The sequence below is a fragment of the Homo sapiens genome, chromosome 7 (genome assembly GCF_000001405.40).
Source record: "Homo sapiens chromosome 7, GRCh38.p14 Primary Assembly".
Classification (NCBI taxonomy): Eukaryota; Metazoa; Chordata; class Mammalia; order Primates; family Hominidae; genus Homo; species Homo sapiens.
The window spans coordinates 108,147,447-108,724,162 of record NC_000007.14 but is presented as its reverse complement, the minus strand read 5'-3'; the positions used below and the strand labels follow the sequence as shown (position 1 = coordinate 108,724,162).

The following is a 576,716-nucleotide window of genomic DNA, read 5'->3' as shown; positions in this document are numbered from 1 at the left end:
AGGGGCAATGGCTCAGCACAATCCAGCACCACTCCTGGAAAACATATTCCAGGTATACGCCATAATTTCTGTCAAACTAGGAAGGGAATGTACTTGGGGACATTCTTATTTCATATTCAGGTTCAGATCACAAAGGCTGACATGTTTATACAACACTTCCCCCAAAGAATCAGTCGTGCCTAAACAAAAATATTGTTTATGGTAGTCAAATGATTTACTCACTCACCACCTCCTTTCCACATCGGAGACCTAAGAAAAATTTTTATTTTTCTTATAATTCGAATAGAAAAGCACATTCTTATTCAGTAGCCAAAACACTGGTCTTCCTCGGGTCTCGAGAGCCATCATTAAAACTGACACTAATTGGCGTTATTGCTGACAGCACAGAGTGACAGGGTAGGCTCTGCAGATGGAGCACCATTCATTCCCGGTTGTACATGTAGCTCACTCATGGATGGGAAGATTCAGGGAACCCTACAGCTGAGCCTGCCCTTGTCATTCATGCTCTGTCAAGACAAAGGATGACAGGATTTTTGATCCAGCACTTCCTCCAAACACTATTTACTGTCTTTGCCTCTGTGCACTTTGCTTCCCTTCCCAAGCTGAACTGAAGGGTTGGAATTCAAAGGCACTGAAAGCTTGGCTCTAATCAGTGATCCATGCATGGCAGGTGCTGAGAGGCCCACGGCTGCACTCACAGCTGTAGTTGGGCTTTATGATAGCAGCTGAAGACTGTGATGCTAATGAGCTCCATATAACGGAATGCATCTTCCAGCCCAAAGAATGACCACACAACTGAGTGATAGGAATCTTCTTGGGCTGTATTGTTGCTCATTTGTAGTGTACACAGCAAACTCATCCCATTGCTGATTCTGTTTTATTTACACCCTTCTTATCTGCTTCTTAAATAAAACTCAGCTTCTTTCCACTGTAGTTCTCATATTCCATACTTTTTTGACTGTGTTTGAATTGTAATATTGTATCAGAAAATTTACATGATAAATCCAAAAGAACACAGACTCTTTGCCTGGGCTTTTCTTGCACCTACTCACAAGAAGAGTAGAATTTGTTCTTGTTAGGGCATGATCTTAAGACAATTTATCTATAGATATACTTTTTAAATAAAACAAATATAGAAAAAAATAGCTTTGAAAAACCTTTTATGTAGATAATGAAGATTTGTGAAATAAGGAGAATAATTTCAAAATCAAGTACTGAGCAGTCACTAAAAAATAGATATGCATGGAAATCCCTAATAAATGCATAAATATAGTACCTCGAAGGTATAATGCACTTGAATGTACTTGGGTTTCTTTTGTCTTATCTGTCATTTACCTGTACTGAGCTCATAGAATAGCAAAGATTTCATGAGTCATTTCAGAAGTCCTTCTAGTCATCCCACTGCCTTCATATATAATATGGCAGGTGAGGGGAACAGGGAAATCTCAGTAGAAACCCAGTGTTTACCACATGTTTCTAGTCTACTATACATAGCTAATCACATGTGGAAGAGTATTTTACCTTCTGATAATTTCCAGGCTTAGGATCATGCTAAATCCAGAGAAGAAGGGATAGTCATATTGAATATGTGTTTCTTGAGCTCACCCACTTAAAGTCAATGAATGAAGGAGAAGTCAGACCAACATATAAATTCGCCACCCAAATAAAATAAAGTAACTAGAATGGTTAGGAATGCTTTCAGCCAAACTCATAATTAAAAGACACAATGGAACTTTACATCAAAAACAAATATTCATATTAAAAAACAGACTGTTGCTGAGAGAAATGTATCTGACACTCTACATGCAACTGTAGAGTGCAAGTAATTTTTCAAACATGGTTATCAGCAGAGCTAAAGTAGACATTCTGGATTACTCAGTAATAGATGAAAGTTAACATTCCAACACCCAAAACAAAGTCAGCCATCATTTTATCAAACGTTTAGGCAAAAATGAGGAAGAAAAGACATAGGAAGTGAGATGTTAAGTACATTTTTGTAACTTGGCATCCCACATAGCATCTTCCACATTATTTCATTGATTCTTGTTGATTAGTAATAAAGACCTTAGAAAGGCATAAAAAGCTCTATCAAGCAATCTAAAATGATTTACCTCAAGGCAAGGAAAATGGTTAATTCTAAGGTTGAGATTAAATCCTAGAGATCAAAATTCAACTTCTCATTTTTCTTATTGAAAAATTTAGGTCTTGAGTGGCAAAGGACCTTCTCCAAGGTCATTCAGTTACTTAGCTTGCCAGAAATGTACAGTTTCTTCAGAGATTCAAGGTTTCTTTTGCTCTTGCTGTATACCAGGACTCAGCAAGGTACTGCAAATACCAAGGTGGTATTCTTGCCTTCATGAGGAGTATAATCTCTGTGGAAGACATTGAAAATAGCTACAGCAATGGATAGTTACAGAGAGTGGACTTCAGTACAGATCCCAAAGAGAGCACATGCCATGACAGCAGTGACACAGACAGAGGACATCCAGCTGGTGGGGGACAGAATTGGTTAGGAAGGAGAGGACTTCAAGGGAGCAAGGAGAAGGAACAGCTGAGACAAACTACCCAATCTCAAAACCAGCCTCAAATGAAGCACAAATTGAGATGTATCCTATTGAAATCATTACTTTATTGGTGACATGAATATTTATTGAGTGATTTCTCTGGGCCAACACCCTGCAGGTACTAGGGATTAGCAGTAAATAACTAAACACAGCCTCTCTCCTAAGTGTTTCAGAGCAACAGGGAAAGCTAATCTGAAACAAATAGAAAAGCAATTGGATTGCAATTGACTCTAGTGTTCCCTGAGAAACCGATGAATTCTACAGAATGGCTATAAAATCTGTCTCTACTCATCTTCTTCTATGCATCATCCCCTAATGGCAAGAACCTCTGACAGTTTTACAGACTTTTGTTGCAAGTTTCCTGACAACATCACCTTTGAGGAAAGGGGACTAACTGAGCCACTATTTATAGGAATCCATGGATGAGATCTGGGATCACGAACAAAGTCTTTGTGTATAGATATGACCAACCAGGCTGGTCACTGCTTATACCCAGGCAATCAGTGAGTGCAATTCCAGGATTGGTGGCTCAACTCTCTACTTCTCAGTCAGGGAAGTTCAGAATAATATTGTCTTCAAGATCTCCAAAGGAGAGCTCTCTAGAAAATCACCTGTAGAGTGGAATTCTTGCTGGATACAAGCCATAAGTCATCATTGAATGCATGTGGCGAAGGCTACCAAGTTGACTGGCATCTACAAAACCCTTTCTGATTGGGCCCTAGTGTTTGAGGGGTAGGATCTAAGAATCATCTCTGATGACTATGTCTTTAATAAATGCAGACATCCAGAAAGTGAAGGTGAATATCAAGAATGTGTTTCAATATTGCAACATGTGGCCTCTGGCATTTTCAGTGCTCAAAGTCAATCTGTGAATGTTAAGCTCTTAATAACCCATAAATTTTGTCTAGAAAGAGCCCTAAAGACCTTTGGGAAATTCATAAAGGATTTAAAGCTAAAATCCATGCCCAAGTGCAACTCCAATAGCCAAAATCTCTGATGTTCTGCTCTCATTCTTACCCTCCCAGCATTTCAGAGACAGATGTCTGGGCAGGGCAGCCTCTGATTAAGAAATTCCTAATGAGTGGTAAAAAATAAAGTAATATAATACATTAAAACCAGAGGGCCCTATACAGAAGAGGTGGTGTGCCTTAAAAACAAAACTAGGGATGGCTTTGGAAAACTTGTAGCCGGGATAACAGGTTCATTCAGAGCAAAGTTCAACAAAGGAGGACAAAGCAGGCAGAGTCTAGAAAATCCCCATCTTCCTAGCATGCCTGAGTCAAGTAAGGAGAGAAATGTGCTATTGCTATTAGGATTCTTGGCTTTACCATACCTGTGGCCAGGAGGGGATGTGACAGGAGGAGTGGTGAGTTGTCAAAAGACAAGCTCATTAAGTTTTATCCGACCTAGAGGTCAATTTTAATGGAAACTCATACCCCCGGGTCTCAGATGGGAAGTTGTCTGTGGTTTTGAGCACTTTTTGATTTGAATATAAAAGAAGACTAAGAGAAGAGACAAGACTGTATGGAAAAATAAAAGAATTCTATATTAATTTAGACCAGACTTTTCTTTCCCTGAATGTAGAAATAAGTTGCCAGGAACCCTGTCAAAATAAAAGTGGAATAAGAATTATGATAAGAAAAGTATAGTGAGCTCTGCAAATATATCACAGGGTGGCCTTCCAAGACATAAAGTCATCCCTGAAGAGATAAAATTTAAACTAGGTCCTAAAGATGAGGAGGAATTAGTCTTTTGAAGAGAGAGTGCAAAGTGGTAATATCCCAGGCAGAGGAAACACCATGTGGAAAGGCCCTGAGATAAGATAAAACAGAGTACATTCAAGGCATGAAAAAGTTCAGTGTGATAAACATGAGAGACTGAAAAGAGATGAGGTCAACTATCTGGACAGGGTGCAGGTGGCAGACCTTCCATGCCAAATTAAAAGATCCTGACTTTATCTCAAGGCAAAGAGAACCAACAAAAGCATTTTAAGTATAAAATTTAAATTATGACATTTTATAATGTAGCCCTAACTAAAGAATGGAGAGTGAATTTAGGAGGAACATGATTGGAACCAGAAAGGTGAGTCAGTGCTACTGCAGAACTCCAGAGGAGAGAAGATGACCAGGATGAGAGAAGTGGCAGTGGGGCTCTGAAGAAAGGGATAACTCATGTATTTAACTACATACTTGACATCTCCTGCTTGAATAGGTCAATCTTGGTGTCTTCTGACACAAAGCATATCCAAAACCCTAATAATGAGCATCAGTCTTCCCAAGTTCCATGAAAAGCATAATCATCCTCCTAGATGTGGAAGTCAGAAACCTTAGAGACAGAAGATTCTTCCCTTTTCTTTATTTTGGGCGCCATACCTTTCCCCCTCTGATCTGTTCACAAACCCCATTAATTCTACTTCCAAAACTGATTTTCCATTATCTTGGTTCAAATTGGAAACAGAGTCAGAGAGATTTGCATGCAAGAGGTTTACTGGGGGTGTACTCAGGAGAATATATGTAAGGGAATAGGAAAGCAGGATGACAGCGGGAGCAGCTGAACTGCAACGCAGTGGCGACACAGGCCTCAACTGATTCCACAGGAAGCTATGGAGCTAGGAAGGTCTTTCAGGGTTGTCCTAAATTAAGGCAAGGGCCTTTGTACTTCCTTCTCATTGAGCAGTTAATGGGGGTGGCCAACCCAGAGGCATGATGGATGAGGCACTTCCCTTAGGAAAGGACAAGTCTTGGAGGTGGACTAAGCTCTGGGTTGTTGGCAGCCTACTCTCCCCAGAGCTGAGGGAATGAGTGTCTCAGTCCTGAGGGGAATCTGGGTGGGACAGCACAGCTTCCACCACATCAAAATCTATCTGCCTCCTTCTTTACTGCTACCTACATTATTCAAGTCATTATTATCTCTCACCTTCAAAATGTATGATAGCCTCTGAACTGGTTTTCTCTGCCTCCACTAATGATGCCCTAAAGCCATTTACTACCAAACAACCAGAACTATCTTTTTGAAATGTGAGACTAATCATGTCACTTTCCAACATTCAATGACCTCACTGCAATGAAAATGAAATCCAAACTCCTAATCCTGCCTGTGTCTACTACTTACTGATGTGCTTTAAAGCCAACTTCTCTCTTAACAGGCAATTCCATTAGCTTTGAGTTACCTGTATCAGCAAACACATTGATTCCACTTGCTTTCTTAAGCTACACCTTGACCAACTCTTGAAACCCTTCAACCTCAACTACATGACAAATTATGCCTGATCTTGGGAAAAAAGGAGAATTAGACAAAATTATAGAATTTAAAAGAAGAATATGAAGTTGGATATGGGAAGGGACATAAAAGGGGGAGAAGAGCAATCTAAGAGGAAAATAAATCCTTGCCCCATGAAGAGCAAGAGATGAAGATTCAATTCTGTTTTGAGGGTACAGACCCCAGGGGAAGCAGCCAATGAATTCACTAATGTTATCTTTGACCATCCACAGATGCTGATTTGCAAGCATATGTTGTAAGAGTAGCATAAAAATATTGCCATTCTGCAGTACTGGAATTCCAGCAATCCCTCATGCTTCATGTTTTCATTGGTTCCAAATGCATACATTTAATTTCATATCACAAGACTATAACAGACTGTTTACACAAAAGACATCTGTGTTTATGTCAACTTGCAACTAACCTTGTTTGCTTTAAGTGTGATATTATGGATAATCCTAAGCAGTGGTAAAACTACATTCACAAATACATGACTTTTATTATTAAATTGTTGGCTGTGGATTTGCCTTTCTTTTTTTTTTACACTTTCATATTTTATTAGAAACTAAGAAATCAAAAATCCTATACAATGATCTGTAGTTATAAGAAAACAATAAAAAAATATACTACCCAAATGATATATAATATAAAAATGTACTTCCGAATTGGTATAGAAATTCCATCTAGTTCAGAATAATATCAATATGGATACTTCCTTTTATATTAAATTCACAAAATCTAGCAGTTTCTATGGTATTTTACATTTTCTTAGATTGTTTTAAAATTTCTTCATTCTTTCTTTGGTTTTGGATAAACTAATAGGCATTTTAATTAATGTAATTAAATTAGTGTAAAATTCACTAATCTGAATTTAAAAATCTATCTCAGAAGTAGTTCAATTTATCTTTTTTATCTTTTTATTATACTTTAAGTTTTAGGGTACATGTGCACAACATGCAGGTTAATTACATATGTATACATGTGCCATGTTGGTGTGCTGCACCCATTAACTCGTCATTTAGCACTAGGTATATCTCCTAATGCTATCCCTCCCCCCTCCCCCCACCCCACAACAGGCCCAGGTGTGTGATGTTCCCCTTCCTGTGTCTATGTGTTCTCATTGTTCAATTCCCACCTATGAGTGAGAATATGCGGTGTTTGGTTTTTTGTCCTTGCAAGAGTTTGCTGAGAATGATGGTTTCCAGCTTCATCCAAGTCCCTACAAAGGACATGAACTCATCATTTTTTATGGATTTGCCTTTCTTAAGTAAATATTCTAGAAGTTATCTGTGATTCACTTGTGGTTACAATGATGCTCTCATGACCCAGTGATTTCCTGTCTAAGATAACTGAAATACTATTGGTGGCTTTTTTGACATTACCCCCACAAGATGACTTAAACCATTCTTTAGAAAAATTTTAAAACTCTTTCAGATAACTGGGAGAATTTCAGGGTACAGTATAACATCTGAGAATGATAGATTGTGCAGTTATTGTTCATTTAGTGGCCTAAATTTATTGTCAGCTCTTCTCCTCTCTGCTTTATCGCTGGGAAACTGGACCAACTGGTTCACATCATCTGAGTTCCTCTGCAGCCTGGCTTAAGTAGGACTTGGCTAATGCGCATCATCAGAAGGAAGCCAGAGCTGGGGAAAAGAAGGAGATCGGCATATTTCTTCTCCTTGCACTCTATGCTTTGGACTACCTTTCTGCCAAGTTATATTCCTCCAGGACTACAACTAATATTAAGCTAACTCCTTCTCCAAAGCGCCAATTCTCACCAGGCTTAAATAATGCTATTTTCCCTTCAACCCTAGGGGCTGTAACGGCTTCCCTTGCTGCTAGTTTCTGGATGCCTCCACATCCCTTGTTGGTTTCCTTAATATTAATCCTCTCTGGGGGGTTCTTCAACTAAATGATTCACTTTTTTCCCCTGGAACCTGCCTGACACATACATATGGAAGCTGATTATTTATGTGAAGGTGACTCAAATGTTCAACCTTGAAGCTGCAAAGGTACATACATAACCGTAATTAGCTGAATCTTTATTAGAAACACCAACTGAAAATAGCTTTAAGTTTACTTGGGAGATATTGCCTGTGCTTTTCATCATAAGAAGTACCAGCAGTAGGTCTATGAAGACTCGTTCAGGTGAGGAAGAAAAATACGAGAGAAATAAATTCAGATGTGAAAGTATCACCTCTCTCCTTAATCTGGGACTTACGAAGTCATTGCAGTTCACATCTCAGAAACACCAGCCAAATAGCAGTAGTATTAATTATATATAAAACACGATGTTATCAGAAAACACCAGAACCCTGTCTGAAAAATTGCTACATTCCTGCAAATCCCTGACAGCTCAATTCAATGCTAAGGTGTTTTCAACCAAAACAATGGCTTAATCACTCCATTACAAGCAATATTGCTATATTAGCTGATAAGGCTTATGGCGTACTATCCTTTATCCCTGGCAGCAGCATATAGGTCAACCTATGAAAGGGTGACTCTCAAGAATGTATATCATAAATCCGTGCTTAGAGAAATGTCCAGCTTCAGCACTTCCTGCATTTCTCAGTGACTGCACTCACTTGAAGATTGGGAGACACAACATTGATATTTTACGTATCATTTAGGGGCACTTATAAGCCAGCACTGCCACCACTGTGTCATCTTCTAGAATGCACAACTTATGGAATTGCCTATATCTGAAACACTTTTTTTTTAGAATGCCAAGAAATGACCATGTTAAAGACATCTAAGCCTTACTCATGCAGGCTACTTGTATTTTATATGCATTTCTTTCACATTTCATCACCTAAAAATTGTATGACTTAGTTGTCATTCCCTATCTGGTTATTATTTGTTTGTTTACTTGTTTGTTTGTTGGAATTATGGAAACTAAGGCTCAGAATAGTTAACAGCTTGCCCTAGGTCAAACACAGCCTAAAGCAAAGCCTGGGTAAAGAAAGATCTTCAGACTCAAAGCCCAGTGCTCTTTCCCTTCCACCACAGCCATTTGTGTTTGCTCAGACTGTGTTTATTCAAAAGCACATGATCTCTTATAACAGAAAAATAAATCCTTCTTTAATTATACTTCAAAACATGTCCCTTATGAGATTTCTCACTTTCTCCATTCCTATTACCCTATTCCCCATTACCATCCTCTCTCTCCTGGACTCCTCCAATAGCCCCTTAATTCATCTCCCTGCTTCCACCCTCACCTACCCTTACTCCCATGGCCCAGAAGCCACACAGCAACAAGATATTATTTTAAACTTAGATTGTGTCACTACCCTAACTTGAAAGCCCAGTGTTTTCCCATTGCAGTAAGATCCAGACTCCTTGCCTGGCGTACACTCCCCTCTGTGATCTGGCTCCTGCCTGCTGCTCTGAACTCCTCTCCAGTCACCACTATTTGCCAGGCTTCAGCCACTTTGGTCTACTTTCCAGCCTGGGAGTAAGCCAACCACATTCACACCACAGGGTCCTTGCCCTTATTGCTGCTGAGGTCCAGAATGCCTATTCCCTGGGCCTCATCATGACTTGCTCTTGCTCACCATTTAGATCTCAAGTCCAAAGTCACATCACCTCTTCCCTAATCACTTTATCTAAAGAAGTTTCGTGCTCTATCCCCAGGTACTCTATCCCATTACCTGGCTTTATTTTCTTTCAATACACATTACTCTTGAAGATCCTACTCCTACATACTTTTGTTTATTTTTTGAGGTAGACTGAGTGATATTCAGCAAAGAATCAGTCTTTCCCACAGCACTCCCAATGGGAAGTGTGTACTTCCCCAGTCCCTTGAGACTTGGCCATGTGACTTGCTTTGGCCAGCAAAATATGGTTGGAAGTGACAATGAACCTCAATGGGCATGGTAAGTCTCACCAGCTCTCTTGTGCTCCTGAAATCCTTCCCCCACAATGAGAAGAGTTTGTCTGAGGTAACCACTGCCCCTTCAACAGAGCTGCTGGAATCGCAAGCACATGGCACAGGTCAGAGCCCACCCAAAGCATCAAATAGATTAACCCCAGCTGATCCCAGAACTGCATGCAGGAAATCAATCTTGTTCCTTTAAGCCACTGAGAATTTGCTGTTCTTTGTTGCCATAGCAAAAGCACAGATCATTTATCCATCTAAGGATCATTTACTGATTTGTTTATTGGGTAAATGTCTATCTCCCTCACTGGAACTTACGCTGCATGAGGGGCAGAGACATTGTCACATTTATAGCACTCGAAATGACATTTGGTATATAGTTGGAACTCAATGATCACTTGTTAAAACTTATTGGCGTGTCTGATGCAATCTAAAACTATAGAAAATTTAAAATTCATTAGACAATATGAGACTTTAAGATGTAATATTTAAATGTTAAAATAGGGGACAATTTCCTAAATTTTTATCTTCATTGATAGAAACTGGGGTTGTTATATTGTCTAAAGTAAGACCCATTGAAAATTAAAACAATTAAAATGTAAATATATGAAGTGGCAACAAAACATGCTTGAATTATTTTTCCAAAAATAAACGAGTCGCTATGTGCTAAGAGTGTTTCTCGGTCAAACACTCAAGTGTATTTACAGTCTAGTAAATACACTCTATAGTGTATTTACTATACACTAACAGTGTATAGCACTACTATAGTCTAGCCCTCGACCTTTCTTCCACCCAGACCCTCCTCATCTGGTACCCACTTCTTCCACCCACACCCTCGCTCATCCTCTCCTTTCCTGCCTCTGTATTCTGGCTCTCACTCCTCTTTTATCCAGAACACCCTTGCCCAACATCTCCACATTTTGAAGTTACAGCTATTCTTCAGATGCTACACTGCTACCCTTCTGTAAAGTATTTTCAGCCTTTGCCATATAGAACTAATCTTCTCCTTGGAACTTAGGGAGGCTATTTGTACCTCCTATGTAACATTTATCACATCCTGCTTTCTGGGTGGAATGAGAGCTTCTAATAAGCTATGTGAGGACAGGAATCATGTCTTATTCATTGTACACTGCCCTGAAAATACTATATTTTTAACAAATATTTGTCACTTTGAAAGAGGTACTAAAGTTTTCAAACATCCGTTACCACCATAGTATGCATTAAGGCTGGAGAAAAGGTAATAACCCACATTACTAACCAAGTTTTCTCATAGTATGAGATTGTTGTGAAGGTAGAAAGGGAGGTCAAAATGCAAACCAGCTTCTTGTAAGTTCAACTATGCATAAAGAGCTGAGATTTTGCCCTTATGCCTGACCTCCACAGATAAGAATCACCCTACTTGATTTTGAAATGATTTGTACATCTTTCACTTTGCCGGTAAATAATATTTATAAAGTTTATTGCTTCTTTTACAAATAGATCAACTTGAACAGTTAGACATTCAAGCAAGGCTGATTTGTGGGAAAGGGAATTGGCATGCGCATTATTTGATGATTAGAAAAATATCAAGATGCACTACCCACTAAACGCAATGCATCATTCAAGCTTCATTCCTTTAGCGTAATAAGTATCCTCTTATAAAATTTAGATACTCTTGAGACCGTTAACAGATTAAGTTAAATAACAGTATTCATATACTAATTAAATTAATGTAATGAGATTTCTTTCCTCTTTTTTTTTTTTTTTTTTTTTTTTTTTTGAGACGGAGTCTCGCTCTGTCGCCCAGGTCGGACTGCGGACTGCAGTGGCGCAATCTCGGCTCACTGCAAGCTCCGCTTCCCGGGTTCACGCCATTCTCCTGCCTCAGCCTCCCGAGTAGCTGGGGCTACAGGCGCCCGCCACCGCGCCCGGCTAATTTTTTGTATTTTTAGTAGAGACGGGGTTTCACCTTGTTAGCCAGGATGGTCTCGATCTCCTGACCTCATGATCCACCCGCCTCGGCCTCCCAAAGTGCTGGGATTACAGGCGTGAGCCACCGCGCCCGGCCTCTTTCCTCTTGATAGTCAGTAATAAACGGTGGCCCTGTAAGAAGGGTGGACTGAAAGTCAGAGTATAGAGAGGAAACCTTGTAACAAGTGAAATTGCCGGGGAGCACAGAGTGCTCGGAGCCTCAGCGGACCCTAACAGCAGCTGTAGAGTATTAGGAATCTGAGTGGTAGGGGGAAGAGAAAAAAAAAAGCCAGAGATGAAAGGCGAACAAAAGAGAAGATACACTGGGTGCTAATGGAATTTCTAAAACTTTATCTAAGAGTGCCCTAGAACAATGCTGCATGTAAGCTGAGTTTACATGATACCAAGCAAGTCCTATGAGTTCATTTAATTATGTTAAAAGTAGCGGGGGCAGGGAATCAACACTATTTTCTGTTTTAACTGTCATATTCCCTGTATAGATTCACATTAAGAAACTTCCCCCAAAATAACCCACAGATTGTGTTTACATGATGACAAAAACATATACATTAAATATATATTAAAAGGCCTCCAGAACAAATGTCTAAATGACCAGTTGAATCTAAAACCAACATTAGAATGAACATTTGGCATCACTCAAGAAGACATTTAGATAAACTTCTTTCCTCACCATTTCAATTCAAACATTTGAAGCCCTGATATGCTCCAGAAATTGGATTAGAAACAAAAATAAATAAGATGTATTTGCTGTCTTCAAAGAGCTAGCAGTCTACTAAGAGAGAAACATAGAGGGAGATGCTCCAGAAAACAGGAAATGATTGGCTGGGCAGGACAATGCACATGCAGCTGGGCTCATGCAGAGCCAGCAGCTGAGTGTGCTGTTTGGGGAACCACAGTTTGGTTCCGCCTAAACTGTGAAGTGGCAAGATTGGGCTTGGCACACATGTGGGTGACAGAACTCAGACAGCATTCCCTGGTATGCTGAGCAACTTAGAGGAGCTCTTTTCTAAGGAATGAAAATCTACAAAGAGTTTTATGCAAGGGAGTGAAACAGTAAATTTGTGGTAACATGCTTTGTGGATTAACATGGACATACTGGGGCACTGAAGTCTATCACAAGGTTATAGCAATAAAGTGAGATACAATGGGGGCACTGAAGTCTATCACAAGGCTATAGCAATAAAGTGAGATACAATGGGGGCATGAACTAGGGCAGGGATAAGAAGGGCCAAAAAGGATGGCAAAATGCTAATAATGTTCTGGCTCTTGGAAAAGTTCTAGGTTTACTTGTGTTCACTATATCATTATAACAAGCACACATAAATAACATATATACTTTTTCTGTATTAACTAATTTAAAGGACAATTAAGCAGAGAAGAAAAAGGTGTTGCAGATTACAGGATATTTGTGTGTTGAAAATTGATCATATGTGAGTTAGAAAGTAGAATAATCCAGAATGAAGATTGTTCCATAGTTATGCATGTCACGTGCTGAACAAGGATCAGCAGAGGAGGGGAAGTGAGGACTAAAATTCAACCTTAGCTTTGCTTATCAGGTAGGATCTGTATGACCAAAAGGTCAACTCTTTCTAACTTCCACAAAAGCACTACAAGGGCAAGCAGCAGCCCTGTCCAGGAAAACTCCCAGTTTTCTATCTTGAGCAAGTGAATGAATGGTGATGTCATTAACAGTGACTGGATACTGGGACAAAAGAATGTTCTTGGGTAGCAGTGGTGGAAAGGAAGAAGAGTGGAATATTAATTTAAGATCATGTAGGACATCCATGTGAAGATGTTCAACAGGAATGTGTACCTATGATTCTCAAGGTTAGAGGGAAAATCAAGGCTGAATACAGAGATCAATGGCAGATATAGGAAATTAAAGCATAAAAGTTATGGAAAGTGATAAGTATAAAACTGAGCTCACTTAATCTAGCAAAGATGAACCCGAGAAAATGATTTTTGGGCCTATTGCTCTGACCCAAGATTTACATTCCCTAATACTTCATTTCAATGACATCTTATTGCACTTACAATTTTCTTGAAAACTTAAACCTCTTTTTCTACAGAAAACCCATTTCATCCCCTAAAGTACCAGCAGGCCCATTTCTTATCAACATTAAGGCTTTTAACTATGTCCTTATCTCTTCTTGAGAAACAACTGATTGCCTGTCATTGGCTTATACTTTTCAAGATGGATTCTGTAAAAGGTATTTTATCTTACACATTGCCTTAGTCGACCAAGGATGTATTGCCTCTTGTTTCAAGATACATTTAATTCAAAACAGAAATTTAAGTCTCTGTCTTTAGCACTTTGTCCTTTTGCCCCCATGGAAAATGAAATTTTTATATAATATTTTTGGTGACATTCTTGCCATTCAAATGGCCCAAACATTTTTTAAAGCAACATTGCACTATAACAGCTTATTAAGGGAAGGGAATGATATCTGAAATGGATTTCTGAAGAAATCTGAAGTGCTTCCACTCAATCACAAAGATCTTAATGGGTGGGTTCTTAGCCAAAAAAACTAGGTTATCTGATTAACAAAGGTTTAACTATTATTAGTTACACTTTCCTGTGAAGAGAGAATGAGGCCATACTTTGTGTTAAGCCCCTACCTTTCACCATATACAACAATAAACTCAAGATGAATTAAAGACTTAAATGTAAGACCTCAAAATATAAAAATCCTAGATGAAAACCTAGGAAACACCATTCCGGACACTGGCATTGAGAAGTAATTTATGACTAATCTCTCAAAAGCAATTGCAACAAAAACAAAAATTGACAAGTGGGACCTAATAAACTAAAGAGCTTTTGCACAGAAAAATAAACTATCAACAGAGTAAACAGACAATCTACAGAATGGGAGAAAATATTTACAAACTATGCATCCAACAAAGGTCTAATATTCAGAATTCCTAAGGAACTTAAATAATTCAACAAACAAAAAACAAATAACCTCATCAAAAAGTGGGCAAAAAACATGAACAGACTCTTCTCAAAAGAAGACATACAAGCAGCCAACTAACATATGAAAAAAATGCTCCACATAGCTAATCATCAGAGAAGTGCAAATCAAAACCACAAAGAGATACTACTTCATACTAGTCAGAATGGCTATTCTTAAAAAGTCAAAACAACAAATGCTGGTGAGGCTGCAGAGAAAAGGGAAAAGGTTATACACTGTTGGTGAGAATGTAAATTATTCAGCCACTGTGAAAACCAGTTTAGAGATTTCTCAAAGAACTTAAAACAGAAATACCATTTGACCTAGCAATTCCATTACTGGATCTATATCTGAAAGAAAACAGTGTTCTACCAAAGACAGATGCACTCACATATTTATTGCAGCGCTATTCACACTAGCAAAGACACAAAATCAACCTAGGTGCATGTCAGTGGTGGATTGGATGAAGAAAATGTTGTACATATAAACTATGGAATACTATGCAGCCATAAAAATGAACGAAATCATATTTTTGCACCAACATGGATGCATCTGGGGGCCATTATCCTAAGAGAATTAATGCAAGAACAGAAAACCACATGTTCTCACTTATAAGTGAGAACTAACTATTGAGTACTCTTGGACATAAAGATGGTAACAACAGAAACTGGGGACTCCTGGGCGGGGAGGGAGAGGGGGGGAAATTGGTTGAAAAACTAACTATTGGGTACTGTGCTTAGTACGTGAGTGATGGGATCATTTGTGCCCCAAACCTCAGCATCAAGCAATATACCCAGGTAACAAACCTGCATATGTACCCCCCGAATCTAAAATAAACATTGAAAAAAAGGGACTTAGGAATTCAAAGAAGAATGCCACATAAAGACAGATATCACATGTTCTCACTCATGTGCAGGAGCTAAAAAAGTGAGTCTCATGAAGATAGAAAGTAGAGTTCTCAGTACCAGAATCCAGAGGTTGGGATCATGGGAATGAAGTGGTTGGGGGAATAATATAAATGTATTTAAACTCTACACATAGCAAATTATGTATGTATATTTTTACCTCAAAAAATTTTTAAAATAAAAGGTTGTTTGGGTAACACATTATCCCTACCCTTTAGAAACTTAATCTAGCAGATTATCAAGAGTAAAATACCCCAGATCATCAACTGACAACTTCCCCAGTTCTAATTATATGAGAAAATATGAAGATCATAATTAAAATTTTATTTTAATTTTACTATTATAAAATATGTTACTTCATAATCCAATTCATTCCCTTTCTTCTATTGTACTCTCTCTTAAGTTTTTAATTTTAAAATTCCAAAATAAAACAGGCTTATCTGACTTATTATTTATGATAATCTAATACACTTATCACTATTCAAGGTAAATGTTATACGAAAGGAAATAAATTATGTATCCAGGAAGGCTGCAGTTCATAATTCCTTGCCTCTTTAATGTCAGTGCATTCTGGACAGGTTTTCAGGGTCAAACTAGCAGTTAATGTAGATTATGTAGATTCAGCCCTGACCATCATTTAATGACCCAGAAACTCCTGAGTTTCCAAGTCTGAATTACAAATCAATTTGGTATCACAATTATTTTTATTTTACTCACCTGATTATACCCTGAAAAGTAAAAGAAAAAGTCCAAGACAGCGTATCATGTCATTTATTCTGCTTGGAACTAACAGAACATGTACCTTGTCTACTCAGCCAACAAATAATTGAGCACATATATTGTTCCAGGCACTGCATTAGTTAGGAATGGTATCTACATTGGTAAGTAATACAATCTCTTACTTCTTAGAAACATATTTTTCCATGTCATAGTATATTTGTGCCACATTTCTTTTATATATATATAGAGAGAGAGAGAGCAGAGGGCAGTGAGAGAGAGAGGGTCTCACTATGCTGCCCAGGCTGGTCTTGAACTCCTGGCCTCAAGCAACTCTCCCACCTCAGCCTCCCAAAGTGCTGGGATTACAGGCATGTGCCATCACACCCAGCCTTATCACATTTCTTTATGAGTCTGTGAACTCCCAAAAACACACTAGTTGAGAAACTCTTAAAATGATGTCTAAGGGGGGAAAAAGAAACTCTAGAAGTCAGAGCTATTTCTCAGGATGTAAATTATCCTAAGTGAAGTTCCTTTAAATGAAGTCACATCACATGACATAACATAAACACCCGAAGAAGATTACACAGAAGAACCCTATCTATAGTTCAATTCAAAATGATCTTATTATATATTTTGATAGTTATCACGATATGGTTCAAGAACTAGAGAATTCACAATCAATTTGTGTGACAAATACAAAAGTGACAAGCATTAGGAAGTTGAGCAGTATTAAAGGGGTAGAGCATCTTCCCAACAAAAAACGCAACATATTTTAGATGTTTCTTTCTATTCCTATTCCCTACACCACTCTTGCCATTCCCTTTATATATAGGAAGATAATAATTCATCACAGGTTTTCTTCTCCCTTCTCAAACCGTGTCTAGGTGTACCATTGCCCTTAGATTTTCAACAACTCCCACAGAGATCCTCTACAAATTGTTCTGGATCTCAAAAGAGCTTCCAAATACGTGACTTGTTTCTGTTTTTTCTGGGAAATGGGGGTATTCTCAAATTATTTCATCAGATTCTAGTTTTCTAGTCCTGAGAAGACATTACCCTTAATTCCTCGAACTGTTTTCCTTCTCCTCCTACACACATACACACACACACACACACACACACACACACACACACACTTGCATTTATTTGTCTTCTCTTCCTCTACGTAGTAGTCAAAAGAATCTGAATTAAAGATACAACATAGATTGCCAAAATAAGATAAACCAAGGACAAAAACAGACTCTACAGACACTTAGTTGGATAAAACATCTGAAACAGGCTTATAGTCAGTAGCAGTCTCAAGTAGGTCTTGTCCTATTCATAACGGATTGGTCCATTCATTAAATCAACCTATAAGCTGGCTTCTTTTTGGCAACCATCATCTACAAGGAGTCAGACTTTAAAAGGTCATTTTTTTTTCTTGCATCTTATATTTGGCACACACTGGCTGGAACAAAGCATTAAACCACATTTAGTCACTCTTTCGTACAGACCATGGAAAGAAAGCAAATGCTACTCTAGCATATTACATAAACAAAAGGTTAATATGAAGACAAAGGTTTTTTTGAGTCGACTTTCGTTTTACAAAAAGAGAAATAAACAATGCCATTATTGTGTTTTAGGACCTAAGTTGTTGGTGTGACCCAAAATTCCATAGTAATTCATGGCCTAGTAAAAAAAAAAAAAATACGTACACACAAACACACACACACACACACAGAGAGAGAGAGAGAGAGAGAGGCATGTATATACATATATATACATATATATGAATATATATATTTCTAGCAGTACTAGAGATGGATATTCTCTTTTAGTCTTTTCCTTCCTATATTACTTTTTTTAACTTTCATTTTATGTTCATTTGCAGGTTATATAGGTAAACTCATGTCACAGGGGTAGTTGTATAGATTATTTCATCACTGTACTAAGCCTAGTACCCAATAGTTTTTTTTTGTTTGTTTATTTGTTTGTTTGTTTTTTCTGATCCTCTCCCTCCTCTCATCTTCTACCTTCAGGTGCCTTCTACCTTCAGGTAAGTGCCAGTGTCTGATGTTCCCTTCTGTATGTCCATGTGTTCTCATTATTTAGCTCCCACTTAGTAGTGAGAACATGTGGTTTTTGGTTTTCTGTTCCTGAGTTAGTTTGCTAAGGATAATGGTCTCCAGCTCCCTTTATATTCCTGAAAAGAATATAAATGTTCTTTTCTCCCTTTATATTCCTGAAAAGAACATGATCTCATTCATTTTTACGGCTGCATAGTATTCAGTGGTGTATATGCACCACATTTTCTTTATCCAGTCTATCATTGATGGACATTTACGTTGATTCCATGTCTCTGCTACTGTGAATAGTGCTGCAATTAACATATGCATGCATGTGTCTTTATGATAGAACAATTTATATTTGTTTAGGTATATTCCCTGTAATGGGATTGCTGGATCAAATGGTAGTTCTTTTTTATCTCTTTGAGGAATCACCAACCTGCTTCCAGAATGGTTGAACTAATTTACACTCCCACTAACAGTGCATAGGTGTTCCCTTTTCTCCACAACTTCACCAGCATCTGTTATTTTCTTACTTTTTAATAGTAGCCATCCTGACTGGTGTGAGACAGTAGCTCATTGTGGTTTCAATTTGCATTTCTCTAATGATTAGTGCTATTGAGCTCTTTTTCATATGCTTGTTGGCCACATGTATGTCTTCTTTTGAGAAGTGTCGGTTCATGTCCTTTGCCCACTTTTTAAGGAGGTCTTTTGTTTTTCTTGTAAATTTGTTTAAGTTCCTTATAGATGCTGGATTTTAGGCCTTTGTGAGAGACGTAGCTTGCAAACATTTTCTCCCATTCTGTAGGTTATCTGTTCACTCTGGTAATAGTTTATTTTGCTTTGCAGAAGCTCTTTATAGATCCCATTGGTCAATTTTTGCTTTTGTTGCAAATGCTTTTGGCATTTTTGTCGTGAAATCTTTGCCCCTTCCTACATCCAGAATGGTATTGCCTAGGTTGTCTTCCAGGGTTTTTTTAGTTTGGGGTTTTACATTGAAGTCTTTAATGCACCTTGAGTTTATTTTTGTATGTGATGTAACAAAGGGGTCCAGTTTCAATCTTCTGCATACGACTAGTCAATTATCCCAGCACCATTTATTGAATAGGGAGTCCTTTCCCCATTGCTTGTTTGTATCAGCTTTGTCAAAGATCAAGTGGTTGCAGGTGTGCAGCTTTATTTCTGATCTCTCTATCCTGTTCCATTGGTCTATGTGTCTGTTCTTGTAACAGTACAATACTGTTTTGGTCACTGTAACCCTGTAGTATAGTTTGAAGATGGGTATGTGACACCTCCAGCTTTGTTCTTTTTGCTTAGGATTGCCTTGGCTATTTGGGCTCTTTTTTGGTTCCATGAGATTTTTTAAATACTTTTTTCTAGTTCTGTGAATAATGTCATTGGTAGTTAGATAGGAATAAGATTGAATCTGTAATTGCTTTGAGCAGGTTGGCCATTTTAATGATATCGATTCTTCCTGTCCATCTGTATGGGATATTTTTCCATTTGTTTGTGTCATCTCTGATTTCTTTGAGCAATGTTTTGTAATTCTCACTGGAGAGATCTTTCACCTCCCTGGTTATCTGTATTCCTAAGTATTTCATTCTTTCTGTGGCAATTGTGAATGGGATTGCATTCCTGATTTGGCTCTTGGCTTCGGCAGTTGTATAGAAATGCTAGTGATTGTTGTATACTGATTTTGTATCCTGAAACTCTGCTGAAGTTTTTTATCAGCTTAAGGAGCTTTTGGGCAGAGACTATGGAGTTATCTATATATAGAATCATGTCATCTGCAAACAGGGATAGTTTGACTTCCTCTCTTCCTATTTGGATGTTCTTTATTTCTTTCTCTTGCCTAGTTGCTCTGGCCAGGACTTCCAATACTACATTGAATAGGAATGGTGAGAGAGGGCATCCTTGTCTTATGCTGATTTTCAAGGGGAATGCTTCCAGCTTTTGCCCATTCAGTATGATGTTGCCCATCGGTCTGTCATACATGGCTCTTATTATCTTGAGGTATATTCCTTCAATACCTAGTTTATTGTATTCTCTCTTTTTAAATAATATATCCATGCCCCATTCCCATAGAGTGTACTGTCACATCCCAAACTGACACCTTGGCCAAAGCTAACTAGAAGAAAATTTTCTAGCTGAACCAATTATATTGTCTCACACTGATTGTATTAGAGTTCACTGAGAGAACTCGATCACTAAGTATTTGGGCTTTGAGGTAATTTAAAGGGAACTAGAATGGTCATTATTCACCTTATGCAAAATGACAAGAAAGTCAGTTAACAGAAAAAGTAAAAGAATGAAGCAAATGCAAGAGAATTGCAGAGATGGGGACTTTGAGGACAGGAGAGGCAGAGAGAGTGACTGCCTTGAATTTGGATGATTTTTTTACAACTGATGGCAATGCCTCCTGTGGTTAAACTGCACCTCCTGCCTTTGGATTCTATAACCCAAATCTTCTTTTTGGCTCAGTATATTTTTAATAGGCTTTATTTGTTATAGTCAAGTCATCTTTGATCAAGACATTGATTTCTTTTAAGTACAGAGGTAAAAACAAGGTGCCAGGCATTGTCAGAAAGCCTGACTCTCATCTTGTCTTAAAATTAGTATCTACTGAGCATATGTCATTGTTCAAAACAACCGTGTGATCCTGGGAAAGTCATGTTAACTCTGAGTCTGTTTTCTTACCTTTGAAATAAAAGTGGAAGGATTTCTGTACTTGACAGTATGGCAGATTAGATACCCTGAACAATCCTTTGAATAAGATGTCAGGTAAAATTTTTTAAAGTATTTTTTAAATGAATCACTGAGCTAACACAAAAGCAATGAAGACATCAAGCTTCAAAAGTAAAGTAACCTGGAAAGTCTAGGAGATAAAAGAGTGCCAAGGCTGACTTTTGACCTGAAGACGATTACTAAAGTTGGAAGGCCTTGAGCTTCCACTCTGACACCTGCTCAGAAGGTAGGGAATGTGACATAAATCCCAGGCCTCCTCAAGGATGTGTAATCTAAGTGATTCCTGCTACACCCACGATGAGGTGTGGGTGAGACATAGGTTCCATTGCACAGAATGGAACAGAAAAGAAACTCACCTATTTCATCTATATTCCCTTGAAGAGGAAAAAATTTATATTTACTCTGGTAATTTAGAGCCATAAGCCATTCTTACAGCATGTTTGCAACCTGAAGCCATACTATTTGTGTGATTTGAAGAAGAAAAAAAAAAAAAAACCTTAAGAGGAAATTTTAATTTATGGTGGTTCCAGATTGGTAGCAGCCTCAGAGAACTGGCAGAGTAAATGCAAATCTTACTTTGAGGTGTATTGATCATCAACTAATTAAACAAAGAATAATTCAGAAAGTAAATTTAATGCAGTACTATTTTCTGAATACAAAACTGAACCATGTCACCCCATTGCTTAAAATATTTCATGGCCTTTCAAAAGTTGAGCTCAATTCAACTTCTTCCCAATAACACAATTTTCTACTTATGATGCACTTTATCTCCCAAATCTATATATCTGAGTTGTTTGGGAGTTTTGAAACACACACAGGAGTGGAAGGAATTTCTCCAACAGAGCACCCCAATTATCTGCTGAAATGAAAGCTATGAGTACTACTTGACTGTTTAGAGATCTTTATACCACTGGGAAAATAGGCAAAAGGAGGTGTTACAGTGTTGACCACTATGTTGAAGGAGCTGCCGCCATTATATAGGATCAGGGAGAATGGCTGGAATTCAGGTAATTCCCTGGACTCCTTCTTTTACAACTATGCTTAAAACATATGGTTAAAAACAAACATGTAGTAAAAACTAAAGAAGGACCAGTAGGGTTTCAGATATTTAAAGAATGAATATTTGGAGCGTATCACTGGGCAAACAACCCCTACCAAGGGCAAAGGGAACTGGAAAAGGTAATGCAGAAGAAATCATAAATGCGAGAGATGAAACTCTAACCCTGTTCATATTCCCTTCATTGCTGAGTCATTTTTCTTTTAGTAATTTCCTTTCTCTTTCACATTGCCCTCCACCAATATTGAAAATGGCGTTTAGTGATGGTTATTAACCTTGCCATTTAGCCCATAATGTGAGTATTATGAGGAAAAAATTGATCTCAACGAAACCACACAAGGAATGAACATTGCCCAGATATCCCCATACTTGGTGCAAGATGCAGGAACCCATCACAATTTCAGTCTATTTCCATTTGGGAAAGGGGTGAGTATAGTTTAGGTTGGTTGTAGATAACGTAAGAGGTAGAAATATTTGTGAAACTCCATATCAGGGTTTCTCAACCTTTTATTGTTACCTTCCCCAGAAAGAAAAATCCAATTCAATTCAAATCTCCCTAATGAAGATTTTTGTCATGTAGAGTTAAACTTTGGAGGACCACAGACCTTTGAAATACTGTATTTGTTTCCTATTCCTGCTAGAACAAATTACCACAGTCTAGCATCTTAAGGCATAATTTTTTTCTCTTATAATTCTGGAGGTCAGAAGCCCAAAATCAGGCTGACTGGGCTAAAACCAAAGTGTTAACAGATCTCTTCAATACATTCCATTTTTGTTTGAGTTAGCCAGTGCTTTCTTTTGCGTATATCCAAATAACTCTAACTCATTCAGAATAAGATAATTTCGTATACTAATCTAATATTTTTGGGGTCCAGGATTTCAAGAAAAAAACGAATCATCACAAAAGTCATTTCACTTACACTTTGAGTCAAAAGAAAGGAAAGAAGTTAAGCAATTAACAATTAAATAACTAGAGTAGCACTAGCCAACAGAATTATCTGTAATGATGTCAATGTCCTCTATTTCTGCTGCCCAGTACAGCAGCTACTAGCCTCATGAAGTGAGTGAGCACTAAGGAACTAAATATATAATTTTATTTAATTTGTATATATCTTAATTTAAATGGTCACATGTACCATACTGGACAGAGACAAATTCAAATGCTTATATTTTTGCAATTAAGGATAGTCTTACATATGAAAGAGCACCTTAAATAAATGATTAGATCTTTAAACATGAACATGAACATTAATTACTCTAATTTTTTTTTGAGACAACATCTCACACTTACTTATTACCAAGGAGGGAGTGCAGTGGTGCATTCATAATCACAATTCACTGCAGCCTCATTCACTGCAGCCTCAATCTCTTGGGCTCAAGTGATCCTCGTGCCTCAGCCTCCCAAGTAGCTAGGACTACAGGTGTGCATGACTGCACCTAGCTAATTTTTTTTTTTTAACTCTTTGTGGAGATGGGGGTGTTATTATGTTGCCCAGCTGGTCTCAAACTCCTGGCCTCAGGTGATCCTCCCACCACAATCACCCAAAACTCTGGGATTATAGGCATGAGCCACTGTGCCTGGCCTACTTTAATTTTTACAAATACTCTTTGTATTAGTCTGTTCTTGCATTGCTATGAAGAAACACCTCAGACTGGGTAATTTATAAAGAAAAGAGGTTCAACTGCCTTACAGTTCCACAGACTATACAAGCATGGCTCCAGCATCTGCTTCTGGTGAGGCCTCAGGCAGCTTCCAATCACGGCAAAATGTCAAAAGAGAGAAGGCAATGTCAGGTAGCAAGAGAGGGAGTAAGAGAGAGAGAGAAGGGGAGGTCCCAGACTTTTAAACAACCAGATCTCCTGTAAACTAACTGAGTGAGAATTCACTATCACTAAGGAGACAGTGCTAAACCATTCATGAGGGATCCACCCCTATGATCCAACCACCTCCCCCCAGGCCCCATCACAATGGAAATCACATTTCAACATGAGATTTGGAGGAAACAAACATCCAAACCAAATCACTCTTAAATTTTATAACAGAGATCCATGATCAGTAGGCTGGATATTTTGTTGCCCATCTAGATCAAGACTGTCTTCACTACTCAAGGCCCCTTAGGCTGACATGTATAGATTAAGAAAATGGACTCCCTTGACCTCTAGCTTCTATTTTGGGGTTGGTTTCTGCGAGTTTCCTGCAGAAAGATGGAAGAGAGTAATGAAGTTGGATTATTTATCTCCAAGGCCACTGTGGGCTACCAATTTCCCTCAACCACAGGCCACAGTTCCTTTCCCACAGCCCTCTCCAAATGCCCTTTCTGTTTCATGCTTCTGGTAACTACTCCTCCATTTTTGCCTCTTTGAGCCTACAGCTCATGATGGTGCCCCACTATTACTAATTCCCAGGTCCTTACTGTGCTATGGCTTTGCTGGTATGACTCCACGTACCCTGTCCTTATTTACTACCCTGTGTATTTATTACTCAGTTTGAGTATCCCATCTGTTTCACCCCGACTGAAAAAAAACAGTCAACATTTCCTTTTACTAACGATTGAGAATTAGGCTTAAGACCAGAAGCTAACAAATTAATAGATTTTACCATAGAGCTAAAAGAGGACCCTAATCAAATATTTTACTGATGATTGCTATAGATATTCATCATTATACACACACACACACACACACACACACACACACATATACACAGACAGAGTTAGGAATAAAATTTAACTAAAAAAGGGAAGTAACAGTGTTTCTAGTATTCAAAGTAGATAGCAAGGTTCTTCTACAAAAGTGTTTACAAATGTTTTGACATGAATACTAGATTGCACTTCGGTCAGACTCCTGGGAAGTTGGGGTTTTCAAATGCACTTGAAAAACAAGATAAAATATCATTGGATTCCCATTCATTCAGTCTAGTTGGGTCACTATTAATCAAAAAAAGAAAGTGGAAATAGAATTTAGTGTTGTCAACCACACACAGTTGGAAACAAAATATGGAAAAACTTATTTTCTTTCCAAGATGAGGGTATGCTATATCCCAAAGAAACTTTAGAGCTCACCTAATCCAAGATGTTCCAGATTGTGCTGTGAGTGGTCCTGGGGTCTCTACAATGATTCTACAGAGGATTCATTAGTCTGATAGGAGTCAGCCCTTCACCCACCACTCTTATTTCAAGAGAAGCAATTCTGATGCTAATCCCCAAATGTTTAATTTGAATAAATAAGTCATTGTTAGATAAAAACAAAAGAAAAATATAAAAGCCATTTCTGATTCAAAGCCATTTATTTACTTCCCATTAACTAATGGAGTTCTATCTAAGTAAGAAATTTCCTGACTATCAAATACTTTGCTCCTCAACTTAGGTCCTACAGTACCTTCCGATTGTTCTTACTGTCATATTACAGTCATTCTAATAAAACATCAATGATTTCCTTTTACACACACACGCATGCACAGACACATTATATATATTAAACATATATGTTAAGATCTAGATAATGTGTATTACATATATGCTTATGTATTTATAAAATTTTTAAGGATCTTTATTAGGGTGTATGGTCCAAAGTTTAGTTGCTGGCTAGAGTGGTTAAAGTAACACTAGCTTCTGTAACAAATAAACCCAAAATGTATTTTGCCTCAAACTCAATGGGATTTTATTTCTCACTGGGAAGGTGATCAGCTCAGTAGAGCTGTCCTCCTTACAGTCATTCAAAGACCTAAAGTGACAGAGGGGTTGCCACCTTCAATATGTAGGGACCAAGGCCATGATGGTCATTACCCTCCCAGCCAGCCCTAATGGGAAATTAACTTGGAAGACCACATCTAGAAGATTTTTCAAGGCCAGGAAAATGTGACATATATCACTTCTACTCACATTCCGTGAGCTAAAACTCAGTTACCTAGCTACCAAACTGCAACTGAGAATGGGAAGAAAGTCTAGATGTGTGCTCATGTAGGAAAGGACAGGGATTTGGGGACTATCTAGCAGCTCTGTCACAATGGCATTGAACCTTTCTTTCTTTTGATTCCCAAAACACATACCTAGGACACAGGAAGAAAGAGTCATCCCCATTTTCTAAATGGGAATGCTAAAAGCACAATGTGCTGACAGGAGAGACCTCTCCCCTCTCTTAGGCCTAAGTCTTATATTAAGTGTTCCAAACTATCCTGATTATGCTAGGGAGAGGAGTCTGTAGAAATAAGACCTAGCTCCACCACTGGCTCAGAGAACAACACTGGCTTCATTCGTTGCTTTATTTCCCAGCACACCATCTATGAAATTCACCGCCGTCTACAGGAGACATTTATCCTATTGACTTATGTCAGAAAACTATACACTTACTGCTTATTTCTCAAGTAGTGGTCTGTGGCTAAACCCTCTACCATAGTTATCAAAATGTACAGTGGTTATTTAAGATAACATCAGCTGCTCGTGAGAAATCCTGAAATCTCAGTGGCTTACCATATAATAAATGTACCTCTCATGCATATAAAGAAAAATGAGTGTTCCTGATCTGCTGCCAGTTCTCCTCTGAGCATTAATTCAAGATCCAGCCTCCATTCAATTTACTGTTTTTCTGTTTTCAATGTGTGGTTTCCAAGGTTACCCCGGGGATGTTCATCCAGACAGCCAGTGAGAAAAAGAGAGGATGGAGAAGGTGTGTCTCATTCTTGACCCTCTCTTCCTGCAAGTGACACATAAATAACCACTGCTCACATTTTACTGACAAAGCTATTAGCATAGCCACGCCTAAACGTAAGGGAGGCTGGGAAAATAGTTATTTCCCAGCAAGAGTTCTATGCTATAATAAGAAAGGCATAAGTTTTTGATGAAGAGCTAGCTCTCTGTGTTACAACTCACTAGGAGCCAGTAGGAAGAATCCCTTTACTTGGCTAGTTGTTATCAGTGCCACAAACAGTTCTATTTGCATAAATAATCACTTACAGAGGGTTTTCTTTAGCCTAGTGTGGCCAAGCTTTCAACGTTAAGAGAACACTTTGAAATGTAAGGAAATTTTTATGAATAGGTACGCACTGCATTCTTAAAGGATCCATAGCTTCCACATAAGATTTTCAGAGAGCTTTAAGACCCACCAAACATTTTCTTAAAAAATCATCGCCATAGTAGGGTTTTTTTGGTTTGTTTTTTGTTTGTTTGTTTGTTTGTTTTGAGACACAGTCTCGCTGTCGCCAGGCTGGAGTGCAGTGGCACGATCTTGGCTGACTACAACCTCCTCTGCCTCCCAGGTTCAAGCAGTTCTCCTGCCTCAGCCTCCTGAGTAGCTGGGACTACAAGCGCCCGCCACCACGTCAGGCTAAGGTTAATTTTTTTGTTGCTTTTTTTTGTTTTTTTGTATTTTTAGTAGAGACGGGGTTTCACCATGTTAGCCAGGATGGTCTCGATCTCCTGACCTCGTGATCCACCCACCTCGGCCTCCCAAAGTGCTGGGATTACAGGCGTGAGCCACCAGGCCCAGCAGTAGGGTACTTTTTTTAGGTAGCTCTGCCCTTCTAGGCACCATTCCCTAACCCAGTGGTTCCCATCATCAGACCCGCTGAAGATCACTTTGAATGCACAGATTTCAAGACACTAACCAGTCCTATTTATTAACAATTAAGTTGGGCAGAGGGAAAGACATTAGGCATCATGGAAATACATATTTTTTTTACAACTCTTCAAGGAGTCATTGTCCTTACTCCTTGGGCTAATCTAAACAGATGCATCGTTTATTGCAGAGAGGTGAGGATGCTCACTCCTCACTAATGCCAGTGATTAGCTGCCCCCACTCAGAGCACATCTGTGTTCCCTACAGTCTATTCAACGTTCCCAGATTGTTTCTAACATAAACAACTTTCAGTACATTTGTCAGACCCACTTTCCATTTCATACATCCCTTAATTGTGCCTTTTTAATTATAATGACTGACATTTATTAACTATCTCTCCTGTGCCCCAGCACATGGAGAAAAGCATCAAGCTTTTCACTCTATGTTTTATTTAAAATTCACAGCAACCCATTTACAGGGGTTTGTAGACATGTATAACTTATGCAACATCACAGGGCTAAGGGCCTAAACCTAGATTCAAACCTCACTGCCTGATTCCAATCCATTTGTCTTATTCAAAAACCTACTTTTTTTTAAGAGACAGGGTCTTGCTTTGTTGCCCAGGCTGGTCTCTAACTCCTGAGCTAAAGTAATCCTCTTGCTTTGGCCTTCCAAAGTTCTAGGATTACAGGCATGAGCCATCACATCTTGCCCTCAAGAACCTACTTTTAATCTCTCCTCTTCTTTAGAAAATTGCAGGAATTTTTCATGGTCTTATTATTTGCTTCTCTTACCCTCAGTAGATTTTGCTTTCTCTCTCTGCTACTACTTTAGGTTCTTACCTTTCCTAGTTTAAAATTTTAATTCTGAGTAGTCTATGTGTAAAACAGAGAACCTGTATAAGTTTCTTAGTGGTAACAATGCATGTATAATTGTTCAATTTTTCAAGTCGGAAGCACCAAATGAAGTCGATGTGAAACATTCTGGGTCTTCCCAGAATGCCAGGTAGAGCTACAAAGTCCTTTTTCCTGCTTTAACAGAACGAGGAAAATGTTGGCTGCTCTAAGTCCACAGATATCCTTAGAGCTTTGATCACAACATGCATAGCTGACTGAGGCTGTTAATGACAAACACTTCAAAAAATAATTAACTGTTATATCTGACTTCATGTCTCAAGGAATTCAAGATGTGATATCAAGAACTTGTGTTGAAACTCTAAATTATTTTGCAGCAGATGGCACATGGTTACATTTCCTTAATTCATTCTGTATAAATGCCCCACACTGGGAAGGGGCAGAGCAAGATGGCAGAATAGAAAGTGCCATGGATCTTCCCCTTCACAAGAACACCAAGTTAACAACAATCTACACAAGAAAACACCTTCATAAAAAACAAAAATCAGGTGAGCACTCATAGTACCTGGTTTAACTTCATATCACTGAAAGAGCCACTGAACTGAAAAGATAGGCAAAACAGTCCTGAATCTCCAATGCCACCCCCATCCCACATTGGCTGCATGGTGCTAACAGCAGCTCCAGTGCTGGGGGAGGGAGAAGACTGCAATTGTTAGGCTTTGAACTCAGTGCTGTCTTGTTAGAGCAGAAAGGAAAACCAGTCCAAACTCAGCTGATGCCTACCCACGAGGGAGCATTTAAACCAACCCCAGCCAGAGGAGAATCGTTGGTCCCAGTGGTCCAAACTTGAGTGCCTGCAAACCTCGCCACCAAGGGCTACAACATTCTGTGTCTCCAAGTAAACTTGAAAGACAGTCTGGACCATAAGGACTGAAACTCAGGTGAGTCCTAGTGCTGAACTAGGCCCAAGACAGTAGACTTGGGGGGTGTGACATGAGACATACTGAGACACCAGCTGAAGCAGCCAAGGGAGTGCTGGCATCACCTTCCCCTAACCCCAGGTGGCACAGCTTGCAGCTCCAAAAGAGACACCTTCCTTCCTCTTGAGGCAAGGATAGGGAAGAGTGGGGAGTACTTTGTCTTACATCTAGGATACCACCAGCTCAGCCATAGCAGGATAGGGCACCAGTCAGAGCCACAAGACTCCCATTCAAGGCTCTAGTTCCCAGATTACATTTCTAGACATGCCCTGAGCCAGAAGGGAACCTACTGCCTTGAAGGAAAGGACCCAGTTCTGGCAGCATTTATTACCTGCTAACTGAAGAGCCCTTGGGCCTTGAACAACTAGCAGTGATACCCAGGTACTACATCAAGAGCCTTGGGAGAGCCTCTGAGACTTGCAGGCTTCAGGTAAGACTCAACACATTACCAGCTGTGGTGACTGTGGGGCAAAACTTCTTCCACTTGAGAAAATTAGAGGGAAAAGTAAAGGAGACTTTGTCTTGCACAGCCACAGGTAGATAGAGCACCAAGTGAGCTTTTGAGGGCACTGATTCCAGGACTTGATTTGTGGATGGCATTTCTGGACCTCCCCTGGCCACAAGGGAGCCCACTTCCCTGAAGGGTAAGTCCCAGGACAGGCAGCATTCAAAAGCTGACTTAAGAGACCCTAGGCCTTAAGGGAACATCAGCAGTAGTCTGGCAATACTCCGCATGGCCTGGGATGGCAGTGACTACAGGATGAGGCTCCTATGCCTTTGGAAAGGGGAGAGAAGAATGGAAAGGACTGAATCATGTGGTTGGAGTTTCAGCTAAGCTGCAATACAAGAGAGCACCAGATAGACTTCTAAGGTTTTTGACGCTAGTACCTGAATTCCAGACAGCACTTCTGGACCCACCCAGGGCCCCATCATCCATTCCCTGAAGGGAAGGATGCAGGCCTAAATGGCCTTGCAACCTGCATATTGTAGAGCCCTGGGGCCTTGAGTGAACATAAGTGGTCAACAGGGAGTAGTTCCAGCCAGCCTTGGGTGAGACCCAGCGCCATGCTGGCTTCAGGTCTAATGCAGTACATCACAGTGGTGGTGGCAACAGGTCACACATGTCACTCCAGCTGCAGCTTTAGGTAGCTCAGAATAGAGAGAAAGATACTCTGTATGTTTTGGAGAAAGCAAGGGAAGAGAACAAGAGTTTCTGGCTGGTAACCCAGAGAATTCTCCCAAATCTTGTCCAAGACCATCAAAGTGGTATACCTCTAAGAGCCTGCAAGAACCACAGCATTCCTGGGCTTGGGGTGCCCCTAAAGCAGATATAGTTGAGATCACAACACTCAAAGTCCTTTCAAATATCTGGAAAGCCTTCCCAAGAAGAATGGCCACAAATAAGCCCAGACAGTACAGACTATATAATAAATACCTAACACTTCAATGCCCAGATGCTGAAGAATATCTATTAGCACCAACACCATGCAGGAAACCATGACCTCACCAAATGAACTAAATGAGGCACCAGGGACCAATCCTGGAGAAACAGAAATATGTGACCTTTTAGACAGAGAATTCAAAATAAATGTGTTGAGGAAACTCAAAGAAATTCAGGGGATAACACGAAGAAGGAAAACAGAATTCTGTCAGATAAATTTAACAAAGAGATTGAAGTAATTAAAAAGAATCAAACAAATTCTAGAGCTGATAAATGCAATTGGTATACTGAAGAATGCTTCAGGGTCCTTTAATAGCAGAATGTATCAAGCAGAAGAAAGAATTGTTGAGGTTGAAGATACCTTTTTAAAAAATACACAGAGGAGACAAAAGAAAAGAGAATAAAAAACAAGGAAGCAGACCTACAGGATCTAGATAATAGCCCAAAAGGGCAAATCTAAGAGTTATTGACCTTTAAGAGGACGTAGAGAAAGAGATGGGGGTAGAAAGTTTATTCAAAGGGATAATAATAGAGAACTTCTCAAGCCTAGAGAAAGATATCAATATTCAAGTACAAGAAGGTTATAGAACACCAAGGAGATTCAACCCAAAGAAGAATACCTCAAGGCATTTAATAATCAAACTCCCAAAGATCAAGGAGAAAGAGAGGATCTTAAAAGCAGCAAGAAAAAAGAAACTGCCTACAATGGAGCTCCAATACATCTGGCAGCAAACTTTTCAGTGGAAACCTTACAGGCCAGGAGAGAATGGCATGACATTTTTAAAGAGCTGAAGGAAAAAACTTTTACCCTAAAATAGTATAACTGGTAAAAAAAAAAAAAAAAAAAAAATCCTTCAAACATGAAAGAGAAATAAAGACTCCCAGACAAAGAAAAGCTGAGGGATTTCATCAATACCACACCTGTCCTACAATAAATGCTAAGGGGAGTACTTCAATCAGAAAGAAAAGTACATTAGTAACCGTAAATATTTACCTGGAGGTACAAAACTCACTGATAATAGTACACAGAATATTATAACAATGTAACTGTGGTATGTTAACTACTCTTAAGTGGAAAGACTAAATGATGAACCAATCAAAAGTAATAACTACAATAGCATTTCAAGACACAATACAATAAGATATAAATAGAAACAACAAAAGTTGAAAAGCAGGGGGACAAAATTAAGACAGAGTTTTTATTAGTTTTCCTTTTGCTTGTTTATACACAGAGTGTTAAGTTGTTATCAGGTTAAAATAATGGGTTATAAGCTAGTATTTGCAAGCCTCATGGTAACCTCAGACCAAAAACTCTACAATGGGTAAACAAAAAAATGAAAAGCAAGAAACTAAATCATATCACCAGAGGAAACTGCCCTTAATAGAAGACAGAAAGGAAAGAAGACCATAAGACAACCAGAAAACAAACAAAACAAAGTGACAGGAGTAAGGACTCACTTATCAACAATAACATTGAATATAAATGGACTAAACTTTCCAATAAAAAGACACAGAATGGCTAAATGCATGAAAAAAGACCCACTGATCTGTTGCCTACAAGAAACACACTTCACCTATAAGGACATATATAGCATAAAAATAAAGGGATGTAAAAAAATATTCCATGCCATTGGAAACAAAAAAAGAGCAGGAGTCACTATACTTACATCAGACAAAATAGATTTCAAAAAGAAAACTATAAGAAGAGACAAAGAAGGTCACTATATAATGATAAAGGGGTCAATTCAGCAAGAGGATGTAACAATTTTAAAAATATAGTCACCTAACACTGGAGCACCCAGATATATACAACAAGTATTATTAGAGATAAAGAGAAAGGCAGGCTGAAATACAATAATAACTGGAGACTTCAGCACCCCACTTCAGCAATGGACAGATCTCCAGACAGAAAATAAACAAAGAAACATCAGACTTAATCTGCACTATAGACAAAATGGATCTAATAGGTATTTACAGAACATTTTACCTAAGACCTGCAGAATACACATTATTTTCCTCAGCACATGGATTATTCTCAAGTATAGACCATATGTTAAGCCACAAAACAAGACTTAAAATATTTGAAAAAATTGAAGTAATATCAATGACCAAAATGACCACAATAAAATAAAACTAGAAATAAGTAACCAGAGGAATTTTGGAAACTGTATAAATACATGGAAATTAAACAATATGTTCCTGAATGACCACTGGGTCAATGAAGAAATTAAGAAGGGAACTGAAAATTTTTTTAAACAAATGATAATGGAAACACAATATACCAAAACCTATGAGATACAACAAAAGCAGTACTCAGAAGGAAGTTTATAGCTATAAATGCCTACATCAGAAAAGAGGAAAAACTTCAAATAAACAATCTAATGATGCATCTTAAAGAACTAGGAAAACAAGAGCAAACCAAACCCAAAATTAGTAGAAGAAATAATAATCATAGCAGAAATGAAATTGAAGTAAAAAAAAATACAAAAGATCAATGAACCAAATGATTGACTTTTTGAAAAGTTAGAAAAAATTGACAAACCTTTAGCCAGACTAAGAAAAAAATGAGGGAAGATCCAAATAAATAAAATCAGAGATGAAAATGAGATGTTACAACTAATACTGCAGAAATTCAGAAGATTATTAATGGCTACTATGAGCAACTATGTGCCAATAAATTGCAAAATCTAGAGGAAATGTACAAATTCCTAGTTACATACAACCTACCAAGATTGAAGAAATCCAAAACCTGAACAGTCCAACAAAAAATAACCAGATTAAAGCCATAATAAAAAATCTTCCAGTAAAGAAAACCCGGGACCTGATGGCTTCACTGCAGAATTCGACCACACATTTAAAGAACTAATACTAATTCTACTCAAACTACTCCAAAAAAAAAGAAGAGGAGGGAAGACTCCCAAACTAATTCTATGAGACCAATATTACCCTGATATCAAAACCAAAGACATATCAAAAAAAAAAACTACAGGCCAATAACTCTGATGAATATTGATGCAAAAATCCTCAACAAAATACTAGCAAACCAAATTCAACAATACATTAGAAAAATCATTCATCATGACCAAGTGGGATTTATTCCTGGGATGCAAGGATAGTTCACCATATGCAAATCAATCATTGTGATGCATCATATCAACAGAATGAAGGACAAAAACCATATGATCATTTCAATTGATGTTGAAAAATAATTTGATAAAATTAAACATCCCTTCATGATTTAAAAAAACCCTTAAAAAGCTGGAGATGGCAGAAACATACCTCCATATAATAAAAGCCATATATGACAGACCCACAGCTAGTATCATACTGATGGGGAAAAACTGATAAGTCTTTCCTATAAGATCTGAAAGAGGACAAGGATGCCCATTGTCACTACCGTTATTCAACATAGTACTGGAAGTTATAGCCAGAGTTGTTAAAATGTCCATACTACCAAAAAATCCACAGATTCAGTGCAATGCCTCTCAAAATACTGATGATGTTTTTCACAGAAATTAAAAAAAAATCTAAAATTTATATGGAACCACAAAAGACCCAGAATAGCCAAAGTTATTCTAAGCAAAAAGAACAAAACTGAAAGAATCACACTATCTAACTTCGAATTATACTACAGTGCTATAATAACAAAAACAGCATGGTACTGGCATAAAAACAGACACATAGACCAATAGAACAGAATACAGAACCCAGAAACATGTCCACACATCTACAGTGAACTCGTTTTTTACAAAGATGCCAAGAACAAACACTGGGAAAAAACAGTTTCTTCAATAAATGGTGCTGGGAAAACTGGAAATCCATATGCAGAAGAATGAAACTAGACTGCTATCTCTCACCATATACAAAAATCAAATCGAAATGGATTAAAGACTTAAATTTAAGACCTAAAACTATGAAACTACTACAAGAAAACATTGAGGAAAATCTCCAGGACATAGGCCTGGGCAAAATTTCTTGAGCAATACCCCACAAGCACAGGCAACCAAAGCAGAAATGGACAAATGGGATCACATTAAGTTAAAAAGCTTTTGCACAGCAAAGGATACAATCAAAAAAGTGAGGAGAGAATGCACAGAATACTTGCAAAATGAAAAATTAGAAAATATTTGTGAACTATCCACCTGACAAGGGATTATTAATCAGAATATGTAAGGAATTCAAACAACTCTATAGGAAAAAATCAATCCAATCAAAAGATGGGCAAATGATTTGAATAGACATTTCTCAAAAGAAGACATAGAAATGGCAAACAGGCATATGAAAAGGTGCCAAACATCATTGATCATCAGAGACAGGCAAATCAAAACTACAATGAGATATCATCTCACCCCAGTTAAAATGGCTTATATCCAAAAGACAGGCAGTAACAAATGCTGGTGATGATGTGGAGAAAAGGGAACACTTCTACATTGTTGGTGTGAATGTAAATTAGTACAACCACTATGGAGAACAGTCTGGAGGTTCCTCAAAAATCTAAAAATTGAGCTACCATATCATCCAACAATGCCACTGCTGGGTATACACCCAAAAGAAATCAGTATATTGAAGTGATATCTGCCCTCTTATATTTGTTGCAGCACTGTTTACAATAGCTAAGATTTAGAAACAACCTAAGTGTCCACCAGCAGATAAATGGATGATGAAAATGTGGTACATATACACAATGGAGTACTATTCAGCCATAAAAAAGAATAAGATCCAATCATTTGCAACAGCATGGATGGACTGGAGATCATTACGTTAAGTGAAATAAGCCAGGCACAGAAAGACAAACATCACATCTTCTCACTTATTTGAAGGATCTAAAAATCAAAACAATTGAACTTAACGGACATAAAGAGTAGAAAGATGGTTATCAGAGGCTGGGAAGAGTAGTAGAGGGCTGGGGAGCAGGTGGGGTTGGTTAATGAGTATAAAAAATAGAAAGAATGAATAAGATCTAGTATTTAATAGCACAACAGGATGAATATAGTCAATACTAACTGTACATTTTAAAATAGCTTAAAGAGTATAATTCAATTATTGGTAACTCAAAGTATAAATGCTTGAAGGGATGAATCCCTATTCTCCATGATGTGCTTATTTCACATTACATGCCAGTATCAAAACATCTCACATACACAAATATGTAACATTGTGTACCTAAAAGAATTAAAAATTTTTTAAGTAAAATTAAAATGTTCCATGTTATGTCTTTCTGAGTCCCCATCTCTGATTTCTGGCCCTGCTGACCTGGTATGACTAAGCTCCATTAGCATCTGAAAGGCAAGTCTAGAATCACCAGTACCATAAGGAAGTAGTTACAACTGTTGAAATGGCACAAAGCTCCTAATCATAAAAATTTACTTTAATTTTCCCATTGAGTAAGCCACTTCCATCACTTGATTGGCATTAGAAGATATGAGTGGTGTTGGTTAATTTTTTTTTCTAACTATTATTTTTCATGGGAGTAAGTAGGAAAGGAAAGGAAAGGAAAGGAGAATAAAACATACATCAGTCAATGACACTATGTTTTGCACGTCATTAATAGATCAAAATGGTTAAAAGGTTAAAAATAGTTTATAATGAATTTTTCAAGGATTTTAGTTGTTTCTGCTATTTCTAAACACCATAATAGCCAAGAAAAAGAAAAGGAATATATCGCCTATATATTATATCACCTGTAATAAGAGATCAGAGACAGAAAGACTTGAGTACATATGTCAATGGTTTAATACATTAATTTAAAAATTAATTAAACATTATACCTTACATACATAGATACTTCATAGTTACTTCTGGCAGCCAGCACAGTTTAACTGTAATAGGCCAGCAGCTACCTATCAATGTGGAATCTTCCTCCACATCATCTTTCCCTTGGCTTTGTTTATACCATAACTTTTAATCCTTTGGTCTTCTTGTACCCTCCAGTCTTTTACCCTGAGCTATTAAATATACTTAAATTTCTTCTATCCTGAAAGAATATCCCTTTCATTGGCCCAGGCCCTATCTTTAACTCTGTGCTTAACTTCCTTCTTTGTTCAGCTGCTTTGGAAGAATATTCTACTCTAGTTAATTCTACATCCTCACTTCCCATTTTCCACTCTCCACCAACCATGAAAAGCTGGTTTTCACCTCCCACCTACCCACCACACACTTGCTTCAACTCTAAAAATTGCTCTGCAAATGGCACCACCTATCTTCATATGTCAAATCTGCTCATTGTCTGTTCTTACAGTGTTGGTCCCCTCTGTTCTACTTGGGAATGCTAGAGGCTCACTTCTTTCTAAAATTGTATATCATTGGTTTCCATGGGATTATTCTCTCCTGGGTTTACCTCTACTCTGACTGTTCTACTGCTATCTCTACTGCATGACTATTTTTGCTTCTCCTCCGCCTGTCTCTTGAATGCTGGTGTTCTACAGGGTTTTATTTTCTCCTCACTTTTTCTGCACATTGCTCTTCTCTGTATGTATTTTTCTCAGGTTATATCATTTGAGCTAATGATTTGAACTCTCACCTATGTGCTAATGGCAAACAAAGCAAGTTCCACAGCCCTGCCCTCTGCCCTGACCTTCAGATGCAATTAACCAAATGTCTTCTAGATATATTCACCTGAATATCTAGTTATCTCTGTTTAATACAAGCAAACCTGAATATAACATCTTCTCCTCCTAAGACAATAGAAGCTCTCCAGATTCATTCCTCCTTGGTTCCCAGTAATACTTGTGGTAACAATGTCTTTGGGGATAATATCTGAGCCAGACTACCAAGGAGTCATCTTTTATCCACAGCCCTTGCTGTGTGGATGGTAGGCCACTGGTTCTCTCTGCCCCACAGTTGGTTGGAGCAGGAGACAGAAAGATGCAGGCATTTGTGGTGCAGCTGAGTCTCAGGAATGGTTCAACACAAGAGGAAAGATGCATGAGCTCCTGATACTAAGATTCAAGGGTGGCCTTGAATCCAGAACCACCACACCTGTGAAACCCAGACCTCTTTTGACTCCTAATCTTAGAAGAGAGTTATCTTATGGTCCACACAATTGAGAAGGGTCTGTTTCTTGCAACAAAAATAATCTTGACTAATAATATAATTTTAAAAACACTTGTATCTTTAAATCAAAGGACCTCAACACCTAAACAGGATAACAGTGCAATTTCTATTAGTATACAATGTCTCTCCCGCCTACAGGCCCCCATTGCTATAAAAACCCCCAAATTGACTCTAATTATCTATTTTACCTAGCTAAGTAAAATCTTAGGCAACACACTATCTCTATTCCAATTCCCTTCTCATTCAGCAGCTCAGAATCTAAAATGTCGAATATAAATTATTAAAGAATGCATTTAAAAGTCATTTCTGTAGGTTTCCAGAATTTCTGAGGCTGCACTTTTGCTAGCTGTTTTAATAATCCTTCTTTAACTCCCATTTGTTAAATTAATCAACAAAAGTGCTGTTGCATGAGGTATACAAATGGGAAAGAACAAAATGTTCCTCAAGGTGCCCTCTCTTGGAATGAGCCAAAGAAGTGACTCCTAAGTCGAGCTGATTTTAAGAAAAGGTACGCTCTGAGTTCTAGCATGAAATGACAGATTCCATCATAAAAGGAATCCAGATGTTCTAGGTACTGCCTGACATCTAATGATAATATTCATAATTGTTAAGTTTAAAAGCGTTTCACATGTAATTACTTCTTTCAGGAGTAACATGGAGTCCTTTCTGAGATAAGCCTCGGCTTAGCTACTTTTTAGTGAGTCAGAAGCATTACAAAATATCTAAAGGTGAAAGGGATTTGTCACAGTAACATGTAATAATTGAAAGTTTTTAACTCTTGCATTCTGAAAGGATGTTTTCCTTAAAAACACGCTCTGATATTATTTTACAGCAACTAAGTAGCTCACAGTAGACATTTGAAATAGAGGCAGTACCAGCTCCCCTGACAAAATTTTAGAAGGAATAAATATAATCTTCCAGTCCAACTAATTTTCAGAAGTCTTAACTGATTTTTTTTTTTTTTTTTTTGAGATGGAGTCTCTCGCTTTGTTGCCAGGCTGGAGTGCAGTGGGAGGATCTTAGCTAACTGCAAGCTCCACCTCCTGGGTTCAAGCGATTCTCCTGCCTCAGCCTCCCAAGTAGCTGGGACTACAGGTGCCCACCATGCCCAGCGAATTTTGTGTATTTTTAGTAGAGACGGGATTTTACCATGTTGGCCAGGATGGTCTCGATCTCCTGACCTTGTGATTCAACTGCCTCGGCCCCCAAAAGCGCTGGGGTTACAGGCATGAGCCATTGTGCCCAGCCTTAACTCATTATTTTATTAGGGCTTCCATCCCAGAAAAGTGATAAATATATCCAGCCTCTATAATGCAAACTATAAATAGTTAATCCTGTAGTTTTCCAAACAACTATGACTCACCATGAATCATGGTGAAGGAGGGGGAAATAAAGGAAAAGAAAGGGGGAAAGAAAACACTATGTTGAGCTGTATTTTCTCATTCAACACCTTGGTTATTCATTAGGCTTTTTTAATATCTCTGCAGTCATATCCCTAAAAGCTTAATTCTGTATGCAGAGCAAAAATTAAAAGTGAGAAACGATTCAACAAAGGTTTGTTAAACTTTTTCTCTTACACCAGGAATCCTATGGTCCAAGTCATCATTTGAATTCATTTAAGCTCAGCTGAAATTCTGCAGACAATTATTTTCACTAAAAGGCTACAGTCTCATTTTGTCCACTTATGAACTCAGAGTGTCATAATCTTGGCTTTCAATTTTGGGATATAAGAACTTACTATCATATAGTAAAATCACCAGCCTAGCTAACCTAGGATATCACTCTAGCAATTAAAAGATACACATTGGCCAGGCACAATGGCTGACACCTATAATCCCAGCACTTTGGGAGGTGGAGGCGGGCAGAACATCTGAGGTCAGGAGTTCGAGACTAGCCCAGCCAACACGGTGAAACCCTGTCTCTACTAAAAATACAAAAATTAGTCATGCGTGGTGGCACACACCTGTAGTCCCAGCTGCTCCAGAGGCTGAGGCAGGAGAATCGCTTGAACCTGGGAGGCAGAGGTTGCACTGAGCCGAGATCGCGCCACTGCACTCCAGCCTGGGTGACAAAAGCGAAACTCTGTCTCAAAAATAATAAAAAATAAAAGATACACATTGATGATACACATTAATAAATTTTAATAAAAGCATAAGCCTCTGATCATCCTGAGTGAAAAAATAAATTCATGAAAAATGGCTACCAATAACATGAGTTAATTAAATCAACTTTCTCTCTACTATTTAATATGCTGCTTTGGAATTTCAGCAAATTCAAATTATGTATATATTTATGCACACACACACACATACTCATGAACATACACACACATAGGTCCACATTCTCCAATACACCTTCTACCAAAAATAACAGATTAGGATTACCAAATCGTAAACAATATGGATTATATCCTACCAATGTTGAAATATGTTTAAGCAATCTAGGAGAAGAATGGCTCCTTACAAGTATGGTAAACTGGTAAACTACTATTTATCTAAAATATTTATGTATATCAGAGGTAATTTAATAAATTATATTTAAAAACTCATTGACAAAATACCCCCATAAGCACATGGAGTATACTTTCAATTTAGAAAGACAGAAAATACAAAGACGTGAAAATAGATTGAATGCAAAAGGAATTTGGCAAAGAGACAATTCAGGTGAGCTGGATAAATTAACAGAGAATTTTTAAAGCAGTGATTCTCAATCTTGGCTACACATCAGAATTACCTTGGGTTCTATTTATTTAGGTTCTGATTTATTTGGTCTTAGTTGTGGGCTTGGCATTGGAACTATCTTAACTCCCCAGATAATTGTAATATGCAGCCAAAGTTGAGAACCACTGCTCTAACTGATACAAGCTGTGAAACTGTCTCTCAGACAGGACTGGAATGAGTAGAAGAAAGTGCATCAAGAAAAGAGAATGGGTAATGTAAAATCAGGCACCGTCATTCAAAGGAGGGATGAGCTGAGAAGGAAATACTGTTGGCAAAAGCTCAAGCCACCCTGTATCTCAACCAGAGCATTCTATAATGGCATTTACTTAGTGAGGGCCCAACAGCTCAGAGCACAGACTTCAGTATACACATTGAGAATATCAATTAACAGATGATCAGCCTCTCAGAAATTTTCTCAATAATTGGACTCACAAAGTATTAAGGTATGAGTCAGAATGCCAAAGCATGCCTTTGTAATAACTGACCTAACAGTCCAGTGGATTGTATGTCATATTGACACTGGGGCAAAGCTATATGGGAAGCCAAATTATAATCAGAAGGTAGTGTAAAGAATCAGAACAAGGGCAACTAATTGTATGGTTTCAGTACCTAATACAGCAAGTATGGAGAGCAGGAGGCTTCCACCTCCACTACATACACATTCCTGATTCATGGACCAGATACTCAAGCAATTTCAGAGCAATTTTTCTCTAAGATGGTGCCCTTACTCCTCGTTTGTCTCTGCTTTCATGCTACTGCCTGCTTCCATTGGTATCTCCTTCCTTTACCAATGTTAATGCCATAGATTATATTACAATTAAGCTTGATTTATTCTTCCAGATTTGGACCTGGAAATATAATATCTCTAATCATTATATTTTGATTTTATTTTTCTAAGTCTCAGATATCTGAAGAAAACTTAGATTCTGAGTTTTTGCTACCTCTAAGAGAGGATTGGGAATGAGAAGGCAGAGAATTGAAGCCGAGGGGACATATTCAGCAGTAATGAGAAGTCAGTTTGTACAGATCTGGTAAGGACAATAAACATGATGTACTGTGCACAGGTTGAGTATCCTTTATCCAAAATGCTTGGGGCCAGAAATCTTTTGGACTTTGGATTTCTTTATTATATTTACTGCTTGAGCAGTCCAAATCTGAAAATCTACAGTTCAAAATGCTCCAATGACCATTTCCTTTGAGTGTCATGTCAGCACTCAGAAAGGTTGGATTTTGGAGCATTTTGAATTTTGAATTTTCAGATTGGAGATATTCAACCTGTATTCATTTGTTTATACCTTCTTCTTTCTCTATCAAAATTTTGAGCATAAAACAATCATTATCAATTATTATTTGGACATTTGAATGTTATGTGTGAATATATATATACAAGTATTACACATACACACATATATATATTATTTAACTCAACAAGAGCTTATTTATTTGCCTTTGCTTCCTCTTAGAAAGTCAGTTGGATAGTGAGTAGGGCTCCCTTCTTTCCTTCTTCCAACTATTATTTGTAAAGGAATTCTTCTCACTGTAGTGCTATCCCAACACTCCAGATCAGATTGGCTTCGGAATCACAGTTATTTATGCTATTTCATGATTAATCTCTTTTTCATTTCAAAAAAAAAAGTTACTGTTAAAAGATGAAGTCAATACTTTGATTTTGAAAAATTCAAATAAGAAAAAAATATCATAACTTACCTAGATAGCATCTATGAGTATTGCTTCTGAAATATAAAAAGGATGGAAATATAATTTCTAATCACTGAAATTTAAAAGTAAATTAGTTATTTTAGCTCATCTACTGGGTGGAATTGAAGCCTTGGTTCATTTTTTTTAAGTGAAAACAGAGATTTAGACATCATATACACTTAATGTTGTATTAGAATTAACTTGTAGGTGACACTTGACTTTTTGTCATTTTATATTCAAGCATAGTTACAACTCACAGCATCTCTGGAAGTTTAGCATGTAACACAATTTGGCTCTGTGTCTCTATCCAAATCTTATCTCGAATAGTAATCCCCACATGTCAAGGGAGGAACCTGGTGGGAGGTAATTGTATCGTGAAGGTGGTTTCTCCCATGCTATTCTCGTGATAGTGCGTGAGTTCTCACAAGATCTGACTGTTTGTGTGTGGTGCAGTTCCTCTCTCTCTCATTCTCACTCTCCTGCCTCCATGTAAGACATGCCTTGCTTACTCTTCACCTTCCACCATGATTGTAAGTTTCCTGAAACTACCCCAGCCATGTGGAACTGTGAGTCAATTAAACTTCTTTTCATTATAAATTATCCAGTCTCAAGCAGTTCTTTATAGTGGTATGAAAATGAACTAATACAGCAGGATTCATCCAAACCTCAACTAAGAAATGTATTCAGAGGAGCTACACTCATAAGTTCATACTCTAGGTTCCAACTTCTATCCTTAGCCTACTGCCTAGGTTAAAATCGTGCTGAGAGACTGAGTTTACCTTCAGATCATTCTGACTATTCAACTCTCTGGTTGGATGCTCTTTTCCGCTATTAACTCTGATGCCCACTCAAGAGTTACCACTGACCTTGATCACTTTGGTTTGCATTTCTTCCATTGAGGACCTCACTTTAACAGGCACAATTAGTACTCATACCCAAGAAGTTCTGCTTGTTCTCTTCCCTACTCCAATACTTGGCATCTACCAAACACATCATAAACTAATGGCAACACCCCTTCAATCTTTTCTCTACTTGATCCTCAAACCAAAGATATGTAATCTTAAACTTGATCTCCTTATTTCCAATTTCCAACACCCGTTAATCCTATCTCCTCAGTATACATGAATCGAATGTGCTTAATGTCCTAGGTTGATTCCAAGGAAGAAACCAACATCCATTTCTCCTCTACACTTGTAAATATAAGAAATATTGATGGTTTCAGAAAGTTTTCAAATGTATTCAACATTTTTTACAGAAATCAGTTGTGCAGGGTATGATTAGATATATTTATTAAAACATATTTTTGAGCTATCGCTTCAAGGAAAATAGATATTTCAATTTTCATCAAATATTTAAGTAATTCAGGAGGCTTAAGTGAATACATTCTACATTCTAAAAATAATCTTTCTTTTCAGTGGACATTTTCAAATCCTGTAAGAATTTTCATCTGAATTAATACAAATCTCTATTAGATCATTAACAGTAATTAAGGAAATTCTATTTTAGTCTTTTTTCTGAGTGTTTTTTTTTTTTGCTTTCTTTTTTATAACTAATATTATTCTGATATAGTCATGCTGGAGAATTTCAACCAAAGAATTCATAGTCAGAAAAACAAAGTCATAAAATACGAGAGAGAGAGATAGAGATAAACAGAGAGAGAGAGGTTAAAATGAAGTACACGCATGTTTCTAAGACCAGAACAGCACGGTAAATTCACACTTCTTAGTTAACTTCTTTCACACCCCAAATTGTCTATAGACCTTCCCAACATGTCAAGAACAAAAAAGAATCACTTTTTTGCATCTTTCCATTTCTGCAAAACTCTAGGGTAACAGGTCTTGTTCATACTTTTACAGACACATCATTTTTTAGCTCCCTTCTTGCTGAGAAAATTGGTGAAGTTAAAAACCTGCTGGGATTCTGATTTGAAGTAAGAGGTACCACCATAATTCAGAAAGTAAGACTTAATTTGTAAAGCTTCAACCACATTTGCAAGAAATCACTTCTTCTGTCCATTTCTCCATCTGTAAAACAAGGATAATAGCACCTACCATGGTTATTGTGAGGCACAAATGAAAAGCCTGGTGCAGAGAAGGCAGCTTTTGGAGTTGTTACTTCTGGGTGATGCTTTTAGATGTGAAACTGAGGGAAACTTTTGACTCTAGTGCTGCCTTGAGCAAACAATCACTTTGCCAAGTAATGAATTCAACCAGAATTTATACTCCCTATATATGGCAGAGTTGAGAAAAGCTCACAAATACTCTAATGCTTTAGGAGAGGTGGTGGCTTTTTGCATATATTTTCTTTTCTTTATGGTACAATGTATGTGGCAATCTTATTCTTCAAGTTAAATATTATTTTGAATCATTAATAATATCTATTATGTATTGTTTCATAAAATAATGAGCTCTAGTGTATATGTTAGAGTTCAGCAAGCTCAGATGTGTGTGTACAGACTTTCTGAAGGCAATTTTCTCTGTATATCATCTCAACAATTACATTCTGTATATGACAGGCACAGATATCCTCTCAGAAACAAGCAGTGTTTGGTGTAAAAGATTAAACATGTCTGAAAATGTGTCCAAGGCTCACTCTTGAAAATCTGATTACAAAACAGTACATTTCTTCATTGTTCTAAGGACAAATAAATGGGAGGATACTTTAGAGAAAACATGTAATCCCACTTCTGAACATATATCAAAGACAATGAAATTGTATCCCAAAGAGATATCTGCACTCCCATGTTCTTTGCAGCATTATTTACAATAGCCAAATATGAAAATAACCGAAGAGCCTGAAAACTGATGAATGAACAAAGAAATTATGGTGTGTGTATACATAATTACATACATAATGTACAGATGTATACACACACAGCATAATTTATTTGCTGATTGATTCGTGTGTGTGTGTGTGTGTGTGTGTGTGTGTGTGTGTGATGTAGAAGGAACATGAAAAACCTGGCTGAGGCAGGTCCCAAACCTCATGCTTTGACAAGCTTTTGGCATTACAATTCTTTAAACCAACCTAGCTCAACCACATTAAATACCTGCTGTGCTTCCATAATAAATGGCCTCAAAAATCCATATTTCAACTCTAAAATTCACCCATACTATTCTCACTGGGCTACCCTATATCATTGATCTCTTCAACACAGCTTCCCACCAGCCACAGTTTTAAGTCCCAATTTTACTCCATGCTTCAGCTACGCTTTCCTGACAAATAAAATTGATTGATAGCTTGTTTTGATCTGCAATCTTATCTTTTTGATACCAACACTTTCCTAAAGCCAGTCACCATTTAGAGGAACCCAGACTAGGGAAAGGAAGTCCCCAGGCTGGAATCTTACCCCAGGATCCTGAAGGAACAATTGTCCTACTGCAGATCCTGAAGGAGCAACTGGCCAGACCCACTCCTCACCAGGAGCTCCCCCGCAAGAAGTCTGATGGAACGTTCCTCAGAAGAGGAAACAGAAATCATGGAGTGGATCATCTGAGCAGTAGAAAGTGCTCAGCAGTGCTTTTGGAAGTGGGAGTTATCCCTGGACGTTGAACTATCTGTTCAGTTGTCGCACAAATATTTATTGAGTCTTTTGTGTGCTAGGCACTGTTCTATACACTAAGGATAAAGGAGTGACCAAATCAGAGAATGTTTCTTTTCTCCTGGAGCTAGTATACTACTTGGGGGAGGCAGACACCAAACAAACAAAAAAAAGTACTGCATACATAAATGCATAACTAAAACCATGAGAGTGCAAAGTAAACCACCAGGGGAGTGAAGGCACCTCATTGTATTGGACAGTCAGGAAAGGCCTCTGGTGATATAACATCTGGGCTTAATCTAAATGTGATGAAAAAGATAGTAATCAACAAAGTGAAGAGACAACTCACAGAATGGGAGAAAATATTTGTAAACTACTCATCTGACAAAGGATTAATAACCAGAATATATATAAAGGTCCAACAATTCTATAGAAAAAAATGAATAATCAAATTTAGAAATGGACAAAAGATATAAATAGATATTTCTCAAAAGAAGACATACAAATGGCAGACAGGCATATGAAAAGGTACACAACATCACTGATCAGAGACATACAAATCAAAACTACAATGAGATATCATCTCACCCCAGTTAAAATGGCTTATATCCAAAAGACAGGCAATAACAAATGCTGGCAAGGATGTGGAGAAAAGAGAATCCTTGTACACTGTGATGGAAATATAAACTAGTATAACCACTATGGAGAACAGTTTGGAAGTTCCTCAAAAAACTAAAAATTGAGATACTATATAATCTAGCAATTCCACTGCTGGGTATATACTCAAAAGAAAGGAAATCAGTATATTGAAGAGATATCTGTATTCCCATGTTTGTTGCAGCACTGTTCACAACAGCCAAGATTTGGAAGCAGCCTAAGTGTTCAACAACAGATGAATGGATAAAGAAAATATGGTACATATACTCAATGATGGATAAAGAAAATGTGGTACATATACTCAATGGAGTACTACTCAGCCATAGAAAAGAATGAGATCCTGTCATTTGCAACCACATGGATAGACTGGAGGTCATTGTGTTAAGCGAAATAAAACAGGCACAGAAAGAAACATCACGTGTTCCCACTTGTGGGATCTAAAAATCTAAACAACTGAACTCATGGAAAGAGAGTAGAAGGATGGTTGCCAGAGGTTAGGAAGGGTGGAGTGGGGAGGGGGGATTGTTAATGGATGCAAAAGAATAAAAAGGATGAATAACATATAGTATTTGATAGCAAAACCAGGGTGATTATAGTCAATAATAATTTAATTGTACATTTTTAAATAACAAAAAGAGTATAATTGGATGGTTTGTAACACAAAGAATAAATGCTTAAGGAGATGGTTACCCAATTTTCCATGATGTGATTATTGCACATTACAAGCCTATATCAAAACATCTCATGTAGCCCATAAATATATATATTTATATATATTATATTATCTATATAGCAGTTTATTAAGTATTAACTTACATGATCACAAGGTCCCACAATAGGCTGTCTGCAAGCTTGAGGAGTAAGGAGAGCCAGTCCGAGTCTCAAAACTGAAGAACTTGGAGTCCGATGTTTGAGGGCAGGTAGCATCCAGCATGGGAGAAAGATGCAGGCGGACAGGTTAGGCCCGTCTCTCCTTTTTCACGTTTTTCTGCCTCCTTTATATTCGCTGGAAGCTGATTAGATTGTGCCCACCAGATTAAGGGTGGATCTGCCTTTTTCAACCCACTGACTCAAATGTTAATCTCTTTTGGCAACACCCACACAGATACACCCAAGACCAATAGTTTGTATCCCTCAATCCAAGCAAGTTGACACTCAGTATTAACCATCACAAGTCCACCCCTTGTCAACTTGAACCCATACACACCTCCTGAGATAATACATAATCTTTAAATAAAGACAGTAATGAGGTCATAATTATGCCAAACATAATACAACTATCCTTTGTACAACCGGAAACACACCAATCCCCAACCCAAATACTATTACATAAAATTAACAATACTTAAATGCTGATATGAAGTCAATAAATCTTATGCCATATGATAAAGGAAAAGGAGATAAAATGAAGATATTTTCTTAGTACAGGTGTATACATGCACAAACATGTTTTTAACAAAAGAAGGAAGAAATACTCATGACAGAGTCCTCATTTCTGCAGCTGGTCACATGGTTATAGTTAGTATTGATGACTACCTTCTTCTACTACCTATTCTGTATTCCCTTTGCCTTCAGCAAGCACCTCAGCAGTCATGGCTTTTTTTCTGACAGAGTGACCAAAACCTTCATTCCTGAAGGGTCTGGGTCATTTGTAGTCCTGCCTGGATTGGCTGTTGTAGTTTCCCATTGATCTTAATCACGGGGCATGGTAATACTAAGAGACGCCCTAATGGATCTCCTGAATTCCATGTGTACTCTTCCTTACCTCCATGTGGAGTGATAGACTGATTTCATCTTGATAGTCTGGGTCAATCACCCCAGCCAACACTGTAACTCCCTTCTTAGCCTGTTGACTTAAAGGTAGGAGGAGGTCAAAGTATCCAGGTGGCAATCTTAACTTTCAGTTTAATGGAATCATTGTTGTGTCTCCTGGTGGCAGTGTTCCTCCATCTGGAACTAAGACCTCTAGGCCAGCAGAACATGATGTCGTGAGAACAGGAAGCACAAATTTTGCTAGTGGATCACTAGGGGTGATGGTGAGTGGTACTATTTCCACTTCCACCCCTTGATTCCTGGACCCAGGAATCCTGCCTATAGGAGAAACAATACCATATATTGGATGCTGATTCAGAGCACATATGGCCTTCTGGAGAACTTTGCCCCAGCCCTGCAAAGTATTGTCACCTAGTTGGCATTGTAATTGCGACTTCAAAAGGCCATTCTGCTGTTCTATCAGTGCAGCTGCTTCAGGATGATAGGGGAACACGGTAAGACCAGCAAATTCCATGAGCATGAGCCCACTGCTCTACTTCTTTAGCCATGAAGTGAGTGCCTTGGTCAAATGCAATGCTGTGTGGAATATCATGATGGCGGATAAGGCATTCTGTGAGTCCACGGATGGTAGTCTTGGCAGAAGCATTGCATGCAGGATAGGAAAACCCATATCCAGTGCAAGTGCTCTGTTACAGTGAGGACAAACCTCTGCCCTTTCCATGATGGAAAAGGTCCAATATAATCAACCTGCCACCAGGTAGCTGGCTGATCACCCCAAGGAATGGTGCCATATTAAGGGCTCAGTGTTGGTCTCTGCTGCTGGCAAATTGGGCACTTAGCAGTGGCCATAGCCAGGTCAGCCTTGGTGAGTGGATGTCCATGTTGCTGAGCCCATGCATAACCTCCATCCCTGCCTGCCACCATGGCCATGGCCATTTTGTTCATGGGTCCATTGGGCAATGACAGGGATGGCTGGGGAAAGAGGCTGAGGAGTGTCCACAGAATGGGTCATCCTATCCACTTGATTATTAAACTCGTCTTCCACTGAGGTCACCCACTGGTGAGCACTCACATGGGTTACAAATATCTTCACAGTTTTTGACCACTCAGAGAGGTCCATCCATATACTTCTTCCCAAAATTTCTTTGTCACCAATTTTCCAACCATGCTTCTTCCAAGTCCCTGACCATCCAGCCAAAACATTGGCTACAGCCCATGAATCAGTATATAATTGCATATCTGGCCATTTCTGCTTCCATGCAAAGTATACAACCAGGCAAACTGCTCGAAGTTCTGCCTGCTGGGAAGATTTCCCTTCACTGCTGTCCTTCAGGGATGTCCTAGAAAGGGGCTATAGTGCTGCAGCTGTCCACTTTCGAGTGGTGCCTGCACATCGTGCAGAACCATATGTGAACCAGACCCCAGTCTTCTCTTCCTCTGTCAGCTGATTATAGGGAACTCCCCCATGAGACCATCAATGCAGGCTGGGGAACAGAAGGCAGGGTGGCAGGAGTGGAGACCATGGGCATTTGAGCCACTTCCTCATGTAACTTACTTATGCCTTCAGGACCTGCTCGAGCCTGATCACATGTATACCACTTCCATTTGATGATGAAATGCTGCTGTGCATGATCCACTTTATGCTAGATGGGTCAGAAAGCACCCAGTTCATGATAGGCAGTTCAGGTCACATGGTGACTTGATGACCCATAGTCAAATGTTCGGTTTCCACCAAAGCCCAGTAACAGGCCAAGATCTGTCTCTCAAAAGGAGAGTAGTTTTCTGCAGAAGATGGCAGGACCTTGCTTTAAAATACAAGGGGCCTCCACTGTGATTCACCTATGGGGGCCTGCCAAAGACTCCAAACAACATCCTGTCTGCCACTGACACCTCAAGCACCACTGGATCTGCTGAGTCACACAGCCCAAGTGGCAGAGCAGCTTGCACAGCAGCCTGGACCTGTTGCAGAGCCTTCTCCTTTTCTAAACTGCGTTCAAAACAGGCAGTCTTTTGGGTCACTCGATAAATGGGCTGGAGTAACACACCCAAATGAGGAATGTGTTGCCTCCAAAATCCAAATATGCCCACTAGGCACTGTGCCTCTTTCTTGCTTGTAGGAGGGGCCTAATGCAGCAATTTATCCTTTACCTTAGAAGGAATATCTCAACAGGCCCCACATCACTGGACCCCTAGAAATTTTACTGAGGTAGAAGATCCCTGAATTTTAGTCAGATTTGTTTCCCATCCTCTGGCACACAAATGTCTCACCAATAACTCCAGTGTGTTTGCTACTGCTTGCACACTGGATCCAATTAGCATAACATCATCAGTGTAACGGACCAGTTTGATATTTGGTGGAAGCAAAATGCAATGAAGTTCTCTCCAAATAAGATTATGACACAAAGCCAGAGAGTTGAAATACCCCTGAGGTAGGACAGTAAAGGTATATTGCTGGCTTTGCCAGTTGAAGTCAAATTGCTTCTGGTGGGTCTTATGGACAGGAAGGGAGAAAAAGGCATTTGCCAAGTCAATAGCTATGTACCAGGTACCAGTGTCAATTTGCTCAAGCAATGAAACCACATCTGGTACAGCAGCTGCGTTTGGAGTCACCACTTGGTTAAGCTTACAATAAGATGCTGTCATTCTTCAAGATCCATCCATTTTCTGCACAGGCCAAATGGGAGATTTGAAAGGGGATGTGGTGGGAATCACCACCCCTGCATCTTTCAAGTCCTTGATGGTGGCACTAATCTCTGCAATTCCTCCAGGGGTGCGATATTGTTTTTGATTTACTATTTTCCAGGCAGAGGTAACCCTAATGGCTTCTATTTGGCCTTTCCCACCATACTAGCCCTCACCCTACCAGTCAGGGAGCCAATATGGGGGTTCTGTCAGCTTCTAAGTATGTCTATGCCTATTACGCATTCTGGTATCGGGAAATGACCACAGGATGAGTCCAGGGACCCACTGGACCCACTATAAGTCGGATCTGAGCTAAAATTCCATTAATTACTTGACCTCCATAAGCCTCTACTTTAACTGGAGGACCACAATGACTTTTTGGGTCCCCTGGAATCAATGTCATCTGAGAGCCAGTGTCCAGTAGCCCCCAGAATGTCTGATCATTTCCCTTTCCCCAGTGCACACTTACTCTGGTAAAAGGCCAGAGGTCTCCTTGGGGAAGGATGGAAGAAAGATTCACTGCATAAATTGTGGGTAATGTAATGGGGTCCTTCTTCAATGGGACTCAGCTGCCCCTTCATTCAAGGGGGTCTGGGTCTGTAAACTGGCTCAAGTCTGGAAATTGATTAAGGGGCCATAATTCTCTGTTGTTGTTTTTTTGTTTTTTTTGTTTTTTTTTTTTTTGAGATGGAATTTCACTCTTTTTTTTTTTTTTTTTTTTTTTTTTAATTGATCATTCTTGGGTGTTTCTCACAGAGGGGGATTTGGCAGGGTCATAGGACAATAGTGGAGGGAAGGTCAGCAGATAAACAAGTGAACAAAGGTCTCTGGTTTTCCTAGGCAGAGGACCCTGCGGCCTTCCGCAGCGTTTGTGTCCCTGGGTACTTGAGATTAGGGAGTGGTGATGACTCTTAATGAGCATGCTGCCTTCAAGCATCTGTTTAACAAAGCACATCTTGCACCGCCCTTAATCCATTTAACTCTGAGTGGACACAGCACATGTTTCAGAGAGCACAGGGTTGGGGGCAAGGTCACAGATCAACAGGATCCCAAGGCAGAAGAATTTTTCTTAGTACAGAACAAAATGAAAAGTCTCCCATGTCTACTTCTTTCTACACAGACACGGCAACCATCCGATTTCTCAATCTTTTCCCCACCTTTCCCCCCTTTCTATTCCACAAAGCCGCCATTGTCATCGTGGCCCGTTCTCAATGAGCTGTTGGGCACACCTCCCAGCTGGGGTGGTGGCCGGGCAGAGGGGCTCCTCACTTCCCAGTAGGGGCGGCCAGGCAGAGGCGCCCCTCACCTCCCGGATGGGGCGGCTGGCCGGGCGGGGGGCTGACCCCCCCACCTCCCTCCCGGACGGGGCGGCTGGCCAGGCAGAGGGGCTCCTCACTTCCCAGTAGGGGCGGCCGGGCAGAGGCGCCCCTGGAATTTCACTCTTATTGCCCAAGTTGGAGTGCAATGGTGCAATCTCAGCTCACTGCAACCTCCGCCTCCCTGGTTCAAGCGATTCTCCTGCCTCAGTGTCCAGAGTAGCTGGGATTACAGGCACCCACGACCACACCAGGCTAATTTTTTGTATATGTTAGTAGAGACAGGGTTTCACCATGTTGGCCAGGCGGATCTCAAACTCTTGACCTCAGGTGATCCACCTGTCTCAGCCTCCCAAAGTGCTGGGATTACAAGCATTAGCCACCATGCCCAGCAATTCTGTTTTTATCATTCAAATTAGTCTCTTGTCCATTTGACCTAGGGGTTTTCTATTTGTATAATTAAGTAGGATTGCGGTAGGTTTTCTGTCAATATCACTTCTAGGAACACTGCAATTAATTAGCCAATGCCAGGGCTCTGTATACACAAGTCAGACTATTCTGATTGCAGCTTTGCTTCTGCTGTCCATTATGGTTGCTATGTCCACCTTGCCTTTGATGGTTGAGTGCTGCCACTTGGCCCCTGCCACCTTGGGATCTAATTAGTCCCATCGTATTTAAATTTTGTAGTTGAGTGACTGCAGTTCCCACTGTTAGATCTGACATATACAGAGAAGAGCAATTACAAGGCTCTTCAAAGATGCAGGTGTTGCCTTTACAAATTTATTTCATAAGGCATTGGTCAATGGTATATCTTCTGGACCTTCCCAGCTGGGATGTGTAGTTTTAAAGTGACTAATCCACTCCACCATCCTAACCTCTCTAAGCCTTTGGATCCATTCCTCTACATTAAACTAAGGGAGGTCAGGCATTTCCAGCTCACTCACAGTGGGGCACCTTTTAATCCATATTTCAGCTAACCAAGCAAATAAAGTATTAGAACCTTTTTTAACTCCCTGAGCTACAACATTAAAAGCAGAGTCCCTACTCAGTGGGCCCAAATCAATAAATTCAGCCTGATCCAATTCTATGTCCCTTCCACCATTATTCCCATACCTTAATATCCATTCCCATGCCTGTTCTCCAGATCGGTGTTTATATAAATTAGAGAACTCAAAAAGTTCTTTTCGAGTGTAGTGCACCTCCTCATGGGTCACACTCTCAAGCTCACCTCCAGGGACCCACCAGTGCTTTAGTTATAGGTCTAAAAGCAAACAGGGGTATTGGGGGTGGCTCCTGAGGAGAATCAACATTATTTTGCCTGGAAACTGCCTCAGGGGAGACCATTACTGTTGCCTCAGGCAGTGCAGGGTTTATCTCCTCAGACAAAGGTGGAAAGGCTGATGACAGCATGAGTTGGGGAGGCGATGTTGCCACTACTGGGGGTGGGGAAGCTGCTCCTTCTGGCAAAAAAGGTTCATCAGATCTTACAAGCTCAGTGTCCCCAGCTTCATCAGGGTCCTCCCACATGTCCTTATTCCAAGTTTCAGGGTCTCATTCTTTTCCAATCAAAGCCCTCACTTTAACAATAGACACCTGGCAAGGCTGGGCATGCATCTTTCCTTGCAGGTCAGCCATTCCCATGATAAGAGCTTGTGTCTGTTTTTCCTCAATTTCAGCTGTTTCTCTACAGGAGATAAGACTCTCACTCAGGGCAATCTTAGCAGATTTGAGACTCAGTATCTGCTTCTGAAGCCTGGAGATAGAATCCCTGAATTCATCATTTTCTGTCATCACTTTATCCACTGAACTTAGGAGAAACCAACCAGCTTCATTATGTTCCTTGGTTCTCCACATATGGTCAAAGGTATTATGTATAGAGTCACTAAACTCCTTGCCTATCATGAGTGGTGAATCAGGAGTATCAAATGCATTTATTTTGCCTAACTCTCTAAACAGTTCATGCCAAGAACTATCAGTGTTCTCCATACTATTAGAAGTAGAGTCCTTAGCAATTTTGGGTTGAATCATATTAAGTAGACAACTCCAGAAGCCCCAAAACAAACAAAAAAAACTCCACCCTTAATATTCTGTCTCTCTAGAACCACTCCTGGTACTAAAATCTGTATTAGTCAGGGTTCTCTTAGAGGGACAGAGAATTTATTAACTTATATTATCACAAGGTCCCACAACAGGCTGTCTACAAGCTGAGGCACAAGGAGAGCCACTCTGAGTGCCAAAACTGAAGAACTTGGAGTCCGATGTTTGAAGGCAGGAAGCATCCAGCATGGGAGAAGGATGTAGGCTGGAAGGCTAGGCCTGTCTCTCCTTTTTCACAATTTTCTGCCTCCTTTTAATTCACTGGAAGCTGATGAGATTGTACCCACCAGATCAAGGGTGGATCTGCCTTCCCCAGCCCACTGACTCAAATGTTAATCTCTTTTGGTAACACCCAAACAGACACACCCAGGATTAATACTTTGTATCCTTCAATCCAATCAAGTTAACCCTCAGTATTAACCATCACAGTATCCACAAAAAAATTTTTTTATTTTTTTAAAAAGATAGTCATGGGGGGAATATAGGATAAAAGGATTCTAGGCAAAGGAGATGGCAAAGGATATATAGAGTCTGCTGAGTATATTAATTTGACTAGGTTAACAAACAGAAAGACATTCAGTGTGGCTGGAGCACAGCAAAGGAAATTAGTGGATAATGACAGAAACATTAGTGGGGCTAGGATATATAGGACTTTGTAAAAGCATGATAAAGTGTTTGGATTTTGTGCTAAGAGCTAAGAGAAGCAATTAGAGGGTTTTACGTAGGATAACGCATGATTTGACTTATATTTTAAGACCTCTCTGGCTTCAAAATGTAGCATCCATTACAGGGGTTGAAAAGTGGAAGCAGGAACAGCATAAGAAGACTTGTCCAGAAAAGAGAGAATGGTGGCTTGAGTTAGGGTTTGTAGGCAATAGCAAAGAATACAAGTCAAAAGAATCAGAGTGCATACATTTTTAATGGAGCACGAGACTAACTGATGCACTGAATGCAAGTTGCAGAATGAAGTGTGAGGAGAAGTAGGGAAGGAACTGCAACCCCATGTCAAGGAGGAATGTAAAAATGTCCCTCCAGCTTCAGGGGGGTGAAAGAGGCAGAGGGGAAAACTGCAGCCAGATGACCATTTTGAAAAGGTGTCTGAGTTTCCCCAGATCAAGCAGCCCCTCAAAGCTTTGCATTTCAGCTCAGTAACTTGGGCTGCAGAAAAGGTCCCCTGCCCCCACATTTTGCTCTAAAAGGCTTACCCCGTACAACACTAGCAACATTTCAGCTCACACTACCCTGAAATGAAAGGTATTGCTAGGTCTGGCACATATAGCCCCATCTTTAGGATTCAAACCAAGTCTATTTGGTTTGACAGGGGAGATGGTAAGGACGGATGACAATGATGGCTAGCCACAGAGGAGAGGAGTTTTGTGACAATGAAAGTGATTCTGGCTCAGAACACATAGGTGTTCATTGAAACACCTGCAGCACTAATGTCATCCGCCATGATGTGATAGAAAGGAGAAAGAAGAAGAAAAGAGAGCAGAGAGAAGAAGAGGAGAGGGAAGAAGTGGAGAAAGAGAAGACCTACCAGCACTACTATCACAACAAGTTTTGTATGGCTACCATTTATAGTGCATACTCAGCAAGGCATTTTTAGATGTTGAGAAGTGTTATGATGAGTTAGGCACTGTGTTAGGTGCTTTATATTGTCTTTAATTCACACAGCAATCCTAAAAGTTAGATGTTGTTTTCTTACTTACACAGGTGAGGAAACTGAGGATCAAAGAGTGCAAAGGATTTGCTCATGGACACAGAGCCACCAGCAAAGCCAAGATTCAAACCAAGGCTATTTAACTCCAAGGCCTACAGATGCTGTGGGCAGAGAGTGGAGGAACCTGGGAGATAACATCTGACAATGAAATCTGCCTGGCCTGGCTTGCCGAGCAGCAGTGGACACAGTCAAGAGCCATAGCATGAACAACAGGGACAGCATCTGAGACTCTTCCCAGGAGGGACACAACATACAGACCATGGGAGATGCAACATTTGACTGATAGGTAGAGATTATGAAGATATTCTTTGATGTTGCTGCTTTTATTGTAACCCTGATGCCTGTCCCCTTGGGTTAGAAATACTGCTACAAAACTGCATAATTCTGCAGCTAAATAAGTGCAGTGTAACTTCCCACCCTGCTCCCAAGTTGCTGCAGCTAGAAAGAAGAAAAGGCTTATCTCTGTGTGCACAATTAAATCTCTACAGAGAGCCGTGTTAGTCCTACTCAAAGACATCCACATTCCCCTCATTTTATGAAAGAATTATGAAAGTGTTCCTTGCTGAGTTGAGTTACGTCCTGAAATCTTTGAAGAAAACTTAAGTCTCTCTGGACTTGCATAACTCTCTTGAAGTCTGTAAAACCAGAAGGAAAGATAAGGTTTCATAAGCTCCAATTCTTTTCTTTTCAAATATCCACAACTTTATGCACATAAGAGCAAAAGTAGCTCTCATTATTACTTGCTTACAATGCAAACATTGATAATGTTTCAAAATGGGTTTTTCACAGAAGGAAGATATTTTCATACTTTCAAAATTTCACATTTTCCTATTTAAAAAGTTGTTCTTAATGAAAAATATGTTCTCTGGCTTCTCTTTTCACCAAACTCAACAAGCTACCAGTTTTTCATCTCTAATAATTCTTCCCACCATTAGTCACCCCAAAAGGAATGAGACAAGAGACACTAGGCTTACTATACACCAAAATCAACTCAAAAATTGATTTAACTTTTATATTTGTGACAATGAAAGTGATTCAGGCTCAGAACACAGAGGTGTTCATTGAAACATATGCAGCACTGATGTTATCTGCCATGAGGTGATAGAAGGGAAAAGGAAGAAGAAAGTAGAGAAGAGAGAAGAAGAAGAGAGGGAAGAAGGGAAGAAAAAGAAGACTCACGAAATGTAGAAGACCTCAACGTAAAAGAAAAACTATATGTTTTTTAGAAGAAAACTGTCACGACCTTAGGTTCATGAGAAACAAAAAGTTCTTAGAAAACAGCAACAAAATCATGATCTACAAAAGAGAAAATTTATAAACTGGACTTAATAAAAATTAAAGTATTTTGCATCAAAATACTTAAATAAGAAAATGAAAAGCCAAAACAAAGACTAGAAAATATTTGCAAATTATACATACAGTAAAGGATTTGTACCTAGTATATAAAACAACTCAATATAAAAATACAACCCAAAATTAAAATGAGCAGATTTGAATATATATTTTACAAATGAGATATATGAATGAAAAGTTGCTCAATATCATTAGTCGTTAGAGAAGTCATCATTAAAACCACAATGAGATGCCACTGTTGATCCACTAGAATGGCTATAATCAAAAAGACTGACAACACTAAGTGTTGGTGGGGATGTGGAGAAATGAAACCTTCATATACTGCTAATGGGAATGTTAAATGAAACAGCTATTTGGGAAAACAGTGTGGCAGTTTCTTTAAAAAGGGAAATGTAATTCATTAATTTCACTTCTAGAAATTTATCCAAGAGAAATAAAAACATATGCCTCTGTAAAGGCATGTATACAAATATTTATACCTGCATTATTCATAATAACCAATAAGTAGAAACAATTCAAATTTTCAACAACTTCTGAATGGATAAACAAAATGTGGAATTATTCATATAATCAAATACTATTCATCAATAAAAAGGAACTGATTGGTGCTAAAACATTGATGAATCTCAAAACCATCATGCTCAAAACCATGAATCAGATTTGAAAAACTACAGATTGTATGGTTCCACTTATATAAAATGTATTGAAATGGTGAATATATAGAAACAGAAAGCAGATTAGTGGTTGCCTGGGGCTGAGGGTGGGGATGAGGATTATCAGCAAGTGAGGATGAAAGAACTTTTGGAGATTGCTCTAAAATTGATGGGATTTGCTCTAAAAGTGAATACCGTGATGGTTGCATTGCTCTTTAAATTTACTAAAAAATATGAAATTATATACCTATAAAGAAAGAATTGTATGCTATACGATTATACCTCAAAAAAAGCTGTTCAAAAAAACTTTATAAAGAACGAGGCATTAGGTCCCTAAGGGCCAACAAGATGTATCTATGGTTTTAAAAACAGAATGATTTGCTTCCCTGATAAAAGATACTTTAAGACATCTATCAGATTGGCCAAAAGCTTACAGCCAGACAATACCATATGGTGGTGGGCATATTAGTCAGGATTTGTTATGTTATACTGCATAATGTCCCCTGGATCTCAGCGGTTTGAAACAACGGTCAGCAAAGTTTTTCATCAAAGGGCTAAATAGTAGGTATTTTCAACTTTATAGGCTACATGGTTTCTGTCTCAACTACTCAATTCTGCCTAAATGATATATAAACAAACAGGTAATGGACCAGATTTGGCCAGTAGGCTATAGTTTGCCAACCCCTGACATAAAACCTCAATAATTTATTTATAGCTCATGCCTAATATTTATTGCAAGTCAACTGGAGACTTTACTCCATCTCATCCTCACTGAGACCCCATTTGATGAAGTCATCGTATGGATCGTTAAAGTTCACTGAGGCAGAGGCAAAGAAGGAATGTGGTAAATTCCTCCCTGCCTCTGAAGGCTGTGCTCATATTTCATTGCCCAAAACAAATCAAATGGCTACGCCTAACTTCAAGGGGATTGGAAGAGTATAATTCTACCATGTGCTTAGAAGGCAGAGCGCTAGAAGTAGTAGCAAAATTAAACATACCGTACGAACCAAAATTTCTATTCTTAGATGGGTGCCCTAGAGTAGCTCCCACATAAGTGCACTAAAAAAGTGCATACAAGGATGTTCACTGCAGTGTAGTTTATAATATCAGAAAAAACTGAATACAACTTCAATGTCTATCAATAGTAAAAGATAAATTATGGCATTTTTTACTAAATGGTATCATGCATGGCAGTCCAAATGAATAATGTACAGATCAATAAAAATAAATTACTATATAAGTATAGATATATCTATAGAAACTAATGTTGAGTTTAAAAAAAGGAAATCTGCAAAAGAATACATACACAATGATTTTATATATGTAAGTTGTTAAAAACACATTTTTTATGGAGACATAATATAAAGAAACGGGCATACATTAACTTTAAAACAATGCTCATCCTTGAGGAGACTGAAGGATTGAGGAAACTTCTAATGTATTTTGCAACGTTTAAGATAAAATATCTGAAGAAGTTATGGCAAAATGTTAATGTGCACTAAATCTGGATGGTGGATAATGTGGGTATCTTTTCTCTTTCTCCTGTTCTTAGTTGTATGCTTGAAATATTTTTAAATTAAAAAGAAAAATAATTACTGCAGCTAGAGTATGATTTTCAGCAGAGTGAAGTGACATTAAATGACACTAATGACCAGGCTGAGCTGAGAGCAAGACAATGAGTTGCCCTTACAAGCGTCCAGCTATCAAAAATGAGCCAAGAAAGAGAATGACCTACTATCACTAACTGAGCAGTCTCAAAGCAAAACTGTCAAGACTCATCTCTCTGATCTAGGGAAAGTTAATAGTGAATAAAATCTTCAAAAAATAAAGTCTATCTTTTCATGCCCTTTAATAATACATTGTGGTCTTTGAAGAGACAATTGTTAGGACTTTCATGATATAAAGATTGCTGTGTCTTCTATATTGTAAAAGTGTTCTCATATAGCAGAAACAAAATGGAAGAAGAGAGAGTGGGGGAAAAAGAATGGAAAGAATTGGAGAGAGAGAATGAGAGAAATTTTGAATGAAGCGAAGGACGGAGGGCCCATACTCAATTCTGGGAACTGAGCTCCCGTCCTTGCTGTTACTAAATCTGTCTTGAGCAAGTAACTCCAGTTCTGTGAGTCTCAATTTCCTCTTCCCTAATAGGAGGACAATGGCCTCCATTGAAGCTCAACATTCTATGAACCTTGAAATATCCACTGTGGGTCATGTTTGGAGAAGAGGTATTATCCTGGAACTAAAACCCTCAGCATCTGTCTGATCCAGTGAACAACACAGAAGAATAAAAAGTCGGGGTGACAATTCAGCATGAAGGTCAAAGCCACATATCATTCCTCAGGGCAGTCAGTTGTGCTAATGACAACTGGGAGACTGCTGGGCTTCCTGTTCCACTGATAACAAGCAGGATTCCATCCCATCAGGGTGGCCCAACAGAGAGGTGTGAGAAGAATCAAAGATCTATGCCTACTTCCATCTTTTCAGGATTCCAGAACAACATAAAGAAACCCAAGAGACCCTGGTATATTGAAACCTTTCATTTTCTCCTAAATTTACTGTAAAAAGATAAAAATTATAGGATATGGGACAAAGCCTCACCAGAGTGGTTTCTAGAACACCAACTATGTGCCAAACACTGCACTAACAAAAAAAAAAAAAAAGAGCCACATCTGTTCTTTTCCCATTACCCGTTCCTCCCCATCACCATCCCTGTGGCACCTCAGCCCCTTTCTGCAGAAGGCATAATGACTCCTAGGATTTCTCTCCAGCCTAAGCCCTTTGCCTTTTAAGTGGGATTAGGCCACGTGAAGTCATTTCCCTATGACTATCCATAAGAATTCATCCATAATTTAAAGCAGTGAAGGCAGCATACAGGACCTGTGAACTAGTGAGGCTCCCTTGGGAAGCAGAATGTCACTGGATTAAAACAAATTTTCTTCAGAATTACAGACAGACATTCTCAGAGGAAAGTTTTCCAAACAATCTGACTATCTCTACTTTACATTTGGTATGATGTCATCACAAACCAGGATATTTCCATTAAAGTGTCAACACTCAGATTTATACAACAGACATAAAAATAAAAGCTAAACACTGAGGCAAAGAACGTTAATGGAAGTTATGTATATGCATTAAGGAGAAAATGCACCTCTGAGTGTTGTTTACGTAAAAGGCTATTTGTAAGTTTGATCTTGCATTTCCTCTGACATTATTTGAAAGTGTCTATTTTACTGATGTGCTAGAAACATTTCTTACATTTTAATTATGTTGTGAAACATGCTGATTCCAATCAACACATTGAGGACTGTTTTAAAGTCTATGAGCAAGAAAGAACCGCCATTCATAAAGAGTCCAGGCCTTTATTCATACAGATATGAATATACATTTAGTACCCACTATGTGCTAGTGTCTGTATTAGACACAGCAATTTAGATACTACTCTCTCTCTCTCTGCTGCATGAACAATAGGTTTCCCCTTTGTGCTCCCAAGTTTGCATCAGGACAATAGTTTTTGTGCAGCAGAGAGAATCAATAGGTGGCACAGTGAGGCAAGTAGGGTCCACGTCATCAAACCCCACATAACCTTAAAAGCTATAAAAAATATGGAATATTTTTAATCTGAGGAATTATGGAATCAGATTTGCATTTGTAAAAAAAAAAAAAATCATTCTGGCCAAAGTAAAAAGAACAAGGTACAATCAGGGGCAAGGAGATTGGTTCGGGGCCTCCATGGTAATTAAGGGCTTGCATGTGGAAGAAGTTTTAATATGTACATTAATACGATTTGATAACTAAATGAATTGGAGGTGAAGGATTGAAGGCAAGGATAGCTCACTATTTCCTGGCTTTGGCTTCTAGACAAGAAATGGTACCATTGGCTGAAAGAAGGAATAGGAAAAAAAAAAAAAAAAAGCAGGTTTGCAAGGAGAAGGTGAGAGATGACGAGTTCAATTTTGAACATATTAAGTCTGAGGTACATTGGAGCAGTCCAGGTGGCTATGTCTAGAAAGCCCCAGGAAAGGTACCTAAGGCTCAGAGAAGATGTTCAGGGGACAGTGGAGACTTTGGATGCAAATGAATTACTGCAAAGAAAGTCTATGGTGGAAGAGGTTAATAACAACAATAATGATGCTAATAGCCAAGTTTGAAAGAGTATTTCCCATGTGTCAGACTCTATTCTAAGCCCTTTACATATATTAACTCTTCTTTTCCTCATAGAAATCCAATGAGGGTGGCCTTTATCACTCTTCCCATTTTGCAGATCATGAAACTAAGGCACAGAGAATTTAAGCAACTGACCCAAGGTCACACAGTAGCTAGTCAGTACTGGAGCTGAGATTGTAAACCAGACAAAATGTCTCCAGTCCATGCTTTTAATCTCTATACAATACATCCTTCCTAAGACAGCAGGGCCACAGAGGTGACCCTGGACAGCAATGACATGGGAGGAAGAAAGGATTGCTTGAAGAACTTGAGAATGCGAAGCTAAAAAGGGTAATGAGAAAACTAAGGAAAGAAATAGCTTTACGAATTAGGGAGGAGTCAGGAATGCCAAAGATTGAAAATATCATTGGCTGATACCATTTGTTAACACACAGGAGGAGAAAAGAAAGTGTTCTGAAAAGAAACTAAATAAAATTTACAAGTGATCCAGTAACAATGTTGCAAAAATTTTCATGGAATGATAAAGGGTTTCTGTCCCCATTGACCACATAAACATGAGGAGGTCAGGCAATTAATATGGATCTCAAGGTACAAATAGACACTATTTAGAATCAAGCTTCCCTCTGTTCCTCTTGTATACAGTTACCTGCAGTTCCACCTTGTCTTTTGGTAGGTAAAGGCTCCTGAAAAACCAAAATGATGTATTCTGCTGCCACATCTTGCCCAAAGGAGGCAATGAAACTAGTGAGGCCACTTCCCAGCAAGGACTATAAACTCAATTTGGGCAGCACTAACTCTCTACTGCCACTGCCAAGAAAATGAAAAGGGGAGATACAGCAAAGGTAGCTTTGTAACCCATCCTTGAAAGAACCATAATCAGATCAAAACCAAACAAACAAAAATCCTTTAAGCTTTTAGATAGGCTCATTGAGGCTGTCGATGCATCCTAAACCTTGACATGTCATGCATATTCCAGCAGTCTGCAAATAAGTGAGCATCTCTAAATCTAATCTCCCATCCCAAAAGAAAATTGTAAAGCCTATCCTTTCCTCATTTTCAACTGGAGAAATACACTCAAATATTCTGCTCTGAAAAATTAGGAATTGAGATCTCATTAGCTCCCTTCTCTGCTTCAATGGCAATATATCCCCCTCTTGTGGATTTTTAGGATATTTCCACCCGAGAGCCCTTTCCAATTTATACCCCCACCCCCGCTTAATCGTTAGGTTGCATTTCATAACTGTAAGCATTAATAAAAGATAGGTTACTCCACCATAACCTTCTACTAACTGAAGTACTAGAGTACATACCCTGGCAATTCACCTACATTCTTCTGGGAATGAAATCACCGTTAACAAACTGTGACCATGCATCAAATATTTATTGGGCTATTATGAAGAGCATGGACACAGAGCACTTGAAAAGGCAGAGCTGGTTTCTACAAAAATTTACAACCTAAAAGAGACCAAATAAGCTGCTGAAAACTGTGAATCAGTTGTTCTGGTGGGAAAGTTGGACTTAGATGAGGACAGCTGCACAGGTGGACTTCCCCACCTGTGACAAATAGTGCCAAACACCTGGATTCTAGAAGACCATTGAAGTGGGTAAAGTATGCTGCTGTCCTGTGACTAGGAAAGTAACATTTTTTCCTCTATGCACCAAAATTCAATATAGGAATTAAATTTCATGAGTGTTTGTAGAGATAACACCATCAGACAGAAACACTACTGACTCCTTGTACTTCAACCTTAAAATGTGGCAATGTGTAGGCCTACCTTTCCCTCGTTTCAGAAAAGAAGGTGTCATTCCTTCCCAAGATTGACACATTTACTTTCTCGAGTTCATTCTCCTCTTTTGGATCCTTTCCCTCCACCTCTGATATTGCTCAGCTCTCTTTTATCCCATACTCTGATAATTTGAATCATGAGAGGTGAATGAACCTAATTTATTTCAAATAAAGCTATGACATAATTTACTGCCTAAGAGAACCTACTTCAGAAATGAAATGACACAAAGCAACTTATACTTATTCAAACACATCCCTTGTCGTTTTATTCTCTGTCTAGTGGTCATTTGTCTCCACTTGATGTTTAGAACAAATAAAAATCTGATGTGGTCTCTCTCAGGAAAGGCAAAGGAACAAATGAATGAGGTATTCACAACCTCTATCTCAAGACTCCAAAATAGAGGATACTGTTGATGAACTAAAACGTATTTCATTTTTAAATATAGAACAGTGGTGCTTCTCAACCTATCACGATCTAATTATTCAAGAATTCTATCCTAGAGGAACACAAGTGCCAGGGAGCTACATGGTTTATTATCTTTCCACACATTCACTTCTCTAGAATGTGGGATTCCCAAAGGGATAGATACTATTTCCTGACAGCCCCTAAGCATAAAATTATTATAGAGGGTAAAAGAAATTTTGCTATGGAGATTCAGAGCTGATTAATGTAAGCCATGCCCGTCAGTCACTCTCTGGAAGCCAATTAAGCAAAGTACTCAGATGTAACACTTTAACACCATAAATTAAAGTGGGAAAAAAGTTTAAATTCTATCATAAAATTAACCATTGTAAGTGAAGTAGCTTTGAAAATGTACCTTATAAAAATAAAGTACATTAATGCCTCAATTGCTATGCAAATAAAGGAAAATTTTATTATGAATCAGCCAAAATGACCTCATCAATCTTTTCTAGCCTTCCATTTGGGGAAAAGAGGATCTTTGCACCAAGAGGTATGCGAAATTAATCTTCTTCAAGGGTATGATTCTGTAGAATCTTGTGAAAAACTTCACATAGAGTCCCTTAAAAGTAAGAATGGACAACTCACCGGATGACATCTTCCTCCTCTGCTAATTCATGAAATTGACCCATGGCTGCATCATGGTCAGAGCAGAAGGAAAAGGGTAGATGGCCTGATTTCTTCCTCTCACATTAAATAGTTTGGGCACTTTTTTAATCCTCTATTAAATTTATTTGAGGTAAGAGACAGTGCCTCCCTCCACACCTCCACACAATAAAGAAATTGATTGATAATTAGATAAGATAAAGTACTCCTGTAACTCTAGGTCTTATATACATGCTATCAATACATGATTTTTGTTTGTTTTTTGCTTTTAACTTAATTGTCAAACAATTGGCTACTGAACCGTGGCTTTTATGACATAATCAGGAAAAAGTCATTATGATTAGGGAAGAATAGCACTGTGTTCTGAACCTGAAGTACCCAGAAACAAAGAACCCTGATTAATTGCTTATGCCAGGTGACTCTAACATTACATATTACCTCAAACACTCACACCACGGCGTCCTAATTCCGTGCCCTGGGTTCTTCAAGCATCAGCTAATACCACTCTTCTGCCTTTTCCACACTATCCTTGACAAGACGAGGAAGGTTTCCAAACTACATATGCTACAGATAAAACCCCACTTTTCTTGTTCACTACACCAACTCTCACTACCTTTGTATCTACTATAAAATTTGAACAGACTTATCTCTTAATTCCTGACTTATTGATCACCTCAAGAAGCTCAGCTTCTCACTCTCCTCACTTCCTCTCCCACCCCTTATGCCTTCATCCTCTTATTAGATAGCTGCCTACTTTCCCATTTATGAACTCATCGCCCACGCATCCCAACACCTGAAACAATTTCAATGTGCTCTATGAAATCCATACTCGATCATCAGCAAGATGCCCTGTATCTTTAATGTCCTCAACTTGACCTGAATCTCCTGACAAGATACAGTTTCCATTTATCTCATCAGACCGTCAACCCACTGCCCTCCCTTGTTGTAATTATCTACACACCTGGGTCCTTTCCCTCACTCCCTGAAGAACTGAGTTCCTTATTCACTGCATTTCCAGCACTCTACTTACCATCATTTTTGGTGACTTAAATATCCGGCTGGATGATCCTTTCAATACACCTGAACTTATCTCCTCTAATGTTCTTGTCTTCCACCTAACCTAGCCACCTACAACAGCGATTCCTCTATAGGCTCCATATCAAGCATTCCACTCTCCCACTGAGAGGTGACAGCGTGCTGGCAGTCCTCACAGCCCTTGCTCGCTCTCGGCGCCTCCTCTGCCTGGGCTCCCACTTTGACGGCACTTGAGGAGCCCTTCAGCCCGCCGCTGCACTGTGGGAGCCCCTTCCTGAGCTGGCCAAGGTCGGAGCCGGCTCCCTCAGCTTGGGAGGAGGTGTGGAGGGAGAGGTGCAGGCGGGAACCGGGCTGCGCGTGGTGCTTGCGGGCCAGCGCGAGTTCCGGGTGGGCGTGGGCTCGGCGGACCCCGCACTCGGAGCGGCCGGCGGGCCCCCACCAGCCCCGGGCAATGAGGGGCTTAGCACCTGGGCCAGCAGCTGCTGTGCTTAATTTCTCGCCGGGCCTTAGCTGCCTTCCCGCGGGGCAGGGCTCGGGACCTGCAGCCCGCCAAGCCTGATCCTCCCCCACTCCGTGGGCTCCTGTGCCGCCTGAGCCTCCCCGACGAGCTCCGCCCCCTGCTCCATGGTGCCCAGTCCCATTGACCACCCAAGGGCTGAGGATTGCAGGCACACGGCACGGGACTGGCGCAGGACTGGCAGGCAGCTCCACCTGCAGCCCCAGTGCAGCATCCACTGGGTGAAGCCAGCTGGGCTCCTGAGTCTGGTGGGGACGTGGAGAACCTTTATGTCTAGCTAAGGGATTGTAATTACACCAATTGGCACTCTGTATCTAGCTCAAGGTTTGTAAACTCACCAATCAGCACCCTGTGTCTAGCTCAGGGTTTGTGAATGCACCAATCAACACTCTGTATCTAGCTACTCTGGTAGGGCCTTGGAGAACCTTTATGTCTAGCTCAGGGATTGTAAATACACCAATCGGCACTCTGTATCTAGCTCAAGGTTTGTAAACACACCAATCAGCACCCCGTGTCTAGCTCAGGGTTTGTGAATGCACCAATTGACACTCTGTATCTAGCTACTCTGGTGGGGACCTGGAGAATCTTTGTGTCTAGCTCAGGGATTGTAAACGCACCAATCAGCACCCTGTCAAAACAGACCACTAGGCTCTACCAATCAGCAGGATGTGGATGGGGCCAGATAAAAGAATAAAAGCAGGGTGCCCGAGCCAGCAGTGGCAACCGGCTGGGGTCCCCTTCCACGCTGTGGAAGCTTTGTTCTTTCACTCTTTGCAATAAATCTTGCTACTGCTCACTCTTTGGGTCCACACTGCCTTTATGAGCTGTAACACTCACCACGAAGGTCTGCAGCTTCATTCCTGAAGCCAGCAAGACCTCGAGCCCATCGGGAGGAACGAACAACTCCAGACGAGCTGCCTTAAGAGCTGTAGCACTCACTGCGAAGGTCTGCAGCTTCACTCCTGAGCCAGCAAGACCACGAACCCACCAGAAGGAAGAAACTCCGAACACATCCGAACATCAGAAGGAACAAACTCCGGACACGCCACCTTTAAGAACCGTAACACTCACCGCGAGGGTCCGCGGCTTTATTCTTGAAGTCAGTGAGACCAAGAACCCACCAATTCTGGACACACCACCACCACCTCTTGTCCTTCCAGCACTTTCCCTCTACTATCCCAAGCCCAACTAGGACCTATCAGTTTTTCCCACATCCTATTTATGTATTTACTTCCATTTTTACCTATTTTTAAATCCATAGCCCATTTTCTCTCTTTTGCATAAAACCTCAATTCTCTTATCCTCTTACTTTGTGTTTCTAACTTGGCAAAACTATAATCATGGTTAAATCCAACTGCCCACGAGTTCTGTCCTAGCACCCATGAAGCTGAAGGTAGCTAGTAGATAGAGAAAAAGAGTTTTGCTGTATGTTTAAATCATAATAACTAATCTCAAAGAGACTTTTAGTGCTGCCCAGAGAATTAACTGTATTTCTCTACTTATTCTCTTCCTCCTAGAAAATTCTTTTGTATCTCTTCTTCCACCTCAAAATTCCATCACCTCATCTTCACTCTCAGTTAATTACTTTCCTTCCTACATCTCTTAGAAAAAAGTAGTTCTAGAAACTAGTGCCACCACCTCTATCTACCCAGCTGCAAGTATTGCACCTTCCTCTCTGTTACTTCAGGTGATTTTTCCATGGCTTCATCCAGACCCAACTCCTCTATTTGAGCACTGGATCCCATAATCTCTCATCAAATAAATTACATTGCTCCAAAAATTATCCTCTTACTCTTTCCTAATTTTAAAAAAATCTCTACTAAATCATTCTGTTAAGCACACAATCATCAATTCACCAAAACTGTTGTCAAGGTCACCTCCAGGTTGCTAAATTAGGTCACAGTTTTTCACCTACATGACAAAGCTGCAATATTTGACTTAGCTGATCACACCCTCCTCCTCGAAAGACTTTTTTCACTTGTTTTCCAGGACCTCACATTCTTCTAGTTTTTCTCCTATCCATGGGCCACTCTTCAGGTTTTTGGGGAAGTGTTTTGTTTTGTTTTGTTTTTTGCGAACCCCTCCTCCCCTTTATGACAACTTCACAGTGGAGAGTCCCAGGGCTCATTCTTGGGATCTCCTCTATCTTCACTCATTTCCTTGGTGATCTGTCAATCTACAAGCTGACAACTCCCAGATTTATATTTTTAGCATTGACTTCTCCCATAAACTCCAGTCTCAAATATCTAAGAGCATTCATCATGTTTCTGTTTTAATAACATTGTAACAAACGACTCACAAGTTCAGTGGCTTCTGATTTTAAAAAATACTTAATTTTTGCTCATTTATCTGCAGGTTTGCCCAGGCCTTTCTACCTCAGGTTACAGGTTTAGTTCAGGTCTGCTTCACCTCTCTCTCATTCTGGTTCCAATTGCTCTTCAAGGGCATGCTTTTCTCATGGCAGAAAGTAAAATCTTCAAAGGGGCTGCCACATTTTTGCCATAGTATCTATGCCTCAGCTAAGTGTGCACACTATCACTTCCATTCACATTTAATGGGCCAAAGCAAGTAATGTGGCCAAGCCCAGAACCAATGAGACAGAGAAACATACTGCACCCAGTGGAAGCCATGACAAGGATGAGGACGGGGAAAGAAAGAGCTGTGAACAAATATTATAGTCTACAACACCAGCTCCCTATTCAATGTCTTCACTTAGATGGTCAATGAAAATCTCAAAACATCATGAGCAAAACTGATTTTAGCCCCAAACCTGCTTATCCTGCAATCTTCCTCATATCTGCAATGGGCAGCTCCATCATTCCAGCTGTTCCAAAAGCCTTGAAGTCATCATTGACTTTCTTTCTGTCATGCACCCATACAATCCTATTGGCTCTGCCTTCAAAATAAATCTAGAATCTAGCCCCTTTTTATCACCTCTGTTATTACCACCGTGATTCAAGTCATCAACATTTCTTGTCAAGAGTATAATCACAGTCTCCTAACCAACCTCCATGTTTACACCCTCAACCCCCTATGGTCTATTCTCTATGACAACTAGAATAATCCTTTAAAAGTTAGATTGGAGCATGTCTCTCCTTTGCTCAGTCTACCACTGATTCTCTTCACCACTCTGACCTCATCTCCTACTATTCTTCCCCTCATTCTATTCCCACCACACTTGTCTACTGCTAATCCTTGAACACAATAGGTAGGTACATTTTTTCCTAGTGCCTTTGCATCTGCTTTTATCTCTGCCTAGAATATCCTTCCTCAGATATCTATATGGCTCTCTCCTTTGCCTCTTTTGGGACATTTATTCAAATGTCGCCCTCTCAGTGAAGCCTCTCTGAACACCCTAATTGCATAGCGCAAGGATAGGTGCTACGATGAAGTAAGCAAAGTAAGCATGAACTAAGTGGGAACCCTAAAGGGCACCCAGTCTTGACTATGAGTCAATATATTAAGTCCCTGTTTAATAGGGAGGTGCCAATGAAGAGCAGTGGATCATTTTGCCATGTGTAACTCTGAAATTCATTACCAAGAGATACGTGGTTGCTCTCCTGATTCTGGAGGAGGGGTGTACTCTGACCCGTTGATGTTGAACTAAGCCATGCGATTTTCTTTGGCCAGTGGGTTGTGTAAGGGGACATTATGCAAGCAGAGGCTTTATATGTGCTGCAGTGGTTTGGCTTAAACACTTGTGCTTACATCATCTTCCTTGAAAAGAGCATACCTGGGATTGGCCCTGGTCCCTGAATGAGAATCATGTAGATCAAAGCTGAACCAACCCACAGACAGCACCCAAGCCCAGGCAAGCCCAACAGAGTCCAGCAAGTAAGATCTAACCTCCAACCCCGTTAGAAAAAAATGCTTACTGCTGAAAGCCACTAGACTTTGAGGGTGTTTGCTATGCAGCATTATCGCAGCAAAATCCTAAAAGTATTTTTAGATATAGCATCAATAACATCTAGAAAGATTTCTGCAACCATTTCTCCATTAATTTTTTTTTTACCATATCCCATAAAAGGCTTTCATCCTTTCTCTATTACCCAACTACCACCCTCACTCTTCCTTCTTCAGTGATAATTTCTTGAAGCAATAGTCTATACACATTCGTCTCCTCTTCCTCATTTATTCACCCACTTTAACCCCTCCAACATGTTTGAGGCAAGAGAATAGAGTCTGGAGTCAGAGAACCTAAGGCCGATTCATGCTGACTTCCTAGAACTAAATCAAAAGGAAAGCCCCAACTTTCCGCATCCAAGTAACGAAAGTACCAAAAGTAGGAGAGTTGACTCCCTTGACAACTGCACCCGCGCCCGCGCCCCCATTTTCTGCCTGGCAGATGAAAAATTGAAAGTACCTCTGATTCTGATGGGTCCCCTCCCACAACCAATCAGACTGCACGTGGGCCACTATTTCATTTACATAGGGTGTACGCCAAGTAACCAATGGGAAACCTCTAGAGGATATTTAAACCCCAGACAACTCTGTAACCAGGCTCTTGAACCCCTTGCTCAGGCCAACTCCCTCACTATGGAGCATACTTTTGTTTTCAATAAATCTGTGCTTTTGTTGCTTCATTCTTTCCTTGCTTTGTTTGTGCATTTTGTTCAATTCTTTGTTCAAGATGCCAAGAACCTAGACAACCTCCAGCAGTAACATGTTTACACCTTGAGACAGAGCTATTTTTTCAGATGTCACTTGTTTCTGTACCAAAGGGTAAACATGGATGGATAAGACACAAAGCAGGGCCAGTAGCAGTCATGACAACTGAGTCCATCAACAGTGACAAGAGGTGGTTGTGTCAGGGTGGAAAGCATAATGCAAGCTGAGAAGCACTTCTGCTCGGTATATTCAGGTTTGTTTCCTACCCTTCCCTTGCAATTTTATATTAAAATAATTCATTTTATAAATGAGAAACTAATCCGTTTTCTAAACTAGTTTGGTAATGTTATGTATTGTCACTGAACATCTCTGGAGCCTGGTATTTTCATTTATCAATTTATAAAGTTACTACTTTTCAAGCAGAAACGCCCAAGAAATTTTCAAAATTCACATAACCGAAGACTGCGTACTCCTCCATCTAATTCTGGGCAGGGCAAGGTTTAGCAGTCTAAAAATGCTCAGCAATTAATTGCTTATCTTTTCAAGCCCCCTTGAACATCTCCTGACATACATGCACACTGGCCATTCAGGACCACTGAGCTAGATGTTGCCTTGAATACTTGGTAGGTGTCTTTATTGCCTATAGAATATGGTCTGAATTCACTAAATGAAAAAATGTTGTGTATTTCTAAAGCAAATTATGTCATCTAATGAATCTAATCTTTTTTATTTTATAATCTCCATCAAAGCACTAGGTGTTGACAAATACCTTCCCAAGCCTCCAAAATACCAAATATGCAAGGCCTCTCATACCAAGCCAGCAACTTTGCAGTAACATATAATAATGTCTTCATATAACCCATAGCATAGAGGCTAAGAAAAAAACTTGAAAACTAGTATGATTAGGATTTACATATGTTAGATATAAATTTTTTCCACCACATAAACATTTGAAAGAATTTCAATAATTGGATGTTTTTCTTCTCTTCATTATATCCTTATTCTGAAAAAAAAAAGGTCAGATACTTTTAATTTGAGGTTTTAGGACACAAATGCATTTCCCTTTTCTATACTAACCTTCAGTCATTTCAATATGAATTCACAGACATACACATGCACCCAACTTCTAAATGTCTAAATGTACAAACAGACATCAAGCAGTTTCCAAGGGAACATTGCTTCAAGGCAATGATCCTATTAAAAAGACCCTTTTGAGAACAAATATCCATTCCCTTCACTATCATTCAGAAGCATTAAATTAGAGCCACTCCTCTTGAAATGAAAAAAACAATCCCATAGTTAACGATCACAGGGTAGCAGAGAATTTTCCTCTTAAAAGCATAATTATTCTACAGGGTGGCATTACTGGTATGGACCATTAGCTCTGACAGTGAAAAGCTTCCAATTCCTCTACAATTGAAAAGTTGCTTGAGATGACAAGAGATCTACAAATCATGATTATCTTAAAATCAGAGAATTAGGCCATGTAGTTGAAAGGGCCCTCCAGAGAACTGACGTTCAAGTCCTCTGGCTTAGGCAGGGAAAACAGCCAGAAACCAGACTTGTTGAGTAGACTTTAAGGGGTGCTGCTTGCCTAGTGTTAGCCATTGGAGCATGAGAATGCCCTTAAAAATAGTTGTTTTTAGTATTTTTCTCATTATACAACAATAAAATTTAGAAAACACAGAAAAGCACACAGAAAAATTAAAATCAACCACACCCCTATCACCGAGAGAGCCACTGTTAACATTTTAGGGCATAGTTCTAAACTTATTCTGTGATTTTATATTTACTTTTTAGAGACCCAAGCAAGGTCATAGCCTATGTACTATTTCATAAGGTACTTTTTTCAAAGAACACTTTATTGTAAACATCTTCTCTACATTACCACATATTCCAGTAAAGATTTTTAATGACTGCAGGGAATTCCAGATTACCATACTGAAATTTATTTAACATATACTTATTTGGGACACTTAGATAGTTTCTGATTTTTTACTCTTAGAGCTAATAGGGTGCTAGAGATCCTCATACATAAATCTTTATGCACATCTGTGATAATTTCTACAGGACACATTCCTAGAAGAATTGCTGAGTCATAGAACACCAGTATGTTATGAGTGTTTATACAGTTTGCCAAAGCATTGCACAGAAAATTCATAACAATTGAACGTCTGCCATCAGTGTATGAGAATGGACAACAGAAATGGTGCTGTAATTGCCTGACAAGGTCCACCTGGGACAGTTATATCTGTACATAGCAATGACTAAGAGGGATTCTGCCACCTCCTCAAGGGCCAAAAATTAATTCACTGAGAAATATTAGATGTGCACTAAAAAACAAGAAGTAGGGTTTACTAATAATGTTAATTTGTATATACTTCTAAGCATCTGTGAATATTCCACAGTGAGATTCTGGCAGCAAGTTCCAGTTTCTCCTCAAGAATGGGAATACCGAGAGAGAGTTAAAGGAGGGGTCTCTCTTGGATTTCGTCAGGATACTTCCACCTGGCTTAACAGAGCCTCCTGTTAGGGCTCAGCCTCACTCTTTGCTTATACATCTCTGATGGTATAAAAGGACTCTTAATACAAATAGCTGATTATCAGAGAACATAAATTCAATCAGCTGCAAAGACCAGAAAGCTATATAAAGATATAAACCTTCACAGTTTCAAGGCATTAGGGAGTTAGTGGAGCCTATAACAAACTGAAGGATAACTGTCTTGCCTAAAGTACTTCACATTCATTTTTTAAAACCATCCTGGCAGTCAAGCAAAACACATTGCAGGGCAAACGTCACTCATGGACCTCCAGATTGCAACCGTGGTTTGTTTGTTTGTATTACTCCTTGTAGATTATTCTGTCTCTGATTAATGATTGTTCAAATATGTTTTGGGCAACAAACATTCATTGAAGGATGTCTATGGATGTTTGCTCCAACGTGCTCCTTAAAAAGAAGTATGCAGACCAAATCTGTGACACTTATTTTCTAAAACGGAAATGGAGATTTCTTCCTAATGTGCACATCCTTCCTGTGTTGTCTGTGTTCTGCCTTGCTGTAGCAACTGGGGCTCTGAATACCCTTGCAAATGAAAAATCATTATAAGGTTTTTTTTTTTTTAGTAATAATAATATTAGTTAGTATTTATTAAGTACTTACTGAAGGCAGGTCAACTGGCTTCACCTAAGCTGAAAAGGCCTTTCCTCATTACCCATCTACCCCTAGCAGCTCTGGAGATGTTTCTTTTAACCATTGTTACCCACAAAAATATAGGGCCTATCCTTATCGTAAGAATGAAGTAACTCAACTCTAAGAGATGAAGTGAATCACCCAAAGTTAAATGATGCTCTTTACCTTGGGATACTGCCGCACACTCCTGTCACTAATTATAGAGTTTCAATTGTTACACGTCTATACACAGATACAAGAGAGTGTCCTTAGTCCCGAGGTCTCCTAAAATGAGTAAGAGCATAGGCAAGGAAGGAAAGGTGGCATAGGAAAGGAAATGTAACTAGAAGCCCTTGTAAAGTTTGATTTTGAGTCGGCGAGGCTAAAGTCCCAGGAGAGTAGAATGCTATTTAAGCCTAATGTTTTAGGAGTGGTAAATTTATTGAACTCACAGGCTGAAACAATCTCAAGAGGGTTGTTTATTCAGAGGAGGCATATTAATCCATTAAGCTAACGCTTTTACATAAACGTCCAGGCTTATTGCATTAGCTTCGGTGACCCAAGTGATTTGACCTATTTAAATAAAATAACCTTTGGTGTGAGCAATATTTTTTTGTTAAAAAAAAAAAAGCATCAAATTCCATCGTGTGTGTGTGTGTGTGTGTGTGTGTGTGTGTGTGTGTGTGTTCCATCTGTTAAGTTAAATTTCTAGACTGGGCTTTTAGATTACTCTGAAAATCACAAACTCTTCCATACTTTGAAACATGCATCAGACCTAAAAAAGAAATTGCAACCAAAGGCCTGTACTCACCTAGATAAAATGAAAGTTTTATGAATGTGTTTAAAGGGAAAATGCTGCATAAAGGGAAAAATACATTGTGACAGCTTGGGGCTCCAATATAATAATGAAATGAAATTATATCTTAATTATAATTAGAAAGGTTTGGCAAGTTCTGAAATGTGAGTAAACCATTTATGCTTTCAACAAAGTTTGCATCTTAAATGTGTTTAAATATAATTTTCACTAAATCTTAATAAATCATTTATGGCAGATGTTAAGTGTATCAATATAACAGGATCATGCAAAGAAGTTAGAAAATTCCGTCCTACTAATAGCATAAGGCAAAACAAATGTGCATGATTAACAGTGACAGTTTGAGAGAATAGCTTTAAGCAATTTAAAGACCCAGCAACCAAAAGGATCAAAAGAAACAAGTTACTTTCATTGGATGAATAGAAGTAACTTTAAAATTGAGATTGTTATAAGATACCACTTAAAATGAGCTACAGGAAAGAAATGAAAGAGGACGTATTTTACTCTCAAAAAGCCTATTCTGTCAAGGTTGTTGGAGAACCAATTATTCTTAGGAGTTCGTCAAATAAACGCCTCACAGCCTATCTCAAGCTAAAAAATTACATACAAGCATTTAGCATGTATTAGTTTGACCCTGTGAGCTGACCTCATTCATGAGATTTCAACAGAGTTGTTGAAAAATACTTCAACATACTAGCACACCTTAATTGAACATGGCACATATTATAGCAAAGGGTATAATGTGGGAAATTGCACAAAACGAGAGTGAAAAAAGAAATTAATTTAATGCTGTTCTAGATCCCTGTGCCATTCTAGAATTTAACGAAGAACACAAACCATATAACCACTAAATTCTGGTTGCATCGATCCAAATCTCCTCCAAGTCACCCAACCCAACCACCCACTTGTCTTGTTTTAAATATTTATGAACACAGCTTTTATCTGTAATAACTATCAATCGCTAATTGTTATATTAATAATAGAAAATTAAAATTCAACACTGAAACAGATGGTCTCCCTTCTACTCCACTTCAGTCTTTTTATCTTATTAAAAAAAACCCTAAAAGCCAAAAACTGCTAATCAGTTAGATGAGTTTTATAATGTATCTGTTATTACTCAAGATAGGGTGTCAGTGAAAGCTTTTCTTACTGAAAGGCAATTATTTTGATCTGGAAAAAGTTCACAGCATGTTTGATAATCAATGTTCACCTAAACATAAATATTTTCTCTTTTTTTTTCCATTTAGCATTGACTCTTGTACCCTCCAATCTCTTACTCTTCAGTGTTTTATTAATTGTTAATCTGGTGAATATTTATCTGATACTCAGTGAAAATGGAGATGGTACATTCACATAAATTTGGAAAAGCATCTCTTTAGTGTGGCTTGTTTGGGATTTATATCTATGTGACCTTCTGTCTCCATTCAGTAACCCCTTTCTGGCTTACCATGCCTCCCTCACAAAATAGACCTATGACCCTATTTGGGGCTCCAGATACTTTCTTAATTAAGTCATCCTCATCCACACATTATAAGCTGCATGACTGAATACCAATAAAAGCCCTTCCAACCCTAAAGTGTTATATATTACGTTTTAAAATTATAACAAAGATATAAACACAAGTTTGATTTTCTTTTCCTTTTTTTCTTTTTTTTGAGACAGAGTCTCGCTCTGTCACCCAGGCTGGAGTGCAATGGAGTGATCTCGGCTCACTGCAACCTCTGCCTCCTGGGTTCAAGTGATTCTTCTGCTTCAGCCTCCTGAGTAGCTGGGGTTACAGAAGCCCGCCACCACGCCTGGCTAACTTTTGTATTTTTACAGTAGAGACGGGGTTTCACCATGTTGACCACACTGGTCTCGAACTCCTGACCTCAGGTGAGCTGCCTGCCTCAGCCTCCCAAAGTGCTGGGTTTACAGGCATCAGCCACCACACCCAGCCACAAGTTTGGTTTTTCAAGGCCTACTTTATGCATTTTACAGCACCACTCTGTTTCAATATTAAATTCATATTCTGTGTACATAAAAAAATTGAATTCTTATTATTTTCATCCAAAAGCTAATCAAAACTAAGTTCTTATAAAATAACTGGCTGTAAAGCCCTTCTGACTCAACAGGTAAATTATAAATATTTTAGTTATATTATATTAAGGTAAATAACAGTAATGTCAATTACTGTTGCTTAAATGCTTAAAATGCATTTATTCTGGATATTTTCTGTAACTACAAACATTAAGAAGTATTTTAATAAGATAAATGTTATTTATATGAACAATATTTTTGCTTCCTTTCATTAACCAATTGCATTTTTGCATGAAAACATTAAAATTAGGATAGCCAGCTTACCTAAAACATTGTTTATTTATTAATAGACTAAGCTATCAGGCAGGAAATAATGCTTTCCTGCTTTTTCAAATTCTAAACCATTTTTCAACTGAAAATAATTTAACAAATTAAAAATATTCTTTCTAAACCATTCTGTTACTAAAAACTTAATTGTCTCTACAGCACTCCTATGATACCTTTCTAGGGAAAGTCTGCAAATGAGACAAAAGATTTATATATTGAGTTTTGCCTCTAAGAACCATGGTTGGCCTTGGCTCTGGTTCTACAGAACCTCAGTCCTGACACTCAGGAAACTGAGCCCCTTCGGACAAGTTTAGCCTGTCCCCATGTGCTGGGAACAAACCCCCCAAAATATGGCCATGAACTGGCCCCAAAACTGGCCATAAACAAAATCTCTGCAGCACTGTGACATGTTCATGATGGCCATAACACCCACGCTGGAAGGTTGTGGGTTTACCAGAATGAGGGCAAGGAACACCTGGCCAGCCCAGGGCGAAAAACTGCTTAAAGGCATTCTTAAGCCACAAACAATAGCATGAGAGATCTGTGCCTTAAGGACATGCTCCTGCTGCAGTTAACAAGCCCAACCTATTCCTTTAATTCATTTCCCATAAGGGATACTTTTAGTTAATTTAAGATCTATAGAAACAATGCTAATGACTGGCTTGCTGTTAATAAATACGTGGGTAAATCTCTGTTTGGGACTCTCAGCTCTGAAGGCTGTGAGACCCCTGATTTCCCACTTCACACCTCTATATTTCTGTGTGTGTGTCTTTAATTCCTTTAGCGCCACTGGGTTAGGGTCTCCCCAACCGAGCTGGTCTCGGCACCCATGCTTTGGGCCAGCTGTGCCTATAGTGAAGGTGAATTTTAAAGCACCAGACAGGTATCAAATCAGCATTACTTGTAGTTTCACTCTGAACAGATGCCCTGATTCTAGTAGAATTCTTGATATCTTTTTCCATGGTAGTTTATGGCAACAAGGACAAAGGGAGATTCTCAATAATAGTTAGAGTAGGGCAAAAGAAATCAAAGCCATAGAGGCAGTGCTGAGAATAATGTGGGAAGGTTAAAGAGAGGCTGTGGCTATGATGATAAATCATAAATCATAAATCAAAGCGTAAGGGATAAGACTGAGACCGAATATGGTGCCTCAGATGGGCAAAGGTAAAACCATGGTTTTAAGGATGAAAATCATGACCAGTATAAGGGTGTGCTCTGTGATAGAAGTTGTGTGACATGGCAGAGGGCTCCATGGCTCAAAGGACAACATAAGACTGAACATAGGCATAGGTTCTATTCTGTAGGTGAGAGGAATCTATTTAAAATTATGAACAGGAACATGACATGACCTGATACGCATTTTAGAAATCTCACTCCAGTGTCAGTGTGATAGATTAGAAAAGAATAAGGTGGAAGGTAGCAAGAACATGAAGAAACAAGAAATGACAAAGGTGTAAATTAGGGCACTGGAACTGGGGTATGTTTGAAAGATATTGAAGAAAAACAATTGATAGAAATTGATAAGCAGTTGGCAGCTGGATCTGGGTAAGGGCAAATTGTGGTATTTTGGGATCATTCCCAGGTCTGGCCTGGCAAATGTGTGGATGGTAGTTCTATGAAGTCATTTTCAAAGACTCCTTTAAGCCAGCTAAAAGTATCCAGACCAAATCAAAGAGAGAGCATTCCTTCAGCTACTCTGGATTGGTATCCCACCCTTGAGGAGTATCTAGAACTTGCTGCCAACATCTCACTGCGTGGGGTATTCACAGATGCTTAGAAGTATTTAAAAATAGACATCATTAGTAAACCTTATTTAGTTTTTACTTTTTAGTGTAAATCTAATATTTCTTAATTTCTGGCCTTTGAAGAAGTGACAAAATCCTTCCTGTTATTGCTATGTCCACGTATAACTGTCTTGGGTGGACCTTGCCAGATGATTACAGTGTGATTTTCGGTGTTCATTCTCATACACTGATGGTGGACTTTCAGTTGCTATTACTTTTCTGTGCAATGCTTTGAAAAAAGTGTCCCAAAAGTCTTAACATACTTATATTCTATGACTCAGAAATTCTTTTAAGAATTTGTCCTGTGGAAAGTATCAGAGATGTTCATGAAGATTGATGTAAGGGGATGTCTAGTACACTATTAGTCATAAGAGTAAAAAATCTAAAGGGTAACCAATAATTGGTCAGCAAGCAACTGGAAATAAGCTGACCCCTTAGTAGTCCAGTTTTCTCCAGTTGAATGGGTATACTTAATCTGCAGATCCCACTTTTTCTTTATCTCTTCCATCCTCCCCCAACCCAGATCTTAATCTTATTGTCGTGCTGCTTCATGCGTATTTCATGTTTGGTTCAGTTCTGCCCTTTCCAAGACTATTCATTCTGCACTCTAAATGTTACCTGCCCTTTCTTCATCGAGTCTTCACAACTCTGTTCTTCTCTAGATAATAGACTATTAATCTGAAACTTAAGTGCATATAACAATACAGGGAAGGCCAAACCCATTGTATGTTCTCAACTCTTCTCCACAATGAGATGTTTATTTTAGCACTAATCTTCTGAACCCATGCCCTGCATTTCTTGGGTTCACAGAGGATGGGAATTCCAAACAAAGCAGAAAACAGGAATGCTGTGCCAGTGAGTCAGACAAACACTCTAGAAAATGAAGTTTCCTAGCATTTTGCTTCTGTTTGGGCATTTATTCCTATCTACGACTGGGTTCATCCTGGCCTCTGATATATTTGAGGGATGCTTATGTACTGCTTTTCTGGAAAGTTAAACTAAATCAATGTTTCCAAGACATATTTCACTTGAAAAGAGTTACCATTATTCTTGAAGTAGATGGAAATCATTGTAAAATGATGTTTATTGAATGTATTCACACAGTTAATATTTCTTCCGCAGTTAATGACTAACAACAATACCAAGAACTGAAAACACTGACAAGAATTTACCTTTAGATAGTTAATAAACTGTAAAAGGGATGTATAAAACCTTCTAAAACTGCACGAAGTCCCCCAGGGGAGCCACAGCACATTTACAAAGGTGCCACAGGATGTTTAGTTTTCAGGAGAAACACAGTGACATCTCTAGGACACCGCGCAAACTACTAGCTCCAAGATCGTTCAGTGTCAGCATTAGATGGATTTACAGTCCTTATGATGACATCATATCATTCTAAAACATTTTCAACAGTGATAAAAATTACCAAATGAAAATCAATGTGGAACAAGAAATGAGAGCAATAATGTTCATCTGTTTCCAAGGTTTGAGAACTTCCGCAGTGACCAATAGATGTATACATACTTTTGGTAAATAGTTGCAGTTATTTCAGAATGACACGTGAGTTTTCTCTGCCTTTATATAAATTATTTTTCAAAATAGCATTCATGTATTAGGATATAAATAGTTATTAAGTTGTTTGAGCCTAACTACTTAATAAACAGATCCATTGGGCATTTCTTTTGCCTAGAGACTCTGTAAAAAAATTACTAGACACCAAAGGTACTGAGGCTAGAGAAAGTTCAAGAACCTCTGCCTAAATGCTATGAAATGAAATATAATCTATACATTGTTATTATATATTGGCCCTTTTGCAAAATTCAAATGAAAAACTTTCTATAAAGATTTATGACCAAGCGCAGTGACTCACGCCTATAATCCCAGCACTTTGTGAGGCCGAGGTGGGTGGATCATGAGGTCAAGAGATCGAGACAATCCTGGCCAACATGGTGAAACCCCGTCTCTACTAAAAATACAAAAATTAGCTGGGCATGCAGGCACACCCCTGTAGTCCTAGCTACTTGGGAGGCTGAGGCAGGAGAATGGCGTGAACCTAGGAGGCGGAGCTTGGAGTGAGCGGAGATCGCGCCACTGCACTCCAGCCTGGGCGATAGAGTGAGACTCCGTCTCAAAAAAAAAAAAAAAAAATTATTTGGGTATTACAAGAAGTATTTAACCTCCAAATATAAAGAAATTCTTGGTTTTTAATCTTTATGGAACTAAATATTGGCAACCATAGTGTAGGATTTTATAAAGGTAAACACTAAGTCTTTAGTTTCAGAAGGATTAATTTTTTCTACTATCTTTGATTTCATGTTTCTGTAATTTAAGGCAGTACAAACTTTTAGGCAAAGTGCCCAGTAATTAGTTGCCAAAGGATTTATTTGTATGGAAATCTCTCTTTAGCTCTTTTCACTGACGCACAAAAGTAGTAAGGAAACTTTAACCTCCCTGATATTGGAAGAAACACCTGAGGCAGTGCCAATCAAGTCAAATTCTTTTACAAAATTGCAGGTGCATATTTTGTTTTTAATATTCAAACCAACACTGGTTATTCAAATCAGCTTACTTTATGTAAATTAGTCCCTTCAAAAAGCCTCCTTAATGCAGGCAGTTATTAAATGAAATGGGATTTACCTTAGCTAATGTCTGCACAAAGAGGGAAAAATGTACTGGAGAAATCCTTTCATAGCTTGGAAGTACTGGGCTCACGCTTGTTTACTTACAACCCCTCCTCTGGCAAGAACAAGAAACAGAGTGTAATTACTTTCTTGACTGTCATTTTTACAGTTTCAATTTGACCCTGCATTTAAGGAGAAGAGGAGAGGCATACAAACACAGAGCCCTTTTTTCTCTACCAGTCTGGCTTAATGATTAGGAAAAAGAGACATCAATTTTGCCATTAATTTCCAAAGGGACATATTTAAGGAAGCCTGTACCATTGTGCTTGGAAAATGCAGTAAACTGCTTTCCAAATGTCCTGTCTTATTGCTCAAAATCAAAATCATTTTTCTTAAAAAATAGACTTCCATTTAGAAGGAAATAGGATGTATTTAAAAAAAGAAGAAAGAGGAAGCAGGGAAGGAAGGAAGGAGAGGGGAAAGGAGGGGAGAGAAGGGAAGGGAAAGAGGAAGGAAGGAAGAGGGGGAGGGAGGGAGGGAGGAAGAAAGAAAGAGAGAGAGAGAAAGAGAGAAAGAAAGAAAAAGAAAAAGAAAGAAAGGAAGGAGGAAGAAAGAAAGAAAGAAAGAAGGAAAGAAAGAAAGAAAGAAAGAAAGAAAGAAAGAAAGAAAGAAAGAAAAAAGAGGGAGGGAGGGACAGAGGGAGGAAGGAAGGAAGGAAGGAAGGAAGGAAAAAGAGAGAAAGAAAGGAAGAAGAAAGAAGGGAAAGGAAGAAAGGAATGAAGGAGAGAGAGAGAAAGAAAGAAAGAGAGAAAGAAAGAAAGAAAAAAGAAAGAGAGAGAGGGAGGGAAGGAGGGAGGGAGAAAGGAAGGAATGAAGGAAGGAAGGAAGGAAGGAAAGAAAAAAGAAAAGAAAAGAGACTTCCAGCAGGATGGATGTTTTTTGTTGCATTAAACAGCTATGTACAAAAAAATATATAAGACATCTGAATATTTATAATCTTGAGACATGAATCAAGCATGAGTTTTAAAGTATCAAACTGAAATTTAACTAGGAGATGAAGGTGAGTTTTAAGGTCTCTCTTTTTTTTTAATTTTACAATTGCTATTTATCATTATTAAAGAATAGCTTGAGAGAAACCCACTAAAGTTTGGAGCCAAATCCACAGTCATTGGTTACATTGTTTTGTCTTAGTTTCATTCTTTTGTAACTAAAGGAATGTTGATTGTAAATTAACATCATAAATTGTTTTGTTTTAGTTATATTCTTTTGTTCAGACATTGCATTTATTAATGTAATACTGATAAGCCAAAACCTTGTCACTTAGAAATCTGGGAAAATTTCTTCTCATGGTGTCTTTTTGAAGGTAGCAGCTCACGTTCCATACTCAATGGAAAGTGACACTTAATTTGGCAGATCCTGGTTTTAGGAACCCAAGAGAATAAAACTGTCCTGGTAACATAGGTATACAATGGAAGTTGAGCCAGGGTGAAATTCACTTTGCCAAAGTGTCATAAACAACCTAAGCTGGGGACAGGGGTGGGGTTGGTACAAGAGGGATTTTGAGGGAAACCATGGAATTTATGTCTTTATAATTAGCTGTATTTATATAAGACTTCCATTTTGTCAAGGGATTTTTTTGTATTTCATATATTTGACACCTTCATTTCGGATCCTAAATAATCAGTGTAGAATAAGCTCCAAAGACTGAGAGTCACTCCCAAAAGTTGGAAACAAAATCAGAAAAGTCATCCTCTAAAACTGAAGTTAATTAACATACGATGTGATTAGCCTTCTCCAAAAGTGACTCACAACAGGCACTTTGAAGTGAGTAGTGCAGGAGACTGGTGTGTCTCTAACTCTCTTCAGGGGACTAAGTCACTATAACCTTAGCTTTGACTTTGAATAACCTGGAAGACCACATTTTACTCATAAATGCTAACAAAATGACCTGGCAATCTGTATGAAGTTTAGAAAACAGTGTTGAAAAATAACCGTTTGTTAGAGTTTACCCAGAGACCTGGAATCTAGATAATAAAAGTCACTAGAGATACATACTCCCCGGTAAAGCAGGCATAATTCTTTAATTTCTGCCATAACTCAAAAGAAATATCCATCAAGCCTACTCAGTTTATTTTACCATGATTTCATATATTCATGTTTGCCTCACAATTTCTTGGTTAGCAACCTGGATTCCAGGAAAGCTTGGTAATGGGAAGGGCTACATGAGATAAGGTTTTCTAGTGACAAGAAAAGAAAATTCCCACTGAATATTAATGTTGGCACTTGTTTATACATCAGTCCATGTGCCTTGTTAGCCTGAAGTCAATCCCCAGAAGCCATCATTCCTAAGGGAACTGATAGCAATAAGTGTCTTGAAACTGGATTCTGAACCTACAGAGATTTCATCAGTCTGCAAAAGAACTCTGCCTGAGCAAATGTGTGAAATGGTAAAAAGTAACACACAGGATCACCATGATGCCTTTTTGCAAACCCCTGGAATGTACAGCACCGAGAATGACCCCTAATGTAAACTAGGAACCCTGGATGATAATGATGTGTCAATGTAGGTTCACCGGTTTTAACCAATGTACCACTGCGGTGGGGGACGCTGACAGTCAGAGAGCTGTGCATGTTGGGGTGTATGGCAGCTCTTTGTACAGTACTTTTCATTCAATTATGCAGTGAACCTAAAACTCTTCTAGAAATATGAAATCAATTTTCTATAGAGGTTCAGCACCACTTTATTAATGAATTTCAGCCACCTCAGAAAGACCAACCTAGAGGGTAGCTGGGCTGAGCACTGATGAAGAGACATCTCTGGTCTGCAAGTTTGTAATAGAGTTTGACTCCATTTTTGATGTTTGACTGTTGACAGCTTTCAAGTACCATCACTTCTTCTCCCACTGCCCCATGTGGGCAAGCTGATAGGAAAGCCCAAATGTTCCCTCCTTTGACACCATGGCAACTTGGAGTTCAAAGCACACACTTTGGCATGAAAGACAACCTAGTGAAAATCTTGACGTGCTCCTCCTTGGGCGACATCAGGTAGTTCATTTATCCTCTCTGAACCTCAGCTTCTTTATCTGTAAAATGGAGATAATAAATATGTACCTTCAGTGCTGTGAGAGTTAAATGAAACAACATATAGAAAGCATATGGCAAGGTGCCTGACACATAGACTTAATACAGTAATTGCCATACTCTGCCCAAAGTGAATCCTGTGATGTTGGACCTGATTTAGATGCTATTCTTCATGCCAAAAAGAATATATCTTCTCTGACTCCTCAGAGAGTCTAAGGTACACAGAAATAAGAGCAAGAGATGGCAGACTACAAGACCAGTTCCTTGGATTTTAAAAAGGCATTCCCAAGTAATAAGTTGTTAGGGTCAAAAATTTTGTAAAACATGTTGGCTGTATCAAGTTTTCTTATTAATACAATTGATATAAATTTCATTAATTTGAATCTAAACATCAATCATTGTGTAGACCAAAAGACCATGAATTTTCTGCAATTAATAATAAATGTCATAAGAAAGTGATTATTGCAGCAAATACCAAATGAGGACACAAAACAACAATGGAACACAAAAAAGAGGGTCAGGCAGAATTTGGATAAGGAAAGGAAAACTTGACAGAGATAACACTTATAACCAAATCTAGCTAAGTTGTTTGTTAATTCATTAATGCATAACAATGGAAATTAATATCAGCTTACATCAAGCCATTATACTAAACAGCACAATGAAATTAAATGTTATATTAACTGTAGGATGTCATTGAGGACGTCAATCACTACATCAAAAATGGTCCTATTGTCGCAGAATCAGAAATAGTTGTACTTTTCCTAAACAGTCTGTTTGTGGGTGCCTTAAGGGCCCTGTGAATATAATGGTTGTGTTTTCTTCTTCATGATGGCTGCTAGAGAAAACTTGTTGTCTACCTCTTGCAAGGATCTATGATATCATAATTAGCATCTGTATATTCTGGAATTCCTCTACTTCTATTATACATATTCCCTTTGTCCAAATTCCCCAATTATTTTTAATTTATTCCAACATGATGTAATGTATGTATTTTTGCAAACCATCTTTTAATAATAATATGAGGTAAAAACAAATTTTTGAATGTCATAAGCAAGAAATTCTCAGGATGCGATACAAAAAATGAAATAGATGCTATGTGGATGGCTAGGTCTTGTTAACATAGCTTTCAGATTTGTAAGCGTTTGTTTTTGTTTTTTTTTTCTTTCTGTTGCTGGTCTTGTGTCTCATCTCACCTATACCACAATTCAGGGCACATAGCACAGTATTACATGGTATGGCTCTTGTATTTGTTAAGGAAAAGAGAAAGCAGGAGAAGCAAGAAGGAAAGGAAAGTCCTGGGTCCCACCGTTTCTGCCCTTACATCAGAAGGATGCATACTTAGGCCATGGCCCTGCTGGGCCCACAGCTGGGATTTGCATTCCCATGGGCCTTGCAACATGTTATTCTGTCTTCTTTATTGAGCCAACTGAGAAAATAGCCTTGTCACTGGGAAGTACACAGGCGGCTTGCCCCAGGTACTCTGTTTTGGGGAGCCAGCCCTTACAGTGTTTGTCTGGAAACACCAACTGCCCAGCTTCTGGAGACTTTGGAGCACATGAGATGTTGCCATCCACCTGCTGGAGAGAAGTACCTGGTCCCATGGAAAGTTATGTTTGGTACAGCCTCACTCCCACCCCACACTGGGAAAAGGGTTCTTCCAGGACGTGGCTGGTTTGTTTTCCAGGCCATCCTGAATGAGAAACCAACCCTGACAGCACCTTGAAGGGCCACTTGCAGCCACTTCTGCTTGTTGACCCCGTCATCTGTGGGTAAATGTTTAACCACAGGTCTCCAGTGGAGAGAACAGGAAAGCTCAGGTTTGTAGTGTTTGCCAGTTTCCATCCTGTTTCAAGCTACTAAGGTAACATCACTGCACACCCATTTGGAAGGAGCTATGCAGCCTCCCACCATTAGGTTTATTCCCTTTGGGCAGACATAGCAAATGTAAACAACTCCAAGATTACTAATAATCATGAAATGGAGTGCAGTAATTAGAAAATGATATGTTCTGAGTAATAACCTGTGTTTTAAATTTAATTTTTTAATTGTAAGTTTATATCATTTAGCTTTTAATAATAGTTGTGCTTAATATTAGGCTCATAAAATTCATAAAAATGTAACAATTGGCTCTCACAAGCCAGTGCAAACTGATTCCAACAGAACACATTTTGGTTTGCTGTTGTTTAAGCTTTGTTGAGATGCAATTGATATACAAAAATTGCACATATTTATTGTATACAATTTAATTAGTTTGGACATACACATATACCTGTGATGTCATCACACAATCAAGGTACTAAACATATATGTCACCTCCAAAATGATATTGTGTTCTTTTGTGTGCAGGTGTGTGTGTGTGTGTGTGTGTGTGTGTTGGTAAAATTTAACATAAGATCCATTGTCTTAGCATATTTTGAAGTGCACAATATTGTTCATTGTAGGTATCATGTTGTACAGCAGATCTCTACAACTTAATCATCCTGTATAACTGAAATTCACCACACCTTGTTTCATAAAGCTTCCCTAAAAGTTCATGGATCGCTTGGTGCCTCTTGGCAATTTTTTAAATCTTTTTTTTTTTTTTATTTCTTACAAGGATTCAGGACAGAAGGAAGACATCAATACCAGATTGCAAGGAATGGCATGCATTACCTTTATTGTTGATGACATTTAACACAGAAAACCTGGGAGAGTTCCACAAATTTTCATGCAAAGCAACTGAAATATAAATATAAGATGATCTTATGTCACTATTTTCTGAAAAGCCTGGAAAGAAACAGCTACGGAAGTTGAAGAAAAATGACAATCATATTTTTTATTCCCTAAAATACAGATTTAAATATGTGTTAATTACTTCTGCAGTTAATAATAAGAACGATTATTTCTGGACCTCGTAGTCTAGCAAGAAGTCTTCACTAATTCACAATAAGAAGTCATCAAATGAGTGCTTTTGTTGAAGCGAGCAACTAATATTTTAATAGTATTTTGTAGCCTACATATACTCTCCTATTTACCCTTCCCTAAAAACCTGAGAAGGTGGTCTTATTTTCATCTGCATTGTGTCCATTAAGAAATAGAGGCATCTGGGCAGGGCACGGTGGCTTACGCCTGTAATCCCAGCACTTTGGGAGACTGAGGAGGGTGGATCACGAGGTCAAGAGATCGAGACCATCCTGGCCAAGTGGTGAAACCCCATCTCTACTAAAAATACAAAAACTAGCCAGGTGTGGTAGCATGCACCCGTAGTCCCAGTAACTTGGGAGGCTGAGGCAGGAGAATCGCTTGAACCCAGGAGGTGGAGGTTGCAGTGAGCCAAGATTGTGCCACTGCACTCCAGCCTGGCAACAGAATAAGACTTGGTCTCAAAAAAAAAGAAATAGAGGCATCTTCAGTGATTTGCCCAAGACCACACAATACAGTAAGTAGAAAAGATAAATCTCTTCTCCTTCCTGTCTTTCTTCTTTCCTTTGTTCCTTTACAAAGATTTAGGGGGTAGTGTATTAGTCTGTTAGTGCTGCCATAACAAAATACCACGGACTGGGTGGCTTAAACAACAGAAATTTATTTTCTCACAGTTGTGAAGGCTAGGAGAAGTCCAAGATCAAGATGCTTTGGGGTTGGTTTCTGTTGAGGCTTCTCTTCCTGGCTTATAGACACTGCCTTATTGCTGTATCCTCACATGGTCATTCTTTTGTGCATGTGTGGATAGAGAGAGAGAGAGAGAGAGAGAGGGAGATCTGATCTCTCTTCTGCTTCTTAAAAGGGCACTACTCCTATCAGATTAGGGCCCCACACTTCTGACCTCACTTAACCTTAGTTAACTCCTTAAAGGCCCTATCTCCAAATAAGATCACATTGGAGGTTAGGGCTTCAACACATGAATTTTATGAGGACACAATTCAGTCTGTAATATGTAGCTATTACATGGCAGACACTAAACTAGAGCTGGAAATGCAGTGAAAAACAAGAAAGACCTAGTCCCCGATTTCATGGCATTTGCAATGCAGAACAGACACTGAATGCATCCACATTTTCTCACACACAGCATTATCTATAGAAGACACAATGTTCACCCCAGTCTTCTTCATACTATGATTTTTCCCAAAAAAATTCTTTTTGTATACCTATAAAGGATAAACTTCAGACCACCTTTTGTCTCATTCATCTGTCTTTAAATTTGTGGAGGCTGACTTAATACAATTTGCTTGGAAATCTAAGGAAAGAGGAAGAGGAAGTGGGGTCCTCCCTGAAGACAGAAGCAGCATTAGGCCAAGACTTGTCAACAGGAATGCTGTGTTGCCATCATGAAAGACGAGGAATGTTTTTGTGAATTCTGTGCAGGCAGGTGCTTTGCCTCCTTATCCTACCTAGACCAGTGAAGAGCAGAAGAGCTTCTCTTTTCATGAGTCCCAAAATTCAACAGGTACTATATCTAAGAAGTCTCTGCTGTTAAGCTGAAGCAAATTCACAAGTGATTCAGAAGTTTTTTTTAAAGAACAAGAAGAACTGGACTCAACAGCATCACAGCCCTTTAAGTCCATGATTCTGCATCATCTTCCTGCAGTGCAAATGGTAGTTTTAAAAAAAAAATGGAAGAAAAGAAAAAACATTATAAGACCTTCGTTTAATGATATGCAAATGAAACAGCTACTAGGTCACCAAGCACCATGGATTCTAATTCTGCAGTGTTTTCTGAATCCAGTCTCTGCTTCCCAGCTGGTGAAAGTTTATATTGAATCAGATACAATATTGGCTGTGAGCCAAACAAATCTGGCTTCAGCTTCTGTCTCTAGTCTCATGGTTACTAGTTCTGTGAGCTTGAGCAAAACACCTAGTCTCAAGGAGCCTTGGTTTCCTCACCTTAAAAATTATAATAAAAATAATAGTGCCATGCTAGGCTCTCTCAAGGAAGAGACGCACATTTCTAGCTGTCTCAGGATATTATCAAGATATTACATATGATAGAAAAATGTTCTGCACAGCAAAGGAAACAACAGTGTGCAGAGACAACCTATGGATTGAAGAAAAATATTTGCAAGCCATACATTTGATAAGGGGTTAATATCCAAAATATATAAGGGGCCCAATGAACTCAATAGGATAAAAACAAACCAAAAAAACCCAATTGAAAAATGGGCAAAGGACTGAAATAGACTTTCTCAAAGGAAGACATAGAAATGGCCAACAGACATATGAAAAAAATGTTCAACATTGCCAATCAATAGGGAAATGCAAATTAAAACTACAATGAGATATGTCTCACACCTGTCAGAATGACTATTACCAAAAAGACAAAAGATAACAAGCGTTGGCAAGGATATAAAGAAAAGCGAACCCTTGTACACTGTTAGTGGGAATGTAAATTCGTCCAGTCATTACGGAAAACAGTATGCAGGTTTCTCAAAAAACCAAAAATAAAATCACCATATGAGCCAGTAATGCCACTTCTGGATATTTAACCAAAAGATTTGAAAGTAGTTTGTCGAAGTGATGTTTGCACTCCCATGTTCATTGCAGCAGTACTCACAATAACCAAATTATGGAATCAACCTAGATGACCATCAATGAATGGGTGAATGAATAAAGAAAATGTGGTATACTTACACAATAGAATAATATATTTGGCCTTAAAAAAGAAAGAAATTCTGTCATTTCCAACAAAATAGATGGAATTGGAGAGCATTGTGCTAAATGAAATAAGCCAAGCACAGAAAGACAAACACCTCATATTCTCATTTATATGTGGAATAAAAACAATCTAACTCATAGAAACAGAGAGGAGAATGGTGGTTAGAGCGGCAAGGCTGTGGGAGGAATGGGGACATGATGGTCAAAGGGTACAAAATCTCAGATGGGAGGAATATGATTTATTTTAGTTCTATCGCACAGTGTGGTGAATGTAATTATTAATAGACTGTTGTGCATTTCAAGATTGCTAAGAGAGATTTCTAAACTTCTCATCACAAAAACTGTTAAGTATTTGCGGTGATGGATATGTTAACTAGCTTGATTTAATTATTGTACATATTGTACTAAAAAATTATAATATCACTCGGACCCCATACATTTAACAATTATAAATTTACAATTTTAAAAATATAAATAAACAGGAAGAAAAGAAAACAGTCACCACCCAGATGACCAGGATGTCATAGGTCATGATTCAAAACAGGGCAGGTGTGGCTCTGATGACCCTGCAGGACAAAAACTCCTCCATTTAAAGATGAGAGTTTGTTACTCCCTACACTAGCAGCTCTGCCTAAATGGTGACAGTCCCTTTCTCTCTCTCTGCTTTTCTTATACCTGCTCCCTTCTATTCCATGCCAACTAACTTCCCTCTACTCTTAATGTTATGACTCCTGCTAACTTCCTTCTCCTATTGCCTTCCTTCTATTGTCTTTTCTATATGTATTTTTCTTCTGCTTCCACTACCCACTGCACCCTTTTTGTGGGTTTCCTTTTTCAGCTGTCTGAAAGACAGGGTCAGATCTCATTACTACTCCAAATACAATTCTGTCTTTGGGACAGAGCTTGGTGCTCTCTCTTGCAGACACTGGCCAGCCTATGGATGGCTGCCTTGGAGACTGATGATGCTCATCCTCGATACACTCAAGTGTGGCTAAAGTACTGAGGCCACACAGGACAAAGCATGGTTATATATGCACAGAGAACTTAATAAAAGAGAGCTGGTAACAGGCAGGTGCTCTGGGGTTTATCAGAAAGGACTAGTGTAGCTGAACACTAGCTTACATGACATGCCCAGTACAAGTGTTTGTGAGAATAGGATAAGACTTACAGCAGCTTCTCTAGTGTCTGGCCTATAACAGATGCTCAGTAAATCTTAGCCCCTCTCTTTTGATCACCATTGCCACTATGCCAGTACAGGCCTAAGTCTTCTCTTAAAACTGCAATAGGTTCCCATAAGTCTCCTTGCCTCCGCGGTCTTCTCAAATTCATCTCCCACAGCTCTACCATAGTTATCTGTAGAACCCAGGTAGAATTATTCATTTGTTTAATATATTTAATATAAATCGCATCCTTGCTATGTGCTAGACACTGTCTTATATAATAGAAATAAAGAAATTTACAAGGTATGTATTCTATCCTCAAGAGGCTCAAAGAACAGTAAAGAAAACCAATCATCATAAATACATACTATAAAAGGTTCATTAGAGAAAAAAAAGGAACAAATACTTCCCTGGTTAGAAAATGAAGACGTTTCTAAAGAGAAGGTAGAAAGTGAGTCTGGAGGAATACAGCAGCTCAGAAAATGCTCAAGGAGAAGTTCATTTCACAAAGATGACCAGATCATGAAGAATTTCAACTCCCATGCAAAGAATCCAAGTATTCTGAGACAAAGTGGAAAACTAATTTTAAGGGATATTAATGATGGTAAATGTAAAAAAAAAAAAAAGAAAAAAAATTATTTCATAATCCATTTGTCCAGGAAATGCTGGGTTAAATGAAGAAAACAATGGTAACAGGTTTCCTTACTATAGGATTTCTTAAAGCTTTTAATAGGCAAATGCATATTGTGAATCTCCAAGAATCTGATGAAGGAGAATTTGATATAGGACATTTTCCAAACCTATATGACCTGGAACTTCTTTTTTTTTCTCATGGGACACCAGGCAGGACATGCTATGACATTCCAGGGTATATTAAGTTGTTGTCTAAGAGGAGTCATTGAGGAGTTTCAGCAGAAGAGTGAGGTGAAAAAAAATCCACTTGTGGACCTCAATATCCTGTAGAATGAAGTGCAAACTCTTTGTCCTGACTCCCAGCTTGGCCTCATCCTGCCTTTTCATCCCCTGCTCCTGGCTTCTTCCCTCCATGGTTTTAAACCCCAGAAAAACTGGACATTTTGGTTTTGCATATGTGTATTCCCCTGCTTCTGAGCTCTTGCACAATCTCCTTTTGAAATTCTACTTGCCTTTCAGGCTGCATCTCAAAGACATCTCTATCTTCAATAGAGTTTTCCATGAGTCCCAACACAATGTCAATAGTAACTTTTCTGCACACTCTGTTGCTTATATTCATAGTTAGCCCTATTTCATTCCATTTTGTCTAATAGATGGCAGCGTTCATGTGTAATGGGGGGAAGTTGCAGGTGGAAATGCTGGTCACTACTTGCCAGAACCTCCATGTGCCAATTCTAATTTTTTCCTTCTATGTTCCTACTTCCTCTTTGTATTTTGAGACAAACCCTCCTCCCACCTATCCCCACTACACAAACATACCACACACGGCAGAGGCTTCCAAAATTTCTCTCACTTCACACAAATCTGCAGAAGAAATTCAGCATCTTTATTTTGTCTGTAAGCAATCTAATCTTTCTCATTAGCACCCACCTACTGAGTGGTGATAAAAACTGAGTTCATTTCTCTCTTGTAAAGTAATCTATTTCTCTCTAGAGAGCTCAGTCTTTTTTGGTTAGATGTTCTCTGTCTTTTCTTCCCCACAGGGACATCTGGGTATATGAAGCATGTTTTCTGTATCCTCCTGACAGTAGGGAGTAGAGGGCTGGGATTAACATTTTCCATCCTTATGCTTCTCTCTGGACAGGCCATCATGGAAGTGCCACTGAGCCTGTTTCTGGTCATTGGACTGGCAACTGCTGTTAAACTTGGCAGCTGGTAGGATTCATGGCCTGTCCTTTTCCAGTTTCATTAAGACCCTGCGGTCTGATTTAAGCCTATCTTATGTCTCACTGAGGCAGTTGGTCTTGGCTGAGGGGGATTATCCTGCCACTCTCAGCTACAGGGCCATCCTACTCTGCCACAGCAGCCCTCTCCATGCCAGAATCCCAGCTCATTTTCTCTTTCCCTTTCCCCTCCAAGGCCTGCAAGAAAATCTGGGACTCTGTCCAAGTGGGACTGGAATGAAAGACCGCCTGGGAGAGCTAAAGCCAGTGTATAAGGCACAAGACAGTTAGTTGCTCAATATAAATTTGAATGGAGGGCTCCAAGAGGAAAAAATAATTTTTATAAATTTTAATTTTATCAGTGCCTATGATGGCTTGTTTTCAAGAAGCTATGATATAAATGATCATGTTTCTTATAACCATTTTAACACATTAAAAAAATTGATTTCTTCCTTCTTTTAGCTTGTTATCATCATCCAAGAACATCATTTCAGCAGAAGGAAATCCTCTACCCTCACATACTTTAAATTCTAAGAAAAATAACCATAGTATAAAATGAAACAAGCAAAAGCATCATTTTAGTAGGAGCAAGGACCCTATTCTAGATATTTTAAATTTTAAGAAAAATAATCTTAATACAAGATATACAATGGAGAATAAGCAAACAAGAATTCCTGAACAAAATATTACCTTTTTTTTTTTTTTTTGGAGACAGAGTCTTGCTCTGTCACTCAGGCTCACGTGGAGTGGCATGATCTTGTCTCACTGCAACCTCTGCCTCACGGGTTCAAGTGATTCTCCTGCCTCAGCCTCCCGAGTAGCTGGGATTACAGGCACCCACCACCATGCCCAGCTAATTTTTGTATTTTTAGTAGAGACGGGGTTTCGCCATGTTGGCCAGGCTGTTCTTGAACTCCTGACCTCCAGTGTACCTCCCACCTTGGCCTCCCAAAGTGCTAGGATTACAAGTACGAGCCACTGTGCCTGGCCAAAATGTTACCTTTAAATTGGAAAACAAACTGAGGACCTCACAGACAAATCAGTGGGCGGGCTGAGAGACAGAAAGTCTAAAAGTGAGATGATGGAAGAAAGAGCATGAGAGAGGTGGACTTTGGAATTTGTGAAATGAATAATCAGAACATTTCTCTCATTAATTATGCTCCATAAAGGTAACAGTACAATATTATTCAGGTGAAAATAGTATCTCTAAGGATGACTATCTGTAATAAATGGATTCCAAATTAATAGAATCTTTTAAATAGTTTTCTAAAACATAGGTTCAGAATAAAAATAGTTGAAGAATAAAGAACGCTGAACCCTGATTAATAGGTTGATTGCATCTGTTCTTATTCTTCTGTATTAGTTCACTGGTCAGAGACTGGCTTACAGCTTCCTGTTAATTGTGACATTAGCAAAATGCCACACTTGCTATTTAAGGAGAGAGAGAAATCCAGACAGCTTTTAGCATATGAGTAATCGGCCATTTAGTGGGCAGTACTAAAGGTTGGATGCGAGGAGGGATGAATTAGGTATCCTTTTAGTAGTGGGTCAAAGGAAAGTAGAAGCTTTAGATATCATTTTCCTTCCTGGGAATATTCTGGAAGTTTTGATTTTAAAAAAAGGTACTTTATATCAAATACAGAGTCATGAGTTCACTGGTTTATTTCTTTTTATTTCTCTTTCTAAGTAAAGCCTTCCTGGAAGATTGCTGCAGCATGTAAGTGTGAAGCCAAGCATTGAATACTCCATCACACCAAATATCATCTCTTTTCCTCTGGAAGGTGTTGAAAGGTTCATTTAATCCAATGACTCAATTGGAACCTTTTACAATGCATTTTATATGACACACGATTTATCTAGGTTTTAAAAATGCATTGGAAGAATACCTTTGTACATTTCAATGATCCTGAGAGAGAGCCTTGGTTACTTTAGATTATATGGATATTGTGCTATGACCTGCCTGCTTAACTGTAAACTTTTATCTCCAATTAACTTCTGCCTATGATCTATTTAAACCCTCAGAGAAGCGGGGAGAGGTAGAGAGTCAGACTGAAGCAAAGGGTGAAACTGCCTTTGGGAAACTGTGACTGAGACAGTGAAAAAGACCTAACTTAACCAACTCCATCTTGCTTCCAACCTCCAAGCCATCCTTATTCGTTCCTGGATGTAGGCTGAACTAACTTTGGGAGAAACTTAGTTTATAATTTATAGTCTAAACAAAGACAGTAACAGCCCTTTCCCAAAGCAGTCATCCTTCTTGCCTGGGAACTAGACTGCCTTTGTAGGACTAACATTAGCCACAAGATTAGAAATTATGGTTTAGGAGTCATGCAGCTAGAGGCTACAAGATTCTGACCCTCCCTAAACTGCTACCAAGATCAGCGCTTGAGATATTTTGCAGACCCTGCACTGATAGATCAGCTGGCACCACCCAGATCAACAAACTGTCTCATTTGATCCTGTGGCCCCAACCCACGAACTGACTCAGCACAAGAAGACAGCTTTGACTACCTATGATTTCATCCCTGACCAATCATCACGCCTGGCTCACTGGCTTCTCCTCACCCACCAAGTTATCCTTAAAAACTCTGCCCCCTGAATGCTCAGGGAGACTGATTTGAGTAATAATAAAACAGAACTAGGGTCTCCCACACAGCCGGCTCTGCATGAGTTACTCTTTCTCTATTGCAATTCCCCTGTCTTGATGAATCAGCTCTGTCTAGGCAGTTGCCAAGGTGAACCCCTTGGGTGGTTATAAATTTGGGGGCTCATCCTGGATTGCCCTTGTGGCTACCCATTCATAGTTCAGTGGCCCCCCCAATCCAGCGATGGATCCAGAAGCCAGCCCAAATGGCTGCCTAATTATCTTGGACTGGGGGCTGACTCTGGTACTCTCTCTACTGGTGGGGTGCTGCCGACCCAATGTGCATAGATTTAATTGCAATGGAGAAATAGTCCTGGGGAGATGTCCCTTAACTGCAGCCCTATCACAGAGTATCTGTCTGTAGCCCCATGGTAGGGTGTAGGGTGTCTGTCTGTAGCCCCATCGTAGGATGTCTGAACTGGTGCGTATCCTAGGCGCTGCCAATGCTTCCTTCCTTCTCCCGACTGGTTTTGTACCCTGTGGTGGGGTATCTGCAGCCCCATTGTGGGGTGTCTGTAGCTCCACCATGGGATATCTGTGTCTGTAGCCTCATTGCAGGGTGTTTGTTCAGTTCCTGGGAGGTCTCGGTTGGCTCTTTCAAACCAGGAAGAGTCCTGGTTTGGTAGACTTCTCCTCAATCAGGAAGATTTTGAGGAGGTTTCTCAGAAGAATAGGCAGATTGTTTCGAAGGGATACTCTTGGAGTTCTTGGTTAGGGATCTAATTTGGAGGGCCTTCTGTCCAACTTGTCTTTGTGTGTGTTTGTATATATGGAAGGGATCTCAGAGGGGCTGCTGATGGAAGTCCAGCAGGCCTAACTCAGAGAACCCTCCTTATTTGTCTGCTCACATTCAATGAGCCATAAAGAAGGCTAAACAGGCCTGTCTCTCAGGGTGACTATCTGCTCTTCCCCTTGCCCAGAAACCCCATTGTGAATTACCGTTCGGAGGTTGCCTGTCCCCACCTGGAGTGGATCAAAGACAACAGGGACCAACGGGAAAAAGTTTGAACTTTGCTAGGCTGATATTGGGTGCTAAACAAGTGACTAATGTTTGTTTTGTTATGTGTATTTTGCTGGTTGGAAAATGTTAATTTGATTCCCCATGCAGCCCATTGGGCAGCATCTTGCAAATTAAGAATCTTGTCTACGTTTCCATAAAATAGTAAAGGGTGATTTTCTCTTGTAAAGTGGATTGAACCCCACAGCTATAGCACAAGCGAGCAGGGACATCAGAAGCCACTCCGTTCTTCTGGAAGCTGCAGAGAAAGGGAATCCAGAAACCTGGCATGCTAGCAGAAAGGGTAAGAAATTCTTACCAGCCAAGTTTCTGTTCTCTCTCTCTTTCTCCTTCTCTTTCTCTGTCTGGGTAAAACAGTAAATAAACTATTGGTCTCCTCTGCAAGAGTTTGATGAATAGAAAAAAGGATTTGTGAGACTAGTCTTAGGCTGCAGCAAATCTGGTGTACTTTGTGCTAAGAATTTGTCTTTCTGTGTTCTGTAATGGAGAAAGGGGTATCACAGGCTAGAACATGGGTTTAGACCCCTATAAGCCTGCTTTTCAAGCCAGCTTGGCAGGCTGGTCATTTACAAACTTTGCTACAGATCCCTGAAACCAATACTGTACGAAATGCCTCTGTCTTGTTTTGTGTCCTTAAGAGCTTAACCTTGTGACCATGTGGGGATACTTTCTTTTGGTTTCCACCATCCAGAGGACAGGAATTTGGGGGTTCATGTCATAGTTAGTCCTAAAAATTTTTCTTGAGCAGTTAAAAGCCTTGCAAGCTTGAAATTGGCTTCTCTAGGCTCCTTCTGGGAAAAGTAATGGAAAACTGCTCAATGCTATATAGCTCAGTAGCTAAGGCTTTATCTTTTGACAGTGGTGGCTTAGGTTCAATTGTTGGCTTCTGGATTGACTCCTTTCTGGTTTGTTATTTGTGTAACTTGGCCATTTATTGAGTTTTTTCCCCCCATAGTTAGCTTCTGATTTCCTCTCTTGAATTTTCCTTTCTCTGAACTACCTTGTGGAGATTCTAAATCTTGTAAAAAAAGAAACTGCTTACCATGTCTTTGAAGCACGTGAGAGGTTACCTTTAGCAAAGTTCAGAAACTAGAAATATTGGCCGCTTGGCATGGCTAAAGTCTGGTAACAAGAGATCTGAAAGGATTTCTTTTTTAAAGAGCACTATCGTTAAAAGTCGGTTTAATTAAAAGTGGATAAACGAGCTATAGGTATACTTAAAAAGCCTTTATGTTTTTCTCTTCTTGGAACTTGTTTTTCTGGAAAAAGGTTTTTTTCTTCTTAGTCGGCTGAATTATTTTTCTCCTTTTTTTTTTTTTTTTTTTTTTTGTCTTGCCACTCTTAATGCACATGAGAGGCCCTAAGATAATTTCTGGTATCCAGGGACTCATTGGGAAAAACAGAGGAAGTGCCAAAAACCCCGTTTTGGGGAAAAAAACCCTCTGTTTTCCTGATGAAATCCCAGGAATTAAAAGCAGATAGATCCCTCTCAAAATCAAAGGCCCTGCTCTGTTTTGCATTGTGTTATCTGATGGTTTTGAGTTTTGAGGGTATCAGAAATTACTTTGCATTATGAGAGAGCTTTGGTGTGTAATAACTAGGTAGGAAATATACTTTAAGGGATGGCTAATAGTTATTATGGAGAGGCACTTGATTCTTTGCACACTTGGATCAGAAAAGCACGCTCTTGGCCACCTGGAAGGAAACATTCCCACCTGCCCAGGGAGATGAGACTCCCATGAGAGATGGGCTGATTACAAAATGGGCTGATTGGCTTTGAGCTGCCTTGCAATGAAACACAGGGTAGAAGCTCTGCACTGTCCTCTCCCACAGTATTTCCCTCTTTTGGGGAGCCAGGATCCAGTATAAAATGACACCCTTAATTTTGGGGATCTGTCTTTGCCTTCAACTGCTTATTTGCTGCTTATTTGACCCTCGAAATGCATGCTTTCCTGGCCCCTTTCCCCCAAGGGCTCCACCCTGAAGCCAGTAATCCAATTAAAAAACTGGCAAATGAAAAATTTTACAAGTGCTGAATCTTCTGTCTGTCCGTGTATTTATATGTGTTGTATGTTTATATATAATAGCTCCGATTAATGGGCTTAGAAAAATAAGCGAGATCAAAGGACAAGGAGGCCAATAAAAGCTGCAAAAAGGAGGAGGATCTTGCCTTTATTCAGCCTCCACTGCACCTGGGTGGGCATGAGCTGGCAGGTTGAACTGATAATAGAAACATGCCAGGTTAGCAAAGCAACACAGAGAAAAGCCTGGCCAGTGCTCCCCAGACTCAACAAACACTGGCTCCATGTGGCCACCGGGATTCAGGATCAGAAGATCCAAACCACAGAGGGGCATTCATTTGCACAAATGAGGACAGAGACAGAAATAAAATCCTAGAGTCAGACAAGGGTATGCACATCAGTTGGAGGAAGGCAGTATCAAAAAGGCAATGAACAGTTGATCCCATAGGAAGAGAGTCAAGGTCAGCAACAAGCGAAGCCAAAGAAACGGTAGCAGACAAGATGTCACCTCCAAAAATGAGCTGTGTCCACAGTGCTTGTAGATCAGGCGCACCCTTTTACCAAAGTGAAGAACTTCCCTTAGTATGCCCACAAGGACGTGATTCCTTCTACCACATCTTATTAATGATGTGGACATTTGAAACATTAAATTCCACAACGATTTAATTGGCACCTGCAGCCCTGAATTACCCTTCTGGAAAGATCATGTCAGTCCCCACTGAATGCTTGTTCTGAATTGCCAAATAGCACTTAGAACTGTGGGACAATGGTCTGCTGCCCTCCACTAAGTCATGTCATGCTTTATTCTTCATGTTGCCCCATGGTCCGCTGCATCCTGACCTCCTGTTTACAATAGACATAAAGAAGATATCCAGCAATTTCAGGTCATAGTTCCTCACCAAAGAGTTAATGATCTGGTTGAGGCTGAAACCTCTACTGTACATTAGAAATACCTGGGGACCTCCTGCAAAACAGCATGTAGGATATAGCCTGGATATGGGTAAATTTTATAAACTCCCCAGAAGAGTCTAATAACCATCCAGGGTTGTAAATGACTGTCCAAATGAAGGCATTACACATAAGCAGCAAACAAATGCAAGGCCACAGACAGCACAAGCACAGTGCACCACAGATCAACGTCAATGCCGTCGCAAGTCAACCATGATAAAGCATGCACAGTCATTTTGTTCTTTGTTTAATAAAATGGCAAACCTGAAAAGCCAAAAATAAACTTAAGTTTACAGTCAATTGGAAAGTAACTGGGTTAAGTCAGTTGGCTTCAGCCTGACTACAGTCCTCCATGAACGGCATTGCTCAGGGACCGTCAGTCAATTCCTTGGCATAGAGGCTAGCTTATGCTGTGGTAACAAACAAACCCAAAATTCCTCAGCAGCTTAAAGCAACAAGTTACTTCTCACTAATGCCTCACATCTGTTACAGTTCAACTGAGGGCTTTGCTTCTTCATCCTTAGTTTAGGACCCATTTCCCAGGAATGTCCCAGATAACAGAGCAGCCATTATCTGGGACATTCCTGGGAAAGAGAGCATGATGTGCCACATGAACATTTTTAAAGATTCTGCTGAGATGTATCACACCTCATTTCTCCTATTTCATTAACCAAAGGAAGTCAGGTGGTCACACCTAACATGAATCCTACTATGTACCAAAACAAAAAGCCGGAAAGGCTTGGTGAACAGAAAAACTGACTACTTAATGCACTAGATAGGTATGGACAAAGCAAAGCAACATAGACAAACCCATCTCTATTGTGTAATTTTTGTATTTCCTAATGATAGCTAAAATGTATATGGACTGCAATAAGGACAGACAAGTACTATTTAAGATTCATAACAACTCTACAGTAGATACCCTTAACATGACCACTTTACAAATGAGTAAACTAAGACTAAAAAGAAGTGAAATAATTTTTCCAAGCTCACAGAGCTCGGAGCAAGCTGTTGAGTTGGGGTTGAGTAGCTCTAGAGCTAGCCTACTGGTAGAGCAGTCCAGTTTGCTCAAGACTAAGAGGTTTCCTGAGGGATTTTCAATGCGAAATCCAAGACCATCCTGAGCATTACAGGTATTAATCACATTACCGTCTTATTGATCAGGTTTATAGTCAATGACAGTGCTTACTGTTTTCCACATCGGAGAAGAGCTCTGAAATCTGCTAATCCCTATGCATAATAACAACACAGCATAATTCATGCCCTCCAGAAAAATCGTTCCAAGTCTCATGTTTTTATTTTGATTTGTGTTTGTTTCTTGGGTTGTTGTAGTGGTGATGATAGTATTAACATATCAGCATCCTATCATGAATATGCCTAAGAATCTCCCACCAAGATATCCTCAGTGTTATGTGTTCATTTAACCCAGGCTTCCAGGGACCACATAGACATTCAGACCAACATTACCGTGGCCTTGGGGATTATCACAATGTGACTGATTCTATCCTAAATATCCCCATTCTGTCCTCTGCTTCCCTGGAAGTTCCAAGTGGCTCACATCCTTCCTTAACAATCATTTCCATTTTTAAACAGCCACTGTCATAGTTGTCAATTCTCCTACAGCTGCCAGAATTGAAGCCTAATGACATAATTCTGTTTATTGACCAGTCCCTACATAACAAGCCACAGGCTGCTGCCGTTACACATTGTTTCATGTCATCCCTGACCAATCAGGTTGGGTTATTAACCTCTGACATACCCAAATAGTTCACTCTACTTTCTGACAAGAGCTTCTCTTCCTTCCCAGATCTAGTGATTGCCTGTTTTCTTGCCTGTATATCTCATGTATGCAGCATGAGAGTAAGACTATGTTTTAAGCCATCATTCTATTCCCAACAATCTCTTTTTCTCCCTTTAGTACAAAGCAGGACACTCTTAGGGGCAGCCCTTCAAGAGGCAGTATTCTAAGAAGCACCCTAACACTGAACCAAACTACCTGACTTCAAATCCTGACTCTGTTACCTACTAGCTATGGAAGCCTGGACAAGTTTCCTCACCTCTTTAAGCAAGCATTTCCTCTTCTGCAAAATAGACGTAATAATAGTACCTACCTCATAGGGTTGTTGTGAAGATTAAATGTGTTACCAAATATAAAGCTTTAAAACATAACCTGGCATCGAACACCAATGTTCTGGTTTGCCTGGGACTTAGGGGCTTCAAGGATGCAGGACTTTCAGTGCTGAAACTAGAAAAGTCACACGCAAAGCAGGTAACTCCACCTGGCACATAGTAAGCAATGTTTCTATGTAAGCTTCTGTTGAAGATGTGGTTGGTGATATACGGAAAGATGGTACCCTCTTTTGAACCGTAACTAGATTATTACATACCTCCAATTTCTGTTTTTTTTCCGAATTATGTCATCTGAGCAAGCAGCAGGCATACATACCTCCTAAACTAAGCACCCAGCTTATGGGCTCCTAAACTAGGCACCCAGCTCATGGGCTCTTTTGTCTTCAAACGTATCATCCTAAGCAGAAGCCCAATCATCTCTGGTCCATCTCTCCCAAGGTTTTTACATTAGAATCACAGGCTCACTTCTCATTCATTTATTTACTCCTAAGGTCTGCTTAGGAGAAGAAGAAATGGGGCTTTCTTCTTATTGGCTCATTTGTTTGATCTTGTTTAATGAGGCAAATTTTTATAACACTAGGATGTGAAACATTATTACTGTCAACAGTGCCCAATATTATTTGGCTTTCCTATCACAGTGATTGCTGTGCATAAACAAATGACATTTGTTCGCCTATCCTCAGCTCTCACAACTACATAATCACTAACAGAATGTGAAATATATCTCTGATGCACTGGCCCAAACTTACATAGGTATGTACATGGTCAACATAATTAAAAACTATTGTAAATTTTCACAAGCACAACAGGACTTGTAATTCCAGAATGATGTTGTCACCTTGAATGGAGATGACAGCTGTAGAAGAAAAAATTGAAATTTAGTCCCAGATAACTCCCAGGTCTACATTAGTTTAAAGAGGTCTTAAATTACTTAAACATTTTAAGTCTGTTTCCTCATCTGAATAACATGAATAATACCTGCTTTATAGGACTTTGTGAAGATGAAATGAAACTAATGCATATCAGTCACCCAGCTTACTCCTTCCCAATTTTAAATCTAAGTTATCCTGGGGTAGGAGAAGAGGCACATAGCCAATCCAGAGAGGGTGATGTTGCACAAAATATTTGGACTTGCTTGCACCATATCCTGTAAGTTTCTAAACACAAAAATTCACTCCAAGTGAAGCTTGGTGAATAAAGTGCCCCAGCAAGGCAACACCATCTGTAACAAAAATGTAATTCTAAAGTGATAAGGAGACGCAGATGAAAAACTAACTCTGAGGCAATTCCAAATGAGGAGTTTCAAAAACATTTTGAGAAATGGTAGAGTATTTCAAATTAGTTCATAGCTTCTCAAGGTGACTCCTTGAAATAGCAACCCTGACCTGAATGGTTGCATCTATGTTTATTTTTTTAATCACATTTATTTTCATTTCTCTTATATAATTAAAATTAATCCTGATTTCAAACATCAATTTAGATATTCTAATCACTGTTTATGCTTGAAAGCACCCTGATATGTCATAAACCAAAGTTGAAAATTTTTTCTTGTTGTGCAAACTTTAGGGTTGGTGTAAGAAGGAATAAAGTTGTGTGTGTTACACATATGGTACTCCTGCAGATGGCCACGTGGAGGGCAGATTTCCATAGCCAGAATGCAGAATAGATTGTGTTTCCCATCCTAACATTTACAATAAAACACCCACATAAGTTGGTTTAAAATATTTTGGTTTCAGCATGATTAAATAATATGTTTGCAATTAATATCTATTCACTTTGCTGTGAACTCTTGGCCCCAGTGTGCATTACCAGAAACAGTAAGACACGCTCCCCAGTTCTCTGATTTCTCAAAGCAAGAGGTTTTTCTACTAGTACTGACTGCCGTAACTGTCTCAAAGAAAAAAAATATGTCCCTGGCCACAAAGTTAAATTATAGGAGAATTTTTTTTAAGTTAGGTTTGCTGATTTAAAAGGCCCTTGGTGAGCTTTCAGACCTCAATTAAGGCTGTGATTTGAGAAAAAGAAAATGAATTTTCCAAGCAATTAGGTGGTAATAGATCTAACGGCTTTGTGGGGAAAGAAATGGGTATATTTAACTTTGACAAGTAGCTGCCATGCATGTGTTATATAACCTCTTTTGATAAGTTTTTTTGCTCCATAGACCAAATACCTTTTTTAATTATCTGAAAACGTCTTTCACAGGGAATTATAAAGAGTAACAACCACAAAGCAGACAGGCATCCTGCCCTACTGAGTCAATAGCATTCACTTTTCTAAAAACATCTCATGTTAATTTCATAATACTCATTTTAAAAGGTCTAAAAATATGTGCTTACTGATAAACCATATGGTCTCAGAAGGATATTTCACAAGAAAATGTGTCAGCTTTCATAAGCTTCCACAGGGGACCCTTTTCCTTTTGTAAGAAAAAAAACTGACATTGAAAACACAGTGGAATTTGAACATGAAAAGACTTTTTAGCAGCGTGAGAAGGTAATAGAACCCAACAAAATCAGTATATTCCATATTAAAGTAAGGCCCTGTCTTCAGCTCATTTGTGGGACAAAAGAACATACCATTGGTTACAGTGATGTAGCACAGGTATTCAAAATAAATGGAGGTGTAGATGCTTCACTGATTTGTTATTAAAGGATAGGCTAAGACTGATTCATCTCTAAAAACAGAGCTGCTTTTCTATGGCTAATTCCATAGGTAAAAAACCCTTTAAAGCTTTTTTGTTCATAGTGTGCTATTTCCTTGATTATTTAACTCTACTTTTTTCTTTGCCAATTCTTCAGAAAACCAAAATGTGTTCTACAAGATCTTACAAGGGAGGAAATTCTCCACCCAGCTCCTGTGTATGAGCAGGAAATAAATTCTCTGAGTTTTTGTTGCTTTCCTCTTTCAGGCCCCAGAAGGCTAACCTCTAACCTACAGGACAACAAAAATCCTTGGCTTTTGGGTGACAGTAAATATTTCAAGCTAACGACTGAATGAGAGTTCCCTAAAAGACGGCATACACAATTAAAACAAGTCACGGTCACCCTAAAACATGACTGGAAACAAAAGAACTTGAATATCCACATTGCTGGCATTAGAATCATTGTCCATGGCATGAATTCTGCAGGCATACCTTCAATTAATCAATGAGTGATGAATAGAGTAGTAGTAGCCAAGCGAGTCCCACCAATGATGAATATGGATTTCTAAAGCCAAATCATTCAGGAGGTGATCTATAGTGTTTATTCAGATGACAAAACCAACAGGTCAGTTCCACTGGTAACCTGATCTCTTACCTGGTAAGATCTGAAGGGTGTTTGCTATTGTCTGAGATTGAAGAGCAATGATACTGAAGCAGCTCTCCTAACCCCCGGGAACCTTCTGCTTCCAGGGGTGGAACTGAGGGAGAGAAGCAGAGGGTACACTCAGATTGAAGAAAGCTAGGACAGGACATTGTGCCACAGAATTAAGCAGAAGACAGCAACACCAGCTCACACAGCCACAGTAACGTAAGGTTGAGCTAAAAGCAAAAACACCCTAAAAAATAATAATAATAATAATAACAACTGGCATGTAATAAGCATGAACATTTATCAGAAATTGTGCTTATCTCAGTGAATATTGACAAGAACCTTCTGAGATGGGTTCTATCCCTCCTTTAGGGAGAAGGAAACTGAGACTCAGAGAGCAAGCAATAGAACAGGAATTAAACCCAGGCAACCTGACTTCAGAGTCCATGCTTTTGCCAGAAACTCTAGAAAGCACCAACTAGAAGTGAGGAAATAGCCAAAATGAGAATGAAACTGAAATGAATCAGGGAAGCAGTGAGGGAGGTACAAATGGAGTCAGATGGGCAAACATTCAAGGGGCAGAGCCCAAAGCCAGGATGAGCAGGTGGCTGTGTGATGCGACTTTTAGAGCCTGTGCTCGGCCTCATCCAGAACCTATGATCTGTTTATCTTTAAGCATTTACAGTTATAAGCTACCATCAGACAGGTACAACTAGACATAGCCATCTTAGTAAGTATAGATAATTCAAATGCAAATTCTGCAAGTCAAATAAAATTCTTTCATTTCTCCTCACTTTTTTTTTATCTTTTTCTCTCCACGCTTTTAGAAAAAAAATTATTTTGTAATCTATTTGAAAATCTCACCTGAAAAGAGCGTATCATGTATTTTATTTGAGGAGCTCAAAACATTTCATGAACACTCTCCCCACAGCCATTATAAAATTAAATAAGTAATAGTGCTTATTATTCAGTGCCTCGAAGCTATGGTTTAAGTACTAGAAAAGAATGCAGTGTCTTTCCATGGCCCTGTGGGTATTCCGCACTTTCACCTAAGGTAGAGAGAAGACTATGATGATTTAGAAATTGGAATTTCTCTGATTGTTTTATAGAAATTACACATACTTAGGAATGAGGGAATCAGTGGCAGAGCCTATGGGGCATACCAGATTGTTACGCCTGAGTTGATTTGTAAAATAATTAGAACATGTATCATATAAAGTCTTTCACTCGCTATGCCTTGCTGGTAAACAACCAGCTTTAATCTTCAGTATCTTTAAATGGTTGCCATTATATTATAATGTCCTCAGTGGATCCATGCATTTCTGCTTACACTTCTTTTATTTCTAGAAGTGTGGTTTATAAAGAAATATATCTGACCAGTAAAACCCATGATATGGAAATGATTGTCTTTATTAAATATATCTATAGCACTTCATGTTTACAAAAGTTTTTGTTTTTGTGGATGCTAGTTGAATTTGTCAATGGATCTGTTTAGGTGAGCATGGCTATTTTCATCTTACCCCTGAAAGATAAACGAGATCACATTGCTACAATTCACCCACTAAACTGATGACCAAAACAGTTAGAAGTTATATGGGGCCACCCAGAACAGTGTTGGCCCATTTTTTTTTTTTTTTATAGAGAACAATTTTGTATTCTTATTTCTTTTTTTTTTTATTTTATTTTTTTTATTATACTTTAAGTTTTAGGGTACATGTGCACATTGTGCAGGTTAGTTACATATGTATACATGTGCCATGCTGGTGCGCTGCACCCACTAACTCGTCATCTAGCATTAGGTATATCTCCCAATGCTATCCCTCCCCACTCCCCCCACCCTACCACAGTCCCCAGAGTGTGATATTCCCCTTCCTGTGTCCATGTGATCTCATTGTTCAGTTCCCACCTATGAGTGAGAATATGTGGTGTTTGGTTTTTTGTTCTTGCGATAGTTTACTGAGAATGATGATTTCCAATTTCATCCATGTCCCTGCAAAGGACATGAACTCATCATTCTTTATGGCTGCATAGTATTCCATGGTGTATATGTGCCACATTTTCTTAATCCAGTCTATCTTTGTTGGACATTTGGGTTGGTTCCAAGTCTTTGCTATTGTGAATAATGCCACAATAAACATACGTGTGCATGTGTCATTATAGCAGCATGATTTATAGTCATTTGGGTATATACCCAGTAATGGGATGGCTGGGTCAAATGGTATTTCTAGTTCTAGATCCCTGAGGAATCGCCACACTGACTTCCACAATGGTTGAACTAGTTTACAGTCCCACCAACAGTGTAAAAGTGTTCCTATTTCTCCACATCCTCTCCAGCACCTGTTGTTTCCTGACTTTTTAATGATTGCCATTCTAACTGGTGTGAGATGGTATCTCATTGTGGTTCTGATTTGCATTTCTCTGATGGCCAGTGATGATGAGCATTTTTTCATGTGTTTTTTGGCTGAATAAATGTCTTCTTTTGAGAAGTGTCTGTTCATGTCCTTCGCCCACTTTTTGATGGGGTTGTTTGTTTTTTTCTTGTAAATTTGTTTGAGTTCATTGTAGATTCTGGATATTAGCCCTTTGTCAGATGAGTAGGTTGCGAAAATTTTCTCCCATTTTGTAGGTTGCCTTCCCTATTTAATAAATGGTGCTGGGAAAACTGGCTAGCCATATGTAGAAAGCTGAAACTGGATCCCTTCCTTACACCTTATACAAAAATCAGTTCAAGATGGATTAAAGACTTAAACGTTAGACCTAAAACCATAAAAACCCTAGAAGAAAACCTAGGCATTACCATTCAGGACATAGGCATGTGCAAGGACTTCATGTCTAAAACACCAAAAGCAATGGCAACCAAAGCCAAAATTGACAAATGGGATCTAATTAAACTAAAGAGCTTCCACACAGCAAAAGAAACTACCATCAGAGTGAACAGGCAACCATTTTTTTTTTCATTGAGGCAAAAGGTAGAGGAATTTGGACAGTGAACCAATTTCCATTTAACTAATGATTATACATATATAGTGTGATGGTTAATTTTGTGTCAACTTGACTGGGATGTGGAGTGCCCAGGTATTAGGTCAAGCATAATTCTGGGTGTGTCTGTAAGGGTGTTTTTGGATGAGATTAACATATGAATGCACAGACTGCGGAAAGCAGATTGCCTTCCCTAATGCATGTGGCCCTCATCCAATGAGTTGAAGGCCTGAATAGAACAAAAAGGCTGATTCTTTTTAAGAGGGCACTCCTTCTGCCTGATACTTGAGCTGAGACATCGGTCTTTTCCTGCCTTTAGACGCAAACTGAAACATCAGTTCTTCTTGGATCTTGAATTTGGCATCTTTTGGACTGAAACTTGCACTATCATCTCTCCTGGTTCTCAGGGTTTTGGACTTGGACTGGAACAATACCATCAGCTCTCCTTGGTCTCCAGCTAGCTGACTGCAGATCCTAGGGACTTCTCAGCCTCCGTGATTGTGTGAGCCAATTCCTTCTCATAAATCTCTCTCTCTCTTTCTGTCCCTCTCTCTCTCTCCCTCCCTGTCTCTCTGTCTCTGTCCCTGCACTGCCACCACCACCACACACACACACACACACACACACACCCTATTGATTCTATTTCTCTAGAGAACCCTGACTTATACATATAAATTGAATTATTCAGGCCAAATCCTTCCCTAATCCTAACCCTTATTTTACATCAGCACTAGTATTTCTGGCAAAAATTACTCACTAAAATAGCATGTATACTGAAAGATTAATTAGTCTTCAGTGATTAAGAACTGATCACCCCTGTGCTGGAGACTGCTAGCTCCGTGGAAGAGTAAGGACAAACAGGAACAAAAGGCCCAGGCCCACCTCAAGTGACAGTGCACTTAGAAAGAGACAACATGTACCTATAAAATATCCTGAGAAACCAATGTAACCAAAATGTACGACAACATTCAGCTCAAATTCTAATAAATAAATCCAATTGCAGCGCTATGAAGAAAACAGTTTCTGAGCCACAATCAACAGCCATTCAGTTTCAAATAATATTTAGCCAAGCCAAACTCCAGTATAACAAACAAATAAGGAGCATTCTTTGGACTTTGCTGTGATAGTAGTTGATTGCATAAGCTGGGTGAATACATTGTAAAACAGTGGCTCTCAAAGTGTGTTTCTAGACCAGCAACATTAGCATCGCCTGGGAGCTTGTTAGAAGTACGTATCACAGGCCCTCTCCAGACCTGCAAAATCAGAAACTCTTGGGGTGGGGCCAACATTTTGTGTTTTTACAACTTCTCCATAGGATTCTGCTACACATTACAGAGGCACTGGCTTCAGGTGGAATGAGATCATGAATGTTTTCCTGAAAGAAAAGAATCTTGAGTTAGAGTTGAAATAGAAGACTGGCCTGATTTTCTCTCTTGATAAAAGGCTCTATAAACAAGACCAGAAAGACAGATTAAATATTTACCTTTTCATGTAAGTTTAGACTCTGTCCAAATTGTTAACCACATGCAACTATTTTGCCCAACCTATTTTCTACTGATCTTCAAGCCTCAAAAATATACGTTCCCCAGCCAGACAGCCAGACAGCCAACCATCTTGAGAAAATTCATAATCACTACCAAAACACTTGAGACTTCACATATTACGACTCAAGATGAAATGTGTAGTATTTCCCTTCACTGGCAATTGTTGTTTCTTTTCTTTGTCCATTTTGTAAACCCTGTATTTAGTTTGAAGGTGAAATTTGTAGAAAATTTACAAACTCTAAAGAGGCTAAAATTAATGTGAACATGAGGACACAAAGATTACTAATTTTTAGTAGACTTTTTAAAATTCTTTTTTCTTATTTCTTGCTAGAGTATGGTTTTTCTTAACACAAATAAATATATGACACCTTTTCATGAGGGCCATTTCAAAACACTTTTAGTGTTCTACTCCCACCTTGTGGAGAAAATTAGAATTTCACTCTTTCTGAACTCTAAAGGCTGACAACGAACAGCAAAGGCTTTAATATCCAGTGTGAAGTTTAAATAAAGATTGACAGATTCCACCGATTATTTCATTGATTTTTCTATATCATCCAAATTCAGATATTTTTGAAATATCTGATGGTTCGTAGAGTTTGTTCTCTTTCATTCAGGTGTTGTATAGTACTATCTAGAGGCAGACAAAAACAACCTGTGGAAGTGGCCTGCACATTTTTCTCCAACATTCGATTGTTTACTTTTTTAGGGTGCCTGAAAACAGAAATTAAGTACATAAAGATAATGCAATTATTACTGTTAAATATAGAGTCGCTAATGACTACACAGAAGGATTTGTAGTGGGTTTTTCACCATTCATTTTCTACATACTGTGCTAGTTCACAGAATAAATACCACTATTTTTAAAAAGCCCAGTTTAATCAAAATTTCATTATAAATCTAAAACTTACAGCCCTAGAATTGACTTATCACTGGTGCCAGATTAAGTGTCACCACAGCAATAAATTTTAGTCAGTCATCAGAATGTACTTCGAGTTGAATTGCTAGGGCTATGAATGTAATGTTGCTATGATTTGAATGCATCCCCAAAGTTCATGTGTTGGAAATGTAATCTCCAGTGCAACCACGTTTAGAGGTGAGGCCTTTAAGAGGTGATTAGGTCCTGATGACTCTGCCCTCATGAGTGGACTAATGTCATTATGGCAGGAGTGGGTTTGTTAAACAGTAAGTTTGCCCTACTTTTGCTCTTTCTCACGCTCTCTTGCCCTTCTGCCTTCCACTGTGGGATGACACAAAACAAAGGCACTTGCCAGATGTGAGCCCCTTGACCTTGGACTTCCAAGCCTCTAGAACGGTAAAAACTAAATCTCTATTCTCAAGTATTCTGCTATAGCAGCACAAAACAGACTAAGACAAGTGTCAAGGTCATAAACTTAAAAATATAAAACCCTCCAATGGAAAAAAGTAGGAGAGATGATAATTTCAACAGCTAATTTGGTATTCATCATATGGCAAGCTTCCACTCCCATGTCCTAGGTAGGGTCCATGTGATAATCTCAGGAACATGGATGATTTATAGGAGTCCAGTGATGCCACACCAGGTAGGGGTCTGAATGAGAAATGGGTCTACCTCAATCCAGGCAGAAAATGGAAAAACAACAATGGACTTAAATTTCAAGGAATTCTAGTTTCCTCTATCTTTGAGGTTATTAGGCAATGACATTTATTAAGTCTTTGCTATATTCAGGATGCCAAGCTAATGAGCTACTGAGAAACCATCTTGTCCTCCAAGGCTGAGCTCAAATGCCAGTGTGTCTCTAAAGCCAGACAGAATTAATTTTTTCTACTCTCAATGATACAATGGCATTTTACTTCTACAACTAGGAATGGACTTCACATTATTTTGTAACTGTCGTGTGCCCATAATTTCCATCTTCTCCACTAGGTTCTGTGTTCTTTCAAGACAGGAACCACATCTTAATGATTTAGAATCTCCAACATCCAGCACAGCATCTGGCACATAGAAGATGCTCAGAGAATGTTTGCTAAATGCATTGAATGAATCAGGCTGAATGGTGTGATACAAAGGCATTGAAAGCATAATCATTGCCTTCAGTTAGTTTACTAAACGCTCCTGAGTCAATTTCTGTCGCTTCTTCTTATACCCTAGTGTATATTGGTTTAGCTTTTTGTAGAATTGTAAAAAGCTCAAGAACATGGAAGACATCCTCTGGGTTTAAATGGATCTAAGAGAGGGTTTAAATGCTCTGTTGGCTAAATGCCCTCTGAATCAACTTTTCTATGGCTCCTTCCACAAGCTCCTGCCTGAAGGCACAGAACTTGTTATGCAGCTTGGCCACTTTTCGTGCTTCACATTATTTTCCTCTCTCCACAGTAGCTTGGAAATGCCCCACGGTAAGGTAAATAAGGTAGTACATGGGCGGAATTAGGAAGTGGTCAAGATCCTGTGTTTTGTAAGGATATGAAGTCCCCTGTTATCCAATAATATTTTCCCCCACAATTATGGTAACTAAAAATCCCACCAGAAGGATTAATTTCGTTGTTTTATAAATCATCCTAACCCCTCTCAAAGGAAATTTCTCTTTGAAGGGGCAGCCCATGCAGTTCCTAACACCTTGATATATGTTTATGAGACTACTTCCCATCCACTCTAACAAGAACTGAGAGAGAAAGCACAAGGATTCTGGGCACTTAATAAGGGAAGCTATGCGATGTGGGATGAGAATGAACAGAAATGCTCTGACAGTGAGGCAAGGAAGCCCTGCCAGCCTAAAGCCCTGCACTCCTGGGGATGCTCAGAGACCCATCCAGGTGGCCTTCCTGTACATTCTGCACTTTCTCCTGTGTACCCACAGTTTCTCACTGCTATGCCCACCCCCCTTCAGAGCAGATTCAGAGTTAATTTGAGAAAAGACATTCTTCATACTATATAAACCCTCAGAATCTTCTTTCCCTCTCAAGTAGCGTGTGATAGCCTACATGGTGTGGGCATGTTCTGGTTAAACCAAAATGGCCTGAGCTTAGCCTCCATGCAAAAGTGGCCATTTCCACCAAGAAGGACCAGAAGCCCTTATCATCTAGCCTTGAAGAAGAGTAGCCTCATTGTCCCACGAGAGACAGCCAGCCGAGAGCACACAGACCCAGGGCAGGATGAAGGGGGGGGACTCCCACAGTCATGCTTCCTCCAAAACTCGTGCAGCAGGCATCCAGCAGCTTCCAAAGGATCCTGGAAGGATACTATACCTTGCAAATTAGCTGATGGTAATTCTGTACTTTAAATTCGCTTTGAGCAGAGCATAAATAAAGGCTAACCACTCTCTGTGATAAATGGCATGAATCCTAAAGCAACAGGTAGACATCCTCTTTCAGATAGGGGGTGCCAAAAACAGCCTATGAGGGCCAGGCACAGTGGCTCATGCCTGTAATCACAGCACTTTGAAAGGCTGAATAGGGAGGATTTCTTGAGGCCAAGAGTTTGAGACCAGCCTGGGCAAAATAGCAAGGCCCCCGTCTCTACAAAAAATAAAAAAGTAGCCAGGCAGGGCGACATGCCTGTAATCCCAGCTACTCAGGGACTGAGGTGGTGGGATTGCTTGAGCCTAGGAATTTGAGGCTGCATTGAGTGTGACTGTGCCACTGTACTCCGGCCTGGGTGACAGAGTGAGACCCTTTCTCTAAAAGGAAACAAATTTAATTGAATTTAAAACATCCTAAGACACACTGGAGAGGAGCCACCCTCATCAGATCACCAAATCAGAAACAAGGAGTTAAAATACAGTGGACATTTCTTGCTGTTATTATTGTCATTGTTATCGTTACTGTTTGGCCAACCAAGAATGCTTCCTTCTTCCTAGTGTTATATCAAGTCCTTTTTGGGAGAATTACTTCTCCACCTCTCCATGCAGCCTTAGTCAAACTGTACCTTACCCTAACCAGAGATTTGGCACCAAGTCATGGAATGAAATTCTCTCTCCCTGGACTTTGAACATAGAGAGAAGTGATACAAGGATAGTTTTTTAAAAATTAAGTTTAGGGCACCTTCATTGCAGGAGCAGAGCCTATAAAAGATGGTCAGATAATCTCCACTGCCTAGAGATCTGCCGAACTATTCTGGTTTCTGTTATTGTTCTGTGATAGCATGGAAGCCAACATATTTCTAAGCTTATACATTCTATGGTGAATACCTCCAATAAATTTTCTTTTTGCTAGCATTAACAAGAATTAGCTTAGGCTACCTATAACTAAAGAATCCTGGTTAATATACTTTATAGCCTTTAGAGATTATGGCGGATCAACAGATGATATATAGTTAGATAGATAGATAGACACACATACAAACGCATGCATACACATACATATATATGATTAAATAATAAGTCTAGACATTACTATATTTGAATACTTATACCAGCTATCTTAGCTGGTTAATTGAAGATGCCCATGGTAGGCAAAACCAGGTAAGCCAGACACAATTCTTAGCACAAGTTATTTCTGTCTGGATATGCCATGTGCTACATTTTAATTTTATCAGCTTACTTCCAGCCTCTCATTGTGAATGATCCCTTAGTGAGCCAGGAGAAGTAAAGCAAAGATAAAATGTTGAACACAACTCTCTTGACCTCATCACATGGGCCTATTGAACTGAGAATTCTATTCCAATCTCTTGAAAGGGAGAAAGAGGTTAAACTTTAGATGAAGGAAAGGAATCAATAGACACCAAAACTTTAGTCCATCTCATCTCCAACTCTCCCACTCCCAAAGAAGGTAATTCTTGTGGTTGAGATGTTCCACCCTCAAGGTACATGTGGCTGGCAGCAGGTTCACATTAAAGGGATTTTTTTTGGACTGTCCCTGGGCTGAGTCACCACTAAGGCTCCCATGCAAGAGTTGAAGAGGCCAGTCAGCTTCTCCGAATGGCAGAAACAGCAGTGCCAGGTTAAGACTCAAGCTCAGTTTTCTGGTCCATCTTCTTCAAATTACCTTCTGCACCCAAAAAAGCAGAGTTCATTTTTATTGGCTTATTTAACCATAAGCTTCACTCAAAAAAATTGGAGTTTAATAATTATGAGGTTAATACTTCATTTTGCTTAAGAGAATGAAGTTTATTAATCAATAAAAACATTTTTTTAGCCACACTTTGCTGGCTTGCACATTTTGATACCTTTTTTTTAATCACTGCATTTGCAGTTTAAAACAGGCTAACACTTACTCCTTTTTCATATCTACAAATGAGATCAACACAAACATGGTTTGCTCCAATGAAGATTTAAGGCACCTCTAAAAACATCCAAACAATAGAACAAGGTAAATGTATTTGTTTGCTAGGGCTACCTGTTAGTCTGCTAGGGCCAACACAAAATACCACAGTCTAGGTGGATTAAATAACAGAAATTTATCTTCACACAGTTCTGGAGGCTGAAAGTCCAAGGTCAAAGTGCCATTGGGACTGTTTTCTAGTGAGGACTCTCTTCCTAGCTTGTAGACGGCTGCCTTCCTACTGTGTCCTCACTTGGCTTCTTCTCTACATGGAAAGAGGGAGCTCTCTTGGTGTTTCTTCCTTTTCTTATTATGTCACCAGTCCTATCAGATTAGGGACCCACCTGTCTTAATTACCTCCCTAAAGTCCCTATCCCCAAATACAGTCTACACTGGAGGTTAGGGTTTCAATATATGAATTTTGGGGGAACATAATTTAGTCCATAACAGACTGCCATAATAACATACCATAGACTGAGAGGCTCAAACAAGACAAATTTATTTTCTCACAATTTCAGAGGCTGTAAGTCCAAGACAAAGGTGCCTTTGGGGTTGATTTCCAGTGAGGCCTCTCTTTCTGCCTTATAGATGGCTGCCTTCTCCCTGTGTCCTCACATGGTCTTTTTTCTGTGTATCTGTTTCCTAATCTCTCCTTATAAGACACCACCAGTCATATTGGATTAGAGCCTGCCCTAATGACCTCACTTTAACTTCACTACCTCTTTAAAGATCCTATGTCCAAATACAGTCACATTCTGAAATACCAGGGGTTATGACTTTGACATATGAATCTTAAAGGGATACAATTCAGCATACACCAGTAAAACGGTAAGTCAAGAAATTGGGCAAATGGACTGGGGGCGGTGGCTCACGTCTATAATCCCAACACCTGGGGAGGCCGAGGGAGGCAGATCACCTGAGATCAGGAGTTCAAGACTAGCCTGGCCAACATGGTGAAACCCCGTCTATGCTAAAAATACAAAAATTAGCCGGGCATGGTAGCAGGTGCGTGTAATCCCAGCTACCCAGGAGGCTGAGGCAGGAGAATCACTGGAACCTGGGAGGCAGAAGCTGCAGTGAGCCAAGATCACGCCAATGCACTCCAACCTGGTTGACAGAGTAAGGCTCCATCTCAAAAAAAAAGAAAAGAAAAGAAAGAAACTGGGCAAATGGTAAGGATAGGAGAGATGTTAAGACAATAAAGGGTGATGATATATTTACTAGGACTGGGTCACAACTCTGGCTCAGAGGCTCATAGCTGCCAATGCACAGAGGGAAATTTGATCAGTCACAAGACTCACCCTACGTTGAGTTTGGATTTAAACAATGGTCTTCCAGAGGCAGTATGCTTTTGTTGTCTAAAAAAAGTAGTAACTCTACTTCTAAGAGACTTTGGCCAGAGAGGAAAAAAGAAGAGCACAATGGCAGCCCAGTGAGAAATGTATTCTGATGTAATCATAATCTTATGTATTCCTTAAAAGCACAGTAATTGGGGCAACCATCTATGCCTCAAGATTCTGGGGAGACAAATAGTGTCCCCAAAGAAATGAATGTTTTGTAAGTAACATGTAGCATAGTTATATATGTTTACACGGAGAATTTTCCAAAATTATCCACTGTGGTCACTTTAAACACTCTCCTAAAATTAACTGCAGTTCTAATTTCTCAATCAAATCACAAAAGTCATAAGGAATTCTTAGGTCTATATAGGCTCCTCATAGTCTTCAGCATGTCTGTGTCTCTCCACGACCACTCCAGCTCAATGCGCCAAAGATGATGCATGTCCAGGTGCTGGAGCACAAAATATAACATAAGACCCCATGTCCCCATGTCCTGCAGGCCACACAGATTACCTTTAAGGGGGAACTGGATATTTGGAAGCGAGTAGACAGGAAGATATAGTCCCAGATAAATGGTAGAGGCTGGGGATATCTCATTGGCCCTTCTAGTCTCATTCACAGATCAAGTCTATCCTCCAAACTAAAGGGAATTATCTAGTTAGATTTTTTCTGCCACAGACAGAGAGTCTAGTGTAGTGCTAAAGGTGCATGAGCTCTGGAGATCCTCTGCCTGGGTTTGAATCCCTGAATCACCATTTATTCAATGTGTGACCTTGGGAAGGTCGTTAAGCTCTCTGTAACTTGGATTCTTCATCTGCTGAAAGTGGGGGGACAATTGCACCTATTGAGGGGGCCTGTTCTGAGGATTTATTTACTTAAATATGTAAAGTGTTCACAAAAGTGCCCAGCACATAGTAAACGTGATTGTTATTAAATAGTTCTTTACAATCTGAAAATTACACTTTAGGATAAACAAGTTTCTATAAAATCATTTGACTAGAAATGATAGTTGGAGTTAGAACAGTTTCAGCTACATTTTGCATATTCACAAACCTCAAAATGCATTGTATATTGTGGGCATGGTTCATTTATTCAGATATGTAACGAGGATCTCATTGCATTTGTAAAGAGACATGAAATCCTTTATCAAGGTTTCATAATGAGACACCTCTGCGTTTAAAACCACAGAAGGGACTTCTCACCTTTCTGAGCTGTTGTAATCCCTTGCAACTCAAATTTTTTCTGTCTGCTTTTACTCCAGGTCCAGGCTTGACACATGTTTTTCTCCATCTGAGTATCTTTATTTAAGATTACTTTCCCCAGATGTGTTTGTGTTCCCTTTTCTCAGCTGAATATGGTTAATCTTTTTTTTTTTTTTCTCAAATATCTGAGCTCCATTAAGCCTTTGTAAACTATCTTGGTCTGTGGTGTCGTCATCACCATCCTTCGGAGCTATACGGTAAGCCCTGCTGACACATCTTCTCCTGCCAAATCATTCAAGATCATTTCAATATTTACTCCCAAGGCTTTTCTGAGTCCTTTTCTTGCATCCCATATGTGTTTCACTAGAAAATGTCACTGGCCGACTGGTTCTATTCTTTTTTTCATTCTCGTTCATTCTCTCACTTATTCTGCCCCTTTTCTTGGTTCCTTTAAGAATTAAGAGAAACTTTGTTACTGAGAGTCCCCAGCTAAACTGGGGTTCCAGCACAAGGGCAGCTAGCAATCCTGCCCTAATGGGAAATGTAGGGAAGCTCTATGTGGATGTTTGCAGTGGGCCTTTCAGGGGATGCTTCTTTTACTTGGCTGATGGCCTAGTGCCTAGTAGTCTGATCAGTGACCAAAAGTGGGTAGAGAGATGGTCCCTCACATGGGAAACTTGTTTAAGCCAGCAGATGCCCTATGGCTTTTGTCTGACCTGCATCCAGCTTATACCTGCCCAACCATTGCCCTGGCACTGGGAGCCCAACCTTGAGCTCTCCCTGGCTTCCTGGAAGAAACCCAGCCTGGGGCAGCCCCTGGTTCTTCAGATGGAAGGTGCAAATCCAACATACCACCACCATAGGAAACAAGTTCCAAGATTTTTATTTACAGAGACTGAGTAGGGAGGGCACAATGAGTCAAGAACAGTCTTCATCCCTGGGTCACATCAGGCAAGAACAAAGAGTCAGGCAGAGAGAGACAGAGAGGGCAGCCAGCAGTATATATATACGAATAGGGTATGGGGCACTTTCAGTTCACAGGCAAATGCCTGACTGGTTCATTTAAAGGAACCAATGAGAAAGCAGGGAGCCCTGGTATGCAGAAGAGATGCCTCTAGGTTCTTATCTCTGGCCACGTCTGGGCCCATTTGGGTGTGGTGTAGAACCAGAAACTGTGTCAAGGGTGATCGAGCTCCGCTTCTGGTATAACAAACTTAAATTTGTATTCAAAATGGATGCCAAGACAACATAAAATTATAAGAATTCACTGCAATTACCCAAATCGGCTCTGTTCTTCCAAGATGGCTTTTCTCTTAGTGTACTCAGTATAAATGCATAATTACTATAGAACATATTCAAATGGAATAATTTGTTTTTTAAATTACAGCCATAGGCTCATCTGGTTTTGCATTCTTTCTCTTTTCCTTACTATCTAAGGTAATCAGATTTACTCTGCCGCGTATATTGACTCCCTGTTGTTCTTGTGAGATGTGTGACATCTGTTATTTTACGGTACTTAACTCATGTGCACTGACAGCCAGATACCTACTGGAAATAACAATTAAAGGCATAAATAACACACATCTGCATGTGTTCTGGCACTCGCCCACATATTAACACTGCTTACCACCTTACAGATTTACTTCTCTTCGGCAGCGTGATAAGCATTTGGTTTTAAAGAGTTTAGCTTTCCTTTCTGTGGAGATTTTGGCATATATTTTATATAATTGTCTATTTTTGTGAGTTGGGCATGTGTGGTTGTGTGTATACCCATGCGAGCGTGCACTTCAATAACTGAACATTCAGGAAAGGGATGCTATTCTCTTATTGCAGCACCTGCCTGCCTACCTGAATAGTTTTTACAACATCAAGCATGACTCATTGGTAATCCCTGCTGATATAAAATTCATAGGCCCGTGTGCTTCCTTCTGAAGGCAGCAATTTGCATTTCTGAAGAGCTTTGAAAGAATAAGAGAAAGTTATTAACTGTTATTATTTGCTGACCACCCACAGCACTCACAGTGGGGTACGACAGACAAGAAGGGGGAAGGTCAGCTCTTTAATATGTACGTGTAACTAGCTCAGAGTCGCTGGAAGCATCTTGGTGGCACTTTAATTAGCAGCTTCCAGGGTCAGAGGACTCTAGAAAGCTTCGCAACAACTACTCTGAGCCCATGGAAACTGTCACTTCACAGAATCGTGAGACATGAGGGCTGGCAGAGAACAGCTGTGAATCCCTCTGCTTCTCTGTGAAACAGGATGGTTAGCTCTACCTCACCCCTACTTTGTAGAGCTTGGGAATGGGACTCTCCATGAATACTGTTGGCATCTGCTGGGCATCACACATAAGTATTAAATGCTTATTTCCAGCCAGGTACAGTGGCTCACACCTGTAATCCCAGCACTTTGGGATGCCAAGGCGGGTGAATCATCTGAGGTCAGGAGTTCGAGACCAGCCTGGCCAGCATGGTGAAACTCCATCTCTACTGAAAATACAAAAATTAGCCAGTCATAGCGGTGCATGCCCGCAGTCCCAGCTACTTGGGAGGCTAAGGCAGGAAAATCGCTTGAATCTGGGAGGTAGAGGTTGCAGTGAGCTGAGATCACACCACTGCACTCCAGCCTGAGCAACAGAGCGAGACTCTGCCTAAAAAAAGAAAAAAAAATGCTTATTTCCTCTCAAGAAAATAGAAGTGAGGGAGGAAAGGATGAACTCACTGATTGAAGAGATGGTGCTGCAGTGGATGGCATTATAATGGCAGGGAGAGAATGGAGCCGGAACAGAAGCCTGAGCAAGAAGCTCCTGTGGTAGTGAAGTCAGACTGGAATCGAAAGCCAGCACTTGATAGAACTAGGAAGAGAACAAAAAGATGTTTTTCCTTTGTTTTGTTTTGTTTTGTTATTTTAAAAAAGCATAGCTTCTAACATGTATTTAGAACATCCTAATTTTTTTTCTAAAAACCTTTCAAATATTTCTAAATGGCAAAGCACGAGGTCACAGAGTTTTCTGTTGATTTTTTGGAGGATAATAGATGAAGGAGCAGGTTGAAACAGTTTATAAAAAACTACTCTTTCCAAACAATACCCAAGATTCTAGCATTAGAGATAAGAGTAAAACCTTCCATTCTAAGATACATCACAACATGATCATGTTAAAACAAAAAATCTAGGCCAGCCATGGTGGTTCACACCCCAGCACTGTGGGAAGCTGTGATGGAAGGATTACTGAGTGCACAAGTTGGAGACCGGCCTGGGCAACATCGTAAGACCTCGTCTCTACAAAAAGTAAACAAAATTAACCTGGGCATAGTGGGGTGCACCTGTACTCAGGAGGCTGAAGTGGGAAAACCATTTGTGCCCTAGAAGTCAAAGCTGCAGTGAGCTGAGATCCCACCAGTGCACTCCAGCTGTGTGACACAGTGAAACCCTGTCTAAATAAATAAATAAATAAACATCTAGATATCTACGTGTCCAATGACAGGGAAATGTTTAGTGATATCTAGATGATGGAATTATTAGACAACCATAGAATTATGCTTTCAAGTCATTTTAATGAACTAGGGAAATGCTTACTATATAATGTTAAGTAAAAGAATCATGATAGAAAACTGTACCTGCAGTTTGATTTTATTTATAAGATATCTACGCACATACACTCATACTGGAAGGAAACACATCAAATTGTCAGTAACATATCTCCCAATGGGGAAGTTATGGATGATTTTAATTTTCTTCTTAAAGAAAAATTATTTTTCTAATCTTTCCATGATGAATGCATTGTACTATGAAAATCAGAAAATACAAAAAAATTTTAAATTCCGGGCCAGGCACTGTGGCTCACGCCTGTAATCCCAACACTTTGGGAGGCCAAGTCAGGCAGATCACTGGAGGTCAGGAGTTTGAGATCAGCCTGGCCAACATGGTGAAACGCTGTCTGTACTAAAACTACAAAAATTAGCTGGGTGTGGTTATTGTGCCTGTAATCCCAGCTACTCGGGAGGCTGAGGCAGGGGAATCACCTAAACCCAGGAGGTGGAGGTTGCAGTGAACCGAGTTTGTGCCACTGCACTCCAGCCTGGGCAACCGAGTAAGACGCCATCTCAAAAAAAAAAAAAAAAATTAAATGCCTGGCCAACTGTGAAGAGATGATTCAACCCATCAGCAGAACAAACATTCACTTGGATGATAGAAATTTGAAATTTTATAAAAGTCCATCTTACCCAAAAATCACTTCCACCAGTATCCTGCAGGTACCCAAAATTCCCAGAATTAGAGATTTACCCCACAACAGATTTTGAGCAGACCGTATATATTGTATAATCCCATTTTTGTTGTTTTTTAAAGGAGTATATATTTTCATGTCTGTTTATTATTTATTCATCTTACTATACATATGTTTGAAACTGACCCAAATCAATTTGTGCACAATCCTCAGATTGTTCTTGATAGACAGCTGTTGCTTCTAACAATTAGAAGTGGGGAATAGTTATGATATCTTCTCCTACAGCTCCTCACGAGGCAGTGCAATGAAAGCAGGTCTCAGATGGACTTTTGCTGAGGGAACAAAAATTTTATTAGCAGGCAGGCACAAACATAGTCACCATCTCCCCTTGTAAGACCAAGTGCCAGTTCTCTGTTCCTTTAGACACTCCAACTGACCTTGTATTAAAGGTTTATCAGAGGCAGATGTGACAATAGTCTACCTACAGTACTCAGTAAACCTAGTTGGAAGTAAATGATAAAATTCTCCCTTTTAAATGCACAGAGGACAGAATGGACTCTTAGACCTAACATGCCATGCAAAGTGTATAGAATTGGACTTAACTAGACTCTTGTTCCCTATTCACCAAGGACAGGAGTACCTATATAATATTTCTAGCCAATTCACACATCTTAATCTCTAGTAATTTTACTAAGGAAAAAATATCTCTAATATCCATTATACTAAATAAATTTTAAAAATAACTGGAAAGCTTGCAGTGTGTTCTAGGTTCTTCTAGAGTGTGGCCTTCTAATTAGTTTTTTATTGGTAACTAATCATCTCTGGAGTATTTGCCTTGACTAGGGCATGTCAAAGGTTAACTAATCAGCCCTAAGGTATTGATTAAAGCTGAAATACAGATACTTAAGTATTTTAGAATAAATTATAGACCATATAATGATATGCATTTTTCAAAGTCTGAGAGAATAACTAGCTAATTATTATTAGTGATTATCTCTGAAAGAATGGGATTAAGAAGACAGAACATTTTTCTTGGCACTCTTTGGTGTTATTTGAAGAAAAAAAGCAAATATTACCTTTGTGATATAAACATACTAATAAAAGTTGTTAAAGGCTAAGATCAATAATAAATGGAGATTTATTTGTTTGAATTAAAGGTTTACCTCTGCCCACCTTCAGAAGTACACAGCAGTGTTCCAGGTGTGTTGAAAAAGCACAGGATGAATAAGGCATGTCTTTCTACAACGTGAATTTTGCTAGAAATTTTAGAAGGGTGAGGCCAAGTAATTTAAAGGGTAGGCAATTTAAAACAGATTTTAAGAACTTTCCCTCAAGACTTCCTTCTCCCAAGGCTTCTTTCCCCCAGACTTACTCTCTTACCTCCTGATATGGCTGTGTCAGATGTTGGCTGTGTCCCCACCCAAAATCTCATCTTGAATTATAATACCCATAATCCTCACATGTCAAGGACAGGACCAGGTGGAGGTAATTGGATCATGGCGGCAGTTTCCCCTTTGCTGTTCTTGTGATATTAAGTGAGTCTCACGAGACCTGATGGTTTTATAAGCTTCTGGCATTTCCCCTGCTTGCACCCATTCTCTCTCCTGCCACCCTGTGAAGAGGTGCCTTCCGCCGTTATTGTAAGTTTCCTAAGACCTCCCAAGCCATGCAGAACTGTGAGTCAATTAAATCTCTTTTCTTTATAAATCACCCAGTCTCGGGTATTTCTTTATAAGCAGCATGAGAACTGACTAATACACCTTCCATCCTACCTCTCTGAGCCCCGTTAGAGATACTCATTCACTTTTTTCTATCATTAGAGGATTGCAGTGGGAATGTTTGAAGAACAATGCTCGATTTTATTATTTTCTATTAATACTTGTGAATTAGCAGACTCTCAGAAATCATTATCAATCATTTACCTACAAAGGCCAGAGAATAACTGAAAAAGATGAGTAACTGGTGGCAGTTGGTGGTTGGGGGAGTTGAGAAGGAAATGCATGAAGGAGAGGAAGAATGAATAGCCTGAAATTCAGGTAAACTGAGGAGGGGTACCCTGAACCCTGGGAACAGCCAAGCCATTAGCCCTCTGGGGACTGGAGCTCTGAAAAGGTGCGTGGAAGGAATGAAGCAGAGAAGGAGGAAGTGGAGCCAAGAGGTCAGGGAGCATTAACACCAATTAATTTTCCTTCCCAATCTTATCCCTTCCCAGCAAAAATATAGACATATGTTTAGCGGCAGTTGGGGCCATGTCAGTTATAAGATTTGCTGCCAATGATACACATCTGTCAGCTTATTTGCATCAAGCAAAAGAGCTGAAGCTACAATTTGTGTTTATGATAAATGAAGATTTGGAAGACATTTGCTTTCCCCCGTCTTTTGCTTACTTAAGCATCATGCAGATACAAAAGACACTGCCAGAATTTGCTTAGACAACACTGAACATGGGGGTAGGAGTGAGAAGGAAGGGAGAAAATCACTATGAAATATTGCCACTTTCACTGCAATTCTGGACCCATCATTTTAAATTGTGAAATGCCTGCTGCTGAATGCGAGAAGCAGGAGCCTTTCCTGATTTGAAGGCATTGGCAGGAGGCTTCATTTGTCAGGGAAGGAAAAATGCATAATTCAAAGCGAAAGTCACCTGGCCCCGATAACCTGAAACAAATGAAGCAAAACTTCATTCTTTGGTTCAACGCCAAGGAACCAATCCTGTACCTGCAGATAGGGCAAGTTTTTCCCCCATTTCTTACTCCCTGTTAGGTGCTCTAAGCACCTAATGAAGGAAGAGGGATGAGAGTTGACACCAGAACATCATCAGCATAACTGCTTTTGTGTATTTGACTCCAGTGGTCTTAGGGTTTCCATCTGTTTCACTCATTCTTGCCCTCTCTCCCTCTTCCTCTGCACACAGGCAGATTTAATTCTGTGTCCCTGTGTCTGAATGATTATAAGCCACTCCAGAATGTTTGCTTCCTTCTCTGATATTCTTCTCTTTCCCCTGCCTTTTCTTTGCTTCATCACAATTTCTGTCCCAACACCCCGCACCCCCTGCCGCCACAAATCCAAAGTTTAATTCAGGTAGCGAGCACATGACAATGAGTTACCATTCATCCATCCCCCATCTTTTTTACAAATATTTATTTACAGCCTCTTATGGATGAGATGCTTGAGAAGGGAGAAAAAGCACTCCCTGCCCCCACCCCTACTTTTGCAATCTATATTCCTAAGAGATTCTGAAAACTCTGCCCCTAAAGTGACTATAAGCTGTTCACAGTTGTTATCTGTATAGATTTATAAAGAGAGGGTATTACATAAAAATTACAAATCTATTCTTACAATGCTCAGTGATCCCTGGCTGAATGCGACTCTCCTTCTTCAGCAGCTAAGTAAAATGAGCCAGCCGAGCAAACAGAATCTGGTGCCCATGGCAACATGCATTACTGCTTTGAACTTGTCAATCTGTCACTAGGAAATCACATTAATGGGATGTTTTTCTCTACAAATAGCTTTTGTTTTCACATTTTAATTACAGGGCTAGATTTTTCTTGATTTCTAAATTCTTCAAAGACCTATGCAAAAAGGAAAATAAAAAGTAAAGTTGTATCAAAAAATGTCCTTGAAATTCCAAGCAGCCTTTTAGTTGGGAGAAGAAGGGGTAAAAGGGAGAGACCATGTATATTTGTCCCCATACTTCCTGCGACATGACCAAAAAGCCAAAGGCTTAAGCAGGTACTTTACCATTTTGCTTCTTTTGGATAGTTTCCTCATCTGAACAACAACAACAAAAAAAGACATCTTCCCCACAAGAGTGTTATGAGGTTTAATTAAGGATAACTGCTAAGGATTATCAATTAATATTGCTAGTTAGTGCTGGCTAGGGGAGCCTCCCTTTCCCCTTAGGCCCTGAGCTACTTTATTCAGTCATTATAGGCCAGAAAAATGTTCATTTTTTACATGTTTAATTGCTTAAGGGTAGTCCATGGTTGTAGAAGTTTATGAACACATTTTCTGAACAAATTAGTAAGTTCATTAAAAGAGCTAAATTAGAATTAATTTCCACTACTGAGAAAGCTGGGGAAACAGGAGGTGGCAACTATGTACTGCTGTGTTTTCCAAGGGAAACTCCAAGGAAGAAAGAGTTGGACAAGATAGAAAGAAACTATGAACATTTCTTTTAAGTTGCAAATCTTAGTACTCTTCCTTCTGACTTCAAAACTAGCTATACGTTAAAAATGCGGGGAGGAACCATTCTGATTAAAAAAAAGACAGTTGGTAAACTGAGTTGTGAAAGTCTATCTCTGTAATTCTTTCTAAATCTTATCATTCTGATTTCTGAAAAGTGTGGAAAGAATAAATCTATGCAAAATGTTTTAAATTCACTCCCAGGCCCTGGATTTACTCACTTTGCCCACCAGCAGGTGTTTGAGATATAGATATACAAAGAACTGTACATGTGTGTACAGCTGAATGAGTGCAGTTTGATGAGTTCGGACATCTGCACTCACCCATGATACCAGGACTGCAGTAAAGGTAGTAGACAGACCCAGTACCTCCCGGAGATTTTCCTTAGGACATTGTTGCCAGAGTAAATCAGACCAGCCTCAGCTACTTCCTAACAGTCAATGCCTCCTGAATAGTGCCTCCCAGTAGAACAAAACATCTACAGGGTTCAGAATTCATCGTTAGACGAACTGGACCCATGGGTCCAGTTTGGTCATGTCGTGGGAAATATGGGGACAAACATACATGGTCTCTCCTTTCTACCCCACCTCTCCCAACTAACAGGCTGCTTGGAATTTCAAGGACATCTTTTGAAACAACATTACTTTTCATTTTCCTTTTTGCCCAGGTCTTCGAATAATTTAGAAATCAAGAAAAATCTAGCCCTGTAATTAAAATGTGAAAACAAAAGCTATTTGTAGCAGAAAAACATCCCATTAATGTGATTTCCTTATGACAGATTGACAAGTTCAAAGGGCGCAAGCAGAGGGCAGCCATTCCTGCTCCCCTCAGTGACTCGCGCTGGCTCTCACAGCTTGCTCTTCTGTGTCCTTGAAGGAAACCCTAAGCAGGTCCTGTATATTTTCAGGTCAGTCTCAGGTAATTTAAAGCCCTCTGAGCATTTTAGGCAATAAAATATCTGACCAAATTTACTACTAACACTTTAGTCTTTTATCCAGTTTTACTCTCTTCTTCCTTCCTCAGGCCAAAAATCCTGCAGTGGAGAAGTGCAGAACATCCCACTTCTTTCTCATCCTTGCTATACTTAGTATGACACTCTGGGACCTCTGGATGGAGCCACAGTGAGAGAAGAAGGAGGAGCGAGAAGGTCCCAAAAGGTTTTACACCTGGGTACAGTTGTAATCTTGCTTTGGGGCCCACTGGGCTGAGAAAATGGCCCAAGAGAACTCTTGTGTAGGACTTCAGTAGTATCTTTAGAGACCACTCCCCATGACTCAAAGGATCTCTTCTCTGTAGTTCCTTTGATGCTGGGGGACTCCTCCAGCAGGTGCTGTTGGACTTCCTGCTCAGCCCCCTAGTTCCCAGTATTCTCCTCTTATGTTGGGGTCACTTTGACCTGGAAAGCATTCCTCTAGGATGAAGACCCTCTCAAGGCAACCCAGTCCAGTTGCCTTCCACAGTATCCATACCTAGCCAAATACTGATTCACCCCTGCTCCCCAAACCCTGGAAGAAGAGGCCATCCCCAGCACAGTCCTGTCTCCTTCCCCGAAGTTCTGGGGCAGCTCTAGCCATACCCTCTCCCATGAGATCTTTCAACAGCGGTCAGATTTCAGTTTTCCTGAAGTGCATGTTGGGTAGGGACAACAGAGCCAGGTTAAGTGTCTACAAAGTCATCCTCACTCTGCATCTTCCTTGCTTCTCTTCTGTAGACCTGAGGTGGGCATTGGAACAATGGCGGCAGAACCAGAGGTCACATGTCTTTGCATGTCTGGTCCATTGCTTTAGACTGCGAGACTACTTGACATCGCCGTATTGCTCCCAGCCTGTGGCCTCGGCCTTCCTCTGACACAACAAGAAGTGTTGCATTTAGTATCCTGTTACAAGAAGTTGTTTTTGCTTGTTTGGGGCTTTTGATAATAAGATGTCCAATGATGCAGAAATATAATAAATAATATACATGTATATGATGGGGGTTGTGGCAAAGAGAGACTTCTGAAGTGTCCTGAAGGATGTGAACAAATTTGCACAAGTAGTTCAGAGGCCTTCTAAGAAAGAAAGGATCAAGGCCGGGCGCAGTGGCTCACGCCTGTAATCCCAGCACTTTGGGAGGCCGAGGCGGGTGGATCGCAAGGTCAGGAGATCAAGACCGGCCTGGCCAACATGGTGAAACCCCGTCTCTACTAAAAAATACAAAAATTAGCCGGGCGTGGTGGTGGGCGCCTGTAGTCCCAGCTACTCGTGAGGCTGAGGCAGGAGAATCGCTTGAACCCAGGAGGCGGAGGTTGCAGTGAGCTGAGATCATGCCACTGCACTCCAGCCTGGGTGACAGAGTGAGACTCAAAAAAAAAAAAAAAAAGAAAGAAAGAAAGGATCAAAACTCCAATACTTTATATCAAGATTCACCACTGAAATCTGTGAACTGCATTGGTACCGACCAAACTTAAGGGGCAAAGAAGGCCGAAAGGCCCCTTGATTTAAAAACAAAAAAAGAGAAAGAAAGAGAAAAAGAGAAAGAGAGAAAGAAAGAAAGAAAGAGAAAGAGAGAGAGAGGCAGAGAGGGAGGGAGGAAGGAAGGAAGGAAGGGAGGGAGGGAGGGAGGGAGGGAGGGAAAGAGAAAGAAAGAAAAGAAAGAAGAAAGACAAAAGAAAAGAGAAAGAAAGAGAGAGAGAAAGAAAAGAAAAAGAAAAAGAAAATAACCAAGAGAAAGGAAAAGAGCCTGTGAGCTAAGCCCAGCATCAAGTCAGGCAGTCAGTGAGGGTACTGATGTTAGGTCTTATCTGAAGATGACTCCAGCATTTCTAGGGGCAGAGTTCCAAAGATCCTTGTCCTTGGAGAATTTGAAAACTCACAGTTTTATTTTCCTCGTATCGATAAGCCTCAATGTGAAATGGAGTATTTGATTTACTGAAACATGATTGTTTAATAGCTCACACAATTCAGCCCTTAGATGAGAAAGTATATGTTAATATCCATGATTTCCAATAAATATAGCCATTAGATTCAGGACAACCTGGGACAACTGAAAGCCATAATCCGTAATCTAGGAATTGACATTAGAGGAGAAGAACTTTCCAGGTAATGCCAGTCATTAAACCTGATGAAGTAGCAGAAGATACTGACCTCCTAATATATATGCTATGAAAAGTGACACAAGGCCGGGCACAGTGACTCATGCCTGTAATCCCAGCACTTTGGGAGGCTGAGGCAGGCAGATCACCTGAGGTCAGGAGTTCAAGACCAGCCTGGCCAACACGGTGAAACCCCGTCTCTATAAAAATACAAAAAAAAAAAAAAAAAGCTGGGCATGGTGATGTGTGCCTGTAATCCCAGCTACTCAGGAGGCTGAAGCAGGAGAATCTCTTGAACCCGGGAGGCGAAGGATGCAGTGAGCCAAGATTACATCATTGCACTCCAGCCTGGGCAAGAGAATGAGACTCAGTCTCAAAAAAAAAGAAAGAAAGAGAGAGAGAAAGGAAGGAAGGAAGGAAGGAGAGAAAGAAAGAAAGAAGGGAAAGAAAGAAAAGGAAAGAAAGAAAGAAAGAAGGGAAAGAAAGAAAAGGAAAGAAAGAAAGAAAGAAAGAAAGAAAGAAAGAAAGAAAGAAAGAAAGAAAGAAAGAAAGAGAGAAAGAAAGAAAAATAAAAGTGACACAATAAAGATGCCATCATTGGTTGCTTCCATCCTACCTCCTGCCAAGAAGATTGACAATTCACCTGCTGTTCTGGGGATTTGGCTCCCTGCTGATCTCTTTCTTTCCCATAAGTGCTGTGAAGATGCTGGCTAGAACTAGCAGTATTCTGAGTAGCATTTTTAATGGGAACATTTGATCTTGCAGAAGAATGTTTGTTCTAAATTAGGACATCCGTAGACACCACAGACATGTAAGGAAGAGTTTTGCATCCAAAGTAGTAGAAATATCATTAATGGGATTTTGACAGGGTGAGGATTTTCAATGGCCAGAAGTCACTGTTAAAGAATCAGGGAAGTCCTACAACAAATAGGCCTTTTTAATAATGTCTGTCCCCACATACTCTGAATTTATTGGGCCACAATATTGAAATATTGTGGAAATGTTCACAAGCATGCCAATTTAGAAGACATGCTTAGCATATTACCTTTCCAGAATAGCTAACTGCCACCTGGCTGAAAAATGGATCATAACCTCTGCTCCACAGAATTGTGAGAATGAGATGGCTGATGTGAAAATGCTTGGCACTGTACCTAATACATAAAAGCTGCCCAATGAGTACAGTATTTGATGAACCCAAATAGGAATCCAAATCTATACGAGGAAACAGGACACTGAAAAGGTATATTTCAAAATATACCAGGTGCACCCAAGGAAGACAGGTCCCAGGCAACCAGGCACAACCGTACACCCAAAAGCAAGGCAGAGGAAACCAGTGAGGAAAATAAAAGGAAAATCTCAGCCTTTCCACAGTGGAACTTAGGTTGGCACTCATTCTACCCTCTGGTCCCTCCTTCTGATTTAATCCTCTCTTTTATGGCCCACTCCAAAGGGCAAAAGCATGCATGAGGCACAGATAATAGCTAACAATAGAAAGACAGCAACAGAACATCGAAGGAAAAGAAAAAATCTGTAGATCATTTTAAACCACACTGCAGCATCCAGGCTGTACACAGCTTTACAGCAAAGCACGGCCCCCATCTAGTGGGGAACCAGAGGTGTCTAACATTGGTATTTGCAAATGTGAAACCCTCCTCCACCCTCCATATTAAATTTGGCAGCTGTTCCAAAGCTATACACCAATTAAATCATGCTTGACAATCATATTTGTTTCTGGCTACTTAATTCATTCGTTTAGTCCAGTAATAGATATTAACAACATTATATTCCCTACAGCAATGCAAACAATTACAGACATTTGTAATGTTCCAGCTTCTGCTGTGTCACAAATGCTAATACATCAGTGAAATTAAATGAAAAAAACCCTGTCCCTCAGGCAGTAACTCAAATACAATAAGGATGATTTTATCCTCTTTCCTAGTAATAGTGAAAAAAATAAAGAAGCTGACAATTTTGAAAAAAAGTTTTCACCCTTGGGCAACATATTTTTTAATCCAGCTGATTAAAACAAATGCTGCATCTTAAACTGCAATTAGGACAATATATACCAAGTGATTTTTATAAGACATAATAGCACTAAGACTGCAAAGTTACTCTTTACATGGTAGTTTATTATAGAAAATACTTCAAGATAAGTGAAAAACAGCAACCGACCACCCAGTCGCAGTCAACAAATAAAATTAAGTATCTGAGACTTTAGTCTACAGTTTCCCATCACTACTCAAAGTAAATGGAAAAATAAAAGAGACTTTGGCAAATATGTGACTGCATACCACCAATACAAGAGCTTTCTAGCCAATTAGCAGTATGCTTCTTTCTGAAATGAAATTGAATGTAATGTTTCTGCATTTTTATTATGCAGCAGCAACTATATAAACTGTTACAAATCAACTTCTAATTAAAAGCTTTAGGCCGTCAATAACAAAATGATAATCATTTTTAATAATGTGGTGCTTATAATTCAGTGGAAAAGTAGTAGGAAGAAAGTAAAGTCAGAGAGCGTAATAAAAAGAAAGCTTTAAACAAACTGCAACAACAGAGTTTAGAGAGTAAGAAGTTTGGATATAGCCATAATAGAGAATAAATTCATAATCTTTTATGATGTTCTGTGCCTTTAAGATAGCAAGACAACAGAACGTCCTCAGAAATGAGAATGGAAAGAGGGATGAGGAGACTTTGAGCCTAAAGACATTAATGCAAGTAGGAGGGGTGGTCAATAATAGGAGAAGAGACAAGTTTTGTAGTTAATTGAGTTCTGCTCACAGTGGAAGCAAGTTGAAAAAGAGATCACCAAAGTTTAGTGACAATTAACACAGATGAAGTAGTGTTATTGCTGCTGAGAATAACATCAAATGGGAGAAGTGCATAAACTTCAAGTAGCAGAAATTCTCCAGAAAAAAAAGACAGACACAGTTGTAAAGACATGATATTCAGGCTAGAAGTGGTTGCTCACATCTGTAATTCCAGCAATTTGGGAGGCCAAGATGGATGGATCACTTGAGGCCAGGAGTTTGAGACCAGCCTGGCCAACATGGCAAAACCCTGTCTCTACTAAAAATACAAAAATTAGCTAGGCATGGTGGTACACGCCTGTAATCCCCGCGACTCAGGAGGCTGAGGCATGAGAATCGCTTGAACCAGGGAGGCAGAGGTTGCAGTGAGCCGAGATCACACCACCGCACTCCAGCCTGGGCAACAGCGTGAGATCCCGTCTCAAAAGAAAAAAAAGAGACATGATATTGGTAATTGGTTCAAAAAGTGACTTCAAGAGAGTATAAGTGAATAAGATTCAAAATTGATGATACATAATCGATAAGGCATATTATTGGGTATAAATTTGTCCCATGACATTCTGGTCCAAGAACTTAACTTTCCAAATCAACTTAAATCTGGTTTGGATCTCCCACCTACCTGCTGATGGGATGGTCAATATCATCATTATGGATGCACCTGCCATCCCTCTGAGAAATCTACAAGAATCCTGGGACTAACACAATAATAGCAAAATTGGGCAGGCCTGGCCCTTAGTCCACATCTGTCATCATTGTTACTGATCCTCTTGCTGTTGCCCGCATTGCCATCAAGCACAGAACTTCCATCCATAGGACACTTTATGAGTTTCCTATTGCAGCTGTAACAATGTGCCACATACTTAGTGGACAAAAACAACACAGATTTATTACATTAGAGTTCCAAAGGTCAGAAGTCCACAGTGGGCCTCACTGGTCTAAAGTCAAGGTGTCAGGAAGGCCCATTTTCCTTTCTAGAGACCATGGGAGAGAATTCATTTTCTTACCTTTTCCAGCTTCGTGAAGCTGGCTGCATTCCCCAGTTAGTGGCCCCTTCCTCCATCTTCAAAGCCAGCAAGGGCAGCTCCAGTCTTTCTCAGGATGATGCCATCTCCCAGAGATTCTAATTCTTCCGTCTCCCTCCTTCCCATTTAAAAACCCTTGTGATTACACTGGGTCCACATGGATAATCCAGAATAATCTCCTTATTTTGAAGCCATCTGATTAACAAACTTAATTCCATCTGCCACCTTAATTCCCCCTTGCCAGGTAACCCAACATATTCGCAGGTTCTAGGAATTAGGACATGGACATCTTTGGGGGATGATGATTTGTCTGCTACAAGCTCTATGATAGAAACCTCACATGGCAATCCTCTTCTAGTGCTTTCCAATCTCTTTTTTTACATCAGGGAATACAGTAAAAATGAAAAAAAAATTTACAGCACACTGAGGCAACTGGATAACCCTGTTAGGCCATGGCACAATATTTTGGGAGCCCTATACCCTACACTGACCACAGGATTGGTCACAGGCATTACTACTGCTCTTAAGGCTGAGGCACTTAAGGAACAAATCACAGGCATGCATGTGCCATTTCTGTGGAATCCTCCAGGGCAGCTGAGTGGGAGGATAGCCCTGCCATTCATTAATCAGACACCCTGCGTTCTTCCAACCTCAGGGGTTTTTTCTCTCCTCCTGGGCAGCAGTTTCTATCTTGTGATCTAAACATTAGCTTCCCTTGTGCTTCTATCTTTCTCCTTCCTTCTCTGGGGGAACTCAGTGTAACTCCTTGTTGCCCTTGACACTTGATAAAATGTCCATGTGAGTGGCAAGTGCTAGAATTCAATTCAAATTGGCTTAAGTGAAAAGGAGACTTTTTTGTCTCATATAACTGAAGTGTTCAAGGAAAGATGGTTTCAGGCACAGCTGGACCTAGGGCTAAATGGCTCTGAAATCCTCTATGAAGCTCTTTTCAGGTCCCATAAAGTAGCCATTGGTGATATCAGGTTCACATCAGTCTTTTCTGTTAGCAGTCCCAGCTGAAACATACTTTATAGATTGTCAAACATGAATTCATAGAGATTTCTTTTGACCTCCTATATGACCAATTTGAAAATATTCTAGAAGTGGAGGAAAAGACAGAATTGTTTTGTTTGTAACTAACAAATAGGGGAAATTTTCAGTATACCATTTATTATGGCTTGAAAATGAAATTTCAATTGCATGTCACTGTGCCAATACAAGCAGCTCAGAGGAATTGAGACAGGGAGGAGTTGCTCTTTTAAAGGTCCTCAGCTGGGCATGATGGCTCATGCCTGTAATCCCAGCACTCTGGGAGGTGGAGATGCAAGGGTTACTTGAGGCCAGGAATTCAAGACCAGCCTGGGCAACATAGTGAGACTCTGTCTCTACAAAAAAAAAAAAAAAAAGAACATAAAAATTAAAAAATTAGCCAAGTGTGGTGGCATATGCCTTGCAGTCCAGGCTGAGGCTGGAGGATGGCTTGAACCCAGGAGTTCAAGATTGCAGTGAGCTATGATCGTGATCATGCCACTGCCTGGCTGACCCTGTCTCTTAAAAAAAAAAAAAAGATAAATAAAAGTCCTTAAAAAATAAACTCACACAGAAGATGTCTACATAAAAAGAGTTCACACTTGATTTTAACTTTCTAACAAGGTAAAAGTCTTCTTTCTTTTAAGTTCCCCTCTGATCTCATAACTGAGGGGATGTGACCTAGTTTTCTAAGTATCTCAAGATCCACCAGTATTGATATATAAACTGATTTTGTTTCCTTCCAATAATAATTCCTTATAAGATAGTATCTCTGACAGTTTGGACAATGGCATTTGAACAGAAAATTATTTTCTCACACTAAAATATCTGGAAGAAAAATAATGATAGAAAAGTTATAGAAAAAGAGATGTTATCATTTGGGATTAAAAAAACATATTGTGAGGTGGGCACGGTGGCTCACGCCTGTAATCCCAGCACTTTGGGAGGCCAAGGCGGGTGGATCACCTGAGGCCAGGAGTTCGAGACCAGCCTGGCCAACATGGTGAAACCCTGTCTCTACTAAAAACACAAAAATTACCCAGGTGTGGTGGTGCACACCTGTAATCCCAGCTACTCAGGAGGCTGAGGCGGGAGAATCACTTGAACCCAGGAGGTGGAGGTTGCAGTGAGCCAAGATCACATCATTGCATTCCAGCCTGGGCTATAGTGCGAGACTCCATCTCAAAAAAAAAAAAAAAAAAAAATTTAAAAAAAAATTTAAAAAAAATTTGTGGATGACTAAACCTGTATCCCAATATCTTTATTAACAGATATCATTTATTTGGTATAAGGAAGATGTCCCAATGCAGATGAGTCTAGTTTATCATATAAGTAAAGGATTTTGTAACTTTTCAGAAAATCAAATTATGAGATATACACATATGACGTCGAATTTACTTATTCACTAAATAGTTATGGAAAATTTACCCTATACCAGTCACAGATATAGGCACTTGAGACACAGCAGTGGAAGATCCCTACCTCCAAGTAGCTTATATTCTATCAGGAGGAAACAGATAATAACATAATAAGTAATGAAATAAGGTGATAAGTGCTGTGTGAAAATAAAAACAGAGTAAGATAAAGGGATGGAGAGTGTGAGGGAGGAGGGACACAGTGTGGTATTAAATAGGGTGGCCAGAAAGGCCCCATTGAAGAGGTGACAGGTGAGCCAAGACTGGAAGAAGCTGAAGGGATTGGCTGTATAATCAAGAATGCTCCAAACAGAGGAACCAGCTAGTGCAAAGGCCCTAAAGAGAAAGCAAGCCTGGCGTGTTCCTGGAAGAGTGAGGATTCCTGTCTGGCTAGTACAGAATGAAGAAGGGTGTGATGGTTAATATTGAGTGTCAACTTGACTGGATTAAAGGATGCAAAGTATTGTTCCTGGATGTTCTGTGAGGGTGTTGCCAAAGGAGATTAACATTTGAGTCAGTGGACTGGGAGAGGCAGACCCATCCTCAATCTGGGTGGGCACCATCTAATCAGCTGCCAGTGCAGCTAGAATAAAGCAGGCAGGAGAAGACAGAAGAGTAGACTTGCTGAGTCTTCTGGCCTTCATCTTTCTCCTGTGCTGGATGCTTCCTGCCCTGGAACATAAGACTCCAAGTTCTTGAGCTTTAAGAGTCTTGGACTTATACCAGTGGTTTGCCAGGGGTTCTCGAGCCTTTGGCCACAGATTGATCCACCACTGGCTTCCTTGCTCCTCACCTTGCAGACAGACTATCATGGGACTTCACCTTGTGATCATGTGAGTCAATTCTCCTTAATAATCCCCTTATTTATAATATATACCCTATTAGTTCTGTTGCTCTAGAGAACCCTGGCTAATACAAAGGGGAAAAGCAGTCAAAGATAAAATCAGTGAGGTAAAGGGAAGGTAAGCTGATTGTGTAGGACTTCATAGACTATTGTAAATGATTTAGCTCTTACTGGGAATGGGGAGGGAGTAAATGGAAGGCTTTAGGCAGAAAGATAACAAGTTCTTATGTACCTTTAAAAAGAATAACTCTCATTGTTGGCTTGATAACAGACTAATAAGGGGTAGAGAATGAAAACTTTCTTTTACCTAATAATCCCTATGAAAGATGATGCTGGTACTAACATTGGAGTTGAAAGGAAGCTGTCAGATACTGAAAATACATTGAAGGCAAAGCCAGTGGGATTGCCTATGGAGTGTGAGTGCTAAGAGCATGAAAGAAATCAAGAATCACTCTGGGGTTTTAACCTAAACAACTGGAAGGATGGCTTTACAATCAGCTGAGCTGGAGCAGGTCAGAGTTGGAATATCCACAATACCACATTAGACATGTTAAGTGGACAGTTGGATATATGAATCTGCAGTTTTTAATATATGAATCTTGGCTAGAGATAAAAATTTGGAAGTGGCAGGCATGTTGATGGTTAAAACTATGGGATGAAAGAGTTCACCAAAGGAACGAGTATAACCAGGAGTAGAAGAGAATGGAAGTGATGAAAGGAGAAGAGGAAGGAAAGGAAAGGAAAGGAAAGGAAAGGGAATGGGGACGGGGAAGGGGAAGAGACTCAAAAAGGAGAAGAGGGAAAAGGAGGAGATAAGAAAGAACTGGAGGGGAGAGAGGACAGAAAGAATCAGAACTGAGAAGATGCAAAGGAGAGGAAGAGGAATCAACAAAAGACACCGAGAAAAAGCAACCAATGGAGGAAAGAAAAACCCAGAGATCAGTGTTCTGGGACATAAGTAAAGAAAGACTATCAAGGAGGAAAGTGTTGAAGTGTATGTAAGATTAAGTCAGAGAAATGACAGATTTATTCGTTATCTGACATTGCTTTCACAATGTGCAGCTCATTGATAACCCTGACAAGGGAAGTTTTGGTGGCATGGTGGGATTGAAAACTCTTAGGAAAAGTTTTGCTACAAAAGAGAGCAAAGAAATGAGACCACAATTGGTTGAATAAGTGGGGTCCAAAGAAAAATTTGTTGACAGAAATAGCAACAGGTTTGTTTGCTGGGGAATTATTGAATGGAAAGAAAAAAAAAGTAACATAGGAGAAGAAGGGAGACGGGAGAGGGAAATAATCTCTGGAGCAGTGCCCTTGAAAGCCCTGAGTGATGTGATCCAGTGTACAGTGGAGGGGACAGCTGTAAGTGGGATTATTAATAGTTTGTTACTGATAGTGGGACTTACAGAAAGGCAGAGAAAGTGAAGCCACTGCTATGGAAGGATGATGGGGAAACTTGGGGAATTCTTTTTAGATTACTTCAATTTCTTCATGAAGAAAGAAGAGCACCAGCTATGAATGAGTGGGCGCAATTATCTTTGCCCTTTTTTCCCATCTAGGTGAAGTTTCTAACTTCCCCAGTACTAGCCTTTTATATTCATAATTTTATATCATTTTCCAGGTGGCAGGCAAACACAGAAGTTAATAAGCACTCCAGGAATAAGAAAAGAAGGACTTTTATGCTCATGCTCACTAAGATGGATGCATATTGTGTCTCTTAAATCACAAGTATTCTGTCTTTAGGACCAATATCTAACTTTAATCTGGAGTTTCCTAGTGTTCGTAACAAACAAAAGCAAGGTAATACTATACACACATACTTTGCACTTTAAGGTCATGATTTTCTCATCAAATCACTCTTTTAGTAAATTTGCTTTAGTGCCCGTAGTAGCTCCATGAGAAACATTCATCCTAACACTTGTTCATGGCAAGCTTTTAAAGTAAAGTTTTTAGGGGTTTGCCCTTACCCTTACTACAAAAGTTAGTTCTTTAATTAGGTTTTTAAAGGTATGTCTAGTCTAGAGTTTCCGAAGAGCATTACACAGAATTATTCTTTTACCTAATTGGTCCAGAGAGATGCTCCTTTAAAAAAGGTTTCTTGAATATATATATATACATATATATATACACACATATATATACATATATATATACATATATACATATATACACACATATATATACATATATACACATATATACATATATACACATATATATACATATACACATATATACATATATATACACACATATATACATACATATGTATATATATGTATATATATATATTTAGAAATGCCTCATACTATATCTGCTTCAGGACATCCAAAGAAAATTAGTATATTAACCACTCTGAGAAATCTTCATGTAATAAGGAAATTTTTGAAACTGGGAGTTTCCCATACTTCACTATAAAATTCCTATTTTCATTTAACATAAATAGAGCACACTTTGGAAAAATGCTGGTTTACAGCTATTCTTATGCAAAAATACAAAATATAGAATTTATCTATAATAAAGTTATTAGAAATATTTAATTTTGATAGTACTATTCCATCATTTAAGGAAATGAATTTGAAATATATTTTACTCTAGCATGTTCTATTGCCCTTACCTATTCTATTCTTGTATAGAAAACACATACATTCCATTGGTGTAGGCCTATTTACTTTCACACAATTAGTATGATGTGTATATTGAGTGTTGCAAAATTGGAGATCATCTGTCTCCTGAAAAATTTTCTGTGACCTACAAAGTACGTCTCTGAGGTAGATACTGCTAACATGTACCATTTTCCAACTCTACTCTACCTCCCAGTCACATAGAAGATTATACTTCCAGATCCCTTCTCTTAGATGGCATCATAAGACCATACCTGGCCAGTGGGGTGAAGTATATGTGTCACTTCCGGGCCAAAGCATTTGACAATGGGAGACTCTTATTTCTTTCTCTGATAGCCAAAAAAGCCTTGCATTAAGCTGGTAGAGCCACAATTTATGAGTCAGCACTGATGTCTCATCAGGTGGGAGACAGCTGCCATGGAAAGAAACCTGGACCCACAGCAGATTTTGTATGAATGAGAAAAAAAAATGTTTATAGTGCTAAGTCACTAAGATTTTGGGGTGGTTATCACAACATCAATTAACTGATGCTGACTAATAGACTCTTTTACCTACACAGAGAAGGGAACAGAGATGAATGGATCATAACCCTCCCTGAGAAGCAAAGAAAAATGTTGTTCTCCATATCTCATGTCCCAGATTTACATGGGCCTATATTACTGATCTATGTGTCAGAGAATAAGAACCAGTATTACCTAAAAGATAAAAATCAATAGAAGAACCAAATGATATTCATTAACAAACACCATTCCTTCCATTTCTAATTATGAAATATGTAATTTAAGACCTATCCTAGAATAACCATTTAGAAAATGCTAAGGTAAAATTTACTTAAAACAAGAAAATATTGTAATACTTTTAAATTATTACCTACATATTAATACACTTAGTTGTAACTAAAAGTAAATTGTGAAATGTCAGTGGAGAATTGTAATGACTTTTCCCTAATATATGGAATGAATCATGTAATGTTTCTTCAGGTAATTATTATATGAAATTATATTTAAATAATATGAAATTAATCCTAAAGTTGAATAGTTGAAAGTGTCTGCAATACTGATTGAAACTGCAGATTTAGTGAGTGATAATTGCATAATGTGTCACAACTCAAAAAGACTCGACCAGAGGCATCCTTGGGACCTCAACAGCATCAGTTGTTTGGGAGAGAGTGAAAACAAGGAGTTTCCAGGGCCAAGGCTAAGGGAAATAATCCAGGTGTAGATTTGACTCCCTAAAGGCCAGTAGTTTCAAATTCAAAGCTAGTATTCAAATTGATGAGGGAAATTTAGGTGACCATGGCAGGATGAGGCAGAGTGGAGAAAGGTGGGCAGCAAAAGATTTGATTGAGTAAAGGAGCCATGATCACAACCAATTCCAGGAAAAAAAAAAAAAAAAAATAGTATTGACCTTGATTAAAGACACTCGGATCTCTAATGTAATGAACACCATTTATCAATGCCTACATAAAGTAATCTTTACCCAAAGATAAAGATAATTTTATTTACAAACCACCCAAAGACATCTTTATACATAGATGTTGAATTGGTAGCTATGCTCACTTACTACCTGAGTGAAGAGTAGACTATTAAGGCATACAATTGCAATTCAATTTTATACTTCAAAAAAATCATAAATTATTACATCATGAAACTTTGGAATCTGTCCCAAATAGTTGGAACCAAAAATGTCATCTACCAAGGCCAAGATTCCACAGTACTTAAGGTGAGGTTTGTTTCTAACTGAAAAAAAAAAACCCAGCCATCATTCATGGGTACAAAAAGAGCCCAATCCTTTTTAAAAACATCTAAATAATCTAATAGTGAAGAAGAAATCATAAAGAAAATAAAGATTTAAAAACCACTGAGGTCTGTTTTTAAGTTTTAATATTCAACTGGTTGTAGGATACACATCCTTCTCTCATTCCCCTATAATATAATGTCTTTTTTTCTTGGTATCCACCTGCTACCATTTGAATGTGTCTCCCAAAGTTCGTATGTTGGAAACTTAATCCCCAATGTTACAATGTTGAGAGGTGTGACCTTTAAGAGGTGACTAGGTCATGAGAGGTCTGTCCTCATGAATGAATTAATGCCATTATCATGGGAGTAGTTCCCTCACAAAAAGCTGAGTTCTCTCTCTCTCTCTCTCTTTCTCCCATATGATACCTTCTGCCATGTTATGACACTGCAAGAAAGCCCTCACCAGATGCCAGCACCTTGATCTTGGACTTCCCAGCATCAGGGCTGTGAGAGACAAATTTATCTTTATTATAGGCTACCCAGTCTGTGATATGCTGTTGTAGTAGCACTAAACAGACTAAAACACCACGCTTTTCCATGTAATGATGAGTTTCAGGGGAGACTAGACCAGACCACCATTCTGGGTCTTAACTGTTGACCTACATCAATTGTGGTCATCATATTCCCCTTACTAGTGATTAGTTTGGGCATGGACTTGTAGCAACAGGTAGCATTTCTGGCCAATAAAGATGGGAGGGAAAGTGTTGTGAGGACATTCTAGAAAAGGTTTCATTTCTCATAACAACCATTTTATTACCAGCCTGAGGATGCGACCAACACACAGAGAGGTCAGAGCCAACACAGCTACTAAGAAGCAAAACCAGATTCCTGGAATACCATTCCTGGAGCTGCCTGACCTCTGTACCTCTTGTTAGAGAAGAAAGTAAGTCTTTTATTGCTCAGCTTATTTTATGTATTAAATTTAGTTTAGGGTTTTCTGTTACCTGCTGCTGCAGGCATCCTCACTGATACACCAGGGTTTGTGGTTGTTGTTTTCCTTAAAAATACACTAATGTGGGAATCAGGCATTCACAAACAAAAATTCAAACATTACAAATTGAAGTAAAATGCAAAGTAAATCTTCCCGACTCCCAGTCACATTCCTTAAAAGCTATCATGTTACCTGTGTCTGTTGTCAGATCTTCCGATTGTCATTAAAATTTAAAATAATGTGCTTAAATCACCAGTCTTTGATTTATAACTTTAGACAGAGTCAATTGATTACCTACTATGAAAGATAATAGAATTAATACACTAATCTTTTCTTACACTTCACCTTCCATTTTCCTTTCTCCTTCCATTTCCTGATATGTTAGGTGCATTTCACATGATTATCCTATAAATATAATTAAATCCTCCCTTCTTTGTTTACACACTGATTGGAAAACATTTATAATATAATAATGCAAACAACTTCATTGTAAATTGAGCAACTAGATCCATGAAACAAAATATTTCTTGTTTCCCAAAAGAAACTTCCAAGTGTCAAATTCTAATATATACTTTCAATTTCCTTCTAGTTTTATTTTCTCCTGAGGGTGTATAACTCAGCTGCCATCATCTCTTGTCCTCAATATTGTTCCTTTTTTTGTACATTGCCATGTAGAATAAAAGCCAGTTTTTTTTCATAAAGGGTATGTGGGTGGTAATCTTTCAGTTCTTACATTTTCAAAATGCATTCATTTGGTCTCATCCTCTATTAATAATGTGTCCATTTAGGCCTCAGTTCAAAAGCACTTTCCCCTCAGATCTTTGAAGACACTGCTCCATCATTTCAGCACCTGATATTATTTTTCATAAATATGTTAAACTAATTATTACTGCTTAGTAAGGAAACTTCTTTTGACCCCACTACCCCACCAAATACTGCTCATTTCTTTGCAACTCTTCCCAACAAAACTCTATACGTTGCTTTTCTAGATTTGTTGTTTTTCATTTCTTTTCCTTTTTTAATGATTTATTTTTTGGTGAATCCTTTGGGTTCTCCCACAACATGAGACCATTTTGTAGGCACTTACTGGAAACTTTATTATAAAAGTGTACATGGAGTACAAGATGAGTAATTTTTCATTTATGCATATATGCAAAGTAAAAAAATTTGTTGATTCCAGCAAGACTCTGTAATTAACTATTCATTTATATTAGTATTTTAATCTGTTTCTGTTCATCACATTATTTTGCACAACCAAAGGATATTTCACCAAAATATGTATAGAGGTAGAGTAAAAGTGTTACGGGATCCTTGGGGTGTCATTTTGCCAGCTGGAAACCTCTGTGGCCGGCAGCCCCTTCTGCCTGAGTATTGCTCACACCCACTGGGGTCATTCTGCCCACTTGGCCATGGAGACAGTGCTCGGCTTGTGCTACTGGCCCAGATCCCAAATGAGCCAAGGGCAAGCCAGGTGCAGCATGGTGAGGGGTGTGTGAGCGAGCAAGCATAGGGTCCAGCCACTGCACACAGCCAGGCATGCCAGCTGCTGTGGTGGGGTGGACAGCTCCGGGTGCCGGCACAGGTGCCAGCTCTGTGCAAGGCTACAGCTGGACCAGATGTACCACACACAGCTTCTGCTGCAGGCACTCACGTCTGGACAAGGGGAACACAGTGGCACCCAGAAGCTTGGAGACACCAGGAACTATAGAGCCCCAAAGAGGGTGTCACAGCCCTGGCTTAGGGAGCCCCTAGGTCTGGGCTCCCCAAAGGGTACAGCTCTTCTCTCTTCATCTCCCACAACATGGCAAATGGGGGGCTGTGTGTTTCGGCCCTGTTTGTGTTATGGCTCTTTCAGTCCCGCCATTTGGTGGATCTGGAGTTCTTGTCCCATGTCCAGGAAGAATGAGGTATGCAGACAACTGGAGGGTGACCAAGGCAGAGAGGACCTTCATTGAGCAACAGAACAGCTCTCAGGGAACCCAAAGTGGGTAGCTCCTTTCCACAGGCAGGTAGTCCCTACAAGTTAAGGAGACCCAAAGTAGGTAGCTCCTTCCTGCAAGTGGTAGTCCCCACATCTGTGTAAGTCTGGCTGAATCTGGGATTTTTGTGGGCTCAAAAGGGAGGAAGCGTGTGCTGCTTAGTCCATGGTTAGCCATGGAGGGGGTCTGGAAAAAGCACCATAAGTTCTCACTTCAGGAGGCAGACTACACCTGGAACTGGCAGTCCAGCCCCCAGGCTTCACACTGTTCCTGGCTTGAAGGAGAGGTTTCACTGGAGACTGGCCCCTTCCTGCCAGGAACCTGTCTGCCTCTTGCCATCATCAACATGCTGGCCACAGCACCATGGCTGTCCATGCTGAGGAGCACCTGCAGGCCCATGCTGAGCCACCTTCAGCCCCACCTCAGCCTCCCTCCCATGCTTATTGGCACCCAAAGTCCAGTGAGGACTGAGGCAGCAGGAAGCTGGTGTGTCAGTGCCACCCCAAGCACATGCACACCTGGCCAAGTTGCAACAGCACGTGGGCTGGGCCTCAACTTTGGTCCAAAATTGGAGCAGGCACTGGGAGCAGGGAGTCCACGGAATGGGAGCAAGCACTTCCAAGCCTGCAGAGGGAGGGGTCTTCCCAGGCACCCTAAGAGCACAGGGTGGCTGCAGGTGTGCCTGGGAGCAGAGGGCTCCCACCTGTTCCCGGCTCCTGCAGTCTCCATGGAGCGCACAGCCCGGCTTCGCCTCCTCCACTGCAACTGGCGTTCCTTCAGCAGCTGTTCCAGATGGGCCACTGCCACCACCAAAAGGATTAGACTGTCTTGGTTTGTTTTGTGTAGCTATAAAGACATACTTGCGGCTGGGTAATTTCTAAAGAAAAGAGGTTTATTTGGCTTACACTTCTGAGGCTGTGCATCATGGCTCCAGCATCTGCTTCTGGTGAGGGCCTCAGACTGCTTCCACTCATGGCAGAAGGCAAAGGGGAACCAGCGTATACAGAGATCACATGACGAGAGAGGAACCAAGGGAGAGAAACAGGGGAGGTGTCAGGCTCTTTTTAACAACTATCTCTTGTGGGAACTAATAAAGAACTCACTCCTGAGAAAGGGCATTAAACTATTTGTGAGGGATCTACCCCTATGACCCTAACATTTCTCATTAGGCCCCACTTCCAACACTGGGGATCAAATTTCAGCATGAGGTTTAGAGTGGACAAACATCCAAACCCTAGTAGACTATAAGATGATTTCCCATTTATCTTAATAGTCACAGTTTGATTTTTCTGTCTGCAAATACTGTCTTATTGTAAAACTATAACAACAAAAATTATTAGCTTTTATTTTCTTGGGAGAATAATAAAGGAGTTTTCATTTACATAATAGTCCTCTTATAATTTGCTTGATGATGGCTATTGTAGGTATAAAATACTCCTGAGGAAACAATATTATTCAAGTAGCTACAACAGTGATCAAAAGAAGAAAAGCTTGTTGATGAAATGTAGGCTAAAGCCCATCATAATGGGCTCTGATAGGATAATCTTTTTCAATCATAGTAAATTCAAATACTTTTTTTTTAATAATGCAACACAAGTACCAACATAATATATGCTATCATCCTTGCTTTGGTATGTGTTCATGCACATGTTCCAAAGGTTTATTATATGATTTTTTTTCACTTTTATTTAGGCCAGTATTTACCAAACTTTTACTGTGGCACACTTGGATATGGTTAAGGGTACTTAGTAAAAATGTTTCCATGGTCCAATAAATTGGGCAAACAATATTTGGTATCGCTACCAAAGATTCACAACATAGATTAGTATGTTGAGAATTCTGAGCAGCTCACTGTCTCAGTCTGTTCAGACTTGCATAACAAGATGCCATAGACTGCGTGGCTTATAAAAAACAGAACTTTATTTCTCACAGTTCTAGGGGCTAAGAAGTCTAAGATGAAGGCACTAGCAGATTGACTGTCTGGTGACAGCCCTCTTCCTCATAGATCTTCTCTAACCTCACATGTAGAAAAAAATGAGTGATCTCCCTTGGGCCCTTTTTACAAGGGCACTAATCCCATTCATGAGAATTCTGCCTCCTGACCTAATTACCCAAAGGCCCTATCTACTAATACTATAGGAATATGGGGAGGACATAACCATTCAAACCCTAGCACTCACCTAAAAAGAAACATATTTAGCAAGGTTTGAATCCCAACCCAGATTTCACAAATCTATTTAAACATGATTTTTTTTTTCATAGCATACTTCTTACTCCTGCAGAACATCATTCTGAAGAATAAGCTATTGCTACATGGATTGAATCATAGCTGATACTCTACTAAAAAGTCCACGATAAAAATTATGTCCACAAATGTTTTGTCAAATGATTTAAGAGCACTTAATCTTGCTGCCATTCTGTTTTAAACCTGCTTCAATCAGGCTCACCCCTAAAACTTGATAGAAATTGGCATCCAGGTCATTTTTGATATCAGTATTGCTAAAAACAACAATGGTTAGTTCTCAATCATCGTCTTACTGGATTTAGTGGCAGTATTTTACAAAGTTGATCACTTTCTACTTCTTTCTTTTCTTTTTTTTTTTCTTGAGATAGAGTCTCACTTTGTCATCCAGGCTGGAGTGCAGTGGCATGATCTCAACTCATCGCAACCTCCACCTCCTGGATTCAGGTGATTCTCCTGCCTCAGCCTCTCAAGTAGCTGGGATTACAGGCACCTGCCACCACACCTGGCTAATTTTTGTATTTTTAGTAGAGGCAGGGTTTCATCATGTTGGCCAAGCTGGTCTCGAACTCCTGACCTCAAGCAATCCACCTGCCTCGGCCTCCCAAAGTCCTAGGTTTACAGGCGTGAGTCACCATGCCCAGCCGCTTTCTACTTCTTGATATATTTATTTCACTTCCTTCCAAGACACAAAACTCATTACTCACTGGCTGCTGCTTATCAGATGCCTGTGTAGGCTCCTCATCTTCTTTTTGCATTTTTAGAGTACCAGGGGACTCAGTTATTCAATTGCTCTTTATGTCTCTACACATTCCCTCAGTAATTTCATCTACTCTCAAAGTTTTAAGTATCACATGTTTTGACAATCCCAAAATGCATATTTCCAGCTTCACTCTCTCTCCCAAACTTCAGACATATCTCCACCCATTTACTCATCATCTCAAATTTGATATATCTCAGCTGAACTTCTGATTTTTCCTCCTAAATTTCTTTCTGCAGCCTCTCCCATCTTAAAGGCAACTCTGTATTTCCAGTTACTCAGAACATGAAGCTTAGAATCATAGTTTTCTCCTCTGTCTTTCACACCTACATCTAATCCATAAGCAAATCCTGGTAGCTGTACTTGCAGAATACATCTGGAATCCAACCACTTCCTACCACTTCCACTGCTGCCACCCTCGTGCGATGCACAAGCTGCAACAATTTCTCATCCTAGAATACTGAAATAGCCTCCAAACTCTCTCCTTGTTCCACCATTGCCCCTCTGTCTATTCTGAACAAAGCACGTGGAGTGACCCTTTTAAAATGATTTAAAGATCAAGTCATTTATCTGCTCCAAGCTCAGCCACCATATCACATTCCAAAATCAAATCCTTTACAAAGGTTGGCAAGGCCCTAGGTGATCTGTAGGGCTGCTTTCAACCCCTCTTATCTATGAATTCATCTCCTTCTACTCTGGTTTGCTCACTGGCCTCCAGTTATGCGCACTTCTTTGCCATTCCTACAACTTCCCACATATGCTTCCACCTTCAGTACAAACAATTCCCTTCAAGCATCTGCTCAAATTTACCTTCTCAATGAGGCCAACACTGACAATCCTGTCAAAAATTGCAACACATCCTCAACCTGCCTGCCCTCACAATTCTCCTCTCCTGTGCTACATTTTTTTTCCATACTTTATCAGTTTATAATTTATTCATATGGTTATTGCTTGTCTTTTTCCATAAGAATGTAATCACCCCCACCATCCTGCTCACCAGTTACGGTGTATCATAATGAGTAACAGTAAAAAGAACTGCACAATAAATTTAGGTAGCTCCACATTAGGGCAACCTCTGGAGAGAAGTTTGCGAGGGAGTTGAGTAACAAAGTTGAGATATGAGGAAGAATATGAATTTCAAAGGAAAAAGTAGGCCTGCATGGTAGGAAACACATGTACCACACATCTGTTACCTCCCATTGACTTTGGTTGTTAGATGTAAATGTAAACCAAATGTAAGTTCACATTACTTCATCTGTTCTGACACCATCATTAAAGAAATCCTGAAGTAAGCAGGTTAAGACAAGAACTGTCCTTATCTGTTGATGCAATATTCTATTAAAAAAATCTGATACTAGAATCTTAAATTCAATCTCTGAATTACATTGTCAGGGCTAATCATTGGGGCTTCTTTTCCTAGCTATCAGTTTTCCTTAAATGTCTGACATTCTTTGGACATCAGTATGTGTTTATGAAGGATTAGATCAAATTGCACAGATAGCTGAGAAAAGCAGTTTCTTCAGCAGTTATGTGTCTGCATTAGACCTCCTTTTTGAATAGAAGCGATGGTTCTCAGTAAATTGTCAGGCAGTGGCCAATCATAGCTCACTGCAGCCTTCAACTCCTCCCACCTCAGCTTCCAGAGTATCTGGGATTATGGGTGCATGTCATCACACCCGGCTAAATTGTCAGGGTTTTTTAACCAGCAGGTACCCACAGGTGAGTATGTGGTCTGCATGCAGAGAAATTGTTTCCCACCAAGCCAACATAAGGAGGCTTTACTCTGGGAGTGCTGCCATTTCTCACCAGCACCCCCTTGACCTTCAAGTGAAAATTCACTTCACCTTTACTCTGCCTTCACCTCACACCCTAATACCCTCAATGGGTAAGTCTTCCCCCAAATAACCCCATTCTTTCAAGACTTGTTTAGTCCCTTGCCTGAGGAAAAAGTTACTTTTGTTAACAACTGTTTACCTGGAGGGAGTAGCTAAGAGCAGAGCTTTCCAATGCAGTTCTTCAATAAATTAATATGAATGAATTCTGCACCCTCACCCAAATCCAATCCTTAAAGCTTCTCCAGGACATCCTGATTGTGGTTTTTCTGATTTATCTCCCAAGCCACACTCTTCTGCTTTATATATTACTGGAATGTCTCAAAACTTGATTTTTTTTAAAATAGGCTACAGATAATCCTCAGCCCAAAATTCAAGGTATAGCTAATTTTATTATTATCAAACAAAACTAGTAGATATAACTTCCAGGAAATAAGTTACATAAATATAACAGAATAAATTCATTTTCTTAAGTTTCAAATTAAAGATGATTAAGAAATACAGCTTTATGTAAAGTTTCTGCTTTTTCTCAACCACGCCTAAAGAGGAAAGAACTGGCAGCAGGAACACTTGCTCCTAGGAAACAAATACAACAAAATTATAATTAAAAAGATCTTCAAGCTATCAAAATTTGTGAGAGAAGGATGGTAAGAATGCAGTAGAAATTACCAAATGACAAACAAAATCCTATCAGTTTTCAGGTTGGTCAAAAGTAACTTCATGAATATAGCCTGTGATCAGCATATGTCCCATAGCTTATATGCCCTCTATACCTCCAGAGTTGCATAATAAACTTTTAACAATAAAACAACAACGAATATCAGGTTGTAAATATTTATATTTCTCTCACATACAATGTTGTATGAGACACTTGTTTTAATATGTATCCATAGGATTAATACTCATATGGAGTATAATGTGGAAAAGTGCAGAACTAAAGAAATAAGTCTATCCGAAAACAAAAGCACACATTTCTCAGGATTTAAAAATATTGCACATAGTAAGGTTGCACAGAAATTACTGGCTGGTTTTACAAACAGAATGAGGTATCAGTCAATCTCTAGATAAAGATGAGAGAGAGGATAAACTACACACACACAAACACATAAATCCATACTAAGACCTAAGAGTGCCAACAACTAAGAAAGAAATATGAAAAAGCTATGTAAGTAGCTATGATTTCAACACTACAAAATCATTTTTAGGCTGGAACCAAACACATAACAATCTCTTGGCAATATTTCGTTAAGTTTTCAACTTTTTTCCAGCCTAAATGACTATGGGCAATAAAACCATTTCCTTTACCCCAGTTCTACTGTAGAAAGGCACAGCGCTGTGGTAAATATCAAACCATTCCTTTCTCAACCTTTCAGTAGCAATTAACCAAGATACTGTTCTCCTTTACTGAATGACTCAATTATACAGTTTCATGTACACTCTGCAACGCAAGTCACAGATGTCATAGAACATGCAACTTTGAATTAGTAAAGGTTTCACTGCAAAAATCATTAGGTTCACACAATTTAAATCTACAATTAACTTTTAAAGTTTAATCAGGTAAACTCAATATTTTCTTGGTAATAATACTGGTGATATTAGTGAGCCCAAGGGCAGGTAGAGAAAAAGCACTAGGCAAAATTACGTGTTTTTTAAAGAAACTTTCCTAATCAGGGAAATAATTAGCATTTTGTCTACTCGTTGAATGTTGAATTTGTCAAAAAAAAAAAACCCTTAAATATATTTAATAGCTATATCAAATTGTTTAAAGTGAAATCATGCACTTGTCAAAATAGTTCACAGAAAATTGTTTAGCATCAAAGATAATGAGGAAGAGTCAACCAGTTGGATTTAGTGAGAATAGAATAAGAACTACTGTCCTGAACAGTCAGTGTATGTAGTAACCATATTTCCTCTTCGTTGAGTGACAGTCCTGCAGTGCTTGCTAGATCCATGAAATCTATTTTCAGTCTGTACTGTATGCTGATTGGTAGAGTCAAAACCACTAAAAGAAAACATTTTCTCCATATCTTCAAACATGTCATCAAATAATCCACCTCCAAAAGAAAATTCTTGGAAATGATGCCTTTGTCTACTGGAACCACCATCCTGGCGTGTCTGGAAATGATTTTCAAAACGCTTCTTGGATCCAGTGTTTTGGTTTTGACCAAAAAAGCCAAAGTCTTTAAATAAGTCATCAAAATTGAAGTTAAATGACTGCTCAAAAGAACTTCCACTACCTCTTTGTCCTTTACCACTAGTAAAAGCACTGTGTCCAAGTGTATCATACTCTTTTCGTCTATTAGCATCTGAGAGTGTTTCATATGCTGAAAGTGACAAAAATATTTTTAGTAACTGAAGGTAAAATATTCAAAATTACATATATTCAAATCTCTTCAAGCAAGTGAACTGAATACTATTATTTTAGGGAAGAATTTCGCATCAGAAATAAAAGCAAAACACTACAAATATAAGCATCAAGTTAATCAAAATTATAAAATAAAGCAGAAACTGTCTTATTAACTGCTGAGTTATCAGCAGTTGGCACAATGCCATCTGCAATACTCAATAAAGTTATTAAATGTTACCATTACTACAAATAAACATGTGGGCAACAATCAGAGTTCTTTAATCTTCATATTATTCGTGTGAAATCATTAATTGTATTAAAAAATTAAACCATCAACTATAACCAATTAATAGGAATTAAGATTTTGCACCTCCTTACTAAAGTAAACTGTTTAATTCTAACTCCCTACTCAGTTACCTCCATCCAACAATAATTACTGAATGCTCAGCAGGTGCAATTTGTTTTAGAGCTAGTCTGAAGTCAAAATTTGTTCCAATTTTTTCTTTGAAGACAAATATGGCTTTGAAAAGCAGATCAAGTGAATAAAGCACTTTAGAGTCTAGTTTAATTTTTAAGTCTTTAATGTTTAAAATGTAAAATATTCTGTTTCATAAGTTAGTTGATAAGAATTTTGGGTACCTAAAATTCTTTTTTGTCATAGAAGCAACAGTGATCTTATAAATAATATAGAATAGATTTTCAATATTTTTAGATACGTATACCAATAAAATTATCTATTATTCTTTCATATATTTATTCAGGAATCAAAGCATCTGTGATAAGAAAATAATCTCAGAGAATCACCCAATATTTATACATAAATCCCACTCCACCTCCCATCTCCACAAAACCTTCAAATACAAACACTTCTTAGCTATCATTCTCCTTACTAGTTAATACCCATGACACTTCAGAGATTGTCATTTATTTACCTTCTGCAATCTCTCTGAATTTTGCTTCAGCATCCGGGCTCTTATTTTTGTCAGGGTGGTACTTCATGGCCAACTTGTGAAAGGCCTTCTTGATTTGGCGCTCTGATGCCGATTTTGGCACACCTAAGATATCATAGTAGCTTTTTGAGGCCAGAATTAATTCTGTTATCATTAAAATGCAGATTGCAAAGATGAAAATTGACTGGGGAGTAGCCATTTCTAATATCCTAAAACAGAAAAGAAAAAAAAATGTTATGGATGGAGCTAATCTTAAAACGTTTTTCTTTTAAAAGAAATCCAACACAAGGTAAACCTAATGCAGTATCAAAATAGTAAGCATACAGTATCTATTACCTGTCCACATGTAATTTCACTTTTAGTTTTATAACTCTCAAACTGGCTTAACCTTATTGAGAACAAAAATAATTCTTGGCTTTGTCTGTCTACTAATACTCTGGCCATACACAGAGGAGATAGAAAATTATCAATAACTGACTTTTAACCAGTTTATATTGAAGATTCATCATATGCAAGCATTGTAAGAAAAAAAAAGAAAACCAAATAATATAAGATCCCAACTTTCCTTTCAAGACTTCATATCCTGAAAGTAATAATGTATTTAACTTCACAGAAAAAAAAAACATTAAAAAAAAAAGGTGGCGCACCAAGGTAAATAGCCCAGTATATCTAAATTAGTATTATTAATCTCGCTCCAAAAATTCAGCTTTCATTTCAGCAGGTGAGCCAAGGACTGCAAATAGAGAATCTTAATATCACAATACTAATACTGACAATACAATAGAATGTTGTCTTTTTCCCAAATGTAAGATCCCAAATGTTTAACCAGGAAGCATGGCTAAATATTGTTTAAAACTCATGATGAACAGAATTTAAGATTTCTGCTAAAGCTGCCAGAAAAATGAACTTTGATAGTTTGTACTGTGGTTAAGGCAGATTCTTACTTTCACAAACTCAGTAGTTAAAATATTTCTTTTACCTTTAAACCATTAAAGAAATGTTAACTTAGAATTCTTGACAATATGTATTCAATGACTTGAGATTCAAAACGAAGGGATGGATCCTGTTTTTTGAATACGGGACCACCAGAGTCCTTAGTAACCTATAATGCCATAATAAGGCTGACGAAAAACACTACGGTTTGTGGAAATTGCCTGGCTTCCTCTCCAGCGGCCTTTCCTGAGAGTAATTAGCAGGCAGGTAGATTACTTATTTCCAGAGAGTTACTCGTAGTCACGGGTACCAAGAATCAAGAACCACTTCTCGGTTTAAGGAACACAACAGTGTGTCCCATGGACGCTGCGTCAACTGCAGGTTGCTCCCTAGTCAAAGGGCGGATCTAAAACTGACAGGGAGGCGCCTCACTGGTTCAGCAGACGTTATTCCACGGTCTCAAGGTGGACATCTAATGATTTTTTTTTAGCAGACTAGTTTTGTATTGTACAGACTTCTCATCCCCAAGACGGCCCCGCCAGCCAGCAGCCCGTGCCTTATTCCCCAGCCTCGGTGGGCGGCTGGGCTAGACCCTCCAACCTTCACCTAAAGGCGACTGGCACTTTCCCTGCCCGCCCAGGCCCCGCCGCAGAAGCTGCCCGAGACCCGGGCTCTAATCCGGCGCCCGTGAAAGCCGGCGCCACAACCCAAAACACGATTCTGTGATGCGGCTGTCTCCGTTCTTCCATTCTCTCGGCCAAAAACATGCAGCCCATTGTCCCTGCGGCGACCGTGGCGGACACCGAGGCCAAGTCAGCTCACAAAGACAGGCCTGGGCTACGGGGACCCTCCGAACTCCCCTCCCCACGACCCCGGCCTCGTCCCTCACCTGCACCCTCCGACTACTGCTGCTCCTCCACAGAGCTGAGGCGCTGGCGACCCTGACGATCGGCTCGGGTCGGCAGCTTGGGCCCGGCCCCTCACCGCGGCCTCCCGGAGCTGGCACGCACCCTAATCTCGGTCGTACACCGACCTAGCGCTCCTCCTTCCCCGCCGGCGCCCAGTCCCCTCTCAGCCAGCTCCTCACAGGCAGGAGGTAGCCGCTGGCGCCACCACCTCAGAAGACCTACACGAAACGCTTCCCCATTGGCTTCTGCCTCCCCACGTGATCCCGGCGCCCTACGCGCACGTGGAAAACTGTTGTTGCTGCTAGGGCTGTGCGCCACTTCCGGCTTCAACCCCCGAAAAGGCGGTGCTTAAACCGGAGGAGGCGGAAGTGAGTCGACAGACGAGGCGGCTTTCCCGGCAGAATGCTAGCGCAGGCGCAGGGGCTCGAGAGGCCTGGACCTGTGGCGCATCCTCAGTGAGGAGGGCCGCCCTGCATCCGTCGCCGGCCCCGGTCTCCAGGGGCCTCACCCGAGTCATGCCCCGCTATTGCGCAGCGATTTGTTGTAAGAACCGCCGGGGACGAAACAATAAAGACCGGAAGCTGAGTTTTTATCCGTAAGTTGTTTCTGGAGCAGAAGCGTCAGCCTCGCCGTGAGGCCTTGGACCTGTGGCCTTTGGGCTTGGGTGTCTCCTGTCCGCTCTGCCAGTGAGTCCTCAGCTCTCCGTACGTGGCCCGTCGCCCGCGGCAAGACGGAGGGAAGGCGCTAGTTCAGTTTAGCTAGCAATGCCCTTCTTGCGCGAGGACTGCTGGCTGGTGGCGAGGCCCAGGAGCCTGTTTGGGTGTTAACAGTTAAAACAGTAAAGTTTGCGCGGGCTTCTGTGGTTTTCAGTCTTTTCCCCACTTCACGTGATCTCATTTCATTGAACAACATTAACCACCATTTAAGATACGTGAAACCTGCGAAGTGGAAAGGTGCACGCAAAGTTAATTTACACCCCCCGCGAGGTAGGTCGCATAGGTATAATTTCATCCCACTTTTCTCCTGAGGAAACTGAGGCCCGGAATGATTAGGTAACCGACCTTGAAAGTTTAGTGTCAGAGCCAGAATTATAAACTAGTCTTCTGCTTAGGGCTGTAGATACTCTGCGGAGAACAAGGTTTTATTCTGTTACTCTGAATTACTAGAGCCACGATATATTTCCATCAAACTACTGAAGCACTGATTTTTATTCAGAAGTACAGACAAGCAGTGTCGTATAATAATTAGGGGTCCAGGCTTCAATGCTAGATCCTGGTTCCACTATTCTGTAGCTTAATGACCTCTTGGAAAGTATTTAAGCTTTGGTGTCTCACATATCTCATCTGTAACATGGAGATGTTAATAGTACTCACATGATTAATAACACATGAAAAGCAACATATTTAAAATACTGCATTTCCATTTTTTCTTGTATTTAAAAACAATTCATTTAGATCTAACCTGGTTCAGATTTTCAGCAGTTGTTTTGTGCTCATTTTACTTTAGACCTGAAGGACTTATTCATTAATGATTCGGCTGCTTTCCAGTATTTTAATTAATGGAAAAAAAATTGATAACCCCACCAGGCGCGGTGGCTCACGCCTGTAATCCCAGCACTTTGGGAGGCTGAGGCGGGCAGATCACCTGAGGTCGGCAGTCTGAGACCAGCCTGACCAACATGGAGAAACCCCGTCTGTACTAAAAATACAAAATTAGCTGCGCGTGGCGGCGCATGCCTGTGATCTCAGCTGCTCGGGAGGCTGAGGCAGGTGAATCGCTTGAACCTGGGAGGTGGAGGTTGAGGTGAGCCGAGATCACACCATTGCACCACAGCCTGAGCAACAAGAGCGAAACTCCGTCTCAAAAGAAAAAAAAACTGATAACCCCAAGTAATTCACAATCCATGGCAATATTTCCAGGATTGTCTCCCTTGAAGCCCAGCCTCAAGATGCAAAGAGATGTTTGGGGGAGGAAAACAATCTAATCCACTTTCAGTTTATAGGGAAATACTACTGTACTAATGGCTCTATCTCTGAGAATGTTTGTAGCAAAAGATCATGTTGAACTTGATTTAACCCCGTATTTCCCAGATTTATTTGGCCTTTGATATTGGAGATGGGGTATAACCCCACACTGAAATTTTTAACTAAACTTTGTGGACCTTACAGTAACTTTTTAGGAAGGAAAAAATAATGCAAGTGAATTGTAAAGATTTTTTTCACTGAAAATGTGAATTTAGTAAAAGTTGTATTATTTCTAGGGTTTTTAAAAAATTTTCTTGTGTAATCCACAAAATAAAAATTGAATTAGTTTTATTCTCCAGTAGCGTCAAACTTGAATTGAATTTGCTCATGTTAACACTACAGCAAACTGTAGTTTAAATGTATATGAATTTGGGAATTCAGTTAATATAGTGTCCAGTTTGTACTGTGATTATCTTATGCCTTTTGGGGAATTACATAAGACAATGAAACAAAATTATCAAATGAATTGAACCAATATAAAGACATAATTTATTCAGGAAACATGATCAAGATTTCTTAGAGATTTACCTATTGAAGCAATACAATCCAGTAAACAATAAGGATATTCACAAAGTTTTTTTTAATGAGTTGATAACTTAGCATATAGGTACAATGGAAATAATTTGCAAACAGCATCCATATACATGAATTTACAGTAAAAAGCATTATTGTAAAAGGCCTATTCTCATTTCAGTTGTAACAAAAGAAATGAATTTACCAATGGCCAGAAGAAGTCAGGTCCTCTAAAAGAAAATTTGTCTGCCTTTAAAATTCCTTTTCTGGTTATGCTTGTCATACTTACAACCTAATATTTGTAAAGTTAAAATATTTTTAAAACATGATTAATATTGCTTCTGTGGTTGGAATTTCCAAAGGTAGTTTATCTGATTTTTTTCCGTATGAGGATATCAGGATTAAAAGTTATATCTTACAGAGTACCCAGACTTTCCATGGCATCTTAAAAAGTTACCAGAATTTAGGGGGAAAAAATGATGCTACTACAAAACATAAGCTAAATGATTGGGATTGCGGGAAGGGAGTGTATAACAGCTACATTTTATATGAGAAACCTTATATTGTTACTATTTTTAAAAACAGGAAATTATGTGGTGTCTTGGACTCTGTTCTTGGAAAAGTACCAAATGGAATATAAACCATTTTCAAATATTGTTTTGTATACCTTGACCCAAACCTTTTTAGATTGATAGGAAAAATTTTCTATCAAATTCTGCCATACACTGTAATGTTAGCACCAACTTTAAATCCAGGTTATTGTCAGGTACAGGAACAAAATGTATACAGCGCTGTCTTGCCATTTGTATTTGATTTGTTTCATATAAAATATCTGAGACTGTCCCTTTTAACATGTTCCATTCTTTTCTTCTATCAGTTTCTCCTTCAGAACTTGAAATTTGGAGTTCCCAGTTCATTGGTTATAGAAGTGTAGTACTATTAGACTAGATTACTTATAGATAGAATTAAAGATGATGCTAGTAAAGAGAATATTTTCAGTACTTTTTCAGCTAAATCATTTGTTTGAAATAACATCTTATTTTTTAAATATTAAATAAGATTGTAAAGCTTAATACTGCCTTGAATTATAGACAACAAGCCATTTGACATGTGGTGGTATTATGAAATACATTTGAATAGGAATTTATAATTTATACAAACCTTTTTTCTAGTTCTAGGCAAACTGTACAGCAATATAAAAATGGAACATAATCCATAGAAAATACAAATAGATTTTGTCCTTTATAGGAACACATATATTTTACTTGAAGGGACTCTGAATTATGTTCAGCTCTTATCAGATAAGAGCCTTGGCTACATGTCTTACATCTTAGGCCTCTTACTGCAGAGATGATAATGGTACTAGTTGTCATGAAGATGCTCTTATTTGGTAGGGATGGTTGCCTTCCTCTTGTAGTACTTACTTGATGCATAGGTTACCCAGATATATAGGGTGGGAATTTGGCAAAATTGTAAAAATATAGCAAAGTTTTTCCTTTTTTCTTCTTTTTTTTTTAAATTCCAGATTTCCTCTACATGACAAAGAAAGACTGGAAAAGTGGTTAAAGAATATGAAGCGAGATTCATGGGTTCCCAGTAAATACCAGTTTCTATGTAGTGACCATTTTACTCCTGACTCTCTTGACATCAGATGGGGTATTCGATATTTAAAACAAACTGCAGTTCCAACAATATTTTCTTTGCCTGAAGACAATCAGGTATTGCAGTATGGGAGAGGGGTAATGCTGAGCAGAGTGGCAGATTTCAGGGTGGCAGGTGATCAGGTGGGAGAGTAAGAGGGAACTATAACTTGGGTAAACAGATACTTGGAAAAAAGGGAGCACTAATTTGTGCTTTTACTAAAAGTGATAATTAAAAAAAATTAAACTCATGAAGCACAGCTTAAGAGAAGCAAGAGATATACATTATTAAGTTATTAACACAAGTTCATGAGTTTTATTTTTTATACTTTTTTTGTTTGAGACAAGGTCTCATTCTGTCACCCTGGCTAGAGTGCAGTGGTGCGATCTCAGCTCACTGCAACCTCTGCCTCCTGGGTTCAAGCCATTCTCTTGCCTCAGCCTCCTGAGTAGCTGGGATTACAGGCGCCTGCCACCACGCCCGGCTAATTTTTGTATTTTTAGTAGGGATGGGGGTTTCACCATGTTAGCCAGGCTGGTCTTGAACTCCTGACCTCAGTTGATCTGCCTGCCTTGGCCTCCCAATATACTAGTCTTTTGAATGATCTGAAATGTTTCTGCCGTATATTGAATGGGATTAATGCTTTTTAGAAAATACTTTAAGGTATATATACTCTGAGCTTTTTTTTAACTAAATAAATTTGCTTGGCCAGTGTACTACTCAATATTATAATTAAATAGCACTAGCATAATAAGCCAATAAAAGTCATCTTTTTCAGAACATGAAAATATTATTTTCTAGGGAAAAGACCCTTCTAAAAAAAAATCCCAGAAGAAAAACTTGGAAGATGAGAAAGAAGTATGCCCAAAAGCCAAGTCAGAAGAATCATTTGTATTAAATGAGACAAAGAAAAATATAGTTAACACAGATGTGCCCCATCAACATCCAGAATTACTTCATTCATCTTCCTTGGTAAAGCCACCAGCTCCCAAAACAGGAAGTATACAAAATAACATGTTAACTCTTAATCTAGTTAAACAACATACTGGGAAACCAGAATCTACCTTGGAAACATCAGTTAACCAAGATACAGGTAGAGGTGGTTTTCACACATGTTTTGAGAATCTAAATTCTACAACTATTACTTTGACAACTTCAAATTCAGAAAGTATTCATCAATCTTTGGAAACTCAAGAAGTTCTTGAAGTAACTACCAGTCATCTTGCTAATCCAAACTTTACAAGTAATTCCATGGAAATAAAGTCAGCACAGGAAAATCCATTCTTATTCAGCACAATTAATCAAACAGTTGAAGAATTAAACACAAATAAAGAATCTGTTATTGCCATTTTTGTACCTGCTGAAAATTCTAAACCCTCAGTTAATTCTTTTATATCTGCACAAAAAGAAACCACGGAAATGGAAGACACAGACATTGAAGACTCCTTGTATAAGGATGTAGACTATGGGACAGAAGTTTTACAAATCGAACATTCTTACTGCAGACAAGATATAAATAAGGAACATCTTTGGCAGAAAGTCTCTAAGCTACATTCAAAGATAACTCTTCTAGAGTTAAAAGAGCAACAAACTCTAGGTAGATTGAAGTCTTTGGAAGCTCTTATAAGGCAGCTAAAGCAGGAAAACTGGCTATCTGAAGAAAACGTCAAGATTATAGAAAACCATTTTACAACATATGAAGTCACTATGATATAGAATAACTAGGTTTTAAAACTATGGCTGTTAAATAAGCTTTTTCCAGCCAAACCAAACTACATGTAAAGTGAACTGTTTCCTGTATAAAGTTCTCATCTTAATGAACCTATGAGAGTGTTGTAAAGTTATGAACTGTATCCTATTCTTGTAATACTTATTTAAGAAAAACCAGAGAGTTGGGCTGGAGAGAAAAGCAGTTTTATTACTTGATAATTTTCCAAATTAAAATTTAGCACATAGAAGGATTCAGTTATAACATGAGAAAACAAAGAAGTGTTCAAAGAGCACAGACTAGAAGTCAGGTTCAGGAATCAGTCCTGGTTCTACCACTGGCATATGACTTGGGCAAGTTACTTATGATTGTGCCTCAGTCCCTAATTTGTAAAATAAGCACTTACTGGATTTGTAATTGGTTATTTATAGTCCCTTCCCTTTTTATTAAGATAATTCTATTAGAACACATTTTCTGTAAGATAATATATACGTAATACTAGAAGTTGGCTAGAATTTGATGATATTAACCATGTATTATTTTCAGTATTTATTGAATTCTGTGGTCTTTGACCTTTTGGCTATAGTTACATATTACAGTTATATTATCTGTAATAGAAAGGAAGATAAACTTTTTTTTTTTTTTTTTTTTTTTTTTTTTTGAGATGGAGTCTCACTCTGTAACCCAGGCTGGAGTGCAGTGGCCTGATCTTGGCTCACTGCAGCCTCTGCCTCCCGGGTTCAAGTGATTCTTCTGCCTCAGCTTCCCGAGTAGCTGGGATTATAGGCACACACCACCACATCCAGCTTATTTTTGTATTTTTAGTAGAAACGGGGTTTCACCATGTTGGCCGGGCTGGCCTCGAACTCCTGACCCCAGGTGATCCACCTACCTTGGCCTCCCAAAGTGCTGGGATTACAGGCGTGAGCCACCGCGCCTGGCCAAGATAGAACTTTTATAATTTTATTCCAGTTGAACTAAACTAAGGAACCACCCATTAGCCCAGTTCTTAGGAGAGGTACTTCAAACTTGAAAGAATATGTATTTCGGTAACTTATATGTGGCTAACCATCAAATACATAGTCATCTAAGCTAAACTTTCTGTATTTATACAGTTAAACTTATAAACCAAAAATTTTAATGAGGTTAATTTTAAATATATTTTAGAAATTACAGTTTGTATCTGTTTCTTAGTAGGTGTGGCCTTTAAAATATGTGCTTATTCATTGTTAAATTCCAGAATAATAGAGTAATACTTAATACTGTACATTCCCACTTACGTATATTTTATTAAAATTTATAAGCAAGAAATTATACATAAGTGGTCATGATCTTAGGGAGACAAAGAATTTCTCTTAGAAAAGAGAAGTAATGGTAATGTAAATAAAAATACTGTTTATATTCACATGATTTTAAGAAAACTGTAAAAGCAAAGATTTTGTAGTAATGACACAAATGTAACAAATAGATGTTTTCTTAAAATTGGCAGTCAGTATAATTATGTTTCTGCCTATGATGTTGAGGAAGTTGTATCAGTCTGATTCTTAGTTTTTTCATCTGTTAAGTAGAACGTACTATTACTTACCTTAAAGAGTGGCTTTGAGAATTTTGTAAGGAACAAACATGTTTTTGGTTCTGGAATATAGGAGGTGCTCAATAAAAGTTGACTCTGACTGGCAAATAATATTGTTTTGTAAATGCATGATGATTATTTTTGGCCATATTTGACTTAGTTTCATTAGGCTAATATTAATTGGTACTATATGAAAGTGAGTCAACTAATTATAAAAGATTAGAAATGTCTTAGGTGACGATGGGGGAAAAACTTAAAATTTTTGCATAAATTATGGGGAGATGATAGAGTTATTACAGTGTTATTAAGTATTCCTATGTTGCATTTTGCAAATACTTAATTTAATACAGATGAAAATAATCTTGAGTCACAATAAAGTAATGATATGTTAAGTTTCAACAGTGTACATTGTAGTAATTTTCTGAAAGTTACAGGTTCCTCAGAAAAAATTTAAACTAGCTTTATTTCTTTAATAAATTATAAGTAAAAGTTGACTATCTGAAAATCCAAAATGCTCCAAAATCTGAAACTTTTTGAGCACAAACATGACACGCAAAGGAAATGCTCACTAGGGCATTTCAGTCTTCAGATTTTTGAATTGGGGATGCTCAGCTGTTAAGTGTACTGCAGATATTTCAAAATCTGAAAAACAGTACCCTTTCTGTATTCACGTCCATCCTTACTCTGACTTTCTGGACCATAATAATCATTCTCCGGTAAAACTTTGAACAACATTGCTCTGTTGCCTATTGTTCTCACTTGCCTAAATTACATTCCTGGTTGAATTCAAATATCTCTTTGCCTTTTCTCTTCCTACATCAGAAGAGCCGGTAGAATAGAAAAAAATCACGATTGGACAGACTTGATTATAAATTCATGACCACAAATCAGATGAGCCCAGCAGTGTTACTGTATTTTTCTAGTAAGTTCATAACCCCACACTCAAATTCTGTCTCTCACTCCTCCCTTCCTTTCCTGCCTCTCCTTCCCGCTTGCCCAAGATGAGGATCTCATCACATGCTTCATTTAGAAAATCAAAACAATCATTAGCTCATCCTGCCAGTTGCAGTGGCTCATGCCTGTTACCCCAGCACTTTGGGAGGACCAGGTAGACAGATTGCTTGAACTTTGGAGTTAAAGACTAGCCTAGCCAACATGGTGAAACCCTGTCTCTAGAAAAAAAAAAAAAAAAAAATCAGCCAGGCATGGTGGTGCGTGCCTGTATTCCCAGCTACTCAGGAGTCTGAGGTGGGAGGATTGCTTGAGCTCAGGAGGTAGAGCCTACAATGGGCTGAGATCGTGCCACTGCATTCCAGCCTGGGCATCAAAGTGAGACCGTGTCTTTAAAAAAAAAAAATGGTATGTTGTTTCCAAATTTAGAATGTGTTTCATTCTCATCACTACCATGGCACATGCCTAAGGTTTCAGTCAGTGACCAAAGCAACATTTTAATGCAAGAGAGGATTTGAGTTAGGGTTCTTTTGGTTGCAAGGAACAGAAACTCAATCCAGCTCAAGAAAGGAAACAGGGAAGAACAGAACTGAAAGGCTCAAACCAGGGTCTCGGGAATCCAAACACAGAAGTTGCGGTACAGGCAGGCACAGTGGCTCACACCTGTAATCTCAACGCTCTGGGGGCCCAAAGCAGGAGGATCACCTGAGGCCAAGAGTTTGAGACCAGCCTGGGCAACATAGATCCCATCTCTACAAAAAATTTAAAAATTAGCTCGGCATGGTAGTCGGTGCTTTTAGTCCTAGCTACTCAGGAGGCTGAAGTGGGAGGATCTCTTGAGCCTAGGTCAAGGCTGCAGTGAGCCATGACTGCGCCACTGCACGCCAGCCTGGGCAACAGAGTGAGACCCTGTCACAAAAGAAAAAAAGTTGCAGTACAGTTGTGCCCCATAGTAATTGGTTCTGGAAGACATCTGGAAAAGAGGCTCCCTCATGTCAACTGCCTCCTGAATGGCATCTGTTTCAAACTCTCTCTCCCAGCCAAACCTTATATCTCAGTTTACAAATAGGCCCCTAAGTTTCTCTACATTATGAATCTTCAGCTTCCTCTGTTAATTAGCTCAGTCATTCGGTTTTTAAATTCCAGATTTCCAAAAGAGGGATCCAACTGGACCTTGCATATATTTTTAAGCCAGTGGGTCTGTAGTAAACCTGTGAGTTGGCATCCTTTGGGTCCTGTCTTATAGGCTGCAGTTGCATCCAGTGAATATGATGGGGAAGGGTCACATGGTATAGAACAGACTCATCTACCTCAGTAAAGCCTTGAAAAGGAGCAGTTTCCCTTTGAAAAAGAGGCTGTGGGTGAGCAAGCAGGTAACTGCTTTAGTTCTGTGCTGCTGTAAAATATGAACTATATGAGAATGACATCATTTGTACATCATTCTCTCCTTTGCAAACAAGGTCCTTCATGCCTTGCCTTGAGCTTGTAACTAAAGAAGTGGCCTACTAAGCCATCAGAGAAAGTAAGAACCAGGCAGTACTGTACAAGACAACATGTAATCTTATAAGAGAGTAGGTTTAAAGCTAATATGAACTAATAAATAGTTTTAACATAATAAATTTAGAGCTATTCACATCCCCAAACAATTCTGAAATAACCTGAAGATATTAAGATCAAACTATAAATATTTAAAGTTTTAATAAAAGAAGCTCTAAAATAGTGATATGGTTTGGCTTTGTGTCCCCACCTAAATTTCATCTCAAATTGTAATCCCCAGGTGTTGAGGGAGGGACCTGGTGGGAGCTGATTGGATCATGGGGGCAGTTTTCCCCATGCTGTTCTCATGATCATGAGTTCTCATGAGATCTGATGATTTTTATAAGGGGCTCTTCCACCTACTCTCGCTCACTCTCTCTCTCTCCTGCCACCATGTAAAATGTGCCAGCTTCCCCTTATGCTATGATTGTAAGTTTCCTGAGGCCTCCCTAGCCATGCAGAACTGTGAGCCAATTATACCTCTTTTCCTTTATAAATTACTCAGTCTCAGGTATTTGTTTATAGCAGTGTAAGAATGAACTAATACAAATAGTAATCTCACTTCATTCACAATCTCTTTTGTAGAAAACTTAAGGAGAAGGAACAATACATCATTAATCTGTTAGCACATCAGTTGTTTGGTTCCAAGGTTCAGGTTCTTAATGGTATTTGTGGCATGTATACGAATAGTATGCAATGTCTAATTAAATTCAGTGACCCTTTGTTCTCCTGCATCACTAGTGAATGTATTCACTTATTTCCTCTCTCCATAGAGACTACACCTTCGTCTAATAAGAGAAAACACTCTCGTATTTTCATGCTAGAAAGAAGTCATTTTCTAAAGCAAACATTCCTATTCAGACTTTCATTCTGTCTTTGACTCCGTCTAGCTCCCATACCCTATGTCAAGGGCCTCCAGGCTGCCCTGCATCCCAGAGCTTTTGGCTGTGATATTGACTCAATCTCATGTATCTATGCAGTAACTTTTACCAAAGTGTTAGCTTTTCCATCCATGACTGTATTTATCTGTGTTTTGTTCCCCCTTTAAGCATTGTGATACAGCACTGTACTTTTGTCAGCATTACATACATTTCAGAAGGGCTTGATAGCATACATTCAGGTAATAGAAACATGATGAATATTTCACTATAGCAAATGGAACTGACAGATCTTAAATGTATTTTAAATGTTCTTATAGATGTCTTTTAAACTATATTTTAACATAAGCAAGCAAAATATGTTGAGTGAATTGTTAACATGTTATTCCCTTTACTTTTTAATAACATGTTATATCTAAGAGGATAAAAATATCAAAACTACTTTGTATTTCATGATAACCACACAGATATGCTATATCAATGAACACACATTTAGATATTTCTGTATATTTGAAATAGATATTACAATAATATTTAAAAGAAAATAAAAGATTAAAAAATTAGAGGTCAGGCACGGTGGCTCAAGCCTGTTATTCCAACACTTTGGGAGGCCGAGGCTGGCGGATCACGAGATCAGGAGTTCAAGACCAGCCTGACCAACACGGTGAAACCTCATCTCTACTAAAAATACAAATATTAGCCAGGTGTGGTGGCGCGTGCCTGTAATCCTAGATACTCAGGAGGCTGAGGCAGCAGAATTGCTTGAACCCAGGAGGCGGAGGTTGCACTGAGCCGAGATTGCGCCACTGCACTCCAGCCTGGGTGACAGAGCAAGACTCTGTCTAAATATATATATATATATATATATATATATATATACATACACACACACATATACATATATACACATAAAACTATCTACAAGTGGCCCTTAAAAGGGCAGGAAAGTTTTATTGATTAATAAAGTGGATTTTTCAAGATTTGCTAGGTTGAAAATGACATGGGTTTTGCCCTTAAAAGAACTTAAATATGATTCTCATTTTAGGCATTTGATGTGATTTGACTCTGACTCCACCCAAATCTCATGCCAAATTGTAATCCCCATGTGTTGGAGGAAGGGGGGTCTAGTGGGACATGATTGGATCATGGGGGAAATTTCCCCTTTCTATTCTCGTGGTAGTGAATGAGTTTCCACGAGATGTGGTTGTTTACAAATGTGTAGCACTTGCTGCTTCACTTACTCCCACTCCACCAAGTGAAGAAGGTGCTTGCTTCCTTTTTGCCTTTCCACCATTATTGTAAGTTTCCTGAGGCCTTCCCAACTATGCTTCCTGTACAGCCCATGGAACTGTGAGACAATTAAACCTCTTTTCTTCAGAAATTAACCAGTCTTAGGTAGTTATTTATAGCAGTGTGAGAACAGACTAATACAGAAAATTGGTACCAGGAGTGGGATACTGCTATCAAGATATGTGAAAATGTAGAAGCAGTTTTGGAACCGGGTAAGGAGCAAAGGTTGGAACAATTTGGAGGGCTCAGATGAAGATAGGAAAATGAGGGAAAGTTTAGAACTTCCTAGAGACTTGTTGAATGGTTGTGATCAAAATGCTGATAGTGATATGGACAGTGAAGTCCAGGCTGAGGAGGTCTCAGATGGAGATGGGGAATTTATTGGGAACTGGAATAAAGGTCACTCTTGCTATGCTTTAGCAAAGAGACTGGTGGCATTGTGCCCCTGCTCTAGGGATCTGTCGACCTTTGAAGTCAAGAGAGATGGGTTAGTGTATCTGGCAGAAGAAATTTCTAAGTAGCAAAGCATTCAAAATGTGACCTGGCTGCTTCTAACAGCATATACTTATATGCATGAACAAAGAGATTACCTGAAACTAGAACTTACATTTAAAGGGAAGCAGATAAACCTTGGGAAAATTTGCAGCCTGGACATGCGGTAGAAAAGAAAAACCCATTTTCTGGGGAGGAATAAAAGGCTGCAGAAATCTGCATACGTGAAGAAGAACCAAATGCTAATAGCCAAGACAATGGGGAAAAGGCTTCCAGGGCATTTCAGACACCTTTGTGGCAGCCCCTCCCATCACAGGCCTGGAGGCCCAGGACAGAAAAATGGTTTCATGGGACAGGCCCACAGCCCTGGGACATGGCACCCTGCATCCTAGCTGCTCCAGCTCCAGCTGTGGCTAAAAGGGGCCAAAGCACAGCTCAGGCTATTGCTTCAGAGGGTGCAAGCCCCAAACCTTGGCAGCTTCCATGTGGTGTTGGGACTGTGGGTGTGCAGAAGGCAAGAGTTGAGGTTTGGAAGCCTCCACCTAGATTTCAGAGTATGTATGGAAATGCCTGGATGTCCAGGCAGAAGTCTGCTGCAGGGGCAGAGCCCTCATGGAGAACCTCTACTAAGGCAGCACACAGTGAAAATGTGGAGTTGGAGCCCCCACACAGAGTCCCTACTGGGACACTGCCTAGTGGAGCTGTGGGAAGAGGGCCACTGTCCTCTAGACCCCAGAATGGTAGATACACTGACAGCTTCCCCCATGCACCTGGAAAAGCTCCAAGCACTCAACTCCAGCCCATGAAAGCAGCTGTGGGTGCTTTACCCTGTAGAGTCACAGGGGAAGAGCTGCCCGAGGCCTTGGGAGCCCACCCCTTGCATCAGCATGCCTTGGATATGAGACATGGAGTCAAAAGAGATTGTTTCAGAGCTTTGACATTTAATGACTGCCCTGCTTGGTTTTGGACTTGCATGGAGCTTGTAGCCCTTTTGTTTGGGCCAGTTTATCCCTTTTGGAATGGGAGCATTTACCCAATGCCTGTACCCCCACTGTAGCTTGGAAATAAATGACTTGTTTTTGATTCATTTTTACAGACTCATAGGCAGAAGGTTCTTGACTTATCTCAGATGAGACTTTGAACTTGGACTTTTGAGTTAATGCTGGAATGAGTTACGACTTAGGGGAACTGTTGGGAAGGCATGATTGTGTCTTGAAATGTGAGAAGACCATGAGATTTGGGAGGGGCAAGGGGCAGAATGATATGGTTTGGCTCTTTGTCCCCACCCAAGTCTAATCTCAAATTGTAATCCCCATGTGTGAGAGGAGGGGCCTGGTGGGAGGTGATTGAATCATGGGGTGGACTTTCCTCTTGCTGTTCTCATGATAGTGAATGAGTTTTCACGAGATCTGGTTGTTTAAAGTGTGTAGCACTTCCTCCTTTCTCTCCTGCCCTGCCATCTGAAGAAGGTGCTTGGGCCAAGCACAGTGGCCCATGCCTGTAATCCCAGCACTTTGGGAGGCTGAGGCAGGTGCATTACCTGAGGTCAGGAGTTCGAGACCAGCCTGGCCAACATGGTGAAACCCCATCTCTACAAAAAGTACAAAAATTAGCCAGGCATGGTGGTGCTCGCCTGTAATCCCAACTACTCAGGAGCCTGAGGCAGAAGAATTGCTTGAACCTGGGAGGTGGAGGTTGCAGTGAGCCAAGGTCATGCCACTGCACTCCAGCATGGGTGACAGAGTGAGATTCTGTCTCAAAAAAAAAAAAAAAAAAGAAAAAGGTGCTTGCTTCCCCTTCACCTTTCCACCATCATTGTAGGCTTCCTGAGGCCTCCTCAACCATGCTTCCTATACAGACTGTGGAACTGTGAGTCAATTAAACTTCTTTTATTCAGAAATTACCCAGTCTCAGGTAGTTCTTTATAACAGCATGAACACAGACTAATACAACATTAAAGTTTATGCTGTCTTTTTCCTTTGAAAGAAGGTGTTAAAAATCTGTTGTTTGGGGCCGGGCACAATGGCTCACGCCTGCAATCCCAGCACTTTGGGAGGCTGAGGTGGGTGCATCGCTTGAGGTCAGGAGTTTGAAACCAGCCTGGCCAACACAGTGAAACCCCTCCTCTACTAAAAATACAAAAAAAATTAACTGGGCATGGTGGCGGGCACCTGTAAGCCCAGCTACTTGGGAGGCTGAGGCAGGAGGATTGCTTTAACCCAGGAGGCAGAGGTTTCAGTGAGCCAAGATTGCACCATTGCACTCCCCCAGGGCAACAAAAGCAAAACTCTGTCTCAAAAAAAAAAAAAATGTTGTTTGTAAGTAATCAATGGGTTTGACCATTTTTAATGGTCACTAATTAGCATATTGGCTCTCTAACCTAGGTAGGTATATTTTAACAGTGCAAAAGCCAGTATTATATATAACAACAATCAAATAGGCTCTATAATGAAAATTTTTAAGTGATTAATGACTATCTGTGGATTAGAGGTGTAAATAAGGCCTGGAAAATTTATGGCTAAACTAAACACAAAATGGATTTTGATCATGTTTGAAATCTGGAATATTCAGTACAATTTATTGTTTTTAAAATCTCTCTATTTCTCTTTGTTTTGATAGATACAGCTAAAACGTAAAAGGAAGGTGTTGAGAAGGGGGACATACACCAGAAACAGACTACAGTAGTGAAGAATAAGGAAGTTAGGTATGAAAATAAAGAGGAAAAGATGATTTCTCTGAGTCACAAATGAAAAAGTGACAGTACACTTCAGAGAAATAGACTAGATGGATGGATGGATGATGCAGGTAAATGAGGCTACTTGAAGATCTATATATAATATAGCACTGAAATTGCTTACCATAGTCATTTCTTTCCTCTCTGGATACTAGTAATGTAAAAAACTTAACATATTAAAGTGTTATTAATTTCCATGATATTTTTGACAGTATTTTTAATCTAATTTCTCTAGCTAGAGGTTGACCTGGAATTGCCTAAAATGAGTCTGCACTAAGTTTAAACTCTCTAATCTGTCAGTTACGTCAGGGCTTCCACCCTTTATCTTGGTGTCTCCTATCTTACCCACATCACTCTCAATGCAGCTCATCTTGAAAAATCTACTCTAATCAATGAAGACTTTCTATCCTTTTTGCATGCATTACTTCCCAATATTTTATTAAGAGAAAAGCATATAAAGATCACTGTAAATACACATCACATGTTGTTTTCATCCAATTTATGCTGCTGTAACAAAATACCTGAGACTGGGTAATTTATAAAGAATAGAAAGTTTTTTGTTTTTTGTTTTTTGTTTTCACAGTTCTAGAGGCTAGAAAGTCCAAGATGAAGGCACTGGCATCTGATAGGACTTTCTTGCTGCCTCATTCTATGGCAGAATGGCAAAGAGAGGGAAAGTTAGGGGGCCAAACTCACCCTTTTATAATGAATCTACTCTTGAAATAACATCACTAATCCATTCATTCTGCCCTTATTGGGGATTGTTTCCAATACATGCTCTTTGAAGGACACATTCAAAATATAGTATATGTCATGGTTGAAAAGTCTGCAAATTCTAAGTCTCTTTGCCATCAATCACATGAGTATTTCTATTTCATGGTCACTCAGTGGCAACCAGAGAAAGGGCAGTTAGAGGTTGATGGACAACAGGAATTCTGCAGGGCTAGGAAGAGTATGGAGCTGCCATTGGGAAATATGCCCTCTTGTTTTTAGGGCAGAAGCTTCTGGCAATCCTCAGCAAGGTTCTCTGCCACTACTACGAGCAGGAGCTTACCTCTGTCAAATTACCCTATGTCTGAGAGCAGCACCCCTGGATTTTATTCTTGACTGAGTTTTCAGGAACTGGGACCTATGTTTTTGGTATGGGCAAAAGGAAACTGAAGTTCTTACAATTCAGTCACAATTCAATCACAGGAAACAAAGGTTCAAAATTTCAAATCCATGGAAGGAGAAGTGGAGTTCCAAAGAGTAAGTACAAATAAAGGTTCCTGGACAGAATTAGGCAAAATATAGTTGGGAGCACTAGAAGTGCAATTACGGTTATGCTGGTTTATGGAGGGCCTTCAGCTAAGTTAAGAACTAGAGACAGAGCTGTAGGACAGAGTTAGTAAGAGCAGCATCAGCCAGGTACACTGGCTCAGTGCCTGTAATGCCAGCACTTTGGGAGGCCAAGGCAAGAGGATCACTTGAGGCCAGGAGTTTGAGACCAGCCTGGGCAACATAGCGAGACCCTGTCTATTAAAAAAAAAAAATTTAAGAGAGCAGCATCGAGGGCCTCAACTGAAGACATTGTAATTTAGTAGACCTAGGAAAAAATGTTGCTGCATTTTACTAAGTGTCAGGTAATACTATTGTGTGTGATTCTTGGACCACATTTTAAGAAACAGAGCCTTAGAAAATTAGTGGCTCCATTCCTGATGGGAATGCCTCTTCATTTATTTCTACTAGTTCTATTTTTTATGCCACTGCTAGTTTTTCATTCTTCACCAACTCTTCTGAAATACAGAAATCTATGTACAAGCTAGAATATAATAAAGTACTATTTTATGTATGAAGAGTTTATGTAATTTGCCATTTGAGATAGCAAATGCAACAAATATATTTAGCTCTTCTCCCACCTCATATCCTACTATAACAACGGTAAAGAGATTTTTTTTTTTCCCCTGAGACAGAGTCTCGCTCTCTCACCCAGGCTGGAGTGCAATAGCGTGACCTCGGCTCACTGCAACCTCTGCCTCCCGGGTTCAAGCAATTCTCCTGCCTCAGCCTCCCGAGTAGCTGGGATTACAGGTGTGCATCACAACACCTGGCTAATTTTTGTATTTTTAGTAGAGACAGCGTTTCACCATGTTGGCCAGGCTGGTCTCGAACTCCTGACCTCAGGTGATCCATGCCCCTTGGTCTCCCAAAGTGTTGGGATTACAGGCGTGAGCCACCATGCCCAGCCTAAGAGATACTTTTAAAAGGTAAAACCCACGAGGGCAAAGTGAAAGAGGAAGCAAACACAACAACATTTTGGAAGCTGGAAAGTAGATGTATGAGTAGTAGCTGTCTTTGTGGTCCAGAGATTCCTGTCAACATGAAGGAAAGCCAACAAGTAAACCCAGTTATTATTACAGAACCCAAAAGCCTTAGTAATTGAAATCAACAGATACCTCTGGAATTGGGGAGTGTGGGGTGCTTAAGGCATGTAAAAAAAAAGAGGATTGGTTAAAGTTTATTAAGAAGCGGTAGTCACCCTACACAGTTTGGTAGCTGTTTCGCTCCTTACCTGGCAAAAGATTGGAAGTTTATTCTCTAAAGAGGTTAAAACAGAGGGTCTCTAGCTGGGCAGGGGCATTATACTGAAAACAGAGGTTAAGTGAAAGTGTATATACTGAATGGTGAGCTCCAACCCCCACCCCACCTAGCCTCTATCACATACTCAGTTTCAGTTCCCAGATCTCTAGCAACCAAGTGTATACCCTCCAGGCATAAGACTGAAGGTGTATTCTCTGGAGAATTTGACAAGCCCCAAGAAAAAAGAACAAAAATATTTAACATCGGGTAGGGGACTCCAACTGGGTCCAGCTAAGCCACTCTGCAACAGTGATTCTCAACACTCACTGTGCATTAAAATCACGTGGGAAGTTTTAGAAACTTTTCCTGGCCTGGGCTCCACTCTCAGAGAATCTCATTCAATTGGTCTGGTTTAAAGCCTGAGCATCTATATTTTTTAATGTTTTCCAGGTGATTCTAATGAACAGCAAAAGTTGAGAATCATTGCTGTACAGTGAAACTCAGGGCAAGACTCATCCATAGGTACAGAGTTTTTCACCAGCTTTTAAATGTTCTGTCCACTGATAGTCAACAGACAATTGAGAAGAGCAGTTAATAATAAAGATGTGGACGTCTTAGTCTATTTTCTACTGCTATAACAGAATGCCTGACGCTGGGTAATTTACAAAGAAAAACATTTCTCTGAAGGCTGAAAAGTCCAAAATTAAGGCGCCAGCATTTGATGAGGGCCTTCTTGCCACATCCTTATATGGAAGAAGAGTGAGAGAGGATGAACATTGTGTCCTCATATGGCAGAAGAGTGAAAGAGAGGGAACACATTCTTGCAAGCCCCTTATATAGTGACATTCATTCATTCATGATGGCAGAGCTCTCATGACCTAAGCACCTTCCAAAAAGCCCCACCTCCCAACACTGTTGCACTGGGCATGAAGTTTCCAACACATGCATTTTGGGAGACACATTCAGACCATAGCATGGCCCAAATAAATAAGTAAAAAACAGCAACTTAGCGAAAACAGATTATGTAGTCATAAGAAAACATAGGGGAAAGAACCCAACTATAGTTCATGTTCTTTCTGAGCAAAGGCTATATTGCATTTCTGAAAACAAAAACATGATACCTTTTAGAAAAGGAATATTATAAAAACGTAAAGAGCTCTAGTAATTTAAAATGTTATAAATGAAAAGTTAATAGGAGAGTTAGAAGATTAAAGTTGAAGGAATCTCCCAAAAAGTAGAACAAAAAAAGCCAAAAGATAGAAAGGAAGAGACCCAAATAAGAATTGTGTCCCCTGAAAATTCATGTGTTGAAGCCGTAAAGCCCAGTACCTCAGGACGTGACTGTATTTGGAGACAGGGCCTTTAAAGAGATTAGGTTAAAATGAGGCCATTAGGGTGAGCCTTATTGCTATCCAACTTAGGTCCTTATTAGAAGAGAAAATTCGGACATACAAAGAGACATGAGGGATGCAAGGGCATCCTAGAAAGACCATGTGAGGACACAGAAGAAAGTAGCCATCTGTAATACAGGGAGAGAGACCTTAGGAGAAACCAAACTTACTGATACCTTGATCTCAGAACTGTGAAAATAAATTTCTGTTGTTTAAGCCACACAGGCTGTCCTATTTTGTTACATTAGTCCTAGAAATCCAATAGATCCAGGAGACTCAATATCCACATAATGGGCATTTTAGAGAATTGTAATAGAAAAAAAAATGGAGCAAAGAAAATAGTAACAGAAATAATGCAAGTAACTTTTCTGGACCTGAACATGTATTTCCAGATGGAATGACCCATTATGTCCTGAGAACAATGGGCAAAAACAGGTACTTACCAAGGCACATTATTTTTTAAAGTCAGAGCTATAAATATAAACAGAAGATTTTACAGACCTTCAGCAAGAAGAAAAAAAGACACAAAGGGTCAAGAATAGAGTAGCTCCAAACTTCTTAGCTACACTGGAAGCAAAAAGTAAAAAGAAAGATTAATAATCTGAAAATTCTGAAGGAAAAACATAGAATTGATTCTGTATATCCAAGGTCTCAAAAAATTGCCTCCTCTGGACCCTTTCTAAGGAAGCTGTTGGAAAATGTATTCTAGGGAAATAAGGCCATAAAAGAAAATAAAAAAACTGTTTATCTTCTGGAATGATTGCCTAGATGATAGTTTATTATTCAATTGATCTAGAGATGAAAATAGGAAAAAAGGAAATTCAAATCAAGAAAGAAGCAAAAGGAATTCCAAGCTGGTGGTGAAGGAAGGGCCCCAATACAACGTTACTAGAGAGCCACCAGTCCAAATGACAACAATAGGTCTGGAGGCTCAGAAACATCGAGTTCTTCAAATGAAACATAAAGTTCTTCAAAGATGGAAATCATTAGATTAACTAATGTGTTGAATATCTGGAGAGGAAACTCACTCATCTGGGGTAGAATTTAGGGTTAAATTAATGATAAAGCACAGAGAAAACTATGCAAAGAATCCAGACTAATATTGACATGAAATGTGCATGGAAGATCAAACTGTCATTTCTTCATACATAACTGCATTTACATGGTCAAAATAATGTAAATACAATATAACCACTTACACAATGTATATTGGGAAGATAGAAGGTAACATAGAAGGGTGTGTGTGTATGCTCATGTTTGTGGTTGGGTCAGAAGCAAGGGGTAGAATGACAAGGTAATTAAACAGAGCAAATCCTCATCTACCATAGTGGAGTGTCAAAAAGACAGTGCCTAAATCCAAAACTTTAAAAATATAGGTCAGATGCAGTGGCTCACGCCTGTAATCCCAGCACTTTGGGAGGCCGAGGCGGGCGGATCATGAGGTCAAGAGATCGAGACCATACTGGCCAATACGGTGAAACCCCGTCTCTACTAAAAATACAAAAATTAGCTGGGCGTGGTGGTGTGCACCTGTAGTCCCAGCTACTCAGGAGGCTGAGGCAGGAAAATCACTTGAACCCGGGAGGTGGAAGTTGTAGTGAGCTGAGATCCTGTCACGGCACTCCAGCCTGGTGACAAAGCGAGACTCAAAAAAAAAAAAAGTACTTGTGTGTGTGTGTGTGTGTGTGTGTGTGTGTGTGTGTGTATTAAGCATGTTATTTTGAGAAATATAGGTAAATACACAAAGAATCTGCAATATGATTAGAAGCGGTTGACTCTGGAGAGCAGAAAATGAACTAGGACTGCAGGCTTTTGTTTTGTTTTGTTTGCAATAAGGCTTGTAGAACACTGGGTTTTTAAGAATATGTGTAAGAGCTATGGGCTCACTCCTATTCATCCTTCAGGACTGATATGGTTTGGCTGTGTCCCCACCCAAATCTCATCTTAAATTGTAGCTCCCATAATTCCCATGTGTCCTGGGTGGGACCAGTGGGAGGTAATTGAATCATGGGGGAGGTCTTTTCTGCGCTGTTCTCATGATAGTGAATAAGTCTCATGAGATCTGATGGCTTTATAAAGGGGAGTTCCCCTACACAAGCTCTCTTGCCTGCTGCCTTGTAAGACATGACTTTGCTCCTCATTTGCCTTCAGTCATGATTGTGAGGCCTCCCCAGCCATGTGGAACTGTGAGTCAATTAAACCTCTTTCCTTTATAAATTAGCCAGTCTTGGATTATGTCTGTACTAGCAGCATGAGAACAGACTAATACAAGGGCTGACCTATTCGTTATTTTATCTAGAAAGCCTTCATTTGCCCTTCCAGATAACCTTCATATTTAGTCTGTTAGCTCCTTTTACTTAATCCTATTATCATTTCTATCATCCAGTGTCATTATTGCTTCTTTACTTGTTTTTTTATCCCCAAAGTATAAGCTTTTTATGAGCTTTTTAGCTTCATTGTCTAGCACAATTCCTAGTACAAAGTCAGAGCTCCATAAATATTTTTCAGGTGAACAATAGCACCTACTAAGCCATATTTCAAGAGCTGTTTTGCTGGGTCTAATTCTGGCTCCACATTGAGACAGTCAGCATATAAATTAACCAATTTGCAGCTCCATGAGTATATTATTGTCCCATTATTCAGGCAGGTCCTGTTAAATTATTAACTTGAATTGTAGTGTAAATAATGCTACTTTAAATCTCTCCTGGCATGTTATAACCAGTACCTAGAAAAGGTGCAGTAGCATTCCCTCCAGGGTTGGGGACTGGACCATGGGAGGCTTTTAGGAGGCTCATTGGATCCTCTAAAATTTAATGCAAAATTTCATGTGCATAGGCATTTTTCACAATTTCTATTAAGATTAAGAAAGGGATAAATTACCCCTCAAAATTTAAACACCACTGCTCAGGGCAATAATAGCTTACATCTTACCTTGTGCCATTCTTTAGAGAAACAAAAGCTCTTTACGTATTTTATCATCTAAAAACCCTGAAACATAGAAATGGAAAATCGATTATTCTAGACAGGTTAATACACAAACAACAGCTCAACTATGTGATTTTAATTAATCAGGAATAGAACTAGGACTAAAAGAAAAAGTGTCCCATATCTAAAAGCAGGCTTGATAAACTGTACACAGAATTCTTACAAATCTTAGACGAATACTGCCTCATAATTTTAGGGAAAATAACTTTTAATGTTCAAATTACTATATAGAATATCAGAAAATAAATTTAGGGATTAAGTAAGTATTCTTTTGGATCGCTGGAAAATAATATGTAAGTTCAAGTCTTGCTTTTGGTTACAGAAATATAATTCAAAATGAGAAGCAATGGAGTAGGAGCTAATTTCAGAGAGAACCTAATCTTTAGTTTTATTCAGTGCATGGTTCATGTTTTCCATTAATAAAGATGTGTGGTGTTTAAATATGCACAATGAACTAGAATATTATAAATGTGAAATGAGGTTAATTTCATTGAGCTTGCTACCTTGGTTAGTCTAAATGAAAATGAATTCACTGGCATGAGACTAGAATGTACCTGAACCACGGATGAAAAATAAGTTAATCCGTTCATCAGTGTGGTATTAAAAGATGAGAAAGAATTTTTGAGGGAGTAGAGAGTGACAGATGACGGACACTATACAAATTGTTCAAACAATTCCCAGAATGTCATTAAATAAGAAATGTCTATTCCTTTTTTGGAACATTAAATAATATGCTCAAGAAGCATTTGTTTTGCCTTGTTAAAACTTGGTGCTTTGAAACACCCTTCAGCATATCAACTTCCAGTCCACCTGGATAGTTTCCTTAATTTGGGAAATGATAAAACACAAAGGGAAAACAATGTTCCTTAATATAGGAGGGGCATAGAGCTGGGATCCAGCTCCGATTTATTTTATTACCAATGCAAGCGAGACTGAAACATCTGGTTTGCATTGGTAATATAATTTAGTGAGGAGGTAGAAGCACATTACTAGGTATCATCACAGTAATGTATTTCTGAAGAGTACTGTAAACAAAGCTTTTTAATAAAAAATAGACAACAACATCAGCTCAAGTCATGCAAAGGTAAACTGCTCATTCCTTAGCAATAGCAAAATACTAAGTGAGGCGACAGCACTATTAAGAATAGAGAATGGAGCACCCTGGTTTTAAACAATAATTCTTGATATGGGAAAACTTGCTTCCAAACTTAGATAAAATGATCCCACAAATTCCTCCTTCTCCTTCTCTTCTTCCTCCTCGTCCCCTTACGATTCCTCTTCCTATTTTTGTTGTTGTTGTTAATCTGGAGCAAAACTGAAACCAGAACTTTTCAGGGGCAGCGGTGTGGGTAAGGGTCCTATGTATCACTGAAGAACCAGTTCAAATATCACCTGTTCCAGGTGTACACACCAACTGGTTGTTTATGCCTGTCTGAACACATTCTATTCATTATTATAACTAAATCACACTTTGCTGTGTAATTGCCTCTTTATGTATCAGTCTCTGTGACTGCTCTGCAAGTTCCTAAGAGGTGGAGGCCAAAACTTGTTTTTGGCACCTAGCAAGCCCTCAAATTTTTACAGAAAAACAGGATGATAATAATATGCTATCTCTTGTGGCCTTATCTGATTGACAGATGGTTGATAAAGTGAACTGCATCATGCTTAGATCTATTTACTATTTAATAAATGCTATTTAATAAGTACTATTTAGTAAATGCTTAGATCTATTTACTATTTAATAAATATTGTAGATCGTTAACCTAATGGGAACTTTACATTACTCAATCTCAAAACCTGTTGCTAACTCTGTGCTGGCTCTTTTGCCCTACTGTGTATCTCAACTCTATCCATTTTAAGAGCAAATAGAGGAAAAACCATAGAAATTAGAATGTCAAAGGAGATGGGAAATTTAGAAAATATAAGACTTAAATGAGAGAAAAGAAATTTAAGATGGTTAAAAATACACATATCACTATTTTCTATTTGAGGTCCCACTCAGAAAGTCACAAAATATTGACTCTAAGACTCCTATTTTTAATTGCAATATATAGAATGATTAACAAATAAATCAATGAAACTCAAAAATGTAATAACCCAACAGTACAAAAGGTGATCTATCAGCCACTCCTAAATCTTCCTTATGTTGGAATTATCTAAATTCTAAATTGAATTTTTAAGTCAAGACTTTGATATTTTTCTAAATAGATATTTTTCTAGACAATTATCTTCATCTTGAATGACTTATCTCTTGATTAGGATTTTATTCTATGAAGCTTAAGCTCTACCTAAATTTATTCTCTATCTTCACAGATATATTATTCCTAAAATTGTCTGTAAATATTTGAACTAGTCACGCTTTTCACAATGGAACTGACAGCAAATTGTCACTTGAGACTTAGAAGCTGCCATTCTATCTTAATGCTGTGGAATGTTTTGCTGCCAACTCCCTCAAAATAACAAAAATTTGCGGTTTACAATTGTTCTGGGAACTATACTAATCTATTAGACATGAAAAGTCACTTTCACTACACTTTAAAAACAGTATAGACATTCTTAACACTACATAGTAATATTAATAATGCTATGCTTCATTTACTGGTCTTTTTAAATCTTATATCAATTCATTTTATGGAGCAATCCAACTGTTTTTGTCATTCTTGGCAGTGTGTCTATTTTTAAAAAGGTAGCCTCAAATTCAACAAACTATAGCAATCTATATCTTTCTAAATAAGACAAAAATAAAACTAAATATAATTTATTTTTTTTCTGAAAATATCTCTACTAGTTTCCTTTGATTGCCTCTTCCTTCTAAACTTGCATTACTGCATTTCAAGTGTGGAATTTACAGAGAATCTAGGCCAGGCGTAGTGGCTCATGCCTGTAATCCCAGCACTTTGGGACTAGCAGACTGCTTGAGCCCAGGAGTTCAAGACCAGCCTGGGCAACATGATGAAACCCCGTCTCTATAAAAAATTACAAAAATTAGCTGGGCATGGTGATGTGCCCCTGTAGCCCCAGTTATTCAGGAGGCTGAGGCAGGAGAATTGCTTAAGCCCAAGAGGCAGAAGTTGTAGTGAGCTGAGATTGCACCTCTGCTACTCCAGCCTGGGTGACAGAGTGAGACCCTGTCTCATAATTAATTAATTAATTAATTAATTACTAAAGAATTTATGGAGAGTTTGTTTCATAAGCGTTTTTTACTCCCCATATGTTGTTGTTGTTGTTTACCTATTCTATATCAATGACCTTCTTTGTTTTTGTTTTTGTTTTTTTTTTGAGATGGAGTCTTGCTCTGTCACCCAGGCTGGAGTGCAGTGGCGCGATCTCGGCTCTCTGCAACCTCTGCCTCCCAGGTTCAAGCAATTCTCTTGCCTTGGCCTCCTGAGTAGCTGGGATTACAGGCGCCTGCCACCATGCCCAGCTAATTTTTGTATTTTTAGTAGAGATGGGGTTTCACCATGTTGGCCAGGCTGATCTTGAACTCCTGACTGACCTGAGGTGATCCACCCGCCTCGGCCTCCCAAAGTGCTGGGATTACAGATGTAAACCAGCGTCCCTGGCCCAATGTCCTTCTTTATTTAGAAGATTATTGACAGTTTGGACCATGAATTGTCTCCTTTTCTTCCTTAAATGTTTAGTAGACTTCATCAGGAAAATCACTTAGGCTTAGAATTTTCTTTGTGGAGAAGTTTTTGAAAACAAATGCAATTACTTTAATAGAAAAAAGATTATTCAGAATTTCTTTTTGATCTTGTGTTAGTTTTGGTAAGTTATATTTTTCAAAGACTATCCATTTCATCTAAGTTGTCAAATTTATTGGCATATAGTCGTTCATAATTTTTTTTATATTTTAGCCCAGCCTACCCCCCATTATATATAGGAAAATGAGGTCCCAGTGGTGACTTGTATAACTTCCTAGCTCAAACTGGCATGATTTGCTGTTAACTTCTGATGTGCAATACATTGTGTTTACCTATGTGTATGTTTACCTAAATATCCCACAAAATTTTGCATGCCAGATGGTCAAAACTATCACTGGGATAAAAAAAATAGGGCCAACCCAGGAAAATCCTGATCACATAGGTCTTGGATATCCTTGGCTGGAACAATTTAGTATAGCAATAAAAAATACTGGGAGATATTTCAGACCTAGATATGCAAAACTGAAGATCACAGCTACTGCAAATTGCAACATTTTAAAGACGACTTTCTCTTGGAAAGTAATCATTTGGTGATAGACTGCTTATCATCAGTCCCTAGTTGTGATGTTTGTAGTACCATCGTGATGGCAGATGATCACCATCAACTTCTTTTCTTCCTGGCTAAGCATGCCTTACTCCATCAAGAGATAGAGGGCAGAACCTATTCTTCCCTTCTCTTGAATCCGGACTGGCCTTAGTGACTTGCTTGATGTTCTAGGGCTCCCAAACCTAGCTCATAAAAAGCCTTGCAGCTTCTGCCTGGGCCTCTTGCAACACTCATTCTTGGGAAAGCAATTTGCTATATAAGAAGTCAGACAACCCTGAGCTCACCATGCTCTGGAAGCCCTGTGATACTGTTCCAGTCAATTGTTTTGAGCTGGCTGGGCACAGTGGCTCACACAGGTAATCCCAGCACTTTGGGAGGCTGAGGCGGGCGGATCATGAGGTCAGGAGATCGAGACAATCCTGGCTAATACGGTGAAACTCAGTCTCTACTAAAAATACAAAAAAATTAGCCGGGCGTGGTGACAGGCACCTGTAATCCCACCTACTCGGGAGGCTCAGGCAGGCGAATTGCTTGAACCTGGGAGACGGAGGTTCCAATGAGCCGAGATCGTGCCACTGCACTCCAGCCTGGGTGACAAAGCGAGACTCCATCTCAAAAAAATAAAATAAAATAAATTAAATTTAAAAAAAAAAGTTTTGAGCCTAGTCTTCTAGCCATTCCCACCAAGGCACCAGATATGTAAGGGAAGCCATTTTGAATTCTCCAGACCAGCCCATCTGCCAGCTGAATGCCACTAAGTGACTTCAGTCAATGCCATATGAAACAGAAGATGCTTGGCCAGGCACAGTGGCTCACGCCTGTAATCCCAGCACTTTGAGAGGCCGAGGCAGATGGATCACTTGAGGTCAGGAGTTACAGACCAGACTGGCCAATGTGGTGAAACCCTGTCTCTACCAATAAAACAAAAATTAGCTGGGCGTGGTGGCACATGCCTGTAATTCCAGCTACTCAGGAGGCTGAGGCAGGAGAATCGCTTGAACCCAGGAGGTGGAGGTTACAGTGAGCCGAGATCGTGCCACTGCACTCCAGCCTGGGCACCAAGAGCAAAACTCTGTCTCCAAAAACAAAACAAAACAAACAAAAAAAAGAAACAGAAGATGCCAAGCCATGCCTAAATATCTGACCAGGGAAATTGTGAAATATAATAAAATGCTTGTTTTTTTCAACTACTAAGTTTCAGGATTGTTATGCAGAAAAAGATAACCTGAGTGCCATGATTATTTTATAAATGGAGGCAAACATCTTTACCATCTAGCCTTATAGACATTTGTGATATTACAAATTAGTTGGGAAAGAACCTGGAAAAATGCCACTCAAGTCCACCATGCTACATAATATATATCTATATCTAAATCTAGATATAGATATAGATATAGATCCTAAGCAATTCTGTTATCCCCTCCACAGTGACAGAATAGCAATACAAATTCGACAAACTATGAAAGTTCTTGCCAAAACATTTGTTTGAATTTAAGGGTTTTTTTTCCTGATCTTCAGCCAATTCAGACTTATTTTTGTGTTCAAGGTGCTGCAATGAACAGGACTGTCAGATTATTGAATGTCATCTTGAAGAGAAAAGAAAAACATCTTCACATATAAGGAAATATTACAGTTGTAACTTAAGGGTTAAGCTGTAAAGTTTTAGCTGGTAAACATAATGGGCTGGCTCAATTTCAGGATGCTTTGAAATGCATTTATATGATTGAATGAACCTGCAACAGGGGATTTGCTTCTTGAGGAATTCTGTCTTACTGCTGTATTAAAGACCTTTTCACTGGATGCCTACAGAGCCCCATACAACTTAAAAGTTACTTTGAGCTTTGCAACTGTTTTTGCAGAGAATCATTAGCAAAACAACAAAAGTGAGCATATACATAAGAATGCTAAATTTAATCAAGTCTCTAGCGCTTTTTAAACCACCTGGATCATAAATTACTTTTGGTAAAAGCCTAACAACTAATTTGGTTTAGTTAGAACTTATTTAATTGGAAATTATACGTGAAGTAATTGAATGTGTCTATTGTGAGTTTTTAATCTTCCTTTTAATTCTTTAATGCAGAATAATTGTATAGCAACAGAAAATACAGTCAATATCTAAACTCATAGATTCCTTTTCTGCTCAAGGAATGATCATTCTTTTTTTTTTTTTTTAAATAGAAATGGTTGCCATTAAACATTCATCTCCTTGGGGCATATTAAAAATTATTACTAGGCTCAAATGGATGCCATGCTTCTATAAAGCTAGGTCTTTTCATGTTAGCTCTAAAGTGGTGTTGCCAAATTGCTCAGATTACTAGAGAAAATAAAGAGCAGAGTAACTGGAAATTGACTTGAACAACTTAAACTTCCAGCCTTATTTTTAGCTCCAAAGAACAATTTTCAACGTATTTTTCAAATGCCTTAACAAAAGTCATTAACTAGAGTGCACACTTATAAATAAAATGGCTTGTAAATACTAAATTGTATATATATTAAAACTCAATGGTGCTGGGCATGGTGGCTCATGCCTGTAATCCCAGCACTATGGGAGGCCAAGGCAGGTGGATCGCCTGAGGTCAGGAGTTCAAAACCAGCCTGGCCAACATGGTGAAACCCCATCTCTACTAAAAATACAAAAAATTAGTTGGGCATGGTGGCAGGTGCCTCTAATCCCAGCTACTCAGGAGGCTGAGGCAGGAAAATTGCTTGAACCTGGGAGGTGGAGGTTGCAGTGAGCTGAGATCACGCCATTGCACTCCAGCCTAGGCAACAAGAGAGAAACTCTGTCTCAAAAAAATAAAAAAACAAGAAAATAAAAAAAAAACTTTAATGGCTAAATAAGTTCATGACCATGTTAGAGTTCATTTCTCAGAATACACAAAAATCTATGTCATTAGTGGAGTGTCTTGTATTTGGCAATCATGGTCAGTAAATGAGTAGAAAAGCTATCTTATCACTTGAGACTAGTAAAATATAGAGATATTCACTGAGCAGACTAAATTGATTTATGGCTTATACTTGCATTGTGATGCAATAAAAGTTATAATAAAATAAAAACTGGGTTTTTTTAATAGATGTATAGATCAAAAGCCACGTTGTGGACTATTCATATGCATTGTGGAACCTATTTCTCCCACCCATACCTTGGAGGATTAATTAATTCTCTTATCAACAAATACGTAATGGGCATTTGTATTAGTCAGGGTTCTCTAGAGGGACAGAACTAATAGGATAGCTACATATATTATATATATACACACATATATATCTATACATGCATCCATCTATATATATATATATATATATATATATATATATATATATAAAGGAGAGTTTATTAAGTATTAACTCACATGATCACAAGGTTCCACAATAGGCCATCTGCAAGCTGAGGAGCAAGGAAAGCCAGTCCAAGTCCCAAAACTGAAGAACTTGGGAGTCTGATGTTCCAGGGCAGGAAGCACCCAGCACAGGAGAAAGATGTAGGCTGGGAGGCTAGGCAAGTCTAGTCTTTTCATGTTTTTCTGCCTGCTTTATGTTCTAGTTGCTTTGGCAGCTGATTAGATGGTATGCACCAGATTAAGGGTGGGCTTTGGCAACACCCTCACAGACACACCCAGGATCAATACTTTACATCTACCAATCCAATCAAGTTGACACTCAGTATTAACCATCAAAAGTCCACCCCTTGTCAACTTGAACCCATACAAATCTCCTGAGATCATACATAATCTTTAAGTAAAGACAATAATAAGGTCATAATTACTCCTAACATAATACGACTATTCTTTGTACAACCAGAAACGCATCAATCCCCAACCCAAATACTATTACATAAAGTTAACATACTTAAATGCTGATGTGAAGTCAATAAATCTTATGTCCCATGATAAAGGAGAAAGGAAATAAAATGAAGATGTTTTCTTAGTACAAGTGTATACATGCATAAACGTGTTTTTAACAAAAGAAGGAAATATTCATGACAATTGCAGTCCTCGTTTCTGCAGCTGGTCACGTGGTCGTAGCTGGTATTGACAACTACCTTCTTCTACCACCATTCTGTATTCCCTTTGCTTTCAGCAAGCACCTCAGCAGGTCATGGTTTTTTTCCTGGTGGAGTGACCCAAACCTTCATTCCTGAAGGGTCTGGGCTATTTGTAGTCCTGCCTGGATTGGGCTGTTGTAGTTTCCCATTGACCTTAATCACAGGGCATGGTAATATTAAGAGATGCCCTAATGGATCTCCTATATTCTATGTGTACTCTTCCTTACCTCCCTTGTGGAGTAGTCGACAGATTTCATCTTGATAGTCCGGGTCAATCACCCCAGCCAACACTGTAACTCCCTTCTTAGCCTGTTGACTTAAAGGTAGGAGGAGCCCAAGTGTCCAGGTGGCAATCATAACTTCCAGTTTAATGGAATCATTGTGTCTCCAGGTGGCAGCGTTCCTCCCTCTGGAACTAAGACCTCTAGGCCAGCGGAACGTAATGTCACAGTAACAGGGAGCAAAACTTTTGCTAGTGGATCACTAGGGGTGATGGTGAGTGGTGCTACTTCCACTTCCAGCCCTTGATTCCTGGACCCGTGAATCCTGGCTATGGGAGAAACAATACCATATATTGCATGCTGATTCAGAGAATACATGGCTCTCTGGAGAACTTTGCCCCAGCCCTGCAAAGGACTGTCACCTAGTTGGCATTGTAATTGTGACCTTCAACAGGTCATTCCACTGTTCTATCAATCCAGCTGCTTCAGGATGATGAGGAACATGGTAAGACCAGTGAATTCCATGAGCACGAGCCTACTACCACACTTCTTTAGCCATAAAATGAGTGCCTTGGTCAGAGGCAATGCTGTGTGGAATAACATGATGGTGGATAAGGCATTCCGTGAGTCCATAGATGGTAGATGTAATATAGATATAATTGCACATCTGGCCATTTCTCCTTCCATGCAAAGTGTACAACCAGGTGCACTGCTCAAAGTTCTGCCCAGTGGGAAGATTTCCCTTCACCACTGCCCAGTGGGAAGATTTCCCTTCACCACTGTCCTTAAGGGATGTCCTAGAAAGAGGCTATAGTGCTGCAGCTGTCAACTTTCGGGTGGTGCCTGCATTATCACACAGAACCATCTGTGAACCAGGCCCTAGTCTTCTCTTCCTCTGTCAGCTGATTATAGGGAACTCCCCATGAGGCCATCAGTGCAGGCTGGGGGACAGAAGGCAGGGTGGCAGGAGTGGAGACCACGGGCATTTGAGCTTCATACCATTTCTTACTTTCTGGCATTACATACCTTTTTTTTTTTTTTTTTTTTGAAATTTTGGAATTAATTTCTCTCTTTAAGAGAACAGATTTTTTTTTTCCTGGTTGTCTTACTGCTGCAAACCCAGAATATAGAACAATTCTTTCACCAGTAATAAATGCTGTGATGTGATTACCAATACTAAATGACTTGTGCTCCCAGTAATACCGAGCATCAAGTTGATTGGATTGAAGGATGCAAAGTATTGATCCTGGGTGTGTCTGTGAGGGTGTTGCCAAAGGAGATTAACATTTGAGTCAGTGGGCTGGGGAAAGCAGATCCACCCTTAATCTGGATTTTCTGTTGAAATTCCTTTTAAAATTTTCAGTTTTGACATTTTCCTGGATCTGGGTTTTAGAAGCAGTGACTTAGTATTATCATACAAGGTCTGTTGTAACCTAAATTTCTCTAACACTAACCAACCTGCGGCTATAAAGTCATTGCTTCTTTCATTAGTTTGTTTTTTCATTATTTATTTAACAAATAATCAGTGAGTACCTAGTAAGTGAATGGCACAATTATAAACACAAAATATTCAGCAGTGGACAAAACAGACTAAAATTCATGACTCCATCTGCTGATGAAGGATTTCTATACTGCTGCTAACCTCTTCCCTAACCACTTTAAGCCTGAATTGCCATAAGACATCTCTTCTACTCTCATGGTTTGTGCATGGCTGGTGGCCAAGTGGTGGACTGTGGGTCCTCATACAGAATGGGCCCCAGCTTTATATGTCACATGTGGCAATGCCACTTGTGCTCCTAACAAGTTACAAGGTTTAACAGAAGAGTTCTTACACTTTTTATTGACAGTCTTTGTTCTCGAGGCATGAACTGGAGAAACACTTCACTATAACTATCAGTCTATATACAGAGAGCTATCCCGCACCCCAGGCTTTGTTCAGCTTTGTTACAGCATCAAACTCAGAGTGCTTGGCTCTTTCTTCACTTGAATTGCCTTGTCTCCCAAGAAGCACCTCAGCCCAGTTGCAAATCAAATTCTCTCAGTTTACCAATTTCACCAGCTCACTGGACACACTCTGGCCACAGAGTGAATTCCTGCTCAGGGCTACTCAGCCCTCAAACGTGTACTCTTCTGAGGGACTTGACATTCTCCTTCGTCAAACCTACCTGAACCCCCAACAGTGGACACTCAGTCCAAGCTAAGATATTCCAAGAAAGGTTCCACTGACTTTGCCAGATTGCCAAAAGAGTCTGTAAACCAAAAAGTTATAAATCCCTTGTTCGGTCATATAGTGTTGACAGCACCACCCTAGACATTCTGAATTAGAACTCCCAGGAGCAAGGTCTGGAAATCCATATTTTTAGAAGGCTAACAGTAATTCTTTGCATCTGACAAACACTAACTGCCACGTCATTTTAATTCTGTATTTTAAAAATACTGCTTCTGCTGCTTGGTGCCTCTATTAAGTTGACTTAATTTTGTTATTTTGTTAAAGTATTTGTTATTTTCTTTTATAATCTATATTTTTAATTAAGTTTGTTAGAAGTCCAAAAACTTAGTAAGAAATTCAACAATACTTTGTCACTTCTCACAGCTAATATTGGTTCTTGTTTCATAAAACTGCAAAATATTTTAAAAGTTGGCTTAAAACAAAAAGCTCAATTTTGGTACAAAAATAATTCATAATAGTACCTATATTCTAGAAGCATCAAAGTTCAGTGGAGAAAAAGGAAAATTAAGAATTAAAATACATGTATTCTCCTACCTTGGTTGAATTCACTAGGTATGTGCAAATGGGTAAGTCATTTAATCTCATTGGGTATCACTGAAATATTGAACTCATCTGTAAGTAACAGATTTAGAATAGATGATTTTTAGGATCACTGCTAAGTCTAAATGATAATATGGTTCTAAATATCATTAATAGGCAACTGAGAACCAGATGAGATTTTAAAAGTTACTATGTCATAATAGTTATATTTTAATATTAGTAAAAAGCAAATCATGCAACAGAGTGAAATTCAATTGTGAAATTCAAAATGAAGTAAATATAGTCACCAGATCTTAATTATTTTAGTCTTTCCTAAATGCTATGACTATTCTATTAATGTTATTCTCATCCTCAAAATGAAGTTTAGGAAAACTTTAAGTTCCATAATGTTGGGAAATATAACACACATCCTGTTAAAATTCTAGTTTTTTCTTTTATTCCTTGGTTACAATTATGTGTGCATTTTACAAGTAGAAAGTTAGAGTCCCCCAATTAAGATAAACTTCCTACTCTAAAGAAAAAGTTCAGAAGTGTCACTTCCTAAGACTGAAGTCAACAAAACCCATATATCATACAGAAGATTAGTTATCAAAAGGAAGGTTTTCGAGAAGTAACTTCCTACCACATGATTTATAAGTTTATAAATACCTCACTGGTGAAAATAAAGAGCATAGCATCTCTGTATGTCCTTAGGAAAGAATCAAGAAAAATGTGAAATTAACCTGTAAATTATAGTTTAGGGATTATTATCTGTTAGGAAAACATGTTAAAGAAGATGAAGATATAGTGAGTAAAAAGGCAAAAATGGATAAAGTTTTAAAAAAGGAGATTGACATTTCTAAACACTTATCCAAGAGTTGGGGCAGGCGAGATTGAGAGAAAGAATGAGAGGGAAAGAGACAAATATGGAAAAGTCAGTTACAATCTCATCTCAAATTGTAATCCTTGACACGTGGGAGAGGCCTGGTAGGAGGTGATTGGATCATGGGAGCAGATTTCCTTCATGCTGTTCTTATGATAGTGATTGAGTTCTCATGAGATTTGATGGTTTAAAAATGTGTGGCACTTCCTCTCTTCCTCTTTCTCCTGTTCCGCCATGGTAAGACAGGCTTGCTTCCCATTTTTGTCATGATTGTAAGTTTCCCGAGGCCTCCCTGTCATGCTTCCTGTAAAGCCTGCGGAACTGTGAGTCAATTAAACCTCTTTTCTTCATAAATTACCCAGTCTCAGGTAGTTCTTTATAGAAGTGTGAAAAATGGACTACAACAGAATATTTCATTTAAAAAAATTGTGACCAATAACAAGCTAAGCAAGCAACCACGTATTGAGTCCAACGTTTCAAGGTAAATCCAAACACCCCAGGAATACACGGTTTTAGAAACATAATAGTTAGCAAAATCAACTATGTAAATAGGGAAATCTTTTTTTTTTCTTTTTGAGACGGAGACTCACTCTATCACCCAGGCTGGAGTGCAGTGACGTGATCTCGGCTCACTGCAACCTCCGCCTCCCGGGTTCAAGCAATTCTCCTGCCTCAGCCTCCCCAGTAGCTGAGATTACAGGCGCGTACCACCATGCCTGGCTAATTTTTTGTATTTTTAGTAGAGACAGGGTTTCACCGTGTTAGCCAGGATGTTCTCGATCTCCTGACCTCATTATCCGCCCATCTTGGCCTCCCCAAAGTGCTGGGATTACAGGTGTGAACCACCACACCGGGCTGTAAATAGGGAAATCTAAACCACAGTTATCCTTGATCTGCAAGAGTGAAAAAAAATCATCAAATGTTGCCAACACAGACCTAAAAACAAAGAAAAACTTTGAGAGACTTCTTGTGAAAATGTCTACCACAACTATTTCTAAGTTTTCTGTGAACACTCTCTCCCAACCACTTTTCTGTGCCAGCCTCTTTCCCAGGTATTTTGATTTTTTTTAAGCAAAAAATTAAAAAAATGTCCTCGATAGCAAATATTAATAAAAAACCACCCATCTCTCAATGTAAGCAAAGATGTTGACATTCTGGCTAATTAAAATCTCTTATGAGTCTGATTAGAGTGAATTCATTTCCCAAAAGATTGATCATACCTGGTAAACTGTAAAACTACTTTCTGAATATACATATTTAAAGCCTATGTCAAGCAACCACAGGAACTTGCCAATCGCATGCATCACATTAATACTAGCTGGAAGAGCTGTATAGGGGTAACCAGTACAAGGAGTTGTTTTGGAATTAGTGAGAATTAGTTGAGTTTATACCACGTCCCAATATCCCCAAAATTTTATTTTTTAATCAAACATTAGAACTATACCAATTTGTTCTAAAGTCTAATTGAATGGCCCTTGAGAGTGGTTCAATCTTTACCATATTAACATACCAGCAATAAATACTATTTAATTAGGATGCTTAAAAAGAAATGTAAGATATTTGTATAAGTATTATAAAGCTAAATAAATTATCTAGTGAAAGTATCTTAGAGTTTTGGTTACGAGAGGCTGGGAAGGGTAGTGGGGGACAGGGGGTTGGGGGAAGGTGGGGATGGATAATTGGTACAAAGAAAAATAGAAAGAATGAATAAGACTTACTATTTGATGGCAAAATAGAGTAACTATAGTCATAATAACTTAATTTTACATTTTACAATAACTTAAAGAGTGTAGCTGGATTGTTTGTAACTCAAAAGATAAATGCTTGAGGGGGCATATACGCCATTCTCCATGATGTGCTTATTTCACATTGCGTGCCTGTATCAAAACATCTCATGTACCCCATAAATATATACACCTACTATGTTCCCACAAAAATTACAAAATTAAAAACAAAGTATCTTGAACTATTTAGATTTAAAATATGTTATATGGAATATATACATCTCAATTTTCTACTTGGCATAAAGTGAAGCCAAAAAGTTTGGTGGAAATTTTAAAACTCTGTAAATATAATGACCTATGTAGTCAATAGAGACTATACACTCAAATATATAGTCCTACTACTCTTTTCTTTTGTTAGTTGGAGAAGCAGTTGCTTTAAATACAGAAAATAGTATAAAATGTACCTTTTTCAGCAGCCAACAGCTCTCCCTAATTAGGGTGGCCAGATGAAATACACGATGTGTATTTCAGTTAAATTTAAGTTTCAGATAAACAACAAATAATATTTTTAGTATGAATATGTTCCATGCAATGTTTACTTTGCTAAAGCTGACAACTCCATCTCTAACCCCCTTTTGGAATCAATAACTGCTTCCTCTGAATTCTCACAGTACTTTGTTGGTTCTTCTGTTACATAACACATTTCATTTTTCCTTGTTTCATGGTGACTGTAGACATCTGACTCTTCTATAAGACTACCAAACCTTCAAGGGCAGGAACTATATCTAGCTCACTGTTTTGCATATAGTTGGTGCTCACAAATGCCATTTCTTTTGAATTGAATTTAGCATCCTACTACATTGACTCAAGCTAGCCTCTTACTTCAAATAATATAACTGGAAACACTGTCAACTTCTTTTCAGCCCCATTTAGTATTGGTATGCCAATAATATTAGCCAAATTTACTGTTTATCCTCTGTGTGCATTCTACAAAATTGTGTAGGTCACGAGGGCTAGGACTATCTGTTTTATTGACTAGGGCATATTCAAAGACTAACACAATAATCAGGTCATTAAATGTGTACAAGAAATATGTTTTATAAATACTAGGCATTTTACATGTATTATTTCATTTAATCCTCCACAAACCTTATGAGTATTAGTGTGCCCATTTATTGGATGAGAAAAGTAAGAGTCAGAGAGGTTATGAATCTTGCTCACTATTGTTTTGGGAGTGATAAAATAATAACTCTGATTCATAGGCTGTAACGTCTATACTTGAATGATTTTATGATACAATATAAGCAAGTATTGCTGCCTTTTAAAAAATAGACATTCTGTCTCAAACTGAGTCCAAATGTCCTTGAAAAGGTCCTCATAAATGATATCTTTTTCAGCTTTTGGAACTGAGACTTAAAAGTTGGGTAATTTGTTCAAATAAGTGGCAAAGCTTAGAACTGGAATCTAAGTATTGCCTACAGTAAAGCACATGTTCATCCCTGGCACTGTCCTTTCCAAACATTGTTGGTCCCCAACAAACCTCTAAGTTCTTTGAAACTATAGATTGGCATTAAAGGAAAAGTGCTACTTGCTCCATCGCATTTAGGCACTGGTTCATTCATACATTCCAACCAGTGTTTATCTGCTTGCTGTGTTGCCTGGCCTTTTTGTTTTTCTGCCCTGTATTTCTCTCCTTCCGTGAACAACTTTTCCCCAAAACAAATTCTGTGGTTCTATGAGAGATGCTGTTTTCACACTAGGACCCTGTTGAGGGGTTTGGAGTAGTCTGACCATGCTGTTTGATCACAGTACCTCATTCTCTGACCATAGATCATAATGCACTTACATTACTGAATTGGGATACTGAAAATTTTACTAATGAAAAAAGGGAGGCTTGTGGGAATTATTTGCCCACAGTATCACAACCAGTAAATGGTGAGGGAGGACAGGACTCCAACCTTGCCTTAAGTCTGAAGTTAAGCAATGCAAACATTGATACTTGCCTATAAGAAACTAACATGCGCCAGGGCACAGTGGCTCATGCCTGTAATCCCAGCACTTTGGGAGGCTGAGGCAGGCGGATCACAAGGTCAGGAGGTCAAGACCACCCTGGCCAACGTGGTGAAACCCTGTCTCTACTAAAAATATAAAAATTAGTCGGGAGTGGTGGCACATGCCTGTAACCCCAGCTACTTGGGAGGCTGAGGCAGGAGAATCACTTGAACCTGGGAGGCAGAGGTTGCAGTGAGCCAAGATCACACCACAGCACTTCAGCCTGGGCAACAGAGCGAAACTCCATCTCAAATAAAAAAGTAAAAGAGGCCGGGTGTGGTAGCCCACACCTGTAATCCTAGCACTTTGGGAGGCAGAGGCGGGCAGATCACCTGAGGTCAGGAGTTCAAGACCAGCCTGGCCAACATGGTGAAACCCCGTCTCTACTAAAAATACAAAAATTAGCTGGGCGTGGTGGCAAGCACCTGTAATCCCAGCTACTTGGGAGGCTGAGGCAGGAGAATTGCTTGAACCTGGGAGGTGGAGGTTGCAGTGAGCCGAGATCGCGCCACTGCACTCCAGCCTGGGCGGCAGAGTGAGACTCTGACTCAAAAAAAAAAAAAAAGTAAAAGAAAGAAAGAAAAGAAATTAACATGCAATTGAATATGGGGGCATTTTTAGACTTATTCCAACTTTTCAACTGGATGAGTTGTCATAGAAATAAGCAAGGCATGGAATAACCTACAAAAGTATTAGGTAAAAGGTAAAATCTAACTCAGATTCAAAAGTAAGTTGGAGAAAATACAATTATGTGTCCTTAATATCTTAATTTTATGTTGCTACTCTTGTGCCAAAACCTTAGCTATAACCTGTCTATTAATAAAACTATTCTTTCTTCACCCAGAAAATCACCTTATATATAACTGGTTTATTTCCCACTGGTTTAGTTCCTCTAAGATGTCCCAGCAGGAAGCTGGATAAACTGGTCTCAAGCCTGATAGAGAGGCCTGAACTGCAGGTATAAATAGGCAAATTCTTTAAGGCAGTTTTTAAGGTGGAGAAAGAATGATTTTTTTATTAAAAGGTTAAATAGGAAAACAGTAAATATGACAACAACAGGACTCCTCATCTTCTTCAAATCTTGCCCTCTCATGGTACCAAAAAAATGTACTTAAAACTTAAATTCCACCATGTTATTCTTTTGTCTTAGAATCTGACAGTGGTTCTGATCACCCAGAAGATCAGGTCCAAGTTCTTCAGCTCTCACCCAATCCTTATATTACATTTCCAGTACAAACATGGAACACATAGTTCCCTTCATGCACTATGTTTTTTCCTGCCTTATTGCCTTTTATTACAAACATCACTTCTCTCTGTAAAGCTCTCTCCTTTCTCTTCCCACTTTTACCACTCCACTACTGCCATCTGTCTTGCTAGCAACATCTTTTAAGACTTGGTTCAGAAGTTCCTTCCCAACACCACAGGCTGGGGTAGGTATTCCTGCTCTAGACTCATAATATCCAGTTCATGTCTCCATTAGTGCTCTTTCTACATTAATAGTATTATTACCTAAGGTTATATTTTGAGTTCCGTGACAGTGCTTCAATTTTTTACCTCCAGCAAATAGCTTGGTGCCAGGCACATAGTAAGCACTCAGTAGATAATGGCTGAATGAATAAATTCAATTCTTTCAATATGCACTCACCAAATAGTTACTGAACAATTAACTTTTTTTTTTTTCTTTTTCAAACGGAGCCTCACCCTGTTACCCAGGCTGGAGTGCATTGGCGCGATCTCGGCTCACTGCAACCTCCTCCTCCCGGGTTCAAACCATTCTCCTGCCTCAGCCTCCTGAGTAGCTGGGATTATAGGTGCCCGCCACCACGCCCAGCTAATTTTTGTATTTTTAGCAGAGATGGGGTTTCACCATGTTGGCCAGACTGGTCTCCAACGCCTGACCTCAGGTGATCCACCCGCCTCTGCCTCCCACAGTGCTGGGATTACAGGCATGAGCCAACGCTCCGGGCCACACTTTATTAATAATTGCTGTGCCTTGGTGCTAAGGATCAAAACAGAAAATCCTTGCTTTCATGTTTTCAAACTATATAAAGATAATTATATTAATTTCCTATTGCTGCTGAAACAAAACACTTCAAATTTAGTGGCTTAAAACAACTCAAGTTTATTATGTCACAGTTCTGTAGGTCAGAAGTCCAGCAAGAGTTGACTGGTTCCTCTGTTCCAGGTCTCATAAGGGTGAAATCAAGGTGTCAGCTTACCTGAGCTTTTGTCTGGTACCTCTGGGGAAGAGTGTGCTTTCAGTTTTATTTAGGTTGTTGACAGAATTCAACTCCTTGCGGCTGTGTGGCTGAGGTCTCCATTTCCTTGCTGGCTGTCAGTCAGGAGCCGCTCTTGGTTCCCTATGGCAACCTGCATTCCTTGTCAAATTGTTCCTCTCATTATCTTGATCTCTCTGACTTTCGCTTTGCCACATCTGTACTGATTTTAAGGATTTATGTGATTAGATTGGGCCCACAGAGATAATCCAGGATTATTTTCCTTTCTTAAAATCTGTACCCTTAATTACATCTGCAAAAAGTCCCCTTTGCCATGTAAAGTAGCATATTCACAGGTTCTAAGGATTTGGGCATGGGCATTTTTTAGAAGGCCATTCTTCAGCCTACCATGGTGATTATTCTTCTAGAATTATTTTCTGGCATATCCCTCCCTTAGGTGATCTGGAGAGATATCTTGCACCAATATGGCTTAATTTATTTTGGTTATAATGTTAAGTTTTATTTGAACAATAAAGATATTAGCAGCTCTTTTAAAAAGCTATGAACCAGACCAGAAAGGAGTGACTATGGATGTAGAAGAGCTAAAATAGATAAATCAATAATAAACCTTATAAATAGAATGAGCATAGCAAGTAACTGATACAGGGCAATGTGATGTCTCTTTTACCCAGCTTCCAAAGAATATAGCGTTGAACAATTACTGTATTTAGCATTATTTCAAGTATAGATGATTTCCTGAAGGCATTAGTCTGCTATTATACACAAGATAATCTCCAATTTTGCATACTACTGAATTTGTTTGAAATTAAATATAATTCTCTTTTGTCTCAAAACTGCCCAACATCAAAAGAATCATAAATGGGTTTTATTTTCCATTTTTAACTTATCAAACTAGTAATCTAAATGAAACTAAAAATCAATTCAATAATACAGAATTTTAGAGAGTCTACTATTTGTTGGATGTTACGCTAGATCCAGACAATACAGTTTACCTTACGCTCCTTGACTGCAGGAAACTGGCAGGCATATAAACAAATAAATTATAATACTGTGCAGCAAGGGCAATAAGAGAAGTGAGCACAGGTGGAAGGAATGATTCATTCTATGAGTAGTGAGGTAAGATTTTCCTGGCTGAAGGACAAACAAATCTTTAGGAGGACAAGGTGGAAGGGGAGCTAAGCCAACAGCATGACCAAGGCACTAAGTATGAAAAGGAACAAGAGTATCTGGGGAAGTACAGGTGTGGCTGGAGGATAGAGAGTGAGAGGCAAGTGGTGAAAGTAAAGGCTGGAAGGTCAGCAGGGTCAGAACCTATAATTTCATTCGGTATATTCTGTGAAGATGTACAGCCAGCAAAAGCTTTTTAATTCGGGAAAACACGATTGGACTTGCACTTTCAAAAGATTACCGTGGTTGCACAGAAGAGACTGACTGGGTCAGAGGTTAGTTACAGGCTGGAAAACCAGTTTAGATGAAACTGAAGAGCAAGGATGAAAGCCTGAACTAGAGCAGTGGAAATGCGAATGTGGAGCAGAGGAACGATTCAAGAAATTCTGCGGTAAAACTCATCAGACTTCATGACTGATTAAAGGTATGGTGGTAGACAAGGGAGGGAGAGGAAGGATAAGAATGGAGAAGCAGGAATTGGGCGTTATTTGAAAATTTCTGACATGGGAGGAAAATCTGGATATTTAATAACATCTGACTAAATTAGGGGATGAAAGAGCATAAGCGGAGAGGGAATGGTGGTGCTCTCTCCTTGACCATACTTTAGTTAGGCTCCTCTGAGCCCTCTTCCCAACTAGGCCTCATCCTTGGGCCCCTGTCTTAGGCCTGCTGAGTCCAGTTTTAGCAAGAATCTTGCAAAGTCAGTTTAGAGAGTATCTCCTAGCCTTGATAATTGATCATCTCCGCCTGTCTTCAGCAAGAATCTTGTAAGTCACTTTAACAAGAATATCCCCGACCCTTGATATCACTTCTTAGTAATTTTCCATGAACTGACCCCTCAGTCTGCTTGCTGGTTATAAATCCTAGCTGTTTTTGTTGTATTAAAACTTGAGGCCAATCTCTCTCCCCCATGGTGATAGTCATGGCACCTATTGCAATAGTTCTAAATGTCTTCCTTGACATTTTAACAAGTGTCAGAATAATTTTTCTTTAGCAACAAGGAGGAATCTGTCTCAAAAACTAAAGCTCCTTCCACACGCCTGTAAGGCTTAATTGGTGCATACATCTTTTAACTCTCCTGTAGCTAAATAACATGTCTGGCTTATCCACTGCTGGGGTTTACCAGGCATTATGATGTACATAATCCAGACACTGTGTCCCAAGAACATAGCAAGCTGGCTTTCCCTCCTTGATTTAAAAAAATCAAAACAACACAACTATCAGGGTAACATCCACTACATTTGACAGGTCAAAGAATCCCCTTCCTTAAGGACTTTACAATAACCTTACAGGGGGCTAAAGCATACATACCCATGGGTAGTGGGTAAGCCTTGAGAGTACAGTATAAGTCTTGATAACATTTTGAGGTTGATAACTAGTTGAAACTGATCTGTTTTCCCGACCTCAACGTAATTGCAAGGTCACTTCAAGAGGGTAAGGGGCTATTGCAACTACCCAAATTCGCTATTGTAGTATAAAAGCTTTAATTAACAGCATGTATAGGAATGCAAAGCTATGTTCTAATGAAACTTTAAAAAGCAGACACAAATATGAATGTCATATAATTGTCATCTGTCGCAAAACTTTTTTTTTAACCTTTGAAAAATGTGAAACCCATTTTTAGCTCCTAGTACAGCAGAACCTGCGGTGGGCTGGATTTGCCCTGAGGGCTGTAGTTTGCCCCTGTGGTACGTATGAAATGCCACAATTTTAAAAAGATGTGTTACGTGTGGGACCATTTGTGGGGCGGTTTATGCTAACTTCCAATACAGTAATATATGTCAACTCGCTTTTGAGTGACATTTAGTCTGGGTGGCCATGCCCAGGAATGGATATAGAGAAAGGGGCGCGGCCGCGCCGGGCACCACCCTCCAAGAGACTGGTATCGCAGCCCCCAGCTCCAAGGAACTCAGCGCAGGCAGGGGCTTCAGGGACGCGGAGAGGGAGGCTTATCTCTGCTGAAAGGGAATAGCGGCCCGCAAACAAGCAAACCAGGACACTGCTCCGAGGTCCCGCCCAGGAAGGCAAAACGAAGTCCCACCGCTCTCACACCCGGCAACCAACCAAGGCACAGCACGCCCCACCAGCAAGCCACGCCTCGCGCATCACGCACGCACGCACGCACGCACACACGTCTGTCGCGGCTTCCCGCCTTGCGCTCCGTCATGCTCTATTGCGCATATCTCGGGGCGGGGGAGGAACGGAGATTGACAAGGAGGCAGAGGCCTGAGCGAGGCGGAAAATCCTCACCCCGGCCCGCGGGTAGACCCAAACTTCTAGCGCGTCACTTCCGCTGGGGGCGGAGCGGGGCGGGGCTGAGTGGGTGGCGACCTAGCTGCTGCGCCAGTGTTTGTGTTGGAAGCTCAGCTGATGCAGGCCGGTTGGAGTGGACGTCATTGCCGGGAACGAGCGAGTCGCCGCTGCAGCCCTAGTGACTGCGGCCTGCATCCCGGTAAGTAGCCGCGAGGGGACAGGGGCGGGACGATAGGAGGCTGGTTGATCGTTCTGGACCCTTGTCCGGCGCTCCGGGTCGTCCTTTCTTTCTTTGGAGGGCACTTCCCGAGCGAGAGGGTGGGGACACGCCAGGCTTTGGGGAGGAGCTGGCGCTGGAAGGAGCCCGCAGGTCCTGGAGCTCATTGGTACTCGGCGCCCTCCGCCCCCGTGGGCTTTGCTGCCCCAGAAGCGCAAACCGTATTTGGTTTCGCAGGTCCCGCCCTGCTCCCCCTGTCCCATCCCCACGACTCCCTCCTCAATTTTCCAGAGTCTGTCTGCCTTCCCCTGGACTGTAGTGTTCTCCAGTAGTTAACTGGTCACTCTCAGGAGGGTTTCCCTAGTCTACATCATTCTCGACTGTCAGTGTGCACCTGGTGATTCTACTGCCTGATATTTTTTGTCAGTAATCTCTTTCTGACCCCATCCACATTTGATTCTATCCTTGACCGCTGTTGCTTAAGTGGATAAGGTGTATGAATCACTGTGTTGCAGTGCTTCCTATCCCTGTGTCATTTCTATCATTGTGCTGGAAGGAACCTGCTTTCCACGCCTAATACAATGATAACTTTAAAATGGTGACTCATAGGAAAAACTCAGGAGAGTTGTGACATAAGGGACTATCATATAATCCTGCTTAAAATACTGTTTTCAATTCCAAAACAGTTGTATCCTGGTTCTGCAGTCCTAATTTCTGAGAGTTCAAAAATGACAAATGTTTCAGTGTATTAAGAAAATGCTGTTAAACAGTGAAACATTAAGAGCTTATGCCTTGTGAGGCAGTTGTATCAAGCCCATTTTAGCTATTTTGTTAAATTGCTTATGCAAATTAGTTGTCCTTTCAATATAAGAACATGTTTTTATTTCGTAATTATAATCAACTTTTTCTTAATGTTGATCTCTTTTTTTATTTCTATATCAGGACTAAATTAAAATCTTGTAAACGCCCTTTTAATGAGTGATGTTGAATGAAAGGGCCAGTTTCACTAGTTTAGCTATTCACTTGTTTCACATGCAAAGTTGTTACAAGAACAGCCTGTACTTTGAGTTGTTTTTTTTTACCCCAGTTAGAGGGGTTGTGCTGAAGCTGCATATTGCTTCACTCATGGAATATATATTTGTAAAAAGGTCAGAGTTAGAATGCTGAGCCATAGACACCTTCCTGTCCTGCCATTTTTTGTTGTTGTTGGGAGTCTCTCTCTGTCGCCCAGGCTGGAGTGCCTTGGTGCGATCTCGACTCACTGCAAGGTTCAAACGATTCTCTTGCTTCAGCCTCCCGAGTAGCTGGGATTTACAGGCGTGCGCAACCACACCCGGCTAATTTTTTTAAGTAGAGACGGGTTTCCCCATGTTGGCCAGGCTGCTCTCAAACTCCTGGCCTCAGGTGATCCGCCCGCCTCGGCCTCCCAAAGTGCTGGGATTTCAGGCCTGAGCCACCGCACCTGGCCAGTCATTTCTTAGTTCTTATCTTTCTCTGCAGTACTCAAGTATTTTATTCTGTTCATTATCCATTACTTGAAAAAATTTGGTCCTGTCTTGGTTTTCAGTGTCCTGATTTTTTCAGGGTGGCTTTTCTCCTGTTTTGTTTCCTTTAGAGTCTTTTCTTCCTCTTCCTAGCTCTGGGTGGCACTCAAGGCTCTACCCCTGTCGCTCTCCCTAAACCAGAGTTTCGTGTTTGAAACCCAAATATACTTCAGTGGGCATGTGAATATCCTGAAATATTATGGAAAATATAGTTTGTATTGCAAATACACATTTTTCAAGGAAGAAAAGCTTTACTCAGGTTGCCTGATCCCAAAATAGTCATGTATTATTACTGTAAACTATCATCTGGTAAATACGTCTAATGTTGTGGTTTCTGCTGCCACTATGCTGGTAATTCCACAAGTAAATCCACAGTCTGTGTACATTTCCATTTGAATGTCCCACTGTTACTTCATCCTGTGAATCCAAAAGAAAATGTGTTTTTCTCTCCTATTAAATTGTCCCCTTCACAGTTTTCTCATATTCGCAAATGGCACTCTCCGTATTTTTCAGATTTAAAACCTTAGAGCTCTCTTAACACTTCCCTCTCTTTACCCCATTCTTGGCTGTCAAGTCCTGTGTTTTGTTGTTTTCTCTTTTTTCCCTTACTTTCAAAGTGTTCAGAGTGGCCCTCTTCCCCACACTAGTACTTGCTGGGTGAGGTGTCAGAGCCCCAGCATCAGAAAGTGGTCAGCTTGGGGTAGTAGGGTAGTAAGAAAAATTTACCGACAACACCGTAGGTTTGAAAAGGAAAGTTTTATTGGATAGAAAGAGTGCTGCAGAAGAGTGCAGCCAGGCGCCTCAGCAAGAGAGGACAGCTCACCGCAGTGGATTTTTTCTTAGGGGTATTTATGGACCTTAAAGCAGAAGCTGAAGGGTAACTTGGACCATATTAGCCACGTAGGTCATGATCAGTGATTACATTTATAGACATTTTGGTGCTTTGATATCAGCAAAAGTTGCACAGTGAGTTTCGACATGCATACATTCTGGACATGTATAGAGATTCTAGTTACTTATAAATTTCTGGGAAAGAATCCTGGTACCAGATGCCGGCTTTAGCTAATAGAGAAGTCTAATTGTTTCTGAATTCCTCAGATAAGGAGCTTTCCCTCTGGATGGTCTGCTCGATGGCCACCAGGTGATCTTTGCTCTCCTCAGTACTGTTACCTTCAGACTGTTGTCACCCTTTTGACTGTTATATTAATAATTAAGTGACATACTCTGTAAATTCATTCTTTCCATCCTTAGCTGGGTCTCCATCTAACAATTCCCTTAATTCCTCTAGTTAAAACTCCATTCCCTTCTCTAAGTGTTTGGTCCCAGCCTCTCCGTTTTGTTTTATTCGTACCTCCATTGTATTTATACTACCTCTATTCTTCCTTGCTCTTTTTTCAGTTGATGATAGCATCTCACTTTACATTCTTCTTCCTGTGTTTTTGCCATCTAACTTCTGGCTGAATGTACTCTCAAAACACTTACCTTGCATTTACTAGTGTTGTGATTTGGGGGCAATTAAACTTATTGATTTTGTTGGTCATCTTTGTTTTGTAATTTTTGCTTGATAGTTGTAGTTTCTGAGAAAGGTGTATTAAATCTCTCATGATTATGAAATTGTCTAATCTTGTAATAGTTCCCTTATTTTGGCCTTTTGTACTGTATTTTAATGCCAAGTTGATAGGTGGTTTCATAAATTCGTCATATTGGAAAGAAACAATGCAAAATTCTTACCATAGCCTAGTCTCCATTTCCTGCCTGAATTTTGGGGTCTGTGACCCCAAAATATCTGAGACAGGTCTCAATCTAGAAAATTTTGTCGAGTTTAAGGACGCACCCGTGACACAGCCTCAGGAGGTCCTGCTGACATGTGCCCAAGGTGGTCAGATGCCACTTGCCTCTATACATTTTAGTGAGACATAATGCATCAATCAGTCACATTGGTTTGATTTGGAAGGGCAGGACAACTCAAAGGGGACGGGGCCTCCAGGTCATACAAAAATTTTCTAATTGGCGGTTGGTTGAAAGAGTTACTATCAGTAGAAGAAATGTTTGGGTTACCATAAGGAGGTGTGGAAACCAAGGTTTTATGATGCAGATGAAGGCTCCAGGTAGCAGGCTGCAGAGTGAATAGATTGTAAATGTTTTTTTTTTTTCTTTTTTTGTTTTTTTTTTTGAGAGGGAGTCTCGCTCTGTCACCCAGGCTGCAGTTCAGTGGCAGGATCTTGGCTCACTGCAATCTCCGCCTCCCGGGTTCAAGTGATTCTTCTGCCTCAGCCTCCCGAATAGCTGGGACTATAGTCACGTACCACCACGCCCGGCTAATTTTTGTATTTTTAGTAGAGACGGGGTTTCACCATATTGGCCAGGCTGGTCTTGAACTCCTGACTTCGTCATCCACCCACCTCGGCCTCCCAAAGTGCTGGGAGTACAGGCGTGAGCCACCACGCCCGGCCTGTAAATGTTTCTTATCAGACTTAAGATCTGTGTTGATGTGAATGCTGGAGGGGTATAATGAGGCACATCCAACCCCCCTTCCATCGTGGCCTGAACTAGATTTTCAGGTTAACTCTGGAATGCCCTTGGCCAAGAGGAGGGGTCTGTTCAGATGTTTAGGAGAGCTGCAGAATTTTATTTTTGGTTTGGTTCATCTTTATCATTCTATTTTTTCCCCTTACTTGCCTTTAACCACCTTGTAGTTCTTGCTGTTTGTCTCCAAATTGTGGGTTGTTTTTTCTCTCTGACTAGAATGCTTTTTTCCCAGATTTTCTTAATAATTTTCTTCCTCCCTTCATTCAGGTTTCCACTAAAATGTCAACTCAGTTCTGATCACACCATAAAATAGCACTCTGTGGCCTTCTTCCCCTCCTCCCGCTTTATTTTAATTCATGGCACTTCTCAGGCTGACTTTATACATTACGTTTATTATTTGTTTTATTTCTCAATAGATTGTCTTCTCCTCCAAGGTCTACATGATTACCTGAAGTTTAATAAGTAAGTGGATCATTCCTTTATTTTGTAATGTCTCCTTTTTATCCATAATTAATGCCTTTCCCTTATGTTTACCTTCAAAGGCTTTTTACCTTCTGATGGGTAGTTTAGGTCTGGTATAACATTTTTCCCAGTCCTGTATTTTCAGCCTTTCATTATAGGTGTGTTTGTAGCTAGCACATAGCTGGAGTTTTCATTTCTAAGATTTTGCTGTCCTTGTTTATTCTTGGTACAGTTCTCTTTTCGACTCTTTATTTTCCTTCTGTTTCATCTTTGAACATTTTAGACCTACTTAATTTTTTTCTATTTCTAAATCTTAGTTACACATTTTTTTTTCTGGCTATATTTGCTGATCCTCTCTGCAGGTGATGGTGCATTTCTTTGCATGTTTTGTAACTTCAGTGAGTTCATTTTCCATAGTGGTTGCTTGGTGTAGGATCCCATTGCCCATAGGGTATCTGCACCTTGAGGATAGTATGACTGCTGTTCCAGGCCTGTGGGTCCTCTTAAACCTGGAGATTTTTTACTGTTGACTTTGAGCATGGCTTTATTATTTTATAAAATTATTTTTTATTTTTTAAATTGCCAGATAAAGGTGTATGTATTTATGGTGTGCAACATGATGTTTTTAAGTATTATTTTCATTGTGGACTAACTAAATCTAACATATGCATTACCTCACACAGTTATTTTTCTGGTTTCATTTTACAGTCTCAGTATTCTTCAAGTTGAGCATGAATTTTTTTTTAAATGATATATAATATTTGTATATATTTATAGGGTAGATGTGATATTTTGATACATGCATACAATGTGTAATGATCAAATCGGTATTTAGAATATGCATCACCTTGAACATTTATTTTTTCTTGGGAATATTTCAAATCTTCTAGCTATTTTGAAATAACACAATATGTCATTGTTAACTATAGTCCCCCTACTGTACTATTCAAATACTATAACTCATTACTTCTAACTGTATGTTCGTACCCATTAACCAACCTCTCTTATCCCCTCCTTTCCAGCCCCCAACTCTCCCTCACACACTGTTCCTAGCCTCTGGTATCTATCGTTCTACTCTCTATCTCCATGAGATCCAATTTTTTTTAGCTCCTACATATAAGTGAAAACAGAGCATGGCTTTTTATCCACAAGTATTTTATATTAAGTGTTTTTGTGTCATTGGGGCTGCAGAGCTTTTATGTTAACTTGGCTTATCTTATTGACTGTAAGTCCCAAGGAGTTCAGAAGAGCCTTGTAGGGATCGAGGGAAAATTTCCCCTTCCACCTCTGCCGGTTTGCTGAAAATCAGCTGACAGAAACAGATTAGTAAGAGAAATGGCATACAAATTTATTAATGTGCACAGGTGAGAATCACAATGATTACTTAAATATCCCAGTGGGGCCCACATACTTATATAGCTATTTTCAGAGGGGAAGGAAAGATGGTGAATGGAGGTAATTCTCTCGAGCGGCAATAACTGATTACTAGGGAGAAGGAATGGACGGAGAGTTGGAAGGACAGAGACGAACTTGTATTCTCTTTGAAAACTGAATGAGCCTAAGAGACAGACTTTATCTTGTGAAAGTGTCCTTTGGGTGTGGTTACATTCTTCAGTCTTCTTTTCTGCAGCAAATAATAAAATTGTTTTCCCTTCTCCCTGAGGAGGAGAAGGGAAAACAATTGTTCCCCTTGGGGAATCTGTCTGGTCTTTTTGTAGATAGGGAAAAAGTCTCTTCTAGCATCTGTTGATCTCTGATGGGGCTTTAATTCAAAATACTTATACCAGGGAGCCATATTTTGTGGTAGAATTCCCTGGGCTCCTTCAGCCTGGAAGACAAGGCAGGCTTTGCTTTTTTTCTCTCTCTTCCTTTAGATAATTCTAAATGGCACATGCAATTTAGAAGGAAGGATTTTACTTCAGGCTGTTATCTTCTGGACAATTGGAATAGGTTCTCAGTTCCATCTTTCTTGGCATCATCTACCTCTCTCTCAATCTCTCTAGGTCCTGCAGTAAAACTAGACTACATGTAATCTCTGCACATACTATCTGTGCTTTCTTACATGCTTTCTTCTGTTTGCCTCTGTGTGTGTAGTTTTGTTGTTTGTTTTAGAGATGGGGTCTCTGTGGCTCACTGCAGCCTCAGATTCCTAGGCTCAAGTAATCCTCCCACCTCAGCCTCCTGAGTAGCTAGGACTACAGGCATGTGCCACCATGCCCAGCTAATTTGTTTTATTTATTTTTTTTTAAGAGACAAGGTTTCACCATTTATCTGGGCTGGTCTCAAACTCTTGGCTGTGTTTGTTTTGTTTACCGTTATTTAGAATTCTCTCCTTTCCTTCTCATCTTTACACGTGATGAATTCTCTTTTAAATTTGGCCAGTTTTTAACCTCTTTTTTTTTTTTTTAAACTTCCCTCGATTTTATCTCACTTTGTCTTTCATTCACATGGTACCTTCTGTTACAGTCCTTTAAATATTTTGCTTTTTCTAATTACAAAATAAAACCTCATTATAAATAATTCAGACACTAGAAAAGTAAAAAGTAAAAACCGTTCTCATTCCCTTTTGGTCCCATGCCTTAGTTCATAAGAATAAACAAACAGGTGCTTATCCTTTCAGAATCAATATGTGTATGTATATGTGTGTCCATAAGATTTCAACTGCATATGTAGATTTTCATTTTTTAATTTCTTAATATATGTGTGTGTGTGTGTGTATATATATATATATATATATATATATATATATATATATTCATGTGCATATAGCTTATATAGAACTGCAGATTGCTTTTTTTTAAAGACTTTTTTAAGAATAGTTTTTAGGTTCACAGGAAAATTGAGAGGAAGGTACAGACGTTTCCATATACCCCCTACCCTGACACACGCATAGCCACCTCCATTATCGGCATCACCCACCAGAGTGGTACAGTTATTATAATTGATGAGCCTGCATTCACACGCAGTCCCCCAAGTTCATAGTGTACATTTGGGTTCATTCCTGGTAGTGTACATTCTGTGGGTCTGAACAAATGTATAATTATATTTATCCATCATTATGATACTATACAGAGGATTTTTAGGGCAGTAAAAATACTGTCCTCTGTCCCCTACCTATTTATTCCTTCTACACACTGCTTTTGGCAACAGCTGATCTTTTTACTGTCTTCATAGTTTTGCCTTTCTAGAGTGTTATACAGCTGGAATCATACTGCTATGGTCCGAATGTTTGTGCCTCTCAAAATTCATGTGGAAATCATAACCGCTAAAGTGATGGTATTAAGAGGTAGGTCTTTGGGAGGTGATTAGGTCAGGAGGGTGTAGCCCTTAGGAATGAGATTAGTGCCCTTCTAAAAGACAACCCATAGAGCTAGTTAGTACCTTCTACCATGTGAGGACACGGTAAGAAGACAGCCATCTGTGAACCAGTAAGTGGGCCTTCAGCAGATACCAAATCTGTTAATACTGATCTTGGACTTCCCAGTCTCCAGAACTGTGAGAAATTTTGTGTGAAATAAATTTCTACTGTTTATAAGCTACCTAAGCCAGGCATGTGTACCTGTAGTCCCAGCTACTTGGGAGGCTGAGGCAGGTGGATTGCACGAGCCCAGGAGTTCGAGGTGGTAGTGAGTGAGCTATGATCATGCCACTGCACTCCAGCCTGGGTGACAGAGTGAGACCCTGTCTCTATAAAACACACACACACAGACACCCCATATTACATATATATGTAAGCTCCCCAGTTTATGGGATTTTGTTGTAGGAGCCTGAACAGACTAAGACACAGTATGTAGCCTTTTCAGATTGGCTGTTTTCACTTAGTAATATGCATTTCAGGTTTCTCACGGTCTTTTTATGGCTTGATAGCTCATGTCTTTGTAGCACTGAACAATTTTCCATTGTCTGTCTGTGGCACATACACATACCGTATATTGATGTACCACAGTTTATCCATTCACTTACTAAAATACATCTTGTTGTTTTGAAATTTTGGCAATTATGAATAAGGCTTCTGTAAACATCCTCGTGCAGATTTTATTATGGACTTAGTCTTCAGCTCCTTTGGGTAAATATCGAGGAGTACCATTGCTGGGTCATGTTAAGAGTATGTTTAATTTTGTAAGAAGCTACCGAACTATCTTTCAAAGTGGCTGTACCATTTTGTCTTTCTTCAGCAATGAGTGAGAGTTCCTTTTACTTTACATCCTCACCAGCATTTAGTGTTCTCAATGTTCTGTATTCTGGCCATTCTAATAGATATGTAGTAGTATCATGGTTATTTTAGTTTGCATTTTCCTGATGACATATGATGTGGTACAACTTCTTATATGTTTATTTGTTATCTATATATCTCCTTTGATGAGGTGTCTGTTACGGCCTTTGGCACATTTGTAATTGAGTTTGTTTTCTTATTGTCGAGCTTTAAGAGTTCTTTGGATATTACGGATGACAGCTCTTTATCAGATATGTCTGTTGAAAATATTTTTTCCCAATCTCTGCCTCGTTGTCTTATTCTCTTGACATTGACCTTCACAGAGCAGAAGGTTGGTTTTTTTTTTGTTTGTTTTGTTTTTGAGACAAAGCCTGGCTCTATCACCCAGGCTGGAGTGCAGTGGCACGATCTTGGCTCGCTGTAACCTCTGCCTCCTGGATTCAAGTGATTCTTCTGCCTCAGCCACCCGAGTAGCTGAGATTACCGACGTGCACCACCATGCCTAGCTAATTTTTTGTATTTTTGGTAGAGATGGGGTTTCACCATGCCGACCAGGCTGGTCTTGAACTCCTGACCTCGTGATCTGCCTGCCTCAGCCTCCTAAAGTGCTGGGATTACAGGCGTGAGCCACCACGCCTGGCCAGAAGTTTTTAATATTAATGAAGTCTACCTTACCAATTTTTTCTTTTGTGTATTGTGCATTTGATATTGTCTCAAAGTCATTGCCATTCCTAAGGTCATCTAAGTTTTCTCCTATGTTATATTCTAGTTTTATACATTTGCATTTTACATTTAGATCTGTAATCTGTTTTGAGTTAATTTTTTTGATAGGTATAAAGTCTGTGTCTAGATTAATTTGCATGCAGATGTCAGTTGTCATTTGTTAAGACTATTTTTGCCCCATTGTATTACCTTTGCTCTTTTGTCAAAGATCAATTAACTGTATTTAATTGGGTCTGTTTCTGGACTCTCTATTCTGTTCCATTGATCTATTTGTCTTTTCTTTTACCAATACCACATTTTTAAATTGGATTATTCTTTTCTTATTTGTATGTGTTCTTTTTACATAGTGGTTAAGAACCCCTTCTATGTTATATGCTGTAGTTTCTTCTAGCCTGACTTACTTGATTTAATGAGCACTTATTACTTAGGTAGTGAAATCTTTTTCACATGGCTATCAGCAGCTCTAGTCTGGAAATTCTTTCATATCCTGTAACTGTGTGGCTTCAGCATCTAGCACCATGTCTGGTATAGATTAAGTATTCTATAAATCGTTTGCAATGAATAATGTATAAGACCTGACCTTTTTCTTCAAGGAATTAAAGTCTAGTGTCACATAAAGTAGTCCAGAATTTAACAATGAGGAAGGGAAAAAAAAGCATAGTATCTAAATTGCATATTAAATTATGTGTTGTGCAACGGAAGACTTATCTATTGGGAAACTTCCCTAAATTAGTTCTTCTCCCTAAACATTCTATTCCTCATTTTCTTTTTTTATTTACCTCTATACTGAAAGTGAATTATTTTCTATTAGCTTAAAAATGAATTTTCTATCAGCTATAATAGGAATATTTTGTCTGCTTTTTTTGAGACAGCTTGCTGAGTTTAGTCCAAATAGTCTTGTGTTTTCTGTTATACCCAATTTCAATTTTTAACTTGAATTCTAATTTTTTTTCTTGCCATTTCAGGTAAGACCATGAATTATGGCATTTCTTAAATGAAGCGTTCAAGAAGTGAGAGAATGTCATAGAAAATAAATGATTTTTAAGTTATGTCTATTAATCTGACTGTAGATATATATATTTACCTCCTTAGTAATGCAAGAAGTGTTTGTGGGAAGCAGAGAAGCAAGCAACTGTATTTCTTGTTCTCACCTAAGCATTACTGGAGGATAAGCCACATCAGTCTACAAAGAGGTTTTCATACAAACATAATAAGATGTAAATGGACCAAAAGTGAAGCACATTCTTGCAGTAAGCACTGTTACTCTCCAAGCAACCATGGTTTACATATTGGGATTTTGAAACTTAGCACTTCTGCTCCCAAGGGACTTACAAAAGTGAACATTTGTATGTCCCGTATTAAAAGTACTTTGAACTCTGTTTCAAAGGCTGTTTTTGGCAATCAAAATGAAATGATTTCACGTTTAGCTCAATTTAAGCCAAGTTCCCAAATTTTAAGAAAAGTATCGGATAGTGGCTGGTTAAAACAGAAAAACATCAAACAAGCCATCAAATCTCTGAAAAAATATAGTGACAAATCAGCAGAAAAGAGTCCTTTTCCAGAAGAGAAAAGTCACATTATAGACAAAGAAGAAGATATAGGTAAACGCAGTCTTTTTCATTACACAAGTTCTATAACCACAAAATTTGGAGACTCATTCTACTTTTTATCAAATCATATTAATTCATATTTCAAACGTAAGGAAAAAATGTCTCAACAAAAGGAAAATGAACATTTCCGGGACAAATCAGAACTTGAAGATAAAAAGGTAGAAGAGGGGAAATTAAGATCTCCAGATCCTGGCATCCTGGCTTATAAGCCAGGCTCAGAATCTGTACATACGGTGGACAAGCCTACAAGTCCTTCTGCGATACCTGATGTTCTTCAAGTTTCAACTAAACAAAGTATTGCTAACTTTCTTTCTCGTCCCACGGAAGGTGTACAAGCTTTAGTAGGTGGTTATATTGGTGGACTTGTCCCCAAATTAAAGTATGATTCAAAGAGTCAGTCAGAAGAACAGGAAGAGCCTGCTAAAACTGATCAGGCTGTCAGCAAAGACAGAAATGCAGAGGAGAAAAAGCGTTTATCTCTTCAGCGAGAAAAGGCAAGTTGTTCAGTGTGCTTTTCGGTTCTATTACTTTTTGTCAAATTTATAAGTTTTATTTCCTAATGAGAACTAAGAAACTTTCATTGTTCTTTAGAGCAGTTTTGTATTCTAATCATATCTATTTAATATGTCTTTGTAGATTATCGCAAGGGTGAGTATTGATAACAGGACCCGGGCATTAGTTCAGGCATTAAGAAGAACAACTGACCCAAAGCTCTGCATTACTAGGGTTGAAGAACTGACTTTTCATCTTCTAGAATTTCCTGAAGGAAAAGGAGTGGCTGTCAAGGTAATTTCTAATTTATTTAATCTAGTTTTGTCTTGGAATAGAAGTACTAAAAAAAATCTAAAATGGAGAAGGCAAAGCCTTTCATTTTTCCATTTGAATTTTGTGGTTTTTATTATACATGTGATGTGTATTCAGTAATTACCCTATTTATTTTGTGACATACATTATGCTAATCAATTCATTTTATTTTGTTAGCACCAATATGTATACTTTGAAATTAAACATTTATAAAATAGAAAATAATCAGTTTATTAGTTGAATTGCCTAACAGCTGCCAGATTTTTCTTTAGTGCAATGTAAATATTTATACTATGTAACTGTTCTTTTAAGATAGGAGACATAATTCATATGTGAGGCTGTTGTTTTTATTTCATGGTCCTTTCGTATTTGAAAGTCTAAAAATTTGAATGACCTTACTCATAATTGAATTAGTAATCATATTAAGTAAAACAATGAGCTTTTCTTTGCCTCAGTTTTTTCAACTATAAAATAATGAAGATAATTTAGACCCACTTAAATGGACTGTTTTCAGAGAAGTGCTATAAAATATGACTAATGTGATTGAGTCTCTTTACATCTATATTATTAAGATTATTTGTAATATTTAATGAAAAATTTGAAAATATCATAATGATAGATACTGCTTACATTTCATTAGAAATCTATTAGTGCTTATTTTTAGCTTGGCATTCAGAAAATTGTTTTAACTTAGAACACATTTATTCTACTTTTTAACAATTACCTTGTTGAAAAATTGTCTTTGAATAATGTACCCATCCTTACTTGTGTATTGTATAACACATACATTATTATAGGTAGCTTCACTATTTTATGGTCCTATAATTTGGGATTATATTTTATATTTATATAATCTTACATAAAAGATAAGATTCTCAAATATACATATGCTTTTAAGTATATTTCACATTTCAGTGATATACTGAAAGCAAAGATCTTAAATAGAATTACATACTGGCTTAGTCCATTTGGGCTGTCATAATAAAATACCTTAGCTTGGGTAATTTATAAACAACAGAAATTTATTTCTCATAGTTCTGGAGGCTGGGCAGTCCAAAATCAAGGCACCAACAATTTGATGTCTGGTGAGAGTCCCGTTCCTCCTAGACAGCAGCTTCTCATGACCTACTTAGATGGCAGAAGGGGCAAGGTGGCTCACTTCAACCTCTTTTACAAGGCCAGTTGTACTACTGATGGATTTCTGAGTAGTTTTCAGTTGCAGTTTAAATAGTCTTGCTAATTGAAACTCTGAGGACTCTTTTATCTTGCATAACTAATCCCAAATCTAAGGACCTTTCAATACTATGAAAAAATGTAATATAGGAATATATATTCAGATCAATTATGAATAAAAATCTAGGTAGTCTGAAAAAAGTTGTCACCCTTCCCTTAAATAATCATCTGAAAAACAGTGAACTGGACAAATTGCATATAACGTGTCAGCATGTACACTCTAGTGTGAACTTTTCCAGCTAAACTTTTTGTTATTATCAAGAGTTGAGCTTTTTAAAAATGATAGAATTTTTATAAAACATCTGTATCAATTTTACTTTTTTATGTGTCTACCATATTTAAGGTAGCTAAATACAGGGAATTATGTCTGATACGTAATGCCCTAAAAAAAAATGAGTTACTTATTTTGTATGCTACATTTATGGCAGCCACATTTAGGGAATTGTCTGTGATAATTTTTTCACTGTGATGAAGGTGGTCTCCTTTCATTATGTTTTTTAATTAAAAAGAAGAACTTTGACTGTTTAGAAAGAAGGCAGCACAAAGCATTGTAGGGAATTAGAAGAAAGAAAAGATAAGAAAATAAAAATAATATATTTTACCCTCAGATTACCACTGTAATGTATTAGAGTTTATTTGTGTTCATTGGATTAAGCTTCCTTAAGCTCTAATAGCAAACAACACCGAAATCTCAGTGACTTAACAAAACAGTTTTATTTCTGGCTCATGCAAAGTTAACTGTGGGTTTGGGTGACTCTTTGGCACAGTGAACCTCCGTGTGGTGGTTACTTAGATCCTGTCCTGTTGTCTGTATTTTAATTGAGTCTTCCTCTCTGATTTCTGTGGCAAGGAAATAATATTTCAGCAGAAGTTGCCACGGGTTTCTTCTACTCACAATCTGTTTATCCTGTCCGATTGCATGGGCCTGAAAAGTACAACCTTCTGTATGCTTGGAAGGGGAAGCAAACAGTGTATTGGTGAACATTAGTAATGTCTGCACAGTATTCCTTCAGAAATCATTCTATGCACATATATACCAAAATAAACTCATTCTGTATATGTTGTTTTATAATCTGGTTTTTTAGCATATAATGTATACCTTTCTATATCAGTAAATGTCCCTTTATCCTGTACCCAGTTTGAAAATGTTATTTATGTAACTGATTAGATCCAAATGAGGGTTCAGTCTAGATCACACATTGCATCTGACTATTTCTCCAAGTCACTTAAAATATAACGCAGTCCTTCAGCCACACCTTCTTCACCTGCACCTTTAAAACTGATTTAATTGAAGACATTAGGCTGGTTAACAGGCAGAAAGACTCGCTTTCTGGATGTACCTGCCTTCTTCCTTCTCAGTGTTATTTGAAGTGTTCCTCTTTCCTTTTCATTTCCTGAACACTGGAATTTAAATATAATGGCTTGATTGAGTTAAACATTTTGTTGTTAGAGCACATTGTAGGTAATGTCATGTGCCTCATAATGCATCATATCAAGACACACATGACAATTAGTTGAACAACCATTAGTAATGCTAAGGATGACCACCGTGTTAAAGTGATGACAATCTGCTTCTCATTGGACAATTGTGCTAGAAGCATTATCTCATCAACCATTAACCTAATCATTTCCAGAACTAATAATTTCATTAGAGTTGCAGAATGACCAATGTCTAATTCTGTTACTCCTACATTATAATTGACATTCTTCTGTAAAGAAGAGCCTTCCTTCATCAACTGAAGCTATTTGGGTATTCTCAAAGGCAAATTTTACAAATTTTACAGGAAAGGAAAGAGAAATGCTTAATTTATTTGTATTTAGTTACCAGTTTTCTTTTTTTTTTTTTTTTTTTCCAATTTGAGAGCAGGTACTGTTTATTAACCAACCAGCTTAGAGAAATAGTCATGGTAGACACCTTAGTTCATTCTTCTAATAAGCCTGTTGATCTGGTCCTCCCTGTTGCCAGCATCTCCACCTTCTACAAAATGGGTGGTCTTTTTCTTCATTCCACCTCGTGGAGAAGACAATTTGAAGGGCCACAGGAAGTTATTTGCCTCTTTGAAGCGTTTTCCAACAGTATAGATCTCATGAATCAGATCCTCCATGCAGATGATGCCATATTTACCAAGAGATCGAGCAATCAAAGCGTTATCTGTCAAAGCAATTCGCTTCTTATTGATTTTGCCATAACCACTCTTGTAGATTAGTTCATTTACTGACTTCAGATTGGGGTACCCCCATGCAATATATGGCTCTACAATCCTCAGCATGTTAGTCGAAGCCTTGTTGAGCTTCACAAAGGTTCCATTGTAGATTTGACGAAGGCGAAGAAGCTGCAACACCTTTCGGACCTTTGGGCTCACGCCACTGATACCTCTGATTCTGATGACAAATGCCAGTTTGGGTTCTGCAGGTACAAAGTAGTTGCCAGCTTTTCTTGCCATCCTCGCCATTCGAATTTCAGTTCTGTACATCTGCCTATATTCCCTGTGATAGTGCTTTGCTTTTTCATAGATAAGCTTCCTCCTTGCCTTTCGAAGCATCTTTTGGGCAAACTTCTTTCTCAGGCGCTTCATCTTCAGCTCTGAGAAATTCCTTCGCTTTTTCTTAAGGGTTTCTGGCACAGCAGGAACCTTCTTCTTCTCTTCTACACCCACCATGGTTCCAGCCGGAAAAAGAGCTAGTTACCGGTTTTCTTTCTTTTTTTTTTTTTTTATTATACTTTAAGTTTTAGGGTACATGTGCACATTGTGCAGGTTAGTTACATATGTATACATGTGCCATGCTGGTGCGCTGCACCCACTAACTCATCATCTAGCATTAGGTATATCTCCCAATGCTATCCCTCCCCCCTCCCCCCACCCCACCACAGTCCCCAGAGTGTGATATTCCCCTTCCTGTGTCCGTGTGTTCTCATTGTTCAATTCCCATCTATGAGTGAGAATATGCGGTGTTTGGTTTTTTGTTCTTGCGATAGTTTACTGAGAATGATGATTTCCAATTTCATCCATGTCCCTACAAAGGACATGAACTCATCATTTTTTATGGCTGCATAGTATTCCATGGTGGATATGTGCCACATTTTCTTAATCCAGTCTATCATTGTTGGACATTTGGGTTGGTTCCAAGTCTTTGCTATTGTGAATAATGCCGCAATAAACATACGTGTGCATGTGTCTTTATAGCAGCATGATTTATAGTCATATGGGTATATACCCAGTAATGGAATGGCTGGGTCAAATGGTATTTCTAGTTCTAGATCCCTGAGGAATCGCCACACTGACTTCCACAATGGTTGAACTAGTTTACAGTCCCACCAACAGTGTAAAAGTGTTCCTATTTCTCCACATCCTCTCCAGCACCTGTTGTTTCCTGACTTTTTAATGATCGCCATTCTAACTGGTGTGAGATGGTATCTCATTGTGGTTTTGATTTGCATTTCTCTGATGGCCAGTGATGATGAGCATTTTTTCATGTATTTTTTGGCTGCATAAATGTCTTCTTTTGAGAAGTGTCTGTTCATGTCCTTTGCCCACTTTTTGATGGGGTTGTTTGTTTTTTTCTTGTAAATTTGTTTGAGTTCATTGTAGATTCTGGATATTAGCCCTTTGTCAGATGAGTAGGTTGCGAAAATTTTCTCCCATTTTGTAGGTTGCCTGTTCACTCTGATGGTAGTTTCTTTTGCTGTGCAGAAGCTCTTTAGTTTAATTAGATCCCATTTGTCAATTTTGTTTTTTGTTGCCATTGCTTTTGGTGTTTTGGACATGAAGTCCTTGACCATGCCTATGTCCTGAATTGTAATGCCTAGGTTTTCTTCTAGGGTTTTTATGGTTTTAGGTCTAACGTTTAAATCTTTAATCCATCTTGAATTGATTTTTGTATAAGGTGTAAGGAAGGGATCCAGTTTCAGCTTCCTACATATGGCTAGCCAGTTTTCCCAGCACCATTTATTAAATAGGGAATCCTTTCCCCATTGCTTGTTTTTCTCAGGTTTGTCAAAGATCAGATAGTTGTAGGTATGCGGCGTTATTTCTGAGGGCTCTGTTCTGTTCCATTGATCTATATCTCTGTTTTGGTACCAGTACCATGCTGTTTTGGTTACTGTAGCCTTGTAGTATAGTTTGAAGCCAGGTAGTGTGCTTCCTCCAGCTTTGTTCTTTTGGCTTAGGATTGACTTGGCAATGTGGGCTCTTTTTTGGTTCCATATGAACTTTAAAGTAGTTTTTTCCAATTCTGTGAAGAAAGTCATTGGTAGCTTGATGGGGATGGCATTGAATCTGTAAATTACCTTGGGCAGTATGGCCATTTTCACGATATTGATTCTTCCTACCCATGAGCATGGAATGTTCTTCCATTTGTTTGTATCCTCTTTTATTTCCTTGAGCAGTGGTTTGTAGTTCTCCTTGAAGAGGTCCTTCACATCCCTTGTAAGTTGGATTCCTAGGTATTTTATTCTCTTTGAAGCAATTGTGAATGGGAGTTCACTCATGATTTGGCTCTCTGTTTGTCTGTTGTTGGTGTATAAGAATGCTTGTGATTTTTGTACATTGATTTTGTATCCTGAGACTTTGCTGAAGTTGCTTATCAGCTTAAGGAGATTTTGGGCTGAGACAATGGGGTTTTCTAGATATACAATCATGTCGTCTGCAAACAGGGACAATTTGACTTCCTCTTTTCCTAATTGAATACCCTTTATTTCCTTCTCCTGCCTAATTGCCCTGGCCAGAACTTCCAACACTATGTTGAATAGGAGTGGTGAGAGAGGGCATCCCTGTCTTGTGCCAGTTTTCAAAGGGAATGCTTCCAGTTTTTGCCCATTCAGTATGATATTGGCTGTGGGTTTGTCATAGATAGCTCTTATTATTTTGAAATACGTCCCATCAATACCTAATTTATTGAGAGTTTTTAGCATGAAGGGTTGTTGAATTTTGTCAAAGGCTTTTTCTGCATCTATTGAGATAATCATGTGGTTTTTGTCTTTGGCTCTGTTTATATGCTGGATTACATTTATTGATTTGCGTATATTGAACCAGCCTTGCATCCCAGGGATGAAGCCCACTTGATCATGGTGGATAAGTTTTTTGATGTGCTGCTGGATTCGGTTTGCCAGTATTTTAGTTACCGGTTTTCAAAGTAAGGTGTTGCTTTAATAGCTGCCTCAGTGATTAAATGAATTTTTTTGCACCTTTAAAAAAAATATTATGGACTCCTTGTTTTTCTAAGTTAAATGTGTTTCTTTTTCTTTTTTTGGGAGACAGAGTCTCTGTCACCCAGGCTGGAATGCAGTGCCATAGTCTTCACTCACTGCAACTTCTGCCTCCCAGGTTCAGCCCAGCTCAGCCTCCTGAGTACCTGGGACCACAGGCATGCACAACCACACCCAACTAATTTTTGTATTTTTTGTGGAAAGAGGGTCTCACCATGTTGCTCAGGTTGATCCCGAATTCTTGGGCTCAAGCAATCTGCCTGCCTTGCCTCCCAAAGTACTGAGATTATAGGTGTAAGCCACCTCACCCAGCCTGTTTCTTTTTTTTTTTTTTTTTTTTTTTTTGAGACAGAGTCTTACTCTGTCACCAGGCTGGAGTGCAGTGGTGTGATCTCAGCTCACTGCAACCTCCACCTCCGGGGTTCAAGGGATTCTCCTGCCTCAGCCTCCCGAGTAGCTGGGACTACAGGCGCCCGCCACCACGCCCAGCTAATTTTTGTATCTTTAGTAGCGATGGGGTTTCACCATGTTGGCCAGGATGGTCTCGATCTCCTGACCTCAGGTAATCCACCTGCCTCGGCCGCCCAAAGTGCTGGGATTACAGGCGTGAGCCACCGCTCCCAGCCTCACCGAGCCTGTTTCTATGATCTATTTTCTCCCCTTCTCTTTTTTAAAATGCTGAATTTGTCACAAGGATTCATACATCCTTTGGGTTTATTAAAAAACTTTTTATAAAAATATTATATATAGAGAACAACACAAATCGTAAGTTTACAGTTCCATGATTTTTCACACATGAAATACATCTATATAACCACCACCCTGAATGAGAAACAATCTTATGAACACTCCAAATACTGTTCCCAAAAAGGTTGATCAGTTTTTCAGAATTCTAGCAGCATAATTTAGTTGTGCCTCTTTTTGCATGTTCTATGAATTATACAGCATGTGTTCTTATATGTCTGGTTTTTTTTTTCACTCAATATTATGTTTGTGAGAACCTTCTATATTGTTGGGTATACTTTTCATTTTTCCCTCTATTGCTAGACATTTGGATGGTTTGCAGTTTGGGAATATTTAGTAGTAGTACTTCTGGGTTATATCTTTTGGAAAACATAGGTCTTCGTTTCTTTGGAGTATATACCTAAGAGTACTATTGCTGCTCACAGAGTGAGCATATTTGTAACGTTAGTAGATACTGCCAAATGGTTTTGCATAGTGCTTGTGCCAATTTATTCTTTCACCAGAATTCTATGAGGCCTCTGTGTTCTACTTTCTCTCCAACACTTTATTTTGTAATTTTTTTTTTGAGACTGAGTGTCGCTCTGTTGTCCAGGCTGGAGTGCAGTGGTGCGATCTCGGCTTGCTGCAACCTCCGCCTCCTGGGTTCAAGCAGTTCTCCTGCCTCAGCCTCCCGAGTAGCTGGGATTACAGGTGCGCACCACCACACCCTGCTAATTTTTGGTTTTTTAGTAGAGACGGGGTTTCACCCTGTTGGTCAGGCTGGTCTCCAACTCCTGACCTCAAGTAATCTGCCCACTTCGGCCTCCCAAAGTATTGGGATTACAGCCGTGAGCCACTGTGCCCAACCTTTTTAAATCTTTTTAATTTGAGCAGTTTTGTTGGGTGTTAAGTGATACTAAATTATGGTTTTAATTTTTTATTTCATTGATAGCTATGATATTCAGCATCTTTTCCAGGGTTTATTGGCCATGTTTATACTTCCTTGTGAAGTACCTATTCCAGATCTTGCCTATTTTTCCATTGGGTTCACCAACTTTTTCTTCATTATTTGTAGAATTTTAAAAATATATTACGGTTGTAACTCACTTGTCATATGTGCGGTATGTATGTGTATGTCTTACAAATCGTTCTCCTATTCCGTGGCTGACCTTCTCACTCTTGTGTTTTTTGATGAACAGATATTCTTAATTTTGTCCAATTTATAAATACTTTTCTTTATAGTTAGTATTTTGTGTCCTGTTTAAGAAATCTTTGCCTATCCTAAAGTCATAAAAGTATTTTTGGCCAGGCGCCGTGGCTCAGGCCTCTAATCCTAGCACTTCGGGAGGCTGAGGTGGGCAGATCACGAGATCAAGCGATCAAGACCATCCTGGCCAACGTGGTGAAACCTCGTCTCTACTAAAAATACAAAAATTAGCTGGGCTTGGTGGCGTGCGCCTGTAGTTCCAGCTACTTGGGAGGCTGAGGCAGGAGAATGGCTTGAACCTGGGAGGCGGAGGTTGCGGTGAGCTGAGATCACGCCGCTGCACTCCAGCCTGGCAACAGAGTGAGACTCCGTCTCAAAAAAAAAAAAAAAAAAAAAAAAAAAAATATATATATATATATATATATATATATATATATATATATATATATATATATAAATTTTCTTGTGTTTTCTTCTGAAACCTTGCTTTGCCTTTTACTCTTCTATCTAGTATTCATCTAGAATAGATTTGGTTGTGTGGTGTGTGTCAGAAGTCCTGACTTTTAAAAAATACACTTATCCAGTTGACTCAGCACCATTTATTGAAAAGACCTTTATCATAAATGAGATGTATATATGGATCTGTTTCTAGACACAGTATTTTTCATTTATGTATTTTTTGAGATGGAGTTTCGCTCTTGTTGCCCAGGCTGGAGTGCAATGTGCAATCTTGGCTCACCACAACCTCTGCCTCCCAGGTTAAAATGATTCTCCTGCCTCAGCCTCCCTAGTAGCTGGGATTACAGGCATGCACCACCATGCCCAGCTAGTTTTGTATTTTTAGTAGAGATGGGGTTTCCCCATGTTGGTCAGGCTGGTCTCGAACTCCCAACCTCAGGTGATCCACCCACCTCGGCTTCCCAAAGTGCTGGGATTACAGGCGTGAGTCACCATGCCCAGCCAGACACAGTATTTTGTTCCACTGGTATATTTGTGTGTGGTTGTGCTGATAGTGCACTGGCTCAATTTTTGCAGCTGTATAAACCTAGGTAGTATAAATCCTCCAACCTTGTTCTTCTCAATGTTGTTGGCATGGCTATTCTTGACATGTTATATTTCTATATGAATTTTAGAATCACCTTATCTACAAAAAAATTTTTAAAAGAGAAAAACATGGTGGGATTGCAGTGAATATGTGGAACAATTTAGGGTGAATTGGGTCTTTGTTGAGTTTCCAAGCCATGACATATGGCATATTTTTTCAATTATTCGGGTCATCTTTATTTTCCTCCTGTGTTTTAAAAATTTTCAGTGTTGGGTGTCTTTTACATCTTCCATTGGAATGATTTTATTTAACTAATTCATAGGTATCTGATATATTTTGATAATTTTATTTTGTTATTTTTATTTCAACATGTTTTTGTGGTAATTCTAATATGAACATCAATTCTTGGTTTTTGTAATTCGGTACTGGATTCACATACGTTATAGTTTTTCTGGATGCTGGACATTGTAAGTTTAAAAAATTGCATAAGCTCTAGATTATATCAAATTATATCTTTTTCTGGGGTTTATTTGTTCTTCTGTTTGGCATTTGAGTGGAGCCCTGATAGCCTTAATTCAGTTAGGGTCAAATCTGGATCAAGGCTGTATTACAGTTTGGGTAAGACCTCTAGTTTGCCCTGATTTTTGGGCATATTCTTCCAGGGTGTGTTCACTTAACCACCATCTCATTGGGTCCTAAAATCTCAAGAATACAAAGCCTTCCACTCTGATTTTCAGAGGTCTTCGGCTTACCTTTTGCCTTCCACACCTCATGATTTTAGAATTCAGCAAATGTCTTGAGGTAAAGCCAACCATGTGTTTGAAGCCCTTCAGGTCTTCCATTTTTTTCACTCCAAACCCCTTAGATGCTAAACGATCAGCTGGTTTCTCTGTCCTTTATTTGGGGCCCTCTGTCTGAGTCAGACTCACTTTTTTGGTCCTTTACTTTTTCCTGGAATCAGCAAATGCCTCAAGGGAAGAAAAGCTATAGTTTACCAGCTCACTTCCTAGCAATTACTCCTTCTCCAGATTCTTGGCTCCATCTGTTCTTGTTGCTTCAGCAGCTCTCTGTCTGATGCCTTTAAACAGATGGTACTTTTCTTGTATTTCATCAAGATTTTCTTGTTGTTGATGTGAGCGTTGATCTGTAACAGAGTATTTCATCTTAACCGGAAATGGAAATTTGCATTATTCTCCACCATTGCTCAAGTTCCTCTAGTGGGGCCTCACAGCTCAATATTAGGGGAAAAAATATTGAGAAAGAATTTAGAGTATTTCAGGTTGATTGATCATAAAAAAGAAACAAAATGAGTGATACCTAGGAAAATTGTTTGATTTACAGAAGGTTGCACAGCAGAATTATAGCTGCCACTCAGCCATTCCATTAAACCTGCGGTACTGACTATGTAAGATGCTTCTGTGTACAGAAGCTAGAGAATCTTTGGTAAGCAACATAGAACTCTAGGATTTAAGCTCTTGTCTGTGATCAACAATATGATGTTGAGTGCTTAGAATCTTGAAGTCTCAGGTTTATTTAAACTGATTATTTAATTGTAGTGGCCTGCTTTTACCTTCTCACCTCAGTTACCTTTGTTAACATTTGTTTGTATTCTTTTATGAGGCAACCTTGAATCCCATATGCAATGTATACAAGATGGTTCATTATTTCTTTTTAATAACAGTTTAACTTCTAGTAGTTACTGTGAATCAGTTTTAGCCTCTTAATCTCAGGATTTGGACTAAATATTATACAAAATTTATAATGTTAACCTTTTGTTATAATAATTTGTAAATTTCTATAAATTATATTTTCTCTAGTTAAGTATTACATCTTTTAATGAAAACTTTTGAATATTGGTTAATTTTTGTCCTCAATATTAGAACAAATGTAATCTAGAAAATTGACATTAATATATCAAAAACTAATCTGTCTTATAAGATTACTGAGAAAGTAATGAACACTGTCACCTTGGTTGTCATGTGGTGAACTGCATGTATTGGTTAATAATAATCATACATTTTCAGTCTTGATTTGACAAAAGCAACAAAGTATCTTTTCTCTCAATATAGGAAAGAATTATTCCATATTTATTACGACTGAGACAAATTAAGGATGAAACTCTTCAGGCTGCAGTTAGAGAAATTTTGGCCCTAATTGGCTATGTGGATCCAGTGAAAGGGAGAGGAATCCGAATTCTCTCAATTGATGGTGGAGGAACAAGGTAAGGCTAGGAACATGATTCTTTTTTTTTTTTTTTTTTTTTTTTTTTGAGATGGAGTTTCCCTCTGTTGCCCAGGCTGGAGTGCAGTGGCACAATCTCAGCTCACTGCAACCTCTGCCTCCCAGGTTCAAGCGATTCTCCTGCCTCACCCTCTCAAGTAGCTGGATTTACAGGCTCCCGCCACCATACCCGGCTAATTTTTGTAGTTTTAGTGGAGACAGGGTTTCACCATATTGGCCAGGTTGGTCTCAAACTCCTGACGCCAGGTGATCTGCCTGCCTTGGCCTCCCAAAGTGCTAGGATTACAGGCGCGAGCCACTGCGCCCAGCTGGAACATGATTCTTAAAAACTACAGATTCAATTCAGCTTTAGGAATTAAAAAAAAAAAGATTTGATATAAATAAAATCAAATTTTTAAAATAAAACATGAAATTGTTTTAATTAATACTTTATTAATCTAAGTGCTACTCTGACATATACTTCAGTTCTTTGGTTTGATTTGGTATTTATATTTTTGTATTTGATTTGATTTGATTTTAGTATTTATATTTTTATATTTGGCCTTTTTAGACCTTTTTGGTAGTTCAGAAGCTTATCAACCATTATTCTCATAAAACCTTGACAGTGTTTTATAATTTTAGCTTTCATTTATTATTTTATTTTTTTGGAGACAGAGTCTTGCTCTGTCGCCCAGGCTGGAGTGCAGTGGTGCGATCTCAGATCACTGCAACCTCTGCCTCCCAAGTTCAAGCGATTCTCCTGTCTCAGTCTCCGAAGCAGCTGGGATTATAGGTGTCCACCACCATGCCTGGCTAATTTTTTGTGTTGTAAGTAGAGACGGGATTTCACCATGTTGTCTAGGCTGGTCTTGAACTCCTGACCTCAGGTAAACCACCTGCCTTGGCCTCCCAAAGTGCTGTGATTACAGGCGTGAGCCACCGCGCCCAGCCAGCTTTCTTTTATTACACTTATCTTACCCATATATATCAACTAGTTACTTGATAAAGTGATGGTTACAAAATGAGGCTATATTAACTTCCTGACTTCTGATGTCTTCACTTGGAGATGCCAGTTCTGGTGCCATATAAGAAATAAATTCTTTCTTTGTTCAGAAGGAGATAATTTCACTATTAAGCTCTATTTTTACTACTGGCAATCCATCCATGCTTCCTACTCAGTCTTTGTTTATCTAGTTCCTTCCAACTTGTTGGTTAGATTTTTTGGCTTGGTTTTTCAAACCTTTTCCCCAAAATCTTCTAGCTTGTTCTCTAGTTCCCTGCCATCTCTACTGTTACCTTGTAATTCATAGTACATGCCCTGCCTATTGTTCTTAGGTTTAGCTTACCTCTCTGATTTTGCTTTTTGGTATAACCAACTTGCCAACCACTCTTCTGTATGTTCAAGTACTACCCTGTATCTTTTTGTTAAATTCCTTGGTTCTGTATTCACCCGAGTCCTTTATACTTTGACATCAATATGAAGGAAGGAATAAGTACTGAGAGAAGGAAGCTAACCTCAGATGGTGGCAGTGGAAGGCAGGAGGAAGGAAAAATGTACCAGTAACTTTTTTTTTTTTGAGACGGAGTTTTGCTCTGGTTGTCCGGGCTGGAGTGCAGTGACGTGATCTCGGCTCACTGCAACCTCCACCTCCCAGGTTCAACTGATCAGTTCTCCTGCTGTAGCCTCCCCAAGTAGCTGGGATTATAGGCATGCACTACCACACCCAGCTACTTTTGTATTTTTAGTAGAGACGGGGTTTCACCATGTTGGCAAGGCTGGTCTCAAGCTCCTGACCTCAGGTGATCCACCCGCCTTGGCCTCCCAAAGTGCTGGGATTACAGGTGTGAGCCACCATGCCAATATCAGTAACTTTTAAGAAACTCGGAGACAGGATATGGTAGACATAGGTCAAGATCACTCTAACAGTAAACCTGTGTGTGACTGGGACAAAACTGCAGGGAATCTCAACAGATTGGTGTTGAGGAAAGACAGTTCTTTCTTGAACATATTTAATATAAGATTATATCCATACAGAAGTGCTCGGTTGGCAAAAGCCCACTGAAGAGAGAAAAATCTTTAAAGATCTTAGAGGCTATTTCTCAGGAAAGTGAAATAATCTTAAGAAAGTGTATGTCATTCATGTGATACAGATAAAGTGATAACTGGAGAGATTATTCTAGTTCATAGAATTGGTTCCAAATGGTGAAAAATAGGGAAAATGGCAGTTAAATGAGTAGGGGCATTTCACTAAGGAGCAGAAGGAATCCTCTCTGCCATAATGTTCAGGGGAGTTGGGACAGGTAGTGTCATTCATTGAGTCAGCTAACAAATATTGGGGGCCTACTATGTTGTAAGCACTGATTTAGATCCTGGGGACAGTGAGCAAACAAAACAATACAGTGTTTGCATTGTAGAGAAGGAAAAGACAACAAATAGAAAAACAAAAATATGTTATTCTGGGTGCTATGAAGAAAAATAAAGCAAAGTAAAGGGATAGAGAGGAAGAGTACTATTTTAAAGAATGCTCAGGACCAAGACTTCTTTTTAAAGAAGTTATATTTATGTAGAGATAGGAAGGAAGGAAGAAAATTGAAGAACATTCACATGTCTAAGGTCAGACAAGCATGATGAAAAAGAAGTTTGTATCCAATAAATAGTTTATCTTGTAGAATAAGAGTTGTATTAGTCATATAGGGAGGAAATCAGTGTGAGGTAATTTGGGAAAATCTAGGGGTGGGTTAGGATGAAGTTAGGTTTAGGTTAGTAATTCTCCACTGGAGGTGATTTTGCTCCCTAAAGGACATTTGGCAGTGTCTGGAGACATTTTTAGTTGTCACAACTAGAGCACTGCCACTTGCATCTAGTTTGAAGAGGACAGTTGTGACTAAACATCATACAGTGCACAGGACAGCCCCGCAAAACAAAGATTATCCAACCCAGAATGTCAGCGGTTCTGCTGTTGAGAAAACTTGGTTTAGGGGAATATGGGAAAGCAGCCCAGATGGGAGGTTTGTGCGGAAAGCAGTAATGTATGAGGGATTGAGAGAAAAAATAAAAAACCCTGTCTTTGACTTCTTTGTTATAAGAGAACCTACAGTGGTAGACACAGACAGCTGTGGCAACTTGGCAGATATATACGTATTTAAATTCATTCGGAATTTATGAGTACAACATTTTTAAATAGTTAAGTTTCCCAATTATACGAGTAGTTAGAAAAACCTGAGAGAGAAAAAAACCCCAAAACCATAGCTCACAACTCTTAAGATTATTTTAGTATTTTGATTTATTTTCTTCTAATCTTTTTCTGTGTGAACATATACGTGCCTATTTTATTTCCTTTTTGTGATAATAGAGGTCACATTGTTAAATATATTTTATCCAGCATTACATTTAATTCATCATGTCTTGTCTTGAATTAATAATGTACCTCTTTCATAAGATATCTTAACTCTCCTCAAATGCACATTATTTGTTGTATTTAAAAAATCAGCATCTTTGGTTTTCTACTTTAATCTTACATAATTTTCTAGTTACTTCTTGTTAACATTATCAAGCACAATTTGACACTCAAAATTTTTTGATGCCTAACTACCTTTGTGTTCCAGGACTTACCTACCCCCTACCTTGTGTTGGGAATAGAGCTTTTCATCGTTTTTTTATTCTCCCACTGTTAAAAATTGTCATGATACACACATGACAGTTTACATGGTACATACACCCTCAATTGGTCTATATCTCCTAAGCTTTTTCATCGTTTCGCATTCCTTCATGAAGCTATTAACTGCTGTTGGCAAGGATTCAGAAATGAGCAAAGTCAGCAACATTAATTAATATACCATTAATATAGAGGGTTAACCTGAAGTTATTGAGAGTTTTTAAAAATGAATAAAGAAAAGGGAGCTTAAAAATCTGACTGGTGGCCGGGTGCAGTGGCTCACACCTGTAATCTTAGCACTTTGGGAGGCTGAGGCGGGTGGATCATGAGGTCAGGAGATCGAGACCATCCTGGCTAACATGGTGAAACCCTGTCTCTACTAAAAATACAAAAAAAAAAAAAAATTAGCCAGGCATGGTGGCAGGCTCCTGTAGTCCCAGCTACTCGGGAGGCTGAGGCAGGAGAATGGCATGAACCCAGGAGGCGGAGGTTGCAGTGAGCCCAGTGAGCCACTGCACTCCAGCCTGGGCAACAGAGTGAGACTCCATCTCAAAAAAAAAAATCTGGTGAAATATGTAAGACAAAAATGTATAGAGTCATAGGTGACCAACTATGTTAGTAAGAGAGGAAACCAAGGTATGGCATTCCAAAACCAGTGAGTGAGTTTTTAAGTGTTTTCCAGTTTTTTTTGTTTTTTTTTTTGTTTTTTGTTTTTTTTTTCAATTTTATATTGGCATATCTTTGTATTCTTATTTAGTTGTTTGTTGGTTTTTGGCATTCTTAAGAAGTGTATTTGAGTGGATTTCTTCTTCTTTTTACTTTTTTTTTTTTTTTCTGTAGAAATGGGATCTCGCTATATTGTTCAGCTGGTCTTGAACTCCTGGCCTCAAGTGATCCTCTTACCTCAACCTCCCAAAGCGCTGGGATTACAAGAATGAGCCACTGCCTGGCCAGATTTATTCTTAAAGAGATACTGTTCTGCAGAAGGATGGGTTCAGTGAAAAAACAAGAGAGAGATACTAATATAAATTTTAAAATGTGCTGCCTTAGTGTAGGTTTTTTTATCATTTAGATATTAGATTTTCAAAAGTAATACTAAAAATTTGGACAGGCAATTTTTACTGATTTTGATTTATATTATTAATTTTCATGTTAGCATATAAACTCTAAAAGCAATTATTAGATTGTTTTATTCAACAGCTTAAATTATTTTTTCTTTAAACAGGAATTGTCATTTTGTCTTTAATCTTTTCTGTAGGGGCGTGGTTGCTCTCCAGACCCTACGAAAATTAGTTGAACTTACTCAGAAGCCAGTTCATCAGCTCTTTGATTACATTTGTGGTGTAAGCACAGGTAATTATTATTATATGGAAGTGGTGCATTCTGGCAGTACATTAAGGAAAAGAACATTAAGCACTTATGTTTAAGATCATAGTCCTTTGCCTTCTTCAGCCCTCTCTCCATACCCCAAAATTTTGTACTTCCTTTTTTGTCTTTTGTTCATGGTTATGCCAGTTAGGCACACTAGGTGGCAGTGTGTCCTACCTATTATAGCTAGATATGGAATCAGCTGTTTAAAAGGACATCCAAGAGTACCTAATATGTTTAATTACATTGGTTCCTAGGACTAACTTGAAGGAGAATTGCTTAGTGATTTGGTGAGTTGTCAAATATACCATATTCTGTGACTAAAACTAAGTAATTCATTGATGTTAGAAAGAACGTGAATTATCTACCATAGTATCTTATATATAATTTAATGTAAAACAACACATTTGTAAATATTTTTAAATTATTATTATTATCATTATTGGGGGTAGCATTTATTTAATCCTTTTTGAGACCTGGTAAATCCCTTTACATTTGTTAACCCAGTAAGACACATGAATTTTGGTTGTTCTTATTACTCCCATTTTACCCCTGAAACAAATGGGGCTCTGAGAAGGAAAGTCATTTGTCCCAGGTGACATAGCTAGAAAGTATCAACGCTAAAATTTAAGCCAAAACTATGATTCAGGAAATCTTACATCATAAGGGCTATAACTTAACACTGATAAAAGCTAAGGATTCTTTTTTCCAGGTGCCATATTAGCTTTCATGTTGGGGTTGTTTCATATGCCCTTGGATGAATGTGAGGAACTTTATCGAAAATTAGGATCAGATGTATTTTCACAAAATGTCATTGTTGGAACAGTAAAAATGAGTTGGAGCCATGCATTTTATGACAGTCAAACATGGGAAAACATTCTTAAGTAAGTTACAATTACTCTTTTTAAATCTTCTGATTATATAGGTAGTATGTGCATATTATAATTTGAAAAATGTCAATATTAAATTATATTCTTGCATATTATAATTTGAAAAATATCAAGAATATTAAATTATTTGACTAATTAGAGATAACCACTGTTAGTATTTTGGTGAATCATAGTTTAGTAATTGTTTTGGGGGGTTTGTGTGTGTGAGATTTGCATGTAAAAGTTGCAATTGCCTTTTTTAAAAATATGAGATACTTGCATCCTGTTGTTTTTACTTAACATATTAAATGTGTCTCAAGTCATTCTAAAATATTCAATTATTTTTATTTTTATTTGTTTTTCGACACACGCTCTCACTCCCGTTGCCCAGGGTAGAGTACAGTGGTGCTATCTTGGCTCACTGCAGCCTCAACTTCCCAGGCTCAAGTGATCCTCCCACGTCAGCCTCCCAAGTAGCTGGGACCACACGTGTGCACCACCATGCCCAGCTAATTTTTTCTGTTTTTAGTAGAGAGAAGATTTCACCATGTTGCTCAGGCTCCTAACCTCAAGTGATTGGCCTGCCTCCCAAAGTATATATAATCATAAAATATAAGCATAAAATCATCCACAATCCTGTTATTCAGAGCTGTAGACTTTAATATATCTCCTTCTAGTTTATTAGACCTTATACATTTTGTATAGCTGATATTAGATTGTAGTTGTAAATTCGTATCCTTCTCCTTTTTTCAAACGTTCTTAAAATCTCCTGACATATTTTTAAAGACTACACTGTACTCCAGAGTGGGATGTTACACTTTCTTAATCATTTCCATTTAGGATTTTTATGGACATTTACGACATTTATGTTCCTAATTTTTTGGGATTATGAACAATGCTGTCATAGAAAACTTTAAATTTCTTCTCACATTTCAGAATATATTAGTAGGTCACTATATAAGAAGCATATTTATTGGGTCCAATGTTGATGTCTTCTTAAAATAATTATTATATAGGAAATAGAAAATATATCGAGAAAACAATAAAAATAATTTATAATCCCACTAAGAACAAAAGCACTATTAACATGGTGATGTGTTTTTTGTGTAATTTCTTACAGATAGACAAGTGTATATGTGTGTAGTTGTGAGTGTGTGTGTATCCATTCTCTTTACAAAATTCAGATAATGCACAGATTATTTCCTATGTCAGTTAATATTTTTTGAAACATATATTAATGGTTCTTCACCATTTTATGGATATACTGTTTTTTATTTAACAAATCCTCTCTTAGAAAAGGATACTTCAGATACTCTTGCAGTTCAAAATAAAATTTAGATAAACATCTTTACTTAAATCTCTGGCTATATCTTTAAGTAAAGTAAATTTCTAGAAGTAAAATTGTGGGCCAGAGGATATGCATGTTTTAAGAATCTTGATACATACATGGCTGAATTTGTTCTTCAATACAGTGGTTTTAGCTTATTCATCTGCCAACATCAATTTGTATTTCTATTTCATGAAATATTTGTGAACACCAAACACTTAATTTTTAAAATGACATCAGTTTGAGAGATTTTGAAGCTCATGTTTCAATTTGTATCACTTTCATTATTGATGAGTTTAAACTTAAAAAAAGGTTTTGGTTTTTGATGGCTTTTTATTTTTTGTGTGTGAATTTTGAGGGCATAATTTTTGCCTATTTTCTTATGGGATATTCCTCAATGTATTGTAAATATATTAACCATATATTGAAAAAGTGCTAATAATTTTTTAATGTAGAGGATTGAAACATCTTCATTTAGCCAAATCTTTTCCTTTAATGATTTTTAACTTTTATGTTTTTAAGTCTTTTCTACAATCCTACTACTGGGCATATACCCAAAGGAAAATAATTCATTCTGTCAAAAAGACACATGCACTTATGTGTTCATTATAGCACTGTTCACAATGGCAGATACATGGAATCAACCTAGGTAGGTGCCCATCAACAGTGGATTGGATAAAGAAAATGTGGCACATATGCATTGTGGAATACTATGCAGTTATAAAAAAAAATCATGTCCTTTGCAGCAACGTGGTTGGAGCTGGAGGCCATTAGAATAAGCAACCTAACACAAGAACATAAAACCAAATACCACATCTTCTTACTTATAAGTGAGAGCTAAACATTGAATATACATGAACATAAGGATGGGAACAATTGATGCTGGGGACCATTAGACAGGAGGGAGAGTGGGAGTGTGAGCTGAGGAGCCGCTTGTTGGGTACTGTGCTTACTGCCTGGGTAATAGGATTGTTGGGACCCCAAGCCTCAGTGTCACACAGTTTACCCATGTAACAAAACCTGCATGCATACTCTTTATACTAAAAGTTTAAATTTAAAAATAAATAAATAAGTCTTTTCTACTCTGAAGGTAGGTAAATATTTGTATTATTTCCTAGTTCTAAAGTTTTCAGTTTATATGTAATTCTGAAGTTACCTAAAACTTATTTTGATATGTGTTGTAAGAGAATCAAGCTTTTTTTTAATCAGATGTTAATCCAAATGTCCCAGCTCCATTTATTTAACTGATTTGAAACATCATCTTTATCATATTTGAAATTCTTATCTATATTAGAATCTGTGTTCAAGTTTTTGGTTTCTCTGTGGATTTATTTTCGTACAAATTCTGTAGATTTAGTTGTTGAACCTTGGCATAATATTTTTATAATGATACAGCATAGCAAATCTTTTCTCATTATTCTTTTACACAATTTTCATTTAATTTTCAAAGTTAATCTTAGGCTACTTTTATCACATAAAAAAAAATTCCACTGGTATTTGGATGGAAATTACATGAAATGTATCACTTATTTTGTGGAACATTGACATCTTTCCAATCGTGAAAGCTTCCCATCCATTATCATTGTATGTTACTTATTTTCACATCTTTTGTGTCAATTAGAAAATATAATTCACCTTCCTGGCCTACACGGTGAAACCCCATCTCTACTAAAAATACAAAAAAAAAAAAAAAAAAAAAAAAAGCCAGGCATGGGGGCGGGCGCCTGTAGTCCCAGCTACTGGGGAGGCTGAGGCAGGAGAATGGTGTGAACCTGGGAGGTGGAGCTTGCAGTGAGCTGAGACCACTGCACTCCAGTCTGGGCGACAGAGCGAGACTCCGTCTCAAAAAATATATATATATAAAATTCATATCTATTCCCAGTATTCATACAATCAATACTTTTTATTATTTAATGAAAATTTAAAAATTTATTCTAAAACCAGCTTCTCTACTATGAAATTTTTCCTTTTGTTACTTATGAGAGTATCTTTGCATATTTATGTATTGCTGTCTCATTTTTGCTCTTCTGGCAACTTCTTTATTTTTAATCATGGCATTGATAAATTTTATCAGTGTCGTTAGTTGTTTTTTCTTTCTCTGCTTTTTCAAACTCAGCCTTTGCTGCAGAACAAGCCACTCCAAAACTTAGTGGCTTAAAACAATGATGATTTAGTCTCATGACTCTGTGGTTTGACTGGGTGTTTCTTCTGTTCTTGCCGGAGCTCACTTGGTGGCTCTACCAATGGGCCTGGGAAGCCTCTCTCTCCACCTGGTCATTCTCACCCAAGCTTCGTCTCATCATTGTGGTTTCAGAGTTCCCAGAGAGCAAGCCCCAGTGCATAAGCACTTATCAAGCCTCAGTTTAATGGCATGTTTGTTGAGGTCACATGGACGAAAGCCATGCCAACCAAGAGTCTGTATAGGAAGAGACTGTATACAATGACATGGATACCAGGACTGTGATTCACTGGGTGCCAGTATTGTTAATATTCTTCTATATCTACCTTCTGGCCTTTTTTGTCGTAGCATTTTTTCGCCCATTGTTTATTGAGAGGACTTTTATTTATTTATTTATTTTGCTGTGATAATTTTGTGTTATTTTAAGGGAACTATTTTATGCCATCAGTAGAATCTAGGCATGTTGATTTTTTTTTCATATTTTGACATCTCGGAAATAAACAATTACCATTGCTTTTTTTACAAGTTTATATTCATAAGTGAATTCACTAAAAGCATTTTAGGTTTTGAGAAAACCAAGATTTAAACAAATATAAAAATAAATAAATATGAACTTTGCCAAAAAGTGTGAAATCAGCATGCTCCTAGGATTTCTCTTGTAATTTTACAGTAAGAATTCTGTGAAAAGACAAAGAACCTTAAAAAGATAAAATGCATTGATCTTTATGTAGTAGAAATGTATAGATCAGGTTGGGAAAGACAAAAGATCTTGTCCATTTTGGAAAGTATTTTACATTGATATTTATTAAAGCTTATAAAGGGTAGATCACTGAGCAGTTTGTAAATATTCTTTTTATGAAGTTCACTAATATTCTAGTTGGGAAACATGAGTATTGTTTGAAAAACACATTAGAAAATGGTTTTACTCATGAGGAAGGCTGGTGAAACCATAGTCTTTGTATTCAATATAGGGAAAATACATAATTTTTAAGTCTGGAAAAGTCTGCATTGAAATAAAATTCTCTTATTATGGAATTGCAAAAATTGCTGCCCAAGGACAATTTCTGTAATGTCATAGTAATTCAAATGCCAACTCTGATGATTTTCAAAGCCATTTTCTTGATGACATTGGCTGTTACCAACTAAAACAAGCTTAAAGTCTCATTGTCCTCACCTGGTTACTCTAACTAGCCCGTGCATACTTCTGCAGTCTTATCTCAACACAGCTCCTTTATCCTATTGGCAGGACCCTGAAAACAACAGATTTATTTTGCCTTTGTGCCTTTAATCTGTATATGTCCTAGCTTTAAATATGTTGCCTTGCAGTCTTTCAATGTCTTCCTCCAGCAACCTTCCTGCATCTTTTCCAGTTACTGCCCCTCTGTTCGTTGCTCCACCTCAGAACTGTAGATACTTGCAGTTTGAATCAGAGGTTGATAAATAACTGCATATTGTTTCATGTGCATTAATGGAATTATAAGCCTCCTAGAGGAGAGTCTTACATGTTTTCCTTCATAGCACTTTGACAAAGCCATGGACAAATAGTAATTGCATACTGTATGTTTCCTGGTTGTTAGGAGATAAAGTCATTTTGATATAACTTATTTTTTTCTCCTTTAATAAAGGGATAGGATGGGATCTGCACTGATGATTGAAACAGCAAGAAACCCCACATGTCCTAAGGTAAGCTTAGAGTCTCTTAAATATAACACCTAGTTCCATCTGAAGGTCTGGTGAAAGCACTTGTCCTGAGGGCCATTTTATTTTATTTTATTTTTATTTTTTGAGACAGAGTTTCACTCTTATTGCCCAGGCTGGAGTGCAATAGCACGATCTCGGCTCACCATAACCTCCGTCTCCCAGGTTCAAGTGATTCTCCTGCCTCAGCCTCCCAAGTAGCTGGGATTACAGGCATGCACCACCACGCCTGGCTAATTTTTTTGTATTTTTAGTAGAGACAGGGTTTCTTCATGTTGGTCAGGCTGGTCTCAAACTCCCAAACTCAGGTGATCTGCCCGCCTTGGCCTCCCAAAGTGCTGGGATTACAGGCATGAGCCATCGTGCCCGGCCCTGAGGGCCCTTTTATTAAGGTATTACAGATTGTATTAATTCTTTATATATTGAGTCATTCTATGAAGAGATGGGATATCATCCTTATACCTTTTATAAATTCGGTAAAACTATACCAGAAATGGAAGAACATGAAAGATGGACTGAAAATAAGAATTATTTCATCATAATTTTAAAAATCAAATCTAGTGATTTAAGGAACATTATGACATTTTTTACCCTAGTTTTTTTTTTTTTTTGAGACGGAGTCTTGCTCTGTCGCCCAGGCTGGAGTGCAGTGGCACAATCTCGGCTCACTGCAAGCTCCGCCTCCCGGGCTCACGCCATTCTCCTGCCTCAGCCTCCCAAGTAGCTGGGACTATAGGCAGCCGCCACCACGCCCGGCTAATTTTTTGTATTTTTTAGTAGAGACAGGGTTTCACCATGTTAGCCAGGATAGTCTCGATCTCCTGACCTCGTGATTCGCCCACCTCAGCCTCCCAAAGTGCTGGGATTACGGGCGTGAGCCACCGCGCCCAGCCTTCTTACCCTAGATTTTTAAAGAGAAATTTTATATGCCTCTTAGATACAATACAATCATGCATCACTTAATGATAGGGATACATTCTGAGAAGTGTGTCATTAGATTATTTTGTCATTGTGCAAGTATTATAGAGTGTACTTAGACATACTTAGATGGTATAGCCTACTACACATGTAGGCTAAATGGTATAGCCTATAGTTCCTAGGCTATAAACCTGTGTTATAGAGTGTACTTAGACATACTTAGATGGTATAGCCTACTACACATGTAGGCTAAATGGTATAGCCTATAGTTCCTAGGCTATAAACCTGTACAGCAGGTGACTATACTGAATACTGTAGGCAATTGTGACACAATGATAAGAATACTTACGTATCTACAGATATACAAATATCTAGATAAAAAATATCTATAGAAAGATACAGTGAAAAATACAGCATAGAAGCCCGTTTATAGTCTTATGGGACCACTGTTGTATATGCGGTCCATCATTGACCAAAACATTGATATGCAATGCATGACTATATTAGATTATATTATTATAAAAATTGAATCCCCATTAAAATTGTAATGTCACTTAGATGTGTCTCAATGTGGCTCTTCATTTATTTGTGTGTTTGAAACCCAATGATCTGAGTGTTGCTTGAGTTCTGTTTAATATTACTTGTTTAAAGAATAGAATTTATGTGCCTAGAAATTTCATGCAGCTTGTATTTATTCTCAGATAACGAACTGTAACCATGAAAAATCAAACAAGTGCAGCTCTTTCTGTTGCTCTTAACTATGGCATACTCATACTTTGATTCATTCTGCAAGTATTAATTATACACCCACTGCTAGGCACTTTGGATTCATTTGTGGGCAAATGCAGACATGGGGTTCACAGCTCTGTAGGGCAACATAGGTATTAATGAAATAATCACACAGATGACATGTAGTAGTTTCCCTGAAATACATAAGTGCTATGGAGCATAAAAGCAGTTCTTTGAAAGCATATTTTTAAAGAGACATGAGGGCCAGCTAATTTAAGGAAGTGAGATTTGAGATGTCAATGTGAAGGCCATTGAGTAGCAGCATTCCTGGCAAAGGGAATGGCCTGTGCAGGAAGAGTTATAGAGAATTCCAGGAAATGATAGAGTTCTTAAAGATTAGTGCCTCGGAATCCAAGGGCTGCATGTGGAATGAGGCTGGAGCAGTAGGCCGATTAGATCAGACGCAGGGCCTCAGAGGCTGTGATGAAGAGATGACTTAGCTCTTTTTGAGAGGACACTAGGGTGCACTCTATGCTTCTTGCTTGTTCCCCTGTATCTCCAAGGCTCCTTGTTTGTTTGCTTGGTTTAAATTATGAAGTTGTCAGTTTTGAATAAAAGTTATGGGGAACTTTAGCCATCTTAAGAAGTAAATCATCATGATAAATGGAGAGCCACTCATATGTTTTCTTAATCCAACCATATTTATATGCCAACTATAGAAAGACTCTGGATTTTAGTATATGGCCAACGCCTATCCATAGTGGCCTAGAGACAGACTTGGATTACTCACAGGAATTTGGCATGTGACCTTTGTTTATTAAATATCAAAACAATTGGCAGGACTTGGCACAGGACACTAACTTTGGCCTCATCAATACCTGTCAGCCTCTTAAGTTTGTATTACAGATCATTAATAAAACAGCACATTTCATGTAAATTTAACTGACAGTGATAAAATTTGAGACCTGAGATGGTTGACATTATAGTTTTTTAATAAACATTACCCAACTACCAGGTTTTAATAATTGTGACCTGAAAGCATTGATTGTGTAGTGTTACATTTCAGAGTTATTGAAGTCAAAATACTTTCAAAGAGCACAGAAACAAAGACTAATTTGTAAGTGATATTATGAAAATAGTGTGCTTATCTTGAAGCAGTTTTTTTTGTTTGTTTTGAGACAGAGTCCCACTCTTGTCACCCAGGCTGGAGTGCAGTGACGTGATCTCGGCTCACTCCAACCCCCACCTCCTGGGCAAGCAATTCTCCTGCCTCAGCCTCCCGAGTAGCTGGAAGGCACCTGCCATCATGTCCAGCTAATTTTGTATTTTTAGTTGAGTTGGGGTTTCACCATTTTGGGCAGGCTGCTCTTGAGCTCCTTACCTCAAGTGATCCACCCTCCTTGGCCTCCCAAAGTGCTGGGATTACTGGCGTGAGCCACTGTGCCCAGCCTTTAAGCAGTTTTTATTCATTACTACTGTTTTGTCAATTATTATGTAAAGGTCTAGAAATGTTTGCCTTTTTGAATATTTTTTTAATCAAATTGAGTAATGGTCAAATAAATCTCTTTTATTATTATTCTCATAATAAATTTCTCAGAATTGCTTCAGTCTTTATATCTATTATCCCACAAAGAAATGCCTGTTTAAAAAGATCTGATTCTCTTTTTTCAGCATTATATTTGTTACACATATAGTTGTAGATTGTTCATTCATACTACTAAATAGTATTTAATTTTTACAGATCCCAAATATATTACTGTTAATGATGGAATTGTTCACTTTTTCATTCACTAGGTAGCTGCTGTAAGTACCATAGTAAATAGAGGGATAACACCCAAAGCTTTTGTGTTCAGAAACTATGGTCATTTTCCTGGAATCAACTCTCATTATTTGGGAGGCTGTCAGTATAAAATGTGGCAGGCCATTAGAGCCTCATCTGCTGCTCCAGGCTACTTTGCAGAATATGCATTGGGAAATGATCTTCATCAAGTAAGTTGACTTGTATGTCTTATTTTTTTAAATTTTACATGATTAAAAGAATCAGCACTTATTAAATGTCATTGATCTTCAGAAGGATCAACCTAGGAGACTTTCTTCTTTGTGTCTTCATATCTCAAAAGAAGAACAATTTAGGATATTTTTATTTGTTGTTTTTCTTAACAAGCCTCTGACATGCAAACATATTTTAAGAAAGTTTTTGTGTTTTATATAGTGTGATTCGTAGCCCATTATGATAATTTTATGATGGAAAAGTGAGAGTATGTATGATTAGCTTTCCAAACATGATAAAAAGTAAAAACGATATACACTCCCTGAAAATGCAGAACCCAGTCTGCTTGACAGTTTGGGTGGGCATATTTTGAAGAAAGGGATACAGTAAAATAATAGTAAATACTCATTAAGTTAGCTGTGTGCCAGACACTTATTTAGTGCTGTGCATGCATTATCTCATTTAATCCTTGCTACTTACGAGGTAGAGTTATTTCCATTTTACAAACAAGGAATTCGCACCTTAGGAAAAGTTAAGTAACTGGACTAGCATCACAGCTGTTAAGTTACAGAGTTAGGATGTTGTCCGTAATTATACTCTTTTAAATTCATGTGTACACTAGCTGTAAAAGTGAATATTATTTCTGGAAATTCTTTTTATGTAAACTCATTTATGCTTTTCCTCTGTCAAGTTTTTCCAACTCTTTATGGAAATCTTAATTCATAACTTACACTAAATGCTAATAAAGCTTTAGAGCTGATACTTTGAAAGCTTGCATTTTTATATATAATTTTTTATATTATGTCTCATTTAAAATTAGTCTCATTTGATGGAGTAGAATGAGAGGAATCTTGACGTTTTTCTCTAGTCCCTAAAGTACGTCTACTCTCTTTATTTGGTCAGATATCTGTTGAGAAAAAAATCTTACGCTGTTGACAGAGATATTAAGACGGCATTCAAAAACTCATACATAGATCTATATAAACAACATGTCAGCAATATAAACTTCAAAACTTTCTAATGGATCATTTAAACTAAAACATTTTTATCAATTTTATCTCATTTTGATACAATAGCTTATATATATTTTAAAATGTTATGGCCAGCTATTCCTATTTTCTTTTTAATCTTTAAGTAATATAATATTTGTAGTTAAGAGATTAAAATAGGATTCCTTTGTCTTTGGAGTCAGTTCAAACCATTTCTTACTTTGCAGAATCAGTCATTGTTGAATTATTTAAGGCACTTCCCCTTCTTGCCTTTCTTCTCTTTCTTCCACCCACTCTGGGCAGAAAGTACTGGCTGCTGAGTTTCTGATACTGATTTCAGGACTTATTGGTCAAAATAAAATTTTTATTTTAATATGTGGCTTACTATTTTTAACAACGATTTCCCCTATTCTTATGTACCATGTCATAAATTGAGAAATAATTTAGACAGTGTATGTAAAATATAATAGAATTTTTAAGTTATAACCTTAATAGTGCTACAAACTTGCAGTTATGCCAATTAGTGAAAGTCTCAAATACTAAATAATTACATTTGGGGATCTTGTGTTTTCCACACTTCAAAAGAAGTTATTTCATTTGCTCTTTATTCTTTATCCAAAAGAAAGTAGTTCTAAAGTTTAATTCAGTACTGTTGAATATATATTACCAAAGTAATTCAGTGGTTCCTTTTCCATTTCAGATAGATTAGTGATATTTCTGTTCACGCTTAGACATTTTTATATTGATGACCGTAATCCTTTAACTTATTTTGAGCCACAGATTAAAATAACTTCTTAAGGTTATTTGAATAAATAAATGTTATTTATAATTTACATAAATTTTTATGTAAAGCATATTGCCACATGGGCAAAAAATGTACTTTCATATAAATCAATAAGCTTCAGAAACTTTGGCACATTTAATTAATAAAAATATTAAAATGGAATCTAGAGCCTAAGAAACCTACTTAAGGAAATATTTTTCTTACTCTGTATTCTCTTCCAAGACTTGAAGAAGAAATGGGATATTTTTCACTTCAAATGACAACTCAGAAGATTGATGGGAATATTTTAAGGTGTGAATGATCTTGGTTGCTTAAACAAAGAAAACGTTCAAGTAAAGTCCTAATTCTTTCTAACCACTCAGAAGTTTTGCCAAGTTTAAAGTATAGTACTACAACCTTCTCATCCTAAATTCTTTTAATAATTATATTCAATTATTACCAGTCTCATTTTGAAAATCCCTTTTAGCTGTCACATCTGACATATGTTTTAATGTAGTTACTTGGTATCCATTGTAGTAGAGGTTAATTAATATTCTATTTGAGCAATTATTGAAAGTAGTGATATAATTAAGAGTTATGTGTAGGTGAATGGGGAGATTCATTTGCCTTTGACTATAAGAAGAAGATTATTACAACATTTATAAGGTTCATTACAAGTCCTAGAAAATTATAAAGTGAGAAGAATTCTTTGTGAGTAGCTCCCAATCTCTCCCTATCTGCCCAAGTAGTAGCATAATATGTACATGGAAGTACTACTTTTTAAACAAAATTATTCCTTCTCTCTTTCCATCTCCACCTTCAAAATTAAATTGTTCATTCCTGTCTTTGGAGAAAGAATCTGATAAATTAGTTTACACTAGAGGTTTTGATGACCAATTCTGATATACATATTATTCCTACCAGGCTTTATTTACATCACAAAAGTTTTTGTTCAGAGCTTAGGATACATAAACATAAATAAATTATGAAATTTTTATTTAAACATTCCAGGTAAAGAGTGTTTTTAGCAGAAAGAGCCTCCCCAACACCTGCCAAATTATGCCTATACCAAACCACAATTAATAATTTTCATTATAACTGGACAGAAATGTAGTGAGTGCTTACTCAGTGTTAGGCACTGTGCTAGCTGGGAAGGATATAAAGATTTTTAACCATAGTTGGCATATTGTTTGTGCTTCCTGGATCCTGCCCTCAAATAGTTCAGACAAAAAGAATGTAAACCCAGTTATAGAATGAGGTAAAAATTTAATCATCAATATATGTACAGGATTAAGAAGTACTATAGAGGTGATTTATTCTGTCAGGGTCAGCTTAACAAAGAAGTTGTCATCTGACTTGATGTATAAAAAATGGGTCATTGATTAGGGATAGAAAATGGGATGAGGAAGGAAAAATGGGGAGTGATTCCTTAATGGTTACAGAGTGTGGGTGATAAAAATGTTTGGAAATAGATTGTAGTGCTGAGATACAGTGGCTTACACCTGTAATCCCAGCACTTTGGGAGGTTGAGGCTGGAGGATCGCTTGAGCTCAGGAGTTCAAGACCAGCCTGCTGCAACAAAGTGAGACCCTGTCTCTACCAAAAAAAGAAAAAATATTAACAGGATGTGGTCTACAGGAACTACCATGGACCTAATATTAGCCCAATGACCTACTGATAGAATAGCCATCTGACAAGAGTAGGCTAACTATAAGCAGAGCTTAAAAGATAGTATGCTTCACCACTAGATTAGAGTGAGCCCAGAAACCTTAACTGCTGTACTTTTTTGATAAAAAGTGAGTAAAGTTGAAGGAACAGAAATTTGCTTTGAAAAATGGTTAGCACAACTACAGGAAACCTGCCAGTTTTTTGATTTGGGATTGATTTTGCAGTTATCGTTTCTTGCTAAAATTTGTTTGCCTCTTCATCTTTTCCCTTTTTTGTCTTTTCTGATCATCCTTATATAGGCTTTTATATAATGAAAATGTGTTTCATCTAAAATACCTACTTGATTAGAAGTTACACAGAGTATAACAAATATAAAATTTAAGGTTTAAATGGTTTAGTAAAAAAATAACTTTTCTGCCAAATTAGAAATTAAATGTTACCTCTGTTGTGGGATAAGTATCATTCTAATGATCTGTTAATTGAAAACAAAGGAAAAAGTTGAAAGGATTAAGTTAAAATTTGTACTTGAGAAGGCCTTTAGGAAATAGCTTAATTATTACCACCTGCATTGAAGGAATCTAAGTAGATTTTTACAAAGCTCAGCAATACAAATATAAATACCTATCCAATTTATGACTTTCAACAAATGTATAAAGATAGCTAAATTTAAAAATAGTTCTTTTCAACTGGTGAATGGATAAACTATGGTATATTCAAACAATGAAATATTACTCAGCAATAAAAAGGAATGAATTACTGACATTCACAGAGACATAGATGAATCTCACAAGCATTCTTCTAAGTAAAAGAAACCAGACCCAAAAAAACTTACACTATATGATTCCATTTATTTTGATAACGAAGTTCAATGCGTGACTTTGAAGAGTAGTTGGATGAATAGGTTTTTGAAGTAAATGTGGCAACAAACCACCCATGCTAAAATGGAGAATAGAGCAAGCAATAGAAAGACGTGGCAAACTGCTTTTCTGAACGTCAACACAGCCCTGTATATCCCAGTTATCTCAAGGGTATCACAAAGCTACACATTGGTGATAAATGACATTTGCCATAATAAAGGTCTGTTAGCCTCAGACTGGCTATTCTATAACTAAAGAGCCAATTAACTTTCTCTGGGAAGTGTTGTTAGTATTTAGGAACATTTCTATATATTAATAGTTGCCTCCTAATGTGATCTTATTGATCCAACCAGAGTATTATTTGGGATACAAGTTTTTGAGAAAGTTATTTTATAATGCCAGAAATGAAGAGTTATCATAATCTGTGGTTTGCAAAATACTACCACTCCCTCTAAAATAACTGAGCATAAATTTGTGAAAAGATGAAGAGTGTTCTTCACATTTCATGAGAAATTTTAGTAACAGTAGTATGCTTCATTAGTAGGGCAAAATCCTACATGATGTTCTTAATGGGACCTTTAAGCCAGAGCACCAATGGTGGGGGTAGTTGATTTTCCACAAAGAAAACTACTTGGGAGAATCAATTATATTCCTATATACAAGCAAAGAATAATTGGAAACCAAAATTGTAACAAAAGCAGTACAGTTTACAGTAGATCCAAAAAATTAAACACTTAGATATAAATCTGACAAAACATAGGGAATCTGTATGTTGAAAACAGAAGATGAAAGAAATAAAAGAAGACCTAAAGAAATGGAAAGGCATACCATTATTGAAAGATGCTACATGGTAAAGATGTGAGTTATTCCTGAAGTGATCCATAAATATAATGCAATGCCAATCAAAACTCTAGTAGGACTTTTCAAAAATTATAGTCAGATTCTAAAATTTATATGGAAGGGCAGAGGAATGAGAATAGTTTAAACTATTTTATTATTTATTTATTTAGAGACAGAGTCTCACTCTGGTGCCCAGGCCGGAGTGCAGTGGCACAATCTCAGCTCACTGCAACCTCTGCCTCCCTGGTTCAGGTGATTCTCTTGCCTCAGCCTCCTGAGTAGCTGGGACTACAGGTGTGCGCCACCACCCCCAGCTAATGTTTCTTATTTTTAGTAGAGATGAGGTTTCACTGTGTTGTCCAGGCTGGTCTTGAACTCCTGGGCTCAGGCAATCCACCTGCCTCAGCTCCCCAAAGTACTGGGATTACAGGCATGAGCCACTGCACCTGGCCTAAACAATTTTAAAAGAATAAAAAGTTTCAAGGAATCACACTAGTCAATTTAAAAACTTACTCTAAAGGTACAGTAGTCATGGCTACTGTACCAGAGTGGTATTTGCATAAAGATAGATATGTAGATAAATAGAATTAAATAGAGAGTTCAGAAATAGACTCCCACATATATGGCCATTTGATCTTTGACAAAGATACAAAAGCAATTCAGTGGAGAAAGGATAGTCTTTTCAGCAAAAATTGTGTTGAAACAATTGGTCATCTTTCTCTCTCCCTGTCTTTTCTCCTAGACCCCCACCACACACACAAACACACCCCAGAAATTGTGACCTAAGCCTCACACATTATACAAAGATAATTTATAATGGATCGTAGTTCTAAATGTAAAACAAAACTATGAAACTTTTAGAAGAAAAACTTGGTGACCTGGGTTGGGGGAAGACTTCTTACAATTATACTGAAATCATCATACATGAAATTTAAAAATTGATAAACTGGACTTCATCAAAATTAAAAATTTAGCTCTGCAGATATACTGCCAAGAAGATGAGGAGACAAGCGACATACAGGAAGAAAATACTTGCAAATTCACATGTCCAACAAAGGAGTTATATCTAGAATATATAAGAAACTCTCAGAATTTAACAATGTGAGCCAAAGACTTGAACAGACACTTCAGCAGAGGATAAAGGGATGGCAAATGAGGGTGTGAAAAGACATCCAGCATCATTAGGCATTGGAGAATCACAAATTAAAACAATGATGAAATGCCACCACATATCTGTTAAAGTGGTTAAAATAATACGGACAGTACCAAGTATTACTGTAATAAGATGCAGAGCAACTGGAACTTTTAGACAGTGATGGTGGGAACGCAAAATGGACAACCACTTTGAAAATGTTTTGGCAGTTTCTTATAAAGTTAAACGTATACTTACCATATGCTCCAACGATCGCACTCGTATTTACTCCAGAGAAATGAAAATTTATGTCCATGCAGAATCCTGTACTCACATGTGTATAGCAACTTTTTTATTCGTGACAGTCAAATGCTGGAAACAACCCAGAGGTCCTACAGTGGATGAATGCATGAACTGTGTGGTACATCCATACAATCAGCAGTAAAAAGGAGTAAACTATTGATACATGCAACTACTTGGATTAGTCTCGATGACATGCTCAGAAAGAGAAGGCAGTTTAAAGAAGTCCCATACTGTATTATTCCATTTCTATGACCTCCTTAGTAGTGGCAGAAAACAGATCAGTGGTTGTCAAGGGTTATGGGTGGGAGGAGGGGTGCCTACAAAGACATAGCATGAGAGAGTTTTTGGGGGTGATGGAACTATTCTGTATCTTGATTGTGGTAATATTTACACAAATCTATATGCATTAAAGTTCATAGAGCTGCATACCAAAAAAGTTAATTTTACTGTATAATCTGAAAAATTAAAATATTTTACAATGAAATGAGCTGCTTTACAAGGTTGTATGCACCATATTACTGAAAATGTTTAAGTATTCTGTCAAAAACTGTTTAAGGCTATATGTGGGAGACTGAACTAGGGTAATTCCAAGGTCTGTTACAATTCTCAGCAGTGATAGTGCTGATTCCAGGGAGATGCCAAGCACCAGTGACATCAAAAATCATTCGAGTTTATTCAGGTGGTTTACCACTGAAGAAATGCCTTTCCGTGTACTCAGCGGACGGTTAACTGGCATGGATGGGAGCTGAACAGGAGAAGGAGGCTGAGCAGTCACTTAAAACATCTTAAATCAGATATGTTTTTCTAGATTTTATTTGGTTTATTTTGGTTTGGTTTTGAGACAAGGTCTTGCTCTGTCGCCCAGGCTAGAGTGCAGTGGTGTGATCTCAGCTCACTGCAGCCTTGACCTCCCGGGCTCAAGCAATTCTCCCACCTCAGCCTCCTGAATAGCTGGGACTACAGGCATGTACACCATGCCTGGCTAATTTTGTTTATTTTTTTGTAGAGACCAGGTGTCCCTATGTTGCTCAGGCTGGTCTTGAACTCTCGGACTCAAGCGATTCTCCTGCCTTGGCCTCCCAAAGTGCTGAGATTACAGGCATGAGCCACCATGCTCAGTGTATTTTTCTAGATTTTAAATACAATATAATGTTTATGATGTAATATATTTTAATATGGTTCTACAATACATTTTATTATAGTTTGACCATAATTTTATCTACTTTTACTCTACTACATTTTTATAGTGCTCTATCAGCATATTTTATTAATACCTTTGTTTCCTTTTGAAGTCTTCAAAATAATATTGATATTGATACATACTTAGAAATATAAGGTTTATTCTGTTATTTACGTTATATCTGCATTATAATGAATGTGATCCATTGAAATTGTATTGTTGATAGAATTTGAACTAACTTAGAATTATTTGGTTTTATTTGACTTGTGAGAGAAGAACTAATTTTAATTGTTTGGTAGAACCACAGTTCTTTTCTGTTAGGCTTTAAGTAGAACCTGTATTAACCACTAAATAAGATAATGTGTCTTGAAAAGTAATTTCGTTCATTTCAATATTTTTTAGCAAAATATGCAAAGCAATTTAAGAAGTTCAAAGAACTTTCATAATAGGAAAGGAAAACTTAATAAAAAGTTTCTTTATGAGACCAATGAGTCTTCGCATGGATTTTTTTGCAGCTGTAGTCTATAAAAGAAATGCACTTTTAAGGAACCTCTTGGTTTTAAATAATTTATTTAGCTTATTACATAGTTCAGCTTTCCCCGTGAGTCAGTTTTAAAAGTTTCTTTTTTTAACTTGTATTTTGCAGGATGGAGGTTTGCTTCTGAATAACCCTTCGGCATTAGCTATGCATGAGTGTAAATGTCTTTGGCCAGATGTGCCGTTAGAGTGCATAGTATCCCTGGGCACTGGACGTTATGAGAGTGATGTGAGAAACACGGTAACATACACAAGCTTGAAAACTAAACTTTCTAATGTTATCAACAGTGCTACAGATACAGAAGGTTAGTCTTGTTTGCTGCTTTAAAATACTTCAACTTCTAGCATTCTAGCAGTTTTTTGGTGGCATTTGTTGGTCCTAACTGCAAAGGCATATGATATGTCTGTATTGTGGATTTAGGAAGTACATGGGAGGAAACATTTTGTTGTTTTCCTTTCTCACTTGTTTCTTGTTAGGTGACTCTAGAACAGAGACTGTTTTCCATTTGAGAGATAGTGCTACCTTTGCCCACTTACTGTTGGAGAAGTACCTAAAGCTGGATAGCACAACATTTTGTTGGAGACTCTGAAGCCAGTTAAGAAAGGGAAAAGCAACAAAAGGAGTCAGATTTGTTCAAACATATACATGATAGCAAAGATTTAGAGTAAAGGACATTCAATTATTTAATACTGTCAAGGCAAACTGGAATGAGAATGTGTTCTTGCTTTTACTCTTGCTGCCCCTATAGTTTAATCTTCATACAGAGACCAAAGTCATCCTTTTAAAATGCAAATTAGGTTGGGCACGATGGCTCATACCAGTAATCCCAGCACTTTGGGAGGCCGAGGCGGTTGGATCACTTGAGGTCAGGAGTTTGAGACCAGCCTGATCAGTGTGGTAAAACACCATCTCTACTGAAAATACAAAAAATTAGCCAGGCATGGTAGTGTGCACCTGTAATTCCAGCTCCTTGGAAGGCTGAGGCAGGAGAATCACTTGAGCCTTGGGGGCAGAGGTTGCAGTGAGCCAAGATTGTGCCACTATACTCTAGCCTGGGCTACAGAGCAAGACTCCATCTCAAAAAAAAACCAAAAACAAATTAAATAATGTCTGTCTGCTTCTCAAAACCCTCTTTCAAGTGTGTACCTTCTCTACAGTGTGTCCAACCACCGGATAATTCTTGGTGGTCACCAAACTTGCTAAGAACTCTCCTGCCTCAGGGCCTCTGCAGTTGCTGTACTCTCTCTCTATAAGGCTATTTCCCCAGATAGGCACTTGACCCTTATTTCATTCAGGTCTCTGTTGAAATGTCAGAGGGACCTCAGAGAAACCTTTCCTGACTGCTTTTCCATTTTCCTTATCATCTCACTCTTAATTTCTCAGTCTGCTTCTTTTTCTCTTTTTCTCTTACAGCATTTATCTCATTGTAATTATATATTACATATTTGATTGTTTACTTATTATCCTTCTGTCCAACAAGAATGCAAGGCAAGAATTTATCCAGTTTACTTTGACTTACCCAGTTTGCTGTTGACTCCAGTGCCTGGCATATAGTAGGCATTCAGTGAGTGTATGTTGAATTTCAGGTTTTGGCCTTGAGGTGTTTGTGTGTGTGTGTGTTTCTTAGAAACAGGATCTCACTTTGTTGCCCAGGCTGGAACGCAGTGACAATGATAGCTCACTGCAGCCTCAAACTCCTGGGCTCAACCAGTCCTCCCACCTTAGTCTCCTGAGTAGCTGGGACTACAGGTGCATACCATTGCACCCAGCTAATTTTTCAGACCTTTTTTTGTAGAGATGGGGTCTCCCTGTGTTGCCCAGGCTGGTCTTGAACTACTGACTTTAAGTGATCCTCCTGCCTTGGCCTCCTGAAGTGCTAGGATTACTAGCATGGGCCACTGGGCCTTGCCTTGAGGTTTAGATTTCCTCATTTTACTATTTTGTTTTTAATTATTGGGTGAAACGTTTTACTAAATTAAAAAAAATTATTACCACTTAACAGCTGCTTGTATTTGAATCTCATTCTTTTCATATCAGCATATTATTGGCCAAGTCATTAACATAAGTGAGAATCTTAAACTCCCCACTGAGGACTTTTATTCATTGAATGAAAACCAAAAAAAAGCTCATGTGCTAGATTTTTCACTATCTGAAATTTTGTTGCCAGATCAGTAAAATACTCTTTTTCTCCCAGCTTTATTGAGGTCAGACTGACATAAAAATTGTATATATTTAAGTTGTACAACATGTTGTTTTATTGTAAGTATACCTTGTGTAATGATTCCCACAATCCAGCTAATAAGCATATCTGTCACCTGACGTAGTTACTATTTTGTGTGTGCCTGGTAAGAACACTTAAGATTTACTCCCGTAGCAAATTTAAAGTAAACAAAACTTAATACATTGTTATTAACTATAGTTACCATGCTGTACGTCAGATCTCTAGTAGGTAGTCATAACTGAAAATTTGTACCCTTTGACCAACATCTCTCCATTTCCCCTACTCCCCAGTGTCTGGCAACCACCATTCTCCTCTGTTTTTTTTAGTTCAACTATTTTAGATTCCACATGTAAATGTTACTGTGCACTACTCATTTTCCTGTGTCTGGCTTAGTTCCCTTAGCAGAATATCTTCCAAGTTCATCCACGTTGTCGCAAGTGGCAGGATTTCCTTCTTTTTTAAGGCAGAATAGGATTCTTGTGTGTGTGTATATACTGTAATTCCTTTATCCATTCATTCATCCATGGACACAGGTTGTTTTCATATCTTGGCTATTGTGAATAATGCTGCAGTGAACATGGGTGAGCAGCAATCCCTTCAAAATAACAATTTCATTTCCTTCGGACATATACCCGGAGTGGGATTGCTGGATCATATGGTAGTTCTCTTTTTAATTTTTTGAGGAACCTCCATACTGTTTTCTGTACTAGCTGTACCAATTTACATTCCTATAAACAGTTTACAAGGGTTCCTTTTCCCCAGTTCCTTGCCAACACCTATTATCTCTTGTCTTTTTTATAACAGCCATCCTAACAGGTGTAAGGTGGGATCTCATTGTGGTTTTGATTCACATTTCCGTGATGGCTCAATAAAATATCCTTACCATAAGCCATTTGCTGAGACAAGTGGCTTTAGTCGGGCAGTCGCATAAGAGTTAAGTCTGTACTTTGTGCAAACCATGTAATGGGCTTATTTGGAATTTTCAAGAAACATGAAATGTTGCCTCAGTGTACCTGCACTCCAGTTAATAAGACAAATGAGTAAAAATTTAATAAACTTAGTTAACTTTGAAAAAGATATAACAAGAATTGCTGTTATAAGATATAACAACAACATTGCTGTTGGCCCACAAAAACAACAATTTTATAGGGTTTAATCTGTGGTGAATTGCTAAATAAATGGTAAATGATTGTAAGTGATTAAGACTATGAATTAAGAAAAGGAATGAGAAAACTTGATTGGTGTAGACAGCTTATAAGACATAAAGTAGACTTGATATGGGTCTTAAAGGATGTATAGGATTTGGACATTTTAAAAGAGAGTTAAGACTTCCTCTTCTGGACATCATAAACTATTAGGGACCAGATATTTCCTCTTACCTTAAACAACTAGAAAAGTAGACAAAACAATGATTTTCAGACATGAGAAAACAGGTAACATAGGACAGCGATCTCTGAAAGGAGAATGAATGAGGTCATCACTATTATTGTCCAGCTTGCTGCCTGAAAAGAGTTTCTACACTATAGCATAGTTTCTATTCTATAGCACCAGAAAAGTGGGGTAGTCTCAGTGGGAGTTGTGGAAACAAAATTTGCAGTTCAAGGAGGCCAAGGAAACTAAAATTTGTGGGCTACATGCAAGATCTGAACAGTGAAAACTATAAAACATTACTGAGAGAAATTAAAGACCTAAATAAATCAATACATGTACTGTGTTCATGAATTGGAAATCTCAATATTGTTAAGGTATCACATCACAAATTGATATGTAGATTCAATACAATTCCTGTCAAAATCCAAGCAGGCTTTTGAGGGATAGAGATTAACAAGCTGACTGTAAAATGTATATGGATATGCAAAGGACCCAGAATAGTGGTCTCCAACCTCTTTGGTCCCAAGGACTGGTTTCGTGGAAGATAGTTTTTCCGCACATGGGGGCGGGGAGGGGAGGGATGGTTTTGGGATAATTCAAGCACATTACATTTATTGTGTACTTTATTTCTAGTATTATTACATTGTAATATATAATAAGTATACAGCTCACCATAATGTAGAATTGGGAGCCCTGAGCTTGTTTTCCTCCAACTAGATGGTCTTATCTAGGGATGATGGGAGACAGTGACAGATCATCAGGCATTAGATTCACCTAAGGAGCACGCAACCTAGATCCCTTGCATGCTCAGTTCACAATAGGGTTTGCAGTCTTATGAGAATCTCATGCCACCACTGATCTGACAGGAGGTGGAGCTGAGGCAGTAATGCAAGCGATGGAGAGTGGCTGTATATACAGATGAAGCTTTGCTTACTGGCCCTGCCACTCACCCCCTGCTGTGCAGCCCATGGGTTGGGGACCCCTGACCTAGAATATCTGACACAATTTTGAAAAAGAAAAAAAAGTTGGAGGACTTACATCTGCTGATTTAAAGACTATAAAACTACATTAAGCAAGGAACTGTGGTGTTTGAATAAAGATAGACATATAAATCAATGGTATGTAATAGAGAGTCCAGAAATTGATTTATACATGTAAACTCAAAAGACTTTTTACAAAGATGCTAAGGTAACTCAGTGGGAAAGGACAGTCTTTTCAACAAATGGTCCGGGACTATTAGATACCTGTATCCACAGCGTTGACCTTGACCCTTTGCACCATACACAAAAGTAACTTGGAATGCATCACAGTCGTTCATGGCTAATATGCAGAAATACAACTGATTTTTCTTATTGACCTTATATAACTTCAAACTTGCTAAACTCACTTATTCTAGTAGCTTTCTATAGCTTTCTCAAAATTGTCAACATAGGCAACCAGGTTGTCTATAGAGTTTTACTTCCTTTTTAATCTACATGCCCTTCATTTCCTTTTAATGCTTTACGGCACTGAAAAGGACCCTCCAGTACAATGCTTACTGGAAGGTGTGAGACTAGACATCTTACCCTGTTCCTGATCTTAGATGGAAACCTGAATCTAAGAGCTGAAACTATAAAACATATAGAAGAATATGCTGGAGAAAATCTTAATGACCTTGGGTAAAGATTTTTTTAGATAGGACATAGAAAATATGAATCAGAAAGGAAAGAAAGAGATAAATTAGACTTCAAATTACAAATTCTGCTCTTTAAAAGGTACTTTTTATAAAATGAAAAGGCAAGTCATACACTAAAATATTGATAAAACATGCATCTGACCCATCATGAGGTATAATATATAATCAAGTTCAAAATATATAGAGAATTCTCATATAACATATGTATGTATATATATATAAAATAATAGGCTGGGTATGGTGGTTCACACCTGTAATCCCAGCACTTTGGGTGGATCGGTTGAGCCCAGAAGTTTGAGACCAGCCTGGTCAATATAGTGAGATCCCATCTCTACAGAAAAATAAAAAACTATCTGGGCATGGTGGCACACACCTGTAGTCCCAGCTACTTGGGAGGCTGAGGCAGGAGGATCACTTGAGCCCAGGAGTTCGAGGTTGCGGTGAGCCATGATTGCACCACTGTCATATATATAGGACACAGCAATTCAGTGAAAAAACTGGGCAAAAGATTTAAACAGACACTTCATTAAAGAAGATATACAAATGACTAATAAGTACATGAAAACCTTCTCAACATAATTAGTCATTAGGGAAATAAAAATTAAACCACAAGATACCACTACCTCTATAATGCAAAACTTAAGACTTGACATACTAACTTTGGGCAAAGATGTAGAGCAGTGAGAACTCTAATATATTAGTGGTTGGAATACAAAAATGGAAGACAGTGTGGCAGGTTTTTTTTAAAATAAGCATACCCTTTACCATATGAACCAGCAATTTTATTCCTAGGTTTTTGCCCAAGGGAAATGCAATCATATGCACATGAAGACTTATGTGTAAATGTTTATAATCGGGTTATTTCTAGTAGCTAAAAACTGAAGAGAGCCAGACCAGAACTGCAGAGAACAAATTGTGTTGTATCTATACAATGGAACACCATTTAGCAATGAAAAGAAAGGAACTATTGATATATGCTACAACATGGATGAATCTCAAAAGTATTTTGTCCATAAAAGAAGGTAGATACTTTTGATTCTGTTTGTATGAAATTCTAGGAAAGGGAAAGTGGGCACCAACTATAAAGAGGCTTAAAGGAACTTTTTACAGTGATGGAAATGGCTATGTCATGATTATTGTTGTGCTTACACAAGTGTATACATTTGTCAAAACTTGTCAAACTATACAGTTAAAATTGGTGAGTTGCACTGGATGTAAATGATATGTCAATGAAGTTGATCCCAAAAAAAAGGAAAGTTGGAAAGGGCATTTCAGCAGTGGTGAACAGTATGACCAAAAGCACAGAGAGAATAGAAGAAGTATACTAATTTCACAGAATAATGTATTTTGGAAGATGAATTTTATCTTATAGTTTTACCCATTATTATGGATTACTTCTACTGTCAGTTTGAATAATGAAATTAGTGAATCTTTGTAATGTGCCTAAAAAGAAGTTAATTTTAAATAAAGACAAATTAACAGTTCATTGCTCACTTTATCCCCTCTTTTCTTATCCCCTTATCCTTTTCTTTTTTGCTTTAACAGAAGTCCATATAATGCTTGATGGCCTGTTACCTCCTGACACCTATTTTAGATTCAATCCTGTAATGTGTGAAAACATACCTCTAGATGAAAGTCGAAATGAAAAGCTGGATCAGCTGCAGTTGGAAGGGTTGAAATACATAGAAAGAAATGAACAAAAAATGAAAAAAGTTGCAAAAATATTAAGTCAAGAAAAAACAACTCTGCAGAAAATTAATGATTGGATAAAATTAAAAACTGATATGTATGAAGGACTTCCATTCTTTTCAAAATTGTGATGAGTATATGCTTATGTTCTCATAAATGAAGGTCTGTTTAGAAGATCAACCACATTCAATAAGGAATTGTGGGGTTCGACATGAGTTAACTTTGAAATACGTATGAATTCTGGAGAATCCTGAAAAAGACGGTGCTTCAACCAGCTTGCATAGCACAGAGAATATTCTTGGTTACAGAATTCATATGGGAACTAGGCTTTTAAGATGTTAATAATTAGCTAAGCTTTAGTAACCCTTACTGTGCTAGTAGATTTTAGTAGATATTGGTGTTATATTGTTTGATGTTTGAAAATATATTAATATATGTGCCGAACAAGAAACCGAAAGCTATATTGTACTGTGTATTTTTACTTTAGTCCTCATAATCATGTTGAATTTATGTGATCATTGATTTTATTTCATATGGAAAAGCTAATTTCTTCTTAAATTTACATTACCTAATATTCTCACTAGCTATGTTCTCCAATCCACACTGCCTTTTATTGTAATATCATCTAAATAGATGCAGAAAAATGGAATTTTCTCTATTAAAGTATTTTACATTTGACATAAAAAAGAACCAGATACAGTTTTCTATTCAGATATGTTTATTTTAACATTGTTTGGTTAAAAAAGGTGAAGTTCCAGTCAACCACTTTTTACCCCTGAAATTTCAAGATAATGCTATATTAACTTTTCCAGATCTAACACTAGCTTATTCTTCCCTGTTATAAAATGGTTTGAACTTACTGAGGAGATATTCCTATCATTAACAAAAATAAACTATTTAAATAATCTGTTGTTAAAAGGCTAATGTCATTTTAAAATTAATTTTTGTTCATAATGTAGCTCCCCTTTAGCCTTTGAATACACCTGGCAGCAGTATGCTTAAAAATAAGAAGTTAGTTGCCTGGCGCAGTAGCTCACACCTGTAATCCCAGCACTTTGGGAGGCCGAGGCAGGCAGATCACCTGACGTCAGGAGTCCAAGACCAGCCTGGCCAACACGGTGAAACCTCGTCTCTAATAAAAATACAAACATTAGCCCGGCATGGTGGTGCACACCTATAGTCCCAGCTACTCGGGAGGCTAAGGCAGGAGAATGGCTTGAACCTGAGAGACGGAGGTTGCAGTGAGCCAAATAGCGCCAGTGCACTCCAGCCTAGGCGACACAGCGAGACTCCATCTCAAAAAAAAAAAAAAAAAAAAGAAGAAGTTAGGCTTGTTTTACCTTATTAACTCCTTTGAACTGTCTGGATTTCATGGAAGTTGGTAAGATGCACTTACATGGAACATTGTTCATGCCAAACAAACTCATCTTTATTGTATCTATTTGTCACATAAATCCTTACATGGAATGTTTTGATTTCTTAAGAAAAATGAAACAAAGGTTAGCGCCCCTTGTTTTAGACATACAAACTAAAGCTAGACCCTGTTGCCCAGATAGTCATATTGCTTCTTTGCAATATCAATTCACAGAGGCTGTGAGATGTGGTTCAAAGAGTGGAGTCGAGAGTCTGGATGCTAATCCTGCCTTTGCTGCAAGAACCCTTCTGTTTGTTACCTTGAGGAAGGCAAATGTCTGTAGGCTTTGCATATCTCATTTGTAAAATGAGGAAAGGTAGCTGTAAAATTTTCTAACATCCGAATTATATAAACTTTAGACATAGTATAAAATAGGAAACTACCAATGATTTCTAAAGATAATATAGTTCTTTCAGACCACAAATAATACATAATAACATGCAACTAAGAACAACTTGTAAATGCAAGAAAAAAACAAATAATTGGAAATCAGAATATTTCTGGGAATTCTTCGTAATAAAGCAAATTTCAAGCACAATAAAGTAATATTTATGCATATTTACATATTTGCACCTCATCATAAGGTCACTCTAGTCCTAAACTGATGTAGTTCATCTGTTTTACAGCTGAAGTTAAGTATGTCCCTTATTTGTGCTTGGCTTATTTCTTTCTTAAATAATACATTACACAAGTGAACTCTGGCCATGGCTTCTTTCTTTCTTTCTTTTTTTTTTTTTTTTTTTTTTGAAGTTTCCCATATATACAACTCAGTTCTTTTTTTACTGACACCTAATATAAACCACGTAGCATGGCACCTACCATCCCTATTTCTTTAGCTCTTTTCACTCTCAAACAAAAGGCAAACCCAGTTGTGTGGTGCACCAGTTTTCAGCCATTCTTGTCCTCATTTGTACTTGAAACTGGTTATCTGAAGAACTGTAATTCACCTGAGATAACCCTCATTTTATAACAAGGCCAGTGCTTGCTTTATCCAAAGGAACCCAAAAAGTAAATTCTGCAAATAATACAAGATGGCAATAGAAACAGATGTGAAAATGAATTTTCAGTCTTATACAGGTAAAATATTTGCCCTTTTCAAAAAGGCAAAGAGGAGGAATGGTCTATTTTATAAATGTAATAAATTCCTCAACTCTTATTTTTTAAATATAGAATAAAAATTGTTTTAATGCTCAGGTTTTCCTGAGTGTCTCAGAAGTCTTATTTCAATAGTAAATGGTGTACTGGTAATATTTCAGTTCCATTCTTGTTGCAGATACTATTCTTTATTAAAATAGTACTTCATGGCCAGGGACAGTGGCTCACACCTGTAATCCCAGCACTTTTGGAGGCCCAGGCAGGTGGATCACTTGAGGTCAGGAGTTCAAGACCAGCCTGACCAACATGGTGAAACCTCATCTCTACTAAAAATACAAAAATTAGGCCGGGCACGGTGGCTCACGCCTGTAATCCCAGCATCTTGGGAGACCGAGGCGGGTGGATCACCTGAGATCAGGAGTTTGAGACCAGCCTGACCAACATGGTGAAACTCCATCTCTACTAAAAATACAAAAAAAATTAGCTAGGTGTGGTGGTGGGTGCCTATAATCCCAGCTACTCAGGATGCTGATGCAGGAGAATCGCTTGGAACCTGGGAGGCAGAGACTGCAGTGAGCTGAGATCATGCTATTGCACTGCAGCCTGGGCAAAAAGAGCAAAACTCCGTCTCAAAAAAAAAAAAAAAAAAAATTAGTTGGGCACGCTCCTGTAATCCCAGCTACTCGGGAAGCTGAGGCAGGAGAATTGCTTGAACCGGAGAGGCGGAGGTTGCAGTGATCCAAAATAGCACCACGCACCACTGCACTCCAGCCTGGGCGACAGAGTGGGACATAGTCTCAAAAAAAAAAAAAAAAAAAAAAGTACTTCAGATAGAGTTGTCCCTAGAGGCATTTGAGCTAGATGGGATTTCCCCTAGAGGGTAGAGAGAGCCCAGCCTGGGTTATAACTACACTGTGCACTACTTCTTCCTAAACCACATTTTTTTTTTTCTTGAGAAGGAGTTTTGCTCTTCTCGCCCAGGCTGGAGTGCAATGGCACGATCTCGGCTCACTGAAACCTCCACCTCCCGAATTCAAGCGATACTCCTGCCTCAGCCTTCCAAGTAGCTAGGATTCCGAGTACTTTGCACCACTATGCCCGGCTAATTTTTTTGTATTTTTAATAGAAACGGGGTTTCTCCATGTTGGTCAGGCTGGTCTCGAACTCCCGACCTCAGGTGATCCGCCTGCCTCAGCCTCCCAAAGTGCTGGGATTACAGGCGTGAGCCACTGCGCCCGGCCTGAAAGGAATCTTTTGAGGGGAAAGGGAGTCACAAAAGTATGCAGTCTGAGGGCATAAAGGGGAATCTCACAACTTTGTTTTGGTGGTAGGAGGGAGGGGCTCCCTCTGAGCTTTTTCCCCCCAGCAACTAGTAACAGCTGAGCTGCTGATTAGTGGGGTAGCTAGGACCTCTGAAGTTTGAAGCTCAGAATTGTACCTAACCCGCTATGCCCTAGAAATGGTCCTAGTCACACTTTTGAATATTTCACAAGTGTCTGTGCCAGTATTGTGACTAGAACATAGCTAACACTTGAGTGCTTGCTGAGTACCAGGAACTGAGCTCAGCAGGTTACGTTAAATTGTCACAATAAGCCTACAAGGTGAATAGCAGTATTATCCCTTTGTTAGAAAAAGTGGCCCAAGATAATTACAGCTAGAGAGCGATAGAGCTAGGACCAGTCCATTGTCTTAGCCACAACTCTTCCTGTCTCTCTTTCCCGGAATGTCTTTCCTGGAATGTTGTGAAGTGACTTCAAATCTAGTTTACTAAACTGAATCTGTGAAATCTGGGGTTTAATCAGTGGAGAAATGTACTTGTCTCAGTAAATGTCCTCTCAGTCTTCATAACTTCAGAGGGTTTTTTTTTTTTTTTTTGGAAAAACAATTATTACAACATCAAATTATGTGAATACTTCTCTTTATCTCTTCATTTATTAACACAGTGGTCTTGGAAGGTTTGCAAATCTGGGAGTGGGGAGAAGCGAGATTGTCTGGGGGAATCGCCAGCATTAAGTACTCCAGGAGACAGATAATAAATGTTACGGGATGCAATGGGCATTGGACAGCCCCTCATGAATAATTCTTCCACCCAAAATACCAACATTTCTCCCTTTTAGAAACTCTGAGCTACTCATCCACAAAATGCAAGTAATGAATTTCTTCCACAACAAATTAAAGGTATACTTTGCCCAGTCAGGGTGCATAAACCATTTGTAAAATTCCATTCCAGTTCAATCCCAACTGGAATTATTTTTGCATTCATTGGTCCTCCTCCTTTTTTTTTTTTTTTTGCCAAGTTTAAATACAATCAAACTGTTCACTTAATCTCACTTTTTTGGAGCAAATCTATGGCAATTACTCTTCCATGACTAGGAAATAGGAAGGAGGGGATCACATTAAAAAAACAGTTTGTTCTGTTCCTGGCAGGAGCTATGTACCATCCAAAAAAGATTCATAGAGTACAGATGTCCCTAGGCTAAACCGTTGGCTGTGTTGGTCCAAGGTTTGATAAATGTCTCTCTCAGAAGTCACACTGATTGCTTTGTTTATTGTAACCTTTATTCAGCTTGATGCGAGTGGATTGAAATTCATTACACTTCACAGATATGCATTATTAGCTTGGATAATTAATTATTTTGATAAAAATAAAGTATTGACTGTAACGTTGACTTATCTTCGTGATAAAAATCTTTAACATTCTTATAGATTCATTCCTTGCCCCTGAACAATATAAATTTTGAGATGGTATTTTAAGGACTTCAGTCTGATTGAATAGGAACAGGTTATATGGTCCAAAATGGTTGAATGTTCCAGTAATAGCTGTAGCTAACATTTATTGCCATTTAATCTTCACAACAACCTTACAAGGCAGGTATCATCATTATTCCTATTTTATATAGTAACACTGAGATGATAGCGAGAAAAGTCATATTTCTTGACTGCTTTCTCAATATCAATGGGAAATTATAAACCACATCATTAACATGTCTATATAGCAATCTTTACAAAATTATCTAGAATTACAAACACTTTAATATCCTTTCAGATATTGTCATCTAATCTACATCACATTTAAATAATTGATGTGTACTACTTAGGCAATTTTCAAAGATCAAACCAAGATAAATGTACCCATCTAATAGAATATAAAATAGTTAACAAGTGCTACTTGGTAGTGCTCTTTTTTTGTAACTTTTAGGTGTGGGGGTGCATTTGAAGGCTTTGTTACATAGCTAACTCATGTCACATGGTTTTCTTGTACAGATTATTTCATCACCCAGGTATTAAGGCCAGTACCCAATAATTTATCTTTTCTCTTCCTCTCCCTCCTCCCACCCTTCCCCATCAGGTAGACTCTAAGTGTCTGTTGTTTCCTTCTTTGTGTTCATAAGTTCTCATCATTTAGCTCCCACTTATAAGTGATAGCATGGTATTTGGTTTTCTGTTCCTGCATTAGTTTGGTAAGGATAATAGCCTCCAGCTCCATCCATGTTCCCTCAAAAGACATGATCTCGTTCTTTTTTAGGCTGCATAGTATTCCATAGTGTATATGTACCACATTTTTCTTTATCCAATCTGTCATTGGTAGGCATTTAAGTTGATTCCGTGTCTTTGCTACTGTGAATAGGGTAGCACTCTTTCTTATGGCATACACTACCACTGACTATGTTTGTAAAAGATAAAGTGGTTAACAGCAATCCAAAATTCTGTCCAATTATCTGAGAAGAAAAGAAGGTTATATCATCTTATAGTGCATAGTATGCCCAACATACCTTGGTCTAGAAAAGTATTTAATGTAGTATTTTAATTAAATTGGCTATCAAAGTAATTTTAAAAAGAACGTGAATGCAATTAAAAATAGCCCATACCTTGGCCAAGCGACAAAATGCTAAAAAGGAAAAAAAGAAGCCACTAAACGTTTTGTGGCAAGATATGTGTCATCTATATGAATACACATTCACCTGTAGTAATCTTGAAAAAGCAAGTGTCTTTCATTCTGTTTTGTACATTTGGACCACATTTTTGAAAGTGTACTAGGAGAACAGTCATTGTGCTTTTGTATTTACGGTAACATATGAACACTCTAGGGAATTCTTAATCAAAATTTTTCAAATTGAAAAAGGTAAACAAAGCCAGTGTAATTTCTACCGCACTCTGTCTTTCAGATTTGGTCTTAAGAACACAGATTTTTGAAAATAATGCCAGTAGAATTAAGAGTTATTTAAAACTACAATTTTTTTTCTATTTTTTAATCATTGAAACCACAGTTTTATAAATCACAGGTGCTGTTATTTTGCTAGTTTTGAATGAACATGTTTGGTATCAGGAGGCAATTAATCCATACACATCTAAACATGCCCTTATACTTCCATTTCCTGTGTTGAATTATGTGAAAAAAAAATGCCCAAAGCTGACACTGAAAAATGGTAGAAGTGGTGAAACTTTAGACTATGTTAGTATATAATGCAAATATCTGATTTTCATATGCATATGGAGTATTACAAGAATATACATACTTCAAAGGTTTTGATGAAGTTTAGATAGTATAGAATTTTGTAATATAGGTTTTTACCATTCTAATTTTTTGAGCATGGGAAAGTAGCTGTGTCCTAATCTGGTATGTGTCTGCAATAGTGTCCAGGAAGAACTGCTACATCTGGTTGGTTCATCACAAGCATAATCAAGCTCAAGTGAGAATAAGAGCTCAACTCCAACCCTCTTTTGAGTAATTTTCACAACCAAAGAGTTACTTAAAAAAAAAAAAGTATCTTGTATGCACCAGAATGTTAAGCCTTGCAATCATTTGAAAACACCTGCAAAAGTCACAATTTCAATATTAAAACATGTACCTGAAACTATTGTATTTGCTTTTTTCTGAAGTTTGAGAGCAAAAGGAGGAAAAGTCCTCATTGGGCAGTAAATAATTGAAATTGCATAGTTTTCTTTGTTTTTATCTAATTATATTATGCATTCCCAACTCAACTTGCCATATGCTGCTTAGAAATACCTCACAGCTTGTAGCGTGCTGCTATTATAGATACATTATAAGTCCTTAATATTTTTCTTAAGTTAGGCTTAACTGAGTCATCTGCCTTACGCAATTATAGGGAGATGGGAGAAATGAAAATGCTTTAAAATGTACTTTTTGAAAGAATTTCTTTTTAAGATATCAAATGGGGCTTCTCCCTTGTGCTGGTAAGTAGAATCACAACTGGGACCATTCTCCTCAGTGTGAGTTGGGAGACTTTCTAAACAATAGAAATTGCACATTTCCTTTCACCTAATGCTAAGGTAAACTTCGTTCATACCGTTTGCATGTCTTGTATCTTGACAGGGACTCAGTATGGGCCTTCCAGGCACAGAATAAAAGGATTCTTTTGTCCGAAAGTGAGCTTTGAGAAATCTTTTTGACCAATATCTGCTAATTCTATAGCAGATGGGTTTGTTGTACAGATTATTTCATCACCCAGGTATTAAGCCCAGTACCCAGTAACTATCTTTTCTGCTCCTCTCCCTCCTCCCACCCTCCCCCATCAAGTAGACCCCAGTGTCTGTTGTTTCTGTCTTTGTGTTCATAAGTTCTCATCATTTAGCTCCCACTTATACGTGATAACATGTGGTATTTGGTTTTCTGTTCCTGCATTAGTTTGCTAAGGATAATAGCCTCCAGCTCCATCCACGTTCCCGCAAAAGACATGATCTCATTCTTTTTTATGGCTGCATAGGATTCCTTCTAATCTGGAATCTTCATTTTGTCAGATGGAATCTTTTCATTGGGCTATAACAAACTTACTCTCACCATAACTACATTCACTTATGAGGGCAGAGCCCTCATGACCTAGATACCCCTTATTAGCACCCCTCTCCCATTGCATTGGGAATTATTTCTAATACGTGAAGTTTGGGGGACCATTCAAACCATGACACAAATGGAACAAAATGGGTTTTATTGTTGTCCAGTTTTGCATTTAGTTTCTCTAAAGTCCCTCATCAGAGCCCATGGGAGGTAACAAGTTTTGAGTTAAATATTTAAAAGGTATATTTTCTGTCTTACCTTGACAAACATATAATCTTAAAGACCTGGAAGTCCAGGTTTGAATTTAGAATTCTTAGACTCTTTAGAATTCTGTGGTAGAATGTGGTGACATGGAAACACCCAGCCCGTGGCCCACCCGACTTAGTCCTGAGCCTTCAAAGGCTTCAAGTAACCTTGGGTGAACTTTCCAACCCACAAGCAAGTTATATCAACATCCTGCAAACCACCCCCACACCTTTGCATCAGCTGTCTCTGAGGCTTTCTGTTGTGTATACCAGCAGAGCAGCCCACTGTCTGTTATGTGGGGAAGGGGCTTTTGCAAGTCCCAACAGAATTCTTGGATCCTAGGTACCCAGATATGTTCTAGAAGGAGGAGATGGTAGCATAACCTCTAGGAGAGTCAGAACAGGGCTTTCTTAAAGCACAGGGTCCAGGGTAGAGCAGGACTTTCTAAAATACTGAATTTGCTTGTATCTTGTGAATTTTTGACATTTAAAAATATTTTAATACCTTGCATCTATTAGGATGGCTACTCTCCAAAAACAAAACAAAATATTAAGTGTTGGCAAGGATGTGGAGAATTTGGAACCCTTGTGCAGAGTTGGTGTGCAATGTAAAATGGTGCAGCCACTATGGAAAACAATAGTTTTCTTAAAAAAATGAGAATAACCATATGATCTAGCAATCTCACCTTGAATATATATCCCCAAAAATTGAAAGCAGGATCTCAGAAAGATATTCATAACCCCATGTTCATAGCAGCATTATTCATGAGAGCCAAAAGGTGAAAGCAATTAAGTGTCCATCAACAGATGAATGGATAAACAAAGTGTGATAGATATGTACAATAGTATATTATTAAATAGAAAGGAAATTCTGACACATGCAACAACATGGATGAACCTTGAGGACATCATGCTAAGCGAAATAAACTAGTCACAAAAAGACAAATACAGTATGATTCCACTTATATGAGGGACTTAGAGTAGTCAAATCCATGGAGAAAGAAAGTAGATTGGTAGTTACTAGAGCCTGAAGGAAAAGGGGAATGTGGAGTTTGTTGTTTAGTGGGTATAGAGTTTCAATTTCACAAGATAAAAAGAATCCTAGAGATAAAAGGTAGTGATGGTTGCATAACAATGTGAATATACTCAACACTACTAAACTGTACACTTACAAATGGTTAAGATGGAAGTTTTTTTTTTGTTTTTTTTTTTTTGAGACAGAGTCTCAGTCTATTGCCCGGGCTGGAGTGCAGTGGCGCGAGCTGGGCTCACTGCAACCTCTGCCTCCTGGGTTCAAGCGATTCTCCTGCCTCAGCCTCCTGAGTAGCTGGGATTACAGGCACACACCACCACACCTGGCTAATTTTTGTATTTTTAGTAGAGATGGGGTTTCACCATGTTGGTCAGGCTGGTCTCAAACACCTGACTTCGTGATCCACCCGCCTCAGCCTCCCAAAGTGCTGGTATTACAGGCGTGAGCCACCAGGCCCGGCCAAGATGGAAGATTTTTTGTTATGTGTATTTTACCACAATTTCAAAAATATATTGAAAAACTTAAAGTAAAATTTAAATTGATGCTTAAAACATAAACAGTAGAATGTCAGTGTGCACTAATCTAAGATCGCTTTTCTGTTTTAAAATGCAACAAAACAGCCAAATAAGAAAGCTTTTGAGTAAATCATTCATTTATACTCGAGTATTATTTCTGAAGCCGCTTCCTTTCTTCCCTCCACAGTGAATTCGTCTTCATTGTACCTGTTGTCTGTTTCCCCCTTAAGCCAGACATGAAGGGCACATATCAGCGTGTTTCTCAGCATCTGTTTTCCAGAGCTGCAATTCCCTGTCCTTGATGACCTCATCTGCAATGGCTGATTGCACACTGACCTTGGCTAGTCTTAAATCTATGCAGCAGAACCTTTGTACATTCTTGTAGACAGAAACTGTAGGAACAGATGGAGAAATTGGCTACAGGAACATGGTTATTATCGCTGAAAATGTTCCTCCTCTTTCCAACTTGGTTCCCCAAGCATGGGGGTGGGTTGAGCCAAGCAGAAGGTCTTAGTGACTCATAAGTGGAGGAGAAATCCACATATAGCAGCCACTAAGGTCACATTTTCCTCCAATTGCTTGAGCATTACATATTTTCAATAGGTGTAGGGATGCTGTGTTGCTAAGCATCAGGCAAGGAATGGGTTTCAAATTTCTGGGTTCTGACACGTGCCCAAATGGCACCAGAGTGGCAAATAGAATTCTGTGGCGGTGTGGCAGATGGTGAGGAGAAGCATGGGAGAGCAATTGGTGTTTTGCATCTGTGGAAACTTTCCATTGCTTACTGATCAGGTGACATATGAAACTGCACATCCTATTATTTATATATTACAAATACATAGGCACATATCCTAATCCATAGTGAGTAATAAATCACCCACTGTGAGTCTGCAAGAGGTATGGGCCAGCGAGAACTTTTCCAAGAGGAAAAAGGACCAGCTCTTGGTAGAGTACAGTGAAGGGTGAACCCAGGCCTGGCTCTAGGAGCTCAGTGTGACCCTGGGGTATGGAGCTAAGAGCTGCTGAGGTTAACTTTGGTCAAGTCATACCGATGTCTCGTCTGTCCTACAGTTGCTACTTTATCCAGCACCATATCTGCTTTCGAGTTCATTCACATAGCTGTGGCAAGATTCAGATGCTTTTGGGCTGATGGACTGAGAACCTCAGTTCCTCACAGGCTGTTGGCCACAGGATCTCCTCAGTTCCTTGTCATGAGAACCTCTCCTCTCCATATGGCAGCTTACAACAGGGCAGCAGGCAAGCAAGCAAAAGAGCAAGACAGCAAGACAGAAACCAGAGTGATTTGTAATCCAATAGAAGAAGTGACATCCCACTACATTTGCCATATTCTGATAGTTAGAATGGAGTCAGTAGGTCTGGTCTCAAGGGGAGGAGATTTCACATAAGGAAGAATACCAGGAGGAGAATGTCACTGGGAACCAGTTTAGAAAGCCTCCCATTATAACAACTATGCTTTTGGACAATATTGGGTTATAATACCCTTTCAAACAGAAAGGCTTTAAAAATTACTACATTTGCAGCTACTCGGGAAGCTGAGACAGGAGGATCACTTAAACCCAGAAGGCGGAGGTTGCAGTGAGCCGAGATCACGCCACTGCACTTAAGCCTGGGGGACAGAGTGGGACGCTGTCTCAAAAAACAAACAAACAAAAATACCTACATTTCTCACATGCCTGTCAGAAATCTAATGCACGTTGCCCAGCCTAACCTATTATATTAAGATAATGATGACACTGGTATAAGCCATTCTTCTAGCAAAAAACCTGTTATATTATGACAGGAACTTTTTTTTTCTTTTCTTTCTTTTTTTTTTTTTTTAGTGCTTCAGTCATTCTTACCAGAATTCAGCCAGGTTTTATCTGTGTTTTACTAGAGGAGCCGAAAAAAATGCTCTTGGTTACCACCAGAATCAAAAAAAATGACACAGCTGAAAAAGAATTTCTGTGCTCACTTAGTCCAATTCTTTCATTTTATAGCAAGGCAACAGGCTCATTACTAGCATTGCTGGGTCCATGTTAGGTTTTGCTGAATTTAACATTAGATTTGAGGACAGGACCAATGGTACTGCCTCCCCTGGGAGGCCTGCAGCATGGATGTGGATTAAGAAAATTGAGATGGAAAATAAGGCAAGGCGTTAAAAAAAAAAAAAGTGGAAGAGGAAAAGAGGGGAGGGAGAACTCTGAGAAAAAGAGACAGGACTGCAGAAGTAGAGGAAAAGAGAAAGGCTAAAACATATTCACTGCAGGTACCACTGGGGGGCTCCATGACTTTCTGATGTAGCTGTTTTAACACAGTGACATTCTGATGTGTCTATGAAAACAATGAAACTTTTGGTGTGTTGTCATTGATAGACAGCATGGCACAATGACTGGTTAAGACTTAACTTTGGAGTTATAATGCGGGGCTTGAATCCCATCTCTGCAGATAAACTGTGTGACCTCTGCAAGTTACTTAACTTTTTTTTGCCTTATTTTCTAAAAGGGGAATGATAATAGTGCCTACTGAATGGAATTTTTGTCAGAATAAATGAGTTAATAAATGAAAATAATAATAATGATTCTATTATTATCACATGATGAGGACACAGACCTTATTCCCAGTCCTCAGCTGGGTTTGAAGATGGAGTGAGGCTTGGTAATAGGGAGAGGATAAGGCTTAGGGATGGGAAAGGGATAGCAGCAGTTAGGGTAAGGAGGCAAGTTGTGGGTATCACCAGCAAAGTGCAGCCAAATCAGACTGCCTCATGCATCACCAAGCAGATCAAACAGACTGCATTAGAAAGTCTATTTGCCCACACCGCCATCTTTCTAATTGTAGAACATTTTTCTATCCCCACCTCCCATACTCCCTTCATTTCAGCTCCTCTTGAAGCCTCAGTTTGTTCTTCCTGTTGCTCATTCCCTCAGGAGATGAATCCCCAGCAATGTAGAGCTGCAGTGCAGTTGAAGTAATAAGCTGGAAATCAGAACTATATAATAATTTTATATTATTACAATTATTATGTAGTATCAAAATTACTTTCTGTTTTTTGAGACGGAGTCTCACTCTGCCGCCCAGGCTGAAGTGTAGTGGTGTGATCTCGGTTCACTGCAACCTCTGCCTCCTGGGTTCAAGTGATTCTCCTGCCTCAGCCTCCCCAGTAGCTGGGATTACAGGCACACACCACCACGTGTGGCTAACTCTTGTATTTTTAGTAGAGACAGGGTTTCACCATGTTGGCCAGGCTGGTCTCGAACTCTGACCTCAGGTGATCCACCCACCTCAGCCTCCCAAAGTGCTGAGATTACAGGCATGAGCCACCGTACCCAGCCCCAAATTACTTAATTTTAGTTTTTGTTTTGTACTATCACTGTGGTTCCTATCTTCTCCAGAGCTTTTTCTCTTCTGGCTTTGTACTTTTTATTCAAGCATGTATTTACATTACAGACATCTTATCAAATAATTACTGCTTAAACTAGAATTTGCTGAGCACCTATTATGTCCTAGATACTGTCCAGTGCTTTCTTACAATAACCTTATGTATTAAGTATTGTTACTCTACCTGTAAAGGTAAGGGAAACTATACCTGAGAAATCATCACTCACATAAAAAAAAAAGAGAGAGATTCTATTCATGTCCTTATTCTTTCAGCAACCCCCAATAGCCTAAGTAGTCTCCCAGGCATCAGGACTAACCTGGACTTCACCAGGACCAAATATCGTCTGCCTCAACCTGGCTTCATAGACCAGGACTGGAGCCTGAAGAGAAAGAACAATTCTAAGCAGAAGTTCAAGGAGCTGTTTAAAGAGGGTCTTTATGAGATTGTAACACAGGAAGACACAAGCAATGTTGCTTCAGTGCCCGGGGGATAAATTACTACACAGAACCAGGGCAAGAACTGAAGAGAGTAGGGTGTCATTTTCCCACTTGACAGGTTTGCCCTGTGGCATTCACTGGAAAATAATGTGGACCAGAAATCAATGTTTCTCAGTGGCCGGGGTGAGGGGCAATCTTGGAAAACCAGAGTACGAAGTAGAAGGACATGGGAAGGACAGGCAAGACAACCCCAGGATTCTCAGCAATTACTGCAGTGGGGAAGGAACGGAGGGGCCTCAAGTCCTTTACACAGGGCAAAATGATGGGGCAGTGAGAGTTGATTATGGTTATCTGTGGCTTCATTTGTATTGATGAGAAATGTGGTTACACAAAAATAAATAAGACAAATTGTCCTCAAAGAAGTGAAATTTTATGGAGTCAGACATGCAAACAGATCATTAAAAGGTGACCAGCACTATTATAATAGTCCTTACAGAGGAGGTAACAACCAAGTAAGGCTCTGAAGGATGAACAAGAGTTTGCCAAATGAAAAAGAGATGGACCAATATTCTAGCTAGGAGGAACCTCACATGCAGAGGCTTAGAGTTATGGAAAATGGAGAGATAAGTTAGGAGCAGATTGTAAAGAGGCACACCAGGAGATGTGGAATTTACTTTGTAGGCAATAGAGAACCAGCCCACCAGCCCAGACTTTCAAGTAGGGGGATCATGGAATCTTTTTTTTTGCGGGGGGGAAGGTATTTTAGAGGAAAATTTGGACAATTAGTTGAGAGGTGCAAGGTACCACCTGAATGGCAGTTGGGTAAGGACTAGAGTCAGAAGAACCACTGATGGGACTGTGGAAACAACTTGTGCAATGACCCAGCAGCCAGATATCATGCTGGTTCAGGAACCGAGGGAGGCTCTGTGAGGCCAGAGCACATTTGGCTGGAGAAGGAGGAGAGGATGGCAGTAGAAGGAGAAGGAAAAGAAGGCTGCTCACTTGCATGCAGATGCTGTGAGCTGACGGGGCAAGTTCAAATTGAAGTTAGAACAGACCACTGGGGTAGTCAAGACCTTGAAGGATGAACCTGTTTCTTTTTCATTCCTGAATCTTGCCCCAGCACCTTGGAGGCTGGGGGTGGAGGAGGTGGTGAGGTGGGGTGGGGTGGTGAGGAGCTCAGAAAATGTTTTCCTGAATTAGAGAACTGAAGGAATCAAGGCTCCGCTGAGCTCACTAAGCGCTGGAGCCTGCTGTAAGTGGTCAAGTCGGGTGATACCCAGCAGACAAGTAATTTGTGTGCAGACCGGAGTAGATTACGGAGGACCCAAGGGTCAGGCTAAGGATCCTGAACACCATCCACGATAGAGTGGAGACGTGCGCTTCGGAGCCTGAACTATGCAGCAAGCAGTGTGTTTACTCAAATACTATACAGTTGGAAAATCTTAATTCTCGATTTACATTGCCAAAAAAAAAAAAAAAAAATCTCCATAATACTCCCCCATTTGTAAATAAGCAAATCCGAACTAACCCTATTCCTTGGGACCAGAAGACCCAGTTTCTACCGCGGATAGATAGCATCCGCCTTATGCTAAAAGCTCTTTTTTCTGCGGTGGTGGGGGGCGGCGGGGAGTGTTTGGAAAGAACGGTTGCAAAAACAAAACAAAACCCCCAAAACCACTCACCCAATCTCAACCACCCCAACTGATGAATTTCGAAGAAAGTGCTTTTTAAAAAAGAAAAAACTAGAAGACCACAGACCTCCCACAGAAAGCTAAACCCATGAGAGTGGCATTCAAAAACTACCCATTTTCTGGAACATCTTTTGTAGCTAAATCCCAGCCATCCTAGCCCCGGAACACTCCCGCCCTCCGTCCCCGCACCCCCACCCCCGCCGCCACACGCGCTCGCAGGCTGACGGAGGTTGGCGGTGGGGCGGCCGCTCAGGTGAGGGGCCACCCAGTCCCTCGAGGCGCCGGCGGCTGGAGCCCATTCGCTGCCGTCGCAGCAGCAGGGCAAGAGGGGGTTGGCCAGGAGGGGAGGAGGCGGAGGACGCCCGCAGGGAGTGCGGGGGAGGGGGACGGGAGGACGCTAAGGAGAGCCGGGAGGGGCAAAAGCACGGCGCGGGGAGGGGGAGCGGAGAGGGCGGGAGCGGCGGGGGCGCGCGCCGGCGCGGGGCCAGCCTCGCTTCGCCAGGGTCGCTGGCGGACGCGCGCCGCAGTCCGAGCCTCAGACGCGCGGGCGCGGGGGACGGCGCAGGGGCCGCCTGGCTGGAGCAGCCAGAGGGGATAGCTTCGTCGAGAACGGAGGACACCGGCGGTCCAGGGTCCTGGGCAGTCGCGCCAGAGCTGAGCGGAGGGCGCGGCGCGAGAACGTAAGTAGCTCCTTGCGCGTCTGGCGGTGACACTGGGTCCTGCTCGGGGGTGACGGCTGGAGCGGAGGAGGACGCGCGAGGCTGCTGCGTTGTCACTTGGACACCGCCGCGGGGTTCAGCCGAGCGCTCACCGGGCTGGCAGCGCTGCAGGAGGGGCAAAGCAGATCTCCAACTCCCTTCTCCCCTGCAGGCCCCCGACACTCCCGCGGGCGCCGAGAGGGAGCAGGGGGACCTGCGCTTGGGTGAAGGCACAGCTGAAATCCAGCAGCGCCGGCACCCACCACCCCCTCCAGCCTGTGGCCAACTTCTGCTCCGCGCCCGCACCCCACGCTTTCCGGGAAGCCCTGCCCAGAGCTCTTGCTCGTGGGCAGTTGGGCATGGAGAGCCTGCGGGCCCGGCACGGCGGCTTCCCGGGCTTGGACACGGAGGCGCGGGGCGTCACGCCACAGTGCCGGCGGGGCGAGGAGCGCGGGGGCCGGGCCGGGAGCGCACGGGCGTGTGCCTGTTCGGGCCCCTGCGGACACGTCTGGGCGTGGGCTTTGTTCGGAAGTGCGTACACCTGTGCTGACCACGGAGTTCGGGGGCGAGGCCGACTTCGCTTCTCCAGTCGCTGCCTGGAGAGGGCTCGGGGAATCGAGGCGGAACGAGAGAGACACGGAGGACAGAGGGGTGGGGCGCTTGCGGGGGCTTTGTCGGCCTTACAGGTGCGGGTCCCGGGAGTCCCTGCGCCCCGCCCTGCCTCCGAGGGCTGGGACTTGTCGGGGCCGGCGCACCGGGCTGGGGGCTGCCTGGAAAGATTGCTTTCCCAGCCCAGGCTCTTAGCGGTGGGATCTGGCATCCGCTCCGCCCGGGATGCTGTGTTGAGCCAGGAGTGATTACCCGCCCTGGAGCATCCATCTCGCAGCGAGCGCCATCTGCGCCGAGCGCCGCCCCCGGCCCCCTCCACGCCGCGCGGGTGGGCGCTGCCGCATCCTGGTCCCAGGCGGTTGGCCAGCTCAGCTACTCCCGGCCCGCATCTGCTAGAGTGCGGAGGGGGACGGGGTGTCGCAGTAGGGTGAGCAAGGGAGTCGTCATTTCTCCCAAAGCGGTGTCCTCAGGGCCGCAAGCGCTGCTGGAGGGCTCCCCGGGCCCCGGGGCTGGCGAACAGGCCGCTTCCTTCCCCGGATCGCCTCCCCTCCCGCCCGCGCCCGCGGCCACATCTTCGTCCCCCGTACGCTGGCGGGTGGCCCCTGCGCCGCGGGCACCGAGGGAGGGCGCCGAGCGGTGGCGTTTCTTTCGCACCCCGCCTCTCTCCTTCCCTTTTCTTCGCATCAGGGGCTCCAGCCCTTGGCTACCACCGGCGCAGAACTGTCCTGAGAAGAAAGCTTTCTTTTCCTTTCCGAGTCCCAGATGGTTAACGCTCAGAAGTGCGGGTCTAAGAGACTGGGCTCTTCCTCGCCCCAGGCTTTTGCAGGAGGAGATGGAGCCAAGTGTAATGAGGCAGGAAGCATTGGTTGTGCACCAGGAGCTCCCCCTGGGGTGGTCCTGGAAAGGAACACAGTAACCTCTGAATACAAACCTCGGAGGCTGGGCTGCTTTATGGGACTGCATTGTGCTAACCATGCCCTGCTGTTAAAATATTGTAATAATGGCAGTACTTGCTGAAGTACTGAAATGGAGTTAGGCAACTGATACTTGCTGCTTTAATGGTAACGATAGCCAACCGGTTTTGAGAGCTTTAGATGTGCTGGGCGCTGCGCATGTTACATGTATCATCTCATTTAATTCTCACAGCAACCCCATTTTAAAAATTAGGAAATGAAGGCTTAGAGAAACCAAGTAACTTTCCCAAGGCCACACAGCTAGGAAGTAGGGGAGTGGGATTGTTTTTGTCCTTGTGCTTTACAATCCAAGACTGAGACTGTGGCCTTTTGGAGGCTTATCAGTTTAGGGGAAACCTAAACCACTGAGTGTTCAAAACCAGGGAGATACATTACAAGCCCATTTAATTCGGAGCTCTGCAGAACTCACAGTAGCAGGCAATATTGTGATTCAGAGAACTGTATTGTGGAATAGCCTTTTATTCCCATGTAACTCCTTTACATATTCTTTTATTCCTGTTAGCTTTTAAGTACGTGGCTGTTAACCCACAATCCAACCCATTACAGTCACTGAACAACATGTTCTTAGTAACCAGGGCCTCTGTGATTACATAGATGTTCCTGGCACATCATAAAGTTTCATAAAACTTTTTTTTCTTTAAAGAAAAGGTCCCCAGCCCTGAATGTCCTTTGTACACGGTTTTGACTGCAAATGAGTTACTCCTCAAATTGGATGTTGAGTTTGAATAGGACCCTAGCATCCAATCTTAGGAAATCATTCTATTTCCTAAATATATAGAAACATGTGGGGGCATTTATGAAGATGCTCCATGTTAACTAGTAAAAAAGGAAAATTTGAACCAAAGTGGAATCAGCTATTTCTGGAATAGCTTTTAGAATTATAATTAACTGATCAATTGGAAAAATTGATTTATTTTGCATTCATAATCCTACTGACTCATAGTCTTGTTTCAACCTTCTTTTTACTTTATTACAGGAAAGTTGCTAAACATTTTACATAATCCAGGAATTTTAGAGCTGTTAGAGGACTCAGGCAACATTGTATCTAACTAATCCTTCGAGTTTCAAAACAACTGCAATAGGGCTCAGCCTCGTAATGCAGGGTAGTGATGAGGTCTTTGGACTGAAGGCCATTGCCCTTACACCACATCATTTTTGTTAATGCTACGGTAACAGTGAATAGAAAGCAAAGCATCTTTGGAAATAGTACTTCCTGTGAGGCCAATACAACAATGATGGCAATAATCGCTAGGTGTAAGTGCTTCAGAAGTGTGAGGGGGTCCTGAGAATGTATACACCTGGGCTGTAGAAAATTTCAAGAATCATTTCAAATAATGCTTTCATGCAGGTGTAATTTTCCCTGTGTAACAGATTGAATATAAATAGACTCTACAGATATTATATTGTGTATGTACATAGGAGCTGTTGAATGGAACTCTACAGGAAGCTTTTCCGTTAAAAAGATTTCATTCATTCATTCCTTCATTCTTTAATAAATATTTACTGTGTTCCAGGCAGTGGGGATACAGTGGTGACCAAACAGAATATCTGTCCTTGGGAAGATTAATTCTAATTTTATCATCTAGCTACATACTTCATCACACAGAGTTTTTTTCACATATCACAAATGCATAGCCGATGAACTTGCACAAACTGAACACATTGACTTAACTAGCACTCAGATCAAGGAACAGTGTAATGCACATCTGAGAAAGCCCTCTTGTGGTCCCTTCCAGTCATTACTCACCCCAAAGGGTAACCACTGAGGCACTGAGGCTTTTTCCTTATATTCTCACCATAGATCAGCAGCTATTGGAATCTCATCCTCATTTTCAAAGAGTACCTACCATCTGAGAAGCTCGGTAACCCATAGCAAATTTAACTGGAATGTAGAGCTTCTAACATATTCTTTAGGAAGTTTTGTGCATTTGAATCAAAAGACTGCTTTACTTCAGTCTTCAGCTGTTGCAATGATTGATGAAGAGGAAGTGATTTGAAAATTACTAAATACATTTAGATATGCTTTTCCCTTAAAATTTTATGCTTCCCTACCTGAAGCATCCCTTCCAGGAACCTTCCTGGCAGGTGAGGACAGAGGAGAGAACTGGATGCTAAGGGCAAAAATCCAGTGACTTATTTTACTTAAACATTTTACTGCCTTGGCAAATGAAAAGCTCCTTCTGTTTAAAACAGCCTCTATTGGGATCAAAGGCTGAAGTTTCTTCCCCCCCCCACAGCATTAATGAGATATAATTGACAAGTAAAAGTTGTATACATTTAATATGTACAACATGATATTTTGATATATGTATACATTGTGAAATGATTACCACAATCAAACTAATAAACACATCTATCACCTCACACAGTTAATTTGTGTATGTGTGGTGAGAACATCTCATCTCCCCAATTCCCCTACCCACTAGCAATCACCATTCTACTCTCTGCTTCTATGAGTTTGACTGAAGTTTCTAAGAATAGGAAGATGTACCAAAATGAATTGACAAATTTTTATTTTTTCTCTTAAAATTGAAGGCTACCTGAGGAAGGAAATAGGGGAATGGCTCAGCCTTCAGCGTCAGCAACTGTAAATCCTTCATTATCAGGTTGTCTTTAAATGGGGCAGCAAATGCAATATGTTTATTTAAAAAATGTTTTTGCTAAGTTTTTTATTGTAAAATATATATGACATAAGATATGCCATTAAACTATTTCTAAGTGTATACTTCAGTGGCATTAAGTACATTCACATTGTGTGCAGCCATCACCACTATACCTCTCCAGAACATTTTTTGCCTTCCCAAATTGTAACTCTGTACACATTAAACAATAGTTCATAACCCCTCAGCCCCCAGCCCCTGGCAACAAACATCCTACTTCCAGTCTATGAATCTGATGACCCTAAGTACCTCATATGAGTGGAATCATACAGTATTTATTTGTCTTTCTGTAACTGGTTTATTTTGCTTACCATAGTGCCTTCAAGGTTGATCCATGTGTCAGAATTTCCTTCCTTTGTAATGCTGAATAATATTTCATTGTATGTATATGCCACATTTTGTTTATCCATTCATATGTCATATATACTTGGGTTACTTTCATCTTTTGGCTATTGCAAATGATGCTGCCATGAACATGGATGTACAAATATCTGAGTCACTGCTTTCAATTCTCTGGGGTATATACCCAGAAATGAGACTGCTAGATCATATGGTAGTTCTATTTTTTTTTGAGACATCGTTATACTCTTTTCCATAGTAGCTGTACCATTTTACATTTCTGCCAACAATGCGCAGGGGTTCCAGTTTGTCCACATTTTCTCCAACACTTGTTATTTTCTGTTTTCTTGATAATAGCCATCCTAATAGGTTTGAAGTGCAATCACTGTTACTTTTTTTTTCTTTCTTTGTTTTTTTTTTTTTGGAGACGGAGTCTCGCCCTGTCACTTGGGCTGGAGTGCAATGCTGCAGTCTCGGCTCACTGCAACCTCTGCCTCCCTGGTTCAAGTGATTGTCCTGCCTCAGCCACCTGATTACCTGGGATTACAGGCACCTGCCACCATGCCCAGCTAATTTTTGTATTTTTAGTAGAGACAGGGTTTTACCAGGTTGGCCAAGCTGGTCTTCAACCCCTGACCTCAGGTGATACATCCACCTTGGCCTCCCAAAGTGCTGAGATTACAAGCGTGAGTCACCACGCCCAGCCACTGTTATCTTTTAAAGCTGTAAATTAATATCTATATATTCTGAACAAGTCATTCACAGCATTTCTAATTTATTGGTTTAACATTTATTAATATGGAGGTATATGGTTTTCAACAAGTATTAATTGATTACATACTTTGTGCAAAGCAAGAAATTGATGTTGTGGAGCATATGTGTTGTAGTCCAAGTCCAGGATAAGCCAGCATTGATGGCATACATTCATGGTATTTTTCTAAAATGTTGAATTAAAGTACCTATGTCTGTAATACACTTGTGCTAAATGATTTTGCTATGAGGATAAGTTAAATAAATATGCTTTTTTTACTGCCAAAAAATGGCATTATTATTTTAATCTAGAACAAGAGCAAATTTGCCTCATATCTGAAAATAGAAATATTCTTATGCTGAATGTTTAGGGATGTACTGGCATTGTAAATTATAGTTCCACATTGGGCATTTCTCCCTACCATTGAATCTTCCAAGATGACAGCATAAACCTTCACCACCCAATTATAATTGCTTAGCTGAGCTAATAAAAAAGATGTGGTGTCAACTTAATTGACCTATTTTACTGGCCTACAAGATTGGAATTTCAAATTAGAAAAAGGTAATTTTTAACAGTCTGATGGAGGGTTTCCATCAAGTGACTAAGAAGCTAGTGAAGATAAAAAAAAAAAAAAGCCAGTGGTAAAGGGAACAAATTATAACCACTAATGCTCCTGTACTCACATACTGTCCTAATGGCATATTCAGTTCGAACACAGGAATGATGAATCTTACTTGTATTATGTGCTCTCCGAATTTCTTCCATATTGCCCTGGACTAAAACATGGTTTAATTCACATGAGAATGAAAATGACAGGTACTGTCAGGCAAAAATGATCCTTTTGAAATTCTTCTCATTAAATAATGGTAGGAAGGGCTGGAAACTATATTTTGAATATATATATGTTGAATATATATATATGTTTAAATTTTATTATGTGCATAGTGTGTTGGTTCAAAACCCACTGTAACCAGAAAAAAAAAAAATCTATTTCTAGGGCAATCTGAGGGAATCCTGTAGGAGGTCTTCCACTGGGTAATATGCAATGAATTTGATTTATCTTTCTCAAGTGGGCTGAGAGCATTCAAAAAATTCAGTATGAGTATTCAGCATGTAGTGATCTTTTCTCCAAATTTCAACTTTAAAGCTAATTTCATGCCACTTTTTGATGTCCTTGGCATTTGAATGGCATGATTTATGGCATGCATTTTTGATGAACATTTACAGACTCATATTCAACACCACTAACAGATTCTCTCTCAAGGGAAAGGGGAAGTACTAATCTCCCATTAATTATGCCTTAAGGTAAGAGTGGCCTGTCCAAAGAGTTTTGTCCTGGAGTTTTTTGGTTCTTTGAGGAAGGATGGCTTGCGAGCGAGTCCGCTGCTGCCTTCCAAAACCTGGTGTGCCTTTTCAGTCCCTTACCTCAATAGAGAGCTGAAAGGACAAAAGTGAACAAAGGAGGCCTGTTTTGCCTGCCCCACTTGCTGGGCTGTTGTCTTGGCCCTTTTCAGTGAAGGGAGGGGGGAGCTGGGTCAAAGTTGAAGAACACTGAAAAGGAATTCAAGCTTCATGTTGAAATTTGAATTATAGCTTCAGTTTGAGTGCCGAGTAGATTAGTTCGAATTGAAATTTGTGAATCTGTGGAAGCTTAAGTGACAGATGGTGTTGGAACAACCTACATAGAGCTGGATGGCACACCCGAAATGTTGAGTGCCCAAGCGAGGCACTTGGTAAACATCTAGTTAACTGACAAAAGTTTTAAAACTGTAGGAAGTTCAGTTTGCTGCTGTACGCTGCATTAAAACATTGGACTGTGTGAATTAAGGGGAGGCCCCTGTGTCTGGCGCTCACTCAGATGCACTTGTTCCCCCTAATTGCATTGCAAATATTCTTCTGACTGTTCTGCGGCTTTCCCCTCTATTATCTAGTTGAATAAATACAGAAATGCCCAACCAGCTTCCCTTGTAAAATTGCATCGCAGTGTTGTGGTGTTGTCCACAGATTGTTTTGATGTGCAACAAGATACATCTGTCCTAAATATTGTCTAACCAGTGTTTTTTCTTCCCAGATAAGTATATTTATGAAGTGTGATTTTGGCTTTCTGCTCCCGGTGGGAGTCCATCACTCTTATATTTACTCTCGAAGTTTTTCATATGGCACATGGTTTTCCATTCATTTTGGTAGGCAGCATCTGATTGAAAACATTTCAGTAGGAAACGTTTTCTAGTGTGTGCATCACTAGAATAATAAAAGCAGCTACTAGGAGGTAGAGGGTACTAGAATGTATTATAATAAGTGAAATAAAAAGCAATTTTGGGTAATTTGAAATTCTTCCTGGTATTCTGTAAAACTGCGATTGGAAATGGAAAAATTGTAGTATTTGAAAACTGAAAAATTGAAAGTTGAAACATCACCAAATTTTGCTTTCGCATCTTTGACTGCTTAAATGACTCGACATAGTCTTTTCTTCTGATGTTAGTAGCATGATGGCTAAAAGCCATTTTTGTAAATGTATATTTAGTACATTCAAATGAATATTTCTACTTTTAGGGAAATAACATTGACATGGCAATATTTGAACAGTTAGTAACATGGAAATTCCAACATAATAAATACTCTAATGTGAACAACATCTAATTTACTTCAGAATGATTATATTAACTTACACGACATGTTGTGTTTTACATGAATCATGATATATACCTTGTGTGTTTCATGAATTTTAAGGTAAATTTCATTTTAATAGATGTGCTGGGGTTTAAAAAACTCCATGGTTATGTTTACGTTTCTAGTAACAGTTACTGTGATGTGAAATTATAATGGAAGGTAAATAGATGTCAAGGGTTCACTGCTGTCCTAAAACCATGAGGGGGTTCATTAAACAGCAGAGAGGGAGTGAGTTCATGATCAGACTCATTACCTCTAAAGGTAATAGCTTAAAATTTGAAAGAAAGAGAAAGGGAAAAGAATAAAAGTTTTTATGGCTATTGCCTGGCTAATGGAGAATAGTCTCCACTTCATAGCACTCAATACGAAATATTCTAGGGATATTTTACTGTAGTACTTTGGGTCATTGCAGTAACTTGACATCATAAAATAGAAATAACTCATAAGTCACCTTACAAAAATGAAATATGATAAGACATTTACATTTAAAAGAAATGTATTGAGAAGAATTTACTAAGAATTGAAAGCTAAAGTTATTTCAGTGTAACATGCTTAAATTCCTAGCCAAATCCACTCTATTTTCCAGCTGTTTTGTTCCTTTATGTACAGGTGGCCCTAGCTTGAGAAAGTTAGCATATGAAAATGTGAACTTGGTCGGGCGCAGTGGCTCACACCTGTAGTTCCAGCACTTTGGGAGGACAGAGTAGGCGGATCATGAGATCAGGAGTTCAAGAGCGCCCTGGCCAGCATGGTAAAACCCCCTCTCTACTAAAAATACAAAAACAAAAATTAGCCAGGCATGGTGGTGCGTGCCTGTAATCCCAGCTACTCGGGAGGCTGAGGCAGGAGAATCACTGGAACCCAGGAGGCAGAGGTTTCAGTGAGCCAAGATTGTGCCACTGCACTCCAGCCTGGGCAATAGAGCGAGACGCTGTCTAAAAAAAAAAAAAAAAAAAAAAAAAGAAAGAAGTGAACTTGGCAAACCCATATGGGGTGACTGTTCACATCAAAGAGGATTCTTCACTTTGCATAAGGATTATATGATGAGTGAGCTGCTGTAATGTATCAAAGTTCAATTCATGAAAAATTTTTCAGAAATATCTAAGTAGAGACTCTGTTGAAAGAGCAAATAGATACCAAGTGAAACCTAAGCAAATAAGGCTGAATAAAAATTAGTAAAGAGGTAGACAGGTGGGTCTGGGTGTGGTGGCTCATGCTAATCCCAGCACTTTGGGAGGCCTGGGCGGGCAGATCACTTGAGGTCGGGAATTTGAGACCAGCCTGGCCAACATGGTGAAACCCCATCTCTACTAAAAAAATGCAAAAATGAGCCAGGTGTGGTGGTGGGCGTCTGTAATCCCAGCTACTCAGGAGGCTGAGGCAGGAGAATCACCTCAACCCAGGAGGCGAAGGTTGCAGTGAGCTGTGATCATGCACTTGCACTACAGCCTGGGCAACACAGCGAGACTCCATCTCAAAAAAAAAAAAAGACATAGGTTGTAAATGCAGAGAGAACATACGATTGTATAAAAATATTTGATATTTGCTCTAAATAACATTGAGGGGCCGAGTCTGCATGATAAAGAAAAGCAGATAACTAGTCATCCAGGCATTGGGGGCCCTTGCTTATCTTAGTCAGCTTTCTCCATGTCTCCTAACTTCGGAAACCATCCTTGCTCTGTTCTGCGAGGAGCCTGAGCTGCTCTTCACATTATGCATGGTGGTATGTATCTGAGAGCCCCCAAATTTGATAAATGAGTGTGTGCAAGAATGAATGACTGAATACATGAATATTGCAAAATGTCAGAATGTCAGGTGGATCTTTGTTGGGGAAAATTGGGGGGTTTTGTTCTCAGCCCTGGTTTGAAGACATAGATAGATCTAGACCATGAGAAACCAAACATTTATAATTTCATGCCTGGACTCTGTAGATTGTAATTTGCTTGCTGGTTCTAAATTAGGCACTTGAGCAAGCAGGTGAAATCATTGAATCCAGAAGGGTACTATTTAAAAAATTTCTGCTGCGGAGGTCTAAATGACATCCTTGTGACCCCAAAGAGTTCCTCTATAATTTTCTACCTTTGCTAATGGCAGATGATTCCAGATTTGCACGTGGCTTTCCTTTCCCTTCACTGTCTGAAGCTGGTGCTTGTCATTTTCCTCCGGAGGTCTCTGGGTGGCTGCACACTGACTGAGTTAAGCACTTTCTGAGATTGCTTTCTACCCTCTGAATTTGAAGAAATCAGAAGTGAGGCACACAGAACTGAAATGAAAAATGAAGAGACTGGTTTGTGAAACAGATCAGAAGCTCTCATGCTGTAGCTTTAAAAATGGAACTTTCTCCCTTAAGATGTGAGTTGAACTACAGCATGGCCTTTCGTAACTAGTTAGTGGGTTATAGGGGTTGGATTCAGGGCAGTGGTGCCATATTAGAGACACCTAGAATAAAAAGTTATGTAACATCTTTGATTAATTAAAATTTGAGAAGAACTAGGCTACTACACATAGATTAAGAAAGCTCATACACTGCATGGCTTTGGAAAAGTTACTTAAGTAACTTTTCTTTATTTAGAAAATAGAGATAAAACACAAAATCTTTGTCACCACCCAACCCTACATCACAGGGGTATGTGACTGTAACAAATGATGATGAAATGAAAGTGCTAAGAGAGAAAGATGACGTAAATCTGTGTTATTAGGTAGAATGCACTTGACATTTTTTGCACCAAAAACATGCTTGAGGCATACGTATGTATCATGTATTCTTAACAATACATGTGGCTACTCGATTTTGAATAAATGAAGTGGTCTTGCACTGCAGCCTGGAGATTGATACCCTTGTTGATGCTGCAGGATAGGACTGTTCTCAAAACACAAATTATAACCTTACTCTCCAAAAAATGATAATATATATGTTAAAGTCATGTTGAGTCAATATGATAAAATAAGAGTCAGCAAAGCTGTCGGCAGTGTGTCCTTCTGAGAAGGAACTTTTTATTTTTCAGTTGCAGTCAATGTCCATAAATCTAATTGTATTTTATTTCAAGCCATAATCCATTCATATTTTTGAAAAGGACAGTCAATAATTTTGTTGTGTGTCAGGCATGACTAACTAGCAACCCCATAAACCAATAAAGCATGAAACCATTTTAATATATTAAATTCATCTAGTTTACAAACTGCATGTACTTAGAAGTTTGAAATAAAGGGAGATACATGCAGTGTGGCTTGTGAGCAGGTTTGTATATACAGTTGAGGTATTTTGCATTTATTCTGTTCCTCTGCACCTCAGTGAAGAGATGGAGATTAAAAATTGTAATCATTATTGACCTGGACTCTGTCGACACAGAATTTTAGAAATGGGAATGTGTTATGGATTGAATTATGTCCTTTAAAATTCATATGTTGAAGTCTCAACCCCCAGTGCCTGAGAATGTGGCCTTATTTGCAGACAGGGTCTTTATAGTTAAAGTGAGATAATTAGGTTAGGCCCCAATCCATATATGATTAGTGTCCTTATAAAAAGAGGCAATTTGGAGATAGGCAGAGTAGAAGAAGGCCTGTGGAAATGAAGACAGAGATCTACAAACCAAAAATGGCCAAAGGTTGCCAGCAAACCACTAGAAGCCAGGAGAGATGCATGGAACAGATTCTCTCTCACAGCCCTTGGAAGGGACCAACCCTGCGGACACCTGGATCTTGGACTTCCTGTCTCCAGAACTGTGAAATAATAAACTTCTGTTGTGTAAGCCTCCATTTTGTGGTACTTTGTTACAGCAGCCCCGGCAAACTAATACAGAATACAATAATAGTTCATCTGTTTCTAAACCTATTTCTTACCAAAAAAAAAGAGAATACAGCTTTCCCATACCTCTGTGTCATATAGCTATGTCTATAGAGTCATCCCTCAGTATCCAAGGAAGATTGGTTCTCAGACCACCCCCTTACCCCCAGGATATCAAAATCAGAGGCTATTCAAGTCTCTGATATAAAACGGTGTAGTATTTGCGTATAACCTACATACATCCTTCCATATACTTAAAATCATCTCTAGATTACAATGTAAATGCTATGTAAATAGTTCTTACACTATATTGTTTTAAAATTTATATTATTTTAAATTGTTGCATTGTTTTATTTATTTATTTATTTAAGGATATTTTCCATCAGTGATTGGTTGAATCTACAGATGCAAAACCCAGGGATACAGAAGGCCAATTGTATCCCTATCTCTCTCTCTCTCTATCTCATCATCTATATCTATATCTGAATCTATACCTACACCTGTATCTATGTATGTATGTATGTATGTATGTATGTATGTATGTATCTATCTATCTATATCTGTATACTTTGTGTACCAAAGGAATACATATATAATAATTGGCTATTTAGAAAGTTATTCCTTGAATTAAGGCACAGAGATGCTGGGAGTGGTGAAGAGGGTATTAATTTTATTACCTGGACAAATGTTTGAAGTTGGTAGTTTAATTAGTTGATTACCTTTTTCGATTATAATCAGCTGCAACTTTGCTGCCTCCATCAAGTGTAAATTTTCATCACCTGGTAACTTAAGGGCACATATTTTGTTTAAGTCTCTACAGGTGCCAAGGCTGTGTAGTCAGAAGGTTTCTTTCAACATGAAAAATGTTACAGTTGCTGATGTTTACTCAAGCTGAGGAAAGCAAAGCCTTGAATGAGCTATCTCTTAGACAACTTCAGCCTTCAGTGGGGCAGGGTAAAAATGGCATTGTGGAGAATTTTGCAGCTAGCTATAATCAGGCAGCACCACTGTCTATTTGGAGAAACAGAATTGTCAAGAGCTTTGATTCAACTTGAATATTAATTTGAATATACTGTGAACTCTAAAACCATTTCAGCTGGTCCTTTATGATGTCTCCCCATTTGGTGTGAATGTCTGTTCTTCATTCCCACCAGCGGCAGCCTTGTCTGTCTTGGATGGTGAGCTCCTCCAGGGAAATGACCTTACCTATTAATGTCATGTGTATGGCATTTAATGAACTGTGACATACAAAAAAAAAAGGTCTAATTGTTTTAAATAATAGCAACGAGATTGTTTGGTAGGAAGATTCTTGGGATGAACACTGAGAACTTTACAATTCTGAGTTTGTGTCATTCACTGATCTCATTTTAATACATGGACCATTTGCCAATTTGAGGTTTCCTCCTGGTGAATATGTTCTTTCCGTGCTACAGACATAAATTTATTTATGATCCTGACAGGAGCAACTACAACTAATGAGAATCTACCAACATCCAGCAGGAAACAATTTTGAATTATGGCTATTTTTATTATGCATATTCTCGCAGCTTCTTTTTAACACACAAGGAAGTGAGGTGAAAATTGATTGACATGTTTAAGGCCCTAGACAGGAGCAGAGAGTACAGGCGATAGTTTGTATCTGAATATCACTGTTTCAGTATGAGCTCTTTAGATCTTTTAAATATTTGCCTTGAAAGACGGTGTTCTAAGGACAGTTTGAAAGATTTGTGGATAACACTGTCATATTTGGTGATTGACCAAAGTCATTTTGCAGATGTACTAGCATGGGACCAGTGATGCCAGTTCTGTGGTAAATCACCAGCTGGTAATCACCAGCTTTTACTACTTTGAATGGTTAATCTATATTTTCTTACATCAAACTCACATTTTAGAATTTTATGTACTAGACCACCCCATCTTATTCCCTGTTCTGGACAACAGAATACATCTTGGGAAACCAGTTACTGCCTGGAAAATGGAAATAGGCTGTGTTGTGGCTACCTGCACCTGCTCTGGTCATCGTGTAAGCATAATTCCAGCCCTCCCCACTCCCTCTTTGGTCTCCTCTACACAGTTAGGAGTGGGGCCAATCACGAATATGCATGTGTTATACACCTGTGACCAAGAGATCCTCCATCACAGAATGGCAGAGTATCAATTACTTGGAATGGATGACTCGTGGCAGCTGCTGTCTGTGACTCACCGGGCTCTCTGCCCTGCACTGACAGCTGCACATCACATCCTGTGATCATACCACCTCAGCCACCTCCATGACCAATTCATCAAAAAAAGGGGGCTGAGCCTACTGATCCCAAGGTATTACTGTATGGGCAGCCTGCTCCCGAGGTATTATATGTAAAGTTGTCTCTCTGAATTTTAGGAAATGAGATCACAATGATTTTTATAACTTATTACTATTAATAAATAACAATAATCCCTGCCATTTATTAGTTGCTTACCTATATGGAACACTTTAATGAATGATCACATTTAATCTTCACAAAAACCCTTTATATGAGAAGCTAGCAAATTGTTTCTATGAAGGGCGAGATAGTACAAATATGTAGGCATTTTAGGCTATTTGATATCTCCAAAAATTCTCATAGACACTATGTAAATGAACAGGCATGGCCATGTAAAACTTTCTTTTCAAAATTGGCGGCAGGCCAGATTTGGCCCACGGTCAAAGTTTTCCAACCCTGCTTTATGCTATTATACTCATTTTATAGATGAGGAAACTGAGGCTTAGGGAGTTTAGCTGATTAAAATAACATAGCTGCTAAGTTGCAGAGCTAGGATTCTAACCCAAGGAATTTGACCCTTATCCCTCAGTCGTAATTCCTGCACATTACTGTGTCATCCTACTATGATATATAACAAGGAAATGGACTTTTAGCTTCTGCATGGTGAGAGTTACAGTTATGACCCAAACTTCTAAGGGGAATGTTGTATAGAGAACTGAGTCCTGAAGATGCTATTTAGGAAAGTGTAGATAGTCTAATCTAATCTACAGCACATTCAGGTAATGTAATTGCATCCTTGACTAATTGAAAAAAGCTTCTAAAGTTCTTTGAGCAATCTGATATTGTGGCTGTTTTAGTCAATAGGATTGCAAAAAGCAAATGACCCTAATTTTTAAAATTATGTACATTATTAGTTTTAAAATTTTGTTTATATGTTGGGGGGTCCAAGTGTTACATAGTAAGATAACTTTTGCATATTCTCAAGGAAAAAAATTTATTTTTCACAAAAACATTATGCAGAAGAGTTTCTCCCATATTTAACATTAACTCCTTGAATGAGAATTCTAAAGGTTTTTATTTTCCAGGATGGACAACTCCTTTTGTGTTTTATTTCCATGGTAACAGTTAAGTTTGGGCTTAAGAACAACAAACCTACAAGATAACCATCCAGTTGACATTAACGGGCATCCCCTTAGAGAATTTGCAGTGCTTCATGGTGTCCAGATCGCACCTGAAGTAGAATTACAGAGGCCTGTTGTGTTTTTTATACAGCAAGCTCTTTAAAAGCTGAAGGTTCTCAGAGTAGGCTGAAATTAGGAAATACTTCGTTTTAGATAACAGTTCAGCACACACAAAAATATTGTGAGCAGCCAGAGACTTGAAAGGCATTCCCAGGACACCATAAAGAACTCCAGAACTCACCGCTTCTGACCTTTGGGTGAATAAATTTTTGGAAGTGTGCAGCTGGCAAAATGGAGGCTTCATGTGACTAAACATTTTTGCTCATACTTTGTTTGAGGGAAGCTCAAAATGGAGCCACTCCCTAGCAGAGCAATCAGTAGAGTTACCTTTAGATTGTCTTTGGAAGTGTGAAATCTTTGAATGTAAGTGAGCCTCCATTCATTACTAAGAAAGCTGACAGAGGAGTAAAACCCAACTAATGGAAAAGTTGACTGCTGTGTTCTTGTGTCTGAAGTGATTACTGTAAATTAATTGGTGTAACAAATTATAAAGGGTATGGTTGATGAATGTAGAAAACTTTTTTTCTGTTGGATCAGTTCCTTAAGTCCTCGGCTTAATTCATTTAATGAAAAAAAAATGTAACCCAAATTAAAAAATGGAATTATGGTACTATGGACAACATTTTGTTGTAAAATATATTTTACAACTTTATTAAGGTATATGCCTTTTCTGGACATTTCATATTAATGGAACCATATACTATAGAATCTTTTGTGTCTGGCTTCTTTGAGGTAGCATAATGTTTTTGAGGGTTCTCCATGTTGTAACACGTATCAGTGGTATTCCCTGGTATGTAGATACCACATTGAGTTTACGTATTCACCAGTGGATAGACATATGGACTGTTTCCAATTTGAGACTATTATTAATAATGTTGCTATGAATATTAGCGTACAAGTCCTTATGTGTCCCTATGTTTTCATTTGTCTTTGATAGATACTAGTGGAATTGCTGGCTTGTATGGTATATTTATATTTCTGATTTAAGACATTACCAAACTATTTTTTAAAGTGGCTGTATCATTTTACTTTCCCAACCAGGAATGCCTGAGGGTTCCAGCTTCTTGACATCCTTGCCAATCTTTAGTATTGCCTGTCCTTTTTTTTTTTTTTTTTTTTTTGTGACGGAGTCTTGCTCTGTCACCCAGGCTGGAGTGCAATGGCGCAATCTCGGCTTACTGCAACCTCTGCCTCCGGGTTCAAGTGATTCTCCTGCCTCAGCCTCCCTAGTAGCTGGGATTACAGGCATGCACCACCACAGCCAGCTAATTTTGTATTTTTAGTAGAGATAGGCTGGTCTCAAACTCCTGACCTCAGGTGATCCACCTGCCTCAGCCTCCCAAAGTGCTGAGATTACAGGCGTAAGCCACCATGCCCGGCTTGCCTGTCTTTTTTATTATGTCCATTCTAGTGACCATGGAGTGGTATTTCATGGTAGTTTTACTTGCACTCCCCTAATGGCTAATAACGTGGAGCATATTCTCATAGCTATTGGTGTATCTTCTTTGGTGAAATGTCTAAATGTTTTGCCGGTTTTTAGAACGGAGTCATTTATCTTCTGATTATTGAGTTTGTTTTGTAAAAATATTTTCTGGATACAAGTTCCTTATCAAATATATGGCTTGTGAATATGTTTCTCCTATTTTGTGGGTTGTCTTTTTACTTTCTTGATATGCCCTTTGAGGGAAAAAGTTTTTCATTTTGTTAAGTTCAATGTAGTTGTTTTTTCTTTTGTTGCTTGTGCTTTTGGTGTTGTATCTAATAATTTATCTCCTCACTCAACTTCACAAAAATTTACTCACATGTTTTCTCTTAAGAGTTTTCCATATACATTTTAAGGTCAACTTGTTAATTTCATGGAAAAAAGTGCTAAGATTTTGGTAGGTAGTACATTAAATCAATAGATGAACTTGGGAAGAATTGCTACCTTAATATCAAATCTTCCAATTCATAACATTTAATGTCTATTTATTTAGATTTTCTTCATGTTCTCTTAACAATGCTTTGAATTTTTGATGTAAAATCTTGCATTTTTTTGTTAAATTTATTTTAAAGTATTTTATTTTTTGTGGTGCTATTGTGATGGAATTATTTCCTTCATATCATTTTAGATCGTTTGTTAGTGATGTATAGAAAGAAAATTGACCTTACATCCTGTATCTTGCTAAACTTGTTTATTAATTCTAGTAGTCTTTAAAAATGGATTTCTCAGGATTTCCTACATTTGTGTCATCTCTGAATAAAGACAATTTTGACTCTTCCTTTCTGATTTTGATGCCATTGATTTTTATGTTCCTTATTGTACTAACTAGAAGCTCCAATACAGTGTTGAATAGAAGTGGTAAGAGTGGACATCCTTACGTTGTTCCCAATCTTAGGGGGAAAGCTTTCACCCTTTCATATTAGGTATGTTAACTGTAGATTTTTTAATAGAAGTCATTTATTTAGTTGAGAAATTTACTTCTATTCTAGCTTGTTGAGATTTTTTTTATCATGAAAGGGATTTTGTTAAATGCATTTTCTGCATCTTTTAAAACTATAATGTGATTTTTGTCATTTATTCTATTAATGTAGTATATTAATTGATTTTTGGATGTTAAACTTCTGCAATACATCCCACTTGGTCATATTGTACAATGCTTTTTATGTGCTGCCGAATTCAGATCGTTAATATTTTAGGATATTTGCTTCTGTGTTCCTTAGGGATGTTGATATGTAGTTTTCTGGTCTTATAATGCCTTGGTCTGATTTTGTTACCAGAGTAAAACTGGCCTTATAGATTGTGTTGGGAAGTGTTCTCGCTTCTGTTTTTTGAAAAAGTTTGTGGAAGAGTAGAATTCACCAGTGAAGCCATCTGGGCCTGAATTTTTCTTTTAGGAATATTTTAAATTCTTAATTAATTAATTAATTTTTTTTTTTTTTACTTCTTATAGGCCTATTTGGATTTTCCATGTCTCCTTGAGTTGGTTTCAGTAATTTGTTTTTATTCTTTTTTTCTTGAACTATTTTTGAATGGTTGCTCTAGTCATTATAATGTGCATCTTATTTTACTTTACTTCAGAATAATACTAACTTAATTCTAATAAAATATAAAAGCTTTACTTCAATACATCTCCTTTTCCTCCCCCACTCTTTTATGCTATTATTGTCATTTATATTACATTTACATATGTATGAATACTCCATTTAGTGCTCTAAGTATTGCTTTATAAAATCTTTGTTTACATGGAAATGTGTTTTTTTTGTGCTTTGTTTTCGAAGGATCATAGTGGGATATAGTCTTGATTGACAGATTTTTTTCTTTCAGTAGTTTGATTATTTTATTCTACGGCCTTCAGGCCTCCGTTGTTTTTTGTTTTGTTTTTAAATTTTTAATTTTTGCGGCTACATAGTAGGTGTGTATAGTTATGAGGTACATGAGATGTTTTGATTCAGGCATGCAATGTGTAATAATCTTATCATGAAAAATGGAACATCTGTCCCCTCAAGCATTTATCCTTTGTGTTACAAACTATCTAATTATACTCTTTTAGTTATTTTAAGATATGCAGTAAAATTATTATTGAATATATTCACTCTGTTGTGCTATCAAATAATAGGTCTTATTCATTCTTTCTATTTGTTTTGTACCCATTAACCATCTCCACCTCTCCCCTACCCATTTCCCCCACTTCCCACTCTTCCTAGCCTCTGGTAACCATCCTCCTACTTTCTATGTCCATGAGTTCAATTGTTTTGATTTTTTAGATCCCACATATAAGTGAAAACATGTGATGTTTGCCTTTCTGCGCCTGGCTGATTTCACTTAACATAATGACCTTCAGTTCCACCCATGTTGTTGCAAATGACAGGATCTCATCCTTTTTTATGGTTGAATAGTACTCCATCGTGTATGAGTACAACATTTTTTTAATCCATTCATCTGTTGATGGACACTTAGGTTGCCTTCAAGTCTTGGCTATAGTGAACAGTGCTGCAATAAACATGGGAATGCGGATATCTCTTCAATATACTGATTTCCTTTCTTTTGGGTATATACCCAGCAGTGGGATTGGTGGATCTTTTAGTAGCTTTATTTTTAGCTTTGTGAGGAACCTCCAAACTGTTATACATATCAGATGTATTAATTTACATTCCCACCAACAGTGTATGCAAGGGTTGCCTCCCCTTATTTTTGATAAGAGGTCATAAATTATTTGGATTGTCATTTCACTGTAGGTAGTCATTTTTTTCTTGCTGCTTTCTTTTTAAAAAGTATTTGTAGTGTTTTATTTTTTAAACATTGTGATGTGAACAGTGAGCTGAATATACTATCTTTACTAAAATTTTGTTATGAAAAAATTTTTTAAATGCAAAAGCAGAGAGAATAGAAAATCAGCTCCCCTGTATTCATGACCTTGCTTCAATAAATGCAAATTCATAAAGAATCTGGAATCTATTCCCAAGAAATTAACCTACAACCAATTCCTGAAGGCATATCACTTTATCTGTAAATACTTTAGTATCTCTTAAAGGCCACAGCTCTTTGGAACATAAACACATCATTATCATAAACAAAATTAAAAATAAATTATTTCTATATTAGAATATCTAATCAATATCAAAATTCTCTCATTTATGTCACATTTGTTTGTTTCTTGGTTTTACATTACATCTTATTCAGAATCTTTATAAAACTCACACTTTGCAACTGGTTGGTCTGCTTCTGAAGAATCTTTTAATCTCTGTAGCCCATCCATTTTGCAATTGAAGGTTGGGAGAGAGGAAGGGTGGTATACGTGTGTGAGCGAATTATTTTTTATTTATTTATTTATTTATTTGAGACGGAGTCTCACTCTGTCGCCCAGGCTGGAGTGCAGTGGCGCCATCTCGGCTCACTGCAAGCTCCGCCTCCCGGGCTCACGCCATTCTCCTGCCTCAGCCTCCCGAGTAGCTGGGACTACAGGTGCCCGCCAACACGCCCGGCTAATTTTTTTTGTATTTTCAGTAGAAACGGGGTTTTACCTTGTTAGCCAGGATGGTCTGGATCTCCTACCCTCGTGATCCACCCGCCTCGGCCTCCCAAAGTGCTGGGATTACAGGCGTAAGCCACCGCCCCTGGCCAATATCTTGCTGCTTTTAAGATTTACTGTGCCTTTCGATTCTCAACAGTTTGACTTTGATGTGCCCAGATATAGATCTCTGTGTTTATCTTACTAGAGTTTTAGTTTAAGTTCAGGGGTACATGTGCAGGTTTATTATATAGGTGAAGTCGTGTCACAGGGGTTTGTTGTACCGATTACTTCATCACTCAGGTATTAAGCCTAATAACCATTTTCCTTTTCCTCTTCCTCCTCTCACTCTTCACCCTCAGCCAGGACCCAGTGTCTGTTGTTCCTGACTAGTGTTTGTTGAACTTCTTAGATCTGTATATTAGTATGCTTCATCAAATTTGGGAGATTTTCAACTATTATTTGTCAAGTATTTTTCGACCCACTCTTCTCCCCCTCTCCTCTGCTTTTGGAACTACCATGGTACTTATTTGGTGTGCTTGATGTTGTCCCATGGGTTTCTGAGACTCTGCTTATTTTTCTTAAAACTTTTTCCTTTGTGTTTTTCAAATTAGATAATTTCTGTTGATCTGTTTTCTAGTTCACTAATTTCTTCTTCTGCCTTCTCAAATTTGCTATGAGTGCCTGTAGAGAAATTTTCATTTCAGGTATCGATCTTTTCAACTCCAAAATTTCCCATTCAATTGTTTTCTTTAAAAAAATTTGAGATTATCTATTAGTTGAGAAATTGGCATCAGATTTTCCTTTAATTTTTAAACATGGTTTTCTTTAGTTTCGGAACATATTTATAATAGCTGATTAGAAGTCTTTGTCTGCTAAGTCTGTTTAGGACTGCTCAGGGACATTTTCTATTGATAGTTTTTTTTTTCCTACCATGTATGAGTCACACTTTCTTTTTCTTTACTTGTCTCGTAATTTTTGTTGTTATTATTGACTACTGACATTTTAGATATGTAGTGGTAACTGTGGTTTCTGCTTTTCTCTACCCTGAGAAATTTGTAGCTGTTGCTATTGTTTGTTTAGTAACTTGTTTGTAGTAAATCTGTGGCATGTCTTCCCTGCAATGTGCAATTGCTGATGTCTCCACTCAGTTTCTTTTTTTACTTAAAAAAAAATTAGCCTGGTTTCTTAAGGTTTGCCCCTGTGTCTGCATAGTTCAGTAGTCAGTCAATAACTGACCAAAAGTTGGACTCAAATACCTCCAGCCAATAAGGCTTCCACTCTCTGCTCATGGTTTTGTGTGTGGCTGGAGAGTACATTCAAACTTTATGTCATTTTCAAGTCTTCTCCCAGCTCTTACATTCAGCTGTCCTCTCTTGTGTCGTGTGTGTGTGTGTGTGTGTGTGTGTGTGTGTGTGTGTACATTCCATTGGCCATGGGTATGTAGGTGGCTTAGGCCCCTGAGGTCTCTTCTACACATTTGTGTGGCCCTGGTCAACTCAGTATATGTGAAGCACTTTTTCTAGCCCTCTGTGTTTGGTTTACCTGCTGGAACTCTCTGATAAATCTCTGATTGATCCACTAGTTTTTTGTTTTCTCCAAACAAACAGTTTCAGTCTATCTAAACTGCTGGTGTTCTTGTTTGCTTTCCAGTAAAAACTTAAACTGTGAATGCTCTAATCAAGTGAGCCTCCTTTGGCAGGTGCAGTGAAGCTGCTGTTTTTCACAGTCTGTCCTGCCCTGGTTGAGTGAATTACCTAATGACAGAGCCGGGGATGGGGGTTGTGGGATGGAAGCAGATGCAGGCAAAATCACTGCCACAGACTCACTGTTGTGACCCTGAGTTCAATAGTTGTCATAAATAAATGCTGTTCAGATTTTTGAGTGCCTTTGGTCAATTACTAGAGCAATCAAATGATTTTTTGACAGTTTTGTCCCGTTGTATGATGGCTATCTAGGGAGAGTATTTGTCAACTTCCTCACTCCATTATGCCAGAAGTTCCCTTCATAACACTGTGTGTGTTTGTGAAGGCTCATTCGTCAGAATGGATGGGCCTAGGAATACATTTGAAACACATACATGATGTTCTAGTCCATTTTGTGTTGCTACAAAGGAATACTTGAGGCTGGGTAATTTATAAAGTAAAGAGATTTATTTGGCTCACGGTTCTGCAGGCTATACAAGAAGCTTGGTGCTGGCATCTGCTCAGTTTCAGGTGAGGGCCTTGACTGCTTCCACTCATGGTGGGAGGCAACAGGGAGCTCCCATGTGCAGAGAGATCACATGGTGAGAAGGCAAGCAAGAGGGTAGGGGGAAGGCACCAGGCTCTTTTTAACAACCAGCTCTTGAGGGAACTAATACAGTGAAAAGTCATCCCAAGGGAGAGCATTAGCCAATTCACTAGAGATCTGCCCCTGTGACCCAGAAACCTTCCTTTAGGCCTGAATAATTGGGGCCAATAATCCCCCATATTGGGGATCAAATTTCAACGTGAGGTTCATGTCTAATAATCTCTCAGGTGATAACAGTGCTGCTGGTCTCCCAAACCACACTTTGGGGAGCAATTTTCTAGACCTTGATCCAGGTACTAGAGACCCTGGGATTCCCTGTCTTAGAGCCAGAGCCTATATCCAAGACCTGAATGGGTCTCAGAGGACTGACTGCTACAAGTGTGTACACCCACAGGCTGGAGGGGTAGTTAGGAGGTAGCTGGGTTGCGGGGTGGGGGCGTGCAATCTCAAGGTATTGGGAGTTGAGGGGATATGGAAGACAATGCTTGGAAAGCTTGGACCTTCAAGCTGGGATTCTACACACAGAAGCACAGAAGCAGGACTGGGATGGGTGGGAACAAAGAGAGCCTCCATTTGCACTCTTGCTCCAAGTATGATTAGGCCTGCTTATGGGTACTTCAGGAAACGTTTGGTTGAAATTATTTTATCTTTGGGCCAAAACACAAAATGGACAGAGTCCAGTTTTTCTTTTCTCTTTTTCTCTTTCTCCTCCTTCTCCTTCTCCTTCTCTTTCTCTTTCTCCTCTTTCTCTTTCTCTTTCTCTCTCTCTCTCTTTCTTTTTTCAGAGTCTCACTCTGTCACCCAGGCTGGAGTGCAGTGGTGCTTACGGCAACCTCTGCCTCCCAGGTTCCAGCCATCCTCCTGTCTCATGCTTCCTAGTAGCTAGGACTATAGGTGCGTACCACCACACTTGGCTGATTTTTATATTTTTAATAGAGATGGGGTTTCACATATTGACCAGGTTGGTCTCGAACTCTTGATCTCAAGTGATCTGCCCTCCTCGGCCTCCCGAAGTGCTGGGATTACAGGCGAGAGCCACCTCGCCCAAGACTCCAGTTTTTCTGCTTCTTTTTTTCCCCATGTCTGTATTGCAGTGTGAGAGAACACTTCGATTTCCTCTTCAGTGTGCACACTAAATACTCAAAGTATGTCAACAAATTTTCAACATGTCCATTTACTGGGTTTTTTATAACTTTGAGAATCCTCCATTGTTCCAGCTAGCCACTTAGGGTTGGAGCAAAGATGCTTATGCTTATGCTCCTGCTTACTGTTTCGTAGAAATCCATAGTCTTGTTACACCAATTCTTCGAACAAGAAGAACATATGATTTGGCATAATTTACAGGATTCTAATCTTGTCTCTGAAGAGTCAGTGGAAATAGCCATTAATTGCATTTTAAGTAATCCATATTAAAGGATCAATGACATTAACCTTTTCTTTATTCCTTATCCTCTTTTAAAGCTTGTAGAATAGCTGACATAGTGGACATAGGATAAAGATTTAGTGGTTGAGACGGTAAACATTCTGTAAGGACAATCCATGCAAAACAGTGATCCAAACAAATCCAGCAACTGCTAACACAAGTGGCTGTCCACTAAAATCCTGAATACCTTTCTTAGCAGCATTGCCTGTCTTCTTCCCTCCCCTGCTAACCTTTGGAACTTGCACCTATCTGATAACTTTAAAACTTTGACAGGTTGGGCAAAGAAGTGACTGGTACTTAAAACAGCTTGACTCACAAAAGCCAAGTTACCCTTACCTCTACCTTTTGGTTTGGCTTGCATAGCCCTGAATAAATCTTTTAAAACTAACTTTTGGAAATAATGCCTTGTCCCATTTTGGGTTATGCTTTTAAAAATATATAACCTGTGTATTTTTATTTGTTTGAGACAGCATCTCGCTTTATTTCTCAGGCTGGAGTGCAGTGGCATGATCCTAGCTCACTGCAGCCTCGACCTCCCAGGCTCAAGTGATTTTCCTACCTCAGCCACCTGAGTAGCTGGGACTACGGGTGCATGTCACCGTGCTTGGCTAATTTTTGTATTTTTTTCGTAGAGATGAAGTCTCACTATGTTGCCTAGGCTGACCTTGAACTCCTGAGCTCAAGTGATCCTCCTGCCTCGGCCTCCCAAAGTGCTAGGATTATAGGCATGAGCCACCACACCCAGCCAGTCCTGTGAATTTGATGCCATTACTGTCCTCTGCTCTTTTGACAGGAATTATGAATCATGATCAAAACTAAAGACAGTAGTCAATTGTTGAGGAGCTGCTGAAGCCTTTGCCACAGTGCCATGCAAGGTCTAGATTTCCCAAACACAAGATGTATGTAATGGCAGGGAGGGTGCTGATGTTGGCAGCATGACCAGACCCTGTGGCAGTGGAAGTGGCACGGTCTAGTGGAAAAAGCACTGGACAAAGAGACAGGAGGAGGCTTTGGCTGGAGATCAGTCTGCCATGAAATAACATGACCTTGGGCAAGTCAAGCTCTCTGAGCTTCATTTTCCCTGCTGACATAAACAATGCTGCCCTTTCTTCTCAGGATTATTATGGAGAGAAAATGAGGTAATAAGTCAGAATGCCTTGAAAAAGTGAAAGATGGTGGCAAATATTAGTATTGTTTATTTATTCATTCAGCAAACATGTACATGACAGGCATGACTTATCCTAATTAATACACTAGGGGACACCTCAATGATCCATGCACCTGGAGCTTATGGATTTTCAGTTCAGAAGAAAGAGGAACCTGCAAGCAAAACCTTACAGTGCAGTATGGGTTGGGTGCTGGAGTTTCAGCAGCTACCAAACGCTGTTGAAGAACAGAGGTAGCCATGGCTACCTCTTCCTAGGAAAGTTGTTAAAATCACCACAGAGGAAGTGGTTTTTGACCTGGCTCTTGGAAAATAATTAGAAGTTTGCCAGACTGAAAGGAGGTAAAAGGGCATCTTAGGCAGAGAAATGAGAATATTCACAGGCAAAGAGGTGTGTGTGTGTACATAGCTAATTATTTTGGATGACTGAGAGAATATTTGAATTTACTTGGTTCTAGCCACTAGATATATTAAAAGAAGTATTTTGTATTTAATGTTTTCCAAACTGATTGCCTGCTCTTCTCCCCAGCCTGGACTTGCTTCATCTCAGTTTCTGGCAGCCCCGTCCTTTCACTTGCATGGGTCAAAATTTTTGAAGTTATGCTTGACTCCTTCCTTTCTTCCATACCCTACATCTAATCTATCGGGAGATCCCTGTTTGTTCTACCTTCTGAATATATCTGGAAGTGGACCCCTTCCCTCCATCACCACTAGTTCTATCCCGGATCAAGCCACTGTGGTCTCATGCCTGGATATTGTGAGAGCCTCCTGTTCTCTCTACTTTTATCCTTGGTGCTACATCTTCTCAACATAGCAAACAGAGGATCCTCTAACAATGAAAGTAAGATCATGACACTGTAAATAACTTTAATACCAACCCACTCCTCTTAGAAAAAGCAAGATTCTTACCAAAAACGAAAACAAACCAAACCCGCAACATACTACTGGACATGACCCCTGCTGCCTCTCTGGCCTCATCTTTCCTTGTGCACCCCCCAACTCAGCTCTGCAGCCCCTGTGCCCAGCCTCGACCACACCAGGCATTGCTTCTGCCATCAGCCTTTGCACTGGCTGTGCCCTGTGTCTGGAACCTTCTTTCCCTAGGTCTGTTTGTCCATTTCTCTGTCACCTCTTTCACGTTTTTCCTCTGATGTCACCTTTTAATGAGATCTAAGCTGCTGACCCTATTTAAATTTCACCTCCTCACCACTTACTCCTGATTTGCTTTAGCTTGCTGTAGTGTTTTCATTTTCTATTCTACTTACCACTTTTTAAATACTGCATAATTTTCTTATTTAGCTTGTCTCTCCCCAGTGGAAGTTTAAGCTGCACAGGCCAGAGATTTTGCATCCCAACACATAAAATAGTAGCCAGTACACCTTAGGATCTTAGTAAATATATGTTGAATGAATAATGAAAAAGTCACCGTACATGTCACTGGGGGAACTTACCTATGTGAGGAAACATCATGGGCACCCTGAAACACTTATCTTGGATTGTTTGCAATTTAATAATTTGCAATTGGCAAAGTAAAAATGAATTCCAGTCTTTGTTTTGTGTGGGGAGTGTGTATTTTTAAAAGAAACATCCGGGCTGGGCGCAATGGCTCATGCCTGTAATCCCAACAGTTTGGGAGGCAAAGATGGGTGGATTACCTGAGGTCAGGAGTTTGAAACCAGCCTGGCCAATATTGTAAAGCCATGTCTCTACTAATAAAACAAAAATTAGCCAGGCGTGGTGGCGGGCATCTGTAATCCCAGCTACTCAGGAGGCTGAGGCAGGAGAATCACTTGAACTCAGGAGGCAGAGGTTGCAGTGAGCCAAGATCGTGCCATTGCACTCCAGCCTGGGTGATAGAGTGAGACTCTGTCTCACAAAAAGAAAAAAAAAGAAACACCCAGTTTAAAATCCAGTTTAAAGAGGAGATTCCTTCACATTGACTGTTGGTATTGTTTTGCAATTTAAATTTTTAAAAATTAAATGTTGTCAATTAAGGACATATATAGAACATAATGTATATTTCACCATGCCCTCTGAACAAAACAGTGCTTGTGCGGGATTACTGAGTTTCCTCTTTATGGTCTGGAGAAATGGGACCCTTGACAATCCTTGGAAGCCTTTAAAAAAAAAAAGAAGAAAAGAAAAGAAAATTTTAGGTCACAATGGCATGTCAAAATTCCAAAAACTTTTTTTCTTGTCTTTACCAAGTATTGTGGATTTTGCCCTCCAATCAATTAATGTCTCCACTCTTCTGCCAACCAAACAGGAACTGAAAATAAGTGCAAACGAAGTAAGATGGGAGAAAAAGAAAAAGTATGAAAAATTTCAAAATCTGAAAGAAATGGAGCCCCATCTTTTATTAAACATACTTATTGAACTTCATAAAGCTAGTTACATTGATACCAAGGACAATTTCTGTAAAAGCTTTTATTTTTTGTGTATTACAGATTTGCCCACAGAAGGGACCCTTCTCTGTTAGGCCTGTCAATTTCTCTTGCCCTTTCTCCTCCTCTGCCTTCCTTTTGTCCAAGGATCTCAGCATTGTTTGGTTTGCAGCCTCTGTGAGTTTATTCACAGGAACATATAGTCTTCTCACAAGCTGAAAGGTCACTTGTGCAGAGCCCTCGCTCTCTACTCCTTGGGGCAGCAGGTTGGTCTCCATGCTTTTCCTCTTCATTAGAATGTTAAAATATGTATCATGGAAGAAAAAACAGGGCAAAAATGCCAACACCTGTATACTTTCACTAATATATGTAGGCACAACTGATACAGGCTATGTAATTAATTTTTTTCACCATGCTAGCTGTTTTTTATTTTTAGCGAAAAATAAAGGCCACCTTTTCTTTTCTCAACAGTGTGTAGAAAACCTATGAATGGTTTTTATATGTATAATATAATAAATAGCATGGTGTTGTGACTAATGTCATTGAAGATATTTCTAGATTTTTATATCATTTCTATTTTTATGAAGTTCTAAAACGTTTCTCCTTTTGCTTTATCTTGTCCTTTCTCTGGTTTTAGTCATCCATCACAAAGCCCATTTGTCATTAATGACCCATGACCCCTTTTTATTATACATACTTTAGAAGGTCATGGATCTAAGCTCTGGCAACAGAGATATTTCATTTTCCTAATTGGCAGGTTATGAGGCCACAGGGGAGCCTTGAAATTTGATTGATGATTAATCACTCAAATAAAATAAGATATGGTAGTAAAATAGTTAAGGACAATGAATCAAGAGCAAGATTGAAATAACTGTATTTGGTGGAGTTTCTTGGATTTGCTGTTTACTTTTAAAACAATCACTTTTGTTTGCCAGCCAATAATTTCTAGACAAAGAATTGGCAAGATTTTTGTATTAATGGTTATCTCTTGCTTTTGAGTAAAGGATTTCAAGGTTCTGATCTCTTTTTTGAAGTATTTATATATAAGCAGAGAATATGGTAGAGTTTAGCTATTTTTAGTGAAGTGAGCATGGTAAAATCATAAATAAATTCTTTTTCTTCAAGGTAAAATTGGTGGTACTTGTAATTGTTAATCTTCATAAAAGTGTCTCTCCAGCCATTGGAGAGAATAAATTGTACTGAAGAACAAATCAATGTCTCAAAAAACTTGACTTTAAGTTGAAATATTGGGCCGAACAATAACTAAATTCAATAAATATTTATGAAACACCTGTAATGTGCCAGGCACACTTGTAAAGTAACTTACTTTAACAGCCTTGTCGGAGGCACAGGGAGTGTTCGCTTTCTAGGAACTCATGGAGTTGAGTGAGGACTAGCACACCAGAAATAATTCTATCTGCCTGTATTGTTCATTAATTAAGCCCTAGGTTTTGGAGAAGAGACTATGCATGCCCTGGGTCTTTGGGGAAGGAAGTAATCCCTGGAGGTTGCAAGGGTGAAGAAGCCTTCCTAGAAGAAAAAGGAATGGAGATGGGCCTTCAGGTGCCCTAGGATTTGGAGTGAGGAGCCTAGAGAGTGGGCATTCTAGAGGAAAGGCATGTTCGTGAAACAGTAAGTAACTCTGGCTTGAGTAGAGCAGAGCTTCGGTGTTGGAATATGGAGAAGTAGATTGGATGAATAAAGTGGATCAAATTGTAATAAACTTCCTTAGTCAAAAGTTGGTACCCCACTGCACAATGGGGAGCAATAACAGACTTTGATTCAATAACTAAGATGATGAAAGCGTTGTTCAAGGAATAGTAAACTGCCAGCTGTAAGCAGGATGCATGTATCATCTGAACATCCCACAGTGTTTTACACATTGTTGCCGACCCACTTCCCTCAATATTTATGGCTTTTGAAGTCTGGTTTTACAGATATTTGAAAAACAACAAATAATACCAAAGTATTTATTTTGTGTTGTGGAGATAATTACATGTTTTGCTTGCTTAATAAAATGTGCTTGTGTGCCCTTTGTTCAGGCCAAATGACAGGTGGTCTTAATCTGCTGATGGGGAAAAGAAGTCAGGGCCTTCTCTGATCAATGTAGCTGGTTTTTCACCCCCATCTTAGACCTTCTTGTTTTATAAGGGGGGTGGGCTTCAGCCTTACCCTGAATGAGGCTTCTGCTCAGAGAAAGAAAAATGGTGCAGACTTCATCTGGTCAGAGTAAAATGGATTTCCCTATGGGCATTAGGCATTTGAATGCTTTATGAACTATAAAGGCATTTGGTTAACCAGTTATTTTGGACAATTAAAATAAAGGGGAAGTATCAAGTGCTCACTCTGTTTAAGCCTTGTGCCTAGAGCACAGTAATGAAGAAGGTATGTTTTATTGTCCCCATGTAACATCTAGAGTTTTAGGGGAGAGGGGTGCATATACATTTATAAGAGACTATAATATGTGAAAGAGTTGTGTAGCTGCAGCTCATAAAATGAACATAAAATTAGACACATAACCACATTCTGCTTCATGTGTAGTTCTGATGACAGAGATGTAGCTATTTTCTTAGTCACACAGACATAATCAGACCTGCTTCAGGCATGCCTGGAGTCATTCACTGTACTCTCTTGAAAATCTGAATCTCTTTTTAAAAATGATGAATGCATTAGTGTCATCTTTGTATGATATACATTAAAAAAATTCCTTTCTCATAAATAAAACAGCAGTTTAGGCCAGTTGCTCTAGACTCGAAAGAAAGCCAGGAGCAATAGTGGCAATGAGAGAAAGCAGAGCCCTCTTGAGAGGAAGTCTCTGAGGCTTTCCTTAGTAATTGGACTTCTGTCTGATGTGTGAACCATGAACTCTCCAGCCATTTCTGTTCAGGACGCACCTAGACAATGTACAGTGTCAACAGTTAATCTGTCATGATAATAATAACAACACATAGTTTGCCAATATCATCTCTAGAGCCAGACAGGTCAATATGATAGTTTTTTTGTGTTTAGGTCGTTGCTATTTTGTAATTTAATTTATAACCTTGAATTTGGATCTGTTCGGTGGATGAAAGTATGTTTAAATATATGTAAGAACTATAAAGTCAGGGATAATTATTTGAGGCAGCAAAATTGTTGGGATATATTTCTGTATCTTGACAGACTCATAATAGATTGTGAGGAAAATGGACACACTATGATTTTGAACCTGAAAGCCTTCCCAAATCACCACATATAAAACCCACTGATTTAAAATACTGCACATGTATCATCTCTTCTGGGGCCAGATTCCCACTTTGCAGAGTCATAGGAGATAAATCTTTGGGATTTAGTATTGTGCAGGGGTGTCAGTCTCCATGTATATTGGGAGAAAATAATCAAAATGAATTTGGAAATATCTATGAAATAAAAGTTGGGAAAATAAAACTTTGTCTTTTAATGTTCCATTTCTTCTGAGTTATTCTCTTCCATTACCATCATATTTTCTTATAATCTTACTAATATTCTAGCAAAGTGGTTCTTAACCTTTTGGGTCATAATCTTTTAAAAAATCTGATGAAAGCCATGACATCTCACCCCAGAAAATTGCTCATGTGCACATGCTTGCAAAAAATTTCCATGAAATCGAGGGGTTGGGGGAAGACTTTACTGAACTCTAATGTCCTAAGGCACTAATTGAATGTAATGAATTAACTTCTTATCTATGCACTAGCTATGTACCATCCTTGAGAGAATTGAGAAAATAATCATGCAAATAATTTTCTCCAGAGCTTAATTCTTTCAGAAGTAAGTGGAATCCTGCTTGAGAAAGGCTGCAGATGAAACAAAATGAATACACTAATGTAATGTATATTTCATATATATTCTATTAGACATTGGACTCATAGAGCTATAGTCATATTGCTGCTCAAAAATAACATGCAGATTTGGGATTTAATAATTATACATGTTTTAAAGACAGGTCAGTTTCCAGTACATTCTTTCCCCCCTGATATTTTCATGATAGAATATATTATTCAATTTCACTGAAATGACTATTCACTCAGGCGCCTTTGAGAAGCATTGCACTCCAGGTGTAGATAGGACTAACCTACATTCAGTTTTAAAAATCAAGAGCAATAGTGTAAACCCCACTGACAAAAACTACGAAGTCTGAAAATGATGTGTTTTAACATTTTGTGTAAAGTGCCCCTTTCTGCTTCCACATGTCTTTGCTTTCTTGCCTGATAGGCAACACATCCCTTTATTCAAATGATTAGTTGATGCACTGTAATTATCAGTTTGAGACACTAGCCACACCTCTGACCGACTTCCCTTCTCCAGAGCTTCCAGGAAGCCACCGCACAGGCAGTTTTTCCAGCACCTCATCTTTCTTACTGAACAGAATGGCTACCTTCTCAGTTATTTCACCAGGAAGACTACATGGGACTGAGGGGGCAGTTTCTAGCTCACTCCCTTCTCACCAGCTCTCTTCGATGCCCCACTCCTGGTAGGAAACCTGATAAGCTCTAACTGGTCAGTCAGCACTGGGCTACATTGGGGCCTGAAGATTTCTGGCTGTGAAGGGATATGGTTTCTTTTCTTTCATGTGAGTGCATAATCCAAGGTCGGTGGGCTCAAAGAGGTGAGTGTGATTGATCATCAGAACAACTGCCCTGGGGCACATTTGGAATATGTGCTTTCCTTTTGGAAGAGAGGGAGAAGCACATGGAGAAGAGGGGATGACAGTGGTATTAACAGATTTAGATGTGGGATTTGTCCCTATGTTCATTGGGGCCAAACTTTAAGATCAACTTCCAGAAAAAGGATTTCAACACTCTGACGTCAGCATATGTCAATTATGTGGCTTCCCTGTAGCTAGGTGTTTCTAGCCTGGGAGGTGGGGGCCCTAGCCCTGCCACAGCAAGCAATAGCCTCTGAGTGTTATCACCCAGGTTCTTGGTGATGACACCGAGTGGTAGAGAACAGGTCAGATTCTGTTTAAGAAGGTCATGAAGTGTAATATGTTTTAGCATGATTGCCACCAAAAATGAAGTTCAGAGCTTAAAGTATTAACATGTATCTTTGTTAGCTGGAATATAGACTTATGCAACGACTGAGGTGCTTCTTGGTTTTGTATTTTGGAACTTACCTCATCAGTCAAACCTTTTCTGTTCCCACTGCTGAAGTTCTCTTTTAAAGCAAGCTCAAAGCACATAGTCATATTTGAAGTTACCTTTTATTTTTATCTCGTCATTCACTCATGATTTTCTCATTTTATGTGTGCCTCTTCCTTTTCTCTCTGAATCAGGTGATTTCCACCCCCATCCCCACTTTTGTTAAGAGATCCTTGCTGAAGGCTGTGTTCTTGCCTCAGTCTTCCCTTACTACCCAATCCACCTGACTCTTTCTCCTTCACTTTCCCTTCCTTCTTACTTTTCATCTTTCTTATGCTTTCATTTACTTCCTTTCCTGACTCACTATCCTTTCTCCCCTCAGCTACCTCTGATCTTTGTATTATGTACATATTTCATTATTCCATATATGCAAAAAGATAAAGAGGGACATAATGAGAATCACCGTCCTCTCTACCAAGCTGAAGATGCAGAAAGTCACCAATAGCTCTCAAGTCCCATCCTCAACTATATCCCCCTCCCTTCTCTCCAGAGGTAACCACTGTCTTTAACTCTATTTCACATCCTGCCTAGGTTTCCCTGGGCAGGAGGCAGGATGCTTTCCCCTGCACTCAGCCTGTGCAGTGGCCCCTTCTCTTGGCTCCTGGAGGCTAAGATGGGGGGCTGAAATGAGAGGACCACCCTACTGCAGCCAGGGAAGGTGGGAGTCAGGGCAGGTGGGAAAGGGTAACTCTTTCACTACAGAACGTGGCTGAATTGCTCCTCATTGGACCATCATGTTTTTATTCAGATTATCTTCTCTGGCCTCTTTTATATATTTAGAAAGGAAAATATTGTTACATGTTCAGTGAAATTTTATTAAGCACCTTCTCAATGCCTGGCACTGTTCTTAGTAGGACTTTCTTTATGGGGGTGTAGATTCACTTCAGTCCTCAGCTTCCTATTGCCCTTTTCTTTTTGATTGAGAAACCCCATTATACTTTAAAATGTATCTTTATGTAAAGGATGACCTGTATCTTTTACTTTAAGTGTACTTGTCAAAGTTGGGTGATGTATTTTATATTACACACTCTGCGTCTCAGTTTGTTTGAAAGATTTCATATACATAAAAGAGCTTGGGCCAAAGGGATACAGTAAGTGAGTATTCAGTAAGTGACTTAGCTGGGTGACCTTCAGCAAGATTTTTAGTTTCTTTGGCATTGTTTTTTTAATGTGTGAAAATGGGGTAATAATAGTCCCACCTCCCAAAACAGTTGATGAAATAAGATAATCCATGTAAAGTGTTTACTGCACTGCCTGGCATATAGCACTAAATAAATGTTAGCTACTATAACATGGCATTTTAAGCTTAGAACATTAAGTCATGTTGGAATTTATTTGAAACATTTATTGTAGAATGGAACATAGAGCTTGAAGGCTGTGTGACTGGTATTGCAGCTTAGAGAAGAGAGACAGAAGGGAGGAGCATACTCTGACCTAAGAACTCGTGAAGTGGCTCTTGGAGGAGGTGTTATCAATGAAATGTATTTTGCTGTGGAGGAGGTTGGAATCCCCACTTCCAATAGACCTGTTTTGACTATTTTGACTACTGTTCCACTGTATGTGGCATGCCATAAACATACCTTCGTTTTAGTGGAAAAGGTTGCTGCCATTCTGCTAGTCAGATCTTTTGCCTGCTGTTAGACAAACAGAATTAAGTATGTCGTTAATCTCCACAGGGCAGGTCAGAAGTCTCTCTAGACTCCTAAAATCCTAAACTAAAACCACAGAGTTCTCAAAATAAACTGTGCAGTTTGGTCAGAAATACAAGATGATTGAAGAACAAAATGATTTACTCTGTCAGTGGTTGCTACCCAATTGATTTTTCTTAAGTTGTAGATTGAATAGCTTCAGTTCCTTATCTGGAATACAGGGAAAACAATACCTGCCTCTTTTATTTAATAAACAGAATTGACATCATTTTGTATTTTAACTTTGTACTTTTTTTTCTTCAAGTAATCTTATGAGAAAGATGACAATAGTAATAATGATTCTAATATCTACTTCATGAATAATACTTTTCCTTCTACAAAATGCATTCACATTCTTTATTTCAGTCCATTTTCAGTAGGTTTACAGGTTTGAATTACATTTCTCATTGGGGGTGACTTAGTCTTGCAATGGTCTATATTATTGAATAATTATCAACATTTGAATATATGATCATGAGACATGTAAACATTGATAAATGGCATGTGATATTATAGGCAATACTTTAGCATGACTAGTCAAAGATGAGTTTTTGCAAATTAGCTAAAATATACTAATATCCGGCTCACACTAATTTCTCTCCTAATGCTTTCAGCCTATTCCACTCCATCTAACATAAGATATTATTCTTTTATATTGTTTTACACGTTTTATACACACACATATATACATCTACACTTATAGTCTTTTTTTCGCTAAGCACCTACCATAATGTTGAGCTCATGGTAGAGGCATAATTAATCCTTCTTAACTGGCTATGTAGAGTTGCTTTTCTGTGTATGCTATTTTGGGGTATGTGGGGGAATGAAGTTATGTCTTTGCTTTCCAACAGTTGTGGTTTTTATTAACCTTTAGTTATCAAGCAGTCTTTATTTTTCTACCAACATGCTCTTACTATATTAAAGAGATATTCCTCATGAATAGTTTCTTCCCATTCTACATTTCCTTCTGTGAGTCTTTTCTCTCTCTCACACACAAGATTTTGAAAGATGCTTCCTTAAAGAGCTCCAAGACAGTGTCATGCAATGGAAAGAATGTAAAAGTAAGGGCATGAGCCATCTAGGTTATGCACGCATTAATTGGGTTTCTACTTTGGCCCTTGGGAGATTCAGTAAAGCCTAAGAAAGGAAACCAATGGGGACCAGAGGAAATCAGTAGGAACCACGGATGCCTAAAAATGCCAAGTCACAATGTAAATTCACACAGAATAAGTGTAAAATGAGTAATTGGGCAGTGGGTACTTACGGAGACAGGAAATGTTTTGTGAATGGGGAAATTGTCGTCATATCTTTCCATCTAGCTGAGAAACTCCCCCCCTTGTAAAGGACTGCAGGATTTCCTTAAAATTTGTGGCTAGAAGAAATGTGGATAAGAATCTATTCGCCTATTTATTTACTTTAAAGATCAGCAATTCATATATTGGTAAGACGTTTCCATTTATTCAGAACACACAGACTTTTTTTAGCAAAGTAGTGCTCACTGTTTGGGGATAGAGACCTTCTCAGAAGTCAAAATGCATAAAAGAGACACTCATCAGACATCAAGTGTCTGCAAGGATTTGTGTGTGTCTGAAAAGCAGAATCTCTATAGTAATATCTACTAAAGAGATATTTTTGATGACAGTCAAGATATTCATAGAGGCCAGACAAAGATAAGACCAACACATTTCAGTCCACTTCTGTTTTCTTTCCCAGATTCCTTAACTGGGTACAGATGTTCTGAAAGGATATTCTTTTGTAGATTCAAATACTTGAAAATTAAAAATAAACACACACACACACACACACACACACACACACGATGGAACTAAAATATTTGTAAGTACTTAAATTTGTAAATTCTTGGTTTGCTACCAAATAACTAGAAGATGACTGTGTTGTACATAAAATGGAAAACCAAGTGAAGTGTATTCAGTGGCCTCAGTTTCTCCTTTTTACATACACTCATTTCCCTTCTCTGAGGTGCACCTGGACAGACTTAATGCCTACTGGACACCCTCACCCCGACATCAAAACCTGTTCTCAAGAAAGAATCCAACTTTCATCCACTAGTGAAAATTTAAGTTATTTATTTACCTGTTCTGCTTTAAACTATATCTCTAGTTTTGACATTAAAAGTTTTTATCTTGGATAAAGGAATTTTGTGTGTGGACACGAAAGTGGAGACATGTAACTTTCTGAGAGAAAAGAAGTGCCTTTGAAATGAGAGCACCTGGGTGAGCTCCCACTTTTGTATGGCTTAAGCATGCCTGTTTGTGAGTACATATAATATATACCTCAAACTCTATATATACTGCCAAACTCATGAAGAAAAGGACTGAATGCAAAGTGAGCTCAGATGGGAAGAGCAACATTTGATGAAACATGCAGCTTTATTTTATGTTGGATTTTGGATATTAAAATGCAAAATCTGTAGCAAGCAGGTAAACAGGAAAGAAGTGAGGTAAATGAAAAGCAATATAAATCATATTCTTCCCTGTGAAGTAAGAAATATGTTAAGAGGAGGAGGATGTATAGGAGAAAATTATGAAAGTGAGCTGGTCAGGGTAACGAAGAGAGGAAGCTAATTGGAGATTATCTGAAAATAAAACGTCTGCAGTACCCTCTGGGGAAATTAACTGCCAGATGAGAAGCATATTGTAGGAATACAATGACTAACGTTATCTTCTAAGAACAGTTACGGGGATGAGGGCACTCCTTTTACTTAAAGAAAAGATGAAGCAATGAATCAGATGGCAATGAAAGGAAATACATACGATAAGCCCTAACCAGAGCGGACATACGGTGATTTTTTGTGTGTGTGTGTGAAACTAGTTAAGTATACATATATCCTGTTAGTGCCTCTCAATATCAGAAGGACTAGGGGATATTTTTGGAAGTTATGGGTAGGGAAGAGTCATTCCTGAAACACTCGATTTTTCAAATTTTGAGCAGATTTTTTTCCCCAGAATATTTATGTGGCATGATGTTATTAGACTTGTTACTTGTGTCATATTCAAAAGCCTATACACTGATGGTCAAATAAATGTTTATGCTATAAAATAAGCCAGAAAAAAATCCACACAGTTGTATTAAAATGTTGAAATTATATCAAACCATTTTAATCAATCATGTTAAGTATGGGCCTTCATTATAACTTGAAAATGAGGATGGTGTGTATTTTCTAAGTGCTTACGTGCTCAATAATTGTTCACACATGGGTGAATATATATATACTTAGTGATAGCAACTTTCAGTGCGTGTGTGTGTGTGTGTGTGTGTGTGTGTGTGTGTGTGTGTATAATATGTATACCAGATAAAAGACCTCTCCCTTCCCAGCCAGTGTGTGGTCAGGCCAATGCTGCTTTCACAGGCAGGCTGTGGTGCTGACCACTTCAAGTCAGAATGTCATCGTTTGTCCCATCTATTATTATGCTCTTCAGGAAAACATTTGTCCTAAGATCCTAGCCGTGATTGGTGTCCCTGGAGATGCCCTCCTGCATATTATTCTGTGAGTGGACTTGTCTTTCTTCTCAATAGATGCTTTGATATTGTGTGCTTCATAGAAGCACAGAAATCTTTTGTTTGGTGAGAGAATCTCTACCAATTTCTGGAGAGAATCTCCAGAAATACAAGTCAGCAAGTCCTTTTGCACTGGCCTTGAACTGTGGGGAAGACCACAGAAATGCAGACCTGTGGTAGCCATGACTCAAGGAATTGAGTGACCACACGGCTCCTGGTCACCTAGAAGTCATTTCTTGGTCTGCGTGTCACAGGTGTTGCTTCTGTGGGCATGATGTAAGAGCAGAGGGGTTTCCAGAGCTCCATGCTTTTATTCTTCTGCTGAAGTCAGGGTGCATCCCATTGGTTCAGTGTTAGTGATAGCAACTTTCAGTGCTAAATGGCTAAAAGGTTGCAGTTTGGTTTGTGATATTGAGAATTGTTGCCCACTTTGTGTACAAATTGTTAATTCATTGCAGCTTAAGGGCTGCCATAGTATTGGAAAGCTGGGCAATGAGTGACTGTCCGTGAGTGGTATTTAACCAGGTATTAACACCAGTGTCACCTCTGTAACTTGCAAAAGAAAAAAGAAAGAGAGTGAAAAAGAAAGAAAGAGAAGAGCAGAGAAAAGAAAAGAAAAGAAAGAGCCATCTGCCTAGTGTCCAGAGATTTAGAAGTTGAGTTCTGGACATCTGAATTAAAAAGAAAAAATTATAGCTCATTATGACATGAACTCCCAATCAAATTGCTGGAATATTTACCTCAGTTACCAGAAAATTATTTGTTTTCTTTCGCTAGGGTTAGGATGTTTGTCCCCTCCAAAATTCGCGTTGAAATTTAATTGCCTTTGTAACAGTATGAAGAGGTGGGACTGTTGAGAGATGATTAGGCCATGAGGGCTCCACCCTTATAGGTAGGATTGTTGTTATTATAAAAGGATGAGTTTGGCCCCCTTCCCTGTGTCTCTCTTGCTCTCTCTTGTCCTTCTGCCTTTTGCCATGGGATGACGCAACTACAAGGTCGTCACCAGATGTCTGCACCTTGATACTGGACTTCTCAGACTCCAGAATTGTGAGCCAATAAATTTCTGTCCTTATAAGTTACCCAGTCTCAGGTTTTCTGTTATAACAGCTTCAAACAAACTAAGACATCTCCATAGCAATTAAAATAGGCTACTGTTGGCTATTAGCTTAAAGGATCCTTAGAAGCACCAGTATTATTTGATCAAATGGAGGGAAGCGTGTTATGTTGCAAAAGCAGAGAATCATGAGACATTCAATCACTTACTCTTTAAGGGAAGATGGAAAACATTGAAATAAATGGTCAGTGACAACAGTAGCAACATCTGAAAAGTGATGTTCCCAAACTAGGAATCTCTCTGGAGAATATGTGTTTGTAATGTCCGTTAATTGCTCAGGGAAATGAACAGCATGGATCTGAAATGGGAGGGACCTGTCATAAATAGCACAACCTCTTCCAATGGTTTGCAAGAGTAGGTGCTGTTTGATAGAAGGGTTAGTAAGATCCATGAGGAACCTCCCTTAATTATGAATGGCAATAGTAATTAACAGGATGTGTGAACTGCTCTGCAGTGATGGAAATTTCATCTGAGTTTCCTTTCCTTTTTACTGGTTTCATTCTGCCTTGTTGGAGAAGGTCCCATGCCTTCAACTATACAGACATGAAATTCAAATCTTGAAAAGCATACTATAAAAACCCAAGTTTTTCCTTGGGGGTATTAGTCTGTCTAGTTAAGGAAGACTTTTTTTTTTTAATTATTTGTCTCTTTCCCGAAGTAGTAGGCAATTAGACATCAAATGAAATTAAAAATCCCTACATGATTGTCTCCTGGCCAGAACATGTTGCCTGCTGCCATAGAAACAGCTCTCTGATCTCAGCGGTGATGACAAAGCATAGTTCTGACAAAGCAGGTTCCTTTGCCACACGCCTGTGGTTTAATCTTTTCCTCTTTTCCCCCGTGAGGCAGTTCTGTCTAGCGTTGTCAACCATGTCAATTTTGCTAGAATGTCTCAAAACATCTGTAATATGCTGATTAAAATAGACACTATGATACTATAAAAGAAATGTGCTGTTTTTCTGCTGTCTCTATCCTACTCCTGGAATTGCATCTGCAGTTTTATTTAAAGCAAATGCAGCATTCAAATCTCCTGTAGTTATTCTTGCTCCATGAAGATGAATATCTTAGTCATGCTGATCTGGAGGGATGGGCTCACATCAGCAGCTGGCCCGTTCTGTCATGGAAGAATCACTCTTCTGGACTGGAAGAAGCAAGTGAAATGTTTCTGAAATGTTTGCAGCATCTCTCAGAGGAAAAGGGAACTTCATGACAGAAATAAAGCCAGAGAGGGCCACTGTGAAAAACACTGGAGGGTAAAAATAACTACATAAGAGCAACCATGTGGAAACCACGGAGCCCTCTCATCTCCTTTTTGGTTTTGTTTTTTTGTTTGTTTTTTGAGAGGGAGTTTTGCTCTTGCTGCCCAGGCTGGAGCGCAATGGCGTGATATCAGCTCACTGCAACCTCCATCTCCTGTGTTCTAGTGACTGTCCTGCCTCAGCCTCCCAAGTAGCTGGGATTACAGGTGCCTGCCACCATGCCCGGCTAATTTTTTGTATTTTTAGTAGAGGCAGGGTTTTGCCATGTTGGCCAGGCTGGTCTCAAACTCCTGACCTCAGATGATCCACCCACCTTGGCCTCCCAAAGTGCTGGGATACAGGCATGAGCCACTGCGCCCGGCCTTCTTCTCCTTTTTATGGGTAGAAATTAGGATGTAGGCCAACCATTTAATCAAGAAGCATTTATTATCTCTTTTTATCATGCTTCTTTCCTGCCATGCCCATTTCTCATTGCATCAGATCTAAGCCCCCTTTTGATGTTTTAGGAAGTCATTAAATAATGTTCCTGTCCTCCCTCCCAAGTTTGCACCATTTGAGAAAGACGACACAAAAACCAGATTGAAGGAGAAGTGCCAGCTTGATTATAGTTCAGGCTGACTGGGGAAGTGATTAGACGTGCGGCCACAGGGCTTCCAGGTACCTCCTTCTCCATTAGACATTGTCACCCTCAAGGTCCCACCGCAGGCTGTTGCTCACACAGGCAGGCCTGCCAAGGAAAGGTACCCCTGTTGTCAGATGGCAGATATGAAAGGGAAACCAGAAGGCTCAGGGCCAAGAAGACCTTGTTTCTTCCCCCAGATTCCTTGTGCTGTTGGCTCACAGGTGTGATGGAGGGTGTGGGAGAAGCTGGGAATATTATACTGCAACCTCCTAAGAAATGGAGTATTTTTTTTCTTTTTCATCTCTTCTGTGGTAATATGAGGAGTAGCAAATGCCCTTCACCTCCAAACCCCTCTGTCTTGCCTCCACAGCCCTCTGCTATGAACCCTGGACTCACCCTGCTGCTCCCCAGCAAGCCCCTCTGTTCAGGGAAACCCAATGTCCTTCAGGCTCTCCCTGCTTCTCCTTACCACGCCCACTGTTGTGGTTGTGCTGGCTTCACCAAGGTGACTCTTCTCCAGGGAACACACTCCCTGCAGTCTTCCCCCCTTCTCTGTCTTCCCAGCGTTTTTTTAAGCCCCTCTTCCTAGCAGTCTGCCGTGGGTGAGATCTGATGGTTTTCCTCTTCTCTGTGAATACTTTTTGTTTTATTCTGGGCCCTGTACACTGAGTGGTATCAAATGGCTCCCATTTTCTAAAACACTGAACAATTTGCCCTCTAATTACATTCATTCATTCCTTTGTCTTTTTCACTTATTGTTACATAGGTAGAGTCTGGCCTCCCCAGTTAGATTGTGAGGTTGTTGTGGACAGGATTCACTTCTTTTATGCCTCTTTTGTACCCTTTCTCAGGGCTAGTCTAATGTAGAGTGGAGAGTTTATGTAGATAATTGTCTTAGCCTGGGTTCCCTAGAAAACAGAATCTGAGCTCACTTGAGAAGGTTTTATGAGGAGATGGAATTCCAGGACAAAAATAGTGAGGGAACGGGGGAAGCCAGACAAATAATACCTAACAGTGCTTTGCCAAGCTGTCCAAAGCTTCTCAAGGAAATACAGCTGGTTGCTCTGTGACACACACTGTCTTGCAGACAGGTCTTTGGGATCACACTGTACTTTGCAACAGTCTGTCACAAGAAGGAATGGCAAGGAATTGATCTTTTAGCTCCTTCTTGTCTCCTGTCTCTTACTGGTCAAGGTTTCCGCATTAAGTTTTAAGTTCCTGTTTTCAGATTATGTTACCATGACCCTCTGATCAGCCTCTGGGAAAGCCAGATCCTATACCCCACAGCAGGGTGCTTCGTTGGAATGTAGAAGTGGTTCAAGAAGCCAGAGTCTCTATAATAGCAGCTACACAGGATGAGGGTGCAGGGGTGTAGCTCCTGCTGCAGTGTGGACATGACAGAGGCTGAGTCAGAGCCATCAGCTACAGAGAGGCTGAGACAGCTGATGGTGTTGGGAGAGAAGATGGTGGCTGTGGCAGGGACTTTACACTGAGCAAGCAGCCAGAGGAACAGTGTGGAGAGGGGCAGGCAAACCTGGGAAAGCAGAAAAATTGGACTCAATACAGCACCAAATGAATTTCTATTGGCTGGATAACTAAATATAATAAATGTTTGATAAATATTTATTGATGTCTGTTGGTTAATTGCCCCCTATATTCCTGTCTTACTGTACTTATTGGGAGATACAAAGGGAAACCTAAAAGCCAATTTAGACTAAATATGTAAGTGTTGAAGGATCAGAGTAAAGGAAGAATAAAAATGTGTGAGATCAAGGTAATTAATCAAGGAGGGCTTCCTGGAGGAGGTGAGTTTTGAGTTGTCTTTCAAAGGCTATAGTGGTAAGGATTTATAAAGAGGAAAGGGTTATTTGGAATGGGAGAAAATATTGGCAAACCATACATTTGATAAATGGTTAATATCCAAAATATATAAGGAACTGAAACAACTCAATAACAAGAAGACAGCCCAAATAAAAAAATGGGCAAAGCACCTGAATAGACATTTTTCAGAAGAAGACATACAAATGGGCAACAGATATATGAAAAAGTGCTCAACATACTAATCATCAGGGAAATGTAAATTAAAACCACAGTGAGATATCACCTCACACCTGTTAGAATGACTATTATCAAAAAGATGAAAGGTAGGAAGTATTGGCAAGGATGTGGAGAAAAGAGAACACTTGTTCACTGTTGGTGAGAATGTAAAGTAGTACAGCAATTATGGAAAGTAGTATTGTGGCTCCTCAGAAAATTAAAAATAGAACTACCATATGATCCAACAATCCAACTGGGCATATGTCCAAAAAAAATGAAATCAGTATCTGAACTCCTGTGTTCATAGCAGCACTATTCACAATAGCCAAGACATGGATCAACCGAAGTGTTTATCTATGGATGAATGGATAAAGAAAATGCAGTCTATATATACAATAGAATACTATATAGCCATAAAAAGAATAAGATCCTGTCATTCACGACAACATGGATGAACCTGGAGGACATTATGTTTAGTGAAATAAGCCAGGCACAGAAAGACAAATACCACATGATCTTACTTTCATGTAGAATCTTTAAAAAGCTGATTTCATAGAAGTAGAGAGTAGAATGGTGGTTACCAGGGGCTGGGGTGGTGGGAACGGAGGGAGGTTTGGGAGATGTTGGTCAAAGGATACAAAACAAGTTAGGAGGAATAAATTCAAGAGATCTGTTATAAAACATGATGACTATAGTTATTAACATATTGTATTCTTGAAAAGTGCTAAGAGTGGGTTTTAAGTGTTCTTACCATAAAAATGATAAATATGTGAGGTAATGCATATATTTATTAGCTTGATTTAGCCATGCCACAATGCATATATATTTCAAAACATAATGTTGTACATTATAAATATATACAATTTTGTCCATAAAAATAAAACATTAAAAATACAATAAAGTGACTATGAGGGGGAAAAGAGGAAGGAGTTACTGCAAAGGTCTCACACAGTCTTAGAATCTGAGCAAAACGCCAGGTTTGGGTGTAGATTTCAGACATTTGCTGTGATAATTTAGCTTCATCGTTTTTTGGGTTTTTTTTTTTGTAAAATTTAACAACAATCTAGAAAGTTGCTCATGCTTTGGCTTACACTCTAAACTTTGGCAAGACTCAGTTGTTTTTTTTCGCCTTTGAGATTGGAATAATGAAAATTGATGGTATATAGTGTTGGCAATAAGATAGAAAAACAGTTTTCTTATACATTTATGAATGTGTAAATCATAATAGCCTTTTTGGAAGTCAATTTGATATTTTTTATCAAAATTTAAATTGTAAATAATCATTGAACCAAAAATTCCATTTTGGGGGATCTGTGTATACATAAACATATTTACAAGATTGTTTACTGTAGTTTTGTTTCCTTAAAGAAAATGGATCAACTTAAGTACCTATCAACAGTGGACTGTCAACAGTGGAATGGTTACGAAACTAAGGTACATCCATACTGTGTAGCTGTTAGAAGATCTAGGCCTGGCTGGGTGTGGTGGCTTATGCCTGTAATACCAGCACTTTGGAAGGCTGAGGCGGGCAGATCACGAGGTCGGGAGTTCGAGACCAGCCTGACCAACATGGTGAAACCCCGTCTCTACTAAAAATACAAAAAAAATTAGCCGGGCGTGGTGGCGCACACCTGTAATCCCAGCTACTCAAGAGGCTGAGGCAGGAGAATCCCTTGAACCCAGGAGGCAGAGGTTGCAGTGAGCTGAGATCACGCCATTGCACTCACTTACTTTTTATTGTATTTATTTTTATTTTATAAAAATAGAAAAGATCTAGGCCCATGTCTACTGATATGGAACAATCTCAACACATGTTGTAACATTTAAAAAGTAAGTTGTAAAATAGCATATAGTATTAACATCAACCCAGTTATAGAGAAACAACAAAAAGCAAAACTTTAAAAATCCCAACCTAATGATAGAGACATTCAGGGACCTTTTCCTTTTTATCCTGTTAGCTCCTGCAAGTATTCATGCATTTAAATTTGAAGGAAAAAAACCTTAAGGGTATCATCCTTTAAATAAAAGCCAAAATGTATCTCCCAGGAAAGGTTAGAGGAAATTTTCATGTTAGTGCTTAAGAAAAAAAAAGATAATTGGAGAGAAATCCACAGGTAGTCCTATATTAATAACATTTCACAGAACATTTGGGATGAGGAATTATTTTTATGAATTGAAGAAAAAATAAATGCCAACTGATTAAAAAAGGCCTTTCATAGGCTGAAGTAGTGGAAAGTTGGAAAAAGTATCAACAATTAGAATATAATCAATTCATTGTAGAAGGAAAGTTTTTTTAAAAAAACAGAATAAAACTGAAAATGGAACAAAATTTTGTGCTTGATTTTGTGTGCAAATTAACAAGTTTTATCGGGATGATACGAAAGATGTTATATAAACTATTTTGTTTCAAGGATGACATAGCAAACAAGGCGTTTTTCTTTGCTTGCTTTACCTTAAATACTGACCCAAGATAGAACTAGTATAGAAAAAATCAGTTTCAAGGGTCTGAACCACCCCATGCTGGACCACTTCCTCCACTATCCCTGATAGGGGCTCAGTCATACAGGCTGCCCTTCCACACTTGCTGTGACAAAGGACTTGACCCTCACGAGGTGACCTGTTTTGTCCTTGGACAGTTCTCCTTACAAAGTTCTTAGTACTGTATTAAAGTAAAATCTACCTTCAGGGAAGGTTTACCTCTAACGCATATTAGATTGAGCTTTAAAAATTGATCAAGGCCCAGTCCCTACCTCAGACCAATTAAATCCCTGGGATTGGGGCCCAAGCATCAGAACTGTTTTTGAAAGTGCCCCAGGGAGTTTCATGTACAGTGAGGACTGGCAACCACTGTACTCCCAGAAACCCATCAAATTTAAGGAGCACTCTCACATTTCACCTTCATCTTTTGTCCAAGAAAATTATCCCCTAGTCTTTCTATGAAATGGCTTGTAATGTTTTAAAGGTTTGTGGGATGAGTATCAATGCATACTGCAACCACTATAACAAGACAATTCTTAATAAGAAATTGGGTGAAATACAGTCATAGTGACTAGAATTATAAGGAAACACCCAAATTTAATCAAGGGCTATTTAATATGGGCTTATATTTTTCTATCTGTACTTTAATGAAGTTTTTAAACTTGAATTCGAGGTCCGCACAGTTGCAGCAGTTGTACTAAAATACAACTTAAGAATATTGATTTGAGAGTCTCTTGAGTCAGGAACTATTTGCTGGGTATGCCTATAGTTTTTAATGGCTCAGGGTTCTTCTTTTTGTAATGATTTAAAAACAAACAAGGTGGTGGCAGGAATAAGTCAAAGGTGAGACACATATTTGGCTTGATTTAGTGGGAAATCAATCATTCAAATACAACCTTTTAAAAAGAAAGATATAATATGCAAAACAATTTTTATTTAGAAGTTAGAACTGCAAATTATGATATAGTGTTAGAATCTAGATGTCCTTCAAAAGTCTATGCATATTATTTTATCTAACAAGGTAAACATAACCTTGTGTTCACAGCTTCTATGGGTGTGAAATTTTTTTGCCAGGGGAAATTTTGCTAAATTTTAATTTTTCACTACTAAAATAAGGGTCTATTACAGGTTACATATAAGATGCTGTTGAAACCATTAGAACATGGGGGAAGCCATCATGCTCCTCCTCCCCCAAAATGGGGTCTTGGACCCCTGAGCTGGGCATCAGAATGAAGGAGGAGCGACCTGTCCTCAGGCCTGGTGCCTGGAGACTGGGGTGATGCGCGAGATGGCACCGGGGTGAAAATGGAATTGAAGAGTGACCCAGGGAGAGATCTAAAGAGGCTCTGGAGAGAGGTCAACAGGAGATGTCAGAACAGATGGGGAAGTTTGGGAAGGAAGTGTCAGAAGCTTTAGATTTTAGTATAAGTGTGGCTGTCACAGACTGTTCGTAGGAGTGGGAGGTGCAATGCATTGAGCTGGTTATTGGAAGTTGCCAGATGGCTTTACTTTCCTTCCTATGCAGGATGTAAAATATGTCATCCATTTCTATTTAGGAAAAAACATTCAATGTTGTTTTGTTTTAGCTGAAGCAGTGATAGTGGTCAGCAGTCTGGAAATTCTACCTTTTTGCAGGTTACATTTCTCTTAATGCTCTGCACGCGTTGATCCTACCTAACCTCAAATTCCTGCCTAGCCTCCATCCTGTGACCAAAGTGAATCTCACTCCTCTGGGGCCGTGTGAGACTCCACAGCCACCTTCTCTTTCTAGGCAGGTGTTTTGTGCCTTCCCTCACACAAACAGCTCCCTGAATATGTCACACCCCTCGTTCCCCAGCTTAAGGGCTCCATTCACCTAATTTCATTTTGCAATGCCTTGTGGAGGTAGGAGGCGACAAGGAATTGAGGAGGGTGACAGTCCCAGTTCTCCTACCCGCCCCGCCTCTACAGTCATCCCACTGAACCCAAGGAGGACATTTCTTACTGAATGAGGGTCGGCTCCATTTCTTTCTCTTCTAATCCCTTTCAGGGAGTGCTCAGCTTGGTGAGGAATGAAACCCAATGCTCCATGGCCCCTTTCCAGCTGGGTGCAGTTCCAAACTGCATTCAAAGCCAACACTAATTATGTTCAAAGTTTCATATTAGTAACGGAGTAAAGACATATGTGAGCTAATATTAAATATCAATTTTCCCTAATAAGAGGCTTTGGCTATTTTATTGTGGATATGAAGCTGTCTTGGTATCTGTATGTGAAGACACTGGCATAGAACCTCATATGTCAGGAGGGGAGGATGGTGCCCTCTGGCAGGAAGCTTCCAATTTTCCGGGACAGCTTTTCTCACATTCTTGCTAAAAAGCCTGTGCCCAGCTCAGCAGCTTGGCAAATAGAGCAAAACCTCCTGGATTTGAATGGCACTCATAGAGAATCCATGACCACCAAATAGGGCCACAACAGGTTCATTTTTACATTTTCTCCGTTTAGTTCTTCCTAGACAAATCAATATTTAACCAGTTTGTGGATTTAATCTAGTTTAAATTCATTTAAGAGAATGTTGGGCTCTTAAAAAGTGTCAGTTCCATACAAGCATATAATCTATGTGCTACCTAGCATAGTACCTAGTACACGATAGGCAATTAAAGGTTGGATTTATGAATTATTATGAATCATTAAAGGAAGTCTCTAAATTTCTTTGCTGGGTGGCAGTTTTTTTAAAAAAAGAAAACAAATCTGTTATTGTTTGTAGTTGAAAATGATAAAATCACTTCTTTAAAAATATTCCCTTATCAATTTTATATCAATCACATCAATTTAAATTTGGAAAGATTCATTATATATTAGATTAATAGTTCTTGGCTTCACATTACAACCACCTGGAGAGTCCTACCCAAGACCAATTAAATCGGAATCTCAATTGTGGGCTTTGGCCATCTGGAGTTTTGCTTTTTTAACAGCTTTATTGAGATATAATTAAACACAACAAACTGCACATACTTAAAATGGACAATTTGATAAATTTTAACATACACCTGTGAAACCATCAACACAATCAAGATAGTAAACATATCGCCTGTGGTTTTAAAACCAGCTCAGGTGATTCCCAAGTCCAGCAGAGCTGAGAACTACTGCAATACAGCCTCAAAATCATGAGCTGGGTAAGCACATAACTTCTAGCTGTTCTTCCCTTCCAATCAGGCAGACTGCTCACTGTCAAACTACAGATCTACAGCAAATGGTGAGGGCAGGGCTGTGATGGGAGAAGGTGAGAAATAAGTGGGCATTTGGGCTGGCTGTGCTCTGAGCAGGTACTTGGCCTGAAATACTCTCGGTTCAGTTGATCACAATCTTAGATGAGAGAAATGGAACTTCACAGTTGAATAATGCTCCATATATCAGATTCCATATAACAATCTTACTGGTGGTTTTTCAGCCAGTGCTAGTAAAATAGCGCACCTTTAAAAAAATCATATAAAAAGTCAGCCAGTTGGAATAACATTAATATCCAATATTAGGGCAGCGATTAAATAGATATGGTTTCTTTATATGGTAGAATATCATTCAGACACTAAAAATGATTTTATAGAATATTTAATGAGTTGGGGAAATGTTCATGGTGTATGGTTAAGTGAGAATAGCAGGTTGATAAACCAGTGTGTGCTGAATGATACCACTTCTATTCTGAAAAAAGTGAATACAGACACACAAGAAAAATAAAAGACTTGGAAAACATACACCAAAACATGAACATGGAAGAAAATGTTTAAATTTCTTTTAAAAATTTTTCTTTACTTTTTATATTTTGGAAAATGAAAACAATTTTTTGATAAGAAAGAATAAATATTATTAAACATCAGCTGCAGAAATTCCCCACCTAAAAATGAAACCCTATCTAAAATAATCCAGTAGAAATGAAGGAAGAATATGAAAATCATTAGCATTCTAGCTTCATACTAGTATGCATTACCCAGTAGGCTCTCACTAAATGTTTCTTGAGTGATTTGAATAAATGACTGGAGCTAAGCAAAATAAACAAACTCCTGCTCAAGTTGGAACAAGTTCAGTTGCTTTTCAGAGTCATCAAAGCAAATTGTTTTGTTTATTCTATTAAACTCAAGTTCAAGGTTGCATGGCATTTGTATTACTGTTGAAGTGTGCTGGCATTTCATTTCATTTTGACTGACTCCAGCTGTTTTCCAGTAAGAAGACTGGGCAATATGCAAATAAGCAGGTTGCTGCATATGGGCTGTTGTAATAGTTTTTGGCCATTTCAGAAAAGCTTCAATCTGAGGAGTGTTCTCTCCAACATGGAAGGAGACATGAAATGAGTCTCTGTATCCCTTACCATTTGAAGTAGATTAAATTTTTATGATGTGCACAAAATGTGGCTGAAGTATAGTAGAAACTCCCTAATCCCTGTATATCCTATTCCCAACCCTTTACATGAGGCCTTGGCTCTGTTTACTCTTGCCAACTTGCAGCTTCACTCGCTTTCTTTGTCTGTTCTTATTACATGTCAGCCTACAGATGTGCTCAAATCTCCTCTGGCCTAAAATCACTTCTCATCTTGCTTTTCCCTAAAGTTATCATTCTATTTCTCCCCTTTTTTTCCTGCCAGTGTCTCAATGAGGTCATTATTTACTGCCTGATTCCAGCCAGAAGTATTTTCTGTCTCCTTTGGACCACCTAAGCCCTTTATTTGTTGTTCACAGTATTTACCATGGTCACACCCTTACCCCTGTGCTAGGCCAGGAATAGTCCTATCTTTGATGCATTTCTCCTTCCACTTCTGAATTCCTGGGAACACAGCAGTCCCTTGGGGACTGGCTTCTTAGACTGTAAAGTATCTCTTTTTAAATTAAAAAAAAAAAAAAATTGTAGAGGCATTCTCACTATGTTGCCCAGGCTGGTCTTGAACTTCTGGGCCCAAGCAGTCCTCCCACCTTGGCCTTCCAGAGTGCTGGGATTACAGCCGTGAGCCACTGCACCCGACCTAAGGTACCTCTTAATTCAAAAATATGAAAAGGTTTGTAGAGGCTGCTGGCTTTTTCCTGGAACTAATTTCCACTAAATGTCCTGTGTTTTTTCCACATATCAAACATATCTAAAGATACTGCTTTTCTAACTTTAACTAAAACGTAATGTCATCTAGTGGCTTTCCCTCCTCTTTGCAAAGTTTTTGTTTGTGTGTTTGCTTAACTCTTTGAGCAGAAATGGAAGAGGCCATGCCACAACAGGGTCAGAAAGACCTGGGTTCAAATGCCATCTCTGACATGGACAAGCTCTCTGACTTTGGGGTCTGTCACTAGACTTCTCTGTGCCTTAATATGTCCACGTATGAAATTGTTGCAATAATGTCCACCTTATGGGATTATTGTGAGGGTTCAAAGAGGTGTTTGCAAGCCCTGAGTCCCAAGTATGGACCATGAAAACTACTCACTGAAAGCTGGAGCACTTCCTTTCTTCCTGGCTCCTGCCTTTTTCATACCCGAAAACATGTTCAGAACAAAGAAGCCGCACTGAGGCGTGAATGCCCAGTAGCCAGTGAGTTTGTACGATGCAAACTGGTATTCCAGCATATTGCTAAATCACTACACTTAATAAACTTCCTGGGTGTCCACTGTCAAATCACAAACCACAAATGTAAGGTCATGAATGCCAACAGTCTCTTCTCTCTGCTTTACTCAACCAGTGTGATCTGTCCAAAGAATTTGAAATGACAGAAAATATACATAGCAAGTATTAAAGCAGCAGATGGTATTCATATGCCGCTAGCTCTCTGTGCTGCTAAGTCACTCACACATCCATAGTCATAGCGGAGGGGACGAGGAAAAAATCACATTTCCTTCTTTTCTTGGAATTGCCATCTTTTTCTCATCTCTGATGCCAATGTCTCCTCACAAGATTTCCAAGAGAAGAAAAGTCTCACTGTTCTGGAAATGCCAGAAAACGTTCCAAAACTTGCTTAGCGTTCTTCCTAGCAACAAATCCAACAACTTCCTCCACATTCGGGTGGCAGGGCTCTCATTGTGTTTATCACTTTCTGCCCCCAACTAGCTGTACAACCTTGGACCATTAGTCCTCTTTCTGTGCCTCAGTTTTCTCATCTATTAGATGGGGATATTGAAATTGCATACCTCATTAAGTTGTCATGAGGATCAAATATATGCTAACCAGTTTTAACGGTATTTAGGATGGAGTAAGCACTCAACATATTGCTATGTGGTCATTTTGCCTGCATATGGGTCAGTGGATGTGGACTAAGAATTACAAAATACTTGTAGTCTTGGTTTTGCCACCTACTAGCTATGATGAGCCATTGAGAAGTTCCTTATTGAAACTTACTTTTTAAATCTGTAAAATGCTAGAAAAACGACGTTTTCAGTATTAAATGAGATTACCTCTATGAAAAATAAGCCTCAAAATGCCATAGAACATAAATTGGTATTATCTCCTATCTCTGTTCTTGAGCAGGAGCTGCCAAGTCTTAGAGTCTTTGCATTTCTTGTGGCACCTAATGGGTCTACAACACCAGTTGTTGAAGGAAAAGTTTACCCATTCAGCACAACTGAGAAGGAAGCAAGCCAGAAAGGCCTCTCAATGGTCATCAGAGATGGCGTGAAATTCACACATTCACTCGTGCTTTTTTAATAGGCTCGTGCATCGGGCTCTCCCTCTGAGGCACTTCACTTTTACTTTACCCAGAGTCAGCCTGGAGAGGACCAGGCATATCCAATTAGTGGAGTGAGGCTGGGTTAAATTGCTCTGGGCAGGCATACTGACCACCTGAGAAGTGGCACCTGACTATAATGGTGGAGTCAGAAAAACTAAGAAAAGCAGCCAGGAGAACTTAAAAAGCCCTTCGGTGTGAGACTTTTTACCATAAGGAGAGATCCCGTGAGGCTGACTGAGAACTAAATTAGACAAAAGCAGTTGAGATCTTCTTCAGAGAACAATTTCACTTTGGCAAGGGGATACCGATGACCTAAAATGACAGATTCTGCTAATTTCCATGATTGCCTCAGGGAAGGTTGAAGCTAACTTGGCTCTGTTTTTGCAATATGTTTCTCAAACATAACTTCTTGGTTGACTGCACAGGTAATTACTCCAGCTACAAAGTTCATGTTACCAATTATCTCAACTATGGCCTCATTTTCTCTAATGATGCCGAAACCTCATTCTTCTGGGTTTTGCAGTCTCTAACGAGTAAATGTTAAAACCTTTATCCAGCAAATGAATTGCTTGGTCATGTCCGTTTATGTAGCTTATTATATTTTCAGGATAATTGGCAATCAACTTAGAGTATTGGTAATTATTAATTTTAAGTAATGACATACACTAAAATAAATTTATTTACTAACAATTTGATTTTCAAATTTTTATACTACTGTTTGCTCTCTAAAATTGTGTCCAATTTGGTATTGTTGCTGGCTTTTAAATTTTTTATTAGTAGCATTAATATTTTGCTAGATAGTGTTCTTGTCTAACTCATAGATGATGGCATAATGAATATTTCGTAAGGACAAGATTGGGAAGTCAAAAGTTTTTAGCAGGTTGGGATAATGGACCCAATCTAAGAAGGTGAAATATTGATGTTGTGAAAATAAAGGCTTCACTTGTTTCTAACAAAAAGACCTACAAAAAGATTAGAGAAATATTAACTGTCAGTCTGAAATGTAGCTGTAAGAATGGCAGTAAATGGAGTGCTGTAATCTTAGTCTGTATGAATTTGGGCACTCTGGGCCAAAGAAAACAGCAACTCACTCAAGACACTCTAAGGAGGAGGGGCTTGCTGCACAGCTGCCCTGTTTGGATCTGTAAAGTAGAAAGTTCGGTTTGAGATGACTCAAGGGACTGACACCTTTCACATGCTCTCTCGTATGGTCTTTCTGCTATCTCTGCATATTTAGTAGGTTCTCCTCTGACTCCCAACATCAACTAAATCCCAGAAAGAGCTGGTTTGATCAATTTGTCTTACTATTGTCTTTGTTCTAGCGTATCTCTGCACAAACCTACCTCCTGGGTCATCCACCAGCCTCTAAGGTGCTCACTCCTGATCCAAGCAGCACCTCTACCAAAACAATAGCTTATCCTTGTTTTTCTGAACAGTGGGCTGTGGTTGGGGAAGTTAACATTAGAATATGAACCTGGGTGTGGCTCCAATGGCCAGAATTGTGAGCAATAAGTCAAAGCTACAGGAAGAGAGATTCAGCTTCATATAGAATTTCCTAAAAATAGAATGGGCCACAGGCAGATAGATGGTTGGATTTAGTGACCTTCCAGGCTCCTTCTGTCTCCCAAAATTGTGTTTTTATTTTTAATACCACTCTTCTGTTTCTTCCCAGATGTGTCTAATGAAAACCATCTTTTCACATTATTATTAAAATGAGCTATGAAGATAATTCTGACACAGTATAATTAGGATATGCCTAAGGTGTCAGAAACAGTAATGCTTTTGCATTAGCCTCTTAAAATATATTTCATATGCAACATATTTGTAAATTAGATTTTATTATAGTAAATAACAATGCTGTACAAATAAAAGAAATAATTTACCCAATGTAAATGTAATGGGACAGCAAACTGCGACATGGATACTTCTCTTAAGAGGATTGAAGATGAATGTAAGAATGTTAGGAAAATTGTTTACCCATGAATTGTGAATGATGTTCCAGAGATTTCAGTTGGGCATTTAAACTCAGATATCATGATGGACTGAGTTATTTAGGGCAGTTTTCAGTGATGACTCTTCTGATGGCTGCCTGAGCTGAACTTCTCCAAAACAGTTAAATCTCAGCATCCAAAGTGTACTAATTTGGAAGTGTGTGTGTAAGAATAAAAGTTATTCCATAAAATGTTAATTCTCTCTCAACAGAAATTTAATTGTTTAGCCTGAGAAAATCTGAAAGCACCACACCATGGAGACTCCAGGAGGCTTCTGTTTCCACTTTCCAGTGTGAGGATGCATTGAGACAAAAAAGATAAAGTAGATATCAGGGCAGAGCAGCCTTGCCTCCAGCCTGCAAGGGAGTTGTATTTCTTTGAGGCAACGCATGGTCGGGAGAGAGAGTAGCTTTGTTAAAATTCTAAAATTCGAGGTCCATCATTTTTGAGACAAGACTCATCTCTCTTGGCTTCAGTTCCCTCATTGATACATTGGCAATGATAATAGTACCTAGGTCAGAGAGTTCTTGTGAGAACGAAAGCACTTCTTGGCACAGTGTCTAGCTCATAGAAGGTGCTCAGTAGTTTAGCTACTAAGATTACTATTTTCTGTTGTTTTTGTTTTTGAGACAGGATCTTCCTCTGTTGCCCAGGCTGCAGTGCAGTGGCATGATCTTGGCTCACTGCAGCCTCCTCCTCACTGGCTCAAACTATCCTCTCACCTCAGCCTCTGGAGTAGCGGGGACCACAGGTGCGCACCACCACACCCAGATAATTTTTTTTGTTTGTTTGTAGAGACAGTTTCTTCATGTTGCCAAGACTAGTCTGGAACTCCTGGGCTCAAGTGATCCACCTGCCTCAGCCTCCTAAAGTGGTGGGATTACAGGTGTGAGCCACTGTGCCCTGCCTGCTATTGTTCCTTTGTTTTTGAGATGGAGTCTTGCTCTGTCGCCCAGGCTGGTGCAGTGGCGCCATCTCGGCTTACTAAATCCTCTGCCTCCTGCCTTCAAGTGATTCTCATGCCTCAGCCTCCCGAGTAGCTGGGATTACAGGCGTTTTTGTATTTTTTAGTAGAGACGGGGTTTCACCATGTTGATCAGGCTTGTCTCGAATTCCTGACCTCAGGTGATCTGCCCACCTGGGCCTCCCAAAGTGCTGGGATTACAGGCGTGAGCCACTGGACCTGGCCTGTAGTTCCTTAAAAAGCAGGAACCCTGTGTTTATGCATCCCTGCCCAGAGAGCCACGAGCCTCATCACTTCCTAGTCATCAGTGTGGCTCATGTCTTTGGATCATACCCAGCCCATCCTGAAACAGAGTTGTGTCTGGCCCCAGGTCATGATCCATCTGGCTTTCTCCTCCCTAGAAGACCTGACCCCATTCTCACGCTGCTGCTTTGCTTGGACCTTGTGTAAGTCACTGTACCTCTTGACTCTGAGTTCCCGCCTCCTGAAAATGGGAACTATTTATAGGGTTCTAAAGTTTTGGATACTATCAATTTAAATTTTATCTATTTTAAAACAAATGAGTTGTCAGGTGCCAAAAGTGTAGAAAAGACAGAATGTTAGAGCTAGAGGGGTCATCAAAGAATATCTTCCCTGACTTTCTTTTGCAAAATATTGACAGTTGCGTGCCATTCCACCTGAGATTCTGATTGAATTGGTCAGGGATTTATTTGGTCTGGATGTGGCCCAGCCATCGATACTTTTTAAAAGCTTACCCAGTGGTGCTAATGCACAGGCAGGGTTGAGAAGCACTTAGCAAGCCCAAGGCCATACTGTTAGTGGTGGAGGCAGGTCTAGAACTCGTGGTTTCTGCTCTTCTTACTACAGACTGACCCTAAGTTCTGGTTTAAAAGAAGCTTTTTGAAGCATTCCTTTTGTGGTTTTACCCTCTCTCATAAAAGTGAGATATGTAATAAACATAATATTCAAGCACACCTGTTAGTTGGCTTCTGTTTAATTAAGGTTTTATTCTGTTCCACTTTAACCTTATGCTTTTTCTTTCTTATAATGGTGTGTTCAGCAACCCCTTTATTCCAGATGCCATATTTTCTTACCGCCTTCAAAGCCACCTCTAAAATACTAATTGCATTGCTGAGTTCCTCTCTGACATTGTCAACCTTGATCAAATACTTAGTTCTTCATTGTTTGTTCTTTTCAGTCTGTATTAGATTCTTCCCCGCCACGGCCTGTTGTTGATGTGATTATAGAGCACGGTGTATTCCCATGAAGCATCAGAGTAGAATAAGATCAAGTGCCTTTTTTTTCTTTTTGATTTGTGTGCACAGTTGTTTCCTGCTATTTAGGGGTAATTCAGACTTCTGTCCTACACTGCAATGTAATTGGAATTATGTTACCTATTTTCATTACCTGTTCCTATTAAGTTGCTTAAAATTTCTTAGACATTGATGTCATTAAGTACAATAATGCTTGGTTAAAATTAATCATGGAATTTGATATATAGTAAGTCCCCCTTGTCAATTTTTCGTACGATAGTAGGATGAAATCTCAGCTAAATAGAATTAACCCAAAACAATTTACATTGTCCTGTGTTACTTTTTTTCTTTTTCAGGAATCTTTGTGACATTCTCTCTCAGCATTCTTTATCCCCTGTTTGCTGAAGACTTCGACAAAAGCTGGTCTTAGCTGTTGGCATTCTCCTGAGAAAAGGATAGCTTCAGAAATCAGAAAAACATTTGGGAGGTGTCTAGCCCAGTGGACCTTCTGAAGGTGAGAGTGAATTAGTTCTCTCTTTGTCTTTACAAGACTGAATTAACTGGTCTGTCTTCCAAAATCTACTTGGAAAGTAGTGAAAAGAGGGAAACAGGTTATTGAAAATTTTTTATAAACAATTGATAGTTTCTCTTTTTTGGGAAAACTTTTTAGTAAATATGGAGGAAACCAATTGGCTATTTTGACCAAACAGGAACTTTATTTGAAGTTGGAGCTCTGATCTTATGAAGATCTATCTGAACATACACACACACACACACAAACACACACACCCCTTTTAAAAATCAATAATGTTTCTCTTTTTGGAGAAATTTCTTATGTATTTAGGGTCTCTATCAGCCTCAATATCTGCCTTACCCTACCTTCTTGGGTTGTTTTAAGGATCAAACGATATAACTTTTATGAAAACACTTTGTAAACCATGAGGTATTATTTGCATAAGTAAGAAAAACAATTTCTACTTTTCTAAACATTTATAATCCTCAGAAATACTCTCATACCCACCAATATATTTTTCCCCATAGTTTCATTTATTTTCAGTTCAGTTCAGTAAACATTGCTAGGCTCTCAAGAAGCAAAGGTGATAAGTCCTTGCCTTCAAGGAATATCTGCCAAATGCAAGAGACAGGCACATAAATAGATATGACCAACTTCTATATGATAAAAGTATATTGAGGGTGCATTAAGGAATGGAAAAGGCAGCTAATGCAGTCTGGGGCCAGAGGGCTGTGTGTAAAAGCAGGCTTCCTAGAGGAGGTGTCCCCTAAAATGGCTCCTGAAAGTGGAATAGGAGTTAGGTAAAGAGCAGGGTAGGGTGGACAAGGGCATTGCAGGTAGGAGCAGTGGGATAGGGGTGTGAAATCCATGTGAGAAAGTAAGAAGTTATGGCATATGTGTGAAAGGAAGGTGAGCAGGAAGCACTGAGGTGTTATCAGCTGGAAGTCATTGGCATTTTATGTGTATTACACTGGAGGAAGTATAGAGAATGAACTAGAGCAATATTGAAGGAGGGAAAGATGCATTTTGTAATTATATGGGGGAGAGCGAGGAGAATTAGAATTTGGCTAGAAGCAGCATCGAATAGAGAAAGAAAGGGGAATTTGAAAGAGCTGGATTTGGTGGTTGATTGGGCATGGGAAGTAGGAAAATGTCAGGACTTGGGATTCTTGGATTTCTGATGTGGGTGACTGAGAACATTATGATGCCAGAAGGGGAATTTAGGAGAGAAGCAGATTTATTCTTGGGAAAGGAAGGACTTTGAAGTATATAAGGGACATCTAGATAGAAATATCCATCAGACAGCTGGAAGTGTAAGTGTGGAGGTAAGGGGAAGATTCAGAACTAGAAACATTCACTTGGGAGTTATAGGCAATGGTTAAAAATATTTTCTTAATTATGTATTTGATTTTGTATTTAAGCCTTCAATATTATTCATTTATTTACTGAAAGCACAACTTACCACATTCTCTATTTTCATTTTATTCTGACATTATCTGCTGTTTCATTTGTATCTGTAGTATTTCTTCTTATTTTCTTGGCATAATAAATTAGGATTTTTCTTCCTAGAGACAAATACGGTGACCTTTCCAGTTTGATAAAAGGAAATTCAAAGCAGTCTTTAACAAACAGTGTGAACCCTGAAGTTAAGGACAGTAACAAGCCAGTGCTATTCTCCATTTTAATTCACAATAGCTACAGCAATTATTTACGAAAGGAGCTTTGCTTTCTCAAATGTCATTCTTTTTCAGTATCAATCATGATTTTTTGTCAAATTCTCACTTTCATTGCTCTGCCCAGTGTTTCAGCATTGCTTATGGGAGACTGAGAGGGTCTTTCTTGCATTCTTCAGTGGGGTGGTGTTAGGGCCCCTCCCTTTGGGTCTTCTCAGCATCCACCCAGGACATGGTTGAGGCCTGTTATAACAGAGCCTGCACTGTTTGAGAGCAAGTCCACCCAAGTCAGACTGCTGAAATTCATTCTCACAGCCTTCTTTGAGGGAATGTCTGGGGTAAAAATTTCAACTTCAAATAATACTTACAATAGTACTATTTTGAGTGAATTTTATTTGATTACTGTGATCTTAATTAGCTTACTGATTTTTTTCCTTAATACCCATTGGAAAGCTACAAAATGCTCGATTTTTACTCTCTGTAGTTCACTACCATCTTTTCAGGAACTTTAAAGGTCCACGAATCTGTCACTTTTTCATACACAAGAAAAATAATTTGAGGCAAAATTAAGTAACTTACTGAACACTAACAGCTGGAACCAGAGTCCTGGTCTCCTGAATCTCACTCTGCCGTTTCCACCTCATCTTTTTTTTCTCTTATTCTAAATCTTTATTGAGCTGTAAAGTTATCTATATGTCTTAAAATAGGGAATTGAATTAAGTAAATCAGTTCACACCAATGACACTTGCTTTGGTTAATCAATCTAGATGCAACAATCAGATTCTCTTTTAATACTTGAGGCTCTGATTAAGGCTTTGTTATTTTTAAATTTTATAGTTTTTAATTTTTAACATAGATTTTGTTTTTGGCAGCCTTTATTTCTCTAGACTGGTTTTACCAGTGAAATGAAAGATTGGAACAGAATCAAACCACCTGTGTTTAAATTCTAGTTAAAAAAGACATCAGTGACTTTAAAACCAACACTTTTAGGCACAGGATATTACCTTTTTTGTTCATTTTTAAATTCATACATAATGATTATACATATTTCATATACAAATTAGTCATATTTACAGGTGATCTTTGATACATGCATACACTGTGTAATGATTAAACCAGATTAATTGGGTATATCCATCACCTCAAACATTTATGATTTCTTTGTGTTGGGAACATTAGAAATCTTTCTTCTAGCTATTTTGAAATATACAATAAATTGTGGTTAATTACAGTCATCCAGAAAGCACAAGATATTTCTGATTTGGTCAATTACATTGCAATCTACTGTGAGTTTTATGTGTAGAGGATGAATTTATGGAAACGCTGCATTAGTATAATTTGGAATGACGGCACATACACGCGAGTTGTAGGTGGTCTTGAAGACAATGAATTGTTCTCTGAAGTCCACAGAATGGTCAGTCTTTACTGTGAAACCAGTGGGCTGTAAATTATCAGAGTGCGTGTACAAAACATGATTCACTCATCCCGAAAGCTGCCAGTAACAAAAGTTTCTACTCATTTATGCGCAGAACACAAAGAATATTTCTCCCTGTTTCAATCTTTTTTGCCTCTATTTTCTCTCTGTCTCTATGAATCTTTTTCTGTCTCACTCATATTCGCTGCATGATAGACACACACTAATATGATGTCTCTAAAACGTGAGACCCTTGGTTTGTGGAACTGGTAGTGGAAATAGCATGTTGTGGATAAGGGGTGAGTGCTGTGGGGAGACATTGGCATTTGCTAAGTGTTTGCCGTGTGTATCGCTTGGCTGCATTGGGCAGAACAACCGTATGAGCAGGGATGAATAGATATGGAAACTATTGCAGACTGTGAACACAAGATGGTATGATGGCTGCGAAAGGGGAGGTCAGCTTTCACCACTGTTACCTGACTTGGTGGTGGTCTTCTTCTGAACTATCTTACCATGGGTAAAGGACAGAATGCAACCATATTAGGTGGCTGCTTTCTGCTTGGATTCCAAAGTGAGTGTCATTGTGCAAGCAAAGCAATGCATGCAATTTATGTTAGTTTTGGAGTTGCCACTTAGAAGTATTCAGAGTTTGGAACAGCACTGGAGACTGCCTTCCTTGTACCCTGTGGTTAGAGAACAGCATTCTACAAGGGGAGGGTTGTATGGGAAAACTCCTATTGGGAAGTGGAAGGCATGGGTGAGTTGCCAGGGTGACACTTTTGCATGGGCAGTATTCCAACAGGCTCAGATCATATTTAACAGTAAAATGTGTTGCTGTGTGCCCTTTTATAATGTGGGGTTTTAAAAAGAAAGAGGAAAGGAAATGCTGAGCTACTAACTTTGGGTACAAATTCAATCCCATCATAGAGATCGCAGACTTTACCTCAGCAATTCGTGGGCCATTTTGGTGGAGGACAATGACAACAGATTTCTAATCAGATAATGTCCTGCTACATTTGAATTTTCACTCTCCACTGCCTTTTGTTGTCTGGGTACTTTTGAAATTATTCTTGATTCAGGTTTATTATTAACTTTTGAACCCTAGCTACTGCACTAATACCTTGCTACTCATGAAAATGAGAATGGTGACTAGAGAATTTGTTTTTGCCTTAGTTAATAGAATAGCAAGGCAGCATAATATGGATTAATGACTCTTCACATTTTCTCATAATATAAGCTGAATTCATTTTCCCTTGGGGATTTATTTCTAATTCATGCCCTAATAAAACCATTCTTGCCAGTTGTTGACTTTCTAGCTTTTTAAAAGCATCTGCATAATGGATAAGTAGATAACATTAAATAATAAATAATTTTGATCTTAAACTTTAAAAACATGTTTATTGTTCTTATTTTAAAATGGAAAAATAAAACAACTTCCTCTTCACAATCAGTAGTATAAGTATCTTTGCTATTTGTTTTAGGCAAGAACCATCCTGAGGCAATTATATCTTTTAATATATAAGACCTATGAGGAAAGATTGAGGATAAAAAAAAGATTGAGGATGCAGAACTACTAACAGGGTTCTATTCACCCAACATAACATAAATGTCCTTCATTTAGAGGACATGTACATTATTGATAGAATTATTCCAAAATCCCAATATCCACCTGGATAATAACTATCCATTACCAGTATTTCAAATTATTGTCTCTCCTTTTCTGTTTCCCCTCCTTGCTATCAGGGGTTTCATGTTTTATTTAGTGTCATCATATTAGTATGTGTGTATCACAGAGAATGTAAATGAGAAAGACAGAGGCAGAGACAAAGACAGAAAGAGGCAAAGAGAGAGACTAAGAGGAGAGAGAAATACTCCTCTTGCCCTACACATAAACCAAAGCAGTATTTGAAGTTCTTTTCTCCCCTCAGTCTGATTTCTTTGACTTATTTGGCCTTAAAATGATATAATCTGTAACTCAGAATCCATAAACAGGTTCACAGGGCCGCATCCTGAGTTGGGGATCAGAAGACACAGTCACTGTGGTAGAGCTGTGATGTGCCACTCAGATCCCCTGCCCTTTCCTGACTGAAGCACTCTTTCTCCAGCTTCTTGGAGTGTTGACAGCTGATGGCTCACTTAGGTCCTTCCTTTTGGGGATTGTCCTCTGCCTTCAGCTAATCAGAGCTGCCTCACCCAAGATTATACTGTTTGCCCCAGGCCCATGTGCATTCAATGAGTGGTCGACTTGGGAACACAAAGGCTCTTGACTCAGTTCAGGACAATGTGTAGGACCTGAAAGGTTGGCTGAGGCTTTTGTTGTGACAGCACCACGGCCCAACTTCTCTGACTCCCTTGTCCTGTTTTGTGCACTCCCCTTGGGGTTGTGCTCAGGAGCCCTCACCAGTAAAAATCCTGCCTGCAGATCTTCATCTCAGAGCCTGGTTCCAGAGAAACCTGAACTGCAGCAATCACCATACGTGGGCCATGTGATGTAGCACGTGTGTGTATGAGGATGGGATTACCTATCTTCATAGTACTGTGATAAGGTACTGGCTCTGGAATCACAATCAAGATCTGTGACAATCTAGCCCAGGCACTTACTATAAAAAATTAAACGGGGGAGGGTTCCAAGATGGCTGAATAGGAACAGCTCCAGTCTACAGCTCCCAGCTTGAGCGACACAGAAGACGGTTGATTTCTGCATTTCCAACTTAGGTACTGGGTTCATCTCACTGGGGCTTGTCGGACAGGGGTGCAGGACAGTGGGTGCAGCCCACTGAGTGAGAGCCGAAGCAAGGTGAGGCATCACCTCACCTGGGAAGCGCAAGGGGTCAGGGAATTCCCTTTCCTAGCCAAGGGAATCTGTGACAGATGGCACCTGGAAAATCGGGTCACTCCCATCCTAATACTACGCTTTTCCAAAGGTCTTAGCAAACGGCACACAGTTTATATTATATATAAACAGAGATTATATCTGGCACCTGGCTCGGAGGGTCCCACGCCCACAGAGCCTTGCTTGTTGCTAGCACAGCAGTCTGAGATCGATCTGCAAGGTGGCAGCGAGGCTGGGGGAGGGGCGCCCACCATTACTGAGGCTTGAGTAGATAAACAAAGCTGCCGGGAAGCTCGAACTGGGTAGAGTCCACCTCAGCTCAAGGAGGCCTGCCTGCCTCTGTAGATTCCACCTCTGGGGGCAGGGCATAGCTGAACAAAAGGCAGCAGAAACTTCTGCAGACTTAAATGTCCCTGTCTGACAGCTTTGAAGAGAGTAGTGGTTCTCCCAGCACAGAGTTTGAGATCTGAGAATGGACACTCTGCCTCCTCAAGTGGGTCCCTGACCTCCGAGTAGCCTAACTGGGAGGCACCCCCAAGTAGGGGCAGACTGACACCCCACACGGCTGGGTACCCCTCTGAGACGAAGCTTCTAGAGGAATGATGAGGCAGCAACATTTGCTGTTCTGCAATATTCACTGTTCTGCAGCCTCTGCTGATACCCAGGCAAACAGGGTCTGAAGTAGACCTCCAGCAAACCCCAACAGACCTGCAGCCGAGGGTCCTGACTGTTAGAAGGAAAACTAACAAACAGAAACGACATCCACACCAAAACCCCATCTGTACGTCACCATCATCAAAGACCAAAGGTAGATAAAACCACAAAGATGGGGAGAAACCAGAGCAGAAAAGCTGAAAATTCTACAAATCAGAGCACATCTTCTCCAAAGGAACACAGCTCCTTGCCAGCAACGGAACAAAGCTGGACGGAGAATGACTTTGACGAGTTGAGAGAAGAGGGCTTCAGACGATCAAACTTCTCTGAGCTAAAGGAGGATGTTCAAACCCATCGCAAAGAAGCCAAAAACCTTGAAAAAAGATTAGACGAATGGCTAACTAGAATAACCAGTGTAGAGAAATCCTTAAATGACCTGATGGAGCTGAAAACCATGGCACGAGAACTACGTGACGCATGAACAAGCATTAGTAGCCAATTTGATCAACTGTAAGAAAGGGTATCAGTGATTGAAGATCAAATGAATGAAATGAAGTGAGAAGAGAAGTTTAGAGAAAAAAGTAAAAAGAAATGAACAAAGCCTCCAAGAAATATGGGACTATGTGAATAGACCAAATCTACGTCTGATTGGTATACCTGAAAGTGACGAGGAGAATGGAACCAAGTTGGAAAACACTCTGCAGGATATTATCCAGGAGAACTTCCCCAACATAGCAAGGCAGGCCAACATTCAAATTCAGGAAATACAGAGAACACCACAAAGATACTCCTTGAGAAGAGCAACTCCAAGACACATAATTGTCAGATTCACCAAAGTTGAAATGAAGGAAAAAAGGTTAAGGGCAGCCAGAGAGAAAGGTTGGGTTACCAACAAAGGGAAGCCCATCAGACTAACAGCGGATCTCTCGGCAGAAACTCTGCAAGCCAGAAGAGAGTGGGGCCAATATTCAACATTCTTAAAGAAAAGAATTTTCAACCCGGAATTTCATATCCAGCCAAACTAGGCTTCATAAGTGAAGGAGAAATAAAATCCTTTACTGACAAGCAAATGCTGAGAGATTTTGTCACCACCAGGCCTGCCTTACAGGAGCTCCTGAAGGAAGCACTAAACATGGAAAGGAATAACCGGCACCAGCCACTGCAAAAACATGCCAAATTGTAAAGACCATCAAGGCTAGGAAGAAACTGCATCAACTAATGAGCAAAATAACCAGCTAACATCATAATGACAGGATCAAATTCACACATAACAATATTAACCTTAAATGTAAATGGGCTAAATGCTCCAATTAAAAGACACAGACTGGCAAATTGGATAAAGAGTCAAGACCCATCAGTGTGCTGTATTCAGGAAACCCATCTCACATGCAGAGACACACATAGGCTCAAAATAAAGGGATGGAGGAAGATCTACCAAGCAAATGGAAAACAAAAAAAAAGCAGGGGTTGCAATCCTGGTCTCTGATAAAACAGACTTTAAACCAACACAGATCAAAAGAGACCAAGAAGGCCATTACATAATGGTAAAGGGATCAATTCAACAAGAAGAGCTAACTATCCTAAATATATATGCACCCAATACAGGAGCACCCAGATTCATAAAGCAAGTCCTTAGTGACCTACAAAGAGACTTAGACTCCCACACAATAATAATGGGAGACTTTAACACCCCACTGTCAACATTAGACAGATCAACAAGACAGAAAGTTAATAGGGATATCCAGGAATTGAACTCAGCTCTGCACCAAGCAGACCTAATAGACATCTATAGAACTTTCCACCCCAAATCAACAGAATATACATTCTTCTCAGCACCACACCACACCTATTCCAAAACTGACCATATAGTTGGAAGTAAAGCACTCCTTAGCAAATGTAAAAGAACAGAAACTATAACAAACTGTCTCTCAGACCACAGTGCAATCAAACTAGAACTCAGGATTAAGAAACTCATTCAAAACTGCTCAACTACATGGAAACTGAACAACCTGCTCCTGAATGACTACTGGGTACATAATGAAATGAAGACAGAAATAAAGATGTTCTTTGAAACCAATGAGAACAAAGACACAACATACCAGAATCTCTGGGACACATTTAAAGCAGTGTGTAGAGGGAAATTTATAGCACTAAATGCCCACAAGGGAAAGCAGGAAAGATCTAAAATTGACACCCTAACATCACAATTAAAAGATCTAGAGAAGCAAGAGCAAGCACATTCAAAAGCTAGCAGAAGACAAGAAATAACTAAGATCAGAGCAGAACTGAAGGAGATAGAGACACGAAAAACTGTTCAAAAAATCAATGCATCCAGGAGCTGGTTTTTTAAAAAAATCAACAAAATTGATAGACTGCTAGCAAGACTAATAAAGAAGAAAAGAGAGAAGAATCAAATAGATGCAATAAAAAATGATAAAGGGGTATCACCACCGATTCCACAGAAATACAAACTACCACCAGTATTTTCTGATGGTAAATCAGAAAATGGTAAAACACCTCTACGCAAATAAACTAGAAAATCTAGAAGAAATGGATAAATTCCCCGACACATGTACCCTCCCAAGACTAAACCAGGAAGAAGTTGAATCCCTGAATAGACCAATAACAGACTCTGAAATTGAGGCAATAATTAATAGCCTACCAACCAAAAAAAGTCCAGGACCAGATGGATTCATAGCCGAATTCTACCAGAGGTACAAGGAGGAGCTGGTACCATTCCTTCTGAAACTATTCCAATCAATAGAAAAAGGGAATCCTCCCTAAGTCATTTTATGAGGCCAGCATCATCCTGATACCAAAGCCTGGCAGAGACATAACAAAAAAGAGAATTTTGGACCAATATCCCCGATGAATGTCGGTGAAAAAATCCTCAATAAAATACTGGCAAACCGAATCCAGCAGCACATCAAAAAGCTTATCCACCATGATCAAGTGGGCTTCATCTCTGAGATGCAAGGCTCATTCAACATACACAAATCAATAAACGTAATCCAGCATATAAACAGAACCAAAGACAAAAACCACATGACTATCTCAATAGATGCAGAAAAGGCCTTTGACAAAATTCAACAGCCCTTCATGCCAAAAACTCTCAATAAATTAGATATTGTTGGGACATATCTCAAATTAATAAGAGCTATTTATGACAAACCCATAGCCAATATCATACTGAATGGACAAAAACTGGAAGCATTCCCTTTGAAAACTGGCACAAGACAGGGATACCCTCTCTCACCACTCCTATTCAACATAGTGTTGGAAGTTCTGCCCAGGGCAATCAGGCAGGAGAAAGAAATAAAGGGTATTCAGTTAGGAAAAGAGGAAGTCAAATTGTCCCTGTTTGCAGATGACATGATTGTATACTTAGAAAACCCCATCATCTGAGCCCCAAATCTCCTTAAGCTGATTAGCAACTTCAGCAAACTCTCAGGATACAAAATCAATATGCAAAAATCACAAGCATTCCTATACACCAATAACAAACAGAGAGCCAAATCATGAGTGAGCTCCCATTCACAATTGCTTCAAAGAGAGTAAAATACCTAGGAATCCAACTTACAAGGGATGTGAAGGACCTCTTCAAGGAGAACTACAAACGACTGCTCAACGAAATAAGAGAGGACACAAACAAATGGAAGAACATTTCATGCTCATGGATAGGAAGAATCAATATCGTGAAAATGGCCATACTGCCCAAGGTAATTTATAGATTCAATGCCATCCCCATCAAGCTACCAATGACTTTCTTCACAGAATTGGAAAAAACTACTTTAAAGTTCATATGGAACCAAAAAAGAGCCCACATTGCCAAGAAAAACCTAAGTCAAAAGAACAAAGCTGGAGGCATCATGCTACCTGACTTCAAACTATACTACAAGGCTACAGTAACCAAAACAGCATGGTACTGGTACCAAAACAGAGATATAGACAATGGAACAGAACAGAGCCCTCAGAATTAATGCCGCATATCTACAACCATCTGATCTTTGACAAACCTGACAAAAACAAGCAATGGGGAAAGGATTCCCTATTTAATAAATGGTGCTGGGAAAACTGGCTAGCCGTATGTGGAAAGCTGAAACTGAATCCCTTCCTTACACCTTATACAAAAATTAATTCAAGATGGATTAAAGACTTACATGTTAGACCTAAAACCATAAAAACCCTAGAAGAAAACCTAGGCAATACCATTCAGGACATAGGCATGGGCAAGCACTTCAAGTCTAAAACACCAAAAGCAATGGCGACAAAAGCCAAAATTGACAAATGGGATCTAATCAAACTAAAGAGCTTCTGCACAGCAAAAGAAACTACCATCAGAGTGAACAGGCAACCTACAGAATGGGAGAAAATTTTTGCAATCTACCCATCTGACAAAGGGCTAATATCCAGAATCTACAAAGAACTTAAACAAATTTACAAGAAAAAATCAAACAACCTCATCAAAAAGTGGGCAAAGGATACGAACAGACATTTCTCAAAAGAAGACATTTTTGCAGCCAACAGACACTTGAAAAAATGCTCATCATCACTGGCCATCAGGGAAATGCAAATCAAAACCACAATGAGATACCATCTCACACCAGTTAGAATGGAGATCATTAAAAAGTCAGGAAACAACAGGTGCTGGAGAGGATGTGGAGAAATAGGAACACTTTTACACTGTTGATGGGACTGTAAACTAGTTCAACCATTGTGGAAGTCAGTGTGGCAATTCCTCAGGGATCTAGAACTAGAAATGCCATTTGACCCAGCCATCGCATTACTGGGTATATACCCAAAAGATTATAAATCATGCTGCTATAAAGACACATGCACACATATGTTTATTGCAGCACTATTCACAATAGCAAAGACTTGGAACCAACTCAAATGTCCATCAATGATCGACTGGATTAAGAAAATGTGGCACATATACACCATGGAATACTATGCAGCCATAAAAAAGGATGAGTTTATGTCCTTTGCAGGGACATGGATGAAGCTGGAAACCATCATTCTCAGCAAACTATCACAAGGACAGAAAACCAAACACTGCATGTTCTCACTCATAGGTGGGAATGGAACAATGAGAACACTTGGACACAGGAAGGGGAACATCACACACCCTGTTGTGGGGTGGGGGGAGGGGGAGGGATAGCATTAGGAGATATACCTAATGTAAATGACGAGTTAATGGGTGCAGCACATCAACATGGCACATGTATACATATGTAACAAACCTGCACGTTGTGCACATGTACCCTAGAACTTAAAGTATAATAATAAAAAGTAAATAAATAAATAAATTTTAAAAAAACTAGGATAAAAATACCTACCTTTTTGAGTTGTTGCCAGGATTTGACAGCAAAATATTCAGTGCCTGGAACATAGGAAACGTTCATTGCATCATAGCTATTATTATAATTACCAGTAATTACCTATAAGTAATCCATAAATAGTGCACCAGTTCTGACCAATTGGACAATACAGAGAGCACTTTATTGCCATTTTTATTACAACATTTCCTTTGGTAGAATATGGAGGTTAATAAAAGATGCATCACTTGCAATTTTAAATAATTCCATACTTTTAGTCCCTATTAATAAGGTATGTGGAGAAATTGGACAGGATTCCAAAGGGAAACTATAGTGATTAAAGAAATGAGGAGCAACTTCTCTGAGTAAAAGTTAAAGGAACTGGAATTGTTCAGGATAAGAAAATTGAGGCATAACTTACCTTCTGTCATCAAATAAGTGGAAGCCTTTTGTGAGGAGGATATTGGAAATTTTTTGCCCATGTTCAGAGGATAGAACAAGAGGAAATGGACATACATTAAAGAAGGAAGATAGTTAGATTTATATCAAGGGAACTCCTCTGCTTTTGACAATAAAACACTGGAAGAGGCTTGTAAAATATAAACTTCTGAAAATCTTCAAAAAAAGAAGAGAACATTCTGTCCTGAGTTACTGAGATGCTTCCTAGAGTATTTAAGAACTCTGAAGTCTGTGATTTCAGAAATGATACCTCCTAGAAATTCAAACACGTATGTTTTGTTTTGCAAATGAAAGAAAATAATCACTATATCCACATTCATTTTCTCTATAACTTTCTCATAGTATCTTTGTGTGCATACACACCTTGTATGCTTTTCTGAACATATAACAACAGGTCTTCTTTCATTGAATAGGTGTCTTTATGTATGTTTATAAATATGCTGGTTATTATTATCATAGTTTTCAATCTTACTGTAGGCCATCTCTATATTCTATGTGAAAATAAATTAACACCTCCTATCCTGGGCCACTTATTTGTGCCCAATGTAATCTCTTTTGTGACTCAGATCTTGTGATGACATTGTTAAAATACAAGTATTAGATCACTATGAAAGGCTTTGGAACAACAACAGGAAGTCTGCAACTTTGAAGAATAATTTATTTCCAATCAATTAATTGCTTAGAGATAAGATTAAAGAATGGATATGGGACTAGATTTTTAGACTAAATGCTCTTTTAAGACCTCAGTGTTGGAAGATAAAAGGAAGTGCCTAAGAAGTTTCTAAATTACTAATAAGTGTATTGGACTTTGCATTTTCTCCTTGGCATGTTTTGTCAAATAGTAATTGGCAGAGTTAGAATGATATAGATGAAGAGCACTGGACTAGAAGCCAAAATGCCTGGCTCTGGAGCTATTGGAGCCATCAGATGATCTATCCTTCCTTCATAAAACATGTCTGTATAGTTTTCCTTTCATTTCTAGTTCCTGCATCCTTATATACTTATCACATTACAGTGACCTTCTTTCAAAAGAAACCAAGCGGAACTGAGGGTTCCACTCCTGACAGCTCAGCCTAGGGGCCCCATCACACCCTGACCTAAAACAGCTCTGCTTACATACTCGCATTGATATTCATATTCTCTCTCTTTCCCTCTCTCCCTCCCTCCCTCCCTCCCTCTCTCTCCATAGACAGACAGATAGGTGTTTTAAGATCTCACTTGATTAAATGGATCCACTGCTGTAAACATAAATTGTAAAGATATACTTACTTATTCTCATGCCTTCCATATTCTCTCCAATACATTCCATTCAAATACGCAATTTCATTCCTGTTTCTGCCAAGCTAAAAATTCTTCAAATGGCCCTCCATCCCATGAAGGATAAAGTATACAGTCCTTACCCTGGTATTCCAGGACTCCCTCCTTTCTAATTATTGAACTAATCTACTGAATCAGTTGAGTTGGCCTCTGTGTTCTAACATGTAGGATTATTTCTGGGTATTAAATATAGTCCTTGACACTGTGTGCAGGACGACTAATTCATTGGAGATCCCACTGTGATTTTGCTCAGCGTCAGCCTTGCCTTTCTTCTAAGCTACCTAAACCTTTCTCATTTGAGCACACCTCAAAATGCATGCTTTTCTTCCACAAAGCCTTCCTTGATTATTCTAGCCCACATTTTTGTGTCACATCTCTGAAATTCTCTCATGTGATTGGGTGTTTACACCCGTCTCCGTTACACTTACCTGGTTAACAGTGGTGTTATTAGACTGTAGGTATATTGGGTGTTATGATCGCCTCCTAGAGTGCATCAGAGGACAGTACAGCAGCAGTGATCTCTACCCCTCTAAGGAAATACAAGGGTTTGAATCATCCTAATGTGTACATTTTCAATGTAATATATGCATTAAGACAGGGAGACAAATGTAAGATGGAAATAAATGTGATCTATTCCTCATAACGCCTTAAGTTGCAACACTTTAGAGTACAAAGCACTTGCTTAGGATCAGATGCTACAGATTTTGAGTCTAGTTCTGCCTCTTACTTTGGGTCCTTCAGAAAGTCATTTGTCTTTTATGATCTTATTTTACATGATGGTGATCATACTGCTATTCTTTGTTCTTCACACTTCATAAAGCACTTGGCATGTTGTTTAGTTTCAGCTTCACGATAACCCATGAGGTAACTAGGGCAAGCTAGTATCTGTCAAGCACAAAAACTGGGCTTAGGAGACAAAACTTCCAAATCCTAATGTGATGAACCAATAGTAGGCACTGCAACTCAAATTTCTTTACATGTTACTGAAAGCTTGGTCAATAAACCAGCAGTGTGGACATCACCCAGAGCTTGTTAGAAAGCAAAGTTGTGGGTCCTACCCTAGACTTGCTGAATCAGAGCATGTGTTTTAACAGGAGGCTCAGGATTCATATGTATTAATACTTTACAGTGAGAAAAGCGCTGTAATCCAAGGGCAGTTTAAGCACCAGAGGTAAAAACATGAAAAGGGTTTTTATTTTTACTCTTATCACTGCCTTCAAATCTCCTCTGCCAAATCTCCTTTCCTTTGAAGAGGACTCTTAACAGAACTGATGGATTTTTTTTTAGCTACTTTCAGGTTTTTAAAAGTTCAAATACAACCTTCAAATTCATATGGAAATAGGAGCTTTTCTTTCCCCCAACCCATCTCCCATCTTGTGCCCTTCAACAATTCTTTATTTTTTTTCTACCAGTTCACCCCCAACCTGTTTTTTGTTTTTGGTTTTGTTTTTGTTTTTCTTTGGCTGGATCAAGGGTTCTCTCCTCTTTTTTAAATTTTTATTATTGGGTTTTTTTGACTTTTATTTTAGATTTGGGGGCACATGTGAAGGTTTGTTACATAGGTAAACACATGTCTTTGGGGTTTGTTGTACATATTATTTCATCACCCAGGTATTAAGCCCAGTACCCAATAGTTATCTTTTCTGCTTCTTCCTCCCACCCTCCCAGATCAAGTAGACCCCAGTGTCTGCTGTTCCCTTCTTTGTTTTCATAAGTTCTTATCATTTAGCTCCCACTTATAAGAGCTGGAGGCTATTATCCTTGGTGAACTAACTTAGGAACAGAAAATCAAATACCTCATGTTCTCATCAACCTGTTCTTAAACCAAATGCACCACTTCAAAGCCCTGAGTCTTAATGGTATGTTATCATGATGGTCATTTTTCAGAGTAGGAAGTTCAGTTACGCATCTCAGACTCCTTTGAGAGTCAGAAGAAAAAAACCAAGCACACACCCCCAACATAAAACCATGAAGAAATTCCAGTTTTTATTTCTTATATTTCCCCAGGTTCTTGGCTCAAGGAAGATGTATAATTGTCTTCAGCATAAACTGAAGTTAATGAAGTATGGGACTGTACTTTATTAAAAAGAAACATTTTAAAAGCTCTTGTTCTTAATTTTTATTCAAATTTCTCAATCTTCTTTGGCTAAGTAGCCAAGAGTTAGATCTATTCGCCATGAGCCAGATGACTGCCCTTGGATGTTCAAGATGGAACTCCGTTGAAGTCTGCAGGGGTTGTGTTCATTAGAATTCCCAGGGGTTGTGTGTTACCAAGCCCTTGTCATAAGTTATATCAAATTCCCTCATCCCTGAAATGGAAGTATCGTTCTGGCTGTCGTGCTGCCTTCTCCGTATCTTATTTGTTTTCACTTTAATGTTACAAGAAAAGACAGCTTTTGTCTTTATTTCTGGTTAGCAGTCCTCATGAATATGCATTAGCAGGTTCCCTTTCTAGCTACTGTTTTGTAATTTGTTATTTTTAAATGAAATCTGAAGTGAAAATAACTCCCAATTCTCACTTTAATATGTTTGGATTCTTAATCTTGATTTTGGAGGTCCTGAGCCAGACAGGAGTGACTTTAGAAGGCTGTTTGCCTAGGCAACACCAAGGGGTGTGTGTGTGTGTGTGAGAGCGTGTGTGTGTGTGTGGTGTGACTCAGTGGTTGAATAGATGGGACTACATTGGAACACACTTCCAGAGCCTCTGCAGGACACTGTGGTGGGCATTACAGCCACTGTGTCATTTCATTTTCACAACAGCACTGTGAGGCAAGTATAATTATATCCCTTTGGGAACTGAAGCTTAGGGAAAGTTAGTGATTTCCTCCAATTCACAAACTAGTAAATGAAAGAAGGGGAGCAGGTGATGAGAGAGGTCATTGAAATGTGAGTGTTCCACAGTGCTTTTCTGGTTGTTTTCCTAGAAATTGATAGTGGGTAATTTGGGGGTAATTACTTTACAGAGTCAATATGGGGTGTTTTTGGTATATTAAGCTTTTAAGAAAAGTGATACTAAACTTGGGCTGCTCTGAGCAGAGCCTGCTGTTCCTGTCCTTGCTTAATCTGGAGACTCAGTGCTAGTACTTAGATGCCAGGGTACCTCTACAGATTGCCCTGTTAGTTTAGGGTTTTCTTTTTTCTTTCTTCTTTCCTTTTTTAGAGATGGAGTCTCATTCTGTTGCCTAGGCTGGAGTGCAATGCTGCAGTCATAGCTCACTGCAGCCTCGAACTCCTGGGCTTAAGCAATCCCCCTGCCTCAGCCTTCCAAGTAGCTGGGACTACAGGTGCATGCCACTGTACCTGGCTAATTAAAAAAAATTAATTTAATTAAAAAAATAGAGATGGGGTCTCACTTTGTTCCCCAGGCTGGTCTCAAACTCCTGAACTCAAGTGATCCTCCTGCGTCAGCCTCCCAAAGTGCTGGGATTAGAGGCATGAACCACCGCGCCCAGCCTTGTTAGTGTTTCCTTGACTGGATAATGCTACCAAACTCTACCTTTACCTGTTTCTAAAGAGTTTTTTTCTACATTCAAAAAAAAAAAAAATCTCTGTTCCTCTGGAAAGCAAAATCTCCCTCCTCCGGAAAGCAAAACTGATGCAGATCTTCTGTGACTCTGTGGGTTTAGCACCACACAATTTGAAGTTACCATGCACCCCTTCACAGCCTCAGATGCTTTCCTGAATGTCAGCAGGAGCCTCACACTCCCATTTAAGGACTGTTTGTCTAAACTTGCTAGTCAGGCAACTAATCTCTGCACTGTGAAGTCTATTTATTGATTGTTGCATAACAGTCCATCTGTATCTCTCCTTATTTAATGGGGTGGCTATAGACAGAGGAGCCCAGCATACCTGTCTGCCCTAGATAGGATGAGATTACCCTAAAGCCATGTAAAAAATGGTCAAGGCAGGCCAGGCGCAGTGACTCACGGCTGTAATCCCAGCACTATTGGAGGCTGAGGCAGGCGGATCACCTGAGGTCAGGAGTTTGAGACCAGCCTGGCCAACATGGTGAAACCCCGTCTCTATTAAAAATACAAAAAATTAGCCGGGCATGGTGGTACATGCCTGTAATCTCAGCTACTTGGGAGCCTGAGGCAGGAGAATCTCTTGAACCTGGGAGGCGGAGGTTGAAGTGAGCCGAAATCGCACCATTGCAGTCTAGCCTGGGCAACAAGAGTGAAACTCTGTCTCAAAAAAAAAAAAAAAGAAAAAAAAAAATGGTCAAAGCCAATGTTAAGACCAGCTCAAAGCAACTCTTTACTAGCCCTTAACATTTTCTATTGAAATTTGAAACGCTATTTGCCCTTGGATACACAGTGAAGGCCCTTTTTGGATCACAGCAATACTCAAAATTGTCTTTTATCTCCCAGGCAAGATATAATTAGACTATGCAGTTTACCATGTGATTTAGGATATGCAATTAAATAAAAAAGCTGTGGGCAAGAGTATTTTAAAATAGTATTATTTTCTTCCCTTGAGTTTAAAAGTAATACATGTTCACTGCAGACAATTGGGAAAAATGAAGAAAAATGGGAAGACAGTAAAAGTAACACAGGCAAATGATTATTAACTTTTTGATGTTATTTTTCATTACAATGACACATATATAGCTACATACGTATATTTAATCTTCTTGCAAAATAGTTTTAATGGCATTAGTCCTTAGGGTATTAGTGCCAAGCATTTTTCTCCTTTTCAGTTCTTTGTATATTCTTTTATATATTTTTTAAAGATAGGGTCTCTCTGTGTTGCCCAGACAGGACTCAAACACCTGAGCTCAAGCATTCCTTCTGCCTTTGCCTCCTGAGAACTTGGGACTACAGGCATGAGCCACCATGGCTGACTTCTTTTTATTATGAAATGGGATATTACATACATACAAAAGAGAGGGAGAGTAACCCAGTACTCAGGAGCATTTATTAGAGAGATAGGTGGCCTAGATTCTGGTCTTAGAACTACTATTTGCTAGCCTGGAACTTTGGGCAGGAAGATCACTTGAGCCCAGGAAGCTGAGGCTGCAGTGAGCCATGATCATGTCACTGTACTCAGCCTGAGCAACAGAGCAACATCCTGTCTCAACAAAAGATGACCAATCACACAAGAAAACTAGACCCCAAGAGCAAGAAGCAGTAGCTACATCAACAACAAAACCAGATCCTCAAAAAGTTCAGATGTTGGAATTACCAGATACAGACTATAAAATAACTGTAAAGTATGCTTACCATTTTTAAAGAAATGAAAAATAAGCTTGATCAAATCTACAGAGAATAGGAAACCCAAAAAGGGACATTTAAGACTTAAAAAGAAACCAAATACAACTTATAGAAACAGCAAAACAAATAACCGAAGTTTAAAACTCAATAGCTGCACATGGTGCAGCTAAAGGGCAAATAATGACCTGGAAATTAGGTCAAAATAAATTATCTATCATGCTGCACAGAGAGATAAAATAATAGAAAATAATAGGTAAACTCCTTCTAAATTGTTACATAACTTTAAATATTTTTAAACCTCATATAATTAATTTCATACTAATTTTCACTTAATGTTATGTTTATGAGATTTATTCAATGTGATTGTTTTCAATGCCAACAGTATTCCAAATTATGTGAGTGTTACAATTTTTTATCCCTTTGGATTGTTTTGAATTTTGTGTGATTACAGGAGATACTGCTGTAAACAATCTTATCTTTAGAAGTCTGTAGTTTTATCTTAATATGTCTTGGTGTATATTTCTTATTATTCAACCTTCTTGATATATATTGTGGTTCCTACATCAGTGAATTCAAGTCTTTCATCAATTACAGAAAAATCTCAGCCATTACTTTTTTGAAAATTGTCTCTCCTCCATTTGAAACCCAAACTAGACTAATTTAAACCAGTGCGTTATTTTTTTTATGACTTCTCTTTTATATTTTCCCTCTGCTCGTGCTGTAATATGGGCAACTTATTCAATTCTGCTTTCTAAAATAATACTCTCTTTAGCTGTGTCTAATATGTTTATCTTATATATTGAGTTAAAAAAATTTGTAAAGTAAAATGATTTCATTTTTTATTTTCAGAAGTTTCATTTATTATTTTGTACATCTGCCTGGTCACTTTTGTGACATCTTATCCTTTGTGATTAAAAAAAAAATTAACTGTGATAAAATACACATAGGATAAAATTCACCATTTTAAAATCTTTTTAAGTACACCCGTCAGTTGTGTTAAGTACATTCACATTGTCAGGCAACCAATCTCCAGAACTCTTCATTTGGCAGCACCGAAATGCTAGACCCATTAAACAAATCTCCTCTCCTCCAGCTCCTGTCGCCATTCTACTTTCTGCCTCTATAATTTTGAATACTCTAGGTACCTCACATAAGTGAGGTATTTGTCTTTTTGTGAGTGGCTTACTTCATTTAGCAAAGTCGAGGCTTATCATGTTGTAGCATGCACCAGAATTTCCTTCTTTTTAAAGTCAAATAATATTTCATTATACGTTCCTTTATCATTTTTGTTACCACACTTACTTTTTTAACCATTTCAGAGATAGTAGTTTTACATTAATATCTGATAATTATATTATCTGCAGTTCTTGGGCACCTTGATCTCTTGTTCTACTGATTTTCCTTTGTGGTGGCTAGTGTTTCTAGGTGTTTGGGAATATTATTTATGTGGTTATAATAGATTGAACTTAGTATTTTGAAATCCTGAGACCTATCTTAGGGAGGATTTTATTTTGCTATCAGGAGTCAGAAGCACTACCAGTCTGGAAACACATTAGCCTTTCAGCTTAATGTCAGGATTTCAGGTTCAGCTAGCTGTACCTCAAAAGCATCCTCAGGTTGTTAGCCGCATTTACCCCTAAGGAGAGTCTGGCTTTCCTGTTTGTTCAAGTATTTTTTTTTTCTCTCCTTTGTCTTTCTCCGTTCTTTTCTATAATCCTCCTTCCATTTTCTATTCTTTCTTCCTACTTTGTCCTTCCTTTTTCATCTTTCCTTCTCTTTATCCACCACACTGCTTTGTCTGGCTCTGAGGTTTTTTCGTTGCCTTTGGATTTCTGAAATTTCACCGTAGTGTGTGTCTTGGAGTTTGTGTGTGTGTGTGTGTGTGTGTGTGTGTGTGTGTGTGTGTGTGTGTGTGTGTGTGTTGAATCCTGCTTATTTGTTTTGTTTCCTGAGTCTATGAATTTGTGTATTTCATCTATTCTGAAGAATTCTTAGGCACTATTTCTTTATGTATCATTTCTCCCTCATCTTCACAGTTGTGTCTTTCTAGAGGTCCTATTATAAATGTTAGTCCTTTATTTGTATCCTTTATGATTCTCAACCTTTTTAAATGTATTTCTCTCTCTTTTTTGGTCTCTGTTCCAGTGTGGTAGTTTGTTCAACTTTGGCTTCTAGTTCTCTATTAATCTTTTTACCTGTGTCTTATTAACTTGTTTACTTGTCCAATACATTTTTTCATTTAAATCATTTTTTTCAGGAAGTTCTATTTGGTTCTTTTTCAAATTGGCTTCATTTTTCATAGTTTCATGCTCTTTGCTTAAGTATTCAAGTCCCTCAGTAATCTTTTAATAGCACACTTAATTTATATTTTGATTTTAGTATTCCAACATAGGAAGTCTTGGCAGGTCTGTGCAGTGTATTCTGCTGGTTCTTTCTCATGATGTCTTTTTCATGTAATTCAAATTTTTTAAAAATTATGAAATTATATTTGTTGGGACTTTATCTGTATGAATTCTGTAAGGTCTGCTATGAGGGTGCATATCTTTGTAGAAGATTTAAGTTTGTTTCTAAGGGAAACAGAATTGCTTTAAATTAATTTGTTGGCTTTGGATTTTCTTTGCAAGGTGGGGGGATGTCATACAGAGAATGTAGCCTTTTGGGATTAGTGTTTTCACTCTACCGTTATCCTCTGATATTTCCCTTTTAGTTACTTATAGCTTAGCTATTCTTTTATAATCATGGCTTTTGTATTTTTCCAGAATGTTTAGGTGTTTAGTTGGATTTCAGAATGTGTAGTCTGTTATATTGCTGGGAGGGGAAATTCTGAGCATTTAAAGTGCTGTCAATTCTCAGTGGTACTGGAAAAGTGTTGCTGTAAGGTTGGTGAGTAATGAGAGAGGATGGCACTCTTGCTCTGGGTATTGAAGGGCATCAGTATTCTCATCCATCCAAGGTCTTTTCCAGCCTATTGTGTCTCAGGAATGCCAGTAAGGCTATAATAATATTGAGGGACTCCTGGGATTGCATTACTTTCTGAAATGTTGCCTCCATTTCTTAATTTGATCTTTTCCATTCTTACTGGTACAATCCACTCTCAATAATTTCCCAAAGGAAATTTAATGTTCTCACTGAGGATATTTATAGCTAGGTTTGTTGACACTTGTCTCTAACATATTTTAATTATTATTTTCATATGCTTTTCTACTCATGAGACTGCAAACCAGGTTCCCAAGTGTGAAAGTGCTACAGTTGTCTGGGATTCATTTTGTTTGCTAAGTGAGTTTTTGTGTGTGTGTTTGTATTGGCTATAAATTTCCTAATGCTCAAATTTTCTGTTTCAAGAATACAATATGCAGATATATTTTCAGTCTGTATGTTCCATTCACTTTCAATTTTTTTTGGAGGCAGGGTCTCCCAGGCTGTAGTGCAATAGCGTGATCATGGCTCACTGCAACCTCAATCTCCCAGGCTCAATTGATCCTCCTGCCTCAGCCTTCCAAGTAGCTAGGACTACAGGTACATCACAACACCTAGCTAATTTTTGTATTTATTTGTAGAGATGAGGTTTTGCCCTGTTGCCTAGGCTGGTCTTGAACTCCTGGGCTCAAGTAATCTGCCTGCCTCAGCTTCCCAAAGTGCTGGGATTACAGGCATGAGCCACTGCACCTGGCCCACTCTCTCTCAAAGTTATTCTATTAACTGTCGGTTTTCAGTGTCATTGATCATGGTAGTAAACATTATTTTGGAAAGAGTTGCTCAACAGTAGCTTTTATGTAATGACTGACTTTTGCTTGCGTTTAAGGCAGATTGCAGAAAGAAATTAAGGTGGTCTTTTCCCCAGTTTTCCCATACTGTCCTTGCCTAGCATTCTTCTTTAACTGGGCCTTACTTGGGAGAGAGATAGAAAAGGAAAATAGGAAAAGAGAATTAGGCAGGCATACCCCAGCATGGTTTACAGATGCTCATTGGTAGACTCAGGCTGCCAGGTTTTAAAGTAACATGAGAACAGGAACCTCTGCTGTAACCCCTTACACTAACTCTTCTCAGGAGGGCAGCAAGTACCAGCCACACCTGCCCTGCACATATCCAAAAAAGCCTAAGTAACTTAAAGGAAAGGCAGTTTATTAGAAGGCCACTAGGAGAGCATAGAACTTACAAGATGACTATGGGACCAGATGTGAACATGGTCAGGAACCAGGTTACCTCCAGAGAGCAGGAAGCAGGAACAACAGGTGTTCTCTTGCAGCAGGAGCCAGCTGGTCAGGATGACAGTGATGAAATGGATGAACCCCAGCCATTTTAGTCTCTTAGGCACTCTGCTCAGGATTTAAATTCCAGGCAGGTATTTAATTGACCAAGCTGGGATCACATGGCTGCCCCTTGGCTGGAAAAAGTCAGGGAACTGGATTCAGGGCCTCTCCAGATTATATCCAAAGTTGAAGTAACTCCCAGAAAGAAATTTGTGATGTGCTTAGAAACCAGGCCTAAGTCTTAAACAACCAAACACCAACAGGTGTCCATCTCAGGTTAACTGTGGATCACTGGAGTTTGGACAATGGCAATTTAATATCAAAACCAAACTAGTCCTCTATCATAGGTCTGGCTAATACAGTCATATTGAAATGTTCCTGGGGGTTTGTCAGTAACTTAGATTCTTTCAGGTATGTTTCTCTTCCTCTTACTTCTTTTGTCCTTTAGCTATTTCAGTTCACATTATTTCCTCTACAAGAGACTGGACAGATGACATTTTTTAAACTTCACATGTTTGTACATATCAAATGCAGTGAAAAAATTTGTTTGGAGGACAATGGAATAAAAATAGTGATATTCATGGGGTTAACTAATTTCCGTATACTTGCTTTGGCTGTATATAAGATTAACATAGAACCCAAGATGAGCTATAGCTTGATTAGTTGTCTCCAGAAAGAGATTTTACAGCTGTTCCATTATTATCTCTCATGTCTTTTCTTTTTCTGTAGGCAGTGCTTATGTTAGAATGAAGTGGTGACTTCATGAGTATCTTGAAGACTATGATCCTTTTATTTCCAGGCTTTTCCTGAGTAGTCTTAAATTCTTAAAGGTCAAACAACTAGGAAATGTGCTAACATTGGCAGTGGACCTTTCACTTACATCCATCACGCGGATGAATGTCCTGATTCCTAGAAGTTGTGACAGATCCTTGAAGGGCTGTAGAAGACCTTGAAGGGCTTTAAAAATCATTATTAATTATTTTTGGGGGAGAGAGTGGTGCTTTCAGTATAGAATTATTCATTGATTCATTCAGTATTCAAATACTGAACACATTCTAAATGCCATGCACTCTGCTGCATAATGTAGTTATTGCCTTCAAGTAGCTCATGGACTACAAGGAGGAAATAGGCACATATATAGCTATATGTGCTGCTAGATAGGGGCTCCTCAGTCAAAATCAGAGGACTTGTTATATCTTTACTGAAACTAATCTAACCTTACTGAGACAGACAGTCTGGGCTGGGTGGCTAGCCTTCTAGCTTTCTGATACTTTGTGTTCTCAATAATGTATTTAATTCATGACATCTGTGCTATTCCATGTACTGACTCTCAATAAATATTTTATATCTAAAGCTGCAGAGTTTCATTATTGCTAATCAGTAAGGAACAAAACAAGAAGAAAGCATCTCCTGCCTACAAGTACTGCTGAGCAGGAAAATTATTATTTGTACTCTCTTTGGAACCCATACTTTCTTTGAGCTCTCCCTAATCATTGATCATGAGCCTACGCATACCCATACTGTGCTCTGATTTCTGTTTCTATTATGGCACCTGTTTCATCACATGGCATATCTTTGCTTGTGGACTTACCTTGCATTTGGAGCAAGGGATTTGTTTCATCTGTGAAACCACAGTATTTAGCACAGCATCCTACTCATAGCTCAGTGTTTGTTGAATTGAAATCTCACTTCATATTTGAATTCATCATCTTTCTACATATGCTTAATTTCTTACACTAATTTGAGAAAACGCAGAAATGAGCCTCATTAAGAGAGTACTCCATAATGAATTCAGATGGCCTGTTGTTCATTCTGGGAACAGAACATTAATTATAATATTCAGGTAGAGTCTTCCTCTTGCTCCAGGTATTACTACATTAAACCTTAGGTGCTTTGCTTGGGGTTTTATGAGATGATAATTTGGTCATTGAAATGATACACTATACCAAACTATTCGTAACACATTTTGAGTGTACACACTAGATTTTGTTCAGTTATCAGTTGTTCCTCATCAAGTCTTAATGATAACTTCTAGTGACTGCAACTGAAGTCTCATTCAGACTAGATTCTTCTCCATGTGTTCCACTGGAATGTTTTCTTCTAGCTTCAGAGCCCTAGTTACTAGTCATTAAGACTGCTTACTCTCATGTACTTTTCAGGAATAGCCTTTCAGTACTAAGTATTAGGTTATGTCAGTAGGAGGCTTCCCTTTTCTCTAATATGCATGGCAAAACACTGGCTCCCTGCTTTGCCTGAAAATGGCTATATGAAGCAGTTCTGTGTCTCTGGTCTGGGTGTTTTGTTTCATGGCTGTGTTTTTCTCTGCTGGCATCACTGTTGTTTTGTACTCTCTATTGATGGGAAGGACATTTAAAAACATTTTAAGAATTACTGTCTTAAAATCTGAGCTTAGCGTGTATTCCCCATTTAGAATAAACGTGGTTGCCATGGCACTTCCCATGTAACATCATTAAACATTCCCTACCCCTTAGGAAGTTATCAATCACCTTAAGTCCAAATGCATGTTGCCCACCCACTTACACACCAGTGACAACCATTAGCTCTGTAGTTCACAAGTCACAAGTTCACAAGTCTTGCCCTCATGTTATTATCTGGGGCAATGCCAATGGATAAGGTGGTTGCACACTCAGTGGTCCCCTTGCCTTCCTAGTGCAGGATTTGCTGGTAGGGCACCAGTGTGCTAACAACCATAACTGATTTTTGTTAGTTTCCACCTTATTGTCCCCTGTGCTTTAGTATTAGCCCATTGTAGGGGGAGCAGCTACTCATCATGGTAGATTTGGATCTGAAATTGAAAGTAAGGTAGCTGTAGCTCCCCATACCCTCTGAACAGGTCTACATCTCAGAGGAGATTCATTTCATATCCATGTCCTTGTGCCATTTTTTGAAGCAGCCTTTCACATTAAAAATGTGTATCTCTCTTATTATAGTAAGAACACCTAAGATCTGCCCTCTTAACAGATTTTTCAGTGTACAATACAGTACTGTTGAATTTAGGGACAATGGCATATGACAGATCTCTAGAACTTCTTCATCTTGCTTAATTAAAACTTTATGCCCAATGACTAGTAATTTTCCATTTCCTCCTACTTCCACCCCTTGGCAATCGCCATTGTACTCTTTGATTCTATGAATTTGACTATTTTAGATACCTCCTATAAGTGGAACCATGCAGTATTTATCTTCCTGTGACTAGCTTATTTAACTTAGCATAATGTCCTCAATGTTCATCCATGTAGTTGCATATTACAGAATATTCTTTTTTTTAAGGCTGAACAGTATTCCACGGTATGTATATATGTTTTCTTTACCCATTTATCTGTTGATGGGCATTTAGATCATTTCTACATCTTGGCTATTGTGATTAGTGCTGCAAGAAACACAGGAATGCACATATTCCTTTGAGATGTTGATTTCAATTCTTCTGGGCAAATACCCAGAAGTAGGAATGCTGGATCATATGGTAGTTCTATTTTTAATTTTTTGAGGAATCTCCATACTGTTTTTGTAGTGACTTCAGCATTTTGCCTGCCCATGAAGTGTGTAATGGTTCCAGTTTCTCCACGTCCATGCCAACACTTGTCTTTTGTTTATTTGTTTGTAATGGCCATTCTAACAAGTATGAGGTGATATTTCATTGTAGTTTTGATTTGCATATTTCCTTAATGACTAATGATGTTGAACTTTTTTTAATATACCTATTGGCCATTTCTCTTTCTTCTTTGGAGAAATGTCTGCTCAAGTCCTTAGCCCATTTTAAAATCAGATTTGTTTAAAACTATTGAGTTATAGGAGTTCTTTATTTTGGATGTTAACTCCTTATCGGGCAAATGGTTTGCAGATACTTTCTCCTATTCCATAGGTTGCCTTTAACTCTATTGATAATTTCCTTTCCTGTACAGATTTTTTGTTGTTGTTGTTGTTTGATATAGTCCCACTTATTCTTTTTCATTTTGGTTGCTGGTGCTTTTGGTGTCACATTCATGAAATCAATGTCATGCAGCTTTTCCCTTATGTTTTTTTCTAGGTGTGTTACAGTTTCAGGGCTTACCTTTAAGTCTTTAAGCTGTTTTGAATGGGGTTTTGTGTGCATAAGATCAGAAACCAGGTTTATTCATTTGTGGATATCTAGATTTGGCAGCACCATTTGCTGAAGATAAGATTCTTGCCCCATTGTGAATTCTTTGCACCTTTGTTGAAGTTAGTTGACTGTATATGTGTGGATTTATTTCTGGGCTTGCTGTTCTGTTCTATTGGCCTATATGTATTTCTTTATGCCAGTACCATGCTGTCTTGATTACTGTAGCTTTGTAATATATTTTGAAATCAGGAAGTGTGATGCCTCCAGCTTTGTTCTTTCTCAAGATTGATTTGGCTATTCATGATCTTTTGTGGCTCCATGTGAATTATAGAATTGTTTTTTCTATTTCTGTTAAAATGCCATTGAGATTTTAATAAGCATTGTATTGAATCTGTAGATCACTTTGGGTAATATTAACAAGTAAACATATTTTTACTGTACTATTATAGAAGCACTTTCTCCATGTCATCTATATAACTGTTATATTAATGGAACTTGGACTCCAGCTGAGTAATCTGGAATAAGAGGCAGTGTCTTAATCATCTGTATATCCACAGTGGCAATTCTAGTGCCTTACACCTAGAGATATTCAACACATAGTTGTTAATAATTCAATTTGTAAAAATATGTTTTTTTATCCCAAACTTTTGAGAACACTTTTCTAGCATCAAGTTCTCTTCAGCCTACAAAGAAAACATATCATCTCCCTCTGTGCAGCCCTGAAGACATTTACGTACAATAGCATGCCCTTAGTGTGGAGTGAGAGTCAAAGACCTTTTGATCCCTTCCACTTTATTCCCTCCCTGCTTACTGGTTGTAGTGGCAGAGTAGAAGGCAGTGGGGGAGGTTGCTGAACAAGAACTAAAACAGCAAAGTGCCTGTCCCCACATTCTCCAAGAAATGTCCAAGAAAATAAAATTTTAGCCCAACTTTTCCCTTTCTTCATTGCCCTCTTACTCTGTTACACTAACGTGTTTTTATGACCAATAGGCTTAGCCTTTAATATCTGCTAGGTAAAATTAATTCTCATCCTACAACTACTTATATTTGCTATGGTCTCAGAGTCTCTGTAAAAAGAAGGAAATCTGAGTTATCCTTGGTCTAGCTTTTGTTTTTCATCTGAAGAAAACAAATTTTGTTTTTATAGGAGCTAGCAGGTCATTTCTGTTATTCTAGCTCATTCAAATCTATTGTCTGCAACAAATTTCTCAGTGTTTTAAAGAAGAAATCCAGTTCTGGTGGATAACATCAGAACATTAAAAAATGAGCAAATTTTGGAGGCAGATGTAAGTAGAACCTGGTTGGAGAAATATTATTAATATGACGGCAAGTATATATGAATTCTGTAAGGTGTGAAGAAGCAGTTATGAAAGATGCTGTATTTTAAGCCTGGGAATGTGGGTGTGCTGCCATCTTGACTAGGCTTAAAATTAACCACAGTCTTGAAGCTTTAACTTGTATATATAATGTGGGAGATGTATTACAGAAATAGATACAGCAAATGTTTACCCAGTCTACTTTTACTGCTACTTTGGAGCACACAAAACAAGTTATTTATTATAATATTAAGGAAATCGGGGCCAATGAGTTAAATATTTGGCTATCTGAAAAACGTTACGATTTTATTAATGTTTACAGAAATAGCATGATTGCTAATTTATTATCCTAGAAAGTTTTGACCAAATATTCTTCTTCTATTTATTTAATCACTCTCCTTAAAATATTTTTTCTTTGCTATCCATGCTTATTATTTTTGGAAATGACCTTTTTACAGTGAGACCAGTCTTTTGGTAATACATGAAAACATTCTATGTTGCCTGACTCTCTGATTCTATTTCCGAGGGATCTGAGAGAGTTGGCATAGAAAGTAAGACGCAAAGAAAGCCCTCCAAATATACAAGAATGCACCCGAAGCCTAACTTGTCTAGAACAGCTTTAACTTGAAACTTTGGAAAACATTGGCTCAGGCTGAATTGTTCTCAAGATTATAATACTCTATTAAATTCCTTTCTAGTAATTATTTGCATCAGTTACATCATATCTCTGGGGCACTTTGAGATAATTTTATGATAGAAAAATAATGATAAGTATAGAGAACTACAGTTAAATTCTTCATCAAGCCTAGAAAATAGGTCAGCAGTTTCATCAGAATGAATGATTCTATTACCGAATATTTTCAGACAGCTGGATTGACTCTTTTAATCGTAATAGTTTGCTAAAAAATAATTTTTAAATAACTACTTAGTTTTCATGAACCTAAAATTCTCAAGTAAGATTTATTATTTTGTTTATCAGATAGTGTTTTCTCCAAATGATGCTAAAGTTCAAGTTTCTACCCTCTTTAAAAATTTTATATTCTAAGTACCTGAAGCATAATGGCTTCAAAGGGAAAATGTAGTATGAGTCTATATGTTAAAGCTAATCAGCAAACAGATGCTTAATTATAAGATAACAGGTTAACTAATGTGGGAGAATTTAAAGATGGATAAGCCATTTTAACAAACATTCAGGTAAGGCACAATAATGTTCTTGCTCTCAGAACTTCTTAGTGTACTAGGGGAAGGAAAACTCGTCCTTAAATAAAATTGCCTGCAAGTCAGAGAAGAAAACAAACCCTACAAATGTGATATGAGCAAATAACTAAAAAACTACTTGGGAACAATATATATTTGAAGAGGATAAACACAGTGAGCTAATAACATCTGCTGGTTTCTCTTTAGAAACAGAATTTAATTAAATGAATTTAAAAAGTGATTAAATGTTTTAAAGGAAAATACTTTCAAAGACTTTTCAGTGGCCTATATTTCATAAGTTACTTTTTAAATTTTCAAAAAAAATTATCAGTAATTTATTCTATATACTATTCTGATAAATGTACAAATTTGCTAAGGTAAATAATTAAGAATTATATATTAGTGTCAAAATGTATGTGGGTGGATACACTTATAAATTAGATGTTTTGTAATTATAATCCTATAAATATAAAATTACTCAGATAATTGGAATTAATTGGAATAGGCTTGTTTGAATATTCTGAAACTTGCTAACATGAATTACATTATAAATAAGTTAAAATTAGTATTGAATGCATCATCTGTATCACAATCTTCTGTTTTTATTGAAAAATCTTCAAATTGGTTTTACAAAGAGAATTATATAGAATACATTAAGTATTTTTAATAAGGTTTATTTTCTTCTTGGTACTTTTAAAATCAGCTCAAGTCATGTCTAAATTATCTGTTAAATCCCCCTATTTTAGTATCTTAATGCTATTCAATATTTGGATTTACAGCATTTCCTACACAGGTCATGTTCATTGTACTATTGAGAAGTTTGTATGATTAGTTGCCCATGTAAGAATATATCCCTAAGTAAAGCCACCAGTTTTATCAACATTAATGTGCTTTCGGAGAGTGAATCTTTCAGAAATATACGGTTTCTCATGCTATTTGCTCTACTTCACGCTTGTTTTTTTTTCTGGTTTGAGGAATTTGTTCTACAGCATGTTTGTTAGATCAGCTGGCCCTTGGCACTACAATGAACACGAAGTCATGCAAACAGATGGAGAAATTTAATTTTCAAGTCAGGAAAGGATTCCATAGCAACATTTGAGTGAAATATATGTCTCGTCACATTTATTGGGCTGCTGTTGTTACAAACCAAACATACACATAAATGTAATCTGTAGAGGGATGCTTAAAATACACACTGTTCATCTATTCCCCTAAAATCTTTCCTCTTTTTCAACGGAAAAGATTTTTTACTGTATTTCAGAAGTGTGTATGTATGCGTGTGTATGTATTTAGCAAGTCAGATGGTTTCTGACAAGGTTTAATAAACTTCACTTGGTAAGTCAAGTCACATTAGGAAAATTTTCACCCATACTTCTGTGAGCAGAAATTAATCTTTTAGAAACCATGTTTCAGGGCTTAGATTATGTATTCAGCAGTAGTGAGCAGGCGGGGGGGTGGGGGGGGGTATGAAAGTGTGATTCCACGTGGCTGAGGCTCCTGCAGGAAGAGCCGGTGCTAAATATAACACAGTGGGATCTAGGCAGAACATCAGAAACCTGGTGAGGATCAAGATAAAAATAACAATCCTATTAGCCCCCTCTAACTGGAAGAGAGTCAACCTCAGAGCTCAAATAATGTGTGTTTTCATCCAGCTCTATATCATGGTGGTTAAAAGGCATAATGGTGATATTGAGGAATGAGACGATTCGAACTACTTCCCTAAACACGAACAAAACTTAACCTGTACCATACGTTAGGGTTTGAGTCTTTTTATATATAAATGTTTGACATTGATAGATAAGGCATGTGTGCTTTATATGGTAACTTTTAGTAATAAAAATATTTGTTTTAAGTGGATTACCACATTTTCCAACCATTTTGGAGAAATGACTATTTATATGACACATTGCATTTGTATAAGCACTTTTTCTTAACTTCTCAAAAAAATTTTCACTTACAACATATGATTTTTCTTTCACATGGTTCTCTGCTTGGTAAAGGTGAGACTCTCCTTCAGATATAGAAGAAAAGAAAATTGGGTTTACAGATAAGAATGTTTTGCAAAAATGTTAAATGTGAAAAATTCTAGCACATTTCCAAAATCTAGCTTAACTCTGCTTACAAAATAGCTGCCCCAAACTCCTACAGAGTTCCTGTATGAATAATTCTATTACTGAGCAAACAATGAATTCAGGAAAACAAATATGTTAGTGGTTGCTTTAGGATCTTTATAGGTGGAACCTCAGTTATTAATTTAAGAATTAATCAGTCTTAAAAACTCAGATGTCTTACAAGATTCCACATTATTATAAATCAAATGCATTCTTCAAGCTTTAATCAGATATACATTAAAAATGAAAATACTATATATATATTTCATATCTAATGTGATTATTCACTTTTATATGTTAAAAATATGAACTTAGAGTTTTAGCAGGATGATATTTCAAAGCAGTTGCTTTTTGATATAGTGGTCAAAATATTTGATTGGATCCAAGCAGGTACCTTTCTTTGTAGGTATCTCCAATATTATAGTCTGTGTGATTTAACATGCCCATAATTAGTTGAGAAAGTCACTTTCACTTTCCCATTTTCTGTTCTAATCAAAGTAGCAGACTGCCAAAGAATTGAGTAAATGCTATTTTAACATTTGGTGTTAGGTATATGACATCTCTCTTCAAAATCATTTCAGTAGTTTCTTCTCACTTATCCTTGGATACAGTTAGTTGCTCTGGGGTACGAAAATAATATGGAAGATAACACATTTTAACCTAGAATGGGAAAATCTTTAGCTTTTTGTCCCAGCTTTACTTAAGCATCGCCCAAGCCTTGTTCTAAGATGACAAATGATCATTATAATATAGTATGGTGTAGTCAAATGAGTTGGACTCAGATATATCTGGCATTGAATTCCAGCTGTACAATCTTGGACAATTAGCTTGCAATTAGGTATTTACACCAGTATTTGAGATTGTGGTGAATTTTCTTTTGGTTGACTTTTTGTGGGACACTCACTGCCTGCCAGGCACCCTGTTAAGTCTTTGCATGCTTTTCTTTTTAATTCTCAGTAACAACTCTTTGTCGTAAAAGTTGTAATATTCATTTTACAGGTGGGGAAAGCAAAACTTGGAGAATTAAGCAATTCGTCCAATGAGGCAGAACTAACATTTAAATTCAAGTTATCTGATGTGGAGCTAGTCTTTCATCTCTACCTTACACTGGCAGACCTCTGTTTATGAAACACATATCTTCATATCTAACCTTTTTAAAATAAGCAGACATTCAGAATATATCATTTCATAAGACTTTTACATTAGTGGTTCAATTGCAGTCTTATAAAATTTCTGTGTAAATGTCTTTAAATATATCTCCACCTATCACTTTATTAACCAGAGCATGGGACAGAATCATGAATCTGATATGTATTATGCCTATATTGGTCTTTTTGTGCTGCTGTAACAAAAAACCTGAGACTGGTAATTTATAAAGAACAGAAATTTATTTCTCATAGTTCCGGGGGCTGGGAAGTCCGAGAAAGGCACGGACAGAGTCAGTGACTGGTGAGGGTTACTTTCTGCTTCCAAGATGGCACCTTGAACCCTGTGTCCTCACATGGCAGAAGAGATGGAAAGGAACAAGCCCACTCCTTCAAGCCCTTCTATGAGGGCCCCAGTCTCCTCCATGAGAGCTCTGCCCTGATGATTAAATTACTCTTAAAGGCCTCCGCTCATAACGCTATCATATTGGTGATAAAGTTTTAACATATGAATTTTGAGAGATGCATTCAGACCACAGCAATACCTAAAGCCTTTACATGTTACTTAAATATCCAATAATAAAAAGCACAATTTGGGGCCCCAAAAAAATCCCACAAATAACCAAAAAGGCATATTTTTACAAAATAAAATTAAGTCACCTCTGAATTGGAAAAGTATTTAAATTTGAAGCAATTGTAAATCTTTTTTAGCATCCTTTTGTTCACAGCCTCTGTATTCAGGTTTTCTTATGTGGAACCAAGAAGGGCATGCTGTTTGTATGTTTTAGCTGTGTGGTTTTCATCCTGAATATGTATCTGTCTGAATACGAGAAGGAAGAATAAATTAATAATTAATATGTTACAAGCCTTTTTCATATTATCTTAGATTTTAAATGTTCTCACTATAAAGAAATTATAAGTATGTGAGGTGCTGGATATGTTGATTAGCCCAATTTTATCATTCTACAATATATACATGTATTGAAACATCACATTTTAATGAAAATATACAACTATTACTTGTCAATGAAAAATAAAATAAAACTTTTGAAGATAATTTTATGGAGTAAATAGGACACTTTGATGAGAAATACAAGATTTGAGAGGTTGAGATATAATCATTATAATACATTAAAATGTAATGGTTTAGAGCTAGCTTTGGAATAAGTCAGCTTGGGTTTAAGCCTGTTTCACTTTCCTAGTCTTTAAACTGTAGGTAATAACACCTACCTCTTGGCACGACTATAAGGATTAAATAAAATAATGTATATTAAATGCTAAAAATATATATATGTTAAATGCTAAATTATCAGGTCAGTGTATGTAAGTCTCTTCAAAGATTATACTCCCCAGCACCATGAGCTTGTAGGTATGTAATTACTGCTTTTAGCTCAGGGTAATGTAGGGGCTGGCTGTCTTTGGCACTATATTATTTTTTAATAACAGCTATATTGAGATATATTTCACATATGATACATTTCACCTTTGAAAGTGCACAATTGAGTTGTGCAACCATCATCATTATCTGACTTCAAAACTCTTTCGTCATCTCCAAAAGAAGCTATGTTCCCATACACAGTCACTCCCCATTCTCCCCTTCCCCACCCCTCTGCAACCACTAAGCTACCTTATGTTTCTGTGGATTTGCCTAGTTTGGACATTTCATATGAGTGGAATGGCTTTTTTAACTGTCTTTTTTTTTTTTGACTTAGCGTAATGTTTTTAAGGTTCATCCATGTTGTAAAGTGGCAGCCATATGGCCAGATAACATGTCATTGTATGGATATATGCCACATTTTGTTTATTCATTAATCAGTAGATGGATATTTGAGTTGATTTCACATTTTGTCTATGATAAATAATACTACTATGAACATGAATGGACAGGTTTTTGTGTGGATATATGCTTTCAGTTCTCCCGGGTCTATACATAGGAGTGGAATCTCTGGGTCATATAGTAACTCTATATTTAATATTTTGAGGAGCTGCCAAACTGTTTTTCAAAGTGCCTATACCATTTTACAGTCCCATTAGCAATGTATGAGGGTTTCATTTTCTCCACATTCTCACCAACACTTGCTATTGTCAGCTTTTCTATTATAGCTATCTTAATGGATGTGAAGTGATATCTCACTGTGATTTTCATTTGCATTTTCTTAATGACTAATGATGTTGAGCATGTCTTCATGTTCTTGTTTCCGTTTGTGTATCTTCTTTGAAGAAACGTCTGTTCAAATCCTTTGCCCATCTTTTAAATTTTATTTCTTAGAACATTTATAGATTTATAGAAAAATTACAAAGATAGTACAGAGACTTCCCGTAAATACCACACCCAGTTTCCCCTATTATTAACGTCTTGCATTTGGCTGGTATATTTGTTATAATTAATGAATCAATATGAATACATTATTATTAACTGTATACTTATTCATATTTCCTTAGATTTTTACTAATCTTGTTTTTTTCTTCTGTCCCAGGATCCTATCTAGGATACCATATTACATTTTATTTGTTATGTCTCCCTAGGATCCTCTTGGCTGTGACAGTTTCTCAGACTTTCCTTGTTTTTGATGACCTTGACAGTTTTGAGGTGAATTGATCAGATATTTTTTGTAAGATATCCCTCTATTGTGATTTGCCAGAGGTCTTTCTCATGATAAGACTAGGGCTAAGGCCACAGAGGTAGAGTGCTATTTTCATCACATCATATCATATCAAAAATATATACTATCAACATGACATCACTGTTGATGTTGGCCTTGATCACCTGGCTGAGGTAGTATTTATCAGGTTTCTGCACTGTAAAGAGACTACCCAATCCTTCCATACTGTACTCTTTGGAAGGAAGTCACTATGAGCAGTTCACACTTAAGAAGTAGAGGGTTGGGCTGGATGCAGTGGCTCACACCTATAATCCCATAACTTTGAGAGGCCAAGGCAGGCACATGGTTTGAGACCAGCCTGGGCAACATGGCGAAAAATTTGGCTGGGCATGGTGGCACACGCCTGTCGTCCCAGCTACTTGGGAGGCTGAGGTGGGAGGATCCGTTGAACCTGGGAGGTGGAGGTTGCAGGAAGCCAACGTCGTACTATGAGCGCACCACTGCACTCCAGCCTGAGCAACAGAGTGAGAACCTGTCTCAAAAAAAAAGGAAATAGTGGGTTATACTCTACCTCCTTGAGGGTGGAGTATCTGCATAAATTATTTGAAATTCTTTTTCACAGAACATATGTCTCTCTTCATTATTTAATCATTTGTTTATATCAGTTTGTACTCATGGATATTTATTTTATACTTGGGATTATAATCCAATTTGACTTTTTCTTATTTCTTAAATTATTCTAGTTAGGCCATTGGGAGCTCTTTCAATTGGCTCCCATGTCTCTGTGGCATTCTCTCATCCTGATGTTTTAGAGTTTTGTTTGTTTGTTTAGCAAGTTCTTAAGATGCTCCAGGCTCATCTTGCACATTTCCTGCCCCAATTCTAGAATGAGTCATTTTTCCAAGGAACCCTGGTTTATTTTATTGGTAAATGGTGTTAGAAACCAAGATTTGGTCACTAGGTGTGCTCACTGCTACTAGTTTTTTTTCAGCAAACAGAAGTAGGAAATACGGAAATGCATGATAACCTGTGTAGATACACATATCTATAAATATTCCTATATGTAACCATCTGTATATTTGGCTAAGGATGAGTTTGTATCAAAGTCTCCAACTTAAATCTATTACCACAAGGATTTTTCTAGCCTCTTCCCCTTTCTTGTCTGTAAACTCCCATTCCAGCAGTGAGAAATTTGGCTCCTACCATCCACCAACCATGTACTTAACTGTCCAATTTCAGTATATATGTATAGGAGTTTCTGAATTGTTAGTCCATATTTCTAAATAGGATACAGCTTTGCCAACAAACTGTATGTTAAGATTCATCCTTGTCTTTTGAAGGCTTGATAGCTCATTCATTTTTATCTCTGAATAATATCCTATTATGGATATACAGCAATTTGGTTACCCATTCACCCATTGTTATGGTCTGAATGTTTATGTTCCTCAAAATTCATATGTTGAAATCTGAACCCTCAGGGTGATGATATTAGGAAGTGGGGCCTTTGGGAGCTGATTAGGTCATGACACAGGGCCCTCACGATGGGATTAGTGCTCTTATAAAAGAGACCCCAGAAAGATCCCTCACTCCTTTCTCCACTTGGGATTACAGTGAAAGGACAGCCCTCATCAGACACCAGATCTGCCAGGCTTTGATCTGGGACTTTCCAGTCTACAGAACTGTGAGAAATATATTTCTGTTGTTTATCAGCCACCCAGCTTGTGGTATTTTGCTATAGCAGATTGGACGGACTAAGACATCTATTAAAAGACATCTGGGTTGCTTCCAGTTTGGGGCATTATGAGTAAAGCTGCTATAAACATTTGTATGCAGGTTTTTATGTTGACATACGTTTTCAACTCAATTGAATAAATACCTGGGAGAAAAACTGCCGAATTACATGATTCTGTTTGTCAGGACTCTACAGAGAAGTAAGGCCAATAGGAGGTATAAATATATACGTATATAATACATATACGTATATACACATATGTAATACATATACATATATAATGCAAATACTTATACATTTCCACATATACATATATACGTACATTTACATATATAATAAAGAGATTTGGCTGGCTCACTCAATTGTGGAGACTGGCTCCCAGGATCTGCAGGATGAATTGGAAAGCTGGAGACCCAGGAGAGCTAATGATTTAGTTCTAGTCTGAGTCTAAAGGGTGGGAACCAGGAGAGCTGATGGTGTAATTTTGGTCTGAAGGCTGGCAAACTAGAGACCCAGGAAGAGCCAATGTTTCAGTTCAAGTCCAAAGGCAGAAAAAGTCAATGTCCCAATTCAAAAACTGTCAGACAGGAAGAATTCTAACTTGGGGGAGGGTCAGCCTCTTTGTTCAATTCAGGCCTTCAGTTGATTGATGAAGCCTGCCACATTAGGGAGGGCGATCGGCTTTACTCAGACTACTGATTTAAATGTTAATTTAATCCCAAAATATCCAGAAAAATGTTTGGCAAAATATCTGGGCACTCCATGGCCCAATCAAGCTGACATATAAAATTAACCATCATATATGGTAAGACTATGTTTAACTTTGTAAGGAACTGCCAAACTGTGTCATCTTCACCAGCATTTGAAATTGTCAATGTTTTGAATTTTAGCCATTCTAATAGATGTATATTGCATTTTACTATTTTAATTTTCAATGGCTTAAAAACAAATGATATTGAGCACCTTTTCATATGCTTATTTTCCATATGTGTATATTATTTTGTGAGGTCTCTAGTCATATATTTTGCCCCATATACAAATATTTTCTCTCTTTCTGTGCACTGTCTTTTCACTTTCATGATGATGTCCTTTGAAGTGCCAAAGGTTTTACTTTTCAGGAAGCCCAATATGAGTGTTATTTTCTTTTGTCACTTGTACTTTTGATGTCATATATAAAAAATGGTTTTCTAATCCATATTTTCTTCTAATAGTTTTATGGTTTTAGCTTTTATATTTAGGTCTGTGATCTGGTTTGAGTTAGTTTTTGTATGTGGCTTGAGGTAGGGTTCTAACTTCATTCTTTTGCAATGCAGGTTTCCACTTATCCCAACACCATTTGTTGAAAAAACTATTCTTTCTTCATTGAATTGTCCTGACACCCTTATCAACAATCAGTTGACCATAAATGTAAGGGTTTGTTTAGAGACTCTCAATTTTGTTTCATGGATTTATATGTCTACTCACAGCAGTGTCCACTGTCCTGACTGCTGCAGCTTTGAAGTAAGTTTCAAAATTAGGAAGTATGAATTCTTCAACTTTGTTCTGCTTTTTCAAACTTGTTTTGGCTATTCTGGGTCTCTTTTGTTTCACGTGAATTTTAGCCTTAGAAATATTTTAATCTTTGAAATCTGTCTGCTATTTCTGTTTTTCTCTTATATCCCCCACCCTGCAACCCCGGGTCATGTTCATTTGTATTTATTCCTGCTCCTTCATTTGAATGTACCTGTGCCTCTTTTTCAGGGCTGTTAATTTTCAGCAGTTAATTAATCTTGCTGAAAGTATCAGCTGATTAAGCCTAGGCCTTGCAGAGATTTTAACTGGGGAGGGTAAGTTTATAGTGATCTTTTTTTTCCCTTCTCACTTCTCCTTCTCTGTTTAATTGACTAGATTTGTAGCCTTCTACCTACTCCACTATTGTCTGAATCCAATCTCTTTGTACATTTCTACAGATAACCACTTCCCTGAAATATGCTGCTGAAATTACATTTACATTTTCAAAGGCCTCCATACAATAGAGCAGATTAATCATCCAAAGTACAGTTATAATCATATTATTTTTCCTGCTTAAAACATCTGGAACATGGATGAATCTAAAAACCATGTTGAGCGAAAGCAGCTAGAAACAAGAGCACATGTTATATGATAGCATTGTTATGAAGTTCAAGAACAGACAAAACTCATCTATAGGAATGAAATTCAGAACCTCGGTTGCCACTGGAGAATGGGAGGGGAGCAGATTTGAATGAGGCAAGAAGGAATTTTCTAGAGTGATAGAAATGTTCTATATCTTGATTGGAGCTACATGGTAACAGACATTTGTCACAGCTCATCAAACTGGACACTGAAGATCTGTACATTTTTCTGTTTGGAATTATACCTCCATTTTTTTTAGGTCGAAAATAAAAAAATTTTGGTTGCTAACCATTGCCTTCAGCTCAAATTCCCTAACTTGTTCATTCAGGGGTCTTTGAAAATCTGAGACCTAGATACCTTTCCAAGTTTCTCTTGTTATTTCGCTTCTATGCCCTGTGTTCCAGAAAAATGAGATTTTCTTTCTCACACGTGTTCCATATTTTTCCACTTCTGTGTTTTCTTTCACTTTTCTTTAGTTAGGAATGTCTTCCCATCTCCCATTGCCAATCACCAAGTGTCAAAATGATCTTCCTTCAAGTATCATATCAGAGGTCACCCTCCTTCTCTCAAACACCTGTCCTGGTAGCTTTTGTGTTTCTTTTATGGGACTCTTGACTTTCTCCTAGTTTTATTGTAATTATCTATGTTGCTATGTTTATAGTGCTCACAATGTGCCAAGCACTGTTTATGAACATCTGATTCCCACTTCGGTTACATTAAAGGCAAGACTTACATCTGCTTCATTTCTGTCTCCCATAGGACCTAGATAAGCATTGATTAAATGGATGGATGGATGAATGGATGAATAGATTGATGGATTGGAAGGTGTGGGGCAATGGGGAGGGAATATTGGTAAAAGAAAGCCATTTCAAAAACTCTAAAATAGCCTACATCCTACTTGTAAGGCTAGGATAAAAGGTGTAATGAACTAGACAAAATATGGTAGGAGGTGAGTATAACTCTGGTGGTTGTCAGCCAGGTCCTGAGCTTATAGACATATCTATGCAAATCTGAAAAGCATGACAACCCCTAGAATGATTCTTAAACAATTTCATGCAATCTGTTAAGTCATTTCCCCTGCTACAGCCCTTTAACTGCTGGGAGTTTTGTGATGTCCTCATCTGGCAGTGCCTTTAGACTTTGGCCTCAGGCAGAATTCCTGACCAGACATCTGCCGCATTCACATACCCAGAGGCAGTACTCAGTTCGTTTTGCTAATAGGGTAAACAAACTCCCCTTGACAGGAGGGAGTGACTTACAGTGTTCAGGGCATACGCTGGGGCTGAAGCAGCAGAGCGCCAGCAGTTATGCAGTTATTGTACTTGAAAGCCTGGCTCAGGCTTCAGAGATGCAAGCTTTCAGGAGGAGCTCTGTGCATTACCAGTCATGGGAATCTGTGTGTGAATGCATTAGACATCACCTGACATTGGCGAAGCTTCTGTATGAAACCTACCAACCTATCACCAACATCTCCCTACCTCTCTTTAAAAAGAAAAAAAAAAATACGTAGGAATACTGGGACAGTGGCAGGAAGTTTTGGGGGTTTTTTGGTTTTTGTTTTGAGACAAGGTCTTGCTCTGCCACCCAGGCTAGAGTGCAGTGGTATAACCACGGCTCACTGCAGCCTCGACCTCCCTGGCTCAAGCAATCCTCCCACCTTAGCCTCCCGAGTAGCTGGGACTACAGGCATGCACTGTCAGGCCTTTTTTTTTTTTTTTTTTGTAGAGAGGGGGTTTCACCATGTTGCCCAGGCTGCTCTTGAACTCCTGGGCTCGAGTGATCCTCCTGCCTTGGCCTCTCACAGTACTGGAAATACAGGTGTGAGCCGCCAGCTAGCCAGCAAGAAGCTTTAAGCCCTTAAAAAGCAAGTGTAGCTAAAGACCATTTGAGGGGAAAGGGAACATTTGTGGTTTTTAGCTTTGGCTTATGAAGATTTCAATCACAAGATTCTTCCCTGAGATTTTACACATTGTCAGGACAAGCCAATCCGTAGGGATGAAAGGGCTTCCCCACCCTCCCTACCATATGTAGTCTATTTAAGGTGAAGCGGGAGGCCTTGATGGCCAAAGGAGTAATGTTTTTAGCTTTATTCTTTCCCTCTCCAAATAGACCACCTTAGCAGATGGAGGGGAAAACCCAACTAGAGAAACTGTTTTTGTTAGAAATACTTAAGCCTAATTTAATCACCAATGGAGGTGCATTTACTGAAGATAGGAGAGAGAAAACAATGAGCCTTTCCACTCTGCATCCCCATGACATGTCTAATATAAATAGAATCTCTAAGACCAGCAAAAAGATAGAAGAGTTTACATTCATTAAAATGTTGGCCCCACTTGGCCGGGCCCGGTGGCTCACACCTGTAATCCCAGCATTTTGGGAGGCTGAGGTGGGTGGATCACCTGAGGTTAGGAGTTCAAGACCAGCCTGGCCAGTGTGGTGAAACCTTGTCTCTACTAAAAATACAAAAATGAGCCAGTCGTGGTGGCAGGCACCTGTAATCCCAGCTACTCGGGAAGCTGAAGCAGAATTGCTTGAACCCGGGAGGTGGAGGTTCCAGTGAGATGAGATCGTGCCATTGCACCCCAGCCTGGGGGACAAGAGCGAGACTTTGTCTCAAAAAAAAAAAAAAAAGTTGGCCCCACCTAACAAAAGAGTACTTTTTAATCCTCTCATGTTGTGAAATGATTTAGGGATAATGAAAATCTGAACAGAACTTTAAAAAAAAGACAATAAAACCAAAGCCCATGAAGTACATACTTTATGCTTACAATGTTGTTTGCAAAGTAAAGCTCCCAATGGAGACTTTTGCCCTCTTCTTTTCCTGCATCATGTCTTAGTTCAGGCTACTATAATAGAATATCATAGACTGGAAGGCTGGGAAGTCCAAGATCTGGGTGCTGTCAGATTCTGTGTCTGGTGAGGGTCCCCTTCCTGGTTTGCAGATAGCGGTCTTCTAGTTGTATCCTTGCATGGCAGAGAATACAGAGAAAAGAAGTGTGGTCCATTGTCTTTTCTTACGAAGGCACTAATTCCATCATGAAGGCTCCACTCTCATGACCTAAATACTTCCCAAAGGGCCCATCTCTTTGGGCCCACCTCAACCATCACGTTAAGGGTTGGGATTTCAACATATGAATTTTGGGGGTAACACAAAATAATGATGCCTTCATTATAGCAGAGGGCTCTGTAGGAGCTCCAGGCTGTGCTAAAATTGTCTTCTGACTTGGGTACCGTCAACCTCTATGGAGTTCTAATTCATTGTGTATGCTTTTTATAAACTAATATAAGTCAAGCCACCTGGCTCCTCTTTGGTCTACATAGCTGTATTTCGGCAGGCTGTAATAATTATTTTCTTAAAAAACAGTCTTTTTCTCTCTCTCAAAAAAAGAACAATTTTTTTATAGCTCCTCGTTAAACAGATTTTTAGGTTAGGCCACAGCCATGAACATCCTGCTGTTGGGACATTTGTAAAAAAGGTATACAGTAGCCCCCTCTTCTCTGTGGGGAATACATTCCAAGACCTCTAGTGGATGCCTGAAACTGCAGATAGTACTGAACCCTATATACACTGTTTTACCCTATTCATAAATACCTATAGTAAGATTTAATTTATAAATTAGGAACAGTAAAAGATTAATAATAATAGAACAATTATAACAGCATACTGTAATAAAAATTATGTGAATGTGGTCTTTCTGTCTCTTAAAATATCTTATTGTGGCTGGGCACAGTGGCTTATGCCTGTAATCCCAGCACTTTGGGAGGCCAAGGCAGGCAGATCACGAGGTCAGGAGTTCGAGACCAGCCTGGCCACTATGGTGAAACCCTGTCTCTACTAAAACTACAAAAATTAGCCAGATGTGGTGGTACATGCCTGTAGTCCCAGCTACTCAGCAGGGTGAGGCAGAAGAATCGCTTGAACCTGGGAGGCAGAGGTTGCAATGAGCCGACATGGTGCCACTACACTCCATCCTCCAGCTTGGGCAACAGAGCGAGACTCCATCTCAAAAAAAAAAAAAAAATCTTACTGTACTGTATTACTGTATTCACCCTTCTTGTGATGATGTGAGTTGATAAAATACCTACGTGATGTGATGAAGCGAGGTGAGTAACGTAGGCATTGTGATGTAGCCACAGATTATCATTGCCCTTTTGGCCATACCTCAGAATGGTGATCATCTGCTTTGACTGATCTTGGATCATGGAGTCATGATGATGGTTGGATGTCAAGAATAGATCATATAAATGACTAACATGGTGGTAGAGCCTACAGCACAGTACAGTGGACAAAGGGAAGACTCATTTGCCAGGTGAGATGGTGCAGGTCAGCACAGAGTTTCATCATGTTGCTCAGAATGACATGCCATTTAAAACCTATGGATTATTTCTGGAACTTTCCATTTAATAATTTCAGACCATAGTTGATGACATGGATAAGCTGGGGGTACTATTGTATACATCATTTTTTCTCTTTGTACTTGGGCTTCTAGCTGATATCTTTATAAATCATACAGCATCTTTCATCCCCTTGTACTTTGTATATTACTCAGGTGATCTGTAAATGTGTTATTATTATTTTAAAAATGTAATTCATAATTACATAGACAAGAAATAAAAGTTCTTCACTTCTGTTGCCCACGTCTTCTTTAAACTTATGCTCCTCACCAGGGATAACAAGTATTCTCAATTTCACATCTGTTCTTTCAGACCTTTTCTTAATCTTTCCATCATATTTGCACATTTAGAGATCCATGGTCCCTTTGCTCTTTAATATGTGTTTTAGAATCAATTTATCCAATTTCATGGAAAAATTACATGGGACTTTGGAATTGAATGAATTTATAGATTAATTTGGAGATAACTGATATCTTTATGATAATAAGGCTTCAATTCTTATCAAGGAGCAGAGCTCTCTAAAACCCTTCAATAAAAGTTTATAATTTTCTACACAATAGGTTTGCGCATCTTTCATTATATTTATTCCTGGATAGTTTGTATGTTGTATTATTTTAGTTTACATTTATAACAGTTTGTTAGTGATATACAGAAGTGAAATTGCTTTTTTTTTTTTGAGACAGAGTTTCGCTCTTGTTGCCCAGGCTGGAGTGCAGTGGCATGATCTCAGCTCACTGCAACCTCTGCCTCCTGGGTTCAAGCGATTCTCCTGCCTCTGCCTCCCGAGTAGCTGGGATTATAGGCACCCACCACCACGCCCAGCTAATTGTGTACTTTTAATAAAGACGGGGTTTCTCCATGTTGGTCAGGCTGGTCTGGAACTCCTGACCTCAGGTGATCCACCCACCTTGGCCTCCCAAAGTGCTGGGATTACAGGCATGAGCCACCACGCCCAGCCTGAAATTGCTTTTTAAATGTTGTTCTTATCCAGCATAATTGCTAAATCTCTATGAATTCTATCTATATGTCTATAGATGCTCTTGAGTTTTCTTTGCAGCTAATCATAATGTCTGAATATTTATGGTTTTGACTGCCTCTTAATTTCATTATTTCTACCTTTAATTCCTTTTATCTTACCTGCCTTTAGTTGAGTAGAAGTAGTGATAATGGGCATCCTTTTCCTGTTCTTGATTTTAACATGTCACTCTAAACTGGGATGTTTACTGTAAGTTTTTGATAAATGTCTTTTATTAGGCTAAGATAATGAGTAGTCACTTCGAATGAGTATTTAATGAAGGAGCATGTAGTTGTTCCCCTTTAATTCTTTTGTATGGTGAATTGCTTTAGTATATTTTGTAATGTTAAACCATTTATATATTTCTTGGAAATCCTATTTATATTTATACATTTTTGCATTGTTGGATATTTCCTTGTTGGATAATTCATATATAGTGGAATTGGGAGCTAGACTTAAGGGCTAAGGTAACTGGTGGCTGGATGATTCTGTGATTTATTTTCAAGGATTCTCTGATTTATATAAGAAATTGGGAAGGACATGTATGTGATAACTAGAGAGAGAAAACTAAAACTTTAAAACATTAAACGACCAATCCAACATCACACTTGGACTCATGTGGAGTGGTTGTACTTACCACTTACTAGTGTATGAACCCAATGTTCCTCTGTGCAATGGAGATTATAATGGTCCTGGTCTCATGAAGTTGCTAGAGATCAAAAGCAACATTGCTTGTAAAGTGCTTTGCACAATGCCTAGCACATGGTGGAAAACTCATTCATGTATTCATTTATTCTTTCAACAAATAATTGTACACCTGCCATGTGTTCTAAGAGCTGGGGACATAGCATAAAATAAGAAGAGGTCTTTCTTTTCATGAAGACTTTATTCTAGTAGCAAGGAACAGACAATAAATCATACAGAAGAAAATGGAAGGCCAGGTGCAGTGGTTCATGCCTGTAATCCCTGCACTTCAGAAGGTTGAAGCGGGAAGATTGCTTGAGCCCAGGAGTTCAAGACCAGCCTAGGCAACATAATGAGAGCCCGTCTCTCTAAAAAAAATTTAAAATTATCTGGGTGTGGTGGCACATGCCTGTAGCTCTAACTACTCCAGGAGTCTAAGGTGGGAGGATCACAATCACACCACTGCATTCCAGCCTGGGTGACAGAGTGAGACCCTGTCTCAAAATAAAAATAAAAATAATTAAAAAAGGAAAGAAGAAGAAAGAAGGAAGAAAGAAGAAAGAAGAAGAAAAATACATCAGTGACAGGATTTAGGATTCTAAAATGGAAGTGGCATAACCTGGTTTATATTTTAAAGACATCATTCTGGTGCTCAGTGTAGAAAAGGATACAGAAGGCCAACACAGCACTGGAAGCAGCTAGGAGGTTGTTATGATGTTCAAGACAAGAAACAAGAAGAATTATCTCTGAGAAGTATGATCAGGGTTGGCCATGGGAAGAGAGGTATTTCTGTAATGTTTGGATTTTTTTTTTTTTTTTACAATGAGCACATGTCACTCGTATAATTTAAAAAAATACATGTGTGGGAAAAAAATAGTGGCTTGGTGTAAAGTGGCATGCAGGCTTAGAGAGAAATGAATAGGTTTGGAATATATTTTGAGGCATAATCAATGAGATTTACTGATGAATTAGAGGTATTGGTGAGTGTTAGGGTTTTTTTAAACTTATATTTTATAGCTATTTGTGGCTACTGTAGATAAATGGTTTGGGGAAAAGAGAACAATTCAGGACTCTTAGCTTTATGGTTCAAACAACTGGGTCATGCTATTGACTGAAATGAGGATGTTTAAGGAAGGAACAGATTTTTTTCCCCCAAGTGGGAATGAAAGTTGATTTTCAGGAAAAATTAACCACCATTATTCTGTTGATATTTGTCAAGTAAAACATTGTCGTAACAATTTTACAAAATAAGTAAAAAACATTTCTGTATGTGGTTATTTTTTATAGCAATTCCCAAGAATGTTATTTGAAAAAATCTTTTTCCTCCATAGAATTGTAAATCAATTTACAAAAACACAGGCAGAGCAACCTTTCCAGCATCCAGGCAGACCTGATACTCCGTATTTACTTTCTTTAGTAGTTCTGATATTGGCCAACCAAATCTCACTTTTGAAGGAAAATGTTCTTTGACTTAAACACAGAACACTGTTCAGTAGCTCTTTGATTAGATTATGCATAAAAATTATGTGTATGCCACTCACTGGAGATTAAGTAATTAAGATGCTCTTAATATTGCTGGGGAAACATTACAACCCTCATTATTTTAATGGACTGGTGGACTCCAGGGACTTGCCAATAGGATGCAATATCTTGCATTCCAAGTTAGCAAAATACACAATTTTGACTGGCAACCTAAATTTGTAAGCTTTTGATGAGCTGTGTAGAAATAAGTCATCTCAGGTCAATTCTTAGAGGAAGGAATATTCTTAAAATAATAATAATACTTTGTATAATGGTGGCTTTGTTGTTAGTGCTACTCAGGCATTAAGGACTCTGCAGTCAGGGAGTGAGTGGTCTTTTCATCTCTGCTTTGAGAGGGGTCCCCAAGGCCCTAAGGCACTCTCAGGGCAACAGCACAGATGTCTCTGCATTCTGTGAGATTGTCTTTTAGTAGCCTTGCTATGGATGACTAATGGGTCTGTACAAACAACATAATTGCACTGTAGTGTTTGCACTGGAAATGCAAAAAGACAAATATTTTCTTTTGTTAAATGTGTATTTCATCATGTTTCAAAAATATCCTTAGCCAGCTTACTTAAAAAAAAAAAGTGGTCAATATGACCTGCTCTACAATCATGAGTTACAATTCTTGTTTCATCTTAATAAATCTCTAGTTAATTATTTAAGGCTGTCATCTTAGCAGTAAGTCCAGTATCTCCCTCCATGGGTTCAGCCCTCCTTCTCCTGAGTTGTCAAAAAGACAGTGAAATAAATATGACATTTTAGGTTCTCCAATCCCAAAGCCTATCCCAAATCTTATACTCAGTGGAGAGAGCCCTGATCCAATCAGTCCAATAGTGCTGTTGCTTCTTGCATCTACCAGTGTTGCCTCCTGGCCCTCCAGAGTTTGGTGATGAAGCTAGTCTGTTCTGTAAGGGACCTCCATGACCCATGTCTCTGGGGAGTAAGTTGTGGCTGTTGAAGAGAGGTGATACTATCACCTTTTCTTAGACCATTTTGTGTTGCTATAATAGAATACCTGAGACTGGGTAATTTATAAAGAACAAAGACTTACAGGTTTGGAGCCTAGGAAGTCCAAGGTCAAGGGGCCTGCATCTGGTAAAGGCCTTCTTTCTGTGTTATCCCCTGGCAGAAGGCAGAAGGGCAAGAGAGAGGAGGGGGGCCAAACTCATCCCTTTATCAGAATCCCACTCCCAAGATAATATCACTAATCTAGTCACATAATTAGCTCTTTAAGGTCCCACTTGTCAGCAGTGTTGCATTGGGGATTAGGTTCCAACACATGAACTTTGGGGAACATATTCAAATCGTAGCACCCCTCAATTCCACATTCAATCAAATATTTTTATAAAGCAACTATTCTGTGCTAGGCTCTGTTCAGCATATGAGGGACATTCCCAAGAATTAAGAATGAAACAGACAAACTTGTGTATATAACATATATACTATTGGGGATCCCAATCAACAAGTACCCAAATTTATGTAAGATCATGAAAAGAAAGATGCTGCCAACTAAATTATGACAAGCTGTCTACTGGAAATTGATTCTGATTTCAAATATGTTAAATCATTTAAAAAGATAGAAGGAAAGAAAGAAGAAGAAAAAAAAGAAAAACAATAAGTTAAGGTGGATTATCCCCAAAACAAACTCTGAGATGAGCATTTGAGTGCAAGTAATTTTTTTTGGAGGCACCAACAGGGGAGTGGGTATGTGAGACAAAAAATAAAGAAAGACAGTCAGGGCAAAATAATGAAAGGTAACCACTGTGGGCAACTGGTAACCAATCCTACTGCAAGCTTCGGGAGGTGGTTTAGAATGTGTCTCAATATTGTCCCACCCAAGTGGTTAAGGCAGCTGGGATATTTATATACAAACTGCCATTGGTCATTGACTGAGACATCAACTCAGCCAATGTGTCAGCTCCTAGTTCTTCAGGCCTATCCTCGCACCTAGGCTGAGCACTCCAGGAAAACCTGATGAGTAAAGAGTCACAGATACTTACAGAGAAGGAAGCCATCACTGTTCCCAGAAGGATGAGTCCCAAGGGGATCCCAGAGGAACACTGATAATGTCTATCACCATGAGCATCTTAGGATGGTTGAACAGTGAGTTTAGATGATAAATAAACACCAGAGTAAGGTTATGGAGGTGAAAGCAGGAACGCCATTTCAGAGAGTATAGAGGGAACATTTGAGAAAGTGACATTTGAGCAGAAACCTGAATGTTGAGGATTGAAGCATAGGTATATCTGAGGGAAGGCTCTCCAGTGGAAGGAATAGCTGGTGTAAAGGCCCTGAGACAGGAGAGAATTTGATAGATTCAGGGAACTAAAGGAGCCATTTTGGGTGAAGCGTGATCACCGATGTGAGGAAAGGTAGGGAATGCCTTTGATCACATAGAAAAGAACCCAGTCATGTAGAACTTAGCCATGACAAGGAATTCAGATTTTATTTTGGATATTATGTGATGCTATTAGAGGGTTTTGAACAGTATGTATAATCTGTTTCTGTTTTAAATGATCGCTATGACCTCGGTGTAGGGATAAGGGTGGAAACAAGGAGATGGGTCAGAGACTATTGTGCTTTAAAGCAGGGAAATAGAAATATCACAGTAAGAAACGTCATATTGTGAGGGGGAGTGCTTCCTATTTATTCAAAAGTGGTATCAAACCATTAATAATGTTCTTTTTAATAATAAAAAGATGAAATACACATTATAGTAAATAAGATCTAAAAATAGGCTGGCTCCTTGACTAAGAACAAGATTTAAGAGTTCATAACTAAGCCAGGCACGGTGGCTCATGCCTGTAATCCCAGCACTTTAGGAGGCTGAGGCAGGTGGATCACAAGGTGAGGAGATCAAGACCTTCCTGGCTAACACAGTGAAACCCCGTCTCTACTAAAAATACAAAAAATTAGCAGGGCGTGGTGGCAGGCGCCTGTAGTCCCAGCTACTCGGGAGGCTGAGGCAGGAGAATGGTGTGAACCCAGGATGAGGAGCTTGCAGTGAGCCGGGATCATGCCACTGCACTCCAGCCTGGGTGACAAAGTGAGACTCCGTCTCAAAAAAAAAAAAAGAGTTCATAACTACACAAATTTAAAGAGCAGTAACAAGAATAGTGACTTAAATAAGTGAAGTCAAAACTGCTGAGAGGCTCAGAGCAGTAATAACAATACAACCAACCTAAAACTTGGCAAACCAGTGCTCTCTTTGGTCAGTTTCTAGGCTGTAGTCACACTCTATTACTCATCAGCCCAATTGTGAAATCCTTGGAAAAATAATGTCGATCATACTTAGGTTTTTGTACATAGAGATTTTACACAGCGCATCACATAGCAAAACTTCCCTAAATCCTGTCTTGCCAATACATTCCCCCCCATCCTGATAGCTCATACATTCCTTGGCTGCCCCTAAAGACTTTCCTTCCTTTTTTTTTTTTTTTTTCCTGAGATGGAGTCTCACTCTGTCACCCAGGCTAGAGTGCAGTGGCACGATCTCGTCTCACTGCTTCCTCCACTTCCTGGGTTTTCCAGTGATTCTCCTGCCTCAGCCTCCCGAGTGGCTGGGACTACAGGGCCCAGCTATTTTTTGTATTTTTAGTGGAGATAAAGTTTCACCATATTGGCCAGGCTAGTCTCGAACTCCTGACCTCCAGTGATCCACTTGCCTCGGCCTCCCAGAGTGTTGGAATTATAGGCATGAGCTGCTACGCCCGGCCCCAATTCTTATTTTCTGCAAACTCTGCCTCAAAAATCAAGCCCAGGGAGCCTTTCCCCCTCATTTAATACCCTAGTAACTTTTTAAATGCTATTTTTGCCTTTGATCCTCTCCTGCAGCACACTGTTCCCTAAAATACTCCTTTTATCCTGTCAGTCCTCTAAATAAGATCTTTCTGAAGCTCCTGTTCCCTGCCCAAGGATAACAGCCAATCTCCTTACTTGGCAGATAAGGCTTATTTCTGACTCCTCCCTCACAACCCCCAGGCTCAGCCTAACAGAACTTGTCAAGCTCTGAACATACCTTGTTGTTACCTACTCTGGGTCTTTGCCCTGGCTCTGCCCCTCCTCTGAAATTTATCACTGTGTCTCCCACACATATATTCACTCACTCACACACACATGCATGCACATCTCTACCCACAAGAAAATCACATCTTAAATCTATCTTTTTCTCAAATTTATTCCCTGCCCAGCAAAGGAGATACGACACATCACAAAGTAGCACAGTTACATGTATTACGTAGACATTTATTCATTTTTTGAGTGCCTACTTCTTACCTGCGTATTTGGGGCACAAAGATGAATACAGAATGCTGTTCTAGCCTCAAGGAGCTCCATCCTGTGGGACAGATGAATGTATAAATATACCCTCCTAGAACATGGTGAGTGCAGTGATTGGGATGTGCACAGAGTATGGGGGTGGAGAGGAGGCGGGTTTAGGCAGAGTAAATAAAGCAGGGCAGGGCTAAGGTGGAGGGGTTCAGTTCACTGGCTGGGGAACAGAGTCTGAGCTCAACCAAAGACAGGTCTCAGGACCAAGGAGAGCGCTTTGTGTAGCCAGCCTTGAGGCATTCCTCACATTTTTGGGAAGCTGCTCAAAACATTCTGCAAGGCCCTCATAGGCAAAAGATTCTCACTTAAAGGAACCCCTCATCAGGCATATCCTGGATCCCTTTGAGTTAGGAAAATACAACTTCCACTCCTGAATTGCAGGGTTTAGGGATTATTAGTTAAGGAATATATACATCCTTAGAAGGATTTTTTTGGGGATCAAATCCTCAGGGGATGGTTCTCATTCTGAATTTGAAATGGAATCCAGGACTTTATTTTATTGGGATTTTCTTTCTCTGCTTTTGAGGGATTGGAGCCTAGGTAAATTCTGATTAGCCTAGACAGAGTTTATCTCCATAGCTTCTTTTACTGCTCACCTGGCCCCTGTGATGTTATTTATGAATGCCTTACTTCCTTGAGATACATTGTAAATTTCTACAGCAGCACAGTCTAACAGAAATATAAGCCGGGCGCGGTGGCTCACGCCTATAATCCCAGCACTTTGGGAGGCCGAGGCGGGTGGATCACAAGGTCAGGAGATCGAGACCATCCTGGCTAACACGGTGAAATCCCATCTCTATAAAAATACAAAAAATTAGCCAGGCATGGTGGCAGGCGCCTGTAGTCCCAGCTACTTGGGAGGCTGAGGCAGGAGAGTGGCATGAACCCGGGAGGCAGTGCTTGCAGTGAGCCGAGATTGCACCACTGCACTCCAGCCTGGGCGACAGAGCAACAGTCTGTCTCAAAAAAAAAAAAAAAAAAAAAAACAGAAATATAATATGAGTCACATATGTAATTTTAAATTTTCTAGTAGATATATTTTTAAACAGTAAAAAGAAATAGGTGAAATTAATTTTAATGTTTATTGTTTAACCCAATAAATCTAAAGTGTTAAACATATGATGAATATTAAACAATTAATGAGGTAGCTCATATTCTGCTTTTTTCCTACTAAATCTTCAAAATCCAAACATGTATGTACTCATGTAGTTTCAATACAGACCAGCCACATTTCACGGGCTTAATTGCCACCTGTGGTTAGTGATTACTGGATTGGACAGCATGCTCTAGATGTTAGAGAGCCTGTCTGTACCCTGGCTCCAGGTTTTCTGCCACTTAATCTTCCCAAATCTCATGCATATTGGCCAGAAAAATACCATCACTGTAAGAGGTGACATTAAACCCAGCACTTTTTGTCCTCTATTTACAATAGAGTAGGAGGTAGGATAAAAGAATGTTTAAGTCTCAAAATAAACCTGTATATTATTATTTTCTTAAATTAGCCTAATGGAATTAACCAGCTAATTAACCATGTAGTGAGTAGAAATATGGAGTAATGCATGATGACAGAATAGCCTATACAGAAGTGTTTAATAACGAAGATGGCTAATACTGGATAATATACTTCAACATGCAAAAACATTTTAACATGTAAAAAAGCATACTGTGTTGGGAGGAAAAAGAGCCCTGGAAATCAGGAGACTCAAATAATTTTAGTCTTGCCAGTAGTTAAATTTCGATTCTTAAACAAGAAAATTAATCTGTCTAGCCCAAAGTTTCGTCATCCGTAAAATAACGGATTGGATGTGATATCTCAAAATTCCTCCCACTCCTCCTAAATTGTGTTGACACTGCCTCTTAAGTAAATCCCACAGTCATTGTCTCCTCGCCACCCCCACTGCCTGCCTTGAAGCCTGCATAATTTCTTACCTGAGCTACCACAGCTAGTCTCCGTAGCAACTTCTCAAATCTGTCCCCCACACAGCCATCGAAGAAACCTTTCTAAATAAAAATTGGATCATCTCATGCTTAATGCCCATCAGAGGCTCCTACAGCCCACAGCAGTTGGCATGGCTTGCTTTTATCTGCTCTCTGCCATCGACTCCTGGGCTCCCCCACAGACACCCATTGTTCTAGGCCTGCTAGACTTGTGCAGCTTGCAGCGTATGACAAAGCTTTTGGACTGCCTTAATTCACTCAGGCTGCTGTAGCAAAGTGCTATTGACTGGGTGGCTTAAACAATAGAAACTTATTTCTCACAGTTTTGGAAGGTAGGGAGTCCAAGACCAAGATGTCAGCTGGTGGGGTTCCTGGTGAAGGCCCTGTTCCTGGTTTGCAGATGGCCAGCTTGCTGTATCCTCATATGGTGGAGAGCTCACCTCTGTCATGTCTTTTCTTATATGGCCATTAATCCCATCATGAAGACTCCACCCTCATGACCTAGTTATGTCCCAAAGGCTGCTCCTCTGAATACTATCACATTGAAGATTAGGGTTTCACTATATGAATGTGGGGGGAGGACACAAAGAGTTCATAGCAAGATTTTGAGGATATTTAGATCAATCTCAAGGTAGAAGTTGCTCTTATAAACACTATTTTGTAATGATATGCCTGCCATTTTTGAACCGCTTTAATATTTAGATAGGTTTTCCTTATTTCTAGACAAAACACTTCCCATGGGATTTTGGGAACTTACTGCCAGATTTGATATTTGTAATTACCTAGACAATCATCTTACTGAATAACTGAGGAACCTTTCTGAGTTGAGTAACTTGCCAGCATTACACAGTTCACTAAGGTTCAAAGATGAACCTGGAACCCAGACTTTCTGTTCTCATTCCAGGCCTCTTTTATGTCCATATATAATATACACAGTAAAACAATCAATTTTCCTATTTGAATTCACTTCATCATTCCACTATTTCTTTATAAAATATTGAATTTATCAGGGACCCACATTCTTTATCCCCTGTTCATCAGGTCCTGCTAATTTGTTTCAGTAAAACTTCCACAGATTGAGTTGAATCCTATTCTATTGATAGAGTCAGAAGCAAGCCTTCCTTCTTATCTTCTCCCTCCCCCTTATCCTTGACTTCATATAATGAAAGGCAGCAAGAATGATGCCCTAATTTCTAAAATGTATTTTTGTTTGGAAATAAGGTTAGGACATTATTGCCCATACTAGGCAATTGTCTCTATGTACTTTTTTTCTCAACTATGAAGTAAGAAATATAAGCTAAATAATTCCTGTGGTTTCTCCCACTATAAAATTTCTATCTATACCCAATAGCTCCTAAAATGGTACATTTCATGTAATAGTCATTTAATAAATACTTAGGGAATTGGTATTTAATGGGACAGAATGTCAGTATGGAGTATAAACAGTTCATTGAACTTTATTATTAATTGCTCACTTTGGGAGAGTAGTACGTGCTGTTACTCTTCATAGCAGCAAAAAATGAGTTATGGAAATATTAGACGTGTTAACCAGTTTTTCATTTTGGTTTGGTTTTTGCAGGGGTTTTTTTTCAGTTGCAAGATTTAATAGAGTGAAAACAGAGCTCCCATGCAAAAGGAGGGGACCCGAAGAGCATAGCCATTGCCAGCTCGAATGCCTGGGTTTATATCCCGATCATTGTCCCTCTCACTGTGCTCTCAGGCGATAGATGATTGGCTATTTCTTTACCTCCTATTTTTGCCTAATTAGCATTTTAGTGAGCTCTCTTTACTACCTGATTGGTCGGGTGTGAGGTAAGTTGCAAGCCCCGTGTTTAAAGGTGGTTGCAGTCACCTTCCCAGCTAGGCTTAGGGATTCTTAGTTGGCCTAGGAAATCCAGCTAGTCCTGTCTCTCAGTACCCCCTCTCAACAGGAAAACCCAAATGCTGTTGGGGAGGTTGGCCGATGACCGCTCCAACTGCTTCCTGCTGAATTGGGGCATAGTAGGGGTGGTGCAGTTGAGATTTCCTCAGGAGGGTTGCCTTTGGTGTCATTAACATCAGAGCATGGGCTAGCAGGCCAGTCCAGGGGTCCATGGTAGATCTTAGTCATGGACTGCCTCTGGGGATCCATTTGAAGAACGATGTGTAGTTTTACAGCTTTGATTCTGGAACAGACAAACTTAACAAGGAGGTTAAAGATACAGGGATTGAAATGTATGGTGATTGAAATGTATGGTGTGTAGTGTAGGGGATTATTTCATTGGCACACTTTACAGGCCCTGACTATATCTGCTTGATAGTTTTGAAAAGGCCTGGTCTAGTAAATAATGATTTGGTCATCTAATGGGTGTTATCAGTGCCTAAGTGAAAGGTTTGATGAAGGGTTTTAAGTAATTTCCATTGGTTAGCTGCAGGCAAAAGTATTTTTCCTTCTTTGGTGGCTAGCCATCCTGAGGGGAGGAAACTATGTCCTCATGAGGTTCCCCATTCTATTTCTTCTTTTGAGTACTGGGGCTTGGTTTCCCAGAGGGGATTACCACATACTAGGGGTCCTTCTATAAGCATTTCTAATGGAGGGTCCTGCCTTGCAGCTCTTTTTGCTTCAATGTCCGCTTGGCAGTTCCCTTCTATTTCCCTTTCCTTTCCTTTCTGATGACCCCAGCAGTGTAAGACTGCCACCTCTTTAGGTTTCTGTACCGCCAATAATAATCTCCTAATGGCTTCCTGATGTTTGATAGGTGTTCCCTCGGAAGTTAGGAATCCCCTTTCTCTCCATATTGCTGCATGGGCATGGAGGACTAGGTAAGCATACTTAGAGTCTGTATATATATTTACCCTTTTTCCTTCTAATTCTACTGCCTGAATGAGGGCTATTAGTTCTGCCAGCTGAGCACTAGTTCCTGGAGTGAGGGGATTACTTTCAAGTATTCCATTATCACTGACAACTGCATACCCCACTTTTTGAAGCCCTTTTTCTACGAAGGAACTTCCATCAGTATACAAGTTGAGGTCGGGATCAGTCAGGGGAACCTCTAAAAGGTCCCCTTGAGTGGCGTAGGTTTGAACAATTACTTGTTGACAGTTATGTTATATCTTTTCTTCATTGCCTGGAAGAAATGTGGCTGGGTTAAGAGTTGCACAAGTGCACAGTCGCAGCACTGGTCCTTCAAGCAGTAGAGCCTGATATTTAAGTAAACGGTTGTCTGACAGCCACAAGTCTCCTTTAGCAGTGAGTATGCCATTCACATCATGAGATGTCCACACAGTAAGATCTCTTTCCTGTATTACTTTAACTGCTTCAGATACTAAGACTGCTACTGCCGCCACTACCTGTAAACAATGAGGCCAACCCTTTGCCACTACATCAGTTTCCTTACTCAGGTATGCCATGGGTTGCAGGCTTGTCCCTTGGACCTGTGTAAGGACTCCTAGAGCTATTTCTGTTTTTTCTGTGACATATAAAGGAAAGTCTTGCCCCGTTGGCAAGCTTATTAACACTGGGGCTTGGGTTAGGGCCTTCTTCAGGGCCTGGAAAGCCGCTTCTGCTTCAGGTGTCCATCTTACTAAATGGGTATTGGCTTTCTGAGTTTCCTAAATTAGTGTATATAATGGCCTAGCTATTTCGCCGTACCTGGGAATCCATATTCGGCAGAAGCCTGGTATGCCAAAGAACCCTCTTAGTTGCTTTAGGGTTTTGGGATGAGGATAAGCCAGTATGGGCTGGATACGTTCCTCACTGAGGGCCCTGGTGCCTTTGGATAATTTTAGCCCTAAGTATTTAGCCTGTTCTGAGCAGAGTTGAGCTTTGGTTTGGAAACCTTGTAGCCACAGGTGGCAAGGAAATTTAAGAGTGCTTGGGTGGCTTGATGGCACAAGGTTTCTGAACGGGCAGCTGAAAGTAAATCATTCACTTACTGAAGGACAAGAGTGTCCAGGTATGAGAACTGGCTCAAGTCTTGGGCTAATGTCTGGCCAAATAGATGGGGGCTATCCCTGAACCCTTGGGGTAAAACAGTCCAAGTGAGTTGAGACGTTGGGTTCGAAGGATCTTCAAAGGCAAAAAAGAATCGAGAGTCAGGATGTACAGGGATGCAGAAAAAGGCATCCTTAAGGTCCAGGATTATAAACCACTCTGCTTCCTATGGTATTTGGGAAAGCAGAGTATAAGGGTTAGGTACAGCTGGGTATAGAGGGACAACGGCCTCACTGATAATCCTGAGATCTTGCACTAACCTCCACTGTCCATTGGGTTTCTGTACTCCTAGAATTGGAGTATTGGAGGGACTATTGAATGGTTTTACTAAGCCTTGGGCTTTTAGTTCCTTAATTTTATTGAGTCTTTGTTGGGCCTCGGGTCTAAGGGGGTACTGCCTTTGGTAGGGAAAGGGGACAGAATCCTTTAGTTTAATTTGAACAGGATGGGCATTTTTTGCTCATCCATATTGTCCTTCTGTTGCCCAGACTTCAGGATTAATTCCTTCCTCAAGCAAGGGACCACAAACGGTTGTTCCTTCTCCTATGTTCAGGTGTATAATGGCCCCTGCTTTTGCTAGAATGTCTCTCCCTAACAAGGGAGTGGGGCTTTCAGGCATAATTAGAAAAGCATGTGAAAGAGTAAAGTTCCCCAGTCACAACTTAGTGGCTGGGAGAAGTATCAAGTGACTGGCTGTCCTAGGACCCCTCGGATAGTGACAGATGTGGAAGACAGTTGTCCGGGACAGGAGAGTAAGACTGAGAAGGCCGAGCCAGTGTCCAGGAAACAGTTAACCTCCTGGCCCTCAATGGTCAAGCATACCCGGGGCTCTGTGAGGGTGATGGGTTGGGCTGGCGCTTGCCCCAGGCACCCTCAGTCCTGCTGCCGGATCATCTGGTTAGTGGCTTCTGACTCAGAGGACCTTTGTCCCCTGGGGCAGTGGGCCTTCCATTGATTCCTTTGACATAAGGGGCATGGATGAGGGGGTGGCTTATTTGTATTTGGACAATCTTTTTAAAGTGTCCTTGTAGACCACACTGGAAGCAAGCCCTATTAGGCATTGGATTTGCCCAGCCTTTCCGTGTTCCAGAGCCTCCAAAGTCTGCTTGCCTGAGGGCCATAACTAAAGCGGTAGCCTTTTTTAAATCCCGTTTGTCTTGTTCTGCCTGCTTCTCCTTATCTCTATTATGAAAAACCAAGGTTGCCAAGTTCAATAGGGTTTCTAAGTTTTTGAAGTTTTTTCTGATGTCTGTAGCTGACTGAGTGATAAACTTATCCTTTAAGATTAGTTGGCCTTCAATAGAGTCAGGTGACAGAGAGGTATGCTTTCTCAAGGCCTCCCTTAGTCTCTCCAGAAAGGCGGTAGGATTTTCTTCCTTACCCTGTGTTATAGTGGACATCATTGAATAATTCATGGGCTTTTTCCTAGTTTTCCTTAGTCCTTCTAGCATGCAAGTTAGCAAATGTCTGCGGCACCAATCTCCGTGTTTTGATTCTGTGTCCCAGTGAGGGTGTACACTGGGAACTTCCTGCTGGCCTGTGGGCAATCGTTCTCTTTCCTCTGTTGTCATCCTGTCATTGACCTGACTGAGATACCAGAGATCGCCAAACTCTCGGGCTGCAGTTATGGTGGCACTTCTCTCATTTGGGGTTAGTGTCTGATTTAGCAGTAACATTACATCTCTCCATGTCAGATCAGATTGTCCTAACCCTTGTAAACATCAATATAGCCATCAGGGTTATCTGAGAATTGACCTAGGTCTATTTTAATTTGCTTCAAGTCTGAGAGAGAAAAAGGTACATGCACTCTGGCTGGGCCGAATTCTCCTCCTCCCACTGCTTGGAGGGGGCATAAACGGGGAATATTGGCACTCTTTGGTTCATTATTTACCCCTTTGTCTATCTCCTTTTGGACCATTTGGGTTGAAGGGGGTTGCTTATTAGTTGGAGAAGGAGTCAGGGGGATGCCGGGGTAGGGAGGTAGACTCTGAGAGCTTCCTGTAGGGCATAAATCACACTTTTTACATAATTGCGAGTTGTCTCTTAATGAAAAGAAAGTTTGTACATATGGCACTTCACTCCATTTGCCTTCTTTTCTACAAAAGAGGTCTAGCTGTAAGATAGTGTTATAATTTATACTTCCCTCAGGAGGCCAGGTTTCTCCCCCTTGAAGAGGATATTGTGGCCAGGAGGTAATGCAGAAGAATATAAGTCGTTTCTTTCTTAGAGTCTGAGGGTCAAATTGGTCCCAATTGTCCAGAATACATCTTAGGGGTGTTTTTGCCTTGAGGGGGAACATTTCCCATCTGAAAAAAGAACATAGGGATGCCAGCACCTCTAGTCATTTTCCGACGAGCATTAGTCGTAGAGCGTCCTCTATGGTCCTAATGCTTATTCCTTTCCAGAGTGTGTCACCACCCATGGACCTCTGCTTATTGGATTAGTTACGCTTACCAATGTAGCAGTCCTGCGCCTGTTTTCCCGCCTTTCTTAACCCAAAGAAAGGGGTTCGGACTGCTGGATTCTAGTGGTCCTTTACCAGCATGCCCAACATTGCCTTTGTGCTCAGGGGTGAGTCCTAGAGCTAGGCTGCATTCCTGAGTATTTCATGACAACCCAGCTGCCCCATCAAGATGCAGTCCCATAAACAGTTCTTAAGTAAATTCGTTTCACAGAGGGTGTAGGTAACCTTTTGAGTCAGGATTGAGATAATCTTTTTGATTCTAGAAGTACTTTAAGGCTTGGCTGAGTGCAAACAGCTCGCAGGTTTGGGGAGACCAATTATTAGGCAGTTTTTCTAACTCTGCTTCCACAAGAGTCTCCCTATCAATTACTGAATACCCATTGTGATTTTTTTCTCATTCACCTGGGAGGAACCATCTATCATCCTGTACTGAAGGGAGTTCCTCCTAGGTCTGGTCAGACCTTTGTATGGTAATTAAGATTTAAATCTCCTGTTAGGAAATCTTCTGGGTTAAGGGAATTATCAGTGATTAGTGTTAAATTACCTTTTTCTAACAAAATAACCCCATACTTTAAGATTTTTGAGTTAGTAAGCTACCTTTTTGCTTTTTTGACTTAGAATAATTCTGAACTGGTGAGGTGTGCTCACAATGAGGTTTCCTCTAAAAGTTACTTTTCTACTTTATTCTGTTAGCAAAGCAGTTGCCACTACAGATTGAATGCATTTGGGCCATCTGCGGGTTACTGGGTTAAGGATTTTTTATAGGAAAGCTATGGGTTGTCAGCGGTCTCAGTGTTTTCAGGCTACACCCTTGTTTACACTGAGAACAAGGTAGTATTAGAGTGTTACAGGGTCATGGAGAAGACCTTCAATTATCAAGTATAGGTTTTTTAAATTTACCCTGGCTTTTAAAGGAATAGGGCACACTTTTTTTTCTACTATTTCTTTTTCTTTCTTTCTCTCTTTGACTCCCTCTTTGTCTCTCTGCCTCTTTCTCCTCTCTGTGTCTCTCCCCTCTCTGTGTCTCTCTCCTCTCTGTCTCTCTCTCTGTCTCTCCCTCTCTCTGTGTCTCACTCTGTCTCTCTCTCTCTCACTTTCCTCTCTTAGCCATTTACAAACTTGGGGCCCTGGCAAGGGTGGTGGGGAATGGGTCCCACATAACTGCCCATGTCGAGAACTGTATACCTAAATCGGTAGGGACATCAGGGACAAGACTCCCTGGGTTTAGAGCCTAGATGCCTAAGGATACAGTGTAGAGCTTCCTTATATCCCTTTGGAGATACAACTTGCTAGAGGAAATGAAAGTCTGAACCATTAGCACCTAGGAGGCAGGGATCAGAGGAAGTAGATTCAGAGGTAAGGAGAATTTTGGGGCTACCCTTTTAAGAAAGTCATGGTTAGGACCCAGGAGGTATGGGTCAGAAGGAAAGATAGGGGCGCATGCATGGGTGACTGTTGAGTAGAGACTTCTGGCTGCGCCATGATCTCAACCGGCTACTGCCGGGAATTTGGGACAACAGCTTTCTGCCTCTAGTCGGCCCTTGGCTTCCCCAGGAAAATTGAAAGTGGAAGCTGGCTCCAGGCAGACCAACATTCCCAACCCAGAAGGGTTGGGGGTTGTTAGAAAGCCCTTCCCCAGATAGCCTCACACCTGAGTCTTAAGTCCGGAGGCCACGCTAATCGTTTTTAACCGGCCGACAGGTGTCCGGTATTTTCCTCCAATTCTAAGGAAGGATAGGACAGAATAGCAAGTGAAAGTGGTCCAATATTACCGCTTTGGAGGTCCCTTCGTGGTCGCTAAATGTTACTGGGTTGCGGGGAGGTCCTTGCTCCCAGAGCTCCCAAGATGGTGGCGGGCGGCTTCCAAGATGGTGGCAGGCCGCTTCCCAGATGGTGGCAGGCTGCTTCCAAGATGGTGGCAAGCCTCGTGTTCTCTGACCTAGGGTTCTTGGCCTCACAGATTCCAAGGAATGGAATCTTGGGCCTTGCGATGAGTGTTATAGCTCTATTAAAAGCCGTGGGTCATGGAAGAGAACTGTGGAACCCAGTGACTAGTGTTCAGCTCAATTAGGATGAACCTGGGCACTTAGCCATGCAGGAACAATGGCAAGCCTTTAGCCCGATTGGGAGTGGCAATGGGCCCCTCGCTGGATCAGGAGCACAGCAGACACCCTGCCAGATCCAGAGGGATGGAAGTCAGCAGTGGGTCTGCAACGGTGGCAAACAGCAGTGGTGGATGGCGAGCAAAAGCTCAGCTCGAGCCGTAACAAACATGGACCAGAAGAGTGTGCAGTTGCAAGATTTAATAGAGTGAAAACAGAGCTCCTATACAAAGGGAGGGGACCCAAAGAGGGTAGCCGTGGTTTTTTTTTTTTTTTTCTGAGATGAAGTCTCATTTTGTCACCCAGGCTGGAGTGCAGTGGCACAGTCTCAGCTCACTGCAACCTCCGCCTCCCAGGTTCAAGCGATTCTCCCACCTTACCTACCTGAGTAGCTGGGATTACAGGTGTGGGTCCCCAGCCCAGCTAATTTTTCTGTTTTTAGTAGAGATGGGGTTTCACCATGTTGGCCAGCTGGTCTTGAATTCCTGGCCTCAAGCGATTCATCCTCCTCAGCCTCCTAAAGTGCTGGGATTACAGGCATAAACCACCATGCCAGGCTGTGTTAACCAGTTTTTCACTATAATGCAAAATACATTTATTTTTACTATTACTTGCTCTTATCAATAACTTATTGGAAGAACTCTTAAGAATTTTCTATCTTATCTAGTTATCTTAATTAAAATTATCTTTTAATTCAAAAAGGAATCTATTTAACTGTAGTTATTTACTTGTAATTATTTATTGTTATTACTTAAGAGATATGAAAGTTATATTTTACCTAAAAATAATTTTTACATTCAGTTGTTTACATGAATTTTACAATGTGTGTGGAAAATTTTTGAAATGTGTGAGGATGAAGAGAGAGCTTAGGTTTAGTAGATCTCTATAGAATTAGGTTGGGTTTCCTCAGATAAAATCTTTTAGAACATTTTAAAGTTTCTAGTGAACCCTAGAAGAATCTGGAAAACTATATTCTTCGCTGGCACAATACTGAGGGTAGTGAAAGAAAATCAGGAGAACCTTTTAACTTTTAACATATTCGTAATCAATACCCATGATTTAAAAAAATTCATAATGTTGTTTGAAAGGCAAGTCGTTTTAGTTGTTAATTCCTACAGATAATGTTAAATCAGCTAATCGCTCTGGTTTTCATTCTTTTAAAAAATTTCTGTGCTTTTTATCATTTTATTTTTGTAAACACTGCGTCCATTCTTCTGGGTGCATACAAATGGATGCAAACATACCGAATAACAGAAGCTCTATCAGAAAAAGCATCAAATTGGATTAGACAGCCGGGAAGGGGCACTGGACTTGTAGAAGAAGCTTAAGGTCCTGTCCTGGATTTGCCTGCCTCAGTTATGTAAATGAGTTGGATGGTATTAGACAACCTCTTAAATATGAGTAATTATAGAAAATAAGGTCAGCAAAATCCTGAATTAGAAGAAAGGTCACTTGAATGAAGCAGGGGTCATGGACAACTAACAATTTATATAGACCAGAATAAAATGGGGCTCTGGACGTCCATTTATGTGTAAGGTCATTTCAAATCAAATAGGAGAGAGGCATTTTCAGAAGTAGTGTCTTGATTTAAAGATAGGTAATTGAAAATATTCTTTTGTTCTTTATAGTAATCCCCATCAATGGTAGTGCTTTCTACTGACTGTGGAAAATAGAAATAGAGGGGAAAAAAGAATTAAGCAACAGAGGGAAACAGTAGATAGTTAATAGAGTGATGGATCTGTCCTATGTGTGAGCTAGAATCTCTCCCAGGAATGTAATTTGAGATACGAGAGGACACTGTTCAGTTTATAGCAACAGTAAGATTTCTGTGGTTCAGCTGGAGGAAAAATACATCTGAAATCCAATAAAAAGCATTTTTTCACTTCAGTACCCTGGAATTAGCTCTAAGGACATATGTCTTTGGGGACTTCTGTGTGAGATTAGCAGGTAGGCATTTTCTGCATCTAAGGAATAGAAGAGAGATCAAAATAGTTGAATCTGAGATCTCCCAAGCATTCTTCAAATTACTCTCCCTTAGTTGGCAGCCAGCCAGCCAGCCACTTGTCTTTGCAGTGAAAACTGAAAAAAAAAAAAAAAAAAAAAAAAAGCAGGTGGAACAGATCCACAGGACATGAACCAGCCAGGTGAGGAATTGGAAGGGAAGTTTCCACTCTCTTATCTTCTCTTTATTTTTTATTTTATGAGGAAAAATATAGGGAATCTCTTATGTGTTCTGTAAAGGAAAATACATCAGTGGCAGAAGCATTTATTGCTTTAATAAGCCTATGATTATGATTTGTGTGGCATGGTCAACATGAGATTTAATACAAATTCTTATGTGACAATATCTGTGGTTTGAAAGAGAGTGCACTAACACTACATATACTAACAAATTCCAGCTCCATAATTTTCTTGCTCTGTGGCTTGAGGCAAGTTACTTCTCTGACCTTCAGTGTCCTCTTCTGTAAAATGGCAATAGTAGTTGGAAATATATCAGTGTTATTATAAAGATTGTTAATTAATGGATGTAAATATGCCTAAAACAGTGATAGAAGGGTTCAACAAATGCTACCTTTTATTACATAACCCTGTCTTAATATAATATAAAGAGCAAAATGGTCAACATTTCCTGTTTCCTAATTTGTCTCTTTAGTTCTCATTTCTCATCTTATCTAAAATATTAGATATATCAGGGCATACCATTTTATTACTGCTTGACTACTAGATACTATTTTATTTCTATTTGTAAATCATCTGAAGAAATCAAGTGGGAGGGTGATGTTTGGTAGCCTGTTCCCTCCTTGGTGTGTCTGGTTACTCACAGGCACACGCTGTCCAGTGGGCCATGCCCCCATGTTGGCTTTCTCATCTCAGGTGGGACTGTGATCTGATGGCCATGTTCCTCAGCTAAATTGTCATGGGGCAAATGGACTTGGATCTTGTTGTTGAAGAAAGAGAGGGATTTGAACAGAGGGAGAGGAGTGAGGAACACATTCAAAGAACAGTGTCTGCAAACAGAGAAAACAGGTGGAATGGGCCTGGTGTGTTAGGGGTAGGTACCGTAGACCTGTTTAGCTGGAACAGTCTAAGACCCATGGAAGATCAATTCGGAGTCGTAGGTAGGGGATGGATTGTAAAGGATTTTGAATAAGAGACCAAAGATTTTATTCTATAGGCAATGGAAATCTAACCTGTGGGTAATAGATGCTAATTGGTGTTTGGGAAGATTATCATGTCTTACATCTATTGAACTGTTTGAAATATTTAAGGTAATTTCCAGTTCTGCAGCATGTAAAGGTGATCACATACACTTCTGGTTGTGCTAGAAATAACAATGCAACCATTTAAAAAATAATGTGTAATGGCACATCCATAAACATGTTTCTACTTCTATTTTTTAAGGAAAATGTTCAAAAATTCTTGATGTTGTGACAAAAATTATGGCACAGCATTTCAGTGGAATATTGTGTGTTCACTTGAAATTACAATTCTGAATATTGTTAGCAATATGAAAAATATTTGTGACATAATGTTGACTTCAAAAATTAAAAATTTAAGATTGCAACTTTGTTGAAATTACGGACACACACACAGAGACACACACATTCAAACAAGAACTGTAAGGAAAGCCTGATACAATAGAGATGGGGGTTTTGTGAAGAATGTTATTATTTCCCATAGTGTTGTCTAAGAAAAGAAAGATGAGTGACTAGTAGGATGAACTGTAGCAGAAGGAGTAAAGTCAGTTAAAAGAGTTGCATTGATCTTTTAGGAACTCTTAACTTGGGTTGTTGAACTTTCTATTGTATGAACAATAGGTGTTTAGGGGTTTCTGAATTTCTTGGGTTAGGGTTCTATATCTTTTAACAGATTCTAACCTAATGCTCAGACTATTAAAAAATATATCGGAGTGCCTGGTTTTTAACATGTCCCCAAAACATCATTGTAACAACTGTTATAAAAGACAATTTGTTAAATTTTTTTCTAAGAACAGGTGATAGATTTTACAGTTTAGAAAATATTTGAAAATATCTGATTAAAAAGATCTCTTCCAGCTAGGGTGATTTTGGTGAGTTTTGTTAAAATAGAATTATCAAGCCTTTTTCTATTTTAGTTTTACAAATGAATTCCTTCTCCATTATTCAAATATGGTGCTAGATGTCAGCAGTGAAGTTATTTAAAAAATAAACTTCTATGTAGTATATTCTTATATAGAGATATTCTAGAGAGAATGATTCCAGAAAGGGTGCACGTGTGTGTGCGTGTATGTGTTTAAATATATGATGAGAAAGAGGTAGGAAAAATTACCTCAGTACTTGAACACACTTCAGTAATGTGTGGTTGTTTGGGAGATTATTGCTATAGCAATGGAAACTTCCAGAAAATGGTAATAAGCCTTGTTTTACAACTAGTGATATAAATGGAAATTATTTGCTCTGGGAACACTGATCGTATTTCTGTTAAGTGATTTGGACATTACTTGAGCTGGGCAGTCCCAAGGAAGTAGTTAGGTTGAATCATATAAAATTGCTGGTATTTGACCTTTTTTGATCTACAAAACAGCAATTGCATAGATTTGATCCTTTTATGTTTTACAACCTCCTTTTTTTCTCTTCTTATTTCTATCTCTTGTTACATCCTTCCAAATTTCGGTTATTATTACATTGTCTATTCTGTTCTTTGAATTGTCTGATACATTTTCATGTATACAAAGATAATTCTCACTGACTTTAAAAGCGATGCAGTTAGACATGTGTTTTGAATAAGATGTGTGTTGTATTGACACACCCCATGTCTACATTGTCTTGATATGTACATTAGTAGCCATAAAGAGGCGCTATATAAAGTGTTGTAAATATATAGTGTATGATACATTCTGATTAGTTTTAGTATTCTTGTTAAAGGCATCCAGTGTTTGACTACTTTCATTCACAGGGATTCTTTTTTTAAGGAATCGTTCTTAGTTGTCACAATACCACAGTTCTTTTGTAAAAGCAGTGGTTTGGAAAACCCATATGTACTCTATACAAGGAGGGACATGAGTGGTAAGGAGATGGTGATTGAAGGGAAGAGAAGCAGTGAGCCGAGAATTAATGAATGTGAGATGACTGTCTTCACAAAAAAGCAAATTTCATTCTTGGTGTTTTGATAGTGCCCAGATACAGAAAGTAACCCAGTCTCTACTATTCTCTTGAAATATTGAAAAATATACCAATTTGCATCAAGAACATTTTTTCAGTCATTCTCCTTAACTCAGCATCATGATGCCTTTCTAGAATTTTGGCATTTTGCCTATCAGTAAATTATGAAAAAGCAATAGGATGTCAGTCTGCTGTGCCATCAAATTATCTGTGGGGTTCCTGGGTCTCTGTACAGTATTTACAGAAACAGATGACTCCTGTGGCACTTTCCTCAAATGACGTGACACTTAACTTGTCTCCACTATGCAGATCTGCAGTGTTGAGAAACACACTCTTTGATGCCTGGTGAGCTTCTTGGCATAGCATAGCATTTCAGGAGAGAGGAAAGAAACACTTGGTTAATTCATTTTTCCCACTTAGTTTATGGGCTACTTTAACAAAAACTTTACCTCATGTTCAGCCAGGTAATTGACACTCTTTTTACTTCCTGTAGAAGAATTTCAAAAGAAAAGCATCCATCATTTCTGTGCTAGGAGAACTTATAAAGACATTGCAGAAAAAAACTGGCAATGAATGTGAACTTGGGCCATTATAAAGGCCTGCTAAATAATGTCAAAAATAAAGATCATGAAGGTAAACGAGTAGCTCCAAGTAGAACTCTTGCATTCTGGATGAAGTCCTGAAAGAATCATCTACACATCTTTTCATTCATAGATGGTGTCTGTTTTATTTCTATTTATTTAAAAGAAATACTTACATAGCATCTGCTATGTGCCAGGCACTGAGGTAAGTAATTTATGAATATTAATTCATTTAATCCTCATAATAGCCTTCCAAAGAAGGTACTATATTATCCTGATTTTACATATAAGGAAACTGAGGCACAAGGGCAAATATACCACACATGCATTATGGTGTTTAGAACTATAACATTTGCATAGTAAGTACTTTATTAAAAGCCGAAAATTTCTGATTATATCTATTTTTTTTTTTAAGTTTAGAGACAGGGTCTCACTCTGTTGCCCAGGATGGAGTACAGTGGTGCAGTCACAGTTCACTGCAGCCTTGACCTTCTGGGCTCAAGGGATCCTCCTACCTCAGCCTCCTGAGTAACTGGGACTATTACAGGTGTGCACCACTACACCCAGCTAATTTTCTTTTTTATATAGAGACGAGGTCTCACTATGTTGCCCAGGCTGGTCTTGGACCCCTGGGCTCAAGCAATCTTTCTGCCTCGGCCTCCCAAAGTATTGGGATTATAGGCACGAGCCATTACGCCCAGCCTGCATCTACTTTGATCAGAATTTTGATATATATATTTTTAGGTTTAAATGAAAAAATATTTCTGTAAAAAAGTACATCTAATATTTTTGTGTGCTTAAAATGGATACTAAGCATTATAAGGATATAATGGTTAAAATGGATACTAAGCATAACTAAGAAAATTAGTCACATTCCTGTAATGGATAGGTCTGGACAATCTGAGAGATTGAGGGAAACAGAAAGCTGCGTGTACATTTTGGTGCCACGAATCGCCTCCTCTGGCCCCCAAAATGGAACTGCCTCTTTCAGAGTGTGTTAAACCAGATGATAAAATATAATAACCTGATGAGCTTAAAATGAGATACCCCAAATTACATTTTGGAAGACAGAGCTGCTTTTGTGAAAGGAGTGATTGCTGTCAGGTCAAGACAAAGAATTAGTTCAAAGGGCCCCCTTCTGCATGGCCATCCCAGTGGTCCTGTTTTGGTGGGACGGTACCCATTCTTGTCGTAAAATGACAGATTCATTGATAGATTGTGAGGAGCCTGTTAAACCCAGTACCTCTATTTACCAAAAATTATTTTGAGTAGCCCAGTGAGTAACTACTGCCGCAAAGTAACGGGCACAGTGGGAGCCAGAGTGAGAAACGGGCCTGCAGAAACATTTCGTGTTTAATGGGTCTGGAGCTGTAGTGAAGCAGTGTGCTGAAATAATTCTGATTAGGCTCGGTCAGGCAAGCTGCTTAATCAAGACTCGTCTCTCCTCCATTGAGCCCTTACTGCTCAGAGCACAATCACAGTTTAAAGCACCATTTTAAGTAGTCCTTCCACTGTTCTTGAAAATGCAACCTTTTTTCAAGTTGGTGTGTGAGCCTTTTTTATACCTGTGGGAATAGCTAACTAGGAAAAGAAAAGGTTATGTTAACATATTAATAGGAAAACATGGACAAATTCTTCTTTCCAATGGAAATGCATATTTAAATTTTATAAATGCACTTGAAAGAAATGATTGGAAAATACCAAAAGGAGTAACACTATAAATCATAGTGTCTAACCTGGTTTCTGTAATCAGTCATGTGTGTTGTATCAATGACTAGGCAGCTGATTATTTTCTGTTTTCTATCAGCTGGTACCACTAGTAACACATATACATAGCAGTAGATATGTAATCAAGAGGAAATAAGTTTAAAGGCTTTCCTCCCTATTTCTTTTATCTTTTGAAAGAATGAAAATCAGAAAATGATTTCCATTTTTCAAGTTTTTATTAGCATAAGTCAAGGCTCATTGGGACATATTAAGCAGAGAAATGGATGTGCAGAGATAGGAGCCAGTCAAGATTCTCTGATGTCTCTACTTGGTTGGGTTTCAGAGGTCATGTGATTACAGTCATTGTTGATCTCTCTGACAATACGCTTTGAAGGAGATTAGGTTACATGTTGATTGTGCTTTTGTGAAGAAGGGCATTATTCTAAGCAGGTCTTTAAGAATTGCTGAAAAGAGCTTCAAAGAAATATATTCACCCATTGTTCATGTAACAGTCACTGTAATAAATGCAGAACAGTTTTTCAGGTTTGGAAGTGAATAACCGTAATTGAAAATACAGTAAATGGACACTTTCAAAACTTGAATCATAGCTGGTGAATGAGTTATAAACCTGCTTCTCTTGAAGTTTTTCCAGAGAACCTGAAAGCTTGAAAAGCAATCATTAGAAGTTTAAGCAAAATAAATGGTTAAGGATTTGTGGCGGCCTCAACAATGAGGTCCTACTGGACATAATACATTTTAGAAATACCTTCTATTACTTTTTAAAGGTCTTATCATGAAATATAATCCTAATGTATTATGCACTCTAATGAAAATACCAGCTCACTATTCATTATTTATTTGTGTACTTAGGTACCAATAGCATCTGGCTTAGAAGAAGAATAATAAGCAACATGTTAAAATTCTTACAGCTTGGATGGGTGAATACTCATGACTGTGGGTACTAGAGAAGCCCAAGAGAGGAATGAAATTCAGAAATAAATAGGTAGGGGGAAAGAAAGTAAGAAAAATAGTTATAATATTTATTTTTACTGAGATCTTAAATTAACTGAATCAAATAGAGTTTCTAGGCTTCCATGAAAGAAAAATCAGAAATGACTGTTGTGAGTCATTGGACAGCAAGTTCTACCATCTATGTGATGTAGGTTCTGAGGCTGAAATAAAGAAGCCAGTCTCAGCAGTTATTGTGTCTTGTCAAAAGGAATAAAAACCCAGATGGCCATTCTAAAATGTTATTTTGAGTTAGTACAAGATTTAAAAAGAAAGAAGAAACTATGTAACAGCTTTACAATCTCCCCCTCATAGGTGAAAATATGGCAGTTACTTTCTTGAAACAAGATTACCAAATCATAACCTATTGTGTGTTTTGCTAAATCATTTTGAGCAACCAAACAGATTTTTCTTGCTTCTAAATGGATACGAAGAAATGTTTAACTCCCATTGTATTGCCACAAAGCCAGGCTGATCACCCTGGGAGGCCTGGGAGGTCTGAGCAGCTTTGGATTGGCTGTCAGGAGCAGGACTTTAACATTTTACTGCACATGGGCCAGCCACAGCAGGGTTCAATTGCCAGTGCTTTTATCTGCAGAAATGTGCTGGGATGGGCACTTTGTTTAAAATTTCCCTTTGCTACTGGGAGGAAATGGAAAGCAGTAAGATAACTTCATTTGTAAGGTAATATCTGTGCTTGTTTATGTACTTTATGGAAAGTAATGTTTGACAGTCCAGAGACTGGCTGGTTTTTGTTCCTCCTCTCAGGTATCGTTTTAATGATTTGTTTAAAACCGAAGCCCAGATTAGAATTGTATTCCATCTATAACAGCTTGTCTGAAGCTTGATATTCTCTGTTCATTGATTTGGTTTTATTTTGTGTGCTATTGGTTAGTGGAGTTTGTTTCACATAGCTTGTTTAACACTTAAAAGAGGAACTTTCGTGGGGCAACTGACAGATATGGTTTGAATATTTTTAGTAGCAAAATGTGAACATATTGTAAAGAAAAATTAAGTGCTGGTATGTTTGTTTGTCATCAGGGTACATCCACAGGGTGTGTTAAGATGTAATTTTAATGCTTTTGTCATTCTTTCTGTGGATATTTGTTTTTAATAGTCTCACAGACCATTTTCATATTACCTTAAGACAATTTTCTAGTTAGGCCTTATTCTCCCTTATTTTCTGCATGCCTGATGTTTTTGAGGATAGTATAATACTTTTTGTGTGCAAAGTGTAGCATAAACTTTACTCATGTATCTTTTTGATTAAAAGCAGAATCTACTGTCATTCCCTCGGCACTAACTTGAGAGTTTCCCTTAGGTTTTTTGTATTGATTCTCCTGTATTCCAGAGAGTTCAGTGGTCAAGAGGATGAGAGAAGCTGGATGAAGGACACATTTTTTAAAAAATATCATAATTGGATGTGTTAGCTTTAGCTCTTGAAACATCTTCAAAGACCATCTGTAAGATTATACTCCATGCTTCTCAGTTCTTTGAACCTCATGAAATGAAACATGGTGTGATTATACCTAATGCAATTTGGTTTCAAGCTAGTATCTTGAAACCAAAGTTTTGCATCTTTAGAAACACCCCTGAAAATACTCATTATCTGACTTTTATTACAGCTGGACATGAAGCAAGTGCATTAAATACACTCTGCCATTTTCCTAGGGCAGTTTTTCTATTTCTGTTCAGATTTTTGATGAACAGTAACAAAATCTGATGAAAGTCACCAGAAAAATAACTTATGTTTGTATATAGTGCTTTATAGTTTGCACTATTCAGTTTGATCCTCTTAACCATCCTCTGCAAAGAGAGCACGTCTTATTAGCCACATTTTAAAGATAAGTGAGATTTAGAGAGACTAGACTGAGCAGCATGCCTCAAGCTACCCAGCTAGGAATAGGCAGAGCTGAATTCCCACCCAGGCATTCGGACCAGTATCCTTTCCAAAATGCTGTGTTGGCTCCATGTGCTGGATATTTGCTTTAAAGATCAGACTGTTTGGACTAAGCCTCTTAATAGGAAGGCTCTGGCAACAGCTGGTGTTAGGTAGATTAAAAATAAAATCAAAGACTGTTTGGTTGGAAAGTGGAAATAATCAAGAGAGTGAGGGAGAAGGGAGAAAGATACCAAAATAACCAAGTGTTGTTTAAAGAAGTCAAGGATAAGGGCAGCATGATACATGGGTTTCATGATTGCCTCTTTTCTCTCCTTGAAAAAGGTTTTTATCCCTCAGGGCTGCTTTCTCTTGTCCCTGGTCTCTTTGAGAAATTTGCTATGCATCATCACCACAGGCCACTGTGAATTATAAATAGGAATCTAGGGCACTTTCCCCAAACTTAATATCTACAGTTCATGGCCAGAAAATAAAGGATCAAATCTGTAAACCTTCCCTAGGTCTCATGTTTACTTACACAATATTGAGAATAATATGTTTCTGCTGTTGAGTTATATTCACTTGCCACGTCTTCCTTCTTTTCATTCTGAATTTTCTTGCTCTTCAAGTGACTATGCTTTTTAGTTTAATTCTACTACTTTGTTAGCCCAGTTCTCTTGACTTTCCTGATTATAGTTTGATTTTCATGGTTTCTTTCCATTTTTCTCAGGAAATCTTGCTAGAGATACTATACTGTGTAATACTTAGCCTTACCCTGAAATTCAAGTGAAAATTGGAATGCTTTTCAAGCCCGGGCCCCAGTTGAAATACTTACTGCCATGCCATTGATATAAATAAGATTGTAAGAATACTCTTTTACTTGGTTCTTTCCTCAGTATTCAAAATGTCTTCATAAGTGGGAAGTTCTTATTCACATCAGTTGTCTTTGGTACCAATATACTACACAAACCAGTTCTGTTAATCTGTTACATATGATTTTTTGAATCAAAACATAGAATTAGATGTATCTTTTTATATTAACTTTGTCTTATTGAACACAAAACATGTGTATGCGTAGATTTTTACACATACGTGTGCTTATTTTTAAATTAACATTTATTAGTTTTTCTGTTGAAGATTACAAAAAGAATTTAAAATAATGAGATACTCAGCACTCAGATACATCATTCTGAGTGAGGATAAAATATTCTAAAGATTTAAAGATTGACTAGTACATAAAGCTATAAAATTATATGTAAATATCTCCCCCTCAGATTCCTTTCCCCAAGGTAAATGCTCTTATTCATCTTTTGTGTATCTTACCAGAGATACGTTCTATGCATCTAGTGGCCAAAATTGATTTTTCAAATAAAGAATTTCAAGCTAACACTTATCTGATCACTCTGTGGAGTTAATTCACTAATTCAACTAATATTTACTGATGCTCTGTTTTAGGCATTGTTCTAGGCACTGGGGATATAGCATGAACAAAACAGACAAAAATTCCTGCTCTCATAAATCCTACATTCTGGCACATGAGATTAAAAAAAAAGATGAATCAATAAGACATGTAGTAAGTTAGATCATGATAAGCGTTAAGGCAAAAAATAAAGCAGAGAATGGAGGTGGGGCATCTAATGTAGGTTACCTTTTTGGACAAGGCAGCCAAAGAAGTCTCCATAGAGATGACATACAAGAAAAGCCCTGAAGATGAGGGGGAAAGCAACGTAGATACTGGGAACAACTGAAGCAACAGATTGGAACTCCAAGATCCAGGAAAAAAAAAAATCTTTTCTAAATGTCAAAAGGTAGGTTTTTTCCTAATGAGTTGCCCAAGATGAAGGAAAGAGAGGTAATTCATTTAAAGTAATAATCCCTTAATTAGAGTCATGTACCACTTCATAGATAGAATGAAAGTTCTCATTCTTAATTATTCTGCAAATAAGATGACCCAAGTCATGAGTAGGTGACCCAGGTCACCTACCTAGAGAAGATGCCATGGTAATCCAAGAACTTTCTGCTTACACATTTTCTCTTCTCCATTGGTTCTGAAGTTGCCAAGAATTTTTTTTCTAGGTTAGCTGAAAAGACTAATGTATTTTCCTTCTTTTCCCACAAGAACCATTTCCAGAATCTTCCCTTTGAGTAGTAGCCCTTGCCGCTACCTTTCTAGAGAACGAGGAATAATGCTTGAATGCAGCCACCTCCTTTCTATTTGGTGGAGGGAGGTTTCACTCCTATTGTTTTTAAGTAATCAGGGCCTCAAGGGTTAGGTTTGCCTGGTACGTGGTGTCTGATTACACCAGCCATAGCTAAAGCTAAAAAAAAAAAAAAAAAAAAAAAAAAAAGTACAGTGCCAAATATTACACAAACAGGAGTTAAAAGTCAGTGAGCATTTCTTTGGTTAATATGGACATAACAGCATATGAAAGCAGGTTGACAATTTGTTTCAAAAATGGTTTTGTGCACTGCTATTGGGACTTAATTAACTTGAAATACAGATTTGTAGACGTTATTGAAAGTGGAAGCTGTTGGCCTCATCCCATTCTTCTAAACCTAATCCTGCTCCTCCTTACCACCCAGCCCCCGACTGGACAGGGAGGCTTCCATGTGGCCTTCATCCATTCTGTGATGCAGAGCCTGTTGAAGAAAAGCAGGTGTCTTTACAGAGAACTTCAATAGAATCCTGTCAAGTCATTTGTGGTTTTGGAGCATAGTTTACTTGCTGATTTGACTACACCCAAATTTGGCCTGTTTGAACCCTTTTAAACAGGGTTCAAATGCTTATCTGATGTGAAGACAAGCATTATTATTGACAGGGAGGAATCGGGAAGGAAAGGCTTTAAAGGAAAAAAGTTTGTTAGGGAATGAAGTAACTCAAATAAGAAACCACAGTTAGAGAAGAAGGGTGTGTTTAATAATTGAAAGCTGTGAAACTCTACCCATGTGGCACCCCCAGGATCATGCCACTAACCTCTGCTCTGGACTATTGTAAGAGCCTTTTATGTGGTCTTCCTGTCTCAATCTCACTCCCCTTCAGCCTATTCTCAATACAGCCTATTCCACCCTTCAAAATGGAAGTCAGGTCATGTCACTCCCCTGCTCAGGACTCCTCCAGGGCTTCCCATTTCACTCAGTGGAAGCCAGAGGTCTTGCCCTAGATCATGTGGTGCCCCTTTCCATCCCTTACTTCATCTCCCACTGTTCTCCTGCTTGCTGCTCCTCTCAGCCACCTGGCCGCCTTGCTGTTCTAAGACAGGCAAAGAGATTCCAACCTCAGGGCCTTTGGATTTGCCCGGAACTTTCACCTTGCCTGCAAAGCCCTTTCGCAGTGGCTCTCACATTCACAGCCCTCAAATCTCTTTGGAATTACACCTTCCAAGAAGGTTTTTCCCTGACCATTGTACTTAAAATTGCAGCCCCTCTTTATCTTCACACTCTATTTTCTCACCATACTTTATTTTTTGCAACCTAAAACACAATATTTGTTTACTTATTTTAATTACTATTTATCTTCACCCACTAGAATATAAGCTATTGAGTGCAGAGATTTCTGCCTGTATTATTTACTGCTGTCTCCAGCACCTGGGACAGTGTCTGGTACATACTAAGTACTCAGAAACTATTTGCCAAATAAGTTAATAACTTGTGCAAATTTAAGTGGGAAAAAGAATTTGCTTTCTCTAAGAGTAATAAAAGTCTGGGGATTGCACAATAAGGATAAAATTCTTAAAATGAAAGAGATTTGGTGAATACACAGCCCACATCCACTTATAGGCATGTTTCCTGGGTGTACTGGATAGCTGATTCTGAAGGATAGGCCTTGGATGCCTTCAATGTCATGCTTAAATGCAAATGATGCTGGGAATTGCAATGGAGAATAATGAAAAAATGTGGAAATGGAATGGTGGAAATAGAAATTGGTTGCTTTGCTTCCAAAGTAACGATTTTCAAAGCAAAGGAATTGAATAGGAAATACATTAACAAAAACAGTGTCTCTGAAAATGCAAACTTCATTCACATTCTGATCTGTGCAATTTTTCAAGCTCAGTGATCCAAGGTCAGAGGGCGCTTGTATTAGCATAGACCTCGCTTTGTTAATTCACCTCTGACTAAAACCCCTGAATTCCTTATTATGATAGGCCTTCCAATGACAATAAAACCAAGCTCTCATAACACCGGTAACATTTATACAGCACTTAGGCAATTCCTAAATGAATTGTCCCCAGAGACCTTGAGAAATAGGTCAGGATTATTAACCCCATTTTGTACACAGAGAGGAAGTAATTTGCTTAATGTCACTTGGTAAGCTATTTAATTCATAATTTGATTGCTTTATTTGTAATAATGGTTTGTTTAAGACAGGCTATGTTACATTAAAGATGACCTCTTTAAATGGGCAGCTTTATATTTGAACTTAACTATAGTTAGCAACCTGCAACTGATAATATTCCAGATTTCTTTTAAGATCAGTGTTTCATAACCTTAAAATGGGAGACTGATTTAGAGAACTGAGTGGTCAGAGACTCCCAAAGCCATTTTGATATTGATCAACATTAGGCCACTCTCCTCCGCTGACACTACCGAGATATCTATAATGCAGGTTTAGGTGTGATTGGGAGTCCTCCCAAGCCATAATTTAAATCCTTTTAGAATTCCCTTGCCTTTTTATGCTCAAAAAGTTCCATTTGGTTCAAAAAATCAGTGTAACTAAAACAAAATCAGTGTTTGCAGACAACTAAGAACTAGAGACAAAGTCCTCATTAGGAGGTCCCAAGTCCCAACCAATAGGGAACGTGGGATAAACATCACAGAAGCTACATCAGAGTCATATTTGGAAACCACTTTATTTTGTTTCTGTTGTGGTTCATTCCTTTTACTTTCCAGAACAGTACTATGAAAAGACTTCAAATTCAGTTCAATGAGCCTGTCAAATATTCAGGAAGTTGTGAGGAAATATAAAGTGAGGGGACTACTTGTAAGTTCATGTCTGTATCAAGGGAAGACTAGAAAACTAGAACATCTAAAAAGAATGTTGAACCAAAAATGACTTGCCAGCTTTGAAAAAAAACGAAATGTCTAGTCTTTATCCAACTGTTTGAAAGTTTTTCAAAACTTCTCCTCATTTCATCTTTATAATGAGATTTATTTACTGCCAACAGCAACAAAAAAAGATGCACAGCCAAGTTATAATTCTAATTTTTTAAAAAAGTCTTCCTCGCCTTCCTTTTAAGGAAATGCATTCATTCTCCTTCACTGTTCCTGAATCTGCTTTACTATATTTTTATGCCTGTCTTTACATCTGGTTTATTATTTTTAACACCTGCTAGAATATGAGCTACAGTTTTGATACCAACGGCCAAGTTAATTGGGCATATAAAAGTTTGTTTGAAAGAAGAATTTTACACATGAAACTTTTGAAAGATTTTGTATGCAATTATGTTAAAATTGGTCAGACCAAAGTGTAAATGGATAGAGCAATAAAATTACTAGGTCTTAAATCAAATCAGATTAAACTTTAAGATCTTTGTGAGCCTCAGTCTCAAAAAGTGATGGTCGTAGAGGCCTCTTTGCAAGTAGGTCTTACTTCCCAGGACCTATAAAAACAAGGGGCCTTTGGTAGGTGGTATGGTTTGTATGTTTTGCCCCCTCTAAATCTTATTTTGAAATGTGATCCCCAATGTTGGAGGTGGGGCCCAGTGGGAGATGTTTCACTCATGGGGGTGGATCTCTCATAAATGGCTTGGTGCCCTCTTTGTGATAATGAATTACTGTGAGATCTGATTGTTTAAAAGAGTCTGAGACCTACCCTACTCTCACTCACTCTCTTGCCAGGTGACACACTGGTTCCCCTTCTTGTGCCATGATTGTAAGCTTCCTGTACAGCCTACAGACCATGAGCCAAAAATAAACCTCTTTTCTTTATAAGCAATCTCAGGTATTACTTTAAAGCAACGGAAATGAACTAGTAGGTTATAACACAGTAGGTTATAATAAAACATGGCTAAAGCATCCTTGGGAACGTTCCCTGGCTAAATACATTGAATTCTTAATGTAGTGTAAGCAGAAAAATGAATTGACAGATCTTAATTGTATAAATGACAGTGTGGTTAAAAGATGAATTATGCAAGTTATATGAGCCAAACCTATACAACTTTTCTGAACTTGAATGATAGTCTAGAGTTGTACTGTGTTGTTCAGGGGACAGAATAGCTCACTATGCAATTAAAAGTTTGATGTTTCCTATCCTTGTTTTTATCCAGAATATGAAATGCACAGAAATGTCTGTCATCTACTTATTGAGCATTTACGCCTGCGTAAATTAACATAGTGAACCTGATTGTATACAAAGCATAGAGTTTTTCTTATTACCATATATATTTTCTGTTAGCACACAGTATTATGCTGGTCTGAATTTTTTGTCCCATTCAACAGTATATATTACATTGATAATCATATTTTAAGGGAAGAAATGTTGCATGTGTGTTTGATTCTTTGTTCAAGTTCTTAGATACTAATCAAATTTGTACAACAATTAGTTAAGTTTCCTTTGTCACTTTATGTGTCAATGAAACATGCCTAAATAATCATATTTTATGAAGTTTAATATAATTTATTTAATCAAATAGTTTCACTGTTGTTTTGTGTTTTAAAATAGTCACTCTTTTTTTTTTTGACAGTCTTGCTTTCTCACCCAGGCTGGAGTGTAGTGGTGTGATCTCGGCTTCATTAGTAGATTATATAATAGTACCTTAAGAGACCGTTTTGTTTTGTTTTGTTTTGTTTTGTCTAGCTCTGTTCTCCAGGCTGGAGTACAGTGGCTCACTGCTGCCTCGACCTGCCAGACTCAAGCAATCCTCGCCTCAGCTTCCCAAGTAGCTGGGACCACAGGTGCATGCCACCATGCCCAGATAATTTATTTTTATTTTTATTTTTCACAGAGACAGGGTCTCCCTGTGTTGCCCAGGCTGGTCTTGAACTCCTGGACCCAAGCTATCCTCCTTGCCTTAGCCTCCCACAGTGCTCAGATTATAGGCATGAGTTACTGTTCCTGGCCCAAGAGACTATGTTTGATCAATACCAAATAATTAAAAATTGGAGTGCTGTTAATAATTTTTTATCTTATGATAAATCTTTGGTATATTAAACACTATCAAAAGTGTTTTTTTATAACTGTATAGGAATTCACTTGTAGTTCTTGCCTTCATTTTCAGTTGGTAGTTTTTAAATTGTCAGAGCAGCAAAATAAGTATTATTTGTGATCAAATCATTCCTCTTCCACCCTCAGCTTTCTTAAAATACATCAGTGGCTTCCCATTGCCCTTAGGATAAAAGGCTGAAAGAACTACAGGGCTCCAAGTGGCCAGGCCTCTGTCTGCTTTGTCAGCCTCATCAGACCTGTCCCTCTTATCCCCTGCTTTTCTTCTTCTCATTTTGTGCCCAATTAAATTGTGCATTGGTATCAAAACTGTAACACATCTTTCCTTCCCCAGCTCTGTAGGACCTCAGCTCAGTCATCATTTCCTTAGAAAAGTCTGACCTTGACAAAGCCGGTTCCCATCACCACACACTCTAGGAGCACCACACACCCCTGCCTTAACAACTTTTCAAAATTGGTATTTTTAGATCCATTTCTGTGATTATTTGTTCAATATCTATCTTCTGCCATTGACCATAAGCTTCATGAGGCCAAGAAGAGACTGGTTTTCTAAGGTTCACTTCTTTATAACCATTGTATTTCTGATGCTCAGCATAGAACTTGGCAAATCATAGGCGGTTAATAAATGTTTTGCATAACGAGGTGATAAGTAAATGCTCTATGAGGGCAGGGATTTTTTCTATTCTGTTTATTACTGCATCCTCAGTGCCCAGAACAGTGCCTGAGCCATAGTAGTTGGTCACTAAATATTTGTTGAATAAATTAATGTTTTCCTAACTTTTCAAGGACACAGAAAGTATTAATGGAGGAATTTAGGGTATAAGTTGAATTTTTTTCCTACAAATATCATGTCTATTAACTTACAGAGTTGGAAGGAAGTTTATAGCCATGTTTTCCTTTTTTATTGTGGTAAAATATATATAGCACAAAATTTGAGATTTTGACAGTTTTTAAGTGTACAGGTCAGTAGCATTAAGTACATTTATATTGTTGTGTGACCATTATCATATCCATCTTAGAAAATGTTTTCATCATCCCAGATTGAACCTCAATACCCATTAAACAATGACTCTTCATGTAGTTGTAGATTTATAGAACATTTTTTATTTGCCTTAGAATCTTTCTTCCCACTTGACATAGAAGTCTGATTTGTAAAATATATAAACATGAACTGCTTTTGCTTCCTGAATAGGGTTGGATGCCTCGACTTCATTTGTTTCATTCTATAACTTGGTGGGTGGCAACCTCATCTGGAGGCTGTTCCAGGGCTAGGATGGCTAGGGGAGACCGGGATTCCCAGGGCCACGCTGAAGTACGTCTGCTCACCCGTGAATGAAACCTCCTTTTCTCTATTCAGAACCAGGGGTCATCTTTGTTTTCTCCTTCTTATCACCACCTTCTCCACACACACATGTGCACTCATACACACACAGACTCATGGTCACTTTCCTGAGACTCTGAGCTGCTCAAGGATTGGAATCCTTTGTTACTTACCTAGATTCCAAGTGCTCTTCTGTGTTTGTCAACAGTGTGTTTTCCACCCTGTGGAACGTTCCTGATATTACTTTGAGAAAGGGAATCTAACAGCCTCACAATGTTGTGTATTTCATTGTTTAACCATCATTATCCTAGAGACATTATTTCACCATGTTGATTATTGTGTAGCCTGGGACCACATGCACCAGAACCCCCTGGGTCTGCCTATTAGAAAAGTGAATTTCTGGCCAGGTGCGGGGGCTCACACCTGTAATCCCAACACTTTGGGAGGCTGAAGTGGGCACATCACAAGGTCAGGAGATCGAGACCATCCTGGCTAACACAGTGAAACCCCATCTCTACTAAAAATGCAAAAAATTAGCCGGGCATGGTGGCCGGTGCCTATAGTCCCAGCTACTCGGGAGGCTGAGGCAGGAGAATGGCATGAACCCGGGAGGCAGAGCTTGCGGTGAGCCAAGATCCCACCACTCCACTCCAGTCTGGGCGACAGAGTGAGACTCCGTCTCAAAAAAAAAAAAAAAAAAAAAAAAGGAAAAGTGAATTTCCAGGTCCCTCCTAAATCTGCAGAATCAGATTCTCACAAAAACTCTATTTTCAATCTTCCCCCTTTCCTTTTCCTTTTCCTTTCCTTTCCTTTCTTTCTTTCTTTTTTTTTTTTTCTGGGACTGAGTCTCCCTCTGTCACCCAGGCTAGAGTGCAATGGCGCCATCTCAACTCACTGCAACCTCTGCCTCCTGGGTTCAAGTGATTCTCCTGCCTCAGCCTCCCTAGGAGCTGGGATTACAGGTGCCCGCCACCACGTCCAACTAATTTTTGTTTTGTAGTAGAGACGGGCTTTCACCATGTTGGCCAGGCTGGTCTTGAACTCCTGACCTCAAGTGATGCACCTGCCTCAACCTCCCAAAGTGCTAGGATTACAGGCGTGAGCCACCATACCCAGCCTCAGTCTTCCCCATTTTCTTAGATACGGTATTAGTTTATAGCCATCACACAGAGCCTTCTGTATTTGTTTTATGTTCAGTGAACTTGAAAAATAGTTTCTCACTATCTGCCATATAAAATTTTTGGAACCTTCATATATTCATTGACAGTTTAACTAGACTCCTTTAAGCTTTTTCTTCCCTAGGTGAAGTAAACACTATTACTTTAGCTGTTTCTACTAAGGAGTTATTTAATACCCTCTAATCAATTTTGCTCTACTGCTCTGAATACACTTATATTTTAAAATTAAATCTTCTTCCTAGATTATAGACATAGAAAAAGGACCAGTGAGAACAATATTTCATTTAAAGTTTCTATTATGTTCACAGTGTGCCAACTCTATTAGATAGGGCAGAGCTAGCTATTCTAACAAACCCCCAAACTAGAAACATCACACAATTAGAGTTCCCTCTCAGCTCATGTAACAGTTCACTGTTAGTGATGCAGACCATGAATTTGGAGGGAAGGATCTCTACTCTTCACCCAAGCTGACAAAGGCCATGCTGTGCAACTTTTCAGGTTACACTGGCATTGACATACAGCCAGAAATGGAGAGATAGGAGGCGTGGAAAAGACACATTTTCTTTTTAAACATCTGAACAAAGAAGTGACACATATTAGCTCTCTTACACCTTGCAGTCACACCTAGACACAAGGAGAACTGGAAATACAGACCCTGGACAGGAACTTCTTCTCCACAGCCATGTCTGTCTTACATGACAGAGAGAGGGCATGACTCTTTGTTAGACAGCTAGCCATGACTGCACACTGAACTTCTAGGTTTCTTTTTTTTTTTTTTTGAGATGGAGTCTTGCTCCATTGCCCAGGCTGGAGTGCAGTGGTGTGATCTTGGCTCACTGCAAGCTCTGCCTCCTGGGTTCACACCATTGATTGTTCTGCCTCAACCTCCTGAGTAGCTGGGACTACAGATGCCTGCCACTACACCCAGCTAATTTTTTTGTATTTTTTTTTTCTTTAGTAGAGACAGGGTTTCACCGTGTTAGACAGGATGGTCTTGATCTCCTGACTTCGTGATCTGCCTGCTTCGGCCTCCCAAAGTGCTGGGATTACAGGCGTGAGCCACCGTGCCCGGCCTGAACTTTTAGGTTTCTATTTGTACTTTTATGAAACCATGAAGTATACCAAGCACGAATGTCTCAGTCTGTTTTGTGCAACAGAGTACTATAGACTAGGTAATTTATAAGGAAAATAAATGTATTTGGCTCATGGTTCTGGAGGCAGAGAAGTCCAAGTTCAAGAGGCCTGCATCTGGTGAGGGCCTTCTTGCTGCATCATCCCGTAGCAGAAAACAGAAGGATGAGAGAGGGCAAGATAGAGTGTACATGAAAGCAAGAGGAAGAGGGGAACAGAAGTCACTTTTATGACAAATCCACTCTTGTGAGAACAAACCTACTCCCACAATATTGACGTGAATCCATGCATGAGGGCAAAGCCCCTCATGACCTAATCACCTCTTAAAGATCCCACCTCTGAACATTGTTGTATTTGTGATTAAGTTTCCCACATATGAACTTTGTGAAGCACATTCAAACCATAGCAACTGTGTACCATGGAAGGCTACATTTATGTATATGACAACATGATTTCCAGCATGCTGACAGTAAGGTGGTATATATCCAACATGTCCTCTATCAATGTAATTTGCTCACTATTGGATGTTTGCATCAGTCTACAAGGTAGCAAATGATAGTGTCACTTGAGGCAGTCAGATGCTTCTGTGAGTGATCAGTCTTCAGTCTTCAAGGACCAATGTGTTAATTTCTCTGAAAGGTAAAGCATGATCCACATTGGTTCACCTGCAAGTTTCTTGCTCGAATGGATCCCTTCTTGCTCCCACCCTAACTTCCACAAGATGTATAACATGGGGTCAGTCCCAAGTCCCAACAAGTTTAGTCTTGCAGGAGTAGGCTGAACTTGGTGCTAAACTTGGGGCCAGAAGTTAGGGGCCTGTGTTCCCAGGACCCCAGCCAGCTAGGTTGTGGTAGAGGGAGGGCCCTCTGGGTGCCATCTGATGGAGCTGTAGTTGGAGAACATGCTTTATCTCAGACCATACTGTCTGTTTTTTGGAATGTATTTTGTTTCATAGGCTGCTGTAATGGGAGAACTGGGTTTCAAGATGATTTTGGCTTCTGGCCTTGTCAAGCTGAATTAGCGGCTGGATGACAGGCATACCCTAGAGAAACCAAAGATAAATGCCAGTTTTAACAAGGTGGTTTTTTTATCCTTTTTTCTCCAGTTAAGTATGAATGGAACCCAAATTCAGTCCAAGGATCATGTCAAAGGCAGGAAATTAAGAAAAAAAAAGAGTTTGGGCTTAGTATGATTTTACTACTAGTCAAATTTCTGTTAAGACCAAAGATTAAATATAAATTTATAATTTACTGTCATTTTATAGTGATAAAAGGCAGAACAGTTTTGCATGTTGCACAAATACATACTTGTGCAGATATATAAATATATTCTTGCGTATAAAGTTTTCATAATTGATGTTCTGAAAACTATTTCTCATCTGTATTTATTTTGAAGAGTGTAGACAGAATTGACTGGGTTGTTGGGGGGGTGGGGGCAATCAAAGGCTTGATATCTTAATGTAATCTAACCTTTACTGTATTGTTAAGGAGGCCAGTTTTTAGAAATCAGCCTCACAAGAATCAAAGAGTAAACATCTCTAATATCTTTAGAGTTGAACTAAAAAGTATAAGCCAAATGAGATTTTGCAAGTTTTTGCCTGCTGATACTTTTTACCTAATACTGCTTGTAATAGCAGATTTTCAGTTGCATTGAATGTTATGAATTCTCATTTTAAAACCAAACAACTCTTTCTCTGCCAAAAAAGTCCAGCAAAAAAATGTGTCCCAATCCATAGCAATTTACTCTGAAACAGGAAGTTTATTATTTTATTTTTCCATAAGTGGCTAAGGCAAGTATTCACTTTTCAGAATTATTTGAATTTTTAGTGTTATATGCTATTGAATTACTATTATTGTAATTGATTTGTTATGTGTACTGTGGGCTTTGGGTTTCTTACATTTTTCGCGTGGATGTTATCTGTCTTTTCTGAAGGCTACTTTAAAAATACATCAAATCTTATCTTGACCTTTTGACTTAGGACTGATTTTATTTAATAGGGTAAGTTGATTGCATTTTGGTTAAAAAATTAAATTGTTACTTGGTTATTGGAAAAATAGTCCTTAGCAATGATGTATTACCCTATTCTCTTGACCTAAATGTGTTTTGGGGTAATGAAAGGCCATTGACACATTTGTCAAAACAAGAGTAATGAATGTAACAAAAAGTCATTTCCTAGAAATGTTGGGCATAATTGCTGACATGGTAATACAATTAATACAGTCTTTTGGTGGTCTTTGCAAACCCTTCAGGGTTTACATCACCACAAGGTGGTTAAAAATGTAGCAGTGCCCTATCAATAATATATATAAGCAAGGATGAAATAGTTTTTTCCACGTGATGCCATGGAACCATGTTATGCAAAATTACATATCTGTGCTTTTTAGAGCGTTTTGCCCTGAACTGGATTATGCTGAGAACTATTAAAACTTAGGAATCCATCAGCATGTGGACTGAGATCCCTCATGGTAGGAAGCATGAAGTATTTATATTTTATTTTTTTCTTGTTTAGATTTATCCAGTGAATTGGCGGATATGTATTAAGTGCTCAATATAAGTTTGCTGAATTGAGTTGTTATTGTAGATATATCTTAAAATTCTTATAGATGCTCTCCTACACAACTCTAGGGTTTTTTTTAAAAAGTGAAAACAATATTACTATAAAATTGGTTCCAATTCTAAGGAAAAATCACAAACCTCCACAATATTAATATTTTGTCCTGATAAAATATCATTGCTTCACATGCAATGAAAATCTATTAAGGGTGGTTTTATATGTAATTAACATTTTTTGCAACTTAATGCAGGGAATATTTTATAACACATACATAAGCAAAACCAGCTGAGATTATTAAGCATCTTTTATTAACGGAATAATTTTGTGTTTCATAGTTGTCCTAATATTTGAGTGCAGTCCAGAGTTCCTGAATTGACACTTGTTTCTCTTCTCTGAAGGGTTTTTCAGAGGTTGATAGTACGACTTCTGTTTCCAGAAATCCAAAGTTCAAAAAGACACAAATCCTCCCTTAGAAACCTTGGGTGTCACTGAATTGGTTGTTTAAAAAATGAAACTTAATGTGCTCAGCTGTGATTGTTCTACTCGCCATCCTTCCTCTCTTTCTCTGGCTAATTCTCAGCTGGACTATTTGCAAAGGAAACATTGAGGCTGACGAGAGGAGAGTTGGAGACTGCAGAACTTGGGAGCTGTCCACTGCTCTGCCTTTGTCACAGCCCAGGTGGAACTCACTCCTCAAATCTTGGTTGTTCCCAGCTTCTTTTTATGACCCTTGTTGAAAACCTGGGGCCTTTCAAACATAACCTAAAAAATTTCTATGCTACCAAATAAAAAAATTTAAATAATAATAATAATAAGCCCATAGCAAAGTATTTTATCCACACTGTATAGATACATTACAAAAACACCTTTATTCCTCTAAACTGAAAAGAGGAATCAGACGTGATTCTCTAGGCTGGAATCCTTTAATGGGATGTCCACCAGAGTTCTGGTCACTTCTCTGCTGTCACTTTTGATTGAAGCCAGCAGAGATATGTTTTGGCAAATCTAGTCATGATTTGTCTTCCTTGCAGGGCTCTCTCTTTAATTGTGTTTCCCATAAGAGAGCCAGTTGGAGTTAATATATTGACACTCTGCTGTGATTGATGACAATCAATGTCGTGTTAACGTTTCTCCCATTTTTTAACCCACAGAGCAATGCTAAGAAGACGTTTGGTTTAAAGAATTAAAAGGAAGAACAACTTAAGAGCTTCTTCAAAGGTAAGAGTTTGTCTTCTCAAAACATTTGAATTCGTAGTTAAAGATGAGAATTATAATATTAAATAATGTGATTATGTAATATTATTGCCATATTTAATACTTTTCAATCCAGAGAGTATGATAAAAGACAGAGAGTAGAAACATAGATGCAAAAACATTAATCATACCAATGTCAAAGAAGATAGATCAAATACATAGGGAAGTAAACCAGCCCTCATGTCCTTTCATAGTAATAAGATTTTTGTTTAAGTAAATCATGAATCATAAAGCCCAGAAAATAGAGAGCAGAGGCAAAGCACTGCTAGTAAAAATGTTTATAAAGGGACTAAAGATTAAAAATTATAGGGAATCATTTACAAGAAAATAATTTTCTTTTTGATTCAATAATATATCAAAAGTCTCCTGAGGGTATACCATCCATTAGTGATTTTTCTTGTCTCACAATGGAGTCCAAAGAATAAAAATATCTCCTTTGAAAGTTTAAATGTTACTTTGAAATGTGATTTCTGCTTTGTAAATTCCTTCCCCATTTCTTATTTCCTACCCCGCTGTCCGCCCCATTCTTATTTATGCCATTCAGCATTATCAGCTCTAGAATGGACCCTGTTAGGCCTATGATGCCTTCTGAAAGGCCATCTATTATAGTACTGAACTTGATGAAAAAATAATCTTACTTGGAGATCTGGAACACAGTTCAGAGAACTGTATCTCAACCAATAATAGCTTTTTTAAGGAATTATGAGAGCACGATTGTTCAGACATTCAGTTCTTTACCTTGTTGATTTCATTTAACAAATAAACTCATGGATTTTAGTTAAGGAAAGAAGATTGTATACAAGATTTTGAGATAGTAAAATCCTTTGAGCATGTTGTCTCTTGTTACTGAGAATTCTTAGGCTGATCCATTGAGATGTCCTTTTGTAATTGAAAGGAAATGATTCATGCCTCAGCTGAATTTGCTTCCATTGTGTTGTATTGAAACTGACTTCATATGACTAGTTCTTACAGTGTTTCAAAATACCATCAGAAATCCCCAAATTAGTAGACTGGAAACTAAGAATGTTGCTTTGTAAATCAAATAGCACAAATTTTGTTCTGCTTGAACAGTCCCTGAAAAGTGAAAATTAGCAGAGACTAGCAAAATTGATGTTAGGTAATTATGACCAACACCAAAATAGCCTTAATTTTGTACAAATGGCTCTTTTAAGAGAAAGCTCCCTTTGTTGAAGCAAAATGACCTATTTTATATAGTTTTTATGTACCCCTCTCCTCTACAAGTGTCCTTGTTTCATAAAGAACACCTGCAAGGTAAAGCAATGTGATAGTAAGTACCATCCATTCTGACAGGGACATATACCAAATTACAGTTGTTAGAAACTAGGAGTTACTAGTAATGGTATTAAGTATGGTGGCTTACCAGTACAATACTAGTATCAGCAGTAAGGTATGGAAAATTCTTTCGTAGATAATATATTGTCTGATATCTATAAGGTAGTAAGACACTGAGGGCGGGAGTTTATTTGTAAAAATGGTGTTTTCTGGTGAGCAGGGAAAACAGCGGCCACTGTGAGGAAGTACATGGTGCCCTTTTAAGGTGGAAACGCTTGGCTCAACAGCAGGTGCTCTCCCACTTCCTAGCCCACTCTCAGGTAGTTCTAAGGGAGTTTTTCTGGCTGGATGCATTATTTTTTCTTTCTTCCATCGTGTGAAGGGTACTCGATTGAAAATCTCTGTCTTCTAGAGCAACAAGTGAAAAGGCTCGATTCTTCTTTTCTCAATACACACTTCTTGTTGGTCTTTCTGGCTAGCCTTTTGTTAATTGGCTCAAGAGAGCTTTTAGTTGTCAGGTCCTATGAGAGCCACTAAAATGTCTCATTTTTTGGTTTCGTGAATGGTTGAATCTTGTCAAAACTAAATACTGAGTCTTCCCAATTTGTTTCCCTGGCCTCACAAAGACTGACTGAAACTTCCCAAAATTCTAAAGCACACTTATACTCAGAATGTCCCTAGGCTATTCAAGTATTTGGCCTCTGACATTAGAATAAATAAGTTTTTTTCGTAGCTACTTAGAGTTTTCAGTAGTTTTTCCCACATTCACTGGCATGCTGTGATGTTCAGAAAAATGCATGCAGCCAGAATTGTGGACTGTGGTTTGCAAACTCTCAGGCCCATCCCACATCCTTCTGTTTGGGAAGTGCCCTCTGTCTGCCCTTATCCAGTGTCACACATAAAAACTGCTCACGTTTGCCATTAACCCTAATGTGTACATTCTCTCCCTGGGAAATCTGTCTTCTACCTGCATTGAAAACCTTGAGCTAAAATGCAAGGCTGCTAGTGGTGGCATTTTGATAATCAACCAGAGTGAGGAGAGAGGATACCTCTGAAATCACTTCGTAAAATGAGTTTTCTGCTGGCCACATTCGTGTAAGTTTGGTCCTAGTAGTAACCATAAGGAGTCTGAGGAAGAAGAATGCCCAGGCTGCACCTTAAAGCATGTTCCCATTTGGCAGCAAGCTGTGTATGAAGAATAACCTGACAAGGTGCTGGAGTCATTTACTGACTGTTTTTGTGGATGACTTGAAATTTGTTCTTTCCCTTGGACTTTACAATACCGAGTTGTTAAAGTTATATGTACATCTTAGGAGAAGGGTAGTTACATCCTGAATAGATAATAGTAAAACTGGTAAGAGTAAAAAGACTTTTATCTTATAATTAAGTTGATTTGTAAAAGTGAACCTGTATTTTATTACAAAATCCTAATAGTTATACAATTTTAATGCTATTTATTTATTTAATTTATTTCTTTCTTGAGATGGAGTCTCACTTGTCACCCAGGTTGCAGTGCAATGGCGCGATCTCTGCTCACTGCAAACTCCACCTCCCGGGTTCAAGTGATTCTCATCCCTCAGCCTCCTGAGTAGCTACAATTACAGATGCATACCAACATGCCTGGCTACTTTTTGCATTTTTAATAGAGACAGGGTTTCACCATGTTGGCCAGGCTGGTCTTGAGCTCCTGGCCTCAAGTGATCTGCCTGCCTTGGCCTCACAAAGTACTGGAATTACAGGCATGAGCCACCATGCCTGGCCAATTTTTAATACAATTTAACAGTAAAGACAGCTATCAAAATTTTGTCCTACAGGATCATTTTAAGGCTGAGTTTAGTTGATACCAGTCAAATCAAGAAGACCCAGCACCCACAGAAAGAATACTTGCCCCATGAAGCTGAAGATTAAAAGCTCATGAATAAAGCAGTTACTCTGGGATGCCTAGAACTTATAAAAACCAAGACAGGGATCTAACTCCAAGTAAAAAATATTTACCTCTTTATTGTTTTATACCAGTAAAGTTTGATTCAATATGTAGTCATCTGGAAAACTAGAACAATCTTTTCTTATACAAATTAACTTCCTCCCTCTTCATTGTGACATAGCATGAAGGCAAGGCACAGATTTCAACTAAGTGACATCTCTTGAAACATTAGCATACTTGGACAGTCCCTCTATTGTGATCGTGATGAACTTTTTCACAGAATGACTACTTACCACTGAAATGCAGCATTCCTGGAAGCTGAATGACAATGCAGTGAAGAACATTCTGTTCTTTCAACCCAGGCGACTGCTCAGCTTTCCATTTCCACATGAAGTCTGAGCAGTGCTCTCTGTCCTGGGGTCAGATGGAAGCATATTAAATTCAATGTGCAACATTTCTGTAGGGAGGCTAAATTATACATTTCCTGATATTTATCTCTGAGTTTTATTCACATCCGTGATTGAGATGCCTTTATTGATTAGGCATCTCATTTCTGCCTCTTGCATCCTGTCCTCATTATTCTTATGGGACACAGCCATTTTTCTCTGGACATCTCACCTTATCCCCCTTCTCACCACTCCCACCACTCTGGGCTGCTCAGTTTGATAGCTGTTTCTGAAGGCTCAGAAAGAGCAGTTGAAATGTGTTTGAAGAAAGACATCAGCATTTTCTCTTGGGAGATAGCTGGGTAAGGATAATGCCATAGTGAGACAATGATGAAAACAGTGGCATTATGTTTTTGTGGCAGCAATAATTGGTGCTAGTAGTCAGTAGAAGGAATCCTGCAACTTTTATGTGTTCCCCCCTCTCCTCCCATTGTAGCCTAGTGGGGAGAAATATCTGGTTTGAAACTGGAAATAAAAAACTGCCTGAGTCACTCCAGTACATGAAATGTAGAGCACTTAGCATTTATACACCAAAGGGCTAATGCGTGACCTTTGCAAATAGCTTCTTGCATATACTTACTGGATTTGATTTCTTTTCCTTGCTGTACTTTTGGCTTGTAGTTCTTAACTGTTTTCTGGGATTATTAGAATCAGAACTCGTGATGAAATAAGTCTAGATTCGTGACCCATAGACTTTAATTTTGAGGTTCACCAAAATGACCAGAACAGTGCCACCAAAAGGCAGGGGCACTGCCCTGTGGCTCTTGTTCCCAGCAAGTACAACCTCTATTAAAATAATTCTCACCCTGAGAGGAAGCTTATTCCAAATGAAAGTTATAAATGGCATCCCTTATTCATTGAGTTAGGATCTTTGTATTCAGCATTCTTATCACCAGAATCATCATTTATTGAACTTTAATTGTGCAACATAACCTAATGGGTGAGATACTCCAAGTATGGACAATTGGAAGTGAGACACAGCAGGAATACTGGAAGGCCTCAGGTGTTCAGGTCCACATGGTACTCTATACAAAGGTAGACATGTGTGCCTAGGTTCTGCGGGTATTTTATCATGTCTCTTCCTTCCAGCATCTGGCCATTTCATCCCTGGCTGCTTTTGGAGGGAGTCGAATCCTGACAGGAGGGTTATCTAGGGAACTACCCAGGAGGAAAATGAAACCCAGTGTGGAGCAGGAGGCCAGGACCAGGCCCCTGCTGGTAATGCAGTATGTTGCTGTCACAACTGACTGCATACACAAATAGATGCTTGGGTTTTTTTTTTTTTGCTTTGCTTTGTTTTCTTTTATTTTGCCTTTCATGACAGCATTCATTTTGTAAGGCAAAGAAAAAAATCTCTTGGATGGATTCAAGTTTTCATATCTGCAGAAGGCATTTCTACAGCTATTGTCAAACTTAGCTGGTCTGTAAAGATTCTTTGTTTCTGGTTGACTGTTGCAGAAAGCAAGTTCATAAACTACCACGAATACAGGAGAGAATGATTTCTATTGAAAGAGTCGAGTAGGATATGGTGCATGGAGCCAGTCCTGAAAAGGGTTTTGTTTCTTGTAGCATGGTGGAAATTCACATTCACATTGCTGCTCTGTGCTCTTTAGCATGCTACAGTGAAACAATGGGCATGCCAGCCGTTATAGCAGTGTTGATTAATGCATTCCTTGAATGTGTTGATTAATGTGTTCCTGGGATGCCTCCTTAAGCCGCCACTGCACCTGAGGTGTGTTGGATATGCCTTCTCCCCGGCTGCTGCTTCGCTCACATGAGCCCTTTTACACATGGGTCTTTTGTGTGTATATTTCACACCATTGCCTTTATGAATAAAATACAGATCTAGCAGACTTTTTACAGACATATTATCATCTGACAGAAGTGTCTACATTATAATCTAGTTGGGACTCTATAAACTATGATGTTCATAGGAGGAATGCTCTTCTAATAAACACAAATGCTTGGTGGCATGGCTTAGTGGCATCTCTCTGTCCTGTGCATAATCCCACCCAGGGATTTATTTTTATTCTTTTCAAAAGTTTTGTAAAGAAATAAAACTGAAAATACTTATGGAGTACAGTTTGCACTTGAATAATATGGGAAGAGATGTGTAAATGGATTGCCCATTAGACACTTGGTACACTTGGAGTCTCACTTGGAAACCCACTCCTTTCAGGCCAGACAGGGTAATTCTGTTTCCACTCTGCTTCATTCCAGGTTGTGACTTCTCCTGCTGTATTCTGAATTCTCATTAAATAACATGTTTGTTTCGTAGCATGTTTCCAGAAAGACTTACCTTGATGTGGTTCTACCTAACTAATGGTTTGAAAAAGATAAGTGGGAGGTTTTTGTAATTTGTAACTTGTAATTTGAGACATAAGACTTCTACTACTACTTTAAAAACTTTCTAACCTTTTAATTCTCAGCAAGAAGACCAAAAGGATTAGAAAGCCATGTTTTAAAATGATGTGAGAAGGTTCAGCCATAGAAGAAATGGCCCAGTGGTGCTGGGGTGATGGCATTGCCTGCTGTGCCTTGAGGCTCACACTATAGTATTTTAACAGAGGAAACCATCCGTGCTATTCAGAAAAATTACCTTTAACATTGGTAAAAGCAAAGCAAACAAATTCATCTTGAATAAGAGGGAATTTTTATATAATAAAAAATTATCGTATGAAGCCATTATATAAAGAAGTGGTAAAGTCTACAATATTTATTGCTCTTAAATCTTGGCATGAAATTAATGGTGAAGGATGGCATTTTGATATTTTTAAGAATAAGACTTCAATGAGGATTCTTTATTCTTTTAACACATATTAGTGACAAGACTATTCAAAGGTCTGCTTTGAGGTTCACAGAATACATAACTTCTGTTATTTCAGTAATAATAATTAACCCCAAAATTCACTATTATTTTAAATGGTTGTTTATATCTGTCTCACAGAGAGTATTTGTGGAAAATGGAAAATATTGAATTATTTCTTTTGCATTTGCATACATAAACTTCTCTTTTGGAACTTGCGGTACACAGAATATGTGTTTAAATCATTTTAATACATGTTAGATTTGGAAGCTATATTTGGAAACACTAATCTTATTTGAAATGTATTAGTTTTCAGATAACTTTTAATTATACGATCTATTTAAAAGCAAAATGCACCAAAAAGGTATCTAAGAGGGAGTATACATGTATAATTAGATATGCATTTTCTTGGTTTGCCTTGAATTCTGCAAGAATTGAAGGGGTAAACAAAGAGAAGCAGTGAGCACAATTAATCTGGTTTTCTGCAAAGCTTTTGATACTGTACTGAATAAAGCTGCTGACAGAAGCTGTTAGCTTGGGGAAGGAAAGGCCATAGGAGGAACAGGTTATGAAAGGAGAGAATGGAAGGCAGAGGACAGTCCAACACGGAGAAGAAGCACAGGGGAAATGGCTTCTGCACATTTCTATTTATTTACTTTTGTCAAAAAGCACAGAGAAGATGCAGTTAATGTAGTTTCCTAAATGGCTTCGTTCCCTGGGGCAAAAAACAAAAAACAAAAAAACAAAAAACTGAGAAGGATCTTGACAAATATGACTAGACAAAAGTACCATATTTAAATGATTCAAATGACCTGGAAAATATATCTACGTTCCAAGTGTCCTATAAAATATTTCTTTATTATGTAACATTTCTCTCTTACTGAGAATCCAACTATAGATATTCTTTAATGCAAAAACAGTCTTCAAATCGATTTGATTTGCCAAATAATAAGTTATTTGACTGGGATATATTTTTAAAGGTATCTGAAAAACTTTCTTGCCATAGAGGAGTAGGAAAAATAAATATATTCTACCCAAACCAGAAGTCATCCCTAAGGAAAACATACCCTAAATTTTCCCCTGGGTCTTCTCATTGATGGTTGTTGATAACCCAGACAGGTTTATGGTAGATTGATAGACATTTTTATTTTCCTGAAAACAGACCTTTAGATGCTAAGATTTTTCTTCTGTAGATCAATCTCCAAGTTCAGCAAGGAGGTAGATTTCAAATACCTACATTATAATAGACTTCTTGATTCTGTCCAAATTATTTTCTTTTTTGTAATGTAGCTGCCTTGATCCAGTAAGTGAGCCAATATCTAGGGTATGGAAAGACCCTTGTTACAAAGAGTACATAATGGAAAGCCTTTCTTTTATAAAACAGATTTCCCTCAGTTATGAGTCAAATGTGGTTCCCCATAAGAAGCATGTTCAGTAATCATTGAATGAGTGCTGGGAACATTGTTTATAGTTGAACCTAGAACCTCAACATTTTATTGATAATAAATCACAGTTTATTCTGAAGTCATTTGGGTCTCATTGGTACAAATAAGATACTAATTTATGGAATCTACATGTAATGCCTGTCTGGTGGCCATCTTTATTAATAAACATTATCTATTGCTTGTTATAAATAGGGAACTGAGAGAGGTGATAAAATGCAAAAAGAGCCAGATACAGCTCTTGCTCTTCAGGGAATCACACTCATTCAGATGTATATGTATAAATTGACTGTTCATATACACACATATGTACATCAAAAAAAAAAAAGCATGGAATAGCATTATTGATGGTTAAATGTGTTGTAGAGGCCAAAAGTGCTCTAGGAGTTCAAAAGAGTGGTGACCAGTAGGTACTGGGAGACTAACCAAGGTTTATGACTGGTTTGGACTTTAACTGATCATTAAGGAAGAATTATTCTAAAAGTAGTTTAGAAAAATTAAAAAGAGTAGAAATTACAGTGGGGAAAATCACAATGTCTTGAGTGGGGAGGGAGATAAGCATGGTATTTGAATAGTAAAAGAGAAAACAAGTAAACCTGTTTAAAGCAGCAAGTAGACCTAAGAAATGATTGAAAGTAATTTTGGAGAGGTGTTCACTTCTTCCCTCCTTTCTTCATGAATGAATGATCATTTATACATTCATTCATAAGTGAGCTACTGTGCTTCAGATATTCCTAAACAGTAGCAAGTAAGCTGTACATGGAGTGTATACAGCACAGTAATTGCAATGTGGTGTAATTAGTACAAAAATATGAAAATATACATATATATTATGTATCTGTATTGTGTACATATACATGTAAAGGTGTAATAGTGATATAAAGGTAAATGTAGCAACTCTGCATGGTGGCATCAGGAAAATCCTTGAGAAAGAACATGAAACATGGGTGGACATCCCCCAGGCAGACATGGAGAAGGACATTCCAGGCTCTGGGAGAGCCGAGGCCAACTAGATCCTACATGAAGCCATGTAGTAGATACACTCCAAGTGCCTTGGTATATGATTGAAGGTGGAGAAGTTGGAGGTGCTGTGAAGACAGGTTGGAGAGGTCATCTGTGGCCAGGAATTTGGGATAGATTATGGGATTCCATTTACAGATTTTGAGTACAGGAGTCACGTGGTCAGAGCTGAGTTCAGAACAGACACCCCAGCAGCTATATGTAGAATAGATTGGAGTACTGGTGAAATCAGAAGCTGGAAACCAGTAGGAGGCTAGAGATGATAAGAAGCAATAGAGCTTGGGCCACTGTCCTAGCAGAGGGGCTGAAGAGGAGACGGTACACAGTATATTTGCCAACTGAGAATGAAGAATGAGGAAGAGCAAGGCCTGATCTCTGCCATTAGAGACTGGACAGATGGTGGTGATACTGACCAGAGTAGAAAATGTACCTGAACAGCCAGCCACAGTGGCTCATGCCTGTAATCCTAGCACTTTGGGAGGCCGAGGTGGGTGCATCACTTGAGGTCAGGAGTTCAAGACCAGCCTGGCCAACATGGTGAAACCCCATCTCTACTAAAAATATAAAAATTACCTGGGCGTGGTGGCACGTGTCTGTAATCCCAGCTACTCAGGAGGCTGAGGCACGAGAATTGCTTGAACCCAGGAGGCAGAGGTTGCAGTGAGCCAAGATGGAGCCACTGCACTCCAACCTGGGCTGCAGAGCAATACTCTGTCTCAAAAACTAAAATAAAATAAAAAATAAAATGCAGCAGAAGGGCTGCTTTTAAGAGGAAGACAGGACTGTGATGAATCTGTTGTTTAAAATATGTCTAATTGTGAATATACTATACTGAGTTTGAATTATATTCAGTTATGAACTCATTAAGTTCTTGAGTGAGAAGTGATATATGCCCAGTGTTGTTTTGAGAAGGCTAATTTGGCATCTATATTTTAGGAAAGTTTGGTGAAAGGACATAGAAGATGAGAAAAGCAGTTAGGAAATTATTGCTTTGCTAGATATATTTGTACTGAGATCCCAAAACTACAGGTGAGGCCATGGGAATGGTAGGCAGAGATGCTGGGAGTCAAGCAGGTTGCCCCTTGAGGAGGACAGTAGCTCCTTGCCTTCTGTCACTTTGTTTAAATTTACCAAGAACTTTAGTTCCATCATTCTGTGAATACAATCTTATTTGAGACATAATTTGTTCTCAGTTGGACATCTTAAATGGAATTCACAAAACAGGGTTGGCAGCAGTGATAACTGGTCATCCCAGTTTGTCCTGAGATTTAGTGTACTTTTTTGAAGAAGAGGAGTGGTTTCTCGGGGACTCCATGCAAGTAGAATTCATGCCATCAGTCATCTCCAAGAGAACTAGCTGTAGAAACCAAAAGGTCAAAAACTTATATTAACTGAGGGACCTAGAATGTGCACAATTCAGACTGAAATTATTTTCTCAAAGAGTGATCTGAATGAAGAAAATTTTGCCAAGAGCAAAAATGAAGGAAAACAGTACATAGCATTCCCAAGGGTCACTGGAAACATTTTTTGAAGCAATAACACGGAACAATATGTCATTATTACTAAGCAGACAAATTTGAGTGAAATATAAGGGGAAAGAGCTGCATTGTTTCTGTTGTTGATTTGTTGTGGGTTTTTTTTTTTGTACTTTGGTCACTATTTAGAAAGGGTGATCAGTTAGACACAGGCCACATGTTTAAGGTGATATTTCTGTGAAACATTTTCATCTTAATAATTATTTCATATTTATTATGATGAAAGGCATTTAACCCTAGAGCATGTACAAAGCTGAGTCGCAAGTCTCAGAAATAGTGTCCTAAAGTGATGTATTGGCCTCAGAGGGAATTCGTATGTACTTATACACAAATTCACCATAATGAATGCACCAAATCATACTTTTAAATGCCCAAATAATTCATATTCATAAATTTTTCATTTTGAGCCCCTAGATATTTTTTAATCAAAACCCATACCACTATCCATTCATCTTCCATTCAATCAAATGGAAAAGAGCCATATTTTTTTCAAAAATAGCAAAATTATCTAATTTCCCTTCTACTTCTCATGTCCATAGGATAAGCAAAAGAAAAAAAATCTGAAACACCTGAGTTGGCACTTTAAAAATTTTTCCCAGAAACATGAGATGGGATGGTCAGAGGTCATGCAGTTGGTGTCATGGGGGCACCCTGCCTGTTTTCTTCTGTAGCTCATACCGGTCACGCCTTGTTGGTGCTAATGACTTCCCAGGTGCCTGGTACCAATTCTTCATTAGTTGCTGTTGTCCTAGAAATCTGTGTAGGTCATGGAACCTATTTTCTGGAAAACCACTTAATACTTATTTTAATTTCTGTAAATGTTGTCTGTGGAAAAGAACATTTCCACATTTTGCTTGCCATTGTTCTGAATCTGACTGGCAGATAACACACTTTGGCATCTGTAATGAAATTACATTAATCGTCTGTCCTTAACTCTTTTCCTGGTAAAAGGAATGGGAAATCTTTGTTCAGATATGCAATAACAGTATTTTAAAATTGTTCAAATTATATAGAATTCTTTGCAGATTATGTTAGAGAATTCATTACAATTTAAATTCATTTTATTATCAAAATTATTCTTTGTTTTTTGGTATTACATAATGGTCTTCCTTATAATGGAGTGTTTTACTTCTATTTATAGAATATAGAGAATGTTGTGTAGTTTGCTGTTTTATTTTTTTAAAGAACTATTTTTAACAAAAATTTGATTCAATGAAATGTAATTCTATTTCCTGAATAAAACGTAAAATAAAACATAATTTTTTAAGAAAAGCTTTAAAAAAACGTAATTTTTTTAAAAAGCTTTCTGTTATTGAGTTGTATTGAGTATGATATTTTAATCAAAAATTTGAATTTAAAAATAATCTTTTCTAAGATTGAGTTTCTCTTAAGTCATAAAATATTTTACTGCCCCCAGATGAGCACCATAATTTTAATGTCACAATAAATTAGAAAAAAAATGGAGAAATTCCAGGTTGCAAAGCCAGATCTGATACAAATTTTGCCTGATGCCTTTATCATTACCTTACACTTCCACCTAGCCTATGTGCCTCAACAGGATAGACATGTGACATTTTTCTTTGGAAATTTGACTTAGTCTTTTCAATGGTGTCCCTAGTTTAACACAACATGGAGGCAAAATGTTTTCTAGAAGGATCTCAACTTACCCAGGGATGCATTTCTCTTTTGCTTCTCTGTTTGTTTGTGTATGCATGACATAATGACCTTTTTAGAAAATAGATGTTTATTATAAAAATAGCATCTGGTATCCTCTAACATTTTATTGCATAAAGATAAATTAGTTTAATTTTATATAATATATTTTAACTTCTTCCCAATGGTGATGGCCTTCTTCAATATTTAATAAGGTAAAATTAGCATAGTATTACAATAACAATTGCGAATAATCAAATATGCCCTAAGCAGTGTTTTTTCAATATCAGGGCTTTGTCTCTCTTCTCTTGCTCTTTTGTAAAAAAAAAAAAAAAAAAAAAAAAAAAAAGTCAACAGAAATTTGGGGAAGGATTACATTTGTATGTAGGCAGTAATATCTTAACAGGAGGCTTAGATATTCCTAGTGATACCTGTTGTGAAAACCATATGTTCTACTGTAGTAAAAGCAGTCACCATTTATTGAGGCTTACCATGTGCTAGACATGTTCTAAGTACTGCACATGTTTTATCTCATCCTCACAGTAACTTGTTATTTATACTCATTTTATAGATGAAGACATCGAGGTACAGTGTTAATTACATCACTCAGGGACACAGAGCTAGTAAACCGTAGAGCAGGGCTTCAAACCAAGGCAGTCTAATTCCAGAGTTCATGTACTTCACCACCACATCGCTGCTTGGACACAAAATGTGCCCACCAGAATGCTTAATTAGTTCACAAGAGCTGCACTTGGCCTTGAGACTTCTGGTCAATGTGCTGTATGTACATGACAAATAAGGTCTCATATGGAAGTCAAAGTTATTACCCGGCTGCCCGTTCACATCAAATAATAAATCTAAAGACTGTCAAGGTTGTTGCACTGCACATGTGGCTCTAAATATCTATTCCATGTTTGTGTGCATTGCAGAGAATAAATAGGTGCAACAGAAAGAGAAAAACAAATTCCAGACCAAACAATATAATATGGTTAGGAATGCTTGCCTGCTATTACATTGGGTATTCTTATCTTTTATATGACTGATTCTATCTGAAAAAAAATTCTTGGACTGTAGTGTCATTGTGGTTTGCTCACAGGTCTGACCTTTGTCCACAGTAATAGAAATCGTGGTAATGAAAGCTCACTTTTTATACCTTTTCCTCAACCCATGCCACCTCTTCTTTCCTAGAGCTGTCACCCAGGAACTTGAGCCACGTTTTATTCACACAGGATTTCAAAGGCAGCTCGGTAACTACTGCTTCTCAGAAGAAATTTACTGATAGCTGCTTTGATGTGACTTTTTACTCCTTTCCCTGGCCCCTTTGCGTCCTCACCCAGTGTTTTGGGTTTTTTTTTTTTTTACTTTTCTTTTCTTTCTTTCTTTCTTTCTTTCTTTTTTTTTTTTGAGATGGAGTCTTGCTCTGTGGCCCAGGCTGGAGTGCAGTAGTGTGATCTTGGTTCACTGCAAACTCTGCCTCCTGGGTTCAAGCGATTCTTCTGCCTCAGCCTCCCAAGTAGCTGGGATTACAGACATGCACCACCAGGCGCAGCTAATTTTTGTATTTTTAGTAGAGACAGGGTTTCACCATGTTAGCCAGGCTGGTCTTGAACTCCTGACCTCAGGTGATCTGCCCGCCTCGGCTTCACAAAGTGCTGGGATTAGGCATGAGCCACTGCGCCTGGCCCCGTATTTGTGTTTTAATAAAAGAATCTGGAAGATAAATAGTCTTGAAGAGAGACAAAGGAAGGAAAATTTAAATCCTTAGATTCAAGCAGAAGAATTCCATGTGGAAGGTTTGGGTTTGTTGTTGTTGTTGTTTGGTGTGTTTTTTGTTTTTTTGTTTTTTTGGTTTTTTTTGAGATGGAGTCTCGCTGTGTTACCCAGGCTGGAGTACAGTGGCGCGATCTCGGCTCACTGCAAGGTCTGCCTCCCGGGTTCACGCCATTCTCCTGCCTCAGCCTCCTGAGTAGCTGGGACTATAGGCGTCCAGCACCACACCCGGCTAATTTTTTTTTTTTTTGTATTTTTATTACAGACGGGGTTTCACCGTGTTAGCCAATATGGTCTCCATCTCCTGCCCTTGTGATCCTCCTGCCTCGGCCTCCCAAAGTTCTGGGATTACAGGCATGAGCCACCGTGCCCTGCGGGTTTTTTTGGCGGGGAGGGGGTTGTTTTGGATAGAGGAGTCCTGTCCTGTGAGCCCCTTACATTGTCACACCCTAAAACTATCTCCTCATATATCCCCCACCTGCTTAGATTATAATAATTTCAGTAATGCCTTCTAGACAATGATCATGTTAAATATGTACTTGTTTCTTTTAATATGATTATTGGTAATAAAGTATAGCTTTGCAACGTGGATTTTATTTAAATCCGTATTTAGTTTTATTAATGATCTCCAGATTATAAAGTGTTTTATTCTGGGTGTTTTACTGTTTCTTTGTCTTAATTAAGCTTGTACAAAGCCAAAGCCCTGTCCTGACTCTGCTGCAGGTGGACTGGCCTCCTTGATGCCCCATGAGCAAGCCAGGATGCTCCCACCACAGGGTCTTTCACCGAGGCTCCCTCTGTCTGGAACACTCTTCCTGCACATATCCCCATAGCTCGCTGCTTCTTCTTTAGGTCTTTGCTCAGATATCATTTTCTGGTGAGTTATTTCCTGAACCTGTGGCAAGAAAGTATATTACGCATGTGCATATACACACACATACGTGCGCATGCACACACACACATTGACATGTTGGAACCCCTGTACCCCTTCCTTTGTTTTATTTTTTTTCTCTGTAATACCACCTAAGAAACTATATAATTTGCAGTTGTTGTTTTTTTTATGTTTCCCTCCCTTTAGAATGTAAGGTTTGTGAGGACAGAAACTTTGGACTATTGTGTTCATGAATGTATCCCAGCACCAAGAACACTGCCTGGCATGTAATAGGTACTTAATTTGCTCAATGAACAAATGAATGAATGAATGATGACTTATGAAACATTAAAGTTTCAGCTCTTTGTCAGATAATGAAAGTTTCATCCCTTTGTCAGATAATGTTGTTAGCTAATTAAATGCTGCTTTAATTTTCTGTGACACCCTGATTTCTAAAGCTTTAGAAATGGCATTTTTTTGGAACTCAGCTTACTCACAAATTCTGCTAGCAGGAGGAAAGGGTATTGTGGCTTTCCATTGTTAAAATGCGGAGGTAGAGTTGGAAAACAATCAAAAGAAATGTTCCTCTCATTTTTTGGACCAAATGAACAAATCTAGCATTTGTTTTTGAGAGAATAAATACTCTTCAAAAAGAACAGAAACTGTTCTCAAAATCTTTGAAGTATGTCACTGATCCTTTAACCAGTAGTTGGAGAAGCAAGTATCCTACTGACAAACACAGGCTTTGTGGGGTTGAAAGCCGATCATAAGTTTACAAAGACTGATTGGGCCTTTGGCTTGTGACTAATGCCTGGCACTGACACAGAGGAGGCTCTTAATCGACACAGCCACATATATTTTAAGTAAAAATGCTTGTTCTCAAAGAAATTAATTTTTTTGCCTAGTACCCTCTTTCGGGTTAAAAGAATGCATTGCTCAGGATGTAAATAACATTAATAATTCTGTCAAAGTGACATCATTTTCTGTAATGGTATAGGGAAACGGATTATTTGGGGAGAAGGATTCTCGTTATTTGTTTCTTAGAGATTTTTCTTTTAATAATTAATTTAATTTGCCAGTTGTAAAAGCACAAGAGATCATATGAATAAGAACAATGTTCCTAATGGCCTTCTAATTACAGGGTCTGTGTTTTGTAGTACTAACATTAAAGCCAACATGTTTCTTATTCATACAGTAAAAAATATCTATTCTCAAGACCTGATCCAGACCCTGCATTCATATTTGATATCAGGGTATGAAGACCCCCTACAATCCCCCTCCCTCCAAAAACCATCCTGACCTGCTGGCTAATGCCTGAACTTCTCCTCCTAGGCTTGGTTTCCTTAATTCAGTTCTATATTTATTGAGTTGCTACTGCTTCAGTCACATATCAGACATGGCATTAGCGCTCTGAGTCACCTGTATATTCTTCCATGTGCCAGGGACTTTCTGCTCTGATCCTTGCTGAAATGAAACCTCTGAGGTTTCATCCATAAGTAATACTTTAGTGGCTCTACTTCAGTTCTTTCTAGGCAAAGATATTAGGATATTAATAGCTGAGGAGAGGGGTAAAGGCCAGTACCTGTGTAAGAAAATGTGCACGATTGGAAGAGACCACAGAGAAGTTTTCCTAGCTTCACAATTACAGAGGCCCCACTTTGTCCACTAGTTGTAGGGATAAAAGGATACCATTGCTTGAACACCTGTGGTTCTCTGAGTAGTTGGCATGCTTTCTCCATCCTTCTTAAGACTGTGGAGTGTGTGAAAGTACTTCAGGCAGAAGTGTCTGACTTCCATCTATAACTGAGTGAAACAAAGAATAGCCTTTGCTTCTTCCAGACACCCTCTGGGAACTCTCCGCTAGCTCAAGTGCACTCCTTCAGCAAGCGCAGTGAAGCCCTTTTCAAATGCAGTCATGTGCAGAACCCCCCATATACAAAGCAGAGGGAAGTGGGGTTGCTCCAGAGCCCCTGTTCCTCACCACTCCTCTGTGCCCTGCAGAGGCTCTGGTCCATGATGCTGTGCCCTGGTTGAGGACACTGACCACAGAGGTACTTTGGTGGTTGTCACAAATGCTGTTCTCCACTCATGAAGATGGACTGTTTAGCACTGTTTTCACATCTGCGGACTCAAAAGTCAAATAACTTAGACAATGTGAGTCTTGGCTTTGCCAATAACAAGAAACAATGAATGCTATGAGGTGAATGTTTGTGTCCCCCCAAAATTCATATGTTGAAGCCTAAATCTCTGATGTGATGGCATTAGGATGTGGTGTCTTTGAAAGTTGATTAAGTCATGAGGTTAAGCCCTATTGGATGGGATTAGTGCCTTTAGGAAGAGGCCCCGGGGAGCTGTCTTGCCCTATTCTACTGTGGGTGGACATAGCAAGAAATTATCTGTGAACCAAGAAGTAGGTCTTCATCAGACATGGAATCTGCCAGCACCTTGGCCTTTGATTTCCCAGCCTCCAGAATTGTGACAAGTAAATTTCTGTTATGTTACCCTGTTTATGGTACTTTGTTATAACAGCCTGAATAGACTAAGAGAATGGAGAAGTAACTTAGCTGCTGTAGACCCCACTTTACTCATCTATAGAACATTTGATTTTAGAGAGGTGTAAAAAAGTTAACATATGAAAAGTGCCTAGTACAGAGCGAGCCCTCTGTAAAGAGTAGTTGTCATTTTAAAATTAAATAAAACTTAATCCCAAATGACACAGAATTCTTCCATTTTAGGGGAAAAATACAAAATCAACAGATTTAATGAGGGCTGCAAAATACTTGACAATCTCTTCATCATTTAATCACTTTTTCACCCATTCTTAACCCCTGTTGTTATTAGTAGTTCTGTACCAAATCATATATGTCATCACTGTGCCCCTTTTTGCTATAGACAAAACGTTTTTCATGTGTGGTGATGCAAATGTGGACTTTAGGGATACTAATGTAATAATGAGCCAGAAGTTAATGAACAGGAAACTGAACAAGAATGGGGCAGACAACTTGGCACCAGAGATGGCTGCGGGGCAGGAAGTATAAACTAAGCATGTCCAAAAAAGGGGAAGTGATTCGGAAGACCGTAAGGGTGAGCTAGACAAGGGGCTGCTTCTGGATCCACTGAGAACAGACTAGACTGCATGCCAAAGGCAAAACATAAATGCAAGTCCCTCTCCTCACAGCACACAAATAGAGTTTGTGATGAAGTGCCCATTTTCCTTCCCATTGCACAAGTAGTCTGTGTACAATTTACCTAAGCCCTTGGATATGTCTATTTTGTTTATTCTTGGTTCAAATGCATTCGTTCTATCATCTAGAAAATTACACATTCCTTCAAGGCAGGGACAGTGTCATTTGCTTTATATCCCTTTTAATATCCTTGACTTCCATCTGGGTGCAAAGCAACATTCAGCAGGAAAATGGAAGCCACTTTAGGAATTTTGAACAAGGAAATATACTGGAAAAGCTGGAACTGCAACAGGGAGAAAGAGGGGTGTTGGAGGAACATAAAGGAAGAAGAGGTGATCCCCAGATTCGAAGCAGTTAGCCCTTCTGGGCAGGAGCCCATGAGCTTGTTCCTGAAAGTCCAAGTGGGTTGGTGACACTTGAGTTTGACTGTGAGTTCACTCAAGAGCTGCTGTCTCAAAAAAGGAAAAAAAAAAAAAAAAAAAAAAAAAAACCAGTAAAGAAAGTGCTGGCTTTTCCTGGGCTGCTGGAGCCCAAAATCACATCAACCCTACTGCTCCTACAGCAATTGCCATCAACTGCCTCATTTTAAGATTCAGAACCAAGAATCTTTTGTCTTTATCCTGCTTTCTTATTGCTCACCAGTACCTCCAATTAGCAGAACCCAAGGGAAAGACAACTAGTAAGAGTATGAGAAATTTAGGGTGCAAACTCCTGGCTCCAGTAGTATAAGGTATAGAGGAACAGGTGTGGGCTAAAAGACAATAGGTGAATTAATCAGCACATGTGTGATAGTGGAAAGAGCCCTGAGTTTAAAATTAGAAGACCTGAAATCAAGCCGGTATCTAACTCACAGTAATAATGTGATCTTATACAAGTTACGTAAGCTCTCTGAGCCTAAATCTCTCATTTGTAAAAAGAGAAGAATAATAATAATATCTTGCAGAGTTTTGGTGAAGACTAAATGATATAATACATATGAAAACCTTTTAGAAATGATAAAAATGTCTGTGAATTTTAGTTACTTTACACAGTCCTGTTGGCAGTTATCAAATTTACTGCTTAGGAGACAATCATAAGGGTTTTAAAATAATCTACAAAAGATTTCTGCCAGTATCACAGTGTACTGCCTGCACTTAGACTTCCTTTATGACGTAGGAAAACATGACTAAATTAGGGGAGACGTGAGATCAGCGTTGCTTGTCAATTTAGCAGATTTAAAAATGTTTTTTTGCAATTCTCTTCTGATGGGTCATATCCAAAGATAAGCAGCTGAGCCCTCTTAGCAGCAGGAAGGAAGGGCAGCTAGCCTTGGGTTACACAAATGAACTTATTAAGGCGATTTATAAAGCCATCTAGTTAATCAGAAAGGAGGGGAGTGAAAAGAGCCTTTCTTAGCCAAGCCGTGATCGCCCGCTGGACAATTAGAAGCACAGTTTTCATGATACTGTTGTAGTCCTCAGTTGGGGTCAGGCCTATGAGCTAGGATACAGCTGGTGGGTGGATGCAGTAAGGCTGTTAATTAATCACAAGGGGGTGGAAACCAAGGATGAGGCATTCACACCGTTTGATTTTCCATGGCCCCTGTTCCACTGCATTGACCCCCGTTTTCTGGGTTGACCTCTGTTAGATTTCTATGAATTGTTGCATGTTAGGTCTTCATTTACAAGTTACCAGTGGAGTAACTTGTAAATGGATTTTAGCAAACCATTGATTTGGGCCTTCATCAGATAAAGATTGGGTTTAATGTCTTTTAAATATTTTACAGTAAAATGCTAGCTCAACCAGTGTAGGAGATTTGCTGGATTTAGCTATTCATTTGTGCTTTTAACACTCAGCTGTTTTACGCCAGTTAAAATAACAACAGCTAATTTTTTCCTAATGCTTTCTCTGTGTCAGCCACCATTCTAAGCACTTTCCACTGACTCACTTAAACTTCGTAATAACCCTATGAGATAGGAGCCGTGATCCCCATTTTTACAGATGAGGAAATTGAGGCATACAGACCTTAAGTAACTTGCATAAGGTCAGTTAGTAAGTGAGGAGCTGGGCTTTGAACCAAGGTCAGACTGGTTCCAGTGTGTATTCTTGACCACTAGGAAGCATTGCCTCTCAAAAATTGAAACTGCTGTCTCTACTGGTTTGATGATTTTTTACTTAACTCTGTGTGACATATTTAACAACACAAACTTTTGTGGATAAAACATACTCCTGAGTTAGTAAGCAAGTCTCTAAAACTTCAATTGCATCCATGTTTTCAGGTTATCCTTTCTGACTTTGATATTGTTTCAGTATTCTAACACTGGAAATTAAAATATCTAAACCGTTTTTTCACAAGTAAAGAAATGTGCTACATAAAAGGACCAGAATAAGCATCTAGTGCCAACAGAAACTTGGACATATTATTTTACCGATTAGGAAACAGTCCCAAAGGGACCAGAGCTACTTAGTAGCCATGCAAGGTCTAGACAGCATCTGGCCCTGGATGTATTTCTTACACCCAGAGCCCTGAAGCCACATAGCACTTTTAAATTAGTTGGTACCATTTTAAAAAACAGTTGATTTCATATAAAAGTTTGAATTTCTGGCTAAAAGAAAAATGAAGTGATCTGCAAAACTGGGTGTATATTTCCCTGACCACTATCAGCTAAAGCTGAGTAGCAGCACCCTGCACTGTTTAAGCGGGGCCCCAGTGCCCTTTCCTCCGCTGCACAGCTGTATTCTTTAGCTTTAACTGCTTGGCCCCCTTAGGCATTTGAGTTTGAGACCACTAAACTAATTGGAAACAAAGACTTTCTGATTTCTGTCAGGTTGTCTTTGTGTAACACCACAGTGTTCTTTCAGAAAATTACGGCCATTTAGATTTCAGATCCTTTTTTTAAATGTTTTAGTTTAAGATTATAGTCAGGTTGCAACTCCTCTTATGGAGTAATAAAATTGTGTCTCTTCCTCTATACTTTCTTTTCTCTTCTCTCTCTGTCGCTCTGTCTCTCTTCCTCTCCTGTTCTCTGTAACTTAGAGAATTTGTGGTGATATATTAGTTTCAGGCACGGTCAAAAGAAACATTGATCACTGTCTTCATTTAGATGCATTAAGTATATACATACATAACAAATATACTTAAAAACCAGTCAGTGATAACTATCGTTAGCCAGTCCTGACTCATGCTTACCTGTCAAGAAAGACACATTTGAGAAAGTACAAACTCTTTAAAATCAACTTGTCTTTTTCTATGTTGTTATGCCAGTCATTACACTGTATTAATCTCTGGTTTTCTAATTATATAGCATCAGGCATATGACCTCTAAGCATTTGCTTGTTCGCTGGCTATTTTTAACTAAAAAATAAATTGCATAATGAAACTAATTCTATTTCCCATTGAGATAGTGCATTTTGAATTACTCAGAAGGGAGTCCAATTAAGTAGTATTTATCCAAAGTAAATGCAGGAGATAATAAAATATTTCCATGGCATGTTTAATTCAGAACACTCATGCTATGTAAATTAATTTGGTGTTGGATTGAGGTTATATGGAGGAAGGAGTTGCCCAGAAATGCAGCCCTTTTCTTTTGATCTTCTATATTTTATCTGTCAACGACTGAGTGACTAGATTCTGGACTCGCCGGTTTTCGCATTGGAAATGTGACTAATCCCAAGTGGTTTTGTTCATTTTCTCTGAAAGATTTCTCTCTGAAAGTGCCCAGATGTGAGCACTCTTAACTCCAGCTTTGTAATGCTGTTTATCTGGCAGCAGAAACCCTATTTGCAATAGTTAACTATCTTTTTTACATTTGCCATGGTCCAGCAGTGCTGCAGAGCTTTGAGGCTACAGTAGCGAGTTGATGACAATCAGCAGATTCTAAAGCCTTTTCAGAACCCTGAAAGAATAGATAATGATAGTACATAATGCTGAAATGACAAAAGACATAATGGATAGTCAAATGTTGATGCAATTTAGCTTCTAAAAAACGATTACAGTTCATTTTCTTTGATTATCTTTTTCAAGTTTTAACTTTAATTCTTTATTGTTTAAGTTCTGTAAAATGGCATTCAGAAAAACATTACCACATGAAATCTGTCGGAAATGTTTAGATAGTTGTAATCACAAAGAGTAGAAATGCTTGCTTTGTACTGTACTGTTGACCCAGCTCTGTCCTTCTCTGAGAGTTGCTGATTCAACTTTTTAAGGATCTAAATGATTCCTTTTTAAATGTTTGAGGAAAATGGTTTTTAGCTTTTGTGTCAGATAAGAATGGTGTTGTTCCCATCTGAATGAGTTAAACCAAGTACAGTAGTAGTATGTTTGCTCAGGACAAGGAAGTCTGGTGGTCAGCAGTGGGAAAATACGGCACCCAACACATCATTTTAAGGGCAGATGATCCTTTTTGCTTTCTGCTTTTTCCTCCTTAGTTTGTCTTCCTAGTCCTTATTCTTTCAATTTGACTACTGGTAATGCCCACATAGTATGCAAGAAGATTAGGAAAGGCAAAAAGGATGCACGTCTCATGACAGTATTATTTTTCTAACTGACAAATTTATTGGATTTAGCTAACATTGAATGTTAACCTTTGTTGGCTTTGAGATGCAGCCTTTGAAATTTGTGAGATTAATGTATAAGCCTAGTTATTATTTAACCTGCCAAGTTTATATTTAGTAACACCATAGGCTTGCTCCAAAAGTAGGGAATCTCTTTCTCTTCATGGGCTTCTTTTTTGAAAAGAAGGAGACTCACAGTACCATTTTTTATTATATTACAGTTGTTCTCAAACCTTAGTGTGCATCAGAATCACCTGAAGGATTCACTGCAATACAGATTCTAGTCCCCAGCCCCAAAGTTTCTATTCAGTGGGCTTGGGGTAGGTCCAAAGAATTTGCCTTTTTAACAAGTTTCCAGTTTATGCTGATGCTGGGGGTCTGGAGACCTCATGTTCAGAACCCAGTGGGTTAGAATAATTTTCTATTACAAGTCAAGATTCTTGCTAGTGAGGAATCTAGATAAGGCTTTAAATAAAGCCTGAATTTCTGTGACATAGGTATTGATGGCATTTAATTCAACAACCATTTCTTGAGTGCCTCCCATGTGCCCAACACTGATGACACTACTAGTCTTGAAAAGAGAAAGATGAGTCAAAGATTCTGCCCTTAAAAAGCTTATAAACAGATGTTAGTCAAAATTTACAAAATTTTAGCTAGATGGGAGGAACAAGTTCAAGAGATCTGTTGTACAACATCGTGACTATAATTAAAAACAATATAGTTTTCTTGAAAAATACTAAGAGAATACATTTTAAGTATTTTCACCACACGATGACAGCTATGTGAGATAATACATGTTAATTTGCTTGATTTAGCCATTCCACAATGAATATATATTTCAAAACATGTTGTACATGGTAAATATACACAATTTTGTGTCAGCTTTAAAAAAGGCTTACAAACATGCTTCAAGTACCTAAATGACTACACTTAAAAGGCAGAGAATTTATCTATATGTTTTCTATTTATACTGTTGGTAGTGTATAAAGGATTTTTAATGGAATACCGAATTCTTTGATCATACTATTTCAACTCTTCCAATGGTTATTTTGCATTTCTATTTGAAACAGACAGTTGTATCCTGTGATCGCTCCAAGTCCTAGATAACTTTTGTTTCAGCGAAGTTTCAGCCCCGTTCAATTCATGTGCTATTCCAATCAGGCTGATCTTCAACCCCCTACCCCACCCTCAGAAAAATAAAAATATAGAAAAGCCATTGCAAGTAATAAAAGAGACCCAAGGTCTAAATCATAACCGTTAGCCAAAGAAATGAATAATATCTCCTCCAAAGAAGGAAAATTACATCTGCTTCAAAAATAAAAATCACAAACAAATTCAGTAGTGATGGTCTATATGGTTAGTTACCTGTTTTCTTTTTGGTGGGAGAAAACACTTTCCCTACTGTTACTGGAAAGACTAATGGAGAACTCTCCCGCCTGCTAATTGTTAATATATTCTAGGAAGCATTTAAATAGAAGTGGGACAGGTTCTTATGTAATTTAAACTGTCTACCAACCTGAGAAAGGATTTGTGTCTCCAACAAAATATGCTGTTAAATAAAGATAGGGGTATGCAATAACGTATGAATTGATGAGAAGTGAGCTAAAACATAAGTTTCTTATTAAATCTAAACTAATTGGCATATAAAGATGCATGTACATTAGTTTACTTACAGTTCTCAAAATACTACACTGATGTACATTTTCCATATACCTTTGAGTAGCCATTGCCAATATATGCAGTTGTTAAAAATTTTTATTTTTATGGATTTAGGGGTACAAATGCAGTTGTGTTACACAGATATATTGCATAGTGGTAAAGTCTGGGCTTTTAATGTTACGCATCACCCCAATAGTGAACATCGTACCCAATAGGTAATTTTTCATCCCTCATCCCCCTCCCACTCTCCCACCTCTTGGAGTCTTCAATGTCTGTTATTCCACTTTGCATATTCCTGCGTATCCATTGTTTAGCTCCTACTTGAAAGTAAGAACATGTGGTGTTTGACTTTCTGTTTTCAGTCATTTCACTAAGGATAATGGTCTCTAGTTCAATCCATTCTGCTGCAAAAGACATTATTTTATTCTTTTTTATGGCTGAGTAGTATTCCATGGTTATGTGTATACGTATGTGTGCATGTATATACGCTACATTTTTTAAATCCAATCCATTGATGGACACTTAGGTTGATTCCATAACTTTGCTATTATGAATAGTGCTGTGATAAATATATGAGTACAGGTGTCTTTTTGATAAAATGATCTTTTTTCCTTTGGGTAGATATCTAGTAATGGGATTACAGGATCAAGAGGTAGTTCTATTTTTAGTTCCTTGCAAAATCTCCTTACTGTTTTCCACAGAAGCTGTACTAATTTACATTCCCACCAACAGTGTATAAGCGTTTCTTTTTTTTTTCCCACATCCTCACCAACATCTGTTGTTTTTTTGACTTTTTAATAATAGCCATTCTGACTGGGTGTTAGATGGTATCTCATGTGTTATTGGTGACATTGTTATTGTCATGACACAAATGGTTTTCATATTCATTTTTATGATTAGTGATGTTGAGCATTATTTTGTATGTTTGTTGGCCACTTGTATGTCTTCTTTTGCAAAATGTCTATTCGTCTTCTTTCCCCACTTTTTAATGGGATTATTTGTTTTTTCTTGATGAGTTGTTTGAGTTCCTCATAGATTCTGGATCAGTTTTGCCTTTGTTGGATGCATTGTTTACAAATATTTTGTCCCATTTTGTAGGTTGTCTGTTTACTCTGTTGATTATTTCTTTTGCTGTGCAGAAGCTTTTTAGTTTAATTAAGTTCCATTTGTCTATTTTTGTTTTTGTTGTGTTTCCTTTTCAGGACTTAGTCATAAATTCTTTGACTAGACCAATGTTCGGAAGAGTTTTTCTTAGCATTTTTATAGTTGTTCCATATTTTTAGAGTTGTTTATATATATTGTTATATATTTTTATAGCTGTTCATTTTTATATCTTCTTCTAGCATTTTTATAGTTTCAGGTCTTACATTTAAGTCTTTAATCCATCTTGAGTTAATTTTTGTGTATGGTAAGAAATAGGGGTCCAGTATGATTCTTCGGCATATGGCTTTTCAATTTTCAAGCACTATTTATTGAATAAAGTGTCCTTTCCCCAGTGTATATTTTTGTTGACTGTCAAAGATCAAGAGAGTATACTTAGAAGAGCTTGAATAAACAAACCTCTTTCACGTGCCTTATAAAAATTACCCGTTTAGGATTTCTTAAGATTTAAAAACTCAATGTACTGGAACCTCACTATGTAAGATGTGCCTAAACATAATAAAAATATCGTATCTGATTCTACGGACATTAAAGTGGAATGGAAAAACTGTGGGCTATGGAGTAACACAGACGTGGCTTTGAATTATGGTTCTTCTATCTACAGCCATACCACCCTGAGCGTGCCTGATCGTGTCTGAATTATGGTTCTTCCACTTAATAGCTGTGTCTGCAAAATGGGAGGGGAAACACTTACTTCACAGGATTTGGGAGGATTAAATAAAGTAAGGTACAGAAAGTACTTAGAAGAATGGCTGATACATGTTAATCATTCAATAAATACTTCCTTTTCCACATCAAATCTTTTTTTCTTTTCTCCTATTCCTTTTCTTCCACCTCCTTCCTTTTTTTTCCGCTTTCTTCTTCCCCTACTCTTACTTGTTCGCCTTTTTATTTTTATTTGTTCATTCCAGTGAGTATTGTTCTACATAAAGGAATCATTTCACTGAATCTCTATCATCATTTTCATTTATTGAGGATGCACTTAATTTCTGAAAAGATCATTCACGACCAACACCATGCTAGCAGATAAGGCTTATAAATACTGCTCTACACAGTGGATTGCAAACTACTGCTGCTGGCCACACCTGTCCCTTTTCCTATTTTGAGCCATAAATTTTTTTATGTTTTTAAATTGTTGAAAAAGAAAAAAGGAATAATATTTCATGATGTGAAAAATTACATGAAATTCAAATTTCTGTGACCATAAATAAAGTTTTACTGGAACACAGCCATATGCATTTGTTTAATCCTATGGCTGCCTTCATGTGGTAATGACAAAGTAGTTTCGACAGAAACTATAAGGCTTACAAAGCCTACTATAAGCCATACATACGTTTTTGACCCTTTCCAGAAACTGTTTGCTGACTACTATTCTGAAGGAATGAAACATATGTGCATTTTAATTTGGTTTTGAAGCTAGCTCTGAAAGGAGAGTTTTGTGGTAGAAGCTGTAGTAGCAGGGCTAGAATCCATATTGAGCTTCCTAAGGTAACTATGTGGATGGGAGGTTTCAAAGAGATAGATGGTGGAGTTTCTGATATAATTGTATACACAAACAGACAAAAATCCATCTCTCTGCTCTTCTCATCATGTCATTAACTCCTGACAAAATATAGTGAATGATAACTTTGTCCAAAGGAGTTTTGTTTCTAGCTTCCCAATGCTTTTAGACAATTCTGTCTCTGAAGCAATCAAGACACTAGTCTGGAGAGACTGGTCTAGTAAGGTTTCACTGAAACAAGCCCCATTAACAGTTTGGACCTGAATCCTTCCCCCTACCCTAGTTAGTCTGTTATCCTTGGGAAATCCATTGTCTCCTCTGAGCAAACTGGGAATTCTGTTGTTTCTCTTTAGGACTAAGACTGACCAGATCAAATATCCATTTTGAAAACTATTGTAAAGCTTTTTTTCAAAACAGATTGAAACCCATCACATATTCCCTGATAGTACCCCCTGATAGAGCCAGTACCTGTATTTGTGAATAAATGCACATTGTTCTTCAATTAAATACAAACAGCTATTCCTGTGAGGATTAGTGGTATAGTATTTTGCCCTAAAGGAATGGAAGTGAGTGAACAGGAAAGGGTGGAAGGTCTTTTTGTTGTTGTTCTTGCAGGCATGTGGAAGACATGACACAATCTGTTATTCAGTGACTGAGACTGAGGGAGGAGACTGAGGAATAAAGCCATTGGGTGGACTTAGAGCTCAGATGGTTTAGCTAGACAAGCCAATGGATTTAATAAGAGAACACTGTCCATCAATTGCATTGGTGCTCCTGACTTTTCGTAATAGCATCTAATTCCTCTCCTCTCTCAAAGTCTCACCCGTCTGTTGTTCACATTGCTGCTTCAGTCATTCAAGGAGTAGGTGAATGAGCCCTTCTACCCACAACTCTGATTAGTCATTCATTTGCTGGAGTGCTAATTATGTGCCAGTAGCTGTGCTAAGTGCGTGCAGCACAAAGCAGAACAAGAAGTGTGTCCTGCCCTCCCCAGCGAGGTGCTTACAGGCTCCCAGTGGAGACAGACTTGTAAACAAGTGTAGTGAAGTAGGGTGGGTTTCTAATGTATGTCTATGCGAGTGAAAATCACTTCCTGGGGACAGACAAGTAAACTAACAGTTGCGGTTCCGTATAAGCTTTGAGTTGGGCACAGAGGAAGAACATCTGTCTCAGAACAGGGAGTCTCAAAAAGCTTCCAGGGAGAGGATGGAGACTTAAAGAATGAGAAGGGGAGGGGTGTGAGCCACACAGAAGTGAGCAAGTGTCAAATCATAAGGGACCTTATGTGCCAAGTAGGAAGTCTGAACATTAACTTGGGAACCGCAGGGCCCTGAGCAGAGGAGTCATGTGATTAAGGTTTTGTAAAGATGCTCTGGAAGCTGTGTGGAGAATGGACTGGAGGGTACTGACTCTGGAGGCAGAAAACCTTGTTAGAGCTTTTTAGGGTATCCAAGTCTGGCCTGCAACACCTAAATAAAGAAAGTAAAAGAGGTTGAGAAGAGAGACTCACCTGAACTGGGTGACTTCTTAAGGCGGTGAGGGAGAAGGAGGAGACAGGAGTGTGGATGACTTAGGTTTCAGCTTGGAGTCCAAGCACATGAGAGTAGTTCAAACATCAGATGTTTATAGTAGGAACAACAAAGACAAAGTAGAATAGAATTTTCGGACAAGAGACATTTAAGAAATGTGATATAATTTGGAAATGAGAGGCTGGGCATAATGGCTTACACCTGTAATCCCAGCACTTTGGGAGGCTGGGATTTGAGACCACCCTGGCCAACATAGTGAAACCCCGTCTCTACTAAAAAATAGAAAATATTAGCCAGGTTTGGTGGTGTGTGCCTGTAATCCAGCTACTCAGGAGGCCGAGGCAAGATAATCACTTGAACCCAGGAGGCAGAGGTCGCAGTGAGCCAAGATCGCACCACTGCACTCCAGCCTGGGCAACAGAGTGAGACTCCATCTCAAAAAACAAAACAAAACAAGAATTTGGAAATGAGTGACATATACAGGATGAATGGAGTAAGAGAATTGTAAGGGGAGCTGGAAAAGGGACATTCAAGAGCTAAAATGTGAAGGAAGATTGTGGAACCAAAGGGAGTGGAACACTGAAAAGAAGGTAGCAAGGGGTCAACAGTGCCACACACTGCAGAAAAGCCAAGTGAGACCACGGTAGATAATATCATTCTCTGTACCAGGAGCCTCAGACTTAGACATTCAGGACCCTCCTGGAAGTGATCCAGCCTTTTCCAAACCTATCTCCTTTTACTCCTGACATCTGTCGAATTGAACCATTCTGTTTCCCACGTGTGCCCCTCATTCGCATCTCCTGCTCCTTTTCCTTTCCTGGAACAAGTGCTTCAAAGTCCACATCAGATGGCATCACCTTCAATTGTGACTAATCTGGCATTCATCTCTCCCTTTCCTTGGCAATCATAGCAATTTTTCTGTACATCTCTGTGACACAAATCACTTTCTACCAAATATTATGATCACTCATGTAATTGTACTTTCTGCTTAGTTGCAAAGCACACAAATCATATTTGCAGAATACTTTGAAATTCAACTGTTAGGTCATACTAAAGACAGTTATGTAATAGTCTTTCACTAACAATCTGAAGAATTCTAAAACCAACTTCCCACCACCAAAATTTAGCTCTTAGAAGCTTAATGATGTGTGATATGAAATCAGTATAGCTGACTTTCTCACAACATTCTTACATTGTTTGTTCATTTTCTTAGACAGTTTTAACTTTGATTACAGAAAGTCAGTATACTTAGAGAGTAGGGAACAGAGAAGCATTTTTAAACACTGGTTTTTAAAGTAGGCTGCATATTAGAATCATCTAGGGAGTTTTAGAAATCCTGGTGCCCAGGTCCCACCCCCAGAACTTCTGATTTAATTGATAGGGCCTGTGGCCTGGGCACTGGGAGTCTTCAAATCTCCCCAGGCGGCTCTAGTGTGCAGTAGAGTTTGAGAACTACTGTTTTTCAAGTTCACTTGCATTTGAAGGTCGTGTCTTTTACTAGTGATGACTAATTGTTTCTACGTTGAGATGTGTATGTAGTTATAAATTTGTTTTTAACTGTCATGTATTCTCTCTTTTTCTCCCTGTGCCCCCAATTCATGAGAGAACAATCCGCAAAGGATGACTGACAGAGCTCTTATCTCTGCCAGGAGAGAAATACCAATTTCTTTTATAAATGGGTTGCTTTGGCCAGTTGCCAGAAAACAACAAAACCTTGAATATATAAAAATGTCTAGCTTGATAGAAAATACATTTGATTTTACACTAAAATTTTGAGGTACATTAACATTGTTCCAAGTACCAAATAGAAAAATAAGCATGTTAACTTTATTCTTAGCAAGTTCCAGGTAAGCAAAAATTTCTTTTAAAAAAATAGGTAGATGAGTGCTACTGCCCCAGTGTTATATGTTTCTGGTAATCATGTCTCCAGAAAGAAAATGTGTATAGATTTCTTTCTTTAAAGAGAAATGAAAGAGAAAGAGAGATAAGCACTGAGGTATCCATCAGCTCATCCCAGACATTAGTAAAGTGCTCCAACTTGTGTTTTACAGGAGAAATCCTAACAGTGGTTTCCTGCTTACATTCTCTGTTGGAAATCTTAATTTTAGTCCTTTCATTAGAAATGGTATAATAATATCTTTTGTTCTTTATACTGTACTTTGTTATACTACTAAGTTTGTGTACTCTTTATAAAGAGATGGGTACATCCAGAAGTACTAAATAAGTGATCATACATGGCTGCTTGTTATTTAAGCTATTCCATATTTATGTAACTGTTATGTCAGACAGGACTCACAGGGGGCAATGACATAACAACTTTAATTTTTCCCACAGTTGCTCCTACACTTCTGCTCTGTGGGGCAGTTCTGCTCCTGGAAGAAATCTCAGACACTTACTTCACCCAATTGTGTTTAATCAAAAATCTTCCAAACATTTGAATTCCTGAAACACTCCCAGTTTGGTTATTATTACATCCAGTTTGCCCATCAAAACTTCCAACTGTGTTCGCAGCCAAGGCTTTGCCCCTTCCCCGGCTCAGGCCTGCTGGCATGGTCAGAGAAGCCCCAAGCTTGGCAGCCATCTCATGCTGATAGCTCTGAGTTCCCTGGAGACCCTCCATTCCCCACACCCCACCTCCCAACTGCCACTGGGGCTTTACCCTGCCTTTCTGGTGGGTCCAAGTGTATAACCCCTCCCTTAGCTCCTGGGCAGCCAGCTAGACCCCTCTGCCATCCTTTCAAATTTTTGCCAAGATCCAATTCACATATTTCCTATGCCATGAAACCTTTTTGATTCATAATCTCAAGATAGCTTCCTTTTCTCTGAACTCTCATAGCACGTCATGCCTTCCTGTACCATTTATCCCTTTATTCCTTGTATTTTAGTAATTTATGGCACAGTCTCCTGTTATCTCCCCTACTATACACGGAACTTTTTGATAATGCTCATCATTCGTTTTTTTATTGCCCACAGTGTTGGGATTAAAAAAGAATATATTAAAATAAAAGTAAAGGCATTTATAAAATGTGTAGTTAGGTTATTATCATATTTAAAGTTCATGTTATATATGTAAACAACTATATAATTGAAGACAAGAAATTACTCAGGTATTGAATTTTGCTCATTTCATCAGGTTAAGAGGAAAAGGTAGATTTATATTTTATAATTTTTTAGATATTTAAAAATGGAAACAAATACAGTCATTCAAAAGCAATTTAATTTAAGCTGTTATATGAAGTAATTATCATATTTATTGTGTTATACCAAAGAGCAGACAGCAGATTATTTCCTTTACAAAAGGAACCCATATCTAAAAACTGTTGGGACTTCAGAACAGGTTTTTCATCATTTAATTTTTAAATATTGAATACCTTCCTGACTTTTAAGAGCTTTTAGCATAAAAGACCATTGCCTCCCTGTCTACCTTCCCTGTCTTCATGCAGAAGATAATTCATTTTTTTTACTTGATATTAGTGAGCATACAGACCCAGACTAAAACCCAGCTTATTATATATTTAAGAAATCATATTAAGGTGGCATTTGTGTCTTCTTTATAACAGCTGCGCTGTGTTGCCAGATCCTTTATTTCATTATGTAAAATACAATGACATTGTTATTTCCCCCAGTCCAGTTAAAAATGGACAACGGTCAAACTATTTTCAGTAGCACCAAAGAAACTAAATATGAGAGTTCTAGGTTAATCTCATCATGATTTTTGAGACAGTTCAATGAAAAAATTCACTTCAGATATATTTAGGGTTTCATCTTTCATTGCTGTCCAGTGGGAGGTCTCCATTCCAACTCTTACCATTCTGTGAGTTCAGTCATTCTTTTTAAAGGTAGTTGTAGCACAATTGAATAGCATGGGCTGACTGCTGGATATGCTTAGGGTGGTAGTTCTTGGCCATCCAGTAATTCTTTATTTACTTATCAAAACTGCATTGGCAATCGTCCTTGGCAGAGAGGGAGTAAGAGAGGCTTTTACCTCACATATGAAGCCTCTTCCTGTTTATTGCAGATTGCAGCTTGTTCTGGTGAAAGGAGCCAGAATTGCTAGCGCTTCTAAGTTCATTCGCCTGTTGGGAAGAATAATTTTATTTTGAGCTACCAAACAAAATAACTGTGAACCTACTGATGTTGAGATCAGGCCAGCTTTTAACCTACAGGATTCTGTTGGTGTCTTTTTATTCTGGGCTTTCATTGTATTCACTATTAAATGGTTTGGATACAAAAATTACCTGGAGAGACCTAAGATTTGTTTTTGATGGTGAATGTTGGACCAGGCTGCTGAAGCGGAGTGTGCAGCTGAACATGTGGGACACCAGTGTCCATTCTGCATTGATGCTCAGACTCCTCTTTAAAACACTCCGCCCACATTTATGTAGCTGTTAAATTACAAATAATACTCTCCTCCTTTAAGCAGCATAAAGATGGTGTTGCAGGCTGGGCATGGTGGCTCATGCCTGTTTTCTCAGCACTTTAGGAGGCTGAGATGGGAGGATCACTTGCTCAGGAGTTTGAGACTGGCCTGGGCAACACAGTGAGACTTCTGTCAAAAATTGGAAAAAAAAATCAGTTGGCTGTGGTGGCACATGGTTGTAGTGCCAGCTACTTGGGAGGCAGAGGCGAGAGGATTCTTTGAGCCCAGGGGTGGGGTGGGTGGGGAGGGCAGGGGGGATGGGGGAAGGCGGCAGGTCAAGGCTACAGTGAGCTATTATCGCACCACTGCACTCCAGCCTGGGTAACGGAGCAAGATCCTGTCTCAAAAAACAAACAAACAACAACCAAAAAAAAACAGTGTTGCATAAGTCACACTGTGGGTGAGGGCATAAATCTCCCCAATTCCCAAACTTCCAGATAGAAAATATATATTTTTCTGTATTTATGCATATATTTTGTACTTTGAGAATATCAGTGTTTAAAGGCACATGAAACAAACTACAACAATTATGAAACACAAAACAGGGTTCTGTTAGATTTGTGAGTATGTAAAAATGTCAAATATTTTCACCAACAGGAAATAAAAACAAAGGAAATAAAATTGATAAAACTATTATTAATCTCAAGGAAAAATCTGCCACTATCATATTCATGTAATCAGAGACTTTCCAGCGATTTTAGTCATGCTACACTTATGCCAGGAAACCCACTCAGATTAACACCAAATAACTCATCTCTTACCATATAGTCTTTATCTGGGTGTGTTTTCTCGTCACCTGGTATAATGGAAAGAGTGCCTTCTAAGCAGACAACCTTCTTTCAGTGGCTTGGCCTCTTACTTTCTATATGGGCCTTGACAAGACACTGCTACTCTTCAAGCCTCAGTTTTTTCATCTGTAAAATGGGAGTCCAAGTTCATTATTCCTTAAGAGGAGTTTTAGAATTCAGGATTATTGGAGTCGCTTCCAAGATGGCCGAATAGGAACAGATCTGGTCTACAGCTCCCAGCAAGATCGACACAGAAGACGATGATTTCTGCATTCTGCATTTCCAACTGAGGTACCTGGTTCATCTCACTGGGACTGGTTGGACAGTGGGTGCAGCCCATGGAGGGCGAGCCAAAGCAGGGTGGGGTGTCGCCTCACTGGGGAAGCGCAAGGGGTCAGGGGGATTTCCCTTTCCTAGCCAAGGGAAGCTGTGAGTGACTGTATCTGGAGGAACGGTATGCTCCTGCCCAAATACTGTGCTTTTCCTATGGTCTTCACAACCAGCAGACCAGATTACCTCCTGTGCCTGGTGTGGCAGGTCCCACGCCCACGGAGCATTGCTCACTGCTAGTGCAGCAGCCTGAGATTGACCTGGGACCCTGGAGCTTGGTGCGGGGAGGGGCGTCCGCCGTTGCTGAGGCTTGAGTAGCTGGTTCTGTGCTCACCGTGTAAACAAAGTGGCAGGGAAGCTCAAACTGGGCAGAACCCACTTCAGCTCAGCAAGGCTTACTGCCTCTCTAGATACCACCTCTAGGGCAGGGCATATCTGAACAAAAGGCAGCAGACGACTTCTGCAGACTTAAACGTCCCTGCCTGACAGCTCTGAAGAGACCAGTGGTTCTCCCAGCACTGCATTTGAGATCCGATAATGGACAGACTGCCTTCTCCAGTGGGTCCCTGACCCCTGTGTAGCCTGTCTGGGAGACACCTCCCAGTAGGGACTGACAAACACCTCATACAGGTGGGTGCCCCTCTGAGATGAAGCTTCCAGAGGAAGGATCAGGCAGCAATACTTGCTGTTCAGCAGCCTTCGCTGGTGATACTCAGGCAAACAGGGTCTGGAGTGGACCTCCAGCAAACTCCAGCAGACCTGCAGCGGAGGGGCCTGTTAGAGGGAAAACTAACAAACAGGAAGCAATAGCATCAACATCAATGAAAAGGACATCTACATCAAAACCCCATCTCTAGGTCACCAACATCAAAGACCAAAGGTAGATAAAACCACAAAGATGAGGAGAAACCAGAGCAGAAAGGCTGAAGATTCCAAAAACCAGAAGGCCTCTTCTCCTCCAAAGGAACATAACTCCTTACCAGCAAGGGAACAAAACTGGATAGAGAATGAGTTTGACGAGTTGACAGAAGTAGGCTTCAGAAGGTTGGTAGTAACACACTTCTCCGAGCTAAAGAAGCATGTTCTAACCCATCACAAAGAAGGTAAAAACCTTGAAAAAAGCTTAGATGAATGGCTAACTAGAATAACCAGTGTAGAGAAGACCTCAAATGACCTGATGGAGCTGAAAACCACAGTACAAGAACTTTGAGAAGCATACACAAGCTTCAATAGCCTATTCGATCAAGCAGAAGAAAGGATATCAGTGATTGAAGACCAAATTAATGAAATAAAGCGAGAAGACAAGATTAGAGAAAAAAGAGTGAAAAGAAATGAACAAAGCCTCCAAGAAATATGGGACAATGTGAAAATACCAAATCTACATTTGATTGGTATACCTGAAAGTGACAGGGAGAATGGAACCAAGTTAGAAAACACTTTTCAGGGTATTATCCAGGAGAACTTCCCCAACCTAGCAAGGTAGGCCAACATTCAAATTCAGGAAATACAGAGAACACCACAAAGATACACCTCGAGAAGAGCAACCCCAAGACACATAGTTGTCAGATTCACCAAGGTTGAAATGAAGGAAAAAATGTTAAGGGCAGCCAGAGAGAAAGGTCGGGTTACCCACGAAGGGAAGTCCATCAGACTAACAGCGGATCTCTCTGCAGAAACCCTACAAGCCAGAAGAGAGTGGGGGCCAATATTCAACATTCTTAAAGAAAAGAATTTTCAACCCAGAATTTCATATCCAGCCAAACTAAGCTTCAAAAGTGAAGGAGACATAAAATCCTTTACAGACAAGCAAATGCTGAGAGATTTTGTCACCACCAGGCCTGCCTTACAAGAGCTCCTGAAGGAAGCACTAAACATGGAAATGAACAACCAGTACCGCCACTGCAAAAGCATGACAAATTGTAAAGACCATCAACGCTATGAAGAAACTGCATCAATTAATGGGCAAAATAATCAGGTAGCACCATAATGACAGGATCAAATTCACACCTAACAATATTATCCTTAAATGTAAATGGGCTAAATGCCCAAATTAAAAGACACAGACTGGCAAATTAGATAAAGAGTCAAGACCCATCATTGTGCTGTATTCAGGAGACCCACCTCATGTGCACAGACACACATAGGCTCAAAATAAAGGGATGGAGGAAGATCTACCAAGCAAACGGAAGCAAAAAAAAAAAGCAGGAGTTACAATCTTAGTCTCTGATAAAACAGACTTTAAAACAACAAAGATCAAAAGAGACAAAGAAGGCCATTACATAATGGTAAAGGGATCAATGCAACAAGAAGAGTTAACTATCCTAAATATATATGCACCCAATACAGGAGCACCCAGATTCATAAAGCAAGTTCTTAAAGACCTACAAAGAGACTTAGACTCCCACACAGTAATAATGGGAGACTTTAACACCCCACTGTGAATATTAGACAGATCAACAAGACAGAAAATTAACAAGGATATCCAGGACTTGAACTCAACTCTGGAACAACCAGACCTAATAGACATCTACAGAACTCTCCACCCCAAATCAACAGAATATACATTCTTCTCAGCACCACATCGCACTTATTCTAAAATTGACCACGTAATTGGAAGTAAAACACTCCTCAGCAAATGTAAAAGAAAAGAAATCACACAAACTGCCTCTCAGACCACAGTGCAATCAAATTAGAACTCGGGATTAAGAAACTCACTCAAAACCGCACAACTACATGGAAACTGAACAACCTGCACCTGAATGACTACTGGGTAAATTACGAAATTAAGGCAGAAATAAAGATGTTCTTTGAAACCAACGAGAACAAAGACACGATGTACCAGAATCTCTGGGACACATTTAAAGCAGTGTGTAGAGGGAAATTTATAGCACTAAATGCCCACAAGAGAAAGCAGGAAAGATCTAAAATCAACACCCTAACATCACAATTAAAAGAGCTAGAGAAGCAAGAGCAAACAAATTCAAAAGCTAGCAGAAGACAATAAATAACTAAGATCAGAGCAGAACTGAAGGAGATAGAGACACGAAAAACCCTTCAAAAAATCAGTGAATCCAGGAGCTGGCTTTTTGAAAAGATCAACAAAATTGAGAGACCGCCTGCAAGACTAATAAAGAAAAGAGAGAAGAATCAAATAGATGCAAAATAAAATGATAAAGGGGATATCACCATCGATCCCGCAGAAATACAAACTACCATCAGAGAATACTATAAACACCTCTACACAAATAAACTACAAAATCTAGAAGAAATGGATAAATTCCTGGACAAATACGCTCTTTGAAGACTAAACCAGGAAGAAGTTGAATCTCTGAATAGATCAATAACAGGTCTGAAATTGAGGCAATAATTAATAGCCTACCAATCAAAAAAGTCCAGGACAAGATGGATTCCCAGCTGAATTCTACCAGAAGTACAAAGAGGAGCTGGTACCATTCCTTCTGAAGCTATTCCGATCAGTAGAAAAAGAGGGAATCCTCCCTAACTCATTTTATGAGGCCAGCATCATCCTGATACCAAAGTCTGGCAGAGACACAGCAAAAAAAGAGAATTTTAGGCCAATATCTGTGATGAATATCGATGCAAAAATCCTCAATAAAATACTGGCAAACCGAATGCAGCAGCACATCAAAAAGCTTATCCACCACGAGCAAGTTGGCTTCATCCCTGGGATGCAAGGCTGGTTCAACATACGCAAATCAATAAACGTAATCCATCACATAAACAGAACCAGTGACCAAAACCACATGATTATCTCAATAGATACAGAAAAGGCCTTCAACAATATCCAACAGCCTTTCATGCTAAAAAACTTTCAATAAATGAGGTATTAATGGAATGTACCTCAAAATAATAAGAGCTTTATGACAAACCCACAGCTAATGTCATACTGAATGGGCAAAAACTGGAAGCATTCCCATTGAAAGCCAGCACAAGACAAGGATGCCGTCTGTCGCCACTCCTATTCAAAATGTATTGGAAGTTCTGGCCAGGACAATCAAGCAAGAGAAAGAAATAAAGTGTATTCAATTAGGAAAAGAGGAAGTCAAATTGTCTTTGTTTGCAGATGACGTGACTGTATATTTAGAAAACCCCATCATCTGAGCCCAAAATCTCGTTAAGCTGATAAGCAACTTCCGCAAAGTCTCAGGATACAAAATCAATGTGCAAAAACCACAAGCATTCCTATACACCAATAACAGACAAACAGAGAGCCAAATCATGAGTGAACTCCCATTCACAATTACTACAAAGAGAATAAAATACCTAGGAATCCAACTTACAAGAGTAGTGAAGGACCTCTTCAAGGAGAACTACAAACCACTCCTCAGTGAAATAAAAGAGGACACAAACAAATGGAAAAACATGCCATGCTCATGGATAGGAGGAATCAATATCCTGAAAATAGCCATACTGCCCAAGGTAATTTGTAGATTGAATGCTATCCCTATCAAACTAACACTGACTTTCTTCACAGAATTGGAAAAAACTACTTTAAATTTCATATGGAACAAAAAAGAGCCCACATAGCCAAGACAATCCTAAGCAAAAAGAGCAAAGCTGGAGGCATCACGCTACCTGACTTCAAACTACACTACAAGGCTACAGTAACCAAAACAGTGTGGTACTGGTATCAGAACAGATACAGACCAATGGAACAGAACAGAGACCTCAGAAATAACACCACACATCTACCACCATCTAATCTTTGACAAACCTGAGAAAAACAAGCAATGGGGAAAGGATTCCCTATTTAATAAATGGTGCTGGGCAAACTGGCTAGCCATATGTAGAAGTTGAAACTAGATCCCTTTCTTACATCTTACACAAAAATTAACTGAAGATGGATTAAAGATTTAAATGTTAGGCCCAAAACCATAAAAACCCTAGAAGAAAACCTAGGCAATACCATTTAGGACATAGGCATGGGCAAAGACTTCATAACTAAAACACCAAAAGCAATGGCAACAACAGCCAAAATAGACAAATGGGATCTAATTAAACTAAAGAGCTTCTGCACAGCAAAAGAAACTATCATCAGAGTGAACAGGCAACCTACAGAACGGGAGAAAATTTTTGCAATCTACTCATCTGACAAAGGGCTAATATCCAGAATCTACAAAGATCTTAAACAAATTTACAAGAAAAAAACAACCGCATAAAAAGTGGGCAAAGGTATGAATGGACATTTTTCAAAAGAAGACATTTATGCAGCCAACAGACATATGAAAAAAAGCTCATCATCACTGGTCATCAGAGAAATGCAAATCAAAACCACAATGAGATACCATCTCACACCAGTTAGAAGGGCGATCATTAAAAAGTCAGGAAACAACAGATTCTGGAGAGGATGTAGAGAAATAGGAACGCTTTTACACTGTTGGTGGGACTGTAAACTAGTTCAACCATTGTGGAAGACAGTGTGGCGATTCCTCAAGGATCTAGAACTAGAAATACCATTTGACCCAGCCATCCCATTACTGAGTGTATACCCAAAGGATTATAAATCATGCTACTATAAAGACACATGTACACTTTTGTTTATTGCGGCACTATTCACAATAGCAAAGACTTGGAACCAACCCAAATGCCCATCAATAATAGACTGGATAAAGAAAATATGGCACATGTATACCATGGAATGCTATGCAGCCATAAAAAAGGATGAGTTCATGTCCTTTGTAGGGACATGGATGAAGCTGGAAACCATCATTCTCAGCAAAATATCACAAAGACAGAAAACCAAACACCACATGTTCTCACTCATAAGTGGGAGTTGAACAATGAGAACACATGGACACAGGGAGGGGAATATCACACACCAGGGCCTGTTGGCAGGTGGGGGGCTGGGGGAGGGATAGCGTTAGGAGAAATACTTAAATGACGAGTTGATAGGTGCAGCAAACCAACATGGCACATATATACCTATGTAACAAATCTGTATATTGTGCACATGTACCCTAGAACTTAAAGTATAATAATAATAAAGAAAAAAATAGAATTCTGGATTATTTTTAGTATTTTTATTTTTGAAAGATAACATGATATATAAATATATATAATCAAAGTGATATATATATGTTACCTTTTTAAAATCAAAATTCTAAAAATAGGGTGCTATGTATATAAATATATAAAAATATGTATAACATATATAAATGTTTTATAACACCCCCAGTGGGGTCTAGAACAGTACCCTATGATCAAACATATTAGTAACTCTTCAGTAAAACGTACAAACATTTACACTTAGTGGGATAAATAAAGATCGTCAACTGGTCAGGTTTGTCATCAAAACTTGCATTTTTCAGAGCTTTTGGATAAATGATGGTGAGCCTGCACTAACCCCTACTTTAGGAGTGTGTGTGTTCAGCAAAGAGCAGTTACTGCCCCAATAGTTGCTGGTGTTTTTACTTAAATTAATGGCAGATAATGTGGATCTCATCTTTTACAAAAATTGGAATGTGAATAAAGAAATTCTATTCGATATACAACTTTGATTCCTACTAGACTTTATAAAAGACCATGTGATACTTTAAAAACAGTGGTGAAATTCACTCTTCAAGAAGATAATACTCACAGGAGGGCATAAATGCCTTCTTGAGTAATTTTAGATCCAGATATGTTACTCTGTTCTGAGATGATTGATAAGATCAGAATTATAAATTTAGAATAGGAAATGAGGTTTCCATTACATACAGTTAAAATTAGTACCAAGACATTTTTAGCTTTTTCCCTTTTTGCTCATAAGTCTTACTTGAGGGGATAAAATCAATCACTTCATTTGTTCAGCTAGTGTGGCTGAACTCTCTGAAGTGACTTATGTTTATGCTAAATTTTGCTTGCTAGTTTATGCTCCATGTGACCCCAGCCCAACAGTTTTCAGCATATGTTATGCCAGGAAGAGTGTGAGTTGTCTCCCAAGAAGTTTTAACAGTAATAAAATACCAGAGTTTGTAAATTACTTAATCAAAAAGTAAATGGGGTAAGAACTTCAGGTTACCCTATGGTAATCTCACGGTCAGTTTGTTAGGTTCTTTTTTTTTTTTTTGACGTGGAGTCTCACTGTTGTCACCCAGGCTGGAGTACAATGGCACAATCTTGGCTTACTGCAACCTCTGCCTCCCAGGTTCAAGCAATTCTCCTGCCTCGGCCTCCCAAGTAGTTGGGATTACAGGTATGTGCCACCATGCCTGGCTAATTTTGTATTTTTAGTAGAGAGTTTCACCATGTTGGCTAGGCTGGTCTCAAACTCCTGATCTCAAGTGATCTGCCCGCGTTAGCCTCCCAAAGTGCTGGGATTACAGGTGTGAGCCACCGTGCCTGGTCACTTTGTTAGGTTCTAATATACCTTCCTAAATGGAAGAGAAAGTGTGGGCACAGTGTAGGAGTGTGTTTTGAATGAATATCATCCATCGTGTCCTAGCAGAAGACTATTTTTTCCTTTTAAGAGCCTCTTTTCTAGCATATTTGCCTGTTACTGGAAGTGTGGAGATGTAAATCTTTAAGTATATGTTTTATGTTACATTTGGAAACCGTAATTTTTAAAAGTCCACTTCTTGCTGGTAGCTGTTTGATCTTTATTGTGGTAAAATATGCATAACATAATATACATAATTTATCGTTTTAACCATTTTTAAGTATAGCTCTCATTTTTATTTATTTTTAATTTTTCTTTGTGTGGGGGGTTTTCTAATGAAAACCAGAAAACCTGCTAGACAAATTCTGAAAGAGCTGGAACACTTAAGTGTATAGTTCTGTAGCATTAAGTGTATTCACCTTGTGCCAGCATCACCACCATCTATCTACAGAACTTTTCCTCTTCCCCAGCTGAAACTCTAAACCCATTTATAGTAACTCTGAACTCTCCATTCTTTCTTCCAGCCCCTGGCAAGCATGAATCTTTCTGTCTCTCACATTTGACTATTCTGGGTAACTCATATAAATGGAATCATACAATACTTGTCCCTCTCTGACTGGCTTATTTCACTTGGCGTAATGTCCTCAGTATCAGAATTTTCTTCCTTTTTAAGGCTGAATAATTTCCCACTGTATGTGGAAACCATATACCACAGTTTGCTTATCCATTCATTCTTTGATGGACACTTGGATTGTTTCTACCTTGCGGTTCTTGTGAATAATGTCGTTGCTATGGACGTAAGTGTAGACCACTTCCTGATCTTGAATTAGTATAGTTATTTGTGTGCTCAGAGGTGCTCGTCTTAAAAAAAAAAGTCTGTTACTATGTTAACCTGGCTATTTAAAGTCTCAATAGCAGAAATTCAGCATAAATAGCCCTTTTAAGTTTCAGATTTAACTGTGAAACCCTCTCCCTATCTGTGAATTATTAAATGAATGAATTATTATTAAGCCTCCACAAGAAGGGAACCTTGAAGGGGGGTGCTTGGTCTTTTCTCTCACTGAGGGACCATGCAAAGGCATCACTAGGTAGTTTTCTTATGGCAAACCCTAAAGCCCAGTTCCAACTCAGAATCCAGGATGTACCAGAAACAATGATTGGCTTTCCTACTGAATTATTTTTGAGTCTCAAACTATTGCTTTTATCATGTTGCCTTTTCCAATTTGATAGTCCTTCAAGTAACCAAACAAACAACTCCTTACAAAATAGGAATAAGAGTGATTTATGAAATAGGGAAAGCTGTTATTTTCCAAGCTCATGATAGGTTGTGAAGATAATGGAAGCTGTATCTGCTGAAACATTTTGAACTCTAATGAACACAAAGGAAAGAAGCAATGTTTCTTTGCACTGTAAAATTAGATAAACCTGTAAGCACAGTATGGTTACTGTCTAAGGAAGCTTTGCTAAGATTTCTAGCCTTCCAAAACCTTTTACATGGCTAGAAAATTTCATTTACTCCTTGCTACTCCTAAAAGTGATAAAAGCTAGGTCCTGTAGCTACAGGATGAAATATTGTCTGTATCCCATTTTCAGTTTTGAAAGAAATTCTAACTTGCATTGAACCCAATTTATTTTATGATTTGGGCATATAGGCATTTGATTATTTAACTGACTGATTAATGGAGTTTATTATTCAAGCATATAACTCATTACAGTTTCATCTAGCTTTGTATTCATTACCTTTTCAGTGTGTTCCTCCAGTTGGATAGAATTGTATCATATGCGAGTGTGTAACCTGTAGGGAACATGTCGCTACCTTCTTATGACACCTGGACCCCTTCCCCGTCACCCATCCTTTCCCTCCCAGTGAGACCCTTCCTTCTGCGTGACTTGGATGAAAGGTGACCCAAGACAGACCCCTGGTCTCATAAAGTTTACATCTAGAGGGAAAAGAGACAGTCACCAAACAAACTCACTATATTTGTACAATTACAAAGTGAAATCAGAGCTATGAAGAAAAGAGAGATGTTTAAAAAGGAGGTTTTATGCCCTGGAAGATAAAACATAGTCTAAAGCAACTCCTTGCCAAGTCCTGTTGAAACCTGAGACAAAAGGGAAAAATCAGCAATGCTGATCCTGTCTTTATTTAAACTTTGGTTATTTTGTTCAAATGGCTATTTTACATTACTGTTGAGTTTCTTTTTTCTTTTTTTTTTTTTTCAAATACAGCACGAAGACATGATTCGAGTTTTTGATGCCTCCCTGGCCTTTGCATCTGAGGTAAATGCCTCACTTGCTCCCTGTAGTCCCAGCCCAAAGCCATACTTCCCAGGCTCAAGTCCTGGTTCTGCCACTTATCAATTGTATGACTGTGAACAACCTGCATATACTGTGCCTCAGTTTCCTCTTCTGTAAAGCGAGGATAATAATAGTACTTGATAAGGTCATTATGAGGATTAAAAGAAGTTAATATTTGTAAAGCAGGAGAGCAGTGCCCGGCACAAAGTGCCATGCATGTAAGAAGAGTAATGAAGATGCCTGTATACTGTTTCAGGTATTGAACCATTCATAGGAGCTGGATTTCACATGACTGAATTCACCAGGCTGCCATCAGCATTTCTTCCCTCAACATTTTTACTGAATTTACACTAACACTGTAGAACAATCCTCTAGAGAATGTGGTCATATATTTTAAAAGCAAAAGACTTGCTCATTGCATGTCCTCTTCCCGCCACCGCCGCCCCCCCCAACCCCCCCCCACCCCCACCCCCGCCCCGCTCATTTCTTCACTCTGAAATAGCCAGGAGATGATGGGGGAATTGTAGACACTATCACCCACATCTTTTAGGCACTTTCAGAAGCATGGAATACTTTGTGGGCATGTGTTTCTCTTGCACAGAGGTTATGCCAGCCATCTTTGCACAGTTGAGGTGTCTGTTTATGTGCTGCCAAGGCAGGCATAGCCTTTAGATTCTGACTCTCACTTACTCATTTACTAAGGAATTTCTGATGTAGCCCTTTCAGAGCACTGCACACAACTAAGCAGACCCAGCCATTGACAGGATCCCCAGTTTTGGAACATCCACTGCTTCTTTTCCTGTTTGCAAGGAAACTCAACAGCTTTCTGTTAGCATCTATTTCTAGTGTGATTTTAAGTTCTGTTTGTGATGATTCTACAAAATCGAATACACTTCCTTTTTATTCACATAAAAGCACTTTTTTGAAGAGAATATAGTCTTTTTATCTCTTATGGCAAGAATGTTGTGTTTACACTTTAAAAGTGCAGAGTGAACAGGAAACATTGCTCTTTAAAAGTGAAGAAATGCCGTGTAAATGAATTTTACTTATTTGCTATATTAATGAGAAAATTAAAAATCCTGATGTGCACTCATTTATTCCATAAGACTAGAGGTAGCTGTGTGAGATAGCAGGAATTTAATTATCTGTATAGATTTCCAGTTAAACAGATAATATTTTTGCTAAAGTAGATTCTATGTATGAATATAACTGCCCTAGGGAAAATAATGTTATACCATGGAAGAACTGACCTTTATCTGAAAATGAATAAATGGGTTTTTTGTCCTATTTTACCCTTGAGCTTTTAATTAACAATTTGTAGAAAGAGGGTCACTTGACTGGAATTAGAATTCTCTTTTGATGAGTCTTTTTTATATTCTGTCTGGGATTGTATGTAAACTTATCTTTCCTTTCTAAAGAACCTCAACATGCTAAAATTTAAATGCAGGGTTCCAATTCAAATAAAGCGTAAGGAATAAAACCGTTTCCCTTTTAAAAAATGTGTGAAATTTTAAGTGGGCTTTTTTGGGGTTTTTGTTTTTTCCTAAGTTACTTTTCAAAGTGGAATACCTTTATACGGACACGTGTAATCAAACATCATTATTTATATTTACATTCTCTTTGGAAACCATGGGATTCTCAAGGCCCAAAGCCAAGTGCCCAAGAACCCTGACCGAAAGTGTGTGGTTGCCTATTGAGGGAGCAATTGCTATATTATAAAGCCACAGTATGCCTTTTTGCCATAACTGGCAACAGCAAAATCAAAGGATTCTTGGGAGAAAATTCTCTATAGTTCTAATCACACATCTTGCAAGCAGAGGCACTGGTTGCCCTTTGTTCCAGAGCTGTTTTTTAAAATAACAGTTGTATAATAAGTAGCCTTAAGTGGCAGAGAAAGTGTTTCCTTCTAGAGCATGGAGGGATGCTTACCGCTTATTATAAAAGATTCTGGTTCCCTAAGCTCAGAGTTTTCTCTCATGTAATGCAATCTGCTGTGTGTGTGGGTGTCATGTGGCCCTCTTTATAACACCCTATTGGAATAATTGGAGTCTTAGGAACCAGTTCAAGAAATTACTGATACTCTGGCTACTGCTATTGCTATATGGAATAAAGTCTTTGTCTTTGACCCAGTAGTTTTTTGTCCTCTGCTCTATAAAACTGTAATAGGATAACTTGTTAGCGGGGTAAAATCTTAGACTCTTTCTTCTTACTGACAGGAATGTCCTTTAAAAGACACATAAAGATGATGGCCCTTTCTTTTTCCTTTGTCCTCAATCGTAAGTGGATGTGGTGGGCTTAGGGATAACATAGCCTGAAGTGTGGCGTATGGATCAGATGGCAGGAGACCTGTTCATCTGTGGCCTGCATCAGATGGCAGGAGACCCAGTTCTAAATATAGAAGCTGGTGTGAGTCACAGGGAATGACTGATATTTCTCAGAAGGTAAGAGATTGTCTCTTTATGACAATTTTGGGCACCTAGAGACAGAAAAGACACTGGATCTGATTTGAACTCTATCTCTTTGAGCTCAGATTCCCCCCAAAAAATATCATTTAAATTTACCTAGAGAACACACATGCGTGTGCAGTGTAGTAAACCTCATGTGCAGTGGCTGATTACCTTTGGAGACAGAGCAGATGACCATAAGCCTCATCTGGGTAAGAACAGCTCAATTTAGCCATCATACCCAGGCTTTACCAGCCCAGGACCCCAAAGCCTACATTATTCTGATTGGTAGCATAGCAGCATTTCTTCATATCTGCCTTCCTAGTATGGATACAACTTTAGGAAATGGTCCTACTAGACTAGACAGAAATTTGACTCAAAATGGTTGAGGCCATGCCAACCTGAATAGAAGTGCCAGCACATGGCTTCTGTGTTATCTGTTATCTCACTGCTTTGAGAAGCATAAAGCCTCATCCAAAACAATGATGTGAGGGAAAGCTTACAAAGAACACTGTGGAATGGCCCTTTTCATATATGAGAAAATATTTGAAAACACATACAATACATTAATACTATGAAAAAAAGAAAAAATTTATGAAAAACAATAAAAATCAGTTCATAGGTGGGGGAAGGAATATTTCAAATGATTTACACAGTTCAGAGCTATTCAAACTGCTGAATATTTCTAGCACTTTCATGACCACTGGCTTTCTCATTCACCAATTTTCTTTTTCAGCTTTCATTTAGCTAAACATCAATGGTGTATTTTGTTGTAAATGGTATGGCAAATAAGAAGGGCATGATTAAAAGAGAATGCTCTCATCAAGGTATGAATGTGCCAGTTAATTCTTAAAGACACTGTGCACAGTTTTTTGTGAATTCTGGAAGCATCTGTGAAACTTTGTATTAACAAACCATTATATGTTAATAATACCTATCTCAGAGAACTCCTGTAAAGATAAAGTAAGCTAATGTTTGCAAATTTCTTGGCACAGACAGCCTGGCACACAGTAAGTGCTTAATATGTATTGACTATTATAATAGGGATGGAGCAGTTAAAAACATGAGTGTTTTGCACTTTAGGAGTTTCCAGAAGGAAGCCAAATTTTCCTGTGTAATTTGGAAAGCATAAAATAGAGGTCAGGTGTGAAACTGGTTCCCAGGAGATGATGGAGAAAGACATGGAGGACTCTACCCACTGTTAAACTGGGTCAGATCAGGATAGACCCCAAAAAAGCTGTGCTGTGAAATCATCTATGTCTCACAGAGGGACATTGGGATCCATCTGCAAGGTGAACCACCATCACCATGAAGTCAAGGGTGAGGACACCAGTGTAGCCCTCCCCCAGGGGCAAGGATATTCCATTAGCCTGTATCCCAAAGCTCCAGGGTTTATGCAGGATCCAGGAGAACTGCAAAGCACCAGGTCCCTACAAACGATAAAGGCAGGGACAGCTGGGAATGTGCCCTGGGTATTGTCACACAGCCTTACTTTCTAAATGTGATTCTGTCTCCCAAAGCCCTGTATGAGCCACGGCTCCCGCACACTCAGCTCTGAACATCTTTCAGAAGGTGGGGCTCCATGAGCTGTTGGAGGTTCCACAGGTGCCACCATTGCCCCTGGGAGCACTTGATGGGGCTTCACATCCAGATGTCTCGGCTCCTCTTACACAAATGTGAGGACAGCATTCATTTTCTGTCCGGTTGGAGACCCCCTATTATTCATCTGCTGTTGGAGGGAAGAGGAGGTGTTGAGATTATTGTGTTTTCCTTATACCTTAAAAAGAGAATAACTTTTTCTTTCCCTCAAAACACGTGGAATTGGAAACCTAGAAACTCAACGAGGTCAATTAATAAGACTGGATACAGGCTCTGATTTCTGGTTAGGAGAAGACAACCCAGGGAAAGAGAGTTATTAGGTGTTTGTTACAGGAACAGAGAAATTGTCTTTGTTTTTAGTCTTAACTACCAAGAAGCCCACAAGAAGCAATGGGTTGCCATTAGGAGACTAATAAAGATAGGTATTGTATAAACGATTGATGCCAGTTAAGATAAATATTGTATCAACTGGTATGAAGCATGAAGATGTTTCTGAAATTCCAGTTTGTTGGACCATTTTTAGAGTGCTCATTTTAAGGAAAGGTAGAAGAATAATCTGTGTTGTTGGTGAGACCCAAGACCTTAAGGTCCTTGTGATTTCCCCATAGTCCCAGTTGTGCAGTATCTTTTTTGATTAAGCCAAGAAAACATGTAACTCAGCTTATAAAGAATATAAGCATAATTAAAAATAAAATAATGCAGCATTAAATATGTCTTCCTAGATAAATGAAAAGAGGGCTTTACACAGGAAGTAGAAAAGAAGATGCAGACCAGGCGCAGAGGCTAATGCCTATAGTCCCAGTGCTTTGGGAAGCCAAAGCGGGCAGATCATTTGAGGTCAGGAGTTCAAGACCAAAGTGGCCAAATGGTGAAACCTATCTCTACTAAAAATACAAAAATTAGCTGGGTGTGGTGGCACGCACCTGTAATACCAGCTACTTGCGCAGCTGAGGCAGGAGAATCGCTTGAACTCGGGAGACAGAGGTTGCAGTGAGCCAAGACTGCACCACTGCATTCCAGCCAGAGTGAGACTCCATCTCAAAAAAAAAGAAACAAAGATGCTAAAGCCATATTATATTTTCATATACATAGTATTAAACATAGTAGTAATATTATGGTATGTTTTAAAAACAGCAGGCAATGCAATATGGAAAGACTGAATGCAGGAAGACTTGAGTGTATAATAGGGTAAATGAAGTTCAAGAACTCTTCAGATTGCTGGACTGGTATGAGGCCTGGCCCAGGTCACTTTCAGCTGTCTAACATGTGTTCCTTGCTGGTGGCACCCACCCAACATGAAAATTAGCTTTCTGATTAAGTCATCCCATAAGCCTGTGAGCCAGGCTCTGTGGAGTGGGTCAGATGAATGACTTCTAGCTTCCTAAGTGGTTTCTATGTGACAGTTGCACTCATGGTAGGGGTAAGGGTTTCAGAGAAGCACCCCACCATGATTTGAGGCAATTATACAGCCTGGCTCATGGCTGAGCCACACTAGCACCTGCCAGATGGCGCTGGCAGGAAGCAGGCAGGCCCTGTTTCAGCACTGCCTGATGCGGAAGCTCGGAGTTAGGGCAATACACTGCAATTGGCTCTTATGGCCCTTTGCACCTGTTAGTGAAGAGGCCAGACTATTTGTGTCATTCATGTACAGAGGATTTCTTTCTTTCTAACCTTTGGAGTTAGTGTTATTCTCATCCCACACTTGGAGAGAAAGAACATCAGTTCTCATTTCTGCACAAAAAGAAAAAACACTAGGCAAGGAAAGAAATGAAATTCTTTTCTGTGAAGGTGTTTCATGAACGCAGTGAAATAAAGCAGGCAGATAAGATAATATGATTTGGTTATTCCTCCTGGAATCTAGAGACTGAGATGAAATTGGGGGTTTTCTGCCACAGGGCATCCACGTGGTTCCTGTGGGGGCCGTAGGGATGAGACACTCACTCTAACCAAGCACCTTGGAAGATGAGGGTTGTGTCAGTGGTCTCCATGGGTTTATGATGTTCACCTTCCTTCCTATGCATTCCCCCAAGTCAAGCTTGAAGAGACATTGAAGATGTCTGGGAAATGCTTCTCCACGTGGTAGCTTCTGCACTTCTGCCTAGAGTGAAGGAATTTGCACCAAGGGAGTCTGTAGTTATGCTTCTAATGAGGCAAAGGAGAATAAAAAGATAAGCCAAAAGGCTTCGTGGTGAAAGTATGTGACCCAGTGGAGGAAGAAAAGGGGAAAATCTAGCCAACAAAGCAGAACACTTTTTACACTGAGAGTCAAAATGAGCCAGGAAAGCAGCTCAGCACCTTGTTTTCCAAAGGAGATGGAGAAGGACCAAATGCAGAGACCTGAGAAGAAATGACCCCAGAAAAGAGTGAAACTGCACATCTACAGGTCATGCCTTATGTAAAGTGTGTCCTATAGATCTTCAAGGAGTACATGTGGAAGTAAAAGGATGCTCAAGACTTATAAGGATTTGTCTGCTGTTCCCATGCTGTAGAAAGATTATGGACTTTGAATCCACAGGACTGGGTTCAAATTCTAGTTTGAATTCTTGCTGTGTGGTCTTGGATGAGTTATCTGGCCTCTCTAAATCTGTGTCCTCCTTGTATAAAGGAGACAAGTGAGAGAACCAAAAAAAGGGTAGGCACAAAAGTTCTCAGGGAATGTCTCTTTCCTGTTTCCTATTTCAGCCTTGGAAAAAATACACACATCAAACACACACACACACACCACATCACTGTAGTTGAGGAGTCCTTCTGTCGGGGAGGTGGTGGGTGCATCAAGGGACCAATCATGGGTGATGCACCCTGGGAGCATGAATCCAGGGTATGAGATTTTGCAAACCCAATCTAAGACTGCCAACCACTTGTGTTAGCCTAGGGTCCCCCAAAAGCTGAGCCAGAGACTACTTATGCACAAGCCTTAGTCTCTGGCTCAGCATTTGGGGACTTGTGCATAAGTAGCTTGTTTGGAAATGTGATCCTCAGGAGCAGAAATGCAGAAAGGGGGAGTGGAAGAAAGTGAGGGGAGGAGCCAACAGAAGCCTGTGTCATTGCATTGGCTGGTTGATCCCAGTGGACTGGTGAAAGGGTTTATGAAGTGTTTCAGAACTGTCTGCCAGGGGATGAAATGGAGTGCTTTTATCCACTGACTCCAGATCTTCACTGGTCTAGACTGGCCCTCACAAGACTAACTCCCCTGCACTGCTGGGTTGTGCTTGAGTGCAGAGTGGATTTCTAGAACTATTAACCAAGATTAGAGATGGCTAGGGCAGGAAGCAAGAGATCCCTATGAGGGTCAAGGTGAGGCCACTGTCCTAGAGCACCTGTGCCAAGCTGCTCAAAGCCTCCAGGAAAACAGGTGTCTACAGCTGTGGCTGAAATAAGAGGAACAACCCAAGAGGACTTTGAAGTGGTGCACACGAGGGGTCCAATACAACAACTCTAATGGGGATGTCCTGTCTTTTTGCCTGGAAAGAAGATGCTAAAATAAAGAATTCCCTGGAGTGTCTTTGGCCTTTCAAGTCTATGATTCATGGAGATAAAACCAAAATTTGCTAAAAATCTGTTGATTAATAAAATATAAATAGACACAGCAATAACATTTGCTAATTTTATTCTCCAAATGATACCTGTCAGCTGTAGACAATGTGTGGAGCAAAAGAGAGCTATACTATCTACTTACTGGACAACAGACCTAACTTAGGCGGTGGTGATATATGCTGAAAACAAAGAGAGCAGTGCTTGGGCTTCAGGAAAATCTAGTGGAAAGTTGAGTTTATTGATCCTTAGGAGCACAACCTTTACCTGGGTCTTAAGTGGGTTTTATAATGATTAGGAAATCTTATTAAAGAAGAAACTTCGGAAGGGGTTCTGGGTGCTTTTAGAACAAAGGAGAGGACATAGGGAATATTTCCAAGTCAGCTTGGACCCAGACAAAATTATAAAGTGGATTAAGTTTGTTTTCAGCCCCTTTCTGTCCACCATTTCTCCTCATGTCCCCACATTCACTTCCCCTCCATCAGTGTCCCCCTTTAGGAACCTAGTACCTAGTATCATACTGGCCTGCTTAGATGCCTCTATGCAATCAACCAGTTGATTCTTATTGATACTTCCAATGTACCTAGAACCTTGCCAGGAATTGAATATGAGAACACCCCACATAAACCTTCCCCAAATGGCCTATCCTCCAGTCTCAAGTCCTGCCCATGATGGTAGATAATTTAAAAGGCTAATTTATATACATTGTGCCCAACACCTGTTTATGCACCACTCCAGAGCCTCGGCCTCCCCATCTCTTGTTCCAGCTCTGTGTGGGCCCCAGCCAATTTCACACCAGTACCCCTCTCATCTCCCACCCAACACTCCCATGTTGACATCACTGCAGACTCCACTAATGCCCACGCTCTGGAATGCACAATCCAGAGGAGCAAGGGGGTGAATCTTAGACCAAGCACATCCCGGGAGTAAGTTCTTCTCCCTTTCCCCACTCCATCACAGGGCTGGTTCTGAGCTCCCATTTATCCACCTTCTTGGGAGTGTGGTCTGTGGATTGAGCAATCAGTCACACTCGGCAGCTCAGTACTCCTCCATATTGGCTCTCCATCCTTTCCAGCATCTCTCCCCTTGTACCTCATTCCTCCCTAAGAGTATAGTCCCTGATAAAATAACAACCCATTCATTTTTTTCAATAAATACTCTTTAGGTGTTTACTGTGGGCCAGGCACTGACTCTGGCACTGTGAGTACAGAGATGAACTTTTATATTCAATGACTTATCTGATATTAGATGTTTTCTCAGAAGCCATATTGTTTAATGCCCTTTCTTGGACGTCAGGAAATTCTGGCCACGTGGTGGAGGGCTCCGCTTGCCTGAATGGGTTAAGGATTAGAAATGGTTTGAGAAACGGAATAGGAAGCAAAACTAGACAAAATCTCTCAGGACCAGGTTCTGAAAGCAAAGATATCAGGCACTCTTCCTCATGGAAATTGTCTGAGCCTCCAGACAATTAAGAGGTTTATTTTTCAAAAAGCTTTTTTAAAAATTCAAATTTTATTTTAAGTTCTGCGGTACATGTGAAGGATGTGCAGGTTTGTTACATAGGTAAGTGTGTGCCATGGTGGTTTGCTGCACTTATCAACCCAACACCTTGGTATTAAGCCCTGCATGCAATAGCTATTCATCCTGATGCTCTCTCTCCCTCCACCCGCCGACAGGCCCCAGTGTGTGTTGTTCCTCTCCCTGTGTCCATGTGTTCTCATTGTTCAGCTCCCACTTATAAGTGAGAACATGTGGTGTTTGGTTTTCTGTTCCTGCAGTAGTTTACTGAGGATAATGGCTTCCAGCTCCATCCATGTCCCTGCAAAGGACATTATCTCATTCCTTTTTATGGCTGCATAGTATTCCATTGTCTATATGTACCACATTTTCTTTATCCGATCTATCACTGATGGACATTTGGGTTGATTCCATCTCCTTGCTATTGTGAATAGTGCTGCAACAAACATACACATGCATGTATCTTTATAATAGAATGATTTCTATTTCTTCAGGTATATACCCAATAATGGGATTGCTGGGTCAAATGGTATTTCTGGTTCTAGGTCTTTGAGGAACCACCACACTGTCTTGCACAATGGTTGAACTAATTTACATTCCCATCAATAGTGTCAGAGCGTTCCTGTTTCTCCACAGCCTCACCAGCACCTGTTGTTACTTGACTTTGATTTTTAAAAAGGCTTGTTAACCAATTATTCAACAGTTCATTTAGCAAATTTGTATGGATTTAAGTGGTACTTCAAGAAGTTCACAATTTATGGAGTAAAAGAATCAACACTCATTTTAGGAAGTGATGAGTATGCTTATAAAAGTACACGAGTTCTTTAGGAGAGGGTTAACAAAGACATTTTCCTCTAGAGAAACTCTGTCCAATAGAATTTTCTGTGATGATGAAAATGTTCCACGCTGTGTTGTCCCAACACAGTAGCCACTAGCCAGCCCCATGTGGCTGTTGGGCACTCAAATTGTGGACAGTGTGACTGAGGAACTGGATTTTTAATATTCATTAATCTTAATTTGAATGTAAGTAGCCACATTTGACTAATGGCTGCTGTTTTTGACAGTGCAGTTCTAATGGTTGACATTTTAGTGGAGTCTCCAGGAATAAGTAGGTGTTATCCAGGCCACAAGGAGGATAGGAACCAAGTAGAAAGTGGAGAAAGCAGACTGGGTCGAGAGAACAACAGTGAACATGGACATCAGAGTGCTTGTTTGTTAGGCTTTTGTCACCATTTACTAAGGGTCCACTAAGCTCCTGCCACATCGCTATGCTCATTCCATATTTATCTCAACAGCCCCGGAGGTAGGTAAATTAGCCCCGTTTTACAGGTGAGGAAACTAAGGCACACAGAGCTTGTTGAACATAACCAATGCAACACAGCTTGTAGGTGACAGCACCAGGATTTAAGCTAGGCTCTGACTCAACAGCCTATCCTCTTTTTACTTTATCATTTTCCCCCACGTGGGTCTGTCACATGGGAAATTTGGGCTTCATGTCCTTATAGGCAAAACTGTTCTGAATTGGGGTCTTTCCCTAGACAAGAATGTATGGTGTAAAAAGAAGGAGGAAAAGGAGTTGAGAGGGCTGGTCAGAAAAATGAAGGGTGGCCCATGGGACCTAAGCTGGAAAGAGAAGGAAGTGAAGAATAGAATTTTTGGAGAGTGGGAATAATGTGGAGCTGAAGGACCAGGGGCAGGAGGAATAATTAAGAGAAAGCACCACACGCAAGGCTGTTGTGGTCAGAGGGAATTATTGCCATTTTAGCGGGCTTTCAGCCAAAGGACAACCTGGAGCATGTTTCGGCCCTGAAGCTGAGGGTGTTAACTGCTGAAGGAAACTGGCAGAATTTCCATCAGAGCACACAGACAGCCACCTCCTCCAACAGGCAGAGACCCAGACTCCTCTGTGTGAGGAAATGGACTTCTCAGAAACTAAGTCTGAGCTTGCTTTCTTTTATAAATCTCTACTTTTGGTGGCTTATTTTTGCTTAGGAAGATAGAAGTCAGTAGCGTTGACTTTGAAAAGTGTTCATAATCCTCAGCATGCCCGGTGAAGTGGAGACAAAGAGGAGGCAGTGTGGCACGTGAAGAAGAGAAGGGTGTGAACGCTCTCATCTGAGACGCTTGATGAAACTGATCCTCTCTGCCTGACTTAGGTTTAATAGCTCACATACCTGTGAATGTGAAGTTAAAAGCAATTTTGATTTGAAATCAAGGTTATGTAGAAATGAGTCTTAATATATCATAAAAATCATTTCAAGAAATCCTGAAAATTGTCACGAACCCTTATTAAGGAAATTGATTTGCAGATGATGATAGAAATAATTTTTTCATGAAAATGACAAATGTAGCTTATTTTCATTGACATTTATTTTCATTAGAGTAGGCTGCTGTCTACACTTCTCTTAAAACCACTCTTTCAATAATACATTTAGATTCATATGCTAATATATCTGCCATTTCTCTCAGTATCGCTTAATACTCTGTGTTTAGAAACAGGTATATTGAATTTATACTGGGACTAGAGTATTATATTTGAAAGCACTTACCCGGGGCAAAGGCTATGAATGTATCCTCTGAAAGGTGTCTTGATTTGGAAAGCACAGGATGTTCCAGTTAACTTTCTTATTTATAGTTTTTTGAAGTATAACTTATATACCACAAAATCTACCCATCTTAAGTGTAGTTTGGTGAGTTTTAGTGCATTTTTAACAGCAAACTTCATCCCAATCTAGCTACAGAACATGACTGTCGACTGACAAAGTTCCCTCCTGCCTGTTTATAGTCAGTCTCCTCTCCTACCCCAGGCCCCAGCAGCCACTAATCTGTTCTCTGATTCTATAGTTTTGCCTTTTCTTCCTTCCTTCCTTTCTCTTCTTTTCTTTTCTTTTCCTTCCTTCCTTCTTTCCTTCCTTCCTTCTTTCTTCTTTCCCTCCCTCCCTCCCTTCCTTCTTTTCTTTTTCTTTTTCTTTTTCTTTTTTTTTTTTTTCGACAGTCTTCCTTTGCCACCCAGGCTGGAGTTCAGTGGCATCATCTTGGCTCACTGCAACCTCCACCTCCCGGGTTCAAGTGATTCTTGTGCCTTAGCCACCAGAGTAACTGGGATTATAGGCGTGCACTACCACACCTGGCTGTATTTTTAGTAGAGACTGGGTTCTGCCGTGTTGGCCAGGCTGGTCTCAAACTCCTGATCTCAAGTAATCCGCCCGCCTTGGCCTCCCAAGGTGCTGGGATTACAGGTATGAACCACCATGCTGGCTATACTTTTGCATTTCTAAAGATTTCATATAAGTAGAATCATAGATGGTCTTTTGGGTCTGGCTCCTTTTACTCAGCATAGTTGTTTTTTTTGTTGTTGTTTGTTTTTAGTATTTATTGATCATTCTTGGGTGTTTCTCGGAGAGGGGGATTTGGCAGGGTCATAGGACAATAGTGGAGGGAAGGTCAGCAGATAAACATGTGAACAAGGGTCTCTGGTTTTCCTAGGCAGAGGACCCTGCGGCCTTCCGCAGTGTTTGTGTCCCTGGGTACTTGAGATTAGGGAGTGGTGATGACTCTTAACGAGCATGCTGCCTTCAAGCATCTGTTTAACAAAGCACATCTTGCACCGCCCTTAATCCATTTAACCCTGAGTGGACACAGCACATGTTTCAGAGAGCACGGGGTTGGGGGTAAGGTTATAGATTAACAGCATCCCAAGGCAGAAGAATTTTTCTTAGTACAGAACAAAATGGAGTCTCCTATGTCTACTTCTTTCTACACAGACACAGTAACAATCTGATCTCTCTTTCTTTTCCCCACATTTCCCCCTTTTCTATTCAACAAAACCACCACCGTCATCATGGCCCGTTCTCAATGAGCTGTTGGGTACACCTCCCAGACGGGGTGGCGGCCGGGCAGAGGGGCTCCTCACTTCCCAGAAGGGGCGGCCGGGCAGAGGCGCCCCCCACCTCCCGGACGGGGTGGCTGGCCGGGCGGGGGCTGCCCCCACCTCCCTCCCGGACGGGGCAGCTGGCCGGGCGGGGGCTGCCCCCCACCTCCCTCCCGGACAGGGCGGCTGGCTGGGTGGGGGCTGCCCCCCACCTCCCGGACGGGGCGGCTGCCGGGCGGAGACGCTCCTCACTTCCCAGACGGGGCGGCTGCCGGGCGGAGGGGCTCCTCACTTCTCAGAGGGGGCAGCCCGGCAGAGACGCTCCTCACCTCCCAGACGGGGTGGCGGTCGGGCAGAGACACTCCTCAGATCCCAGACGGGGTCGTGGCCGGGCAGAGGCGCTCCTCACATCCCAGATGGGGCAGCGGGGTAGAGGCGCTCCCCACATCTCAGACGATGGGCGGCCGGGCAGAGACGCTCCTCACATCCCAGACGATGGGCAGCCAGGCAGAGACGCTCCTCACTTCCCAGACGGGGTGGCGGCCGGGCAGAGGCTGCAATCTCGGCACTTTGGGAGGCCAAGGCAGGCTGCTGGGAGGTGGAGGTTGTAGCGAGCCGAGATCACGCCACTGCACTCCAGCCTGGGCAACATTGAGCACTGAGTGAGCGAGACTCCGTCTGCAATCCCGGCACCTCGGGAGGCCCAGGTGGGCAGATCACTCGCGGTCAGGAGCTGGAGACCAGCCCAGCCAACACGGCGAAACCCCGTCTCCACCAAAAAATACAAAAACGAGTCAGGCGTGGCGGCGCACACCTGCAATCCCAGGCACTCGGCAGGCTGAGGCAGGAGAATCAGGCAGGGAGTTTGCAGTGAGCCGAGATGGCGGCAGTACAGTCCAGCCTCTGCTCCGCATCAGAGGGAGACCGTGGAAAGTGGGAGGGGCAGGGGGGGGAGGGGGAGAGGGAGAGGGAGAGGCTCACTCAGCATAGTTTTGAGGTTTCATCCATGCCGCATGTTGTTGCATATATCAGTAGTTCATTCTTTGTTATTGCTGAATACTTTTCCATTATATGAATATACCACATTTTGCTTATTCTTTCATCCGTTAATGGGCATTGGATCTGTTTACAATTTTTCATTATTATAAATAATGCTGCTATATACATTTGCGTACAAGTCTTTGTGTGGTTATATGTTTTCATTACTCTTAGGTAAAAGAGTAGAATTGCTGGATTGTATGGTAAGTGAGTGTTTAACTTTTAAGAAATTGCCAGGTTGGGCATGGTGGCTCATGCCTTTAATCCAAGCACTTGGGAGGTCCAGGTGGGTGGATTACTAAAGCTCAGGAATTCGAGACCAGTCTGGGTAATATAGTGAAACCTGGTCTCTACAAGTAATAAAAAAAACTAGGTGGGTATGGTAGAACATATGCCTGTGGTCCCACCTACTTGGGAGGCTGAGGTGGGAGGATGGTTTGAGCCCAGGAGACAGAGGTTGCCCTTAGCTGAGATCACGCTATTATACTCCAGCCTGGGCAACAGAGCTAGTTCCATCTCAAAAAAAAAAAAAAAGCAAAATTGTTTTTTCAGAATGGCTATATGTTTTTATGTTTCCATAGCAATATGTGAGGATTTCAGGTTCTCCACAGCCTCACCAACACTGGACATCATCAGTCTTTTTGAATACAGCCATTCAAGTGGGTGTGTGGTAGTATCGCATTGTGGTTTCAATTTGCATTTCCTTAATGATAAATGATATTGAGCATCTTTTCATGTGCTTGTTAGATATTTGTATATCTTCTTTGGAGAAATCTCTAATGAAATTTTTGTCCATCTTTTTATTGACTTGTTTTGTCTTCTTAGTTTTTCTACATGTTGTAGATACAAGTCCTTTATTAGATATATGATTTGTAAATAGTCTGTGGCTTGTCTTTGCATTTTCTTGTTGGTTTCTTTTGAAGAGCAACTGTTTTTAATTTTGATTATGTTAAGTTTATCAGTTTTTTTCTTTTGGTGTCATAGCTAAGAAATTTACCTAACTAAGGTTGCGAGATATTCTCTTATGTTTTATGCCAAGGATTGAAAAACTATTGACTTTTATTCTTTAGAACAATAATTAACAATCGCCTGGACGCCACAGCCAGGGATTTGGCAGTCTCTGGTAGCTTTGTGGTTTCGTGGTTGGGGTAGTGATAGGAGCAGGAGGCTGAGTATATTGTTGTCATTGTAAATAATTGTAACTTGGCCCCAGCAACCTTCTGTCATCCCTGCTGCTGAGCACAGTACTCAGAAAAACTCCCCCATGCCTATTTGCCATCAGTCTCCTCTCTGACCACTCCCAGTCTCAGGCATCCATCCATCTGTACATAATTGATTTTCAGGTGATTGAGTTAAATTTAATTGAATCCTCTAAAATTCCCTGCACATTTCACTCTGTGCATGAGAAGATGGCACTCTTGATAATCCTTTTGAAAGAAAAGTTCTTTAACTCACTTACCCAGCTTGGCACTTTGAAACTCATCTGATATTAGCATAAAAACAAAACTCAATAACAGCATTTATGCCCCCTTACAACGGGCACCAACTTTACGTTTCTGCCTCATCACCCTCACTTAGTATCCTTCATCCCCTTCTGGGCACTTGCCAGAAACACACTATACGCTTGGACTTTACTCATGGCTTCCCTCTTCTCTCCCTGGAGTATTACTGTTACTCTTCCAGGGCAAGGTAGAGCTCAGGTTTCACCTCCCAGAGTCTTTCCTCTTCCCTCTTGAACACAATTGGATACATCTTACTTTCTGCTCCCATAGGGCCTAGATCCAGCTTCTGGTGGAGCACTTACCACATTGTTTTGCATTTAGTTATATTCTCATACAGCTCACTGCCTGCTCCCAAGCCCAGCTTTGAGCACTTCAAGGGCGTGAATTATGTTGAATTCATATTTGAATCCCCCCTAGCATCTAAAACTTCATGGGTGTCCAATAAATATTGTTAATAAAATGTTTGAAGCCATTCCTACAAAGAACTCTAAGTGCCTTAGACGCTGAGATAATGCTGCAGCTTTAAAGCTTCTAAGTAAAAATGACAACTCTTCCCTTTAAGTTCTGTCATTTTAGATATGTCCTGGTCTGAAAGTCCGCTCAGACGTTCCTGCCTCTGCAGAGTAGCCTGCACTTTCTTCTCAATTTTGTAGGCTTGCCTTCCACTTAAAATGTTCAGCATGCAATGTAGAGATTATTATCAATTGCTTCCCCATCTTGGGCAAAATTTTCGCAGAAATGTTTAGAGAACAGCTCGTCTCCATCCATACCCTTGCTCTCAGTTCAAACCAAAGTACTTCTTTCAAATGTGACCGTTTTTCCTGCATCTTGCTTGATAGCTTGTCTGATGGCTTAGTCCAATTTATAAAATCTGTACAGAAGAACTAGGTGTCTTGATTTAGTTAAATGGACAGAGAAAACACTGAGATTTATCTATCTCCTATTCTTATAACCAACTTTGATAAAAATCAGAAGTTAAAACCAAGCTCCTGCTGAGTATTAACAGGCCTTCTGCAGCTATTTCTGGAAGGGTATTTTTTTAACTTTTATTTTAGGTTTGGGAGTACATGTGAATAGAATAGAATACATTCAGATCTTTCAAAAAATAAAAACTGTTTTCTCTGCAAGGCTTGTGAGAGGAGTTGGAGAACAACAATTAGTGTTTTATACTCTAGCAAGGGCCTACAATAGTCTTATTTAAAATTCTCGAAGGAGACAGAAACCTAAATTTGGAAAGCCTTCCTCAGACAGACTAACTGGACATTTTTAAGAAGCTGCTCAGTGAGGTGCGTTCAACTTTGGCAGGCAAGAAACCACCCAACTTTGCCTGCTTAATCCTCAGCCAGCTGACCACGCAGGAGCAGGACCTTTAGCCATTTATTCTCCCCATTCCTGAGCAACACCCACACCCAATACCTCATAAAAATTATATGCAGTTATTCTATCCAGCTCTAATGATGTCTGTAGATTCCATCTCCCACATCCCTTGGTCTCAAATCTTAGTCTTAGTGGTCTCCCTGGTACTCTTTCTGATGCCACCTCCCTGAATTTCATTCTTTACCCAATCCTTTCATTTGTAAATTCTGTTGGATGCTCTGCCAGGCTTTTGTTTTCTGTTTTCTGGTTTGTTTTTAATTTTTTTTTAAACAGTCTTGCACTGTCACCCACGCTGGAGTGTAGTGATGCAATCATAGCTCACTTCTGCCAGGCTTTTGAATCACCTTCTCCCCAAAATGTTGCCTCTCATATTATCCAACTTGGCCCCACTGGACACAGGTGCAGCAAGTGATGGCACCCAGAAACCACTGCTCAACTTCAGCTGAGAGGCCCAAGCCCACTCCTGTCTGAGAGGGGACTGGGCAGACTTGCATGGCCTGCTCACCTCATTCTTCCCTTGGTTGAGACAGCACCATGTGGCTGGTACTCACTTTCCCATGCCTGCTTGTGCCTAGACCCAACAACCAGCAGCCTCAAAGGATCTAATTTTTAGCTGTCTTCCCATTTCTGGTCTTGGTTTTTCCCTCTGTGCTGGCATCTCAGTAACCATCATTATTGGTGGCTGGATTATTTGACTCCATTTCTATTATAGCAGATTTGGCTCTCATAATTCATTGTTGAGTCTAGGAAGGCAGACCTGAGACACCTTCAAAGCATAAGCCCTGATAGGGCATCTTCTAGTAAAGTTTTCTTGAAATCTTTATGATTCCTTTAATATATTTAAAGAAATTATTTTTGTAAGTATTTTAACCCAGTTTATTTGTGAACTATCACAATTTCTGAAGAAAAATGATAAGAATAAACACAACATAACTTGGAAATGTATTACTTCTACAACATTTCTTCTTTCCTTGCTTTTTCTTTGTCCTCCTTATCTCACTTTTTTCTTACTCCCCATATTTCTTTCCGGAGGGTACAAATATTTATCTTTAGAAAATAAATGCTCAGTTTACTCACAGAAAATTGCCCATGAAAATTAAACTGAAAAGACACAGAGAGGCAGTCATTCTAGGTTTAACATTCTTATCAACCAACTTTAATAAAAACCAGAGGTTTTTCTGTTCTGACTCTTCTAGGAGGCTAGATACTTTGGCCGAAAATACTTCTACCTGAGGACATTTCAAACTGCTCTTTGGTTTTATTTTTTCTTTTTTAAAAAACTTTAAAAATTTTTTTAATTTTAATTTTTGTGGGTTCATAGTAGGTGTATATATTTATGGGGTGTGTGAGATGATTTGATAGAGGCATCCAATGCGTAATAATCACATCATGTAAAATGGGTTATCCATCCCCTCAAGCATTTATGCTTTGTGTTACAGACAATCCAATTATACTCTTTTAGTTATTTTAAGATGTACAGTTAAATTATTGACTATAATCACCCTGTTCTGCTATCAAATACTAGGTCTTAGTCATTGTTTCTATTTTTTTTTTTTGTACCTAATAACCATCCCCATTTCCACCCCAACCACCCTCCCACTACCATTCCGAGTCTCGGGTGACCATTCTTCTGCTCTACCTCCATGAGTTCAGTTGTTTTGAATTTTAGATCCCACAAATAAGTGAGAACATGTGATGTGTGTATTTCCGTGCCTGGCTTATTTTGTTGTTACAAATGACAGGATCTCTCTCTTTCTTTTTTTTTTTTTTTTTTTTTTTTTGAGGTAAGATGTGGCTCTGTTGCCCAGACTGGAGTGCCATGGCACGATCTTGGCTCACTGCAACCTTTGCCTCCCAGGCTCAAGCCATCTTCCCACCTCAGCCTCCTGCGTAGTTGGGACTACAGGTGCTCGCCACCATGCCCAGCTTATTTTGTGTATTTTTTGTGTGTGTGGAGATGGAGTTTTGCCTTGTTATCCAGGCTGGTTTTGAACTCCTAAGCTCAAGTGATCCACCTGCCTCGGCCTCCCAAAGTGCTGGGATTAGAGGCATGAGCTATTGACCTGTCCTCATTCACTTTTATGGCTAAATAGTACTCCATTATATATAAGTACTACATTTTCTTTATCCATTTATGGGTTGATGGACACGTAGATGACTTCCAAATTTTGACTATTGTGAATATTGTTGCAACAAACATGGGAGTGCAGATATCTCTTTAATACACTGATTTCCCTTCTTTTGGGTATATACTGAGCAGTGGAATTGTGGGTTGTATGGTCGCTGTATTTCTACCTAAAGTGCTCTTTGAATTGACATTTCTTTTAAATCATCACAATGGAATATATTCTTTCTATGGAGTCCATTTAAATGATGCTGAAAAGAGAGTGTGGTTTTATAGAAAAAGGGGTTCCTGAGAAGTCATAGACAGCAGAATTGAGCAGAGACAGCAGAATATGCCAAAGCTCTTAAATTGTTGGGTTGATTAAATCTCACAGTACAGAGAACATTGTTTCTAACATTCATGCTTTTGTGTACTTACCTTTCACAGAGGACATGGTCTCCTGAGGAGTTAATATTTAACTTCCAAGAAACTGATTTATATTCTAAATGCTTGGGAGAGGGATGCTCTTTGGAGTAAACCTGATAAATTTTCTTGCAAACAAATGGCCACTCGTTGATTATTTTTTTTTATAAAGGCAGATATTCACATAGCCTGTATAAAGAAAATTAAATGCACCAGGAGTTAAATATTTCATGCATTACTCTGCTGTTTTGCTGTTAAGTTCTTTATAATACAACATGCATGTCAGCAAGTGACTGAGATTTGTTCTTTATATGAAACAGCCTCTGGCTGGAATGAAGAATTTTCAGCTGTTTGGTTTGTGATAATATACCTTCCCCTGCACTGATAGCAAGTGGAATATACAATTCTTCATGTCATGTCCATCTCTATTTCTCATTTTCTTGGTTCCGTTATGATTACAGAGAGCCTGGATACCTTGGCAAAATATATTTTGAAATGTGGCTGGGAAGATTGTAGTAATCTGTGACATGTTGGGAGTGATGCCCTTTGGGTTTGGTAAATCTGAGCCTTTTGCCTCCCCAACACACATGCTCAGGCCCTTGTTTGCGGGGAGCACAAGTTATAGAAAAGAATGATTCATAGATGCAGCTGGGAGGAAGACAGAGGAGGTAGCTTCAACTAGCTAGCACCCACACAGCCCATCATCATCATCATCATCCTGCTCCCTGACTAATCGCCGAGATGAAACAATAAGATGGCCATCCTCTAGGATGTCACTTCTGAAACTCTTTCCAGAAAAAGCACTTCAGATTGATTGTGAATAGGCCATGCTCCCCGTGGCAGAAATACTAGTGCTCACTAAATATTCCACCCACACCCCAGCATTTCCCAGACTCTCTGATGATTGGAGTCATTGACTACTTCTGGTCAATGGGTTGTGAGCAAAAGTTGTGTGCATCACTTCTGGTTGGAGGAAGGTAAAAGCAGGAGAGCATGGGGACTTTGGAAGACATTTGTTGAGTTGGCAGCATCACAAAATGGTGGCACCTCTGTCAGCCTCGAGCAGAGGTGCCTGCACACCCACACTGGATGATAGAACAGGCGAAGTATCAATTGTATTATGTTAAGCACTGAGACTTCTAGGTTAATTTCTCACTGGAGTAGAATGTGAATGGTACCCCATGGACTTCTACCATGAGGTTAATTCTCTCTCCTGCTCTCTCTTCTCCTTGCATTACTACCCTTCACACTCATTAGGAAAGGAGTACACATTGAGATTTTGACCTGTACACTGCGTCCCTACCCTAACTGGTTCATACCATTCAGCAAGCATAGCAGGGTTTACCTTTGAAATGTGACACAATATTTTTCAAAGTGACTAGCCTGCCTGGCATTTCAAAATGCTATTTTTTACTATTAAATGGCTGCCATTTTGCCATGTGTTGCTTTCTTGACAAGTGGATAAGGTATAGCATGTTTAGAATATCAATATCCTGAAGGGCCTTTTTTGCTGAAGTTTTTAATAAACTGTTTCCAATCCTTACATCTTCTCAGTGCTATTTGTAGAAATCTCAGTTTACAGGAAGATAAATAGAGCTAGAGCTTGTTTCAGTGACTCCACAAATGTTTCTGAATGTGTTGCTCTGAAGACCCATATTCAGAATTAAATTTTCATTTCTCAGACCTCACTTTTAGAGCAGTTTCCTACTTTCCATTTTTGTTTTTAAATGGAACTTTGTTTCTGTTTTCTAATGTGAAGGGAATCAGCTGAGAAGTGGACTTTGTGAGGAAGGAAGAGGCCTATCCCTGTGGTTTGGCTTGCCCCTCTTTCCTCCCTTTCTCCAGATTACCTGTCTTGTGGGAGAGTGAGAAGAATAGAAGCTGGGGCTGACCTCAGCCAGAGTTCTAGTATGATTCACGGAGATGGGGAAGTAGGAGGGATAGACTAACAATATTGGACTCTCTCATCCTGTTCTCTACCTTAATCTTTGCTATTCTGCATTAGAAATAAATTAGTATAATGCCTAAGACAATAAATTAGGCATAATTTACAATTATGCTAAAATAATTTAGCATAAACAAATTTATGCTAAAATAATTTAGCATAAACAAATTTATGCTAAAATAATGGTCAGTGTTAACCACCTTCTATTTATTCTGACTATAAGTTTTGTGTGAGAAATGTAAGTTAAGTATGTGCCCTTTGGCTGCACCAACATATATATAGAGAAGTATCTAGAAAAACCAAAAAGGATAGATTAGTTTTGAAGAGAAGTCTACATTGCCACACTATTTACTAATTTAGGTTCGGCCATGACCTTGTAAGGAGACCTGCACATTTGGATCATCAGTCCTCCTAAATGTGCATGTTAGTATGTTTCTGGTTGCAAGAAAGAGCCAATCTCAGTTTATCTTAATTCATTATTGCAGATATCTATGGCTATATAATAAACCATTCCTAAATTTTGTGACTTCAAACAACAACAGTTTATTATTTCTTATAATCCTGAGGGTTGGCAGGATGGTTCTTCTGTTGCATGTAGTTTAAAAAGTCACTGGCTCAGCTATTTTTGGCTGGGAGCTCAGCTGGGGCCAGAGAGTCCAGGATGGTCTCTCATCTCCCAGGGTCTCTTTCCACTGGCTTCTCATCATCTAGTAGTATGGCTCATACTTCCCAGAGGGAACATTACAAGAGGATAAGCTGCAGTGTGCAAATGGTCATCACACCTCTTTTCACATATTGCTTGCTAAAAATCCCACTGGCCAAAGCATGTGACATGGCCAAGCCCACAGCCATTGTGAGAGTTGACTATGCAAGGGCATGGATACTGGGAAGGGTGCTTCCTGGGGCCACCAATGCAACAGTCTACCTGCCATATTAATGAAATTTTGTTGTAGAATACACAAGACTGGAGAAGGACAGGAAGATGTCTCAACCTCAGTCACTAGTGTGGCAAACTTCACAGAGAATTGGAACATTGTTTGGGGTACCAAGAGATTTACAGGCCTGGTGATTATAATGCAAGAGTAGTAGGTGCTTGTTATCACCTATCCAGTGTTCTGGTGATGTCATGGCCACTCAGCTCTTCTCTGTTTCTGTTTCTATTGATCCTCTGCTGCCCACTGGCTTCATTCTGCACTGGATGCCTCATATCTTTTGCTTACTCATGCTTGCTCCTACTGCCTTGCCTCTATTTGACCTTTGGCTTTTGTTCCTGCTCCAAACCGCTGACTCACTCTCTCTCTGTCTCACATTCACCCTCTCTATGACAAAGGAATTTGTTACCACTTAGTTGGTCACTCTTCAGTGCCTCACAAGCAGCCAAGTCAACTCACAGGCTCTACATGGCTCCCTGCCTTTGTTCAGACAAAGGCTGAACACCCACCCTGATTCTTTTTGCCTTGGTCAGAGTGATGAGGTCAATGCAGAAGAAAGACTGTGAGCATGGCAGGCATTCAGAGTGGAGCAGTCTCCTCCCCACTCTGTTTAGTGAATTGTGATTGGATTGGAAGGTGGGATAAAGAAGGAAATTCCCTTTCGTTTGCAAAGAACTAGTTCGTTCCTCTTTTTCCCCAACCATCTTTCCTTTTCCAATCAGCTCTCTCATCCCAGAAGCCAATCCTGACAACTGTCATCAGATAGCTGGCTGGACAAGCCTGGAAAGTGTGGAACAGGTGCCATCCTTGGTCAGGGTTGCTATTAGTCTCACACACATGAGCTTTTCATTAACTATGCTTCATCATTTGTCTTAGATCTCTCAGTTACATCATTGCCTCATATTGTTCTATTTTCTTTCTTGTTACTGCTGTGCTAAGTAAAAGAGATGTGAAAAATCCTGTATTCAGATGATCATGTGTGTTGCAAATAACTGGATTTCACTCCAAAAGACCTTGGTATCTTTGATAATCTAATGTCAGTGTCCCAAAAGCTTTTTAATAATTTTCTAAATCTAAAATGTCCTTAAATTATTGCTTAATATATTTTTATGTTTCTTTATGCCTGAACTCTCTCTGGAAGGATTCACAAAACTTGGTAATAATGACTGCTTCCTAAGGGAGAAAGGGGGTTGCTGGTTGCTTACTTTGCATTCTGTGGTCTTTTGTACTTTATGAATATTGTACCATGTACACACACTGCCTACTTTTAAAATTAACTTTTTAAAGTACATCTTGTCTACATAGTCTTAAATTGTTCTTCCTTTAGAAGGCCAGGGCCCGCATGTGGTAGAAGTCCATGGGGTCCTATTCACATAGAATCTGGTGTGAAGAAGCTCCTAAAGTTGTGCCATGGGCAACACTGTGAAGATCTTCTATAGATATTCAGAAACCGTTAGAGGTTTTCTTTTTTTAACATCAGTAACTAAACTTGGTAATTCTGTTTGCTTATTGACTAATTAAAAAATAAGAGGATATAGGAGGGAGGGAAATGCTAGGGACCTCTCGGGGTGAGGCAGTGTGAGATGGCTAAAAGCTCCAGAACCTTCCGGAACTGGAGCTCTAGATCTGGTACTTCACATATCACGTGACATTTAAGCAGGTGACACCATCCTACACCTTGAATTCCTTATCAGTAAGTTAAGAAATGTAATAAAAGTTACCTTCTGGAATTGTTGGGAAGATAAGTTAATGCCTGGAGGAGACTCATCGCTGTGCCTGGCACATAGAAAAGGCTCAGTGAATGGTAGCCATTAGGACTGGATTATTTTCTTGTCTGTTAAATGGGTAGAAATACCTGTTTTTCTGTTTTCTGGGGTTTTTATGAATATCAAATAAGATCATTAGTTATAGTGCTCTGAGGAGTAGAGATTTTGAGCTATTATCAGGATGTTGTTCCATTATCTGTTATTGGGGTAAAAACCACCTGTTTATTGTTCACCATTCCTTAGGTACTAGTCCAGGTTCTAGTTACTACATTCCTGGTAGAGCCTCTACTGTGGAAGATTCCTTTGGACTAGGAGGAAATTAGAAACGTGGTCCTTAAAGCTTCTCACAGTTTGTCTTGTTTGATCATTATCATCTCTATAGTCCTATTATCCCGGACTACTTTTTTCTGAGGTGCATTAATGATTGTGTAGTGGTGTAGATGTAATTGACTCTGTTGATGTGTTAATTATTAGTCGTCATTGTCCATTTCTCTCTAACCTTTCCTCCACAGTCTCAGACTTAAAATCTGTGATTGAAAAGCACAGCATGGCTAGAGATGTGCATTTGTGTACTTCTTCCTTAAGATAAATATTTAAAATATAAAAAGTGACCATCCCCAAGTTGACTGCTGAAAAATGTCTTTCACAGTCAAGATGATGTCCTACCCACTTAGTTATCCAGTCACTGAGGCGAGCCACTGATGAGGCATCAGAGCAATAGTTAGTGTGTCAAAGGGCATCTAGTCACATCAGCATATTTGTTTATCTGCTTGGAGAGTGTAGATCATGTTATGTGTTCAACCAGCATGGAACCCACCCATGTTGGGATGCTGAAAAGCCCAAATAGAGGAGAATGAAATGGCGAGTAATGCGTGGCCTTCAAATTCTGGTAGAGAGCTGATTTTTTTCATTAAAATAATTTCCTCCTTCATTTGAGAGAAAAAGAAAGGTTTTATTTTCCTTCTAAAGACAAGACTTCTTAAGTAAGCAACAGGAGAGCTGTTTCTCTCAGGCTTGATGTGAATCCTTTGTCAAAACTGTAGGGTTTTCTTTTGAAATACATAGTAAGTAATGCAGGGGAATATTTGCTCTGTGATTTAATATGAATTTGAGGCAAAAGAAATAAGGGAACCTTGAATTGCATTTCTTTTCAATGATGAAAAGTTTATCAAAGAAGGGAATTTTTCCCCCTTCTGTTTCACAGGTTCTATAGGTAACATACGAAAAGTTGCTTTGAATGGAGTTAAATTAAATGAGATATGAAAAGGCTTTGCTCTTTATCATTACTCTCAGTCCTTTTAGCAATATGTGTGATTTTAAATAGGGTGATCTATTTTTCAGAAGACGAATCTACCATTTATCTCATTCAATCCTGCTTTAAAATATCTGGCAAATATTTTTTGTACATTGTAAGCTATATTGCACTAACATACTCCTTAGCCTTGATTAAAAATCATGCTGCTATTTCAAATTGGGATTTTATTCATTGTAGTATAATTACATTAACAATTTAGTTTTAGTTCATGATTCTCACTTAATGAAGAATGACCATCATTTTCCAAGGTAAAGTACAAGGCAGATGGACTCCTACTGAGTCAAAGAATTGACGTCAATATCAAGAGTGCAAAGCGGTGGTTTTTCTTTGTGCAGTGTGCAGAGTACATTACTCTCATCGAGAGAAATCTCAGTCTTCTGTAGCTCTATTTGATTTTCAGTTTGATTGAGTGCTGGGGACTTAATGCTGTCCTTAGGCATTTGGGTTTTCATCTATAAGGGCATACGTTGCAAGAGTGGGTGATTTTCCATGGGCAGGAGCCAGAGGACGGGCTGGACCATTGCTTCGTCCTCCTCTAACAGAATCTACACTAGAGACGATTTGTGGCTAATGGTGCAGTTTAACTTAAAACTTCTGAGGAGAACCCCCATCTTCAGTTATCGTAGTTCATGACCTCCCAGCAGTATGAGGATTTATTAACTCATGTCTCTTTAAGTAAGTGCTTTCAATTTTTCTTAAAAATGCGATTTTTTTCTTTATAAAACACTGTGATTTGATGTGTAATAGTTTACTCCATGTATACTCTGAAAAAGCATAGAGTTTGATTGATACTTTCTTTTATATGAATTTGTCTAATGATTTTCTCTATATTGGAGGGTGAATAGTTAATACATCCAGACAAAATACATGAAGAACTTACAACAGAAATTGTATGTAGCTGTTTAAGATCTTACAAGTGTTACAATTTATTAGTACATCTATTGGAAAGTATATTAGTTCTCCAGCCTCTGTCTGGAGAACTTGGCACTTAAGTCCAATAATCTCCATTAGCATGACACAGAAATCAGACAAATAAACCATTTTCCTTTTCAGAGTTTGGTTCTTTTGTTTTATCTCAATATGTATAATATGTAAGATCCGCATGTTTTCAATGCTATTTGTGACGTTTATTTTTAACTTCCCTAAAGCTTATGTGAATTCAAAATTAGTGTTTCAACCAAAAACTCACGAGAGACCTAATTAAATTTGACTAAATGATCTAGATGTGCTTTGCACACACAGAAAGATAGTCTGGTTTGTATTTGTTCAGAAATGGTTGAGTGAGCTTCTATACCTGTGTCTCAATGCTTAATGGATATGAATGTTTGGATATTATAATATGGAAAGACATTTCCTGGATCTCAAATGAAGCCAAATAATATGGATGTTTTATTCACAAAATAATATTTATGTAAGTGTATAATCTTTATGTTTAGCACATTCTTTTTTTTTTTTTTTTTTTTGAGACGGGGTCTTGCTCTGTCACCCAGGCTGGAGTATAGTGGCACAATCTCGGTTCACGGCAGCTAAGCAATTTTCCCACCTCAGCCTCCCAAGTAGCTGGGGTTACAGGCACCCACCACCATGCCTGGCTAATTTTTGCATTTTTTAGTAGGGACGGGATTTCACCATGTTAGCCAGGCTGGTCTCAAACTCCTGACCTTAGGTGATCCACCCGCTTCGGCCTCCCAAAATGCTTGGATTACAAGCATGACCGCACCTGGCCTGGCATATTCTTTTAAAATTTGTTTTGCAAGAAGTGTCCTACTACAGTTTTAATCATGTTCAAATCAGAACTTGATTGCTAGCAAAATATGTTATTAGGATTATTTCATTTTCCTTTTAACATTTAAGCACTATTCCACACAGAGACATGATCGTACAACTAATTTGATCATATTAACAAGAGGTTGGTTTTTAAACCAAGCAGTATAAATATAAATACAGCCTTGGGTAGATCATAGTCAAACTATCCAAATGCAACCTCAGCTTCAAAGATTGTAAAGTCTTTTCTTTCCCCTTTTCTCCTTTCCTTTTTTTTTCCTCCAAATATTTATTTACTACCTACCATGTGCCAGGCACTGTGATGGGCTATGAGGATGCAGTGGGGGATAGGACAGATGCCATCCCTGCCCTGAGGAGACTTGCAGTTTATTGGAAAAGATGGACATCGTAAAATATACAATCATACAAATAAAAATTACATAAATAATTCAGTACTTCAACTTGTGGGAGGTACAGCAGTTTATAATAATAACATCCCTCCCACCTTCTTGAGAGAGTCATTGGTTGCCCCACTTCTCTTCATGAATGAGAGGACATGATTAAACCTATCATTTCAGGTAGGAGTTTACTGTGGGATGGATATCAATCTTCTATTAATATGTTTGTGCTCATGCTCTCCATTTTGCAATGGACACTTCCAATATGCAAGGCAGGCTGTATTAGGTGTTGGGAGAGGGCTACAAAGATGAGAGAGACAGTCCTTTCCTGGAGGAGTAGAGAGCATGTATGCAATATGTGTATACACACAGTCTATTTATTAATATATATCTACCTATGTATGTGATGTTTACAACAAGGAATTTCAGGAATTCAGGGGTGGTGGTGAAATAACTTCTAGTTCGGGTGATCAGCTGATGTTTCCTGGAGGTGACCGTTTAACTGATCCATAAGAAATAAATTGGACTTTGATAAGAAAATATGGTGGATAAAGGCAAATGAAATAGAATAAACAAAGACAAGAAGGCAGGAAAATTTGAGGCATATCGAAGGACTGACACAAGAAAGAAAAACAGAAATGCATCATCAAACCAAAAAATGGTTATATGGAAATAAAAGGAAATCAGGTTTGTAGGAGAAATTAAGCCCAGATCACTGAGATTTTTAAGTACTTGTTTAAAGATACATTGGACTTTCTTTGAGGGATCACATATGGCTACTCCCAATATTTAACCAGAAAAGGCCTTGTAGAAAAAATTAATCAGCACTGTGAAGGAGGGTGACTACAGGGAGGAAGGCCCGAACTCAGAGCCCAGCTAGGTTTGTTGCTATAATCTAGGTGGGAGATGGGGAAGACCTGAATAGTCAGTGCTCATCTGGTAAATTAGTGTTTTGGCTTTGAAGCAAATTTACAACAATCCCCTGAACTTTCCCAGAGATAATCTGTAGAATGGAGAAGCCATTAGGCTACCCCTCTAAAGTCACAAAGTGATTGCTTGCTGACCAGCTTAAAAGCCAAGTTTTCCTGATCTGTTGGGAAAGACACGATAGCCTCTGAACACTCATAATACAAATACCATTTAAAATGGAAAAATCATAAGGATGGTAGACAGATTATGCTTCATATCACTACTAATATCTCTGAACTGATTTTAGCTGATTTATGAATAAATGATTACTCCAGTTTTGAGAGTTAAATATTTAAAAGTTAACTTTCTTTTAGAGTTCATGTATAATACACGGCTAGTTCTCTGTGCTGCAGACTTCCGCTCTTCATTTCCTTCTTTTTAATACATTATAATTATTATTCCTACTCTATCCTTTTTCAGTTTCCCGCATGAAAATTACTTAAACGTTGCACACAACGTTTCACAAAATCTTTTGTGAAAGAAGAAAAGGAAATTCAGTGTGTGAGTCTCAGCAGGAGTTAAGCTAATGCAGCTTAAAATAATGCCGAAAAAGAAGCGCTTATCTGCGGGCAGAGTGCCCCTGATTCTCTTCCTGTGCCAGATGATTAGTGCACTGGAAGTACCTCTTGATCGTAAGTATTAACGTTTTAAAGCTGTTAGGCCCAGGAGTCAAAGCCTCCCAGCATTTATCATCACTCTGAACTGCGTGAATGGAGAAGGTGTCTGTGTGATACTGAAAAGCTAATCAAAATTAATTTGGCTTTTACCTTCAGCACCTGGTGTTTATAAAGATTCACACTGTAGAAGTGGCCATTGAAATGGTCAGACTCACAATTCCCTCCCTGTCATTCTCCTTCTTCCCCCTCAGGTGCCTTTTGTCTGCCCTGCTGGGGATGGCCTGAGAAGGATTGAGTTGTGCAAGCTGCCTGATCTTCCCAACAGGCGGCTCTTTAGAGAAGCAGTCCTGCAAGAAAACTATATGAGCCACTTTAAAATGATCATGGAGACCTCCCCACTCATCCCTTCACCACTTTACTCTTTCCCGTCATATGCTGAGGGTGGTCTGCAAAGATGAGGGGAGGCTCCTTCTGCCAACTCCATGCCCCTCGGAATCCCTAAACCACCCCAGAATTCATTTCTCTTGATTCAGACAAGGCGCATCTCACTTTCCAATTTTGAATCCTAAATATAAGTCTAGAACTAGGAAAAGTATCTTATCTAGAGCCTAACAAATAGTCTTATTTGGTTTAAACAGTGTGGTCAAATGCCAAAATGCAACTGCTAAAAATACAAGTAATATGCAAAGCACTAAAATGGAGCAAACAACAGCTACTGTATTAGCCCTCCATTTTCCTAGTAGTAAATATATACTGTGCTCTCCCTGCTCTGGGTGGCCTGTTTGTGAAAAATAAAGATAATGCTAGGTTCCACCCAGTCACTTTTCCTGCAAATGGAAAGCAAAATTTCAAATCTGGACAATTACTGTACTTCAGAATCGATTTCTCCTTTATCCCTCATCTGCATGACCTCTTTGAAGCCATTAGCTTCCTGAATAGAATATCTGTTTGGCAAGCTTTCCAAGGTGCAAGGAAGATAGCACTTTCCTGGGGCTATTCAATTGTTGGGATGTCATTTTTATTTATTTATTATTATTATTATTATTTATTATTACCATAGAGGTTGCAACTGCCAGTGGGAAGACATTAAGAAGAGATGTGGTTTGTCCCACACTTTGTTGACTTTTTGCTGTGCTTCTATAAAGTTCAATAAAATGCAGTGCTTTTCTTATTTAAAAAAAATTCATCCAGTGACCTTAATTTCAATTTTCAAAAAAATATACAATTGCTTAAGCCCATTGGAGTGGGAATGCCTAAGTAAGCATTTGCCCTGACAGATACACAGGAGGGAAAGAAAACATTTGAGAGAAATGCTTTTGTTCTCTCTTATATTAAATATATTCCCCCTTAATCTGACTGTTCAATCTGTCAAGCAGAGGGAAACAGTCACCTATGGCTAACTCAATTATCACTGCTAACGGAGAAGAGGCATAACCATGATGAAAAGAAAGTCACAGAAAAACCCAGGTGCTCCTATATTAACCTTTGCAAGTAGTAACGACAGACAGCACTGTGGAATGATTTGAATTGCATGCTAATGTAATTTCTTCCCTGCCCCTATTTCTTACATCGTTTCTCTACTACATGAACAAGTCCTTGGTGTGGGCACCAGCAACCCCTGAGTGATTGAGAAATTATGAAGCAGAAATCTGCTAACAGTCTAAAAAGTTCAATTAATGACTTTGGAGATTAACCATAGAAATATAAAAATCTAAAATTAGTGTTGGACTTGGCTTGCATGGAGCATTATCACTGTAGCAATGTCCCATTGTTAGGTATTATTACCATATGCACAGTGATGTCTGGGATAATATGACCAGACACTACACAGTATGTGACAACTCAAATTAATTGTAGATTTCAGCTGTTTTTCAAATTGAACATAATTACTTGTCCAACACAACATATATGGAATGGAATTCGCTATTCCTATTCCTGGAAGAACTCGTTTGCCTACAGCATTGCTTTTGTTCTTCCATATGTTTATGTGGGAAAGCTGCTGCAAGATTAAAGGAAACCGTTAATGCAAATTTCTTCGTCTTGCAACTTCACAAATTCAACCTTCACTATACAGGTTTTCTTAGATCAAATCAAATAGACAAGATGCCCCCTTTATCTTCAGAGTTCTAACGTTCTTATTATTAACATCTGATTTTCTTTAATCCTCTTTGCCCACTTACCTGCTGATATTGATGGGGAAAAAGCAAAACTTCTTGAAGACTGTAAGTGTCCTTCTATAAATTACTAGGCAGTGTGAAAATGTGACCATGTCTTTGCTTTTTGAATTAATATTGTGATTTAAATGCACAATTTCATGTTTTGTGACCTTTGTCTTTCTAAGCATGTGTGTTTACTGTAGCTAAACATTGTATTTCAATACCAAGAAGCAGTTGTAAAGTATTATCTGCATGAATTCTGAAAACTTGGCTATTACTCTTTCTTTTACCAGTGTGCTGCTCTACTAACTTCCAAGCTTTATTCACATCTGATGTAACTCAATGAGAAAATTCTCAAAATTTAGAGAGAATGCTGATCTGTTGTAAAGGCTAATTAATGCTTTCTGGAACAAAGATAGGTCTTTTTGTGTCTTTTAGAAGGTGGGTGCAGGCAAAAGCTTTACACAAGATGGCAGCTGTATGTCCTTTTATGCTTCTTCAGCCTTCGTGACTATGTAGACTAGTATTTCTAGGTGCCATCAGTAGACTAACCCAGCGAATTTGAATCTTGTCTTGAAGTGGACAAAAGATAAGCAGCTCCCACTCACATGGTATTTGAATGGCTTGCTCTGAGCAAAACTTTCCACTGCCTTTGACAGGTGGCATTTATCACCTAGTTTAAAAATAGTCAGTTTTCAGGCATTTGATAATTTCCTTTGATGTTAGATTAACCAGGAAAATTATGTAAAATCACTGTTTTTCTTACTACTGAAAAGCATTTGTTAATTAGCAGGTGACCCAAGCACTGTTTAAGGAGGTATATCCAGACAGTAAACTCCTGGCAGTTAGGAGTGACATCTGAGCCAGCTCTGCTGCAGACCTGTGAATAGAAGCTCTGCCTCTGAAGCCACCAGATTTGCACCTGTGTCACTCCCAGAAAAGCACAAGGAATTGAACTGAGTCACTCCTAAGAATCCCCTCCCCCACTCCCTATGGCCACTATTCCTTGGATGTGGAATTCCAGGCTTCCTTCCATTATCCCAAATTCTATATACTCCCAGAGCCTGAAGGATCATTCAGAGGTGAATCTGGTCCAAATAAAAAATGATTATGATAATAATTTTAAAATAGCTGATGTTATTGAACCATTATAACATTGGTATACACTGAGAATTTTATAGTAATTATTTTCTTAATCCTGCTAGCTATCCTAGGTGGTAATACTACTTTTAAACTTTATTTTCCCTCTCAGGAAACTAGGACTTATAGAAGTTAAGAAATTGGCTTGAAATCTCACAGCTAGTAAGAAACAGACTAGTGCTTAACAATCAGGCCACCTTGGAAACTGACAAGGCTAGAAAAATGAGGATTCCATATGGATGACGGAGGGGGGAAGGGCAGCTGGAAAGACAAGGAGGGGGATGGGATATTCCAAAGGGAAGGGAAACTGACACTGCCCAGTACCCTGCATATAATAGTACACAATAAATGATGACAGTAATGAGGCTAGCTTTTGATTTGTACTTTAGCTGTTATTTGAATATTTAGTAAAAGATGTCTTGTGGATGGCAATAAGACTAGAAGACAAGAGAAGAGGACGCAACCGGGTTTATAGATTTATAAGACTGAAGATGTGGAGGTGATACATTTAGCTCTAGCAACAATTAACCACAAGAGAGACAAGAACAGTGGGCAGTTACTGAGCTTTGAGAAATGTTTGGTTGGCAAGTGGAAGAAGTTTCACAAAGGAAGCAGAGGTATGGGCAGAGAGGAAAGGGAAGATCCAGAAGATGAAAAACTTAAATGAGCCAGAATGTCAAATGCAGCAGGAAAGGAAAGAACAGTGAGAATCCAAGAGAGGGCCTTGGGGGAATTTCCCAGATGCAGAGGAAAGGTGCTGTGGTATGGCCACTGCATTGCACAGCTCCAGGGGTGCCAAGCACATTGTCGTCTGCCTCAGAACTTTTCAGCCTCAGCACTATGGATGTTTGAGACCAGATAAGTCTTTGTTGTGTGGAATTGTCCTGTACGTTGTTAGATGTTTAGCAACATCCCTGGCCTCTATCTACGAGATACCACTATCACTACCACCCCAGTCGAGACCATTGAAATGGCCTCCAGATATGGCCAAATGTCCCTGGAAGGGTGGAAACAAATTGCCTCTGGTAGAGAACCACTGGTCTGTGTAAACAGCTCTCCATGGAGTTGTGCAAGCAGTGGCTTCTTACCAGGAGCCAGTTGAGAGAGTTTAGGTCTCTGCTTTGTGCCTTCCTAGTCAAGCCATTTTGCTGCACTGAGTAAGAAAAAACAGGTTGTAAAAAATTATTCTTTAGTCACTTCCTGTCATAACACTAATTCTGATCTCACAAGAAGAAGGACATGGTGATTTTAGAACAATTTGAAGAGCATTAGTGGTCCAGATACAGGTTTCTTCAGATTAGATTGTTCTGGGTCAGAACAGTTTCCCCATAGGATTTGATAATAAAAGATCAGATAACACTTTGAAGAGTAAATGGGAACACTGTCTCCTAGGACAGAGAACTTCCTCAATTCCATTTATCTTCTAAATAAGACTCTTTTATCTTTGTTCCTCATTCACTTACCTCCTGGCTCTGATAAGAGATGTCACATCTCCAGTTTAACAGTCTGTTTAATATTAACTTCTCAAATGTATTTGTCCCCAACATATATTGATTTATATGAGCACACACTAATGACCTAAGTCTGTTACTCTTTCTTAAGAAAGATGCAAATTTATCATAACTTAAATTCCTTTGAAAAACATCATTTGAACCAAAGGAATCAAAAGAATTTCTCATTGTTACATCAGAAAAGAAACTGTCTTAATATTAGGTTTGTATTGATAATTATTTCCCCAAACTTTTAGTGTGAGAAAATGGACTTTGCAAGTACACATAGTTACCGAAAGAAAGTTAAACCTTGACTTCACAGTTTTAGCAGACCTTTAGCAGAAAAATCTACTGAAGTATATGCTGCTACACTAGAAATTACTAAAAATACTTGAAGCATATTTAGTCTAAGGTAAGTGATTTTGATACAGGAAAAAATGGCTACTATTATGATTTTAAATAATTTGTTTTTTTACATTTTTTTTTTTCTACAATTAAGTGGTACAGCCTCCAACCATCACCCAACAGTCTCCAAAAGATTACATTATTGACCCTCGGGAGAATATTGTAATCCAGTGTGAAGCCAAAGGGAAACCGCCCCCAAGGTGAGTGTGCATTCTGCTTTGTTATAGTACTGAGAATAAATCAGGAAATCTCTCTGAATAGAGAAATATGTTTGGGAATTTCCATCAAACAAGGCAGACTATGTAGAGCACTTCCTTTTTCAGTTGGATATTTCTCACTGTGACTCACTAGATTGCCCTTTGGTTCATCTATCCCAGCCCATTTCAGCCCTTCAAAGATACTGAAGGTAACTTCTTGGGTCCTGCATATCCCTAAAGTCTCACCTGTAGGTGTATTGTTTTGTCTCTCTGCTTAATTAGAGCCCATTTTTTCTTCTTGAAAACCCAGATTATTGCATTTCTGTGCCCATGCTTTTCTGCAAAATGCTTATAAATTGTGAGGAGTTATGGAAAGAGCCTTTTGATTCTGATTTTGATACTAATGGCCATAAGGCACAGGCAAATCCCTTTTCTCTGGGCTTTAATTTCCTCATCTATAAAGAGATTGAATTTGATGACTTCCAAGATCTCTGCTGTCTTTGTAACAGTTTATAAAATAGTCTAAAATGGTTTTCCAAACTTGGCAGAGTTCAGTCATGAGAATTCATGCCATTTGGATCTTGCATAGCATTTTAGATCACTGCAAAGCATTTTAGAGTTGGGAGAGATATTAGAGATAACCCAGTCCAACCAATACATTTTATAGATGGGAAACTGATGCCTGGTAATGCTAAGTAACTTATTCAAGGCCCCACAGCGGATGATCTGTAACATGTCCAGTCATATATGGAAGTTTTGGAGAGTTGGGTTATTGTTATTAAAATGTAATGTGGATTTTTAAGCAATAAAGTAGTGAAAGTTTCCAGTTATTTTATTTCCAGGTTTGTCTATTACAGACCTTATTAAATTATCACAAACTGGCCCCTGAGAAAAAATTAACTGGGACAGAATATGTACTATGTCAAAACTTCCAGCAAAGGTTTGCCTCAAAATAATATATTCGGCTATGTTAATGGAAAGCCTCTCTCGCAGAAGGCCTGATGTGGTATCCCTTGATGAGGTTTCCTTTCAGTTTCACAATTAATGCCTTCTGTAACTTGCCATAAAACAGGATTTATCCTCTTCAGCATTGTTGATATATGGAGTGTGATAGATAATATTTTGTTTGGGGGATGGAAGTGTCCTGTGCATTGTAGGATATTTGGCAGCATCCGTGGCCCCTGCCCACAATATGCCAGTAGCATCCACACCACCAGTTCCTGCCCTGGTTGTGACAACAACTGCTATAAAGATAAGCAGTGGGAAGGGAAATCCAAGTGATCCTAGAAAACACTGTGACGTTTAGAGATTCGTACCTTTGTATGAGCATGGCCATCATTGATTTGTGACTAGTTGTAAAGTATTTAATTACATGAGCACTGTGACTTTTATATAAGTCAATCTTTTATAAAAATAAAATGGAGAAAGAGGGATCTCAGTTGACAATTGGGCATACCTCCCAAGGGATTCTCAAAATCATCTCTAGAATTAAAAATTCCCAAAATGTTTTATGTAGAGTTACTATTTTTAATAAGCAACATTTAAGACACTCTGGAACTGATGTCTCTTAACCTCCTCCCAACCTACACTTCACAATTTGGTAACTTGAAATTTGTCTGATCAATTTTCATCATATATAAATAGTACTTGCAGAGGTCTTGTCACATTTTAGCCCCAAGCAAATTTTTATAGACAGGTTATCAACTCTGTGAACAATGGAGTTTACAGTAAAAATGCTAATAAAGCTCTAAGAGAGTGTACCTGGGAGACCTGCTCCCTCTATTTTCTTAGAAAAATGACAGGCAATTTGTGTGCATGATTTCTTTATTGAGTCAAATTTGGGCTAGTTCTAAAGAAGACAGGTACCTTAAAATGTATAGCCTGCCCTTTTTTCCCAGGTCATGATTCAATGAAACATTTTAGATATGAGGGCTTATTGCTCTCTTACTGAATATTAAAATCTGGTAATTATTTCTAGAAACCCATAAAACTGCTAGGAATTTGTTAAGGTAATCCCATTTTTCTGGACCATTAATACACTTAACACTTCGTGTGTTGGGCAGCTTTTCCTGGACCCGTAATGGGACTCATTTTGACATCGATAAAGACCCTCTGGTCACCATGAAGCCTGGCACAGGAACGCTCATAATTAACATCATGAGCGAAGGGAAAGCTGAGACCTATGAAGGAGTCTATCAGTGTACAGCAAGGAACGAACGCGGAGCTGCAGTTTCTAATAACATTGTTGTCCGCCCATCCAGTAAGTGGAAACTTGTCAACCAACATGACCCTTTTTAAAGTATTGCTCCAAGACTCAGCTTCTGTGACATCATCCAAATACTATTCAACAAAGCAGTGGCATTGCTTCCAATATTCTGACTTTGTTTTGCATGAAAGTTATTGCTCCTTTCCACCTTACCCTAGGAAGCTCCTTAGTCCAATGCTTTACCAATCCAATATATCTTTTACAGAAGTCCTGTGTAAGACATTGGGGTTAAAAAAAAAAAGTGTTTCTTCCCTGAGTTCATCTAATTATTTATTTCTCATGTATCTCCTGTGAAAGTGAAATTCCTACAGCCAAATGGAAATAAATTCAGTATGATATGGGTGATCAAGGTCTAAATGCTATTTCTTTAAACATTTTTGTTTCAAAATTTTACTGGAAGTGGAGTGTCCTCACTACCTTGATATTATTAAGGCTCTTTTTGCAATGGTTAGTACCAAAATCCTCTCAAAAACCTTAAGAGCATGTATTTAAATAACAGTCACATTTTTCAGTTCTGGTCATTTAAAAAAAATTACATGTATAATACATGTTCGTTGTAGAAAAACTAATTAAACAAAAAAGAAATTTAAAAACTGTTCATGAATCCTTCCATTCAAGGAAATAACTACTGCTGAAATATTCTTTCTATTTTTTCCTAGGCAGATATGTATGTATGTGTTTAAAACCAGCTCATTTTCTGAAATACTATCTTACAACCTTTTCTGACTTATTGACATATCGTGTATATTCCCATAGCGATCTTATAAATAAGTGTACTTATATAATACTCTATGGTATTCAGAGGTGTAGATGTGTAATTCTTTATTTAGCAAATCTTTTTACATTTAAATGTTTTCCATTCTTTTGTGAAGAACATGCTTGTGTCAAAACTGTTTGTCTTCCTGATGATGTATGTAGTATAAATTCTCAGCTGTGGAATCACTGACTGAGAATTTATACTATCAGTGGCAATGCATGAGAATTGTCATTTTTTAAATTTTTACTTTTTTCTTTTAACATTGTATTTAAAAATATTTTCTCATTAATTTAGTGTACATAAATTACAAATTATTTCTCCAAAACTTCAGTTTGCCTTTATTTGTAGGGCTTTCTTTTTGTACTTTTCAATGCAGAAATAACTGAGAAGTTATTTTTTTATTTAATAGGATCACCATTGTGGACCAAAGAAAAACTTGAACCAATCACACTTCAAAGTGGTCAGTCTTTAGTACTTCCCTGCAGACCCCCAATTGGATTACCACCACCTATAATATTTTGGATGGATAATTGTAAGTTTTGATAATATGAACTTTCTTTCTTTAAAAGTCTTAGGATTGTTTACAGTCATAATACATTATTACCTCTTATGATTCATAAAATGTTTTAGAGATGCTCAGGAAAACAGCTGCTCTTCAAAATAAATAACATGTCATCTCATTCACTCACTCAATTTTATTGGACATTTACTATGTATCTTGCTTATATTCTTTGCAGTGGGAGGAGATAGGAGTGGGGAAGGAGGCAGATGATAAATGCAATAAGTACATTTAGAAAATCTGTGTTTGTTGGCAATAAGTTCTATGAAAAAAAAAAAGCAGAGTTTTGAGCAGAGACCTAAGGAAATGAGAGAGCAAGCCATGCCCCTAAATATCTGAGTAGAAAGGGAAAACTAGTGCTAGCCCCTAAGGAAGGAGCATCTCTGCTGTGTGTAAAAATAAAAGCAAGGAGGACAAGGTGGCCAGACTAATGAACTAATGAAGGAGCCGAGCGGGAGGGTGATGGAGAAGGTGAGAAAGGTCACAGGACTCAATGGAAAGGACTTTGGCTTTAGCTTGGAATGAAGTAGGGAAATGTTGAAGGAGTGACTTTATCTGAAATAAAATAAGTAGTAACAGTATCACTTCAGTTGATATGTAGAGAATATAGCGGGCAAAAGAGAGAGTAGAGAGACTGTTGGGGCCACTGCTGTAATCTAGATGAAATTTGTTGGTGACTTGGACTTGAGTGGTAGCAGTAGAATGGGTAAGAAATGGTAAGATTCTGGATATATTTTGAGGGTCAAGCCTCCAGGATTTACTGGGGTGGGGGTGGGAGCATGAGAGAGAGGAATCAAGGATAACTACCTTTGGAGATTGAACAACTCCAAAATGATAAAATGGAATTGCCATTCCCAGAAACCCATGGCGGGGAGGAAGTCAAGCTGTTGGGGATATGTTATGTTTCTGTTAGTTTTTTTAATCCCCAGCAATAGCTAATAGTTATTGGGCCTTTACCAAGTGTCAGGCCTTTTACTAAGGGCTTAACATGGGTTATTTCATTAATTTTTACAACAACCCTATGAGGCATGTCCAATTATTTTTTCCACTTTCCAGATGAGGAAACTGAGGCAGATATAATGAAGCTATTCATTAGGCAATTTCAAACTTGTCTACCCCTGTTTCTGTCCTCAAGGGCATGTTTGTTGCTCTGCCTCTTCCACCTTCCAAAATTTCCTGTGCCAATAGGTCAGCGTGTTACCTTAGAGGGAGTACATGGTTCTGCTTGGAGACTAAGAAACCAGAGTTTGGGATGTGAGAGGCCTGTAAGATATTTCATGGCAAGACACCAGCAAGAGTCAGAGATACCTGAGTCAGAAGGAGGATTCCAGGCTATGATCAGCAATGTTTGAAACCTTAGTGCGTAAGTCCTGCCTAGAGGCCTGGGCTAGATGAGAGGATCTGGGAAGCAGGAAAGCAGAGTCTGGGAGACTGAGACCAGGAGCCCTCCAGAGGTGAAGAACTCATGGAGAAATCAGCAAAGCAGATGAGAAGAAGCAGTCACTGAAGGAAAAAAGGAACAAAGAGAGTGGTGTCCCCAGGGACAAGGTGAAGAATGTGTGTCAAAAAGATGGATTAACCAGGCAGGGTGGCTGACACTGTAATCCCAGCTAATCGAGAGGCTGGGATGGGAGGATTGCTTCAGCTCAGGAGTTCAAGGCTGCAGTGAGCTACAATCACATCACTGTAGTTCAGCCTCAGCAGCAGAGTGAGACACCATCCCTAAAATAATGATAATAATTTTAGAAAATATTTTTGAAAGACACAATTATTAGCTATTTCAAATGCTGCTGAGAGATCAGATAATATGAGAACTAAAAAATGACTACTGAATTTGACATCTTGGAGGTTCTTGGTAACCCTGTTAATAGTCTTTTAGGTGGAATGGTGGGAATGAATTAAAAGTATCTGTAGGAAATACGTTCTATTTTCAGTGACCTGATTGTCTGTGCACTCACAAGACATATACATTACTAAAGAGAAAATTTGCCTCTAACATTTAATCTGCATTTTAATTTTTTAATTTAATTTTTTTTTATTTTACTTTAAGTTCTGGGATGCATTTTGGCTCTCCTTATATGAAAGCACTCAGAGAAAGTAAAGTAACACAAAGAAATAAAAAACAAATATATAGCTAAGTAAATCTAGTCTTTTACAGATTTTGCAAAAATAAGTAGTAAGCCAAATGTAAATAAGTGACTTATGGCTTTAAGAATAATGCTCTCCGAATACCACTGCCAAAATAAGGCTCAATATTTGGTACTTGGTTCTTATTCAGAAATAATGACCTTTTTGCTTAATAAAGAGACATATCACATGTAAAGTCTCAGAGTCATCTGAATACATAACTAATTTTTCCACTCACATGCATTCTAGGCTGTTGGTGAAGCATCTGACCTTTCAAATGGAATTGCACCTGCAATATGAGAAAAAAATTTATATAGCATACTTCTTGCAAGATGACATTAAGTTATTCCTATCTGCATACATTTTTTTTCAAGTGCAATGCAAAATGCCACCACCCTCATGAAGTCCCATCGCCTAACATTTGGTCTGCCAACACCCTTCAATTTATTATTTTATTGCTACAGCAGGAGAAACAGAGGACAAGAAATGTTTTTGTCTTAAACTCTTTGTTAAACAAAATGTACCTAATTCTTCTGAGGGTTTTTTTTTTTGTTTTAGATGGAGTCTCGCTCTGTCACCCAGGCTGGAGTGCAGTGGCACAATCTCAGCTCACTGCAGCCTCTGCCTCCCGGGTTCAGGTGATTCTCCTGCCTCAGCTTCCCGAGTAACTGAGATTACAGGTGCAAACCACCACGCCTGGCTAATTTTCGTATTTTTAGTAGAGACAGGGTTTTGCCATGTTGGCCAGACTGGTCTTGAACTCCTCACCTCAGGTGATCCACCCACCTTGGCCTCCCAAAGTGCTGGGATTACAGACATGAGCCACCAAGCCCGGCTTGGGTTATTGTTTAAACAGTCCTTTTCCCGGGAACTAATGGCTTAAAACCATAAATTTGCAACCACCAACCAAACCCCCATCTTAACCAATAATTTGATTAACATGATGAACCGATGTTCTTTCTTTGAAGCTCTGCCTCCACATTTTCCTGCCTTTTTCTGCCTGAGGGAGCTCCAGACTTTTAACCATAATTTTGCATTTCATGAAATGTTAGATCAAGCACCTGCTATAGGAGGAGCAGACCTGCTTGACTTACACTGCAAAAACCCTGTCAGGAGACATAGTGGCCTGAGGCCACTGGGATGTGTGACTTTTTTCAGTTCTGTCACCTCACAGAACTGAAGAACTCTCACAGTTAAGGCTCTGTGGACTAAGTCAGGAGCTTCAGGATGTCCATTAGCTGGCTAAGTGTGAACTCACACACAGATCAATCGTTCCACCTCCCTGCATCCTTCATCCACTTAGAAAATCTTCCCTCTAAATAACTTCTGATACTATTGCACAGTAGGGTGACTGTGGGTAACAGTAATGCATTGCATATTTCAAATAGCTAGAAGAGAGGATTTTGAACGTTTTCACAACAAAGAAATCGTAACTGTCTAAGGTGATGGGTATGCTAATTACCATGATTTGATCATTACACAATGTATATGTGTATTGAAATATCACATTGTACCCCACAAATATGTACAGTTTATTATGTGTCCATAAAAGATAAAGAAAATCCTCCTACCTAAGGCAAGATAGTTCCTTAACTGGACCTAAGGGGAAGTACTAATAAATTATTATGCTTGACACTGGAAAGTCAGAGTGCTGATGGTTACTCACTTAATCCTTCAGTGCACATTTAAAGGAGCCCCGTGAAGGGCCAGGCACTGTTCCAGTGGACAAAACAGATGAAAGTGTTCACCGTCCTGGAGCTTAAATTCTAGTGCAGGAAATAGGCAATAAGTCATATGTATGATGAGTAGATATGTAGTATGCCAGAAGGTGATAATTAATTCAGAAAAGAATTGTAGAGGAGGTGGAGGAACTGGGCTTGGGAGGCTTGTGAGGGGCAGGTTGCAGCATTAAATAAATAGTGTCATCATCACACCCAGTTACTGTCAGCTGGCCATTTGCTGCCTGATTCTTCAACTGGATGATGAGCTCAGACAGGGCTGGGACTCTGGCATGCCCAGTGCCTAGCACAGGACCCAGCTCATTGTTAGATGGTCTCCACGTATTTAGTTTCTGAATGTTGTGTGTAGATGCAACCCATGTTAACAATTTTAGAAGCTTCCTTAATGATTTTCTAAGATATATGTGTATGTGTACTTAACAGTTAGGGACTCAGATATTAGGAAAAGTCACGCCAACTTTTTATAAAACATATTTTGTTCACTTTTGCTTAAAAAAAGATTTCACTGTATAACTCTAATCTCACCTCTGCCCCCACCCCAGAGAAGTTACTGTCAGGGAAGTAGAGTTAGAGTTTTAGTGTGTTACGTATTTTTTTTTTTTTTTTTACAGTTATTTGCTTTTACCCAAAGAGCTATATAGAGAAAAAATATATTCAAATGAAGTTCACAGACCTATTAGTAGGTACATTTATCTTGCTAATTTGGAGGGTAGCCACTTTATGATGGAATAATCTTGATATCTCTCTGCCTTTCTCCAGCCTTTCAAAGACTTCCACAAAGTGAGAGAGTTTCTCAAGGTTTGAATGGGGACCTTTATTTTTCCAATGTCCTCCCAGAGGACACCCGCGAAGACTATATCTGTTATGCTAGATTTAATCATACTCAAACCATACAGCAGAAGCAACCTATTTCTGTGAAGGTGATTTCAGGTAAGAGTTCAGCTTCCCAAATCTCCCCTTCAATGACATTTACAAATATGTGCAAAATATAGAAACTATTATATACTACTGACTTTGAAGTAAACAGGTTCATTATCAGGAAGCCACCCATGAATGCTCACTAAAGTGTTGGCATATATGTTATAAAGATTGTGCATACCCTTAATATTGGATTTTACATTTTTTGCTTTTATTGTCATGACTGGTTCCATGATAACCTTCTGAACCACCTGGTGTTCTGAGCATTTATGTGTGCTTTATGCTCCACAGTGCCTCTTATTGGCGGTCCTGCAGCTTAAGTTAAATGTCTGCATATTCCTGGTGGGGGTGGCTGAGTAAATTAATGAGTTAGTCATGTACAATGTAAAGCACTGTTTTTACTTGATAGGAACAGCACTCGGTCAGGATAGCTGCATATGTTTGCTTTTATTGCCCAATACTTTTTGACCCTTCTCCCCCACTTTTATGCCCTCTTCATAATATTCTGTTTATTTCAGTGGATGAATTGAATGACACTATAGCTGCTAATTTGAGTGACACTGAGTTTTATGGTGGTGAGTTATGGTGATTGTAACTGATATTCTCTCCTTCATTGTAGAATTTAGTTCACTAACTTCACCTCCATGACTATTTAACCTTATTTCTTTATGAGATTTCTAGTTATATGTTAAATACCACTAGTATAAATGTATGTTTCTTATGAAATTTACCTATAAACTTTGAAGCATGCCACTAGAGCATTTTCCATGATGTATGTGTAATAATGAAACCTGTTGTAACTGTTTGCGTGTAAAGAACCATTTCACTGATTTGGAAAAACCTTTCACGTACGTTCAGAATTATGTTTTCCATGTTTTGTTCTGTTCCAAACTTTTCTTGTGAACTAAGTAAGAGTTGGCAGGGTGCATTAACTTGCTAGAATACTGACTCATCAAAGCTTTTAGCAACTAACATTAAGGGGATTTCATAGTAAATCATCACACTTGTCATCTGTTTTCATGTGACATTATCAATATAATTAGCAATGAGATTTCTCTCTTAGTTTTGTTTAAAAGTAAGTCAAACCAAGTCACTGTCTTCAATGGAAGTAATCTTTTTAAAAGTAGAGCATTTACCTTCATTATTTTAGATAGAAATGAATTTGATTCCCTTAAGGGAAATGTTCTCAAGTAGAGTCTATGAATGAAAATAATGGGTTTTGGATAAAGGGTCCTCTTAATTATCCATAAGGTAGAATTTCTGCTGTATTAATTTTTCACCCTTGAGATATAAGTAAAAGACATTAAGGTCTCATCAGTGACCAAGATAGACACTCCACAACTGCTGCTTTCTGTTATTTTATTTGAATATACTCCTGAAAAATATGGGCCCCAAGACCATTCCCAAAGTGATTTTAGAGGAGTAAGTTTCCCCGCTACAATCTCTAAATTCTTAGGAAAACTAATTTTTCTCAAGTAATATATCTTCTGGCATTGAATTTTTTCTTCTGAGAAATGAGAATAATTCATAGTATATGACCTTTTCATTAAATTTTTATAAGCATCAAGTAGATAATGCATTAAAGAGTTGAAAACCTTCAAGGGCTATAAAACCTTAAGATGATGTAATTTCTGCTCCAAGTTTTTCTAAGAAACCTTCAGAAGATAAGGCTATGTTTTGGAAAGGCCTCCATAAAAAAGAAGATGGCCTGTGTAACTATCCCTAAGATCTTTGACTTGGATCCTCTTTATTTTTTTATTGAGGAAAATGATTTCCATTTATTTAACTCCACCATTATTCTTATTTTGTGGCATAATATTTGCAAGACCTCTGTCAGTAACTCTCTACTTTTGTTTTCCATAAACCTCACAGTTTGAGGATCTTAATATGATTAATCAGTGGTATTGGCTATAATGTTGTCCCCACTGTAAACCAGAATACCCCTTCTATAACCATATCTTTATAAAAATCTAACATCTTCCAGAAGATAGACAGTTAATTTTTGCTTCGACCTAAGCACTAATCCTAAGGGAAATGTAGTTTGATAACATGATTTTCCTCTCCATGTCAACATATTGAAAATTTTCTAACCCACAGAAAATTTGTAAAAACCTAACCCAAATTAAGGGAGTATACAAAAGGAAAACAGTCCTTATTATTAGTGCTTATGCCACCAAAATTGTTTCTGTTCCTGGGTAACTGAGTAAGTGATGACTACTTATAACGCAGAGAGTGTGTATGTGTATGTAGCTTAACAAATTTCACAATTAATGTTAAATAGCTTAAAAAGGGATTGGAATTTTAGACAGCTTTTTTGACAATGAAGTGTTTATAGAAATACATATTTATAAGTTGTAATGCATACTGATTTTCTTGTTTGCAGCTAAATCAAGTAGAGAGAGGCCACCAACATTTTTAACTCCAGAAGGCAATGCAAGTAACAAAGAGGAATTAAGAGGAAATGTGCTTTCACTGGAGTGCATTGCAGAAGGACTGTGAGTTAACACTTTCTGTCCTGAAGTACATTTCTTATAAAAATATAGTAGGTTGGTAGAGAGAGGTTAATAATATCATAGGAGGAGTCATTGTCTTCTACTAATTCTAGCAAGCATCAAGAAAAATTTGGTAATTATTTCCAAAGTAGGCATATGAATCTCATATTATTGTTATAATTTTTTTAATGTAATAGTAATCTTATTGAAATAAGTATCAGTAATCACCTTATGATTGTTGAAATATTAGGTCTCATTGTTAAAATATTTTGTTAATATAGTAGTAGTATCTTAAAATAAGTATCAGTAATCACCTTGTGACTGCTATGATTATAATTAGAGTATATTATTTTGCTAGTTTGTAACCAGCCACCTCAAATTTAGTGGCTTAAAAATAATAGCTATTGATTACTGATCACTTGTCAAGAGGTCTACAGAGCAGTTGTCCTCTAACCAGCAAGGTTCGGCTAATTTCAGTTAAGCATGCTCATGTATCTGTTAGGTGGCTCAGCAGTGCTCTTGGGGTCTACTGGCTGTTAACTGGGGCATCTGAGTTGATGGCCATAAGTTGCTAACATCTCTCTTGCAGTCTTGTCCTGGCTTATTCTCCTAACAACAGACATCATGCACAGGGCCTGCCTCTTAAATCCTAGCCTCAGAACTAGCACACTGTCCCTTCACCTACTTCCTATTGGCAGGTCACAAGGCCAAGCCTAGATTCTTTGAAATAACTTAGTTGTGCACACTTCAAAATTGAAGCTACCCCAGAACTGACGCGCCTTTGACAGGAGTTGCAGGGAGGCCTTGCCCAAATACAAAAGCAACTGTGATGTTAGCTCTGTGTTACAAGGAATTTCTATATAGTCCCTGTCTTCTGCCTGACACAGAGCAAACACCATTGGTATGGGCGCATCTGCTGAAAACCTGGAATAGAATCTCAGAAACGTGCTGCCCTCACATGTGATCCCTGCTGTCCTTGACAGGCAACTCATTGGTTTCACATTCCTTCCTGAATCCAGGAAAACTTGACTTCAGGAGGCACGTGGAGGCCTCCGCTGGCCGAGGCAGGAAATCATACTATGCATTACTCAGCTCCTCAAGCTACGGAAAACTAGCAAAACCCCCTTTTAAAGATATGTTAAAACCCTATATCTTCTGCTAGAATTAAGAAAAAAAAATCCTCCCAGTTTCCATCGTTATGGTGTAAGAGAGTGGCATAGTCTGCCAGCCTCCAACCTTTGGGAGCAGAAGGTATCTATTCTCACAATTTAATGACTTCTTTTCCCACAAATGACATATTTCATAAAAAACTAAAATATGGTTGGTATTTGGAAATTTCACAATACTCCCAAAAGAATTTTTAAAACTTTGGAGTGTTGTAAGACCAAGATTGGGACTCTATCACTTACCAACCAGCCATCAGACTTATAGAATCAAAATATTTCCAATTCCTGACAATGGCTCAATACAGTAGCTGGCCTCCAAAACAATTCATGGCTTTTTCATAATTTCAAACTATGAAACTATGCTTTCATCTCCATCTCCTTCTTACCTTCATATCATCTGAGATGCAGATTAGTCTGACTATAAGGAAATATCAATATGTTATCAGATTCCACATGTATATAGATTTTCAAAATCTACTTATTTTTATACTTACAGCATGTTTTAATTCTAGAAGCTATTTCATCAGATACATATGCTCAGTTTATTTCTTACTTAACCAAACAAGCCAAACCAATATTATAATCAATTAATACCACTTGCATTTCTTTTTTTTTTTTTGCTTGAACCATAATTTATTATTTCTCATGGTTCCATGTGATGACTGGGCTAAGCTTTTTTAAATTATTTTTTATTTTCCATAGGTTATTGGGGTACAGGTGGTGTTTGGTTACATGAGTAAGTTATTTAGTGGAGTAAGTTATTTAGTGGTGATTTGTGAGATTTTGGTGCACCCATCACCCGAACAATATACGCTGTACTCTATTTGTAGTCTTTTGTCCCTCAACACTCCTCCACCCTTCCCCTGAAGTCCCCAAAGTCCATTGTGTTATTCTTATGCCTTTGTGTCCTCGTAGCTTAGCTCCCACATATCAGTGAGAACATACAGTGTTTGGTTTTCCATTCCTGAGTTACTTCACTTAGAATAATAGTCTCCATTCTCATCCAGGTCACCGCAAATGCCATTAATTCATTCCTTTTTATGGCTGAGTAGTATTCCATCACATATATATATACCACAGTTTCTTTATCCACTTGTTGATTGATGGGCATTTGGGTTGGTTCCCTGATTTTGCAGTTGCAAACTGTGATGCTATAAACATGCGTGTGCAAGTATCTTTTCTGTATAATGACTTCTTTTCCTCTGGGTAGATACCCAGTGGTGGGATTCCTGGATGAAATGGCAGTTCTACTTTTGGTACTTTAAGGAATCTCCACACTGTTTTCCATAGGGGCTGTACTAGTTTACATTCCCACCAGCACTGTAGAAGTGTTCCCTGATAACCGCATCCATGCCAACATCTACTGTTTTTTTGATTTTTTGGTTATGGCCATTCTTGCAGGAGTAAGGTGGTATTGCATTGCGGTTTTGATTTGCATTTCCCTGATCATTAGTGATGTTGAGCATTTTTTCATGTTTGTTGGCCATTTGTGTATCTTCTTTTGAAAACTGTCTATTCATGTCCTTAGCCCAGTTTTTGATGGGATTGTCTGTTTTTTTCTTGCTGATTTGTTTGAGTTTGTTGTAGATTCTGGATATTAGTCCTTTGTCAGATGTATAGATTGTGAAGATTTCCTCCCACTCTGTGGGTTGTCTGTTTACTCTGCTGACTGTTGTTTTTGCCATGCAAAAGCTCTTTAATTTAATTAAGTCCCAGGTATTTATCTTTGTTTTTATTGCATTTGCTTTCAGGTTCTTGGTCATGAATTCCTTGCCTAATCCAATATCTAGAAGGGGTTTTCCTATGATATTTTCTAGAATTTTTATAATTTCAGGTCTTAGATTTAAGTTCTTAATTCATCTTGAGTTGGTTTTTATATAAGGTGAGAGATGAACATCCAGTTTCATTCTCCTACATGTGGCTAGCCAATTATCCCAACACCAATTATTGAAAAGGGTGTCCTTTCCCCACTTTATGTTTTTGTTTGCTTTGTCGAAGATCAGTTGGCTGTAAGTATTTGGGTTTATCTCTGGGTTCTCTATTCTGTTCCACTGGTCTTTGTGCGTATTTTTATACCAGTATCAAGCTGTTTTGGTGACCATGGCCTTATAGTATAGTTTGAAATCAGGTAGTGTGAGGCCTCCAGATTTGTTCTTTTTGCTTAGTCTTGCTTTGGCTGTGTGGGGTCTTCTTTGGTTCCATATGAATTTTAGAATGTTTTTTTCTAATTCTGTAAAGAATAATGGTGGTATTTTGATGGGGATTGCATTGAATTTGTAGATTGCTTTTGGCAGTATGTCATTTTCACAATATTGATTCTACTCTTCCATGAGCATGGGATGTGTTTTCATTTGTGTCGTCTGTGATTTCTTTTTGTAGTGTTTTGTAGTTTTCCTTGTAGAGGTCTTTTGCCTCCTTGGTTAGGTATATTCCTAAGGATTTTTTTTTTTTTGGCAGCTATTATAAAGGGGGTTGAGTTCTTGATTTGACTCTCTACTTGGTTGCTGTTGGTGTATAGAAGAGCTACTGATTTGTGTACATTAATCTTGTATCTGGAAACTTTGCTGAATTCTTTTATGAGTTCTAGGGCCTTTCTGGAGAAGTCTTTAAGGTTTTCAAGGTAAATGATCATATCATCAGCAAACAGTGACAGTTTGACTTCCTCTTTACGAATTTGGATACCCTTTATTTCTTTCTCTTGTCTGATTGCTCTGGCTAGGACTTCCAGTACTATGTTGAAGAGGAGTGGTAAGAGTGGGCATTCTTGTCTTATTCCATTTCTCAGAGGGAATGCTTTCAACTTTTCCCCACTCAGTATTATGTTGGCTGTGGGTTTGACATAGATGGCTTTTATTACATTGAGGTATGTTCATTACATGCTGATTTTGCTGAAAGTTTTAATAATAAAGGGATGCTGGATTTTATCAGATACTTTTTCTGCATCTATTGAGATGATCGTGCGATTTTTGTTTTTAATTCTGTTTATGTGGTGTATCACATTTATTGACTTGTGTATGTTAAACCATCCCTGCATCCCTAGTATACAACCCACTTGATCATGGTGGATTATCTTTTTGATATGTTGCTGGATTCAGTTACCTAGTATTTTGTTAAGGATTTTAGCATCTATGTTCCTCAGGGATATCAGTCCATAGTTTCTTTTTTTGGTTATGTCCTTTCCTGGTTTTGGTATTAGGGTGATACTGGCTTCATAGAATGAATTGGGGAGGGTTCTCTCTTTCTGGTGGAATAGTGTCAAAAGGATTGGTACCAATTCTTCTTTGAATGTCTGGTAGAATTCTGCTGTGAATCCATGTGGTCATGGACTTTTTTTTGGTAATTTTTTAATTACTATTTTGATCTTGCTGCTTATTATTGGTCTGTTTAAGGTATCTAACTTTTCCTGATTTAAGCTAGGAGGGTTGTATTTTTCCAGGAATTTATCCATCTCTTTTAGGTTTTCTAGTTTATGTGTGTAAGGGTGTTCATAGCAGCCTTGAGTGAGCTTTTGTATTTTGGTGATGTCAGTTGTAATATCTCCCTTTTCATTTCTTGATGAGGTTATTTGGATTTTCTCTCTTCTTTTCTTGGTTAATCTTGCTAATGGTCTATCAATTGTATTTATCTTTTCGAAGAACCAGCTGTTTGTTTCATTTATCTTTTGTATTTTTTGTTGTTTGTTTCAATTTCATTTAGTTCTGCTGTGATCTTATCTCCTTTCTTCTGCTGGGTTTGGGTTTGGTTTGTTCTTGTTTCTCTAGTTCCTTGAGGTGTGACCTTAGAATGTCAGTTTGTGCCCTTTCAGTCTTTTCGATGTAGGCGTTTAGAGCTATGAACTTTCCTCTTAGCACCGCCTCTGCTGTATCCCAGAGGTTTTGATAGGTTGTGTCACTATTGTCGTTCAGTTCGAAGAATTTTTTAATTTCCATCTTGATTTCGTTTTCTACCCAATGATCATTCAGGAGCAGGTTATTTAATTTCCGTGTTTTTGCATGGCTTTGAAGGTTCCTTTTGGAGTTGATTTCCACTTTTATTCCACTGTGGTCTGAGAGAGTGCTTGATATAATTTCAATTTTCTTAAATTTATTGAGGCTCATTTTGTGGCCTATCATATGGTCCATCTTCAAGAAAGTTCCATGTGCTGTTGAATAGAATGTGTATTCTGGGTGGCTAGAAAGATGGCTGAATAGGAGCAGCTCCAATCTGCAGCTCCCAGCAAGATCGATGCAGAAGGTGGGTGATTTCTGCATTCCCAGCTGAGGTACCTGGTTCATCTCATTGGGACTGGTTAGACAGTGGAAGCAGCCCACAGAGGGCGAGCCGAAGCAGGGTGGGGGTGTCACCTCACTCAGGAAGTGCAAGGGGTCGGGGAACTCCCCCCCCCCCCCAGCCAAGGGAAGCCGTGAGGGACTGTGCCATGAGGAACAGGAGGAACAGTGCATTCCGGCCCAGATAGTATGCTTTGCCCATGGTCTTTGCAATCCACAGACCAGGAGATTCCCTGGGGTGCCTACACCACCAGGGCACTGGGTTTCAAGCAAAAAACTGGGCGACCATTTGGGCAGACACCGAGCTAGCTGCAGGAGTTTTTTTTCATACCCCAGTGGTGCCTGGAACGCCAGTGAGACAGAACCATTCACTCCCCTGGAAAGGGAGCTGAAGCCAGGGAGCCAAGTGATCTAGCTCAGCGGATCCCACCCCCATGAAGCCCAGCAAGCTAAGATCCACTGATTTGAAATTCTGGCTGCCAACACTGCAGTCTGAAGTCGACCTGGGATGCTCTAAGTTGGTGGGGTATGGGCATCTGCCATTACTGAGGCTTGGGTAGGTGGTTTTCCCTTCACAGTGTAAACAAACCCACCAGGAAGTTTGAACTGGGCAGAGCCTACCACAGCTCAGCAAAGCCTCTGTACCCAGACTGCCTCTCTAGATTCCTCCTCTCTGGGCAGGGCATCACTGAAAGAAAGGCAGCAGCCCCAGTCAAAGGCTTATAGATCAAAGTCCCATCTCTCTGGGACAGAGCACCTGGGGGAAGGGGCAGCTGTGGGCGCAGCTTCAGCAGATTTAAACATTCCTGCTGCTGGCTCTGAAAAGAGCAGCAGATCTCCCAGCACAGTGCTCGAGCTCTGCTAAGGGAGAGACTGCCTCCTCAAGTGGGTCCCTGACCCCCGTGCCTCCTGACTGGGAGACACCTCCCAGCAGGGGTCGACAGACACCTCATACAGGAGAGCTCCGGCTGACATCTGGCAGGTGCCCTTCTGGGATGAAGCATCCAGAGGAGGGAACAGGCAGCAACCTTTGCTGTTCTGCAGCCTTCGCTGGTGATACCCAAGCAAACAGTGTCTGGAGTGGACCTCCAGCAAACTCCAGCAGACCTGCAGCAGAGGGCCCTGACTGTTAGAACAAAAACTAACAAACAGAAAGAAATAGCATCAGCATCAACAAAAAGGGCGTCCACACAAAAAACCCATATGAAGGGGTCACCAACATCAAAGACCAAAGGTAGATAAATCCACAAAGATGAGGAAAAACCAGTACAAAAGGTCTGAAAGTTCCAAAAACGAGAATGCCTCTTCTCCTCCAAAGGATCACAACTACTCACCAGCAAGGGAACAAAACTGGACAGAAAATGAGTTTGACGAATTGACAGAAGTGGGCTTCAGAAGGTGGGTAATAGTAAACTCCTCTGAGCTAAAGGAGCTTATTCTAACCCAATGCAAGGAAGCTAAGAACCTTGAAAAAAGGTTAGAGGAATTGCTAATTAGAATAACCAGTTTAGAGAAGAACATAAATGACCGGATGGAGCTGAAAAACACAGCACGAGAACTTCGTGACGCATACACAAGTATTGATAGCTGAATCAAACAAGTGGAAGAAAGGATAACAGAGATAGAAGATCAACTTAATGAAATAAAGTGTGAAGACAAGATTAGAGAAAAAAGAATGAAAAAGAATGAATGAAGTCTCCAAGAAATATGGGACTATGTGAAAAGACCAAACCTACGTTTGATTGGTGTACCTGAAAGTGACAGGGAGAATGGAACCAAGTTGGAAAACACTTTTCAGGATATTATCCAGGAGAACTTCCCCAACCTAGCAAGAGAGGCCAACATTCAAATTCAGGAAATACAGAGAACACCACAAAGATACTCCTCAAGAAGAGCAACCCCAAGACAAATAATCATCAGATTCACCAAGGTTGCAATGAAGGAAAAAATGTTAAGGACAACCAGAGAGAAAGGTTGGGTTCTCCACAAAGGAAAGCCCATCAGACTAACAGCGGATCTTTTGGCAGAAACCCTACAAGCCAGAAGAAAGTGGGGGCCAATATTCAACATTCTTAAAGAAAAGAATTTTCAACCCAGAATTTCATATCCAGCCAAACTAAGCTTCGTAAGTAAAGGAGAAATAAAAATCCTTTACAGACAAGCAAATCCTGAGGGGTTTTGTCACCACCAGGCCTGCCTTACAAGATCTCCTGAAGGAAGCACTAAATATGGAAAGGAAAAACCAGAACCAGCCACTGCAAAAACATAACGAATTGTAAACACCATCGACACTATGAAGAAACTGCATCAACTAACGCGCAGAATAACCAGCTAGCATCATAATGACAGGATCAAATTCACACATAACAATATTAACCTTAAATGTAAAGGGCTAAATGCCCAAATTAAAAGACGCAGGCTGGCAAATTGGATAACGAATCAAGACCCATCAGTGTGCTGTATTCAGGAGACCAGCCTCATGTGCAAATACACACATAGGCTCAAAATAAAGGGATGGAGGAATATTTACCAAGCAAATGAAAAGCAAAAAAAAAAAAAAAAGGCAGGGGTTGCAGTTGTAGTCTGATAAAACAGACTTTAAACCAGCAAAGATCAAAAAAGACAAGGGTATTACATAATGGTAAAGGGATCAATGCAACAAGAAGAGCTAACTATCCCAAAAATATATGGAGCCAATACAGAAGCACCCAGATTCATAAAGCAAGTTCTTAGAGACATACAAAGACACTTAGACTCCCACACAAAAATAGTGGGAGATGGCCAGGCGCGGTGGCTCATGCTTGTAATCCCAGCACTTTGGGAGGCTGAGGCGGGTGGATCATGAGGTCAGGAGATCGAGACCATCCTGGCTAACATGGTGAAACCCCATCTGTACTAAAAAAAATACAAAAAATTAGCTAGGCATGGTGGCAGGCACCTGTAGTCCCAGCTACTTGGGAGGCTGAGGCAGGAGAATGGCGTGAACCCAGGATGCGGAGCTTGCAGTGAGCCGAGATCGCACCACTGCACTCCAGCCTGGGTGACAGAGCAAGACTCCATCTCAAAAAAAAAAAAAAAAAATAGTGGGACACTTTAACACCCTGCTGTCAATATTAGACAGATCAGTGAGACAGAAAATTAACAGGGATATTTAGGACTTGAACTCAGCTCTGGACCAAGCAGACCTGATAGACATCTACAGAACTCTCCACCCCAAATCAACAGAATATACATTCTTTCCAGCACCACATCACACTTATTCTAAAATTGACCACATAATTGGAAGTAAAACACTCCTCACCAAATGCAGAAGAACAGAAATCATAACAGTCTGTCAGACCACACTGCAATCAAATTAGAACTCAGGATTGAGAAACTCATTCAAAACCACACAACTACATGGAAACTGATCAACCTGCTCCTGAGTGACTACTGGGTAAATAACGAAATTAAGGCAGAAATAAATAAGTTCTTTGAAACCAATGAGAACAAAGACACAATGTACCAGGATCACAATGTACAGCTAAAGCAGTGTTTAGAGGGAAATTTATACACTAATGTCTACAGGACAAAGTGGGAAAGATCTAAATTTGATACCCTAACATCACAATTAAAAGAACTAGAGAAGCAACCGAAACAAATTCAAAAGCTAGCAGAAAACAAGAAATAACTAAGATCAGAGCAGAACTAAAGGCGATAGAGACATGAAAAACCCTTCAAAAAATCAATAAATCCAGGAGCTGGTTTTTTGAAAAGATTAACAAAATAGACCACTAGCCAGACTAATAAAGAAGAAAGAGAGAAGAGTCAAATAGACACAATAAAAAATGATAAAAGGGATATCACCACTGATCCCACAGAAATACAAACTACCACCATATAGAGTATAGAGAATACTATAAACACCTCTACGCAAATAAACTAGAAAATCTAGAAGAGATGGATAAATTCCTGGACACATTCACCCTCCCAAGACTAAACTAGGAAGAAGTCAAATCCCTGAATAGACCAATAAGAAGTTCTGAAATTGAGGCAGTAATTAATAGCCTACCAACCAAAAAAAGCCCAGGACCAGATGGATTTACAGCCAAATTCTACCAGAGGTACAAAAAGGAGCTGGTACCATTCCTTCTGAAGCTATTCCAAGCAACAGAAAAAGAGGGTATCCTCCCTAACTCATTTTGTGAGGCCAGCATCATCCTGATACCAAAACCTGGCAGAGACACAACGAAAGTAGAAAATTTCAGGCCAATATCCCTGATGAACATTGATGCAAAAATCCTCAATAAAATACTGGCAAACTGAATCCAGCAGCACATCAAAAAGCTTATCCACCACAATCAATTCGGCTTCATCCCTGGGATGCAAGGCTGGTTCAACATATGCAAATCAATAAACATAATCTATCACATAAAGAGAACCAGTGACAAAAACCACATGATCATCTTAATAGATGCAGAAAAGGCCTTCGACAAAATTCAACAGCCCTTCATGCTAAAAACTCTCAGGACTATTAGTAATTGTTTTATAAATTTAGGAGCTCCATTGTTAGGTGTATATATGTTTAGGATTGTGATATTTTCCTGTTCGACAAGGCCTTTTACCATTATATAATGTCCTTCTTTGTCTCTTTTAACTGCTGTTGCTTTAAAGTTTGTTTTGTCTGATACAAAAATAGCTACCCCTGCTTGCTTTTGGTGTCCATTTGCATGAAATAACTTTTTCCACTCCTTTATTTTAAGTTTATGTGAGTCCTTATGTGTTAGGTGAGTCTCCTGAAGGCAGCAGATAGTTGGTGGTGAGTTCTTATCCATTCTGCAGTTCTGTATCTTTTAAGTGGAGCACTCAGGCCATTTACATTCAATGTTAATATTGAGATGTGAGATACCCTTGCATTCATTGTGCTATTTGTTGCCTGTGTACCTTGGGTTTTTTATTTTTTGTTTTTGCTTTTTGAATTATATTTTTGTTTTATAGGTCCTGTGTGATTTATGCTTTAAAGAGGTTCTGTTTTGATGTGTTTCCAGGATTTGTTTTAAGATTTAGAACTCCTTTTAGCAGTTCTTGTAGTGGTGGTTTGGTAATGGCAAATTCTCTCAGCATTTGTTTGTCTGAAAAAGACTGTATCTTTCCTTCAAATATGATGCTTAGTTTCGCTGGATACAAAATTCTTGACTGATAATTGTTTTGTTTGTGGAGGCTGAAGATAGGGCCCCAATCCCTTCTAGCTTGTAGGATTTCTGCTGAGAACTCTGCTGTTAATCTGATAGGTGTTCCTTTATAGGTTACCTCATGCTTTTGTCTCACAGCTCTTTAGATTATTTCCGTCATCTTAACTTTGGATAACCTGATGACAATGTGCCTGGACATCTTTTTGAGATGAGTTTTCCAGGTGTTCTTTGTGCTTCCTGTATTTGAATGTCTAGGTCCCTAGCAAGGCCAGAAAAGTTTTCCTCGATTATTCCTCCAAATGTGTTTTCCAAACTTTTAGATTTCTCTTATTCCTCAGGAACACTGAGTATTCTTAGGTTTGGTCATTTAACATAATCCCAGACTTCTTGGAGGCTTTGTTCATATTTTCCTATTCTTTTCTCTTTGTATTTGTTGGATTGGGTTCATTGAAAGACTTTGTCTTCAAGCTCTTAATTTCTCTCTTCTACTTGTTCAGTTCTATTGCTGAGATTTTTCAGAGCATTTTGCATTTCTATAAGTGTGTCCAATGTTTCCTGAAGTTTTGATTGTTTTTTCTTTATAGTGTCTATTTCCTAGACTATTTCTCCCTTTGCTTCTTGTATTGTTTTTTGGATTTCCTTACATTGGGCTTTGCCTTTCTCTGGTGCCTCTCTGATAAGCTTAATAACTAACCTTCTGAATTCTTTTTCAGGTAAATCAGGGATTTCTTCTTGGTTTGGATCCATTGCTGGTGAGCTAGTGTGATTCTTTGGTGGGTGTTAAAAATCCTTGTTTAGTCATATTACCAGAGTTGGTTTTCTGGTTCCTTCTCATTTGGGTAGATTCTGTCAGAGGGAAGGTCTAGGGCTGAAGTCTGTTGTTCAGATTCTTTTGTCCCATGGGGTTTTCCCTTGATGTAGTACTCTCCCCGTTTTCCTATGGATGTGGCTTCCTATGAGCCAAGCTGCAGTGATTGTTATCTCTCTTCTGGGTCTAGCCACCTGGCAAGTCTACCCATCTCCAGGCTGCTATTGGAGTTTGTTTGCACAGAGTCCTGTGATGTGAACCATCGGCCTCTCCACCATAGATACCAGCACCTGTTCTGGTGGAGGTGGCAGGGGGTTGAAATGGACTCTGTGAGGGTTCTTAGGTTTGGTGGTTTAATGTTCTATTTTTGTGCTGGTTGGCCTCCTGCCAGGTGCTTTCCAGAGAGTATCAGTTCTGGTAGTATGGAGAGGAACTGGTGGTGAGTGGAGCACTAGAACTCCCAAGATTATATGCCCTTTGTCTTCAGCTACCAGAGTTGGTAGAGAAGGCCCCTCAGGTGGGGGTAGGGCTAGGTGTGTCTGAGCTCAGACTCTCTTTGGGTCTTGCTGTGGCTGCTGTGGGGGAGGGGGTGAGGTTCCCAGATCAATGGAGTTGTGTACCTAGGAGGATTAAGGCTGCCTCTGCTGAGTCATGCAAGTTGTCCCTCTGCTGAGTCATGCAGGTTGTTGGGGAAGCGAGGGAAATCCAGCAGTCACAGGCCTCACCCAGCTCCCACGCAAACCAAAAGGCCAGTCTCACTCCCACAGTGCCTACCCTAACAGCCCCAAGTCTGTTTCCAGGCAGTGGGTGAGCGGGGCTTGAGAACTTGCCCCAGACTATCCACCTCCCAGCGGCAAAAGAAAAGGGCTTAGTTCTTCCCCAGCCTATGGAGTCTGCATGCTGGATTCATGCCCTTTCCCGAGTTCTGGCCAGGAGGTTTCTCGTCTGGTTCAAATTGTTATAAAGTTCAGCTGGAGACTTCCTTCTCCCTGTGGCATTTTCCCCACACCTCTGGCTGCCCTCCTGAAGGATCTCTGTGGTGCCAGGCAGGAATGGCCTGCTTGGGGACCCAGCGAGCTCCCAAGGCCTTTCCTGCTGCTTCCTCTACCCCTGTATTTCACTCAGCTCTCTAAATTGACTCAGCTCCAGGTAAAGTCAGAAACTTCTCCCACAAACCAGTTTTTCACTTCTGCAGTTTGGGCACTCACAGTATTTGGGATATCTCCCGGGTCCTGCAGGAGCAGTCCAATTCCTTCAGAGAGTCTGTGAGTCCTTTCAGCAGGTTTGTTCTTGCAGTTATTCTGGAGCTAAAATTCACGATGCAAGCCTCCACATGCTGCTCTGTCCATCCGCATCAGAGCTGCAATGTAGTTCTGCCTCCCATCTGCCATGATGATCCCTTCTGGGCTGAGCTGTTCTTATTCAGAGTCACTTGCATTTCTATTGACAAATATTGTTATCTTCCTGAGGGCCTGGACCATATTTTCTTCATCATCTTCCCAACACACAGCTCAGTGCTTGGTGTATAGTTCAGTACTTAGGAAATTTTTGTGTTGAATGGATTTTTATTTTACCTTCATGAAAACTTTCTAAAGTCATTAGTTCAAGTCAAGCATTATTATCCCTATTAAGGCAACTAAGGAAACTAAGCCTCAAAAAGATCAGAAATCCAGGGACAGGGTTGGAATTCTAAAGATCTTCTAACTCCAAGCCTATATTCTGACTTTTCATCTGTCTCCATATTCCATGACAATAAAAAACACAGTTGGGACCAGGCGCGGTGGCTCACGCCTATAATCCCAGCACTTTGGGAGGCTGAGGCGGGTGGATCACAAGATCAGGAGATCGAGACCATACTGACTAAAACAATGAAACCCCATCTCTACTAAAAATACAAAAAATTAGCTAGGCATGGTGGCGGGCACCTGTAGTCCCAGCTACTCGGGAGGCTGAGGCAGGAGAATGGCGTGAACCTGGGAGGCGGAGCTTGCAGTGAGCTCAGATCGTGCCACTGCACTCCAGCCTGGGTGACAGAGCAAGACTCCATCTCAAAAAAAAAAACAAAACAAAACATTGGGTGACAAATGGTATGAGTAATACCTAAGTTTGATCTATTCTTAATTAGTGTAATAATATTTTTAAATGTCACTAATAATGAAACTAAGGAAAAAAAGCTCTTTCCCTTATTACTTAGTTAACATCATCAGATAGACTGCTGTAAAATAGGAAAATTATTCCATTTGATATGGAAATGTATACAAAGGTTTATGGTCATAGATATGTTTATGAGTTTTTCTCTGTACATGTTTAATCCCAGCTGATGAAAAATTATAATTCAGTATCATTAATATAATAGTAATTCTTTTGATTAACATAGTAGCTTCATGTAAAAATTTCCAAGAGTTCCTTATTAGTCACAACGTTGAAAAAAATAATTAGGCCCCATCAGTAAAGCAACTCATGCTGGCATTCATACTGTATCATTGACATCGAAGTTTATGGTGTGCCATCAATTAGTATAGTTCTGATTATGTGAAAACGTAAAACTGTGAGCATTATTTATAAAAGTGTGGTGCTAATTAAAATATCTATGTATTTCTTATGATTTTTTAATAAAGATTTGTTACAAAGTTGCATGAAAATTCATCCTCAAAAGTAGTCATAGGTGGATTCCTTTTTTGTAACATCATTATTTATTTATCCTATCAGGCCTACCCCAATTATTTACTGGGCAAAGGAAGATGGAATGCTACCCAAAAACAGGACAGTTTATAAGAACTTTGAGAAAACCTTGCAGATCATTCATGTTTCAGAAGCAGACTCTGGAAATTACCAATGTATAGCAAAAAACGCATTAGGAGCCATCCACCATACCATTTCTGTTAGAGTTAAAGGTATATTGTTTAAAATCCATTCTTCTTGCCTTCATGAGAGACCCTGAAACTTTAATTAAATGTGGTTTTCATTACATTTTTAGTAATGGTAAATGTAAAGTTATGTCAACATTCATGGTACCTTGACTCTCTTCTCATTGCTATTGGTAGTGCATCTAAATCAGGTTAAAAATTTACTTGTTCAAATCTTCCTCACAAAAGAATCCCAGTTAATGAATATAGGAATAATGAAGGAAATAGAAAAGTCAATATTAGAATCCCACAGTAATAACTAGAGCCGGCAAGATCAAACAATGAATGCTAAAATTAGTGGGTGAAACTTTAAGGAGAAACAGGATATTTGCATAGCTTCAAAGTGTTTCTATCCCGCAGAAATTAATTACTGGGGAAGTTTTAGCGTGTCCACAAATACTTTATTACTCCTTTCTTTAGAAGATGGAGCTTACTTTCCCTCTTCTTGAGTGTATGCTGGACACTAATGAACAGAGTATGGAATCCAGGGAAATAGTAACTTTGGAGTGGAGAAACCTGGCAGACACTGTCTTAACCAAGTGATGAATGTTAACGTCAATAATAATAAGTCATGTTTGATATCATATATTCCCCCATATGGTACAAGTAGAAGGGTTCATTACCTTTGGGATATTCTCAAAAGCCCAAAACCTCAGGGTAATCATGAGAAAACATCAGACAAACCTAAGCCGTAAGACAGTCTACGAAATAACTGACCAGTACTCTTCAAAAGTGTCAAGGTCACAAAAGACAAGGAAAGACCAAGAAATTGTCAGATTGGAGATGATGACAAGTAAATGCAAAAGACGTTACAAGTAAATACGGTGTCTAGGACAGGATCCTGGGACAGAAACAAGACATTAATGCAAAAACGGAAATCCTAACAGAATGTGTAGTTTAGTTAAGTACCATTGTTAACTTTTCGTTAGGTAACTAGACCATGGTCACATAAGATGTTAACATTAGAGGAAGCTGAGGGAAGGAGGTATGGAAATGCTCTATAATACCTTTGCAACTTTTCAAAAATGATGTTTTTAAGTTGCTTCCTAATTATATATATTCTACAGGGCTCAGAATTTATTTTATTTATTTATTTATTATTTTGAGTTGGAGTCTCGCTCTGTTGCCCAGGCTGGAGTGTAATGGGCTATCTTGGCTCACTGCAACCTCCACCTCCCGGGTTCAAGCAATTCTCCTGCCTCAGCCTCCCAAGTAGGTGGGATTACAGGTGCCCACCACCACACCTGGCTAATTTTTTTTTTTTTTTTTGTATTTTTAATAGCAACAGGGTTTTACCATGTCGGCCAGGCTGGTTTCGAACTCCTGACCTCAAGTGATCCAGCCACTTTGGCTTCCCAAAGTGTTGGGATTACAGGCATGAGCCACCATGCCTGGTCCAGAATTTAAATTTGTGTTTCTTAGCCCTACCTGTACATGTAATTTTCTCTGTATGCTTAGATAAATCTGTCACCTCTTTGATGTCTGATTAATTTTAATATAAAATGAGAAAATGAAATTTGTATCAAACAGGTCTAGAAATAATACATATACGTCAGTGAGTCTCTTTAAACATTCTTTGAAAATCTTAAGTGTTCTTTGAAGCATTGTTTATAAATCTATTCGCTCAAAAAAAATGAGACTAATTTAGTGTGAAGTACTTGCTTGTATTATTAAAATAGTTCAATATGTTCTTTTGCTAAAATGCTTATTTGATTCAGATTTTTGGTCTTTTTTCTTCCTCCTATAAAGCGGCTCCATACTGGATCACAGCCCCTCAAAATCTTGTGCTGTCCCCAGGAGAGGATGGGACCTTGATCTGCAGAGCTAATGGCAACCCCAAACCCAGAATTAGCTGGTTAACAAATGGAGTCCCAATAGAAAGTAAGTTGCCTTGAGTGGTTCTAATTGCAGTATATTTTCAGAGCATATATACATCCCGACAGTGAATAAATGGTGATAAAAAAATAACTCAGGTTAAGGAAGGAAGCCACATGTATGTTAAACACAGGCACCAAATTACCTTTGCATTTTATTACCATTAGATATTTATTATGAATGTGAATAGTTTATGCTGTTAACATAATGGCATGTGATGACTGGTACTTGGCAATATTTCGTCTGCTTTTTACATGGATAATGGGAAGAATGACAGGGTCAGAAATAAATATCACTTCAAAGTTTAGATGATCTTCTTTGTGCAAAACATCAAGTGATTTGTAGAAATGTCACAGGCACTAGAGGAGATAGGTGGGGAGACTCGGCATAGAGCCAATGGATATGACAAGCATAAGAAACCCAGCTGTCTTAATATAAAGAGTTTTCAGTCATAAGTATAGCAAGTATAGCCCAGGTGTTCTCACTGTCTTCCAAGGTCACCGTCCCATTTGATACCCAAAGAAGAACACATCCTCTGACCCTGATCGTATGCAGGATGCTTTACCTTTGACTAGTGCTCCCTCCCTGAGAGCTGCTGCTATCATCCTTGAGCAGCACCTGGGCATCCTGGCTATACTTGTTGCCCCGTTCAGCAGCCTCCCTGCTCCGATGCTCCACTCCTTCCACTTCATTAGCCAATATCTCCAAGCTACCACTATGCTTCCCAGCGTGTGGCTTCAGGCCCTCCCATTAATCTGCTAAATCATAGCAAAGGCCAGCTTTACAAAACTTGGCTAAAGGCTTGGGGAGAGTCAAGGGAATTATAGCAAAGAAAAAATCTTTAAATGGATGTTGCACCTCACTGCTCCTTAATTCCTAAGCCATGGCCATGAACAGAGAACCCACTAGACTCTCCTCTTCCTCTACCCCACCCACCACCAGCTACTGCCGAGAGGAGCATCTTTCAACATTTTCCCCTTCTTGGAGTTCAGACCTCCTCTTAGACACCAAGACAGAGAAAGTCAGTTTCAGCATCAAACCCAGCCTTAGGTTCACTCTCCCAGTCAATAACATGATTACCTGCAAAGGTATTCTTTACTCACAATAAAGATAGCCCTCAGGCTTATGATACAGGACAGATTGGCTTTGACTGCCTCCAAGTCAGAATCCAATATTGGTTCTACATTTACATAACCAAAAGGTCTGCCGAATTGACTTTCCCAAAGTAACACACACACTTCCCCTAAGATGGTTCCAAAAACCTGCTGGCAGATTTAAAGTGGCACAAGTCTCTGTTTCTTACCATCAAGGTCTGACAACTGCAGGGTGACTGAGTCGTTGTAGCCTGCCCCATGAATATTTATTGGAAGTTCACTTGTGTCTCGTAGTACAGTAGCTGTCAGATACTTTGAAACAGGCAGACTGTCTTCACTGTAGAAGGAAGTGTATTCCTGGGAGAAAACAGATGCTAGAGGCCAGCAAATAGGGTTTGGGTATTTCCATTCCCAATTTTAACCAGGATCAGGATCCAGAGAAATGGCAGAGAGTACTTTGTGGTTGTGTTTCAGGAAGCTCTTGCTACTCTCAGGGGAATATGAGTGAAAACTGAGAGGAAAAAGTAGAAGAAAGCCTAGAACTAAAAAAGTTTTATGGTGGCTCATGTGAGCCTGTAATCCCAGCACTTTCAGAGGCTATGGCGGGCGGATTTCTTGAGTACAGGAGTTAGAGACCAGCCTGGGCAACAGGGCAAAATCCTGCTTCTACAAAAAAATCAACAAAAAATTAGCTGGTACAATGTATGATTTTCTCAGGAATGCATACAAAATGGCAATAAATGATGATACATGCTTGATACTTTTGCACCATGTTTTGCAGCTCAGAGTTTTTGTGTCCATTTATGGAAGTTTAAAAGTGTCCCTGAGATCTAGACTCAGTGAAACTGACAAGTGGAAGGAACCATCCATCTAGCCCTTCAGCAGGGAAAATGGGGAAGCTAGGGGATAAACCCTCAAGCTTGGCAGCCAGAGTGCAATACTATGCAAGGAAAATTGAGATGTGGGTGGATGACATAAGCAGGGGAGGATTAAATAATGAAGCTGATTTTTCTTCTTGATTTGCTCAGCTTGTTGTCCTTCCAAACCAGCCATCTTAGTCCATTCCTGCTGCTATAACAAAATGCCTTAGACTGGGTAATTTATAAACAACAGAAATATATTGCTCACAGTTCTGGAGGCTGGAAAGTCCAAGATCAAAGAACCAGCAGATTTCATGTCTGGTGATGGCCTGTTCCTCACAGATGCTGCTATGTGTCCTCACATGGTAGAAGGAGCATACGGGCTCCCTCAAGACCTTTAGAACAGCACCAATCTCATTCATGAGGGGGAAACCCTCATTTCCTGATCACCTCCCAGAGACCCCACCTCTTAACCTTGGAGTTAGGTTTCAACATGAATTTTGGAGGGACACAAATATTCAGACCATAGTACCAGAGTATGCAGTGCCTCTGAGGGAACCTTGTAAATCCAGTCATCTTAACAGCTTTGAAAATACACTCATAACATAATAACACTCCCCTTTTAAATTACATTTTTGTGGGGAGAATCAACCATAAAAGGCCTGCTTTGGGGGTACAGAGTAGTAATAGCAGAAAGAGTAGTTCCTCTTGTAACCCTAAATTGTCTGAGTAGGTAGAGAAGAAAGAGTTAGGACTAAATGTCTCAAATCAGATCAGCTCATCTCTTCCATCCCAAAAGTCTTCTTTAAGGCCCCCTGAGACAGAAAAAAGGAGACTGAGAAGACAAGGCTGGAATTCCATAGCTCCTATAGATCCAGGGTCGCTCACCCTCTGGTGTGCCTCAGAGCAGTCACTCTAGTGGACGTGCAGGGAGAGGAATACCACATGGTGTGGCAGCAAAGCAAGGAGCCCGGCACCACCAGGCCGCTCCGTGGTGCTGGTAGCAGGTGCTGCATGTTTATACCAAGGTACTGTGAAGCTTCCCTGGAAGGGGTCTTTCTCGACATCTGGTGGCCAAGCTGAAAGTGGATTACCATTTGGACATCTCATAACTAAAAGATGATGAGCCAGCGGGGCCTCTGCACAGCTTTCTGCACGATGACCCTGCAAAGGTACAGCTGTGCCCTGCCCCTGGCCTTCTGCAGCTGGCCCATCTGCAGCTTCTGCTGAGTGGCCACATGGGTGGATGCTAAGTCTTCAACAGCTAAGTTCAAAGTGAACCCTGCATGCCCCCACTGTGTGTTGATCTCCCCTGATCCAAAATAATGAGAGAATGAGGGGGGTGCAGAAACTATCCAAAACATTAATAGACATTTAAGGAGCCCTGTGCCGCTCTCTTTTTCATCCCCTTCTTGGTAATTGTCCCATGAATTTAGAGGCCCCTGAAGGGAATTGCCTTTGAGGGTTAGGGACCATCCTGGAAACGGAGCACCAGTGCTTGCTTCCCATCTGGAGTTTGCTGACTTGTGCACCCCACATCTAGCACGGCTGGGAGACGGGGGAAGGATGACAGGGAGATGCAGAGAGGTGAAGGTAGGAACTGAGGGCACAGTCTGCCACCATGTGTGACAGGGCTGAATTAGCACAATGAAGACTCCTTGCCTTCATCATGGGGTCCTAGCATAGGCGCCAGAAGTGAGCTGGGAGCACAAGCTGGCTTGCTGACAGCACTTTCTATCCAAGAGACTGCAGAAATTGCAGGTGGACCAGCTGCTGCGGGTGAGGCACAGGAAACAGCTGTGCTTCTGAACTACTGTTGTCAGGGGCTGTGCAGTGTCCCCTCCAGGTGCCTGAAGTTTGTCTCCTGTGCCACACAACAGAGATACAGTCAGGGGACCATACTGCCAGGTACACAGCCTCCCCACTCCTGACTTGCAGGCGAGCACCTAAGGACACTGACTGTCTCCTTTCGCCTCTGCAGGCTCTGGCTGCCGAGTGCACATAAATACTGTAAAAGGAGAAGCTGGTTCAGGGAGGGGAATGGTAAGAAGGGTTCTTTTAGCAAAATGCAATGTTATTGATCTGTGACTGCATTTAAGACCTGAAAGCTGTTGTTTTAAAAAAAAAAAACTGGAAAAATTAACTCCAAAAGTGTCTGGGCTTTTATTTCATTGTCTCCTAAAGCTTTACCCTTCCCCCATCCCCAGGACTGGCCAGATTACTTAAAGCTTTCCTTGAAGCAAAAATTACAGGCTGTATTAAATAAATGTGGAAATTTCCCAAAACCACCTAAAATAGTTTTAAAACAATCTACAGAAGTCAGATAAAAGAACACAGCTGCAGAGAACTAGTGCTGAAAGAGAGCTTTAATTTTATTGTGTAATGGGAGGGTGTGAAAATAGAACCCAGGACCAGAAAGAAAATGAACTTGCTATTGGCAGGATGGGGCAAAGCATTTCCCTGCTCTACCCTAGGAGGTTGCTTTTCAGGACTTCAAAGCCACACTGAGGGGGGTGTTTTTGAGTTCCTTTTTCTTCCTCTTGGTCTTCCCCACTGGAGAGCCTGTGCCATTCTGGTGGTGGTGCCCAAGGCTGTGGCCACTGTGATTCCTATCTCTGCAGGAGAGTCTAACACTTGCAGATCCTTGATAGTTTCCAGCGTGCGTTGTATTAGGTCTGTCAGACTCTTCTGCATGAAACGTGGATAAGATCACACCGTTATTGTGTTAAAAGGCCCCTGTCCTCTCAGGGATGAGGAGGGAAAAGAACTAAGAGAATGAGAATGGGCAGAAGACCTCTTCCTGGCACTGTGACATATTTTTCTCACAATGAAAGATGTTGAAAGCCAGGAATGTAAGATAAGCACCAGGAGAATGGAGGACTGGTCCAGGATATTCCTGGGATTTCATCAAGGCATCCTCCCTTCTTCCTTTTCACAAAACTAAGGGGCTCAGTGGCATCCTCTTGTAGGGATGGAATAAGTAAATGAAGAGGGAAATTTAACTCTTCTCCCAGAAATGTGTTCTACATTATGCCCAAATGTTCACGTTCCAGGAAATGTTTACAAAGTTGACTAACTGAGAAAACCTGAGCAGTAACCTCATTTGAACAAACCAGTACATGCTGCCATTTGTAGTCTCTCATCTCCAAAATGCATAAAATACTATATGATTAGCCTGTTTCACAAAGTTCTTTTTAAAATGAAATTATGCAGTAAATGTAAAAGCATTTTAAAGATTGATCGTACTCTGTTCATGTAAGATGGCATGATTATTATTATTATTCTCATTATCTATATGTTGAAAGTGTTTATATTTTTACCTACCAACATCAGGAGAGTTGGGTTATAAGTATTTTCTGAAGGCCATCACCCCAGTTCTGGACCTTATCTTTGTGGCTTTAAGTTATTTGTAGGGATTCTGTGCTTTTAAATTTCTTTCTCCAGTGTTTATTGACAGCAGATGAAGTTGGTTATTCCTAGAATTAATGATTATTCCTCTGGATAATTTGGATTTGCATGCTAGAGAGTTACTCTACCCACTAGCCAGCCCATCCAAAGGCTCCAAATGTCTCTACATTAGTGATTTTACTCTGTGTCCAGCTACCAACCGAGCCTCCATATGTCACCGTGACAGTTCCTGGGTTTGTTTGCATTTTTTAAACAAGTACTTAAGGAAAACTCCCATGGAGAGAGGTCTGCTTACTCATTGTTATTACCTAAAGGGTTTATTTTGTTCCTAAATACCTTGCCAAAAATAAATATTTGAAGACTGCTCTATTTAGCATATATAAGGCAGATACAGTCAGATGCCTTTCAGGTAAAAAAATACCTTCCCAAAGAGTTGATAGCAAAGAAAAGTGCAACTGAGAGCAACAGAAAAGCTTTCTGACATGGTTTGTTTGTGACTGATGAGTCTCCACTTGGGGAAAATTGTCCTACTGACATTGTTGAGCTTTGCCCTCCAAGTTCATGGTCGTGTAACATTATTATTATTATTGTGGTAAAAACACATAACAAAATTTACCATCTTAACCATTTTAAGTGTACAGTTCAGTAGTGTTAAGCATTTTCACATTGTGCAACAGATCTTCAGAACTAGAGCCCTTTAGCCATTAAATATCGCGTGGTGGTGTAACTTTTAAAAACTCAATACATTTAAGGAATTTGAGGAACTCTTATGTAGTCTGCCACCCATCCAGAGAGATTCGGCCCAGAGCTCTGCCTGGGATTCATCACAGTCTAAAATACACAGCCACTCTATTCCACTGCCTGGAACATCCACAGAGATGCGGTCAGGGTGGGCACATGGTGGGCACCGAGAGTGCCCTGAAGAGTCCCAGCACTGAGAGCCCAAGTGCTGGGTCCAGAAGTGCTAAGAATCTTTTTCTTTTTTTTTTTTTTTTACCGACCTTAAAAATTTAGTTTGTTTCTCTACTTTATTCTTGTATTATTTTTTATTTCCATAGATTTTTGGGCAACAGGTGGCATTTGGTTACATGAATAAGTTCTGAGATTTTGGTGCACCGGCCACCCGAGCAGTGTACACACTGTACCCAATATATAGTCTTTTATGCCTCGCTGCCCCCCACACTTTCCTTTGAGACCCCAAAGTTCAATATATCATTCTTATGCCTTTGTGTCCTCATAGCTTAGCTCCCACTTATGAGTGAGAACATATAATGTTTGGTTTTCCATTCCTGAGTTACTTCACTTAGAATAATGATCTCCAATTCCATCTAGGTTGCTGTGAATGCCATTATTTCATTTCTTTGTATGGCTGAGTAGTATTTCATAGTGTGTGTGTGTGTGTGTGTGTGTGTGTGTGTGTGTGTGTGTGTGTGTATTTCTTTATCCACTCATTGATTGATGGCATTTGGGCTGGTTCCATATTTTTGCAATTGCGAATTGTGCTGCTATCAACATGTGTGTGCAAGTATCTTTTTTATATAATGACCAGAAGTGCTAAGAATCACTGACAGAGAACAAGTCTCCAGAAATGCTGCTTTGTGTTCCAGCACCCCTTGATGAGGCAGTAGGTGAGCATCACTGAGACTGTGTGAGTCAGGCCCCAGTCATACAAGACTTGGGATCTGGGACACATGGGCTGCCCTAAGTTACACTGCATTTTCAGGGTCCATGGCTGCCCTAAGGTACACTGTGTTTTCAGGGTCCATGGCTGCCCTAAGGTACACTGTGTTTTCAGGATCCATGGCTGCCTGCCACAGCTACAGTTCCCTTTCTAGGCCAGTGTGTCATATCCATCCTCTGCTGTCTTTTATCAACGAATCTATATACCCTGTTGAAGGAATTATGACTTGTATTTGTCTTTGATTTGGAAGAACATGTTCCTTAAGGCAATTTTGAAATTATTAGAGTCATAAATAGGAGATGTAAGCTAAGAAGTCAATTCAAAGTATCTCGACACCCCCACATAACTAGTTGAACAACCTGGAGTATCTAAGATGATTTCATAAATGAGTTACTGATGGTAATCAGAGTGTTGAACAACTGCTTTTTTGTTACATTTTTCCTTGGGAATGAAGACGTTAATCAGTCCATGAGGAGTAACTTGTAAGTTAGAGTTTTAATAATCCTTGGATGCTAAAAACTTATTCTGAACTTAAATGTATGGCGAATTTTTAAAATATTCTAGTCTAAAACATCTAAAAGACTTTTAGGCTATAAATGTGATACAGTATGTGGTAGACAGAATAATCCCTCCTTCTACCCCACCCCGCCATGATGTCTACATCCCAATCCCTAGAAACTATGAATATGTCACCTTACATGGCAAAAGGGAATTTGCACATGTGATTAAGGTTAAGGGCCTTGAGATGGGGAGGTTATCCTGGACTATCTAATTTGGGCCCAATTTAATTACATGAGCCCCCAAAAGCAGAGTGCCTTTTCCGGCTTTGGTTGGAAAGAAAGGTGACTATGGAAGAATGATCAGAGAGATGCAACATCGACAGCTTTGAAAATGGAGGAAGAGGACCATGGGCCAAGGAATGTGGGCAGCCTCCAGAGGCTGGAAAAGGCAAGGACATGGATTCTCCCCTAGAACCTTCAGAAAGCGACGCAGCTCTGCTCACGCATTGGTTTTAGAGCAGTGTGACCCATGTCAGACTTCTAACCTACAGAACTGTATGACAGTAAATTTGTGTTGTTCTAAGCCACTACATTTGTGGTAAGTTGTTACAGCAACCGTGGAAAACTATTACAGAATGAGGGAGCCAAATACTTCGAGTTTGGGTCATAAAACAAGGATGTACTATGGTTTGGTTGATTTTTATTACAGTGGGTTAATAAACCACAGATGAAACAAATTTTTTTTTATTTTAAAAGTGATAAAAGAGTCTAAATACAGTGATGAGTGTGTCTTAGATGCACATCCTTTTCCTTTCACCAAGGAAAAAGAAATGGTGCTTAGAAAGAACATAAAGTCTTCTTAAATGCTTCAAGTTGCAGGAGCAGTTTAAGAGAAAAGGTGCTGTTATTTAGTTTTGATTTTGATCATCGTGCTGAGACAGAGACCTAAATCCCTCTTAGTGTACTTCTAAAGCAATATAAGCTCAAAGCCTAAAGTGTATCGTTCACAGAAAGGAATTCATCTCCAATCTCACAGAAGTTCCAAATTGCTGGGCATGCCCGGGACTAAATCCTCACATACTGTGTTACCCAGCCAGTTCTATTCCACTTCAGTAAGGATCAAGCCTGTTCCTAACGTTTTAATACTTGAGAGATTTAGCTGAAAACATTGTCTTCAAGAGGAATTTACACAATTTATTTATACTTCAGCTTCAAGAATATCCACAGCAGAAAATTAAATATTTTCACATTTGGTTATTAGCCCCGTAGTGTTTATGTATTTGTTGATTTATTTATGTCAAGAAGAGGCTCCTAAAAGGAACAGGTTTGAACAAGCTGGAGTGTTTCTATATTTTTTACTAGCTTTTGCTATTTCCTCTTGATCGTTAACTTTTTTTCTCCTAAATAACCACAATCTCTTGAACACGGCAATGTTTTCCTGAATTTGTAATGCAATTTTCACCTAAACTTGTAAGAGTTTTTTTTCTGCATCTCTCAAAATAATACTTGGTGTTCAACATGGCACATGTATACATATGTAACAAACCTGCACATTGTGCACATGTACCCTAAAACTTAAAGTATAATTAAAAAAAAGATACAAGGGGCAAGTGAATGGAAAGGTCTTTAAAAAAATAAAAATAAAAATAAATAATACTTAGTGTTACAGAATCAATCGACTTAAGACTAAATGAATATTGAGCACATACCCTTGCTAATATATAACTCAATTCTGAGAAGGAAAATGTTCTGGTTTCTGCCTAAATTCTAGTCTTATTCTTACTGCATGTACTTAGAGCAGTCTTTATTTATGTCCTACTGACTTTACAAGCTTAATATACATCTTTTAAGCAAATAGGAATAAATACTTTCTATTTTTACATCCAAACAGTTGCCCCTGATGACCCCAGCAGAAAAATAGATGGCGATACCATTATTTTTTCAAATGTTCAAGAAAGATCAAGTGCAGTCTATCAGTGCAATGCCTCTAATGAATATGGATATTTACTGGCAAACGCATTTGTAAATGTGCTGGGTAAGCTCTCATTTTATTAAAGACATGGCAAATTAAATTAATGACTGCTGTTATTTTCTGTTCAATCAGCAAAAATATATTGAGCATCTACTATGTGCAATGCACAGTACTTGGAGCTATAAGGGATGGATAAGATATAAACCTTGCCCCAAAGAATATGGCAGTCTTAATGTTCTTCCATAACACAGTTTTTACAATGGCAAATTCTTCATTGTAGAACTAGTCAAATAAGCTGTTCTACTTACAGATGGTTAGACTAAGTGTCAAACCCTCAAAAGGAAAATAGCATTTGTCTGCTATTAGCAACTGAATATTATTGCTCTTCGTTGTAAGACACTGACAAGTTGAATAACAATGATTCTGATTTTTAAAAACTAATGCATGAATCATAATGCTTGGCCTTTATCCATGTCACAGATGTACATTTATTTTATTTGTAAAAACATATTTTAAAAAGTGTGATATACTGAAACATATTCTCAAATAATTGGCTTATGTGAACATTGTATTTCTTATATTGGACAAAACTACCAAAATACCACATTTGTTAAAATTTTTGTGAGAATTGTTTTCATGGTGCCTGGGAATTATACTTCAGCCCTTTAAAATTAGTATGCTTCCTTTTCAAACAAAATTACCATCAGTAAGCCAACCAATACTTGGTATTTTCCTTTCATGCTTGAAATGAAGGTCACTAATCCTATGAAGAGCTAAGCAGTTAAGATATTGGTGGATGTTGAGAAAGCACTTTTGGCTGCTGATTCCTTTTTCATCTCTACTTTTATGAGTTCAGCATTTTTAGATTTTACATTTAAGGGAGATCATGCCAAGTTTGTCTTTCTGTATCTGGCCTGTTGCACTTAACACAACATCCTCCAGGTTCATCCATGTGGTCATGACATGAACGACATGAAGGAAATGATAGAATTTCCTTCTTTTTTAAGGCTGGATAGTATTCCATTGTGTGTATATGCCACAGTTTCTTTATTCCATTCATTCATTGGTGGGCACTTAGGTTGATTCCATATCTTGGCTATTGTGAATAATACTGCAATGAACAAGGGAGTTCAAATATCTCGACATACTGATTTCATTTCCTTTGGATATATACCCATTAATGGCATTGTTGGATCATATGGTAGTTGTATTTTTAATGTTTTGAGTATAAACAGTATAAATAATCTTTATAGTATTTTCCATAATGGCTGTACTAACTTATATTCCCTCCCACAATGTTTAAGTGTCCCCTTTTCTCTACATTCTTGCCAACACTTAGATCTCCTCTTTTTGATAATAGCCATTCTAATAAGTGTGATATAATATCTCATTGTGGTTTTAATTTACATTTATCTGGCGATTGGTGATAATTGGGCATTTTCCCATATACCTGTTGGCTGTTTGTATATCTTCTTTTGAGAACTGTCTAGTCCAATGCCTTGCCCATTTTTAACCAGGTTATTCATTTTCTTACTATTGAATTATTTGAGTTCTTTATATATTTTGGTATTAACCCCTTACCAGATACATGGTTTGCAAATGTTTTCTCCCCTTCCATAGGTTGTTTCTTCACTTTGTTGACTATCTCTTTGGCTGTGCAAGCTTTTTAGTCTGGTGTAATCCCATTTGTCTATTTTTGTTTTTGTTGCTGTGGTTCCATTTATTCAGCCATCACACTCATCACTCTGCTTTTTTCTGCCAGCTTATGTGTTCCCCACCGTTCCTACCCACTAGGGTTATGATGAGTGAGTCATTCAACAAAAATATACTTGGCTGTTATTTTTGTGCCAGACACTGTGCTGGGGATAAGACAAAAGTCTCATTCCCTGACTGCAGTGGACTCACAGTAAATCAACAACCAAAATGATGTCTGAGCAAGTAGTAGGGCAGGAGGTAGAGGGAGGAAAAATGTATTTTTCTGCCTTGAGTGACTGGCAGCATTATGCCTGATAGAGAACATAAGGAGAGAGATAGATTGCTTGTGCTTTACCATAAACTTTAATGACCTTAAAACAAAATACAATAAATAAACGATAGTCCTAAAATGTATTCTAATATTTACTTTACCTTTTAAAAATATTTGTAGCTGAGCCACCACGAATCCTCACACCTGCAAACACACTCTACCAGGTCATTGCAAACAGGCCTGCTTTACTAGACTGTGCCTTCTTTGGGTCTCCTCTCCCAACCATCGAGTGGTAAGTAGCAGCTCTGTGTGTTTTTCAATACTTAAAATGTTTGCTAAAGGCTTCATATTCTAAATATGTTGGGTTTTATTCAAAAAACAAACAGGGAAAGGCACCACACAATCCATTACACTGTTAATATATTTTTTTTTCTTGTGAGACAGAGTCTCACTTCATTACCCAGGCTGGAGTGCAGTGGCACAATCACAGCTCACTGCAGCCTCTGCCTCCTGGGTTCAAGCATATCTCCTGCCTCAGCCTCTAGAGTATCTGGGCCTACAGCCGCCTACCACCACACCTGGCTAATTTTTTGTATTTTTAGGGTTTCACCATGTTGGCCAGGCTAATCTCAAACTCGTAACCTCAGATTATCCGCCCGCCTCAGCCTCCCAAAGTGCTGGGATTATAGGTATGAGCCACTGTGCTTGGCCTACACTGTTAATTATTAAATTCATTCATTATTTCACAAATATTTATTAACTACTGGCTCTGTGTTAAATACTTTCATGTGTATAATCTATTTAGCAGCACACTCTATCAAGCACAGATCTACATGTAAATGATTTTTTTTTAAATTTAAGGCTGCTGTATTTCACAATGCCATGGACATCCCCTGGGATTTTGTGAGTAGTGGCTGGAGGGACTAGTTAGGGGATATTCCTTGATAATAAAATATTCTGTGGTATAGTGGGGGGGTTCTATAAGCTCCAAAGCAGAATTTGTTCTTACCATTGTTTCTCTTGAGTACTTGTTGCACCAGGTCTTCCTGACTTGGATCCAGCCAAGCTCTCCCATGTTCTTTTACTCCCCACTTCAGACCATCCCCTTTCATATGCCACCCGAGGTTTAAGTCCTCTACCTCCTCCTAGCTTGTTTACTTTAGCTGAAAGAGACAAGGCTAGGATGGATGAGCAATGGCTCAGAAGGAATGAATGAAAGAAAACTGGAACATTCTTTACTGATCATCTGTCAGGTCCTAGATGCTGTGCTAAGTTCCAACTACTGAGGTCAGAATATATGCAGGGTTAAGATTAAAGGAAAATTTCCCTTGGCCCCTACCTTAACCCCAGAGAAGAAAAATGGATGCTTATGCAGATGATTTTCCTAGTGAAGGTAACAGATTCACACTCACTTTGTTTCATCCGTTTCACTTCTCCTCTCTGACATACATGCCTTTTTTTCTTCCCTGGTTATTTTCCTATTGATACTTTCAAAAGTACAATCCTTCTAGCCTTGCAACTTTCACATTCATCATGGTCATGTTGACCTTGAACATGGCATTTTATGTCTGACTTCAAAATATAATGTGTTTTTATTCTCATTGTGATAATTTCTGTAATGAAGGTTTAAAGGAGCTAAAGGAAGTGCTCTTCATGAAGATATTTATGTTTTACATGAAAATGGAACTTTGGAAATTCCTGTGGCCCAAAAGGACAGTACAGGAACTTATACGTGTGTTGCAAGGAATAAATTAGGGATGGCGAAGAATGAAGTTCACTTAGAAATCAAAGGTAAGGCAGAGGTAATGTGTTTAATTTTTAAATGACTTTGAACAAATTCTCCAGCTTTGCCAAATGGATAACGATGACTCTACATTTCAGATCCTACATGGATCGTTAAACAGCCCGAATATGCAGTTGTGCAAAGAGGGAGCATGGTGTCCTTTGAATGCAAAGTGAAACATGATCACACCTTATCCCTCACTGTCCTGTGGCTGAAGGACAACAGGGAACTGCCCAGTGATGAAAGGTATTTGAAGACGATTTCTTTACTTTCTCTTCATTCTTTCTTTAAGCTATTCTTGAACTAAAGGTCTACTATGTAGTCAATTATGGTGATGTTTTTAGTTTCTGAAGTCTGCTGTCTCCAAAATAGAGAGATAAGCATTTTCTCCCTACTGTAAAATATATGCACCCAAGAAGGTATCAGGTGATTGAAATAGGACCCTGAGAATGTTTGTCTATCTTTGCGTGCTGGTCTCTTGTGTAATTCAGGATGGGAAAAAACCCTCAGGCCTGGACAGCATCCATTGTTTTATACCTTGAACAGCGAAGTCTCAACAGATGTTTTCATTACCTTTCTACAAATAAGCAGAAATATGACCTCTTTAATCACCAAAGACTGCTCAAATCCTTGTCAGTATTTTAAGACACTCGTTTTTATTTGGATAGGGAGTTTTTCTTTTGATTTTACCTAAAGCCAGTGAAAGGGGAAGGAAAAACAAAAACAGGTAGAGCATTTAAAAGAGCCCAAGCATGCTGCAGATTTCATTAAGAATGGAAGAAAGGTCATGGCATTTTCCAGATGAGACCCTCAATTTGACATAGTAGTACAGAGTAGATATGTGTTAGTTTTAGCAAAGTGGCTATAGGCCTCACTCTCTATTAGAAGGAATGCTGTATTCTGGTCGAAATCATTTGTGTGGTTCACCTACAGCTGACCTAAAATTGTGGTGCCTAAATATTGCCCTGTTGCTTGTCAATGACCCTGGAAGAACTCTGTGGCCTTCTCTTTTATGTGCCTAGAGTCTCCATCTAATTTTATGCTTGAACTAGTCAATTTTATTTGTTGAGTTGATAAAGATGAAAAGGTGTGGTGGTCTCACACCTGTGGTCCCAGCTACCTGGGAGGCTGAGGTGGGAGAATTACCTGGGCCCAGAAGGTTGAGACTCCAGTGAGCCATGACTGTACCACTGCACTCCAGCCTGGGTGACAGAGTGAGACCCTGTCTTTAAGATTAAAAGGAAACATAAAGAAATGACCATCAGGTTAAGGTGGCTGAAGCTTTTACTTGGAAATTAACTGAGAAGACAGTTTATGACTTAGGCAGTTTCATTAAAATAATACACTAATTCTCTATACATTAATTTTTTGATCTACTGAGCAATTTTTCATGCCCACAAGTTCCCTCTAGAAAAGTCTTAGAGAGATTGTTCATCTAAATCTTCCTGTTTCTAGTGATAAAGCAAATTATTATTCTTTGCATTTAATTTCTCCTATGAGAGTTTATACATGTAAGAAAATGACATGATTTTCTGCAGTAAATAATAAAGTATTTAAAATATATACTTTGATAGAAATTGAACTGAATGAGTGGTTTTCCAATGTTTCTTGGCAGCAAAAGCCTTAGTAAAGCCCTTTAGTAAGGCTAATGCTGGAACTATTCTTCGCCTCCTTCCCCTGGGAACTTAAGGAAGCTCCTTCCTCTCCCTCTAGAGCAGTGGTCCCCAACCTTTTTGGCACCAGGGACTGGTTTCATGGAAGACAGTTTTTCCACGGACAGGGTGGGGGCACAATGGCTTCAGGATGATTCAAGCACATTACATTTACTGTGCACTTTATTTCTATTATTATTATGTTGTAATATGTATATACATATATATATTATTACATGTAATATATACAGTGACAGATCATCAGGCATTAGATTGTCATAGGAGAGCACAGTCTAGATCTAGATCTCTCACTTGCACAGTTCACAATAGGGTTCACCTTCCTGTGAGAATCTAATGCTGCCACTAATCTGACAGGAGGCGGAGCTCAGCTTCACTCGCCCCATTCCCCTGGGGCCTAAGGAAACTCCTACCACACCCTCTAGAGCAGCGGTCCCCTCTGCAGCCCAGTTCCTAACAGGACAGTACCCAGTTCTTGGCCCAGGGTTTGGGGACCCGTGCTCTAGAGGCCTGGTTGAAAAATACTGTGCCAGAGGACATATCCCTTCTAACCCAATATTCTAATTGATTCTCATTGTTTTTCAACTTTAATCATTCTTAAAGTGATATGTATTTTGCTCTAACTTTTGAAAGTGTTTACCATCTTTCTCCTTTATCAAATTTACAGTTTTTTTCCTGCCAGTGAAGCAATTATAGGGTACGGCTGCATGTCCATTTCAGCTGCTCTGAATGCATTCTATCCACAGGTTCACTGTTGACAAGGATCATCTAGTGGTAGCTGATGTCAGTGACGATGACAGCGGGACCTACACGTGTGTGGCCAACACCACTCTGGACAGCGTCTCCGCCAGCGCTGTGCTTAGCGTTGTTGGTAAGAACGAAAACAAAAATAGCACAACTGGCTTCCCTGCATTTGGTTGAAAAGAAAAAATAAGATAAAAATTATAAATATCAAATATTTGCTTGTTAATATGCATGGGTGAGTTCATACCCATGTTTTTCTTCTTTGAAAGATGCCTTGGAGGCAATAATTTCAGTATAAATAGACTGTGTAGCAGCACTGGGTGAAATGGTGGATATGCACATTAGTAACCTTTTTTGTAATAAAATAAGGAGAAATGATCTACTTGTATCTAAAATTGAAGGTTTTTTTTCCTAAATTGTTACTGCATGTTTATCAATGCTGTGTCTCACAGCTAAGCATAGGGCTTAATTTTATAACCTTGAATAATGTACAGTCTTTGTCATCTTGTGCTATCTTGTATCTTTCCATTACTAATTTTGATTAAAATCCTTTATATTAATGTCCTTTCTAGCTCCTACTCCAACTCCAGCTCCCGTTTACGGTAAACTAATATGAGTCTTCTTTCTCTGTTTTCTGTCAAACAATTTCACATTTGCAGAAAGTATTCATAACTTTCTTTTCTATGTCACATAATTGTGTTTCTTAAGGAAAAGGTCTCTGTCAGTTGTTATGTTGTGTCACCCATTTACTGACAATGAATCATTTCTTCATCATAACCACAGATTTTTCACCAAGTTCGTTGCCAGTTCTTTCTAAATAGTTCATGTGCTATTATAAAATCACTTCGTTTGATAAAAGTCCCTCTTTGATGCAATTTCCTTTTAAAGTAGCATAGTGCTTTTTCAAAAGCCATCATCCACATTTTACAGAATGAAAAAGCTATTTCTAATATCATTCTACAAATTAGGCTTTCATCTCAATTTATTAAAAGTTGTTTGGGAAAAATCTTGTTTTGGGATTCCATTTTCAAGAAATGTATATGGGGAAAAATAGATGTTTAGAACAACATTTAACTTTTATATCAGAGAAAACCGACTCACCATGTGTTAACAAAAGACAAATCACTCAAGAAAGACCAAAAGGAGGGGCACATTTATGTTGTGTGGCTTTTTAGAATCTGGAAAATAAGTCAGAAATCATTTCCAGAAATCTTTTTATTTAGAGAACCTTCATCTTTATTCAGTACGTCAATACAAAAATCAATTTTTGGCATCTCAGCTGATTTTGCACAATATTATTAATATTGTGTCTAATTATCCAATATAAAACCTGTGCTTTGTAGACATTTACTGCTTTATGACTGATAAGAAAAAAAAGCACATATATTTGTATGGTCTCTGGTCCCCTAAGAGCCAGAGATACTCCTAGGAGCAAGGTCAAATAAAGGCCTGGGGGGAACAGTAACTCTCTGGATCTCAGAAGCACCATTAGAAGAGGCAGACATGCTTCTAGGACACCTTCATCTCGACATGTGTCTGTCTATACACTGTTGTCCTCTGGGAGTAAACACACTTATGCATGCTGAGGGCTACCTCCATAGCATCTATTTCAGCATTCTTTCGCAAATATAAATATTCTTTCAGAGCCCCAAAATCTGTTATTCAGCATTTTTTTTAGAAAGAACATTTGAATTTTCTTTAAACAGCACCTTTTATTTGCCTGTATTTCTTTTTTCAGCAGTTGCTTTCTCTATTTCCCATGTATTAGAAATTAAGCTTATTATTTTTCATGTTTGTGCCCATTCATGTTTATGAGAAGAAACGCTGAGAGTGCTGATGAACCACATGTGTCTGCTTCACTGGGTTTGGTTACAAATGCTTTCGTTTCCTTTGAAAAACAAGTGAGCAGAACTCATTGATGGGTTATCTTGTGTGTGTTCGTGTGTTCCCAGCAGCCTCAGCTGTGCACATTTCCTTTCAGTTGCATGCTCATTGACTATCAAGTGTGCTGTGTCTTTAAGATGTCCCCTCTGTGAATAGTATCACGAGTAAAGGAGAGCCTCTTAAAGATGGATGCGTGACCATGATGTGTGTATGTTTGGTCTACAGATGTCCCAAATCCTCCCTTTGACTTAGAACTGACAGATCAACTTGACAAAAGTGTTCAGCTGTCATGGACCCCAGGCGATGACAACAATAGCCCCATTACAAGTATGTGGTATTATTTGCTCTATTTCCGATCAACTAAATGGCCATGTTTGAAGCACTTTGTAACAGTCAGCTGAATTTCCTCACAAAGGTATTTACTGGGATTCTCTGCTTCATTACTGATAGAATAAAAATATTTATTTATGTCCTTCCTCTCTTCAGAGCTGAAACTATTCCTGGTTACACCTTCTAGAATAGGACACCCCTTAATTGCTGAAGATGTTGACTAATCAAATACACTGTCATTTGTGTTTAAGATCCATAAAAATCACTTTAAATATCTACCATGTAGGAAGATACACCTTAAGTTAGTTGTTTATTTTGCCCATTTCTTCTGGGAGAAAATGTTAGGAGGAGCAAGTGCTGAATAGCTCTGTCTTCCTATTAGGAAACTGATACTTGATGAGTAAAGTAACTTTTCAACCCCCTGTTGGTAACAGAACTGGGCGTAGATAACAGGTTCTACCTTAACTTCCAACCTAGGTCTCTTTCTTTCCATTAGTCCCTGCTACAAAGTTGCCCATTCAACAATGTGAGCTTCTCACGTTGGTGACACAAGCCTAGGGCCTAGGAAATAAGATAAGGAAGGACAATGTCATAAGGATACTAGAAGAGCATAATAAAATTAGACTATAGGTAAGCTTCGAAGTTGAATTGTAAAACCAAAGAGATACTTAAGAGGCAGACACAATCAGGTCACATGCCTGAAATACATTATTACCTTCAGGCATATACCGCAGGAAGACAATTCCTTTCTGATGACTACCTAAGATGATTCTGAAATGATAGGTGTGTTGATTTATTGCACCTCCTGGTAAAGTAGAATATTTCCACTAAAATTTAACAAAAGCCCCTCCTCTATCTTGTGTTGTTTAATGGTGCTCTTTTCCCTACTTGAGTGTTCAATGTCCTTGATCAGAACACAAATTCATCCAGGCCCAGTCTTCTAGCTCATTGGGTACATTAGCCAGAGTTAGCTGGTTAGATGGCTTGGAGACTCTTTTTTCCTATATTAAAATAATACCATTAGATTTCAAGGCATTTCTACTCTTTCATTCATTTACTCATTCATTCAACAGATATTTTTGAGTGCCTACTGTGTGCCAGACATTGTTCTAAAACAAAATAGTCAAAAATCTCTGTGGTAATGGAGCTTATATTTTAGATGAGGATATAAATAAGATAAAATTAATAATACATTATTAAGCATAATTTCATTATATCTGCATGTAAACATATGTATATATACACACACACACACACACACAGAGGACTCAGATCTACCTTCAAGGGCGAACCTGCTGTAAGGAGTGTTAACCCACAGCCTCCATCTGCTTCTCCTTCTCTAAGGCTCCACTGCAGAGTTCACGTGAGGCCATGCTCCTTGGGGTGCTCCAGTGACTGGGCACAGCAAAGGTCCCAGAAGTCACACGTGCCTAATGCAGAACTCCTCCTGTGTAGACTGTACTCTGGGCTCCTGGTTGACCTGGCTGAGACTATCCCAGAGCTATACTATACTGTAGTCTGAGGCTTCTTCTACTCACTCCTCCTTCCCTCCCCCACTTCCTGTTACAGATGTCAGACCAGCATTGTGGTCTGAAGGTCTTCCCTCCTTCAGGCTTCCTTGCTTCCTCTCCCTTTTTTCTTCCATGGACATTTTCCCAAATAGACCTCTTGCACTTCTTTTTTTTTTGAGACGGAGTCTCGCTTTGTTGCCCAGGCTGGAGTGCAGTGGCGCGATCTCGGCTCACTGCAAGCTCTGCCTCCCGGGTTCACGCCATTCTCCTGCCTCAGCTTCCCGAGTAGCTGGGACTACAGGCGCCCGCCACCACACCCGGCTACTTTTTTTTTTGTATTTTTAGTAGAGATGGGGTTTTGCCGTACTAGCCAGAATGGTCTCAATCTCCCGACCTCGTGATCCACCCGCCTCGGCCTCCCAAAGTGCTGGGATTACAGGCGTGAGCCACTGCGCCCGGCCACCTCTTGCACTTCTAATTCTGTCTTAGCCTTTGCTCCCTAGAGGACTCAAACTCATATATATCTATTAATACATATGACTGTGTTTATATGTGTTTAGGGCATGCAAAAAACAAATCAGCAGAAAGACATGTGGAGCTAGGGGTATAATTGTGAATAGTGTGAATAGGAAAGGCCACACTAAAAGAACATTTGAATGTGTCAATCAAGACAGGGGAGGGAGGTCAGTGAGCACACTATGCAGTTGTCTAGGGGAAGAACTTTCCAGCAAGAGCAAAGGAAAAGAGCAAAGGCCCTAAGACAGGGCATGTCTGCTAGGATGCCAGTGTGGCTGCAGTGAAATGAAAAAGGGAAAGTGAGGGCGGAGAGAAGGTCAAAGAGCTGAAGAGTTCGGTGGTGGGTGTGTAGAGTGGGAATTGTGCAAGGTCCTGTAGGCCACTGTGAAGATGGGAAAGCCCTTGGAGGGTTTTAACAGAGGAGTGATGAATGAATAACTCTGGCTTGTCTATTGAAAATAGTGTATAGAAGAACAAGAGGGGAAGCAGACAGACTGGGTAAGACCATGGTTCCCAAACTGTGCACTGAAGTGCCCTGTGGTACTTCAGTGAATTCACAGGGTACCTTCCTTGGAATAATTTTAAAGTTTTAACTTTTAAATTCTGATATTAAAAAAACACAGTGACATCTGTCAAACGTCACATGAAATTAGCTTGAGGCAGATTACAGGTTCAACTTTATATCCCATGTCATTTTGTGATAATGTTATATCTCTGCAAAGCGTTTGCTGTGATAAAAAGCAAGTGCCACATGGAAATCAGTGGGGAATAGGAAATGTGGAAGGTGGTGTCCAATCTGTTTACAAGGTTTGAGAACTTATATAAGAGAAGCTTTACAATGTTAAGATATAAATAGATTTAAAATTGTTTAAAATTAAATTGCTTACATTTATTTAAGATATAAATACATATAAAGATGTATGAACCTAGCTACTTAATACCTGAAAACATTAGGTAATTCTTTTGGCCTAAGGGAGCCATGAAAAATAAATTATGGAGACACTAAGTACACCATGAACCGAGAAAGTTTGGGAACTACTGAGTTAGGAGGTTATGTGATAACTCACACAAGAGATGAGGGTGGCCTGGAATAGGCTGAGAAATGGTCAGATTTTGGATATATTTTAATGGTACAGGCCATTGTACTACAGAGAGTGTGGAAGAAGTAGGGAAATAAGAAGGATTCCAGATTTTGACCTGGGCTGTCACTATCAATTGGAGAGGAAGATTAGAATTAGTTTTGGTACTATCCAGTTTGAGATGCTGTCATGGACAACCAAGTGGAATTGTCGAGCAGACAGTTGGACTTCCTGAGTCTGCAGTTCAGGGAAGAGGTCTGGGCTACAGATGTAAACATGAAAGTCATCCATTTATAGGACTGGAGATCATCCAAAGATGAATGTGGATTGAAAGGAGAACTCCAAGGACTTAGTTTTGAACCACTGCAAGACATATAATATTTTTAGTTCATCTTTGTGTTTATAGTGCATATCATGGTACCTGGCACATAGTAGGCAATCAGTGAATATCCAAATACCTATTATTTTACAAGGGTAAAGTGTGTACACACCACAGAATTTTAGTGGACGCAGAGGGTATGCACTGAAAAATATGTCTTCCTCCCGCCCCTGTCTCCCAGCTCCTCTGGCCACACCAATGTTATAGGTTTATATTCTCTGAGAGGTAATATGCATTTATATGCAAGTGAATATGTCTGTTTATTTGTTGTAGTAATTTCGTTTTACATTTACACAAGCATAGTATCCAGCACACACGATTCTATACCCTGCTTGGCTGCTTGGTTTCACTTAATAATACACTTTAGAAATCATTCCATTTCAGTACGTATGGAACAGCCCTATTCTTTTTTTTTTTTTTTCCTCTCTCTCTCTCTTTTTTGAGACAGGGTTTCACTCTGTCCAGGCTGGAGTGCAGTGGCTTGATCATGGTTCACTGCAGCCTTGACTTTCTGGGCTCAGGTGATCCTCCTAGCTCAGCCTCCCCCATAGCTGGAACTATAGGTGCACGCCACCACACCCAGTTAACTTTCTGTAGAGACGGGGTTTTGCTAGGTTGCCCAGGTTGTCTCAGACTCCTGGACTCCATCCACCTGGGTCTCCCAAAGTGCTGAGATTACAGGTGTGAGCCACCGCACTTGGCTGACAGTCATTTTTAACAGCTTCAGAGTATTCCATTGTGTGGACCTAGTGTAATTTGTTTAGTCAGTGTCCTGTTGATGGATGTTTAGGTTGTTTGCAATTAGGTTGTTTCAATTGCAAATAATACTACAATGTAAATTATTTCTCATGTGTGTTTGAGCCATTTGTGTGAGCCCATTTATTCAAAATAAATTGCCAGAAGTGAAATTTAGTATGCGCCTTAAATATTGACAGATTTTCTAAACTGTCTTATATAGAAGTTGTCCCAACTTACACTTCCTACAAAGTCAGAGAATGCTTGATTCCTTGTGTCATAGTCAACGAAGTGTGTTAAACCTTTGATTATTGCCAATATGTTTAGTGGAAAATGGCACTCACTATATTTAATTTATCCTATTATGAAAAAAATTTGATCATCTTTTCATATATTTAAACTTTTTAGGGATATATGGATTAATTCTAAACAGTTTTAAGTAACTAAATTCAGCATGCTAGAGAAAGAATACCAGATTTGGTAAAATCTAAAACTGTTTAGAATTAATCCATATATCCCTAAAAAGTTTAAATATATGAAAAGGTGGTCAAATTTTTTTTGTAATAGGAGAAATTAAATTAAATACAGTGAGATGCCATTTTTCCACTAAAATGTTATCATGTGTGTTTATATGTTGAGGATAATGACAACTCTGAAATCAAAATATTTTAATGGCATTTTTCTTGAAAGTAAAATAATTCATGTTTGGTTGCTTGTGTTGGGTTGCCCTGTTAGTTATTGCTGGCAGCTACCCCTGAGTTGACTGAATTCACGGTCTTGGGTTTGGTGTGTGTGTGTCGTGACCAGAATTCATCATCGAATATGAAGATGCAATGCACAAGCCAGGGCTGTGGCACCACCAAACTGAAGTTTCTGGAACACAGACCACAGCCCAGCTGAAGCTGTCTCCTTACGTGAACTACTCCTTCCGCGTGATGGCAGTGAACAGCATTGGGAAGAGCTTGCCCAGCGAGGCGTCTGAGCAGTATTTGACGAAAGCCTCAGGTAAAGCGGGAAAGCGGGACTTCTAGGGTACGAAATATAATAAAAAAGTTTTCCACTCTTCGCAAAAGGCCAAAGCTTACACATGTGTGGCTGCTTAACTTCCAGAACCAGATAAAAACCCCACAGCTGTGGAAGGACTGGGATCAGAGCCTGATAATTTGGTGATTACGTGGAAGGTGAGCTATGATGCCTTCAAATTTATTCGCTATTTTTTAGAGTGAAAAAAAAGTTGTTTGAAAATAATATCTACATTAGAATCTCATTTCACCTATTTCTGGGGAAAAAAAATATATATATATATATAAAGATACATATATATCTTTACTTAAGAGGCAGTATTATATAGTTGCTAAAAGCTTGAGCTCTGGAGTCAAAATGATTTGGTGCAAATCCCAGCTCTGCCACTAACTCTGTGATCTTAGGCCAGTTGTTTAACATGTCTGTTAGGCAGCTGTATGATGGGAGTAATAATAGAACCAATTTCACAGTATTAAAGGAGCTAATACATATAAAGCACCTAGAACAGTGCCTAGCATATACACATGCTCAAAAAAATGCTAGCTAGTGTTATCATAAAGAACCACCTGGGGCCAGTAGCTCACGCCTATAATCCCAGCACTTTGGGAGGCCGAGGCGGGCAGATCATGAGGTCAGGAGTTTGAGACCAGCCTGACCAACATGGTGAAACCCCGTCTCTACTAAAAATACAAAAATTAGCCGGGTGTAGTGCTGCATGCCTGTAATCCCAGCTACTCAGGAGGCTGAGGCAGGAGAATCGCTTGAACCCAGGAGGCGGAGGTTGCAGTGCGCCGAGATTACACCACTGCACTCCAGCCTGGGTGACAGAGCAAGATTCCATCTCCAAAAAGAAAAAAAAAGAGCCACCTGGAAGACATGCACCAAGCCATTCCCAGCAGTCAACTTCTTTAGTGGGGAAAGCTTATCTGTGTTTTCTGGATTTGGAAAATTAACATATATTTACTCATAATTCAAAACCTATTTTAGAGCCATACATGCATACTTAGACATGTATACATATATGTACATACTTATATTTATACAAACATGTAGAAACAACAGAATGACAGGCTAGCCTTTTTTTAATAAAGAGGAAAACAGTCTAAGTTTCCATCTGCAAATAAAATGGACAATGATGTACTATTGCACAAACAGGAATATAAAAAGGATTCTATGTGACCGAAATGTCTAAAGAATCACCATCCTTGACGGTAGAGCCAGAGTTTGAAAGGTTTATGTGATATTTATTGCATCAAGATAGTAGTTTACAACCTTTGAAATGTTGATCCCAAACAAGCTTTGAATCTCATTGCAAATGCACAATTGATAGAAGGTCCCTGGAGAAAATGGTTAATAGCTTGTGTTTTAGTATTTCAATGATCACTTTCTGTAGGTCTGGGAATTGAATTTGCTGTTCCTGTAAAAGATTGTGCAGTTGATTTGTGTTATAAGCTCTGGTTATTTGGCTTTCCTTGTAGCCCTTGAATGGTTTCGAATCTAATGGGCCAGGCCTTCAGTACAAAGTTAGCTGGCGCCAGAAAGATGGTGATGATGAATGGACATCTGTGGTTGTGGCAAATGTATCCAAATATATTGTCTCAGGCACGCCAACCTTTGTTCCATACCTGATCAAAGTTCAGGCCCTGAATGACATGGGGTTTGCCCCCGAGCCAGCTGTAGTCATGGGACATTCTGGAGAAGACCGTAAGTGATGCCATTTCCTACTTTTCCCCAGCAAAACAGACTTACCAAGGTGCAAGCCAAGGCCATTTCTCCTTGCTCAGGTTGCAAGGGAGGGAGGTGGCAATTATTTTGCACGACTTCTCTGAATTTAAACAGCCTGCTGTGTAAGAAAGAGAAGTTCAGAACGTTCAAGGTGATTGCAGTATAGTTGTCCCTTGGTATCCACAGGGGATTGGTTCCAGGATGCCCTGCCTTGGATACCCAAATCTGCAAATACTCAAGTCCCACAGATAGCCCTATGGAACCCTCCTATATGAAATATCAGCCCTCCATGTCCGTGGGTTTTGCACCCAGGAATACTGTGTTTTCCATCTTCTTTGGCTGTAGATGCAGAACCTGCAGATGTAGAGGGCTGACTGTATTTTGGGGGGAAAAAAAAATCCAAGTGTAAGTGGACCCATGCAGTTCAAACCCGTGTTGTTCAAGGGTCAATTGTACTTTTTAAAAAATCGTGTTTTCCTACTCACTGATGGTGGGAGGATCCCTTGAGTCAAGGAATTTGAGTCTAGCCTGGGCAACATAGCAAGATGCCATCTCTTAAAAAAAAAAAATCTCTCACAAAGTCAAACAGATACCCCAAAATCTGTGTTCAAGCCTTAATAATCCATAGAATAGGTCTGCAGTATGCTTCAAGCCAAAATTATTAGAGAGAGTCATATTTATGGATGAAATTAAAAATAACATTGATACTTCTACCACTTCCCTGTCCTTTTCCTAGTCCCAATGGTGGCTCCTGGGAACGTGCGTGTGAATGTGGTGAACAGTACCTTAGCCGAGGTGCACTGGGACCCAGTACCTCTGAAAAGCATCCGAGGACACCTACAAGGCTATCGGGCAAGTGAAAGGGGACCTTTTGTGGCTTTATTTAGTAAGGGCTGCAGCGAATGCCACTTGTCATGCATACCACAGGAGGTGGGGCTTATTTGTTTCATTGCTTTGTGAACTTGTGGACTGAAGAGTTCATTTCGCTCATTGCCTCAGGTAGCCACTGCCAGAGTTGACTTGAAATCTCACTGCATCCAAAATTAAAAAAAAAAAAAGTTTTCTCCATTTTTCCCACTGATGATCTAACATTCTACCAACTAAGTATGTATACAAAATGGGGAAAATTAATTTTTTAAAGACCTAGAATATTACCAACTCTAGCTAGCTTTAAAGCAATATGGACCACATGTGTTGAACACACAAAATTATCCTGATAATCATTTAGGCATTTTTAAAATAATTCAGAATATACTTTAAGACCATATACTCTTAGCTAGGTCATTCTTATAAATATCCATTATCTTTGTTCTTGAGAAGTACTGAAAGATAAATATCCATTATCTTTGTTCTTGAGAGGCACTGATTTCATATTTTTTACTGATAGGCAGCCAAGCGTACAGTCACTACTTTGATTTGTTAAGCCTGACCCCTAGAGGTCACTTTTTGTACTACATCACATTCAACTTTTTTTTTTTCCCCCTAGCATTGCCAGATTCCATGTAAATGTTGACTTCTCCTGAAAATGCCTTTAAATTCATAAGAATTTAAGAAGACTTAGTAAACAACAATTCTGGATTTGTGACCAAAATTAATCAGTACTTTCTTATCCATCTCTCCAAAACCTGTGCCTGCAATCGAATACAAAAAAAAGTATTTTAAACTAAGTGATACAGTTTGATTTAGTGGAAAAATTCTAGACTTTCAGTGGAGGATCCCCTGTGGCTCTTGATACCTCTGTGGCTGTGAAAGTCACTTAGTAGCCCACACGTTCATCTGCACCATATGAATAACAGTAATAAAAGCCTCACTGTGGTGTTTACAATCACTACATGATAGGTTGTACGTGAACATGTATTAATTCTGGAAAAATATGTAAACATTGGGCAGTAATTTTTATTTTTAGAATATTTTATACAAGTAAAAGACTTAAATCCTATTGTCCTCCATTTGCCTCATGTTCTAGAGAAAACCACATGGGTCTCGTGCTGTTTTCATTTTCCTTAGACTCCTACGACAAAGTAGTGTAGCCCAGCTTTGTCATGTGGCTGTAATTTAATTTCCCTCATGATCTATGGGCTTCTATTCCTCTTGCCTCAGAATCAATATCCATCAGTTTTGCTAGTAATTTTCTTCTAAAATATACCAACGGAATTTTCTGGAAAAACAACAGTTTCAATTTTGTGAGCATAAGGAATCTTGTTTGCTCCTTTCTGCATTCCTGACTTTCGTTCTTGCTGTTTCAGATTTACTATTGGAAGACCCAGAGTTCATCTAAAAGAAACAGACGTCACATTGAGAAAAAGATCCTCACCTTCCAAGGCAGCAAGACTCATGGCATGTTGCCGGGGCTAGAGCCCTTTAGCCACTACACACTGAATGTCCGAGTGGTCAATGGGAAAGGGGAGGGCCCAGCCAGCCCTGACAGAGTCTTTAATACTCCAGAAGGAGGTATGGAATGGACGTGTCTCTAAGATCTCAGGAACATATGGCATGGCCTGAGAGGTTTTGCCTGACAGAAGGGCTACTGATCAAAGTATATTCTGGAAGCCAAATGTGATTGAAATTTCTATAGATGAATACAGCACACACAAAGCTACCAAAATGTCAGATCATATGTGGGCCTAAGTGTACATAGAAGGCTTCAGAACCCAAAATGCTGCTCTGAAATGCCCTCTCCCGTGACTTAAAATTTTTCTCCACACACACTGTCTGAAACCTTGTTACTTTGACATTTATTTGGATCATTAACTTTCTGACCTGAAAGAGGTTCCATAACTTCTCTGAATGTCAGTAGCCTCATCTGAAAAGCATGAGAACCAAATTAGATAACCTAACAAAAACACCTGGAAAGGAAAATATTTCTATAAGTTATAGTTTACTTCTATAGTTTCTTTCTTAGTGCTCTTTTCTAATTTATTAGAAAGTTGAACCGAGTTAGAAGGTTGCAAGTCTTGACCAAGTGGATTGGGAAGAGGAGGGAAAAGTCATTGCAGATATGGGCAACTGCAAGGGAGAGAGTAAGGAAGGACCAAATATATATTGATCCAGGAGTCAGGGGAGAAGGAATTTGGACACAGGGACAAGGGAGCCTTGTGGGTGAGGGAAAGAGGGGCCCATGTAGTAAAAAGGATGAGGATTTGAAAAGGAAATAAAATGGGTTTTACCTATTTTAAATTTTGCAACAATATGCCACTATGACAATGGCCAGATAGCTTCTGTAGCTTGCTTAGCTCTTTTTGATAAAAGAAGTTCACAGAAGATGGACCCCACCCTGGCTGCTGATTGAAAGATTCATGATGCAGGCAGCTGCCCAGCAGCCTCTGAGAACCACCCTGCATCCCAGCTCCCATCTCATTGTAAGTTTTTGTCGTCAATCTCACTGTCCCTTAGAGAGTCAGGGCTCTTCCTCCTCGATGTTTTCACAAGCTGGGGACTGTAGTCCCTTAGGGAGACAATGAATGGGTTTAATGAGCTCCATGAGCCTCCTAAAATTGTATGCAAGATAAATGTATATTTTTCCAGGGAGTGTTTATGGCTGTCATCAGATTCTCAAAAGGGTCTGTGATCCCCTAAAGTAAAGAACCACTTATTGGGTTGGGGAAGCTTAGAAGCCTAGAACTATGTGCCAGGCATGGTTTTAGGACCAGACAAAGACATCTAGGGGCCTAAAGCAGGGAAATGACAAAGAAGATGGGGATAGGAAGAAATGGATATGATTTAGATTAAGGAAGTGGAGTTAGTGTCTGAGGAGAGGGTGGAAATGAGGCAGATAGGGAAGTTCAGGTTGACTCTGGTTTTTGGCTAGAGTGACAATAGGGAGAGTGGTTCCATTAGTTAGTTTCCAGGGGCAGTGGTAGGGGAGGTAACCATTGTGAGAGAGAGCTGCCACCAGCCATCATCCTCATGAGGAAGTGAATAAAAGATGAGCAGACATGTTTCCTCTGGTGATTTGCCAGCCTCTGCCACAGAGAACCTGAGACCCCTCGGGCCTTCCCCAGGGCTGGGGGTGTGCCAAGGTTGGGCTTTTGTCCATTCACCACCAGATCCTGGGCAGCTGTCAGCTCTCAGGATAAGAACGTTTCTGCACCTGGGCATGCTGGCCCAAAGCCCAGCAGGCAGGGCATTCTGACTGTTTGGAGACACCTGGTTTGTTAGAGAAAACAGTCCTTAATGGTCCAGAACACAGCTGCTTCCACTCAGATCCAGTTAGAATAGTTTCACTTGGTAGCTAGTTTGCTTCTATTAAGACACCATTCATGCGTCAAACAAGTACTGCCTCTTTTTAAAATATTAGGTTTGAGTCCATCTAAAGGCAAAGTCATTATGTGTTTTGAGAGGATGGTTTTATTAAATATAAATGTAAATGACAAGAGAGAAAAAGGAAGAGAATAACTAAATGGGTGCCTGTCACAGGTTTGTACTAATGTATTTTCAGCTGAATCAGGAATGAGTTACTGAAACTCAAAACCTTGAATCGTGCGAGCACGGTGAAATGTCAATTTAATACATGTTGAAACATTCAGAAATCTTTGTGTTGACTGTAAGTTCTCACTGTAAGTCCCCAGTGCTCCCTCGTCTTTGAAGATTGTGAATCCAACACTGGACTCTCTCACTTTGGAATGGGATCCACCGAGCCACCCGAATGGCATTTTGACAGAGTACACCTTAAAGTATCAGCCAAGTAAGCTGTTGGGAGGAAGAGAAGGGGAAATATGTTTTTTTATTTTATTTATTATTTTAATTGACAAATAATTATACCTCCTCATGGGGTACGTAGTGATGTTTCGATACATATAGTGATCAGATCAGGGGAATTCGCATATTCATCTTCTCAAATATTTATCATTTATTTGTGTTGGAAACATTTAATATCCTCCCTCTAGCTGTGTAAGGAACACCAGAACTTAGTCTTTGTATCTAGCTATCATTTTGTATCATATATATATATACACACGTATATATATATATACGTGTATATATATATACACGTATATATATACACGTATATACATATATATATATATATATATATATATATATATATATTTGAGATGGAGTCTCGCTCTGTCACCCAGGCTGGAGTGCAGTGGTGAGATCTTGGCTCACTGCAAGCTCCATCTCCCGAGTTCACACCATTCTCCTCCGTCAGCCTCCCGAGTAGCTGGGACTACAGACGCCCACCACCATGCCCGGCAAATTTTTTGTATTTTTAGTAGAGACGGGGTTTCACCATGTTAGCCAGGATGGTCTTGATCTCCTGACCTCGTGATCTGCCCACCTCAGCCTCCCAAAGTGCTGGGATTACAGGCGTGAGCCACTGCGCCCAGCCTTCCCTTTAACTGATATCTCCCTATCTCGCCTTCCCTCTGTCCTTCCTTTATTTCTGGGATGCTGTGTTCTACTTTTTACTTCTGTGACATGAACTTTTTTTAGCTTTCACCTATGAGTGAGAACATGTGGTGTTTAACTTAACTGTTATCAAAAAATACAAGCTAGTTTTTCTTTATATCTGTAGAATATATACATATAACTTCAAGTGTTGTTTCAGAAAGAACTTCAAATCTTACTTTTTAAAGAAAAATGATGTCTATGTTATTAAAAATTAAGTAATCTGTAGAATAATACAGACCTTTAGGAGTGGGGTTTAGGTGAGTCCTGTCATTAAATCACATATGCATTTTCTACAAATAGAAAATGGTTCCTTTGGCAAAAGTCCTCTGAAGAAAAATGTTTGGGGTTATTTAACAATACAACTCCACCTGCAAGAACACAGGGGAAAAAATTCTATTGTGATTCAACCACAACATTCTTCTAGTTTATTAGCCAATAGAGAACATACTACCCCCTTGTGATATATGATATGATATGATATGATACGATATGATAGAACATAGCATAGGAGCTGTTAAAAGGTTATCACTTAGTTATGCTGGGGAAAGAGTGAGTGGGATTATAAAAGTCAATGTAAGCCAGGTTGAACATTTTTAGTTGACGTATTTATTTATAATAGTATTCCTATAGCAGTTAATGGAGAATGCACTTGTTCATTATTTCTTATTGACAGTTAACAGCACACATGAATTAGGCCCTCTGGTAGATTTGAAAATTCCTGCCAACAAGACACGGTGGACTTTAAAAAATTTAAATTTCAGCACTCGATATAAGTTTTATTTCTATGCACAAACATCAGCAGGATCAGGAAGTCAAATTACAGAGGAAGCAGTAACAACTGTGGATGAAGGTAAGATGGGTATGTATAAAATCCATATAATTATAAGCATCATGAAATAAAAATCTTTAAGTTTATGCTTTTTCCTTCTTGCTATGGAACGTCTGTCTTACCTGATTAACGCAAACACTTATTTGTAATTTCTCATTCTGATATATAATCAGCTATTTAGTTCATATTGGACTGATATTTTTCAACTCCATGTGAAACTTTCTTAAACTTACATTAAAATCTTAGTGTGGGAGTGAGTAAGCATAATATTTGCCACACTTGAATTTGAAGTTCAGGGGAATGTTGTTTCCTGTTTACAACTTTATATATTATATATATTCATGCACAAACATACATATGTACACATACACATAATACACACATATGCATACACAGACATACACATCTATATACACACAAATATATGTAATTCGAGTTCTGGTCCTGATTTACTGGAAAAAATTTTCTAGTTCACATATCAATTTACATTTTCTAGCAAGGAAATCGAAACAGTTATTAAAGAGTGCATTTATTTTGTGTTTGAGCAAAAGATTTTGCATTTTGGTATGTACAAAGAAAGCAAAATAGCCCATTATAGTATTTAGAAAAGGAATTAACACTTCTTTTCATACTTTAAAAAGTTATTCTGAAATCTTGAGATTCAATGAAAATTATCAAAAATATTATAAAAGGTTTTCTAGTTTTGCATGTCTCTAAATTGTAGAGTTGCTTAAGGATTATTCATTTGACTATCTTTGATAGCATAAAAAATTGACAATTTCTATCCAAAAATTGGTTTGAAATATCCTAAGCCTTCATACATAATCAACAAGTATGAATAATGCACCTTAAGTAATGTGTTTGAATACTGGGTATTCAAACTGGGTATCCTGATAAAATGTTGGTACTGGATTTGAATACTAGATAAGTTTGGGGACACCAACATATCTTTGTCCCCTATACCTGATGTGGTACACTTCATTCTTCTTGCATGCTTTAGCATTTTAATAAGTGTTTTTGTATCGCTATACATGCTCATGGGTGTGTTACATCTAACTATATAGTGTCCTATTTCTGTTTCCCTTCATTAAAGCTGGTATTCTTCCACCTGATGTAGGTGCAGGCAAAGGTAAAATAATTCATCTGCATGACTTTATACATGTGTGAAATTTGCAATGTGAAACATGGGGAAGTGCAGCATGGGTAAAACAGAGAAAATATGCTTTGAACCACCAAAAGAAGAGAAGATCTCATCCAATCTTGGCTTTAAAATTAATTTCTAGTCCTTTCTTTACAAGTAGAAAGCCACATATTGAATTCTCAAAACATTTTTTCTTGAGACTTATCCCTGGTACAAATCCTAATCTTAGCTTCTAATACTATGATTTTGGCTGGATCAGACAGGACCAAAACTGTGTATTTGTCACAGATCCTCTATATGGCCATGCCACATTATTTGGGGTTCAGAAATATTAGCCCTGTGATGAAAACAGCCTGGTAGAAATCAGATCAACCAAGCTTCCTGTTCTATTCTGATTTAGCTGCTCTCCTTGTAGACACAGTGTACACTCGGCTGCCATTGCACAAAACCGTCCATTTGGAATTACAGCGTAGCAATGCCCTCCAACTGGTTTGGGACTAAGTCTCCCCGAGCTTAGGGTCCCCTGCAAGTGAGTCTTCCAGGTGACCCATATGCTCTTCTCAAATGTGTTATCCCACCCATCCTGTCTTCACCCAACTGCCTAAGTCTCTTCCTCCTGAGTAATAGCCAACAATCCACAATGGATTTTGTTCTCCTTTATTTCTGACAGCTCTCTGGGTCAGAAAGATTTGTTGGGAGAATGGTGCTTGAATAAGTTGTAATATGTCTTCCATTAGTGGCAATGCCAAAGATGCCCCAGTCTTTGACCCCTGGCTGCTGGTTGACCAGTCAGCTTTTTAGAGAGCAGTGGAGTACCTGCCACTGGGCACTGTTTTCACGTGGCATGCCCATGGTCAGGGGCTTTCGCACATCAGGTGAGTATAAACAGGAATGAAGAAAAGGAAGACCAAGAGAAAAATGTGCTTTGCCCTATGTTATTCAACTCCTGTGAGCTTAGACTTGATAGATTTATTCTATTTGCTTAGAAATTTGCTTATATTCAGAGCTTTGGTAAATTACAAAATATCGATCAGATAGATTTTGGAGTTATTGAATAAGGACTGTAGCCATTTTCAGTAATCTTAAGAGTATTATATTTGTGTTTTTAGACTTGACGAAGTTGTAAAAATTCAAAATTTCTATATCACAGAGCGATGTAAACTTACTTCTATTTATTTGTATACTTCCTTCCTATGATAATTAGATATCAATTAAAATCATTAGTAGTTTTACAATAATATATTGCTTTATAACTTCAATTGGAGCATTTCACTAAAAGCCTGGCCTTGTTTCCTATGCAGTGGACATGTCACTGTGGCTGTGCCTAGAGCTGATAGCAGAGAAATTGTGCTTCAGCAGGACTGTCTGTGAAGCAAGTCTGAATTCTCAGTGGACTTGTCACGTTAGAAGTAGATATGCACTCCACTGGAAAAACATCACCCCTCTGTTTTTAATAAATTAAAACTAAATTCTATATTTAAAGAGTTTTGGTTTTACCATTTGATGTTACTAATTTGAATTGTGAGCTACTTATGATTAGAGAGACAAGCAAAAATGGAGTGTCTGAAAGTTCATTAAGCCCCCAGTATTAAAATCTGATGGATCTTAGATAAGAAAAGAATAGCGTTTAAATAAGGGGGAAAAAAGCTAACTCTGACCTTAATTTTAATATGGTTTATTTTAATAGTATAGCAGTAGTTAAGTATGGCTTACATAAGAGGATATTTTGCCAGTAAGACTTTAAACTGCTCAAGCATAATTTGTGATCCTGGGTTTTCCTTCCTTAAAAATACTTCTTTTTTTCAATCTGAAAATGAATTCTATCCTCTTCACTATTTCCCTTCTCCATATGGAATTTAACTGCTCTGTGACAGGAGAAAAATTGAAGTTCTCCACTATCCTCCCAAATTTTAATTTTTTAAATGTATCTTTTACATTTTTATTTAAATCAGGACAATAGGGAATAAATAAGAGATGAATAAAGAGGAAACATGTGATATCCTTAGCTATAGAAGCATCAATATGGCCGGGCGTGGTGGCTCACACCTGTAATCCCAACAGTTTGGGAGGCTGAGGCGGGCAGATCACGTGAGGTCAGGAGTTCAAGACCAGCCTGGCCAGCATGATGAAACCCCATCTCTACTAAAAATATAAAAATTAGCTGGGCGTGTTGTTGGGCGCCTGTAATCCCAGCTACTCAGGAGGCTGAGGCAGGAAAACTGTTTGAACTCAGGAGGTAGAGGTTGCAGTGAGCTGAGATTGCACCATTGCACTCCAGCCTGGGCAACGAGCAAAACTCCATCTCAAAAAAAAAAAAAAAAAAAAATCAACATCTCATAAGATTTTATTATGAATTATGATTTCATGAAAAGTGGTTTTAATTCATTTCTGGTCAAAGAGGGGAAAAGAAATGCATCTGAGTTTACATTTTTAAACTTTCTTACAGATTTTAAGAGATGTTAATGAAACCTAAGTTTTCAAATGTATAATTACAAAAGGATTATAAACCTGAAGGAAAACCCAGGATAATTCAATTAACTATATGATGCCATACTAACCCTTCTTCTTACCATTCTCCTCAAGATAATTACATACGCGAGACCTTTGAGTCATTTATTTTTGTCCTTTTCTTTGTTGGATTAAAGCTCTCAATATTTGTGTAGGAATTATAGTTGATTGGCATATTTTTTCAATTTCTATGTCTCTTTAAATGAGGCTGGGTGTGGTGGCTCATGCCTGTAATCCCAGCACTTTGGGAAGCTGAGGCAGGCAGATCACTTGAGGTCAGGAATTCGAGACCAGCCTGGCCAACATGGTGAAACCCCATCTCTACTAAAAATACCAAAATTAGCCAGGCGTGGTAGTACACACCTGTAGTCCTAGCTGCCCGGGAGGCGGAGGCAGGAGAATTGTTTTAACCCAGGAGGCAGAGGCTGCAGTGAGCTGGAGGCTGCACTGAGCCAAGATTGCACCACTGCACCCCAGCCTGGGCGACAGAACGAGACTCCATTTCATAAATAAATAAATAAATAAATGATTTCAGGGTCTGGAATTCTAGGAAGTAGACTGTGAAGGCATGTATAGAAATGAACCAAAAATGTGCAGGCTCAAAAAGATTTATGTTCCCAGTATTGCTGATGATCCACAATGCCATATCCATTGCATGTAATCTGGCGCTCTGAGGACCAAGCATCAAAATACTTTTATAGGGTAATTAGTTGGAATACAGAAACAGGGATAAACTAACTGGCAAAGCAGGAATCTGCATTCTTGACCTAACTTGCAGCCTACTATGGTCAACCAATTAGGAGTGAGCAGAGAAGAGCATTGAGGATCAGCTAGTGGTGAATCCCTTCTGTGATCTGACTCTCACTACATTATTTTACTAAAGAACCAGTAAATAAAAAATAAAATTCCTTTTTTGGCCTATACGAAAACAAAACAAGACATCTAGAAGCATAGAAGTTTCAATCAGTTCAACAGTGAATGTCTCTCTGGCACATAAAATGCACCCGTGTTTGTTTAAGAAGCTGTGTATAAAGACAGTAAGACAAACCCTGGCCTTGACATGCTTGAAATCTGGCAGGTAAGACCAACGTATAGAAAGAGTAATAAATTGACGCTAAACTAGAAATTGGAGCAAAATGTTATCTGAATATAGAGGTGTGAACCATTTTTTTTGCCAAGCAGGATCAGGAAAAGCTTCACAAAGAAAATAATATTGAACTGGGCCTTGAAGCCCAGTTTTTGTTTTATTTTTGTCAGATGAGTCAGGGAGTTGCAGTGTGTAAAGTCTTGGTAGGGGTCATAAGCACATGGCGTTTGAAAACATACCGGATGTCTGGGTTATACCAAGCGGTCCACTTAGGCTGACTTGTAGAGAGTGTGTGGAAAAGAGAAGACCCTGAGATGGGACTGGAGCAGTGGGCGGGGCCAGATGGTAACAGCTCTGAAGGGCCATGAATGCTTTGCTAAGGAATTTGTATTTACCTGTAGGCAGAGTTTTAAACAGAGAAGTGGCTAGATAAGAGTTGTAGTTTCAGCAGCTAAAATGTAGGTAACTACACTGGCGGTATCTACAGAGGAAGACTTACAGTTGGGCGAGGCACACCGGAAGCAGTCCGTTGGGAAAGCCCAGAGAAAGGGGACACTACAGCTCCCTTGTATGGTACAAAATAGGTGCTCTGTGAGTGAGAAGGTGGATGAGTGGGGATTAAAAGGAAGGAGAGTTCGAATTCCCTATGGTAAAAGTGGCTAAACAGCATGCCTTAGGAAATTGTGGTATCTTTTCTGGGTATCTTTAAGAATAAGCTAAATGCAAATTTCCAGTGTATAATACTTTATTATTAACTATAATTAGTAATATAATGCTGTACATTAGATCTCTAGAACTTGTTCATCTTATAACTGAAAGTTTGTACCCTTTGACCAACATCTCCCATTTCCCCAACCCCCACCCCACCTCTAGCCCCTGGCAACCACTATTCTACACTCGTTCTCTAAGTACAACTTTTTTAGATTCCACATGTGAACCCCGAAAATCTGAGACAGGTTTCAGTTAATTTAGAAAGTTTATTTGCCCAGGTTGAGAACATATGCCCGTGACATACCCATAGCTCAGGAGACCCTGAAGACATGTGCCCAAGGTGGCCAGAGCACAGTTTGGTTTTATACACTTTAGGGAGTTATGACACATCAATCAACACATGTGAGATGAACATTGGTTTGGTCTGGAAAGGAGGGACAACTCGAAGCAGGGAGTTTCTAGGTCATAGGTAGGTGAGAGACAAACGGTTGCATTCTTTTTGAGTTTCTGATGAGACTCTCCGAAGGAGGCAATCAGATACGCATTTATCTCAGTGAGCAGAGGGATGACTTTGAAAAGAATGGGAGGCAGGTTTGTCCTAAGCAGTTCCCAGATTGACTTTTCCCTTTAGCTTAGTGATTCTGGGGCCCAAAGATTTATTTTCCTTTCACACACATTTAAGTGAGATCACGCAATATTTGCCTTTCTGTGTCTGGATTATTTTACTTAGCATAGTATCCTCCAGGTTCATCCATGTTGTTGCAAATGGCAGGATTTCCTTTTTTTTTAAAGTCGGAATAATATTCCATTGTGTAAATATATATATATATGGTAATTTCTTTATCCATTCATCTGTCAATGGATATTTAGGTTGTTTTCATGTCTTGACTATTGTGAATAATGCTGCAATGAATTTAGGAGAGTCGATACTCGTAGAGATAATGATTTCATTTCAATAAAACTAGAAACAAAATAATAATAATGAACAGTTTAGAGAAGAAACTCTGAGAAGGGAGCACCCATAGAAACCAATGTAAAATATAAGAAGAAACTAAATGCTTTTCCGTTAGAAGTATTTTGCTCTTCTGTTAGTAAATGCTCTTGTGTTAGAAGTATTATGTTTCTGCCTTGAACATCTTCCATATTACTCCAAGATTAAATTCCTGTTTCAATATTCCAAAATTTTTTAAGAAAATTAATGTTTTTCCTGGGTTGCCATTGATGTTTTACACATGTGTGCATATTTACTGTCATTGATTGATCATATTCCTATTATTTTACCTATAAGAAGAAAATCTCGGAAAACTAAAATTAATTAGGTCCACAGAAGGACTCTGCATAATTCAGTAATCAGTTTTGCCCTCTGCTGTTTCCCCATGCTTAGCACAAAGAGATACAAAATTTGCATGTGTTGTTGAATTATATTTCAGAAGTCAAAAGCATTATTTAACTGCTTTAATATCTTTCTTTTCTTAATTCTAAGAAATGTAATTTTATTACATTTATTTGAACAAAGGTCTTGAGCGTCTACATTTTATAAACATATCTTAGAATATAATTTTAGTGTCTTGGTAAACCTATTGATGCTGTCTGATTGACTATCCTAGTAAATTTTATGTGAGATAATAAATTGATCTTCTTTTTTAACTACCCAAATTAACACATCTGTAAATGTTTCATTTTTAGTTTAAGCTATTGAGGTAGGACTGATAGAATTGCCTGCCTCAGGTATTCAAATAACATTTTTTAATGACTTTAGATGTTGTCTTTACCCAGTAGCAAGCATGTAGCATCATCTGGTCTCCATAATTTGGATTTTTAAGAAGCTATTTAGGTTGCACTATGATTTTTCAGAAAATGCTTTGTAACAAACAGTTAACAGGTAAGATTGTCTTGCTCTCTAGGAAATGTTACATGAAATAGTTTTTACTCCTTTTATTTATTCTTTCTTAACTTCTGATAGAACACATCTGGAAATTCCTTTTGCAGCTTCTCTTCCAACATACCCTTACCATCCATCATTCTCTAAAGCAGGGATTTCTTACCTGGGGTCCCTGAGTTTCCCAGTGATACTCAAAGAAGTCTGTTTTTTAAAACAGATCAAAAACGCTGTTCAAAGGGGCATTCTCTGTCACACCAACACAGATTTTTTAAAGACCTGCATTGAGATGACAAATAGGTTTGAAAAGTAGCCACATAGTATTGGGTTTTACCTTGGCGTCTCTGACATTCCATGATGACGTCTGTCCCTGGGATTGTTCAGCAATCCCCCTCTCCATCACACTTTAGTAAATGAAGACGGTGACATTTCCCGGGACTGTATCTAATGGACAACAGTTAACATTGTTCAGAACCCATATAATAGAACTCACAAATTTTAATATTATGCGTCATTATTTCTGATTATTAATTTCCTAGTGCTGAATTTAAGAAACAAAAACCTTTCTGTAATGAAAGCAAAGCATGAGTGAACCCTAAATTTTAGCAGTAAATTCTATTTAATTCTATTTGCACAATTTCAGAGTATTTAAACTTATTTTATATTCGTGTGTATGGTGTTGCAATATGATTGTTTGTTTTATTTTTCTATTGTATGTTTAGTTCAAGCAGTAAATCCCAGGATCAGCAATCTTACTGCTGCAGCTGCTGAGACCTATGCCAATATCAGTTGGGAATATGAGGGACCAGAGCATGTGAACTTTTATGTTGAATATGGTGTAGCAGGCAGTAAGAAACAATTTCATTACCCGATTTTTAATTTGGGGGATGCATTTTTTAAAAGATTAAAAACATTCTTAAGAATTTACTATGGATCATCTTGAAAAATAACTTGATCCAATTAAATGAATGAGTTATCTAAAAAAATTATAGTGAACCATCAGCCTACCACATATTATATGCACGACTAGGAATTGCTTTTTTATGTTATTAATAACAGAGGGCATATGTTCCATTACGTATGTTATTTTCATATCATAGTACTTGAAACTAGTTCTGTGCCCACAACACATAAACAAGAGTAAGAAGGAATAATTATATTTGCAAGTACAATAGAAAAGAAGAAAAGGTTTTTTTTTCAAATTGGATCTTGAAGTAACAGAAATCAAACTGACTTGAAAGTATTCATTTTGCCCTGACTAGCCCAACAGAATTTTATAAGAAACCGCAGAAAATTAATACTTTGGGAGAGCATTCATTATGTTTTAACGTTTGATGTATTCTCAAGTCAGGCACTCTTCGTAGATCCTGGCCACATCTACTGGGAGATGGGGCAGCTTTCACTTTCAGCAGTTTATGAAAAGCCAGTACCCCCCTCCTAAGTGCAGTGTGCTTACATAGAACAAATGAGGTGGCCAATAAATGTTTGTGACAAAATGTTGAACAGAGTCCAACTTTCTGTTTAAGCCTTTATCATGCAAGTAAATGTTTTTAGAAATGACGATCCCTTTAGAAAAACCGGTACTTGGGAAAGGTTGAATCGATTAATTGGATACGTTGGAAGGCATTTAAGTTTACTAAAAGATTCATCTTGTGAATCATAAAAAAACAATTCTTCCCATAGTTCACTTAAGCTAATTAATGTGTATCAGTTCTTTTGAGAAACATCTTTAGAGAAACTCAACAGTTTCATAAGGCAAGGTGCAGATAAAGAACCTTCCTTTGTATTAAAGAGGAGAATTAATACAATGGGAATATATACAATTAATAAGCAAGCTAGATACCCAGTCTATTTTTCTTTGAGGATATTTTCCTGTAGGTCATTTTAATTGATTTGTTTGACATGACTACATTTATAATAATCTAAAATGGTAAACCTAAGCATCCTACATCTTGTCTTTAGCTTATAAAGAATTTTCCTTTCTTGAAGCATTAAGTGACTTCTGGTCCCTTAAAATATTCAAATGTGTTGTTTTTGCAAAATTTCCATAGGCAAAGAAGAATGGAGAAAAGAAATTGTAAATGGTTCTCGGAGCTTCTTTGGGTTAAAGGGTCTAATGCCAGGAACAGCATACAAAGTTCGAGTTGGTGCTGTGGGGGACTCTGGTTTTGTGAGTTCAGAGGATGTGTTTGAGACAGGCCCAGGTGAGGCTCACACCACACCTGTTCTGGCTCCCGCTCAGAGGTGGAGGCCGCCAGGTGCTCCAGCTGGAGATGGGGGCTGGTGGAGCTGTGTTATGGGTAGGGCATGAATGTCTTTCTATGGGGCCCTGTTGGGTTGGGAGTTTTGGTTTTTGTCTTTGGTTCTTTATATCAAATGAATTACGGAATTTAGCAAATCATCTAGCCACATTATTACCAAAAACCATCAGAAAAATAGACTTAAATATGATTTTAACTTATATTATTTAAAGAATTCAATTGTTCATATCACATGTATAAACTTTCCCTCAGTGTTAAACTGAAATTTTTTAAGTGCTTTTGAAGATGAAAGAACTTATAAGAAAGTCACAATTCTGGCCGGGCGCGGTAGCTCACGCCTGTAATCCTAGCACTTAGGGAGGCCGAGGCAGGCGGATCACCTGAGGTCAGGAGTTCGAGACCAGCCTGGCCAACATGATGAAACCCCGTCTCTACTAAAAATACAATAATTAGCTGGGCATGGTGGTGGGCGCCTGTAATCCCAGCTACTCAGGAGGCTGAGGCAGGAGAATCACTTGAACCCGGGAGGCAGAGGTTGCGGTGAGCCAAGATTGCGCCATTGCTCTCTAGCCTGGGTGACAGAGTAAGACTCCGTCTCAAAAAAAAAAAAAAAAAGAAAAGAAAGAAAGTCACAATTCTTTATTTCAAAATGGCCTACAACCCAGCAGAACCCTGCAGTCAGCTTAGACAACTGATACAGATATTATTACATTTGTATGGAACAAGAACTTGTACAATTCATATGCTACATTTTTTATCACACCAAATTTTACTGCCTGTATATATTTACTTATGTGAATATTAACAAAATATGCAAGTAAAAAGTGAAGTTTCTAAAATAAAGAAAAATGTTCATGTGAAACATGAGAGCATTCGTATTTGCTCGCTAGATGGAGAACAATCCCTGCTTACTTACATTTCAACAAGAGTTGTTTGTGGTACATGTTCACTCTGTGGTTCATACCCCCATGTTATTTTCATTCACTCCATGCATTCTTAAAGAAATGTGCATATCCTGTAGAATACATTACACAATGTATTTTTTGTGACTTTCATTAACAAAGCATTATGATTTTTAAAGTCAGTTTTTACAATTTAGAAAAATATAAATCATAAGTGGTTTTTAAAAAGAAACAACAATAATGTATTAAACTATATTTTAAAGATATTCATTTGCTAAAATCATAATGTTTTAAGAAAACCACACATTTTATTCTGTTCTTTGTATTTCATATCCATTTATGTATATAGTCCTGGGAAACCAGTGTGTTAAGCTTAAAAGGGGAATATCTAATCAATTCATAGCTAGTTTACAAGGTTTTTGTTTGTTATTGATAACTTTTATTTTCAAAATACTAAAAGTCAAGTAGATATTATCTTCATATATAGCTGGAATGCTAATAATAGTAATGGGACTAGCATTTAGTCAGCTCTCCTATACAGCAGGAAGTGGTTTTCTCATTCAGTCCTTACAACAATCCTATGATGTAGGCACCATTATTACTCCACTTACCCCTCAAGTCAGAGAGGTCGAGTACCTGCCAGGTCGCCCAGTAGGAACGTGACAGAGCTGGGATTAGAAGCTTGTCGTTCCGTCTCCAGAAGAAAGGCCTCACTATACCCCCACTGCAGGGTCACAAAGGTCCACAGGCCAAGGAGGACAGGCTGTCTCAGAAAGGGCAGCTTCGGTCAACACTTGGTATATCCAATCAGTGATTCTGGACCCCTGCAGGCTGCATGTGGTTACTGGTTCTGGATTATTTATGAAGAATCTACTATGTATAAAAATGACCTGTTGTTAAAATTGTTAGAAATGTTTAGGAAAGGAAAAAGTGACTTTATCCAAAGTTAGATTCACCCTCAAAATCAAGTTGTAGCATTTGTTGTCCTTCTATAGGACAAAAGACAACTCCTTTAGAAAATTATTTTTCACTCAGCAGTGTAATGCCTACAGTTCCAGCAGCAACTGCCAGATAGTTTGAGGTGAGGAATCGTGATAGGTGGGCCTTCTTGTGTGCCAGTGATGGAGAGACAGGACAAGGTCACAACCAGTTCTTGTCACTTTTTACATATAAATGTATTAAAAAGAACAAATATTGATTCACCTCTAGTGACCTTAGTTAACACATCGCCTGTAAGAGCAAATGCTGCCAGCATTCTAGAATGCCTCAGTTTACCATTACGCTGCCTCCCTTTTCCCAGTTCACAATGCTTCATCCTTTGGGGCTGCTGGGTTAACTCCAGTGTGAAAGCACCGTCTTCCACTGCCCCTGCTCCTGCTCCTGCTCCTCCTCTCCTCTCCTCTCCTCTCCTCTCGGTTCCGCGGTGTAAGGATGTCAATATTTGGCATGAAAGCCTATCATTGGCTAATTTTTAAACTCTGCATTCATGATCTACTTCTCTCTCTTTCTCTGATTTCTGCTAATTTTAGGACACTGGACTCAACTTTATCTATAGTTATTTCATCAATCTTCCTACCATTACACCATCTCTCCCTTTTATACCCTGGATTTCTAAGGTATATTTCTTAATTTTTTTCCTATGGCACAAACTGAAAAACAGACGAGATAGGCGGTGTCCTGATGCTGCGCTTCTTCCCCGTACTACTGGTATGACCTCTCATTACCCCACCCCACCTGGTATGACCTCTCACTACCCCACCCCACCTGGTATGACCTCTCATTACCCCACCCCACCCGGTATGACCTCTCATTACCGCCACCCCACCCGGTATGACCTCTCATTACCCCACCCCACCCGGTATGACCTCTCACTACCCCACCCCACCTGGTATGACCTCTCATTACCGCCACCCCACCCGGTATGACCTCTCACTACCCCACCCCACCTGGTATGACCTCTCATTACCGCCACCCCACCCGGTATGACCTCTCACTACCCCACCCCACCCGGTATGACCTCTCATTACCGCCACCCCACCCGGTATGACCTCTCACTACCCCACCCCACCCGGTATGACCTCTCATTACCGCCACCCCACCCAGTATGACCTCTCATTACCGCCACCCCACCCGGTATGACCTCTCATTACCGCCACCCCACCCGGTATGACCTCTCATTACCGCCACCCCACCTGGTATGACTGCTCATTAGCGCCACTCCCTGCCCCCGTTTGACCTCTCTTTAGTGCCACCCCATCTGGTATGACCAGACGTGACCTCTCATTAATGCCATCCACCTCCCCTTCCTCTTTTACCTCTGTCCCTCAATTACCCAGTCTTTCTTATCATCACAAAGGATTTAAAACAGATTTGTTTTCACGAGGCCCAACAGCTTTTTTGTCAGTTGTCTCCAAACTTTGGTTAAGGTCACATTTTGCTCTTCCTAAACACATCTAAGCGTTTGATGTCTAAGCATTTGAACAGGACATTTTCATCCATAGTGCATTCTTCATAAATAGTAGAGAACAAATAACCATTTCCCTCACCCTGTCTCTCTTCTGTGTTGATTCTATGGTTCTGAGGACTCAAGAGCATTTTCCTCAGAGACCTCCTACCACAGAGCACAGATATCCATGACAGCAAGCAACGCCAGAGCAGAAGACTGTTGTAAAGCTGACTTCCAGAAAACAAAGCAAATCTCATTCTCCTGCCATATTTTCTGTTTTCATGTTCTTTATATGTGTTTAATTTATCATTTTGTGGATTACTCAAATAATACATGAATATAATTTTATTGTTAAAAAAAATCAAGTAATGAAGATTCTCTTTTACTCCGCTACCCAGCCCTTCAATGGGTGATATCCACCCACTGAAACTGATTCTAGAAGGAAAACTCCCATAGGTTTAATTCTCTCTCTGTGGGGTATATGTGTGTGTATGCGCATGTGTGTGTATGTGTGTGTGATGCATGATCATGGTTATGGCTTGGATTTGTATGTCCCAGGTGATTTTAGATTGTCCTGAAAAGGCTTCATGCCTATTTTAATCATTCTGGAATTTAAATCTTTTCTTTTATGGATGGAAAGTCAATAGAAATTTTTATTCCATTTACACAGTTTCTGTTTTATATCAATTTCTGGTGTACTTGTGTGTGTGTGAATGTGACTGTGTGTGTGCACACATGCACCTATTACCATATTGTGTCTGCCTATTTTAAATAATAGGGCAGTGAAATATTCGATACTTTTTTCTTTAGACACAGAGGCAGAAATTCAAAGTCAGTGAATGTGGATGTTTGTGTACCACCCATCAAACATCCATCCAGTTTTTCCATGGTTGCATAGCAGCAAACTGCCAGTCAGTAGTTCGATTTTGGCAGTCACCATCCTTGTAGAACAATATCTCTGCTAGTACCTGAGTATCTTGTTTTTCCCTTTTTAGTTGCATTTAATTAGATGAAAAATGTAAATGCTGAATGTATTTATGACAAGGCTGTAAATCAGCACACTGAAAACAAGAACTATAGTCAAATGCTTAAGAGACTTAATGCCATTTGGTTTTTGGTTCAGTTTTGAAGAAAAAGCACAGACCAGGCATTAATTGAAAGAAATATGTTGCCAAAGAGGATGTAATGATGGACTTTTAATACCTTTTTGCCTGTCTCAGAATAGGAAGTGCCTATAGCATTTTATTCTTTAACTTAAGATTTTTGCAGATTTGGTATCTGGATTGTTTTTAGGAATGCATTACAGCAGTATAATATAATGGCTAGTAGCATATTTTCTGGAGTCAGACACAGGTTGCTCCAACTCTTGGGCAAGTTCTTAACCTTCTCTGGGCATGGATTTATTTCTGATGCCTACCTCAGAGAATTGTTGTAAAGATTAAATGAGATGTGCCTTCAGCACAGTGCCTAGCCTATGGTAAGGGTCCAAAACTGTTAGCCATCAGTGCTATTACCATTGTCCTCATCTTCATCATCATGACTATGGTATGTGTATGGAAAGGGGAAACTGCCTAAACTGATGCTTTACTTGTGTGTGGCTATGATACAGCTCAAAACTTCTCTAATAAGGCACGAGGGCCTATTGGGAAAAGGCTACCAGCCTTTGACTTGTATTTCAAATAAGGTATTTTTGCTTCTCATTTTATTTCTTCTACATATGTCCATATTTTTTTTAACCTTCCTCTTCACACTTGATTTTTAGCATTTCCTTTTTCTCCCTAAACTTTGTATGGAGAAAAAGAGGCAATGAGATGCTATTTTTGCAACATTAGCTGAACCTGGGATATGCGTAGTCATGTTTATTTCTGCATCCAGAGATCACACACACCTAACTCAACTGTGTAAAATATATTCGGAAGAAATTCAGTCAAATTAAAAGCATGATATAAGCATGCTTATAGAGTCAAAAGAAGAAAATGTTTTATCTTGATTATGGTCAAAAGAGAGAAAATAAAGGTCTTTTAAAAAAGAATTTATACTAGTTAATTAAGCAAATCTGCATGGGCATGTCTGAATAGCCATTGATGCTGCACTTTTTCCCATAAGATTGATACTTTAAAATAATACCCGAAATGCTCATTATTCTGTGGTTTTCTTAGAAATTTTGCATATTATGACTGATGGAATAAGGGGTTTCACATTTATTAAACAGAATAGATGCAAACTGAAAGGATATGTATACACCTAAGTGAGTACTTTCTTTTCAAACTGGTCATGTAGGCAAATAATGAGTTCACTGACTGAGAGATATTCCGGTCTTTTGAATGGATCCTTAGCAATAACGAATATTGATTCTTTGAGGGTGGATTTGGTTTTTCAGAAATTTCCACTCAGAACCAACTCTTGTGAATGAGATGAATAACAAATCTAAGTAATATTTTGGGTGCAAATTGAGATGTTATATAAAACAATATGGCTGTTTTCCTGATCTGGAAAGGTTTCTTGTGTGGACCGTTTTCTTTTTTAACAGATTTCTAAAAAATACTGAAAATGGCAACAGCCTTGCAAGGACAGTTTAGCCTCTAAAAGCAGTTCCTTTGAAGAGAAAATACTCAATTAGATGTATACATTCTGTTCTGTTTAAAACTCAGTTTTGTATTTTTCTCATTATACTTAATGTAAAATGTATCCTGTTAACAGTGAATACTTTAATTGGTTTGGGAATTTGTTTTTATTGAGAATATATAGTGAAAATAACTGTGAACACAGTGTTCACCAGGGGTTTTTAGCATTTAATGTGATGATTATTCAGATTTCTCTACTTGAATTTTTTAATGAATGAAGATTTTTCAAAGTTAATTATTCATATAATTCCTGATTAATAATTGACAGATCCTAATTTGGGGCCACATGTAAAATATATGAAAGCTCACATAACGTGGCAATTTTTTACTCTGAGAGACTGCAGCAGTTCCCATCTCCCCTTAACCTATTGCCACCAACACCATTGATTTGTTTTCCAGCGATGGCAAGCCGGCAGGTGGATATTGCAACTCAGGGCTGGTTCATTGGTCTGATGTGTGCTGTTGCTCTCCTTATCTTAATTTTGCTGATTGTTTGCTTCATCAGAAGAAACAAGGGTGGTAAATATCCAGGTAAGAAAGAAAGATTAAAATTGCTTTATAATGCTACATAATAATCCATTAAACTAAAAAGATCATGGGGGAAATCATGTAGATTGTAATATTTTGTCTTCCCAGAGCCATGAGTTTGGACTTTCTCTTCAAATGACTTTTGATCCCTTTTTATATAATGGCAATCTAAACATTGTCAATGATCATAAGGCATTTGGAGGAGTAAATCAATCAGTTCTCTGAAAACATTAGTGAGCCTACTTTCTTAGACTCCACATAGGTTATGGATGCTGAAGTAACACCTAAAACCAACTGGCAAGGAGAGAGTTGCAGGGAAGGTTCATGGAGTTTTTCAAAGGAAGTAATGCATGAACTAAGTCTTCATATTGTGATGTGTAACATTGCTTTCCCTATAAGGTAATGGTTTATTCAATTTAGTGGGCCCATTAAATTTATATTTTCTTTACCTGACCATTTTCCCTTCAGTGACAAGAAAAAAAAAATCTGTGAGAGAATACTCTTACAAAAACAATTTTCAACCATTAATATAGTTAACAAATAGATTGGTAAAATAGGGGGAAATCTTAGAAACTTAAAAATTATTTATCAGGTGAGAAACTAGTCAACTTTATGTGTTAAAAAATGTACATTCTATTGGGTTGCCTCAAAAATAACTAAAATACCAAAATATATGCATGGCCACCATATATATGGTTATACAACATCTACTTGTGTATGGAATTATTTTTCACTGCTGTATATCTCAAAGAATGCTTTCATGGACTTTGAATAAGAAAGAACAGGATCAACAGATAATAATACCATTTTGGCATTTTTTAGTTAAAGAAAAGGAAGATGCCCATGCTGACCCTGAAATCCAGCCTATGAAGGAAGATGATGGGACATTTGGAGAATACAGGTGAGCCCCTGCTTCTCTGCTCTTCATCTTCTCTGCCCACATGAACACAGTCCCGAGAATAGAACTCAGCCAGAATATGCTCTGCCTGGCATCTCATATTTTCCTCAAATAGAAGTTTAGGGATACTTCCATGTATCAGTGTTTACATGTCCCTCATGGTCAAACATTTTCATTTTTCATTGAAAAACTAAATTTTGATTTTAGTCATAATTTTGGAGATGGAATGTCTCCCACTTTGTCATATTTTCCATGGGACCATGCTGTATTGATCAATCTAGCAAAGCCAATATGCTACTATGAGCATTAAAACAACAAAAAAGAACCTCCAATGCCTGCATTGTAAAGAAAGCTATACTTGTTATCTTCTAAACATGCTGTAATAAAACCAGTGTAAACACACTTTTTCATCTAGAATTTGAAACTAGTTTTCCTAAACAATACCCATACCCTTGCCCTTTAATCATGAAATGGTGACTAGATTGTTTTACAAGCTGTTACTTATTAAGAAATGTCGTAGCCCTCTAGGCAATGTGTTACTCACAGAACTTTGATAATACATTCTTGGCTTGACTCCATCATTAAGGGAAAATGTTAATATAACCTATGTGCTAAATTTTTTAAAAATCTTCTCTTTAAACAAAGATAAATCTTTTCAAGAGAAGGAAAAGATTACTTTAGATTTGTTTAAATTAAACAGAAACAAAGTACGTATTTATTTAAATAAAATGTGGGCATTCTGTTATTCTAAAAGTATACCTTTTTAAAATACCTTTTGTACCTTGTTTTTTTCTTTTTAGAAGCCCCTTGCTTATATAAAATACCTTTTAAATATGCATTAAGCCCATTTTGAGACATTGTTTGCAAGATGAAGAGGCTTTTAGGTGAAATAAAATATTTCACTATTGGGATTACCAGGCAACATTTGTAGAGAAGATATTTATGTTAAGTTTTACCTGTCTCTAGAGCTCATTTTTGGTTTTTCCATGTCACTATCATGTCAATATCATAGAATTTCATGTGACATAATCCTAAGGATAAAAAATGTAGAACTGATTGAGAAAAAGACATATATTTTCAATAAAATCATTTTCATATCATTTTCCAGGCAGATACCTGTGTTTTTCCTTTATTATCTCAGCCCCTAAGTTTTTATATTGTGATCTCTTAAAGAGAGATAACTATGGTTTCAAAAAGTTCTCAGAATTTCTGTATCTCATGGTACAGAAAAATGCATAGTGAGGGTTGTCTTGATGTCAGAAGTTGGTTCTGGAGCTGAAGGTGTATGAAAACCTCATGCAGCGTCCACACCCAGTTCACCCAAGAGGGTTTTGTAACACATTAGAGCAGCCTACAGAAGCCCGTAGCCTAGGGCATCTGGATGAGTAGAACTTTGCTGAAATAATTCACCCTTCTACATGTTTCTCCTGTAAAGCAGGTAAGCTTACAATTACTAAATAACTTCTTATTTCTAAGAGTTCTTGTGGCTGTAATTATCTACAGGATATGCATACCACTCCCTTATGTATTGTGATGAAGCAAAATCTTTAATGTGGCCCTGAAAAAAAATGTATTTGCATGAATTGGAAATAAAGCATTGTCCTTCATACATTCTCCACATGGTGATGGGTTCCTGTTCTACATTATCATGCCTCAGTGAATCTAGCAACATACTACTCACCACCTGGGTCTCAAACATCAGCTTGCTCTTACAGCGATGTGAAACCATGATCTGAGGTCATGTGACTTTCCCAGATAACTGCTGCCTACTCCATTAAAACTTGACTAAAATCAAGGTTGATATTTGGGTGATGGTATACTGGAAGCCCAAACCCCACCACTATACAATGTATCCACGTAACAAACTTGCACATGTACCCCCTGGATCTGTTCTAAAAAATGGAGGTTGAGTTTTATGAACTAGCTTGGAATCAAAAGACTGTTAGTTTTACTTTCAACTCAGCCATTGCCTGTGATTCATAGTTCTATGATTTCTGTTTTCTTCTATGAGCCATCTACTAACAACTTTAATAGAATTTTGTGTCTGGAGCAGTACGTGGCAAGTATTTGGTTACTGGCCTCATAAGCACTGTGTTTACATCTATTTGGTCATATGTCTTTGTCTTAGTGTTAATTTATATGTGCTATGTTGGTAAAGTGTTTTCAAATAGCTGTCTTTAGGCCTTAGTTTCTCAGGAAAGAAAGACTTTGCATTTGGGCTTATTGAGTGCAAACCCAATTGACACGAAGACAAAAACACTTGTACATTTGTCATACATGTAATGACATAAATTTGGGAGGTGCTAAGGGAAATAAGGTTCTGATGGGTGTCTTCAACTTGAAACATAACTCAATGATGTAATTTTTTCAATGAAACTAAAAGTTCATAAGGACAATCCCACAAGCAAAATCACTTCCCCAAAATTCCAACCACATTTTTTACTTTGATTTACAAAGATACGGCTTTGTCCTTTGATTTCCTGACACTACCTCAGAATGTTTTCCCTTTGGTTTATTTTCTATTTGAAGAAATCCAAAAAGTGTTTATTATCTTAGAGGCTGTAATTAATGAAAACAGTTCCAACTGTTTATTAACAGAATCTTTTATTTTTAATACATTTAAGTGTCATTCACTTCCTGAGATCACCAGGTTCCTGTCTCTGTTTTGCACTTTCTGGAAGTTTTGAGCTCTGTATTATTTATTGATTCTTATTCTCTTTCATTCCAAAAATAAATTATTATGCTGACCAGACACATACAAAATTAGGACTATTGCCTAGGTGTAAATTAATTCCATTTCTGATTTGCTCATTCTCCAGTTTGATGATGAAACCGTTTCTACATGGCTGGCTCTAAGCCAGATGATATTTCATAGTGCAAAGAGGGATAGAACCTCACTGGTGGCCAAATGTGATTATATGCTATAACCCTGTGCCCCTACTCTGACACCCACCCCCAAGCAGTTACCCTCTGTTGGAAGCCTGCAGCTTTCTTTGTTTGTTTCTTTAATTATACAGACAGTAGGATCTGCATCCTTACTAGCATATAGAAAAATCAGAGAAACAATGCAACCAAGAGTGTAAGTATTTTTTTATTCTTTAGATCCATTTTCCTTAAAACCAGAATAAACCTAGGTCATAAACCATATGCCCATGTTACTTGAACTCATAACTTACTACATAATTGGTGGCTCTTGCCACATGAATCTTGTCATTCATGTGAACATGGGCTTGTGGCAAGCATGCTAACCCATGCTCATAAGGCTTGAATGATGCCAAGATGTGTCACATTCGTTATATACATTAGAGTTATTTTGCTCTCAAATGTGAACTGGCTTGTGAGTAAAATAATAATGGACTTTTAGCGAGTGGGTAGGAAAGAGTATTTGGGTCATGAATGTTACTTGAGCTGCAATGTGGTTTGGCCATGGGAGGGTGGTAACAACAGGAAAATCAGACAGAATTATCACAGATTTACCTGCTGTTGCCGAATTTTACTCAGTAGGATTTAACAGATGTGCACACTTCTGAACAAAGTGCTATTGAAAAACAATTTGAACTCCCTAAAAATTTATTCTTAGGGAAAGAGAAAGGAAAGGATATATTCCAATGATTTGTCTGCCGTCATAAAACTGAGGGAATGAAATGTTTTATGTTAGAATTTTTAAAAAAATTTTCTAAAATGCCCACTGTCTCCTCTATTATTTTACAGTGAACTCATTCTGCCAGTATTTATGAGTGCCTACTGTATGCCAGGCCTTGGGAATATTCAAACCAATAGAATTTGGTCCCACACAGGGAGTTTATAGCCTAGTGATGGATGCAGGGAAGTAAAAGAACAATGACCAGAGTGTGAAAAGTGCTATGAAAGAGATATAACTAAGGTACCAAGGGAACAGAAGCAGGAAGGTAAAGCCAGGTGGGCAGCATAGGAGGAGGATGGTACAGGGAGTCTTCCCAGGGGAAGTCATGCAGTTTTAGCATTGTGATAGGAACATTTCTTTCCACTGCACAATGATCCTGATTCATGAATCTAAGTATCAAGAATATACTTGATATTGTATCAATACTTGTATACTGGATACTTTGTAGGTGCATATATATATATGCCAGCACTGTGAATATGATTTATATAATATGTATATATTTTATTTTGAAATCCATTCAACCTTTGACATCCAAAACTAATAATTAATGTCTGATACACACCATCCTTAAACTTTCTCATTAAAATGTGAATGAATTTTTACCTGTTTTGTAAAGCTTTGAATACTACTGCTGCCTACTCCATTAAAACTTGATTAAAATCAAGGTCTGCTATATGTGTGTGTGTGTGTGTGTGTGTGTGTGTGTGTGTGTGTGTGTATATATATATATATGACTTTTAAATCATCTTCTATGACTTCTTGATTCATATCATTTGGGAAACTCTCCTTTCATATTTAAACTTGACATGGCAACTTCACTGAATACAATGTCAAAAAGTTATTTACTATTTCATTACAAAATTCATCTTGGAATTGAAAAAGGCAAGCCCTCATACTGTGCTTCTCATAGAGTCATAACCACTCACTACACCTGGAAAGTTCCGCGTGTGTGTTGCACAAGGTATTTCTTAGGAAAAAAAAATCTCTCTGAAGTAGGGACCTGGAGTGGAGAGAAGAGATGTGATGGGAGATGGACATGTATGCTTGTTGAACACAAACCCAGCACTGTGTGTATGACTTATATAATTTTTTCTCATTTAACCGGATTCTAATTATTGAAGTATATGATATTATATCACACCACTTATTAAAGACTGGTCTTCAAAAGATCTCACTGCCTTTGAATGGCTTTTCCTGGAAAGACTCTGTTGGAGGAGGGAGAATCCCACTTCCTTCTCTTCTTTCAAGCACAGCCCGTGTTGCTGTTGATTCTCTCCTCCACCACAGCCGTTAAGCTGGCGTGAATGGATGTTTTGGGGGAGCCCCTTCTTGGCTGGTCATTAATGATAACTGTTATGATTTTGTATGTAAAAACCCACATGAATCAACAAGCAAATATTATAATAAGAGAGTTTAGTAATGTTGCTCGACACAAAATTAACATAAAAGTCTTATATTTCTATGTATCAGCAAGCAATTGGAAAATAAGACTTTAAAACTTATTCTAGTTATGATAGCATAAAAATATGACATAGGAATAAAGCTAACAAAAAGATCTTCCACCAGTTTCAAGACCCTATATTCCATTCCATTGGTCAATCTGTCTATCTCTGCACCAAGACTATAATGTCTTAATAATATAGGTTTTAATAAGTCTTGATATCTGCTAGGTCCAGTTCTCTAACTTTAGTTGTCTTCTTCAAGAACCTTTTAAATATTCTTAGCCCTTTTCATTTATTTGTACATCATAGAATCAGCCTGCCAAGATCCACATAAAAACCTGCTGAGCTGTTACTGGAAATAAATTGCAGCTAAAGGGCAATATGGGGAAGGTTAACATATTTACTATATTTGAGTCTTCTATCCATGGATGTAGAACATTCCTCCATTCATTCAGATCTTCTTTAATAACTCTGAAAGTTTTATTTTCTTCGGAGGTCTTACACATATTTTTGTTGGATTTGTCTTTATATACTTCATGTTTATGGTCTCATAAATGGAATAATATTTTGAATTTTATTTCCTAATTTTTTGCAAGAACATAAGTAGAATTGACTTTTATGCTAATCTTGTATCAAGCAACATTATTAAAATCTCTTTATATTCTAACATTTACCTGTAGATTCTTCTGGATTTTTTATATGCACAATCATATCAGTTATGAATAATGATAGCTTCCTTTCATCTATTTCTTTTTCTTATCAAGTTGCTTAGGACTTTTAATTCAGTTTTGATTAGAAGTGGTGATAGCAGCCATCATTATTATTATTTCTGATTTCAAACAAAGTTTTCAGTGTTCACCATTAAGGATGATGTTTACTTTAGGTTTCTTGTTGCTACCCTTAATCAGGTTAATGAAGATACATTCTATTCCTAATGTTAGGAATAAAAATACATTCTATTCCTAATGTTTTTATCATGAATGGGTGTTGAGTTTTTTCATATACCTCTTTCTAAATTTACTGAGATTATCATATTTTTATTTTCTTCTGCTAAAATAATGAATTATATGAATTGATGTTTTAATGCTAAAATAAGCCTGCATTCTTGGAATAAACCCAACCTGGATATGAAATATTATCTTTTTCATAGATTGCTAAATTTGGTTTGGTCATGGTTTGTTTGGGGTTTTTTCATCTATGTTCATGAATGAGATTAGCCTGTAGTTTGACTTTCTTAAAGCATTCTTATTGGTTTTGGATATCAATGTTATACTAGCCTCAAAAAATGATTAAAGGAGTGGTTCTCATGACATATTCAAACTTTAATATCTCAAAATGGAACCATTGATTTTCCCCTCCCAACATGCTCCACTCCATAGTAACAGTACTTCCAAGCTTCCTGTTGCTCAAACCAAAAATCCTGGCACCATCTTTTTCTCTGTTATTCCATGTCTAACCTATCAGAAAATCCTGTTGGCTCTACCTTCAAAATATGTTCATAATCTGAGCATTTTATACCACCTCCAGTGTTCCACTCTGGTCCAAGTCACAGTCATCTCACTCCTGGATTATTGTAATATTCTCCCCTGACTCTATAGAGCAGAGGTTGGCCAACTAAATATTTTAGACTTTACAGGCCGCGCGGTCTCTGCTGCAACTCTGCAATTCTGCTATTGTAGTGCTAAAGCAGCCATAGACATTATGTGATAAATGGGCGTGGCCTAATTTTACTGTAGTTTACCAACCCCAGCCCTCTAAGGTAGGCTATTCTCAACACTGATGGCAGAGTAGTGCTTTTAAAATATAAGTCAGAGCATGTCACTTATTCTTTGAAACCCTCCCAGGGCTTCCTGTCTCACTCAGAGTTAAAGGCAGCGTCCTTACAATGTTCCACAAGCCCTGATTTAGCCGTGCCACTCCCCTTACTTAACTCCTACTTTTCTCTCTCTCTCTCTCCCTCCCCCCAGCCACACCAAGCTCCTTAGTGTTCCTAGAACCTGCCAGGCTTCCCCTCACCCCGAGACATTTATACTGCTTGTTACTCCTGCAGGAACTGCTCTCCCTCCAACTATTCACCTTGCTAACTCAACTCTTTTAAAGTTGTTGACCAGATATTACTGCTTGATGAGGTCTTCCTGGACATCTTATTAAATGCCAGCTCTCCATCCCTTCTCCAACACCTTCTGCAGTCTTTACTCAGCTCTATACTTTGCATAGTGCTAATCCTCTTCTGACATAATATATATGTAATTTTTTTTATTATGTTGATTGTTAATTGTATTTTCTTCCACTAGAAATAAAGCCAGTGAGGTGAGGGTTTTAGTCTGTTTTGTTTGCTGCTATATTCCCAGTGCCGAGAACAATCTATCTTAGAGTAGTCACTCAATAAACATTTATTGGATGAAGGCATGGGTGGATAGATGGCTAGACCAAAGAAATGCCACAGATGACAAATTTCCAGCAGTGTATTCCTTGGGACACTAGTTCTACAGAGCAGAATAAGACTAGTCATTGGAATCCAGGTGACAAATTCTGCCTGTTATTGAACTCTTCAGCTGAATTAACTGTCACACTGAAACATGAACTATATTTCACAAGAAGGATTTAATAATTAAACCCCAGAGATGTTGTGTAGGCTATTTTCATAACAGGTTAGACACTCAATGCTATGTCCTCTGAAATGCTCACAAACACAGACCACCCCAAGATGATACCTCTCCAGTTGTTTATTAGCAGTGGTGAAAATATAGTTTATTCAGTTTGCAATAAGAAATTGTGTATTACTGAAACAGGTTGTTTTCAGTGGCATATGCCAGTGTCATATTATGCTAGCATTATTTCCCAGTCTTCAGATTTTCTTCTTGGAGAAAAATTGAAATCCCTAGTAAAAGTTATTGTCAAAAGAGCCAGGATACTTGTGCATCTTGAAATGTTTGTATCTTGGCTTGAAAAAAAAAGTCACTGTCTGAAACAGAGGGAGCAGTAAAGTCTTAGCAGAAATTGCTAGATTAAATACTGCAGCCAGTGATACCTTTTGTATGTTAAGGCTTTTTCATTTTTACATTAGTAAAAATGTATATGTTTCCTATTTTGCCTTGCATTTTTGTTCTTTGAAAGAAAACAAAATGTTAGATCCTGTCATTGCCTTTTTCTATTTTTTTCCCAAATGTTACCTATTAAAAAATAGGTCAATATGCATAACTAGGTATTTGACCGTATGGGTGAACATTCAAAAACATAATGATTACTCTTTGTCTTCCAGAAATTGTGCTTACGGGTTCAACAGAGAAATAAGCAAAAATTGTAATAATGGAATCTTGTAAAGTCGTATTAAAGTACACTCCTCAGATTCCCATCCAGTATAGTCAGGCTGCATAACACACAAGGAAGAAGGGAGCTGGGGGGTTAACATGAGTGTAGGAAGCATTTGCTATTACATGTTTGGAGTCATTCACATTCTTTAGAATATATTGGCATGCCATTCATAGTACAAATGTAGAGCTTTTAAGTTAAAGTGCGTCTCTTTCCAGATTAATAAATCTTTACTCATTAACTAAAATTTTTACCAAAAAAACAAAAAAATACTGTGTACTATCAGTATAAGGATTTTGCTTTTCTTCTTAGGCTGTTTTCATTTGTTTCTTCTGCATCCTTTTAATGGAATTTTGTAGGTCTCTTGAAAGGTAAGGTTGAAGTTTACAGTCTGGCCTGCATTGATAACAAAATTATTTGAAATGCAGGATTTTGCTTCTCCTTCTGGCTCAGAAAAAAAAAATCCACATTTCACACTTAACCAAAATCATGCTCCATTCACAACCAAGGAATCAGAGATATTATGCAGTTTAACATACTAACTTCTTTACTTGCCATAAGCTTTTGCCTTTTTGAATTCAAAATAGTGATGATTTTTCTACTTTTCTGAATTCTTTCTTATTTAATGCTTGTGATTATTTCTGGATTGCTTTCAACTCAGGAATCAGAATTTGTCATTGAAATTAACAAACACTATTGGGAGCCATCCACTCTACTGAAGACTTCATGATTCAACCATTTCTGCTCCTGATTTCCATTCCAACTCATCCTCGTCATTGGAGTCAACCTGAAAATTAGATTTGGCCAGAGAAGCCCAGGACTCCAAATGCTTTCTCATAATTTGCATGCATGGTCTTTAAAAACAGAAAATGTTACCTAAATGCCAATCTTGACAAAAATGTTTTCTCTTTCTTCCAGTGATGCAGAAGACCACAAGCCTTTGAAAAAAGGAAGTCGAACTCCTTCAGACAGGACTGTGAAAAAAGAAGATAGTGACGACAGCCTAGTTGACTATGGAGAAGGGGTTAATGGCCAGTTCAATGAGGATGGCTCCTTTATTGGACAATACAGTGGTAAGAAAGAGAAAGAGCCGGCTGAAGGAAACGAAAGCTCAGAGGCACCTTCTCCTGTCAACGCCATGAATTCCTTTGTTTAATTTTTAAGCTCTTTGCCAATATTCCATTTCTCTAGAATGTTTATCCTAAGCACTTGTTTGTCAGCCCTCTCATACTATGAACATATGGGTAGAGAGTATATTTTCTGCTGTATGTTAGTATTATGAGAATAGTTACAGCAAAAACATAACTCAGTCAAATGATATGTTAATATGAACTGGAATGCAAAGTGCATACTTTTTCATTCAAAATGGGTATTCTTGATTTCCTCAGAACTGATAAAAAATAATGCAACATCACCAACAGATCCTGTTATTTCCTCTGCAGGATACAGTTCAATATGATGCATGAAAAATGCTCCACATTTAAAGGACATACCCGTGTATGTTATGAAAACATGGTTTGATACTTTGTTTATACTACCCTCAGCTGAACCCCTATATATGAATTCCGTTTTCATTGTCAAGAATGTTACTGTAGTATTCTCTAGAACTTCAATGTCTTTGTGGACATTGTTGTGAAATTGGTGACTATGTATAGCTGTCGTTAGTCTTTTTGGGAGACTGTTAGGAACAGTTTGTACAGTATATACTTGCTAAATGAGTTCATTATGACAGTCACATTGCTGATGCTTACTGAGAACTATTACCTACTCTTGGCTCCTGTTACTCCGTAGGCTTCTTAATCTTCCAGGCATTACAGCAGCACAGTGTTCTACTTTTTACATCATTTCTATGTTCGGTTGTTTTTAGGCATAAACAATGTGTATTGCAGTGCATTTCGGCATTTGTGCCATACTGAAAGAATCAAAAACAAATCATCCAAATTAAATTTCAAACATTATTTCAGAGAACACAGGGCAAGACACATACAGTGCCTTCAGATATTAAGCATTCCACAACATCGTGCATTCTGTATCAGCTGGTCCAGTCCATTCTGGGTCCTAGATTACTGTCATTGTCTAAAAGTAACTTTTAAAAAGCAGAGTTCATGAAAACTGCAATGCTGGGAAAAGAAGGAAACATGAAAATAAAAATAAGACAGTTTATTAGAAATAGCATTTCCTCATAAGCATAAAAAGAAAATCTTTGTTGCCAACTGAAGCACATGATGATTTTGTGGTCCTTTATGGTTTCTATTACATTCAGTAAGAAAGATGTCAACATGCTAGAAAATTAATTTTAAAACTAAGTTATTCCAACACTAAAAGCATACAACAGCATGCCAACAGTAATATATTATTCTCCAAGACTTTACCTATGTAAGTGTTCAAAACTCTGCAGCATTAAACAACGTGTATGCAAATTGTTATGGATACATTTCAGAATCTAAGAAATCAGGCAAGTGCTTAAAAGGCCAACGGTCCAAGGGATTACATCTGCAGTTTAAAAAGTAAATATATATTCTATCGTATTCATAAACAATATCTATCAAATGGGTTACCTCCAAATATGAAAATCTATAACAACCTATGGTTGAAGGAATGCTCAGTTTCATTTGCCAATAAATTGGTTTCTCATAACTTGCATCAAGTTTAATTTTAAGTAAAGCTTTTTATATGTAGATATTTTGTTGAATTTGTAAATACACTTAAAATGTAGATGCTATATGCTTATAGGTGTTACATACAAATAAACATGCAATGTTTATGTTGTACTGTATAAGAGGTAAGCTAATTAATGCAGTGAATGGGATTGGAAAGCATCTACTTAAATATCTATTGGGTTCCCCCCTCCCCCCACCTTTTTTGCTGTGAAACTGAAATAGTGAACTTTTCTACGTATTGACAGCAGATTTTTCGATGAAATCTTCAGAGCTTTGCCTATGGGGCACAGTAGGCCTAGTAACCTGGCATGTTTGATATATGTAGGTAAAGCATAATTTAAAGTAATCCCAGGTAAAGATGGCCCTAAATACTTTCATGTCTCTATATTCATTTTTCACAGATCCACCTGTCTCTTGAAAATATAAAAAGACAAAACAGGTTTGCCTTGGCATCAGAGAGCACAAAGATTAAAAGTTACTTTAAATTTGCCAATATTTTGGGAGAACAATAAAACTACATTTTTTCCTCTTCCATACTGGTAGATGCGAAATTTATCTGTGCATGAAAGGGTCACTTCTGTAATAGTGCAACAGATTTGGTATTAAAAATTAAATGTGGTTTTAAAAGTTCCTCTCTCTTTTGTAATTTATGTTCCCAATTGAGTGTGAATGTCCAAGTAATGGTGTATGTAATGGTACAGGCAAATGTGACTGGATTTCCCTCAAAAAAGTAACTATTAAACAGTCTTGATCTCTTTGTGACTTTTAACTTTTTCAAACATATATTGCCTAATGTTTTAAAATGGTGAAAAATTTTATTTTTTACTTTCAAAAGGCTGTTCTATGCAGAGAAAATTAAAACAAAATATAAAACAGATCTAATAGGACATATCAAAAACATTTGAATGAAAAACAGGACTAGATATTCCCAGCCTTTTGAGAAAAGTTCAAGAAATCAG

The 576,716-nt window shown here is 38.9% G+C and overlaps 4 protein-coding genes, 3 long non-coding RNA genes and 3 pseudogenes across 133 annotated transcripts, besides 23 other annotated features; 4 read left to right on the top strand and 6 right to left on the bottom strand.

The window, feature by feature from the left end:
* LOC100419644 (sorbitol dehydrogenase pseudogene) lies at window positions 2,560–3,555 on the top strand (annotated as a pseudogene).
* LOC105375448 (uncharacterized) lies at window positions 84,819–125,789 on the bottom strand. Of its 3 annotated transcripts, none has more exons than NR_187939.1 (4): window positions 125,738–125,789; window positions 122,585–122,730; window positions 120,895–121,027; window positions 84,819–85,180 (listed from the first exon to the last, which is right to left on the bottom strand). It is a non-coding gene; the product is annotated as an uncharacterized LOC105375448 (long non-coding RNA). The 3 variants fall into 3 exon arrangements; NR_187941.1 differs by lacking the exon at window positions 84,819–85,180 and adding an exon at window positions 109,903–110,230; NR_187942.1 differs by lacking the exon at window positions 84,819–85,180 and having other exon boundaries at window positions 119,044–121,027.
* Window positions 130,067–130,708: an enhancer, noted in NCBI's record as "OCT4-NANOG hESC enhancer chr7:108233899-108234540 (GRCh37/hg19 assembly coordinates)". NCBI's record gives its function as "activates a minimal SCP1, AML or CMV promoter by ChIP-STARR-seq in naive H9 embryonic stem cells {active_cell/tissue: H9 hESC(naive)}" and the evidence as "EXISTENCE:reporter gene assay evidence [ECO:0000049][PMID:30033119]".
* Window positions 141,912–142,112: a silencer, noted in NCBI's record as "peak6685 fragment used in MPRA reporter construct". NCBI's record gives its function as "represses an SCP1 promoter by STARR-seq MPRAs in K562 erythroleukemia cells {active_cell/tissue: K562}" and the evidence as "EXISTENCE:reporter gene assay evidence [ECO:0000049][PMID:32103011]".
* Window positions 144,148–144,656: an enhancer, noted in NCBI's record as "H3K27ac-H3K4me1 hESC enhancer chr7:108219951-108220459 (GRCh37/hg19 assembly coordinates)". NCBI's record gives its function as "activates a minimal SCP1, AML or CMV promoter by ChIP-STARR-seq in naive and primed H9 embryonic stem cells {active_cell/tissue: H9 hESC(naive and primed)}" and the evidence as "EXISTENCE:reporter gene assay evidence [ECO:0000049][PMID:30033119]".
* Window positions 144,657–145,167: an enhancer, noted in NCBI's record as "H3K27ac-H3K4me1 hESC enhancer chr7:108219440-108219950 (GRCh37/hg19 assembly coordinates)". NCBI's record gives its function as "activates a minimal SCP1, AML or CMV promoter by ChIP-STARR-seq in naive H9 embryonic stem cells {active_cell/tissue: H9 hESC(naive)}" and the evidence as "EXISTENCE:reporter gene assay evidence [ECO:0000049][PMID:30033119]".
* Window positions 149,313–154,289, bottom strand: DNAJB9 (DnaJ heat shock protein family (Hsp40) member B9). The gene is made up of 3 exons (NM_012328.3): window positions 154,060–154,289; window positions 152,220–152,446; window positions 149,313–151,264 (listed from the first exon to the last, which is right to left on the bottom strand). Exons 2-3 carry the CDS (start codon window positions 152,434–152,436, stop codon window positions 150,810–150,812), a joined length of 672 nt encoding a protein of 223 aa, NP_036460.1. The 5' UTR covers window positions 152,437–152,446; window positions 154,060–154,289; the 3' UTR covers window positions 149,313–150,809.
* Window positions 154,134–154,861: an enhancer, noted in NCBI's record as "NANOG-H3K27ac-H3K4me1 hESC enhancer chr7:108209746-108210473 (GRCh37/hg19 assembly coordinates)". NCBI's record gives its function as "activates a minimal SCP1, AML or CMV promoter by ChIP-STARR-seq in primed H9 embryonic stem cells {active_cell/tissue: H9 hESC(primed)}" and the evidence as "EXISTENCE:reporter gene assay evidence [ECO:0000049][PMID:30033119]".
* Window positions 154,134–154,874: a biological region, named in NCBI's record as "NANOG-H3K27ac-H3K4me1 hESC enhancer GRCh37_chr7:108209746-108210473".
* Window positions 154,395–154,874: an enhancer, noted in NCBI's record as "active region_26504". NCBI's record gives its function as "activates an Ori minimal core promoter by ATAC-STARR-seq in GM12878 lymphoblastoid cells {active_cell/tissue: GM12878}" and the evidence as "EXISTENCE:reporter gene assay evidence [ECO:0000049][PMID:35858748]".
* Window positions 154,395–182,404, top strand: THAP5 (THAP domain containing 5). 7 transcript variants are annotated; one of them, XR_007059987.1, is made up of 4 exons: window positions 154,395–154,673; window positions 158,141–158,333; window positions 169,304–169,489; window positions 182,151–182,404. XR_007059987.1 is itself a non-coding variant. In XM_047419934.1 (3 exons), the coding sequence occupies exons 1-3, from the start codon at window positions 154,594–154,596 to the stop codon at window positions 169,367–169,369; spliced, it is 339 nt and encodes a 112-aa protein (XP_047275890.1). In that variant the 5' UTR covers window positions 154,395–154,593; the 3' UTR covers window positions 169,370–169,618. The 7 variants fall into 7 exon arrangements, 6 of the variants coding, with proteins under 6 accessions (XP_047275890.1, NP_001274528.1, NP_001274530.1 ...); XM_047419934.1 differs by lacking the exon at window positions 182,151–182,404 and having other exon boundaries at window positions 169,304–169,618; NM_001287599.1 differs by lacking the exons at window positions 169,304–169,489; window positions 182,151–182,404 and adding an exon at window positions 159,058–162,019 and having other exon boundaries at window positions 158,141–158,211.
* LOC124901722 (uncharacterized) lies at window positions 194,381–197,688 on the bottom strand. Its single transcript, XR_007060473.1, has 2 exons — window positions 196,518–197,688; window positions 194,381–194,712 (listed from the first exon to the last, which is right to left on the bottom strand). It is a non-coding gene; the product is annotated as an uncharacterized LOC124901722 (long non-coding RNA).
* PNPLA8 (patatin like domain 8, phospholipase A2) lies at window positions 195,985–253,746 on the top strand. Of its 13 annotated transcripts, NM_015723.5 has the most exons (12): window positions 198,028–198,134; window positions 202,642–202,687; window positions 205,862–205,973; window positions 208,589–209,727; window positions 209,870–210,019; window positions 221,521–221,672; window positions 226,586–226,680; window positions 227,408–227,579; window positions 232,696–232,753; window positions 236,210–236,404; window positions 244,784–244,979; window positions 251,488–253,746. In NM_015723.5, the coding sequence occupies exons 4-12, from the start codon at window positions 208,672–208,674 to the stop codon at window positions 251,760–251,762; spliced, it is 2,349 nt and encodes a 782-aa protein (NP_056538.1). In that variant the 5' UTR covers window positions 198,028–198,134; window positions 202,642–202,687; window positions 205,862–205,973; window positions 208,589–208,671; the 3' UTR covers window positions 251,763–253,746. The 13 variants fall into 13 exon arrangements, 9 of the variants coding, with proteins under 9 accessions (NP_001242940.1, NP_056538.1, XP_011514577.1 ...); NM_001256011.3 differs by lacking the exons at window positions 198,028–198,134; window positions 205,862–205,973 and adding an exon at window positions 195,985–196,106 and having other exon boundaries at window positions 208,716–209,727; XR_007060039.1 differs by lacking the exons at window positions 205,862–205,973; window positions 251,488–253,746 and adding an exon at window positions 238,401–238,469 and having other exon boundaries at window positions 208,716–209,727; window positions 236,210–236,218; window positions 244,784–244,884.
* Window positions 197,410–197,749: an enhancer, noted in NCBI's record as "active region_26503". NCBI's record gives its function as "activates an Ori minimal core promoter by ATAC-STARR-seq in GM12878 lymphoblastoid cells {active_cell/tissue: GM12878}" and the evidence as "EXISTENCE:reporter gene assay evidence [ECO:0000049][PMID:35858748]".
* Window positions 197,931–198,891: an enhancer, noted in NCBI's record as "H3K27ac hESC enhancer chr7:108165716-108166676 (GRCh37/hg19 assembly coordinates)". NCBI's record gives its function as "activates a minimal SCP1, AML or CMV promoter by ChIP-STARR-seq in naive H9 embryonic stem cells {active_cell/tissue: H9 hESC(naive)}" and the evidence as "EXISTENCE:reporter gene assay evidence [ECO:0000049][PMID:30033119]".
* Window positions 198,040–198,159: an enhancer, noted in NCBI's record as "active region_26502". NCBI's record gives its function as "activates an Ori minimal core promoter by ATAC-STARR-seq in GM12878 lymphoblastoid cells {active_cell/tissue: GM12878}" and the evidence as "EXISTENCE:reporter gene assay evidence [ECO:0000049][PMID:35858748]".
* Window positions 199,571–200,106: an enhancer, noted in NCBI's record as "H3K4me1 hESC enhancer chr7:108164501-108165036 (GRCh37/hg19 assembly coordinates)". NCBI's record gives its function as "activates a minimal SCP1, AML or CMV promoter by ChIP-STARR-seq in primed H9 embryonic stem cells {active_cell/tissue: H9 hESC(primed)}" and the evidence as "EXISTENCE:reporter gene assay evidence [ECO:0000049][PMID:30033119]".
* RPL7P32 (ribosomal protein L7 pseudogene 32) lies at window positions 213,121–213,950 on the bottom strand (annotated as a pseudogene).
* Window positions 267,443–576,514, top strand: NRCAM (neuronal cell adhesion molecule). 107 transcript variants are annotated; one of them, XM_006716003.3, is made up of 34 exons: window positions 267,727–267,920; window positions 324,570–324,727; window positions 411,432–411,498; window positions 483,993–484,204; window positions 486,394–486,411; window positions 489,475–489,580; window positions 491,641–491,837; window positions 493,010–493,132; window positions 497,785–497,955; window positions 498,462–498,518; window positions 500,327–500,438; window positions 514,558–514,742; window positions 516,504–516,635; window positions 526,064–526,207; window positions 528,291–528,402; window positions 529,735–529,901; window positions 529,992–530,139; window positions 532,310–532,434; window positions 532,880–532,909; window positions 534,417–534,518; window positions 539,549–539,746; window positions 539,852–539,922; window positions 541,243–541,468; window positions 542,226–542,341; window positions 543,736–543,940; window positions 546,051–546,173; window positions 547,557–547,733; window positions 548,806–548,841; window positions 555,761–555,886; window positions 557,090–557,242; window positions 563,671–563,802; window positions 564,622–564,700; window positions 573,457–573,468; window positions 574,016–576,514. In XM_006716003.3, exons 4-34 carry the CDS (start codon window positions 484,099–484,101, stop codon window positions 574,251–574,253), a joined length of 3,927 nt encoding a protein of 1,308 aa, XP_006716066.1. In that variant the 5' UTR covers window positions 267,727–267,920; window positions 324,570–324,727; window positions 411,432–411,498; window positions 483,993–484,098; the 3' UTR covers window positions 574,254–576,514. The 107 variants fall into 107 exon arrangements, 102 of the variants coding, with proteins under 102 accessions (NP_001358053.1, NP_001358048.1, NP_001358052.1 ...); XM_011516253.3 differs by having other exon boundaries at window positions 547,557–547,742; NM_001371131.1 differs by lacking the exon at window positions 573,457–573,468 and adding an exon at window positions 410,111–410,191.
* Window positions 321,012–321,212: a silencer, noted in NCBI's record as "peak6684 fragment used in MPRA reporter construct". NCBI's record gives its function as "represses an SCP1 promoter by STARR-seq MPRAs in K562 erythroleukemia cells {active_cell/tissue: K562}" and the evidence as "EXISTENCE:reporter gene assay evidence [ECO:0000049][PMID:32103011]".
* Window positions 376,271–376,471: a silencer, noted in NCBI's record as "peak6683 fragment used in MPRA reporter construct". NCBI's record gives its function as "represses an SCP1 promoter by STARR-seq MPRAs in K562 erythroleukemia cells {active_cell/tissue: K562}" and the evidence as "EXISTENCE:reporter gene assay evidence [ECO:0000049][PMID:32103011]".
* Window positions 414,924–415,218: a silencer, noted in NCBI's record as "tiled region #14594; HepG2 Repressive non-DNase unmatched - State 24:Quies". NCBI's record gives its function as "represses a minimal TATA promoter and a strong SV40 promoter by Sharpr-MPRA in HepG2 cells {active_cell/tissue: HepG2}" and the evidence as "EXISTENCE:reporter gene assay evidence [ECO:0000049][PMID:27701403]".
* Window positions 449,382–449,582: a silencer, noted in NCBI's record as "peak6682 fragment used in MPRA reporter construct". NCBI's record gives its function as "represses an SCP1 promoter by STARR-seq MPRAs in K562 erythroleukemia cells {active_cell/tissue: K562}" and the evidence as "EXISTENCE:reporter gene assay evidence [ECO:0000049][PMID:32103011]".
* RNU7-83P (RNA, U7 small nuclear 83 pseudogene) lies at window positions 453,103–453,162 on the bottom strand (annotated as a pseudogene).
* Window positions 477,082–478,281: an enhancer, noted in NCBI's record as "P300/CBP strongly-dependent group 1 enhancer chr7:107886326-107887525 (GRCh37/hg19 assembly coordinates)". NCBI's record gives its function as "activates an origin of replication core promoter dependent on BRD2, BRD4, P300/CBP, MED14 and CDK7 cofactors, with strong dependence on P300/CBP, by STARR-seq in HCT116 cells {active_cell/tissue: HCT116}" and the evidence as "EXISTENCE:reporter gene assay evidence [ECO:0000049][PMID:35650434]".
* Window positions 511,863–513,062: an enhancer, noted in NCBI's record as "P300/CBP strongly-dependent group 1 enhancer chr7:107851545-107852744 (GRCh37/hg19 assembly coordinates)". NCBI's record gives its function as "activates an origin of replication core promoter dependent on BRD2, BRD4, P300/CBP, MED14 and CDK7 cofactors, with strong dependence on P300/CBP, by STARR-seq in HCT116 cells {active_cell/tissue: HCT116}" and the evidence as "EXISTENCE:reporter gene assay evidence [ECO:0000049][PMID:35650434]".
* Window positions 512,028–512,722: an enhancer, noted in NCBI's record as "H3K27ac-H3K4me1 hESC enhancer chr7:107851885-107852579 (GRCh37/hg19 assembly coordinates)". NCBI's record gives its function as "activates a minimal SCP1, AML or CMV promoter by ChIP-STARR-seq in primed H9 embryonic stem cells {active_cell/tissue: H9 hESC(primed)}" and the evidence as "EXISTENCE:reporter gene assay evidence [ECO:0000049][PMID:30033119]".
* Window positions 512,127–512,336: an enhancer, noted in NCBI's record as "active region_26501". NCBI's record gives its function as "activates an Ori minimal core promoter by ATAC-STARR-seq in GM12878 lymphoblastoid cells {active_cell/tissue: GM12878}" and the evidence as "EXISTENCE:reporter gene assay evidence [ECO:0000049][PMID:35858748]".
* Window positions 512,457–512,656: an enhancer, noted in NCBI's record as "active region_26500". NCBI's record gives its function as "activates an Ori minimal core promoter by ATAC-STARR-seq in GM12878 lymphoblastoid cells {active_cell/tissue: GM12878}" and the evidence as "EXISTENCE:reporter gene assay evidence [ECO:0000049][PMID:35858748]".
* Window positions 513,568–513,725: a silencer, noted in NCBI's record as "fragment chr7:107850882-107851039 (GRCh37/hg19 assembly coordinates)". NCBI's record gives its function as "represses an EF-1alpha promoter that drives an FKBP-Casp9 reporter gene in an ReSE screen in phorbol 12-myristate 13-acetate-treated (for megakaryocytic differentiation) K562 erythroleukemia cells {active_cell/tissue: K562(+PMA)}" and the evidence as "EXISTENCE:reporter gene assay evidence [ECO:0000049][PMID:32094911]".
* Window positions 532,279–532,460: a silencer, noted in NCBI's record as "fragment chr7:107832147-107832328 (GRCh37/hg19 assembly coordinates)". NCBI's record gives its function as "represses an EF-1alpha promoter that drives an FKBP-Casp9 reporter gene in an ReSE screen in HepG2 liver carcinoma cells {active_cell/tissue: HepG2}" and the evidence as "EXISTENCE:reporter gene assay evidence [ECO:0000049][PMID:32094911]".
* Window positions 542,102–542,894: an enhancer, noted in NCBI's record as "OCT4-NANOG hESC enhancer chr7:107821713-107822505 (GRCh37/hg19 assembly coordinates)". NCBI's record gives its function as "activates a minimal SCP1, AML or CMV promoter by ChIP-STARR-seq in naive H9 embryonic stem cells {active_cell/tissue: H9 hESC(naive)}" and the evidence as "EXISTENCE:reporter gene assay evidence [ECO:0000049][PMID:30033119]".
* On the bottom strand, window positions 547,122–558,914 carry LOC102724363 (uncharacterized). Its single transcript, XR_002956579.2, has 4 exons — window positions 558,813–558,914; window positions 558,216–558,314; window positions 555,373–555,482; window positions 547,122–547,251 (listed from the first exon to the last, which is right to left on the bottom strand). It is a non-coding gene; the product is annotated as an uncharacterized LOC102724363 (long non-coding RNA).

Bases quoted from the DNA above. Each gene is read 5' to 3' on its own strand.
- DNAJB9 (NM_012328.3), bottom strand. From the start codon at position 152,436: ATGGCTACTCCCCAGTCAATTTTCATCTTTGCAATCTGCATTTTAATG. The intron at 151,265-152,219 runs GTAAATAAATGA...TGTCACTTTCAG, and splicing joins ATTCAGAGAGATTGCAGAAG to CATATGAAACACTCTCAGAT.
- THAP5 (NM_001130475.3), top strand. From the start codon at position 154,594: ATGCCCCGCTATTGCGCAGCGATTTGTTGTAAGAACCGCCGGGGACGA. The intron at 154,674-158,140 runs GTAAGTTGTTTC...TTTAAATTCCAG, and splicing joins CGGAAGCTGAGTTTTTATCC to ATTTCCTCTACATGACAAAG. The intron at 158,334-159,057 runs GTATTGCAGTAT...ATTATTTTCTAG, and splicing joins CTTTGCCTGAAGACAATCAG to GGAAAAGACCCTTCTAAAAA.
- PNPLA8 (XM_011516274.4), top strand. From the start codon at position 198,053: ATGCAGGCCGGTTGGAGTGGACGTCATTGCCGGGAACGAGCGAGTCGC. The intron at 198,135-202,641 runs GTAAGTAGCCGC...ATTTCTCAATAG, and splicing joins TGACTGCGGCCTGCATCCCG to ATTGTCTTCTCCTCCAAGGT. The intron at 232,754-236,209 runs GTAAGCTTAGAG...TTCATTCACTAG, and splicing joins GAAACCCCACATGTCCTAAG to GTAGCTGCTGTAAGTACCAT.
- NRCAM (XM_011516253.3), top strand. From the start codon at position 484,099: ATGCAGCTTAAAATAATGCCGAAAAAGAAGCGCTTATCTGCGGGCAGA. The intron at 516,636-526,063 runs GTAAGTTGCCTT...ACATCCAAACAG, and splicing joins AAATGGAGTCCCAATAGAAA to TTGCCCCTGATGACCCCAGC. The intron at 543,941-546,050 runs GTATGGAATGGA...TCTCACTGTAAG, and splicing joins CTTTAATACTCCAGAAGGAG to TCCCCAGTGCTCCCTCGTCT.